General features: G+C 41.1%; 1 protein-coding gene and 5 long non-coding RNA genes across 9 annotated transcripts; 2 read left to right on the top strand and 4 right to left on the bottom strand.

The window, feature by feature from the left end:
- The first annotated feature begins 7280 nt into the window (after positions 1-7280).
- IRS1 (insulin receptor substrate 1) lies at positions 7281-59653 on the top strand. 2 transcript variants are annotated; one of them, XR_010833502.1, is made up of 2 exons: positions 7281-11870; positions 58582-59653. XR_010833502.1 is itself a non-coding variant. In XM_048063009.2 (2 exons), the coding sequence occupies exon 1, from the start codon at positions 8317-8319 to the stop codon at positions 11794-11796; it is 3480 nt and encodes a 1159-aa protein (XP_047918966.1). In that variant the 5' UTR covers positions 7281-8316; the 3' UTR covers positions 11797-11819; positions 58582-59653. The 2 variants fall into 2 exon arrangements, 1 of the variants encoding a protein (XP_047918966.1); XM_048063009.2 differs by having other exon boundaries at positions 7281-11819.
- Positions 59654-64332: 4679 nt separating this feature from the next.
- On the bottom strand, positions 64333-65330 carry LOC106036269 (uncharacterized). Its single transcript, XR_001207212.3, has 3 exons — positions 65234-65330; positions 64549-64623; positions 64333-64465 (listed from the first exon to the last, which is right to left on the bottom strand). It is a non-coding gene; the product is annotated as an uncharacterized lncRNA (long non-coding RNA).
- An 8452-nt stretch (positions 65331-73782) lies between these two features.
- LOC106036254 (uncharacterized) lies at positions 73783-346653 on the top strand. The gene is made up of 16 exons (XR_010833503.1): positions 73783-83971; positions 84085-84157; positions 103001-103179; positions 106474-106569; positions 115033-115133; positions 142819-142913; positions 151598-151689; positions 185543-185672; positions 185985-186223; positions 202284-202441; positions 297614-297675; positions 306081-306372; positions 336451-336659; positions 337544-337811; positions 342547-342638; positions 345934-346653. It is a non-coding gene; the product is annotated as an uncharacterized lncRNA (long non-coding RNA).
- LOC106036257 (uncharacterized) lies at positions 306897-331614 on the bottom strand. The gene is made up of 7 exons (XR_010833504.1): positions 331457-331614; positions 321815-321882; positions 313643-313740; positions 311943-312096; positions 309060-309126; positions 307781-307853; positions 306897-307137 (listed from the first exon to the last, which is right to left on the bottom strand). It is a non-coding gene; the product is annotated as an uncharacterized lncRNA (long non-coding RNA).
- Positions 335058-345938, bottom strand: LOC106036255 (uncharacterized). 2 transcript variants are annotated; one of them, XR_001207200.3, is made up of 4 exons: positions 345130-345938; positions 344786-344893; positions 343837-343935; positions 335058-335944 (listed from the first exon to the last, which is right to left on the bottom strand). It is a non-coding gene; the product is annotated as an uncharacterized lncRNA (long non-coding RNA). The 2 variants fall into 2 exon arrangements; XR_010833505.1 differs by having other exon boundaries at positions 343837-344893.
- A 60151-nt stretch (positions 346654-406804) lies between the features above and the next one.
- Positions 406805-428153, bottom strand: LOC106036253 (uncharacterized). Of its 2 annotated transcripts, XR_001207198.3 has the most exons (5): positions 427529-428153; positions 419810-419890; positions 411034-411120; positions 409833-409921; positions 406805-409301 (listed from the first exon to the last, which is right to left on the bottom strand). It is a non-coding gene; the product is annotated as an uncharacterized lncRNA (long non-coding RNA). The 2 variants fall into 2 exon arrangements; XR_007163031.2 differs by lacking the exons at positions 419810-419890; positions 427529-428153 and adding an exon at positions 411612-412261.
- Between the last annotated feature and the right edge of the window lie 10711 nt (positions 428154-438864).

Raw genomic sequence — 438864 nt, forward strand, 5'->3', positions numbered from 1 at the left:
CCCGAGTGAGCCGTGCCATTCCAGGCACTCAGCATATCCCAGGTCTCTCCCAGGACTGGCAGATGTGGGCCGAGGTCCACGCAGGACCTCAGCCCTTCCAGAGGAGAATCTGCAGTGGTTCTTCTCTGTGCCTTCAGCTGAGTCTGAAATATTTGCAGGAACCAGGATTAGCAGGTGTTTTTGAGAATACCCTTGCTTCAGACCTGTTAATTACATTTGACCTTATTGAAGCAATGATGGTAACGATGTCCGAGTAGCAGCTACTCAACTTCCATTAGTCTGAAATCAGTTTTTTCAGAGATGTCCCCCAAAATGACTGTTCTAATTTGGCATGTATTGTTTAAGTAGCAATTACTGAGGTAGCATTTTAAAGGCATTTAGTGCCTTTCATTCTATACAGCAAACCTGTGCCTGGAAGTAGGAGCTGAGAGAATCTAATGGATTTTGACTAGACTGTTCAGAACAGGCTAAAAGGAAACATTTGAATAGTGGTAATAAAGAACAAATGCAGTTTGGGTTTCTTCATGCAGGCAGAAGTCAAAACTATTGATTGGATTTTATCTAAGAGATTTTTGTCTGAGATCAGTCAAAATCTTGAGTTCTGAAAGCATGTGAAAATGGAATGAAGTTCTTCCAATGCCATCCTTTGCGTAATAAAATGTATGAACTTGCAGGTATACTTGCTTGTCATGGGGCACATATGAAAATATTTTTCAGTGCTTGATACACCCCCATTCACCCTGCAAATTCCACCAAATGCGAATAAAAGCTTTTGGAAACCAGGTCAGAGTAATACGTAAAGCATATTAATTAACATGCTTAAGTGTGGTTAAACTGTAGTTTTATGCTTAAAGCTTAAAAAGAGATCTTTGAAAAACTGCAACGAATGCACTTGAATCAGCTGTAGGCGCATATTTGCACCTCTGGGTGATAACTTCTGCCTGAGCATTTTCCCATACAACTTTTGCTCACTGATGTAATGCTGTGGTGGGAATGGTTAGGAATGTTTAGCAGAAGTCAGCAAGTGGGAAGAGGTAATAGATGATGACCGATAACTACATCCAGCTGAGGTGATTCCATGCTGAGTTCAGTTCAGGTCTGCCTAGAAAGGCCATTTGATATGGAAGGCAGCATGGTTACAGTGTCTGGGGTATTATTCACAAGCACAAAGTCTTTTTGCATGACAGGTGTAACAAAAAAGCGTATAAATAGCAAAATTAGTATATTACTGTTGCTTGCATCATACACAAGCACGTGGATATTTTCTGGGTTTCATCCCAGAAACTGCTCAGATAGTATGGTTTAGGAGAGGTATGGGATTCTCAGCAACTCATTTAATTTCTACTTTGAATCATTCTCTGTCCAATACATCTTTTAAAAAGCCATTGGATTCCCCACTGCAGTAACTTAAAAGAATATTTGGCAGTTTCATAAATGTTCCTGTTTAAATAATGTAGAATTAATACCACTGTTTACAAATGTATGTTTCCTGAAATGTAGAGAACTTTATTTTACAAATAGGCGTACGAATTTCTCTAGAAGTGGGAAACTTTTTGCCTTTGTACTTTGTTACATTAAGAGCAATGTGCAGTAACTGTTGAAAGATGGAAGGGGATACCTACATCTGCACTGCTTCATCATTTGTTGCACTCTCACTCAAGAGGCTACTCAAGTGGCTAGCCTTGACGCTACCCCTCCTATGCTGTGCCATACTGTGTCTGGAGGGTTGTTGAAATGCATCCTGCTAAGCTTGTGCTTAGTAATCTAAACTTTCCTTTAGTTTGACAAAACGTTCTCAAAGTTGGGCTCCACTGACCATCTTTCATAATTGAAAATAAATAAAAAAATAATAAGTAATATATACAAGACAAATGATGCTTTGTCCAATGAAAGGTGCTATATCACCAGTGTGATCTTGAAAGACAGTACATGCAGTCTAATACTGTAATTTCTAAATCACACTTGTGGATGGGATGGACTTATTTTTGCCTTCACTGTCTAGAAAGTGAAGGTTAGATTGTGCTTCCTGATCAGAAAGATCTAAAGCATTGGAATAATAATTTTAAAATTGCAACACACTTAGATTATTAATCCCCACTCTGTGGGTCATGCATATGAATTTTCATTAAATTATCTATTTGAATCTAAGGCCTGGTTCTGTGTCCCCCTCAACTAAGGGTGTAATTTTTAGATGCAAATTGAGAGAAACAATGGCTCACAAATAATGGACTAGTTCTTACAGTATTTTGTCATACAATAGCCTATGCTATAGACTCAAACATGGAAAATGTGAACAGTTTTAACTCTGTATAGGATCAACAGAACAACTGTGAAGTGCATCTTAAAAGCGTAAGCATGTCTGCTGAGTAATACCAAGGCTCATCTAGGCTGATATTTGACAGTAACCAACAGAGGATATGTAGAGGCATGTGCAAGTGGCACCCATAAATGGTGATGCTTATCCAAAGCATTTATCTGCCGATTTTTCAAGTCACAGCATCTTTTGGCAATGATTTCACAGGTTCACTGATGTTGTCTGAAGAAGTGGCTTCATACTCGTTTTGAACCTTCTGCGTCCTTTATCTTTTGCACTGGAACAATCACTCCTCTTTCACTTTCTCCATGCCGGTAATGATATTTGCGGATGTCACATCCCATCTCAGGCACTCTTTTTCCAGCCTGAAAAATCCTAGTCTGTTAGCTCAGTTTGGGCTATCTTTGATCACACATCCTTATCTTTTCCAATTCCTTAATAGTGTTTTCAAGACCAGAAGGATTTTCCCACAGTAGGCCAAGGCAAAGTGCACCATAGATTTATAAATTTACAAAATTGTTTTCTATTTTGTTTTCTATCCTTTACATGATAATTCCTAATCTTTTTTTTTGATTTTACAAGAGCACCTTTTTTTTTGATTTTTACAAGAGCAGTGAACTGATATTTTCATAGTGCTACCTCTTACAGTTCCCAGAGCTTGTTCACATGTATCTGTAATTAGCTGTCTCTCACTGAATATGAGAAGTCAGTTGCTTTTTCCTGTGTGTATTTACATGTATCAAAAAGCCAGCATACCATAGTGTCATGAGATTTTTTTTCAGCAGCTCTTTGAACCTGTAGTAATTCTTTGAAAGACCAGAAACTAAGAAAGCATGTTCCATTTATGATCAGCATGCCACAATTAAGTTTGATCCTATCGCACAAGTGAAAGCTCAAGGAAGCCAGAATCAGAGCTGGAGTCTGTGAAATAAGTCCATACCTTCCTAGATCAATAAAAATCAATAAACTTTGTCAAGTATCACTGGACATAAGCTGGGTCTTTAGATAAGCTCTATTGCTAAACTCTTTGAAGAACACAGTAGTGCTCCTTTTTCTCTAGAAACCATTCCTGGTTAATATAACTGAGAAATCAGTAATGATCAAAGACCAGCAGCACTTCCTGCTAGGAAGTAATTGGCACCGAGACTAGACTGCAGTGCAAGGACTAGCAGAAAGACAATTGGTCACAGGCAGCTTCTTTATGGCCAAAAAGAGGTCTCCAACTTCACGCTGACATGTTTTCCATGCACCTGCTGACACAGTGGACCCCGAAGTATAGTTAGGCCACCTCTATTTGCTCCTTTCCCGCAGAGCAAGCAGGCAGACAGCTTATTCTCTTATCTCACCCATGGGATCCTGTAGGGATCGACATTTCCTCCTTTTCTTCTGTGTTTGCTAGAAAAAACACTGCTGGCAGCAAGAGGCACATTACCTTCTGCTTTATCTATGATTCATGGTTAAGCAGTGTGATAACTAAAAGATGAAATAAAGCTGACTGAGCAAGACCAAGATGCTGCTATTGTCAAGCAACCGTGGGCAAAACTTTGTATTTGGCTTTCATTTTCATACCTCTGTGGACTTTGCTACAGGGGTTAAAAAAAAAAAGGCAGACTTATGCAACTCCCTTCCTCAGTCAAAAGTTGCTTGAGACCATTGCTTTAAGACATGCACAGACAAAAATTATTATAAATTGGATAAAAGATCCTGTAACTTCACTTTTGAAATTCATGCTCCAGGCAATTTTGTCTGTGGAGAAGGAAACAGAATTGAAGCAAAGAAAAAAGCCTGTGAAGCACTGACACCTTTTCTGAACATATTACAAGATGGAAATCTAAAGATAATAGATGCAGAGCTGAAGGTTGATCAATGTAGTCTGGGAATTATCCAAAAGTATTGCTTAGTTTCCTGTTAGTTTAGTGATAGTTCAGTGGGATAGCCACTTACACTTCAATGGAAAGTATAGGAATGATATTTTAGCTTTCCTTGCTTCTTTAAACAGAGACATACAAAGTTACTTAAATCTATATGAATTATTTTTTTTAAAGATAAGACCTGGTTAATCAATGCATAAAATGTAATTTAAATATTTGATGTAATTAGTGTATGTACTCTGTCTATATGTTGGTATCAGTAAAACTGTTTTACATGTGTACTGGCCGATCCACTGAGAATACACTGTAGAAACAATCCTAATAAGTGACAGATGGAAAAGATGACTTAGACATTTTTAGTTCTCATTACCGTGATACGCTTAAGTACAACTGCTATCAGATAAGCTTACTGTTTGTAATGTAATACATTTGAAGATTGTCGTTAGCCATTCCATTAGCGCGCTTGATTTGCCTCAAAGAGATGACAGTAGAAGCTGGGGATGTAAGATCTGTTTCCACTGTAGTCATGGTATTACTACCATTCCTTTAACAGAAATTAAACAGCTTGTTTACTTAAGTAATGATTTAACTAGCTTACAGTCAACTATGCTATTTTTGAAGGAGTTATGCAAGTTTCATCCTTACTGTTGAATGCAGAGAAAAGTAAATAATACAAATGTGCTTAAACAAATAAAATATGCAATCAAGTCAACCTTGGAACAAGGGCCAGAACATAACCATGTCAATGTGTAAAAACGCCTGGTGGGAGGAACACAGAGCCAGACTCCTCTCAGTGATGCCCAGTGGCAGGACAAAAGGCAACAGGCACAGGCTGAAATACAGGGAATTCTGTTCAAATGTAAGCCTTTCTTACAGTGAGGGTGGTCAAACACTGGAGCAGGTCGCCAGAGAGGCTCTGAGATCTCCATCCTTGGAGATATTCAAAACCCAGCTGGACAAAGACCTGAGTAACTTGCTGTGTTTTATCCTGTATTGGTTTACTGCTGGGATATTCTAGAATGTGAGAGCCTTTGCAATTAATTATGAAGCCTGAATTCTCAATGGTCCCTTGTCAAAGCAGGGGGAATATTTAATAGAAAAAGCCAGGGCATGTTCTTCTCTTTGGTCTGCTGCTGTGTGTGCTTATGTACCTTACAGAAAAGTGTTGTGTTTCAGAACTTTGGAACACAAGGAGAGAAAAAACAAAACCAGAAAAAACAATTCCAAGATGTCCTGTGGTATGATGTAAGATATCTTCGAAAAATAGGCTTGAAAATATGCTAGAAGTATTAGTTATTGCCTGTTAGTTCTGCTGGACAAAGGACATGAATCTTCATGAAGTTTGAAAACACTTCTGGGACACTCAGTGAATCCCACTGAAAACCAGATAACAACCAAAAGTCATTGCATCTGTCAAATCAGTTTTGTTATTAAAGGGAATGTTTCCATGATAAATGGAACAATTTAAATATACTGTCTACCCACATATTGTGGACAGGACCATCTCTTGCTTTTTACCCTCAGATCTATGTTCCCTTGTGCAACACAGTGCACATCAGGTGGTTTTTGTCCTCCATCAGGAGCTCATTCCTCTTGCATGCTGTATCACTTGCCAAGGACATCAGGATCCTTTGGAAGGGAAAGAACAGGGCAGAGTAAATGCAAGCTATTACTTAATATTAATGACCTTACCTACTATGTGTAAAATATTTGATTAAAGAATAGTCTATATTCTGTGCACAAACATGCATTCCCACATCTGTGGAGGGACAGGGAGAGGAAGCTCAGGAGCTATTCTCTTGCCACAGGAACCACTGCCTTTTTAGTGTGTGCAGCTCAACGCGTGTATGGTGGTGGTGCCCTCTGCCAACAAAACATACCTGGTGTTAGTGACAGCCGCGATAGCTGATCGCAATTCTGTCCCACAGCTCCATGACATGGGCTGGGGAAGCAATTTGCTGACATCCTATTTCAAGATGTAGCAAGCTTCATCTCAAGGTACATACAATGGATTTATTTTCAATACAAACATACGCTTCTGTCATGGCGAACTGCAGCATGAAGGGGAGGAAAGAACGAGATGATAGTACAGGTTGTTATGGTATAGGCTATTCTCTGCTCAGTCCTTATGTCTTACCAAGTAGATTCTGCTCTTACATTGCAAGTTGTTACCGTGTGTTCGGTAAATGCCGTTAAACAGAGCTATGGTTTGTGTTATCTGTAAGAGATCAAGAGACAGGGGTCCGCAGTGCTGCCTGTTGTCCTCTCTGAGTTTTCCACGTGTCTGCAAATATTTCAGGGGAATTTTTCCCATTTTGAGCAGCAAAGCTGTGGCCTCAAATAGTTGCAAAGCCACAATCTCCAGACAACAGTTTGTAATGCACTGGAAAAGCCTTTAGCTTATTCGTTCCGTGTTTGGGCCTACGTGACTCCCCAGAAGGGGAAGGTTTCAACCTGACGGGCGGGCACGAGCCTTGTTGGGGCGCTGAGGAGCAGCAGGGCCCGGGCGCGCGGGGAAATGGCGGCGGGGCACGGGAACCGGGCTGGGCGCAGGGCCCCTGCCTCTCTCCAGGGACGGAGCTGAGCCAGGAGCGCCCCGAGCCGCCCTGGAGATGGCAGCATTGAGCAATTTATTTTCCGGAGTAGGCTTGCAGCACTTGTTTCCTCCTCGGAGGTGGAAGTTGTGCATGCAGCACGTTTCGGCCCTGCTAACTGCAGAGCGCGTTGAATATTCAGTTTAACTCAGCCCACAACGATGCGGGAAAACACACTCGGCTACTTGACGCTACGCAGAGTCAAATAATTTTATTCGGGGAACCTTCCCCCGGCATTTCTGCCGAGCGGGACTCGCTTGGCGGGCGGGGGCACACTTCACCGGGGGGCTCGGGGGCTGCCCCGCCAGCGGCTTCCACAACCACCACGCCGCCAAATGGCGTCACCGCCTCCTCCTCGCTCCCCGCCTCGCCTCAGCGCGGCCCGGGCGCCGCCTCCCTGACTGACGGGCGGCGGCACCAATGCGGGCCGCGGCCCCCGGCGGGCGGAGCTGGGGCTGGAGCCGGGGCCGGGCCCGGCGGTGGCGGCGGCGGCGGCCCCCGCGGCCGCGCTGAATGAGGGCAGGGAGGGAGGGAGCGGAGGGCTGGCCGGGAGCCTGGCGGCGGCAGCGGCGGCGGCTCCGGGGATGGTCCACGCAGCGGCGCCGTCCCGCGTCGTTCTCCTCGGAGCGAGCCTGAGCTGCGGCGGCGGGCGGAGGGGGTCCCCGCCACCGGTCTGGGTGCGGGGCGCCGGGAAAGTCCGCGGAGAAGCCGGCCCGCAGGGAGCCGCCGCCGGCCTGGGGCGCGGGAGGGGGCTGCGCCGCCGGGCGCCGAGGCGCTGCCGCCTGGAATGAGGAGGAGGAGGAAGAGGGGATGTGCCTGCCTGCCTGCCTGCCTACCGCCGCCGCGCCTGGAGATGGCACTTTGTGCGCCTAACGAGATGGGACTGAATGGGGTCGCCAGCCTCCTCCGCACGGCCGAGCGGGAGAAGCAGCAGCAGCAGCAACCTCAGCGCTGATACTTGGAGGGCGGCTGCCTTGTGGTTGTTTGTTATTTTTGTTTTTTTTTTTTTATTTTTTGGGGGGACGAAGAGTGCTTTTTTTTTTTTTTTTTCGGGTGCAAAGCCCGGACTTTGCAAAACAATCTCCGCCCCCAAGAGGATATTTAATCTGCAGCAGAAATCGCTACTCGCGGAGGCAAACTTGCGAAGGGAAGCGGGGTGCTGGGCCAGGCGGGCACCCCAGGCCCGCAGGATGCGTGTCCCCACCCCGGCCGCTGCTCCTGGGACGAGGCTTTCGGCTGCACCGAGCGGGACTGGACTTTTTATGGACACGCTCACCCATCTGAGGGCGATTCGGGCATAAACAGCGACACAAACTCTGATTTGGTGCTGGAAGCTGCCTCTGCCGCTGAACAGCTGCTCGCCCCCTGCTTCTGCCCTGTTTTCAAAAGGGGATCCTGAGCTCTTTTGCCTTTTTTTTATTATTATTAATTGTTGTTGCATGAATTTTGTTTTAGGTGGTTGTCTTTTCCGGCTGGCTTGGCTGTTTTGGGGTCTTGTGTACTACTGACTGCTGTAACAGCACCGCCACCTCTCGCCATGGCCAGCCCCACAGATAATAACGAGGGCTTCTTCTCAGATGTCAGAAAGGTGGGTTACTTGCGCAAACCCAAGAGCATGCATAAACGCTTTTTCGTGCTGAGGGCAGCCAGCGAGTCTGGACCCGCCCGGCTGGAGTATTACGAGAATGAGAAGAAATGGAGACACAAGTCAGGGGCCCCCAAGCGCTCCATCCCACTGGAAAGCTGCTTCAACATCAACAAACGGGCTGACTCCAAGAACAAGCACCTGGTGGCCCTCTACACCAAGGACGAGCACTTTGCCATTGCAGCTGACAGCGAGCCTGAGCAGGAGAGCTGGTACCAAGCGCTGCTGCAGTTGCACAACCGGGCCAAGGGCCACCACCACCTCCACCACCATCACCACCACCACCACAGCGATGTCACCTTTGGAGGCAGCAGCGTGGGGCTGGGGGAAGCGGGAGAGGACAGCTACGGCGAGGTAGCCCCTGGCCCGGCTTTTAAGGAGGTTTGGCAAGTAATCCTGAAGCCTAAGGGGCTAGGCCAGACAAAGAACCTGATTGGCATCTACCGCCTGTGCCTGACTAACAAGACCATCAGCTTTGTGAAGCTGAACTCTGATGCGGCTGCTGTGGTGCTGCAGCTGCTCAATATCCGCCGCTGTGGTCACTCCGAGAATTTCTTCTTCATTGAGGTGGGGCGCTCGGCTGTGACCGGGCCCGGTGAGTTCTGGATGCAAGTGGATGACTCGGTGGTGGCACAGAACATGCACGAAACCATCCTGGAGGCCATGCGAGCCATGAGTGAGGAATTCCGGCCCCGCAGCAAGAGCCAGTCCTCCTCCAACTGTTCCAACCCCATTTCAGTGCCCCTCCGTAGTAGGCACCACATCAACAACCCTCCGCCCAGCCAGGTGGGGCTCAGTCGCCGCTCCAGGACTGAGAGTGTCACAGCCACCTCTCCTGCCGGCGGAGGGGGTGGAGGCACAGGTGGCAAACCCAGCTCTTTCCGGGTTCGCGCATCAAGCGATGGGGAAGGCACGATGTCAAGGCCTGCCTCAGTGGATGGTAGCCCAGTTAGTCCCAGCGCCAACCGGACACACTCACATAGACATCGTGGTAACTCCAGGCTCCATCCTCCGCTCAACCACAGCCGTTCTATCCCGATGCCTTCCTCACGCTGCTCTCCTTCAGCCACCAGCCCAGTCAGCCTGTCATCCAGTAGCACCAGTGGCCATGGCTCCACGTCGGACTGCCTGTTTCCACGAAGGTCTAGTGCTTCTGTTTCTGGCTCCCCTAGCGATGGCGGATTTATTTCTTCTGATGAGTATGGTTCTAGCCCGTGTGACTTTCGCAGCTCTTTTCGCAGTGTCACCCCAGATTCGTTGGGGCACACCCCGCCAGCTAGGGGCGATGAAGAGCTCAACTACATCTGCATGGGGGGGAAGGCCACCTCATCCTGCTGCAGCCTGGCAGCTCCCAATGGCCACTTCATCCCACGCACCTGCCACCCGCAGCAGCAGCCCCGCTACCCTAGTACGCCGTGCTGTCCCCGAGGTGGCAGCGAGGATGTTGCCGACTTGGAGAAGGCCTTCAGAAAGCGGACTCACTCTGCAGGTACTTCACCCACCATCTCCCACCAGAAGACCCCCTCACAGTCTTCAGTGGCCTCCATTGAGGAGTACACAGAGATGTTGCCTTCTTACCCCTGTGGCGGTGGCCGGCTGCCCTCCTACCGGCACTCTGCCTTTGTGCCCACTCACTCCTACCCAGAGGAGTGTCTGGAGATGCACCACCTGGATGGCGGCCACCATCGGACCAACTCTGCCCCTCACACTGATGATGGCTACATGCCAATGTCACCTGGCGTGGCCCCTGTCCCCAGCGGCGGGGCGCCCCCCAAGGGCGGTGACTACATGCCCATGAGTCCTAAGAGTGTGTCGGCCCCACAGCAGATCATCAACCCTGGCAGGGGGGGCCGCCACCCTCCAGCCACGGTGGACTCCAACGGCTACATGATGATGTCCCCTAGCGGCAGCTACTCCCCGGACAGTGGCTCCGCAGGCTACGGCAAGATCTGGACAAATGGTGCTGGCCACCACCCGAAGCTCTCGGTGGAGAGCAATGAGGGGAAGCTCCCTTGTGGCGGCAGCGACTACATCAACATGTCCCCGGCCAGTGGCTCCACCACCAGCACACCACCCGACTGCTACTTTGGGGGCGCGGGGCAGCCGGCCGTCGAGGAGGCTGCTGCGGCGGCCCACCACAAGCCCATCTACTCCTACTTCTCGCTGCCACGCTCCTTCAAGCACGTGCACCGGCGCGGTGGTGGGACGGCGGGTGAGGAGGGCAGCCCCCAGCCACGCGTTGCCCTTGGTTCCAACCGCCTCCTCTATGCTGCCGAGGACTCGTCCTCCTCTACCAGCAGCGACAGCCTGGGTGGCGGTGGTGGTGGCCCCGACGGTGTCCCCCCGTCCCACCTGCAGCCGCCACGCAAGGTGGACACGGCCGTGCAGACCAAGGGCCGCCTGGCGCGACCCACACGCCTGTCGCTCGGCGGCCCCAAGGCCAGCACGCTGCCGCGGGCCCGGGAGCAGCCCCCGCTGCTGCTGCCCCCGGAGCCCAAGAGCCCGGGCGAGTACGTCAACATCGAGTTCATCGCCGGCGACAAGCCACCCTTCCCTGCGGCTGCCCTGGGCCTGCCACGGCTGCCAGGGAGCGAGGCTGCTGAGGAGTACATGAACATGGAGCTGGGCCCGCGGGCGGCCCCTGCGGCTCCCTCCGGCCGGGACTACGTGACCATGCGGCTGGGGGGCTCCTGCTCCGACAGCCCCTCGCCCTCCTCGCCAGCCCTCCTGCTGGGTTACGCCGATAAACCCCCGGCGGTGGCTTCCCCGGAGTTGGCGGCGGCGGCGCCTCCGCGCTCCTCGTCCTCCTCCCTGCTTGGGGGGCCTGGTGCGGGCAGCGCCTTCACCCGCGTCAGCCTCAGCCCCGGCCGCACGCCCAGCGCCAAAGTGATCCGTGCCGACCCGCAGGGCGGCCGCCGGCGGCACAGCTCGGAGACCTTCTCGTCCACGCCAACTGCTGCCCGTGGAGCGCCAGGGGGCTGCCCTGGGGCACCGTTCCCCAGTGGGGGTGCAGGGGGAGCCGAGGAGGTGAAGCGCCACAGCTCGGCCTCCTTTGACAACGTGTGGCTGCGGCCCGCCGCCGGGGAGGTGGCTGGAGCTGCCGCTGCCCGCAGGGAGCCCGGGGCTGCCCCTGCATTGGAGAACGGGCTCAATTATATTGACCTGGACCTGGTGAAGGATTTTGGGCACCGTCGCCATCACCACCACCATCATCACATGCACCCTGCAGCCGAGGGCCCCTCCCTGTCAGGGGGGAAGCCCCCGCCACCGCCGCAGCCCAAGTCCCCGAGCCAGCCTCGTGGGAGCGGCCACCCCAGCGATGACTCGAGCGCGTACGCCAGCATCAGCTTCCAGAAGCGGGAGGAGATGTAGGAGCCAGGCGCCAGCCAGGGAAGGTGAGCCCCGCCGCCGGCACCGGGCTCCACGGGGGTGCCGGGACCCTCATGGTGGGCATCAGGGAAGTGTGGGTGGCTCTGAGTCCCTTTGGGGTGGCTCTGAGTCCCTTGGGGTGGCTCTGCCGCTCGTCTGCACCCGGGTACCTGCTGCCTGGCCTTGTTGCAGGCTGCCCGAGGGTGCAGCACCCTGGAGGTGGGGGCCAGGGTCCCCTCTGGTGAGGGTGCTTCCAGAACAGGCTGGGGTGCTCCTGCTGAGACGGAGATGGGACTTGGTTGTGGCACTGCCTCATCTCCTCAGCATTTAGGATTGGGTGTATTTCAGAAGTGGGTGTAGGAAATGAACAAGTGAAGTAGCTGAGGGTGTAGGGCTGGAAATGGGAAGCTACCACTTTAATCCCTGTTTGGTCAGTAATCGCTCTTGTGGTCGGGGTAAGGCAGCGACCCACACCAACTCTTGTTATCCCACACATGAAGCACGGCTAATGGCACCTACCTCATAGGGCTGTGATGAGTGTTAATTCAGCTTTGCTTGGAAAGGACTGTGAATTTGAGAAAGATTTGAAAGTCTTCAAAGCCCTGTATCCATCCCTCGTGCTTCAGCTGATAGGAAGCGTGGCTGTCAGGGGCTTGCAGCAGTATTACAGACTGCATGAGAAACGGGCCCTGAAAACTGTGCCTTTGCCATTGGCTGCATTGGTGTGCTTTATTTTCCCTTACAACTTTCCTCTTTTAATTTGGGAAAATCTTCTGCCAGGCTGTCACATCTTGATTACAGGCGTAAGGTGAGCGGGGCATCATCGCAAGCATTGTGATGTTCCTGCATCATAGCAACGTAACGCAGCACGGAGCAAATGCGTCCCGCTGGGAGCCCGGGAAGCGCGTTACCGTGCGTGTGGATGGGTCCTGGTGAAAGGTGAGCAGCAGTGCTGCGGGCGAGCACTGGCAGCTAGCTGCCTGGTTTGTTGTGCTGTGACGCTTGCCGTTAGTGGTTTTCTGTGTATTGGAGCAGCAGCGATCCCAGCAGTGTGACCAGATATTACTATGAACGTATACAAGGAGATACGAGGGGCTGGATCTCATACCGCTGTTTATTATTTTATTGGAAGCATAATAATGTTTGTATTGTGTGTTCACTCGGTGTGAAGGAATGCTGGGAGCTGGTGTTGGAAAGGTGTCTGGGATCATCGCTTCCATGTTACTCTGGGACACGTTTATATACCTGAACAAAGGCGAAATAAGCTCTCCGTATTTGCCGCTTAGCACTTCCACTGTTGCCTGTTAGAGCAATGCGGTGCTAAGTACTGGTCTTAGGTGACCTACGAACGGCAGATTCATTGCAGTGTTCGAGGTGAGGTTTCACATGAGCACAGGTACTGCAGGTCTGCTTCGAATGGTGCCTGTAGGAAACAATCGTTTCCGTGGCTGTGTGACAGGAGCGTGCTGGCTGTCACAATACTTGGTGAGCAGCAGTACCCGCCACACCTTGCTTCTGGAAACGCTTTCAGGCGGCTGTCTGGGCTGGCTGTGTCGTGCCGCCCTGACCTGTGAGTCCCCGGCTGCCTAGGGCAGCGCTGAGCTCCTGGCGCGGGGATGTTTGCCGGGGCGTGCAGCGTGTTGTGCTCACGTCGGTGGGTGTATTGCTATTTTTTCCTGTTCTGTGCTAAGATTGGGGGAGCAAGCGTGAGAGAAAATCCACTGCTGAGATATGGATGAATGATAAATGTGTGAGAGGAAGAGAGTGCAGGTCTGAGGAGGAGCAGTGCCGCAGCTGTTTACTTGCACAGATTTTTGCACCTGTGCTGCTTACATTGCTGCAGACACCTTGCCTTAATTGATCTGGTGTGTCACAGCTAATGTAAAAGCTGCAGCAGATTTTCCATCCTGGAGGTAGTGAGATCCCCGCTGTGCTTGCGCTGTGCAGCGGGATCAGGACAGGAGAGACCCGGCACCAGGAGATGCTGGAAAGCATCACGCAGCTGTTCGCAGAGAAGCGTGGTGAAAGGTAGTGTCTAGTGGAGTAATTGCTATTTGAAGTTGGTTCTTATTTCCCCGAATTAGGATTGGACTAAGCGAGTACGGCTTCTGGGAGGCCGGGAAGAGTCGGTTTGTAATTATGCGGGGAGTCAGCAGCCGTGCCTGTTCCGTGCCCTCCCCTTTATCCAGCTCGGTTGCTTGCAGCTTGCTCAGATGTTAACTCGTTGGACTCCTGTTTCCCACGCTGCATTCCTGACCATCAGCTGCAACTTTCCTCAGAATTCAGCCCGACTAGCTCATCTTCTTGAGTGTGTCAAGGAAAAAAATTGTGTTACACCACGTTGACATCTGTTTTTAGACCAGTCCTCAGACCTTTTCTGCTTTGCAGGTAGAACTGGGGTTAGGCAGGGGAATTGGCCCATGTAGGGCACACCTTATGCCATCCTTAAGAAAATCTGCCCGGAGGTGAGTGATTTATAGGCCTGCAAACAGTCTGCTTGCACATGCCTGCAGAAGCTGTTGAGCACCTTAAGCTAAACCGTTCTCCTGTGAGCGGGGAGCGCTCCAGGTCCCGGAGCTCTGCGTGCCCTCCCCAAGGAGCCGCTGAGCATCGCACCGCGCTGCTCCTGCAGGCACGGCTGGTGGGGCACTGGCTGCGAGAGCAGGGGGGCTGCTCCTGCTGCTTCTCCTGCTGCTGCTTCACGTCATGCTGCCTGAGCAGCGTGGAGTAGCAAGGGGAAGCCACTTGGGCCGTTTGCAGGTACAGCAGAGAAGGGAGAACCATCAGGACCTGGGGAGGGAGAGGCAAAGCTGCAGGTGTTGGAATAAGGGATGGGAAAGGCTGCTTTAAGTGCCCTTGCTTTGCTCTCTATGTCTTTTGTAGCTGTGGGTTGTTACTTAATGCTTTTAATCTCAGAAGTGGCAGAAGGACTGCACGTGCTATTTCTTTACTTTCTTTTTTCTCCCTTTCCATAAAGCAGTCTTCCTTCCCTCCTCTCCAGCAAAGGCCAAAACTATCTGGACAACTCTTGTTTTACCCATTCTGGAATTTTCTGTTGTTCCAGACTACAAGGCAAGGACCTCACATGTTTGCATTCAGCTCCCAGTGGGTAAAATTATTGCTGTTGCTTTGCTGCAAGCCAGCTTGCTCCTCTTTTCCTTGCTGCCCTGTCCTTTCCCCCATCCCTGCCACCTCCAGGTTGCTGAGGCATTACATTCTGCAGGGGTTTTATCCTCATTCAAGTGGTACTTATTTCTCCTAACATTAAAGATAGCAGGTGAAATAATCATTGATTTGCAAATTTTTAAAAAAAATATAAAAATCTCTCCCATCCATAGCGTTTCTCTGCACTCCCCCTCAAATCCCATTGCTTTCCCTGTCATATGTTCCTGGCTGCGTTGTAACGCGTGGCCCTGCCCTAGCCTTTCTTCTCTCATCCTTTTAAAAGTTCAGTGGTTTACAAGCTGCCCTGCAAGCTCCTCTGCCCACACATTTCCCTCTCCTTGTGAGAAGTGGATATTGCTGCGTGTGCCTAGCTCAGCCGGTGGCTCCTTGGTGCTTGGATCCCATGACAGGTGGACTTTCATGCATTAGTGGCTAAATCCTGCTGGAAAACACCGGCCTGTGACACGAGGAAGCTGAGGCTGTAGCCGGGGAGTGGGGGGAGCAGTGTTGCTGTAAGGCGTTTTCCTCCTGCTCAGGATTTTGCATGCACAGATGAGCAGATATCGCGGATGTGCTTCTTACCTGCTTTTGGAGTTGCTGTGAGAAGAGAAACCTCCTAGAATTAGCAGGGGTATGAAGATGAGCAGCTGATAGCTTGTGTTCAGAGAATACAGTCAAAAAATATTCCAAAAAGGAAACCATTAGCCGTTGGCTCTTGAGAAACAGGAAAGGCTGAAGCAGGATGGCAGAATGAATCCAGGTACGTGGCTTTGATCTCCAGAGCTTCAAAGCAAAGACATTATTCCCCCGCCTCATTTCCATTTCGTTGATGAGTCTGAGAACTTGTGAAAGTGAGCACTAATAACACTGAGTGGAATATGTGCAGCCTGAGCAAGTGGTAACTTGGCTCCCTCGCAGCTTTAATGATGCCTCTCTGCCCGGCGCGTGGTGGGCGTTTGGGTGCTGGAGGAAACCAGCACGCAGGGCAAGGACGTCTGTAAGGTGCCCCTGCCTCGTGTCCGTGTCCAGTTAAAGCAAAGCACTACTGAGGCGAAAAGCTCGAATGTATATTTTGCTTCTGAAAATACACATAATGGTAAACAGAAAATAACTCGGGTGATTCGTGTCTGAGATATCTGGAATGGTTTGTTGGCACGTTGCTTGTTTTTTTTTACTTTATTTATTTTTTAATAGTTTTCAATAGTTAGTTTTGCTTCCTCGAGTTAGAAGCTTAAGGTGGAACAACTTAAACACAGCAATTGCCAAAACAAGACGTGTACCGTTAAATTAAGTTTTGGGGGGAGGTTGTTTCCAGAACTGAAAGAACAGAAGTTTCCCTCGTTTTGGGTCAGCACCAACACAAATACCAGTACATTATGAAAGTTTTCCATGCTCTATGGGTATTCTGTAGACAAAACAGTCGATTTCTTACTGTATGCACACACCAGTTTTCCCCATACCTAATTATTTGCCAAAATTGAGCCTCTGTCTCCGCATACTTGCATATTTGCAGTTCTCCTGCTTAACAAGACCACAAGCTTATTATTAATGTGTTTCCTTTTTTTTTTCTTTTCGTTCTTTCATAATTGAGACGGTAGATCAGTTCCTTTAATATAGCTACGTTGCATTTTCGTATTGATTTATTCCCTCCCTCCCTTGATTTTAATGACAGGCTTCTTAAGAGTTTTCTTTTTTGTTTTCCTGGCTTAAAAATTGCAGCTGTATGATTTATAAACCAACGCAGTAGATAATGAAGTACTATCTGGACTTCTCTAGCCCATAGGTTTCATATTTAGTCAATGTTTTCAAATTTAAACCACATTCAGAAACCAGTTCAAACGAAACAGGACGTTGCAGGGCCAGGAGGATGCTCGTTTTTAACTAGCAGCTGTGGCGAGTCATGTGTTTCCTTAGATAACACTCATAAATGGGGAATTACAACCCCTAAACAAAGCGCAGCAAGCAGCTCTGGAGGAGGAATGCCGACTGACTGACACCCCTGGTATGTTGCGTTGTTTCAGGGATGCTTTGTGTTAGCTGGAATTTTGCTATTCGTTAGGACTGTACAGTTCTTCATGACTCTTTATAGATACATACCTGCAAGTACCTTAACTAAAGGGTGCTTGAATATTCTTTTGGACAAGTTGCAGTAAGTTTACAATAGCTTGTTTGTGAAGAATTTTTTTTTTTGTTTACATACAAAAATCACTTGTACAATAATCAGAACAGAACATGTCCACTTTCAGAGATTCAGTAAAGTCACTAGTGAAAGTAAACTTAAAAAAACATGGTTTAGTGTCCAGTGATATGGGAGAAACACAGATAGACTTTTCCAAAACTAATTAGACACTGGATTTAATCTCTGTTCCAAGTAGCACTGGAAACTAGTTACTGCATTTGATTGACAGTTTTGAAATATATTAGGTAAAAGGTAGGAGGGAAAATGGGGGAGATGCTGTTGCTGGGCCCCCTACTTTGGCTGGGAGAGAAATTATGGGATGCTGACATGAGATAATGGGAACTGGGGGCACTGACCGGGGACCAGTTGTCGGAACTGGTAGGGTAGGGAGCTGGGAGTGGGACATAGAAAGGATTTGGGGGACACAGAGAAGCTGTGGCATGATGATGTGGGTGGAGAGAGCTACAGGGTGCTCGTGGTCTGATGGGAATTGGGGTGGAGGTGTGTGAAAGTTTGGGGAACAGTAGAGAGAAAGGCGGAAAGCCTGTATATATACAAAGAGGTTATTCCCGAGGTGCTCATTTAGCATGGTGCTGCAGTTTCTTGAAGGTGTTTTTACTTCTATATTTTTCTTTTCACCTTTATAACTGGTAGACGTTATTTAGAAAGCAAATGTACCCCTTACTTGTGATGAGATTTTATTTTTATATATTATTTAGTCAGTTTGCTGGCCTTAACAGGATGATGTGCATTGGTAAGGTAAGCCGAATTTGCCTCAGGCTCTTCTTTCCTGAGTTCTTTGTCTTCTAGCATCCCTGTCACAACCACAACAGTAAACCACAGCTAGGGATACGAGTTAAGTACAAAGCAAGTAAGAACGAGTGACTTTTAACATGTGAAAGAATCTTGTTATTATAAAACGTGTAGTGAAAGGAGAACTATATTCACACAGACTTTCTTTCACGGCAGTGTTTTCTTCTTTACACTGTACTGCTTGGACAGTTATGATAAATTGATTTAAAATGAGGTTCACTAGTGTTTTGTGATTTGTCTTCCAGATTAGTAAGTATAGATTCCCTTAAAACTCTTCAGTGTAAAGAATATCTTGTAAAAGAAGATTTAAAATGGCAAAAATATTATGGCTTGTTACAGCAGATCTTGAGGTTTTCATTTTGTGGTGAAAACAGCAATGCAAATATATTAATATTAACAAATGTATCTAAATTCCCAATTTGTCAGAATGCTAAGAGCTGGCTTTTGGCCTTCCATATGTAATAAGACATATTAGAGTACCTATGCATAGAAGCGAGTAGCGGCATTCTGTTTTTACATCATTCTGTGTTTTAGATAAATGGGGATCATGATGGTTGTTATTCTGACTTCATGAGATAAAGGTAATGAAGGAGAGATGTCAGTAACTTAAAAAAGATTCTGAAGCTTAACAGCTTTATTCTCCACTTACAGAAATATTGAGAAATATAACAAAGCCAAGGTGTGAACAGATAAAGGAGATTTAAATAAGTCTGGCGCTCTTAACTAACTAAAAGATGTCTTGATATATATCTCTCTGATCATGTTTGACACATCTAGGTCATGTTCTCTGAAGACTATTATTAGAGATTTAACCTTGGGTAATTGCAAACTGTATTTTCTTCAGAGGAGTTTTTGATCAGGTAGGTGGGACAGTGAAAGTTTGTTTGTGTTCAACTGTTTGTAATAATTCGGGAGCCTAGTTAAAAGACCTGCTGTCAGCCGCCTGAACCGTGTGATGAGGTGCACCATTCCTGTGCTGTAGCACGGAAGATTTGCCTGTGTATGTTTTGACAACTGTTGTAAAATTCCATTTATTTGGGAGCTGTGCAAAAAATAGCCTATTAAATTTTCAAGTAAGATGCACTTCTGGGGGAAAGGAATTAGGTTGTAAGAGTGTTTCACTCGTTACGGCTAGTAGAACTATTGAAGTGTGTTTGTGCATTTGAACTGTCTGATGATACATGTTGTAAATGCAGGAAGGCAGTAGGGTGGGAGCATCTACAGCTTCCTTTTAATTTACTGTGTATTTTTTGTTTGTTTGTTTTCCAGTCTGTGTAGGCTGGATATTTGTAAGTTGCTAGGGCATCTAAGCATTGGACAAGTTTTCTTTGAAATAAGGAATCTGAAGAAAAATGTGAAATATCCATCAGCCTTGATTCTTGTCACCTTTCAGTGATCTGGCTTTTGGTGTGGTGCACGGTGTTTGCTAAAACATACCTATGGGGCAGCGACTCCTTAAACTGGCTTTGCCACTCAGTAAACTGCATAACTAGGCTCTGCAGGGGGGCTGCCCTTCAGCGGAGCAGTTCCCTGAAGAGGGGGAAAAAAAAAAGCTGGAGTGAAGGAGATTAAGGCAAACCAAAAAAATCTTCAACAAACAACAACCAAACCAACCCCAAGCCCCCTTCATCCTCCTCACGAGCTAATGGACACGCAGTAACATCACAGTCGAGCAGTGTCTAGACACTTGTCTTTGTCAAGAGAATGAAAGAACCTCCTGGAGCGTAGATTGAGGTAGAAGATTGGCTGAGTTCGTTGCTGCTCTTGCAGCATATCTTGGTTTGACTCCCGCTGCTTATCAGTTTGTAAGTGACTGCAGAGGAGTGGGGCGGGGAGCTGGAGCTGTGACTTCCTTGCTTCAGTTCGGACCCCAGCTTCCCGTTCCCTGCGCTGCATGTGAGATGCAGAAAGACGTCCTGGTGACAGCAGATTGTGTCAGTGAGGATATCTAGATTAAAGCACTGGATGGTAATTCATCTTCAGCATAGCTGGCCTGCTTTTGAAGAACAGGTTACATGTTAGAAAAGGTATTTTTTACCCCTAGAGAATAGGAACAAGCAACCTTCTACTTTGGATTATATCCTTGAGGATATTTCCTTCCATAGTATTGTTGCATTTCATGGAGGAGACCAGTGCAGGTAGCACAGCTGCATGGTTGTAGAAAGAGGTGGGGTCTCTGCTCTCTGGGGACAGGGACAGGACCCGAGGGAACGGCATGGCGCTGGGACAGGGGAGGGTCAGGCTGGGTGTTAGGGAAAGGTTCTGCACCCAGAGGTGGTCGGGCACTGAACAGGCTCCTCAGTGGTCACAGCACTGAGCTGCTGGAGCTCAAGGAGCGTTTGGGCAGCGCTCTCAGACACATGGCCTGGTTTTGGGGTGGTCCTGTGTGGAGTCAGGGGTTGGACTCGATGGTCCTTGTGGGTCCCTTCCAACTCAGGACATTCTGTGATTCTGTGGCACCTAGGCTTGCTCGGAGGGTTCAGAATGACTCAGATGTCCGCAGGGTGATGTATTGCTCCTTGTGGTGGGGATGAAGATCTCTGCAATGGCTACGTGAAGAGTGAGCAATGCTCATCTTCCTGCAGTGACAGTCAATTCAAGCTACGCAATTTTCATCTGCTGAAAATGAGTGACAATTGAAATCCTTAGGATCGTCACAATATGGTTTGGGCAGGTATGAACTGCTTTGGTAAAGGTGAAAAAAATGCCTCCCTTAACCTGCTACACTTAATCTACTTCACTTTTTTGACTTCTCTGCTTGCAAAGCACAGGCACAGTGCACCAGCCTTTCTTGCTTTGCTGTGTTATGGTGTTTGTAGCACTTTGTCCATTTTTGATTTTCTGAATTGCAGAACAAAGCTGAGTATTTATTTCGTTAAGTAACGGCAACAAAACTTCAGAATAATGAATATTTATTGTCCTTAAAAGCAATGGAAAGTGCACGAGTGCTAGATAGCTGATGGCTTGATCACATACGTAAAATGAACCAGAGGTAAGGAAACCCTAGCATTTTACAGCTTAGGTGTGCCGAAACACCCAGAACCAGAGGAAACTCTCCCTCTGCCTTGGTTGAGGAATCTCAACAAGCAGGCTGGCTGCTGCAGCTTGGGTGTGGGCCTGCAAGATGTTGGGGCAGATTTAAGCAGCATGCTGTGCTGAGAAGGGTGGGCTCACCTTGCCCTTTGCTCCTGCTGCTCCTTTTGTTCTGCCTTCGGGGGAGGCAGGCGGCGTGCAGGGATGCCCGTGTCGTTCTGCCTTATTTTTCAGCTGGCCTGGGGAGCAGAGCGAGCCTGTGACAGGTCAGGGAGCTGCACCAGCCATGCAGATGTGGCCAGGACCAGGGACATCTGCAGCAGTTGTGCCTTGACTCATTCTATACAAGTAACAGTGACTGTAGTTAGGTCGGCTTATTATTTAGTGACTTGTTTATATTTTCCCGTTTTGCACATAACAGCATGCAGTTTTCTGAGAAACGGCAAAATAAAAAGTATAAAGAGGAATTCAGTTTGTTTAGGAAGCTGTAGGTTGAAAGCTGTAAATATTTTTCTTATTGAAAGTTAATATTTGTCCTAGCATCAGTATTTTGGAAATAATCTTGTATTTTGTTGACGTTATATATAATCATCTGGTGAACATGAGCTGAGTGTGCTGGAAGTCCTTGGACATCCTGATCGGGGTGTGTAGCCCTGTGACATTTCCATCTATCTTAGTTTGAGGTGCCAGAGGCAGACGATGCTGAGTGGGAAGGAGCGGTGGTAGAAGCGGGACGGGGCCCGGTCAGCTCCCTTCCCCTCCCAGCGCTGCGCTCGGAGCAGGCACAGGGAACCGCTGTAGGTCGAGCATGTAAATGGTGAAACTTCATTCTTAAATGGGCCAACGTAGCTGAGGAACCTGTACGCAGCTCAGCCTCGAATGCTTTAAACAATGTTAGGGAGCAAAACTTTCATATGTGTTTCATTCTTCTTGGTGTGAAACTTCTTTTCCTTGCAAGCTGTGGTGCAAGGGAAAAGCCCTTCTGGAGGTGTGCAGGCATGTAGCTAGGGCATGTTTTTTCAGGCCTTTGAACTAGGTTAGGAATGTGTCTCAAGATGGAAGAATGAATAGTTATTTGGTGCTTTTAGCCTCCGGGCTCAAAGCCAGCGAGAGGAATGTTATTGTGTCTTCAGAGCCTGGTGCACGCCAGCCCGTGTTGAGCAGGGGCTGGCACGGCTCGGTGTCACCCGCGCCCGGCCACCCGGGGGTGTTTCTTCAGGTGGGAGGCTCTGGAAAATGGGGTGCATCTTTTCAGTTAGGGACTACCCCTTAGAGCAGAGGGATTGCCTGCACGGAAAGGTACCGGCTTAGCAAAGCTCTCGGGTTACCCCGATGCGATTCCCTGGGCGCGCATCCCCTTTTTTCCCTCCGCTCCGTGGAGTGCTTTTCCGGGAAGAGAATAAATATTTACATTTCTCTCAGATTCTGTTTTGACCCTGAGGTGGTGGTAGCACGTCCCTGGAGAGAAAGGCAAGCTGAGGCTGAGAAAGTAGGGAGGTTCGGGTTGGAATAACTTTTGGAATGTTTTCTGAAAAATAAACCTGGGTTTGGAACTAAATGTGCTTTAATATACTAATGTTAGCTAGACTAAGACGGACCTGTTCCGTCAGTGTAACTATCGAATATTTAGGGAAACCAAAGCTATTGCTGTAGCGAGCATGATTGAAGAAGTATCCAGAATCGGGGTTTCAAATGCTAAAAACTCATTTTTGAGAACAGCAGCTGCTACGGTAGATACTCAGAGAACTTTGTTTTCATTTTAATATACAGCTAGTGTGATTAAATGAGTAGTTTATTCAGAGATGAGTGAGATCAGCTGAAATTGAAAAGATGGGAAAAAAGATTTCCTTTCTGCAGTTGTTTAGTTTAAAACAACCAAAAAAAACATTTACTAAATTTGAAATTTGGGAGTCCATAGTAACCTAGCCCATTCAGTTTCATCTACTAAATTTGGAAGAGGCTTTAAAAACATAAATTGTAATTAAATACAAAGTTTATTTTGTTAAGCAACTTCTTTATGTATTCAGGATGTTTTGTTAGTTTTTACTTGACTGATAACTAAGTACAGAACATGCTATTAACGTGTCATCCCCATTTTCATTCAAATACAGCTTGACGAGTCATAAATACGAAATTTAGGCAACTAGCAAATGGTGACTTGCATTGGCCGTTAATTTTTATTGATCAAGAATCTGCATAAATATACACTAATGGTATTGTCTAACTAGAGACTACACCAAATGCTAAATTAAAAGGTTGTATTGCAAATCAGCATGATTTACTGGTTATCGCTCTTTGAGAATGACCATTAAGAACATAAAAAAGATAAGTTTCCTCATTTGCTAATCTAAATTTGATTATTTTAATCACTTTAATTTGAATTAATCCACCGTGAAGTCAAGTGTCAGTACATACATGATAATTAAATATATTTGAACTGATATGATCAAGCAGAAATAGAGCGTAGCCACAGAAGAGACCTGGTTACAGGACCTTGTGTGATCTGGAGGAGGAGAGCAGACAACACATGGCATGGTAAGAGGTTGTGACGGTGCGAGGAGAGGACAAACCACAAGGACAGAGAAATGGAGCTTCAGTGTGATGAAGGATAAGAGTGTAGAGGCATTTCATGAAGTTATAGAAGGCAAAGTTGTGTAGGCAGGGGTACAGGGAAAGAGTGAGCAGAAGCAGAAATTGGAATAGGGCTGGGAGCTCACATTTCAGTCAGTGTAATTGGGCTTTAATGGCTTGGATGAATCATAATCTCTTAGCTTGATAGGCTGTTATAAAATTTTAAACATAGGTCTGAATGAAGTTACTTACACTGATTTCATTGTGTGCTTGCAGTAGTAGGAAGCGTTGACGTGCCAAGGATTGTTAGAGGGAAAAAAATGGTGTAAGATATTGGTAACATTTGTGTAAACATATTTTGGAGGAATGTTTGCATGATGATCCTTTTGCATGAGTGCTATGAAATATTTCTCATCTTGGTGGGAAAGGGGAGGAATCTGCAGCTGATGTAAATTGCTGTAGCCTGCTTGAAGCTGAGGGGGCTGAGGCATCATATACCTCCTTTTAGGATGTGTCCCTTTAAACTTTTTTTCTTCTGTAAGCTGTTACTACACTGTTCTTGTTTGAATTTATAGCAAGTCTCCATTAATTTTAATTAGCTCTACTAATGAGTTAGTTCTAAAGTGCTACAAAATGATCTGTAATTCACTGTCTAATTTATCTCCTACCTTGGGTATTTCATCTTTTCCAAAAATTCTTCTGCAGATTGGTGAAGACATTTGATCTGTCTCGATTCAAGCTTGTTTACTTCTATGTTTGTTAGAGTAGCTCATCAGTTTTTATTCCTTTAGCAAATGTCTCTTGTGATGTCTTGTGCCGCATGGATCTGGGCCACATTTTAGTATTTGCATGTAGGCTGAGGAAACAGGTAAAGGCGAAAGACTTGTACAAAATACAGGAGTGCTGTATGGTGAGTGTTCAGAATAAACGAGACTGCAGAACACTTAATTGTAGCCTTTGATTTACAGGACTTGAACGTGGTATATCTGTATTTATGCTATGGAGAAAACCCTTTTCCATTACGGCCTGTTTTGGTCCAGGTAAAAAGATAGTAAGCTGTATATAAGAAAAGGCATCTTTCACCAGCAGAACTGCTGCTTTTAGCATCCATACTGGTAGAGCTGTCTGTGCTTGTCATCAGTTCAAACAAACCTTTCCTCCAAAACCAAAAGCCTCGCTGACAAATCAGGTTTTCTAGTTTAGATAAGGCCATGTGTACATGGAAATCATTTTCAGGTGAAAGTGCTAAGTACGTGTAATGGCTTTAGGCAGCAGTCGTTCAGACCTGCTGGGTTACTCCAGATGACGCATGAGAAACAGGCAGGGACCCTCTTCTGCCCCCAGACCCCAGTTCATTGTAGGAGGTTTGGTAAGTCACTGACAGACACGAGGAAGCGTCAGTCTCCCTGAAACATTCCCTGCTGATCTAGTGGCAGCTCAGATGAGCCTGGGGAAGAAAATTGTTGTTCATTCATTAAAAGTCTTTTGCGTGTTGTCCCCTGTGGTGTGATATAAAAGCTGAATGCATGTTGTCCAGCAGATATATGATTGCAAGAACAAAACTGGCTTTTAACTATGTGATGAGCTTCCAGCGCTACGATCCGTGTTAGGAAGTAAGCTCTGAAAGATAGCTCTGCCTTCCTGCCGCTCCACGGAGCGGTTCCAGATGTAGTTTGAGTACAGCTGGAGGATTAACATGCTTCAAGAACTACCAGAATCGTCTCTAGCGTGACTTTTTTTTTTCATTCACCTCCGTTCTATGTAGCTTTCTGTTTTAAGCCTTATTTATTAAGAAGTGTTATTGCATTCTGTTTGTTTTTTCAAACTACTGTGTCATTTATTTGGCAGGAGAGGGGGAAGGTTAAAGTTCCTCCTTACCTCCTCCCCCCCTCTCCAGTGAAATTTTTGATTGTTCTCTTTAATGAGTCATTTTCTCTACAGCTGAAGTTAATTTAGTGGCTTATCCAAACAATGAATGTTTTCTGAGCAAGGAAGTGAGGGAACTTTAGTTCTTTCCCCTTTTCTTTATATAAAGGTGTGTCTTGGGTGTTTCCAAAACACACGCAAAGGCACACAGGCACAGGTTTCCTACAACTTTGCAAATAGAAATTCTAATTTTGCTTTCATGATCTTGCCTAATTGTGTTTAAGTTATGTTCCTCCTCTTCACAGCCTCACAGAAATCCAGCAGTCCAGATAGATGAGTAGTTTTCCTCCACCTTAAGAGGCTCTGGCAGTGCAAGTATTTTGGCACCTCCTAGGCGATGTGCTTGCCTGTCAGTGACAGGATTCCCCCAAGTTCATTCTGCTTCAGCAACTGAAGGTCACACAGCACACTCTTTTCATTTGCCATCTGGCAGCTCATTATTAGCAATGGTATGGAAACCAGAAATAAGAAAAGCTGAACCAAAATGCTGAGCGTATTGTTTCAGAGATGCAGTGCAAGCTGGGTTCGCGTGTGCTGTGCAGTGGCATCTCCCTTCAGAGGGGCATCCCGCCCCGCTGGCTGGAGGGGAGGCACTTTGCTCTCTGCTGGAGAGGCTGATCTCCATGGGGCTTCTTCCTCACCTCCACAGCTGCCTTCTGGATCCTTTTGCTGTTGGAATTGCACTGCCTTAGAAAAATAGGGCTCGTTTTGGTTTCTCTGTACCACTAGCATGTTTTAATGTCAGGTTGTGCTTTGTACCGTTACACCGAGGGTTGCAGGAGGAGATGGCTTTGCTCATGTGTGTGCACACTATGAAGGAATTTTGTCCTTCAAGGGTTTGGGAGCAAAACTTCCATCTACTTCAGTGGAGTGGCACGTCCTCACTACTACAGGGAGAACAGATAGGGCTTGCTATGCCGCAGTGCTGCTGCATGTCCACAAATGTTCTTTTCCATGGATTCCTTATCAGCGTTTAAAAGTTGATAGCGGATGTTATTGAACTCTTAATTTTCTCTGGTTCTTACTTCCCTACTGACGTGTATGTGCGCGTTAGAGTGAGGGTTGTATGCTCAGTGCTGCTTAAGCCAATCTGCTCAAGAGCATTGTTTTCTGGAGAAAAAAGGGTCACCAAAGATTGGAAATGAAAATCACTTGTGAAATATTTCTGACATGTATGTCATGGATTTGTAAAATCTGTTTCATACGTCTGTTTGTTGAACATGGGGTGTTCTGATTTGGCTGAATAGTACCAAGTTATTGTGTGTCAGTGTCCTCACACAAGGCTTTGATTAAGCAAGAAGAAATGCTGTGATTTGAAAGGCTGGCCTATGTACATGCTTGCACAGAGAAACAAGAAGTGTGAACTAGAAGAAGTTAACGTTTTTATGTAAGTATTTCAATACCATGCATAATAGTGGCTGGTCTGGACAAAAAGAAAGCCGTAGAATAAAGCAAAATATTCATTTTGACCTTTGGGGAAGACACAAAGACATTCCATAGCAGATGGGATTTTTTTTTTTTTTTTTTACAGCAGGGTATAATTTTAACCAGGGTAGGTTCAGTGACTTTGTTTACTTATGTGGGCTGCAGGTATGAGCAGCTATTCAAGGTTCAGTCATCAGCTCAAGTTCCATGTGGCTAAACCAGACACCCCCAGCCCCCCATAAGTCCTTTGTGTTTTTGATCAGAGCATATGACATTATATTCCTGTGTTGAATCAGGCCGCTGATGTGAACATGCTGTCTTTGATTTGGACCTCCTTCTCCAGCTGTGTATCTAAATTCTGCGGACTGTAAAATTTTAGAGCTGGCTTTTTCTTGCTAGTTTCCCAGTTCAGCTTTTGTCCAGAGTTCTATCACTGGAAGTCAGTACTTTCTGCTTTCCTTTCTCAGCTCTGGCTTGTTTAGTTTTTCCCTATCTAATCCACACATCTACTGTGTGTGGCTGGAAATATAATTTTCCTAGGCTGTTAGGTCAACTATATTTGTTCTCCTTTTACAACCTTATGATAGCTTTTGCTTTCTCCACTCTGCCAAAAATAAATGCCTTGTATGCTCATGGAGCCTTGATAAAACCCCTCCTTTGTCCAGATGGCAGACAAGAGGTCACATTCCCTACTCTGTTCCAAACTTGATTGTTTTCCACTTAATTTCTACCTTTTTCCCCCAGTGCTTCTGATCTCCATTGTTTGGAGGAGCCGCCTCCTCTTGAGTGCTGCTTCCTTTTTGATTTTTTTTTTTTTTTTTTGTTAGATACCATGTCAGGAGGAAGAAGGGGTTATTGGAGCTTCAGCACAGGCTTCAAGTGGGGATGAAACCATGACCGTCATCTCCTTGCAACCATCATCTACTTGCAACATTTTCATTTGGTTTTCAGAGTGCTTATTTCATCTGGGCAGGATGATAGCAGGGTCCTGAGGCGTTATACTGGTGGTGTGAAGCAGAAGGGATGAGGTCTCCTACTGCTTTAGGGTGAGGGAAACTTTTGCAGTCTAATATGTGGAAGTGAGCCTTATGCACAAAGTTGATGGGGTTTTGTTGTTTTTTGTTTTCTTTTTCTGGTTTTCGTAGTGTATTTTTTTTCCTGTTGATTTGTTTTGTTTTGCTTTGTTTTGTTTTCTCTTGAGTTAGCTATCCTGAAAGGCTCTCTCTCTCTTTTCTCTGGGCTTGTGGGAAGTGTACAATCTCTTGCTGCTTGGGAAATGTGTCGCACAAAACTTTCTCTAACACTTAGCTAGTAGAAAGATACAATGAGGTTTGTTCTATAAACATGTCATTATCAACAACATGCGAGCTGGTTGTTTATGTTGCCCAATGCATGACTTTGACATACAGAGAAGGGATGAGTAATTCACTTTGCCATGAAGCCCTAAAAGGTGACTCTTCTTTATGCCACGAGGCATATTCTAGATTTTGTTTCTAAGATCTACATGCAAATATTTTAGTTTAGGCTTTTTACCATTTTATCACTTGTTTGAAAGTTAAGAACATGTGTGTGTTTCCTTGTTTTTGTAACATGGATGAAATACTAATAAGGCATTCTTTCAAATGGGGGAATAAAGATTTTTCCTCATGTTTGAGGCCTAGGAAGCTAGACAGAGGAGGGGAGAAAAATAATGAACTTCAAAGGAAAACCTTAGGGATCTTTTCAGGAAATGCCAAGTAAGGAGTAAGTCCCTAAGACCAAAAGTGAGTTAATGAAATTTTTACTTCAAAAGAAGAAGCCTTGAGATTTGTGGGTGGCATAACTGATGGGTGGTACGGTGACCTCTGCAGCAGGCCGCGTTTGGAAGCAGTAACCACATCATCCAAGGCCTCTGGCCATGAAGGAGTTAATGGAGGCTCTGCCTTTGTAACCCATCGCTTATCTTTTGACCATCCAAATGTTACCTGGTGTTTGGTAATAGTGAAGAGGTGTTTCTAAAGCTTTACTCTGTGCAGGACGATAGTCACCTGAGGCAGGAGAATGAAAATGCCCAAGCCCAGCCCCCGGCGCTCAGCCTTTTGGAGTGGTGTGTGCTGTGCTAGTGTGCTAAGCACAGTTAAAGATAAGAGTCCTCACCGTTTGGATGGAAGTCCTCTGATGTGGACACAGGCAGGAGGTTGGGTGGTTGCACCGCTGCAGGTGTACGTTCATTAATAGATGAGAAATAGCCCAGCTGCGTCCCTTGGCAAGTTGCACATGCAGCTCGCGACACGTTGACAAATATTACGCTGTTATTTCCCAGTGCTCCGATGTATCTGCTTGTCTGTTTTCTCTCTCCCTATAGGTCTGCTGAGGCAGGGCCTGTCATTTTATTCTGTTTGCTCAGCAGCCAGCAAAGCGAGGCCTTCACCTGCGGCTGAGGCTGCCGCGCGCTCTTGCAGTGCAAGCAATACAAATAGCCGCTATCACGGGTTATTGCACCCGTTCCGGTGCCATGCTGGGCCTGGTCCAAACCCACAACTTGCTGCCGAGATTCAAAGTCTTCATAAGGCTTAGATCAGTGAGCCTCACCGTGCTTATAAACCTCGAGTGAAGCCGTCAGGTCTTCTCCCTCTCCTCCATCCCAGTAGCTGTTTCTGCCGAAACATGCCCAGAAGTGCTGGCTGTAAGATTTTTTCAAGCCTGCATCATAAAGGTTATAACCAGGAATACGGTGTATGTACCAGCTTCCTTTCCTCTGTGTTTAACTTTGAATCACACGTGTAATTTCTATCATTACCTTGTAATCTGTCTTGCTGTCTCTACTTGCTGATTGGAATTTAAGAAAAACAGAGAGCTTTTTAAGAAGCCCATCTTTCATTATTCTGTAAGAACTGGATCTTTTTTAACATCAAGTGATACTTGCTTAAAAAGCAAATGACAGATGATGCCTTTTTTTTTTTTTCTTTTTTATCCTCTCTGCAATGGTTGCAGGGGTGTGCAACATGCTTTGTGTGCCGTGTGAGCTGCGAACCTGGCTTCTCGGTGCAGTGGAGCAGACAGACGCGGTCACTGCCCTGAAAACTGCCTGAAACTTCAGCATTTTGAAGAGGGAGGAAGAGCTCCCAACTCTTTCTGACCCGGGTCATTTAACTTTGAATCCTCAGTGATTTCAGCAATGATGAAACTGGATAGTCTGGGAGGTTCTTTTTGAGGGCACCTGAGAGAACACCAGGCCAGGCAACTGACGCAGACAAGCAAAAGGTATCAAAATGCACAGCATGATCACTTGAGCAGTGCAAGAGGGAGAGCTGAATTTAACAAATAGACCTGCTAATAACAGGACTTCAAAGAGAGCACGCCCTTCCCTTCCACAGCTGTGCTTTGCCACGGAGAAGAGGCAGGGAGTTTTCCAGTGGAAGTTTGCTTCGTATCTTTGCCTTGGGGAAGAAGTTCAGAAAGCTCTGAAGTTAACTTAGAATTTTAGAGAGGTGAAAGGAAGGGAGAAGATAATTATGAATTTTGATGCCAAACCCATCATTCTGTAACAAGTTTTTTTTTTTTTTTTATTTCATCTTGCACTTCAGGGGATAAAAAGGTGTGGGTTCCTCTCTCCCCTTCCTCCCCCCCATGTTTTCCTTTACTTTATTCTTTCTCAGTGTGAGTTTGTACTTGCTTTTTTACCTGCTGCCATCTAAAGATCTCCCCCTGTGTTTATTGCTGGAAGCTGTTTGCTTAGCTTTATCAAAGCACAGATAGACGGTTGGGATATCTTTTTGGACGAAACATTCACAGTCCTTCCATAACTGAAGCCCTTTCCATAACGTAGGGTATAGCATTTGATTCTGTTTATTTTTGAGTTTTTTTCCACTCACATATGAAGCTGTAAACTGTAAAGGGAACTTGATATACTTGTACTGTATTTGCAATTTAGATTGCAGAGTGTTTTGGAGTGCACATGTTTGGCTGCCAGTGAAACCACTGGCTGTGAGTCAGAAGGCATCGAACGCTGTTTTCTAAAGTGTCCTTAAGGGTGAGGTCACGTAAAGGATGGAAAAATGTTTCAGAGTGTTCTGGGAAGCAGGAGAAGGGTATTTTGGATCTTGTGAGCAGGTGACCTGGGGGGGCTGCAGGGCTAAAAAGCCATTTCAGGTGAACTAACAGGGAACCTGCATGGGGGGGGGGGGGCGACAATTTGAGGGTGGGAATTAGCAGAGACTTAGCAAGGCATAAATGGAACTGCAGCTGAAGTGAAAGAAAAAGGAAAGCTGCACAGAAACTAAGTTTTGGAAAAACAGAATAACCTTTCAACTTCTTTTGTGATTTAGAAATAGTCAGATATTTACTTCGGGATGTGTGGATTTTTCTGTAGTGGCTTTAGACGCGGTGTCCAGCGCCCCAAGTCACGAAGTGCAGTGTCACAGGCGCCGCGGGGCGCAGGGGAGCTGCTGATGGCGCGGGTTGTTCGCAGCTCGGCCTCCCTTTCCGTTCCCAGCTCTGCTGGTGGCAGGCTGAGGTAGCTTGGTCGAGGGGCAGGACACAAACCCTCTCTTCGGAAGGTGCTGCTACCTACTCAGCTGCTTCGGGTCCGGAGCTGGCAGCGTGTTGCTGACAAACCTGAAGAAAACAGCCCTGCCGACTGCGAGCGCTGGGGCTGCTGCTCGCAGGCAGGAGCTGCAGGACGGGAATTCGGGAAATGGGGCAAAGTTCAGCTCTCGCCTCCAGCTCGCGGGTGCGCGCTCGGCCACGCCAGCTGCCGGCCAGCTGCTCGCTCGCCGCTTCCCAGAGCCGCATCACCATTTTTCCTCTTCAGCTTCTCTTATTAAAGTGCGTGCTGCTAACATGTTAAGTTGTTATTATTTTTAAAACATCAGGGCATGCTAAACCTGGCAGCCAGGACAACTTCTCTTCTGCCGGAGAGGTCAGAGAGAGTTTCAAGCAAGCAGGAGGGATCGGCAGCGCAAGGAAAACCTGTTCTATGGACACGCAGGGGATTGCACGCCCTAGAGTCAGCACAGACAGGAGCGAGCATGGTGCTTGCAAGCACTGAATTAACTTTTCTTCTTGGAAAAGTGCATGTGCAATATTTTCTTTAATTATCACTGGCAATATGCATACTGTTTCTTTTGCAATTTGACATTGTGTTTTGTACTTTAATTGTGTGTTCATCAGGCCTTTTAATTAGTGCTGAAATTCTTATCCCTTGCTACAAAATGCCACTTCCTTAGACCATCAAACCTGTATTAGTTTTGTGTGAATCATTCAGATTATTTCAGTAGAGCAAGTGACAGGGTTATCTGTAGTAGGAACCTATAGTGCTCCACCTCTGTGAGCATAATTCATGACAGGATCGCTGCCACTCTCATGTGCAGGCCAAGTTATACGTGACTGACAGAATGCTATAATTTGATCTTGCTGAAAAAATCTTGGATTAAATTGTTTTTAAGTTTACTCTTCTTTACTGTGTCCATTATCGTTGTGATCAAGCATGACCAATTCATAAAAGACATAGGATAATAGATAATCATCTTAGATTCACTAACCTGTCATCATCATGTGCCTCATCTCCCTTAATAACTTAATGCCTTAACAGATGAAAGTCCTAGTAGAGGGAACCTCAAATTAATAATTCATTCAAATGGAACAAGACAGATATAAATGAACACAGGTAAACAGTGCTAGTCAACTGAGGGTGGCTGCGTCTTCCCTTCGGTGCTTCAGTCTGGGATGTGAGACGAGGCTGAGCACTAAGAAGTGACCCCAGAAGACACAGACAGTGTTCAGCTCAGACATTCCCGGGGCAGTCCTTCAGCACCTTGGAAATGAAGGTGAATGTTTCTTCACTGCTGTGGATAGACATATAAAAAGACAAATATCAATGTTGTAAGTGCATCTTTCAGGCGTTATCTTCATTTCATGTGTCAGCTCTTCCGTTTCCTTTTAGAAAGTACCACGTGTTTTACAGGGAGCCTTTTTAAATCTAATGTGTTTTTAAATGGCAAATGCATATTAAAGAAACCAGAAGATTTGATCTAGGACATAGAGCAGAGAAGTTGGAAGAGGAGAGGGATGAGCTACAGTGTTTGAGACATGGTCATTGCCTGTCCTAAGGAGATTATAAATGATGTTATTTATTGCCTCTGACTTATGTGGGACCAAGTGCTTTTTTGTGAAGGATTGAGTATATGTGCCAAGGTAAATGTGATAGTAGTAGTCCTTTTCTGTTTCACTAAGTTAAACAAACTTGGAATGCCCGAGTAAGGTACTTACAACTCAAAACCTGATTTAGCACATGCTAATATCTCAAGTGTGTGTATTCTGGCAGCTTACTTGCTAACAACTTGTTGCACACGCAGGTTTCAAAATGTTTTGAAAACAGATTCTGTGTACAAAGGTTGTAAGGAAAGTAAAACGAAGATAGAGGCTATGGTACGGTTTCAAAGCAGCAGACTTGTTACTTAGGACACTGTTCACAAGGAAAAGAGAGCAGATGTAATGTTGAGTGGAAAGTCGTCTTCAGTTTATGAAATTGTATCTAAGGCTTTCTGATGTCTTGTGGGATCGAAATAGGCAGGACATCTGGAGCTGGCCAAGGAAGGAAATAATTTTTAGGATGAAAGGAAGAACATTTGAGAATGGCTTCATTTTAATGAACTATTTGCATCTTTTTTTAAAAGTAAACAGACTGTCCTGAGTGAAAAAAAAAAAATTAAATCATAAGGAAAGGGGAAGATAAAAATCTATATAAGTAAGAAAGGTGTTTTCTTTTTTTCCTTCAAGAGAAATTTATCCTTTTAATAATGTGAAAATCTGTTTTTACTTGAATGTTGAGGCAAACACCATTCCCTGTGTAGAATCAGAAAGTCAGAGCACGTTACGTGAGGGAATGGTGATGCATGATAATTAGGAGCCAAATTGCTCTTTCCTGATAGTCCCCAGAGGAATTTGGAGCTGCTGGTTGTGTGGTCAAGACTGAGAGGCCGCAACACGTAGCACCATGCAGCTTAATGCTTCCAGCTATTTTCCCTTCAGTAGGCACTGCAACAACATTAATGTCTACTTTGTAAAATTTCTTACTACACAAATCCTTCCTTTTATTTATTTATTTTTTCTTTCCTGAATTTCTTGATGCTTCCCACGTTTGCTAGCGTTTAATTTGCTGTCTGGTCTGAAATCTCTTGCTCCTTCCATGGGCTGGTTTGCCATTTTCACCTGCTCGGGAGCCTGGGGGCCAGCTCCTGCTCCTTCAGAGAAACCCTCTGGCAGAGGAGGAGATGAAACGTACCTCCTGCTTCAGCTTCCAGCAGGGTAGCACTGCAAAGAGATCTCTTTCTTGTTCGGAGGCAGTAGGTTACTAATAGCAAAGTCACTTGATTTTCTTTCCATTTAGGAATGGAAGTGCTTTTTGTTTTGTTTTTAGCATCCAGATATTCGGAGACAGATGTGTGGAGGGGATGCCAGTGGTTTGTCCAGCAGAGCAGCAGGTGCCTGGCTGAGAAAAGCAGGGAAGGAAGAGCGACCTCCACCTCTCCATGCCCAGCCTCGGGGTGCCCACAGCCCCACGTTCTGCCCTGGGGGCTAGGAGAGGGCGTGCTGTCTGTCCTGTTTGCTGATAGGGTTCAAAAAGTTCTCTGCGTTTAGCATGGCTTTGCCACTATGATACCATAGCACAGCGTACTTCTGACTGGCTGGCTTGTAGGGAAACAGAAAGAAGCGAAAAAAAAAAGACTTCTATTTAAGAGACAGCACGCAGAATCGTGAAGTTAGTGGAGTTCTTGGGGGGGGACGGGACACCGTTTTCCATTAAATAGGATAGATCCTAGTTGTTACGTGCAATGGATACACTTTTAAGATGAAAAACACAAAAAGAATGCGTTACTTATATTTGGTTGGAAGCAGACACCCAGCAAGTTACTGCTTCTTTGCTCGCATTGAGAGTGCACGCTTAGCTGCCAGGTTACCTAAATCTACTACTAGCTATGGCTAAGAACAGTAGCTTTCTCTTGTAAAGGCTGATCAACAGAGCCTGATGAAACTCTCAGTTTCAAAATTAGTGTTTTTTTTTTTCTGTCTTAATTTTATTTATCTTATTTTTTTTTAATTTCCAGTGTTGTACTTATGCGACGTGATGTTTGTGTGCTGTCTTTTAGGGGACGGCTCCTGGCAGTGCTGCGCATGATAGATGACAATTCCTATGGTGGTACAACAGCTAGTGCTCAGGAGGCAGCCAAGCCAAAATACTTGTTTTCTTAAGGTCTTGCATTAATCACAGATGTTCTTACGGCTTTTGTTTACCATTGTTGGTCAATTATTTTCGTGTGATAAGCTGTCGCAACCCTCTAATTTGAGTAAGTTTTTGGTTCATTTCTGTCAGTATTGTGGTGATTCGGCTTTGTTCTAATACAGAATTCTTTAGCAGAAAAATCCTGCTTCAAGCTTCACTATGATAGTAAATTTTTTTTTCCTCTAATGTTATTTGGATTTTTCTTCAAATTTTAAAAGGTAGTTTTGAAGACTGTCTTCACAGTCACTTTTCATTGCAAAGTAGAAGTGAGGACTGATGGTTGATGGATCTGAAAGTGCCTTAGGGACCTTGCTTTCTGGTCATTGTGCCAGACTGTTACCGGAGTTAGTGTTGCAGGAGATCTGATTTCCTCCATAGTAATGATCAAGTACCTGCCTCCATGAACTGTCTGAAATGCTATGAACAATCCATCACAGTCTGGTATGTTATTTATATGTAAATGCAGGGAATTGTCTGTTGGTGTTATGGATACATGTAACAGCTAAACTTCAAAAAGATAAGAAGTGAATTGGACTTGAAAAGTCAAATCCAGGAGAAAAGTTAAGTAGGAAATAAAAGACAAAAAAGATAGATTAACCCCTCTCCACTGAGTTACAAGTACTGACGTTCCAATTAATTTATTCAATAAATTTAAAAATATTTGGTGCACTTTGTTCCAAATACTGCTGCCTCACATAATGCAGTAAGACCCGAAGTGTGTCATGTCCAAAGACAGTGCCACCTGTTGAGTGATCAGCAGTGCCTCCTGGCACATCCCAGTCCACGCAAGGCATGCTGATCTCCTGGGGATTGCTCAGTCTGTTTTCCATGCTCGGTTGAAAGTATTGGAATTGGGCAAGTTGTTTGTGAAACTCGGGCAGAATCAGTCCTCTGATTTTGAGGACTGTGGGTGAATGTTTGCCTGTTAAGGAAGAAATGAATGGAAGTGCACTGAAAAACATGTTACCCCATACTTCTATTTTTTTCTTCAAGCACCACCACTTTCATAGGTGGGAGAGCTAGCTGTGGACTAAACAAGGGCTGGTATTAATGCCAATAAACAGAGCTGCAGAGAATGTCCAAAAAATCCCTTTAAGATCAAAATTCAGGTCTTTAATTAATCTCAAAAGCCCTTTGGGTACTCTTCCCAAATCTGATCATGTGATAGGAAAAAAGACTGTTTGCTATCCTCATCCATCAGTCATGGAGGTGTGGTTATTCTTTTTTATTTTCTTTATTTTTAGAACATTCTAAAATTTTGCCTATGATTTCTGCCCTGCTTAATAACTCTTCTGTCTTTAGTAATCTTCCCACAATGATAGAAGTAGCTGTAGTGGTCTTGATTGATCTCAGTTGCCTTCCCTCTGGCTTCCAGACATTACTCAACTCAGCAGCCCGATTTGTTAACTTGCAACAGCCTCAAAATAATTCCAGTTCTGATGAAAACCAACATTACCGTTCCTGATGGGTAGTCAGATGCTTCGTCAGTGCTGAGGAATTCCAGAAGACCATCGTTGTAACTGAGTGGGCAGGAACGTGGTACAGGAACATCAGCATAGGTAAACATAAGTCTTCAAGCAGAAGTCTTTTTCCAGTAAGCAAAAAATGTGTCTAAACCATGCCTGTGTGATGCTGACCTCGGACCTGAGGGTCGTAACTTGTAAGAGGCCTTGTCGTTGTCACTCACAGCTCCCCTCTATCCTTGTTGCGAACGTGGAGCAGCAGCAGCCAGAAAACCACAGGCAGTGCTTTTTGGCATCATAAGAGAAAGGTACTGAGAATCAGAAAAAGGCGTCATTTTGCCAACGTTTAAAACATCGGTGTGCCCGCATGCTGAGCACTGGGCGCAGTTTTGGTGTCTGCAACTTAAGAAAGATGTAGTTCAGGGAAGGTAGAGAGAAAGGCAACTCAAGGTCAAAGGGATGGTATCGCTGCCCTGCGTGGAGCAGCAGTTTTTGTCATTTACAAGGCTCCAGTTAGGAGAGGAGAAGCTGACAGGGGCAAGGTGATAAAGATTTACAAAATCCTGAAGGTGGTGGGTAAGGTGAATGCAGAACTTGACAGAAATCCTGCAGTACCAGAATTACAGGACACTTGATGAAACTGGTTGAGAATCAGTTTAAAACAGATTAAAGAAAGTATTTGTTTACACAGCAGCTAGTGAATTTATGCAACTTGCAGCCAGAGGATGTTTTGAAAACAGGCAGTCAGAGCAGGTTCAAGACAGGGTCAGGAGAAGTCCTGGTCAGCAGGTAGTGGTTGCACAGACCATGGTTTATAGGTTCTCTCGAAACAGCACCTTCTGCTGCCCTGCTGGGGATGCCTTCTGGGCAAGGGGAGCTGTGGGCCTGACCCAGCTGGGCACTTCTTACGCTGAGCTCTGCAGCTCTGTGGTATCTTTCTGTCATTCGCTCAAAATTATGTTCTCATTTGTAGCAGGGTTAGGTGGAGGCATGAAGGCTCCTCTCTTCTTTTTTTTCGTGTTCAGTGAGCTGTACCTCCCAGGGAGACTTTTGATCTACTTATTTAAATTTATCAGTATTGCAAGCTGACATGATTATTGCTTCATAGGAAACTGGAAAAAATTTCCTTCTCTCTAGCCAGGAAAAAAAGACTGGGAAGTCCATCTGGGAATGTGATTCATCTGGGTCACACTCATCATTTTCCTTTCGGATTGCAACGAGAGGTTCAGGACAGTGCCCAGCTAGAAGTGATAAGATTTTATTTAGATTTAGCTTCCTTTAGTGTTTGTGGTGGGGAGCAGGTACGCTGTTGTTTATGCAACAAGACTCCAAACACCTTTTATCACTTGATCAGCACGACATGCTCCGCGGTGTTTGGTTATGTCCTGCTGCACTTTGAGAAATGTGAGTTCTTCAGCCTCTGCCTAAGTTGCCAGTGCTGCGTATTGATGCAAGTAGTTGGGTGGACCTTGCTCCTGAGGGGGAGTAAAACCTCAGTTAAAAGACATTGAATCTTAATCTGAAGAATGTGAGTAGCTCTTTTGTTAGAGTCTAAGAGAGTGTATTACACCATTTTCAAGTAAATGTGGTTTTGTAAAAATCTCTTAAAGTTAACTTCAGTGTGGCAGTGGCTTGTAGGGTGGGAACCACTAGTAACTGGAAGACAGTATGCCTAGTGCTGTTAGTGGTTTTCTTTGCTATATTTTTAGCATGAATCTGGGTGGAAATCTTCTAAAAGTCATATTAATGAGGAGAACTTGGAGTCTATGCATAATTTTAAGACTGGAGAGGTTGCAAGGCTAAAAACATCCAATTTGAACAAATGCTTATAGTGGCATAATAGGAAAAAGAGAAAAAATGGTGAGGACGTTCCTTTCAAAGATATTTGTTTTAAACTTGACCTATTTTTAATCTGTTGTTCTGCAATGTATTTATTCTGCAGGAAAACTTTCTTAATAAAAGAGCTAGGTTATGTCCAAATCTGAACATAGTCGGGCTTCACCTTAGTCTAGTGTCAAACTGCTCTAGCATTTGTCACTAAGAAGGCCGTGCTAGCAATAGTTGGTTATTCACGTGGATATATCCATCTGAATTTTTCTTGCTGGGGCATAGTTGTCTTGGAAGAACGCCGAGCATGAGCCCTGTGAGAGATTCTCTCGCTCTCTTCCTGCCCTCCCTGTCCCTTCTTCCTCTTTACACAACTCAGAAGTAAAATTTGATAGCTCAGAATGTAAATTAATCCTAAGTTATATGAAAGTCTTTCCTTGAAAGAGACCATAAATCTCATCTGTAGACGTTGACTTCTTAGAATACAGAAAAAGAGCCTCTGATTTATTTATTTATTTTTAATGCTGAGTGCAAGTGTGGAAAGTAAAGCCTGCTCAGTAACTTCAGAACTGAAGAACACCAAAAAAGGCTGCTTCTTCAGACCAGAGAATAATTTCTTAAATTATGAAATATGTATATGCAAATGTCGATATTTACTGCTCTGTGAACTGTTTTTAATATTTGCTGTTTGAAGCTGCTCTGTACCTTTTTTGGTTTGGTTTGGAGTATCTACTGTTTCCATCCAGTCCAATGAAAATGCTGTTAAATGTCGATGCTGTATTCACTGATGAAAATAGTGTTTTAATTTGCATTAAATGAGTATGATGAGCCTATCTAAAAGCCACTCTTGGTGGGTGGGGAGGAAGGCACTAAAAGAGTACGGCCAGAGTGGTTGGTAACATGATGAGCACTGACATTGGAGACATGACCTTAGGAGGCTTAGGATTTCAGTTGGTTTGGTGCCAGCCATGGCATGCAACAGTGAAAAACAAGTGGATGGAGAAAGCCTCCTCTGCTTTTTGTCACCTTCTAGGATGCGCCTGCCTGAAAAACTCAGGAGAAATTCACTGTCCTGCTGCCTTACAGCGTTACTGCTCTGGTGGCTGGGGAGAATGGCAGTGAGGTAGATGGCTTTGTGCCTTCTTCCTGCTTCCTAGAAATAACCAGCTGTAAGGATGAAGGAAGTGTGGGGGGAAATTAAGTCCTTCTCAAACCTGGCCTTTTAAGGAAGGCCAAAGTATAACATAAAACACTGCTGGGATGCTTTTCTCATCCATTGGCAGCCCTACCACTCCTCCAAACGGTACACGGCTCCAGTTGGACCTAGGCGGGGACAGGGCCCACGTGAGCGCTGAGCACTGGCCCGACTCTGCTAGGTTTGGGGGCGACGTGGAGCCCCCCTTGCAGCACGGAGGTGTGCAGAGGGCCATCAGACCCTGTGTGTTGCATACCAGTGCTCAGGGATGAGTTTCAACACCTTTTCATCCAGGGGAGGAATAAAAAAAATGGCAGCTGAAAGCACATGTCTGAGTGCGCTTTTGAGGGAGAGAGGGTTTGACAAACGCAGCACAAAGAGAAGTGTAAGATGCTGAGATTCTCTCTGTGGCTAAGTAAAGCTGTAAACTGCATACCGAGAGTGATGAATTCAGAGCACTCGATATCCATTCAAGTGGCCTTGCTACTTAAAGCGTGGGCATTATTCTTCTGCAGATGGATGCTTACAGATAACGTTACAGCCTGCTCGCTGCTGAAGGGAGAGAGCTCTCAGCCTGTACAACTGGAGCAATTCTGTTTCTCTGTTTCTATGGAAGCTGTTTGTTGTGGTCTTCGTGGTGTGTTTTTTTTTTTTTTTCAACTATATTTGTAGAGCAGAAACTGAAATCCAATCCAACTTCCTAATATATGTGTATTCCTATTGGCAGTTGGATTTGAAGCTTTGCTTGGTTATTTAGCTGTGAGAGGTTGGCAGAAGCAGTCCAAAATACTCTTCTCTAATAATGAAGTAATTGACCATAACATAGCATGTCAGGGAGGGCTTCTTGGGCAGCTGCATCCTCCCAGCAGCTCGAGGCATAGGAGAGGCGGTGGAAGACATGCAGCTCCAAGCCGGCTGGGAAGTGGGGACAATCAGAGCTACTGTCCCCAGCTGCTGCTGCAGGCTGCAGGACATTACCACAGATAGAAAAGATGCAGCTTGGCTGGATCAAATACAAAAGGAGCTTGTTAGAAAGAGGAAAAAACATCTGATAAGTTGTCGAATAAGCTGTATCCAGAGTTCTGTTTGTACCTCTGGCTAGCGTGGGACTGGCAGCCTGTCTGTCACATTTGCCATTAGAATGGAAGAATTATTTTAACAAGAAGATTAAATACTGAAGGCTGCAAACCTCTGCCTGGACTCCTGTCCTCTCCCTGTCTCAGGTTCCTGGTGCTGCAGAACATCAGACCTTGCAGGATTCGATTCCCATGGCAGCCCTGTGAATCCCGCTGCCCCAGGCAGGAGTGACCCAGCCTGGCCGCAGGCAGAGGTGGCCGAAGCTATGAGCTGAGTGAGGTTTTGCCTTTGGTGTTTTGTACCCTTGAGTTTCTTGTGGAGCAGTACATAAAGTATCCATATAATCTCTTCAGCCTTTCTGCTCCCACAAATCACAGAGCGCTGCATGGTTGCCCTTTCCTGGCTGTTCTAAAACAACCTATTTATTATGAGAAGGGTGAAGTCGTGTTGTATGGTTTGAAAGGTAATTTCAGCACCTCCGTGGAGGTTATCTCAATATGTGAGATTTGTGACTTTTTATATTTAGCCCAAACTGTCTGCTGTAAATGGCATTTAGACTGGTTATAAAAAGGTAGCTAGCTCACCATGACGTGCACTTGTATTTCATCGTACTTAAAAATACACATCTTTTTGTCCTCTCAAAATCTCTGCTCAGGGTAACATTTGTTGGCAGAACACGAATTTACTTCCTTCAGTTCCTTACTTGAGTAAGGATGAGATCAGGCTCCCTGTGCATCAGCTTTCTTGGCTGCACACTTGTCTTGATTCCCCTGATGGTGCTCAGCTTGCCTTCTAACTTTAGTTTCACATAAACAGCCAGAAGTGAAACCCAGAGGTATTGGTTTTCATTGAAGCAGATAGGAAAGCTCCAGCAAATGTTGAAGCTCTTGAGACGCACACAACTGTGCTGCAGAGCACGCTGTTATGCTGGGCTGTGGCAGTGCGGTGACTTGGTGTAATCTTTTCCCCAGCTTATCTTATCGTCTAATTGTAGAAGAAAGCAGTGCAGTTACATAGTTGCTTGATTTTGGCTTTTTAGGAATAACGATGTATGACCATGATGTTCCGTATTGATAGTTGTTCTCGATGCCTTCTTGCACCCTTGGGGTGATACTGCAAGAGAAATTAAGTTGATGAATTCCTTCAAAACATTTGGTGAACGGTGTGAAAACAAAATACAGGGGAGGTCTGACATTTCAATGCTGTTGTTTTTTTTATCTGCAATAAATATTTGTCATTGACTTACAGCTCAGTTGCACTATCTAAAGGTTGGTTGTACTCCGTTTTGTAGCTGTGGAAAGACTGCCCCTAGAGCGGTGGTTCCCAGCCGATGTGCAGGGGCATGCAGGAGAGCTAGCAGGCTGTTAGATGCGCTTTGAAATGTGAGGCAATCATAACTGCCTCTCCGAACTGTTGTGTTTGGTTTATCAGCATGTTGATGGGCAGGGTATCGGCAGGCAGGTGGAGGTGTGTGGTGCAGCAGGGAAGGAGCAGGCGATGGGTGGGTGGAGCGGAGCGCCGGGAACCTGGGGGAGGGTTTGGCTGCGGGGGAGTCGGGACACATCGAGTACGAACCTAATGTTAGAGGAGTGTTTCTGTGAGCTCACCTTGTTTCTTCTTTGTGTACACGCTGGAGCTCTCACCTGCTGCCCGCAGATGTTCCTGCGTTTGTGGTAACTAGCAAGATTGCGACCTCAGGGTTGTGTTAGTGACACCTCCGACACTCTTGCTTGTTTTGTTTGTTCTGTGTGGTTACTATAAACATCTTGCTACACGTGAAACAGAGCTAACCCCGTCTTTTCACTTGTTCAAAAAAATTTCCCTCACTTGGTGACCATTCAGTGATCAGAAAAACTGGTGCAGCAAGGACTTTGATTTGCTGCAGCTGCCGTGCAGAGGTTGGTATCCAGGGATGCTCAGCGGCTGCTGCGGCGTGCGCAGGCCTGGGGCTCGGTGCTTGCCCTGCGACTCGAACCAGTCAGGCACTTCTTCCAAAAAGAGGTAGGAATGGGATGACGGAAGAAAAACATAAAGCAGACCACTTGTTTTGCACTGTGTTTAGTTAATGGTCTTTCAAATTTGTAAACAGCATTTCTCGCAAACGATAATGTAACCAGCGATTTAGTAATCAGGCTGGGTGTTTGTGACTTCCCACCGCCCAGCCGATCGGTCTACAAGTGAAGTCAGCTGCAGGAGGAGCTGCGGGGTTTGGGGCAGGAGCACGGGCAGCTTCCGCGGCTGGAAAGGGGCCAGATGCAGCAACGTGCGGAGGGGCGGCTGGGCCCCGCTGAAACTCAATCCAGGGACAGATAAATTCTTCTCAAAGTCAAAGCAAGCAGTGCCTTCCTGCAGGTCTCCTGTCTTCTTCACAGCCCACGAGGTGGAAGGGTGAGCTGGTCTGTGTGTCAGCACATACTGCTGCTACCACAATATTTGGCCTTCACCGAAACAATGGCCACCAATGCAGAAAATATTTTATAGCTGTAGGAAGGCTGGGTGTTGTTTGGGAACCCAGCTTGGGTCATTTTGGTATTGTAGGTACCAGGGGCTCTTAAAAGCTTTTTTTTTTTCCCTTTTTTTTTTTTTTTTCTGATAAGGGTTAAAATGACAGAAAGTGAACATCAGGTTATTTTCTCACACGAGCCTCTCTAGAAGCTTTTTGTTGAGCTAAAATAAAAGCAATACTGACTAATTAAAATCAGCAAAACCACTAAAAACTTTGTTTGCAAGGGAGTTGCCAGCTGAACTGGTTACTGACAGTGCCTCATTTGTGACATGGTAGCCAAGCTATCGCTTGGCATCTGCTGCAGGTCTTTTGGGGATGCGCAGGAAAGGAGATGGTCATCTTGTGATCACTTCAGGTAGCTCTGTAAACAGCAAACTGATGTTCCTTGTGAAGTGGCTGAAAACTGGGTTGCGAGTTCTGTGCAGATGTGCGTGTAAGACTCTGCAGATACCTGCAGGTTTGCAACCATCTCTTATTCCCAAAAGCCTGAACCGGCTTCTTTTGGGTACTGCTGTAGTGCAGGTAACAGGGTTCTATTTGAATGCTGCTTCGCTGGAAATGAAGGCAAAAGGTAAGGTAGCCTGACGTTCATCACACATTTTGAAGCAATGTTGATGATCACACAATGTGCCACAGCTGCTAAGTTTAAAAGTGATTTCAGTGTTTCTGTTTTCTCCCTCAGTTAGCCTGTAAGCCGCTTCAAACATGCGTCACAAGAGCTTTGAAAGCTTCTGGATCGTTTGTTTTGGGTTGGTTATTTTCTAGTGATGGATAAATCCGTGCACGTGGTTTTTACCTATAGCTAATACCAATGGCAAACATGGCACATACTGTAGACATTTGAAGGAAATCGTAAGAAAAATCTTCCTTTCTGCTAACCCATATCAGCAAAGTATGAGTGTCTGTATATTTTCAGTTACATATATCAATATATATTGATATATATATTCTATGTAATCAATCTCTCTGTACAGATGTATGTTGAGAGAGACATAATAGCACAGTTTTGTGGCAAAGGAAGGCAAAGAGTAGGCACCCTCACATAAAAACACATGTGTGTACCTAACAGCGGTCTCAGGGTTGCTGGGGAGGTGCTGAGGGTGACCTGTGCAGCAGAGCCAGGCGTGCCTTTTGTCCCTCCCCACCTCTCTGGCTGCTTCCCCCTTTGAAGCAGGCGAGCTCTCAGGCTGCAGCCTGGAGTTGGATTTGCGTAATATTGCAGGAAGTGCAGTGTTTTAAAACTACTGTTGTTGTTGTTTTGTCCTTCGTTTAGGCACAGCATGTTTTGATTTGCATAGACAATATTTTAAAGAGCGGATGCTTTAGAAATATAAACAATCAGGAAGGAGAAGGCAGCTGTTTTCTGTTACTATTTAATATTATGGACATCTATGGCCTCTAAGTAATGGGTACTTGTTTACATATTACAGAATATGGATTATAATGTTATAAACATATTGTTCATGGTTGCATGTTGGTTTCCTAAGTCAGAAGAAAGAAAAGCGACGCTGGCTTTCCCAAATCCTCGTGATGAGGCAGTGAGTGCGGACGGAGGCAGCAGCTGGGCTGTTTGGGGCCGTCGCTCCGTGGCGCAGGTACCGGCCCCGCTGCATTGAAATCTGCTCATTGCTAGTAAGGAATTTGGTTTTCTTAGGGGTTGTTATAAATGAAGATTGTAGCACAGTTTTTTTTTGTAACCAGATCTGATTTGTAAACCGTTAAGTGAAGGGGAAGGTCGTCTTCAAATCTTCTAAAGTAAAATGTCAGCAGACATCTGTGTTCTTATCTGGCTTAATCATTTTTTTCAATGGGAACTGTGGGGTGTTTCCAAAATCCTGTTCTCTTTTCTTGCATTTCCATTAATTTTGTGATCTGACTTTCAATGAAGCATAACTCTGCTTAGTGAAGTAATATTTTATATGTTTGAAGTGGCCAGTTCAACAGTGGAAATATACAGCTTTGAAATCCTGCACGTGTCTGAATACGTTACTATTTTTTGCTGTCCTAAGATTGCTCTGACTGAAAGAACAGCGCAAAAAAAGAAGTGTTGTTTACTTCATTCTTGAAAACTTAAGATGAGAAATAATGTAGCAGCAAGTAATTGTCTGCACATGGAAAAGGACTTAAGAGGATGGAAGCATGTGTGGGCATACTCTTAAGCACACCTGGAAGATAGATGCCAAATAAAAACAGTAGCAAAGGAGTATTTATTTAATAAAAAGTTACATTTACAGTTATGCAAAGACTGTGCTAGCAATAATCTTGATTGTGTAAATTATCATAGAATCACAGAAAGGGTTGGGTTGGAAGGGACCCTAAAGCCCACCCAGGGCCAGCCCCCTGCCCTGGGCAGGCACACCACCTGTCATGAGCTGTGAACATCTAATTTGCTAATATTTTTGACAACTTTCAGAGTTTAAGGATGAATTTTACCATGCTTTGTACCAGTGTCCCTCAGTCTAAATTTATTGGAAAGCTTTGTCTGGTCATCCTCAGGAGCATGGTTGGTGAGAACATTGTACCTTCTAGCCCTTCCAGCAGTACTCTGAGCAGCTCTGATGTATTGCTGATGTCGAACAGTGACCTTGAAGTTTGGAAGGAAGTCCTCTCTAAACTTCAGGTGCTGTATTTGTTTGAAAGCCATGCTTTGTTATGTCAATACTCAAATAACTGAGAATTGCGGAGTTGTATTTACAGTAGAACTTGTTACACCTTTCAGTTATTATTTCTGAAAGCTGTGGCTCCCACTATGCTGCACGTGCCAGCCTTCATGCTCCGCAGACCTTGATGCATCTTCTCCTACCAGCTGTGACTTGTAGCTAGAAGAGAATCACAGACAAAAAGAAAAGTTGGAAAGCTTGTTTCACCTTGCTGAAACACCAGGACACTGACCTATGGAAAGGAAAGTTTCCCGTGTTTGTATTTCATCTTGGTGTCTTTGTAGAACAAGATGTCTACAGATGCTGTAGGAGCTCTGACTTCTAATTGTCGTCGTTCTTAGTTGAAATTAAACATTTCATTAAGCATCCTACCTCGTTGGTAACTAGAAATGAAGCACGTTTGAGAAGTTGAAAGGAATGTTTTTAAGCAGATGATGATGCAGTTATTGGGATGGTGGATAAAATGTAATAGAAAGCTATCATTACCCATACAGGAAGTAGTTATCTGTAGAAAATAACTGTTCCTTGCTTTTCCTCCTCCTCCTTCCAAGAGAGTTCTTGTTTCTGAGAGCACTCGGAATTTGTGTTAGGCATCATAAATTGTGTCTAACAATAAAGAAGTTTGTGGGTTTTGTTTTTCAGCTGAGACAGGGAGCTGACCTGGTTTTGAGGTTTTTTGTTTTTCCAGAAATGAACCAAACTAATTTTTTTCATGCAATTATAGCCTACTTTAGCTCATCTTTGTATATATGTATACTTGTAGGCAAGGGTCATTATACCCCTTTAATTTGTATGATGCACGTGATAAGTAGCAATTCATGTTGCAGAAAAGTGTGATGCACAGTGTATACTGATGAAATTCTGAACTGCATGGTATATGTATTTTATATATGACATAGTTGCAAGGGTGTTTTCTTTGGTTTCCTATGTGATTTAAAAAGATGAAATGTCCTCTCAAAAAACCTTGCCAATAATATGAAAAATTGACTGTTACTGGAAAACAGATGGAAAAATAACATAGACTGGCATCTCTTCTGTTGTTGTGCTGGGCATGTGTTGTATGTTTTCTTCCCCCAAAGTCCATGAAAATCAAAGATAAAACTAGCATTTTTATTATAAAACTTAATTAAAGCTTTCATTTAAGAGAAATGGACCTAAAATTAGACTTAAATGATTTTTGATGCAGGCATGAATAGGCAGCTAGCAAGTAGAAGTCTAGATACTTTCTGCCATTCTTCATCTGTTCTCCTGGCTGTAGCAAGGACATCTGCAGTCCCTACCACTAGGTGTGCAGAGAGTTTCCAAGCATATGAAGATCTTAAAAAAAATGAATGCAGTAGTTTGTTGGGTAAGGAAAGGGATGCAGGGAGAATTTTAAAAAGATATATTCTGAAAGTGGAAAAGGTTTTGGAAGAGACAAGGAGAGAAACTCAGCTCAATGAGCTGGATAGTTCACTTAGAAAACCATTTCTTCAACTTGTTACATTCAAGCTTATTTATCAATCATATTATTTTTTTGCTTTTTTCTCTCAAGGTTGGAAGTATTTCAAATATGGTTATGTTGCCTGTATTAACAAAAATATTTTTATTTTCATTTTCCCTTGGATAATCAAAGAATTATTCCAGGGAATTTAATAGCTTTTTGGTGAGAATTTTTTATCTACCACTTCTCCATTGTCCCTGGCAGCACACTACCTTCATTTTTTGATACTAGTTGCATAAAGGATGTCTCATGAGCAACTTCGGGGGTATTCTAGTACCTATCTTTTAGAAAGTTTTCTTAGAACATGCTTATTTGTTTTACTATCTCCTACTATTCCCTCAGGTATATGGATTTTCAGGATAGACACAGGTAGACAGGATCTTTGGAAGTGACTTCCCATGAGATACACTGAATGACATAGCTGCTTGGCTGTGGTCTTACTGTGGTTTGGGTTACCTTTACAACTAAGATCCAAGCTGCAAGAGTTTTTCTAAAATCTGCACTGTTGCTTGTTACAACCACTGATATTTTTGCTCTGCATATCAGGGTGCCTCCATCTCAGGCATTCGTTGGGACTGCACTTGCTCCTTGAAGTATATTGCAGGCTTCTGGTTTTTAAAAGATATGATGAGGCTGAGCAGAACGTTACTTGCCTCGTTTGACCTCCCACATATGATACACAAGCCGTGAAATCTCATGTAATATTTAAGAATTTAATACACTCTTTGTATAGCATAACAGTGACGGTAGTGACAAAACACTGCTCTGAGCAAAACTGCTTATACCAGCAGATGATCTGTGAGCAGTGGGACTAATGAGGCCCTACTTCCTATAGATTTCTCTTCCATTTATTATATGATGGGTCCTTTCCTGCCCCCAGCACACCTCTGCCCTCTTCTGCCAGACATGGTGCCGGGGTGGGTGCCGATCCCCTTGGTCTCCGCTGCCTATTGAGCCACGCTGGCTGGAGCTGTGCCTCAGAAAAGGAGTCCTTTACTCAGCCGGAGATTTTTACAAAACATCAGGCAACTTGGTATATCTGAAATCTCATGTCCTTGCCAAAATTAAGTTGAATTTTATGTCCGGTTTAGGTGGTCAGCTCTCTGTTCTATCAGTTGCATGAGCTCCATTTATTCAGGAAGCCAAACCAAAGAAACCAATGCAAGCTGAGGTTCCTTGAGTATGGCTGGACATACTTTCTTCTTTTGGCAACCAGCCACGCTGCTCATGCTGTCTCTATTTTTGTGCTAACTGCCTGTATTTCTGCTTCTCTCCAGGTGAATGTCTTTGCCCCTTAACTGGCTTGTTTAGCTGCCATTTGGGCAATCTGCTGAGCAATTGCCCTGAAGGAAAAGAAAAAGTTTGTGTGCCTAGAAATGCTCTTTTCAGGCTATTTTAATCAATGGATTTTTTGAGGTATGGCTGAACGTTAACAAAGATTTCAGTAGTGGGATACACAGTTGTTACGACACCTGATGGCAAAAGGAAGCATAGGGTAATGTCAAACTCTGGAATTTGTCTTGAGGACTTTTACTTTTATATGGCAAAGTTTATCCTTATTCCTAACCTTCCTTGCCTCTTTTAGCACATTTCAATATTTGACTTACTAAGGGATAAAAGTAGGACTAGTTCTGGACATCAAGGAACCTGTGCTGCTTCATCAGCTCCGATTTGAACGAATAAGACTCGTAGTTTCAGTCAGCACTTGTCAGATAGTATTTCATGAAACCCTTCCTGAAACTGTTATTGATGCTCGACCAGTATAACATTAAATTTCTTAGTGTTTCAGGAGAAGTTTTCTTCTATATAAAATGTGTTTTGAGTAACATTTTGTATTAAGTGAATACAAAAGAGTGATTAATGTAGTTTATTTTTTGTGGGGGTTTAGCTGTAGCATCGAGTGTACCTGTAGCCACTGAGACTGTCAGCAGCCCAAGATAGTTAAAAGCTCCTCTCTTGGTTAAAAAGACTGGGTGGTAGATGGTGTAAGTTCATGTCCTAGGTTGTAAGAACATGGAGAACTTTCTATTTTATGAGCTTGTATAGTGTAGTCATACTATGTCATAAAGCTGATTTTATATATATATTGTCAAGGTTAATGTTTAGTGGATGTTTTTAATCATTGATTAACCAAGACGTCTTAATGATGTTTTAATAAGATGTAATATCATGTACAGATCCTTTTGTGTGTATGCTAAGCCTTTAATCCGTATTACTATATGCTTTTAATTTTCTGTTGACTTACTGTAATAGCTTCTACAGGGTTATCCGTAATACTGGATGTGACAACTGATGGAAGATTTATGTGTCACAATAACACGGTACCTATCATCTGGCAAGATGCTTGCTCGTACTGTTGTGAACAACTTCCATTATGTGGGGAAATTTTCTCCTTGGCATGCTTTGAAAAAGTTAAAGAATTACTGAATTAAAATGCCTGGCTGCAAGTTCTGCGATGAGAACAACTTTTACCTACTTTGACTTTTGCTTGTGAAACCATACAGTCTAATAACACTAGATTGGTGTTGAAATGAGGTTATTAATGTGAGCGTTGATCGGTTTCCCTTTTGAAATCATAGCAACTGAGCAAGTGAAGACTGGTCTGTTTAAGCCGTTCATATCTTTAAAATACAATATTGGCAGGCGTTCAGGCTTTTAGGATTTCACAGAGTGGAGCTCTAAAGAAACAGCAGTAAAGGACTTACTTGATTTCTCTGATCGGTGTTTGTCCTTTGGATTTAACTTACAGCTGTATCCAAATAGGTGCCTGGAGAGCCTGCCAGGTGCTGCTTCCTCTGCCCATGGACTTCCAGCTTGAGGTAGCCCCTTATTTGGAATCCATTACGTTGCCTTTGTGCCCTATCATCACCCTCTGTTTACTCCTTTCTTGTTACCATGGTTTCTGAAAATAAGCTGGATGACAACTGTTTTGAAAACCTCATCTATATACAAACAACCATTTCAGTGTTCAAATGGTACAGAGGGTAGCTGAGCCACGAGCTACCTCAGACCTCACTGAAGTGCTCAGCATTATTTTTAAGGTTAATCCCGTCGCAGCCCAGAATATGTTCATCACAAAATCAGTGCGAGTAGAAGGGTGGAACTCATGTTCTATGAATAAAAAAAAAAAAAACATTCTTATGTTGGAATTTTGTTTCCTTTTCCAATTAAATTTTTTATTTTATTTTTATTATTTTTTATTTTTATTTGCATGTAAAGTTTTCTTAATTTTACAAATCTGATCTAATGTAGAATAATGCTTGGCAATATATAGTCAGGAAAATCTCAAATGCTATGTCATTTTTTAAGCACTGATAACTTTGTCCCAGCCCTGTGCATATGCGTTCTTGTTGTTGAAGACCATGTAGTATGAATAGGGTAGAATTGGCAGGTGCCTTGGATTTCAGTTGTCAGCTTAAGTGCCAAAGGATTCTGAACACCAGGTTTGAAGTTCTGAGAAGGGGAAAATACTGCATGGATGCACCATTACAGCCGTGTGTGGCAGTGAGAGAGGAGGTAGGTCTCTGGCGACTCTAGCCTGATCTAACCAGAAGGCTGCCCTCGTGCTGTCCTGAAGCTCAGGTTTGTTGTATATGTGCCGTTCACCTGGCAAGATGAAGCCATCAAGTCCACAGATGGCAGCTATTTGTGATCCAGTTGTCACCAGCACTGCTGGAAACATCTTAGGGCTGGAAACAGGGGTGGTGAGCAGCTGATGGAGGGGGAGCAGGGGTCCCACAGCCTCCCGAGCACGGCTGCGCCCGCTCACGAGGCACTGGGGAGGTCAGCTCAGATGAGTACAGATTACTATGGTTAAATCATCTTCTAGTGCAGCTTCAAGTTATAACAAACTTGACTGGGGCTTTTTGTCACTTACGGAAGGCCTTCTCCTTGTCTTTTAACAAAGCACTACCTCTATTTGTTTTTAACTGCTATTTGTTACAGCTTTTATATTAAGTCACGGCAAATGGTGTCAAAATAACGTGTGCTTTGCATCTACTTTAGCTTTCTGAACTTCTTGTTACATTTTTTCTACTTCATCACATTTCATTTCTGCAAATCCCCTCCTGTGCTCTCTTGGCTTGTTTTTGAGAATGTGTTTTCCAGCACCTCCTTATTATCATTATTATCCTTTTTGATATTTAATGTGCTGTTGTTGGGAATTGAGGAAGTGTTTCATCCAAAATCACTGCTGAACTTCCTTCCCACACTGCTGCCAGAACTGCTGCAGACTAGCTACTTAATTTGCACTGGCAAAATTTCAAAGGGAAGGTCAGCTGGCCAGGTTATCCCCCACGGGGCTTCTGTATGTCTTCCTTTTAAATGCCATTTTTCTTCCATCTTGTTCCCCTTACTGTCCATTGGGAGGAAATGGCTCTGGCTAAGCCGAATGGTGCAAAACCTTGCTTTAAGGTGGAACTCTTCCAATTTAGTGTGTGTCACAAAAAAGATTTCAAGGTAGATGGGACTAATTATGCAAGGTCTTGTTGTTACTTTATTTTTTTAATAAGATAGGGTGAGAAAAGCAGGAAGGAGAAGTGGCAATGCTGGCTGCAGGAATGGGGAAATAGACCACAGCGCAGAAAGGCAAGTGAAATACAAGTTCACAGGAAGATAACGAACAGGATTCTGTGGCTGAGTTGTATTCTAATGCTCTGGAAGCTACATGGGGTGTTAGGAGTTGCTCAGCTCTACTGCTGATGTAATTTCTTTGATACAGTATGAGCACAGTTTCCATGCACTCAAGTTGGTCAAATTTAATTGTGTGTATTTAAATTGGTAGCAAGTTGAGGGTGTGTGAGTGCATCTAAAAGTGCATTGATCATCTGCTTCCCCATAGGGATGGAGCAGTTGTAATGGTTCCCAGGGTTGCTGAGTTTTACTGAATTCCAAATTACCATAAAAGTAATAGTAAAATAAAAAATCTCCACTAACAAAGCTCCTTTGAGAAACAAAGTGCAGAATGAAGATGTGTTTTTGAATGCTACTTGTTAACGTGGTTGATATATAGTTATATTTTTTAATAAAGATAAACACTGAGCAGTGGTTTTCTCTTTCAAGGATACAGCCATAAACACTGCACTAGTAACATTATTATTTTCAGTCCTGAAACAGAAGGAATTTCTCTGTGTAAGCTGGGCTCAGGCTTGAGGTGATTACTCAGCCTGGACTATTAGCAAAGGAAGGGGAAAGATCCAGACCTTCTGTCCTTAGAAAATTGGAAGAAAAAACATGATAATCCCACTTACAATGTAGCACTTTTTCATGAGAGATACTTATTTCATGTTTTCCATTTAATCATAAAGAAGAAAAAAAAACCAACCTGAATCTAGGGCTGCATCTGTTTGGTTTGTAACTTGTAACTGCTGGGCGGTCCTCTTGTTTTAATGCTCAGCTGCATCACAGCAAGGAAAGTTGCAGCATTTATTTATTGAAAAGAGTCTATTGATAGAATTAAAGGTCTTTCTTTTTAAACCCAGTCGTATCTTGTTTCTTTTAAGAAAAACAAAAACTCAATACATTTTTTCCCCATAATTGAAAAGATATTTAATCAGAAATTCAATTAAATCAGTTTTGTTCAACCTTGTAACTGCTGCTGATTTGGCATAATAGAGCAGGGGATGCATTAAACAGTTTTTCTGTGGTGAATTACTATTTCCAGTATCTACATACCAGGGCAGACAGCTGGCTTGTTTCCTGCTCCTTACAGGTGGAAAAGGACAAATCTGACCTCTAATGATGTCACTCTCTCCTGTGCTAGATGTTCGCTGGCAGTCGGTCCTTGGTTTCCTGCTTGTGGCAGCAGCCTTTCTTGCTGTCTTCACTGAAGACTTTAGTTTTGTCTTGAGTGAGTGTAAGTCAGGTTGACGTGCTGTGAAGTTGAAATTAGATGTACAAGCTCTTTGCTGGGCAGAAGCTCGCCCAAAGAACGTCCGTGGCTTAGTTGGTGTTTTCCCATTACACTCACAACACAGGAAACAGGAGTATGAGCTTCAGAAGTGTGAGAATGTCGTTCTGTTCTTCATCTTATTTTAAAAGTCATTTAGTTTTGTTTATTCCTGCCATCTCTTTCTGGGTTACAGAGAAGACACTTCCCTTGTGGGGAAGATGGCTTTTTCCTCATGTTATACGTGATAGGTGTAAATTTTGTCTGAGTTCATAGCAGAAAGACTGTACAACCTATTGTCTTGAGGTGCCTCCATCAGTAAATGATCACCTATATGAAGAAGAAAAAGAGGATGAAAACACCAAATCCAATTACTCAGTCTGGTAGGAAAGGACTTGGTGAAACCAAATCATCAGTAATTCCCTATTTATGATGTTCACAAGAAAGCTGAGGCATTTTGGGGTACAATGAAGAAAAGCTTGTCTAGGCTTATTAAATGTAGATTATAGCCTGTCAAGTTAAATAGCAATGTTGTAATTACCTTGTTTAGTTCTATTTTGAATTCCTTTTGTTAGTACTCAGACTGCAATTAACATACTAGAGCAACCATTGTTTCTTCTTGCATTCCTTTACTCTTTCAAGGTCTGTGTGAGATTGGGAAAATTGTACCGTATGTATGCATCTCTTTGAAAAGAAGTTATTTGAGCTAGTTTAAGTTTTGGTTGATGTTTTTAATTTATCCGAATGGGATACTTCCCATATCTGTGTGCACGTTAGTAATGCCAAGAAAAACGTAAACAGACACGACTTATGATCATGAGTGTGGCGAACACAAAGACATGGACAAATTCAGCTTTTAAGTAGACCTGTGCCAATTCATTATAATTAGATGATGGCTCATGCAAAAGTCACCGAGAGCTGTAACCGAATTTTTCAACACTATTTAACACGTTTACCTTGTGTCAGGCTTCTAAAGACACTTCGTTACCTGGGCAGATCACAGGTGCCCAGGTCAGGTGCTGACTGGGGCTTGTGAAGTTCTGCACAAGTCTTCTGGTGTATTTTCATGATGGCTATCTATTTAATTTCGACCTTTTGTTCACGACCTTTTTATTTTTGTATTAGGTAGATGGGTTCATTATGTACTAAAGCCCTCTTTAACCTATACAGAATAAGATGCATTGTACAATCCCAAAGTAAACAACAAATGCATTTGTTCCTTGCTCGTTGTTTCAAATAAGATGCTGGTGGGACAGCAACAGTTTTGGAGAATATGTTTGGTTTAGCAAGGCTGATAGCAGGATTGGGACATGATCTTCCTGCAGCAGATGTAGAAAAATCTACTGTTTCTTCAGACAGGGGTGATCTTTTAATTCCCCTGGCTCTGTTGCCTTTAGGGATACCTTCAGAGCTGTTTCCTGTTGCTGTCAGCATTTTGTCCCACGGATGTCCAGCTGTCACAGGGTACTGAGCAGCTCGGGTGTTTGGGAGCTGTGCTTTGCCCCAGTATGTTCATCCCTGATGAAGTAGTTGCATTTATTTGCCACGTTGATCACAGAACTTCTACAGCTACTGCACATTATCTTCTTTTGCAATGGAATGACCCCGTGGAAGGACATTTCTATCGGTGTTTTTGGGGTAGGACACACTGTTGGCCCTTAGTAATACACAGAAGCTTTAACTGAAGTCTTTTACTTGAGGATCACTTGAGTTTTTGCATTTGTTGAAACGTTTGGTCTTTGGGTACCTTTTAACAAGGGTGGATTGTAAGGAGGGAGTAAGGAGTGCACTGTGAGTATATTTTAACAGTGCACCTACTTTATGTATGAAAATTCAGTTAACTTCAGGAAAGATATATTGGTAAATTGTCTAGACACTCTGCTCTTTGAGAATTTGAACTTTAGGTATGCCTCGCCAGCTCCCCCATAATGGAAATAAAATGCGGTATCGACTTATTTTTAGTTACTGGATTTAAGAATGGGCCTTGTGCTGTAATAGGAACTCCAGTTGGTTGTGTTGTATCCTGCCTGGACTAATAGATTGGAGCTGAAATTGCTGCCAGCTGGAACGTGCGTTAGTGTTATCTGCGTGTGTGTTGTAACAGATGTTGAGCAGAGACTACTTGTCAGAGGTACCTTATAGTAACTTTTAAAGATGCTTGTTTGTTTCAGTACATTTTTCTTGCATCACTAATCTTTTCCATAAAGTCAACCACAAAGTGCATTATTGGGGACTCCAGCTAAAGCTTGTGGTGAATAGGAAATAGATTAAACACAGGTTTTCCCTTCTCTGTGCTTGCCAATGGTGATGTCAGTGGTTTTAATGATCCTTACCTCAGCTCACTGTAGTCGTTGTGCTCTCTATTAAAACACTTGTCTTCCGCACTGTTTTCATATGTTGTTAAGGAAATGCTGATGGCTGTTGATAAGAAACAATGGGGTATCCAGCTGATGACTTCAGCGCCGTAGAAGGTGCTTTCTCCTCGAAACATACTGTAATCGTTCACTGAGGAGAGATTATGCCAAAAAATTAAGCACTATTCCTTTGAGTCTAACAAAGAGCATTTGTACTCTAAAAGTGAGGACGGGGCTTTTTGCTAGAAGTTGTGCACAAGTGAGAATTCCCTGGATCAAAGCCCTACGGGTTGGCAGTTTCCAGTGACCCATCACTCTCAGAAGGGCTGCTTTCTGGGCGTTTGGGGCATTTAGACAAATCGTGGTAGTAGCAGGCGTTGTTGTTCTCGGGGGCACAGTTCGTGTTTTGGGAAAGAGATTCATAAAAGGAATTGGGGAGTTGAAAGCAAATCATTGCAATCAGTAGTCTCAGAGGGTCCATAACATAGTGTCTCATTTTTTCCCCTCACAAAATCAGAAGAAAATTTCTCCTTCTCCAGCATAACTTGTTTTTCTGAAATCGTAGAAAATGTGTAGCAGGTTTTAAACACGTGCATTACCACCCCAAGAACTGGAATAGCTTTGGATAGTTTTTTTTTGTTTGTTTAATTAAAGTTCTAAAGGTGGTGGGGGTTCTGGTTAGGCCAAAACAATGAGTAGTTTTTAAATGGACTTCTAGACCTTGGAAAGCAATGGGAATTCTTTAAAACAACTTCTAAAGAGTACTCCTTAATGATGCTAGTTCTTCTTACAAGATCACTGACACTTGTGGACTGGAATATCATTACTGACTAAAACAACTGATGGAGACTGAGTTTTGATCTGGTAATACTTTCCAGTTAACTTGCAATAGTTTCTTTTTCCTGCTTGATACTTCACCAACAACAACCAACATATTTTGTTGAGGGGGTGACAAGTAGGTTTCCATGTTGTACTGAAGATACCAGATGGAGGTGCAATAACGAGCTTGAAGACAGGGTCTGTGCCCTTGTCACACCTGCAGCTGAAGTTTGGATGAAACACAGCGCATTCCTGTTCACACCCTGCGTGACTGTTTCGTCATCCCAAGTCTCAAACTCCCAGATATTTCAGCCTGCTGGGTTTTGTTTTGTTTTGTTTTTTTTCTATTCCTTTGACATGTGCTCAGGACTTCAATATGCCAGTGTCTGGGTTGCTGTAACTGTGATTATCCTCAGTACTATTTTGTTAGTGAATTCCTCTAGGAAGTGTTTTCTTTTTCGGATAGACTTGTTATTCTTTCTTCCTTTGCTTTTCTGACTTCTCAATCCACCAATGCTACTCACTTGCCTGTGAGTAGCACTTAGACTACATTGACTGAAAGGGTGAGGAATTGAATTGGATAAACCATTTTGTTTTCTAGATTATATATTTCAGTTGAGATTACCTGAATGCTAGTTAAGAGATGCGATAGTTAATCGTGACACTGCAAATTATTGCTTATATATTTAAAATTCCTTTAATACAATAAGCTCCAATGAGGTGAGCACCTGTCTCCTTTGTTTTGCCCTGTCCATGCAGGATCAGGCTGGGGCCCTGCTGGTGGTCACTAAACTCTTCCTGCAGCCCTGCTGGGCCCCAGCTGGGTGTGAAACGCACACTTCCATGCACACATCACTCCTCAATTTAATTTAAATCATTTCTTCTTTGTCGTTAGTCTTTATTAATGCAGTATGGCATTACTGGCTAATTTTAGGTGCAGCATAGCTGAAAGCTGCAAGGCTCTGCGAAGCTGTATATAGATATCCTGGTAGGAACATTCCAGTAGATCGCAACATGAGTGCAGAAGAAAGTTGAAAGTAAATAAGAGATCTGTGAGATAATTCTTTGGGGAGTTTTCACAGCATACCACACATCACTTGCAAGGATAGGCTTTCCTTTCACTTGAAGGACCACACAAAGTAAATTCTGTTTCTCGGGCAATTAAAGAATATAGGACAGGAGGTCTTTTCAGTTTTATACTTCAGCGTGTCTATGGGAAGCCTTTATTTGTACTGAGGAAAATACGCTATTTACATATCTTTTCAGGAGCATAGTTAATATTAAATATAGAAATAGACACACGTTTATGTAAAATCTGAGTCTTGCTTCATCAGTTTCTATGTGAAACTCCCCAAATGTAAATGGCGGCAGTCCTCTAACCCCAGCTCAAACAAAAATAGTATTCATTTCATGGGGGTGTTACTCAGGCCCCAGTGGGTACGGCTCCGTATGGCTGCAGGCGAGGAGGGACGGTCTGGGCTTGTGCACGCTGCGGTCTGAGGGCTGGGAGGGGGCTGGCTGCTGATGGGGGCTGTGGGGTGCCCCCCGTGCGACTCCAGCCCTGGTTCCTCCAGCAGGGGAACCGCGTCCTGCCAGGGGCTGAAGGGTCTGCCCTGGGGTTCCCAGCGGGATGCGAGACGGAAGGGCACAGAGAGCCCCGCTCCATCGTGTGGATGCAAAACGTGGCATTTGTGGGTGGCCAGGAAGCCCTACAAGGAGGCCCAGATCTTGTAGTGGGTAAAAATGCCAGCAGCAGGCTAAAGGTTTGAGGTTTTCTTTTTTTTTTTTTTTTTTATCACAGAAGTTTGTCAGGGTTAATCATTATAGACACTTAAATTGTTTCTGCTTAGGTGAATCTCTTGCAAATTCTATGTGTATGTCTGACTGCTTGGAATTTTATCGCCAACATCTGTTTGAAATGCTTTTGGGGATTCAGATGCTCCAGTACAGTTCAAATGTGAATGCCATCATTTATCAAGGTGCTAACGTTTTCAGTTGGGATGATAATGCTTTAAACAAAACAGACAAAAAAACAAAACAAAACAAAAACACAACAATGGAGAATGGCACTGGTAGTGTGGTGATTGCAGCAACATTTTTTAAGTGCCCATGATGCTAATTTTCTTTCTCTTTCCATTTCAGATTGATGACCTATACAACCTCAGCAAATCCTTCTTTTAACTCATGGGTATCAAGACTCTAAATGTTTCATGTTATCACAACTAGGACCTCACCTCCTCCTCCTCCTCTTCCTCTGTAAATGGGTACGATGCATCCAGTTCAGTTTGTTTACTTTACACAAACCTCAGGAGTTAGTTGACTGAGCTGCACATCCTGTGTTGTGCCAAGCAGAAGCACTGTGACACCTGGACAATGAGTCTCTCTTACTTCATCCTCTACCATAAGGACTTAGCTGGCCACAATGAACTGATGTGCCCACCACTATGTCATGGTGAGAATGGGTATTTTACTAGCACATTTACACAACTTCATTTGCTGCTGAAAACCTGTATGACAAATCATCATTGTAAATTATTACATACAAAACTTAATGTTGGTTGAAGAGTATTAAATATTTAACATAGGTTTTGATTTATACATGTACTTTTTTAATTAAAATGTAACTTTTCCTACAGCACATCTTTTTTGATGTGGAACTGAGGTATACTATATTCTGTTGTAAACAGAGTGGGAAACCTGCTTAAAACAAGGCTTCTAAGAATAGAGTTAGGGTACTATTCTTGTTTTAAGATTGTAATTCAGAAAATAATATAATACGAGTCATTGGTCCCTGGGCCTTGATTGTACAGTCATATTTACTGATACTATCAGTTGTAAGATAACCCTGATGTTGAGTTGAGTTCTTTCCAAAAGAAAAGTAATTTTGTACTCCTTGTAAAATAATAGTCTGTATTAACTACAATGAAGACAAAATTTACTGTACATGGTATTTACAAGTGTCAACTTGAATTCATCAATTGCACAGGAACTGACAAAAAAATCAGAAAAAAAAAGAAATCAAAGTCTTCCATTGTATATATTGTAAAGGAAAGAAAAAAAAAACAACCAACAGAAAACCACAAAACAAAATGAACACAAAAAAAGGGTGAACTTTTCAAATTAACTCTTTCCCTGGAATGAAAATGTGGGTGTTTGTAAATTCTGGAAATCTCTTTCTATATGTAATAAACTAGATACTGTTTTATCTGCTGTAGTTTGTTTGTTTGTTTGTTTTTCTTGGTGAGCTGTCTCACATGTTTCGGATTGTCCCACCAGCCTTCTTTGATGTTGCCACTGTGTTTTTAAGAACAGCTGTGGATCACCACAGTTTAAGAATAAAAAAAAGTATATTGTAATTAGGTGTAGCAGGGAGTATGCTTCCTTGAATATTTCACTAAAATTCTTATTTCAGTTTTCTGGGGAATCTTCAGGATACAGTCCTCCTTCCACTTAAGTCGGTAGGAGAATTCGCAGCAAGTGAAACCACTGGAAGCCACAGCAAGACTTCAGCATGAGATTTTTGCAGAACAGCCCAGATGATTGTCTGGAATTCGGTGCAAGAGGAAGAATGAGGAAAAATTCTTCTGCGACTTCTCCTGTGCTTTACTCTGGGTCTATGCATATGAAATTCTTTTGTGTGTAGCATTTGCAGAGCCGTAATTCTTCTGGGGACTGGAGAAATGTTGAGATCCTGGATCTCAAAGCAAAATGTTGTTGAAGTGATAACTGAACATGAAGCCATGTCAGGTCCCTGTTGGTCGTCCCTCTTGCTTCTGCAAAGCAACCCTACAGACCAGGGCACGTTCAACAGGATTTTTATTACCACAAAAAGTCAGGCACTCAATGCACCAGCCCTCTCTGCACGATGGCTGTCAAATCCTCAAAAAAAGGATTTCTTTCCCCTGAGGTGTTTATGATGTCTGGGGTTAGGCTGAGGTTAATGCAGTGTCCTCTTCTGACCGCAGTATAGATGAAGGGGACATTGCACAGCTGTTTTTCACCTCGCCTTTTGCTTGGAGGCTGATCGTTCCCTTAGATCTGCTCGTATCATTGCACATATATAACCCCTTTTTGACCTTGCCAAGTCAAAATATTCAGTTAAGAAGGATCCTACAGCTTAAAAATATTTAAAATATTTGAATCATTCCCGATCACTAGCAAAAACTGCATGAATAGTGATTCTGGCAGACCTGAGGGTGTTGTTGAATGGTTGTGGCTGCAGCCTGAGATGGACCTGTGGCTACCAAGGGTGCTGCCTTTGGAAATCTTGGCCTTTGCTGACAGGACAGTCTCCACCAAAAGAGGCTGATACTGATTGGAAAAATGTGAGGCATTGCTCCTTGTTTACGTAGGAAGGGGCAAGTTGATCCACAGAAGCTTATCCCTTGCTCATGAAGAGCATTAATATGTGTTTTTCTAAAGAACCATGAATATGTAAGAGTATAGCATTTGCTTCATAAAGAAAGCCACATGCCTCAGACGAGTGCTCAAAATTTGAAGTTACTCATTTTCATTTTATCTTATAATCCTTTTTAATGGGGTTTAGTTGCAATGTTAATCTGCATATGTTCAGAAGTAAAGTAAATAAATAATCACTCCTGTCAAACACTTTCCCCACAGCCTTCTCCATCCTAACATAAATTCTCAGTGTTTGATTTGGTTGCTAAATATTAGCATGTGTTGATGTTGAAGTGCCTTGGATAAAACAGTATTTTCTGGCCATTGTTCTTTGCATTGTTTCAGATAACTTGCATGCTCCAGCAATAACTAAAACAGATTTGTTGGTACTGGAAGCTACCGTTAAATGTTAAGAGGCGTTAGTGAGCACATTTAATTGAGGCGGAACTATTTTGCAATGATAGATCTATGAACACATTTTATTTATGAAGTATATATATTTTTTAAATGTAGAAATTGGCAATGGTGATTATATTGGTTGGAGAAGTGGGTGGAGGATAGTGCTGCTGTGATGGGCTGATCTGTCCATTCATGTCATTAGTACATACAGCCACAAAAAAGTGCTTATTAATGATGTTAACATGCATGTTAACATTTTGGTTTCGTGATTGTTTTTTCCTTCAGTAAAATTATACCTGCCTGTTTAGCAAATATGTTTTGATAATATTTTTAAACAAAAATAATCTGTAACCAAATGATCGTCTTGATGTTTTTTCATAATTATTCTTACAAATTCCAGACTTTAATAAATATGATGTTATAAAACAAACCCTTTTAAATTAAAGTACAAATTTGTCAACAACATGGTACTATCCTATCTTATCCCTTTATGTATTCTGTTGTTTTGTCTGACACAGAAGAGATCATTTCTTTAAGTTGGAAAATGAAAAAATGGGATCTGTCCTGCATCAGCTTGTCAAACTCAGATGCTCAGGAGTTGGTTGGTTTTTTGGTTTCAACTGGAAGTTGCTGGTTATTATTTGTTTCTTTCTGCTTCCTTTACTGGGGCAACTTCAATCCACCCCCACGCCCAAAAAAAATCTATGCCGAATGCATTTATTAGTGCTATAGGTTGAAAATGAATGGGGTTGGAAAAATGGTTTGAAGCAGTCTGCAGGAGTACTAGCAATGCTGATAGATGTTTTTTGTTTGTTTTGGAAGGATTGCCGTGTTAAAGCTAAATTTGTTGCTGAGTTGGCACATATGTTGTCAAGCTCCAGATAAATTTTCATTCTTCTAGCCTTTTATATTAACCTATTTAATTAGCATTTAAAATGTCAAGTCTTTTTTTTTTTTTTTTTTTCTCCTAGCAGAAGTACAAGTTCAGAAAGGAAAAAGGAAACTCAGGCCACGTTTGTAGGTATATTACAGTGCTGTCGCCTTACTTTATGCATATTTAAGAACTAAGCATCCGTGTCCATCTTGCTACCAGCTGACTTTTAGCTGATGCTTTTATTCATGCCCTCTATAACACTCAAGGGCTGTGTAATGAGTAGTATGTGTTTAAATGGGTTCTATCAACTCAATATGCGTTGTACTTTAGTTACGTAAGTCTACTGTGCAATAACCAAGATTAATGCGCAATATGAACAGCTTTCACGTTTGCTTTTGAAATGATTAGCCAAAGCTAGTACTTGGTAGGAGCTTAAGTACAGCACATCAACTGTTAATTGAATCAGTCTGGATAGATGTATAAAATGCTTTGTTCTGCGACTTAATTCACCTAAGCTAGTTTACCTTGAAGAAGTGATACTGAAAATAACTAATAACCTATCCTCTTAAAGTGAGAGTGAATCTTTGCCCATCTCTTGTGTGACCTCCCACCCATCTTTGGGTGAAGCCTATGTTTTTGGCCTGCAAGCCTTGAGGCTAGTTTACTGGTGTAAAGTTACAGTATTCACACTTGTCCAGTTCACCTTGTATTTATCTACTTATTAATAATTTCATTTTGCTATGACTTTGAAGATAGCATAAATAAGCTGTTTGTGAACGTACCGGATGCCCATATAAAATTATCCAGTCTGTAGGATGGTGAATGGAAAAAGAGTGGAAATTGGAAAAAAAAAATAAGGACTTTGAGTTTGTAGAAAAGGTCTTTTTTTTTTTTTTTTTTTTTTTTTTCTTCCTTTTGGGGGCCTCTAATATGACACTATTCTCATAAAGGATGAAATGAGAAATCTAGCTGAGATGGGGGGGACCATGATCTGCCCCACACACTTCTTTCCAAATACATGTTCTGAAAAAACATGTGAAACTTCTATGAGAAGATAAGGTGGAGACTAATAAAAAAGCAGACATTATTAGAACTTCTTCATTTAAATACATTCACGTTCTACATTTGGGATAACAGTAACGGGATAATCAAATGTTTGTCTATGCTTGCAATGGATGGGCCTCTGGGAGGGAGGGGGAGCTTGGACACCTTGTGCCTCATAAATTGTACCAAGAGTAAGTTTTCTGTAAGAAGCTCTGTGCTGTTCTGATCTACTGATCTGAATTGGTAGATGGTTTGAAAATCGGTGCTTTGCATTACCAAAATGCATGGAAGAAAAAACAAACAAACAAACAAAAAAAACATGCAAAAGTAACTGCTGGGAAATACCCCCAACATTGCACAACCTATGAAAAGGTTCTGTTTGGTAGGTACCTCTCTGGCTGCTGGGACCCCCAGCCTCCTATTTCTGCTGTATTAGGATACTTGACAGTTATATTTGCAGATTGGCAGCAAACAAATGAAATAAAACTTATGTACACTCTGTAGATTAAACAAATAGAATTCATCTTTTCGGAGAAATCAAGTTAATCTGTAGGCAGCTAAATGATATTGAATCACAATGAGATAATGTGTTGTGACTGGAAAAAATATATATATATTTATGCTTTTTCAGCTGCTCTCAGGCCCTGCTTGTATTTATGGAAAATGGAGCACAGAGTATTTGGAGGAATGAGACCTGACTGGAGAACTTGCCTCCTGTGTTTGTGGAGGATAGAATGTCACAGGGAAAAATTATTACAACAGCAGTGATGCCACAGAATTGATAAAAATACAGGATAACGTCTGTGACAATTTGCCAGTAACTTTTGAAAAGTTCCTCCTTACAGTTCTGTTCCTGTTTGAGAAGTCAAAGGTTTGTGGCATTTTAAGTATACTGTATGTGGTAGTCACAAAATCAGTCTTTCTTGCATACTTTTATTTTTTAATTTTAATTTAACGTCATGAAGCAACGTTCCTGGTGCGGAAGAAGGCCTGGAAATCCCGGCCTGCTGCTTAAAGCTGGCCTGTACAGGGACAGCAGTGGGAGCAGGCCTCAGGGCCCACCACCCTGTTTAACTAGGAAATGATAGCTCCTATCTCTCATTTTCTTGTTGTTTGCTTGTTTGTTTATTTTTTAAATAACCACTTATCAATTAGACTGTGTAAAATGTCAGTTATTCTGTGAATCTTTTATTGTCAACAAAATGTTGAAATGTCAGGGTGTTCTCAGTTTTTTCCTCAACAGTGAGATACTGCCCCTTCAGGTTTATTCAGCGTAGCATAGTGCTGGTTTTCCACTTCTTTGAACGTTAACTGAAAAAGAAAGGATTCAGTTCTTTCTAGACTGTTTGGAAATTTGAGGAATGCAAGAGTTTGAGGACAACAAAATTTCTCACAGCCTGATTCTTTCTGCAGTCAGCTCAGGTGAGTGCAAGGCAAACTCATCTCTTTCTGTCCTCTGGCCATATTTTCTGAAATCAACAATGAGATGGTGGTTTTTCTTTTAAAAAGTTTACAGAAATGAGGTGACCATGGTCACAGTCTCGATCCCAAACACTACAGCCCATGGAAGGCCAAAAAGTGGTGGTTATTTGTCTTTTAAATATGATATGACTGACCTGAGAGGAAAAGGGTGTCTTCCAGCAACCTTTATGTACTCCCAAGTTTTCAGTAACTTCCAGCAACCTTTATACACTCCCAAGTTTTCAGTAACTAGAATTTGATTATATTTTCTTCAGTGCAGTCTGAAGACCCTGTGCACTGAATCTGAATGCTTTCACCTCCTCAGAGGAGGAAGTCATCGATGTCCTGCCTAGCCTGCCGTTTTACCTCATCATCTGGCTTTCCTCAGCTACATGGCAGAGTAATCTCATTCATACTGTCAGTGTGCCTTTATCAGCAGCATGCTTTGCATTAATTTTAGCTGCTTCTCAGTGGGCCTGTGATGGCCATAATGCTGCCTGTTGCTGGAGCTTGCTGGCTTCCCTCAGTAACATGGCCCTCCTCCCATCCCAGCCCTCAGTGCCACCTAAGGGGCACCCCCTAGGAAAAGGTAAGATGAAACTCTGCTCTTTCCCAAACCTGCCAGAAAAGAGTTTGCCTGGGCTGATTCTTTTTCAGGCTTTCCCTGTGTGAAGTGGTGTGGTAATCTATTGGCTCATCACCAGTCTCTCAGTCATGTGGCTAATCCAGAGGGTTGTCATCTGAGGTGAGAGATGAGGGGAAGGATCTGAACATGACGCATGTATGTGAAAGATCAAGACACTTCTGTCTGCTGTGTTATTTTTAAAATTAGAGCTAACAATGAGACGCGAGCAAGCTGTTTGTTCTTACCTCCTCCAAAGCGCTGTGTGAGTGTGGATAAACCAGTTAATATTGTTGTCTTAGTTTTTCATATGCAAAATGAAGATGATTGTTACCTTCTTCACAGAGCTGCTAGGAGGATTAAATATAGAATAAGAACTACTCAACTCCTGCAGTGTTGAGTAACACAGAATTACTTGTAAAGAGAATACGTGAGCTTCATTGTTGCAGAACAGTAGTACTATCCAGCCCTTCTTCTCTCTCCAGATTTCCGCTTTAATGCTTCCTCTGTTCTTTTTAGTGTTATCTTGTTCAGTCAGATCACTTGGTTGCTGGAAGGTCTCATTCTCTATCCCAGCAGTCCCCTTCGATCTTGTGTTTCTTTTTAGCTGTTGCACAGTCAAAGTGTTCCCACCAGAATGTAAGTGTTTTGAGCCAGGTCTGCAGTTCTTCTCAAAAACCTTCTTTGTAATCTATTAATGGAAGTCACACTTGTCCCCGATTGAGGAGAACATACCAGCAAAGCTTTCTGGAGACATACTGTGAGTAATATCACTGAATTGACTTGGACTTACATGACCCAAGAATTAGGAAAAGTGCGAAACTCTTAACTTGAAATTGGCCTGGTGCCACTGGGTCATGCAACTACAGTCTCTGCGATTTTTATGAGGAGCAGATGAGCTTGTAGCATTAATTTTTTGGGGAAACAAGACTGTTTCTCCACAGTCTAGAATTAGTTTGGTTTAAAAAGGCTCTGTCCTCTCTGTTATCTTTGGTTGAAAATGATGGCTGGACGGAATACCAGGTGTTTTTGTCTGGCTGGGTAATTTTGTTCCCGACTAGCTAGATGCCATGATTTCATTGGAAATAAGACCTCTGAAATAAAAAGTGAGCTAACATATTTCTTCTTTTCCTCTCTTTTTCCTTTCTAAACATTATTTCATGAGTACAATTTCAAGTACTGTCACAGGTCACAATACTACTCAAAAGTTGTCAACTTCCAGTGTGGATCATAGCAACCTATTAAGCTTATTCTGGTTCTAGAAGAGAAGTAGCAAGAAACTAGAAGACTAATGGCTAAGTGAGTTTGCTGCTTTCTTTTGATGAGATCCAGAATGAGCTTCGTGTTAGGAGCAGAGTCTCTTCCACCCAATGTGTTTGTTAACACCTTGCTGGCTGGCAGTGCAGTGAAATTGTTTCCTAATGAAACTTCCAGCACTGTAAAATCATCACATATCCTTGATAAGCAAATAACACAGTGATAACAGTAATGTGGGTGTGTTCATCCATTTTCGTAGCAGTGTTGTTATTTAAGCAAAATGGTTGTCAGGTATAACAGCAATATAAACTGATGCCAAATAGGTTAGCTCTTTCAAGCAGAGCTCTGATGAACATCACAGCTTTAAGAATTTACTGTTTTGTTTGGTTGTTGTTTGCTTAGTATATTTTTGCTACTTAGTACCTTTGTGTGTGTGTGTGCAGGGTTGAAAGCACTTTCAGAAGCTTGTCAGTGAAGAATCTATGATTGATCACATCACAGTAGACATTCAGATAGGTTCTCTCTAATAAATTCATACTTGATCTTTATGTAGACACTTATTGTGTCACTTTGCAGAAATCAGCAGCTCTTCTAGCTCCAGGGATGGCCAGAAGTTATTTTGGGAAATTACTGGAAGTGCACTCTCAGTCTGAAAATAGTTCAAGCCAATTCTCAAAAAGAAGAGTTGAGGCATGAATGACATACAATTCACATAGGTAACTGTCATTAGATATAATACTTCCCTAAAAAAAATACTTCAATAGCTATAATGAGAAGGAAACCAGAAACAAAACTCAATAAAGGAAATAAATTACAGGTCCAATGTACTCACATTCCTCCTGTGTCATCTTTGCCTATTTTGTTGCTTTCAGTATTTCTGCATTTTTATTTATTTATTTTTATTTTTTTAAGGAAAATTTACCCAGCAAACAAGTCAGGTTTCTTATGTTTATCATTTACATTCTTGGTTTGTAATATTGACAAACCGAATTTAGATTTACGACTATCTTTGATTTAACAGCCTTAGTGTTCTTCTGTAGTTCCATCTTTAATATACCTATTTGGTGCTACTGCTGTACTACAATACTCTTAGTTAAATTGTTACCTCTCTTAACTAAATTCTCTCTCCAAGTGTAGGACTGTGCACATTTTCATTGATCATGTAGGGTTCATGATCAAAATATTCAAAAAAACCCCTCCCGATACAGGTTTTACCTCCTGTGCTTCTGCAGAGGAGAAAGGTCACGAGGGTTAAAATGTCAATGCTGATTTTGCTGCAGTAAATACAATGCTTCCATATGATCACAACTTTAAATTCCTTCTACAACTTTGTCACTGCCAAAATTAATCAGGGTAATGTATGGCAGAGTGAACTGAAATATGTGAACATGATAAGGTATCCTGACGTCCTCAAGTAGGAAAAAAGCATTCATTTTTCAGAGTAAACTGAGTTAAAAGAAGATAATTCTCTAGACCAGCAGCTTATTTTGAAAATAATTATATGATATAAAGTAATCTAAGACATTGGTGTTTGTATGTTGTTTAAATAGTGTAGCTTGCAGTGAGGCTGCTTAAACAAAGGAGGGAGTTTGGTGTTGTGAGGATTCTTTGTTTGGGGGCGAAGGGAAAGGAGTGGTTCCCTGCCAGTGTTTTAGGTAACGGGAACTGCACGTGGGCTTGTGTGGGAGAACATCATGCACAGCTCCCATAAACCAGTGCCATGAGGCACAAAGCAAATAGGGACTTGTATTATTATCGGTCACTCAATCCCCTGGTTTAGAGCCAGTTTAGGGGGTGGAGAATAGAGGTAACAGTTCCTCAAATCAGCAAAATTCGGCTGAGCTGAAATTTAGGCAGTAGTCTCAAGCTTGGACGTGTTTACACAGGGAAGCAACAGGTTAAAAAACGTAGCCAGCAAAGACTGGAAAAAGCTTAGCACAATCCACAGCTGTGATCTTTGCCCACGGACACTGCATGACCAGCGTGAAGCTTGGCTGCTGACCTGAAGCCGGTTGGCACCAGAGCGTCGATCCTCTCCGCGCCGGCCTTGCCTGACCCCGCGCAGCACTCGAGGCCTGCGGGGCAAGGTGCACCTCACTGTCAGAGGGCTCAGCCCGCGGTCACCAGTGTCCGCGGCCCTTCCTGTGGAGCATCTCCAGTGCTGTGAGGTCTCTGCCACCAGGTCCCAGCCCAGCAGCAGCTGCACCCAGTCCATCTCCAGCAGTGGGAAGCCACGCATGTGCAATCAACCACTCATCCCCAATGGGGGAAGTTATGGGGCCATTGTTCAGGTGTACAGTGGCAACATACCTGAGTAAAAAAAATGAGCGTGGTCCTCTTTTGGTTTTATAATTTATGAATATGTCACTGGAAATAAACACAGGGCTTGTGTGCTCCAGGCAGTGTTTAAGGCTGTATATTGCTCTTGTTTCACTGCATAACAAAATCCCCACCGCAGATGGCAGCAAGGCCAGAGACAAAGCTTATAATGAATTGGTGTTAATATTTTTTTTCCCCACATACAGTTAGAATTTTGTAAACATTTTTGTGTTCGTATCTTCTCGTCTATACAGAATCCCTGCGTCCTCTGCACCTGTGTGGAAAATCTACAGCTGCTCTTCGAGTGACGTGACCTAGATTTTAAAACAAAAACTGCCCAGGAGGCTTTCAGCTGTAGCCTTACATTTTAGCTGGAACTGAACTTTCCAAAAGTACGTTGGCCTTGATAAAGTTCTGGAACGGGTGAGCTGAGGAGGGAATTCTTGCAATTCAACCCTGGCTTTCAAATCCAGCTAGTGTAATTACAGTTTTGCTACTGGCCAGTAGCGCTGCTCTGGATAGCATCAAAGCATTCTTGTAAAACATTTTGAACTACTCCCAGTGACCACTTCTGTGGTCAGTATATAGTAACTTCTCAGCACATATTAAACTGTGCCTTGTCCAAAGAGTTGTGCAGTTTCTATATGCAGCCACCAGCACAGATCTGTGTGAATTAGCCACGTACCAAAACAACCAGGTAATTGTGAAGAACAAATAATTTGAGTAGCTGGGCATCGAGGCGTTCATTGCATAACTGCACTTCAAACACTGTCTGGAGTCAGTGGCAGCTTCCCTGGCAGGATCTATCATATCGGCTCCTGCATCTGGAATGGGCTGTATCAAAAGCTTTAGCAAATCTATGCCTACAGAAATGCAATTTGACTTTAATCAATTTTATTGTTAAAGAGGAAAACGTAGATAAAAGCTTTAAGACTGCAGAAAGGAAAAGCTTAATTTATAGGAAGCTAATTAATTTGTTTTTAAAATGTTTTTTTTTTTTTTCAGTCTCTTGGCAGAGGGCAGCTTGTTTAGAGAACCTGACTGGACGGTAGCAGAAGACAGCATCCATAGCGGTGGTGTTTCTCTGTGCGAAGGTTAGTGAAAATTACTTGTATTTGTTTTCTTCTTTCTCAAAGGAAATGCACTATGGCCATCCAAAGGAAAATAAAAAGAAGGAAAAAATGAATTAGATAGTAGTGTAGTAGATAAGGAAGGACATACTGGGAGAAGAATCAGAAAGTGACTATCAAAGTGTGTGTGTATCAATCTGTGTGTAAAAACAACAAATGTACAAACAGCACCTATTGCAAACTAACCAACAGTCACAAATCATCCTTGAAAACTCTATTTTTGTCCCACAACAGCCTTAACATCTGTATTAAGTAGGCATTTATTCATAATTGGATTACATAGTGAATTACAAGTGATGTTTTTTGTTTGGATTCAAATTATGGCTTGCTTTATATTGCAGTTGTGATGCACATGTTGTAGCGGATGTTTTTAAAGAGGAGTATCTTTTAGAGGAAACGTTCAATTATTTGTGTTTTAAATGTGTAAAATATTCACTCAGGACTCAATTTCATTAACAGACACATTTCTGTGAGATTGGGGTACGGTTCAGCAGTTTCTGTTGAAGCAAGGGAAGTTTGGAATTATTTTCCTGAAGGTGATAGTCATCCTGGATCTCTGTCAGTGTAAATGCAGTCAGTATGTGATCCTTGCTTCTGAGCACGCTACTTAGTAAATTAGACAATCCTTTTGTATTGCTGGTAGGTTTGAGGGCTCTCTCTTCTGGAAAAAGACAAATACACAGATAAATCTACCTACCTATTTAGATGATACCTGAAGAATTTCTCTGAAATGCTTGTGCAGTATTTTGGGTATATATGCAATACAAAAGACTGGCTTAGAGAAGGAAATACATTGAGGCCAAATGTTTACGTTACCTGCTGTCATTGCATATTAATTCCGGTTCATATTTATAATACTGTATGTAATGAAAGAAATGAAATAATGAAATTTCCCATAAAGTATGTAAGGTTATCATAGTCGTCAGTCAGCCTATTCTGATAACGCTGTGGAGCTAAGCATCAATTTTCAAATGCTCTCCTCTTCCTACTTTTCCTATCAGCTTGCTGCTGCTATTCTTAACTCCTAAGCAGACAGCATTTGTGTTGGAGGAAGATGAAAAGGAGGTATTTCATGTCTGTGTTTCTCACTGAGAACAGTTTAGAAGCTGGAGAGATACATCTGAACGTTTGTGCGAAAAACAGTGCAAATAATACAAACCTATGAGTTTTCCAATGCAGTATTGTTTTTAAAACAGGTGAATTTTTTACAAGGTCATTAGCAATTACTTCAATGTGACAGACATAGAAAGTGTCCTTATTATTTGTTTCCAGGTGTTAGAATAGGCCCGATTTCCCTAAGTGTGAGGCAATGACAGATACTGTCTTCTCCATTGGGATCGGAGGTTATGCAGCATTTCTGAGAACCAAGCCACTTGCTGCTACTTCTGCACTCCTGAAATTAACTTCTTAAGGCATTCAGAACTATAAAAAGTGATTTATATAATTCTCTGATATTGTGAATTATTTGCAAAACCCTTGTATTTTCGGGAAAAATAGAGCCATTCTTATGACATCCTTAAAGAGCAACAGACCTAAAACTAAACAAAACAAAAAAAATCACATTTGGGTAAGCTATGCATCATTTTGGGGTTTAAATCTTTCTTCTTTGCATTTTATTAGGATTTGCAGTGCTTTTTCGGTTCTTTTCTGTTTAAAGGAGATAGTGCTGATAAAGAAATAGCTCTTTTCCTGCTTGGTATGAACTCTTGCCTTTAAGTTAATAAACCACATAACATACATGCGCATGCATGCACATAAATAACAATTTTTAGAAAGAGAGAGAGGTGAATGCTGTGAGAACCACCTCAATAACTTTATGAACTTAAGTGCTGACTGCTCTGAAGAGTTATGATCCTTCTGTTTAATGGTGAGCATTGCTGTAGGGTCATATTACTATTCTTTCTGCTGTATATATTTGCTTTCCTTCTTGCAATAAAAAGAACCCTTGCTTTTATTGCAGGCATTTCCAATTTGCAACAGATCAGCAACCTACTGTTGTTTCTTTGTCAAGGCAAGGCCCTCAGTACCTGTCCTTTATGGGGTTTTCCAGGTGATTTACTAGCTATGACTTTCCCTTCGTACAACATCTGAAATTTCATCAAAATAATTTGGAACATACTGGAATCAAATAAACAGCATAGCTTGAAATATTTATTTTCCAAGATAACCACACTAAAACTTGCCAAACCAAACATTATCATTAAAAATGTGGCTCAACAATAATGCCTACATCTGAACTGGATTGGAAGGGGTTTCATGGGAAAAAGTTCTCTCAACAATATACTCTCTACTTGGAGTAGAGGAAGCATACCTAATTTAAATAAGTTTAAACTGAAGCCGGTACTCTGGCTTATCTTTATTACCTGCTATCTTTTCAGAGTCTGTTTCTTTATTTTTAAAGTGCTAGCTCAAGAAAGTTCCCCCCTCACTTTTTTTATTTTTGTTTTGTTTTGTTTTGTTTTTGAGGAGTCATTAGGGAAAGTAAACTATATTTCCATCAAAGTCTCTTCTTCTGCTTTGCCTTTGAATTTTGTGACTTTGGGACCCCTAACAGAACACTGAGCTAATTATTGGCTATACAGTGCTTGGGGAGTTCAGCTTGAAGTATAATTTGTAGCATTTGAAACTAGGAAAAAATAAAGGTTACATGATGAGATTATTGGAAAGGAAGTGGGAAGAGAGAAACTGGATGTTGGGCTTATCAGCTTTGCATTCAGTACTGGAGACAGATTCCCAAATTTAGTAGTGTCATCTAAGAACAGCTCATGCCTTTTAAGTGGCTTAAAGGCTGAGGCTCTGAGAGGCAGTTTCCACACTTTTCATAATCTACCTGAAGTTTGTTAATAGAGTTATGTCTGTCACAGATGGGAATGACAGAGCAGGGCATATTCTTCAACATTGTCACCTCGTCCAGCTCCACAGGTGAAGACCAGCGTGAGTTGATAAAGCCAGCTGCTAATTTAGTTGAAATGTCTTTTCCCGTCATTTTTTTGTGAATGAAACAGGTGAGATAAGTGCTCTGAGGAGGATGGTGGCAGAGGGTGAGCCACGTGAACAGTTTGTCTCCCAGGGACTGGATAGCAGTAGTACAGATGCAAAGCACCAGATCAAGAGGATAAGGGGATTAAGTAGTCAGGGTAAATTCCTCTTCCTGATAAACTCAGTGGAAACTTTGCTATTGTCTCTGATTCTTTAGCAACGAGAGCTATGATTAATCAGCAGTGTGGAGTTTGTCTTCTTTTTTGTGTGCAGTTTGTTCCACGAGGTTCCTAGGAGGAGGGAGAGGGGATGGTGAAGCATTAGACTGCCGTGCTTTCAGCTGGCCTTTCCTGTCCTTTTCACATAAACTTTTCTATCAAGTATCATACAAGTACATGCCATCCTGCCTCCTGAATGAATCTAGTGTTTCATTTTGTCCTTGCTTAGAATTCTCAAGTTGTTTCTTTTTCCTAGACATCAGCACAGCTAACGTTTTTTCCTTCCTATAGCTCCCATTGCACTTTGATAAATTTTGACTATCCTTTCACCAGCTTTATTGTCACTGATCGGTGTATTACTGTTTCCTAGCTTGTCATTTAATAACTGAAATACTAGGACATATAAGAACATGGGAAATGACACGTGTCACCCAGTTGTCATGTTTGGAATTGTAGCAGCTCTGTTACACATGATACAGTTGTAAATCAAAAGTTTCCATTGACCTGGAGCTTAGAAGGGTACTCTCAGTACAGTATTTGCTTAGTCAGTTTCACTGCTCTTGATATAAATATCTGTTGTTTTTTTTTTTAAAAATTATTATTATTATTCCTATTTCTTATTTCAATTTGCTATTCCTAGTAAACATACATTTCTTTAGCCTGCCCTTGTCTTTATGGGAAAAGACATTTGCAACCATTCTTGAGATTGGGTGGAAGGTTTTGATTGTAGATTGATTGGTAAAGAGTGTATAAAATCTTGCATGTTTTCTGTAGGCAAGAAGTTATGAAAGTGTAGAGAATTCCTGCAGTATCAAATGAGAAAATGATGTTTGTTTAAAAAATGGCTATTGGCTATCTGAAATAATTCAGGATAGGAAGGTTTTATGAAGCATTATAAATTCAGGGCTGAATGTATTTGTCTCTAAAATTTATCTAAAGTCAAGAGAAAAATTAAAGATGATTTAGTTCTGATAGTGTAAAACTGAGCCACATTCAGTAACTAAAAAAACTTGTCAAAAACACCTGCTTTCCACCAGGACTAGCACATGAAAGCAAATTTAGGATTCTGAATTCACCCTGCTTTTGAGATGCAGCCTGCCAAGATCACATAATCTCTCTAAAAACTTTGAGATCTCAAACACTGATTTGCTTCAGTATTTTCAGGTAATTTTTGCCTTGCCCTAATGTCTTGCTTGTGAATTTCAGACATGGTGGTGTTATTTTACTGAAGTTGAGACTGCATGTGTCAAAATCAGCTTTCGAACGGAAGGATTGTTTCAGCCTTAGCTACGAAGAGGCCATTGTCTCTCCAGAATAAAGTAGTAGATATTTCAGAAGTGCTTTGAAGTTGTTCCAGCCTCTTCACAGAGCTGTGAAATCTGATAGCTCAGCTTTTAAGCTGTTTGTGAAAGCACAAACTGTAGTACTTGTGGAATTCATTCAGTGACTTCCAAACTGGAGCCTGGCCTGGGAGTGGGAAGAAAGAGTTTAAGAAAAAGGGAGGAAAAAAAAGGCTTCAGTAGTATGTGGCAGTTAACTGTCAACTTTGGCATCTTTTCAGATTTGCGGCTTCATGCTTTCTAGAGATAAACTGTGACTTTTCCCCAAGGACTGGAGGATTTTATTTTCTTTTCCACTGAAACTCGTAGAGCTGTATGACTGCAGGAGCTAAACGAAGCGCAGAACTACCAGCATCATGCCTGCTGTGCTCTTAGATGGTAAATTTATGGGTGCAGGACATTTCTGGGAGCTTGTTCCCATTTGCATTAGTTTCTCAATGTTTTCCATTTGTAGAACAGATAAATAGGACCCCCATCTATCCTATTTATCTACAGTACATGCTGTGTAGTGTTTCATCTGGGTTTGCTGGAAACCTTTTTTTCCATTAGCAGGTGTATTGAGGATGTTCTGTGGGCTCAGAGCATTCCTGTGCACCCTCTGGGACAGGCGAGCTGGTGTGAAAGCAGAGAAGGAGCAACCCTGGGAGTAACCGCATCCTGAAAACATCAAACTTTCTTATCCTTTTCATTGTCACTAGAGCTGAAATACGAGTGGGCAGCGAGGCCTCTGTTCCTGCTGTGTAGCCTGTTGCTTTTGTTTTATTTCAATAGAGATGAAGAAATGTATTCACTTAATGTCTCTTCCTAGTGTTCTCTGGACTTGCCTTGACTATGCAGTACGCTGGAGTCAGGACTTCAGTTTTGTCCCAGCTCAAGTCTTGTCCAAATGCAGAAATTTTGAGATGAGGATGGTGGTAGTTTTGCTTGAGCTGCCTGGCTTGTCTGGTCAAATAGGCTACAGCTCGAGTTAACACAGTTTGACAGCTGCTAACACAGTTATTCTGTGCAGTAATCCAATCCCTCTGTGCAATGCAAGTGTTATTTTGCAGCGCAGCCGCTCTCAGCTAATGATCCCAAAGAGTGAGAGATGAGCATTCAGCTAACAATCCCCAAAAGTGAGAGATGAGCATGACTTACAACACTGGAGGGGGGAGAATGTGCATTTCTACTTGCCAAGGACTGATAGGACAGATTCGTGGATGTGTAGGTAAAAGTCAGAAAGCTCAGGCTAAAACAAAATTGCAGCTACTAAGGCAGGAAGGATAGCAAGGACATACCTGAGTAATCAAGTAGAGGAAAGTAGGTGTTTATTACTTAATGAGGAAATGAGCGAATAATAGGTGACCTAGGCAAAGGTATTCGATGTCTTTCTCCCTTCAGCCACCAAAGAAAAGATGAATTGTGACCAGATGCTTAATGCAGTTAATTTTAACAAAAAACAGACAGAAATAAAAAGGAACAGGTCAGGTGTACTTGACAGATAAGACAGATTATGCAAGTCAGCAGGACTTGATACTATATCCTAGAATATGAAAAAATTGCAAATGCTAAGCTATCTGCCATTATCTTTAAGAAAATTGGAAGATGAGTAACTCTCCTGATGATGTCAAGAAGCCAAATGTATTATCTGTGCTTGAAAATGCAGGGGAATCTGAGAGGAAGGATATCATGGAGAATTTACAGAAAGCTAATGCTTATTCACTATCAAAAATGGGTAACGGTCTAAATTATTAGCTGATACTTTAAAATCTGTATTGTCCTCACGAATATGATAGATAACTACCATGGTGCCACTGTGTGTGACTGGTCTAGTAGATTTGGTGGAACCTTTTTTTCAAAGACAGCTAGGATACAGTCCTACATGATGTTCTCATGCACAAATTATGTTTTTATCATGAAAACATGGTATGGTGAGCACACAACCGACCGAAACATCCCTGGGATGAAACAGCAAATGGGGATTTAAAACTTCTAATCTAAAGACTGCCAAGGGAGGTCATGAAGACTTTGTTGCTGGAGTCTTTTAAAAGCAGTGTAGATATATGGCACTTGATTGCACCTCAGAGGTGGGGTTTGGACGAGATGATTTCCTGAGATTCCTTCCACTTCTCTGTTCTTGTGACTGTGACGTGAGGGTGACTGGGGAGATATTAACTCAAGCACAAATAACTCAAGTTAACTGTGCACTGAAGACGCAACCCTCCGCTTAATAGAGGTCGTTTTAAAACCTGAATGGGAAAACATGGCTTCATACGTGGTAATAATGTCCCAGGAGGACATCCCAAGATGAATGGTAGCTTTGAGAGTGATGTGGATTGATTGGAGAGGCTCCAAAGAGTAAATGATCAAACAACTAGAAAACAAGCCTAGAATGGGGACTGAAACTACCTGGCTTGTTTAAAGAATAAAAGACCAGAGGAGACATTGCAAGACTCTTCAAATACAGAAAAGGCTGCTCTAAGGAAGAGCTGTGTGTTGTTTGCAGAGAGTAAAAGCTCTGTGGTAGATGGAACAAGAAATATTAGAACTAAATTGCAGCAGAAGAGATTCAAAGAAGACAGGGAAAAAAAAAAAGAAAAGTAGAAGAAGATGAGGGGAAAAAAAGCCTGTCCAAAAGCAGGGGCAGCAATGCACTGGAAAGGAGAACTAGGGGTGATTATGAAATCCCTGATAGTCAATCAAGAACAGGTTAGAGAAATATCTCTCAAGAATGACGTGGAGAAACTTGTTCCTACTTCGGGACCTGGGATGGACTAGATGTCCTTTCAGTGTCCCTATCTGATTTCTTTTTCGAAGATCTTTTTTCTCCTGAGTAGGAATGTTTTGCCTTAATAGTTGAGGTATGTGGGGATTAAATTTATTCATTTACTTTTCAAAATAGAGTTGTTACTCTCTGTTCCTAACAATCCTCTTGGCCTGGCAAGCAGGGAAAGCAACCAAGGCTGCATCTAAGATTTTCACATTTCCATTCCTTGCTTGTCTGTGTCAAGGAATATCTGGAGGATAACCTGTCCCCTACCCCACTGCAGCCAGCATTGCAGCTTGTGTATGGGAGGTAAGAGATGCTATTTCTTTGCATGGAAGACTGCAAGCTGTGAACAGCTAGGCCATATTTAATATCCAGACATTGCAAATGAAGCTGTTTTATGCAGTTGCTGTGTATGTGGATTCCTAATTAGCATTTGCAACAGTTCTTCAAATAACACCTCGGCTTTGGCTAATTGCATATATTCAGATTCTTTTGCAAGTAAAATCCTCCCCAGCTAGAGCTTATGTTTAAATTTTCATTGTCTTTTTGGTGCTATGCTGTTTGGTGCTGTGATGTAAATTAAAGAATAAAATAAAACTGGATGCAGAATGCAGTTCAAATTTAGGCAATGTCAGATAAGATTTCTGAGTCTAGATCTGTAAAAAACTACAGAATGATCTGTCATTTCTGTTTAAGAGTTCAGAAGGAAGCAGACAGTTTGGATCAGGCAACAGTCTGCAGTGATGTGTCCAAAACAAGAGCTTTTGTTCCACACTGGGCTGATGCATGCCATCAAATATGCGAAGAATGCAGGGCCGTTTGTGGTGCTACTACAGATACCATCACAGGGAAGCTAAGCACCCAAATTCCTGTTGAAATAACATCAGTTAAGATGAAGGCAGTCAAAATAAGGCAAATTCAAAGCAGGAGGATGCCATAGCCTGCAAGCGTGCTAGTGTTTGATATAAAATGATCTCTGTTTTTCTTTGAAACCCATCATTTGAAGACCTTTCCCTCAAGCAAGTGCCTGGCTCAGGCAATTACTCGTGAAACCTTTCAGGGTTGAAGGGTCAAGGTTAGTTACAAGAAGGGGTTTACGAATTTTGGATCAGCTAGTGTGATTTCAGTGAAAATCTATGAAGACAACATCCCTTACATCAGGAAATGATGTATTTCCAATTGACTTCATTTCCAAAATCAAACATATTCCTATATTTGAAAGCTCTGTGTGTAAATATGTATGGATTGGAGAAGTTGCACTGGTTTGTGAAAAGGTTTTGTCAATCGCTCTGAGCGATTTTCTTACCCATTTCAGTGGTGTTTGTTTGTTTGTTTTAACAGCACCACAATTAATAGTTAAGATTGCATTCATACTTTAAAGTGAAGTGGGATTTATTATTGTTTTTGTGCATGAAAACAGTGGTTGAACGTAACCAAAAATAACTGTTTTTCAGGGAAAAAAATATCTTTCCAGAGAATTGTATTTAAATGTATTTGTTTGCTTGGGAATTCAAGCAAATTAAGAGTAACTCTCTTCAAATTTTACATCTGTAATGCTCAAACTGTCAAGGATGTTTTAGAGCTTGAAATTCTAGGCAGGCATAGACAGAAATCCACTCCAATAGGTTGACTACCTTGATAATAATTGAAGTGAGCAAAATTTCTAACATACTACATCATTAGTAGTAGATGAAGAATTAAAAAACAAAACCAAACACAGCAAGCACCAAATTTGTCAAATGGCACATCTGAACTCTGACACTTGCCATTTTTGGAATTAGCTCCTTTGGACAGCTGGTAGGGTTCATCTTCAGTAAAGCAAATATTGTACAGAAGTGAGTTTATCTTTTACTCCAGAATTTGAGGCAAAATAAGGAGCTACATTTCTCAGGACCATGGCTCAAGAGGTTGCTCTGTGTCAGGACCACCATCTGCTGATGCTTGTCAGTGTGCTGCAGTGGGAGGCATTTTTCATCAGCCCTAGGGTAGAGCTAAAGTAAATCTCTTCTGCTTGCCGCGTGCAACTTTAAGACATCATAAGCACAAGTAAGCGCATCTGGAGAATAGGAGTTCATAGCTATTAAACACCATAGTCTCAGCTGGTTACAAGATCTCCTGTTGGAGGGAGACTAAGGGGACCCTTGGACTGACCCAAGCTGGCTCTTGTGATGCTGAAAATCAGAGTGCTAGAAGTCAGGGTGCCTGGAGGTTACCTGTACGGTGTCACAGAAAAAACAGCCTGCAAAATACTGATTAATATGGAAAAGCAGGCAGGTGGATTGCAGCAGCAGGGGCTGGACCAGCAGTGAAATGGGAAACCAAGCAGATTAAACTCCTTCTGGAAAGCTCGGTTGGTAGAAGCAATGGTTTGGATGCCAAGCCCCTGTTAACCCATCTCATCTGGAGGAGTCACTGCAGAGAATCCCCCCAGCCTCTGTGTCAAAAAAGTAATTGAGTGATATGACACCACAAATTCAACACAACTGGTATTTTACTATTTTTAATTCAACCTCATTTTAAATTATGCTTCTTTTTCTTAAGCACTTAATTCATATATCAGATTAACAGATTTTCCTGCCTTTTTAAATGGAAACTGTGTGCTAACCCAAAAATTAGGGGAAAGGGGAAATTTATTTCCAGTGTCCGTATCTTCCATCAATGAAAAGATGGACAGGAATCTTTGCAGAACTGAGTTTGAGTTCTAATGGACAGGTCTAGTCAGAGCTAAAAGGAAATTTCACAATATATTTTTTGTAGAGAAGGCTCCCAGTGCTAATGAGCAGCTGAATCTGTCTCAGGGAAACAGTATGTTACTAAAAATAGATTGCAGCCTAACTGTAACTAAAATCAGATTGCAGAAACCAAGCTATTTGGAGTCCTGATTTCTGCTGCAGGAGATGAATCTATTACAACCAGCTCTGATTATTATGTATTTTAAAATGTGCCGGCTGAGCCCTGTTCTGAAATTAATGCACTTGTGAGCTTCTATCAAATACGGTTGTAGCATTCTCTGCAGATTTTCTTCAGACTCCCCAAAGCCAGTGAAGATCCAGTTTGTGGTTATGAGGCCAAAAGGAAAAGCACTGCATGCAATCTATTTATAGAAGATGAAGCAAAACAGTGTGATAAAGGGCAAATGAGAGCCTACAACGAGAGGCATCTCTCCGTTCCCAGTCACATGCTCTTTACATGCAATTTATTTTTTACTATACAGTGTTCCGGGGAAATGAAATCACTTGACGACAGCCTTAATTTTGAGTAGAAAAGAGCCATTCAGGGTTTCTTTACTGTTTATAATACACTCACTTGTGGGTGTTGCTGTCTGAGAGGTTCTGTTTGCAGGAGTTTCTGCAGGGGCCAGGACTTCTCCTGCAGGTGTTTGCAGAGATGTGACCAGAGGCTGCCCCAGGGACATTCAGGACGCAGCATTCAAAGCCAGCCTCAGAGACAAACACACAGCTCTCACTCATGAGCCTCAGACGTTTGGTACGACACGATAAGCAGCCACCTGCTCTGACACATCGACATTTAAAGGCAGTAGGATAAGCACAGAAAGTGGAAGCCACCTCTTCCGAGTTTCTGTGTGCCAATACCCACTGAACGCATAGGTTCCTGTTCCCTGTTCCTGTCCTTTTGTTCTCAACGCACAGGGCAAAGGACTTCTCTGTCCCAGGAGAGTGTCTACATTCACTTTAATTCAATACTTTATTTCTTAGGTGTGATATCTCCAGGAAGGGGAATGGTGCTGAAGAAAAACTGGGTGAATTATATTCTTGAGGTCCAGGCAGATGAAAATAAACGGCTTCTCAGGTAGCTTGCTTTCTTGTTCTCTTTCCCTTTCCTTTGTGTTTGTGATAAAGTTTGAAGGAGGCTGAAGAAACTGAAGTTTATCTTCCAAATATAGAGAATGTTACTGTCATTTCAGAGTATTTTCCTAGACAAGGTGATTTATGGCAGCAGGCTTTTTCCCTGGACGTTAACAACACGTTTGCAGGTTTGCAGTGCGTGCGCTTCCTGAGCTCCTCACCAACATCGGTGGGTCAGCCATCACCCAGGCGGTCGTGTCTCACCTTTGCCAAATTACTTTTCCCTCCAGTGAGCTCACAAGTTTGTTTAAAAATATTAAGACTAATTCTGCATTGTGACAAGTGTAAGAATGGATAAAATATCAAGGCTTTAATGCTTAGTGATGCTGCATGAGAGCTAAGCGCCACAGCTAGGAAGCTGGGTAGCAAGGATCAACGAATGTGATGCATCTGTCTGTATTCCCATATGTCAGTCTCTCAGACAATTTCACAGATTTGCTAATGGGGAAAAAGGCTTTTCAGTAAAGCTTCTTCAGGGCCCTTACAGAGATGTGAATGTACTCCAGAACCTTGATGAGTGATAAGAGGAAACACTGAAAGACAAATTTCCACTGCTGTTTCTTAGACACATGACCTCCTTCATAAGTCAGGAGTCACTCGGAGTTTAAAGAAATCAATGCTGGCTTCCTCCCAGGATGCGAACTCTCGAGAGCTCTGTTTTATGTGCGTGTGCGTGTATGAATGTATACACACACATATAATGCTATTTCCAAGTACTCAGTGGGAAATGAATGGAGCTGCAGGAGCAGCAGAATGGAGGACTAATTCTGTATCCAGTGCATAACCCAAACACTGCGGCTGAGTTGATGCCAGGGAGGAAGGCAGAGCAGGAAAGCCAACCCTGAAATGAGGTTGGGGGATGCCCTACAGAGCTTAGTCCAGTGTAATGGCTAGAAAAATCCCCACCTGCTCTGATCCTGGGGCGTTCTTGCTGAATGCTAGAACTGACATAGACAAAGAAAAAAGGGAAGAAAAAATAAATTCTGAAGTGCGGAAGAGAGGAAGAGTTATTTTTCAGCAATGCATGCTGTGGAAGACTTACTGGGTAAAAGAGAAAATGGTGATTTTGAAATGCCCTGATGGTTCATAGTGGTGGTTGTGCAGATACATCGTGCTATGCTTTCCCTCCACACCCTGGACATCCCAGTCAGACCAAGCCTGTCTCATGTGGAACACTGCCCTTACAACCAGCAGATGGGCAGACGGAGCAGAGGAACAGATGGGGGTTGTCAGTACCCTGCTGCCTTGGCGAGGAGGGACCTGCGAGAGCGGCGGGACGGGTGCCCCGGCCACCCAAGGTGGTGCTGGTGGGTGGAGCGCGGGTGGTTGGAGCTGCCCAGGCTTGGCTTTGCCTCCCCCCTGTAGGTGTTTCTGAGCACGCTGTGAAGTCTCAGCTCATCTGTTCCTGTCTGTTGTGGCATCTCTGGTATGTTTTCACTTGTAGTCATTTGTGCCTGCAGCCGGTACGGCTCTCCCTCGAAGTTCGGATACAAGCAGAGCTTGTCAGTGCGTTATGGATGGAGGAACAAAACAAATCCTCAAATGCTGGTTCCCTTAGCAACAACCTGGAGCGAGGGTGAGTCCAAGAGAAGGGCTTTAAAGCTGCAGTGCTGGAGCCCAAATGGACACAAATCTGCCTCAGCGCCCTGCCTGTCTCAGCCTGAGCCTCGCCTCTTGCTAACACGGAACAGGCTGATCCCATTCATTACTGTCACCTTCAAATATAAACCTGCTGGAACAGATAGCTCTTCACAAAGCCATTCTGTACTCCCACTAAGTGCTGACAAACAAGACTGTGCTTGTAAGAGCACTATAAAGTGGCAGTGTGTTCTTTCTTTTTTTTTTTTTATTTTTATTTTTTTTAAGAAGATCAAGAGGGACCAGAGACACAGGACACCGGCTAAGGGATGTTCAGATTACCAGACTTTGTGATGAAGAGAATGTGCAGCTGACTGCATATGCTATTCCAGAAAAATAAACACCCCTCTTAAATATCTAGCCCTCTTTCCATCTCTGAAGGATTTCTGCCGGGTGATGTAAGCATCTGAGGGGAGAGCTTGGAGCCTGTGGGGCTGCCACCCTGGTGCTTTGGCGGGGTGGAACAGCACAGCCTGCAAACTCCAGGGCATCTACATGCTCTTGTGTGCTCTCGGCTGTCTATAACTGGCTTTTGTCCTGAGGCTCCAGCTGTGGGGTAGTCCTTCGGCACAGAAGTGCCTCCCCTGGCATAGCAGGGGGCTGAGTGCCTGGCAGAGCAGGGGCTGGCTGCGAGGGCACCCACTGCCTGGGTTTTAGCTGAGCTTTCACTTCGAGCAGCTTTTTGGACTCACTGTAAAGTAAAGCAGCCTTTACTCAGAGAGACTTCTCTGGCACAGAGGAAGCGCTTGGACTGGGAGACTGCCAGATCTGCAAGTCTTGCTGTTAATAGACATGTTTTGAAGCAAGCATTGATTTGTAAAGTATTATGTAAAGTGATAGGTCTCTTTCCTGAAGAGTGGCTGAAACTTCAGAACAAAGCACTAAGCCTTTTATGTATTTCTTTTTCCTTTGCTGTTACTGTGTTAAAGTCTCCCGCATGAATACCTTTGACTATGTTGTGAGAATTCATCTATGTCTGCTCCTTGTTTCTCCTCTGAAGGCAGTGATATGAAAGTTCAGGTAGTTATCTAGGTGTGCTTACCCAACTTCAGGTTTAAGAATTTCCAAAATATACCCGGATTGCTGGCTTTGGACTCCAGCCCATAGACACACGCAATTGTGATGCAACATGTCTGATTCCCTGCATTGTTACCTCCCTTTTCAGTGCTTTGCTTATACTGCAGTAAGATCTAAATGGGCTTCACTGTATCACGAGTCATACGCGAGCACACATGCAGGTCTGTATGTATATAGAAACAGGGAGATAGGAAATACACCGTGATACTTTGAGTGCTTAATGTGTATGTGTTTGCATAACAAAATCCAGCCTATTCTGTTTCCATTTTTACAGGGACTTGTCTGATTACTTAATCCAGACCTCATCCTACGCTCGCTTACTGCCAAAGCTAACAGGCAGGCAGGAGGTGAGCCGAGTGGTGTGTGGTTAGTCCCCATACACGTTCTCTCTTCCTTCTCTTCCCTTGCTCTGCATTTTGCTTTCTTTCTCTCTTTCGCTCTTTCCCTCTTTCTCCTTTTCTTTCTTTCTCTCCTGTGTTTTGTTGTCATTTTAGATTATGCGTTGCTTAGGTCAGGAGGCTCTTCACCTACGTGTTTACATTACGCCTAGTAGTACTGGGCTCTGATCCCAAATTTGGATCTGTGTGCTAGTGCAATATAAATAATAATAAGTGTAGCTGCTTTGGCATGCAGTCAGGTTGGAATTGCTGCAGCTCTGCTGTGCTTGTGGGCACTACCCGTTGCAAGACCGTTTTCTTATTTTTTTGCCTGAAAGTTACGCTGTGTACAGTACAAATAAACCCCCAGCACAATAAAATAATAAACAGCAACAGCATGGCAAAAACTTTAAGCTGTGCCAATGGTGAATGTATTTTCTTGCAAGACTGCAAATGTGCTGTGAGCATTTCTTGGTTTGTTAGCCATCTTGGGATGTGTAAATATAACTAACCCAATCTAGGCTTTCATAGTGGAGTTTGTTGGTGAGTCTGAGGTCAGAAACCCCCTGAGGCTCAAAGGATAAGAGAAACAGGTGCTTTCCTGGAGCCTTAGATGTTATGCTACTATTAGTTTCTTCCTTTCCTTTGGGCTTAATAATGTGCTCAAGTTGGTACATTATAACTATGGTAACATTTATAATAAGAAATTATGCAAATACAGCAACAACGTAATTTTTCCAGGCTGCTTAGCAAGTAAATGGTTGTGTACAGAATGGCCTTCAATGCTAGGAATATCTTCCTGTCAGAGACAGCTCCTGTTATTTACGATGGCAATAAAACTACTGATTATTATTGGACGAATTTCTCAAACAGAAAAATATCAGATGTTTTACTTTCAAATCCTTCAGTATGGAACAAAAGGTATGGGTTTTCAGAAGTTTAGTCCCTGAGGATAAACAAATAAAGTTGTACAGAGCACACCTTGCTAATATGATTGCTCCTTATTAGCATAATAGTTTTCAAATAAACAACCTGCTAATGTCTCTAATAAGCAATTACTCTGTGATGAAAACTGCAAATGGAGCCCACTGGTGGATAACAGATAACAGTAAAATCTGTCAATAAAACAAATACTGTTCTGCCTGAGCAGCTCTCTTCTTTGCTCCAAGAGAGCAGAGCTGCCTAGGTATTTTTATAGGCTGAGATTTGACAGCCAGGCATGTTACAGCACTGCTCTTCTGATATGCTGCTATGACATTATGTGGAGTCTTTACACTTTATAATGTGAGTGTTATAACTTAGTTGGAAGCGACCTACTTGGGGTACTCAGGCCAAAGAAAACCACAGTAGGATGAGTGTTTGCCCCAGAACAGTGATTTGCCAGATTATTGTTTTTTTTTTTTTTTTTTTGCTTTCATAAAGCGAAGTTCATAATTAAAAATTCAGAGTCCATCCTATCTCTGAAACATGCAAATGAATGGAACTTGTCTCAGCATTCTTTCTTCTTGCTATTCTAAAACATAAAAAATCATTCACAATAGCAAAAAAGTGTTAAATGTATGCAACAGTCTCACTTTTCCAAACATTCGGAAGTGTGAAAGATTTTCATAATTTTTCAAGCATAGTTGACAAACTATTTTCAAAACATTTGCAGATGTAATTTACATATTTGCCTAGTTGCTTTACCATTGATTAGAAAGCCATGCTGTGCTTGCTGTGCTCTCTGTATTCCTACAATCATTTTTCCAAAATCATTTTGCATATGTTCTCTTAGTTTTCAGGAAATAAGGATACGGAATATGAGAGGACCGTAAATCCCCAGGCCTGGCCCCCCCCCCGAATTCCATGGTGGATATTAGGTTTTTATTTTATATATAGCTTTGAAGAAAAGGGATCATTTGAAGGAAAATCATGAGCCATTCTTATCTTTGTTCCAACTCTGGACTGACATCATGGTATGAAAATGCAAGGAATGTACAGTAAAGCCTGGTGTGGGAAGAAGATCTTGGCAGAGGGATGATTAATAGTGTCTAAAAGAGGGAAAACAGTTATGTAATAAATACAGCCCATGAGATTTGAATTGAAGAAAGCATCACAGGTGCAGATTGTAAACAGGCCCCGGAGGAAAAACTATCGGTCTTTTAAAGGTGGACTCTGTAAACAAACAGATGAGGCATAGGAAATATCCTTTCATATAAATTTATATGGTACAGATCAGAACATGGAGAATATAAGCACCATAAGTGTTTATAAACTCAAAGAACATCCATACTGCAGTAAAGCAGCACAAATTGTGCCACGGTGTAAATTTATATAGAGTGGGGAAGATGTGTGGTCTGATGGCTCAGTTTGTTTTTCTGACTTTTGCAAATGACATGATTTCTGCCTCTCTGGTTTTGTTTTGTTCCATTTAGCTGCTCTCAGCTACATAATTGTTCTTTTAGCTTGTAAATATTATGGTCAACCTCCAGCAAAGTTTAGATGAGGCCAATCCAACGTAAACAAGTGTGCCTATGCCAATGATGTGAGTAAGCAAAGCCATCCCTTGTGATATTTACTCCCCCTTTTCCTAACTCCCCTAGGACTGTGAGAACTTAGCCTAGCCAGTAGTGGTAGCACACAGCCTAGAGTTCAGTTTAACTGCCTGTCTGGGAGTTTTAGTCTATTTTATTTTATTTTTTCCATGTAGATGGAATGTAGATGATGTAGAAATTATCCAGTGAAATGAGAACAATAGAGCAGAGGAACTTCTAGGGAGCGTCCTCACATCTTTCCACACTCGCGTGCCTGGCCCCGCTGCCTGCGAACGCGGCACAATGGCAGTACAGGTGGAGAGGGCAGAGCTGAGAGGCCCCAGAGGGCTGAGGATTAATGGCACGAGTTACCAAGACTCCGGATAAGCTGTGGTTTTACATGAGGCTGCACTGCTGTGGCATGACACGGCGGTGTTGCAGCGATGCTGTGTGACTGTCTTAGATCCTCTGCTTGACCGTGCTGGGACTGCAGTTTTCTGGCAGGGCTCAGGCTCACCTGTGCAGCAGCTGGAAGGCAAGCGCTGTGGCTCTGCTGCACCCCTGGAGCTGCTACGGCGTGGGACTTGCAGGCGTCCTTATGCTGGAGTCACTGAACCTGCTGCTTGCAAGCCTTGACTTAAAATGGTAGGACATGCCATAACTTTGAATGTTATCTCTGAGGTTCAGCACCATACACTGCTCCTCTGTACAGCCCCCAACCTTTAGGATGTGCTCTCAGTGTAGGAGATGAATCCTACAGGCTTGTTGCTGTGTAAATGCAAACACAAGCGTGCAGGTAGGTTTTCCCAGCATGCCATCCCCTCCCAGTCCCTTTGGAGCCCCTTGCTGCTGTGCACTGGACACAGGTACTACCCGCTTCCCTGCACCCAGCCGTTCCCCGTCGCCCAGCCTGGCCTTCCCATCTCAGCTTTGTCTCTTCCAAGTGTCCAAAGCCTGCTGCTTTCTGCAGCCGTAGCAGTTCAACACGAGTGGCACCCTGCTGTCCCATGCCTCATCCTCCCATAAGCAGGGAGCTGGATTTGGTGGCTGTTGGGTCACAATTTGCAATTAGAAGTGAGCTAACCTTTAAGGAAAAACAACACAAATCAAAACAAAATAATCATTGCAACACTATTGATCTCCTGGGACAGGAGGGTGGGAGGTGCCTGACATTTTGCATTATCTATGGGAGAGGAAGGAGCTGGGCTGTTTTTTCCCACAAGAAATATATCTATTTTTGAATGCAAAGTGCTTTCTTTGCCATGGGACCCAAACCAGTTTTCATTCACTGACTCATGGTCTCTGGAGACTTTTTCCCTGAATTTAGGAGGCAAATGCTTTAGTGATTTGCAGCTGGAAAAGTGGCAGCCCAATTAGCTAAAAGTGTTAATTTAAAGGTAAAGTTGTTACCTGCTTATAGTTATTTTGGCTTTGAAGAACCAAACAGTTTCCAGCAGCCCCGTTCCTTGTTGTTTACATATGGAGTTGCTATAGATTTGATCATAACAGCTATTGGGTGAGAATCTTAAAGCGATGTATCAACAGCATATGATTTATTCTGTAGTTCTTGTGCAAGAAGCCAAAACATGATTTCATGCTTTCCTCCTGCTTCTCTTTAGGGTTTTCTTTCTTTCTTTCTTTCTTTCTTTCTTTCTTTCTTTCTTTCTTTCTGTCTGTCTTTCTGTCTTTCTGTCTTTCTGTCTTTCTGTCTTTCTGTCTTTCTGTCTTTCTGTCTTTCTGTCTGTCTTTCTCTCTCTTTCCTTCTCTCTCTCTCTTTCTCTCTTCTTTCTCTCTTTCTCTCTCTCTTTCTTTCTCTTTCTCTCTCTCTTTCTCTCTCTCTTTCTCTCTCTCTTTTTCTTTCTTTCTCTCTTTCTCTTTTCTCTCTCTCTTTCTCTCTCTCTCTTTCTCTCTTTCTCTCTTTCCTCCCTTCCTTCCTTCCTCCCTTCCTTCCCTTCCTTCCCTTCTTTCCTCCCTTATCTTTTTATAATATAAATATCATTCATTAGTTATTTGCTATTTTATTATATTTGTTCAATAGCAAATGCACTTAATCATGGATGAATGCATACTGATTACTGCTGATTAATCTTTCCTTCCTAAGAGACAGTCTTGCCAAGGCCCAGTCAAGAAATGTATTTGGACAGCGTTCAAGTAGCCTCTCTTATGGCGTATGGCAGAACCAGTGTGGGTCAGTTTGGCAGCTCATGGCCTCCGTTTCATTCACAGGATGCCTCTGTATGCTTGGAGTGCTTGTTTTCAGAAAGATAAGGACTGTCTGTAAGCAGCGATCACGGTTCAACAACTGAAAACTGCTTTCTGTGTCTGTGGAGGGCCTGGTGGTTGGATCTGTCTGTTTTGCCCACATGGAAGGAAAGGATTTGGTGGCAAATGTGCTTTGGGAGCTGTCAGTGTTTGTGCAGCCTGGGAGGAGTGGCAGGTGTGGGCCCTGATATCTAAGCAGGTTTTTCTGTTTCATTCATAGATTACATGGGGACTGTTTAACCTTCAGGCAAAGCCTTTCCAAATAAAATAATAATAATAATAATAAAGAAAAAAAACCACCAAGGAATAGGATATAACAATATTTATAATTCCTCCACATTGCAAAATCTGTGCAATAAACTTTGTTTGAGGCATCACTAAATGTGCACAGTAACACTTCTTTGTACTTGGAGTTGTTCTTGTATCTATACACAATCAGCTCTTTAAACTACACTCCAGGCATAATGAAGTGGAAACAAATATTAAAAAAATGCAAAGATCAAGTCTTTTGGTATCTTTGGTGAATGCACTGCCTTTGCTTTTGTGTGGTTTTATCAGTTTGAATTCTCTGTCTTAATGCATCTTATAGACAATATAGTTATAGACGGTAAAGGAGATCCCAACATAGCACGTTACCATGAAATATTTTTACTGTTAATGCATGTTACCATGAAATATTTTTCCTGTTAATAGGTAACAAAGAGGTAAACCTCTTTACTTCAAAAATCAAAATGCAACTGCAGATTTCCTATTTAGGAGAAGGCATCTTAGTTGAGCTCCACCTGGGAGATGACTGGGCAAAGTTCACGTGATGTTTTTGCATGAGGTGTGGCTGACAGCTAGGTGCAGTTGGTTGTTTTGACAAACATAGTAAAGAATTTCAGTGCAGTGAAACCATTCTTGCTGCTTGCCCAAAGTCCAGGTTTTCTGTTGGCTTTCTAGAGCTTAGCTTGACTGAGCCTTTGGGAGACACCGGATGGGAGAGGGTCTGTGTGATGAGGCACCTCTAGGTACGTGGGCAAGCAGATCTCCAGGAGAGCGTGCTGGAGTGGGATCCCAGCTGTGTGCTGCAGTGTATTTTATCAAACACCTGAGAGCTCCTTGCATGACTCCTTTTAGAGCGGGTGGCAGGCTATGGGCACACAGTGCTCTGAAGTGCTGCGTGTGGACAGGACCAGCAAGTCGGTACCTTGTGTCTTTGGTGGAGGAGCATCTTTGATCCGAGTCGGTTTCTGAAGTAACAACTCTTGTATGCAAAGACCTAAAGTGGCTGATGCTACACAAGGATTTTACCTCCTCTACTTTTGAACTGGCCTGATGGGCAGGATCTTTGCTCAGAGTACTTCCTACTTTCTGCTTTCCATTATTTGCCAATTACTAAAAAGAGGTCTTATAACCACTACAGCATTAAGAGTAGATCTTAGCTCAAGCAGTAGTTTGAGCAACTCTTTCTACTTCCCCTGCTTTTGTGGCATGTTATAAAAGTGTCAATCTTTCTCTACTATCTAACAAACAAACTTCTGCCCTAGATCCATTTCCTCTTGGGCAGTTTGCCAGGAATAACAAATTTAACTTCAGCTCTCAGCTTAAGAAGTTTCACTTCACTGAGTAGAGTTCAAGTACAGTCTATTACTCCTCTATCTAAGTGATAGAGGAGTCCTTTGATGTTTGCTTCTTGAGTGGCTTACACAAGCCAGGGCTTCCTGTAGGAAAAAGAACTGCAGCTGAAGGAAATACTTGATTGATCGGTAACCTTTTCCTCTCACTCTTATTTGAGAGCGCCTGAGTGTCCAGTGACAGGGTTATGCAGAGATATAAAGAGAGAGGCTGGATCCTGACCTGTTGTTTATGGGAATTTTCACCACCAACTTCCACAGAAGGGCCTGGGAAACATACACAAACTGACTCCACCACTGGTTTCCCAACGTAACCACCATTTCAGGATATAAAATCCATGGAGTGTTTGTGTCCTTCCTGTGGTTGGTGGGAGCAGAGAGGCGTATCCAGGGTACAGCCGTTTCCTACAGCTTCTTGTAGGAATTCCTTCAGCCAGAGCCTCTGCCTCCTGCTGCCCTGAGTCCTCCCCTGGGCACCAGTGGGTAGCCATGGCTGAGCTTGCCCACATTTACTGACATTTAGGATATACACTTCTGTCTATGGTAATTTTCAATAAGCACTACAATTGGCATCTAATCACTCGCTTGTGAGTGGGAAGAGGTTAGGTGACTATTAATTACTTTATTTAATGAATGGGTTTGTGCCCACTGCTGTATTATCAAGAGAGTTTTTCACACAATATTCTTTTTGGAACTACATTTATGTCCTCTGAAGTTAACAGCCAAACCACCATCTGATGATGATGGCAGTAGATAATAGAGGCCATGCAACACAGAAACTCCAGAGTTAACAGATCATATATATGTCTACAGCTTGATTCCAACAGCTTTTGCCTTTGCTTCATAAGAAGCCAGCAAAAACAAGTACCTGTAGGAGGTAGGTAGGTACCTGTCTAGGTAAGCCCATGTGAAGAGTCACTTGTGAGACAGCAGCTCACAATGAGCCCCCTCGCTCCCAGTCCCTTCTGCCTTCTAGCTCTAGCTTTGTGGAAGCAGATTTATGAAGGGGATGGGGTTGCCAAGAGCTCATGGCACTGAAATAAAAGGCTGTTCCACTCTGAGGGTGAGAAATGCACTGCCTTATCTTTTTCCTACTTTTGCCTCCTCAGAACTGCATTGTCCCCAAATTCCTGGGAGCTATCGCAGTGTTAGCACACCATGGGGGACGAGTGTGACTTCTGTGTGACAGGGACAGTGCCAGGGCTGGAGAGGTAATGCACCTGGACTGAGTGCCGAGGAGAGCCAAGGAGACAGCAGACTGCGTGCAGCACTTGGCAGGTTTCTTGTAGGCAGGAGTAAATGTCACAGTGTACGCCACAGTCTCTGGCTGGTGTATGCCATCTTCCACTCAGCTTTTGCATGTCGTCGCCTCTCCCTCTCTACCTGCCACCCCCTGGGGTTATCCTGGTGTGATGAGGCCTGTGCACAGGGGAGAGGCTGGGGAGAGACTCACTTGGTGTCTGTGGTATCTAGAACCTAATATGGCTGTGGGCTGCAAACAGCAGGACTTGTCCTTCTTCCTGATCAGCCCTGTTGCCTTGTGTTTTTTTTTTTTGTTTTTTGTTTTTTTTTTTTTTTGTTTTTTGTTTTTTGTTTTTTTCAGATGGTGCGTATATCACGTGTGGCCTATATTAATCGCAATATGTTTTTCCTTGGATGTGGGAAACTGCCTCCTTCCTCCAAAGCAAATTTGCTTGTAGAGAGGTGCTTAGATGATTCTCCTAGAGGCGATCAAGAGATGTAATTCGTACAAATAATTCCAGGCTATTTGACGTTGAAGGCTCTGAGCAAGTGCACTCATTTGGTGTCACAGCAGGCAGTAAGATACAAACACCTAGGCTGATCTGAGATCTGGGATGGTTTTGTTTGTTGTTGCTCAAGTAGGAGTTGAGGAACATGGGATTGAGAGTTCTGCTGCCTCAGATGCCCAGCTCAGCTTTGCCTTTGGTCCATGCTTGTCAGCCAAAGCTAATGTATCCCCAATATGTTTGCCACTGCTCGGTGCTGGGGTGGTTGCTTTTTGCCCCTGGTCTTAGGATGCCACTTTGAGGGGCAGGGTTGCAAATTCTGTAGCTTCAGGGTTGCAAAAAATAAGAGCAGTATTAGGAGAGCTTTAAGTACGATGAATAAGAAATGGTCCCTGTTTGTCACAGAGGCTTAGAGGAGCAACTAGCACTCTCCTATTATGGTGCTCTGTCACACTGACATAACAAAACACTTTTTTCATTTATTTCCAAAACTGCAATCAAGCTTATAGACACTTAAAACCCAGAGCTGTTACTTCTGCCTATGTGAATTTTAAATCTACTGCGTGTATTAACCACTCATTAATAAGCTGGCACTGTCAGAACAGGTCACCCCGCGAGGTCAATGTAAACACCAGTGCTGTGTGAACAGTCCAGTCCCTGAAATATTGTTAGTGCTATTCGAAGCCAGGTTTCTCACTGTCTATTAGCTATTGTGTGTTTGCTGCAGTCTTCCTCCATTCAGAGTGTCCTTTCTGTGCAGTACTGCTGCCTCCACCCTCCTGCTGCCTCCATCCTTCTCCCACGTGTGAAGCCTTGGTGGTGAGGGGTGCTCCCAGCACTTCAGTGGAAGCATCGCTGGGGCTGAGCCCCCTTGACTCGCTGCTCCATCAGCAGAAGTCATGTAAGGTTTGAAGATGTTGCTCAGTTTATCAAGTGAGAGGGAGCAGTCCTGCTCCTTCCATCTTCCTGTCACCCACTGTGTTCTCCCGCTGCTTTCCCTACACCAGCTCTGGCATACCGCCACTGCTTGCTCAACCTGCTTAGTTTGTAAGACTGAGGAACTGAAGCTAAATTGTCTGCCGTGACAATGAGCCAACCTGGATAATCAGCAGGGCCCCTGCCGCAGGAGGGGCTGGGCTGCACAGATAGCACCCAGAGACACAGGGGGAAGGAGAATAACAGCATGAGGGAACAGGAGCCCTCCGTCTGTGACTGCATGGACAGGTAGCTGAGCCATGGCCTCAGGGGGTCCTCCAGAGCCCTTCAACTTTCAGCTGGGTCTCACTGAACTCTGCTGGAAGGCGCTGTTTTTCTCTGATGACCATCTGGGTAGTTCAGCTCACCTTTTTACCTGAACTGTTTCTGTACCATATTTTGTCTGTCTGTAACAGCCAGTGTTACTCCATTTACAGTGATCCTGACATGGAAAGTGGAGGAAGAGGTAGAAGTTGGCTACGGTATGTAGAGGAAAAATTGGGAGTGCGCATGGAAAAGGAGAGCAGGGCATAAGGACCACATAGGAACATGGGAATAGGTACCAGGTATTTGTACTAAGTTATTTCAAGATACGCACTGTTCTTCGGTCAGTAGTCATGAACGGCTGTGCTTCTTCTCTGAACTGGTGTGTAAAAAAGCTCCTTCTGTTAGTTTGTCACTCACAGACAATTGCATTTTCCAGACCAATATATAACAATCACAGAATCATCTAGGTTGGAAGAGACTTCCAAGATCACCTAGTCCAATATATGTTCATTAAACTTTGCATCTCCCTGGTCTTTGTAACTGTGGCCACAGTGCCAGTGGTGGGAGTGCAGCACAGCTTTCCTGTCGGTGCTGTAGCTTCTGGGCACAGTACTGACATGCAGAACTCTCTCCTGTAACCCAGGGGACAACTGAGCAGTTTGCAAGTAATGCTGCAGTCTCAGAAGTTGCTCTGTTAATAGCCCAATATTACCGACAGGAGAAGTCTTACTCCCCTTCTTAGCCCCTGGCCTTGCAATTCTGCCATTTCCCTCGAGTTGGATGTGCTGAGCGACTGTCAGACATTTATTGAGCTGATACAACTCACTAACCAAAAAGAAAACTAGCCCTGTGTAACACTGTCACTGTTGGCTGAAAGGAGGGCATGAGGAGGTTTGGAGGAAAACAGTCTTGGTTTTGCAATTAGATGTTGCAATACCTGTGGATATTGCATGTTCCAGTGTTGCAAGACAGTCCCTTGAGCAGACCTCATTGAATTTGGTTTGTAAAAGTTTCTCCTAAGTATGGGCATTGAAAGTTGTGAAATTACCCATTATTCAGTACATGCAAAATAACAAGATATTTCCTAAACCTCTTTTTTTTTTTTTTTTTCCTTCTTTTTTTTTTGATTGTGTAGAAGCAGCTTTTCCTTCAGCCACTTCCATGCCCAAGTTCTGGAACAATTTTGGTCCTGAACACTCCACTCTGGCTCTCCTGAGTACCTCAAATCTGAAATGCAATGTTGAACACCTTAATGAGGTCTAACTGCCTGTACAAACGCATGTGTCGGAGACCTCTGTGTTTTCTCCCTTCACAGCTCTGACATAGCAGGCAGTTTCAGGGCACCCTCAGGATGCCTGAATAAACCTGGGAATTGTCTGTTCTCCCAAGTTAGCTGATGTTGCTATCCTGCTTTCAAGGTCTAGACCCTTCCGAAGCTTTTTTCAGATAGCCCCAAGTGTGTGACCTGCATAGTGGACACTGATATTTTCCGATCAGCAGCGTTATTTTTAATCTCTGCTGTGTCATCAGGTAGTCTGTATCTTATTGCTTCACAGCCCCTGCTGCCTACTTGCGCCTGCAGACAAAGCTGCCACAGGCTGCAGGCTTACATCTGGGGCAAGTAAGGGTAATTTCTCCTTTTCTGCTTGCTCCTTCCCTTCTCACATCCCACAGATCTATTTCTAGCTGGGAATGGGAGCTGGTTTCAAGAGGGCGAGCAAGATACAGTGACTACATATGGCAGTGCCTTCCTGAATCCAGACAACTCTGCTGCCTGGCTTCTGTGTATCGCCCCTGTAACCCATGGTACTCCTTCTTTCCTTAATGGCACTTGCAGCCCTAAGAATGTTGTCATTTTCTTGGGAATTATTTCAAACGGAATGGTGATTTTCCTGTTGTACACCTAAGATGTACTTCTCTGAAAACCCCAAGCATTACACCTGGTGCGGGCTGCAGAGGTCATTTTTTGCACTGTGGTACTTTTCCTGCCTTCTCATAGAAACGCTGCCCATCAGCTAGTTTAACATTTGTGCATTCCTTTTCTAATCCTAGAGCTCAACACTACTCATTTCCCAGACTGAGAATGGATAAAGTGATGGTCCCGCACTAAATGGAAACATGTTTTTCCCCTCAAGAGATTTGCTTTTATCCAACTTGTTTCTTGAAGAAAGACAAAAATGCCAGAAACAGAGATGAGAGCTGAAGCAATTTGTTTGTCTGGCTGCAGACTCACCCTTCCTTCAAAGTACAGTATGGTTGTGTAGTCAGATTGTCAGGTGTGTGTCCCAAGTGTGAGGAAATGAAGTCTGAATGATTGCAAATGGATAAACTTCTAAAAAAGTCGAATTGGCTAAGTATCAATCACGTTTCCTTAGGTTCTACTCATTAAAAAACAAGTTCTTACTTTCTCATGAACTCTCTTCTGGATGAAACATTAGAATGAATTCCATTATGCTCATCTTGTGCAGGTAATAAATATTACAGGACTCCTCTGGAAAATTTAAGTGATAAAATTCTGCTGTCGTTGCCAAGATTCTCATTTTTGCATTCAATGAAATATATTCCAGAGTGGTGGAAAACAGAGTTTCTGGTTTGTAGCAAATTTTATTGTTGGTGTTTTTTAATTGGATTTTGGACTTCAATTTTTAGGATCACCAGCCTTTGGAGCAGGAATCCAGGCTTGGTCCTGACTCCACTGGTTTCTGACCTGGGGAAAGTTTGGAACAAGACATTTTAAATGAGCAGCATTTTCCTTGGAAAAACCCTGACAATTTTAAGTGTCTGTTACTTCATACTCCTGATCAATTGGCTTTGTTATGCAAAAGAACCAGACTCTGACCCAGCTGCCAAAACCTTACATTTTCCCTGGCTATGCTCAGGGAGGCAGGCGTGCAGGTACCCCAGCTTTCCCTCTACCAAGTCACCTCTGCCCAGTCGTGTGATGTCTCCCCTCACAATTGCAAGGCTGAAAATGTAGCTGTTGTGTCCAAGTGCCACTCTGATGGTAAACATGAAATATTCTGACTATTTACACTAAGAAACAGAGCAGCCCTTCAGCAAAAGGTCTCCTAACTGCCAGCATTTCTTAACTGCCATTTTACTTCCAGAGTAACTGGGATAAGGCCTTAGGAGAAAAAAATGTGTCAAGGAACAGCACAAAATATGAAGTCCCTTTTCTTTAGCAGCAGCTGCTCTTCCTGAACTTGGCAATGAGTGAACAGACATGAAGAGAGCCTGCAACATCTTTGTGCCCAAAGTGGAGCTTGTTGATTGATTTCCTCCAAGAGCAGTGGGAATGTCAGAAATTCCTGCCCCAGCAGGTTGTTCCTGTCCAGAAGTTTTTAGCTTGCATCGTGTCACAGAACCGGTATGCACACTGCCCCGGGGTACCCCGTAAGTATCCCGGTGTCCCTGGCACAGCGAGCTGTGGCGTTGCGGCTGCCAGCACTGTAACCACGAGGGAAAATGGATGCTCACAGCACACCCTGGGCAGCCAGTGTAGCCCGAGGGCGCGTAGCCTTCCCATCTGTTGGCTAAGTAACACAGCACATCCCGTGTTGTTCTTGTTCACGGCTGTCACAGGTAATCTCGGTGTGCTGAAGAGTTGCCCATTTTTCTTTAACAAAAGAGGAAAGAAGAATGTGGTAAAATCACTCGTTTAAAAAAGCTGCATATGCAAGGAAAGGTGGAGGGAGGGACCTCTCCACCAGGAATGAAAGAGGAAAAGGATAGGTTCTTTTTAGGAAGGCTGCTTTTTAGGAAAGCTTGGCTGCTTTCTTATCAGTCACTCCCAGACAGCTGGAGGGCCTCCTGCTGTGCTTTGCCCAGCACAGGAGGAAACCTAAGCCTCTACCACAGAAAGTGTAGGCCTCACCAGCCAAACATCCTCTGAAATCAGCTTTGGGAACTCCACAGGCTCCATGTGCATCCCTCTGCGTGTGCCACTGCTGGTGAAGGCATTGCTTGCAAACTAGTTTTGAGACCTTCTGGCTTTTTGATTCTCATTTTTGTGGAAAAGCACCCTTTCTAAAACTTTGGAGAAAGGATGAGAAAAAGGGAAAACCAAATGCAACAGACATTATTACATCATTATGGAACTGTTCAGATTCGAGTAAGAATCCTGAAAGTTCTCTGATGACTGGAAAGATTTTAATATATTTGGAAAGCTCCTTGCAGAAGTGGAATTCTGGATTTTGGCTGGCATTCCCCAGGAGCTGTTGCCAGCTTTCTTACAGGTCTGGTAGAAAGCACATGGGCTCTGGTGCGCTGCAGGACTGTGCGTTCCTTGGCTTGTTTTGCCTCTGTGACAGTCCCCAGTCTTCATTTCAAGTTTAAAAATTCTGCAAAAAGGTGAAGGCTCGGACATTATCTTGTGCAAGTGCAAATGGAAACCACCTTTGTTTGATCCCTCTAATGCCCATAGTCTTTGCTAATAGAGATTCTCTGTGTAACTCCCCATTAAAAGCGGCAGTTGGAGGTCAGGAAGAATATCAGTTATCCAATGTTCGAAACATCTGTTTAGCTGCTGGGAGCCACCATTTGATCTTGAGCAGGATGCTGAGATGAGTTTTTTTAAGTGTCAGGTAGTCTGACGACTTCACTCAACATTTGCATTTTATGGGTGTAAATGCAACCTGAAGAATAAAAAGAAATCTCGCTGTTTCCTGTAAACATTTTTATATAAAAGCATCACATGAAAGGCTGTTAGATGAAAAAAATACTCTATTATTGAGTGCCTGGAAAAAATCACTTAGGCTTTATTTTAGTCCTTGGCAGTAGCTATTCCAATGTATACTGTTTGTTTAAGAAATCTAGAACACCGTTTCTATAATGGCTTTCTTAGGACTGTCTGTACAGAGGCAAATACAAGGAATCTGTTATGGATTAGCAGACAGAGACTCCTCTTTGGGTGGGTAAGACCGTGTAAAGGTGCAGAAGAACTCTGACCATTTTACCTGGGATTTAATCCAGACAATATTGGGATAGCAGTGGCATGACCCTGTAACCAAGTAAGCCTAAAGGTTGGCAGCCATTAGGGGATTTTTCCTTGTACTGCAACCAATATGCATTGACGGAGAATCCTCTCTCCTCACTTTCTCAAGTTCTTTAGACTGGTGGAAAGGTGTTGAACATATTACTTTTCCAGGTCTTTCATCTTTATGGGGACAGTGTTACGGCGCTCTCCTTGTGTACTTATGGTTGTGTCTGCAAAAAATAGAAAATATGAGCAGCAGAAGAAAGAAGAACCTAGGAAAGTCTGAAGACACTCAAATGAGACAAGCAAAAATACATCTGGGGAGGAAGAGGTGTAAATCAAAGATCTCATAATGGAAGAACTCAACAGCAATTTTTGTCTTTTCTGGTGACAAAATTATTTTGGTCATTACTTTTTTGTGTTTAATCTTGTATTCTATCACAGAAATGAAAGATGAAAGTGAGATCTCTGGCCTGACAACAGAAACAGATTGAGAATTCTGAGCCTTGGTGTGTCCCTAGCAGAAAATAAGTGCCAGTAGGAAACAAAAAGATCCCTTAAATAGGGAAATTGGTGGCACAGGTCATCATCTATTTTGACAAGTCTTTTTCTCTTGTGTCATTTGTTGTTTTTGCTGTTATCTCTGGGAATGATCAAGGAGGCTGATATGTCACTGGAGAGCAGGAGAGAGGTCGCACATGAAGCATGTTTTCTGTGCTGCCTTTAATTGAACCTTCCCTGCTGCTCTGCCAGGCTGGTGGCTTTTCTGCACAGAACTAGCTGCAGGCAGCGCCTTCAGAGAAGTCAGGTCAGTGTGACAGCTTGGCTAGAGCACGGCAGAAGTCTTGAGATATGGCAGGAGAACTGAAAAAATTGATAGGGGAAAGAATTTTTGAGAAGAGGAGATAGAAGACAGATAAATCTAGAGAGAGGAAGACAGCCATAAAAGGTCAGTAAAATGCATAATGGAGGAAGACAGGACACAGTCTTTCAATGTTTAAAGAACCTTCTTTATACATGTGACATTTATGGCTACGTGAGCTGGTCTTATGCAGCTAGATATTCTTCCCAGGAAACCTTTAAACTATTTAAATGTCCTATTTTTATTTTTGTGGTGCTTTTCAGAGCTGCTTATTTGAAGATCTCAGGCAGTCTGTGAGTGATAGTACTAAGGAAATTGGAAGGGGCTAACAAAATGGCCAGAGAGAATGCCCTCACTGTGTTTAGTGAGGCATACCTGTCTCAGTTTACTTGTAATTCACGAATATTTAGTTGCCACTCACTATGGTGAAGACATGCAGGTCCGAAGAGGAATCAGCATCTTTCCTACCTCCTGATGCCATTTTCCCTTAGGGGAGGAGGGAGAGAAAACAGAGCCTCTTATTTCAAATATCCCTCTCTTGGGGCATCCTCCAAGAATTTTAAAGTCATTTAATCTATCTCTATAGCCCTGGTTTCACCTTTTCCTTGAATTCTCATTTAATAAGGCCATCCTTATTAAATTTACCATTTATTATTTACCTTTTCTATGTTGTAGCTCTTAAAGTGCTTCACAGTGAAAGTCAGGATGGGTCTTATTTTACAATAGAGGAGGTGAGGTTGAAAGAGGCAAGACAGCGTTGCCCCTGTGATCCTGCTGTACCTGACTGGAGGTTTCCACTAGGAAGTCTCCAGAGGCTGTTTGCCCACTGTAGCAGAGGAGTGAGTGTGGAGAACAGCTCCCTCACCCCTTGCCCCTGCTCATCAGAAGCGGCCAGCTGACATGTGGCAAATCTTGGCCTCGTGGAAGGCTGGTCAAGTTACATGTTGTCCTCATAAAATCTTCAGGTAAAAGAGATTCTGAAAAAGGTAAACGTGTTCAAGAGGGGAATTGGCTCCCTGGGGATACGTTCTCTGCTGTACTTTTCTTTAATGCTATTACAGTGAAATACCATGGGATACTGGATGCTCTTTCTTTGTATAAGAGAAGCTATGTGACTTGAAGTTGTATGATATTGAATTGTCTGGGCTAAATAACATCCAGCGACGTAAACCCGTCTCTTTGGTCCCTGCCTACTTGCAGCATTCAAAGTTTCTATCTGGCTTGCTTGCTTGCCTGCTTGCCTGGTGTGTTGCTGAACCCTCAAGAGGGTTAAGAAGCAGTGCCATCTTCAGACCTGGGCTGATAGCCAGAAGCAAACCAGCAATGGTGTTAACTGTCCAATGCAGAATCAATCCTGTGTTTGAGATATCTTTCTCTATAACCTGGACAAGAAAGAGCGGTTAAAAGCTAAGTAAATGATAAATATCGAAGGTGCATTAAATTATCAGTGAGGTACTGAACTCGGGTATACAGCTTGGCTTGTCAGAAGCTTGAGATGCTGTTGTGTGTTCTTACAGTGGGCAAATCACTTAATGGAAGCTTGATCTGAGCCCTGTCCTGCCCCCGTGCTTTTTGCAGTGACTATATCTAAATTGCTGTTTTCTGTCATAATCGCAGAACTGCCCTCTCCAGGCTTCCTTCCTGACACAGGAGCATCATGTCCTACTGGCTGTGCCCACCACACTCAGCACCTCTGTGCATTAAATTTAGCACTTGGCAAAGGTGAGGCCACGATATGCTCACGTACTTCTTCCTGAGTACTCCTCTCCCTGGGAAAAGCCGTGGAGATTTCAGGCCAGTTTTTTATTCTCCTGGTGCATTTTACACTGTAGCATTCAGGACAGAGCCAAGTTCTCACAGGCAGGAGGGTGAAAGCATTTCTAAGCTTCTCCCTGACACATCAACTTGTCAGGGAACCACTAATAGCTATTTTCATTCTCACATCAGTTGAGTCAAATCCATTCCATTCAAAATTACTGCCCTGACGTTTGAACCTTTCAGGCAGACTGCCAGTGGCAGCACCTTATTTTTCTGTTGGAAAAAGAGAAAAAAGGATCCTTGACATGTAATTAACAGAGCCAGATTGATTTCGAAATCTGAATGACACCCATTATTGAATAATGAGCTTCAGATCTTTTGTTACAAATCTCTTAACACAGCAATGGTATGGGAAGATTCAGAGAGGATAGCAACTTGGTTTGCCTGAGCGCTGATCTTGTAGGTTGACAAATGCTCATGCATGTTGTTTCATTAAAGGCAGACCTCTATAGGGCACTCAAAGCAGTGGACCAAAATGGCAAAACAATGTGGGTAAGAGGGAACCTATGCAGCAATAAGACACCAAATGCATCATGTAAAATCAGAGCGAACACTTAAAAGACCCACATTTCTGCTTGAAGGCACTGCGCCGAGCCCTATGCAGATGCTGCCTGCGTGACTGTCCCGGCACAAGAAATCTCGTGCAGTCTGCTGGGCAGACTGCGTGCGTGAACGTGAGTGTGGAGCATGAGCTGTGGTCCTGCGAGTGTTGCTCTTATGCCGGCCTTAGGGCTGTCAGATGTCCGTGGGCTATGTGGGGTCTGTGACCACGGTGCTGCACCTAATTACACTAATGGAGGGAGGGGGGGAAGGAGATTAAAATCTTACTTTGCCTTCTTCTCCTCATTGAATTCCTACTGGATCTCTGTGTATAAATTTTTATAGAATCAGGAGTGTGGATTTCTAGAAAGGTGAACTATGTCTTGAGTCTGCTTTTAGGAAGTAGTCATCAACAAATGTTTTTCTGTCTGTATAACTTGTCTCGGAATACAAAATTTTGTAACCAAATGCATGGCTTATAATTGAATTCTGAGCTATAATTAATTGTTCTTTTCAATTTAGAGGGAGTTTTGATGCCCTAAGATTTCAGAATACTAAAAGTTATTAGTTGCAGATTAAATGAGAAGCCAAATAAGGTTTAATAAACCAAAATTCAGATTTGATAAAATGGTTTAATGCTGTAAGGTTAAATGGGGCAAAAGGTTATAACTGTTTGAATTTTCTTTTTATCAGTCCCCCAAAATTAAGTTTCTGTATTACTTGCAACACAGGTAAGTTTGGGAGGCAGTTTATATAGTATTATGGGGTTCAGAGATAGGTCGGGGGTATCAGACTGATACTGGTTAGAAACAAATGTAGGTTAGCTGAAATTCTAGGGCAGCTCAGGGATGTTTTAAGGAAGTGTGATTCTAGTATGTTTTTAAGAAGATGAGAGAGGAAAAACAAACAGATATTTGCCTGTTTCAATAAGACAGTCTGCAAAGATTTTGACATCAGTTTTTAGTGGTAACTGAAAGCTTAAGGGCTTTGGGAAAACGCTGTTACAGAGCTGTCTCTGTGGGCAGTCAGAGGAATGTTCTTTAGTGCCACATCCTAGGATCTGAGCTGACAAAGCTGGTTTCTATGCAAAGAGCGTAAGACACGATCTTTTTCATGCCTTTTGTGAAAATGCTGGACCTCTGGTAAAATTGTTGCAATGCTCCAAGTTCAAAGCTTTGCTCTGTTTAGACCCCCCTGCGATTCAGAAAACTATCAAAATTTTTCTTTCTTATCTCAGGACAAATTCCCTAGCCTAAGTGCAAGCTGGCCCTGTGCTTTCTTGCTTTGACTCACTCCTGATCTGAATCAGCTCCCACTCGAGCTCCTGCACTGCCTGAAGAATATTTGTCTGTCTGGCCTGACAGGCCGCTGCCACGTATCGAGCATGCTCCAGGGACTTTTCTCAGCATTAGAAAGGTACAAAATCTATTCAGTTCCTCTGTCTGTGGGAAAGCCTGTCAGCAAGCAAGATTTGGAGATAACCCAGCAGAGCATTTATTGAGTCTGCAGAGATACAGCTGTGTTTCACAGATTATCAGCAAAGGAATCCCCCTGACATCTTTTGGAACAGAAAGGGCTGGTTAGGTCCCTAGGTGGATTTCTCTCTGGAAGATGTGTTTTGGTTTATACTGGTGAGAAAAAAGAAGTTCCCAGGTAGTTTTATAAGTGTACTCATAATTCTACGATGTGTCAGCCCTGTTGTAATCTAGCTACTCTCCTTCTTGGATCTTATTTTTGCAGGAACATTGGAGGCCAAGAAACTAGAGCCCAACTCAACAGACTAGGGCATAGCATGATGCAGTGAGATAGCGTTTCAGAATATTTGAGTATCCCACACATCCTAGGGACTGGTCAGCAAAAGCTGTATGGAGAAGTCTATATGCCTCAACAGTTGGAGCTTGTGTCAACTCATGCAAGAGGCAGAGGAAAGCAGCTAAAATGTAGAAGAATTAATTTACTTGTAGGAACAGTCAAGTAGTAAGAACTTTTACTACAGTCATGCTTTAATATCTAACAAGTTAAAAATGCACCCCATTTTACACATTTTTTACACATGTAGCTTCTAATTGAAATGATTTTATATTTGATGCAACCTCTTAAGAAGTTTTCTCCCAGAAAGACTGCAGGGTAAAAATGTCTAAAATAGTTTCTTTCTTGGTTCTTCATCACTTGAAACAGTGATTCAATAACTCTGTATGCTTCCTGCAATTGCATATGATGTACACATGCTAAATACTGCAAATGGCTTGAGTAGTATAGAAATACTACTTGTCTTGAAGAAGTGTGTTGCCAATGAAATGGACATTAGACAGCTGTATTGTGTTCTGACATTAAGCCATTTCAGTTTATTTTATTTATTTATTTATTTTTAATCTGGTTAGTTGTGATAGTTCTGAAGGGACTGGAGAAGATAAGGTTACAGGAAGAGGCTGATATGAGAAAACCCTATGTGCTACATTAGATTGAGTGGGTCAAATGCATGGCATTGTACAAAGATAAAGAAGTCAATTCTTGTTTGTTAGCAGTTACTTTTATTATGGAGCAGAGGAAAAGATCGAGCTTCTTCATCCCTGTTACAATCCAGTAGAAGTCCATTCCTCATCTAAGCTTTAGTGATTGTTTATTCAATCTGACATGATGTCTTGGGGAAGAATGACATAAAAGAAATGTCTGGAGAGGAAAATCCACTTGACCTCACAGGCTTGTCCCCCCTTAAGTTTATCTTAACCCCCAGTTTTCTGTTTTGTCACTATATCCTTTAATCCCTTCTCTCTCCATAAAAGTGCCAAGATGTCTCCAAGCCACTTAGGCTGCAGTGCTTGTTTCCATGTTCTTACTTGGCAACTAATTCCATGAGTTCATTATTCTGACCCTGAGTGAAATAGTTTGAATTTCCGGTATACACAATTATTTTGGGTTATGACTTCTGACTTTTGAACCCCTCACCAGAATGCACCATTTAAATCTCTTCATCAACTCTGAGTGCTGTTTGCGGGTCAACTCAGTGTCAATATTCCTCTAACAACATTATGCTGATCAGAATTTCTTCTTCTTACGTCTTCTCTTGGAATGACTGCAGCAAAAACTGGGATCTTCTGTTCAGAGGGCATGATCCTTCCACTATTATGCATGTTCTCCAGAAGCCATGGGATTGTTTACAGCCTATGAGACACTTAGGTGCTTTAAGAAAAGTAGAACTAAACTTAGTAATTAATAGTCTTTGTCATGTATTTTGTGCTCTCCACGAGTGTGCTGTCCAGTGTGCATTCTGATTTCATTTGCAACAATAAAAACAGTAAGCAGCACGAGTAATTTTAGTACGCGATCTGAGTGCAAGAAGAGTGTATAACATGAGAATGCATTCAGCACTCCGGTACTCCTGATGTACAGTCATTTCCTTTGTGTAGTAAAAATATTCTATATGCATTTAGTTTTCAGAGTTTAAAACATTGATGACAAAAACAAAACAAAAAAGAAAAAAGTAGCATATGTTAAGTATCCAGCCACTGCATATAGAAACAGAACACCTGATTTACTTTATTCTTTCTTTCACACATCGTGTTCTGTAGCTGCAGGAAGTAATATGATATTAAAGAGTGATTTTCCTTCCTGTTGCTTCATCCATTTATTGTATTGATATCATCAAGTACTCCTGTAAAATAAACTGGCAGCTCAGACCCACTTAGTTCAGCCAAACATTAAGTCTACCAGTACATATCTTTAGGAAAGACCGATTTGGTGGAAGGGAATTTAACTGAGGGCACAAAATGGAAATACAGATGGACCCCCAGCTGGAACTGTTTTGAAGTTTGTGTAAAAGTCAATAATAATCTCCTAAAATGTACTCTCAGCCAAAAAAGAGCAGAAAAGGGCTTACACCACTGAAGTGGTATTTACTATTTTTTATTTCCTTCCTTAGCTTACTATCAGGCATGGGAATTTACAAGCTTTCCGACGAGGATGAAGAAATCCAGGAAACCACAATGACAGATCCACTTGAACAGACCATTTCATGAGAGTGATTTGAGAAAATAAAAAATATTATCAGTGGCTGAAGATGTGTATTAGAAACATTACTAATAATACAAAGTTTAGTGTAATAAAAGGAGTGTTTCTAATGCACAACTGGTAGACATTTGTTTGCATCATTACTTTTTTTTTTTTCCCCCATGAAAGCCACTATAAGCAACCCAGTTCTCAGAAATGAATGTAAGATTACAAATTTGGGGCACATTCTTTATATAAGCAATTTGTTATTCTCTTTAATATTAATTTATAAACAAGAAATATGCTAAGAAAAATTTCTTTTACCTTTTATTTTGACAATGCAAATATCAACAAACATTGTGTAAAATCTTGATTTCAGGAACAACATGAAGTGTTGATCAGTATGAGAAAAAACTCTTGTTCGGAATTTGTTGGGCTTGAAAATTCTTGCTGGTATTTTGGCCAAAAATAAGAGGTAGGATGAGGAAGGAAGCCTGTCTAAAAGTGTGTTAGTAGCTGTCAGCCAGAAACAGAAAGTGCAGAGGCACAGAAAAATGAACAGGGGAAAAAAAAAAAAAGGTAAGAAATTCCTTGCAGACCTCAAAGAAACAAGTACAAAAGAAAATAAAAATCTTTGGCTTGAGGTTAGGATAAGGATTTGGTGCTATTACTCTTTATTGTTCCAATTTTTGAGTAAGATTTGTGTCCCCAATTCTTCTCTAGGACAAATTCAGAGAGCAGCCTGAAAGAACTACTCAGACAGCTTTGAGGGAACGTCTGGCTGATATGTTCATAGGGAGCAGAAGAGTTGGTCCCACAGTAAGTAGAGTTACCTCCACAGTACCTTGTATTTAAAATTCATGGCTACCCAGAGCAATCACTGTTAGAAAGCTTGTGCTGTGCCCATCTGTGTGTGTGGTATTTGCACACCTCCCACCAGCTGGAAGGAATTTTCAGTATTGGATGAGCTTGCGCTTCTCTGAGAAGTGATGCCCGTTATCAAGTATATCTCATCTTTTTATTGTAAACCTGCTGATTTTCATGACTATGGCATTTCAACTACTTATTAGTTCTACATTAACTGTTCAAAGCCCGGCTCTGGGGAAGAATGTGGTATTCAGTGCTGTTTTGTGCAGCTTCTACAGAAGTCCATGCAAATTCTCATTCAGTTACACAAGTGTTGGCCTGAGATTGCTTGGGTGTTCCTGGCAGCATAGCATACAGGTGTTGAGGCACTCAACTGCCACGTTTCTGACAGGATGCTGAGAAGAAAGAGTCAGATGTGGTATGTGAAGGGGCTTCACAGTGATATGTGAAAGGACTCGGCAGGACAGACTTGTGCTTATGCGCCCACTCCCATACCATTACAAGTTGGAATTGCCTCAGCAGAAACTACCCATGTTGACCTTCAAATTTTTCTGCTCCACAGGCCTCCCTAGCCCTCTCCCACTCACCTTCCAACTGTACCTGAGACTTGAAGCTCTTTCCTGCCCCTTTCCCACTGTTCCTCTTCCCCCAAGCCTTCTCATCCTGGTGGACCAGAAAGGGAGTTGAGTACACTCTATTACTCCTTTGCCTTGGGCTCAGAGCCAGTTCAGAATAACAACTTGTGCACGTATTGAGACTGGGCAGTAGAGGAGTTCTGGGCAAGGAAAATCATCTCCTTTCCATTTCGAGACAAAATTCTGGGGCAGGAAACCTGGCAGTATGGTAGTCCAGTGCAGAGATGTAATCAATGTCTTTATTTGTCCCACAAACTATTATTATGGGTTGAGATGGAGAATGAAAGTTGCCAGAGTGGTTCTAAGATCCCAAGCTGAGCTTCCAAAGCAAACAAAATAAAATAAAATGAGTACAATTTATGTGGAAATCAGTAAGATACAGAGTGGAACCTCAAGTGCAATACTAGTAAGAATAGCCAAACTATTGTAGCTAGTGAGGTACTGATGGTGTATCTGAGCATGTGAATTTTAAATGGCTTCTGAAATTGCCCTTTATCAGCTGTGCTGTCCTCCTTATTTTTCATGCTTTGCTGAGTCCTCAGATTAGTCTACTTTATTCTCATGAACAGAACAGTTTCCTTGATTGCTGCTTGCAGGTGATAACAGTGTCACAAGAAAAGAACATATGGGCAGTGATGCCCATCCCAAACTATGTTGTTTTGGAGTAGAGCTTCATTTAAGACAAGGTTTTGGCCCAGACTAAGCCATTTGGGCCCATGCGCTCCAAACTATGAGCTGTCTTTTTCCATTTTTTTTCTTTTTCTTTCTTTCTTTTTTCTTTTCTTTTCTTTTCTTTTCTTTTCTTTTCTTTTCTTTTCTTTTCTTTTCTTTTCTTTTCTTTTCTTTTCTTTTCTTTTCTTTTCTTTTCTTTTCTTTTCTTTTCTTTTCTTTTCTTTTCTTTTCTTTTCTTTTCTTTTCTTTTCTTTTCTTTTCTTTTCTTTTCTTTTCTTTTCTTTTCTTTTCTTTTCTTTTTTTTTCTTTTCTTTTTTCTTTTCTTTTCTTGATTCTACAGTGTGGTTTCTAGTATATTCAACACCAAGACCTATTAATTTAATGGGATTGAGACTGTTTCCCATAACACAGTGCTCCACTGCTTCCTTGTAAAAAAATAATCATGTGGGTTTTTTTTGTAGGTTACATGCAGTCCTCAGGATTTTGCAATTTAATTGGAAGATGCCTACAATTATCAACTATCTTCAGGCTTAATTAGCCTATTAGCTTGTCCTGTAACTCTGCATGCCCTTTAAAGTTTCAGCTTTTTTCCAAATGTTGCCCAGAGTGTCATTTTGTACTTAATTCATTTTGTGGATGCTTGGTGATGAATTCTTCTTAGTTTTGAATCCAGTTTAAATAACTCTTTTTCTGCAGAACCTAGTTTTCTGTGCATAAAATATTATGCTGGCACCAAAGTAAACAGAGCTGAAATGGCTAGCAGGCCACAGTAAAACAAATCAGAATGATTAGTCATCCTCCTGGGACACAGATGAGTCACCTAAGGTCAAGACACTTCTGGGAAAACTAGATAGCTGGTAAATGTATTACCAACTGACTATCAAAGTCCTTGTGCCATACCAGCAAATATCCCTGACTTGGGCAATTCTTCTCTTCCTGCAATGACAAAAGCAAACCAACTGCTTAACAAGTCATTCCCCTTTCTTCAGTCCCTTACTACCAGTTCTGACAAGCCAAACAAATTGCTTCTCCATGACATTCTGTGTATTTGTGGGCTAGCAAAAAAGCTTTTTGTCAGATGAAATACTGTCTGCAATGTAACATGCAGCCTTTTTTGTTTCTAGTAGGCAAGAGGCAGGGTTACCTCATCATCTTTTAAAATTAAAAAAAATTAATCATGTTTTACTCTTATTGATCTTATCTAGACTGTAGTTTCAGAAAAAAATCAGTGCTTTTTTTTTTTTTTTTACTGCACCACATTCTACCATGATGTGTAGAATTAAAGCCTATGCTCTCACCTGACTAAAGATTGCATAGTTTGCTCCATTTTTGGGATGTGCAACCAGAAAACCATTTGTTTTCATCAATGTCTTCTCCTTGTAAAACTGGTAGTTAAGGGGAGTTGTGAAGTGCCTTGTTGACTTGGGGATGAGCACAGATGCTTTACCCCAGCTCAACGTAAAGATTTTTCTTAATCTCGGTTGGAAGAATCCACAGCTCCTTTTTATTTTGATAGGCAGAGCTGCTCAACACATCCAAAAGGCCCTTTGCCTGTTTGTTTATTTATAAATAACTACTCCCCAAATAAATCATAAACTCCTTCTATATTAGCCTTTTTCACATCCTCTTATTATAGGTGTCTCTAGATATGCCACAAACAGGGATAGCCTCAGTGATTTGTTCATGACTTCACCACAGACGAATTTACTAGGGAGTCTGCTAGTTCCCTCTTCTCCCTCCCTTCCATCTGCCTCTGCCTATTAGCATTTCCCAGCACAACGTGTCAGCCAGGACCTGTTGAACATCACAGCTGAATTCAGGTCTGATCTAATCATTTGTCTCCGTCATTCATGCTGCCGAAGCTTTGGGCTGTAATTTCATTCCAACGTGCTTTCTATCTTGTGTGTACCTGTGTGTCAGAGATGTAGTACCATCCAGAGATCTGGGATGAGCAAAGTAGATGGGAGTGGAGTTGTCTGGAAATGTTCCAGCGACGCCAAGTTCTACAAACACAGGTCTGTTGAGGCTGAAATGTTTGGAATTGCATGCATTTTTGCTGAATTGCTGCAGCTTTGCTAAAGAATATAATCTTGCATCTGGCATATGGCTATCTTGGAAATGTGATCTCAATGCCCCTTGGAGCCTCAGATCTAAGGCTGACCAATAGTGGCCTGTCCTGCACCTGGAGACTTTGGGCACTCAGCATGGGGGCAGCTCATCGAGGGCATGTGCTCTGGAAGGTGGGTTCCTTGTTTTTGGTGCCGTGCCCAGCTTTGGAAATGTAGATCTCAGCAGTTCCACATACTTGACCATATTCTTTGGTAAAGCTCTCTACAGTACCAAATCAGTGAACTGAACACATTTCTATTCCTGCAGTGTGTGACCATCTTTGTATTTGCTTCTTTCAAATTCCACCAGGACAGAGTGATATAAAGAGTGATTGTGACTCAGAATGTTGCCAGTGAATACACTTTTTGAAATTAGTGTTCTGTGAGCCATATCAGTCTCAAGTCTGCTTTTGAATGACAGGCTTTTTTACCTTACCAGCACAATGTGAATGATATACCCATCCTCTCTTACAACGAGGGATGTGAAGCTGAAGACATGTATATGACATTCATTTTGACTTTTTGCTGTTTGGGATGTAGTCCTGTACGGTCTTCCATAATATATTTGATAATTTTGCAATGAGTAGATAACCTGCAAACTGAGAAAAAAAAATAGTCAAACGATTTAGTTAGATCCAGTCTGTACATGCCGGTATTTTCCGGTAATAAGTAACTTAATGCAAACAGATAAAATGGTCTACAATGCAATATATTTGTATACACAGCTCCTCATTGCTCTTTTGGTCACTTATGTACCTTGGCCAAAACTGCAGTTTCTAAACCTATGAAAAACTTGATATAGTTTCACAACAGAAAAAAAGGTTTTGTCACAAAAGAGTTTGATTATTTCAGTCTAATAGAGATCCAGGAGGATTTGATACTGCTGGGTTAGATAAATGTGATTCTTAGTTTTTTTTCTGAGTGATCTTTTGAAGCTCAATATTTGAGAGCTTGGTGACAGGAACTTTACAAACCTTAAAATAAGATATATGTCGTATGGCCTCTCCAAAGCTCTGTTTCACAGGCTGGATGGGATTCCAAGCTTTCAGACAGATAAATCATGTGTATGGCTCCTGGGAGATTCAGATGTTAAACTGATCCTATCCTGATGATAAAGCTCTGTTAAGTATCCCTTAAAGATTTTAAAATGTAGGCCTCAGTCCTACGGTATAAGGCACATTGATTCACTGTCTTCAGCTAAGGGTTGACTTGAAAACAGGTGGCCTCTAGCACATAACACATTGCAAGATTGAACAAGTTCTCCCTTATTGTGTTTTCTGTGAAACTTCTACCTGAGAGTAGGGAAAAATGGTGTTACAGCCATATGGATACTGTTCTCAATGGCATAAAAATCCTAGCAGTCCATGGAAATTGAATCTGACTGGTACTTTTTTTTCTGACTGAACAGATCTAGTTATCATGTACCATTATTATTTATTTCTGCTGCAGTTGTGAGTGGGACTTTGGAAACATAAGCAATAATGTCAAAGCCACAGAGTATGTCTGAAATTGGAATGCTATTTTGGTCCTGTGGCTTTTAGTTTGTAACACAGATCTTCACTCTATAAAAAATCCAGGTAGAGTACGCTTCTGGCTTCACACATCTCTTTTGGACTCATTCCTTGCAAGCTGAACTGCACTAATAGAAGCCCCTTCCACTGAAATCTCTTTGTAGGATTAGGACTGTAAGCAAGCTGTGACAGAAATGCCAGCTGTGACATAGGATTGCATGTCAGCACTGTGGGAAGATGGCGAATGATCCTAGATCCTGTGCGGCACTTCTCACTGATAGACTTTGAGGACTTGAGTGTCATTTTACGTGGAGAGGCAGTGATACCCCGAGGTTACCCAGCAGATAAGCGACACAGCTGGGAATGAAGTCCAGGTGTCCTGAGCCCCAGTCCACTGCTCCATCCATCCTGCCTCCAAAGCAGCAATGTTTGCAAAAGAGCTGTAGGAAATGCCTGGTTTGCCTGTGTTTCACCCCAGGAATGGAATGCTGGGTCAGCAGTATTTATTTTCTTATCTTGATCCCCCTAATTTTTACTTTTTAAAGAGCTCTCTCTCTGCCCGGGCCTCTTGCAAACTCAAAACATGTTGCTAGTAGAGCCTGGAAAATTACTTGGAAGTTATTAACACTTGTAAAATGGTGATTCTCAAATTTGCCTGGGGAGCTTGGAAGATGATGGTGGGAGGAACTGACCTCCTGGCACCATGTCAGCTGTGGTCCTTTGTGCCACTCCAGTCCCACCGCTGGCTGGTTTGGAGAGTAAAGCATGGCTGGTCCTGCCTCAGCCCTGTGCCAGGTTTCACCCTGGTGCCCTTGCTCTGAAGTTAATGGGTTTAGTGATACGGACTTGCTGCATGTTTTTTGCTCTACAGCTACACAGATTGCTGCACATAAAAGCCCCACCACCCATTGCTACAAATCTATTAAACATCTCCAGTTAAGCATACAGCCTCCTGCTACATTCAGCAGCTGAGCATGTAAATTCCTGTGACCAAATAGCTGTACAGTTAACTGCTTTCACATGTGCTCCCACCATGGCCATCTTGAAAGGCAAAATCTCGGTCCAGCTTTGCCCTACGGGCAGCCAGCCAGTGACCGGGGCACGACTGTGCTGCGGGCCAGAAGGAGCACCCTGGGTCTTGCTCTTCACAGGGCAGGTCCCCGGGAGCTGGGCTGAGGGCAGTGCAGGCGATGGTGTGACTTCTGGCTCGCCCTCGCCCTCCTCTCCCCCTGGCACTAGGAGCCTGTGGGTGCTGTGGGGGGCCAGGCTGGCTGCCAGGCTTTGCTTTGACCTGACCCTCCCTGTTAAGGGGTTCATGGTGGCTCCCTAGGCCTTGGCCTGGACACAGCTCAATGTGCCTGGGTGTGCTCCCTCCTGCCCCACTCTCAGCCCCACTGCACTTTGTGGAAGGGGAAACCACTTTCATTTTTCTGCCTCCCAGGCTGCGGAGAGGCTTTTGCTCCGAATGAACCAATACACATCCCAGCACAAAGCACTGCCGCAGCTCTGAGGGCCTCAGGGCTTTCCTGGCTGCCCCTGCCCTGGCTGGTTACCACAGCCCTGCTGCCACAGGGCTCACTGCGTGGGGCTGGACCCCGCGTGCCCACTGCCACAGCCCTCGCTGCTGGGCCCCGCAATGTGGAGGAGCAGTAGGGCCCAGCGGTGGGGTGGTGGGTGCCCGGGCAGCCCAGGAGCACCGGTAGCAGTGCTGGAGGTAGCCAGCCACGTTAGAAACAAAAGGGCTGTGTCCCCCTAGTCTGGAAGCAGGGGCCAGAGAGCCCTCTGAAAGGCAGCGGTTAATTTGAAACACAGGCGAAAATAGCGGCAGCGCTGGGAGTGTGTTTGCCTTGGCTGCTCCGAGCCCCGCGCCGTGGCACTGAGCAGGCCCCTGGCTGCCGGCCAGGCTGTAATATTTCCTTTTGCTGTTGTTCATAAAGGCATTCAGGAAAACAATTAAATGCAACGAGGGCTTCCCGTTCCGGCGGCGTGCGAGCCTCCAGCGAGTGCACACCCAGGCTGTGGAGAGCCTGCCTGGCCCAGGTGGCCGTGGGGCCCGGGGCCACGCTTGGCCCCATGGCGGGCTGGCTGCCCCTGGGGGAGCTGCCTTTTGAAAGTTGTTTCTCCCACCCCTCAAGGCACAACGGGATTTCTCCCGGCAAACAAAAGGAAATGTCACAGCCATATTTTGGTCAGGGGGTTATGGGTATGCAATTTAAGAGGATTTATTGCTGCTTGAGCTGTGGCTTTTTAAAGGCCCCGATAGCCTGGGCCTCGGCTGCAGCACTGTGAAGATGACAGGAGGAATACATTGTACCACTACAGGGCGCCTTCATAGCTGGCTTTATCTGAGAGGCAGAGCTGAGTGGGTTGGTTTAAAATAAAAAAGACGCTCACCTCACACTATTAGTTATATGGCTATAAAGTCTGCAAAAAGCAGATCTTGGGCTACCCAAGATGTCAGCTATGCAAAGGAAATCACATGGAACATAAATAAGGACAGAAATGTTCAAATTACATTACCTGGGGCACGGCAGCAATAAATGTGCATGCAAGGGAAGTTTGGCAAGCCTCTCCTTCTTTGTACATGTGCAACTGCACCAATTTTAACAGAGCCAGCCAGGTGTTGGGAATGCCCCTTCATAGCTATGGGAAACTCTGAGGCTGCCTGAGACCTTGTAGAATCCTGGCTCCTAGTATTCAGCATTTTTGAAGTGCTAAAACACCACTACTTAAGGACAGCAGCTTGATGTCCTTACATGAATTGGGACAACTCTATGAAGGCCATGTTTATGCTCATTAATAGCCCTGATTCACTGCTGGAGGGTAGTCCTTGTTGTAGCTGTGACAGGACAAATCTCAGTGTACAGAAAGCACCTGGCTGGCCTTGTGCTGACTGAGTTAATGGAAAGTGAGGTCAGCAAATCCTGGACTGATGACAGGATCTAAGAGTCTGATGTTTCACATCTGGGATGGCCAACTGGTGGTCCAGGAATTGAACCAGGCCGCAGGGTGTTTTTGTTTCTGTCTTTTGGGAACACTGGCCAGTTCACATGAATGCTTCTGGGGGTACAGGAGGGAATGTGTCATTTTCTATCTCTTCTTAAAGACGGGCAGGCTGGGAGCATTGTATTTTTCATCCAGTGCAGTGTAGCCCAAATGTGTCCTCTGGTGTTCCTGCCTATGGACTCTCCAGCTGGACAAGGGAGTGCTTCTCTGTGCACAAGTCAGCCATCCATGTTTTAGATGACACAAGAGGAAGATTGTCTGCAACCATAACAGCCCTGGCTCTGTCAGCTAAGGCACTGGCCACTGAAGCTGTAGCTAATTAAGCTAAGGCAGAAGGAGATAATCAGTGGTAGGAGGGAGAGGATTAGAGGTCTTTGTGATCACTTGTGTGAAATTTGTTCAACCAGCAGCTAAACTTTTTGGTGTCACTACTCTACAGAGCATTTTTTTATTACAGTGACCTTACATTTATGTCTTTTCCAGGTCATTTAGGCCTTGTGTAGACCTGTGCCTTTAAAACAAACAAACTTCAAAAGGAAAATCAATACCTGAGGTGGAAGAGTTCATGCATTTCAGAGCCTCAGGTGAGCAAGATGATTTGTATTTTAACACATGTGAGTTTGTTGAGGAGAATGCAGCTACGGACCAGGACAGGCTCCAGAGGGGTTTGACACCCCTGCTGATGTTGAAGGGAGAGGTGCCCTCATCAGCTCAGTGCAGCCCAGAGAATCTGGGAGAGAAGCAGCTGCCTGGGCTGGTATACAGTAGTAAAAATGGAGATGGAAACCTTGGTTGCAGTGCGTTTTAGTTCCCTTCAGCATAGCTAGTGCCTGCTATCTTGCTTTGGGGAAGTAACTGCCAGCTGGGTGAAGCCTTGCATGTGCTGACGTGGCACATTCACTGTTGTTGCAGCTCAAATTCTTCAGTTTAGGGATCAAATTTAAAGGTGTTTCCTTGTTCGGGAGGCAGAAATGCTAAAAATATAACTTTGAATAGTTAAGTGATGCCTCATCAGAATCCTGTTAGGATTGGGTTGTGCATGAATAACCATTGTGAATAGAATAATCTTTTTCTTTTGAGTTAATGCTCACCTGACATCTCGCTACAGGAATTTCTATTGGTACTGGGAGGAACATACTCTTAAGGGCAGGTGCAATGGTTATACAGTGTCCATGTTTCCGGAGTAGGTGATAATGCCTTTGGCGTATTGCAGCTGGAAGATGTATTGAGTATGCATTCAGGTGAGCAAGTGGACTTCCACTTGGAGTGATAACCATGGGGCTTGCTGGTGTAAGTATCTCTTGTTAGAAAAGCTATACAAGCAATTTGAGGGTCCAAGGCAAAAACCTGCCTGCAGCCTACTCTTTGTCATAGCCAAGCAGTGGTAGAGATCCCATGATGACTCCAAGGATAACCAAAGTGGGTTAACTTCTATTCTACAGATTCAGAACCTTGCAATAAAATAAAATAAAATAAAATAAAAATACAACGTGCCAGTGATCATTAAAGTAAAAAACAAGTTAATGAATTTTTATTTTAATTTTTATTGACATTTGAAAAGCACATGAATGTTTTTAAACTTTTTTTTTTCCCTCCTAAATGTAGATTTTCTAGGATTTCTTTCTTCATGAATCTTATCTGGTCAATCCAAAAATATAATATTTGCCCTTCCTTTTCTTTGTTGTTTTTTTTGCTGAGAAGTTCAGCATAGCTATTCTAGAGGAAAATGTTTTGTGTTTTGTAGTTTTTCAGACCTGGCAAAACACAGATAAATTTGCTATCTTTGAGTATCATGCTACCAGGACAAAACTAGGCTGAGGTTTTTGAGACAGATGAGAGGTTTTTTGGTTTTTTTATTTTATTTTAACATGTACCCCAAATTCAGCTGATCCCTTCAGTGTGAATAGTTGTGCAAGTCCTTTAGACTTTTTCCAGTGTCTGCAAAAATGAGTATTGGTTACTTTTCTTTTTTAATGCCAGCAATTGATTTATACCATTTTGTGTTTCAACACTATTCTGGCAGGGCAGGGACTTGAAACTTTACCTAGGAAAGAAGTCAACAAATAGTCCCAAGAGCACAAGCTGCAATTTTCAGGTGCATTTTTCCTCTTCCACATCAGAGGCGAGTGGCAGGTATACGCTACCTCTGGCAAAAACACTTCATTGCTCTTGTTGCTGTTCAGAGTGGAGGGGAATGCACTGGATGTTTCTTATTTGGGTAGAATAGTTGTATCTCACATCTAGCAATACCAAAGGGGAGTTTTAAAACACAGTTCCCCTGAGTATCATGCCTTACCATATTTGAAGAAACACTAGCAACTGTACTTCAGTTGCAGTGAGTTTGTAATGTTCCTTTAACTCTGTGAAGTTTTCCTAGAAGTTGTGGCAGTCCATGAAATGGGCTTGTTTTTGGAGCTATAAACTCTGAATTCAAATTTTATCACTTCTTGGAGCTTAACAGAGCACTAGGTTTGCGATTTTATTCACAAAGCTATGGATCATTGCAAATTGCTTCCTACTATTTGACAGCTTCCTTTTTAGAAATTTCAACACTCCAGCTATCTGCCCGCAGCAGTGTATGATTCTAATCACCGCTATGATTTCATAATCCCCCTTTAATTCAGCAAACATTCCAGATTATCGACATATGTGATTTGTAGTTTGGGAGAGCACACTGCAGCAAATTTTTCCTGTTGTCAGGCTTTTAGGTCTTGTAGCTGAAAGAAGCATAGTGTTAACCAGGGGTAACTTCTTAGATATAGGTTATAAATATATGCAACTATTTTGGGTTGCAGAGATGACATTCCCCTCAATGAATGTAAGAAGGAAAGCTGCAGAGTTTAAAGCCAAATTCAGCAGGAAGAAAGAAAATTACTTCCATATTATCTTCTGTATGTCATTAAATGGAAAATGAGATAATTCTTCCGTACATCTGAAAACTAAATAAAGAGGTCTATTCTCCTCCAGTTTCTGTGGGTAACTTCAGCTAATTTTTGTGGCAGTTATGCACGTTGATGGGAGAAAAGATGCCTCAAGTAGGATGATACGGTATACATATATTACTAAATAAAATGCTCATTTTACTTAGGATAATCTGTCTTTGTTCCAGATATATGTATGCATTCCTCTTACAGCAAGTATTTCAGTTGTCAGGATGACTTGATACATTTGTTCTTTGATGTCAAATCGAATTGCATCACTGTGGAATGGTTGCTACAGAAACCCCAGCCCATTTTTTATATGTATTGAGTTCAATCCTTTTTACTTAGAGAAGCTGGATTTGATTTTTCCCCTAAAGAAGTTCATAGTAAAATGGGTGAAACCTCTAATAAACCACAGCAATAAGCGTGGCAAAAATACCCAGATAGTGAGATCAGAGACAATAAGGAAAAAAGCAATTTAAAGTCCAACAAACAAAGTCTATCTCTTGATAAAATGCTCCCTGTTGTAATTGAAACCAGAGCTAAATTAGATCAATACCAAAATATTAAAGTGTGCCAAACCTGTTTTCTGTAGGCTTTGCTATAATTGGATTCTGATGCGAGAGATAGCTTAAGTAGGCAAAGTCTGTTGACTCAAGACCATGATTATTCATAGAAAAAGAGCTCCCTGCTAAGGTATACAGTACTTTTATCTGGTGTTTCTTGAAGAATTAATACATTTCTATCCTTCCCCTCCATGCTGATGCATTTGAAGTCCATATCTTGCCTACAGTAAATCTCTGTCTTGCTTAACAAGAAACTATTTCACTGTATAAGCAAGGCATATTGACAACAGATTTAACCCAGACATCTCAGCTTTATTCAATCAGAAGAATGCTGGCCTGGTTTCAGGTTTCTGGGATACAGGCACAAATGGACATGCCCCAAGTAGAATCCATTTGTTTTCCTGTGAATGCACCTAGTAGGAGGTCAAATAAAAATAAATATTTTGGCTGTTCAGAACAAGATAGATTACTGGAGTATTTGTGATTCAGACTGGAAATGCGGTTACAACAAACAGAGGTAACATCAGAAGAATGTCCTGTTAAGAGTAAAAATGTTTTTTTCTTTTTTTTTTTTTTTTCTTCTCTCTTTTAAACTGGGGTTATTCCTTGTCATCACTAATCAGATTTATGAGAATAACTACATATACCTTAATACCCCTCGCCTCTTTGTAGAAGTCATTCTGTTCAGCAGTTAAGGAAAAATAGCCATTTGGTAGCCTGCTAGGATATTTTTAATGTAGATCTAACTTATACAAAAGAGTAGTTTATGGACTTCCCCTGTGATAGTAAGAATAAATCAATTTAGATCCAGTATACCAGGGGCCCCAGATTCTCTGTGGAGTTCCACCAAACAATAGAATAAATTGTGCTAGGGCAATTTGTCCCTAATGTTTTTGGCTATTTGATTTTGTTGAGGTTTTGCTGGTGTTATTTAGATATTCACTGTAATTTATACTGCAGTGTAAAAAAAACACCAACAACAACAAAAAAAACAACAACAAAAGAAACCCCTGAATATTTGCCTGCAGGGGAGTGAGTGCTCACTGCAAAAATCCTTTGAACATAATAAAAATGAAATCCCCAGGTAATAAAAAAAATAATAAAATAATTCCTGGCTTTTATGAATAATGCATTGGTGGAGCAGGGGGGAGGAAGTACTTTTAAGATTTATTCTTCTTCCCCCCACTCTCCCCTCCCAACCTGTTGGCAGAAATAAAGGCTAGGTTGGGAATGTTTTCCTACATGGTGAATGTGTTCTCAGGCTTTTTTGCAGGGTCTGGCCTAAATGCTGAAACACAACCAGACGCTAAATAGTGGGAATTCTGATTTATGTCTTTGTTTGTTTGTTTGTTTGTTTTTAAAGTCTGTGGGTGTCTTTCCCTGTGTGTTGACCATCTGGTTGTGGGTTTGACTGTTTGGGATGTGCCTGGCGTGCTGAAAAACAACACAAAATTGCAAAGCGGTTGGCAGCCCATCGAGGGGGGGTGTTGGGGGTCCTAGGTGGGCTTTGACAGAGAGCAGGTGTTGTGATGGGAAATTCGGGACAGCGCGGAGGATTTCTCTCTCTTCAGTTGGTAAATATATGGGAAATGCTAGAGAAACACTGCAAAAATAAATGGTACTTTTTCAGGTGATATTGAAATGGAAACACTTCTGTGTCACAATCTCAATGGAAAAGCTCTTTGAGGATTTATAACGGGTTTTGCCCCATAGCAGTGGTTCATGTTTGGTGTTGGAGGACCCAGACTCAGAGCTGAATTAGGACTGTTGAAGAGCCTAAGCGAGTCTTAAAAATGGAGTTTCAGTGCAGTTCCCATGACCAAGTGTCCCAGTCGTGAAAACTGCCACAATACCCATCACTGTGCCGCTGTTTTCTGGCGGTGTGAAGCCTGTGCTCCCCAGCCGTTGCGGAAATCCCATACTTTCTCCGTCATTTCATTGACTTAGAAAGGCTATAGGTTTCCAGTTCTCTGTCACTGAAATAATTGCTTTGTAGGATGGGAGAAAAGAAGAAAAGCTGTCAGTTTCCAAATCGAGGGTAGGGGAGGAAATTTCCGTAACGTGTGTGCGGGCTATACATCAGGCAGCAGAGAACCAGTTCTCCCAGGGTTCAATTTCGGAGAGTCGTAGCGGATGTGGCGCTATTACAGCCAGTTAAACTTTGAATAATCCTTTCAGGAATAAAATATATTTTCTGTGACTATGACGGTGCCAAATCATTTTAAGTTGCCAAAAAGCTGCTTTGGAAGGACTTGAGGAAACCACAGCTGGGAATTGTGTCACAGATATAAAATGAGATTTATTTACTCTTCTACATCCAACACTGAAATAATAAGGAAGACAGGAACAGATGAAAGAAGCATTTTTTTCCTCCCTTTTTACAGATTTTCTTTCTTTTAAATATAATTTACTTTTTATAGAGTTTTCTGTAGAAAATGCACATTTTCAACAGTGACTTAAAGCTCTTCTCAATGAGGTCATTGGCCAAATGAGTACTAGGAATTAATCTCATGGTGTATTTTGTGCATGGGGGTAGGGAGGAGAGTGCATGTGCTTGGCGACTCAGCAGCCTTCTGGGGATTTTGAAGAGCCACGTTTGGTTTGCGAGCCTGCTTCCAGGCCCATGCTCACTGGTGCTCTTTTCTGCATGCTTGCTCTGCATGTGGGCCCTACTAATTTTGTTGCCCAGTATCAGAATTCAAGTGGTGCCTGGGGACTGACCTCCACAGATAACAAATTTATCACTAGGACTTTTAAATGATAGGAAATATTTAATTTTTCTGTGGGTTGACTGCATCCTTCCTTGTGCTGTGAGTATTTGTAGACTGCCTGCATTTCAGCCTTCTTTCCTGGACAGTGCTTTGGAACTGGAGCCACACGAAACCTGTGGGTTTTGCTTGGATATATATACCTAATATAGACCCACTCCTGCAGTTCTATATACGTGGAGCCTGTTTTTATTTTATTTTATTTTATTTTATTTTATTTTATTTTATTTTATTTTATTTTATTTTATTTTATTTTATTTTATTTTATTTTATTTTATTTTATTTTATTTTTTTTTTTCCCAAGAGTAAATTAAAAAGAATCAGAACTGCAGCTGATAATTTTTTAAATGTCTTTACTTTTTGGTGTTGCTTGTATTTGCATAACAAACCAAATTGCAGAGTTAGGAGGATATAGTGTGTTCTCTTCTGCTTTTCCTTACTGAGAGAGATGTTAGCAAGAAATCTCTTTTCTATCCTGGTGTAGACAGAAGTGTTCATAGATCAGAGATGATAAGGAATATTGCACTAATGGGAATCTGAAAATACAATACAGCTGAATACATGTGTGTATGCATACATCCCATCTCATTGTATTCGTGTTTCTAAAAGTATTAGTCCAATAAATTTTGTGTTCTGTTAATATGAATTATTTATTAAAATACCCTTGCTTTGTGCACTAAATGAAACATATTAAAATACAATGTTTTTTTTTTCCCCTCAAATGAATGCCCATTAAAAAATAGCAGTTAAATAAATTTATTTTTGAGTAACTGATTTGAGCATTTGACAGGTATCTACTTTATGAACAGCAACTGCCAGGGGAGAAAAAAACGAGGCAGAGCAGAGACAAGTAGGAACTGCTAATTGTTAGAGGTTCCACACCACTGGAAAGGAAATACAGAGAGCACTTTTCTACTGAAAGGGAGAGGCAGCAGTAGCATGGTAAAGAAACTGGAATAGGAGGAAAGGTCTTTAAACAGTGAAGACATTTTTAAGGACTCCCTAAGAAGCAATAGAATGCTTGAAGGGTAAAGCACAGAGCCCTTTGTAGGATCACAAAATTAGGATTCTATAGTTTCAAGAATTGAAACTGGGATTTGAAGCACACACTTCTTATCAAAAGGCTTGCTTATATTTTACAGTTATTAGAAAATACCCAAATTTGGCAAATTTGAGAGAAATGAGCCAAAATTAGGCAGGAGAATATTGATATGTTTGAAATGAAATAATGTATTTTGTCTGGTTTCTTTACAACTGATAGAGATGTTTCTGTTAGGATTTGTGTGAGCAAATCCATAATTGCTGAAGCGTCGGTTCTGTAACCACCGTGTAAGATGCACTTGCCACCGTTTCAGTGACGTTCCCTCTGCTTCTGCGGGACATGATGTCCTGGTTTATGGACAGCTAGTCCAAAGGTTCTGAATTAGGGACTTATTAGGGATGTAGGTGAGGACCTTGACACCTGTGTTGAAAACTTTAAAAAAAATATATTTCACTGACAGGGGAGCAATGTCTCCATATTACCATGCTGCAGACAGACACATGCTAAAGGCATGTGTCCATCTTCCTGGAATGAATGCATGTTTAGTACAGTTCACCTGATCCACTCATGTAGCAAAGGTGTGTATGTGGCCTCAATATTAAAAAAGGAAATTGATCTGTGGTTTTACCTCATATGCATTTGCAGCATCTTTAGGCACTGCAGGCCTTGGCATTCTCACTGAGTGTTTCCACTGGATGTAGTTGGTTTAGCTTTTTCTCTGGTTTTGCACAACTGCAGATGTGCCTCAATATTACTGTGAGGTGGATTAAGCACTTTCTATAAAAGTTATTTTTTCAACTGAATATTGGGTCTTAGAATATTTACTGTTTTAAAGCACCCACCCCTTATGGGGAGTTCTGGGCTTCTTGTTTTAGTTTTGAAGAACAGAGAAAATGTTGCTTGACTAAACTATTATAATGATTGTTGGCCATGTTTTCCCACTGTCCTTCCCTGGTCTTCTTTAAGCTGTATTTTCAGAATTCACTGTTTGAGTGGGAAACCTAAGATGCAGAATAAAACAAAATTTTATGGGAGTTGTTTGAATAAAACATCCTGGGTGATAAAGCTCAACCAAGGGGAGTAACCCATGGGGTAGGATGAGAACAGAAAGATTTGCTCATCTTTATCTCCAGGCACTAGAGCAGTGCACAAACAAAAGTGCTCAGTTTTCAGTTTTTCATTCACAGTAGACATTTTCTCTGAGTAGAGAAAATGTTGCCTCCAAAGACCAGTTTTTGTTGCTGGTTGCAATCCCTGCATTGAACGCCCTGTGAATATTGGAAGGTCCCTCATGTTCTCTTTGAGAGAGATGAGGATTAAAGAAGACTTGAGCAATTATATTGCTACTTTGGCAATATCAGTAGACCCAGTTTGATACCTTGCTATTTATCACGTGCTTACAGCAGAGGTGTTCAGCTCTTTTTCAAATCACATAATGGATTTTTTTGTTGTGATTTTGTAAATTGATTTTTCAGTAAAGCTCTGAACATTATTGTATTCATGACTTTACTAGATGCCAAAGATAGCAATCCTTCAAACTGAGGATTTGGATGTAAAATATTAACAAATTCCTTGCTGGACCTAATACATCTCCTGACAGAGTGCTCCATGTTCCTATTCCTTATGGTGCTGAGTTGAAAGATCTTAGACAAATATATTGCCTGCAGTTCTCGCATTTTAAATTAACTCCTTGTTAGTATAATCATCATCAGCTCTTCCTGTAGTTTTGGAGCCTTTTCTTGCTATCACATATCATTGGCTTCTGTACACGTAAAACCCTCCTGGAAAATGCTTGTTTCTATGTTGCTGTTTTCTTTCCTGTAGCTGAACAGATTGGTGAATATTACAATGAATACTCTGTGTTATAATTGGCCTTTTTCTTGGGTCGGTGATAGGAATCAGTTGCCTTCGCTTGCTTCTCACTTTTTTATTATTTGGTGCCTTCAGAGTTAGTGCAGTTACAGCATGTTTAATCTTCTATAATTGATCATCTTCTGAGAAGTAATAGCATTCTAGTTCTGTTGTACTGACCGTTGGCGTCCTAGGACATGTTGGAAGAGCAACTCAGATTTGGAAACTAACGTAGATTTCCTACTAGGTTTGTACAAGCTCTGTGAGCACAATTCTGAGGAAAATTATGTATATATATAGAGAGATTTGTACAGTGCTATTGATAGTTGTGGAACAGATATTAATTATGTTTTGAAATATTATGTAGCAGATCTCTTTCATACATGTAGAAAGTGTGAATAATGAAAACCGTAGCCCACTGTACCCAGGACGAAATGCTTGAGATTTTTTAGTTTTCAGAATAAAACAAATTTCATTATGATGGAAGCATGCCAAAAAGACTTTGAAATGACTAGCTTCCACTTTTTGTTTGATGTGTCTCTATTATAAATGAGAGTGTTATTTGACTATTTTTAGAAGGAGACATTTGCATCTACACTGGCAATTTTTTATGATGCTTCAGCTTAGTATGCCTTAAATGGTAAACTAATAAAGTGGTTTTAAAAGAAAATTGAAGTGATATCTTTAAAGAAAATTACAGTGATTATCTCTAATACTTTGTTAAGTTAAATAAATATTTGCTTAGGGAAATATGTACAGGATGGAAGAATTTTCTAAACAGTTTCGGTACTACCTGTCTGCCATGCAGCACGTTTGTGGGCTTGGATTGTTTCTTACAGCACAGAAGATTCAGCCTTGCCCAGAGGACCAAAATGGGTCAGTGACCCAAAAGCTAACATTGCCCAGGAATGAATAGCAGATCAAAAAGAGCCTCTCTTGGATAGTGAAAAAACAGAGGCAAAAGAATAGTCCTTTCTAAGCACTGGAAGGTTGCCTATTCTAGAGTTACTTGCAAAGGAAATTCTGTCATTTAGAAACACAGAAGTCCCAATGGAGCTTCATTTGACATTTTGTAATACAACTGTTCAACTGTATTTATGAAAACACAGAAACCGTGCAATGCTCTGATGTTCTATTATTTCATAAGGGTAAGAGATCACGGTTAGCAGTTTGTAGGGGTTTCCTCTATAGCTGTAGAGGCTGGTTGCTCGAAGGGTAGGGAAGCATGCAGAAGACCGCAAGTCTCTTAAAAAAAAACACACACTGTAATCAAACGTAGTGTTTGTTAATTATAAAAAGCAGAAACTGCAAACTGCTCTTCCTCTAGCCTTTCTTCCTTCCTAGCTCTGGAGGTGCTATGTGCAGTTTGCAGTAGCAGCTTTCATCAGGGTCTGTCTTCGTGTGCAGTCTGCGAGGCACAGCAGGTCTCAGTGGTCAGAGGGTGCCTTCAACCCCACGTGCTGCCGTGGAGCTGGTATGGCACTGAAATGAGGTAGTCGGCAAAATGGGGAAGGATCAGGAAAGGGGGGATGTGTCAGTTCTGGAACTGCAGTTTGCAGCACATCTTAATGCCAGTGAAGCTGCCAGAGGTGCAGAGGCCTTTGCCCTTGGGTTGGGGGATGCTGTTCCCCACCCCTGTTCTGCTGAGAAGGAGCTTTCCTCACTGCTCTCATGCTGCTGTGATATTGTGCCATTTCCCTGGAAGCTGTGCTGGTGCACCAGTGGTATTTTGGCTTTCTTTGCAAAACTTAGGTGACTTGTGTGATTTTGACTGAAGTCCTGGTTATGAGCGGGCAGTGTGGTCACTGTGGCCTGAGGAGACCTCGTGACTGAGAGCGCCACCAGGGCAGAACGGTGACCAGCAGTCAGCTGCCCTCAGGTGAGCTGAAACTCTGCTGATCTGCCTGTCAGACTTTTCTGGAAAGTGAGTATGAAAACTTGTCTGGGATACAGCAGCCCAACTGAGAGGTTAGCCAATGTCCAAAGTGAAGAAAGGTCTGTCTATATTAACGCAGGATTGTTTTAGATAGAAAAGTTATGGATGGAGAAACCTTTTATTTCGTATGGTAGCAAAAGTCAAAAGGTACATAATCTCAAAGATGCATTTCTTTGCCTGATATTGTTAGTAGGATAGGGAACCCCGGAGCTTTGATGCTCTGTGCTACAAAAGGAGCAGTGCTATGTCCCAGGGTTGGGAGTGCCTTCTGGATGGAGGAGGAGGGAAAAATAGAAACAGAGGGATGGTAAATGGAAGTGCAGATTGGAAGAAAGGGATTTTGAAAGTATCCAGACAGTGTGGGAGGGCTCAGGAGAAGCTTACAAATGAAGGGGAAGAAAATATAATATAATGAGAAGGAGGTGCATGCACAACAGTTAGTATCAGTTACAACTTCAGCACATACTTTTGATCACTCGGCTTTGTTTCTTTGAATTGAAAATTTCTGTGGCCTGACCTCTGGCCTCTTCTGTCACTTCTTCTTACAAGTGATGGAGAAAGTACAGGCATGCTATAGAAGTATTTGAGCTTTCTGAGTACCAGGTAACTCAAATACTGGAAACAATCTTTCCACAAGAATTTGGAGATTAACCCAGTGAAATTTGGCCTTGGCAGGCAGGTTGGAGATGTTTTGCAGCCTTTGTAGGGTTCCATGCTGTTGTGATCAGCCTACTAAGCTAGGTAGCTCAAACTTACCTGTGTCAGGGCCTTTACAGACACCTTGAATGGACTTTCTTGTCTGGAGCCAACTTCTACATGAGGATCTACTACGTGAGTTTGAAGAAGTCAAGGAGCAGAGGAGTCAGACTTCCAAAAGTACCTCTGAGGTTGAATGGATTTCAAGGAATCTTCTTAGTTGGCATTGACATATCAGGGTGACTCTGAGCCTAACGCAGGGATGTTCTCGTTCTCTGTTTTGGTAGTGTCTAGCACCAAGAGCTTTATATTTGGTTGAGCCTTAAGCATCAGCTTAAGAAACATAATGCTGATTTGTAGTGTTATGTTCAGTCCCGTCTGTTCAGGGCTACCAGCTGGCATTGCTGTACTCACTGTGGTGGATCTGTTGGTCGATACGTGCCCTGTTTGGGCAGCAGGATGAGAAGACGGAACACTCCCTTCTCCAGTGTTCCTTCTTCCTTATGGACACGGGTGTAGAGCTCGGTCGGTCTTACGCCTGCAGAGATTCATATGCAAGGGGTAAGATCAGCTGATCACAGCTGCAAACACATGGAATTTATAACGGATAATGAGCCTATTTAAGCAAGCAGAAAACAATGGTCTGATAAGAGAGTGCACTGCACGCTGATTATATGAGAGCTGGAAAATCCTGGTTGTGGAAAACCTGTAGAGTTTCAAATAAATATGGAGACCGGCGAAGTTCTGTACTCTTTCAGAACGTGGATGCTAAAGGAAATTTGGAGCTGATGTTTTGCCACTGACTTCTGCATCTAATTGACCTATCTGATCTTGCTTACTGTCCACCCATTGTGCAGCTGCTAGTGTGGCTCCCAGCTCCCAGAAGAGTGCACAAAGGGCACTTCTTTTTTGTACACTCAGCTTTCCAGACACATGCAGGAACACCTGTGTGCATCTGAGTGCTGCCTTCCCTCCCCTGCAAGCACAGATGTCACACTCAGAAAGTGCACTTACAGGGGTTGTGACGCAGAACAACATGGAACCAAATGAAGGCAGCTTTTGCAAAGCTTGATGCAAGAATATATCCATGGACACGGATCTCGTTCTTACCTCCACCCCTTTGGTCGCCTGTAACTGAGGGGAGGCACCCAAGGCCCCCTGTGCAATGTAATGCGAGAGCCTTTTGCAGCTACTGTGTTTGCCAGTATTTTTATATTCACCACCTATCAGAACCCAGCAAAACAAAGAGCAGCCACTAGAAAGCTGCTTCTAAACTTTCAGAACAAGTCTTTTTCATGCTGGGGATGCAAGGAAAGGCCTCGGTCTGAAACGGTCACTTATCTGCCTGTTAGAAACAGGAGGCATCTATTTCTTGAACCTCTGCCTTTCTGGAAAAGTTGGTTGAAATTGGCCAATGGCTTCAGAAGTTACTGGAGGAGAGGGAATTTATAATCAGACACAGACAAGCTGGCTTTATGTGACTACATGAGCCTTATTTCTTTAGGAAACCATGGTAAAATATGTGGATAAAGTTGCAGTAATATTAAGGTTAGAGTTCATGCTGGCCTGTATTTCTCTCCTGATTTTTCTGGCATGATGGTGTTAGTCAGCCTGGAGCTTTTTGAAACTTTTTATGGCACATGGAGAAATTTTCAAACCCAGCTTCTCTATCTCCTCTGATTTTTCCTTGATGAACTTAGTCATTAGGTGGGAAAAGCAAACACTTTAAAAATAGAGGAGCCTGTGTGGAAATGTTGCTGGCTGGAGTTTTTTGTTTATTTGTTTGTAAAAAGCTTAATATTGGCAGAACTTTCTGATTCATTATGGTCCTAAAACAGCATTAAAGCATTCTGGCTAGTTAGATTCCTTCATGGCTTGCCAGGAGTCCCAATGCCATAATGATGTTACTCGAGAAAGGAAACATGCCCTACATCTGAGAGCAGGGCTGGGTACTGCATCCTGCATGGTCAGGGAGTGCCAACTGTGTTCTCCCCACTGCATTTTTTTTCTTTCAGCCTGGTCTATTGGACTATAAGGTGCCTCTAAGGACTATTAAGTCTACAGCAATGTGGACAGACCCAGAAGGGAGAGAGCTGGCAAGTATTTCAAGGGGGAGAAAAAAGCACTGCCTGACATCTGTGGACTTTGCTTCCAGTGTTTGAAGTAGGTACAACTGCCCACATAGGAATCGATTTCCAGCTGCTTGCTTGCCACAGCATATCAAATAGGTCTTGGTGGCTTGAATGGAGAGCTACCTGGCTGGTACCTGACTGGTTTCCTCACCAGGTTCAGTGTGTATGGGGAAGGGCACGCCTTTTCTGGGAAGTATAACCTATTGCAGGCTTCGGCCCTGTGTATTGAATAAAGGGATGATACCAGCTGTGGCAGGAGACACACATGGCTTATTTGCTCCTACAAACGAAACAGCTCTAACAGGAAAAAAAAAAAAAAGTCTTAACAGAATTAGCTAAAAAAAATGTGTCAGACAAAATTGTGCTTTGAATGCATTATAAGAGCTTACTGTTTTGCAGTGAGAAAAGACAGTCAGGTGTTGATAGCATGTAGGAGGCAAGAGCTGTTATTAGTGAGTGGGAAGAAACACATCGAGTGTGGTGTGGGAGTAGGGCAGATGGGAATGAATCTAGAGGCTTTTTTGGAATTACTCATATTCTGAATCATCTTCCTACAAACTTACTCTCAAAGCCTCTAGTGCAGCACACCATCACCCTCCAAGGTCCCAAAATATTGCCGTGCTGAGCATGGCATGAGAGGGATGTTGAGTCAGCTCCGTGTGCCGTAGTAATGTGAGGTGTTCAGTGAGGATTTAAGTAACTATTTCAGCCAAGTAGGCTGTGACACACAGACACAGGTGGGATGCATAGTCATTAATTCAAACCCTCTGTGAGATGACAAAAAGGTAGTATGTTGTTTTTACAGTAGTTCAAAGCGTCTGTGCAGATCCATTAATGGAATAATTTCCACACTCACCCACTTGTGAATGCAAGGGCTTGGTTGCCTGGAGTCTAGCAGCATATAAGCCTTGGTTGGAGCCATGGAAGTGTGTACAAGTGGCCTAAGATAGCCCAGAATGTCTACTGAGAAAGCTGTTCCTTGGACTCTACATACATACTGCATGCTCTGACTGGAGACGGATGGTGATGGTGTTGTAAGTCTGGCCTGGCCCTGCAGCACGTGGTTTTGCCTACACCCTCTTTTGAGCACCACTGTTGCTGTCCAGGCTCCAAGAGTTGCAACATGCAACGACAGGTGGACTCAGGGCCACAAGTTTGGTGCTGCAGGTGTCGGTGTACCCAGACATTGACAAACGTGAGCATGCCGCAGGCTGGGAGTAGGAGCTGCATGGAGGGCAGCCAGGCTGCTAGAGAAGGACCTCGTGCCTCCCACCAGCTCGGTGACAACGTGGCAACTCAGCAGCATGCAAAAACCAGCAGCAGTGAGGTTTCCCCAGGACTTCCTGACCTCAGGGGCTGTACTGGGTGTTTGTATGCTGAAGGCTTGTGATGGTTGATCACTGAGGCACAAGGTCCTGCCTTGTGGTGAGGAGCTCCGGAGCAGTATTTTTTATCGCTTGCTGCATCAACCTGCTGCCATGATGGGAAAGTTGCAGAAATAAACTTGTTTAGGAGCAGGTCCATACAATAAGCTTATGACTCTCACCGAGCGTATGGTGTTACGCTTTTTATGCACAGCTATGTCCTAAAAAGTGCTTGGCAATTTGAAGAAAATGGTAGAAGCTGTGAGTCTGTTCTGTTATCTTATCCTGGCCTTTTCAGAAAGAGCTTTCGTAGTCCCTTGGCTAATGCCTGACTTCTGCAACTGCTTTAGGGCTGATGTGGGCCACCTTCAGTGTCTCTCTTTAAATATTAAAGCTAGGCACATTCTCATTAATGGAAAATACCAACAGAAGCAGGTTGATAAAGCTTAACACAATGAAGCCTGTTTTCTGGGCTTCTCATAAATCCATTAACTTCTTCATTAATGGATCCTAATTCTGAACTTTTTGGATCATATTCTAAAAGACAAGAGTACATAATTTTAGCAGACTTGCTTGCGACTGTACACCTTCCTGTTTGTTGCTTTTATTTGTTGCTAAATGTGCTTGTAGCTATATTTTTACTTCTGCTGCTTTTGCCTACTAATCTATTTTACCCCCAAAGGCCTGAGGAAGATTTATATTACAAATTTACACTTCAACTTCCTAGCACAAAATGGTGGTTTTGCTCTCAGGTTTCAGGACTGGTGATGAAAGGTATTTCCCACAACACTTGTGAAATTTACATGAATATGCACCTCTGTGTGAAATTTTGATTGCACTTCATATGTAATATTACATTTATTGAATATTCTTTTTGAGGCTTATTATGGAGGGATTGTGTGATGCTTCATGACCTTTGAAATTGATTTTGCACACAGTTACATTATGTCTATCTATCTATATAGATGGGTAGCTAGCTAGATATTAATGTATTTATAGGTTATTTCTGGGAAACTGTTATCCTTTCTGCATAGTATTTGGAAAAGAAGAGGAAAGAAGTTGGCAGGAAAACATATTTTCATGTCCAAACTCTCAGGTGGCTGAAAAGTGGGGAGAAGAGAGAGGAGGCAGAAAGGAAGGAAGAAAAGAATCAGCAAACAGTCATAACAGAGAGGCAAAAGCACACATCCGAAAAAAATAGAAGCTGTAGATTCCTTCTGTGTTTTTCTGAAACCCTGAAACGACATAAAATATGAAAAACTCAGGCTAATTGAAAGCATTATATTGATTGGCCCCAATTTTCTTTCTTTCTTTGTTTTCAATCCAGCCTCTCTCATTATAACCTCTTAAAATAAATAAATAAAAACTCTCACTCTATAAATATCTGAAAGAGTCAGTCTTATATAATAGCCCTTTTCTTGCAGAAAAATTTATCATTATAACAATACTGTAGTAGTTTTGCTGGCAGAATCACAGCCAATCAAAGCTATTACAATAATGGAACATTGCATGGTTTTGGAAATTAAATGAGTAACCATGGCACTGAAATGTCTCTTAAATCATATTTGGTGATGTATTTTTCACCAAATGATTTGCACATTATCTCATTCCATCTGAATTCTATTTTCATTATAATTACACCATTGATTTTTTCCCCTTTTTTTGTTTCTGCAGCAATTTTGCAATAGAACTTCCCATCTGCTTTCACTTTTTGTGAGTTTGATCGTATTTGTTCAAGAAGCAGATCTGAACCTTATTTTATCACGAGGCATAATTTAACAGCTGACTAATGGTCAGACTGTAAATTTTGCTGTAAATAGTTAGCATGCTAAGTCGCAGCAGTGAGTAATACTGTTATTAAAATCAGTAGCTGAGCTATTTTCACTCCGTAAGAAAGTGGCTGATGCAGTCAGTGTTCCAAGACCTAGAACCAGCTCGGGGTCTGGGACTCCTCAGGAGCTTCACCTGTTGAAGAACCACGAGAGCCAGGCATTTCTCTGTAAGAAAGGATAGAAATCTGTAGGTGTGTCTTCTCTGCACACATCCTGAGTCTTTCCTGGGGTGTTTGCATGCACCTTGGACCATTTCTGGTAATGAGCTAATGTGCTTGCTTGCCTTTGATGTGAACCATGTCTCCTGTTTAGGGCAGACTGTTTAGTAGTAGAGCTCTCTGAACAATTGGCAGGGAAGATGAAATAGAAACTGGAAAACAGAAAATAAAAAATATGCGGAGAAGATAAAAATATATCCGTTGTATGAAAGGCTTGATTTTAACTTGTAGAGTGGAGATGGGACTTATTTCCTTGGGGAAATGGAGTATTAGTAAAATCAGAGTTCATGAGGTGTTTGCGTGAATGTTCAGCTTTGAACAAAATGTTAGGTGAGGAAATGTATTAAAATCTCTTCTTGGTTTTCTTGTTTCGGTTATGAGAAAATGTTTTTTTTTCAACTTTTAAACTTTTGTTTATATGAATTTTTATAAATTTTATGTATATAAGATACTAGAGTGCACGAATATAGTTTGCATCTTAGTAACGTCCTCAAAATAAAGTGACAGAATTGAAGCAAAACAACTATTGATACCCAGAGAGTGAGTATGGATTTGCCCAGAGGTATGTCCAGCCCTTGAGAAAGCCAGTGGTGTGGTTGCACGTTGGGGTCCAGTGGTGCTTGAGGTAGTTCCAGCAGCGAGGGAGGTGCAGAGACAACGGGGGGGGGGGGGGGGGCGGTGGGATTTGTTTTGTGAGAATGACCCCGGTGCATCAGAAGGGCTGATTAGCCTGGGCACAGGTTCACCCGAATACAGCTCTGCTGGGCTGGGATGTCTGCAGGATGCTTTGTGAAATCAGGTGGGCTCACCACCAAGGAACACCATTAGGTTGGGTATTTCCTCACCTCTGGTGTGGGGATTTGAATGCTATTTCAGGGCACTGGCCTAGTGATGGGGTTGTTGGCTGCTCTTGGGGAATGATTTCTCTGCTCAGAAATTCCATCTTGTACCCAAGAAAATGTTCCAGAGAAAGTCAGTGTGTGTTTCCCTGCCAAAAGCTTTGGTTTCAACTAATTGGCATTTTCTTTTGAAAAACAACTTTGTCAGAAAATGACCAAGCAGCTCTGGTTTCACACCCTCTGATCTGCCATCTTTAATCTGCTTAATGCAATCAGGGTTCCAGTAGTACTTGTTGCTGGGCTTTTAAACATCTCTTAAGCTCCTTCTGCTTTCGTCTAGATTTCTCTCTTACTCGACTCATCTGCAGCTATTTTCTTCTCCTTAGGGAGAGTCCTAATCCTGTTTCAGTCTCTTTTACAAAGGCTGCCTGCTGCTTTCCTGGCTTTTCTTACTGCTCTTTTTCACCAGAAGCACCCATAATGAATAAGTAATGGGAAAAAATCGGGCAAACCTATTTTCAAACTCAAATCAAGATTACACTGGAATTCAGGAAAGGTTCACATCATGATTTCTTATGAGAACTGGATCTGATTCCTGATTCCTCTGTCTGGTTTGTATTTGCTGTACTGTCTGCAAACCAGTATTTGCAGGTAATTTCAGCAACCAAACCACTCATGTTATTCTGACTCATCCCAAGCTAGATTTTGCTCTTTATCATTCCTACCTTTTTTTTTTTTCCCCAATCTTCTGTTTTTAAAATTAATAAAAATTTGTATCTTTTACTCTGCTTGTCACAGCATCCTGTTCCCTGAAATAACCAGATTTTTTGTATTCTAGACTTTGACTGGTGTTTGGAAAACTGTCAAAGATAACCGCTTTGTGTGGTATTTCGTGTTGAAAAGGGAAAACAACACATTATGGGTGAGGGAACTATAGGCAGAGTTCTGAATGTGGTGTGCTTCAGTGAACAAATGCATTTACAAATCTACTTGCTTTGATATAGTAGATTGCAAGAACACTTTACACATCTTTTTCAATGTGCCCATAAGTTACACAGGGAAAAAAAAAAACCAACAACCTCTAACTAAAACTGGCAAGTGTTCAGAAACCACAACTATTCAGTGTATTGCCTGACCATTTTAAAAATGTATTTTGCACTTTTGGTAGATGTTGTAATGCATTCAGCACAGTGTGAAGTCTTGGCATAGATGCTGGGTTCTAAAATAAGATGAGCTCTGCCTTTCAAAAAAGAAATGTTTGCCTGTGAAATACCTTTGCTATTAAGGGTCTTTGGGAAGAGGGGCAGGAAATAGGGGTGATGATGCTGCCGGCAGCAAGAACACAGATTTATTTTGAATTCTAACAGTCACAGCAAAGGATAAAACCCTTCTTAGTGAATGCTGAGTGGGCAGAATTTTATCCTCTTTGTATACTGTTGTCCTTTCCTACATGCTTCTTAACAGTCAAATCTGCTCTCAGTTTGTGTGCATGAAGGTGGCTTGTGATTTGGTAAGGTGGGCAGGGGTCTGTCCCACAACAAGCTGTGTTTCCGAGACCGGTTTCTCCTCTGCCGAACGCACATCAGCAGCTCCTTGCCAATGGCCAGGGGAAGCCTTCACAAGTGCTCGTGGGCAGGCTGGCTGTTAGCCCCCTCTCTGTGTGCACGGCGCCAGATAGAGGTGCAGAGCACCAGGGGCTCTGGCAGGTGTCACGGGGATTTGCTCCCCTTCAGCAGGCCTGAAGCCTTGCTTTGGAGCGAGGTGTGCCGGTGTAACCAGCGAGCTTGTCACTGTGTCAGTAATGCACCTGAGAGATGCCATGCCACGTATTTGGCTCCCGTCCTTAATGTCTGCTGCAGAATATTCAGACTGCACAGATGCTAAATTTTTGGTAAAGGTGAGTAGGTGTTAGGAGAGAGAAAGGAAAAGGGGGGTTAAGTAGGCCCATGTGAAACCTGTAATGAGCTCCAAATATGTGAAATTCGTACTGTGGCAGTGTGAAGAAAACCTTTGAGCACAAATGAAGCCCACCGAGCAATTTGCCATCCATTCTTGGTAATTCTTGCCAGCTTGTGTCAAGCTGAAGATTTATGGCTCCTTCCCAGGTTCTCCTGTGATGTGTTTTGTCCATTTGGTTTAACCGTCCTTGAAAGAGCCTGTGGAGCCTCCTCGTCATCTCTAGAGAAGCAAGAAGTCAGACAAAGCAGAGCAGGATCCTTATCCAAGCCCTGAGGTGGCTGCCCTCCAGGCTCCACCAGTGCTGCAGCTCAGGAGGAGCCACTGGGAACTTTACAAATGTGACTTGAGGCACTGGTGCTTGCTGGTGGAAGCTGCAGTGGCTGTTACAGCATTGCTTCACACAGGGAAAGGTAACTGTTAACGCTGCTCTATTTTAGTTGGAAAGTACACTTCTCTGCTCCTGGAGTACTCCCCTGAGAAAGAAAGAAAGAACCTGGAGAGTGGCTTTAACCTCCTCAGCAACAGGCGAGATGAACCAAGTCACTTGGCCTCAGGACTTCACTGAGGACACAGGGAGGACAGAGTGACAGGGCGTCTTCACTCTCTTATGGCCAGCACTGGCTTTGAGGTTCTCCTTTTGGCTCCGAACACTCCCCATTATGTGCCATGAAAATCAAACAAAGTGAGGAAGTAGAACCAGCGATATGAAATGTCCTTTCTAGGTTGCACTTTGTTTTTCTCCATATTTTCATTTCTTCTTACTGCACAGTCAGGTTGCAGCTGCTTGGTGCAAGAAACCTTTCTCACGCTGAGTGCCGACCACATTTGTGTGTACCCCACGCTGCTCCTGGCCATCCAGAAGCATCTCGTGCGTTCCCAGAGCTCTGCAGCTCACCGTGGGGCTGGCTGGCTGTGTGTGGGCAGCACATGCACCTCCTGGCGCTGGCGTGGGATGTGGCTGTAACGGCTGCTCCAGCACCCGCCGGGCAGCATGGTGTTTTGGGCACTCCTGCCAAAGGCCTTGTTGCTGTGCTTCAGGGTGGTCTCCTCGCTAGGACGACCTGGTCCCATTACCTGGGTTGTCGCCTTGCCTTCCTCTGCTGCTCGTGTGCGTGTCCCACTGCCATGTGCCACCCCTGCGTGGCCTGTCTGGAGGCTGCCGTCTGGATCTCTTCACGTGCGTGATTTTTGTTTCAGGACTGAGTACAGCCTCATCACAGAGACACTGCTAAGGAAAACCTGCTACACCGGTGGGACAGATAAGGCACCATTTTCTGTTTTGCTGCATGGAAGCTGGCCACGTGTGTTCTTTCCTCTCAAAACAGAACAAATTCTGCCTCAGATACTCCTGCCTCAAATCCCGTAGTGTTTCCCTCCCTTGAACACGTCCCCCCCCTTGTGCCCCGTGCCGATGACGAGAGCAGCGTTACGGCTCGCCCTCAGCAGTGCGGTGGGGTGTTGCACCGCCAGCACTCTGCTTCAAGTCCTCGTTTCTCTGTCAGCCCTGCAGTGTGCAGCTGCTTGTGCAACTGTGTCGTGGACTAGAATAAAGCCCTCTTGGCTTAAGTTACCTTGTTTATTAGGGCTCCAGGGAGATGTTTTGTGGCTCTGGAAGCTTGTCTCATGTGCTTCCCTGACAAGTGCTGTCCCTCACTCACAGGGCATTGCCTCTGAAGTCCTTCCAGCTACTGGCTGCACCTTCTGAAGTATCCTGCTGGGAACCTGCAGCTCCTTCCCCGGGCAGCATGAAGGCAGCAGCCGTTGCTACTTTGGGAGTGTGGGCACAGCGTCCTCCCTTGGCAGGCTCCCTGGGGCCCTGCTATGGCAGAGTGCGTGCTTGGAGGCAGGCCTGGCTGCGGCGACCTAGCCCGGCAGTGGCTGCCTGCAGAAAGGAAAGGCATCGGTGCTTCAAAGGGGATGAATTGCGTCTCTGGAATACATTAGGTGTTGCAGTGAGCGTAAAGATGCCCTGCCGCCTGGCCGCACGATAGAGGGACCATTTGCTCCTGCTGCTGCCTGCGGGTTGGTGAGAGCCTGGCGGGGAGCGCTCACAGGGCTGCCGCCAGGCTGCCAGCATCCCCTGGGCACCGTGCTGAGGCTGGCCCCTGCCCAGGTGTGGCAGGGAGGGGAGGAGGGCTCCATCTGGCCTCTTCTTTGTCTTGTGCACCCCTGGGAAAGGCAAGCGTGATTTAGCTCCAAAGCATTAAACAAAAAACCCTGAAACACTATCCCTCAAGAACCGTCTAACCCTTTATGGCTTAATCTAAGCATGCCTGAGGATTGATGAGGAAAGGATGTTGCTCCTGTTGGTAATTACAAGTTTGCTCCATTCAGTGTTTTCTATTCTGGTTGCTCCATTTCAGCATTTAAACTTTGTCTTGCGTGTGTGCAAATGCTTTCTGCTGTGTCAGGAGCTTTGCTTAGCTATTCATGTGCTCAGACCCTAGGTAGGATATTTATCCTTTCAGGCAGATCAAAGAATTATGTTTGGTCGCTTGGAATAGTTAAGCAGGAAGAAAGAAATCTCTTAACAGTGATGACACAGTAGAACTGCTAAGTAACAAATACAGTTATGTTCATATGCGTGCATGTCCCGCTAATAATCACTGTTGCCAATGACACAAAAATGCATAACAATTGAAATCTTCCTGTTAATTGCAATGGCTGTCAGTCAGCCTGTCTTGCCAATGAAATTTTTCTATTTCAGTGATTAACTCCCTGCTATTCAAGAGTGACAGAGATTCTGTCAGCAGAAGGAGAATACATAAGTGTTGCTTTAAGAAAACGAGTTTTGGCCTGGGTGATAGGACTAAAATGAAGAATTCTTCCCTCCCCACAAGACTAAGGACACACGAGCTAACTGGTAATTACTGGGATTCATTCAAAACTCTATTTCACACGCAATATAAGCATGTGAAATACTGAAGACAGAATAGGAAATGTTCTGAAATGCAGGTGCTCTGTTTGTAGATTGAGATGTGTGGACAGATAAATAAGGTTCAGTTTAGGAACAGACATTATTGCATATTGAAGTGTTTAGAATTCAGACAAAGAAACGTCATTCCAGCAGCACTGGGTCCACAGGAGCAGGGTTGTGATACATGGAACAGATAAGGCTCAGCGGTGCAGAGACAAGTTTACTCTTTGCAGTGTGGGGCTATAGAGAAATGCAAAGGAGCTAGCTCTGGATGAAGGCAGTATAAAGCAGAGCTAGCCTGAGCTCATTAGCTTGGGCATAATGCCATGCTAATATATCTGTACTATTCCCTGGACCCGAGCTAATGGCTCAGCATGGTGCTGTGCTGGGTACTCACACCAGCTGGTGCAGGGATTTCTGCATTGTGTAGTGTGGATGTGCCATAAGGTTTTCACACCAGCTCTGTAAGCAAAGCAAAATGACTTAAGGGCAAGATATAGTCCAAGATTTTGAAAAGCAGGGATGTTTAAACCTGAGTTCCTAAATCCTTGTTTGTACTCATCAGGAGGAGTCCAATGTAAAGGTCATAGCAGTCAAGGAGAGCCTTTACAATGCCTGCCACAGGCTTTGGATCAAACTCAAGTACTCAACAGTCTGGAACACCTTGTAATTCGTACAGATATAATTTTTCAACACCATTTAATTTTATCTCTGGAAAACACGCTTGTTGAGCTAGTCAGTCAGCTGCTGTACTTCCTTGTGAATTTATCAGGAGTGAAAAGGGACTCCCAAGCTTCTACCTCTGTTCAGTTAGCAAAGAATATCTATGGGCAAAGTAAAAGTGATGCCCCTTTCTCTGTCTCTCAAACCCGAGGAACAAATGGTAGATGGACAAGAGACAGAGGGTTTAGTTAACATTATTTAATAATGACCTATCTGACCACCTCTGCCTGAAGCTCTGATTTTTCTATAAAAAAAAAAAACAACACACAAAACAACCACCACCACCACCAAAACAAAACAAAACAAAACACAACACAACACAACAACTGGGGGCTAGTGTTTGAGTCATAATTTTATTCTTTTCACTGGCTTGATTGTTCCTACCAACTCACTCCTATTAAGGTTGTAACTGTAGATGCCAAAAAACAGAAAAGAGACGGTTCAAAATATAATTGTGGCTAAGATGAATTTGGGAAGTGCTGAAATTGAAGAGCTCAACTGTCTGTGATAGCCAGATTAGATCAGATTGCTCAGTACGCAAGAGTGGGGAATTTGAGTTAGGTTTTAGGTCACCAGAGTCACTGCACTGTTAACTCCCAGCACAGGAGTCAATATGAACCAACTGATATACATAGGAAATGCAATATATTCCAGTGGGAGTTTTGCCCAAGAACTACAAGTTTGGCCTAGGAAGAGCAGGAGATAGGCAATTTACATCTGAAAAAGTTATATATGATTTCAGAAAATACCATACAAACAGTAAGACTCCAGAAAAAGAAATCATTTTCACTGGGCAATCAATGCCCACTGCAAGTAACTGTCCCAGTCCAAAGCAGGACTTGTACCATCTCTGCAACAGACAGGCTGAATGATTTTTTGATACACAGAAGCCTGCAGCACTCTTGTAAAAATGGGTTCTTATTTACTGATTGTTCCATGGCAGAGACCGGTATAACTCCAGGGAAGTACATAATAAAATGTTTATAATGTCCACTCGGGAATATAAATTTTTCCAAAATGTTATCTGGAAGGATTGAAAGAATGAGAGTAGGGTCAGAAGTGTGAGAGTAGGCATTAGACACTTTTTCATTGCTAAGACTCCTGGCATGTAAATTATATATATATTATATATATTTTATATATATATATATTTAACATTTTTAACATTAACATATTACCACTGAAAACACCCAGGAGGTAATTAAAAAAATCAGGTATTTATTATGCCCCTTTTATAGCTGAGGAAACTGAGGAAGAGAGATTAAATGTCAAATTCTTTTAAGCAACTTGTGTCTCACAGTAGGTCTAACCTGAGATTGTTGTGCATGTGGTAATTCTTACCTCAGTACTGCTCTTCCCTGTAGTCAAGGTCATTGATACTGCAGTGAAAACAAACAAACAAACAAAAAAAACCCCCACAAACAAACAAAAAAACAACGAAGCCAACACTAGAAATCAAGACTGGTATATTGGTGTATTCTGATTCCCACTTCTCTCACTCCAACAGTACTATATTTGACTTTAATAGCTGTTTTTTTGCCTCTGGAAATTCTCATATTTATAAGTGATAAACAAATCATGTTTAAAATTAAATTATGTTTATGATTACATAAACAAATGTATTTTCTGACACATTTCTATGATTTTGGAAACATGGAATATAAATTTCCCCTAGAAAAGTCACTTCTATAACACTGCTCACAGCTGAAGCAGGCTGTGTGGAAACATTACCTGCAAGAAAACTTGACGAGGCCCTAAGGTTAAATCCCTCTTTGCAAGTGGTAATAAACGGTAGCTCAGCTGCTATGTTCTAAAAATATTTGTCGGGTAAAACTGTTACCTTCCCAACAAAGAGAGAGTCTTCTGTGGTGCAGATGGGAGCACACAACTGTCTGACTTAACATGTGAGTAAGTGCCAGTGCCCTGAAAGCTGTAGTTTTAAAATTCAGATCATGTAGCATCAACAAAATTGTATTTGCAGTCTAAATAGAGAGCTGTGAGCTGCCATTGTAATCGTGGCAAATGCTAGTGCTCTAATATGCCCCAAGGACTGCTAGGACGTGTGCTATGGGACTGTAAAAAGAACTGGAGAATATGGGACGATGTTTTCATCAAAATAGGATTCACCATAAATATCAATCTTCCATGTGATCCTAAACGACTTCTCTGATGTAACCTTGATGATGACTCTCGAGTGCTTTGGAGCTCACAGGGAAGTCTTATTGAACTTAACAATTTTTAAAGTGCCTCTGTTAATTCAGAGTATAAACTGGCTGGACTGCTTTTCATCATCCCCCTCTTTCCCAGGTAGCTCTTTGGCAATATGTTTTTGGAGGATTTTGAAAAAAATCTGTGGCCTATTGCACTTTCTGACTGTAACAGTTTGTTTTCAATTTTTCACTTCAACTTGAACATTTTATTTATAACTTTTCCAATTCATTATTTCATTTCATTTCCATAATGCTTTATTTAGTTTCTCACTTGCAGGAACTTGTGGTAGGAGTGGGGAAAAAGGTCACTCCTAACCCAATTTTCTTTTGTTGGTTTGGAAACCACTTGTTGTTTCTCATGGGACAGCAAAGCTCTGGAGTTGTATGATTAAAAGCAGCCTCTCGTTGCAACTCAGTTTGCCTGTCAGAAGGTGTGTAGAGGGCAGAGCAAAGCTGTTGGCTTCTTTGGAAAATAAATTTAAGGAGTGGGTTTATAGCTTTTCCCATTTCTGCGGACAGTCATGTGGCATCCTTTTTCTCAGATGTCCCTTACTTTTTTGAGTGCTGAAATGGCTCTGCTCTTTCCGAAGGCAAAAATGGGTTGCAGACTTCACCATGTGCCCAGGCCATCTACCATCCCTGAAGTCATTTTGCAATATGAAATGATGTCCTGTAAAGCTACAGTTATCTCAGCAAAGAAGATCAGATGTTTCTGCTGGTGATGACTCTCCAAGGAGCAGCATTGCCTCCTTGCCCCCAGAGTCTGAATCAGAAGAATTTTGACCATGTGGCTGCAGTGGGTGTGCTGTGCCAAGGCTGGAACGAGTAGTTGTGTTGGTCAAAGACATTAGGCAACGCTAAGACCTGTTTGTCAGTCCTGGCTGGTACTGTGGACAGACTCTTTAGGGACAGTCCTTCAGTGTCCTGTAGGTGCATACGACTTTTGTCAAGAACACGCAGACGCAGTGATCTTCCTTCATCTGAAAGGACCGGCTGCACCACGACCTTCCTCTGGGTGATGAGACCCAGCAGCTGCGTTTGCACGGGCTTGGCTAGCGAAGGGCAGAAAGAGGAGTGTCTGTTGTTGGGAAAGGAGAGCTGCATATCATTGCCTCATGCCTCTGCCTCATAGCTTGCCCAAGTATTGTGAAAACAGTGCTTCTTTTTTGCACGTCGATAGCTTTGTTTAATACCGAGTGTTGTTTGTTTACTGCTAACAGTTCTGTTGCTGGTATGATGTGGGACAAGCAAGCACCTTTGGAAAGGACACGTCTTCTTCCCTTTTGTTTGAGTCTAAACAAATGGAGAAGAAAGAGGTTTTGCACTACATTTTGCTGACTCAGTGTCTTCATGTTCACACAATGAATGCTGCTGCTTTTCTGCTAGCGACAAATATGCTGAGATCTGGCAGAAGGTAACTGGGGGAATGGTGAGGAGATGCAAATGTTTTTCCTCCTTTAATTGTGCCTTTTTTTTTTTTTTCTCATTTACAAAGTATTAAGCAGCAACTGGTTTGGCGTTTCCTTTATTTTGATTATTGGTATGTGAGTCTCAGGAGATGCAAAACAACCCTATGAGGAGATTTCCTCATTTGTTTTGGCTCTGCTTCTAGTGAGGAAGCCAGTATGGGTGAGAGAAATAAATGGTGACTTCTAATGGGTAATACTGGGGAAATCTGAGATGAGCTGTACTGTATGGCATACTCCATGGAGCAATAAAGTTACTAGAGGTAATGATTTTCATTAGTTGCACAGGTAATCAATTTAGAAGTACAAAAAATAACTGTATATGAATCATGATGACTGCAGAATGGCTGATTTCAGAAAGACTTTAGAAGCATTACAAGAGTGGTAAATAAGGGATCCCCTAGATGACCGACCCAAAAAGCAGCAGTAAAAAAAGGAGATATAAAATGAAAAAAGAAAGCTGTTCATGTTGTGAAGGGTGCCAGCAAAGTAAGCCTGTGCCAGATGTGTGTCGGATTTACACAGAGGAGTGAGAGTAGTGGTGTATCCCACTAAGTACCCAAGAAATTTATGAACCGTATGTTTCCTATGCTATCAGACATAATTTAAACCATGATCAAACCTTTATGATTCCTGTTGTGTCTCTTAGCTGAAGCAGTCTTTTGTCCCTCTAACTATGGGGAAGTTACCAAAAGAATGAACATATTGAGAGACTTGGTAAAGAAAAAACAAAACATTTAAAAAAATCTTTATTTTTTTTGCAAAAGAAAATAATTCCCTAAATAACATAAAATCCCAAATAAATTTATGTATTCTTCTTTGTCTGTAGAAGAGTAGAGGACGTTGATAGAAGAAAACATGTTTCGAAGCTGGTCAGCAGCCTCTGTGCAACCACCTTGGGACTGGCTCTGCTGGGCTGTGAAGGTAAGTAGGGCCAGCAGCACCCCAGGGCTGCTACCTCCTTTCCCTGGGCTCGGCACACCACGACTGCTCTCCCTCTCTTCAGCAATGAGCTCTGTGAGATAAGGTGAGATGGGTCAGAAAAGTGAGGCATTAAGAAGCCAGCTTGATATTGATACCGGTGCAGTGGGTGTCCTGGCACTGAAAAAGCAAGACAGTTTTCAGGGTCATATAACCAGAAATGATGCCCACAGTTTGGAGAAGATGGCACTGGTTCATCTGTTTTTCCTGTGCCATTGGGAACTATTATTGACAGCTCTGTTTTTTTTTTCCTATCCATTCTGCTGGATCACTTCTAGACAACCTCAGCTGTATTTGTGTAAATATGCACATATATATTTGCATGCATTTGAATCTGTTTATCCCGTGTGTTATTCTTAGATATCTGAGTAAATGAAAGAAAAATAATTAATGCAGAGTTAACAAGGAGTTTTAAGATTTATTTGTATATTTTTAAACTATGAAGAAATAATTGCTTACTAAAAAGTATCTAATACTAAGGTGTTCAGAGAATATTGTAACCTACAGATGTGTGTCTGCTGATATAATATAGATGAGGTAAGGCGTGAGGAGGAGTGGTAAAAGAGATTATAGTGCAAATAGCACTATAAAATATTCTTTAGAGATTTTAACTGAGGAAAAATGGAAAAGAGTCAGGATTTCATACTCTAAACTTTTTAACTGATTTTTTTGCATGTCTGGTCTGCTCTTTCTTTGGACAATTTGATATATTTGGGAGTTTTATGAGGGTGATCCCTCTTCCTCCTTACTGTTGTTGTATGTTCAAAGTGAAATTTTTGTGTGCTCATAACTCAGTAACAGAAGCTGGAAACAGTCCTCTGCCTCACAGCCCTCAGTGAGAAAGAGGAGGCAGTGGCTATTTGAAAAAAAACAAGTCAAGTATTTTTAGTTTGGATGCTTGGAATATCATTAGCATTGTGGTAGTACTGAAGGACTTTATACTGGCTGAGCTCACATTGAAATTTCCTGTATATAGCCAACATACTGCAAAAGGATGTCAGTGCATATAAAAATCAACCTCAGAAAGCTTCTAATTTGGCGTTTTTGCATACAGAGTTTGGAAATTTCAACCCCTTCCTCCCACCCTGCCCCAACTTAATTTAAAAGCATTTCAGCTATAGTCTCTTGGTCTGTTGGACCAAAAATGCTTCATTTTATGCACCTTATTTAAAAGGTGTTCTTTACCTTAATAGCTTTCTTCTCATTTCCTTAAAGACAATTATGATAATTCTTTATCTCTACCTACAGACATGCAAAGTCACTGTATGAGTATGAGAAATTATATGCTGACAGGCAGAGACTTACCCCAATCCTGGAACCTCACTCGCCTCTCAGGAGGGCCCTGCTGCTACAGCAGGATCTGCTGTCAGTAAAAGGAAAGGGACAATTGGATCTGGCTTGGGCTCAACTCACTAAAGAAAGGAGCTCTGGGTATAAAATTTTGATTTTTATTCTTTTTCTGAGTTCAAAGTTTAGGACCATTTGGATTCAAAGGGTTTGGTTTGGCTGCTCCCAGGCTTTATAAACAATCTTACCATCTCTGTTTGGTTGCTTCCCAAGAGGCCACTGATACCCGTAAAAGGAGTACTAGCAGATGCAGCAGTTGTTATTTTGGCAGTAGTTAAAGGTCAGTAGGCAAGGTTTACCTGTGCTTAAAACATGAAGTTAAGGCTAGGGATTTTGGAAGGGTCTAAAAGAATTAGCCAATATATTAAATTTGATGAGGGTGTCATGCCAGTGCTCCTTATGCTTCCTTGAAAGTCCCAGTTTAGCTTACATCATTCTGGTCTCCTGGGCCAGCACGATGATGAATCACTGTAAGAAACCAGACAGGGCTGCTGATAGTACTTCCACAGAAACCCACGTTGAAGAAATATGTGGAATCAATACATTTCATAGTTTCCTCCGTCGGCTCCCTCTGGGCTGTGTTGCCCACTTTTCAGGAAGCAAAAAAATCTGGGGCACGTTTCTACTCAATACTGAGCATATGCTGGTATGGTTGGAAATGTTTTTCTATCGATGTTGTTGAATAAAGATGCTCAGTTGAGCATTTTGTTTTGGCTGAGTCTGCCCTTTCAGGATGCATGTGTAACCTCTTTGTGAATTACTGAAATAAAGGAATTGCCTAATGCGAAAGAGAAATTCCACAAATATGAAACCCTTGGAATGTTTTTTACATCAACCATTTCCTTTTTCGCTTGTGCAATGTGTATGGATTGTCAGCATGATGTGGTATGTGGTAACCAATGCATGCAGGAGGCTATTAATCTTCTTGTTACAGTACTGTGTTAATGGAAGATTTAGGAGAGCAGTGGAATTCTGTTCAAACACTCTCAGCTTGTAGTACTTATCTGCCTGTATGGATCTCTTCTAAGCACCCACAAGCCAGAATCTACTAACCTCTGTGTGTCAGCATACTCACTGCTTATACTCCTTGGGCAAATGGTCAGCTCATGGATCATGACAGCCTTTATTGGTACGTTCCCATTATTGGGAAGGGGGTTCATATCATCCTGGGTGTGCTCACAGTAAAGAGAACGATGGAAACAATTAGATCCGACCTACCAGCCTTGGGATTTAAATGCCTGAGGGTATGCGTTGTGCTTTTAGATAAGTAGGTTTTCAGTTTGCTAATTTATAGATCAAGATTTTATTCTCCAACAACTTGCCAGACATTGAGGCCTGCAGAATGAAGATTTGTTATACTGCAATTTTACTACAAGCACTTAGCCAAAAAAGGAGAGAATTCTGAAAGGCAAAAAATATTGGAAGAAAAGTGATTTATTAAACTTTTTATTTCCACCGTCTTTGCAATTATAAGCTATCACATTGTATGCAGTTTTTCTTTACAATGCTAATACTCCCTCTGGTATATGTAGGTATGTTTTTTTCTGCAGTGTTTAAAGACTGAGGCTTTTAGCAGTTTAATCCAAACCAAAGCATCCTTATCATGGGACTTGCCTTTAATTCACTCTTAGATGCTTTTTTCCCTGTATGCCAAATTAGATACCATTCTGAAGGCATGCATTCTTAATTAACATTTTTTTAATCAATGACTGGATTCTCAGGAGGATTTTTTTTCTATGCATCATTATTTTTCTCTTTCCACAGCAACTTCACAACCAGATTAAATAAACAGAAAGAAACACTTTGTGGATATTTCTTATGACAGCCTGCAAACCTGTGAACTTTTTTTATTTATTTTTAACTTGAAGCTGCTAATTGTAGAACTGTATAATTAATGCATTATCCACGACAACAAGGTTACATGGTTTGTGTTTAGCAAACATGCTTTTTCTGGAGGGTGGAAAAATACATAGTGAAAACACTAAGCTGTTTTTCACCACTCTGCATGACAGCTAGTCTCTCTGCCATCATTAGAGCTGTGTGCCTAATCTGACTCTGAAAAGGTACCCTGAAAATTGGCTGGAGCCCTACTATCATCGTCTGAGTCCACAGCTTGAACCTTGTGATTTAGCCCTCCAAGACGCACTGTTACAGCCAGATATTCTCAGAATTGGAATGTTTGCACTGCTAATTGGCACATTCCTACTCAGATTTGGTAGGACATGCTTATTTGTAACACGTCTTGAGAATTTACTTAATGGGTAATTGCTTCAACTTTCCTAAATTTTTCTGCTCACCAGCCTCTTTCTTTATTGTGCCTGTCCACTGCCCTTTCAGCATTTGTAATCTTTATTCTTCTTTTTTTTTTCTTTAATCTAGACTTCCTTCTGATTATTTCACGTTTTTCACTGGTTTGAGAATTTTTTTGCTCCCTGACCTTTTCATAAATCAAGTATGTGTTGGCATGTGTTGGAAATGATGGAGTGATTTCCTTATAGCTTGCAGCAAATTGATGTTGTATCGATGCTGACTTTGTTATTGCAGTCATAGAAACATTTAAAACAAAGTGGTTGATGCTTTCTGTATTCAGAAATCAAATGCAGTATGTCTAGGGATTGCTCTGGGAACTGGATGCTTGATGGTCCTGGAAATAGAGAGACCTCTTCTATTATGAAAACTAGAAGCTGCTTTACGACTTAGGCGGGTTTTAATGCATCTCTCAGTTCAAAGGGATGCTTGTAAATACCATAGATTTGGGTCTGAACTGGTCTTTTTGGCAAGTTTTGTTCATGTCAATTTTCCCCTCTCACTCTGATCATTTCATTCTCATGATGTGAAGACCTTAGTGATAGGAAAAATGTACTTCAGTCTTGGATGAGTTTTGCAGTTATTGAAATTATCATTATAAAGTTCTTGACCTCGGAGAGTTTCTTGGTGAAACTGTTACATCACCGTTCTGCAATGAGATCTCCGCAGAAAAACACGTCTGCTTTCAGGCAAAGTTTTTACTGGGTTTGCACTTTCCATGCTTCTGTGAAAATGCTGGAAGCTGTACAGGTGGCTTTGAGCGCAGTGTTTTTTTCTCTTGTCCTAACAATTTTGTAACACTAAATTTGATCAGCTTTTACCTGAATGACTTACCTGTTGGGTCAAGCAGCAGGCCTGCACTTACCAGCAGTTGGAGTGTGTGCAGGGAGCACTGTGGGAGAAGGGAAACCTTGTGCTACTCCCTTCCTATTATTCTGTGTCTATAATACATTGCCTTTCAGAACTGTCTTATCACAGCATCGACTCATTAGTGGTTTAATACAGGATAAGCTTCTTAGAGATAATCTGTTTACTGAATGTCCTTACCACTGTGCAATCTAGTTAATAGTATCTTTTGAATCTTTGTCTCCTGGATATATCTTTTAAACTGATCCCTGATTATTTATCTATATCTACATCTTTTGATGCTTTTCTTTAGACTTGTAGCTGCTTTGACATAAAATTACAGTGTCTGCTGAATACACTAGTAAATTAAATACTCCTGTGGGGAAACAAGGCAAAGCAACACTACTTTATAATGAGCTAGTGAGGGCAAATAATTCAGTCTGTTTGTAGTTGTTTAGACTTAAAAATAATTTTGAGCGGTATTAGGGTAGGACTTTTCTAAAGAGCTACTCTTCCACCAAATGTTGCCACATTCTCAGCAGTGCTTATCAGACAGCAGTTTGGATATCCAGATGTTTCCCATCCAGCATACTGACCTCCCTGAAATCTGGCCCACTGCTTGAGATGAACAGAAGAGGAAATGGATCCTGGTGATTCATCCTCAGATGGCTAGATATGAGTGGAAAAAAACCTTACATTTAATCAGAAAAAAAAAAAAAGTGGGGGGGGGGGAGATGAGGAAAGAGCATTACAAAAGAAAAGCTGAAGAACAGAAGGTGGAAGCTGTGAGAAATGTAAAGTAGTTAGCCGGTTCTATCTTCAGAAACAGCTCGATGTAATTCTGCATTGATGGTTCAAAATACTCTACATGTCTATCCTGACACAATAGCAGCTCCATCAGTTACTGAAGAAGACAATGCTAATTTGAGTAGCACGTGGAACCTTTGTGTTTCCTCTTTTCTCCTGGTAGTTTACATGCATTTAAAACAGAACCACAAATTGTCAAACAGACTTTTCCTTTTAAAGGAAAGAGTCTCAGGCTTCCCAATACCATCAGTGTTTGAGTGTCTTAAAAGAGATTCTGTTTTCTACAAAAAGAACCAAGTTTGAGTCATATAGATAACCGATGACATTTTTTCTCTGATAAAGGTTCAAAGTGAATCTGACTCACTGATTAAAAAACTATATTGTACTCTCTGTACTTCCTGCTTAAATGATCCTTCCTCTATTGATGAAGCCTGGATGCCAAGGCTTTAACCACCCTGTCTGAAACCTCATGGGGCAAAAACAGATTTATATGCTACACTTAGACTAATTTTGTTACAGTGGTTATTGTATCTGGTTAGGTCTTACAGAGTGATAAGCAACAAAACCACTGTACTTGGCGGGTATTGCATCGTAGTGTAAGGCATACGAGATACTACAAACATGAATAAAGTCTTGTAGGAAAATCTAGCACCTTGCCAGAATTTTTATTTTGGGTCTTCTCTTATCTCCTTTTCTTTTCTTTAGTTCCTTAGCTGCATTCACAAAAGCAGATTAAAAAAAAAGGCTGGGGTCGATACACATGTATCAAGGTGGTATTCATTCAGATATTGTTCAAAAAATGAACAGTCAGATCTTTGAATAGGAGCAAGTGATTCTGTAATATTGTAGGCAAATTACGCAAAGTTCATTCTTTGCAATGATAAATAATATACTTATTCCATGGGGTGCTGAAACTATTGTGTACATCAGGAGGAAAAAAAAAAAAAAAAGATGAAAATAAACACTTCCCTGGCAGTGTTTTTAGAAATGCAGTACCTATTCTCGCTTGTGTGGACTGAATATTGCTATCCCAGTTAGAATGCAGTTGCTACATGCTGCGGGAAAAGGGAGAAGCGGTTCTTTGCAAGCACTTTAAAGCTACTATTGAGTTTCTGTAAGCCCAGAGAAGTCTAGTACCTCCAGCCTGTAAAACAAGCTTCGCTATTTGGCCTCATTCATGTTTAGTCTGTTTCTTCTTGGCAAAAGCACTTCAGTGACGGTCTCCACCAGATTGACTCTAAAGTGTTTTCTTTACTTGCCATCTGTCTGGACTGATTGGAAAAAGTAAAGTGGGGCTTGTTTAGAAAAATATATAAGCAGTTCATTTGGCACAAAGTTTGTTATAGATGTATGAAAAGCAGCTGGGTCCAGCTCAGGAGGTTAAAAAAAAAGTTTTATTACAGAGAGATGACTTTTCATGTACAAGTTCATGCACTAAATGTGTTCTTTCATATCACTTACAAGAAGTGACTAAATAAATTAGCTATGGCATTTAATTAGTTTTATTTGTGTTTTCCCAGGCCACTTATAATATTACAGGTGTGAATAGTGATCTGATTTTCAAATGTTGCCAGTTATAAGCATAACTTTTAAGAGTAACAGAATAGGGTTCAAAGCTTAAAATGCTTTCTTTCACCTTAATTCAGCAAAGCACTTAAACACATTAAAGTTCGGTGTTTTTCTAGATTGCTTCTGTTTTTTACACGTTTGTTTGCTGAGAGGCCTGCAGTTTTGTGATTGTTTGTTGGTTTGGTTGGGTTTTTGAACGTTGTGGAAGTTTTGCTAAAGACAGCTTAGAATAGCAATGAAATCGTTTTCACACTAATGCTTTCTCCAAATACGTGTGTGTTTGTGTGTGTGTCTATGTGTATACAGAGAGAGCATAAGCATGCTCCCGTGATGCTTTTTTCTCCAGCTCTGTGAATTGCTCAGCTTCATCCTTATTAGCATTCAAAATCCGTTAAGTTTAGGAGGTCAGAGTCAGGCTTTAAACCAGCTATGTTTGGCCCAGTCTTTTTTCTCCAAATGCTTTGTTGTAGTAGAGTTGTCTTTTGCTGTATTTTTACCAGGAGTCTTACTTTCTGCCTTTATTGGCTGAACCTCTGCCACGGTGAGTGTGAAGCTGAGCAAGAGACATTTTTCTGTGGTTTCTGAAAAAAGAGGGAGGCTGAATTCCAATAGCAGAAAAACAAGGAAAACAACAACAACAACAACAACAACAACAAAAACACACCAGCTTTCTACCTTCTGAGGAACATTAATTCTTGGTGGGAATTCTCTACTGTATTCATTGTAACGCTCCCACTTGATCACAGCTATCTTATAATTATTTCTTGGAAAACTAAAGCAGTTTTAGGAAGGAAATTTTATTTTCAGGATCTCAGGTAGAAAGGTGTCAGACCTCAGTCTTCTGTATTTCCAGTTATGGGGTCTGTGACTTTGTTATGTATATTTGAGTATACATAATAATTGCAGAAGCATTAACAAAAGATTTTTTCCCCCTCACGTTAAAACTCTGTTGTTTCATCAGAGCTAGAGGCTAGTTCAGATTCTGGATCCAGAAGCTGAAGAAACAGGGCTATATCATAATTTTACTTTGTTCATGTTTCATAATCATGGAAGACACAAAACTGTAACCATCTGAATGTGTTTTTAAATTTCAGAGCCTCTGAAATTTTGTGTTTACAGATACACTTGTTAATGTCTTTAACTTAATTAGTAAGATTTTGCAGTGTTCTAATGTTTTTGTCTTTCGAGATTCCACTTTTGGAAGCATTACTCACAATAAGTGCTAATTCCTGACTTAAATATGTGTTTTTCAGGCCTCATGGATTAGGTCTCATCTACTACTAGATGAGAATTGTCCTTGGATATGCACGTTTAACATCGCTTCTGTAACCTTTTCTGAAACCTTAAGATTGAATACTGAACATGGGCTAAGGGAGCTAACTTTGGTCTTCTGAATTGAAAGTTTAGAATGGTAAGGTGAAGTTCAGCAGTTCCCTTCTGATAAGCACAGCCTGTGGCAGCAAATGAATCATCTGGAAATTATTTAGGAATAGGTGAATGTGAGTATTCAGGTACTCAGCTGTGTTACTCTATCAGCCAGCTAGCTAGAAACATCCATATATCAGTTACTGGAATGGATTGTACCTGCATCTCCTCCATGGCTGGATTTGCAGATGGGATTTTTGCAAGTGCAAATTCTGTTGTCCAAAACTAGATGCAGCTGTTTTGAAACTTGCTAATACGTTGATTTTTTTTTCTCTTGAGACTTTGATTAAAATATAATAATTTTCGCCATTGTGTTTGTTTTGCAGCATCTGTTCTACATGACATATTTACTTCGTCTCATCTTGTCTCTGTGGCATGTTCCCATTCAGTATTTTTCACATATTGTCTGCTAGGCTGGGTGAGTCATGTTTTTTTCTGGACCTTATAAGTTCAATTTACTGCTTTCACTACTGTTTGCTCTTAGCTCTGATGTTGAGGTTTATTCCTCCCTCCTTCGTTAAAATTATTATTTTTGGTGCATAATGTTTTTACAAATACATTGGTTAACTTTAGTAGATGGAGAAGCTAATTTTCTTAGAAATTTTGTGTGTCCATATGAAGCTTGGTTTGTTGTTAAACTTGTTTGCTGCTGTTGTGGTTGTACCAACATCAGTAGAAATATATCAGTGAAAAATTTATTTAACCAAGTCCCTTGTTTTTGATAATACATATTAAGATAATACAGCATCTTTTTTAAATATAGTAGGACATGAAGGTGTATTTAGAACACTTATGTCTCATTCTGTGGTCCAAGACCCACATGATACAAACTGATGTATGTCCAGCAAAGTTATTGATTTAACAAATCAAAAGGTCTTGCCACTGTACATTTGAATTTGTAAATCTAATTGCTTTCATAGAAGAATTTGGAGAAACATGCATTTCATTCACATAACATTACTGGTCACTGAACAGTAATAACATTGTTACTTTAGACAAACTGTTGATTCATACCAGTATTTTTTGTGGAGTGACAAACTAGATTTGACCACACACAGGAGACTGGATTCTTTACAATGAAGAGAATACCATGAAGAAACAAATCATACCAAACTAGATAAATACAAAGGATATGTTTAGGAGGGGTAATCATGTGTGCTTTCATTTTGAGCAGAGACAGATGAGTTTCTTCCTACGTATTTCTCTGAAGAAAGAACTTGGTCTCTTATTAAAAATCTACCAAAACAAGTGGTGTATTCTTCTTCTTTTTTTTTTTTTTCTTCTTCCCCTTTGTATAAATAATTGGATATGAACATAGGAAATTTGTGGGATAACAGTATTCGTGATAGACGCAGTGTGGGCATAGGGCAGTGTTCATTATAATGTATTACCATTGGATGTCAGCAACAACGTTGAATTAATCAAAGAAGTCCTTTTGGTAGAGATGCAATTTTTGCTAAGTTTATGGAATGAACAGAGAAAGATTAGTATGAGAGAAAAAAATGTTGTCTACTTTATGCTTATTATTGTGTACTTCTTCAAAGTTAAACCTAGTCTTCCAGGATGCAGTAAAAAGATGAAAAGATAGGAAAATAATACAGAAGAAGTTGTTGTGTGGTTAAGGAGACTATATTCAGTACCTGACTCTGTCTTAGCTCATTCATCTGGCATTAGATGATTTACTTTCACTAGTGATAGGAAATAGCCTGTACCTGTATTCAGATTACGTGTATTCTGTTTTAACACATAAGGCATGAAGTGTGTCAGTGAAGAGATGAGGTATGACTTTGTCAGTGTTTCCTTATACTGCTCTAATCAAATGATCATGGGCTTAGAAGAAATCAGCTGAGGCTGAACCAAAACAATTTGGGAGGCTGATGCAGGGGAGGAAGTGTTTTTTTTTTTTTTTTAATTATTATTATTTTATATATGTATATATATATATTTTTTTTCCTAAAATACTTTCTCAAGTACAGAGCCATCTCCTTTGACTGGTAAACCTATTCATAATTAGTCAGTTCTGGCATAGAGTACTCAGTTCCTCAAAAACTTATGTTCGTCTGTGAATGGCCAGGAGCAGAAATCCAAGAAAAGACTGGATGTAGCGGATGGTGCATCCCTATACTTCATAACGTTCATCTGTATAAAAACTAGTTCCTATTCTAGTTTTTTAGCCCTGGAAATGAGAGTCAAGAAATCTCCCTTTGGCTTGTAGAATAGTTGTTCTGCTTTTCTTCCCATGCAGGTTTGAAAATCCAGCTGCAATTTGTTGCAATTCATCCAAATCCCACTGTGGAATTTGGGTCATGACAAGAAAATGCAGCTGGTTTGGGTACTGATGCTGAGGCCGTTAGCAGACTTACTATCTGTAGGATGTGATGAGTGAGCAGGGATGGGTGCTGTGAACCCAGCACAAAATTTGGCTTGGGGTTTAGGTGCTGGTGAGTGATGTGGTTGCTGGAGTGGTTACTGACTATGGAAACTAAATGGTGTTTCTCATCCTCTCCATCTAGTCTGTCCATATCATATCAACATAGCACAGTGTTGCTGAGATTTGTCTCAAGATTGCTTCCACACAAAGTATTCTAGTCACACCTCAGCTACCACCTACATGAGTACTTACATGCTGAATGAAGATCAAGGAAGCAGTCCGTCATATCATTTTACAGATTTCCATTTGCACATTCACTTCCCAGTCAAACCTGGAATGTCAGCAGCACCCTACAGACCTTTGACAGACTTTGTCAGAAATCCGTCTTTGAGTTAGGGAAGTGCTTTACTTCCTCATCAACTAGTAAACAGGAAGAAATTTTTAATTTCTTCAGTATTTGAAACATATATGTTGTATATCCTAATGCTTTTAGCATTCAAAGTACTTTGCAGGGAATATTTTTCAGAGGTACTCTTCTCCCCCTCAATTTTTTGCTTGAAAACTCAGGCTCAAATGAAAGACTAAATGGAAAAAAAATAAAAAAGAAAAAAAGAAAAAAAGAAAAGCCACATTCCCATAAAACCATTTGATAGATAGGGAAACAAAGGCACAGGAGACCGACCACACAGTAGTTTGATGGCAGAGCCAGGAGTAGCTTCAGATAATCCAATACATGTGCTTTAGTGATGAGAACACAACATCATCCTTCTCGATTCCTAAGTTGGTTCAAGCTCCTTCTCCATTCCAGAGTGAGATTTCCACGTAAAGAGCTTCTGAGAATCACTACTCTGGGGATCGCTGTCAACTCCAAAGTGTGTTATTTGCACATTGAAGTACTTAACTGAGGACCTTTTCTTTTTCCAGTTGCATTCACAGGAGGTTTGATGGTAATAGAGCTGTCTTCTGGTCTCTGCCAAGTTTATTTTCCAAAAGAAATATCTGAATGAGGAAACAATGACTAAAGAGGATATGTGAACTGTCTAGCATACTGCAAGGGTCCAAACATTCAGAAGAGAGAGGATTTTTAGGATGGCTGAAGGGTGTATTATTAGGAATAAAAGCATGAAATTGAGCGAAAGAAAATTTAGGCCGACTATTAGGAAACGTTTCCTCATACAGTGTAGAGTTACCTCCCAGGAGAAATAGTGAAAGCCTCATGGTTTGAATGCTTTCAAAGAGCAGAAAAGTTTTGGGAATGACTTTCCATTAGTATGTGACACACTGTATAATCAAAGAGGTATTTTCCGGCTCCCCACTTCTCGTAACTGACTCCATGTTCAATGTCAAATTCATGAGTTAGTTATCAGGCTTAAACAACGCCTATAAAATTGGGCTTAACTGCAAGGTTATTTGGAGGAAAAAAAAAAAAAAGGAAAAAGGCTCTAAAAGTGGGAGTTATTAGAAACTCTGAGGAGATGGTAGCTAGGTTTGGAAGCTGAAGGTGAGACTCTGCCCAGGCCTACACACCAGCTTCTTGGGAGGTCCTGTAACAGACCACTAATGGCAGGGCCTTAACTGTCCTGAGTGGCCTCACCTGAGGCCTCTCAAACACCTGCCATGGTCCCGGAAGCCCTATTTAAACCAACACTAGGGGCATTTGCTCTTTTCTTGAGTGGTGGTGCAATGGGGCTGTTTTCTAGCTCAACTATAGTCGCTTCCCAGCCTTGGGTCCATGGGCAGGCATCCTGGCCTGGCCCATCCTGTCCCCACAGAGGCACTGGGTGCTGCAGCTGCACAGGCCTGGCCCTGGAGAGCCCCTGCTGCTGCTTGCGTGCAGGTGAGTTCAAGGCTCCAATTGCTGTTTGTGGGGAGAATGTTAATGATGATTCAGCTTCAGCACTGACTTTATAGCCTACTTTAAGTTTAGAAGTTTTTGGGGGATTATTTTCTTGTAATTTGTCTTGTGAAATCAATTTATGTCTATACAAAAAGTGATCTTAGTCGCAGTTGTTTGAACGCTCAGAACTGGATCCCTCGCTAAGGAGAAAAGGAAAGCTATGTTGTCTGCCAGGTTTCAGGCTTGGATGGAGATGTGCTGAAGTTAAAATGTCAGCCAAGTGGGCCAAATCACAACCTGTGATAAACCCTGTGCTTTTGAAGTGCATTAAAAATTGCTGGGCTTTTTCTGACTTCGGTATGAAATCAACTTGTAGCAGTTAGAGCCACGCTCTCTCATTGCTTCCTATTTTTCTTACATTTATTGTACACTGAGACTTTAAAGTTGTTGTTTTAGTTGAGCAATGTACAGAAGTGAAAAATAGAAGTGTAAAAAGAAGACATAAATTTGCTTTTGCATTTCTTAAAGAGCCTTAACCAGCCATGAGTACTTTAAACAATCCTCTCTAGGACCAGGGATGGTGTTTTGTATCCACACAGGTTGTAATGTTTAAACTCATCACGTTGTAGTGCACTGAGGTCCACCTGTGCTTTTAATCAGGAGTTTGGAAGCACCTGTGAGGGATGGGTGGGTGTGCTGCAGCCTGAGGAGGTGGAAGGAGGGTGTTTGTGGTCCTATGAAAGTTGCTGTGGAAGAGAGGTGGTAAAAACTGTGCAGGAATTTTACTATGCTGTAATAAGATGGTAGTATTTCCATTGTCTCATTACAGTAAACATGAGATAAATCTTTGCACTGAAGGACTTATGTTTCCTTATTTCCTCCTTTGTAGGGGTCTAGGGAATAAGTGCAATGTGGCTCCAGGAGGGGTGCTGCCCCTTGGCCTGGGCAGCTCAGAGTTCTTAGCGATTGCACTGGCCTCCATCTTCCCTGCTGTTTTTCTGGTGATTGTTAAAGATATTTTCAAATATTGCTTGTGAGAAAGGATCTCCCAATCTTAAAAATTCTTACTATTAAAAATAAAGAAAAAACACCATCAAAAGGAAAAAAAAAAAGATAAATGTCGCTATCCTGGCCTTGTCCAAAGCCCATAGTCTGCATCAAACATATAATGCAAAACCCCTTTCCAGTTGCTACAAGTTGGCTGTGTGTGTGTGTGCTAATACTGAAAAGTTTCCTAAAGCCTTTCAGTGGTTTATTTAGAGTTGGAAAGAGCCAGTGTACTTCAGAAATAGATGTAATATTCTAAACTTAGCTAAGCATAATAGCCATTGACTGCATTGCTACAGCAATCCATGAAAAAGGCAAAATGAATACAAAATCCTTGTTAAGTTTCAGTGAATCTATCTTTGGATACATTATATAAAATCAGGGTCAAATATTGAGAGTTGGCTGCTCTTTTCTGTTTATATAGCTCTATGTTAAGCCACATATCAACTATATGCTCCTATGCAAAAGAGGTGTAATAGTTTCTGTTCAGTCCCCAGTGGACATGACCTCATTTAACAAAACTGTAAGTGCAGCATGTTTTGGCTGTTTCTGCATGAGACAGGTGGAGGGAGTGAGCTTCATACTACAGCTTTTACTGTAAAGCAGACTGAATTCTTACCACAGATGGGAAGAACTGTCAGCTCCATTTAAAGGTGATGTTATTGGCTTAGTGGGACAATTATGCTGTAAATGCCCATATCCTGGATAATATCTGGGTCTGTAGAAACATGCTATATAGCATTTCTTGATTGATTGGAGACGATTTTTCATTATTATTGTTAGAATAGTCTATAAATCTATTTAACTGTCTAAGCTTAATAAGTAAATACATACATTCCCCAACAGCAGTGGGAAAGGTGTCAAACCATATGTTGGGGTTTCTGTTTAGGAGCCATAGATGGGACTTGGTTAATTTAATAGTCTTACTCTGCAAGTTGTCAAAGTCAATTGGATGACTCTCAGATTTCATTGCTATTTTCTGTCAGTAAAGGTACTAGAGCCTGTTCCTTGGCTATTGTTTTACAAGGTTTATAACAGTAAAAGTGAAAATAATCCTGTTATTCTATAGAAGTAGTTACTGCAAGTTTTCAAGTCATGGGGAGTCAAGGTGGCTTTGTTACTTGGTTTTGAGAGAGAAATACTTGAGGAAAGGCACCTTTGCATTCCATGCAACTTATTGCAAATCTTGATTATATAATAACTGAGTACACCAATAACAATGCGGACAGAATTTACTGGTAATGCGTGGTGGAAAAATACAATGGCCACAGGGAGATAGGAATGACTACTATTTTAAGATGCAAACATCCTGAGACATAGAGTAAGTCAAGAAAAATGTGGCCTGATTAGTTTTTTTTTTTGGAAGGGCAATAGGCTAAATGCATCATGCAAATGGACCACATGCACCCGTAAGTTGCAGGAAATAAATCAGTAAATATCAGGAAATCAGTCTCATCAGTAGAAGACCCACTCAATCAAATGCATTTGAAGTCTTTGAAAACCCATAAGGTTTTCTCTGCCATCTTAAATATTTCTTCCATTATTATGAGGAATTCCAGATATGCTGATACTATTTGCTTAATGCTTGCTTCATCCTTTTATTAAAACGTCTGTCTTTCCAAAGATAAGCCTATTTTTTTCCTCCTTTCTAAAAAGAAAAGCAAGAATGCTTGATAGCTCCTTTCTTTCTCTTTCCTCTGCTCACTATGCAGCAAAAAATCAATCCTGGTTGAATGACGTTTTAGAGAAATTGCAGTTATAAATGTGTCAGTACTTAAAAGTGTAAAATGCCTCTTATATTTGCATAGTTGAGAAATCAGAATTTACCTAAACATACATGTGGTTGATGAAAGCATAAAAATAGAACTGATTTTGCAACAAGAAAATTACAATGTAGCTTTTTGAAGGAATTGGGTGATTTACCTGAAGAAAATTTCATGAATGGTTGCCATTGTGAAGACTTAAATGCGCAGGACCCAACTAAGCCCTTCAAGAGTGAGGGTGCCTAATTCTGGGTAGTGCTTACTGCCCTGGGCCTCAGACCCCTTCTTACAAAAGGGTCTCATTCTGCTTCCTGTAACTTTACTGCTACAGGATCAGGTATACTGTACTGCATATATTTCACCTTATGCAGAATGATCTGCAACTATTTTTCTATTTCTTTTTTCTTCATTTTTTTGGGTACAATATATTTACCATTATTTCAGCAATATATTGACCATTATTTCAGTAATAATCTAATAATATACATTGATTCTTTAAACACATACAGTTTAATTCTTTTCCCAGTGGCATCTCAGCAGGCTTTGCAAGCAGCAATCAATCAATAACCTTCACAAGGCCCCTTCAATCACTTTTTTTAGCTACACAGTTTGGGAACTGAAGGATAAGGGTGTTGAAAGACTTGCCCAAGGTCACACAAGGAGTTGGTAGCTGATTTTTTTTTTTTAATCCTAGACTCCTATTTCAAACTTCAGAACACACTGCCTCCACATAAGCGTGTTTTATGTGTTTATGTTTTGGGCAGGGTATAGGAACAGTCTTGCCACAGTGACTTTCTGGGTCAGTGACTATTCCTTTATAAATTTTAAGCCTTCCAAAGCTGAACATCTGAAAAGTAGAAACACGAGGGATACTTCAGGAGTGCGAAAGCTGATGTAGTGAGGATGTAGATTTCTCACTAGGGGAAACCACTGATGTGTTCCAACATCGTTTGGTTTGCCACCAACCAACAAGCTAGTGATGGTGGCACTGACTCGGAGTCAGTCTGTGCGAGGTATTTGTTAATGTTGCTACAACAGATATTCATTATAAACTACAGTTACCCACAGTTTACTCTGTTTATACAACCATTTAGTGGTTATTTATTAAAAATAAAATTTATGTATGGTTATTGGAAGTATATTTTGGCAGGGAAGTGACCCTAGCAGAAATATGTCTGAATCAACACTCAGCTAGCAGTCACTCTTTATGCTGTCATATAAAACCTTGTTAAATAATATTTTGTTTCTATCTTCAATTGCTGTTATATAAGGCCAGTAATGAAAATCTCCCAAAGGATTGGTAAATGGAGTGAGTTTTTCTGTACATTTTCTCCATTAACAAAAACTAAGCCAATGAGTGTCAACGTTATTACCTACCTGAAGTGCTTGCAATAAACTTTGATAGGAAATTGTTTACGTTCAGATTTTTGCAGGTAGAAAGGTCCTCTACATTTAAATACAATTTGAATGGCTTTTTGAGAACTACGGATAATTTGCATTCAGAAAGAAATTAGCTTGCATTTCAGTGGGACTACTCACATACTTAAGTGGCTGACTGAATTGTTTAATGCTCAGAGAAGATACTAAAAATAGTATCTGAAGACGCTTATAATGTAAGAGAAACCTTAGATTTAGACAAGGAAGCAGTGCCAAACATGATTGTACTTGTGATATTCTAGAGACATTTTTACCTTTTAGTAACTTGCATTTGCTTGATGGCATTTTAATATAACGGAAATTTCACCATTCTTCCTCAGTTTTTGTAATTTTTTTTGGGATGGGGGAGCCTTTAAAGTAACTTCAGATGAAAGCCATTGGCTGGAAGCTGCTATCTAAAACTAATAGGTTCCTGCATGATAGAAGATATTTAAATATACTGATATAGTTCAGTGTGAGGACAAAGTGGTTTCCATTTTGGCAATAGAACAGGCAAAGTTAGTGGAAACCACCCTGCTTCTCCTGAGTGAGAATAAAGGATATGTCGGCTTGAAGGACAGAGCTTTTGGGAGTAAGAAACAATGCCCCTGGATTAGCAGCAAGCAGGTTGTTGTTTATCACGTTTGGAGGAGGAAGAGAGGTGTTCTGATATGAGGTGACTGTGGTATGCATATAAAAGAGGCTGATTATTGTGAAGTCAGTCCATCTCTGTAGAGTTCACTCCTGTTAGTGATCAGAGGGGTGCATTTTGTGCTTCTTGAGGCAAGGGCATGTGTTTATGTTGAGAGAGAGATGTGGCTCCTCAGCCTGTGGAGTGCCAGAAGTAGGAGTGGTGGAGAGGTTTGGCTGTTCTTTGTGGGTGCAGATCCTGCTCACAGGAGAGGGACAGCAGAGGTGCAGCCCTGCAGCTCGTCTTCCTGCTGCACTAGCTGCCTGCAAGGACTTGCAGGGAAGCATCTGGGGAGGCTGCTTGTAGGCCTAAGTGGATAATTCATAAAGCGAAGAAGAGTCAATAAAGGTCTCTACTGCTTCTAGGTCCTCCAACAAAGATAAACAAGGACAAATACTGTCCCTGTCTTCAAGCCTTGTCCGAAATTGGTGGGAGTCTCGCTCAGACCTGCCTGAAGCCAACTCTTCATTGATCTGCTCCTTGAGTAAGGAGAACCTGCTCTAGAGCCTTGACTGTCAGGGGAATGTAAAACATACTAGCCTTGGCTTCCTGAACAGAAAGGAGGGCAGTCCCTAGCTGTCAGGGGAAAAAAAGTCAGGCCCTTGTTTTGGGGTAAAAACAAAGGAGCTCCCTTTGCTCTGGCCTGGCTGCACTAGTCACTGTTGGAAGAAGTTAGGCTTCACCCACAGTTACTACGTGGTAATAGCTGATTGCCTAGTATTTTGGGGGATACCCTCTTTGTGACTGCAGAACTATGGTTGTATGGCCAAGGGATCAGCTTGTGTGGCCCTAACAGTGAGGGGTCCCAGTAATGAGCTGTGCCTTGTAGCTCCTGGCCCATCAGTGTTTCCGTGGGCATTCAGCCTTTGCAGCTGCTTGCTCAGGGACTCTCCCATGGGACAGGAGATGTGGGAAGTTTTTGAGGGTCTCACTTCCTAGTCTCCAAAAGCTGTAGCACCTGGTCGTGTGTTTGTTCTGAAAGCCAGTGCTGGTATCGAACCCTCCCACAGCAGCAGCAAGTCTGTTCCTACCCCCCTCTTTTCTCTTTGTGACAGAGAAGTGTCTTTGTCCCTGAGAGCTGCTGTGTTGGATGTCTTGTTGAGAGGTTCAGCTTGTATGTGAGGACTCCAGATCGCTTCTGTTGTTCTGCCTTTCACTGCATTTTCCCTAGAATACATAGCCCTTGCAGTCCCTAGTGCTCTGTAAGAAGCTCTTAGGAAAACCTAGAGGCATTGTGATACAAAGGAATAATCAATACCGGTAAAGGATATAACCCAGTGAGGAGAGAGTTTATTTTTGAGAGCTGGGACTTTTGAAACCTTTCAAAAAGCTCTTACAAAATTGCTTGCTTGTGTTTGTAGCTGTTTTTCTAGTGTTTTTCACTCTGTACAGTCATAATGTTGCACTGTATTTCTTAGATTTAGGGAGAGAGCTACATGCCGTGCTGTGAATAGAGTAGTGAAGGGGCCTTTATCCGCTGGCCATTGGGAGCCATGAAGTAAGCATTGCTCTTCATAGCAAAACAAAGCATGTGGTTAGGAGTTTGAATCCATAGCAAAGCTTGTCATTTGACCTGGATTAAGAGCTAATAAGGGAGAAGAACATATTAAGTGATACAACAGGAAAAAAGAGGGCCATTTTGTATAGCCATAGACATCGATTCCACTACATAAGCATGGCTTTTCTGTGTGTGTGTCGGGTTTTATTTACCAGACCCTAAACATATGCTACTCCCTCCTTTCATAGTTTTTCCTCCTCTACTGTAAAGCTACTCAGGAGCTGAGTAAGCTGTACTCTGGAAAAACACATTGCAGGAAATGGTATTTACCCTTTGATCTTTAGATCCTTCTTCTGCTGTGATATACAGTAACTGGTTTTGTCTTTGCTCAGTGAACAGGCTTTCTTCATTTAGATTTATGGCAATTCCTCATTGCTAGTAGAAAAAGCTTTAGTGTCTTTTATAAAATAAGTGGAAAACATGGTCTTTTTCCTTTATCTTATGACTTTTCATGCTGTCTGGAGATTAAGGGTTTTTTTTTGATTTGGATTGCAAAGTATTAATTGTATTGGCTTGGCTGTAACCATCTTGACTTTGAAGTGTCATTCTTCAGTGTGCAGCCCTAATGAACTCAAAAGAAGCCTTTGTAGAGTTATCTGGCTAAATCAGAGTGGAAGTTTGCAGTGCTTGTCCTAGAACAGAGCACTTGTGGGCAGACACTTTGGTGTGTAGTAGCCAGTGGAGCTGTGTGTTTGCCTTGGGGTCCATCCTATCATGAATTGTTTGTGCTGGCATGTGCTGGGGTGCTATTCAATATGAGCAAGGAGGTCAGAAGCTGGGCTACATACATTACATGATGATAAAGGGGAAAAACTGAAGCAGGTGGAGAAGCTGATGGCCTCTAGCACAGGCCTGAAGTCTTTCTATTTAAATATGAGAAAGAGGAGACTGCTTGACTTCTCATTAAATCCTGAGGTGATGGCAGAAAAGGATTTGCTGTCTTTGCCTTTTCTGTTTCTTTATCTGCCTTTTTATGTTGGAGGCACCCTGTGATTGAGTGATAACCAGACTGTCTCCACCTGGGAAGAGCCAAATTTTATCCCTAACTGTCTCCATTTCCCTTGAAAATGCCAGACCAATAAGTTGAGGCTCTTTATTATTGTCAGGAGGCATTCTGGACATTACAGACATCCAGTATCATATAGGTTAGTGTTTGGAGTGTGTGTGCGCCTCCCAGGCACTCAGTGAAGCAGGAAACTTCAGCAATAAAGTGGCAATTGATGGCAGAACCATGCTTTCATTTTTTTCACCTCTTAACCACATCCCCTTCAAAAGTTCCCTGAAAGAATAACTTCCAGTGTATAAAAATGTTGTGTGAGAAATCTAAATGTTTTAGAGTAAAGTTTGTGGTAAAGTTCTGTCACTTGCACCTGTGTCCAGTTATAAGGCTTTGTATTAATTACTTTTAAAGATTGTTGTACACTTTTAGAGTGGTACTCTTTTTTAGGATATAGAGGATGTAATGAAGGGAAGACCGAAGAAGAAACGTAGAGGTAATTTTTTCTACCCAGTCTGATTCAGTTATAGAAGCTGTAGATGAGCATATTTTTATAATGCCACTGCAAGTCTTTTATGAAATTAGCCAAATTAGGGAAAAAACAACTTTCTGTTGTATTATTTATGATCTGGAATTTTATCTGTATGTAAATACACCTCACAATAAGGAACAAGTAACAAATCAGTGAAAAACTCTCCATAAATTTTCTGCATTTTGATTGCTTTATTTGCTAGCCCTGATGATCTTTAATTTCCAAGATCTACAATCATGCAGCTATGTGTTTTTTAATAACACACTTGAATTTTTCGAAGCATAAAAGAAGCCTTTTTATACAGCTGTATGCTTTCATGAAGAATTAATGACTTGATAAACATTAGACTGATATTGTTTATGCAAATGCAGTCAGCTCCCTGAAAAGAAGGCCAGGTTGCATAGTGCGTGCATGATTTACTGTAAGAAAACAAAAACATTTCTTTTTTGTAGGAAAACAAAGAGTTGGTTCCATGGCATAAACACAATAATTTAATACATAGAAAATTTTCCTGTTAAAGAGAGCTTCCCACTACTCTTTTCTTCTTGCTAAGAATTGATAAGAGGCAAGTCCAAGCAGCTTTCTTTAGCTGTTCATGGGTCTCTTAATAGACACAGCTTGTTAATTGATTTTAGATACTGAAATACCAGTGATGCCTAAAAGAAAGGGTAATCCTTTTGGCTGCTGCCTTCCTAAAGTGGGCCTGTTAATCAGCACTTTATGTGGAAAGCTGGAGAAAGCAAGGAGGAAGAGGTTTTAGATTTGAGGTTGTAAAGCACTTGTGTGTTGTGCTTCTGTTGGTTGCCTGTAGAAGAGCAGCTAATGGATGCCTTTTGCTTCTTAGAGTTCAGGAGAAGACTCTGAAATACACATTTTTAGAAACATCTGTTAGAGGTGTCATACCAGAACAAGGTGTAATGATGACAGCAAGGGATTGCAAATGTGTTTTCAACCTTAAGGCTATGTTTGTGAAGGTCTTTACTAGTACCCTAATTTTTGATCCAAATTTTGTTTGGGGGCTGTTAATTGTAGGCATGGCTTGCAATGTTCTTTGCCCCATGGATTGCTACCTGTCATCAAGGTCCAAGTGTTGCCCTTTAGCTTTAAATGCTTGGAGGCTTCTATGTGTGCTATATTGAATTACCTGTAGTGTTTTGTAGTGTGGGCCCTGTTCAGGTCTCCTCACCTGAACACTCTTTTACTGAAATTAAATATTCTGTAGTAGTTGTATGTTTTACAGTAAATAATCACCAACAGCCTGAAGTATTTGCTCAGGTATAGCTGTGAAATGTCAACAAGATGTTGAACGCGTACTTTCCAGAAACTATGCATGGGGAATGTCTTAAATCCCTACTTTAAATCTCAAAAAATAAACTCTGCCTGCGTTCTTAGTTTCTTTTACCAGTCCTTAACTACTATACTATGTGAGCCTTTCCCACTGCTATTGTACCCTTTTTGAGAGTGTGTGCGCGCATGTGTAAAACCCTACATTGTATGTAAGATGTGGCTGCATCAAGTTACACTGCGGTGGATTGGCATTCTTTTTACCATATTCTGTTCCTGTCTCACAATGCCTCTGTTCCAGCTTGCTGCAGTTTGCTGGGGAGTCAGATCAAAGGATGCGCTCAGGATGCTTCCATTGCGGAGTGCAGCGTTTGGGGAGCAGTAGTACCCTGGTTTGTGAGAACTTGCTGAAGTACTGGCAGCAGTCAGGCCGCCCTGGCAGTGTAGCTGTGAAAGCTAACTGTGGAGTTGCTTCAGCTAGAGGCTTTCTGGTACTCTGCTGTTTTATTTACCACTAACTCTGGCATCCTTTTACCAGTGTGCAGTCCACAGTATAGACATACACAAATCATATGCTGGTCATGGTACTAAGCAAAAACTAAATAGGAATTCTTGCTTTTGTCATTGGCAGGAGAATTCATTCCTGATTTGACACAGAACTCTCAACAACTTCTAATAAAGCTACTGTGGTAAAATAAGTCCCACCTGCACGTGCTACTTGTGAAAGCCATTGCACTCCGGACTGTCAGGGACATTCTGGGCCCTCACGAGTCTACCACATGACTAACATTTCTTTAAATGGAACAAATGTCTCTGGGTATGAAGTCAATTCATGTCTAGTATTACTTCATACATTTTTGGGATGCTCACACTTGATTTATTTGCATATTAATTATAGTTCTCATCAATTAATTATGTTCATATGCATTCTATACATTCAGGAACGTGTGCTGGGTTTTGTCTTCCTGTTCAAGTACATCCTATTGGCAAACGGCAGCATTTGGAAGCAATAAAATTAAATGGAACACAAACACAACTTAATTTTCCCGGGTATGGTTTAGTTTCTTGACAGACAGGGCCAAAGTCTTTTATCTTTGCTGTTTAATAGGGAAATGATTAATATTTTAAATGATAGTAGAAAAAATGAAAGGCTTATAGTTGCTGTGTGAAAGCAGCTGAAGTTCTGCCTGGTAGTAGCTGGAATGATGTAATGAGAAAGGACAGCTTGTGGCTAAGCACAGTTCAAATAAGCTTGAGCAAATTGATTCTTTTTTTTCCATGTCTGAATGTGAGAGAGACTTTTTTTCTGGTTATAAATCATGGAAGAAATCCAGGAAACCTATTGCTGGTGTCAAAAGTAATTGTGTGTTACTGGGGCCATTCTATTGGTGCTCTGTCTATATGTATAGTATGTAATATATAGTATACAATATGATTGTTAGTCTCTGCATGAGGACAGCTATGTCAAGAACTCCTCAGCAAGATTTTGCTTTGTTCAGTGCTCTTCTATTGGTGTGTTTGAGACCATTTCCAACTGACTTGTCTCCATTTTTATTTTTGACAATACCTACCATTCTGAATGTAGATGTAATTAATATGAAAAAAAACACTAATCAATAGCCAGGTAGCAGTTCTGTGCTTCTGATGAAAGTTAGCGTGAGCAAAATTTCTTCTGTTTTGAGTTTATGGGACTTAATTCTGATCAACCACCTTGTAGCTGCTGAGGTCTGTGTGTGGAATTTGACTCTCATATGTAATTGTTGATGACTTGTTCTCTAACAATTGCTGATTTGAATGACAATGGTGATACGCTCAGCAGGGCAGATCCTCGTGCACACATAAAGCTGTGCTGCTGTGCTTCAGAATCCTCTTGTAACTTAGCAAATCTGATAAGGGAAGGTTTGAGTCCCATATTTATCTCATTTTTTCATTTTTAATTCCAGAATGAGTATGTAAAAGCAGAATTAAGAACAGAAGAAGAAGAATAGTCTGTGTTGTATGCTGCAGTTACTAGTTCATACAAGTCTAAGCAGTGGATGTATAAATAACCAGGTAGTATCCAAGGCTTTCTGAAAACTATTTCAGTTTCTCACTCCAGAAATATTTCCTATGAGCAATTCAGCTTGGGAAATTCTGGATTTGTTGAGAATCTCCAAGTTCCCCAGGAGTATTTCTATATGCTGATTAGTTCCAAAACTGCTGATTTGATGAGATGATCTGGATTATTTTTCTGCTGCTGGATGCCATTTGTTTGTATAATATCCCCTGATGAGTTTCTGCATGTTGTACTGGAGAGAAGGGTTACAGCAAATACTGGGATACAAAATCTGGTGAAATGGAATATATTTTTGCAATGTCTACGTTGTGCATATTTGACTATTCGCCCTTCCTGAAGCTCATCTGGCTGTGTGGGCTTAACCTGGGAAGTCCATGAGATGAAGGCTATTGGAGTGTGGGGCAGGGTGGAGGGAAATGAGTAGTATTTGGGTGAAGGACGGTGAGTGACTGACCTGTACGGCACACCACAACACTGAGTATTTTGAATATCATCAGAATTAGTCTTCCTGTCTTAAGCATTATGAAATCTGAAGGTGTTTGTTTCCATATCACAAGCATAAAGTTCAGGATGAGTACATGTGAACTCAAACCTGCCATTCATAATGTGAACTAAACACTTTAAATACAAATTTCTAACAATGAGCTTGGGCTGTTTTCCAGGTGCAATTCAGGTTGGCAGGTTGTCTCCTTAGGTGGCTATGAGATTGGTTGAGACTTGTCTTCATTTAATTTCCTTTAGGCTTGGGAAAAGGCATGGGACAGCAATAAAGGGCTCACAGATACCTTATACTGGTAAGGGAAGGATTTTTTTTGTAGTGCTAGCAGTGTGAAATGAATACTTAAACACTTGTCTCTGTATCCTCTGAAGCTGTACTACATTTCAGTACTCACCTGAAAGATGTAGATTCAAATCTAGTCAGGCAGTAGAGGTGGCTCCACAGGTGGGTTTAGGGTTCTGACTAATGTTGCAACCCAATGAAGAAGAGAGGAGACTAACAGCATCACTAGCAATATGGCCAGATTTTTCCGAAAAATTGCTGAGGAAATCTTCAAAACCTGTCCCAAATATGTGTCTGCTGTCACCTTGAGATTAGATAATTTTTTGAATTGATTGTTTGGGGCTAAACTAGCAGTAAATATGCTCTTGAGTAAAAGTATAAAAACTAAAAAATCTTCAGTCAGATTCTCACCTGTCCTCTTCCCTTCCTTTCCTGTGTGTTCTGGATGATCAAAGGGAGGGTGTCTCTGAAAGATGTGTGTCTGTAAGGGAACAAAATAAATATTAGCGTTCCTTTCTACTTTGTTGCTTTTATGAGCTGGAAGGAATTGCATTCCAAACAGCAGGAGATAAACATGGCTGAGCTCGCTTTTGCCCAGGAATTCAATGTATCGCAGAATATATGCAAAAAAATATTGCATAAAACTGTTGTGGATGGGCTGGCTATGCAGTTGGAGATATTATGCATTGTTAAATGTTGGAAGATGCCAACAGTGCTCAGACTGCTGCAGTATTCATACAAGGTGCTTTTCCAAATTGGCTGCTTCACTAGACTGGCAGACACAAGACTAACAAAGATTTTAAATCTATAGAGAGAGCTTCTATAACTGAAACTTTTCCCCAGTCCACATTAAGCCACTATAGCATAGTAGCATCTATGTAGGTCATTAAAAAAAGTTATATATACAAATGATGTTAAATAAAAACTTTGTTGGCTCAACTACATGGTGCCAAAACAGTTGCTGCAGATGTATTAGGTGACTGAGGCTGTAGCTCATTTACAGTATTAAGTCCCTCTATTTCCCTGTGTGGCCTTGGAAACAAGCCCACTACATTTAAAGGGGAGCCCGTATTTACTTCTGTGCTTATTCTGTTTCCAGATATTCTCTCAGATCTCTTGTGAGAGGGAAGGACTGAAAGTAACACAGACACTTAACAGGATGAAATATAACATGGACTTTTCTGATTCAGCCTCTGGAATTACAGTGTATGCAGGAAGAAGCACTCCCAGGAGATTCCTGCAGATAAGCAACAGGAATGATGGTGCCCCTCTATTGCTGTGTTGGGAATGTGGTGTTTTCCATGTGCTTCAAGGTTTCAGATAATGAATCTGGAGGCTGCTTGTGCTGCCTGCACTGCCTGATGTGGGACACCTCCAAGGGGCACCCCTTAGAAGGTATTTTCATTACCCTGGTTCCTATAGCTCTCACTTAGGTGGGGGCCGTGTTCTTGCACTGGGTAACAGGAATCAACTTCCGATTGACCAAAGCAATATTTGGTGTCATAACTTTGTGGAGTTGGTCTTTGTGGTGCTTTAACAGAAGAATGACCAACGCCGATTTAAAACAAGTAGGTGAATTGACACACATGCACAGACCTGTTAAATTACTACTTTCATAGAAAAGGACTGCACTTGAATTGCCAGTTTCTCTGTAAATATTCATGACTGGTGATATATATAATTTTTAAAATAGAGTTTGGACTCCACTACAGCATTCTGTGTTGCCCAGCAGTGTAAGTAAACTGTTTTAAACTGTATTTAAAATCATATGACTTACAAAAAAAAAAAGAAGTTCTTGATGGGTTTTCTGTTCTTTGAGACTTTATGGTATACTGGAGGCTGGAGACTGCTAATTCTCTGGCCGTGAGAGTTAGACTTTCTTTAAAAACAAACAAAAAATCTGTTTTGATTCGCATGCAGTCCAACTGCTGGAAAAGCTCAGGCAATTGCAATTAAAAAAAATAGAAATTAAAGAATCACAAAACATGCACTCAGACTTGGAGATAGAATAGGGAAGATTGTACCAAATATTCATTTGAGTATGAAAAGACCACGCCTACCACGCCTACCGTATGTATAATTACACAGACATAGGTACACTTAAAAGGAAACTAAGTATATTATCTTGTAGTTTGTTCCTTCACAAGCATATGTCTGTGAGCATGAGCGGCACTTGCTCTGTGCAGACCCATAGAATATCCTGAGTTGGAAGGGACCCACAAGGATCATCAAGTCCAGCTCCTGGCTTGCTTGACACAGGACCACCCAAAAATCAGACCATATGTCTGAGAGCATTGTCCAAATGCTTCTTAACTCTGGCAGGTTTGGTGCTGTGGCCACTTATCTGGGGAGCCTGTTCCAGTGCAGACACCATATGCACTGCATGCAGCTCTTTTGATGTTTCAGAGCTGGGCGTCAGTGGAATTTTCAAGGTGCCTCACTCCCAGGATGTCCTTCGCACAAGTCTGTGTCACTTGTGTCCTCATAGGTAGCCTGATGTGTCTATGGGGAAATGGTAGAGTTTGTTGATCGAGGTACTAGCACTTAAATATGACCCATAATTTAAACAAAATAAAAATGGGAAAAAAAAAAACACACACAAAAAACAACTTGAAATAAAACATCTTACAAACTGATTATGGAGGAGGGTAATTGCATTCAGAGGTAGGCTGCTCTCTGGGAAAAGTTCCAAATGTGGCCCTCTCTAGCCACTCATCCTTTGTCCTCTGTTAATTAAGGTGAGGCTGGGAAAAGACACACAGGCTGGTATTACTCACGCATTGTGGTGTATTGATCTCATGTGCTGAAGAGTCTGTAGTAACTTTTTTCCCCTGTCTTTAATACTAGCAATGTTATTGGTTTGTGTGAAATTGGAGGTTGGAATGAAATCTGAGGTGAGATCCTACTTTTGTTTGCATTAATTTTCCGCTGGCGCATCTGCTGTGAAGTCACCAGGGATTTACACTGTAATGGAGACCTGCCTGTCAGTGGAGCAGGGGCTTTCCTGGGTAACCCTTCTCACAGGAAGGGATAGAGGAGGGAAATGGGCATTGCAGACACATTTTAGCTTCACATTAGGATTTAGAAAATGAGGCAGGGGGGAGGGCTATCTTTTGATTTTTATTCAGAATTTTTTTTACCTAAGTTACTGTGGGGCAATTTTTTGTTATTGTGATGAATCTTATTTTGCCTACCTTAGTGTGCTAAGGATACAAAAGTGGGAAAGGTAAGAGTATGTTGGAATTTTTCTTGTGCTTATTGGCTAACTTCCATTTTTTTCTGACCAAGTTGTGACATTTGGAACATAAGTCTTTTAATTTGACAGAGACAGGCAACTGTAACACATCGGCCATTTTGTGGCTGGCTGCTAAATCTTATTAATTCTTCTATGTCCATCACAGAAGTGGTTACACTTCTTTTGCTATGGGTCTGCAGGGAAAGATTAGATTTGTGAACCTACCTTCCTGCAAACTGATGGAAAGACAGCTGTGCTTATTTCATTTTGAATGACCTAGCATACTGGAGGCAGTGGGCTTCAGCTTTTCACCTGGAAGTGCTGATGGTTTCACAGTAGCATGTGAGAGCTGGAAGCCTTGTCTGAAATGAGTGCTTATGCAGCTGTAATTAGGCCATCCAGCTGTCTTGTAGCTGAGATGTCTTTTTTTTTCTCCAGGAAATCGAGAATTCACCTTTGCAATGGCTTGAACTCTCAAGCTTGTGTGTTTTCACTTAAGTGGTTCACAGTGTATTTAGTTATTTGTAAGATCAATGCAGTGCTTTGTTCAAGTTTCTGGGCTATTAAAGACAGTTGGTTCACTTAGCCATATGCTTATGCTAAGCCTTGAAGTTGGAGTAGGAGCATGTAACTTGGAGTCTTCGCTCTTCCTGATGCTCTCAGAAGCTTTTCTAAAGAGGAAGGGAAATACTGGCATACAGATTTTTGATGGTGTTGCTGCTAATGCTTGTCTCTGCCCAGGTGTTATATGTGCAATGAATCAAAAATCATGCTCATCAGTCCAGGGTGTGACTAGCATGTTCAACTACTTCTGTTAAGAATGACTTTTCAGTTGCATGAAAGGAGGAATCTAAAAGAGGCTTTAAAAGGACTTTCCGGTTATGTAGGAAATATTAATACAATCTGTCCGTCTTTGTAACATCTTTATAAGTCCACTTTAAGCTGGATCCATTCCTTTGAATAAAGACATTGCACTGATCTTGGTAGAGATGGGTGTGAGAAGTGTGGAAAAGGAAGGAAAGCTACTGTGACAGGAGCCTGAGGTGCAACGTGTGAGGAAGCATGTGGCTCTTCTGACACTGGTCTGTTCTCACCTGGTTTGATTCCCTACATGCACTAATGTGTGGGATCAATAAGTTACGTTGATTTGTGCCTTAGTCCAAAAAAAGTAGACTTTTGTGCCCGCTATTTCTGGGGGAACCCTGCTTGTAACTGCTATGTCATATTGGAAACGAAGGTTTTTCTGTCTTTGCTGTTCCAGAAACAGACAGTGGAATGGGAAATCTCTGTGGCTGAGAGGAAATCAGCACTGCTGCTCACTGCTTATTTTAATCAGTTTGCTGCATACCCACCCTGTGAACTAAAACAGAAGTCTTGGACTCATGGCACTTGCACAAAATTTTTCCTGAGGAATGTAGACACAGTTACATGATTCAGTGCATAGGTGCCTGGCATCTCAGCTGCAGTGCAGCCCTCTCTATATGTAAGTTGCTGCTTTCTGTTTGGGAAACCCTGCCTCTTGTTTAGGTTTTGTGCAGTTCTGTGTACGAATTCTCTTCTGATATTTTTTGGCAATGTCAGGCTGGCACAGCAGTGCCCTGATTCTATTCAGTGTTTTTAAGCACAATAATTTGTCATAAATGTAATTCTTAAACATCGTTTTAATGTTTCAGATGGCTTTGTTTAACACTATTGCCAACATGTCATCAGTCCACAACATTGCATTTTGTGACATGCTTAGAGCAGAACAGAAATCTGTTTGCTTTTGTAATGGTTTCTGCACCTCTACTTTCTTGCCAGTAATAAAGCAACAGTCTGCCTTGGTCCATCTGATGCTTTCTGTATGCCAGAGGCATGTATCTGATGGACTTCCCTTAAACTATCAGGCCAAAATATTTGTTGTTCAGAGCTAATCGCATATTTGTCATGGTTTGTTCTTGGATTTTGATTAAACCACTGTAGCGAATTCTGCTGTGGTGGAGACTCTCACCTGCTGCTCAGTTCAGTGGGACTCAGGGGAGTTAAGGTGGCTCACAGTGTAGTGAAATGATAGGAGTAGGGGCAGTACTGCAAACTTTTTAAAGCATTCCTACAGTGATTTACAATCAAAACCTAATGCCCCTCTTTCTTTTTGGTTGCTCACAGAAATTCAGTTAGAACTTCTGTTCTAAATTAACCAGTTTATAATCTCATTTGCCAATTAGTATTAAATTTTGGCAAACATGTAAGTGGCTTTGAGAGAATTAAAAACATGAACAAGGAACTATAAGAGGAAAAGTTTGTTGAAGTTGCATTTATAAATAAAGTATAAGGTAAAGAATATGCTATGAAAATTCAATTAAAAATTAACTAGAGGAATCCTTCAAAAATATAATGAAAATTTCAAGTGCACTGAAACAATTTTATGGAAGAAGCTGAAAAAGTATTTTGCATTTCAAAAGCAAATGAGATCAAAATTCTTTTTATAACAGCCACAAGAGCTATAAGGTAGAACTTAAGATACTGTGCATATCATGCTATTAACATTAAAACCTTATGGAACATGCATTGATCAAACATTAATACACCTGCAATAAATGAGTCTGAATATTACCAGATGATGAGTGGAGAGACTGTGAAGTGAACTTCGAAAGGTAAGAAAAGGAATAATGTTTAGGTTTATTCTGATTTTTCAAAAAGCAGGTTTGGTGAACTGTGTCTGCCAGTGACCCGTTGTTCAGGGACTGAAATCTGGCTGCACTGCTCCCCCTCTGTGTCTGATGTGGTGGCTGTGGAAGGGAGATATTTAATTATACATGGCATGTTTAAAAATCTGGCAGTGAATGGATTTGAAATGTTGCCAATGATAAAACTCCAAAATAATATTCTTCCTGCTTCAGAGAGAATGAGTACCAGAGTGCCAGCAGATGCCTTCCTTTTAATTCCTCCATGACTGGCAGAAGCTGTTTTAAATAAGTAGAATATAGTCAGACATTTGAAGTCTGCTGCATGTAAAATGCTTTTTGACCTGAGTAAGGTTGTGTTTACAATCAACAAAACATCATTTTGTATTTGGATTTACCTGTGGCATTTCAGGTAGCCATTATCTTGCTTCTGCTGGCACCCGTTGCGCATCACCCAGCTCCTGGTGCTTCTGCTCAGGAGCGGGGTGGTGGTATGGAGGTAGCGCTGCCCTGGTCCTTTCGTCTGTTCACTGAATAGCTCATCAGGCATGGATGAGCAGGGGCAAGCTTTGTACCTCATACAGGGGGGATGGTCTGTGTGAGGAGCTTTCTAGTATGCTCTCTTGCTCAGTCCCAACATCACAGTTGGTATGGCCTGTTCTGGTCTAGAAGCTCTAAACCATGGAAAATTGTTTCTATGTTACTCCCCTAATGGGTTTCCAGAGCTGCGCTTATCAGGTTTATAGAATTACAGCTCTAGTTTCATGCTGGGGTGAATTTTTTTTCTGATGAATACTTCATTAAGCAAAAAATCCAGCATTGGTTCACCTGAAGTTATCCTTAGGTTATTTCATCCCAGGAAGTGGTTTCAGTTGAAGAAAAGCATGTTGTCACAGAGCTAGGGTGAGGTGTGCAGGTGCCTCCATCCCATTCTTAAAGTTTGTAGGCTCCTGGATGTTATATGGGGTGTGATATAGGAGACCCTGGCTCAGATTCCTTCTGTCTGGCTGAGCGTGGGAACATGAACTTGAATTTTGTCACCCCTGTGGTCATTCCAACCACTGACCAAATGCTCTTTGGTGAAGTTAGTTCTTCATCTTGCATTAAACATAAAATCCTCTGTGTCCCTGAACCCCCTGTTCACCTTCCCCACAAAAACCAATGAAAAAATGCAAACAAAACTCAGCAAACAAAAGAAAATGTTGCTGTAGAGAAAGGGTTTTCTTGACTTGAAACAAATGTTTTCACCTTATGTAAAACTTAGGGTAAGTTCGCTTTTGAGACTGATGTGAAATACTTCTGGCTCTTCATCTGCTGAGCTGTGACATTGATTATTCACACACATTTTTATTGTGGGCTGTGTTAGAGAGGTAGGCATTTTATGGGAGGTTTTATGTTTGGCCTCTAAGAACTTTTGGCCTCTAAGAACTGTGGACAAGAAGGGGGGGAGTCTACCTGATCTCTGTCCCTGGCAGATGCTATGAATAAGTTATTTACAGCAAGTGATTCACAGTCAGAAGACAGAAGAGATAAGCAGCTCTTTTTCATGGCCTGTATCTGCTGTGCCTGCCTGTCAAGAGATGCCTGTACAGGTTGGTTGAGGTTGGGATGGGGGAGAGGCTGCTTTTTTCTTTTATGTTAATGCACAGGAGAGGAGAGAACAGCCCTGTATGGAGCTGGCAGATCGGAAGATGGGAATGGCCCCTAGGAATGGTAGCAGTGCATCTATCAAGTTCCCTGGGTGAAAGTAGGAGGAAACACTTGAAAAACTTGGCAGTCGCGGAGGTCAGAGGGGAGCTGAGCTTTCTTCTTTGAGTGTTTATATTGTTGCCAGAACTCTCTCTGTGCCCCCCGATAGCTTTATATACCCGGAGAAAAAGTTGGTAATTGTTTAATGTGATTTCAGAGCCTTTTCTATCTTTGGAAAGATGATGTACTGTCTCAAAGCTACAAAACCAAAAAACAATGAAAATATGTATTTTAAAGTGTGTGTTGGATTAAATCACTATTTCAGGTTCTTCTTGGGATCTGAATGTAAGAGCTTTCCAGAACTAAGTTTGGTCAGCTGCTAAGTCCTGTTGAGCATGCAGTTTTTCTTGCTAAATCCCATTATGTGACCTATGTCCTCTTATAGGCACAGAGCAGGCAGGACCTCTGCCTTGTTTTTATAAATCTTTCTTGTTCGGCTCCTAAGGCTAACCAGAAAAGTGCCTGTTAATACTGATTCCCATGCCTCCTTACCTCAATCCGCTCCCAGCAACTCTGCAGCAAGCAGGAAACTTCAGCTGCATATAGCCTTCCTGTCAAGGGGCCTCTGCAGGGGGATGCCAAAGACGTTTCTCTGCTTTCCATGTGAACGCGGGGTCTCTTGCTGAATTTCACAGCAGTCTCCTCTCTTACTCTCCATGAAATCGCTGAATTGTGGGTCTGACAGACTAACTTCTGTGACTCTGAGAAGCTGGATCATGTACTGGGTACTATAACGGAAAAACACTCTCAAAAACAGGCTTACTGGTATTTGAGAAAATACCAAAGGCTGCCTTTGTGAGGTTTGATGCTTAATTTTGCTTTTTCTAGATGCAGCTTTTATCTGACCCACAGAGGTTTTCTGGAACACATTAAGTTGAATGTTCATCATAGTTTTCTCAGTGATAAGTCTTGTTGCATTTTCCATGACACGTACTTTGTATGCAATTCCCATTAATAGTTGTCCAGTTATAATTTTTTTGTTGTTTATCTGCACATATTTGGAAACAGATGTGTAATTTAAAATTGTAATAGTGAAATGAGATGAAAATTTAAAAAGGGTTAAAAATGAATGTAGTAAGATAATCTAGAGTTATGTTAGAAAGGATTAAAAGCATAAGATATATAAATCCCTGTGCCTCAGGGGGATAATTGATGGAGTTTAAAAAGGAATTTCCCTGATGGGTAAATTAGTCTATAATTGCCCCCATAGGGATTGTCTCCTTAAATGTCTGATACTGGTGTCTGCTGATACTGTGCTTGATGGACCTTCAAAGTAATTCAGGATGGCAATTCACATATCGTAGTTACTAATATAGTATTGTGCTTTTAACTTAGATCTAATTTTTTAAGGGGTGGAGCTAACTTCCATGTAAGTGATCAGCATATATTTGGCAGTCAGCTAGAACTGTGAACTGCTACCTTTAATTACAGGCTAGATGTTATTTTGGGCAGATAGGCAGAACGCTTTCTTGCCCAAATTCAGCAATGATGTAAAATTGTCGGTAAGAGACTCAACCTAGTAAAAGTCTGAGTTGCAACAAGTGAGTTACAAATGCTGCTGCTAGGAAAGTTCTGATCTCTCAGTGGATGGTTCACTTCTTTGCACCGAGTAGTTCAAAGAAGTTATTAATTTATGCTTCAAAATAGATTTATCAAAAGATAGTTTTTAAAAAATGTGCTTACAGATCAGCCATAGCCTAGCCATTTGTTGAACCGTGGCGGTAAGTGGTGCAAGGCACCCACTCCTGTTGCTATACTGAGTGAGTACCAAATGAGGCAAATGATGCTCTTGGTGCCTCGGAAGATGGAGCCAGAGCCAGGTGGTGTAAAAAGCTTGAAGCTAAAAGGAATCAAAAGAGATGAGGAGAAGACATCTGGGAAGGGGTGAGACGTTTAGCTGAAGTGTTGAGGAGGTGTAGAGGCATGGCTATTGCAGAACAAGTCATCTTGGGCTTTTTACTATGACACCACTTGTGGAAAAAAATGTGTGCCTGTAAAAGCAGTTGTTTTTGTGTCATCTTTTAAGTATTTGTAGCTTGTTTCAATGCAGTCACTTAGTAAAAGGCTCTTACAGGAATTTTCTAGATGAACGTTAGGTAATAATACTTTTGTTTGAAAACCTGATACTCAAATCTGTTGTGCAGTTAATTGGGAAACAAACTCAGTCTGTGCTAGTTCTTGTAGGTACAAGGAAATGCAGAATTTGCATGTCTGATTTTGCTACAGACATGAGATATAAAAGCCAGGTTTGAAAGATTCGCAGGAGTTCATGAACTTTTTGTACTGTGAGTCAGCTTGGTCAGCCAACTGTCTGCACAGGCACAATCAATGAGTCAGGTATTACTGACTGCCCGTTGTATCTGTCTCAGTGCATGAGGCATATGGAGTGCCACGGGAAAACACAGTGGTGTCAGTTGAGTCTTGTCTCTGGACTTGCATTCTCCTGAAAACAGAATTATGAGCAGAGGAAAATGAAATCTTGGTTTTGCTCAGAATTGTGGGGCCACATGGAGTCAGCTGAAATAATGAGGATGGGCATATCTATGGCTGGTGTGGAACTTGTACATTTGCTGTTTCCTCTGTTATTTCACTGTTTTCATCAGTCCCATCAAAGCTTTTATCCTAAATAGGAAGTTCTTGAAGGTAGGTAGTCTAGGTGCATTAATGCTCATGAGCATTCTGTGTTAGATTCAGGAGGAATGTGAGGCTGCACAGCAAACTGGACTGCTAAAATGTTGCTATACAGCTAGTCATCCAGTAGCACTGCTTGAGTTACCACAGAGCACATCCAGTTCTTACCTCCGCTTTCTATCTCACGTAGAATTGACATTGTCTTAGTAACCCTGTAAAAACAATGTAACATCAGAAATTTGGCTGGGGTGGTAAGAGATGAATATATTGCTAACTCGAGAGTGTCTTTAAACTGTAAGATTGATAATGTGAAGAAAGAATGGAAGTTTTTCCCCTCTCTGCCCCTCAAACATAAGGATGACTCAACCATAGAGCCTGCAGGTCTAGTAAATGAGAACGGGTCTTTTTACATAGCTCATCTTGCCACAGTAAATAATGTGATGTGTTAGAATGTGAAAAGGAAATAAACATCTGCTGACAGATGAAAGGAAAGTCACTTTTTTCCTGCAGGGAAAGCAAAGAAACTTTGAGCAACTATCTTTAGGCAAGTTTTCTTGCAAACAAGTGTGTATGCATTTACACACAAATTTAAAAAGAAAAAAATAATGAAAGGAGTTAAGGGTTATTGAGTACTGTGAGTTTTAGCCATTTGTCACAGGTGTTTCTGTAATTGTGATTCATGGGGAGCAGTCTGACTGTTCAATGGCCATCAGGTTCTGGCTTTGTGGAATGAGGGTCTTGTGCTAGTGCTCTGGGCTGCAACATAAATCATCTTGGCTGACTTATACAGGAGCACTCTCATATGTGCTCTGTGCTCACATTTCTTTTTGCCTGTAGTTGAATCTTCCCTGTTTCTTTGCTTTATCAGAACTTGCATTTCCTGCCGGGCAGTTACTACACAACTGCACTTCAGAAGCCCTGGGGAACTTTGCAGGTGTGGTGTCCCTGCCCGTGAGGAGTCTGGCTCCTGCAGGAGCTGTGTGGCTTGGGAGAGGGGATGGTGCAGGAAAGGACGGGTGGACTTGTGCACTCTTCTTTGTATGGGATGCATGGATGGCTCTGATGAAGACTTAACTGGAAGAACTGACCCCCGTTATGTCTGAATCTGGTTTCTCAAGCTGTATTGCTCGCTTCCTTCCTTGTCAGCCTGATTGACCATTTCATCTGCAAGTTCTACATTAATTTTTCTTGGCTTTAGTGTTCTCTTCAAAGCTGTTACTGTGGAAGAGCACTGGGAGTAGTCTGGTTGTCTTGAAGTGAAAGCAAAGTGTTGCACTGATACCACTGGTAAAACAGGACCAAGCTTTAGTAATCCAACTTTTAACTAGGATTTTTAATGTCTTTAATACAGAAATAAATTTAGGTAGCTACAACAGTGTTTGTGGCAAAAGAAAACTGAAAATAGGCTTGATTATTTAGTGTATCTGTTGGCTTACACAACTTGCACTTAGCAACATGATAAAAGCAAGCAACATGGTAGGGCAACAAACATGGTGAAGGGTCTGGAAGGCAACATGTACGAGGAGCTGCTGAGGTCCCTTGGTTTGTTCAGCCCAGAGCAGAGCAGGCCGAGGGGAGGCCTCCTGGCGGCCTGCAGCTCCCTCACGAGGGGAGCGAGGGGCAGGCGCTGAGCTCTGCTCTCTGGGGACAGCGACAGGACCCGAGGGGACGGCGTGGAGCTGGGACAGGGGAGGGTCAGGCTGGGTGTTAGGGAAAGGTTCTGCACCCAGAGGGTGGCTGGGCACTGGGACAGGGTCCCCAGGGCAGTGGTCACAGCACCCAGCTTGCTGGAGTTTTGGGTGCTCCTGTGTGGAGCTGAGAATTTGACTTGGTGATCAACCTTGTGGGTCCCTTCCAACATGGGGTATGCTATGACAAAAGCATGGAATTACCAATGTGTCATAGTTAATGACATCAGGTATATTTCCTTAGGCTACAGTCATATTTTAATAAATATTAAAAAGTGTATTGACTCATTCAGTGGCTCTAAGCAGATTGTTTTGGGCTTAATGTGGTATCAGCGATGTCAGGCAGAGTTTTTTCTCACATGAAAATAACCCAAGGGCCTCTGCAGTGCATCAATACACAGCATTTTTTTTTCATGCTTCATTGTTGTCTTAAATACTCTTTTTTCACAATGATCATTTGATGACCTTGACAAGTGTTTGGGGAGAATTCCTGCTTATAATGCATGCTTGGGGGGACCAGAGGGACAAAAAAAAAAAATAAACTTGTTAGTTTTATGCTTTAATGTATGTAGTTCCTCAAAACATTGTGGCCCTCCATGTAGCTTGTGGGATGTGGATTGCTTTCTGTATTCTGTGGGCAGAATTTCAATTTTTAGAGAGATCTCTTTACTTCCAAGAACCTGTTTAACTTTGCTACTAAGGTGGTTTTAAATCATTTTTTTTAAATCATTGTAGTGTGATATTTATTCTGAATTCTGTGCTGTGTAATGAAGTTACCAGGAGATTGAGTCTTCATTATTGGTGTGAGAACACCTGTATGTTTCTCTGTAGGAACACAATGTTTGTATGTTGTGTTAGAAACCAAGAATAAGTTAATAATCTATGCCACCTGTAGCTTCTGGGGTTATGGCAGCCATTTACAAATTCACATTTTCCTTCTAATTTCCATATAACAAGCTTCCTCATTTTTTTAGATAATTTTCTGAGTTGATCAGTGTTCTTACAGAATTAACATCTTTGATATTACAAAGATATGTTGAAAGTGTAGGACTGTATTGTAACTCTTCAGCAGTTCATATCTTGAACCAAATTTTGTGCTTATAGTATTGCTTGTTGAGTACATCCCATTTCTTTTCCTCTGTGCCCTGGCACACTCACAACTCCCCGCATGCTGGGATGCCCCTTTTCCCTCATGAAATCCTGTTAATGACTTGATGACTTTCTGAAATAATGACCAGCTACTGCTCTAATTAACTTTTTCCAAGTTCACCTTCTAACTTCCATTATTTACTACCTCATTGGAGTATTTTGTGTGTATTCATGAGCACACTTTTTTGAGTAAGAAATATTTTGTTCTGTTTTGTACTTTAATGCACAAATTCAGTGGTAGTTTTTAAACTTGTTGCTTGTTTTTTGTTTGGTATTCTTTATTTGCGTAGCCACTCTAATAGTTTGAAGATTTTCTGTACCTACAGAAAACTGCCCTAGTCGTGCTTGTACAGTTCCCTTCGCTGTAGCATTACACAAGCATAAATGAAGAGTGAATATGGCACCTGAGGTGAATGAGTTGCACTTGAGCTCACTTTAAGTGTCTAGGTGGGGATTTATGCAACATCAAACAAGCTGCACTTCAGATTTAGTAAATCAAAGAGTTTTCCGGTTAGGACAGCCTATGAAGAACAGTTCTATGAAGAACATTGTGAGAAGGCTCATGTTTGCTTTAACAGGGTAACTTTGTATTTTCACAAGTGGGATACTTTACCAATATAATAAAGGAAACTCAAACAGAAGCTGCTAGATCTTGATGAGAATGTAAATCGACTTGTTCTGCATGGTAGGAAAACCTCCTGACCCAGAGCATGTCATTCCATCTGTCAGCATATAGGCACTGGAGGAGAAGAAAAATGAATGCTGTGGCTTTAGAGGAGCTGCTTTTGGAAACATTTACGCAGAACCTAGTCTGTACCCTGGGTTAAAAGATAAACCGTTTTCTACCTTACATTAAAGGTAAATAATTCCTTAAGTAAAAAGTTGGCTTTAAAAAAAAATTTGTTACATAAAACTTTACATTGATTCTATTTCTACTCCTACTCTGTTTAATCATCACAGACAGAATGACAAAGGTATTAAGCTTAGATCCATCATATGAGACATGTTATTCCACCTTGCTTGTAGACAACTTTTGGGCTAGTGTTGGAGTAGCTTTAGGTTGGTCTTGCAAACTTCTTGCTGACAGCGTTAGCTTTGATTGTTTATTTGATGTATGCTATTTGTTCAAGTTTTTTTTCTTTTAGCTAAAGGCTTGGAGTAAATCAGAAAAAAAAAAAAAAATGTTGTTTAAGAGATGTCTCAAGTATATTCTATTGTACTTAGAAAAACTTCAAACATCTGGGGGAAACATCCCCTCTTTAGTTCCGCATGAAGCATTTCTTTTTTACAGATGTGAGATGCTTTTCATTTGTTTCTTCTGAAATTTATGAATATATTCTGTTTGTGACAAGCTTCCAGGAAAGGACAAGGTATGCATTCAGTTTTGATGCAATTTCTCAGAACAGTTGAATCTTCATGTGCGTGATTTCCTTTACTAATTACTATTACTAGGTGAAAAATGTAGTCATCCAAAATGGTTTTACTTCACTGCTTTGTGCAAACATTTGGCTTCATGAGGTTCTTTTCCCCCACAGATTATGTAGTGTCATAGGTATTTGTGTCAGTTTACAGAACAAATATGATATGATTCCACACTTGGAGGCTAACATCTAACATTTGTGTTCCACAGTGGAGGAACAATCATGGGTGTAACTGGTTTTTGAGTATAGTAGACCACTGGCCATAGTGGTGATGTTGACTTTCAGGTACTAGGGAAGAACCTCAGCTGCTATAAATCAGCATAGTTCCTTTGGTCTTGGTTATGTCAGATTGATTTTTTGCATAAGAAATTCTATGCACTTGCTGCTGCTGCTTTTTAATTTGCTTGTATGAGAGCTTTCAAAATAATTTGTAACTGTAGGAATACTTTCCTACGATACAGTATCACAGAAGTGACCGAGCACTTTACAGCTGCAAATCCTTTTTTCTTTCCAACAGGTAAATGGAAATCTTATTTTGATTTTTTTTCTGTGGAATCATTTTCCATGGAAAGCTAACTTGCCATTGAAGTTAAGCATGCAGTTAAGTGCTTTGCTGAAGACAGGGACATACTGCATTAGAGCATTACAGTAGCTATGGCTTCTGATGGAGTTGTGCCCTAGCAAGGAGAGGGGGAAAAATACCAATTTCCTCTGGGACTGTACAGTTATATTTGTTAAACAGATATATATCATTTGATACTAGTGGATCATACAAACATAAATGCTGAGCACTGAAGAAACAGCTATACTTTTCAAGGTGGACCATTAATGAAACATATGCAGATGTCGTTATTTATGGTGAATTAATTTTGAAGACACATTACAAAAAACTTGAAGTGCATTAAACATTTCTTGCAAAGCCCAAATACAGTCCACAGGGAATAATGTAACAAATTAGTCAATATTGCCTTGTGCTGAAAATATTAGTTCTGGACAAAGTGGAGCTGACCAGCCTTCTATTTCTTCTGTATCAATCGGAGGTATTCTTAGACTTGAAAAAGTTACCTATATGTTACATATCAAAAAGATTCCTCTCTGGACTGAGCAAGTGATAGTTGATGTTTTATGTATGTCACTGCACTACTTAAAGTAAGCAAAGCACAGTTTTTTTATCTTTTTTGTACTTGCATAGGATTTAAAAATATACACAGGCTTGTTTTTAGTAGTGTTGGACAGAGTATAGTGTTACATTTCATTGTTTTAGGAACTCAGATATCTATACTACTATAGAAAATTTGGCATTAAAAATTATTCTTTCTCAGTCCTGTCTCTGACAGAAAATGATAACTTTTACAAATGTGAAACTTTGTAAACTTATCTTGGCCTTCTCTGTTTTAAATAAAAAAAAAAAGGCATGGCATTTCTCGCATTTTTAGCATATAAAGGGTTGTTTCATGCAGAGCAAACTTTTGCAACTCAAATACATGTAATAAAATGGCAGTTTGCTGTGAATGCATAAATCTTAAGATTATTCTTGAATCAGTAGCTGATTTTTGTTTTATTGCTGGCTATCCAACAGTCTACAGCTATAACAGTAGTGATGCAGAAGAAATCATCTCATCCACAAAATAAACATCCACATCAGTGTAGCTGACAAACTATCTGGGCTGTTCAGGTGTGAACTAGAGGTAATTTAGGTGCACAATGACAAAAATGTCACTCAAGGAGCATCTTCATTAATATGAAAAGTGTTCTTAAAAGGAATTCATGTAGTACAGGTGGAGATGAAAGTCATGTACTAGATAGGAAGCTGTATGTGGGAATGGGGTGAATTCCGCTAGCTTTTTCTCTGGCTTTTGCATCTGAGACATGCTTTACCTATTTAAAGATGATGAATATTGTAGCAACTATGAAGTAGTCCTGCAATTAAGTCAAGGCTAAGCTTGCACTGAAGTTTTTCTTCAATCTTGAAATCTTTACTTTTGCGACACAGTACTTCAGTCTCAATAGAAATGTCCTTTGTTTAATTTCTGGGTGCTTTAGGGAATGGACATCAGAGATGGTAATGGAAATTGGCAGGTATGGAAAACCTTCTCTGAGGCACTAGTTACTGTACAGCTGTGTTATAGACTTCTCTAAATGCATCCAAGTGTACAGACTCTTCAGGAATCTGCAGGAAAAAGTGGGCACTCCTGATCTATAGGAGATCACCATGGAGGTTAAGAGCACTAGTAGAATACCAGCTTGTGGGCAGTAATTCCCTCTGGTAGGGACAACTGATAAACAGGTAGAAGAGGCAACCCAGATAAACCCTGAAGTATCACAACGGTTTTTATGGATTAGTAGGAGGTATCTGAGTTTTAGCTCCTTGTTCAACTTCCATCTGGAGTAGGTGCTATATTTCATGACAGAACAGTGATTTAAACAACCTGATGCAGGTGGGGAGTCCTTTTGCTTTAAAAAGGGCGTTCAATTAGTGGCTTACTGAGCACTGTTTGTTTCTTAGTGGAGAAATTAATGGATTATAATAGCAAGTCTTGTTGTTAGAAGTCATCTGCTTAACATGTGAAGCATATTTTGGTCTATATTCACTTGGAATTAAAGCCTGAGTTACTTAAGTTCAGTTTCTATACCTGAGATTGAGTGAGCTGTGGAAATGTCAGGTGTGCCCTAGATCTACTCCTGCACATGAGAAAGCACTAGTATCACATTCTGCATCCTAACAAAGAATGTAGGAATCAAAAATAGGTTTTATCTAAACATGGGAATGCCTCATTTTTTTAGGGCATCCTCATCAGTTTTTAAAGGGGGGGAAAAATGTTCTTTGCGCTGACAAACCTATAAGTTAGTGATTGTCAAGTGCCTGCAAGCTATAAAATTTGATGTTCAAATTTCAGCATCAGATGTATTGTTTGGTTGCAAGTGAGACTTCAGTTTTGGAAATAACACCTTTTAAAGACTACTACTCAGCTAAAGGGACAAAAGCAATCTAACATCAACCCATTTGAAAAAAACCAACAAACATACATACAACAAACATACATTCAACAGTCACTACAAAGGATGATTTCTAGAGTTTCTGCTGGCATATTTGAAAGGTTTATAATCATGTTTTACTTGATGGAAAATACTGGATCATATATCATATATTATTAATGCAGTTAAAGGGAGGTAGTGTAACTACTGGTCTAATAGGTTGTTCTAAGTGGGGAAAAACTTGTAGTACTGTAATTTCAGTGTTTATATCCTATGAGCTAAGGAAAAAGGAGATGCTGTTGCATATATTTTACTGTACACAATAAATGGTTTTAAGCAATATTTTGTTTCAGGATTCTTGAAACAGTGTCTATTACCTCCTATACTTCTTTCATAGCCTTAATGTCTGGCATTTTATTCCACTAGAAAATATACCTATTTATCAACGTTACAGAAGAAGCAGAAAGCTTACCAGATGTCTGTGAAAAAATCTTACAGTGAAGAGGACCGAGATGGTCAGCTCTAATATTTCTGTAGTGCTGCTCTGATACACCAGGTTTGTTGAATTTCTCTGAAATACAACTGCTCGCTTTCATGAAGAATTTTCTCATTTTTCTAATGCCTGACTGCATTTAAGCATGTATAAGTGAATGAGTGTACACACATGGGGAATCCTATGCCCATGTATCATTGGGACCTTTTCTCCAATGAACTAACTTCAGAATTTGCCTGGATAGCTTTAGAAATGTTATCAAGAGAAATTTCTGATTTTAAATGTTAGACTAAGCTAGGAGTTCAAAAATAATCTGTGTAGTAGCAATGCTGCTTTTGTTTCATGCTTGCTTTTATTTTTCTGTCACTTTTGCAGGAGCTCTGCTGTATTCAGTGAAGCATGTTGAGCGTGCTGAAAGTTGACCTTAGGAATAAATGTTTTGCTGAGTAAGGGAGATGCTCTGAACTGCAGCCAGAATTTTATATTCTGCAAATCTATGCTCTACCCATGGTGCTGGTTTTCCTAATACAGAGTTAAAAATCTCGCATCTCTGAAGGGAATATCCAGTCTTTCATCAGTTATAATGCAACTACTTCCTGCAAGTTGACTCTCTGGTAGGTAATGTGAACTGGTAGAGTAACTTCTGTCCCTGTTGGGAACATCTTAGACACCAGTACCACAGTAATTGTTCAGTGGGCACCCAGAGGACACCATTACCTAGGCACTAGAAAGACCCTTTGAAATGCTATGGTCCTTTTTCTCTTTTTAGGCACCTTGTGATGACTGTGCTCATTCAGTGGACAAATAGCAATTCCTTTCATAGGAGTTTAAAGTCTAATCTTATTAAAAGGGCAGCAAAAAAAAGCATGACTTTCATATAAAGCCATAGTCATTCACTGCATATCAAAACAGACTTAGCACATTTCTATCTGCTTTGCAGTGTACTGCTAAGGTGACTTTTACCTTATGAAGTAAATACTTTCAGGAATATGTAAGGTTTGGTATGCAGCTCCTGAGGCCCTATTACAAAGTTTATGTACTATTTCAGTCACCAACATCTTGTATGACATTTATCTCATTATTCACCAATATGTTATTAGCTTAAAAACAAAACAATAAAACCCTAGTCAACTAGGGTTCTTCCAAGAATATTAAAATACTTCTGGCATGTGCTGGGAATTATTCTTCTGAAAGAAGAAGCCAAGAGGTCTCTGGACCTGGTGGTCTGGCAACCTTTTAAGCAAGACAATGGGAGGAGCCTATGTTCTCTAAAGGCAGCAGTCTCAGCTTTTTTTTAAAAAAAGCTTTATTCAGTGAGTAGTGAGACTGTATTTATGGTAGGTCATTAATCTTCTTCAAAGTAGTCTGTGGTTGACAATATTCAAGTTAGATTGGAACTGAAGTTTTGGAGGTGAGATTAAAACTGTATTCACAATGTTTTCTTATGTAGGTAGAATAAGGAAGAAACTGAAAACTTTTTCCATTGTTGCCTGTGTAGGAAAGCAATATTTCTTGGTGTACATGCTCAGTAAAGAAGCTACCTATTCCTTTGTCACAGATGGAAGAAAGGGCAGAAGATCTTTTAACCCCCTTCATTGTTGATCTCTTTTTCAGATGAAAGATTTAGTTCGACTGGAGAACAGTTGAAATAGTTCACCATGAATCTCCATGACACATCTTTCTAGATATCTAGAGCTGTTTTAGCAATATTAGGTCTTGTTGGGTCTAGAATCCTTGTTAACAAAGGATGAACGTAACATATTTGGATTTTTTTGTCTCTACTGTTTACTAGATTCATTTTTCTGTTGTGTCCCCAGACATCTGTGCCTGGCTCTGTTAAAATGAAGTGTTTATAATATAACTGCATTTGATTCATCTGCAATTCTCATATTTTTGTGGCTTCTGTTTCACAAATAAGGTGACGTTGGTAGATCATATGCTGTTTTCAAGTAATTTGTTACTCTCTGTTCCAGCAAGTCTGGCCAAGTGAATTTCCTTTGTGAGATCGCTTTCTATTTCATGTGCAGCCTTTGTTTCCTCAGTCATATTGCATATTCCCTTCTTTCTCTCTCCTGTTCTTTTAAACTACATTGTGAACTGTATCAATTATTAATTTTTGATGATCACCACTATTTTATATGTAATATTCCTGTTTTCTAGTGTGGACAATACTAAATCTCAACTGCTTGAAGTGTTGCTACCTTTCGTAATGACTCCAAATGGAAGTCATATCTTTACTGCCCTGGATGCATGAGTTAAAAGCTGCCAGTTACTAAGGCAGACACAAGTATTCTGTTGGTATAATATTGAGAAGCAAAAATGTTCTATCAAGATCATTTTGATCAACAAAATTTTCATAATGTTTTTGTTCTCATGGTGGCTTCTGACAACCATTTGACTTGTGTTTTTTCATAATCATGTAACTTTGCTCTTGTTTATTTCACTTAGGTGTTGTGTTTTAGGAGATGAGCGATGCAATATTTGTATTGTTGGGGAGAATTCCCAATCTGTCATTTTGAGAAAAATGATTTACTTTGCACATCTGCCCTAGAAATCTATTACTCTATATACAAAAGGGTTGTAATATATTCTTGATGTCTATGAAGTTAACAGTGAAATTTAAAAGACATTGAAAAATGTGAATCAAATCTCTCAGTTCATGTAAGAGCTCAGGAGGTGCAGAATCCAATGTTTAGGAACAACCTGAAGATTTAGGGTACCCTGTATCAGTGTGCTACTCCTGTGTGTATTTCCTGTTTGAGGGCTTTCTGTGCTTTATTTCCTTAATTGTAATGTACTTACAGCTGCACAAAGGTGCTGTAATCGATATTTACCAGGTGCTATAATACTGCTGCGATGGGAGCCATCTCAATACTAGCAAAACCCAAAACAGCAGCTATGTATTTCTCAGTGTTGAGACTGATTTTTAGAAGCATCCATTGAATCTCACAGAATGAATACAGAATAATGTGCCTGCAGATAAAGCATCTTCACCCCCTCCTAAAATTGTGCCCTTGAAAAATATCTTATTTGAAGTGATAGTGACTACTATGTTCCTTTATTCAATAGCTGGTTTTCATAACTCCTGAAAGTCTCCTGGCCTGAGAGTTCTGCAGGCCGATCTGTATACGGCATAACGTGTCCACCTACATAGACACCGAGAGTTGGGCAAATGAAACCTTTATCATTCATATTTGTGCACCTCTCATGTCTGTTTGTGTAGTCCTATATTAGATCAAGTCTCCAATCACATGAAGGGGCTGTTGGTCTTTGCCCCTTATGATAACTGGTGAAAGTCATGGTCATTCATCTGTGCAGTGCTCAGAAAATCTACAAATCCCAGTAGGTGAGTCTGTTAGAGGTTTCAACCTAGAACATTTCGCTAGAAGACTTCTTAAACCTTGTTCACTTTTTTTATAGAAATGGTGAGAGTCGATGTCTTAGATGAATGCAGTCTTTGTTGTATAGAAAGATCCCATTCCTTTTGGACCTGAAAATTGTGAAAACTATTGGCATCTGTTTAAGGAGGAAAAAATGGGTTCCTAATGTAAAAGCTGATAGCTTTGACAATAGCTGGACCTCAACTAGCACAGAAAATAACCATAGGAATATTAGCTGCACCCCAGATACTTGCTAGCTTAAGCTAGAATTCTTAAAGTGTTCTTGGAAATCAAGGGGGAAAAAATCTGTCATCTTAATGCACCCTTGGATATACTTAACGGATTTTACTGTTGTGAGTTACTTCTAAAAGGCCAAATGACATGCCCAGGTATTTCCTTAACAACTTTTTCAGTTTCCTGTCCTGAGTCTGGCATTTCACAGTAGCATTACTACAAGCATTTAATTGGTCTCTCTTGCATATCTGGCAGCTTTCCCCATCAGCTCAAACTTCCTGTTTGTGTTACCTCCCACTCTCAGTAACAGATGTATAACTGCACATACGTGGTCTTTTCATTCTTTTTTAACAGTCTTGCATGTTAAACTTCTGAAACTATGGAGGCACTCAGGCCCTTTTTACTTCTTGGTATTGGCTAATCTTGTGCTCTTTGGCTGTGAAAACTTCATTTTCAGAAAAATAATTTGGTAGAACTGTCAAGAATTTTGGCAGTATTTATATTCAACTGTGGAAGTAATCTCATGTTGGGAACATCACTCAGGTTTGCACAGGGACCTGGATCCATCATCACCTGTGTATACCTATGAGAAAGATTGTTGATGTCAGCATCATTCTTCATGGGCTCAGGGTAAAATCCTGCAGGAACAATGCCCTGTGCTGCAACTTTGAACATGACCTTCCCTGAAAATGTTTTTCAGAATTGTTCTTAACAGATCTTCCAAGTTTGAGTTTGTCACTTTCTCAGTAAGCTCGTTTTGCTTATGAATCTGCCACTTAGCTGAGTAACATTAAATGCCTCTGTCAAAACCTGATTGTTTGCAGCTTTTCATGAACTTGGATGTAGGCCAACCAGTAGGTAATAGAGTTTTCCATGCTGCTCTATTTCTGGCTCCTTGATGGTCATTTCTTGCTTTCTCTTCTACTTCTCTTGTTCTGTACAGAGCTACTGCAGCTACACAGGTTAAATCATTAACCTCTCCTCCCCTCTCTTTCTCACCTCTGGGATCCATCAAAGCTATTCCTTTGTACTCTGCATCCCTAGAGGGTTAATCTTATCACTTGAGCAACAGTATTTTGCAAAATTATACAACAGAAAACAACTGTGCTGCCAAGTGAAATGCAGTTGGCTCCACGGGTGGCCCAGAGAACATGGGGAGTGGGCTCTTCAGTATCTCCCTTCCTGCAAAAATGACAGCAACATCAGCAGTCATCAGGGATCCCGCAGATTCAGGCTTCTCTAGGGATGGCCTATAAATTTTGTCTCTCAAAGGCTTTTTGAAGCTTCTAACTTTTTGTTACAGCTTTCTCTTAACCAGTAAGTGCCTGTATGGTAAAAGGGAAGATGAGTGCCATTTACATCTTATGGAGCTGTTTGTAGAGGAGCAACTTTCACTCCTTTGGAATGGTGGGAGCACTTAGAGCTTGCTCTTTCTCATGCTAGAAATCTGTTTCACTGACTAGATTATTTTCTAGCTCTGTACTCTAGAAGAGTAGGAGGCTTCCAAAGGCCCTGTCTCACTGAGCGTATGAACAAGCTGGATACCATGTGGGTGTTACTTTAAAAATCTTCTGCAAATACTTCAGATGGAAACAGGTTCTCCACCCTGGTTTCCAAAGGCCACTTCCTTTATTAGAAGGGCCAGAGGAGGCTCCCTCTACCAGAGTGTGAATTTACCAATTTTATTTGGAATCCACAGGAACAAAAAAAGCTCCTTGGCTTGGCTGTACATCACTTTCTTACTACTTTGTGCGGTAGCTTGTCTTGGATTTTGTGTTCTAGAAACTGCTGTTTTAACTGTAAGTCTTATATTGAAGTCTGTTTTTATACTGTGTTTTTGTACCACTTTTTCAGAGTTATTGGTAAAGAGTTTGCTTTTTTATATATATGTATGTGTGCATACGTATATAAATAATATACATAAAACTTTATAGTTATCTAAGCCAGAGAGTTCTAAATCTATGAATTTGAAGATTTGCTCTAGTGAGGGTGGAAGTGATCACTGGCAAAGTGCATCTGAATGGAGTATTCTGTTTCTACTCCTTTAACTTGGCAGAGATATGTGATATCACTATTAGGGTAAAATTATGTGAAGCAGCTGCACTGACAGATAAGATTAATTATCCTTTACATTGCTGACATTAACCCTACTTGAAATCAGGGCTGTGGGAAGTGCTGCCCCCTCATCAGGTCGCTCTGTGAACATGCTATCAATATGCTATTTTAAGTGATCAGAATCTAATGAGAAAAAATGGAGACTGTCACCTGCAGTTTTCTATCAACACTTAAGGATTATCACATCTCTCATTTAAAAATGAAGAGGGAAAATACTAGCAGCTTTCATTTAGGCTTTGGAGTTTCTGCAGGGCATATATGCCTTAGATACCCTTATAAGCAACTTACAGTGAACTTGAGATAGTGTCCTTAAAAAGATCCCTGAGTCTAGAAAGTTAGCATTGGGTGTAAGCACCAGTTCTGCTTTCTATAGAGATGTTGCTCAAATATGGACAGAAAGAAATATTGGTGTACCATAGGGAGGCCATCTTTGTAAGATGTCTGGCTAGCGAGTTTTAGTAGGCAAAGGCTATTCTAGCTTCATTTTTGTCTGCATTTATCTGTACCAATAATTAAAGCAATCAGGTAAATATTTACCTCTAATGTTGGACTGCGCTACCAGGAGCCAAGACCTGGACTAAGCTGACACACTCAAGTGAGATGAGCATGTCTGTCACCTCTCTGTTGTGCTGTCTGACTCCAGACCTCTTAGAAAAATGTGTGGGTCTGGGGAGCTCTGCTAGTGAAAGGTGTCTTGGTGGCAGCCCAGGGGTGTGAAGGTCCTTGGTGTCTGCCAGACTGGTGGCCTGACGGTTGCTGAGGAATGCTGGTGTAATTCTTTGTGTGCTGTGGGGATGATCCCCAGGGCACATCTACAGACAGAAAGAGCTGGAAGCCTGGGGATGGTTCCCTAGCTTTGGCAAGATCTCTGATGGGAGGATATGGTGTCCATAAACTTGTAGGGACTGAAATTGAATAATGATGTTGATAGCGAATTCCTTTTTGGATTCCTGGTAGAAAGTGGGAAAATGCCAGTGTTCAGTCTGGGGACACAACTCTGCATATGAAAATAATGTTAATCTCTTGTCTCTACTGTTGTACTAAGGTCTATTTTAACATGAGTTTGGAGAATTCTTCGCTGATAAACATCCATGTTGGGAGTAAGAAAAATCATGTGTATTTGAAATTGCACATGAAAAAAAAAACTTCCTGGAAAGAAGAAAATTCAGTTGTTTGTAGAGAAATGATCTATGTAACTTAACAGGCTGCAGTAGCCCATCCCTTAGTTTGCAACACTAAGCTAATCAAAATTATGAAAGCCATGAAGAAGTATAAAGTGTTAACTTGATTAAATTTCGAATGGGGCTGCCCACCTGTTCTTCTAAATATAAATGACTCTGCAACATGACCCGTTCAGTCGTCAGAAGGGGGTAAGCCTGTGAAAGCTTGCACTGAGCCCTGGCTCTGCCTGGGCTCCCCCTCCGTGAATGAGGGCAAGCCAAGGAAGGGAGAAGCCTGCAAGAATGTTTTGGCACTACTTCCTGGCTCCCACAGTGACCTTAGATACATATCACTTTATGTAATTTTTTTTGAATGTGTATAGTCAGCTCTAATGGCTCGTTGATCCCAACTAAGCTCCTTAGCTTGGCTCTCCTGTCAAGTTGTTTGACCAGGTCTAGCATGTTATATGCCTTGAAGCTACGGGCGCTTCCTTACTATATGGAAATAAATTCAAAAGCTCTGTTGTGATCACTTGTTGAAACAGCTCTGACTTATTGCACTAAGGTTCCCTGATGCTGACAAGCTAAACAACTTTCACTTGGTGCAAAACTGCCAAGCAAACCTGCTTTCAGATCTTATCTGCAGTGTGAAGGAGGTGTCTCACAGGAGCTCATTTAAACAAATTCACACCATCCTTCTGAATAGAATTGAGTCTGCAGAATCCACATGAAGCTCTTGACATAAACATTGAATCTCAATGCATCACTGCTTAGTGGGTGACAGTCACCATTCAAGTACTACTAATTACTTTCTTATTTAAATGAGTTCAGAACTAAACTTTTGAGAGCTTGGTATGCTTGCCAGTTGCAACTTGGAGCAAAGCTCTGAAGTACTGTTAATTCCATGTGTTCCTCTTAGGCATGTTTTCTATCTTGTCCTACAGTCATCTTCCTCTGCTCTGCTGCTGGTATCCTAGAATGTAGACTTATGAAAATGGATATGTTAAGTAGAAGTAGAATAAATAATAAGGGGCCCTGGCTATCGAGTATTAAATATCTGTTTTGATGAAGTAATGCTATGTTTCTGGTAGTGCTGTAACTCTGCCTCTCTGCGGTGTCCCTACATTGGTTGCACTGGTTGATCTTAAACCCTTTAGGATGAACTGGTTAGCAGCTTCCTTCTAGAATATGCATTTTTTTCCCCATTGGCACAGATTTGGAGAAACAGCCCACCTACTGATGATAATATAGAGCTGGAATGTTTCTTGCAATTTAATGGCGTGTTGGCATTGAAATTGTCTTCACTCCAATCTTATATGTTTTATTTTGTGTTATATATGGCATTTGTTATGAGATTAAAAATTGTATTTCTAATGACTTCCATGGTAATTTTGAAATAGCTGTATATATTGCATAAATAACAAACCTTTCAGCTGAGAAGTGATTTACATCTTCCCAAGTTGCATGATTTCTTTGTAAGGCTTATTAAAAACTCTCAAAGGGCACTTTATTTTTACCTCCCTTTCCTTTCCTTGCCGTTGCATCTGCGCTGTAATTCAGCGCTCTGAGAAGCCACTGGGGAATGGCAACCCTCTGCAAGCAGGCAGGCTGACAACAAGTAGCGCTGGCTCCAGGTCCTACCCCCGTGCCTTTGCTACGATTACACCTTACCTCTGTGCTGCAATATCCTGCCTGTTTTTTCCTGGACCTCTTCTAAGCAAGGATTAAGGGCATAAAAATGAATTGTGCAAGACTCTTCTTTATGGTGATTTTATGCTGTGAGGAATTCCATTTGAGATTAGCTTTTTGGACCATAAAACTTCTTTCAAATCTCTTCTAAGCTGGATGTGAATTCTAGTTTCCTGAGGTAAATAAATACAATTTTCAAATCCTGTTCCATCCACCTGCCAAAATCACGTCCATAAGGGCAGCCAGAATCTATTATTGGTTTACACTGGTGCAAGTCTGACGTTAAAGGTTGAAACTGTGTAACTGAGAGTGGAATTTGGCTTGTGTCCTTTATATTTTATATGGCATGGCTGAAAGCCTACAGTTCAAACAAAACTCTTGTGACTAGATATAAAGAGGACACTGGGGTGGGACTGATGAAGAGTGAAAGATACTTTTCTTCACAAAAGTCATCTGTATAAATGCATTTTGGTCTATGAGCATGTAATTGCTCTAATTGCTTATTTCTCCTTTGTATATCAATAAACCTATATAGTAAAGCCTGCAAATAGAAACTTATTTCCTTCCTAAAAAACATTATTTTTGGAAATGTTTAATACATGTGCATGAAATGCCAGTCCATTAATGTTTTCCTCTTACATGGAGAATGTTTGTATGTCAACTTTGCCAGTTTGTGCAGCGCATAATGCCCAGCTGGTAGTGGTTAGAAAGGAGATGCCATTACAACAGTGCATTATGAGAAGTAGCTGTTGTCTGTTTTTTCCTTGATGGTTTTTATTCTTATATCCTCCCCCCTTGTTTTTCCCCTATCTTTTTTTGCTATGATGTGGTTAGATGGTCATTATATTTTCAGTCGAATGCTTCAGTGTTCCACCAAGACAATTCAGTGACTCTTGTATGCTGAGCAATTTTAGGTAAAGTTAGAAGCCATGAATTTGAAAATCAGTTAAACCACTATTATGATTTTTCTTCTTTTTTAAAGAAAAAAATGCTATGTAAAGAACACTTTCTGTGCATAAAAAGCTTCTGACATACAAGTACTGAGTCATTCCAAATATATAGAATAACGGAATTGGGCCACTTCTGGTTAACCAAGAATTCCAGAAGAAAAAATTACTTTCACTTGCACTGTTGTAGTGCAGCCTCATAGAATCAAAAGGAATTACTCAAGATTCAGATGCTGGCAATCTATTCACTGTTGTATGTCTTTACACTAATTTGTTGGTGATGTCTTTGTCTTTGGAGAAGTGAAAAGAAGGCAGCTAAAGCCAGACTGATTTTCTGTGTTTTTAAGCATTGCTTATCAGAGCACTGAAGTATTATTATAGAGGAGGGAGTGTTGCATAATATGATACCAGCTGGAGTAGGCTTTTGGCCCACTGTGGAGTAAGTGCTGCGCTGTGCATGTGTAAGCTACTTGAAGTCTATGGAGTCTTCCATGAGTGCAGCTGGAAAGAATTTCTCTCAGCTTCTCTGTCCAGTATGAAAGGTTAGCCTGTCTCCAGTAATTAAGAATATGCATTGTGATTCCACATAACATTTTGTTCACTAATTGCAATGGATCAGCTTATCAACACTTCTGGTTTTGCCTTGAATTTTGGCTGTCTGATATTTGCAAACAATAATTGCTTTAGTGAAGGTTTTTGCTTTTCTAAAGTTCTTTTTGTTGTTTGTTTTACCTTTTCTAAAGTTATTGAGTCAAATTGTTTTTCTCACAGAAGTTATTAGTGTTTTTGGATTCACTGGTTCTTAACTTGGATTCTTAACAAATTTGCTTCAGAGGTTCGTTTACCTTCCTGTGGGAACTGAGAATTTGAGATGATTATTGGATCTTTCCTTTCAGACTCTGAAAGATGGAAGGAAACCTAAAACAGAAGGGTACTTCTTCAGGGAACAGCTGTACTGGTAGTCCCTTGGGGTTTCCTCTGAAAACATGGCTTCCCAGACTCAGAGATGGATATGAACACTTTGTCATCTGAGCCTGCCTAGCAAATGCGCTGAATTATACTGGGAGAGGATGAAAAGCTGGATAGTTCTGGCAGAAATGAGGAAAAAAGTCCAGGTCAATGCTCCTGGCTTCAGCTCTACTTTCTGATGGCTACAGTAAGACTTTAAAGAACAAAAAATAAACAAATTGCCTCCTGTCCTGATGTGTTATGGGAGATGTGCAAGAACGTTTTTTTTCTGGGGTTTTATGTGTATTTTATATAACATTATCATTTTCTACTTTGAGTAGAAAATTAATGTGTCAATGACTGAAGACGGAGGGACTGACTGCACTAGAAATGAAACTGCTATGCACTTTATTTATCTTGATAGACATATTAAGAAGAAATGTACCAATAGTGTCTTCTCTATGTATTATTCCCCTCCTTGTCCATGAAGGAAACTAATAACACTTAAGCAGTCTGTAACATTACATAGCATACTCAGACATTTTTTTTCCTCCTGCTTTTCATCAACATTAGCTTCACCTAATGATTAGTGAAACTAAAATAAATGAGGAGTTACAAGGATATGAGGGATGAAATACTTTTGAACAGTATGTGGCAAGTAACATGATTCTGGCTGATGCTGTGGAGCAGGGTGACAAAAGGGCCCTAAGTGGTGTCAGAAATCCTATCCTGGAGAAAGCAGATCCTGCTGCTGCTCCCAGCTCCAGCTTGGGGAAGGTGAGGGGCGATGACCATCAGGGGAGGAAGGGTGCAGGCAGGTGTTGGTCCCAAGCTCTCCTGGGGCTGGTGACACCCACTGGCAACATGCACCCCTGGGGAGGGCTGCTGCTTGTTTGAGAGAGAGCACTATCAAGAGAGCTGCTTACGCTTACAGCAAGGTTTAGTAGGAAAGCTTAAACATTTTAATAAAATTAGATAGATAGAAAGCTTTGCTTTCTGGCAAAGAAAATTGGTGACCAGTATGTAGATTTAGAAGTCAACAGTGGAAAGATGGGAGGTTAGTGTTTCCAAGTCTGCTGCTTAATGACCATAGCCCAATTTGTTGTGGGAGTTTTCCTATGGTTTGCATGGAGGAGGTGAAAAACAGCAGAGATAGTATGAAGTGTTGTGATCGTTTGAATTTAAGTGGTGATTTCTTGTATATCAAGAGTCAATTTAAATATGGTTTGCTGCCTACTAACTCTGTAGAAAGCCAGGCAACGCATGTAATCTGGCTTACATAAGAATGCAGAGGAATGCCGCACAACTGTGATACGAAGACCCTGGTACATATTAAATGATATGTAGGACAATGTGGTAATCACGAGAATGAGCTCCAAGTAGTCTGTGATTTTAATGGAAAACTTGTGAGGTATGTACAGCAGTGCCCTTACTGGTTTCCTTTGTTACAGTTTATATTGTAACAGATAACTGGTGACCAAGGAAACTTTATTTTGCTGAGTGCAATGGGTCAGTTACTAGCAAATAAATGTTCCCCTTAATTTTGCTTTTCTATTCTTTTGTTTGTTTTTTTCTCTTTACAGCAAAGATGGCTTTTCTCTCCTGTTTCTCTTTCTCTCCCCTCAACCATTCAGAAAATAAAAGCATGAAGTATGCAAACACATTGCCCTGGAGTAGGTGTTGGGAACTGGTCAAGCTTTTTGATTTCATGTATAGGTGTAAGCTATGTACAGGTATGAAATGCTAAATTACTTTGAAGAATGTTACTAAAACTAGGGGAAGATGTACACTCTTTTAATTGATCATAAAATTGTCTCATCTTTCTCAAGCCTCTTTGTTGTCAACATTCTAGTAAGAAGCACAGTAAAGCATTTACCAGAGGCTTCAGCTGCAGAAACCCACTCTGAAGTCTGTGAACTCATCCTTTGCCTTTCAGGAAGGCATTGACAAATGATAAGTCGAACTCCATGCCACTGCTTGCAAATTTTGAATTGCTGTAAGCAAAGCAACCTGCAGAGCTGCTGAATGCTATAATGTAAGACTTGGCACTATGAGTTCTTACAGGTTTTGCCAGGAACTTTGGTGTTTTTTTCATATCACATGAACTTAGTCTTCTACACTGTTAGAAACAAATCGAAAAATGAAAAGGTAATAAGCGAAGTTGTTTTAGCTGCTTTTGGGTTACTGAACATCTAAACAAAAGACCTGCTGTAACTTCTTTTTCAAAGTAATGAAAATGAAAAGCAAGGTTTTGTCTTAATTATAGATTCAGGTCTGGAGGGAGAGAGGGACAACAGGCAGGCATCTAAGCACATCCTGATGATCATTTACACAGCATTTACCCATTCATGAGGCAGTAGCGCTGTTTTGTGTGAAGGAAAGTACACAGTTGTAGGGTAATTTCACTTTGGTTGGGGGGTGGAGTGCTTTAGCAATTGAGTAGAACAGGGATTCTTGCCTCTGGAAGTAGCAGATTATTGCCTGATCAGGAAAATGATGATGGAGGAGGAAAAAATACTCAATACAGCAGGCTGGCTTTTGTAGACTTTCCATACTGGAACATCAGTCTGGTGAGGGATGCAGAATGTCTTATGGAGGCTCAGAGCAAATTACATCAGTCCGTTACTAGTTTACCTAGGTTTGCTTTAACAGTTTGATTTTTGTATGTGCCTTTACTCTTCAGAGCTGTTTTTACTGAACTGGTGGTGTTTCAAATGTTCTCAATAGTTCAGATGTTCACACTTTTCTCTTGTGCCAAAATAGTGCTCTTTAGAAAAGGTATTTCTCTGTATGTTGGCATGACTCAATGAGCAACAAATCAATTTGCTAAACAATTTTCCTGTTGAAAGCATGTATGACAAGAAATTTAAGTGGAAAAAGTTTAGATGCTTTTTGCAGCTCTAATTGAGATTAAAAACTTCGTAGTATTGAATTGGTATTTAAACACTCCATTTAAAAGCTAGAAATGGTTCAGTATTAAACAGATGCAGTTCAATTTTTCAAACATTTCAATGTGATTAATTATGAAAGGATGAATGTGAACATGCCCTTTGGTATCAAAGGTCATGCTACTGGAAATGTAACTTTTCCCTGCAGTTTCAATGAAATTGCAGATTCAATTTATTTTTTGTCGCAAGAATTTTGACTGGTTTCAGGGACCCAGTTTGGTGACTCAAATCTGAACCTCTTTTTATTGTAAAGAGTTTAGAGTCTGTATCAACACCTATAAAGCAAAACCAAAGTTAATGACAGGAAACTTTTCAACTATCTGCTCTGAACATAAAAGGTGTCTTCTACTTTAGGTCAATGTTCTAGATGTCCGGTTGCTCCATCTGTATGTGACCAGTGTGAACATGGATGAACTTGACTGCATTTAAAAATTATGTGGTGGCATATGTAGAATAAGTCTGCAAGTCCCAGCTTTAAGTGGAGGGAGACCTGTGGCACAGGAGCTGTATCCACAACTGACATATCAGCTGGGGCTTTTGATGCAGGCACAGGGTGAATGAAAATCATCCTGCTGACCTCTCGATGTAATTCTTTGAGTCCGGTCTTAGATACTTCAATGTGGGAATAGTGTTGGCTGCCCCTATTTTGTATCCGTTTGGGGATTTCCATGTCTAAGACCCCCCTGCTGAGCATGTATCACATGATACTTAGCTAAGATAGGGATTCCCTTTCCCTCCTGGAATATTCAAGTGAGGGAGATTTGGAAGGATGAATATGTGGATTTAGAAGGTTGAATACTTAAATGCCAGAACCTTGGGCAGTCTCCCACCCCAGGGCAGCTGATCTTGTTTCCTTCCTGGTAGATTAGGGTTGGCTGGCTCTCCCTTTCTCTGGGAATAATAGTATCATGAAGTAGGCGTTCTGTGTAGTTAGATCCAGTGCCCTTCTGTAACAGAAAAGCAAAGACAGTAGCACCAGCAATTAAAGCACTTTCTGTTTATCACTCTGCTAGTATTTTTAGGAAGCTGATGGAATTTGGCTTGTCATCTAACACGTTGATCTTAAGCCAAATGTCAGGTCCCCTGACCAGCCGCCCAAGTCACTCTGGCAACTGTCATCCTCCCTTGCAGAAAGAGGAATGCACTGGAGTTGGCAACTTGATGAAGAATTAACAGCCTCTGCCAGCATGCTTTAATTAAACAGCTATATAGACAACAGCTGTGAAAAATTCATCAATCACAGAATGTTTATTATTGGAATTAAAACACCTCATGACTAATGCATAGATTTGCATTGATTACCATCTCCTAGAAAGAACGATCTGTGCCAGCTTACTGTGGGCATTTTGAATATCTCTGTCACTTGTATGGTCACCCATCTGCCTCTGGTTTAACTATAGTTAAAAGGTTGATTAGCTTCCTTGCAGCAAAGTCAGGATCTACAGCTGTAGAACTGCAACCCTGACCTGACTGGTACAAGCAATTCTATCTTCATGTTAGCATGTGGGCCATAGGGTGTTCCAGTATACCAGCGTTCTAGGCACATGGACATGAATAGGCTAGAAAAGAAAGAATAATGATGATAGTAATAATAATAATGCATATGAAACAAGTGATGTACAATGCAGTTGCTCACCACCCACTGACTGATGCCCATTCCATCCCCAAGCAGTGATCCCACCCACCCCAGCCAGCCACCCCATATTAATTGTTCAACATATTGCCATATGGTATGGAATATCCCTTTGGCCAGTTTGGGTCAGCTGTCCTAGTTCTGTTCCCTTCTCAGCTCCCTGTGCACCCCCAGCCTCCTCACTGGTGGGGCAGTGTGAGAAGCTGAAAAGTCCTCGGCTTAGTGTAAGCACTGTTCTGCAACTATTAAAACCTCAGCATGTTATCAATATTATAACCATCCTAAATCTAAAGCACAGCACCATACCAGCTTCTAGGAGGAAAATTAACTCTATCCTAGCCAAAACCAAGACATGCAGCACATGCTGATTTAGTTGCATTGACTTAAAACCATGCTGAGCTCAGAAATAAGATCATAGTAACATACCCTGTTTCATTTTCTCCTAGTATTCCACTGTACAATCTAACAGTGTCAGTTGTGTCCCTCCTTTAATCGGAGGTGTCCTCTTCAGGCAGTGTATGTTGCAGTCAAATGACTAAAACGCTCAATATATATAATTTGGAGATGGTCCTATACAAATATGCTCCCATGGGCTCACATTTGTATGTATTTAATGCAATGTATTTGTGTTGGTGATAGCAACATATCTGGTTAGAAGCACGCTTCTCCTCTGTTAACGTTTGCAAGGATAGATACAATATGAGTATAGCTGCAGTTCTGAAGCCCTTCATCCATGTGTTTAAGGCTGGTACAAGGCCTGAAGCCCCACTTAAGCTCTCAAAACTTGTGGTTTTCTGCCTGGAAACATCATATTGGATCTAAAGGGAACAGACTTTAATATTGGAGCTTAATACAACATCTTTTGCTCTGAAGCGCGAAAGAAACTGAGCAGAAAAGAGGCAAGCAAGAGGTTGACTCCAAAGTTCTGAAGCTGTGATGAGGTCTCTTGCTGTCTTCAGTACTCATGAAATGGTACTTCCAGAATTATCCACTCAGAAAAATGTTTTTCTTCATTTAGAGAAAAAAAAAATTAAAATATTTTGTGGCACTCATTTTGGAAAAAATGTATTTGAAAAAATAAATTAGAGAACTTTTAAAGGAGAGGAACTGTTGTATTAATTTTTTTGTAAAGAAAATGCACGGAGTTCTGTCCTGGAATGCTTTTATGGTATGGCATTTAGCAGTGCTGTTTGTTCGTCTGCATTAGCATCTAATTCTGACTTGTAGCACAACAAAAATACGGAGGTGTGAGAGGACATTGACTGGATGTCTTTAAAACAAAAAAATAAAAACGAATATATAAAAACCAAATATAAAATAGGGTGAAGAGATTTTGGTGTTGGATTCCTGCCAGATAAAGTTACCAGTCATGGCTATATTGTAAACTGTTTTCTTTCGTATTTTAAATTAACTCTTTGGCCGGACTTATGTCTACATAGTGGGAAAGAGTCATTTGATGAGGCATTTAATAACATTTTCGATTATATGATAGAGTTAAGAGGTAACTAAGAATTTTTTAAATGAACTGGGACCTCTGTCAAGAGGTAGAGACTACAATCTAGAAAATATTACTAGACTGTAAATTCAGTAAACAATATGTTTTTCTCTTCCTTTTGACAGGTACTCTTTCTATATGCTGAGCACAGTCCAGACCTTGTTAAATTCTTCTAGCAAGATGAGGGAAAGGATCTTTCCGATGGTTCTTAAAGATTTTGCTGTCACATGCTTTTCAGCTTTCACACAGGCTCGATCCTAAAGTACCATTGACTTCAGTAAAGGTAGGACCAAAACATTTGTTATAGCTTTTTTTCCATGAAAACTAATTGGATATGTTTTGTACTCTAACACTTGCCATGGAGCGCTACAGCAGCAAGACAAGGTGTTTAAAAAAAAAACCACAATATAAAACAAATAAAACCACTAGTGAGGTGTTTATTCGTAACAGCATGTAAGTACTTCATGAGTTTTGTGACAATTCATGAAGACTGTAGTCCTGTCCAAGCTGAGTTTCCATTTTCATGGAGAAATGAGCTGTCAGAACATGCCCTGTATTTAGCTACATTCACTTAGCCTTGCACCAGGAGAAAACTTGCTAAATCTGGAGAACGAATGCTGTACGTTGGTGAGGCAGGGCTACTAAGCTGCTGTGGTCACTTTTTTTCCTGATATAAGTGTCCTTCTTATAAACTTCTGTCACACGTTCATATGTTGTGGAGGATTTTGATGCTGAGCACAGATATGCAGGTCTTAAGAAGTCTTCCAGGGGATACAGAGCTTTTGGACAAGAGGGGTTTTAAAAGGTATTGACATTTTCTGCACTGCAGTGTTTGACTTTACTGCCATCCTTGCAATATTTCTTCTATTTAAGAACAGTCAGAAATACTACTAATTCAGCAGTAAAGTTAATTAGCATAGACTGTAAATGTTTATTTGTTTTTTTAATAGCAGAAAATGCATTATAAATGACTCCCATGTTCATCTGTTGTAAAACCCTGCTGTTAGAGTAATTTGTAACCTAGCTTTTTCTTATGCTAACTCTTGGCATTGCAAAAGCAAAATATGGATTTGGTGTTAACTGTAGAATAACCAGCCACAAAAAGTATAATCTTGCTACATTTTCTAAATTGGACTTCTAATGTGAAAAAGATTAGAAGTATTACGTTCATGCTGATGGTTTTGAATTAACGTATGTTCATTATTTTCAGAAACCTGCTTCTGTACGCTCCTATTACTGAATTAGTATGTTTTTCTTAAATATAGTTACTGCACCTAAGCTCTAAGTACATTATGATAATTGGTTAAAATTCTTAGCTTCTGAAATAAATGTAAAAAATAGCATACTTTGCTTTATCTCTTACTGAATGCAACTTTGCAGATACTTATGAAATCTGATAGCAAAATTAATTAAATTTTGAGAAAGTTACAGGCTTTTTATAATGTTTTTGGTGGCAAGGACTGTGTTTATAACATTGTAAATGTACGCAGTATTGTTCTAAAGTGAGCATTTGTTAATATTTTAGTGAACTAAAGTAATGAAATGGGTTTTAATTCATCCCTTCACTTCATGCAGTTCTGTGTGTGGGCATTCTCACTTCAGATTAAATGTATTCTAATGAGCAAGATTTCTTTTTAGTTAAAATTATATTTTATTGGTCACTCCTACCTAGAAATGAAATGCAAGCTTGTACTGAAATACCACCATCTCTGAATGAAGAGCTGTTCCCATAGTCCCGCTTCATGCAGGACATGCGTCCTGTACTGTAATGAGTCCCATCTACCTAAATGAGGAAAGCTAAACGAATTCAGGATTGGGACAGAGATGTAATAAAGATGGGAATTATCGAAGTGCAATTTCTGCTGACACTGAGGTGATGTGCTTGGAGATGTACATTTTAGAGAGATTGAGAGGATGAGAAACAGCAAGATTGGCTTACTGGAGAGGGAATCTCCATTAGGTGTGGAGAACAAAGTATTGTAGAAATCACAGAAATAAAAACAATACACAGAGTGCTAGGTTGGGGGAATGATGAGTGTTATGAGCAGAACTAAAAGTTACGCATACCTAATTAAGTTTACTCTAGAGAACTGAGAAATTGCTATCACATAGTGTCATTTTGCCTTTAGTTTTAAATGTGTTTTGCTCTTGGGTATTGAGGAAAAAAGAAACTTCTACTTTTAATACCTTAATCAGTGCAGTTTGTTTTCTGCAACTACAGTCTTCTCATAGTTATTTTAGTCTTCGTTGCTGGTCAAACTTTATTGAGCTGCTTAAATTGATTGTCTTTCCATTTTTGCAACATCTCTAAAGTAATGAATCTAATGACCTAACCATCTTTTTGGTGTCATTTCTGTCTCCTAAGAGAAGTTTGGAAGGTTATCCAGCTGTTAATAGGCTGGATTCTGTGTCTTCAATATCTTCATGAAAAGCAAATATGAAGGGCATTGAAGTCTTTTTAACAGTTATGTGTTCCTCTTATGTTCAGATATACTGTTGGAGACACTGAGATGTCACCATAAAGACTGAATACTACTTGCTTTTACAGCAAGAGCTCAACTTGTGGAAAGATCTGGCATTGGAATGAAAACCAGAGTATCTGCCACACAGTTTTCAAGATCTTTTCCACATTAAGCATATGTTTTCAGAGGATTTCCAAGTAAATATGTTAATTTTTTAATGTGTGTTCCTATGTACATGTGATTATTTTTGGACTTTAAATCATGTAATCGTGACTTCTATATGCAGTACCTATAACTTTGGCTTCTGAAAAAGTTCCCATTCCAGAAGGCAATTCCTTGTTTTTTGAAATAAGTCTGATAGATTTATTTATTTAAACTATCCATTGCCTACTTTATGCTTTTCGCAAAGATATTTTAGTTGATCTAAAACTGTGGAATAGCATCATCTGATGTGACACTCTGTGAAGCCATCTGGATTCTTTTCACTGACCCATTAGGAGTACCACTTTTAGTAAAATAACACACAAAGTCATGGGTTATATTTCCGAGACTTAGAAGTCTAGGCTCAAATCTGACAAAGGCAAGCTCACTTTTGTTTCGCATCCACACAGATAAAAAGAAAACAACAGAAGTCCCCTGGCTTTGATGTGCATTCAATTTTGGTATTGCTATTAGACTGGTGCTGGATTAGGGGAACAGGAAAGGAGCAGAACATTGATTTATGATTTTATCCTTGATTTTAGATTCCTGCTGAAGGCTTCATCTCCTTTGCTCTAGCATTAAGTGAATATCTGAGCCTTTGGGAAAAGGGTTAATTTCATGAAGCAATCCACTTATTTTTGGAAGTGGTTTTAAAAATTGTCATGTATTTTTTTTTAAACTGACAAAAGGTTGATAGAGCATTTAGGCATGATATGGACTTGTAATCAATGTGTCAAGCTGGCAGGGGGAGATAGTGTCTACAGACATCACGTGGTGTCAGTTGTTCACTGTTTTAGTATGTAAGACTGATATTTCTCATGTTATGCGGTATCTTTCCACTAGCTCCATGTGGGTGTCTTTTGTCCCTCCACATTTCTTTTCTGTGTAACAAAACAGAACTTTCTGGGCACTCATCTAGCCTAACAGAAGCTCAGCTAGCTTTAAATGGTATATATGACTTTCCTTTACATACAGGGTACAGTCTTTACTAACATCCTCTTATTTGCTATGTTGAGGTAAACTCACATCAGACAATTTATACTTTTATTATAGGACTTGTACTGCAGATAACTTGATAAAGAAAAGTAAAATGTATGTGGATCTCACATCCTGTCACATAGTGTTTGAAGGGCTTCCGAGAAAATAGTTAAAGGGCTGGGTAATCTTCAAGAAGTAAAAAATACATGTAAGAATGGTGAAGGAAAATGCCTTTATATTATTTGCAATCTGACCTTCTGCTTTATAGTTGTGACCAGATGATTCTGAAAGCATTATATCTTCTAGTAATGTGCTTTGAGAAATAATTACACTTGTTCAGCTGGTATTTTGTCATTACTCTTTTTGATCTGTAGTGCTGGGATAGTAGTGGATTAATGCTAGAATAATGTGTTTAATGACTTTCTGGGTGTGATTACAATAACTTGACTTGCTGCCCTCCCAAACAAGATTTTATAGCATGTGCAGGTGGCGTAGAACCCTCTTGTCAGGAGGCTGTTGCTCACATTACCTCTGCATTTGGGTCCTCTTTGTCATTGCTTAGGAACTTCTTACTAAGCAATGTATTGATGATAAATTTGCTCTTATTTCAGTGTCCCTGACTGTTTATTTTTCTATCTGGTGAAGGCAGTTGCTTTCTCTGGTCTCTAAAAGTATTCTAAAACTTCAACTACCCTAAAATGACTCTTACACAACATTGATACTCTTTTTCTTGCCTTCTCTGGAGAATACACCTCTGCTCAGGGTGCCTTGGAATTAGTGGTGGATAAAAATCGACGTATGATACTTCATACATAAAATGTTTGTATCCAGATTATTTTGTCTCTCTGTCAGATTCTGTTACTCAAGAGGAATGCTGCTGAAGGCATCATTGATAAATTCATCATCAAAATTTACTTGATCTATCGAATTTTCAGAAGTTCAATTCTAAAATTTGTTTTATAACTCTAAAAGGTTGATTTATGATGCAAATTGGAAATGCTCAGTTTTAAATAATAGCACAATGTCATTTCACAGTATGTTGTTACTTGCATCTAACCTTATGAAAACACAGATATTGACACAGATGGAAAAATAATCATAACCCTATTGTTATCAAAATGCCTTAATATATTTTCAGAGGGGATTTCCCATTTGGCTATAGGTGTGGTTGCACTTTTCCAAGTTTAATAATGACAGCAATGAGAGCCAAAGTATTTATAGCACCCTTACATAGGGGTGTATATTTGGAACACTTGGAGTGTATGTGTGCCTTTTCAGGGAATCTTCTAGAACAAGTACTCATTAATCCATGAGATTTGGCTCACAGGTTTACTGTTTACTTCCTTTGAAAGAAGATGGTGCTATTTCTGCTCTCCCTGAGGGTTATATTGACTTCTGCAGGGTTTCTGGTTTGCTTGTGGCTGAGGGCCATGAAGTTCTCCCTCCCCTGTGCAAGTGGCACGTGTCAATTCCCCAGCGCCTCTTGGCTCATGTCGCATGCAGAGACATCGTGCAGCCTGGCTAAATACTAGCTCTTTGGCTAGTGTTCGGGTCAGTATTACTGGGAGTTAAAATGAAGGGATAAAATACTGAACAGTACAGGCTGCAATTTCCAGAGTGCCTGTGCTTGTGAATCAGAACCTCACCTATGCAAGGTTTTTGTTTGTTTTATTTCTCTATTTTCATTTAAAATGAATAAAACTTAGACACATGGCTCAAGAAATAGAGAACTGAATTAGTGAAGTCCTGCTGAGTAGGTGATGTCTGAACCCCTGGATAGCAAATGAAATGAAAACTACTTTCTGCTTTAAGTAGTAAAGAATTTTATCTCCCTTTTAAAAACTCTATAGACACATCCATCAGGCAGTCTGACAGAGAAATTAAATTGGGTTACAGCACTGCAAGAAGTCCAGATTAGGTTCCTGCTGAGCAGTAACAAATTGTGGTGAACTTTATAAAAAGCTTCTTTCTGTTTTTCACAAGGTAATGCGGTCTAGAGCTAGTCAGTGATTGCAAGAGCAACTGGGGAGACTTCTGGAAAAGCTTGGTGTTCCTCAATAAGGAAATTAATTTAAATAGATATGAGTTTTCTTTCCTTTCTTGAGTTTGTACACAAGAAGCGTTTGTGTTCTGCACACTTTTTTAATAACACCAGATTTGCACGAGCACCAACTTGCTTTATTCATGGCAAAATGGAAAAAGTATTGTTTTCCTGATCATGGGATAGTAAACTTTCTCACCTGTTTGCAGTGGTCACTATTAACTTCCAATAAACATGATAAGAGATGTGGCTATTCTGCTGGAGGTCACAATGGGACTTTAATTTTTCCCCAGTGAATTTTACCTGAATAGTCAAAGAATGCATTAATCCAAATCACCTGATGTGTGCTTTTCAAATAGACCTGTGTTTCAGTAATCTGTTCTAATCTTCCATTTATTTAGAGAGGAGCTATTACATGCAACCAGGATCCAGGTGCTTTTCAACTTAGTAATGCTCATTTCTAGAACTGTAGCCTATCTTTGCCTCTCTTATCTCTCCATCCTGGCTCTGAATACCCTCCAACTTCAGGCAACTTCAGATCCATTCTCTAATGGCAATGAAAAGCTATGAATTCTTGAAAACAGGTCCAGAGCTGTTTTCAAGCTTTGTGAACTTCAGCCAGCCATTCCATTAATGTGTTATTTTTTTAACCAAATCTGAAACAGGGAAAGGTTTCTGGTGTTAGGTTGCTTTGCATCCTCCTGAAAGGCTGTGTATTCATATGAAAAATTAATATCAATTATTTATATATATGCATGTATCTAGGTATGAATGATCAAGTAAAACTTCTAGTATGTGTGACTGTACATGTTTCCAACAAAAATTAATTCACTCTGTTCATCTTTTTCTCTCCCAGGTCAGTTGCATTTAGCTATACTGCTTAGGCTATTTTTGAGCAACACCTGTGCATTCTTAAATGAAAAAAAAAAAGGGGGGGGGTGGTGTAAAAATTCCCTTTCATTTGGATGTTCCTGTTAGTGTGAGCCTTGAAAGCCATTGCTCTCCAAATATCTTGTTTATATGGAAGTTAAGCTACCTTTTAAAAATAGATACAAATGAATGCAACTAAAGTTAAATAAAGAAGAAGGTTTAAACAACATTAGACTTCCTTGTCTAATAATGAATGTGGCATTTTGATCTGTTTCAAAAGCCTTGTTCTTTCTCAGTAAGCAATAGGAGTAAAATATTTCTCTTACTGGCTTCTGCTTTACATGTTTTACGCTAGCCTTAAGGGATTCAAAACCTAAATAAACCTTAACTCGCAAAAGATATATGTATGAGAAATCTCTCCTTTTTCTGGAATGCCTTGGGGGTTGATAGTTTATTTAACAAGCTGGTGCCCTGATTTTGCCACTGACACACTTTGACAAAAATCCCTCACTGGCTTTTAAAGATGCAAAAGGAAGAAAATTGGAAAGAAAGATGCGTGCCAGTGCTCAAAGCCCCAAAGGTATGCTGACCGAGGTGTTTTCAGTATTTTGTTACCATATTTAACAGTTGCACAGCTGGAGTGACTGTAGAGTGGTCAGTAATGTTCTGATGAATGTTCAAATGAAATCTTCCTATTAGTTTGTACAGCTACTTGGTACAGGGGTACAGGAACTCTGGGGAAGAGAAATTGCATCTAAGGAAAGGTCCAGAAGACTACTTTAAAAAATCCTAACAGACTGAAGTGAGATTTTAATAGTGCACAGGCTTTGTGCCAGCTCATAAAAGGTGAATGCATTTTATCCTTGAATGTCAAGAAACAGGGTCATTGAGTGGCTGAATTTGGGAATTCTCTTGTTCTGTTCACTGCAGCAGCTGGGAATTGTGGTGGGAAGCAGGTGCAGGGACTGACTGACTGCGCATATGACTAGCACTTCCCAGGGACAGCAAAATGCCAAAACCAAACAACTTTTGCAGCCAGTGTAAAAGCTGATGTTTTGTTTATGGAATATTTTTGAAGAAAGTATACCATTTTGAAACACCAATCCGAAATGCTTTTGATTGTTGCAAGATTCCCTTCCTACTAAATAGTATCTTGTGAAATAATTTTTCCTTCTATTTATGCAGTCTTTTAAACTGAAAGCCATCAGCTATCCATCAAGGAAGAAAGTCTTTCCTATGTCCAGTCACTTTTCCTTTTCTCACTTTCAATCCTTTTTCATACCAGGAAGCAAGAAGGGTGTATGGAGCAAACTAAGGAGTAGGAAACAGTTGGGAAAAATGCTTTTCATATTTTTTGGAACAAAATAGGAAAGAGTGAAAATAATTTTCCTATTAAATTACTTCTTATTTGTACAGTTGGGAGGACAGAGCAAAAAGGAAGGTGAAGAAATTTTCTTTCATGTCATGCACGTTCTCACCTTTGTCATATGGGTTTCTCCAATTGGTTTTTACAAGACCAAACTATCATATTTCCCCAGATGAGATTTCCTATGCTAGTCTCATTCCAAGTCACAGCAGGCTCTTCAATGATTGCTTTGATTTCTTGTTTCTGACAGTGTGAAACTTGGATTCTACTACCAATGTTATATTAAGATTCAAAACAAAATATTAAAGTAAGGAAAATTTTGTCTTTTCACTTACCTGGACTGTTTATGCTCTTTTTCTGAGACAATATTTCAATATGATTTCACCTTGCACATGATTCTGAAATGTGCAAATAGATAAATGTGTATATCATTGGTAAATGATATGCCTTTAAGAGGATGGACATTGTAATTACATTCTACCTCATAGCATCCTGTTTTTTTTTATTATTATTATTATTTATTTTTATTTCAGTTCAAGTAATGGTTTGAAATTGACCTGAACTTTCCAGAAACTTTCTTGATCACAGGAAGGAAGTTTGGAAGGAGTAGGCATATATGGTTGCTTGTATTATCTAGAGTTGGGTGAGTTCAAACCCACTTAAGATTTTATTTCTTGTTGTTTTAGTTCGAGCCCTTTGAAAACCTGGAAGTAAGAAGTGGAAAAGAAAAAAACAAAAAAAAATAAACCAAAGTTTGATTTGGCTTTGGTCTGAGTTTAATCTGAATTAATTTACCCAACACTTTAAAGATGTCTTAACTTATTCACTGGAAATACAATTTAAAAAAAATATATAATTTAAAGGATAAGATAGCTTTAAAATGGCATATTTTTTTACTAAAATGGAGTAAAACCCAGTATCTTAAGCTGTCTTGAACTAAAGATCTTACTCCTCCTTTCTTACTCACCCTAAAGAAATGGACTTCAAGTAGTTCAAGAAACTTGGTGAAAACATTTCATTTTTACTTTAATCTATTAGAACAAATAATAGTACCTACTATTTGCCTTTAAGTATATTCAGTGGGAAAAGGTTATCACAGTATCACAGATTTCTAGGTTGGAAGAGACCTCAAGATCGAGTCCAACCTCCGACCTAACACTAAGCACTCCACTAAACCATATCGCTAAGCTCTACATCTAAACGTCTTTTAAAGACCTCCAGGGATGGTGACTCCACCACCTCCCTGGGCAGCCCGTTCCAATGCTTAATAACCCTTTCAGTAAAGAAGTACTTCCTAACATCCAACCTAAAACTCCCCTGTTGCAACTTTCGCCCATTCCCCCTCGTCCTGTCACCAGGCACGTGGGAGAACAGACCAACCCCCACCTCTCTACAGCCTCCTTTAAGGTAACTGTAGAGAGCGAAAAGGTCGCCCCTGAGCCTCCTCTTCTCCAGGCTGAACAAGCCCAGCTCCCTCAGCTGCCCCTCGTAAGACTTGTTCTCCAGACCCCTCACCAGCTTCGTTGCCCTTCTCTGGACTCGCTCGAGCAAGTCCATGTCCTTCCTGTAGCGAGGGGCCCAAAACTGAACACAGTACTCGAGGTGCGGCCTCACCAGAGCCGAGTACAGGGGCACAATCACTTCCCTAGCCCTGCTGGCCACGCTGCTTCTTATACAGGCCAGGATGCTGTTGGCCTTCTTGGCCACCTGGGCACACTGCTGGCTCATATTCAGCCGACTATCAACCAATACTCCCAGGTCCTTCTCGGCCAGGCAGCTTTCCAGCCACTCATCTGCCAGCCTGTAGCTCTGCTTGGGGTTGTTGCGCCCCAGGTGCAGGACCCGGCACTTGGCCTTGTTGAACTTCATACAGTTGGCCTCAGCCCATCGCTCCAGCCTATCCAGATCCTCCTGCAGAGCCTTCCTGCCCTCGAGCAGATCGACACACGCACTTAGCTTGGTGTCATCTGCAAACTTACTGAGGGTGCACTCGACCCCTCATCCAGGTCATCGATAAAGATATTAAAGAGGACCGGCCCCAGTACCGAGCCCTGGGGGACTCCACTAGTGACCGGCCTCCAACCAGATTTGACTCCATTCACCACAACTCTCTGGGCCCGGCTATCCAGCCAGTTTCTAACCCAACAAAGCGTACGCCAGTCCAAGCCACGAGCAGCCAGTTTCTTGAGGAGAATGTTGTGGGAAACGGTGTCAAAAGCCTTACTGAGGTCAAGGTAAACCACATCCACAGTTATTATTTGTTTCATTTCAAATGGAATGATTTTTTCCCAAGTAATCTTTTCCTCTGAAAAGTTTTGCCTCCAGTGTTCTAATTTGTTGAGGGGGAGGCAGGAGAATAGGGCAGAGAAGTCCCTATTTTGTTGAAAGCTTTCCAGCCAGTTCCATTCCATAGTTTTTTATTCTAAGCTTGATTTTTTCATTGAGTAGGGGATTCTCCCTTGTATCTATATTTGTAATTTCATTGTGTGACCTATTAAGTAATGTATGCAGCAAATCTCTTATTTTCAATACTTGGTGGCTAAAGATGAAAATGTCTGAGTAACTGCAAAATGAGCTTTAAATTCTAATTAAAACACCTTATCAACACTACATTTCACTTTGTATAGTTATGGGTTTGGTATTTTCTGAATTTGTTACGCTAGATTACTTTATAATACTTAGTGATTGAGAAAGAGCATGAGTTTTTTGAACAATTTCTTTTGCACAGCAGTGTGACTTAAATTAGTGTGACTGACATCCTCCTAATATGCTTAAAAAAATCTTTGGAACAATTGATCTGAAACTTGAGCATTTTCATTCTGATTGGATCAGAGCCCAGGGTGTCTGGATACACAAGGATATTCATATAGACTGTTCTTCTGAAACCTGATCCAAGGTATATTTGAACATATTGAGTAAATTTCATACATGAACATCACTGAATCAAATAGAGAAATTACGGTCCAACACAAACTGTCATATCTCATGGACAAAAATGAGTCCAGGACTTCACCCAACGAGTAAAGTAACAAAATACATGTGCTTAAATGTTTGATAGAAATGTGTGCTAGAGACATGGAGAAAATGTTGCTATGGTTGATGCTTTCCCAGAAGAGGGATCTTCACATATATAAAAACACAATATCAGATATTCTTTTCCTGGTCTAAAATTTTTTTTTTCTCTGGGCTAAACTTTAAAAAAGAATTTTACTTGGCAATATTGCTAGCAACACACAGCATGTAATATGTTTACATGAGCTGGGAGTCTCTTGTATGGAATATTATTCTATTCCCTAATCTCAGTTACTAATTTGACTCCCTTAATAAAATGTTGAATAAATTTAGTGCCTATAGATATCTAAGCACCTGTCTGTTGTATCTGGTCAGTAGAGAAGTGTGAGCATTGTAAAAGACAAATTGGAAAACAGTAGCTAGGGATCAAATCATCAATCCAACAAATGAGACGATCTGAATAGTCATGTCCCTTCTGCTGGTGTGTGTACCTGTGCTAAGACTCGGTGCATCCTTCAGGGTGGCAAGTGATGTACATGTGATTAAGAGCTGCAGAATTGCCCAGAAAAATTAAGAGCTGCTGTATATGAAGGCTTCCTGAACTATGAAAATCTGAATTATCCTCTAGCTGTAGAGCAGTATTTACAGCACATTAATTTTTTAAAGATATTATCCCAAAGTAATGGAAACAAATTTTGAGTAAAAATGCATATGCATATCCTATTAAATAGCTATGTGAATGCTGATACGGCTAGACTTCAGTGATGTTACTGGACTTAGTATTTATCTAGTCAAGAAGTGGAAGGATCAGTCTTCTGGATTAACTCTCTCTCCATACTGTAAAATTTATTTTAGACAATTATTAGACCTGTTCAACAGCATTCTTTTAAGAGCTTCCATCCTGATGTTTCAAGATGCAGAACTTCAGAACTCGATGAAAACATGCGTGAACGTGTTACTCTTTGGGTATATTTGTTTTGCCTTAGAGAGGTCTTTAGAGCTTTCTCACTTAGGAAGGGATTATAACTATGAAGAAACAATCTATTTCTTAGACAATTATAAAATATAATCAAGTGGAATGCTTAATGCAAGATATACCATTACAGCTGAAACACTTTCTAGTGACAATGCGCATTCTTTTGCAGAAGTAATACTACCGTTGCGCACCTGACTTTTTCAGGTTAAAAATTCTTCTGCATTTGCTGTTGTGATATCAATGTGGCAGCACGAAAAAAATGTACAGTCTTTTCCTCTTAGTTGCCTCGCCTTGTCCATTTCTCTCATGAGACTTGTCCATTTCTCTCATGAGACAAATGTTATCTATCTGGAGCTAATATGTATTGAAGGGGAAATCATGTTAGTAAAGGTTTGTGGGTTGACTGAGCATGCCCTTTGGTACCTGTATAGTGTGTCATGGGGTTGTTCAGTCATCTGAACAGAGGTTTGGAGTTCAGTTGGTATTTAGCACACATGATGTCATCAGACCTACAGGGTGCACTTAGATGGCACGGCTCAAGAGCTGATGCTAACCAAGTATTGATGTGTAGTTTGTTATGCCACGCATTAAGGTTATATGATGTTACTGGTAGTATCACTAATAATGTATTTTGTATCACTAAATATACTGCTTTAGAAAAAAGGTGTTAAATACATAAGGCAGAAGATCCAGAGAGATTATCTGAATACAGCTTTTGTGATGGTCTCTTCCGAGATTCTTACGTGGTAGTTGTCTGCTCAATAAACTATAGGATAACTACTCTTCATACCTAGGTTGGGTTTTAGGGAGAAAATGGCATGAGAGAAAATGGAGGAAAAAGACTAAAAGTGATGAGAAGCAGAGAAATGTGTGAATGCCAAAAGATTGTGGTGAAGCATTATTACTATTCTGAATGTTTGCTTAAACTTTAAAATAAAATTGAATTAAACCTAAGGTGGAAGACCTTGCCTGAAGGAAGGTGCTGTCTGTATGCAGCTTTAAGTGCTGACAAGTTAGGCAGGAGTGTGTGGTTGCTTTTCTATAAATAACAAGCAGTAGTAATAGCAACCTCACCATCACGTAGCACCCACACACACAGAGCCGTTAAACCAGAACATCCAAAGACCATCTCACAACAAACACCTTCATAATATCCCCCCAAGGCACTAACCCAGCCCTCTCTGCTTTCCTTCAGTTGCTATCCTTATGGCTTCCTTCATTTTTCATATGCTCACAATACAACAATAACCAGAGGGTAAGGTAGAGCTGCCAAAACCTGGTTGCTAGAAAGGATGGCATGCAGGGGTCTGATCTGGGCCTGGAAAGCAAGGAGTGGAAAACTTCCAGCGTATGGCTTTGTACTCGAATTAGCTTAGTTTAAAAGAGCAGGCAAGTGATAGCTTGAAGCCAAATGCTGCCTCAAAGGCCACAAATAGGCCATCTTAAAGCTGGATCCCAGCACCAGCTACACACCTATTTCCCACAAACTTGAGCTTGTGGGACCATAGCAAGTTTGGAGTATCGGGGTATCATTGGTGATGGCTAGAGAGCATGTGTGCACCTGATTTCTATGTGTTGGGTGTCTGTTTCTCTTCCTCTGCATATGAGTGATGGTTGTGTCTTTTCCCCTACTACTTCTAAGGGAAAAAGAACATAGCCTGTTGGGAATAATTTTCTTTCTTTTGAGCTTGTAAGTGGTCACAAAATTCCTGTTCTTACATTTATGATTTCTGCAGAGTGTGGTCTTTTGGGCTAGTTCCAATAAAGAACTTAGATGCTGCCCTGTTAGCTTAGGTGTGTAAATCCACCATACTGACCCTTGAAGTCCTGCTCAGTTTTCACCTAGTTGTGGAAGTATTGTTTCTTACCACGTGCCTTCTCACAAATGAAGTCTGCTATATATGTTTGAATGATCTGGGGTTTGAGTGTTTGTTTTTTTCTTCCCTCTTTCAATGCCAGAGCCTGAGTTGGTAGGTACGTTTGTAGCATACTTTGTGAATACCACATAGCCTCATGGTCACCTCTTTCTGTCAGACTGACTGGAGTTTTAGCACACTTTCATGCTATGTGTATAAAAAGCAAAAGCAGCCTAGCTGTCCAATGAAGAAAAACTATTTTGACCTTTCCACAGTTTTAAAAAACAGAACAAACAAACAAAAAAAAAACCCACAACGAAACCCAAACTCTTGATGTGTATGATATTAAACATCTCACGAAGCAATGCTGAATCATGTGAACATGTCGCAGTCTGTGATGGATCAGAACTGGAATGCTGACAAATCTGAAGTGTTTTTTGAAAATTGGTAACCGTTCAAATCTTATCAGCTTCTGCAATTTCATCTGTTTCTTTGGGAGGGTGGGATAAATGTCTCTGGACACAATGCCAAGCCTGAATCTTTGAGAAGGCTTGGATGAAAATCCCTTCATTCTTCTGACCCGATCTCTTCTCACCCATTGTGGTACTATACAAATTGAATTTCAGGGCTCATGAGGTAAGGCTTCTGCTATGGTCAACAGAAGTATCTTTCCATCTGATTATCCCTGAGGTCAGAAGCACGTAATACATTGAGGGGTGTGTCAAATCGAATGAAGCTCGGAATATGTGAGGGTTGTAGACAGCAGCTGGCCCTAGCAGAGACTAACAGATTTGCTGAGAACCTGCAAAGATCTTGGCAGGTTGTCAACAAAGATACTGCTGGGTTGCTAGATGCCAGGAAAATGAGATCTTTAGTTTGCAGTGAGGAAGTTGTAATTTATTATATCCCATCCTCCCTAAATACCAATATAAGTACTGTGAACAAATTGCATCCCAAAGCACTGGAGACTGTGACTGGTGGGCAAGTCATGTACTTTGTTTCATGGATGAGTAGGCTGAAGTCGAAGCAGGTGATAGAGAAATGTTCTTTCTTACAGCAGCTTAGTACTACCAGAGCCAGGAAAAGTCACTTGGTCCTAAGTAAGAATTGGTTTGAAAAGAAGTGGAGGATGAAGGGAACAAAGGCAATGATGGAGAAAGTTTAGCTGACTTAGAAGACTAGGAAAGAGAAAAATGGAGGCTCTGTGGATAAGATAGAGATGTTTGTAGAGAAAAGATCACAGAAGGTTTTGGAGGGACTTTACTGTCTTTCTGGAAGAGCAAGAAATTGTGTCTACAGCATCCGGCATCCAGAAGCTTCCAGCATGCAGTATCCAACTATACATTTAGGCTTACTCTGATGTATTTCCTAGAGACTTGTACCTGCAAAATATGTAGGTATTCCTTTGAAAGCTTCAGGTGCTGGAAATTTTAGCTGTCTGTTTCTCTGATAAAGTGTAATGATGTATGCCTCACCATGCTGGACTTTTAGATGTATTGAGAAGATTAAGTCAATCTGCAAGCAATTGCTTGATGTGTTTTGTTGATGCGTCCTCTTTGTCTCTCACCAGAGTTTTACTGAAAAGGTGCTTTCCGAAGAAGTTAGCCAGAATTAGTATGTTACTGAGGCAAAAATGTGGCATTTAAAGAGCTAGAGAAAGAGAATATTCTCATCTAATCTGCACATTGACCATGACAGAGATTAGCAACCCCAATGGAGAATGCCTGCATGGAAAATTTCTGCTCCACATGGTGCAGGTTTGAGTCTTTAAGGCTGATAGAATTTGATGTTGGAGGCCTCAGTCGACGTTCACAGTTCTGCAAATTTGACATAAATTATTTCAGAGATTTCCTTTTCATTTACCTGGTAGAGCAATCACAATTATTTATCACTATTCTTAGGACCCAATTCAATAATAGCCTCCCTGATGACTTTATCAGGTTGAAGCCTATGGATTATTGACAGTTCTGTTAACTAGGCATCTTTGTTCTTCTGGCAGGATGCCAGCAGAGGGGGGAAAAGCAGCTGTTTCTTGGGAGGGGAATAATGAAAAATGCCAGCTGATAAAATCTTTCTGACTTTTGCAGAACTGAAAGAGGCCGTCAGAACTTCTTGAAATTCCTCTTTTTTGTATCCTTGTGTTCCAAAAGAAATAACGTGGTAGGCAGGATACCATTGAAAATGTAATGCAATGGGTACTGGTGGAAATGCCACACAGGAGGAAAAAAAAAAACAAATTGAAAACAGCAGTAAAATATATGGATGGGAAGCAGTCTCTTACTGATATATGGGTCTATTTCAAAGTAGGAGACAACATGGGCTAGTTTTAGAACTATTGAATGGGCCAAATCCCAACTTCCTTTCATGCTAACTATCAGCCTGCTCCGAAAATAATGGCTTTAAGCAGCAGTTCAAACCTTTCTGGTTTTGTGACAGTTATAAAAGCCTATATAGAAATTTCCCACTATTTGCTTTCTACATTCCTCCCTCAGTTCCACTGCCCCAAGTAACATTTAGCTGTGAAGCATTGCCTTTAGCACAACTATTAAACTTCTGTAACAGAGCACAGAGCTTGGATGTAGGCGCCAATTGGGAGCGGTACAATGTGCAAGAACCAAACAAATGCACTGAGGTGTTTGTCTGCTTGTAGACTGTCACCGGAATCTGATGTAGAAAAGAGAAAGCCCTGAAAGTCTCTGAACCCTTGGGCATAAATTTCTGTTTTTCAAGATGCTGTTAAAATAGGGAGCCAGTGGAAGCAGGCTGGTCAATGTGGCTTCAAAAGCTGTGGGGAGCTTTCAACAGCAGCTGCTGTGTGTCAGAAGTCTATAAATTGACTTCCTGCCATGGGAGGCCTCCAGCTGGCTCAGCTGGAGAGTTACTGGGGGGAAATCCTCATCCTGTCTTACCAGCAGAACAAATGTACCTAGGGCTGTGCCCAGGGCTGGGGAGGGGGGTCAAGCTGGTAGATTCCTCTTGTCAGCCAACAAGATCTCGATTAATAAAACTGGTGTGAGTGGAGACCTCAGTTTTGTTGAGGGTGAGGGAGGAAAGGTGTTCTTCTGAATAATGTATACACGTGTCCTTCAAGTTCTTCGTTGATGAAAGCACGCTTATTTCATTGTGTCTCAGCTAACGTCAAACAAAATGCTTTTTTTCCTTTCTTTATCTTTCAGGCAGCAATGTGCTATCCCTTCTGTTCAGGGTGGATACATGCTCTTTTTCTAGTGTTCAATTCCCCCTCACAATCTTCATCTACCAGTTTTGGAACTGTCCTTCTCCAGGAGGATTTAATTTCCTTTAAAAATTGCACTCTCACTGAATCAATAACCTAGCTGGAATTTTTGGCAAAGGACTGAGTTTTGGTGCAGTAGGTGTCTCTAGATTTAGTGGCCTTTATCATCATCTCTGTTGGAACTCATTATTCAGTTAAAGCTTAACTCTGCTGCTGAATCCGAGACTTGAGTTTACTTTCTGTACCCAGTGAAACACTCTGTCCTCTGCTAAGAGGTTTTTAATGATCTCAGGGAATATGTGAGCTTCTTCTCTACCTGTCTCCTCTCTTACTGAAATTCTTTGCTACTTCAGTATATTACGTATCACATCCCTTTGTGCCAAATCTCAGCACCAGGTTTGAACTCCTTTAGGTTAAAAATGAACCTGAATATGCTGTTTCATACCAAGAATCATCATTTTTTTTGCATATCTGTGGTTTTCAAATGTAGTCATGAATCTTGAAATGAGGAGGAAAAAACCCACAATAAGATATTTTGAGAGTTTAGCCTGGCATATGTCCATCCTTGATTCCTTTTCTGTGCAGGATAGGGTATGCTTGTAGGGAAATGGGAAATCCAAAAGAAAACTGAATACTCAAAATTCTGGAGATGTTTTGAGCCTTGTGAAAGTTGGTAAAGTGGAGGAAATAGTTAACTTGATTTATAAAAAAAAAAAAAAAAAAACAAAATGTAATTCCTCACTCCTCAGAAGTGTTTTATGTCTAGATTTTTTAAGCATCAGAGATTTTGGAAACTTTGTTTAGGTGAAATGTATATACCTATTCAATAAAACTTTCTGATCTTGGTGACTTTTGGTCTGGGAGAATGAGGTGTGAATAATGGTGGGCAAAAAAAGTAACTGAGTTGTAGCAATTCTTAAACCACACTTATTAGAGTTGGGGTCAGATTTGAGCACCCTGAGCTTTAGCTGCTTATTGGAAACTTCTCTAGATTTAAACCTTGACAACTGCTTTCTCACTGCTTGAGCTCACGTCCCAGCTTCATATGCCCACAGTCATAGACCCTAGATATGAATCTTATGGCTTTTTGCCATACTTCTTGCAATGTTATACCATGTGTGGCTGCGTGGGTAACGAGTGCTATGCAAAGATATCAGGTTCCACCCTGCAAAGGCAATTTATGTACTTAAACATGGGGTTTGTTGTTCTGCCTTTTTCTGCTTAAGGCAGTGGGTTCAAACACAGTCTGTACCACTTGTCAGCACATCAGCTTGGTCAGTGTTGTTAAATAATGCTGTTAATTCTTTCCAATTCTTTACATATCAGGGAAGGGTAGAAGATGGGGAGAGCTTAATTTTAAAGCTCCTGTGACATGCTGTTGCAATTTCATCTGAGGAGACTACCTGTTTTGGAGGTACAATATCAGGGAAGTGCTCTGAACCCCATCAGGCACACAGACTAAGGTTCATAGACGAGCTCTCTTAGGAGTCCCCTGTGCCCTTCTGCACAATTACCTGATACGTGTGTTGGAATGGCTCATGCATATGTAAATACAGAGTGCACTCATACAAAGTGTATGGATATAATTTAGAAAGCACTGTTGAATTTTTGGCTTATATATGCACATTCTGTGGCCTGACAGGATTACTCCCGTTGGAGTAATAACTAAGAGTTTTGCTTACTTAGGGCCTGTTCCTACTCCCTTTGAAGCCAATGGCTTAATTCCCAGTAATGTTTAGTGGTGCAGGGTCAAGTCTTTAAGGATGATAGAATTTGATGTTGGAGGCCTCAGTCAGTGCTCACTGAAGTACACAGGGGTTTCCCCAGTTATTTCAGTGAGCTTTGGTTAAGACTGTAAATTCCCATTGTTTTTCAAAATAATTACTTTACCATCTCTATAGAAGTTGTTGTTATTATTAGTGTTGCACTCTAAAAAGAAGAAAGTCAAGAGAATTTCTTTAAACTGGCTGATGCCATGCACTTTTTATAGCACTAAAACATTTACTTCAGAGAAGTTCCCAGAAGTTTGGAACAGCTACATCCAAAAGCAACGGACTTGTTAAATTGAAAAGGACATCTTGTGTTGCCGTCACATCTCTTGTGACTTCTGAATACATTTAGTTTCTACTGTTGCGGGCACAGCGGTTCTCATGGTATCTTAGCCTTCAGACTCCTGGTCCCAGCTGGTGTGACCCCACAGCATCTGTGGGGAAATGGAGATGATGAAGAGAGATGTTGCAGCTGCTTGAGGGGGAAAAAAGCTGGCTCTTGCTCATCTTGAAGGCCAGTACCACTTGGAACCCTTGTGAGTATGAAAAATATCCCATCCTCTTTCAATATGCTCCCTGCTATGTAAGGACTTCCCTTTAGTTCTGTAATTGCTTTCACCTCCATTTCTCATGTGCTACCAGGAGTTTGCCAAAGCTCAGTTATTTTTATACTTAGATTTTGGTACTTCAGGCTTGCTAAATGGCATCTTTAAAGGGAGAAAGTAAAAATACAGCAGACTGGGGAGAAGCATAGAAAGCTCCTAGAGAATGTTTGTTGGCATTTGCTTATTGTTTGGTTCAACAAATTTATTGACCTAAAGGGCATACAGGACAGCCCATCTGTTTTCCCATGGCTTTAAAAGGAAAAAGGAGAAGGACACTAAATCTGTGTGTATTAATATTTCATTTGGATACTGCTGACCTACTGAGTTGCTTTAAACAATGGACAAACCAATTTTCCAATCTTGTTTTCTTCTGTTTGGATCTGCTTACATTCAGTTACAATATAGATAAGTGTATATATAAGAGCAATCTAAATAATGTTACTGGTTAGTTTGCCACAGTACTTGGCTGGATGCGGCTTGGGCTTAACATATGAATCATTCCATCAGTGAGACTTAAACTTCTTTGGGCCTGTATGTCTACGACACTTCTTTACACGGGCTTATCTGCAAGTCCTTCCACTGGAGTGGGGCCCAATAATCCAGATGCCCTTTCTCTTTTAGAGGCAGTGTTAATGCTTCAAGCCTTCCCATACCTTAAATACTTGTCTTAGAGTCCCAGCTTTGGGTATATGGCCCCTTTGCGTAGGGTGGCATTAGATTTCACTGTAGATGTTATGAATAATACTGAGCTGTGTAAGCTAATAAACAAAAGAAAAGCTTTTCCTGCCTGTTTCATTACTGTTTTGAAGAGTAGTGGAACTATAGCCTTCTAGGTATCTAGCATGTGACAAAGTACAGCAATGTACAAACTCTTGTTTTTTAGTGTTCTCATTGGAAGTGGAGATTCCTTCTCATTGCATTATACTATGGACATGCCTTTATGGTTTATGTTATTTCCTGGTCTAATCCATGTCTGCTCTCTCATGGAATGGTAGATTTTACAGCCACTTGTATGAGCAACAGAGAACATGGCTATAAGCTTCAATTAACCCTGCACCAATTCTTCTACACTCAATTGAACTAGAATATCTTTTACATGAAGCTTGTTGTATTCCAGCTGAATATCCCATTGGTCTTGGTGGACCACTTGGTGTTCATGGAGACACTCGTGGATTGCTAGACAATCTGCTGGAAGATATGAAGCGGTCAGGACTGTTGAGATCAATGTTGCTGTGTTCTGGGACTGAACTGCATGCCCAACCCACCTTTGTCCTCTAGTGAAACTATGGATCCTTCAGGAAATCTTCAGACTACTTACGGAACTTCTCTTATCCTTTTATCTCTGATGTGGTGCTATCTGTGTAACTTTCAGCCACGGGGGTCGCAGAGTCAGGAAGCTTGTCTGATTCTGGGCTCTGCCAAGAAAAAGAATAATTTCATTTTCATGCATGTCTGTGGTCATATATACGAAAGTGTGCTAATAGTATAAGTACGTATAGCCGTAATGTGCGTTAACATTCAAGTTCATAGCAGAATCCCAAATGGGGACTTGAATTTATATGTTCAGAGCAAACTGCATGTACAGATTACTGTAAGAGTGACTACAAAATGATGCAGGATGTATATTTATAAAAGGAAGTTCTTTGTCCAGATGTCCCCCTGTACTCCTTCGGGAGTGTTTGTGATTGCTCTCTGAAATGTATATCATTTCAGATGAAATATATGATTCAAAGCCCCCCAGGGCCAGGAAAATTAGTAAAGGCACTTAAACTGTACAACAGTATCACTTAACTACTCTAGTTGAGTTATATTATGAATGAGCTATCACAGAAGCCTCTGGGGAGCTTCTGGTTGAACATTAGAATGTGAGAGAAAGCTGCTTTTCTTGTTTTTGTTTTTAAAATGATTTTCCCATTTGCACCAAAGGAGAGAGGAAGCAGGACACTCAGGCCACAAAATAAGTCAAGGAATCTGCCCTATTAACACAGTGATATCTTTTATCTACATGAGTGATGAATGTTGGATTGTGGAATAATACAGAGAGGTTCTTAGTGCTCATCAAAACTGATGGGGCTGTTTTTTTTTTTTCCTGCCTCCTTAGGCTGAAAAATGTGCCTGAGAAATGTAAGATTTGATTTAGTAAAGCTTTATGCTATCACTTTTTGTAGCGATGAATAGCTGTAAAGGGAAAGAAACGGCAAATCAAGCCTAACAGGAGATGTAAGGTGTCCCTCATTTTTAAGATAAGGCCAGCATAACACAATCAGATCCTAAGATATTTTAAATGAAGCTTTTAGCTTAGGATTTTGACACTGAGACTCTGACACTTGTCAGAAGTATGGGCAGGAACTAACCAGAAGAACACTTTACCTAGCTTCTACAGGCTTCTAGGGCTTGCTAAAGATTTTGTGTGCAGAAGGTGACCTTGAGCTTTTAGCTCAGGGTTGCTTGAAGAAAACAATTTCTTGATCTCAAATGAAGTACTGGATCTTTTGTAACGTTGTGAAATTTTCAGGTTGGCCTTTTTTTAACCGTTTAGAGATACTGTGCTGGTCATACAGCAAAAAACAAGTATCTGTAATCGTTAAAAGCTTTTGAAATAGTTTCTAATAGAATGTCGTAAGATCATCTCATATACAGATCTACTCTATACAATCACAAAAGGTGAAAAGAGTTATCGAGGCATATAGAGCACAGATCTATAAGTCCTGGGAAGAGAAAAAGGTTTTGTTTTTTACTCTAACTTAATCTTTTATTTATTATCTGTGTGCCAGTATTCAATTTGCAGTTTGTTGGCATTGAGATCAAGTTTTAGGAGAGACCAGGACTGTGATTTGAAAAGCAAGAATTTTTCTGGGTGCCAATTTCTTATTATGACAGGAGTGAAAAAGGAAGGATGGAAGACTGGAATACTTATTCCATGACAGGTATGAGTTATTTTGCACAAATTTTTCAGTGGGCTACAATGCATGAGAGAGCCTTCAAGGAGTAAGTGAAATACAGATGAACTCTTTTTTTTGTACATTGCTCTCTTGTTCACACTACTGACATTTTTCTTTAGGCCAATAAATACTGACTCTTATTGCAATATGGCATGGTTTCAACAGCTCTTACAAACACGAGGACAGCGTGCATCTGTAGATAAGTGGTAGAAGGCATTCTTGTGGGATGTGATAGATCGGGATCTGACCCTCCATTTTTCTCTTCCAACTGAGCTGTGTACTGAACCATGTCTTGCATGACGACTGTAACAGCTTGTGTACAATTGTTACCTTTTCTCATTGTGTGTTTGAAATAGACTAGCAGTCTCCATGTTTTCAAACCAGTTTTCCTAGGTGTGTCTTTAGTCAGCATGACAAACTTGCCTATTGTATCCTGTTCCCCTGGAACTAGGTGAAGAACTCTTACAGGAACATGAGTAGGCCTAACTGAGAGCCACGCACCAAGCAGAGCAGTACTGGTAGCATCTGTTCTGAGCATGCAAAAAAGTGGAACTTCATGCATCCAAAGACTTTTAGTGACAAAATGATTGAATTTCTCGAGGGAAGGTTGGATCCTGCAGTTGGGAACTCAAAATGCCACTTAAGTCTGAATAACTGGTCCCTTCATCTTTTGAATTGCAATAAAATAATAATCACCTTGTAGGCCTTGCCTTGACAGAGTAGAAGGGGTGCAGGAGATGGCATTGAGAACTAGCAAGTTATCTGGATTACACCAGCCAGTTGCTGCAACTACCAGAGGAGTTTTAGGAGACAAAAACTTCCAGCTTTGCCAGGTGGAAAGGAGTTAGATACGGGTTAAATGAGGCATGCATGTAATCTAAGGACTGCCTTAAGTCCTGCTTTTTTTATATTATTTTCTGCAAATGCTTCCTAAATAACAAAAGGCAATAAAGTGCTAAACAAATAATGTTTTATTTCAGGAGTTGCTTGTTATGGTACCCCCATGGTAGCTGTCAAACGCAACAGATCTCCAAAGGCTGATAGTAGATATCGGATTGCTTTAGTATAAAGAATGATGGAAAAGGCCGCTTACTTCTGGGACTAATGTGAGAATGTGAAAATTCTCTAAGCACTTACTAGAAGGTGTTGGTTAGAGACATAGATGAGCATAAGTATGCTTGAAAAGACAAGGTGGTGTTAGAAGGACCTTTAGCTTGGTAGCTCTAACACTTTGGACTTTTCAAGCAAACAGAGACCAGAGTTCAAGTAAACTAAGAATTAGTGTGGAAACTGGGAAAATGCTGATTTCTCAGATGCCGAAGAAAGGGGACAATGAGGAGAGCTCATGTAGGAATATAATTCTTTAGAAATAAACAGTGAAGGAAAGAACCACTTTAGAAAAGACATATGCAGACTCTTTGAACTATGCAGTAGTTAAAAATCCATATAGTTAATTTTTGTATCTTTACTTTCTGTAAGCAAAGCGGAGTTTTTTCTATAAATTACAGTGATGAGCTTGGCTTCTCAGATGCAATCTACTGATCTGGTCAGAACGGTCACTGGGTTGTCTTGAGAAATGAGTAGGATGATCACTCTAAAGCGCAGAGGTTACAATTTTCTGCTCAAACTAACCTGCTGACTAAACTGATTCTTTGTCTGTTTATGGGGATTTTATTTTACTCAGTTAACCCAGAGATTGAACTTCATATCAAATTGCTTTAAAAAGGTATTAAATCTCACTTTTTAAAATCTATAATTCTCTATAGCTATTAGACATATTTTATTGGATATGCAAGTAATACTTCTGTTATGACCTATTGTCATTCTGCAGCTAAAAAACTTTTAGGGGGGAAAAAAGTTCTTTTATTTGGTCAGACACTAAATTTGTCTGGCCTTAGCCTTCCTCAAGAAGCAGCATCTCCTTTTTATGGAAGGATGACTTTCTCTTGAAGAAATTTATTAGAAAGGGCAATTGCAGCAGTTAGAGAAGATTTCTTAAGTCTTCCTGATGCTTTGTGATTTTGGCAGATATTTAACACGATTTCTAAAACATAATAATGTAATTTTGATTAAGCTCTTCTGGCTGATTCTGTCAAGCTTATATGATGCAGCAGTTCTCAGAAGTGGCCCCTCTTAATTCACTGCACTCCCTCATGCTGTGTCACTATTAATATAAGCAGTACAGCAAATAATTCAAAGCTGTTTATTATGGAAGGGAGGGAGAAGAGAGATTTTTGTTCTAGCGATGCTGAAGTTTTGTTGAAAGATGTTTACTATTAGTGAAAAAGGGGATATTCCATGAAACAAACAAACAAAAATCCTTCCCAGCTGCTCTTTTTATTTATTTTGATGGGGGGAGGAACCCCTTCACTCCCCCCCAGGTTGTTTTATTTGATGTTTGGCAATATTAAGGATTTAGTTTTTCATTTTCAGTTGGGGAACAATATGATTCCCACTTCTCTCCCATATTTTCATTAATCTCTCTCCCTCTACTGCATCCATGTTCCCAAAGAGAAAGGAGAGGACAGAAGTTAAATAAAAGAACAACCTCAAAATTCTTATCACATAAATGTAACAGTAAGCATGCTTCAATCTTTGAGATTGGCTTAGGCGTGTGAGCATTTCTAAAGCTTTTCATAATGTTGCATTACAGAGACTACAGTTTTTCTTTGTCTGAAAATAAAAGCTGATGTTACTGTCTTGAACATAGTGTTGCACCAATTAGGGATGAAAATTAGCTTGTTAATGTAGTCTACTGTAAAATTTTCAAGACCAAAAACTATTCTGCACCACAAAACAAATGAAAATCTAAGCAAAGTTTGAAAAATCAACTTCAGACAAACACCATATTTTCAGTGGATTAATGTATTGCATAGCCTTTGAAAGTTACCCAGGAAAAGCTGCTGTAACTTACATTGGGCAAATGCTAAATTAAAGGGGAAAGATCACAAATTTCTGGTTGGCATGGACAGAGAAATCTCCACTGAGTTTTTCTATATTACTGCTACTACCTGGGAATCCAAGATTAAGAAAGAAGGGACTGAAGCTTTTTGTGATTTGTATATACTTTCTAGAAGACAAATGTACTAGTCTTCTCTGTGTATGTATATATGGTTGTACATGTGTATATATATATATTCTAAGTTTCATCTTAATGTTTCTCATCAAACTTTAACTGAAGAAGTAGTGGAAAAATATAGATGTAGGCTATTGTTGTATTTGTTATAATTCAGGCAATGTCTTAGTTTTTCCACAATGTTTATCAACAAATATATGGCAGAAAAACAGAGAACATTGTTATTCAAGAAAGAAAATTGTCCCATGTATGAAAACAGCCTGCTACAGTAGTTTTCCAGATGTCTAGACACTGTATAAGTCAACGATGTCAAAGGAATAGCCAACAAGGCGCTTACTCACTTCTCATTTGGATACAATTTAAATTCATAAACAATAACTGGATTATGAAAGTCTACTGGAAAAAGTAGCTTACTCTGCTTTCTGATTTCTGTGTCTAAGGCTGAAGAACACCCCATGCAGAATATAAATTCAGTCATCTAAGAGTGGAATTTTTGCTAAGCAGACTTTCCTCAACACCATCAGTTTTAATAAGTGCAGGAGTTTGTGGGACCGAGGTAGTACATTCTACTTGCTGCTGGAGAAAGTGGTAGAAACAGGCAGACCTCAGGCTTTGGCTCCCTTTCACACATCACTGCTGCAAATCAATTGCAGACAGGATTGAGAAACCTCTATGGTGACTCTGTTTCAGAGCTGCTTCTGTGAGCAGAATCCAGAAATTTAATTGGTTATGCAACCTATTACCACAGCTCTTCAGATTGAGTGGCACTAAGTAATTACACTGTAACTGCTGCACAACTGTTGTAATTTTTCATGCAGCTATGTTACATGATAACATGATAGTGCTGATGCTAATACTAATGTTGGGTTAGGCAGCTAAAGAGGGGATTACAATAGAGAAGTGCTAATAGTATGTTGTTAGGAAACAGGATGCCAAGAAGCCATTAGAAGTGGGAGTACGAATAAAATGAATAAAATGAAAACTACAGTGGGAAATTAGAAAAGGTTTAAGGCAAGCTGCAGGCAGAAGCTATTGTGCTGTTAGTGTCTTTAAATCCTTGTTAAAACACATAGACTGAGAGGTCAAAAAATCATGATGATGTGAGAAGTGGGAAGTGATGGGCTTGAGAGCAGTCACCTCAGTTAATGACTGCAAGATGTCTTCGCATAATGTATCCACCAGATTTGTAGAGTATTTCTCTGGCAAACATGGATGTTTTTCTGAGAAGTACAAATTAGTATTCCTAAAAATACCAAGGGATCTCCTGAGTAAAAGGAAAGGAAGGAAGTATAGGGCTCCAGATGGCAGTGGCAGTGATGAGATAGCAGCCTCTATTGCATTTCTGTAGCAGCCAAAGCGAAGAAGGTCAAAAAGGTGTTGTAGTCCTGTGTGGATGAGAAGCCTCCATACCTAGAATGCTGTGACCTCTCCTTTGTAATCAAACCAGCTTCCTTAAAAATGTTATACATCTAAATGCCAGTACCTTGAGATTGGGATTTTCACAAGTACATTCAGAATGTGATAAGTTTCCTGCCACACTATCATCACAGTGACATACACACAAGTGTTAGCAATGCTTGTTTTATTCTGCATCCATATGTGGCAATGGGAGCAGTACAGGGATCTGAAGCGGAAGGGGCCAGACAGCGCACTGAGCCCTGCGCAGGCTGCAGGGGATGCTCCCCCCAGAACCCCCAGTCTAGGTGAGAAGGACCCAGGGCAGACAAGGGCATGCAGGGGTTGAGGGCCCACCTGAGTAATCTGCAGAACAGGAGTTCCTTGGAGACCAGTGCTTGGACACAGGTGGTTTTGGCCAGAGTGGTCACAGGAAAGGCTTAGTAGATGAAGTCTGTGTCAGTGGTCTGGCTGGTCTCTTGTTCGCTGCTGCCTGAACTGCTGCTACTTTCACGTCTCTTCCCTCTTGTCAGAATACAGTATATTTCCATATGGAAGATGTAGTCCTTTATGGTACTCTGGTACTCGGATAGTGTTTGCTGGCAACTTGGTTATACCTGCTACTTGACCATATTTGAGAAATGAAAATGAGGATTTTAACTTTAGACACACGTGCACACGTAAAGGATTTCTATGCACAGCAGTATATGGACAATATACTGCCCAATACTTACTGCAAGACATGTAATTGTAGATTACTATCTTCTCTGTCCAAATGGTCTACACCAGCATAAGTAGGCTTCTGTTTCACTAATGAGAGGTAAGCCTAAAGGGAACAAGGCATTTTAAAAATCAAGCTGACCATTTCAGAAGCTTCCCCCACAAATTATGATATGGAGGTGGAAGGCAGTGAGTTTAAGTAGATGTCGAACAAACCATCGCTCTCTAGATACTAGGAGTTTCAAATCCAGAGGCATGAATAGCTTTATTAACAGAGGCATGAATAGCTTTATTAAGAACAAGCAAAACAAACTCTAAATAGAAAATAATTTTTCAAACACAACAGTCTACTTGCATTTATTTTCCCTGCTGCAGATGGGAAAATGACATCTGGTCCCCACATGTTTTGTCTGAGAAACATCAGGATTATTAAACCTGTTCTTTGCTAGTGAGGGGTTAGGTCTCATAACAAGTCTGTTGTGATTTCTTATGTCTCAGCTACGTTTGTGAGAGTGCTTTGTATCTGAAATTAATTAATCATTTCAAATCAGTCTTACGTTAATGTAAGCATATCTGATTTCTTCTCAATTTTTGTGGTCATGCAACAGGGTTTTCTCCATTCCACTACTTATTGCAAGGTACCCCAGATTTTACAACACGTGGTCCTCAAGCACAACATCCGCATCTTAAGGAAATGCTCAGGACTTTGGCAAACAAAGGCGGCAATGAACAAACCTACTGGTTTTCTTTTGAACCTGACCATTTCTAGTCAGCGAGCTGGCATGACCCACTGCTTAACACTGGGTTTCTCAATAAAGTATTACTGAACCTGAGGCCCTGCAGAGCTGTGTTTTCTTTTTGGTTTGCATGTCTACACCTTTATGTATTGGGCATCCAGGATTCACTTGAACTGTAGCACAGCATCATCGCGTCCCTGGCAGTACTGGGTTTCATCAGAGGCTGGTAATGACAGTTAGGGACCTTGTCAAAAAACATTTGTGATTTCATGCTACGCTTCTCCTCTTTCTTGCATGTCTTTCTCTTCCTCACATTCTTGGCAGACCTGATGGCGTCAGTGATAGTTATAGTTTAACATTCTTCATCACAATGCTTCCTTACAAGTTGCTTTTTACATTATCTGTTAAGGGTAAACATTTTCATGCTGGGTGTTTGCAACAGGTGGAATTTCTTGAGACATTGAGTCTCATTTTCTGCCAAGTCGTTCAGGTAAGTGCATCTTATAAGTTTTGCTCTCAGGATCTGGGGAGTTTATGTGGTGGTTGTGGGGGGAACCTGCTGCGAAAGGGGTTCTTAACCCCCTGATTCTTACATGGTTAGAAACTTGCTTATTTCCATTCTAAATGTGTTCTTGGGTGTTTTTTTGTTGTTGTTGTTACCTTTTTCCCCTCTTGTGTCCATGCTGTATTTCAGTCGAAATCCCTTTCCTGAAGTTCATCCACTCAGGTGAAAAAAGAACTTGTGCGTTTTCTCTTCTTTGTTTCTTCCAATTGGCTGCTGTGTTGCTAGAGCTTCAGACCTGTTAGAGGAGTGGCTGCAGGTTCAGGGATAGCTTTTGGTGTTCCTTAAAGGACAGCAACCTAGTATGAATTTGACCAAGTTTAAAAATAATATAAGTCAAAACCTTTTAGTGCTGCATTGCTCAGTAGAAGCAGATGACTTCTCCAAAGGTTGAGGATTGCCCTGAGCATCTCTGCCCCAGGACAGCCAGGTGCTGTGCTCGCTGTCCTTGTGGTCACCTCTCCTCGATGTGCTGGGCTGTTGTGGAAACAAAATGGAAGTAAACTCTTCTGTGCTGTCAGTACCAGTTTAAGATGTGGGACAGTGCTTATCAGATAAAAGTTTGATTCTGGCATAGAGAAAATAAATGAGTACAAGCTGCGTGATTAGGGTGAGGAGACCAGAGTTGGTGGCTGCAAGGTAGGAGGAAGCTGAGATTGGATCAAGAGGCAAGCTCACCTCTGAGGTGAGGTTGAGACTGCAGGTGGGAAGCAATGTAAGGGGGTTAACTTCATGAAAGGATGTGGCAAGGAATGCTGCAAAATGAGGGATAACTGTGGCCAGCTAAGGAGTTGAGTGACCTGGGGAGGATGCTGGTTAACTAAAGACAGCAGAGGGAAGGAACTGTTACAAGATATTAGGGGTAGTCACAGGAAAGTAATGTTTTACAAAGGTGATAACTGATGTTTCTGAAATTTTTTTTTTATTTTGAGATCCATTGTCAAAGCACTTGTGTGGTATCTTCCCTTCAGGGGCTGTCTAATAAAGAAGACGGCAACCTCCCACTGCTACAGTTTGTGCTTTCTCTGTCCTGAGCCAAGTACTCATGTGATTCACTCATTGTACGTTTGGAACTGCATTATAGTGTTTCCATTTTTTTTTATAAACTTGCTTCCTGGACAACCTTATTTAAAATGTTTTCTACATTTTGATAGCTTGATTTTGCAAATGTAAAACTTCTAACATCTGTAGTGAATCAGATTTGTCCATTCTTCTGTAGCAACCAGTGATTAAGTGAGTTTAGTACTAGGCTGCACTTCTTCTGAAGTGGTATTATGAACTGCCACTATTTGCTAGGACTACTGTCTGCTTTACAGTTGCACAACATAAAAGCAACTTGTGCCTTTGAGAGTTCAGGACAAGTCTACGTTAAATGTTGGAAATGGGCCTGAGCTGACTCCATCTGCATGAACCTGGAAGTGGAGGGGAGGGCAGTGCTAGTGGAGTGGTTCCTGCTACAGCTGGGGCGTGCTGCGTTCCAGCAACAAAGTGCTTTTAGCTATAGACTTTGCAGAGACTCCTGTGTTAGGTTAATTCCTACCAGACTGGATTGGACCTGTGCTGCTAAGTCATCATGACATGATAGGTGGTATTATCTCATGTGGGGTCATTGGTGGGAATCTATATAATACTCAACAACTTGGTACTATGTTCTGTTTCACTTTATCAGCATACGGTTAAAATTTAGGTATGCAGCCTGAATTCTGCTTTTAATTAAAATTAACTTTGAAGGAAATTAACTAGGTAAATAAAGGGTAGCATTTGTTGTAACTGCCTTAGCAATATGAGGCCAAATTCTAACTCTGTTTTTCGCCAATGTATTTATTATTTTAGAAAACACTTCAAGTATGTCAGCTAGCCCAAAAGTTACAGCTGTAGTCTGACCATAAATAAAAGCTAATGAAAAGAATTTCACTATCTGTAGTGCATTTCTTTATTCTGATAGAACATAAACATATATAAATAAGCCATAGGGTTTAATTTTCTACAGTAAGTGCTCCAGTTCAGTGGCTTCCTGAGGAATTAACAAAAATGCTCCAAGTGGGAACTTCTTTGCTCTTAGAAACACCTTAGAAAACACTTAAATAACATGGTAGAATACCACAGAATTGATAGCATTGCTGTATAAGTGAACAAGTAGTAGCATAAGATTCTTTAGGAAAAACAGTTTGGGTATTCCATCCACAGATGTTCTTTGGGAAGCTGCCCCTAACAGCACTAGAGCATGAGCATGCAATGGGTCTCGTAACAGGACACTTCTGAAAATGAAAGCTCCTCTAATGCATTTGTGAAAATCACTTGTTGGAAAGCAGGAGGTGAATACGTATAGTTGCCAACAGCTGGGCTTAGTGACCGGTGGTGTTCCAGTTCTTAGAATAATTAGGGTTTATAATGATTGTTTTGATCTAGGCTATATTATTATGATAATCCAGAAATATTTGTATAATGCTTCAACAGGTGGTATTTTCGGCAATAAAATAATAATTACAGTGAAATTATTGGATCTGTCAAACCTGCCAAATAATATATTTAACAATTAGATTTTCTGATATTCCACTAGGCCTAATTACCACCTGAATTTTGAGTTTACAGTTTCACATTGTTTGGGTTGTTTTTGTTGCTGCAAATATGTCTGGCTTGATAACATTGACAATCCGAAGTGTAAAGTGTAAATTCTCAAGGGACTAGAACCACTGTTTTAAGTGCGTAAAATACCAAGCAGCAAAAATGTTTCCTACAACCTATTTCTGTATTTCCTGTGGGGTTGCCATAAGCACAGCAGTTTAAGAGCTAATATTGACAAAACTAGGGAACTGATAACTCTCAGGAAAGCCTGTATGAAAGTTTTGCTATGCACCCTCAACAAAAACCCTCTCTGATGTGATGCTGACACAATTTGAAGGTGTTTGAGCTCATCTGTTGCCAAAAATGGCCCCAGGAGAGCTGGGATTGAACCCAAGGTTGTTCTGACTGTGGCTCTGGGACAGGCTTGTTGGTTTGTGATAAGTAATCCTCTGTGGCTTTTCTGGTGCGGATGGCTATGCGTATTTCTCAGAACAGTAGAAAAAAAACAGTAGAAATCTTACTTGTTTCCTATGAGAAATGTAAGATTCAGCTGCAGCCTTACTTCTGCTGTGTGGACCTCAGCTTCACTGGTTGTGCCGATATGTAGGGGGAACGTCACCAGATCACCTGGGGAGCTTCTGCTGAGAGGCAGTACGCAGTAGCTGAACTTTTGACTTCACATCCACATGGCATTACAAGCAGACTTCATTGCAGCTCCCCTCATGGTTTGACAGGCACTCCTCTACAGCCTCAAGCAGTTTATTTTTTGGGTCAAAGCATCTTTGGCTGCCAATATGAGCTAAAGGCCATACTAAACTCTGTTGCACAACATGTACTGGGGCCAGGTTTTGAAACTTCAGAGCTGTGGAAGTACTTCAGGTAGCTAAATGAAAGAACAGGTACTTTGGAATTGATACACCATTTCCAGCATTCATATGGGATCCTTGAATCTGAGACATGAACTTTATCTTAGCACAAAAGAAAATGATGCTAACGAGAGGCAAATGTACTGAAAGAAACACTAGTTCTGCTTCTTCTTCCTCCCAGAGACTTTTCAGGCATTATTTGAGGCAGAAAAGCTAGTGAGCTCACTCTCTCATTGCCTTCTTTTTGCCTCCTGCTGACTGCATCTCTTTTACACCTTCCCATCACAAGATGATTCTTCTGGTTTCCCCCTCCTGAATATGAGTTAAAATACATATTTTTAAGGGACTTGGATAGCAAACAGAAATGCTAGCTAATTGTTCATCAGTTCTTGTACATGTAGGGCATAATCCTGGGAACTGCTGAGCACTGTTGATCTGTTGATAAAGCCAGCAAGTTCTCCAGGTTGTTAATCGGTGTTGAAAGAGGAGATCAAGAATGTGAAACTGACCTGGGAAAGGATGTCATCACGAAGGGGAGCAGAGTGCAAAGAGATGTCACTGTCACATCACCTGCAGTATGCTCTTGGATGATGCTCAGAGAGAGAATACAGCCCCCTACTTGGCCTATATCTCCATCTTTTTGAAAGCCTACGCAAAACAACTGCATAGAATACACAGCAGATCTGCATTCATTGCTGAAGAAATACTAGGAGAACCAGTTGAAACAGCTTGGAGGGGAAGAGGCTGCAAGCATGGCCACTGCATTCCTTATAGATGTCTCTGGTCTTAAAATCCAGGCTGGTGGTGCATACCAAAAAGAATTTGAGTCTCATTCATCACTTCCTATTTGTCTTAAAATGAATGATTGTAGATGGGATCCGATTACCACCGCACAAAAACCTTTTGTTTTGTTTTGTGGTGACACGATTTTGCACCGAGATTGTATGGATCCTGTTTTCCCAAGAACTGCCTGTGGCAGCTGGGATTTCAAAAGCGTTAGGATGCTTTCCAGCACAAATGGTGTGTTCCTCAGCAGCTCTGCAGCTCCCACGATCCGGGGAGCAGTGGGAGACCAGAGGCAGCTGTGGAAAAGCCTCTCGTCAGCCGAGGTGGTGGGGCATGCCCTGGTGGCAGGGAGTGGTGGCAGAGCTAATTCCTTACTGCTGCATGCTCTGTCTACTAATGTGGGTTAAAGAACTGGTAGCAGCATGTTTAGCAGCTAGTTTTTGCTATTTTTCTATCCATTCAACTTTTTGTGAGTAATGTTTGTAAGTCTTTGCAGATCAATTTGGGGCAATATGTCTTCAACTTGTTACTTACATTGGCTGCAAGCTTCAGTCACTGTTCGGTGTGTGTAGTGTGTGGCTGGGCACAGAAATCCTGGGCTGTTATTTGTTTGATAAACAAAATTGTTTTCCAATAAGAATAGTGAACGGCAAGTAGCAAACAATGAATAACCATAAAGAATGCTCTTATTTATGCGTGAATGATCTTTCTAGCATTTTAATATTGGCATTTGTATGAAGAGTCATTCCTATAATATTGTAAACCAAAACTTTCTGATAGATATTTGTGTGTTGAATACGATTAGAATATTTATACTCAAACATCTGGGATTTGACTGAATAGTTGCACACACTTGCTTTTACTGTTTCATCAGAGAGAGCTCAGAGGGAGATTTCAAAGGCATGAGGGCATTGAAAACAGAAGAACCAGCTGAGACTCAGTTTTATGATTGGGAGAGGCGCTGGAGGAGAGATGAATTCCAATATGTTTTTGTTCTGAATTGGAACAAAAAGTGACATTTCAAAAATTTCCACTCAAAGGAAAACAGGAAAATTTTCAGTTCAGGAAAATCAAGAAATGTGTTTTGAGTTTCCCTAAATGAAACAATCAACAGCTGTCATAACTTCTGACTCCTGGCTCTGCCATGGCTCCCTGGGGTGCCCTGGGATGCTCCCGACTTGTTGGAAACTGCTTGGGAAGCTCCCTGAAGTTAGAAGGGTTGCTCAGGTTGAAGCTGCGATGGCTGTCAGGCTTCAAACTGTGGAAGAAAATCTGGAAGCCCTGGATGTGTCGGCTGTGACTTTGAGGGCTTCCAAGCTTTCCTCTGCTGGCTTGGGAACTTGCAAGTTCCTGATGCTCTGGTAGCCAGTGTGTCAAGGTCAGTGTTCAATGTCAAATCTGGGAATGTGGGTTTGCAGCAGTGCATCAAGTGAGCTGGAAGGAAATGAGAAATGTTTCCATCAGGAATCTATCTGTCTGGGAAGAAGTCAAATCATTTTGGTGAGATATTTATCAATATTCCTCAGGACAAAGCTATATAGACAACTGTTGGAAAGGCAGTGAGATTTTGGATACCAAATTGTTATGATCTTTTAGAAGATTTTCCTTTAAGATGTTAATGAATGCATTAATAATTACTATATGTATTTCAGTCCTTCACACGCTGCCCCATCACTTGACTGGGAAGTGCAGCACTTGGGCTTGATTCAGTTTGCATTTTTGCTTTGCAGCTTATCTGCCTCCTGAAGCCTGGGATTCATTCTCACTCCCATCCCTTAAATACCCATAAATTGCAGGTCTTTATAGCTTCTGTGTGTGAAAACATACAGATTATTTTTGAAAAGCTTGCACCCATTGGGTATCTGCTCACTCATTCATTAAGGGATAATTACAACCTTGTGAAGTGTTAGTAATATTAAGGGGCAGTTAAAAGATATCTCATAGATAAGAATTCAGACTGTCATCTCGTTTTTTTAAATGCATAGGTAAACTTGTTTTATGCCATTATGAGTCACAGGGAAGGGACCTGTCCATGGGTCAATGGTATAAAAAGTAGGAAACTAGGATCTTGTACTTAAAAACAAAAACGTATCCAGTACAGAAAAATGGAGGGGGGTGTGGGAATGGAGCAGCAAGGGAGGTTAAGCTGAAGAATGTACCAGCACAGTGTAGCTGAAAATGAAATCCTGGAAGATGAAATAAATAAAAAAGTATACACGTAGGCAAAGCAACTATTGATGTTTGATTGTTTCTTTCAAGCATTTTACCTTGAAAATCGGAGCTATTTTTCATCTTTATTTTCTCATAAAAATAAGCCAAACATTAAGAAAGAAGGGAGCGTTGGTGGATGTGTTGCTATAATAATGAACATATGCCTGCATGTGTGCGATTTCTTTTTTTATGGTTTATAATTGGCATAAACTCCTCATGTGACAAGTCTTCAACTTTAACTACTGAACTTGTGCCAACATCAAAAGTCATTGTGGAATTTCAGACCTTTGATGTCTGGTTTAAGAGAAGAGCTGATGGCTGCTAAAGAGAAGCTACCAGGAACAAACGGATTTTCTAGGTCTCATCACACAACTTATTTTGTGTTGATTTCTGACATTTTTCAAAGTTGCACAAATATTCTTCATGATGCCTAGTTGCATGTACTTTTGCTGGTTTTGATGTTCACAATGACAATTTGGCCTAGAAAATATATTTGTAGAGGTAGAAAAACTAAATTAGGATATTAAAACCAGCTGGAAAAGTTAAAAACAAGATTTTACAGTATTTTTAGTGACTCTATAAGCATTTTTAGTTTGTCTTGCATACCCTATTTTCCCAAAATTACATCTTTCTGACCCTGTAAGTGCTCACAGATATGTATTCAGTTCCTTTTCCTAATATAACTTATTATAATTGCAAAAGCCAGTAAACAATATACAACAAATCATATTTACTCTTTGAAGTGCTGCACCTTGATTTGTTCTCACCTTTCCCTCCAGTAATATGTAGATCTCAGTAATACGGACTGCTATTTTGGTGCAAGTGTAAGCAGAATCCAACACCTAGAAGAGGAGTAGTGGGAACAGAAAATTTGGGTCTCCAATATACAGGGCACTAGCATTGCTCTGTAGCATGCATAATCGGTTCCTGAAGTAGAGCACAGGTAGGGAAGAAGAGCTAGAGATGGCAGTGAAGGTGAAATTGCAAAAAGGAAGAAAAAGTAATACAATAGGTAAAGAACAAAGGCGAAATCTAGAAGGAGAATCAAAGTGGAGGGAAAAAAAAAAAGAATGGGAGAGAAGATGAGGGAACAGATTTACAGAGCTGTGCTTTTATCCTCGCTTGTGCTGCTGTTAACATTGCTCTGGAAAACAGTGATATATTGGGTGGATCTAGCTGTTTTTGTGTAGCGGAGTTAGCAAGCAGAAATTCTGCAGGATTCAGACAACCTTTTTCAGAAATAAAAAGCTATACAAAAGAAATAAGAATTTGCTGTTAGTCTAGAATCTGCTTCATAGGAAGATGTCCCTCCACGCTGTGGATGTTGAGTAGATCTGCCAGGAAAGGCTGTTTTAGTATTGCACTTGAGGCTCCTGTGCCTCATGAGATCTGAAATCCAGACTGCGTGAGCCTCCTGAGACATCTCCACACACTGCCGGAAAGCCGGCAGGATGCCCGTTACCGTGGGTGCTGACCTGCCCTCTCTGTACTGTCTGCTGACCCAGTCCATGAACTTTCTCTGCTCACAAATACAGACATGTCTGCTCAGTTCCTTCTCCCTTAACTTTGTACAGCTATGGATTGTTTCTGTCAAATGCAATGCTAAGCACCTTAGGAGATTTCTGTGCTTGTGCGTATTTGAGTAAGAGGATTAAAAACAATAGCTCTGTGTCTGGGACACTCCCTGAACAGTGTCCTTATTTAGCTTCTTGCTGAGGTGTGAATACTTTTTGGATGATGGAAAGTCATTTTCATCAGTGTTTCTAAGAGGTTTTCACGCTGAGACATGATTTTCTGGACTTCTCTGACTGAAGAATATGAGGGCATGTTTCTGCAGCTTAATATGAGCAATACTGCATGCATTTGTTTATTTTGTAAGCAAGTAGCCATCACGGCATAGCATCTCGAAGCATCTCGATTCTCCAAGGAGAATCTGAAATCTGCTTGATGCTCTTGAGTACTATTTGCGTTTGGCTTTAACAGATTTATAAGTTCGTGAGCTGTCCTGTGACTCTGGCAACAACTGCTGATTATCATCCCATCTGCAGAGACTACTGAACAGCAGTTAATTGAGCTGATGGAATTTTTCTGCTAGATAGAGCCCTGACTTTCACAGCCTTTATGGTAACAGTATCTGCATCAGCTGTGTGATGGTACGAAGATACTCCGTGCTCCCAGTGCCCCCCAGCCTTTGTTTCATGAAGAATTTAAGAATACAGTTATGTTGCCATTCTTGGGAGACACAGAAATATGTGAACTTCATCAACTTCAGATAAAACGTTTTATTCTTTGCTTATCTCAGCTCATCCCCCTGAGTATCGTAGACCATGAAGTCTGAATCCAAGTTACTCACTGGAACAACAGGCAGTATTTTCAATTGACTGTGCAATAGTCTCTGTAGTACAGATGTTTCAGGCAGAATGTAACTCCCTAAGGACAAATGTCCACAAGAGGATTAAAAAATGTCTGTAACCACCTGTGTGGGGTTTAGGAGCAGAAGGCAGTAGAATTTTCCATAGTTTAAAGACCTACCTAGAAATAAGGGGCCCAGGAGGGCTAACAATATCCAAAGGAGTGATGTGTGGCCATCTGGAAGAGCCAGGTATTCATTAACAGCTGAAGCAACTGGAATTGGCCTTTCAGGTGAGCAAACCTTGAGCAAAGCTTTGGACAAAGCCTTTGGGTCCATAGTAAGGCATTCTGCCTGTCACAAAGCATGGTGTTTCTAATTTGGTCTGCTGAGGGGTAGGTGGAAGTGCCTGCTTGACAGCTTCAAAAAGAGAGGGCTGAAGAGATACAACCTACAGAGTTACAGCCCAGTAGGGTAAAATGCTTTATGGACAAGAGCAATAGATGAGCTTGAATTTTTTTGGAATAAACAAGGTAAATCAGCTCAGGTGGAACAGCATAGTGAAAAGGTGAGGTTGATTCTGATTTGTTTTGGACTACTTTACAAAGCTTAAGCTTCCACTGATAGTGGCTTGAAGGGTATGCATCCCTTTGAACACAAACTTAGGTTCCTAAACCACAAACTTCAATTTTCAAAACCTTGCTCTACTTCCAGCACATCATAGAGGTGTCTAATTGAGTTTTCTGATAGACATTTGAAATCTCCCCTGACGTTTACTTTTCTGCTACCACGTCATGTTGAGCTCTGCTGCTGCCAGGTAGCCAGAGATTTGTCTGGTTCCTGTGCCTTGACAGACAGAACTGAAATGCCTGGTGACCTGTTAGAGCCCAGCTCACCTGCCTGCTGGAAGCTCAGCACTCTGAAGGCTCTGCACAAACCACAGCAATATGCAAATCCTGTCCTGCAATCAGTTCTCTCTGTAATTGTAGTGGGACAGGTGCATGCAGCCTTAGTGGCACGTTTGGGTGCAAAGGAGCTGTGCAGCCATTGCAAGCTTGATAGGGAAGCGGGGAAAGGGAGCAGAGTGTAGTGTAGAAAGGAGCTACCACCTGTATAGTTTTCTTTGTAAATCGGTGTACTGTGTTCAGCTTTGGGCCACTCAGTATGTTACAAGGACATCAAGGCCCTGGAATGTGACAAGTGAAGAGCTACGAAGCTGGTGAAGGGCCTGGAACACAAGTCCTATGAGGAACAGCTGAAGGAACTGGGTTTTTTTTAGTCTGGAGAAGAGGAGGCTCAGGGCAGACCTTATTGTTCTCTACGACTACCTGAAAGGAAGGTGTGGGGAGCTGGGGGTCAGCCTCTTCTCACAGGTACATAGTGATAGAACTAGAGGGAATGGCCTCAAGTCGTGCCAGGGGAGGTTCGGGTTGGAAATTAGGAGACGCTTCTTCTTATAAAGAGCAATCAGGCTTTGAAATGGGTTGCCCACGGAGGTGGTGGAGTCACTGTCCCTGGGGGTGTTCAAGGAAAGATTGGATGTAGTGCTTAGGGACATGGTTTGGTGGGTGACGTTGGTAGTAGGGTGATGGTTGGGCCAGATGACCTTGGAAGTCTTTTCCAACCTTAATGATTCTATGATTCTATGTTCTGGATGGAGCTCTTGCCCTGCATTGCAATCTGTGAAATCAGAGCTTATGTTCAAAGTGTGTTCTCTCATCTACCCTGTACACCAGCCTCTAAGCTATTTTGTTAAAGGGAGGCAAGGATAAGCAGTCTCTCTCCTCCTCTCTTTCCAGAACTGTTCGGCTTCATATTTCCGTAAGTCAGAGAGAAATAGTGACTCTTATTCTTCACAAGATATCCTGTGTATTCATGCAGGAGGAGGGAGATCTGACTTCGACCCCTTGCTCCAGAAACAGTTTGTGCATCTTTATTGCTGGGTAGTGCAGAATACAAAAATAGCCTTTAAACCATGGACTGAAATCCAGGGATTCCTCCTCTGCCAAGCCAGACACTGCTTCCTCTAGTGTTCTCCTTTCCCCTCCAGAGCCTGTACCGTGCAGAGAGTATGGTCTGTTGATTTATTTTTCTAGGGATAATATGCTTTGGTGATCATCCACAATAGTGTAAGTACTACCCTAGTCTGCTAAGCCGTTATTCATCAAATGTATCTAAAGCAGGCTCCCATTTTTATTGGTTTTAAAGGGAAGGATTTGAGCTGTTGTATTTCATTTTAATTTTTCACAATGAGTAATTAATACTGCTACCTGCTGTTAAAGATCTTTTGTGAACTAAACCAGCGGCTGGTTTAAATCATCACCATTCTGTTGAAGCCTGGCAGAATGATGCCAGTGTAAACCGTTGAACAACTTGGCCCCATTTAACTTGTTCAAGTGCTCAAAAAAAATGTATTACTCTTATTAAAAAATAGTAAGAGCCACAGAGCATATCCTTGAGAAGTCCACCCATAATAAATCAGGCTTATAAACAAATGAGATGGGAAGCAGGACTGAAAAGTTGGCAGGAATCAGATTTTACTCCAAGTTACAACTGGTCATAAGGTAAACAATTGTGAGAAAATACCATTCAAAATAGCAATGAAATATGTCTGGTGTGGGTATCTATTAATGCAGAGACAGTGTTAATGGAATCATCTGAATATGCTCAGCATACAGCACCAGAAAATTAATAATTTGCTAGGACCCTTTTTGAAGGTAAAACCCACCGAAGGGAATAAATATATACGTACAGAATATTACCATGTCAAGAATAAGTGCTAGAGCATTTCAGTTGCTAAAGACATTATAACTTTGCTTATGGCAAAGCATTCCTTTGCAGCCAGCCAAAGACTGTTGCTATAATCATGGCAAGATTAAAGTTTGTGCTGTGGGGCATGATCCAGTTAGTACATGGGCTGTGAATATGCAATGTCCTACTCACTCTACTGCCAGACCCCTTGTACCATTGCATGGCTATTGTAACTGGCTTATTTATTAAACAGTAGCTCTAAGTAAAATCCAAGACCTTGCTAGAACAATGACTGCATGCTTTCTTATTTCCTGATCATTAATATTTCATTTATTCTGACTCTCAAAAAAGCCTGGACTTTCCTTTGTAGAAAGCACTTACATACTTTTATCTAAGCACAACGTGCAATGAAGCCTGTGTATTTGTGTCTGTGTCTGTATTTGCTGCTGCATTTTTGGGGGTCATGATGTGGTAGAGCTTTCAGGCAGCGTGGTTCAGTTCATGATACCATGATCCTTTTCCTCATAAACCCTCAGCAGTTTGGTTCCTGAAGCTCTGAGTGTAAACAAGCAAATCACGAACAAGGAGATAATTTGCACATCACTAATTTTCACCTTTGTGGTCACAGAATAGATGGGAGTTGCATATGAGAGAGTGTGTAGCTGTACTTACAGTAGCTAGAAACCAATTTATACTGCTAAAAAATGTATATATCAAGTATGACAGCTTCTCATATTTGTCATTCTCTCTCCAGCCCTCTTTCTCCCTATAAGCAAGTAAAGAAAGCTGATCTGCCATTGATATCCCTGATGATGCTTTTCTTTGCTAGACAAACAAAGACTTAAAGTTGCCATGGAAATATCCAAATCTCTCACTTCGTGCATTCATCAAAAAAGGATCATCATTATGAGATAATATTGATAAAGTGCACACTGTCTTTCTCTAGATGTTTCTCACAAGACTCTTAATGTCAAAATAAAGAAAAGGAGAAATGAGGTACGCTGTTTTATTAGTGTCATACCCATTGATCAGTGTCTAAATGACCCATTTCTCATTTTAATGGTGGTTGAAGTGAAAATTACACTTGCAGAAAACAAATGCACAGGTATTATGCCAGTGTGCTTTCATTCAAGAAGTGTGACAATTTCGAAGATCTTAGCTTTCCAGAAAGCCAGCTCGTGACAGGTTTCTGTCTCCGAGTGTTTCACATTTTTGCATGTTTTCTCTTCTTAATAGACATTTCTTTGATTTATTTTTTTTCTCATTCTTCTTCCTCCATGAGCACAGAAAAGGGGGCTAAGTGTTTGTTTTCTATGTCCGTTTGATATGCAGTAGCTATTTGCACCAAATATTCTAGTACTGCTGTAGAACCTCCTAAGGTCTTTAGCCTTCCTAACTTTTCTAGGTTTGGGTTCTCTTTGATCTATAGAGGCTGCTGGAGCAAATGGGTAAGATTTAACTATAAATTATCCCCTACACTTTATACGTGTGAGTGCTGATGAACTAGTAAAGGCTACTAACATTTTCTGTTTCTGTGAAACAGGTATAGACGTGTCATCCTCTCTTGCCTTGGTTACAGTTCTCAGATTTATTTCTGAATTGCTTTTGCATGAGCTTTTTATTGCATATTTCAGTTTCACAGATTACCAGCACCATCAGAGCAAATCATCTGAGCACTAGATGTGTAAGCAAAACTGAGATATCCAACATTTGTATAAAGGCAGATATATTTAAGAAAAAAACAGCATCAAAATGAGCAAGTCCCCAAGAGAAACTATTGAGTTGATAGCCTTGAAGAAAAACAAATGCAAAAAACTAGATAGTTGTGACTTTGCAGCACAGGAATGGCACCAATCCAAAACTATATTGGAATATTTTGGTAGTGGAGTTTTTAGTGCTATCATTTAAAATGTTTGCTTTGCTTCACAGTGCTGTATTTTCACTGGCGTTTGATGAATCTCTGAAGCTTCTGAGTTTCTAATGTGATCAGACCCCTCAAACCTCTCATTTTTAGGTGAATATTAAAGCCTCCTAGGTTTGCAGGTATGAACAGAAAAGCTTCAAACATGGATGGAGTGAATTTCAAAAGCAGGTAAATCTGAATGCTGCTTTGTAGTCTGGTTTCCTTAGGAGCTAAGCTTTGCACAATTGTACTTTATGTTTAATTTCAGTGTCACAGGGATGAGAACCCATGAAAAAAAATTTAGTTTCCCAAAAATTTGAGGAGTAGATGAGAGCAGTGCATATAAAGGAGGTCCTGTAATTATGTCCTGTAAGTTTTTTGAGAAATGGAAAGGGCTACAGCTGAGTTCATGCTAAGTGGCATTAGTGTCCATAGGGAAGAAACATTTTTGAAGAGTCCCAAACACTGAAAAATATTCTGTCAGAGTTTGCAGAAATAAATTGCAAACAAAATTTTACAAATTCAGTTGTTGTGACATTTCTTGCTTGTTCTCATTTGTCTTTTTTCATCATCAGTGGAGACAGATTTCATTGAGTGGATGCTCAGCCTTAAAGAAAAGCCGTGACAGTTTCCAGCATCTCATATAGAAGTAATGTAGTTGACTGATTTAATTCTGGTAAGAGTAAGTCATCATGGTAACTTGCATCATGTTATTCAGTTAAATAGGATTGAAGTATATTATACTGTATATTAGCTAATAACAGCAGGTTTAATTTATGACAAATACCTTTCTCATCGTTACCATGCTTCCTTGCAGCTCTGCTCTGGGGATAGCAGGTAGAAATATAATCGCTAGCCTCAGGTATAGCATTTTTTTCTTATTATTCAAATATTGTTATCCATCCATAATAGCTGTATTTAACAGTCTCCAAGACCAGTAAAGAAGAGTTACATAATTTATTGTAGATTCAGTGTGTATTCCTTGGCAAAGAATCTATTTTCTGTACCCTTTTTAGCCCAAGTGTGTTGTCTCTGCTTCATTTGCAGTGTAGTGGTTGGCCTGGATAGTGGTTGGACAGACTGTTGAGGATGCAATTTCTTATAATTAAAAGACAAGATCTAATTTCATTGTACAAATCAGCTACTTGTTATCACAATTGCTTTCCTTAATTAATTGTATTTCAGGGTAGGCACATTCTAAACTAATCAGTCTATTGTCACATGCCTGTTAATTTTGTAATTAATGATCATGGCTAAAGCTGAGTGAATAATTTTTTTTTTAAAAAAAAAGAAACAACAACACACCTTATTCTGTGACTCTTTGACTCTTGCCTCTTTTCAGTTCATTAATGGTGTGCAAACATCATGGTTTTCTGTAATTGGCATGTTATTTCACTGTTATTCATTGAGTTATTCTTGGTCAGTAAATACCCAACACGCAGTTTGCTACAACCCTTTACAGCCTGAAATAGGATGCATTTTGACCAGATGCAAATGGTCGCATTATTTATCAACTCTCTTTTGTAACACTAATTTCTTGGAGTGGTTATTTTTTTCCCCAAAAATGCTTATAATCACCAGTCTGACATTTATTTTGGATCTACATTCTTACAGTGTTTAATTATTATTCTTTTTTAATTGGAAATGTTTTTGCCTGCTAACTTGTTTGGTAGAACATCAAAATGCAGCAGGAGTCTGAAGAGGTTTCTTTTGAAAAGCTGTGAGGAGTGCAGTTGTGCTGCTGGGCACCATACCCAATTAAATAGTTCATGGACACGGTCCATGCTAATTCAGCTGTGCTATATCCTGATATGAATTAAATATCTGTGACCAGCTAGCATCCTGACGATTAGAGGCATATTTATAGGTTTGCTTAGTATTACCTCTGTTGTGGCAGTACTGGTGGGTTGCAGACATGTCCTTTTGTTTGGCTGTGCTTTTCCACTGTCAGTTCATCCCTCTTCAATTGCTCTTCTGCTTTCTTGGCAGAACAAAATTACTGGAAAACTGGGCCCTACTTGGGCCAAGTTTGCATTCTGTGTTTGGCTTGGGCCTGAATCAATGTTTATGTCGCCATTTACCAACCATCCACGCTGTTGAGTAAATAGTGTCATTGCCCTGAGCCTAGTCAGTGACACTGAGGTTTCTCTTCTGAGAAGCAAAGACCCAGCCTTCCTGGAGGTGCTTGCAGATGCTTCAATGTCTTGTCAACATAGAAATTTACATTAAGAGCAGCAAGCAGTAGCTGAGAGACAGTACAAACCAGCTCCTCACTACCTTTCAGCTGTACCTGATTGGAGGGGAAAGCACTTTTCTCTGCCTCGACCACAGGTGCAGTGGTTCAGGCTAACCCGTGATGACTCTGCATTGAAGCTGATGAAGAGCACTCCTATACTTGCACTCCAAAACCAGCTGAAAAGAGGGGTTAAGAAATTGTTCCTTACCACCTCTCGGCTCTCAGTTGCCTCCCCTCAGCAGGGAGCGTGCCGGTTGTGTGCTAATTTGGATGCTAGCAGCAATCAGTCAAGAGATTTGCCAGGCCAAAGCCCCTGAGTCTAGGCTGCAGGCCAAATATGCAATGTAGACATGCCTTAAGAGATGGGAGTGAAACTGTAAGCCTGAACCTCACTGGCAGAATCTACAGAGTGACTCTAGCCCTCTGTTAGCAATAATTCATTTTGGACAAAGCCGTTTCCCAGTTGGCCTGTGTGAGTCCTTACAGTGTGACATTCCTGGTGAGCCCCCAGCTCACACCCTGGGGCTCTGTTGCCATAGCTCTGTTTTGCTGCTGTTTGCCATTCCTAGCTAGATAACCTTCTGAGGTTCCCATTACTTCACGCACTCCATGGGTGCTCAGAATTCAGTGCAATTGTTTCCCAACTTTTTTGGTACGTGTTTACAGCCCCTGAGCTCTCCCGCTGCCCTGTCAGATGACACTCCACCTCAGCGGCTCTCCAGTTTCCAGGCTACCTATGGTATTTGTTTTGCTTGGTCTCTTTGCTCCCAGGCAGACAGCACTTTTATGGAATTAACTTCTCTCAGAGCAAGACCAAACCCATTTGAATTTTGCTTTTATCTTTAATGAACTGTTGTTCCCTGGTGAAATAATAAGATTAGTATATTAGGGCACTGTTTCTTATCCAAGTCCTACCAAAGCAACCACCCCATGGCACCTGAGGTGGTGGTGTGCATTACGATGTTTTACAGGACAGTGTTAGCGTTTAGAATGATGTTTGCTTTCAGTTGCAATGGCTGTGGTTTCTAGCAAGGTGGAACCAGTACAACTGCTTTGGATATGGCTAGGGAAGACGTGAAATGGAGACCCTCTACCTCCTGAAGCCCTTGGCAAAACCAAGTATCAGAGCAGTTCATTCTGAGAATGTTGGGGTAGGTTTGGTTAGTAGGATGTGGATTTGAAAGTATTCTGGATAGAAAGACTGCAGATGTGGAAGTCCTCCTTGTTTTATTCCAGGGACAAAGTGGAGATACAGAAATCCTACAGCCTAGTCAGAGGAAAGGATTCAGTTTCTCCACTTGGCAAGTGGGTGGAGGGTGTGGGAACACACAGGCAGGATTGCACCTTCACCAAGTGATTTTCTAGTAGTGCTGAGTGAAATTTTATTCACACTTCTGTCTTTCAAATCTGCGTTTTGTCCTGTAATGTATGATACCCTTGAAACATACCTACGAGTATTTCTTTATAGATTTTATATTTAGAAGAGTTTCATTTTCTTTTTTTTTTTTTTTTTTAATTAATAGTGGTGCGTGGGTCTGGACTTCTCTGATGAACTTCACACTGGTGTATCACGACATGTTATAACAGAGTTCAGACTGCTGTTCCCTAGACAATCCATTTGTTTCCTAACAGCATTTTCTTTTAAACTCCTCCTTTTTACCATATGCCATCTTTATAGTAACTTCTATTTTGCCACTGATACTTTCATTTTATGGGAATGGAGGCTGGCTTTTCTAGAACCACTTGTTTAAATGCAAGCTGTAGTTTATCTAGGTATTCCTGAAATATGAGCAATCTATGTTTTGTTCGTACTTTGTATTGGCAGGAACTTGCTTTTAGAATGCCGTGAAATAAAATGTCCATTTTCAGAGGCACACAGAGATGCATCTCCTTCTATACTTACACCCCACAGTTGTCTGCGCTCTACCCTGTGCCTCCGGTTAATCCCTGTCTTGTTCCATGGTCTTCCAACCAGTCCTGACACCTTATTGCTTTCCATCTAGGACTCGTAGTATTTTTCACTTCCTTGTATTGGACGGCAGCAGTGGCAGTAGGCTTTTGGTGGATTGATGCTGTTCCATACCCTTACATGGTTACAGCTTTTGTGGGTGCAGTGAGAGCTTCTGAGGCTAAATATTAGGTGTGCTCAGTTTCATGAGTAGCTGTTAAGAGTAATGTTTCTCACTAGCAGTCCAGAGTAAAGCCCTAACAGGCAGTCAGAGAGTGAGGCAGGACTGACTTTTAGGCCCTCGTAAAACATTAGTCTTATTTTGCGTTAAAAATATCTTTCTGAAGCTCACTCAGGCTTGTTTTTTTCCATTTTGTGTTATGTTATAATAAGGTCTTCAAGTTCTTCCAGTGAAAGTTGCATTGAAACTGAATGCAAATACAGTTCTAGATAAAACACCAGTGCAATTTTACAATTTGTAAATCAAGGTGATGGATTCAGAATAGTGAGGTGTCACATTTTCGCAAATTTATTTCTGTTTATAAACCACACACATTTCAGTGTTATTCATGGGTGTTATGGGAATGCTGGATAGTTTTGTTTTGGCCTTGGAAGTGCTTTGAGTTGACTTGAAACACTTTATTTGTCCCAAAACTATGTATTTCATTCCATCTTCATATTGCTTTACCCTTTTAAAACTTTTTTAAGAAAGATTATTTGAAACTTTTTATAGTTTAAAAATTTACTAAATTCATCTTGTATTTAAAAACTATTCTTCGGTTGTATACTATTTGCCAAAATAATCACACTAGTTCCTCTGGATTAATCCTTTACTTACTTTGGTATCTATGAAAATTGCATTTGTACATGGCAGATTTGCTGTATACCCTTTAAAAAAATAACCAAACAAAAACTCAAAAAGAATGACTTTAACATGGTATTTAACATTAAATATATTCAGGGACTGTTACTGAGCAGGTTAGCTCCCAGACTAGAGGAGTATCTGGACATCTCAGATTCTGCACAGCTGAGAGTGCTTACAGTTCCTCCCGGAAGCACCTTGGGCTGAGCAGGAGAAATAATATCTGCCTCTAGGCTGCTTGGCCTGGCTTTTGTCACATGAATCCTAGTACTTAGCTTCATGCTAATATAGATTTAGGTATCTAATTTTCTTTTTCTAGGATTTCATCTGTATCTGGTAAGCCTTGCCAAAGTGATCATATGCATATTTTCACATTCATGACACATGACATGCATACACATAGCTCATAGTAAACAGAAAATGCTGGAGGACTGCATTAAGAAGTCTTTTAAATTAAAAAAAAAAAAAAAAAGGGTTGAATTTGAATTACCAGCAATATCAAAAGCAGGTGTTGATGTCTGGTGAGAAACTCACCATCTGATGGTGGCTGCACAGATTCTTCCTTGAAGATGGAGGGTTAGATACAGCTTCAGTTTAGCTGATGGGAGCTTTTCAGTTGCCACCAGTTAGGATACTATGCCCTATAGCTGGCTATGTGGATGTGGCAAGGTGCATCCAACAGCTTGCAACGTTGCTGGCCTAAGCAATATGAATACCACTGCCCAAGTCAAAGAAACAAGGATGTGGAGAAGAGAACAAGTGGGTGAATCAACAGACACCAGGAACTTCACTGAGGCTTACACGTTAGCGTCAGGTCAGTGTTGGTTGCACCTGGCTGATGTGTGTACCTAAACCAGGTTGTAGTATTCAGCTTGCACTGCCTCATTACTTGAGCCAGGAAGTCTGACTGAGCTTTCGCCCCATGTCTGTCATCTTGTACCTGCCACCACTAGGAATGTGCAGAATGAAACTGAGTTGTTTTGGGTTTTTTTTGGAAGTGTATGAAAAATCATCGTTTAGATGAGGTCAGGTTCTTCTGTTTAACTTACCATAGATCCAGTCATATGCAAACATAGAGGCATACACTTGCACACACATCTGTTTACATAATATAGCCTGAAGAAAATGTTTTTCCATCCTGAAAGTGTTTACTCGCTACCTCTTCACAGCTGGGCGGTTTAAAAAGGAATATAAAGAGTCTTAAAAACAAAAACTAGTATTAGAACTTTGTGTGTAGTTTTAACTGAAGGTGAAAATACTTCTGTGCTAGTGGTAAGATGTTGCCTTCTATACAAGGTTATAAAATGAGCCTGTGTTCAATGTGCTGATCAATGACTGACTAAAAACAAAAGCTTCAAAATTATTTAAACTTTTTTTTGCCATGGTCTAAAAGTGAACATTTGTTTCACAACGAGAATTAGGTCCTCTCATGCCATTTATTGGACTTGTATGTCATAATTACATTTTGATTTTTCAGGGCAGGAATTTCACGTTCATGGCTAAAGCTGTGAACCCCTTGGCGCGCGTGGTGGCTGTACAGTGCCTAGCAGGCTCCCACCATGGAGGGGAGTTGCTGAGTGCTGGCACATTGTTGGTGGTGTGGTGTCTCTGTCAGAACTGTACACCCAGCTCCATTGATGAAGTGGCTCAGCCTGAGCAGAAACACAAGGAGAGCTACTGTCTCTACAGACATCTCCTAACTTGTATTAATATTTTAGCAATAGCAGATGTTTAAAAGTTGCAACCGCTTTCCACTGGTGATTTTTTCAATGAGGTTGGGTATTTCCTCATAAAGGTGAAACTTAATCATTGATAATTTAAAATGGGAATCCCATGATAAAATTTAGTAGTTCCTTCTGTGGTGAACTTCCTCACAGGCAGGGAATATTCAGTCCTATTTCCTTCCAAGGGGTGAAAGAATCATATGCTAGAGATTCTGGGGTCTCCTCCATCATAACCTTAAATAAAATCGGGAAGATTCAAGGCCCCCTTGGCCACATGCTAATGGACAGGACGCCCAGGCTACCAGCCACAGGACATGGGAGCAGTTTCTTTTCCCCTCCCTGTGCCAGGAATGGGGCTGTCTCGAGCTCTGAGCCAGCTACAAAAGCTCCAGAGCAGAGCACAGACCACTAAGGGCAGAGCAGTAAAGACACACTACTTCTGGTCTAAATGAGCTTTTTTTTTTTTTTTTTTTTAATGAAAAGACCTTTTATAGCACATATTTTTATGTGACTCTTTTCTTCAAGGTAGCTTTTTTTAGCTTGAGTTATGCTTGTTTTTCATGACTTCTAAAATAGCTCTAATTTCTTTGGATCTGACTGCTATGTAATTAAGTTACCACGGGTACAGCATCACTTTGGTTTTGGAAAGATGTTGCATGTAAATACGTTGTACTATGGCCACTACCAGAAGGGCTTCCCTGCATCCTTACAGGCGTAATGGGTAGTCAGAATTATGCTCGTTCTAGTGGTATTATCTGATGGTTCGTATGTGTTCATGGTCATATATGTGTATATATTTGTATACATGTTTATATTCAGAAATAGATACAAACATGCATGCTGATGAACACAAATTTTTGAATGTCATTCTTGGGATTGTGGAGAAGTGGATCTAGAAAAGAAATAAGGAAATTTCACTTTCAGGTGTCGAGGGGAAAATCTTATAAATTCTAAACCAGGAACTGTATAAAGATACAGATTTCTCATACAGACTGGAAGACGCTGGGATCAAGATATTCGATTTTCAATGGCTTCCTCATTTTGTCAAACTGTACAATTATTTTGCATTGAATGCAGAATGAGGCATAAAAGTGATAGCTTTTTGAGAAACAGTTCCAACGTAAGACAATTTTGCACTTACATATTCCTGTGTGAATGCATGATTGGTTTGCATGTGTTTCTGAAGCGGATTCAAGGCCTTTGAGGTTTAAGAAGCTCAATATCAAGGCGCAACTGAGGTATATAGCCACATTCTGTAATATGTGGTAGTGTTCCTTGTTTTTGTAAGGGTATTCTGTATCAAATAGCAGGATTAGAAAGATTTTAAGTATCATCAGTTGTTTGGGATCACAGAGGTAATTGATTCTGAGCCGTTTATCATGGAACTCAGTGGGAATAAGACTGAACCTGATGAACTGCATTTTAAAATTTGTACAGCTAACTCAAAAGGTACAAGTCTGACCAAGTAATCTGGTTTTCAGAGGTAAGCAGCAGCATCAGTTCACAGTGGATGTAATGGGAATGGCAGATTAATTATACTTTGCAGATCTTTTACTATGGTGCCTAAACATAGATGCAGGTCCTTAACAACAATATTAACGTTTGTAAATGATAACGTGTAGAGGATATCTTTGGAATTTGCATGTTTGGTTTTTCTGTCTAATGGCATTGATGGGATTATGAGGAATATGCGTTCAGTAATCCTGGAGTCATCAAAATCTCTTAGAAATAGAGAAAATCATTCCTTCAGATATTCTTCAGATACTTTCCATTTGGCTTGCTTAGAAGTGCTTCAGTCCAGCTCAGGGATCTTGAATTTCCTTTGTCTACTGTGATCCATTTTCAGTGCATGGGCTCAGTGCACGTGCCTCTGTCCATCCTCAGCTGCTGGCCTGGGCACTCTGCTGTGAGGCAGTAAATGTGGATTTCTCATTCCGAATAAAAGAGGCATGGCTTCTTCCAGTGGCAGAAGACTGCTTAAATAAGGCTGTTGTTTCCTTCCAAGTTCTCTGAAACAACTGATGTTGGCACCCAGGGGCAAGGCTTCAATTTGTGGATCATGATAGAAGTGAAATGCTTTCTTATAGTTGAGTCATGTGCATCAGACCTTGCAAGGAGCAGTTATGTCCTCCTAGTTGGTGCATGAGATTTTTTGTCACCTTACATTGTGGCAATTCAATTCTTGCAGTTTAGAGATTGTAGGTGCCTTATTCTGAAGACTGAAATAATGTAACTAATGCAATTCCAAACACTTTATGGAGTCAGAAGTATTTTTAAAAGTACTAGTTTTCATTTGTTCTGAGCTCACCTGTTCCGTAAACTCTCTTCATGGAGCTTCATCCATGTATAGAAAGTCTTGCAAATGAGGCAAGCAGAAGCAAAATGTTTCAGTGAGACATAACTAATTTAAAACTGTTTATGGTGTATAAACTCTTCCTTAGCCAGATTTTTTGTTTTCAGAACTTTCTCAAGTTTGTATTCATAGAAATAATCTGTAGCCTTGTTGACACAACTACCAGAAAATGCCCTTACAGTGCTGATGGAAGGTGAAGAATACTTAACAGAAGATTCAGCCTGGAAAGATGTGTTTTCTTTAAGTCGGGCTGTTATTACAGAAGCCCTCACTTTACACTTCAGTATTTTTATCAGATTGGGATTGCAGTCAGTGCACATCATTGCAAGCTGAAGTGACAGACTGGAAAGCAACATTAACATGACTCAGAGGAAATTAATGAACATTAGTCAGCACTTGTCTCTCATATACTTGGGGTCATGGCCTGTTCTAAACCTACTTATTTTCTTCCTATTCAGTGATGCAGGAAGGAAGATTTAAAAGGAGCAGTAGGGTAGTAATAGTGTAACTGTCAGATAAAGGTCAACAGGAACAATATGAAAGCTGATTAATAGGATCACCCTCACAGGTGAATTAGAATTCTGCAAATGACTTCTATTTCTCATTATTTCCCCTTTTTTCAAAGTAGTTTTATTCTCGAACAATGCATCTGAATAGATGTACCTGAAAAATAAGTCTCAAAAGCTTTTTTTTTTTTCCATTGAATTTCCTCTGTATTCTTTTTTGAGCATTAGCGTGTACTAAGCCAAAGAGTTCCAAGCTGAGTATGGACTTTGAAGAAAAAATGAGCAACAAAACCCCACATTTACGTCTATCAAGGTTTGGGTATCCAATACAATAAAAACTATTCTTGCTGTTCACAGACAGTGAAAAATGAGTCTCAGTATTATGCAATAGCATTTCCTAAATCAAGCTGCTCATGATATACTTGATCTCAAATAAGGTTAAGGAGTCTAAAGTTTTATCCTAGTCAGCATGGACGGCAGTGTGATGCTAAGAAGTAAATAGATACGAGCCATGAACCTGTGATGCGCAATGCTGCTGCAAATAAGGTCTTCGGAAGGTTATCAAAGTGGAGTTTCTCTCAGCTACCTTTAAAGACCTGAAAGCTGATGGTCTGGGCTCCTTCTACAGAAAGTGGAAACAGAAGAGTGCATGTAAGGAGATGTTTTGACTATAAAGTTGTCTTCTTGAGGTGTAAGTCTGCTAGCTTCAGAGGTAAAAAAGCTCAGATGTAAACTTGACTCCGCAGGGCTAGGCAATAGGAAAGTGCTCGGCTTCCTGCTGTGGTACCCCGTCTTCTGTCAGTGCAGAGACACAGGTGCTTTCTAGGGAACCTGCAGCACTGCCAGCACTTCCCATCACAATGACGCATAGTCTTCAGCTCTGAATTATGATCTTAAGTCCTTCTCTTGGGAGAATGCATCATGTGCATGATTTAACCCATAACTAGAAGATTAAGAATATAGAGCACCCCTTTGCTTATTTAGTACTCTACTGGTAGTTTCTCTGGGGTAAAATGGAGTATACATCAGTGAGCAATACCATGGATTTGGGTCTGTTTCTCTGTTTGTAACTCATCTGTAAGCAGGCTTAGTTTGTTCTTTATTCAACAAACGTGTTCTGTGGGCATATTGCAGTGTATCAGTTGCTTATGAGCAATGTTCTTGCACCGTTGATTTGAATATTGTTGGTAGATCTCTTTTCATGCCATGTTTAATTAGCCTTCTTTGTGTTCTTTTTACTTTTTTTTTTCCTCTGCTTCTTAACTGCTACAACCCAGACATGGTGAGGAATTGCAAGATTCCTGTAGGTATATACATGCATTCTGTGGAAGATATATAGCTACATGTGAGCACAGATTCATATGCTCAAATGGGATTTTCATATCTTCTGTTTAATTTTTAGTGGGCAAGTTTTATTTTTAAATGAAAAGTGAATATAAGGGCCAATGCTGCTTAGGCTACATTATTATTCTGTCCCAATATTATTCAGCAATTACTAGATTACTAGGATATAAATCAAGTTTGTATATCCTATAGTGTTTTTTTTTTTTTTCAGTAATACTCTCCAAGGAAGTGAAAAAACAAAGCTGTATTAAAATACTAAGTTTGAGTAAAGATGAATTATATTTAGGTAATGTTGAAATGACAATAACCAGGCCCGTGGGGAAAATGCAAGAGAACAAAAGATGGGAGGGAACAAATTTAGATCCTCCAGGCTCTAAGTCCATATCCTGACTTGCATGAGCTGAGGTTTCATTCTGATACATCTTCTAATTATTTTACCCATTCACTTGCTCATACTATTGAAGTATATTAGGCCTAGCAATTAGTAAGAGATCTTGAGGTTCCTGTCATGTGAAAGTCCTCTCCTACAGTATAAATGTATAAATATTTACAGTATATGTAACATTTACAGTATATGGCAAATACGTTCTGCCAATATGAAGAGCTAAAGTGCCTTTGGGCTGAGGTTTCAATGCAACAAACATTCTACTCATTGGCATTAAATTAATTAACCTTAGAAGAACAAATCAACTGATTGGATGTGTTCAGGTAATTTTTAATTATTTAAACAAGAAACAGTCAAACCAAGCACGCGTAAAGGGTAAATTATCTCAATGTGTAGGGAAGTCTATATTCATAAAGAAGTGGCACTTGTACCATCAAAACAGTGAAGATGTTTCTATGCAATTAAACCAGGACAATATTAATGGTAGGAAGAAAAGAATACAATGAGACAGTGCTCCTCTTTAAATGGTGTAAAGAAGAGGATGAGGAAATTAAATCCATGTGCCATGAAATGAGCTTAGGGCAGGTTTGCTGCCCTTTGCCTGTTTACTGAAGCCAGAAATCAATGTAAAAGCTGGAACCAGCATCAGAACATCAGTGCCACTTGTCCAGAGCCAGTCTGCATCTTGTTCATATCTTGCAAGCTGACCAAACAAGCAATGTACAGAGAGCTTGGCTGTGACGATAAGGTTGGTGCCTCAAGTAGCTTTTCTGCACAGGGTCTCTGAGTGCTCTTGGAGTAAATCTCACCCCAAATTAATTAGTTCTGAATTTAAACAGAAAAATGGGAATCCTAATCAATACTGACACACAGACCACAGTACCAGAGAACAGACAGCACAAAGACACTTAATGAAATATTTTGTGGAAAGATACTGTTCTTACTCTCTTTTCTAAACTTCAATTTCCTCTCAGTTTCTTTTGTAACTTTTAATAATTTAATTTTACTTTTGAGTTTTGCATCATATGAATTACAGAAGTCCCAAGTCAAAAGTGATTTGTTTCCTATTGTGTTAGAATGACTAACACAAATTGATGACAGATATATCAGAAGTTTTCAAAGCATACTGAATTTATTACCCTGGGCATTTCCTAGCAAGGGTCAACTTCCAAACTGTGCAAAATGTCTGGTTTCTGCTTTACTCAGTTACATGGAAGATGTTTATTTGAAGATGAATGTGGGAGTTCTTGTGGCAAATACCTGTCATCTGAGTTACATTGTGCTTCTGTCCTGACAGGGACAAACTTCATGAGGACTTTTTTTTTTTTTTCCTGTTTGCAACTGATAAGGAAACACACTATACGTAACACTTTCACCTCCTTAGCTTGTACTGCAATTTTTAATTATGACCCCCTTGCTTGCTCCATGTACACATAATACAACACAGGCTTTGTTTGGGCACCCATACCAATAAGAATTTTTGATGCTGTTCAAGCTGTTGCATGGAGTTTATTTTCTGATTTTTCTGCACTGAGAATCATGAGAGCTCTTACAGATTTGCTTGTGTTTGCAATTTTGTGTTGAAAAAATGTGCCAATCTTATATGGCATGTGAGGACACAGCACTGTTATAATGATGAGCTTGCTTGACTGTCTCTGTCTGTCACAACTTCTATTACTGAGCTTTTAATCATTTAACAAATTTTAGCAGCTTCTGGTTACAGTATGGCTTTTCTCTGAGGTAATGACATGAGAAAGTATCTTTAGCTAATAACTACATTGTGGTGAGTGATAGAGGTAGACCTTTGCAGGTACAGACGTCACTACCTTTACCGAATCTATTAATGTGCACTTAGATTTTTGTAACCAGCTACCTCTGTTAACTTAGATTAGAGGGAAATTAGGTATTTGTGTAATGAGAAAAACTTACAGAAATTGAATCTCACTGGAAACCTGTTTAAGCCCATAGTTTGCTTTCTCTGTGTGCCAATCCTGTAATAAGGAGCAAGTCAAGGCCGTGACTTTGTACCTGCTGTAAATTTGGAGTCTTCAAAATCTAGTTTCATTCTAAATGAGTAAAAAAAAACACAAAACAAAACAAAAAAAAACCTTCTTAATATTCCAGTTAGATTCAATCAGTTTTGTTTGTAGCAAAAATGCAGGAGTTTACAACTGAAATGAAATGTTACCAGTTTATAGTGATAATGTCTTTGAATTCTTCCTTCCTGAAGTTTTGACAAAATTATACTTTCTCTCCAGAAATTGTCATTTTATTGAAGTATGACTTGCTGTTGGAAGGCTATTATCTATTTTTTCCCTGGAGTATCATCTGCATACTGCTGAAATCAAGTTGAGTTCTCTGTGATTGCAGTGCTTCGCTTATACTGAGTGGGCTGCAGCTAAAATGCTTTAGAGCAAGCTTTATTTTCTAATTAACAACTCATGCAGGGTAGATTGAACATTGAAAGAAACCTAGGTTTAGTAGGATGGCCTGAGAGGACCCTACCCTGGGATATCTGAGGGTCCTGTGAGTAGAGACTTCCCTTGATGTGTCTGTAGGAAGGGGGAAGATGAGCATTTCAGTTAGCTTGCAGAACTGTTTTCTCTATGAGTCACATTAGGTAAACTCCTAGGTGGAAGGTAGTGATAGACTGGAAAAGGCAAGATTTCTGCTGATATGTCTAGTAAGTAGGAAAAGAGCATAGCTATAGCCATGTCAAAACTTGCATAGCTTGGATCATGGATCAAAGCAATTAGTAGTAAAAAATAGCATTTGCAGGAAAGTTAGGTGCTTTCAGGATGAGGTAATAGATGAGTAGAAGATATTAGGTTCTGAAATTTGAGCTGAGTTTTTAGACTTGCTACAAGGTGTAGGTAACTACCTAGTACTTGAGAGGCCTAAGTTTGGCTCATTGTTAAATTTTTAGTCCTAAAGGTCACTGTCTCCAGGTAAAGATTAAGGTGCAATGTGTGCATAGGCCTCTTGCAAAAACTTTGTCTTAGAATAGTGTTAGTCTTGTGTACAGCTTGTGATTGTGAAAATGTAATTTGTAGCCCTAAATAGTGTTTTGAACCACTGCTTCCTTTCAAATATTTCTGTTTATGCAGGGAATGGAAGAAGGGCAAAGATATTTCAGTTAAATTTTGATGTTGTAACTCTTTGGCATGGTTTACTTAGGGAAATCTTTGTGGAAAAAAAATCTTGGCTTGTGTGAACTTTGTTTCTCATTCCTATTCTTTATCTTTATGAAAATATAATCAGAGGAAGCACTTTATTCAATCAAAAGTAGTATGAAACTGTAAATGCTTCTAGAACTCTCCACGTTAGATGTATCAATATCTTTCATTCAACTCTACAGCCTTTTTCTGTGGTTAATGTCTCAAAGCATCCTGACAGTTAATATTCAGAAACAGATTTTTTGACGGTGTCTTTATGTATTAGAAATGTTAAAGGTTCTGCTGTGATCTGAGGTAAAGTTCTTAGCTTACCTAAAAGAATTGAAAGCGATTAGTTCAACTCTACGCTCTGTTTTGTTAGTGTTTGTTGCTTCTGAAACGTGTTCAGGGAATTAGTTAAAAATGGCTAAAAAATCAAGTAAGCCTGGACTTCTAAAGAAAGGCTCTGTGATAACCTCTTCAAAATCTGAAGAACAGATCCTCAGTTAGTTTAACTTGCTGTAACTCCATGGAGGCTGATGGCCTCATAAGCAAATGAGATGCTTACTTTTCATGTATCGGTGAGATGCTTTAGATGTGCTATAGGGATATGCTATGCATCTGGTTAATTGTAGTCTCCTGCTCATCAACAGCTGTATTCTATTCATTTTTCCATGGACTTGAATATATTTTGGAAATGTTAATGTACGTTGATAATGTGAGAAAATTTCTTCTATAACACAGAAGACAAAATTAAGAAACAAAGAATGTAAAACTTCAAACAAACTTTGAAAAGACTATGCAGGACATGAGTTGGAATTCTGGCTAGTTCTGCATGAAAATTGCAACATCTTAATTCCCCACCATCTTTCATAAGAAGACTAAGTTATCCTGTAAATATCCGAAAGCTCTCTGGGCTACTTTTAGCTGCTTGCCTTTTAATGCAATAGCTTAATATTATATGCAGTTTTACTATTTGCACCTTGTGAAGATTTTCTAGTCCTCTTTTGTTCACTGGTATAATTTATTTAGGCCTCCTATTGCTGAAAAGAAATATTTTCAGGTATGCTATTCTTTTTTTTTTATTATCCTTTATAAACTTTTATGGGGCTTAGAGAAGCCTTTCCAAGTTTTTTTCAGTTAAATCTGTTGTCGGGTTCTTGAGAATTGACAACGTGAAGTGTATTCTTCTTTTGACGTAAGCACATATACATAATGATGCTAATAGAAATTGGGTGTAAGCTGAGGCTAGAACAGACCAGATAGGGACTATTATGAAGTACTAGAGAAAAATAAAACAAAAATGAAAAACACTTTTATTTTGACTGGTAACAGGTAAAGATGTGTATAATCTTCCCTTTCGTTGTTATTTCTTATCCTTCCTTTCCTGTTTCTCTTTCCTCTATAAAGTAACCTTTCCTTCTTTTTGTTGAAAACAAGAAATCCTGGAAAGAGTGACAGTAAGAGGGGAAAAAAGAGAAAAGGATAAACAGAAGCTGAATTGTGTTTTTCTTCTTATTATAATAATTTTATCTGTATTATTCCAGTAGCAAAGTAAAAAAAGCTAATCTTTTCAATTTTTGTTAGTTTATATTTTTTTTCCTTGTAGAATAACAAATGGGGATAGCAGCAGACACCAGGATTTCTCAGGTTGTTTTCAATTTTTGTGTGCAATGATTTCTGGAGTAAATAGCAATAGATTATTTAATAAATATGGAAATTATTAGGTTTTTACTGTTCACCAGTGACCACTTTGGCTCCAAAGATTGCATGTCTCATAACAAATTCTTGATTTGCTCTCAAATATCTGATAATGTGTGTAAGTAGGTCAAATGTGTAGAGTTTTTTTTTCTCTTGCACAGGAATGATTACACTCAGATTTATTGGTAAATTTGCTTAATCCTCTGTTATATTCTACATTTGGAAACATGGAGTTTTTGTAATAAGGAGTTTTTTAAGATCTATATGTGTGGGCACCTTTTTTTGTGGTTTAAATTTCCAGGTTAGTAGCTAGGGATATGTTCATGTGTTTTATGTCTAAATACAGTTCCCCCCAGTGAGGTCCTGTGAAGTGCGGAGCATGCCTCCTTCAAAACTCAGACCTGTATCTTGAAGTGGGTGCTCAAAGGAAGACACCTTTGAATATTATGAGTAACAACAGAGTAAAATATACAGTAAAGTACTTTGAGAATTAGTCTGGAAACAGAAAACTGAGGAAATTGGGAACTTTCATGTTTTTATGATTTACAGTAGGGGACCTCTCTCTGAGGCAGGGTTTTTCCTATCTAGTGTCAAGGTGGTCTTGTTCTTCTTACCGCAGATTCAGATGCCTGTATGAGTGCTGGCGACACTCTTAAGGTCAATGAAAGCCAAGGATCCTGGTCTTGGACACATGATAGCAGAGCATTGCTGATGGACCCGCACGAGCATTACTGTTTTCATTTGCAGAAAGCATTCCCATGCAGAACTGTTCTGGGTGGAGTGCAAGTCTCTGCACGAGGTTTCAGCACTGAGCAGGGAGTGTCAGAGCTTCAGTGCCATTAGCGAAATCACGCAGATGTGGCTGTGGATCACATTTGATTTTGGTGCCAAATGCATGGCAGAAGACTTCGAAATGCTGACCTTTATAAATGGCCCAAGAAATTTCATCCTGTGGTTTGCACTGTTGAATCCTAGGCTTACTCTAGTATCCCATGATACTCTACGTTACAGGGCTTTTTGCTGTTTTCCCTCCACTAGAGGAAAAAAAAAATATTTTCCATATCTGAGGAGCTCTGACATTATTACAGCTGTTATAGAGAAGAAAAAGGACTTTTATCATGGTCTGGGATGTGTGTTTTACAGTTGAAGCTCCATCTGACTGTAGAGAGGCTGGTATCACACCTTCAGCTTCTACTTCAATGGAGCTGTAGTAGTGTGGGAAAATGCTACTGATTTTCCCATCTGCAGTGGACTTCTTGTGAGCTGAAGACAGTGATTGTTTGGAAGACTTGCTGGATAGTGGATCCTTCATGGTAGTGAGGCAAGAAAATCGTATTAGAGGAGCAGTGGTTACCAGTGTTGTAATCAGAGTTCATTTAAAAATAATACATACACTTTTTACAGTAGCATAATTTTTAATAAATGCTTATTAAAAGGAGGGGAACAGGAAGAGATGCAGTAAAATGAAATCTAAATATTGCATTTAGATAAATAGGTATCATATTTTGGACCAGATATTGACCATATTCGTTATGGTTCACTGATCTTCTTCCTTGATCACATAAACTGTGCTAATTCATGCAAATATGTTTCCTGTAAGTTAACTTAGAAACCATTTGGCATATCTAAGTTGGTGGTAACACACAACAGTCAGTAGGAATGGCAGTTTAATGACTTCCACTTTGATAACCTTATTATTTTGCAGATACTTAATAATAGCGCTTTAGTTTCTATCAAAAACAATTTAGCAAATTTATTAGTTTGAGGAAGGATGCTAATTATGTAAAATTGTTCAGTACAACTTGGAGGCTATGCAGGATTCTCTCATAGCACTGATAGCAACATGAAGAATCATATGTTGGTTTGTATAAGTGTTAAAATTCCCAGAAAATTCTGTGAATCTTTGGGTGAAGCAGTAAAAATATCTCGTATCTGTTAATCTTGTTCCCTCACTTAGCCTGCTGCAGCAGTGTCGAAGGTTATGTAAGAACAGGGAAACGTTCCTTAAAAAAAAGGAAAAAAAAATGGAGGATTTTCAGTGAACATGGAGATCAGAGCTTAACTACTGAATCGTCTCTTCCATTCAGGTTTGACAGTCTGTTCTTTTTCTTCTTGTTGTTTATTGACTCGGGGAGAGGAGGGGGGTGAAGAAGAGAAGGCAGCACCACATCCCCTTGCTGTTGTGTTGCTTCACAGGTTGTAAGATTCTGCCTGTTTCTGGGCAGTTTGGCTTATTTTCTGGCCGGTCCTGTGCCAGCTTTGGAAATGAAAGGCTTGTGATAACCACTGGTATAAGCCTCTAGGGCAAACAGCCAAGGTGCAGACATGTTGCTCCATGTTGACATACAGAAAATTTCTAATCACAACTACTCTAATCACAGAACTATTTTTGTTGTTTTTTTTTGTTTGTTTTTTTCCCGTTTATTAGCACAGATCTACACAGCCCACTGGTGGGTGAATCGGGGAAAAAAATGGCTCTTACAAGTGCAAGAACAGAAATAAAGGTCTAGTAGACCAGATACCATCCCTGTGTTTCTACTTTTGCCTGAGCTACATGATTCCAGAAAGGAACAAAAGACAAGGGTGCCTATTGTGTGCATGAGATGTACAGGTTGCAGTCACATTTTCCTTGTGGGCATTTGGAGCTAAGATGAGCTGAGATTATCCACAAATCTCATTTTCCCTTGTCACAGATGATATCAAGAGCCTTCTAGAAGGATTACAAGGACTTTGGTCTGTCTTCTGTGTTGAGTCCTGATCACGTGGCATTGCCACACAGCAAGAGGGGTAAAGGATGCTGCTGTGCCTGGCACAGCACATTCTGCTCTGCCTGTCTAGTAGTGTTGTTTTTGTGTATCTTTGATAACACTCCACTGGCAGAAAATTTTTCTCAGCTGGTTTTTGTATTAGCAGAACTCTTTCTTTTGCTATAAAAAGCAATTTCAATAATTTATCCAAGATGAAACTAAAGTTGTATTCCAGAGGAAACCCTACAGTCTTAAGTACCAGTTAAGCAATCCAGTTCAAGTACGTAGTAAAATCTTCATCAAGAAAAGGCTATTATAAATGCTACAAACATTCCCTAGAACATCATAAATCCTTTTCTCCCCAGTAGATTTTAACTTGCCCCATGGAAAAATCAGACCACCTTCTGTCCATAATATGTTTAACATGCATTAGTTAGTATCTGGTAGTGAAAGCATACTTTGACTGTAACTGCTTGCCCTAATGAAGACCAGAACCTGCTCAGTTCTTGTCAGGTGGGAATGATAAAAAGAGGCAGTCCTGGAGATCTAACAGAGCTTATGAAAGATAACTGAGCATCTGCGCAGAACATAAACACAATGTATCTAGGAAATTACCAAACTTAAACTACATTAATAAAGAGAATTTCAAATGAGAAAATGATTAACAAATACTAAATGTATGAGAAATGAAAGGAGGTTTAAGGGAAAATTCCCTGATGGTCAGCAGTATCTAAAAACTTAGCTGTGGAGTGAAATGATTTAAAGACATGCTCTGGAGAGGAAATCCATGCAGTGCAGCAAGATACCTACCTGTAGCTGAAGCAGACCCTGATGCTGCAGCAGTATCACATACATGGGACCTTGTGGTAAGATTCAGGCCTGTAGTTGACCAGAAGCATTGCTCAAGGTTGGCATGCCATTATGAGACGTAGAGAGAGGACTAGGTGCTTCCAAGCCGTGTTTGTGCATGCACGCTCTAACCCTGCCCTCTGTGTGTACGGGGGTTACTCGTGTCGTCACAGGGACGGGCTGTATAGTACAGCAGCCTGCTGCGTCTGTCCTATGGGTACAACACTATACCCATACCATGGTGATACAGTGTGATGGCCCATCAGCCCCCAGCATGCCATGCTTCTCCCATCCATGGCTTCCATGATGTGTGCCCTTCTGGGGAATAGGGATAAAAAAAGAACCAAAGACCGGTATTATTAGGGTTTTCTTTCATCAAAGATAGTGTTTCTTGTTTATTAAGTACCAGTGGCTTTATTTAGTTCATATTGTTTAATCATTCCTTTGATTATCCTTTACATCATTTTTAACTTTTTGTTGTTTGTTTTTTCTTCATCTGGCTTTTAGCCAGGGACATCAAGAAGTCTCAGGATGCTGACCCTCTGAGTATTTCTCTAAATTTGTGTGGATGATTTCCAAAACTGATGTGAGATTGGTCCTATAGAAATCTTGGAAGTCTTTTACTCTTTTCAAGGAGTGGGGAATGAAATGAGAATTTAATGTTTATATTGACATAATTTTTCTGGATTTAATTTTTTGTTGATGTAAATTAGGTATTTCTGCTACATTGAAACTTCATCACAGATGGGGATCTGGATTTAAATCCTTAAAATATCCCACTGTAAAACTTTATTCCTTAGTTACTAGTTTCAGGACTCTTTGGAGAGTTTGACATTTTCATATTTTATCTGGTGTGTACTAGAGAAAATATTATTCACATCCAAATAGGTTAAAGGATAGTAGTCCTTTAATGCATACTGTTTTCAGCCCAATGTATCTGAAATACTAGAGCTGAGGAACGAACGGATGAGCTCAGAGGACTGAGTTGCTGTGTTTTCATGTACTAACCACAACTTTAAACTTTTAGCATCTTAAAGATTTCTAGCTATTATCTAGATAATAGTTCTAGATTTATCACAGGGAAAATCTGCTAGATTTTACATAGGCTGGGCTGGCACATGAACTGGGAATACATTGAAGTCCGATGCATTTTAAAAGTTCCAAATATTACATTCCTGTGCTTCTACCTCACTGCATTTCCTGAGAGGTTCAGTGTGAACACTAGCTGTAAAGAATATGAAAAGTTAGTATTTCTGCTAAAGGGATATTTTATTAGGCTTTGCTGTTTTGCTTGCCGTGCCATTAGCATATTAATAACCACGTATTTTAAGAACAGTAAAATACACGTCTCTGTACTATACAAGATAATGTGAGAAAATAAGAACAGTGGATTCTCTGTCTCCCAAGATCTAGGTAGCTGTAGCATGTGACCTCATTTTTGGTCCACAGCTATAAAAATACCCCATCCTTTAAACATAGAGGTTACCTTAAATAACCCATCCCTACACAGAGTTATATTGCTAGCTTTCCAAATCATACAAATTACTCTGAAGTGAAAACCACAATGGAAACAGTCCAAAATCACATTCTTGGCTCAGCTCATCATACCCATAGTTATTTGCCAGTTCCCTTTTCCTTGAGTTTTCAGGGTAGTTTATACAAATGTTTATATGTGCCACACTGAACACTGGAACCAATGTTATTTTCTTCACGTTCACTGCTTGCTGCTACCGAGATAGTGTCAAGAATGAACAAATTAATGTAATTTCAGAAACATGTCTATAGATCAAGTTTATTGTGTTAAAAATGACTGGTTTTATTCTGTTTGTATGCTCTTTGTAGTGAAGGTTATAATTCTATACTTGGAAAACAAACATAGGAATCAAGAGATGGAAAACATATCTTTAATGTGCCACAAGGTGTCTTGTGGTTATTCAGAGCCTCAACCAATCACTCAGCAATTTCTGGGCCATTAAAGTACTTTGTAGGGGGATGTTTCTTGAAAAGGGATTTTGATGCAAGATGGCATATAAATAATCTGAATACCTGGTAGATATATTTCAGGAGAGAGAATTTCAAGGAAAAAGAAAAGTACTCCAAAATATCTACGTACATGATGTAGCTTTGGTAGGTGGTAATTCTGCAGTATGCATAATGTTGTTTATATTGCTCTGTACAGTGCCCCACTTTTGGTAGACAAAAGCAAAGATGGAGGAAAAAATATTCTATAAATAGGAAAGATGGATAATATCTTAAAAAATGCTCAAATATCAAGGGGAAACTTTCTGGTATGTTCATATGAAAGAGGCAAGCAGCACCCATGCTGCTTAAGACATTTAGAAGCAGCTAAGGATCAGATTATCATTCTGTATCTGGCATGTCCCATGAGTCCTCAAACAAATCTATTAGAAGGCAGTTGGATTAGGAAAAGGCGATGTTATTCTGCAGAGGTAAGTGTATCATAATTTCACTATTAAATGGTAAATCCTCTGAAGGATTTTTCATACAGGACTTTGGAAAAGATATGTTATTGCTATTGTTAACCATAACAGACTATAGTAGGGTTGAATTATAAAGACTACTTTCCCCTGTAAAGGCAGATAATACAATTCCAGATACTGAAAAATGAAGCACTCGTGTTTATTTGCAGCGTTTGATTTCCTCTCTGTTCATGGGAAGGACAGATGCACTGGCGATTTCAGCAGTGCATCAGCTTACACTGTAGTCTGTTCTGGGACTTTTTCTGCATCAGACTAATGACCTATACAGTGACTTCTTGAGTGGTCTGAAGCTGCACTTGCAAACACTGTCTTGAATTCTGAATGTCGCAAAACTAATACAGTCTTTTAGTATCAACCATTCATCGATATTTGTGCTTCCATAAACTTTTGGATAATGGCTGTCCTTTACATTGTTTTATTCCCCTGGGAGTATGACTATTCATTCATGTGTAAAAAATATTTGCTGATAAATTATTAATATGCAATAGGTCAGTTGGAAGGGACCTACAAAGATCATCAAAGCCAACTGCCTGACCACTTCAGGGCTGACCAAAAGTTTAAGCATGTTATTGAGAGCATTATCCAAATGCTTCTTGAGCACTGACAGGTATGGGGCATCAACCACCTTGTTAGGAAGCCCGTTCCGGTGTTTGACCACCCTCATGGTAAACAAATTTTCCTAATGTCCAGCCTGAACCTTCCCTCACATCCTATTATTGGTTACCAGAGAGATGAGACCGGCACCTCCCTCTCCATTTCCCCTGCTCAAGAAGTTGTAGAGTTAATACCATGATTAAAAAATTTCATATATTTAGGCTGGAAACAACAACACAATGTGTATTGCTTGAATGACCAGTAACACAGCATAAATAACAGGGGTGAAACAGTCCAAGTAAATATTTCACAAATTCTTCAAATAGTTTGTTCGTCTACAGCCCTTTCCCATAGCCTAGTGAAGCTGATGAGAATCTGGGGCTTTGGCTCAGGCACTTCAATTGTCTGTTCCACAATTACAATAAAAAAACACAACAGTAGTCTGTTTGGAAAGAGCTGGTAATTGGAAAAAGGGCTGAGTTTGTCAGCAAATGTATTTGTCAGCACTGATTTGACCAGTTGTACGTTACATATTGTACATGTTGTAAACGACATTTCTTCCCTTCCATTAGAGATTACAGTGTCTATGTCCAACTACTTTCTTCATTGGATCTCTTACTGTGGGCAGAGCATTCTGTGGTGCATATCAATTGCATGTTAAATGCACTACAGCACTTGTAATTTATTATTCCAGACAAACAGATTGTTTTCCAATTGCTTTATCAAAACACAGTTCTCGTGTCACAGTAGACATGTATTTGCGACAAGTGGAGTTAGGCTCCTCTAAGTAACTTAAGGCTGATCACAGGAGATGCTAAGTATTCTGTCATCAGGAGAATGCTAACACTTTTTCAAACAAAAAATATCTTAATTCAAGCTATAGTTACTCATATTTAGCTTAAGAAGTGTTTCCTATGAAGCACATTTTATAAATGGGTAATTGTGAACTCAGCTGTCCCAGTGCATAGTTCCCCTATGACAGACCAAACTTGTGTAGTAGTTGCTGAAACTCATACAGGAGATGATTGATTTTCCATGTTTTTTATATCCTGTTTACAGGTTTAAATATCTCCTCTGAATTTATATGCATTTCCAAAAACCTGTCTGAGAATTGTGCTGAATCCTTGGCTACAGCAAGTGCACTCCAGTGCGATAGCACAGACAGCTCCTTTGCCTGTGCGATCTAAGTGCTGCCGTTCTTGCCCTTTCTCAGCTTTCCCTTTTACAGTAGCAAGAGCCAGGAGCTTGTGGCCATTCCCCGTTTCTCTCACCCTGTGTGTGTATACACACACATAAACACACACCCCTGGAGAAAATGGTTGGAAAACACAAACTGTAGTCATCAGTCCTGTTTGTAAGCTGAGCTGTGACACTGTCAAGATACAGTTCTTTTTCTAGTCTGAGGCTTATGTCCTTCCTTCTTTACCTTTTGTGGTTCACAGGCTCTGATATAAATGTTCATGAATGACCTGTTAGTCACCTCTTTTTTTTTTTTTTTTCCCATTGTTGTTTTTCACCATCTTGTTTTCTGTTCTTTTTCTTCCCACTTGCTTGCATTCAGCCCTGAGCAGGTATCTCTGGAGCTTAGTTAACCATCCTGTAGTAAAAATATATGATCACCTTCTGTTCCTTCTAAAATTGCCTTTCTGTACAGTGGTTTTTGGATAGAAGTGAAAGGAATTACTGTTTGGTATGTCTTAGCCCTGGCCAGTCTATCTCAGTGCTTCTGTTACTTAGGCAGTTATAAAACAAACAAACAAAAAACTATTGTCATTGATATGAGGGTAAATAAAATAAAATAAAAAAAAGCAAAAAGGTTTAATAAAGTCTATGGTGAAACACAACAAAAAGTTGGAATGCTACAAAACCAGTTCTGTTGCAAATGATTTTTGTTCCCCTTAGCCGTGGTATCTGTAGTTTCCTGCCATGAGATGCAGAATGCTCTTATTTCTTGTAGTCTCATAATACAAATTGATTCAAATCCAGATTTGGGTTGCTGTGGTCAGATGGATAGAAAACGAGACAAAGGGAAGCTGTGAATCTTGCTACTATCCCCTGCACTGCTAGGGTGAAAAGATGCATGACAGGCTTCATGTGAGTGAAATCCCCTCCTGTATTTGTACTCATGCTATTGTCACTTCTGTGATTTATTGCACATCCTGTGTTCTATAGTTATTTTCCATGATTTTTTTCAGGTTATGGCTTCTCCCATACAGATTGGCACAGGAGTCTTCCTATACCATACACCTATAACAGTCTGTATTCCACTGAATAGTCTGGAAGCACTTAAGTTTGCAAGTGAATGTCCAATGTAGCTTGTGGACTAGTAGTCTTTGACATGACTGTTTTTGGAAGAATCAATTTTGCAATCCTTAGGTAAAGCAGCATTTGGTAGAACTAAATACTGAAGTGTTAGAATATCAGTTCCTCATTATGATGCTTAACAATTAGGAAAAAAAGCCAGAGTGCATATTTGATTAATTGTGAAATCAGAATTGATGATGGCATTGTTAATGATAAATAAGCTCTCTGCTGGAAGTGAATGTACATTATCTGTTATGTATCTTTTTCTTTAACACTGTATGTTTATTTTCTTTCATTCTCTTTCTCTTGTTGTTTATTAAGCTTCCCTTTGTGCTATTGAGGACAATGTTTTACGTTAGCAGATTTTTCAGTATTAATGCAATGCTTCAGTCAACAACCTGTGATCTAATGGATGGGCAGTGCACAGCCTGGCTCATTACGAAGAAGCACCCTTACTGGGATACTTAAAACATAAAACTCAAAGCGAGTAATGGAAAACCTGGAGTCAAAATGATCTCATCTGTATGTGCCCCATTATCAGAAGTGGAAGCTAGTTGAATATTTGCCTGTCACAATTTTTCTACTGGTAATTATCATGTCAAGACTGAAGATATTCTATCCACAGGGAGTTAGTGGATACTATGCATTTTTAAATATTCTGTATGCATTTAAGACTTCCTTCTCTGTTAGCTTGCTTATCATTTTGACTATTTCTTTTGAAGTAAGAAACAGATGGCAGCATTCACTGTAATAAGTGCAGAAAAACATGCCAGCCAATTAGGGAGGCTTCAACTGACTGAAAACCTGGAACCTTTTCCAATATTTTGGTGATGTTTTTCCCCCTGCGTGTCTAGAGGAAATTTTTTATTTATCATTTGTTTAATAGAATCATAAAAATAGAGATTAAAGGAATATTAGGTCATTAAATCTCTAGTAATGAACCTAAAAAAAAAAAAAAAGCTGGAATACAGTTTATAGACTTTTTTCTCCAAAAGATCATTATTGTCTCTCTCTCTCAAAAAACAACAACAACAAAAAAAAACCACCCCAAAGTAAACAGCCTTGTTAATGTGAACCCTGTCCCTCGCCTGAATGGCCCAGTATTAACTGTTTATATATTGTCTCTGAATATCCACTAATACTTCAGACTCTAGCACATCAAACTACATCTTCCAATACGTTGCCTTGCAAATATCACAGGTCTTTAAAGAACTCTTTCTTAAATCCTTTATAAGATGTCCTGTTCCAGACACTATGAAGTTACCACTCCCCGAGTTCGCTTCTCAACCAAATTTTGAGAGTGCCATGTCCCCCACTCAGCTTTGAGAAGACTTCCTCATCAGGGAGGATTGCTTTGGTCTGAATTCCTACAAAAATCAAGGAGAGTTTAGGATGATTAAGTTCTCAAAATAAGCGTTTTTGTTGTTGTTTGTTTGTTTTTGTTGTGAACATTAAGGCTCACTTCTGAAAATGCAGGTTATTACCTGTATGCTCCTTATGGAGAATCATAAACCTCTACATCCCTTGACTTCTTTTAGCAATCAGTATTACTGAGACTATGACCCCCCCCCCCAAAAAAAAAAAAAAAAAAAGAAAGGGCATTTTGTTTTCTAATATGTGATTCTATTCCCTGGTAATGTAGTGCTTTGATCATTTTTCTGAGAGATTCTACAGACATGTCCTTGCTGTTCTACTGTGTCGTTTCAGAGGCAGAGCTAGGCAGGTTTCACTGTTTCAGGATTTTCAGCTCAACTTTTATTTTTCTTTATTTTATTTTATTGCTTTCTGTGGCAACCTTTCTTTGCTATTCTTAACGTTACACTCTCTAAATGCCTACTGTAATACCATTACATATATTTCTCTGCTAACCTTTTGGTATTACCGTTTTGCAATGACTTTTCAATTGTAGTCAATGAGCTTCTAAGGATGTAACTTAAAGCAGAATGGGTCCCGCTTACTAGGGTGGATTTAGTCTATGAAAGATGAAATTCTGCTTCAGGCACTAAAGCAATTTTCAGAGCAGCATATCAGCTTTTATCAGACTTGGTCTGTTATTCCTAAATGAAGATATTTTATGTGTTTATGGGTGACTACGGTCACCCTGGGAAGCATTTGGTGGTAGTTAAGTGTAAAATAGTGATTGTTCTTCAAAATTAGAAACAACTGGTAGCTCTGCAATGATGATTTAAAATTCTTTTTAAATTCTTTCAAACCACAAAGCTGTGTGTTGTTCAGTGATTGAATGCATTTGAACTTATGGAACTTTTCATTTAATGCTGGTCTCTATTGTTTTTGGCTGAAGCCCAAGCCTCACATCTAGTTGCAGGATTCCGTTCTGCAAACTCCCTCTGTTGCTGAAGGCCCAGTGTAATGTGAGACTATCCCTGTTTCCCAGCAGGCGACACATTAGAGATCTGCATGTTGACCAGCTGCAAAGACAGGTGTTATTCTCCTTTCCTTTATTCTTCCCCCTTTACTTCATCTTTTAAGTTCCCTAAAATACTGTCAAGTCCTGAACACAGTAAATGAGTAAACTTTAAAAGCTTGGAAAAAGGCTCTGAGTCTGATGGTGTGGAGCTGGGGATTTTGGTCTGAAGTTGAATGCTCTTGACTTTGTTTGCCACATTTTCATTGGGCCTCCAAGACACTGAGCCAAACTGGAAATCCTGCTCATAAGAATATGTGCAGTGATCACAGGCAGTATTTGCCTTTCCAGGCCATTTAGCACCAACAGTACCATACTGTAGATGCTGCAGAATCCTCGAGGTTTGGCTACAACACACTAGTACTCTGCTTTCCTGCCATAAGAGAACCACCCATAAATGCCTGCATATAAAAGTGTGAGTTATCAGTGCATCTCTCATCCATGTCTATTCCACGTGCATGTTGCCTTTGTGTTGGGTCAAACCACTGCAGTCATGGAGCTATGGGAATCAGAGCCTATTTCCGTTGCGTTCAGCTATCTGTGAGAAGAATAAAAAAGTAAGGCCTGAGAGGAAAACGCAGTCAGAGCCAGTCCTAAACTCAGACTAGTTTCTTGATGCTTTATTGACAAAATGCATCTCTTCCTGCTTCCATCAAAATCACATGCTTTCAGTACTCTGTTTAATGACTAAATTAAACCACAACCTTCTCTGCCATGACCGTTTTCTCATACTTGCCTGTACAGTGTCATATGCCTGTGGTGTTTTACAGGTACCATGGTGTGATACATCTTAGGAACACAATATTTCTTGGAGGAAGACTTTTTTTTTTTTAAACAACAACAAAAAAGGATACTGGAACCTAAAACAATCCAGAAATTTACTTTACTTGCTACCCAGTCGTAATGACTCAATCTAATAATGGTCTATCAATCAGTTAACATATTTTTGAGGAAGATTTACCAGTCTACATCAGCTTTATTGGCCTGTCTAATCCATTCAATCCATATCTGGTATAACAGCCTGCATGTCTCACTATCACCTTGAAATGATTGTGGGGAAAACTAATTTTTATGACCCTGGGAAAATATTCTTGATTTTTTGTAATGGTTTTGACAGTGCAGACTGGCCTTATTATGTGTAATGGTGGCTTACATCATCTAGTAGTAGTTAATAATGATAGTCAGAACAGGATGGAAGAGCTCTGAAGACATTTTCAAAACCTTTCTGACTCACGCATTTTTCATGAACTAAGAAATGAGAGAACTGATAATCCATAGTTTCACTTAAATTGCAGTTTAGTGATCAAATTAATCTTTCTGTGATTGATATGGTTATAGAATCATAGAATATCCTGAGTTGGAAGGGACCCTTACGGATCATCAAGTCCAACTCTTGATACCGCACAGGTCTACCCAAAAGTTCAGACCATGTGGCTAAGTGCACAGTCCAATCTCTTCTTAAATTCAGACAGGCTCGGTGCAGTGACCACTTCCCTGGGGAGCCTGTTCCAGTGATCATGTGATCATTAATAATGATAATGATCAATGTGATCATTATCATAATAAACACTTTCTACTGGGTATTTGGATATTTTTATGTAAGAATTCTGAGTTAAAAAAAAGGCAAATCTTCAAAAGGATTTATTGCAAAGAAGAAATTGTTATTCAAAAAGTATGAGATGTCAGTAACCTCACCCACTAAAATAATTTAAAGTACTCAAGACACAAACACTAGCCACCCATAAAACTTTACCACATCCACTTTTCTGCTTTTCATGCCATAGTCAAAAAGCATTAACTGAGCTATAAAATATGTGAAAAATGAAGTTGGCTGATAGGGCAATAATTTCATCCATCAACCATTTTAACTGTTCAATTGATACTAGACTTACTCTGTTCTAACAGAGTTTAGGTAACCTTCTGAATGTTTATTAACTGTTTTTATGATGTTTTAAAACTGAAAGTGAATTAAGATGTAGAAATGCTGACAGTGAGCTCAATATTATTCCTTTTTCTTCTCTCTTAGGTATAAACCCCAGTGATACTGGGATTTTCCTTAAAGACCTAGTAGATTTCAGTGAAATCTGATTCAAGCTGTTTAAAGCAAGTGTCCATGCTCAGAAAAGTATACCAGGATCTCATTTGCTGGAGATGAAGTCAGGCCTTGCTGTGATATTTCTGCTCCCCCTGACCAAAGCCTTGCCCTTGACTTAGAAAAATACTACGCGTTATTCACTGCCTAAAATTGAACAGAACCGTAGATTTTAATCAATGGCAGAATTCATACTAGTGTCAATGGAAGGAAGTGTGACAGCTATTGTTGATTAGTTGCTTTAGGTGCTTCATATTTGCTTTTAGAACAGGATGACATCTGGAGCCTGTGCTGCTTACTCAAAATACGTTACTTGTAGATTACTCTTATTGAGGTCAGCAACTGAAACTTGCATTTTTGAGTATGTTGGGCAACATTGCTGGTCTGAACGGTTCCTTTAAACCTTTCAAAATTATTTCCCTTTGGTAATGTGTAAAATAGTACAGCCTGATGGAAGAACACTGGGATGTGTGGTGTCAACATGTTTCCTGGAAGTGGACTTTGTAGGAAAGTAGTGATCTTCTGACCAAGCCTATTTGTGCTTCCTCCATCTTCTCTGCTCTCTTCAACGTGGTACAGCTCAACTTCCCATAGACAGCACGAATCAAACTGCAATGAGGTATGCCAGTAGAATTGTAGTACTCCTTGCTTTAAATGTAGAACATTGAGTAGATTAGCAGAGCTGAGTCACCACTGCTCTTACATTTTCATAGCCATCCCTGCTTTGGGAAAGGAGATTAGAAATCTTCTAAATGGAAAAGTTTTGCATCCACATTGCCCACATTAAAATGGCAGTGTGATGTCTAAGTCAGGCAAGAGTTAGATCCTAAATTTCAGTTGTGGAAATATGGGTATTTGATTTTGCTTGGGTTGTTGTGAAGTAAGTATTATTAAAAGAAATATGTTTGCTCATATTTCTGAGAATGTTACAGGGTATTATAGAGAGTTATATTTAGCTTGCATCACAACTAATAAGCTCTTGCATGCTGACAGGGAAAAACCATACTGACATTTACTGTTGGATTATGATCCTTCATTCAAAAGTCTTGCACCTTTACCATGGCTTCTTTCAACAGCGCAGACCATTCTCATCACTTGTTCCCATGGTAATTTACTTATATGTTCTATATATATATATAAAATATAATACATAATATAAGTAATTAATATAGTGTATGTTATGTGTTGTGTACATAATATACATGTGTGTATATATATAGTAAGCTTTAGTTTGACTGTGTTAATGTGCTTCAGCAGGAGGGTTAAGTGAAATAATAGGTTACACGCAAGTCATGCCTCTATATAAAAAGCTATTTCACTTGATCTAGAGACATAAATATCCAGAGGGGGCGATGCATGATAGCTAACAGTTGGCTCAAATCACTAGTTTGATTCTAAAGTCAGTTTCCAAGAATTTAATTGGTATTGTTGTTTGGATAGTTTGTTTCCACACTTTGTAGAGGCTTTACGAAGTTTGAATGTGGATTCATCTTATTTCCAGGTCTGGAGATGTGTGATTATATCTGATAAACTGCAGTTGCCTCATTAAGAAAAATACAATGCACGATTGGTCAGAAAACTTTTCAGTCACAGTGTTTGCTGAGCCTGCAAAACTGAACCGTCACAAATATAGTCCATTTTTATCTAAACGGACAAAAGGCGGAGGGTTTCTGGAACCCCATCTACTTTCTGCCTGCTCACGTGCTGGGCTTATGGCTGCAGGGGAGCCCCAGCCCTGGCTCGGTGGTCCCAAGTTCTGCCATGGCCATTGCACTGCCTGAGGGCAGGAGGAGTCCAGAGCTTCAGGACTCTGGTTTTACGTCAGCCAGCCAGCGACTTAGTTTTCACTACTGAAGAAATGCTTTGCTTTGGGGGGTGATTGAAATAATATTTGCAAATACTACTGCTAATGTAGTTTTCCAAAATACATTTTGCAACAAGGATTTTTTTAGAATTAGTATTTAACTACTTTAACTGGCAACTGCTGAGGCTAAGTAACACAAAGGTCTGAACTGTGGTATTCCTATCACATGAATATTTCTCTTTGAGATGCAGTAACCTATTCAGAATTCCTACTTGTCCATATTTTCCAAGTCATTTCACAAAGCCCTTTGGAAGATAGAGATGGATGTGCTGACAGCTTAAGAGTTGATTCTTTGCAGCCACTAATTTTAGCACAGTTGAGCTCTACAATAGTACATCCCATAAAATATTTGCCTTATCAGGACAAGCTTGATATACAAAGAATAATAATCATTTTGTTCCCTCCTTATAATGGTCTCCAGATACATGAGAAAAAACAAACCTAGTGAAGTGACATCATCTAGCCTTTTTGAACATCTATCCTGAAGACACAGATCCTGCCTCAGAGGTTCTGTTGCCATTTTCTTATGGCTGTCTTCTGTTCTGAGGAAACCTTGCCCTTTTTGTCCTCAAACACCAGGGCTGAGTAACTGAGTATTAAACAACAACAAATCAGTGACAGAACTCAGCTGGTATCAGAAGAGATTTCATGAACTGAAGGACTGCAGAGTTTGGCTGAGCATTGGGAAGATCACTACAGAGGGTTAAGTTAGCTGCATACAAAAAATACGTGAACATACAGTGTTTTGCTTTATGTTCTGTTCACACCAAAGGTTGATTTCTGTGGTTTTGGCCACAGATTGTGCTTGAGGCTTTTCCACCTCAGCTCTTAGGAATTAATATTTTGATTCAGGGGCGAGAAGTTTCTTGGCGTTGTTGATTCTGACATTGGGGTCAGGATTTACCTTGTCCTCTGGCAATTGTTACTAGCAAGAAGTAAGAAGGCACACCTCCTCTCTCCGACCACGCGTGGAAGCTGGACCACAGTAGGGTTGTAGTGTCTCCACACCCAAACAGCTGTTCATCTTATGCTTAATATGCAGGAATGTATTCTTGTACAGCAAGATTTAGTTTTGATTCTCATTTATCTGGCTATGTTATTGATTTCTGTGATGTTTCCCCTAATATCACCTGCATGTTGCAAGGAGAATCAGGCTCTGATATACGTGAAAAAAGTCCTAACAAGTAGGGTTTCATGTACTTAAGAACAGACAGCACAAGCAAGACTTCTGAACAATGTATTCTGAAAATGACTTCACCCTTCTTGCACCTCAGTGGGAGGTCCTTCAAGAGTGCGCTCAGCTGTCGAATAAGCCAATGCAGGCTTGAGAGGGTTGGCAGAGATCTGTGTAAACAGATTTGCCAGAAAGGAAGAAAGTTGTTCCATGGCTTCTGACTTATGGAAGATACAGAAAATACTATAAAAAGTTCAAGTGTGTATGCCCATGGTCTCTATTAATACAACAAACCCTATGAACCTCCTACCCTGCTGTGTTGAGAATTGCTAGCAGCTAAGGCTCAGTTTTCATCTGCTGATTTCTTCTGGGCCTCTGATAGCATAACGCGTGCTAGACACACTGAGGCTGGTAAATTCCTACATCCCCTGTAGGTGTATCCCATAGTGGGTGTACTGCGATTTGAGTTCTGCCCTAAATGGACCCTTTTTTGATATGGATGCAAAGGTATTTATAGGTAAATGAAAACAGTCTCATCTGAAAACAGGATTGTTCCTTGTGAGTGAAACCCATAAAACAGGAGTAAAATAAGTCGTTTCCAAAGAACCATCACAGAATGCATTAGCCAGCAAAGGGAGCACTGTCAGAAATAGTGACAGAAAATAAATAGCTTATGAGAAAGGGAGGTGTTTTTTCCCTCAAGTGATAAAGGATGTGTTTTCAGCTCTGTGGGAAATATAAGATTCATTAAACATCAGACATGAGCTGAAGCTATAATAGAATCTGTATTTGTTTCTGGATTTGGATTTCAAACAAAATTCCAAAGAATTTTTGTCTACAGGTTTCCATCATCTTGTTGTCAACATGACACCTAAATAAAGAGACAAATGCATTTAAGTAATGCAACTGCACAAGATAATATGCATCATCCAAGTTGTGATATTTATTTCTATATGCTTTTGAGTCACAGCAAATGCAATGCAGTGCATTTTGGATAACTCTCTTTAATAGTAGGCTAGTTAAATTGAATTAAACTTGCAGTGGGCCTGTGAATTCATCCAGACAGTTACCATGGCTCAGCTAATTTGCACTAACTTGAATTCCTTGCATCATCTGAGCATGCTTAAGCTTTTGTTTTGGGTGGGAGGGAACTGCTTGCTGCACAAATCTCAGATGTCTGAAGTTTCACAGACTGCCTAATTGTATTTCTGGGCCCCTCTCTGCAAAAGGTAGGATGCAATATTGTTTTATGGATGTTTTTGTTGATAAATATATAGCTGTAGAAATAATGCTAGCCTTCTGGTTAAAAGGGCCTCATTCTGCAAATCATTCTCTGTTAAGGCTTTTTCCAGATAGCTCACTGATGTTGCTTGCAGGCTGTATTGTACACACACAACTAATTTTACTCCAAATCAACCTTCTACTGAATAGAAGCTGTGCTTGAGCTGGCACCTACTTCTCTCAAAAGCATTCATAATTTCATTTTTTTTGTCTGTAAAAGAACCCTGTTGGTTGATCCAAAAAATACCTGCTTGTCCAAAATCCAGTTCTTTCCACAGTACAATGGATGTAATCTCAGCTTTGTCATATTTTTCTTTGACCAGACATTTCATTAGTTTAGAGGGTTTTGCGCTAATAAGTTGCTTCAGGTTAATGTGAGGTACCTTCAAATCACTGGAGATTTCATTCTGGAAAATACTTTGCAAAGCTGCGTATCCTAAATGGCTGCCCTCCAAAGTCTGGAATTCAAATCTCATTTACCGTAAATGACTGGCAACCGGAGGATGTAGAAGGTTTTTTGTTTTGGTTTGGTGTTTTTTTTTCAAACACTTTTTAGTGAGAATATAGGGGAAAGAGGGTTCATTTTTCAATTCCCATATAATGCACATGGGCTTATTCAAGAAATTAAAGGAAATAGTTTTCAGATAGTAATTAGCATAATACGTTATACTTGGAAATAATACTGTGATATGTGGTATGTCCTTAAGTAGTGTGTATAGAGATTTTTCTTCTTACTGCTTCTGTGTCAGTTGACGTTCTCAGTTCAGGTGGCTGGGCTGAAGGGCCCAGTTCTGGTCTCGTCCTACCTCAAAGTTACAGACAGCTAATGGCAAGAGAGGTTGAGTTGGATGGACGGTGATTGCTTTTTAAAATCTCACGTACATAACCTTAATGCAAGTAGTATGGATGTGAGGGGTCTCAAAACTAGGAGCCTAAAGTCAAGCTGATAAATCTATGCTCGTTATCAGTGGTCCTCACCACTCCATGCTGCCACCTGGGAATCAGGTAAGTGCCTAAAAACAAATTTGGCCCTAAGTCTGGTCTCCTATATTTTAAACCATATATTGACTTACATAAAACCTTGTGTTTGTGGACTACTGCTCTTCATATTGCTGTAAGTAATCAGATTCATTTATCTCTAAGTGCTTTAAGTACACAATTAAAATATATGATAGCTTCCATCCTGATTTTGACAACTGACAGTTACGCTTATGAACACTGGAGAGGAGAATATTTTGCATGTACTTGAGTTATTCTTTATTTATCTGGGGGAGTTACTTATTCATTTGTTTATTCCTGTACCAGTCATCATCTCCCCATTCATGTGAATGGGAGAATGTAGCCAGCCCCTTTACAGAAGAAACTCCCTCCAGTTTCCTCTACAGGAAAAAAAAAAATAATAAAAACATTTTGAGGTGAAAGAAGACAAACAAAATACAGTGAAGTATAAATAATGTCCATAAATATTAATGAAGGACTTAAAGTAGGTCTTGCCAGAGACTGTGGACTAATCAGGATCTTGATGGGCCTCATAGCCTACTAGATGTGGCAAAGAGAATTAAGAAACTTGAATCCTATGCTTGGATTTGCCACTGACTGGCTGGTGTGACCCTGGGCCAGACATTTAATTCCTTTGTGTTTTTGTTTTCCTCTTACACATAGCCTGTCTTGTCTGTTTAGTTTGTAAGCATGCCTAGACAAGGATTGTCCCATGTGGTGTTCATATAATGCCAAGCTAGCAGGGTTCCAGTCTTGGATGGAACTTTGAGGTGCTACCTGAGTATAAAATGATTATTATGTTAGTAGAGTTATTCCAGTTTACGATGCACTGTTTGCTTTGTTGGCTCTAAGCAGTTCAGATGAAATCAGAGTGGGTCCCCATGTATTCCTGCAGTGGATATTGAGCTATAGAAATAAAAATAGTCATAACAAAGGATGCGCTGGAGCCTTCTGTGCAATGCTGGCACCATTTGGGTTGTTGTAACAACTCTTTCTTTCATTGGGCTGAATCGGTTTGGGGATGGAGATTGTAATGCTTTGAATTGAAGCCACAGTCTCTGCAAGACACCGAGTGAACTGTAGCAGGTTACATCACTTGGGTTAAACACCTCTTTTCACAACCACTATGCTTGTTGGCATGCTCAGCAGAGATGTCACAGGCTGTATGTGCTTGGAGAGTGAATTACCCAGTCTGTTATGCGAGCTCCCCTCTGAGCTGGAGAGAAGTCCTACTCCCTTTAGATGAGAATGCAATGGAGGGAATTAGGTAGCTGATTGAGCAGCCTGATGAGATTTTTTGAGATCAAAAATGCTTCAGAGAATTTTCTGAATACAAATAATGTCAGGGGAATATTCCTAAAAAAGACTATATTTAGAGTGCCATTAAGCACATCAGAATTAACTTTTTCAGTATGCCTCTGATCTTGTCAAACATTGCCATGTGGATGATTGCTTTCAGAGGCTGAAATCAGCCCCACTGGGAGTCATTTGTGCATGGCTCCCTGCTGTTATCCAGGGTGATAAGAGAGCATGAGCTGATCTTTTGGGCAGTGCTAAGCAGGCATTGCTCTGTGTCCTGAGTGGTGGACAGGCAGATATATTCACCCACGCTATATTATAATGCACATCTTTGAGGGATTTCAGAAAGGGGATGGGAATAAACCTCAACAAATACAAGGAAAAAACACCACCTAACCTGAAGTCAGGAAAAACTAGCACTACTCAGTAACAAAAGATTGTAGGGAGTAACTTTAAAGATTGAAACATGCTTTTCAGCAAAGGTGAGTGGTAAGCTATGCTGGCTGTAAAAGAAGAAATTTCACAATACTCCTGCAATAGGAAAAGAACTGGAGGGAACAGTTTAGCAGGTAAGAAAAATCACCTGCGTGAACGTGTAGTGTTATTTCACCCATGCTGGAGAACATGCAGGCCTGCTAGGCAGGGGAGTTCGGTGTTGGTGTTTTTTTCCTGGTTACTGGCACAGCTGGGACTTGACCTCTTGTTTCTTACATCCAAGCTTAGTGCACAAGTCGCAGCACTGCTATGGAGTCCATCACAGATGTCTGCTTGCAGAGAAGAGTGGTCTTTGGGATTTTCAGAACTGGCTTTTTGCAATAGTAAGAACCTTGGTAAAGTGTCAGAAGTACAGTATTCTATATGCACAATATGCATATGGAGTTGAGCAAAATCTGCTTTGTATGGCCTGTTCTGTGATTATGCCCTTTGCATGCAATAGCTCCACTTTTCCCACTGATGCAAAAATCCTGATTGTTCATAGTGCAGTTTTGGTGATTTAAATGGGCCACTTCTATGAAAAGTCTAGGGAAGTAGCACGTACCACACTCGTGTTGGTAGCAAATGCCTCTGAAAGATGCAATGGTAGGAAATCATCTTTATGTCTCCCACTTAGGGAGAAAGTCCTGAAAGACACAAAGGAACACATAAGCCCCACTTGTCTCGTGGTATTCAGAAAAAAAAAAAAAAAGGTTAAAAAAAAAATATCACAGTATCACAGATTTCTAGGTTGGAAGAGACCTCAAGATCATCGAGTCCAACCTCCGACCTAACACTAAGTACTCCACTAAACCATATCACTAAAGGGCTACATCTAAACGTCTTTTAAAGACCTCCAGGGATGGTGACTCCACCACCTCCCTGGGCAGCCCGTTCCACTGCTTAATAACCCTTTCGGTAAAGAAGTACTTCCTAACATCCAACCTAAAACTTCCCTGTCGCAACTTTCGCCCATTCCCCCTCGTCCTGTCACCAGGCACGTGGGAGAACAGACCAACCCCCACCTCTCTACAGCCTCCTTTAAGGTACCTGTAGAGAGCGAAAAGGTCGCCCCTGAGCCTCCTCTTCTCCAGGCTGAACAAGCCCAGCTCCCTCAGCCGCTCCTCGTAAGACTTGTTCTCCAGACCCCTCACCAGCCTCGTCACCCTTCTCTGGACTCTCTCGAGCACCTCCATGTCCTTCTTGTAGCGAGGGGCCCAAAACTGAACACAGTACTCGAGGTGCGGCCTCACCAGAGCCGAGTACAGGGGCACAATCACCTCCCTAGACCTGCTGGCCACACTGCTTCTTATACAGGCCAGGATGCTGTTGGCCTTCTTGGCCACCTGAGCACACTGCTGGCTCATATTCAGCCGACTATCAACCAATACTCCCAGGTCCCTCTCGGCCAGGCAGCTTTCTAGCCACTCATCTGCCAGCCTGTAGCTCTGCTTGGGGTTGTTGCGCCCCAGGTGCAGGACCCGGCACTTGGCCTTGTTGAACTTCATACAGTTGACCTCAGCCCATCGGTCCAGCCTATCCAGATCCTCCTGCAGAGCCTTCCTGCCCTCGAGCAGATCGACACACGCACTTAGCTTGGTGTCATCTGCAAACTTACTGAGGGTGCACTGGACGCCCTCATCCAGATCATCGATAAAGATATTAAAGAGGACCGGCCCCAGCACTGAGCCCTGGGGGACTCCACTAGTGACCGGCCTCCAACCAGATTTGACTCCATTCACCACAACTCTCTGGGCCCGGCCATCCAGCCAGTTTTTAACCCAACAAAGCGTACGCCGGTCCAAGCCACGAGCAGCCAGTTTCTTGAGGAGAATGTTGTGGGAAACGGTGTCAAAAGCCTTACTGAGATCAAGGTAAACCACATCCACAGCCTTTCCCTCATCCACCAAGCGTGTCACTTTGTCATAGAAGGAGATCAGGTTCGTCAAGCAGGACCTACCTTTCATAAACCCATGCTGACTGGGCCTGATCGCCTGCTTGCCCTGCAAGTACCGCGTGATGACCCTCAAGATAATCTGCTCCATGAGCTTCCCTGGCACTGAGGTCAAACTGACAGGCCTATAGTTCCCCGGGTCTGCCCTCCGGCCCTTCATATAGATGGGCGTCACATTGGCTATCCGCCAGTCAACTGGGACCTCCCCCGATAGCCAGGACTGCTGATAAATGATGGAAAGCGGCTCGGCCAGCTCCTCCGCCAGTTCTTTCAGTACCCTCGGGTGCATCCCATCCGGCCCCATCGACTTGCGCACATCCAAGCTCCGTAGCAGGTCGCCAACCATTTCCTCATGGATAGCGAAGGCTGCATCCTGCTCCCCATCCCCTTCCACCAGCTCAAGGCACTGGGTATCCAGAGAACAACCGGTATTGCCGCTAAAGACTGAGGCAAAGGCGGCATTAAGCACCTCAGCCTTTTCCTCATCCTTAGTAACTAGGTTTCCCCTCGCATCCAGTAAAGGATGGAGATTCTCCTTAGTCCTCCGTTTCGCGTTGATATATTTGTAAAAGGTTTTTTTGTTGTCTTTAACGGCGGTAGCCAGGTTGAGCTCCAGATGAGCTTTGGCCTTTCTAATTTTGTCCCTGCACAGCCTCGCTACATCCTTGTAGTCCTCCTCAGTGGCCCGCCCTTTTTTCCAAAGATTATAAACCCTCTTTTTTCTGCTAAGCACAAGCCACAACTCTCTGTTGAGCCAGGCCGGTCTTCTTCCACGCCGGCTCGTCTTTGGGCACGTGGGGACGGACCGCTCCTGTGCCATCACGATTTCCTTCTTGAGGAGCGCCCAGCCTTCCTGGACTCCTCTGCCCTTCAGAACCGCCTCCCAAGGGACTTGGCCAACCAGCGTCCTGAGCAGCTCAAAGTCAGCCCTCCGGAAGTCCAATACAGCAGTTTTACTGGTCCCCTTCCTGGCCTCGCCAAGAATAGAGAACTCTACCATTTCGTGGTCACTCTGCCCAAGACAGTTTCCGACCACCACATCTCCCACCAGTCCTTCTCTGTTTGTGAAGAGAAGGTCTAGCGGGGCACCACCCCTGGTAGGTTCACTGACCAGCTGCGTCAGGAAGCTATCTCCCACGCTCTCCAGAAACCTCCTAGACTGCTTTCTCTGTGCCATGTTGTGTTTCCAGGATATGTCCGGGAAGTTGAAGTCCCCCACGAGGACAAGCGCCGATGATTTTGCAACTTCTGTCAGTTGCCTATAAAACTCCTCATCCGTCTCCTCATCCTGGTTCGGCGGTCTATAACAGACCCCGACCAGGATGCTAGCCTTGCCGGCCTTCCCGCGGATCCTAACCCACAGGGATTCAACCTTATCATTCCCAGCCTGGAGTTCCACAACATCGAAAGATTCTCTAATGTAGAGAGCCACGCCACCACCCCCTCTGTGCTGCCTGTCCCTCCTGAAGAGCCGATAGCCAGGCATTGCAGCACTCCAGTCGTGGGACCGGTCCCACCACGTCTCTGTGATGGCAACCAAGTCGTAGCCTGAAAATAATTAAATAATAATAAAAGCTGAAAGCTGTCTCCCTCATCTTAGTGCACTGAGTTTAAACGTATGGTTGATAAGACAGCAAAATATCATCCTTGTCTTTCTCACTTGAGCCCTGGGAAGGCCTTGATGATGGCAAACACTTAGGCAGGTCCTGGGTATGGGGAGAGGTTGAGGACAGGAACGTGCTGCAAATTAATGGTGATGTAGCGAGAGCTGACTTCCCAGTGCATGTTCCTGCCAGCTGCAAGTAACGCTGTGGCCCCTTAATGATTATCCATGAGCTCAAAAAAGTGTACTATCCTGTCTGCTAGGAACACATTCACACTTTATTGAATAATTTAGCTTTAATTACTCTTTTCCATATTGTCATAATTTTATTTTTGTCTCATTTTTCTCTGTTTTACCATCAAAGATTTCACCTTGAGTCTTAATTCTCATTCTAGATGTAGATATGTCATTCTACAAAATTAATTGAGGATCTATGGTTGTTGTATCTCCTTGATCAGCTCAGATCCTACATATTAAATGAAATACCGTGATCAGTGTGGCATGTTTCAGAAAACAGATACCATGTGCTCTTGATAAGAACAATTGTTATCTGTGGAGTCATGGATTTTGTGTGAGTAACAGATCCTTCTGGGCACCTCTTGGGAATACGTAAAATCTGGAAGTCTTAAAAAATGCTAATTCTCCCATACTGTTACAAATGGCAGCTTTTGCTAAGTTGGAGATGATTTCTGTCACTGAAACATGTATTTGTACTTGAAGGTTTTCCACAATGATATAGAGAATTAAAGCTCTGTTGGATTGTGTTGATGTAGATGGAATGGATTTAAGTAAAGACTTTGCCTTTTTTCCAAAAAGGTTTGAAATACCTTGAAGCACTCCATGAAATCCACTATCTAGTCACAAGACTTTCCCATTAAATCGCTAGAATGAGGAACTGAGAAACAGAGTCTGTGATTATCTGTTTGCTTATAGCATTCTTTGTTTTGACTCCTCTTGGAGATGTGTACAAAATAGCTCTTTGGGATGGGATCATCTCTGTGTTCTGTGTTTGCATAGCACCTAAATTAATTGTTTCATGAGTGGGCTTCTGAGGAGCTCCTACCACACAAATAAAGGAGGGCAGGAAAGAAAAGGGTTGCTGTGATGGATTTAGAGTGTGCTTAAATGCAAACATACACTAAGCGAATCTTGGACACAAGTTTGGTTCTTTGGTCTTGCTGTTCATTTCCAAATGTAGCAGGGCAAACTGCCTAGGGCTCGACCCTGCTAGGTGATGAGCATATTTAGGACCTGCAGGCGTTGCTCAATACTGAACACAGTTTTTTGTTCTCGTAATAAAACTGTTGTGCTTTAGACATTGGCAGCTTGGAGTTCTCTGAAATGGCAAACATTTTGGAAGAGACATTGCTGTCGGCTTTCGCAACAGTCGGCTCTTTGGAAACATTCCCCTTGAATAATGTTAAAAGCAATTCCAGTTTCTGTAATTTAACTCATCCATATCATCAGCACCAATAAACGAAACCTCTACAGATTCCAAGCTCACCAAGACCTTGCCAAGAGCTGGCATTATACTCTGAGCCAAGTAACTTACTATAAACAATGAGTATGGAGCTCAACAAGTGTGTACGTTCTTGCAGTGTATGTGCCTGGCTGGCACCAGAGGTGAGGAGCTTTAAATCCTGCCGTTAACCTCAGTTATATTGATCGTAGTAGCTACCAAAATTGCACTGCCAGATAGAACCATACAGCTCCTAAGAGGTTACATAGGTGTGTGATCTATTTAAAAAAAAAAAAAAAAAAAAAAAGAGTACAGGAATTCCATATTTTAGTTTAAGGGGTGTGGAAGCATTAGGAAGCTAATGATTATTGTACTGGGACATCTCTGGGCTTACCATGCTTTGCAGTACTACTGTGTACCCTTAGAAGAATCACATTCCTTTTAGTTGCATATCAGAAAATGTGAATGAAGAGAACTATGATTTTCTAAGAGCCTCAGGCTTTGCTGCACCTTCACAGGAGTCATTTGTGTACTGAATGGTGGTGGGAGTAAAAGGCCATTATATGATACTCAGTATAACTGAGTATAACCCAAATGACTTCAGCAGCATCATGCATTGCCTGTCTCCAACAGTCAAGGGCACAATCATAAGAAGAGCTGTGCTTCATTGCAGAAACAGATATTAGAGCAGGCACAATATCCAGCTCTGATTTCTTCCTCTTCCAGTGTCTCTCAGGTTTACTTCCACTGCATTTGTGCTAGAAGAGACTGTTGCAAGGTGTGACACAAACCAAACTGCTACTGTCCCTTTAGTCTCACATGCAAATTGTACAGTTTAATAGATAAGTAGCTTTGATATAGCTTGTTAATAGTGCTGTTTGTGGGTAATAGCTCTCATTAGCATTTTCACTTTCAAACAAAACTTTAAGACACAGATTTTTAGAAACCTTTTGCATCTTCCTTTTTTTTTTTTTTTTAATGAAACTTGGTTTCTTTGCTCCTAGTTTTAATACATCTTTCAGCAGAGAGTGATGAAATTCTCAGTCCTGCGTGAGACCTTGTCTTTGCAGTTTTCCAAGGGTCAGAAGCCTGCTGACACGGAGCATGACAAATGTATGGAAATACACAGTATCTCTGATCTGTTTGCTTTGGATAGTGGAAGGTGATCTTCTATTACCTATTTATTTAACCCCCTCGTCCTTCCTTTTTGGAGACACAAAGTATTTTCTGTCTTTTCCCTACCATGATGCTTTCAGGACATCTATTTCTTTGGATCCTTTCTCCCTCTAATTTCCAGAGCAATAAGCTAGCACAGTTCCTGTCTTGGCTTGGGCTTTTTTAACTCTATCTTGCACTTTCACAAAAATTCTGTGTTCCTATGGCAGGCTTCCTCTGCCTTTTTTCAATTCCCTTGCTTTTCCAAACTGTGTATCGCCTTCATCACAAAAGTGATATGAGGTGCCTTTAGCTTCCCTTTTCTTGATGGGGGATGAACCTGAACCACTGTATATCTTACTCATTTACTCCCAATGCTTTTTCATTCTCCCAATTGAAACCTGTTGGCTTTTGCACCAGTGTCTAATTTAAAAGTAATAAATGTGCCACTTGCTTGCAGGCTGGTAGCACATCTGCACATTCTGTAGCAGAGTTGTGGCCTTGTGAGGGATTTATCTGTGCCCACTCCACAGGCATGTGCAAACTCTTCTCAAGTGACAGCGTTCCCCATCTGGCCTTGTCCTGGCTTGTGTTTGTGCTTGCTGTCCTGGCGTGAGCTCGCAGGGCTGTCCTCCCTGCCCTCTGCCCTCCAACGTGCTAAGGGACTCTCACACATCTGCAGTGGCACAGCACTGGCCACTCTTCACATCCATGGTCCCAGCTGGAGGACTAACATTTGTCAAATTGTGGTAGTGTATCAAGAGTTAATTTGGAGTCCTTTATTTCTGTTTGAGTGTGTGTCTTTCCCAAGATCTCTATCACCAGCTGATCTCTTACCAGGTGCTGAAGCTCACTCTTCGGCTTTAGCTGAACATGTCTCATCTGCTTCCTTGTTCTTTTCATTTAAAAGCAGAGCTCTTTGATGTTTTATTTTTGTGCAGCATGCAATACTAGGGTGTCTGTAATCCCACTGCCTAATTAACAGCAAATTATGGAGAACATTGCAGTACTTTCTAAATCAACTATTTCCCTGTACAGATCTGTCATCTGACTGGTTTCTGTTTGCTGACACCCACCGCTTGCAGGTAGAAGGTGAACATCCAGGGTGAGAAGCTCACGCAGACTTGTCTGAATTAAGGGCTTAAAGTGCCTGGGGGTAGTGGGAGCCATTACAGAGGTATGTGAATACCCTCAAGGTGAAAATTCATAATCATTTTCTCAGTCAACTTCTGAAAGCTGTAGCTATTACGAAGCTTCAGAAGCTCTGTTCTCCCAGTCAGAAGACAGAGGTAGTTTTCACTCTCTGTACTGTGTGCTGTGCTTGGTAATAGTGCATGGTGTTTTAAACACCTTGCTTTCTTATTCTGTGTCCAGTCCCACTTGGCTGTGTGTAACAAAAGCTTCCCTGCATCCTACCTAGACGTCTGCAGGCTGAGAAGCCTGTTCCTTACAGGCAGAGCCCTCTGTATTCCGCAGCCATGGGGACTGGAAAAGAAGGGCATCACAGCCAGTGTAGTGCCCATGTTACCTGAATCCTTTCTGCCCTAGAGAGGAGTAAAACTACTCCAGTGAGAAGCAGAGCAGAGTTGCTTGTTCAGGGCTTTTAAGTTGATGTTTGCCCTTTCTGCATGCTCGCAGGATTACTATCTGCGTAACTTACTGGACAAATGTAAAAAGCTGCAGTTGAAGTCTTTGTTTTATATTACACAATGATACTGTATTCAATTTCTCCCGTAAGATGCTTTATATCTTTCCAAAGTGTCTTAGCCAGCTTTTGGCTCTGAGCAATTGCTTTTTATAACTGAGACTGACCAAAAGGACGTTGTCTTCTTCAGTAGCTTAGCCGTGAGGTATGATAGATCAATTTATTATTGTCAAAGGATGGCTTTCTTTCACTCCATTGGCAGCATGTTTGATCCTGGATCTTGTTACTCTGCTCTGCTGCTGCTCACTGGGACAGAAAGAGGGAAGGGAAGAGGAATTCTGCCTTTTAATGGTGGAATCACTTAGTTCTATTGAGAAGCAAACAAACGTTTGGTCCCATTTGGAAATTAACTCTATGACTTGACTGACACATTGCTGGAAGAATGAGAAAGTAAAACACATCGTTGCTTGTCTATTTCTGACAATGTAGATTTCTTGTGAAAAATTGCTTGAAGTACTGGATAGCACCCAAATGTGAAATCTTGTGCTGGCCTAAAACTGAAGTGTTCTTAAAATTGGCTTCCTCTGATGTGTTACAAGTAGAATGTTCAGCTGTAGGCTGAAAAAGCTAAAAATTCAGCACCATTCAGATAATTTGGTGAGAGTGCAACACCTCACCTTTATACTGAATTCATCCTCTTTGATTAGGGCTTAATTATCATTTGAAATCAGTTTTACGTGAGGGTAATACTGTCAATTTTATCCAGTGATTTGCACTGGGGCAACGTCTCAGTTTTCCTCCCTTCCCTGCTCCTGCAGGCAGGTTTTATCCGAGAAGCTTTTAGAGGGGCCCATGCTGAGAGTACCTGCAGTGTGTAATTCACAGGGCTGGAGGGGTTTTCTGACGAGGTCCAGCTTTCCCTAAATACCTGTCACACGTGGGCATTTTGGTACTGGGAGCAAAATGTTGACCAAGTGATTCCTTGGCTTGTCCCTTCACACAACCTCACCTTGGTGGGACCAGTGGCTGTGTCGGGCAGTGCCTTGCTCCAGACCACTTGCTGTGGGTGCTGCCTTCCCCACACAGCGTTTTGCTTGCTTTTACTCTGGCTGAACTACAGAACGATGCCTGGGGGAACGTGGGGCTTGGGATGGTCACAAGTTTTCACTTGAATGCAAGAGGCAAGTTTATTTTTCAGGGTGTGTCTCTGCTGCCAACGATGTGATGGCTGCTGCGGGGACTGAACAGAGCCGCATCAGGCTGCCAGGCGTGGGCGACGACAGGGCCGTGCTCAAGGCCACACAGGGCCCACTAGGATTCTGCAGCCTTAGGACACTAAGTTAGACCTTCAGTCCTTTTTTTTTTTTTCCTGCACGTCGTGGACTTTTGTGTTTTTACAGCTACAATGTGACCTGTGCCTAGATTCGTTGAGGTATATTGGGGTGTGCTCCTGCCCCTGGGAGACCTGCAGCACCCCCGGCCATCAGAGCTCCCACCTGGAGCTGGGGGCTCTGAGGCCAGCGAGGTGGGTGCTTCCACGAGCAGGGCAGCACCACATAGCTTCGGTCTGGATGCTGATTACTACAACTTCCAGCGTCAAGGAGGCTGAATAAGAATTTTATGACTGGTTAGATCCAATCCAATTTATTCTGGAGTAATGAAGTGCTGCATTTTGATAACAGCAGCCTATTTCATGTTACCGTTTTGGGAGGATGGGCTTGTCCCGATGGCAGATGCCACTGGTTCCAAGAGCACCTGGACTCCAAAGCTAGGCTTGGTCTGCATCTCAAGCTGTTAAAAAATAAATAAATTAAAAAAAAATCTTGGATCTAAATATATCCTGCAAAGACTTGAAGACTAGGATGTGAATTTTTTAGTTCCAGTTTATTGGTATCAAATTTTATTAAAAAATAAATCCTGAGCAGAAGCTGCTATATATATATATATACATATTTCAGATTCTTTTCAGGCTGTGTGCTTAGACTGTAGAGTGTGTCACTTTTGTAAATGGTAAGTCTACAATCCTGTAATTTTTGGCTAAGCTACCTTCTGCTCTGTGCAACAGGATGGTGGGCTCTTTTTGGTGTGTTGATGTGCGCATATGGTGCATAGACAGTTGGTGAATTCAAAAGGAATGACCTTCAGGACTGACATTCTTCTATATTTTCATGTTTTTGTCATGCTGTGGTGGGTTTGTTCATTCCTCTTTCATCTCCTCTGAGTAAAAAACTCTGCAGTCTTCCAGACAGCGTCTCTCTCTCTCAGACCATCTGTTCTCAGATTGCAGATTTCTCTGCATGAGTACCAGGTAACAGACGTGACTTTGCCCAGTAACTACAGCAAAAAAGACTTTCACACACTCTCTGCAATCTGTGAACATATGATCAGTCTAGGATAACATGTAGTGCCAAACACACACCAGAGAAATTTATATGAGGTATCAGAAAGAACCCTGAAATCAGGTACTTGGCAAACCCAAACCTGGCATTTCCTCTGCACGTTTCAAAAAGGGGCTTCGGTGCCTGAAAGGAAGTCTGTATTCCTGCCCTGGTGCCTTTTTCCCAGGGGAGAGGGGCATAACATGCATCTCTGGGGTTTTACTTGAAGGGAAGCTGGCAGCATCGCTGCCCCATGTCAGCCTCTGAGGTCAGTGTGGGGACAGTGTCTCAGTAATGAGTGTTCGCCAAGTGATGGGAATCACCAGGAAGGGTATTTTTTTTCTTCTTTTAGCATCTTTACTGGATTCTGTCCATTCTGTGAGTAGGATATACAGACAGAGATCATACAAATGTCTGAATATAAATTTATCCATAAATAGATAATATAGATATATTTAAGTACTTTTATCACCTTTCCTGTTGTCACCTGAGCCCTTAAAGGACAATAATTAGACTGAATATTAAAGGTGTTTTTGACTGGAGAGAGCTGTCATTCACTCAAATGATCGTTGAGTACTTGCCTCAGGTCTGTACTGCTCTTTTTTCATTAATGGTTGAAAAGCTTGGAAGCTGGCTTAAAGCTGAGGGACCATGTGTGGGTACCAAGGATAGATAAGGTGCAAAGCACCAGTCTGTTGAGCTGTCCTGTAGTCTGTTAGTCTTTATCTCTGCTGCATGGTATGTAGTGCAATGTATTCCAACAAATGGATAGTGTGTTTATTTTTTGTTAAGAGGCTTCACGTGTTAAATATCTCCTGTCATGTGTCATCCAGTTATTTCAATGAAAATCAGAAGAAAAAAGTCTTACACAAATTAATACCCAAGAGAAAGTATTACAGCAGTATTAAAGGAATTTACTATGAACCTTTTACTTTTTAGATGTCTTTTACAATATTATTTACTACTAGTTGGAGTTCTGATGAGAAAAGGAGTTGGTCACCTGCTCTGGAGGACTACAAGAAAAATAATTGAGCAACTCAAAACTTGAGCGTAAAGATTTTTCACAAAGGTGGGAGAACCTCAGTACATTGTGTTTGTGCATGCACTGGTTTCTATGGATAGAATAAAAGGAAGTAATGTTCAGGGAGTCAGGATGTATTTATGTCTTCATTTATTATTAACGTGCCTCATGTGGCCTTGCCTGGTTCTTGGGAACCAAGAGCCATCCTACTTTATCATGGTTAAAATGTGATAAACAATGGTAGAACAGTATTTTGAGAAGTCTCGGTCTTGGAAACAGGCTGCTTCCTCATAACCACAGTGCAAACTGAGGACAAGAAGTTTCTCTGTGTATGCTTGGCAGGATCAAAGACAAAAAGCCAGCAGGTGTGTGCAAGTGGTAAGCTGTAGGTGTGTATTGCTGTGTGCAGAACTGCTTTTCTGGGAATCTGTACCCACGGCTGTGTGCTTGAATTGGGGGGCGTGCTGGTTTGGGGATGAGCATGCATGTCTTCTGAATGTTTTCAAATGAACATACTCATTTAATAGGCATGGTCATTTACTGTGCTCTTTTTGTCTCAAAATGCAGATATTATAAGGCGCTGCTTGTGTAAAGGCTTTATTTTGTATTTCATGGTGCAGACAACTTACCATACCATGCATACGTAAGTTAACAGCAAACTCACAGCTCAAATCTGGCCCTGGTCTGATATTTATTTGAGAGACATTCACCGCTGAAACAGTTCCGTTTGTGATTTTATCCTGTTGAAGGAGCAGTCATTTTCCATAACATCCAGCAGCTCCTCCTGGAACCTGAAGAGGATTACACCTGCAGGACAGTGTTAGGAGACGTAGTGCGGTAAATTAAATGGTAGGTCGACCTCACATCTCCTCATGAAGCTGTTACATTTCAGATGGTTGGTGCTGCCCAGGCTTCACTGAGGAGGTGGGGAAGGGATTTCTGAGAGCCCCCTGTGTCTGCAGGGTTGCGTACCCAGGGTGTGTACATGCGTGTGGTGGGTGACATCATGGACTGAGCTTGGGGCATGGGACAGTTCTCGCTCTTGTTGGGGAATGTCAAGGAACTGCTTCCTCCAACCCCCCTCTCCAAACCGGGGATCATTTTCGCAGGGAGTTTGGCATTATTTTTTCTTGAGCTAGGGGAAAAAATGCAAGTTATGGTACATTTCTGGTGCTCAGAACAGGAAAATTTGTCTTTTCTGGATGCCAGTGGAGGTAATTCACTTGTGCAGTCACAGCAGCAGACACCTCTCCTTTGCTTTTGGAGAAAACAGGAAAAAAAAAAAACACACACACAAAAAAACAGCCATTTAAGGTCTGGAGTGGTAATATCTTTGTCAGAAAAATTGCTTTGTTCTGAAAATTGGGATGATCTAGGTGTTATTACTTCTGTGTGTGGCGATTTATGCCTTCAGCATTAGGCAGAAGGTGTTCAAATAAATGTTGACTCAGGCTTCTGCATTTTCTCTCAAATTCCCCATGTCTTAATTCTTTGTGCAAATGCTTCTGCAACTTGAAACTAAACCTTCATTTTAATGCTCTTTTTGTGTCTTTCACTGCTTCACCCACATCTTTCAGCTTTAATGTTACAATAGTATGTGGGAGGATTAGTTACACTGATTAAAAAAAAGAGAGAATGAATTAATCTAAAAGCCAGACACCTTCATTAAGCAAAGTAGGGAGAATAATATATATAATTAGCGAGAGTTCTGCTTACCGTATGCTCTAATGTAATATATTAGCCAACTAATTATTTTAAAATCTTATTAATTGCCTTGAAATTGTTAGCTACTCCTGCTAATAGCCAATTAGGGCTACTCTTACAAGGGAGTTATTTGCTGATAATAATCAAATTTTAGTCAATCAGGGTACTTAGCTGCATTCGCTTTCATACTTTTTGTTTGTTCCTTTTCATAATCTGCAATTCATCCCCCCCCCCTAAAACAGAAAGACAGAGATAAATACCTTTTATAAAATGTGGGTTTACGTTGGAGGAAAAAAAAAATAGAGCAAAAGATCTTTCTCCTTTCTGATACTATGAGTGTACAAATACTCTCAGTAAACTTTGCAATAGCGTGCCTCTGTTTACTGCTCTGAGCCTGTACCTGTATTCCACAACCAGGGAGCATGATGGATACCTGTACAACCTCTGACTTTTTTAGTTTAATATATATATATATATATGTAATATATATATAATATATATATATATTTTTTCCATTTAATGTTCATGTTCTCAGAATAGTTCATTACCCATACCACATTCCTGTTCACTAAGCTCCTGTTCTGCAAGCTCTGTTCTCCTGTTTTTACTTTTATTCCTTTTACTTAAACCTTTGCATCCATTTTCTTCCGTGTTATTACAAGTTAACACACAGATCATTGCATGGCTGGAGTGAGATGGGGGCTGGAAAATCTATCTTTTCTCTTTGGCATTTACTTCACAGTAGGGAAGGAGATGTATAGGAATTTCCAATTGTGATCAGCTCTTTTAGCTATGTTGCCTGTAGATTACTGTTTCTTCCCTGTCATGGCTGCATGTTTACTGAACATACAGAGAGGACTGTGACAAATGTTCTAGAATAACACAGTTTGTTCAGTAATTTTTGCCCTTGCTGCTGTGTTTGTTGTGAGCAGCAGGATATGACCTCTGACAGAAACAGGGATGCGATGGATGTAGGAAATCCAGCATTTTCCCAACCCTGCACATCGCAGGGTGTGATCCCATCTTAGCATTTCCTATCTGTAACTAATCTGGTTGAGATGCCCAGGGAACCTAAGTGTCTTAGGGCTTACTGATGAGCTTCTAACCCTCTTTAGGCCTTTTTGAGCACTCTAGCTTTCATTTTCAATGGTAGCTACTCTCCCATAGCAAGCTCTAGCTCTCAGGGTTCCTATAGACATACCTGCAGATTCCTAGGGAGCAAATCAGATTCATCAGAAACCCATAAGCAGCTGGCACATCAATGGCCCAGTCTTGTCCTGAGAGAAATGGGTACAATCCATTAAATAAGCAGAGATATTTCCACTTACAGTTAGGCTGGTTGTGATTCATTAACAGTTGTCTCATTATGTTGACTAAAATTAAAAGGAAATTTTGAATGAAAACTCTTTATACTATTACTGAGTGATGAATTATAAACCACGCCTTACAAACGTATTGGAGTTCTTTGAAGAGGTCGCTGATGAAGTGAGGGAGGGTGAGCTAGTTGCTATACTTGTATTTCTAAAAGGCTTTTGATGAAGTCCTGTGCTAAAGACTTTTCTTTCTTTCCCGCTCTTGGATGTTATGAGACACATCTGTTGACCAGCCAACAGATGGTCATCTGGTCCAACTGACTGAGCCCACCATGCTAAATAAAGCACAGTTTTAAAGTATGCTCTAAGAATGAGAACTCTGCAGCGCGTTGGGGAAACCTGCAGCAAGAAACTGTAACAGCTAACAGACCTGTGAGACCCAGCGTCTCTCTTACGTATCTCAGAACAAATTAAGAAATATTCTGTATTGTCCAGGAAGAAAAGCTATCAGAAATTGTGAAAGTATTTTCTTCATTGTGAATTTATTTCTAGTAGCTTCTACATAGAAGAGTAGAAATCTGGCTTCTGCATAAATGATGTTACAAAAGGCTGTTAAAAGATCGGCTCTGATTGCTCACTGGTGGCCTCCTAATTTACAGCAATATGCTGCTGTAGCAGAATGAAATTTCACTTTACAAAGCTTATATGTTAAGGCACAATGCTACAGGAGTGACAGCATGTAAACTACACTACTAGTCCAGGAAATGTGCTATTGTGGCTCAGAGAAAGCAGTCCAGACGTGACTTCTCTGCTTCTCCCATTGCAGCTGTACGTTAGTAGCAAATTAAAACTCATTATCACTAGCTCAGTTGCTTGGAGTTCCCTTGCTCTAGCGAGTGGCTGATGGGTGTTTTATGATTAGGGTCTGTCTCTTCTCCACCTCTTTTGAATCCTTCCCAGTTACTCCAGAGAGAAAATACAAGAAGAGACCTCCATTTGCTCCAAAGTCCCTAAACCAAAGGTCTGGATGGTGGAGGGTGTGCTTATACTGCCAAAGCCTGGATCCCTAGGTCCTTGGGTTCTTCTACATTCGTGCAGTATTTAGAACTATAGTTTTAGTTGTGCCATTGCCTCAGTAAAAGATTATTCTTTTATGAGATCTGATGCGTGATCTGTAAACATTACCTTTCAAGTAAATCCATTAAAAATTTTCCTAGCTTTCAATTACATGTGCAAATATATGGCTAAATCTATATGTATTAAATAATTATATATCAACCTAGCAAGATTTCACTGTAGTGTACTGATTTTGGCAAATTCAAGAAGTGATCCAGATTTTTGACATCAGTAGACTCAAAATGCTCATGTTCCACTTTCTTTTACATTAATTATACTGTTTTAATTTCAAAATGTGTATTGTTGCTGCCTAGCATAGATTTTTTAGTTTCTGTACTGAGTACATTGTGAAATTTGTGGTCCAGTTCTGGTTTAGAATAAAAGACAATTTCAAGATGTTGCAATTTTCCCTAGAAAAGGAATACAGGAATTTAATCAGCTGTATTTGAGCCATTATCAAGCAGATTGATTTGTACTTGTTTTTGGTTTCTCTGTACAATCCCAACTCTTCTTGCATGCAATGTTTATATATATATATATGTGTGTGTGTGTGTACATGTCCATTTTTTTGGTGAAAGCAGGCTTCTTTATATTTATAAGGTTTTTTAGTTCCACCAATATTGTAGCCAATGAAAATTACCTCATTTCACCTGAAGAAAGGGGAAATGTATTTTGAATGTGTGTCATGGAGGAATTGCTTTTTAATTAAACCCTTAGCTGCAAAAATTATTCAAAGAATGAGGATTTAGATTACACAAACCTTTTTCTATTTTATTTTACTGCATATACATGTTGTTTTTTCCCTCCCCCCCTTCATGGTATGTTTTAAAGAGAAGAAAAGTAAAAATACATTTCGTAATTGGTATTTTAGAATCCAGAATGTTAATTCTCCAGTATGAAATAACATGAAAAATATATCTCGTTATATGTGACGTTCTATTACAACATTTCATCACTCCAGAAGGTTTGGTTTTGACCAGTTAATATACAATTCCTGTTTGTTATATTCTGCATGGTTTAAAATATCAACTCCAGAAATATTGGTTTTGTTTTAGATGTAAAGATCTATGGATAGGAAACAAGGAGAAGTTTACGCAAAAAGGTGCTGTTTTACATGGTAAGTTGAAAAATGGCTAATAAAGAACATTCAATCATAAAAATCACAATCAATGGATAGAATGAATTGATTTGAATTTTTGAGTGAGATTGCTTACATCTTGAAGACGGAAATGAAAATGACAAAAATTCATACAGTTAAATAAAAAGAAAAAAATCCCCTAAAATAATTAATTTATACAAAAGAAAGAAAATCTATATGACTCATGGCACTCCAATGAGAAACTCTCCATCCTGAGGGAAAACACGTCTGCCTTGATACAAGATACGTTATTAGAGGGAGTGTTCTTTAAGAAGAGACAGAGGGAACTTCCATTAGGTTTTAAATGTCATTGACATATTAAGAAAATTACAGACTACTGAGAAGTTTTATTAAAAAAATATTCTACCACTTGAAACATTATGATTTCTTGGCTAGCATAGGGTTGTTTAGCTTTTAAGACCAGAAGAGATGACTATAATCATCTGCTCTGACCCTAGGAATAAAATGGGCCTTAGCAATTCACAAAATTATTCAAGGCAAAAGCTGGAGTGTAGCTTTTGGAAAAGTGCCCAGTCTTGAAAAGTTGAGTGTCTCAAAACACCAACAAAATAAAATATCTCGACATTTATATTTGAAGTGTCAAGGAAAGGCTAGAACCTAATGAATTGTTGTGTTTTTTTGTTCTGTTTGTTTGTTTTGTTGTTTTAAAACAGTGACTTCAGTTGGCTGTAACTGATGCCAGTAAAGTGTTACCGTAAAGGAAAAGTGCAGGGAATATGCTAACTACCTTCCAGAGGATTTTTTTTTTTTTCCCCCCCCTGTATAATGTTACCTGAAGTAGTTGCCTTGGCCCTGAGTTTTACCCCTTCTCTGAGATGTGCTCATTTCCTTTTCTTAAGTCCCAGGGCCCACTGGAGAATTAACCTCAGGCACTGAATCACAAGCTTGAAATAAGTTGTAGTGAAAGTTGAGACTCCTGCGCACTTCACTGTTTTGTTTAATTCAGAAGAATGGATTTATCTAACTTAATAAACATGTTAAGGAAACCTAAATAGCACAGAGCTCTTATGAAAATCTTTAACAAAGGTTTAAAAATTTTCTCTGTGGAGATATAATTGAGGCTGCTACTGTAATCTTAGGGGAGTTTCTGAAATGGGTAGAGGGGTAAAGCTGTAAAAGCAAATAGCAAGCAACACCTTCCACCCGTGCCCAAATTCCCGTGTGAATAGAAACACCACTAACTACATCTTTCTTCTGATGGTATTTATCCTGTCTGTTTTGTTATTTCTTACCCTATAAAGTTTAATTTGGATATTAGTCTGCTTTACGAGAGTAAGTTGAGCCTGTAGCTGTTATGCTAATTCACAGAACAAATGACCATGTAAAGAGTAACCATGTTAAATTTATTTTCTGTATACTTTCAAGTAACAGGTAAGGATTTTTCTACAGTTTGATCCTTTAATGGTCTGTCTCCTGCCTTCCAAGCTTCTAAACTTCAATATGACATTGAGCGTTGTTTCTTTCCCTTCTCTAATCCCACTCTACCAGCTCAGTCTTCAACATGTACTAGGAAAGAGGGGCATTCAGTATGCTAACAAAATACTTTCAGAAAGACACATTTCAAAGAAAATTCCCTATTCCACAAACTACCTGCCTTCAATGAAACCAGTGGTGTACTATAGATTTTGGACCGTGGAAACCAGAAAATGCTTTTGTTCAGTCCTCATTCAGCTCCTCTTCACAAATATGCAGATTAATGCAAGTTCTCAAGTGAACATGGCTTATTTTCTTTGCCTTTTGCACACAGGAGAACCTAGTCAGCATTGTATCTGTTCTTAAATACCTAAATGAATAGCATTTCTGACCATTTTACCTTCACCATTTTCTCTGGTAAGAAGCACTGATTCAATGTGTATGCCCTCACAACACCTAGCGATACCTTTTCAGTATTGAACCTGCCTGTAGTTCAAAAAGATTGTTGGTGTCCAGCTGCAGGTGACGGGTATAATGATAACACGTTGTTACTCTGTGCTGAACTGAACATGTGATGTTGTCGTGGGCACACAAAATTAAAACATGATGAAGTCAAATAGCTTCCTTCTATTACCTCTTCATGCTAGCTGTTAATCAGTACAACTGGGCTGTCCTGAGATGACTTAGTCTTGATTTGCGTTAAAGTGAGCGTTATTTTATGTTATGTTATTTTATGGAATCCAGTTACTTCTAGAAAATATAATTAATGTGCTCAACATTTCCAGTTTATGAAATCCAGATTTTCATATGGTGCCTGCAGCTGCTCCTACTCTTTGAGTTGTAAAGAGCAATTTGGTCCAAAGTGAGAGTAAACACTATCTTAAAAGCAGCCAGCATCACTTTGCATGCCTGAAAAGTACGTAAAGCAAAGCTCAGTAAATGGAGAAAGACCAGTGTTTGGTCAGTTTTCCACAGATCACATCTACCTTAAAGTGTTTCCAGTGCTTGCCATTTCCTTGATGGACATGACTGATGAGTATGTTTGTATGGTTTGCAAAGCATAGGTGGTATCTTTATAGGTGTAATTGCTTTGTTTTCCATGTGTGACAGATGTGGTATGGGTAGCTAGGCTGTGACTCTCACCAACAAAAAACACTGCCAAAAAAGAGATGTCCTTTCTTCACTTACTTGTGATATACAAAGGTGAAGAGTGCAGTGGTGGAAGATGATTACATGGCTCCTTCAGTTTTAACTTGATATTTCAAGTTATTTGAAGGGCTGTGTAGCTTAGAGGAGAACCGATCTTTTTAGGGTATTACAGATATTAGGCAAGTTAATCCTGATAAAAACAGAAAGAAGTGATTTCTAGGCGTCAGTGTGCTGAGTTTGATCTTCATTTGCACTGAGGTAAGAGTCCCTACAGTAAGTCAATCTTGCCTCGATGAGAAGGCATGTCTTTGCTTTTGAGCTGTTGTCACATAACTCATTTTGCTGAACAATTAGAAGAAAAATATTTTTTGGTAAGAATTTAGCATTTGCTATTCTTTAGGAACTGTCAGATCTCTCACCTACATTTTTCTTAGTCACTCTAAAAGTCTTGTTTTGCCTTAAATTTCAAGGAAAGTAACAACAGGGAAATTAAAACAAAAATTGTACATGTTATACATCTATAGACATCCCCATACAAACGTAAGTCCTTCAGCCCACCCAAAAGCAAGGAGAACATATCTCAGGAAGTGAAGTGGTGGTGTTTGCTGTCTGGTATGGCCAGCTGTGGGGATGTCCTGGGCATGACCCTGTTATGCTAACTGCTCTCATTCTCATGAATAATTACAGTCAAGTCAGTGGAGAGCTTATGCGTAGGAGCAGTCATTTTCATGAGTCAGGCTTGAGGAAATAAGGGCTGCATTTTTGCAGCGGGCTTCTAGACTTGGTTTATAAGAGATGTTACTTGCTGCATACATTATCCATTCAAAAGTCACTGTCTAGCTGAAGCTGAATATTTAAGTTGGTTATATGTGTTGTCACTTCTCACTTCTGCAACAGGAGAGGCTGAAAGGCCTGTCATGGGAGTGAGAGAAAAATTTCTGCTCAGGCTACACCTGAACAGAGGACGCCCTACCTCATTCCGAAGGTTTGCCCTCTTCTGTGACACTTAAGATTGCCTAAGTCTATGCCCAACGTGTGCTGTTTGTTACCTAAAATGATATTCTACAAGGATTTCAATCCTGTTACTGGCACGTGACAGATGATCTCCTTGGCCTCTAGTGCGTTATTATGAATCTGGTTACAATCTGGCTACTGCCGTTAAAGATAACAAAAAACGTTTTTACAAATACATCAACACAAAAAGGAGGACTAAGGAGAATCTCCATCCTTTACTGGATGCGGGGGGAAACTTCATTACAAAAGATGAGGAAAAGGCTGAGGTGCTCAATGCCTTCTTTGCCTCAGTCTTTAGCGGCAAGACCAGTTGTTCTCTGGACACCCGGTACCCTGAGCTGGTGGAAGGGGATGGGGAACAGGATGTGGCCCTCACTATCCACGAAGAAATGGTTGGCGACCTGCTACAGCACTTGGATGTACGCAAGTCGATGGGGCCGGATGGGATCCACCCGAGGGTACTGAGCGAACTGGCGGAGGAGCTGGCCAAGCCACTTTCCATCGTTTATGGGCAGTCCTGGCTATCAGGAGAGGTCCCAGTTGACTGGCGGATAGCAAATGTGACACCCATCTACAAGAAGGGCCGGAGGGTAGACCCGGGGAACTATAGGCCTGTCAGTTTGACCTCAGTGCCAGGGAAGCTCATGGAGCAGATTATCTTGAATGTCATCACACGGCACTTGCAGGGCAACCAGGCGATCAGGCCCAGTCAGCATGGGTTTATGAAAGGTAGGTCCTGCTTGACAAACCTGATCTCCTTCTATGACCAAGTGACGCGCTTGGTGGATGAGGGAAAGGCTGTGGATGTGATCTACCTTGACTTCAGTAAGGCTTTTGACACCGTTTCCCACAACATTCTCCTCAAGAAACTGGCTGCTCGTGGCTTGGACTGGAGTACGCTTTGTTGGGTTAAAAACTGACTGGATGGCCAGGCCCAAAGAGTTGTGGTGAATGGAGCCAAATCCAGTTGGAGGCCGGTCACTAGTGGTGTCCCCCAGGGCTCAGTGCTGGGGCCGGTCCTCTTTAATATCTTTATCGATGACCTGGATGAGGGGATCGAGTGCACCCTCAGTAAGTTTGCAGATGACACCAAGCTAAGTGCGTGTGTCGATCTGCTCGAGGGCAGGAAGGCTCTGCTGGAGGATCTGGATAGGCTGGACCGATGGGCTGAGGTCAACTGCATGAAGTTCAACAAGGCCAAGTGCCGGGTCCTGCACCTGGGGCGCAACAACCCCAAGCAGCGCTACAGGCTGGGAGATGAGTGGCTGGAAAGCTGCCTGGCGGAGAAGGACCTGGGAGTACTGGTTGATAGGCAGCTGAATATGAGCCAGCAGTGTGCTCAGGTTGCCAAGAAAGCCAACAGCTTCCTGGCTTGCATAAGAAGCAGTGTGGCCAGAAGGTCTAGGGAGGTGATTGTCCCCCTGTACTCGGCTCTGGTGAGGCCGCACCTTGAGTACTGTGTTCAGTTTTGGGCCCCTCGCTACAAGAAGGACATGGAGGTGCTCGAGAGAGTCCAGAGAAGGGCGACCAAGCTGGTGAGGGGTCTGGAGAACAAGTCTTATGAGGAATGGCTGAGGGAGCTGGGGTTGTTTAGCCTGGAGAAGAGGAGGCTCAGGGGAGACCTCATCGCTCTCTATAGGTACCTTAAAGGAGACTGTAGAGAGGTGGGGGTTGGTCTGTTCTCCTACGTGCCTGGTGACAGGACGAGGGGGAATGGGCTAAAGTTGCGCCAGGGGAGGTTTAGGTTGGATGTTAGGAAGAACTTCTTTACTGAAAGGGTTGTTAGGCATTGGAATGGGCTGCCCAGGGAAGTGGTTGAGTCGTCATCCCTGGAGGTCTTTAAAAGACGTTTAGATGTAGCCCTTAGTGATATGGTTTAGTGGAGGTCTTGTTAGTGTTAGGACAGAGGTTGGACTAGATGATCTTGGAGGTCTCTTCCAACCTAGACGATTCTGTGATTCTGTGAATGTTTTTATTGGTGAACAAAGTGAATAGGTTTCAAGTTAGGATCAAAGACTCATGATTTTGAGATACCAGTTTTCTTGTGGTCCTGCTGATTCGATGTATCACACTTAACCCGTGGAAAGATTAATACAGGTGTGATGTGACATCTTCTCTCTGAGTCTTTGACCACTACCAAAGCACAGTACTTTGTAGTGTTATCCTGCACCCATTTGTCAACCGTACCTAATTGATTAAGCTACTGTAACATTTTTATTCTCCCCATGAAGTTCCTTCCTCAGCAATCTCTCCATCCCAAAATGTAAATTCATCATTAATCACAAAATCAATAGGAGGGATGGTCTGGACATATACAATTGATAGCTTCCCTCTTCAGATTAGCATAACCTACCCATTCATTATGTGGAGTGAATAATACAATTGCTGCCACTGTGAAAAGGGGCAGGTCACTTGCTGTAAATTCCTTAACAAAGTGTGGTGTCATGTGCCTTTTTATTCGTCCAGTGTTTACTGTGTGTTTGGAGAGACCCATCTTCCTTTCTGATTTATCTCCTACCTTATGACAATGATCGTGAAGTTAGACAACTTAATGCTTAAACACTGAAAGACTGAGAGGTTTCTCCTGAAAGCTGCAGTGATTAAATTATGAGCTGCCCAGTGCTGAGACTGTGACTATGAGTAAGATATAAGAGGATCAAAAATGTTGGTCCCTTTTAAACCAATGTTGTTTCTTGCATGAGAACAGTGATTGGAATTTAGGCCACAGTGTGCATACTTTTCTGTGTTTTAACATATTAAAACAGTGAAATCTTCCAGATATTTATTTCTTTCTATACTACATCAGAATTAGTGTCTTCCATTTCTTTCTTCTAAGAGAAACAAGCTTTCAATCACATTTTCCAAAGTAGTTTCTGTGGTCTTTCACTAGCTACCCACTTAAGACTTAATAAGCCAGATCAATTATGCAAGAGAGAGAACACTTCCTGTAAGGGTCAGGAATGCAGCTGACATTAAATAAGTATTCCTTTCATAGATGGATGGAAGAATAATCCCCACTTTTTTTTTTTTGAATGGCAGTCAAGAATCAGATTCTGATATTGTTGTCTACCTAGTACCTTATTCCAACTCTGTTTAGAGTCTCACTCTAAACAATTCTTCCAATTTTATAGTGTGCTCTTCAAATCTTAGTAGCCATTTATCATATCTTTCCTGTCTTAGCCAAATTATGTATACAACACTTTCATTACCATGACACGTGGAAAGAGGAAAGACAGATGAACAAAATCTGATTATTTCTGCATGAGTAAGGTTTTCTTAGCTAAACAGGGAGCCTTTTCATGTGAAAGAAAAACTTGCCGATTATTGGCCTATGTAACTCCATTTATGAAGTTTCCTAAAAGCTCATTATTGACTTATTTTTCTGTTATACAGCGTTGTTACTTATTATCATGTAAATATGTACTTGGGAGCCTTTATAAAATACAGGTTACAGACCCAGTCCTATAAATATTTACAAACAGTTTTAAAACTCAAATCATTTGAACTGGTTGTATAACTATTCATTCTTTTTATTAAAAAAAAAAAAAAAAAAGAGAGAGAGAGAGAAAATGCCCCTGTAGTAGTATATCTGTATTTGAAAGTAGAAAACAATCAATTGAACAAAGAACAACAACAAAAAAAAAAAAACGCACCTTATAATCATTCCAATAAGCCGTTAACAGTACTTTTGGAATTGCTTCTAATGCTGTGCATTGTGTGTTTCTATGATAGCTTAATGGCTTGCAAATTTTTGTTGTTAAAATTCCACTTTTTTTTTTTTAATTATAAGAGGAAAAAAAATATATTTCAGTCCTTTAACTTGTTTGCCAAGTTTCAGCCCAGAGAAAAATTCTTATGGTTGAGTTACAAACCTCTGAAAATAGGGGGTTTATAATGGAAACACTGACACCACCTTAACTTTAGTGGCACTAGCAGTGCTGTATAATATACACTAGAAATAGCAAACAAGATTAGAGATGACATTTAGGACATGGGTCTTCAGGCTGTGGGAAAAATAACTGTGCTCTATTTTTTTCTACAGCCTGGAAAAGGCGTCTAGAGCTAAGTGTCATCTCTAATCCTATTTCTCATTCCTACCACAGATTCAATTAACCTGTTTTTTAATTATTATTGGCAGACTTTTTTTGCAGTTTTAAGTACCCATAGGTTCCTTAGCTACTATATGTCAAGGTGGAGGGAAAGGGCCAAGGAGACCCAGCACTTTGTAATATTTCTGTATAGAAGACTCAGTCCTGTAGCTGGCTGGACCCTGTCCCTACTACCTGAGTTAGCTGATAAATCAGGTAGAGTTGGGTCCCTCGCCTGTGCAACAAGGAGATGTAGGACCATGCATGTATGCAAGCTACTTTTCCTAAAGGTAAAATCAAGGTTGGCAATTAAATACATGTAGCTTGGAACATCCGGAAGCTGTAACTGGGATAGTCAGTTACTCAAGTGCCGTGATTTCCACCATCACTTCTGGAGTGGGTCACATCTTTCCTCGTAATTTAGCCTTGATCCAGGGAGTTATAAGTGAGTCCTGAATACTATAAGGTAAGAATGTCTTTGAACACTAAGAAATCATTTAGTCATAAGTGTCTCTGGGCTGGGTTGCTTTCACCACAATGCCCTACTCTTAACATTGTCATTGTACCACTGTCTTTGTATGGGTATGCTCTACTTGGTTTACTGCTGTTCTGAAGAAAAACTGATGCCTAAATTGAGATTAGTGTGTCTAGATATGCACTTACTGTACTTCTCCATTAGCTAAGAATTTCTCCTTCCAGACTTCATGATACAGCTCTAGCAGAGCCAGCTGCCTTCTGCTGGGAAGCAGGTGATGTACATCATGCTTAACACCATTGCTTTGGAGAAACACAGTGATCCTTGGTGCCCACAACATAACTGTTAGGCCACAGAAGATAGATCTGATGTACATCTTGTGGTGACAAGAGACACAAGAAGAATTGATGTAGAGCACGCAGCTTTGCCAAGACAGAGAAAACTGGTGGAAAGCAGCTATTTCACATACAAAGGAGGGACTCAGTATTTTCTCAGAAAGGTAACTTAGCTCTCGAGGTAAGTTTTCATTTTCTCAGTGTTGAATTCTACTTTCTTCCTCAGTCATCTTCCAACTCATAACTACTTCACTTTCCTATTCGTTGCTCTGAATGATGTGGACATTTAATACCTACTGTGGTGCTACAGCACTGCTTTGTTGTGATGTTGAAAGCTCCATTCTTTCAGTGTGGGATTAAAAGGGCCAATAAGCAAAGAAGATACCATTGCAGTATAAGTGCAACTGTAATTACTATTTTCACCCACCAGGATAATATCAGTAGGAAATTAACATCCTTAGGAAGATCAGACACAGAATATATCTATCTTGTCTATATTACTAGAGTGGACAAGGAAGAAAGTTGTACTGTGTTTGAACTACGTTTTCAGTACTCATTAATTCTTCTCATTAGTGCATCAATGGTAGACAAAGCTACTGGAAGCTACCACCCATTCTCCAAGAAATGTATCCTGCAAAGCTAGCAAATGGGGGCAAATTATTTGCTGAAGCAACTGCCTGTTGAAGATGGTTTGTTCCAGCACTGTGAAAGTTGATATAAATGTATGGATAAAAGTAAACTAGACTGTTCCATAGATGTAAATAGGTGTATAATAACGTGTATATGGTTTGTTTGCAGTGTCTTCTTGGCAGGTAATCTGCAGCTAGCAGATTTAGTCAGCTGCTAAATGTTCATGGAAATATGATTTGAATTGCTCTCCACACTGCTGGTGAGTGGCCAGGAAAGGAAAACAATTCACATCTAATATAATCAATGGATTCAGCTCCTGTAAAAAAGATACAGAAAAACTTGTTGATCTATATACATTTTTTTGATTTTAATTTTCAGAAAAAGAGGTGAATAATAATTATTCTCTTACACAAATCATACATCTTAAAGAATAGGATGGGTTCTACAGAAAATCTGAAATATGAATGATTTGATAAGGCTTTATGATAATTTTTCAACAAGATTTTGACTTCATTAATGGTACAACACTTTATTCAACCTTGTGTTCTTTATAGACAAAGGAAAATGTCATATACCTTAATTTTTAAGAAATGTAAACATTCTTTTTAAAAAATTTCTTTCTAGTGGCTACATCTCTCACTGAACAGTACTTTTTGTACAAGCCAAATGCATGATATAGTCATCTGAAAAAAGTAGCATGATGTTCTGGAATGGCATTAGTTACTGACGCTGCTGCAGTGGGCTGGTAACCACAGTACTTGTTCATAGGCAACAACTGGGAGACAGAATGTTCTTCCAAAAACATGTTCTTGGTCATACGGGGTTGTGAACGTGGGACATGAAGAAAGGTTGGAACAAAACTCTATGTTGGGAAGGCAAAACCTTCCTCTTCAGGATTTAATTGTGTTAATGGCTGCACACAGAGTGCTAAATTATTCCAAGAGACATGCTGAACCTACCTGACACTTCAGAACACTGTGTTACGCCAACCACTATGTTTCACTCATGACAGTCTCCAGTCACTTTCCTGACCTGCAGGAGTGAAATGGGAATTCTTGAGAAAAGGTTCTCTAGGCACAGAAACTGCAGGAAGCTCTGTTAAAATGGTGCAAGGGGATAAGAGAGCAATGCATGGTAATTTCACCTGATCCAGCCACAATATGATCCAGCATAACTCTGGTTTAAATGATTACATGAGTTTCTACACCAAAAAGCAATTTATCTAAAACACACAGCATTGTAACTTCTGTTATCTTGGCACAGCACGGTGTACAGGTAGTTCTCTCACACCTAACCTGAGATGATTGCTTTGCCATGCTGTTGCATGGATGGGAGGAGTGTATTTACAAAGCAAAGATCACAGCTGGTGGGCATGTGTCTGCAGCTTTCAAGATCCCACCAATCATTCAAGTCCTTCATTCTTCCAAGTCTTTCCTTTAGGGCCAGAAAACCTTGTATAATCTCTTTAGCGCACGTAAATGACCTCAGAAATACTCGGGTAGTAGGGAATATTAAGTCAGTTCTAGGTCTTTTTTCTTGTTTGCTCTTGAAATCTTTTGTGTGATGATTCTGAGTATATATGGTATTACTGGTCCTCTACGCTGTCAGAGTCAGCAGGAAGTTAACTGTGGGCTGATAATGAGCAAGGGAAAAGACATGGCAAAGTTTGAATAATCTGATTTTCCAGCAAACTTAAATCTGAAATTTGTTGGTGGCAAATCAAGCGAAGCAAACCTGCCTTCTGGCAATTTTTCCTGAAGGGTAGGTAAGCCAAAGCTGTGAGCTTCATACAGCTCTAGGTCCAGCTTAGCCAGTTCTAGCAAAATTTTATCTTTTCATGCTGCCCTTTTTGCTCTGAAAGTCAATGTTACTATCTCCTGGTGTTTTATTTCCTTCTTGAGTATTACAGGGACATGACAGTAAGAGCTCAGTCTCAGTGTGCATGCACAGGTTTTGAGTTATCTCGTTTCGACAACATGTCCTGTGCTGCATCATCATTCATAGGAGGCAATGGGAGGAATGTTACAGTGCTGAATTTACAGAAACAGCTGTGATAACTTTATGCTGATCAGAAGTTACTTGAAACCCCTGAAATGTCATGCTGATGTTATAGTAGTACTAAACTGGATCCAGAAATTATTCACCATATTTCTCCCCAAGACTTGGTAGGCATGTTGGCTGGAGTTGCTGACTGTACAGATTTCTCTGGCTGATAGAGTGTTTTCAGTTTAGACTCACCTTGGCCAGTTCCCCTCCTTGGTGAACCTTTCCCTTACAGTCAGCTTGGGAAGCAGCAGAAATCCTTCTGGAAGAGATGAGGGTTTGTGTCAGCGTGAGGATACGCAGTACACCTGCACAGATAACTGTCCTGTTGTTCTCTTGTGGTGCTTTTGGATCAGTCTTTAAAGCTGACCATCAGCTAACAAATTTATAGGCACCCTGTCTCAAGCTGAAGCTCCTGATGGGGTGGAGTCTGCTCCTTGGTACTCTGTGTCTCTCTTTCTTTCTGTGCCCTAGACATTCCTCACCTCACTCTGGAGTAGATATTTGAATCACAGTTTCAGAGATGACAGGGAGCGCCCTAGCCATCACAGTCAGTTTGGCAGTGCTTCTTTATCTGGGTCAGTGACTCTTTAGCAATTCAGATTGGGTTAAAATGCCCTAACAGGAAAAGAGCCTGTCTGTCAGTTCAGGACAGCCTGTGACCAAGTGCTTAGGGCACCCAGCTGATAAGGAAGCTCTTGCTCTGACTGAGAAGAATCTGCTGATTATACTAAAATCCTCTCCCACCATATCAGACATGAGACTCCATGAGAAAGTTTGTATCTAGGAAGGCCCTGGGGAAACAAATACAGAGGTGAGTTTGTATCTGAGAAGGCCATAGGGAAACAAATACAGAGGTGCCTAAGTCTCACTCCATTCATTGGCATCTCATTTCTTAGCTATTTCCTCTGATACTCTTTTTTAGAAATCTAATTCACTGCACAAGTTCTTGAGCAAGCCTGTCTTTAATAAGGATGCGCTACAAGCCAAGCACTGTGATGCTAACCTTAAATATGTTTTGGCAGAAGTTGCTGATAGGCTTTCTTATCTTACCTCTGTGCCGCTCAATGCAAAAGGAGTTTTCTCTTTGGTTTTAGGAAAAGGTCTCTCTGACTTGCAAGTTAAACAATTAAAAAATAAAATGAAAACAAAGTTTGACATGTTGTGCCAGACAGAAATACTAAACTGCATCATGATTTTGCAGCACTTTGATCAAAAAACGGTTACAGCATTGCACCATGAATTCTTTGAGTGAAACTGATTTGCTGCTATTGTGTGGGCAGAATGCTGCCTAAAAAAGACACCGTGTCTCTTGTGACTACTGGGCCATGCCAGACCCTACAGATTGGCCCAAGCCTCCCTTTAATCATCTGTAAGGGAAAATCAGTAAATTTGATTAACTTATTAAGTGTAAAAATAACAGTAATAATATACCGTAGTGAAGGTTACTTTACAAAACTTAAATATTTGAAGAAGACTCAACACTTCGTGTCTTAATAAAGATATATTTTTACAGTAAGAGCAGGTTTTTGGTGTGTGCTGTAGTAGCTGCTGCAGAGGTAAGGGTCATCTTGCCATGTATTTAATGCAGAAGGTAGAGTGTAGAGCTGCCACTTTGGCTGGGGTCAATCTCAGGGTGTTGGCTGAATAGCTGAGAGCTCAGCTGTGACAAGCGGACAAGCAATGTGACAGCCTCCATGCTAATGTGTCTGCAGGAATTTGCACAGTGGAAACAGGGCACTGACGAGAGCAGCAGAATAAATCAAAGTGTGAAAGCAACTGCAGTCAAATGTCACACCCAAGTAGTTAGTGACTTGGCATGCTGTTTGGAAATAGGTTGGGTTACCTGTCAGTGTGGCATTTTCTTTCTGTTGCTAGAGCATAATGTTATCTAAGGATAAAACCTAAGGAGCACAGATGGTTGTTACACAGGCCTAATTCTCTAAACCCTTATCACAGCAAAATTATTCCATTGACATAAATGGGACCACTCCTATGGTTAAGATCTCAGTTATATTCTCTAATTCTTTTACTACTGAAGTTTAATTTTGTTGTTTTATGCATGTAAATATCTATGCACCTTAAAAATATAACATTATCTGGGGGACAAACCCTGTTACATTCCTGACAATCACTGGGATCAAAGTCATTGTTTAGGACTGCAGGATACAAATCTTGCTTGGAAACATTACCCCTGCACTTTCTAGACAAAGAGATACAGGTTCTGATTTGACTTTACTTTCTCTGCTTGGGAGCCACCAGCCCCAGAGTCCTCTGCCTGACCAACACTTAATGCTTCCCCTTGGTTTGCGCACAGGTGTTGAAGGGCATTGAAGATTTGTGGAGCAAGAATTTAAATTGTAAACCAAAGTAATGGAAAGAAAACAGATCAAAATTTAGAATCGAGCATTATTTCTTCTTACCTATTCCAAATTCTAGTCTATGAATTATGGTGAAAATCTCTTATCCTTTCCTGAACTATTGACCATTTGAATATAAATCATTTTTGTGGGTGCTATTTCTGTTGGCAGGCAAGCCTCTATGCTCTGTGAAACCTTCATACACAGAGGAACACACAGTTAGAGCTGTTTCCCTTACCCCATGCACTAAGGAAACAGTCCGGCTGGCTTCAGGATTATTGCAATCAAGAGGAAGTTGCCTTCGGATGGAAATCTTGCAGCCAAGAACCTGACTCAGTTGCATAACTTTATGTCAGTGCCTTGCTACAACACTAGGTAATTTTGGCAAGGCAGCTTTATGCAACTTAGTTAGAAAACACCTCCCTTCTTACTTCTTTTTGTTTGTTTCACTGCTAGTTTAGGATTGAAGTCAAACTCTCAGATGTGCGTTTTATCTAAGCAAGGTAAAATATTGAATCCCTGCTTCTCTTCAGTTTTGAGAAAAAATCACATTTCTTAGAAATCTTTGCATATAAGCTGTGCAATTCAGCTCTGAGCCTAAATTTTCCTCACCTCTCAGTTGTTTGTAGGATTTTTGACCATTATTTAGACTTTCTTATTGACAGTATACTATTTTTTATTATTATTTTGAAAATACCTTTCCTCCAGGAAAACCTACAGTGTTGGAGTTGCAGCTTTGTCATGCTTGGGGGTTTGAGATCTTCAAGGATTAACTCATACTGGTACCAGGCAGCAGCAGACTGGTTACACAGAAATGTCCCTTAGTGTTTGAATGCTGGGTTGCCTCTAATTGAAAACACATTATGAAGTCTCTGAAAGGATAAAAAAAAAAAAAAAATTGCAGCATCACTGATTTTCATTATAGCTGTCACTGTCACACCATGGATTCAGCTAGTTGAACCATTTGTTATGAATAACATTTAGTTTGAATTGGTATTTGAATTGGTATTTTTAATTGAGTAACTATGAGTATTTTGTCATTATTTTACCAGAGATGGATTGCAATGATTCTGTCTGCAATGTTTCTGGCCCATACTTTATTCAAAAACAACATAACCACCTGCAAATATTTTTGCATTCTTTGGTGCTGTTTACTCCAGCATTCTCCACTAGTAGGAGCATATTTCATCATGAAATACAGAAAATAATATTGATATTAGTCCTAGGTTCTCAAATAGAAAAGCCATGAAGAAAAAGAATGAACCATTTTCACAAATAACGGACCAGCCCAGAGCTCCTCTCAGCAAACAATGTAAAGAGACTTTGTGTCTGTCTATGAAGAAAAGAGGCTATCCACTTGGTGGTGGTGTTTTTTTTTTTCCCCCCACAAAAACATTTTTGCCTCTAGCATAACGGAGCATTCATCACTGCCCTTTATCTAAAGAAGCCAATCCATAGAAATTGTTTTGAGTCAATTTTCTGGAGTTCCATCTGAAGCTCAGTCCATGTCTGTGTAACTCAGTAACTCATCTGCTGATGGAGAGGCACATATGCCTATTGTTTAAGGTTAACCAATGGCTAGGCCTATCACCCCAATTAATACAAATTGCTACTAATTAAATGAATAATTTTAAAAGATTATTTCGATTAACAAAAATTGCTACAAATAAGCAAACTTTAATTCTGACTGCAAAGAAAACTACAGTATAAACAGAGTCAGGGAATAATTTTTGACATGTAGACTTAAAAGGCAAGTTATTTACTTCCTTTCTTTTCCCTTACTGTGCCTCACATAGTGACACAGCATTAGGAGCAGCACGGGGGACACATTCTAGTTCTGGTCCTCTAAGAGTGAGCAGTAACTTCTCTGATACTCCTGCTTGCCTGATTCTTCTCTCACACCAGACCTCCTGCCTGTGGTGGTGACGCCATTCATTACTGTGTATCTCTAGATGTAGAAATAATTCATCTTACCCATCCTCTTTACCACATCTCCAGAAGAACCATTCCCCTTTCTGACTTACTGCCATCGCTTTTGAACACCATCATATCCTCAACATCACTGGACAATCCCCCTTGTCTATTTATTCTACCAAAAAAATTACCTGTTCTTCAGTTCCCATAACTTCTCTGTAACTTTCTTCCTGACTTTCTTTCTCTCTTCCTCCCTGTGGTTCTGCTCGCTCTGTGCTTCCACCTGTCCCTGTGTTTTTTCCTCCTCTTTCATTATTCTGCCCATACCATCAACCCGTAACCTGGGGATACTGGAAATGCTGGGAAAACAATACTATGGAATGAACTCTCAGTATTACATTGGTTTCCAACTCATTCTACTAACAGGCATGTGGTGTTAATCTAAACTGTCCAACACATTAGTGGGAGATAAATTGCACCCAGAGAAATATTACAACACTTTACCTGGTAGATGCCAACATATTTATTGATATGGAATTTCTTTTCCTCCATATAACCGCTGAAACCTCTCTCTGTGGCGTTCTCTTGAAAAAGGCATAACTCTATTAAAATATTTAATTAAACTTCAGTAAGTTTTGCTGTGGCTACAGTTTGCATTCTTTATTCAGGAAAAGTTATCACTAAGGTCATTAGAACTTTAAAGTAATGAATGACTTGTTTATTGTATTTGGCTAGTTGAACACACATTACAACTTAATGAATAATTTCTGAGGGCTATGCATATGTGTATACACACGTATATATGTGCGTATATTTGATTTTGATCTCTAAAACCTCTATTTTATTTCAAATATTCCTAAAGAGAATACTTAAATACAATTAATACTGACACATGAAAATAATAGAAAGCAGGGCCAAAGTAAAGTTGATTTACTTGATCTACTTGAATCTACTTGAATTAGCTTTCAGATAATCCTGAAGTGTGTTACAATGTCAAGCCAAAGCTGGAAAGAATTTGTAAAAAATGATAGGAGATATTTGAAGAAAAATCATCAAAGTTTCCTTATTTGTCTTTTGAAAATAATCTTTTGATTCGGATGTCCTGCAGTTTTAATCAAATGCCAATATAAACACAAAGAAAAAGGGTTAAAGACAATTAAAAAAAAAAATCTCTTGAAAGGGTAGAAGTTTTCTGTTTGGTTTTACTCTCTCAGAGAAAACTGCATTCAATTCAGTCAAACACTGCGTTTTCAAAAATGTTGTGGTTCTGGCTTGATTCCACAAAAGAGAAAAACTTCAAAGTTAAGGATCAAGCCTGCAATATTTGGTCACAATATGACACAGTCGGGTAAAATTAAGGATGGTAACCTGTTGTGATAGATAGTGGGGAGGGGGCGATCTCCAACCCTGGCTTTTCTTTCTTTCGCTGATTGAATCATAACAAATTCAGGACATAGATGATTTTTTTTTCCTTTTGGAAGCGAGTAAGTAAAAGCCTTCTAGAAATTCTGCACACATGTATTGGTAATTAAACATTTGCTGATCATTCTGTACCTCTAAGATAGGTACCAGACCTGACTGCTCTACCGTGGTGACCCGTTCTGTGTTCTTTGTGTCTGCAGGTCTTTATGAGCAACCTTCTTTTTCAGCTGGCTGGCATGGGGCCACAATCACCATATCCAGTAAGATGCAATACAGTGGTATGTTGGCCTTCCTCTAATAGGCTCAGAATATGAGAAAAAGCAAGGTTCACACAGGGAAACATCTTAAATAAATCTGTTGTTAGAGCTTGAAAAAGCAGGCAATGTTTTCGGCTCAGAGTCAGTGACATTTAGTGCAATTTTCTGTAGCAATTCAATGCAGAATGCAGAAAAGATTGTTTTGGGGAAGAAAAATCATGCGTGTTGTTACATCTTATAGGTTAAAAATTTTCTATCGCCATCTGTTCTTTAAAGGGAAAATTGAATTTTTTGAGAGTGTTTTCTTCAGAAAAAAAAAAGAGTATCTGCTTTCTGTAGAAAATTAGGGCTATTCATCAGAAAGCCAAACACCTGCAAGCCAAATATTTCTGGTTGAAAGTATTGATTGGAGAGCTGCTGCTGCACCTCTCAGGAGGATGGCAGTTTGGTGCTTTGTTTTCATGCTCTCTGTGACGGGGCTCAGAAGCGCCACATCTTTACTCCCTTACACGGCTGTACTCAGGTAGGGACGGGAGCCTCTGCGGCCAAATGGCTGCAGCACGTGGCAGCAATGCTGTGTGAAGCAGAATCTGGATGCGAGCTGCTTTCTCTCTCCTCGTGCAAGGCTACAGCCCAAGTGCAAGCAAGCCAGGGCAGTGTGGATGCTCAGGCAGTTTGGGTTCCAGGATCAGGCTCAGTAGGGCGCTCATTCCGATGCAGCACCACAGCGATGTCCCTAATCACCTAAGTCTCCATTTACATGGCTAGAGGAGTATTTCTGACTAGGAGTTTTCAGATGAAACCTCTGTTATTTCACCATTATAAAAAGAAATCCCTTCAGCTTTTCCAATTAAAAATAAATCAATATGCTCTAATAGCTTTTTGGAAGTAATGGGCCTGACTGCTCCATTAAACTCCAAGAAGCATACTTAAGAGCTAGGTTACCTAAAGCTGGAGCTTTGCGATATATGAAATTTTGGTCAATGTTCTAACTATTTTTTTTTCAGAATTTTATTTTGGTTTTGTTCAAATCCAGATTTAAAAATAATTGTTGGCAAAACAAAAAATAATCAGGAAAAGTATCTTTTTTTGTTCAACCCAAAATATTTAGTTCAGCTTCAAAGGAGTGGCTTCATTTTTGGTCTTGGGCTGTTTCACATATTTCAAAGCTTTTTTCTTTTTTAAATTTAGGCCAATTTAAAAATGACACTCGAAAGTCTTTGTTTTGAAATGGAAGTGTTTTGGCAGTTCTAGAATGAAACGCTCCATTTTGAAAATACTAAAATGAAGTGTTTTGACTTTTTTTTTCTCTGCATTGTTTCATCTAGTCTATTTGCTAAATTCCATTCAAATTCAGGAAGTGTACCGCTCCCTCCGAAATTCATTTGTGTGGTATATTTATTATTTGTCAGAAAGCATGAGTCATTAAGCTCTGCATCAGTTCAACTTTAAATAACAGGAGAGAATGCTTAATAGGGAATTGATCGTATGCAGCTATGTTTCTCACTCACCTTATAATTACTACTGTAACGGAGAGCACCCAGCTCTGCAGAGCTGCTTCACCCACGTGGAAGAAGAGGTGGCAGACAGTCCCCAGATCCTTCAGCTGATGCGGCTTCCTCCTCTCCATCAAGTAGGCTAGTCTTCTTCTTCCATGAGTGTCAATTTAAATTGTATGCCTTTCTCCAATGTTTCTGTAGCTGTTTGCTAGGCTTCCTCCTTCTGTTCCTGCCTAAATCACTGCTCGTGCCATTGGTATTTCCTAAAACCTCTGTGAGGAGAAAGCTTCAGACAGACCTTTCACTCCAGCTGGTGTGAAAAATCCTCCCTGCTCTGTTGTGATCCTTCTTCCCCTTCACCAGCTCTGCAGAGGCCTTGCTGAAGGACTTAACTCCCATTTACAAGAAGCATCTCTAGAAAAATGTTTATCACAGTGTGTAATCTTGGAATGCAGCTGAAAGATGCAAAGTGAGGCCAAGTCCAAATCCTCCAGAAGGACTGCATGTTGAGAGGACAGGTACAAAATGCTTCAGGAGGTATGAGACGTTCCCATACCCATGCATAAAATTGCTTTTTCCAGCTTTAATCATTAAGCTGAGACAATAGAGTCTTCATACTCCCCAATTACACATTTGAACTAAAAAAAAAAAAAAAAAAGCCTAAAACCTTTTTTTTCCTCATTTCAAGGCTGCTATTTATGAACATTTAAAGAGTCTAGGTGGCCTTACAAGAACAGCTGTAAATTATGAAGTTGTAGCCTGAGAAGTGTAGTTTGATAAAAGTTGTTCTGAGGAACAGTCCTGTGAATTTCCTGAGTGTTGCTTATATTGACTGACCAGGAAAAGACCATTGGGGAGGGCAAAAATGTGCAAGGTAATGCTAGTGACATCCAGACAGTACTGAAGTTCCCTAGACAAAGTAAGGTCCCCACGTACCACCTCCTCATCTCTGGAAAGACATGGTCTTCCTTTAGGAGGTGTACAATGCAAAATTCATGTGTAACCAGGCAGGAAGGAAACTTGAGGAGTACTAAGTCTAGAGAGAGAGCAGAGAAACTTGAAGGAAGAATCTTTGCTGTTAAATGTTAGTATATGTGGTTGTTGCACTTCTTATGATTTATTACTTTTCTACTTTATTTTTCCCATTAATGAAGATTGGAGTTGAGTGCACTCCAACTGGTTTAAATATTTCTAAAGCTATTCACCTGCATTAGAAGCAAACAGCTGGCATACCAACATTTATCTCTTTTCAGGCTGCTCACTTCACAAGGGCTATTCACAGCTTGCACTTTACTAAGGTCGTTGGTATCGCTGTTACACTTTTCCTGTATTACATGAGGATCAAATTCCAGTAGTTAACAAGTCAAAAAAATATTCTTGGGGGTGAGAGAGGAACTAGGTAGATGAGTGTGTTCCACACGTCTGCTTTATTTTTGGAATTACCGCCTTCATCCACGTGAGAAATAATTGTGATCAAAAATAGGTCTGACCTGCAGTACCACAGATGACAAAGAAATGCTTTTGCAGGGTGTGCTCTGAGTGTTCTGGTCCACCTGGGCCAAAGCACGAAGGGACCTCAACTGCTGGCTACAGCCCAGTGGACATTGAGTAGTCTCTGGGCCAGAAGTCTCAGTACTGTAATTGGGAATAGTTCCAATAAAATCAGTTTCTCAATATCTATTCTTTTGAAATTCAAAAGCAGATTTGGCCCACTGCATGGACTGAATCCAGCTGAAAGCCAGGGACCAGATTCTGATTTGTGCTAAAGTAGATGAGAATTAACTCTATTGCAGTTAATTGGTCTCGATCCTCATGTGTCTCACGCTGGCATAACTGTTCTGACCTCAGTGGAATTGATCCTAATTTATGCCACTGTAACTGAGATTGCAGCATGCATTGTTTAAATTCTGTTGGGTGCGTCTTCTTCCAGGATGGAAACTATTTGCAGACTATAACAGCCTCTTTCCTAAAATTGAGGCTTGTCATATCTGAAATTTTTGGTGGGGCAAGGGTGTGGGGCAAAGGATATAAAGCCAACTTTGTGCTTAGTGCTACCTTGTATACTTTGAATCCTGCAGTCTCCTGCTAAATTATCAGTGCCTAATTAGGAGACTAGAAGACTCCTGTACTCTTGCTGTAATACAAAGAATTACCTAGCTCTGTGATCACCCTAAAGGAGGCTGGGACAGCTTTAGGAACTTGAAATGATAACATGGTGATTTTGCTCAAGCTTTTTTTTTTTTTCTTTTCTAAGCTTTTCTGCTAATTGATTTTTTTCTTGTCTCTGCAGCTTCTGTTTTTCCCACCTTAACATATTACATTTTTGAATCATTTGATGAATGGGATGTTGTGCAGCTGAAAGATCATGTATATGATAGCTCACTCGGTGTGCTCACACTGAACTGACTGCCTGAGTTGCAGCTGGTTGCTTTTCTCTCAGGACACTATAAGTCTTACATGCCACATAAAGAAGCCTTCATCCCGCAAGATATATACATATATATGAGAGTGTATATATATTTTTTATATATATATATATACAAACATATGTGTGTGTACATACACACAAAAAATATATTTTTGGAGTAAAAGGCAAATCTGTCTTCCTTTGCTTGCACTGGAAATACACAGTTTGTCAGGCTGACTTTTTCCCCCCGTTAGCAATGAAATTTGGCCAGGAGTCCTAGCACGCCATTAGAAATCAAGCCGTGACCACATCAAGTGTGAATGGCAGGGCAAGGTTATAGCATGTAACACTATGCTGTGGTGACCTGTTGCAGAGTTAGAGGCTGGGAGGTGTGAGGCTGGGTCAGATAACTTTATTGCAAGTGAAGCACAAAGTGAAGCTCAAAGCTGTGCTGGCTGTTTACTCTTTCAAGAGGCATTTAGTGAGGACTTTTTATTTTGAGAGCATATTTTGAAAACTTCAGCTGCAGTGCTTGTAGCTTAAATTTCATAATTGAACTGGAATATTTCTTAGTTTTAATTACAAGTGTACCCATGGCATACTCCTACTTATTCTACAGTGATTTGAAAAGCTTTTCTAAAACCTCCTGCACAAAGTGACTGCTGAAAACAGGCCATCAAAGGCAGAGATATTCAGCTGCTGTGAAATAAAGCAATGAATCACCTAGCCAGTACCAGCAGTAGGCTGGTGGGTCTTTCTTGTGATCCACTCTAGAGGTGTTCTTCTCAGCAGGAAGTGAGGCACTCTCTTACGAGATAAAGAAAGATGTAGGTGAATTCTTTACACCACTTATGAACTTTCTTCTGCAAATTTGTACTTTGTCTCTTGAAATACTGATTTTTAAAATATTTTTAGGCTTTCTTATTAATTTGACTTTCCTTTTATTTCTGCCATTTTTAATTTCACTTACTCCTTAGACCTAGTAGCCCAAAAGGTAGTCTGTTTAATGCACCTCTGAAGGGAATTTGGCAGAGTGTTGTAAGGTAGAGTAAGGAAGATCCTGGTCTTAAAATAGACACAAGACATAAATCAGCTTCCAGGGTCACACTGAAGCCCTGTGTGAACTTTGCTTTGTGGGATGGCATATCTGAAGGGCATGCTGCCCCTTTTCCCAATGTAAACTGGAAAGAAAAGGACATTTTCAAGACAATCAGAATCAAGGCTGCAAAAGATCTTAGTGTCCCACCCTCTTACAGTGACAAATATGTTCTAATGAAGCTCATTCATCTACTCTGTTTTTGTCATGGTCTCAGACCATACATCTTTGTGTGGCATCACTTGTGATTTATCTCACTGTGAGGAGAGGGCAACCCAACTTTCTCACACGACACTCAGTTGGGAAATATTTCAAATTTAGTTGAAGACATCACTGAAGCCCACAGAAAGATGGCCTTTTGATATTTTGGCCCACACACGATGGATAAGGTCTAAGTACAATTAGGATTTAGGTGTTTAAAAGGTCCCTACCACGGCTGTGCTTCAATAATATAATCCAGAGCTGTACACTGGCCGTATGTACCAGATCAGTGCCAGCAGCGCCCTGAGCAGGGAAGTGCCTCATCTCCGCTTACTCATTTGGAAGCAGTGTATGGTCCCAACAAAACACAGACAGCAGAAATACCACCTCTACCTAGGGTGCAGAGCTGCAGGGAATTACTGAATGCCAGTCCTTGCAAGCACGTGTAGATTAGCAGGAGTGTGGAGCACTTTCTGCATTCTACAAAGCTTAAGATGCTGCAGGCACGAGAGGTCACGTAGGACTGCCCCAGCACAGGCCCTGGCACATCTACTTCATTTCTGATTGATGTTAGGCTAGCCTGTTCTTAAAACCTTCACAACGCAGTACCTCTGTAGCTTTCCAGAAAGCAAGCTATGTCTGTGCTCGTTCTTATCATTAGAAAGCTTTTCCTAACTTCCAGCGTGAGTCTTTCTTGTTGTCAGTTATGTTGCTATTACTTGTCTCGTTATCTGCTGAGCACATGGAGATGGAATTAATTTGTTTTTATACCAGCCTTTTCTGTGCACAGACTGTTATCCCAGTCATCTCTTCTCCACTTTAATTATCTCCAGTTTTTCAATCTTATGTTTTCAGTTTTATTTTCTGTATGTTTGGTTCTTCTCAGAGCTCTTTCCCAGTAGCACTCTCACCTTTCACTTCCCTCTTTGTGGAAGACATGTTCAACACTGGACCTGATAGTTAAGCTAAAGCCTTACCACTGCCCAGTACCCTCTCCTAAGGCTGAATTACAGTTCTTTCAGTCTCTGGTAGGACCATTTTCACCAGGGGTGCCAATGTCTATTTTCACCATTTAATTAAAAGCAAAAGCAGATGAACTGATGCTAAGAGAAGCCAGACGTTTAGCTGTCATATTTTGGTGTCTATAAACAACACTGACTTACAATATCTGAGCACAGTGAGCTTACCAGGTTTACAAATGCCCTGGCATTAAAACATCGAAGCCTCCCAATCTGTTTGACTGCAAATGCTGCTTTTGCCAACTGCAGGTTGAAACTATACCATCTACCTTGGATCTGTGTCTTTAAGTCTAAACCTGCTTTGATGTCGTGATGGATATAAAACCCTGGTTTATGAATGATTCGTGCATGCATAATTAATACCAATTGTTTAAACAGAAGCAATTGTTGCATGAAGTATTAAAATCATATGAAATCAAATACTGCGATATTTTGGTTTGTGGATACTACTATTTAAAACTCAGTAAATAAAATATTGTAATTATTTCAGTTATATTCAAATGCACCAATAGTACATTACATTCGGTGTTGTCAGCTCTGACTTTAAAATAGAAAAACATGTTTCATTGATTTGAGACATTGCAAAATGTTCATGAAGGTATCCCAAGTAACAACGTAATTCAGGTTTATAGGCAGCACAATTGATTTTATAGGTATAACAGTTGAAATTTAACTAATAAAACCTGAGCAAATAATGCTAATTAGCAGTATTTTGAGAAGCAAAAGATTTCCTTGCAATCAAATTTGGATAGCATCTTATCTTTTCTATTCTTACCATTCTCTGCCGGTTTGTTACTCTGCTCCCACACTTTCAGATTTGCTGATCTCTTTGGTTAGACTTGACTGTTGGAGGAAGAGGATGAACATATTTTACAGAAGAAAATCTTTAGCTGATAAATCATACTATTCCATTTAAATTGTTCATATTTTATTCAGCCTGGCCTTCAGACTTGTTGCTGCATGTTTCCATCTACACCTTGGTCATATGTTTATTTCATTCATCGTACAGCAGAAATAACGTATTGCATTCTTGGAATTGAGAGATTCTAAAAGTTTTTGACACTGATTACTACGGTGGCATTTATGGCAATGTACTTTTGTTGCTGTGCAGTGGAAGTCTTTCAGAGTAGAATGGATCAGAATAATTATTTTTCTTACAGTTGGTTTACTAAAATCAGCCAACCCTCATTTCTGTTACCATTATTTGATGTTTACTTTGCAGTAACATCAAGAAGTAGAGCTCCACTGTTTTAGTGATCCTTCTGTTTTGTTTAGGTGTGTTAGTAAATCCCCTACCTCAGTAAGCTGATGAGAAAAGACAACTGAGATGGATGGTTATTCACAATGAAGGTTAAAGGCCTTAAAATTTGGTCCCTGTCTGAAAGCTGACAGGGCAGATCATTTAATGTCATTAAAACAAAGTGATATAAAATTGCATTGATTACTATAGGTACCACATAGTCTCTCCTACTGCTATAACCAAAGCCTTTCCATAGAATCACTCTTCTGAATACTGTCACTATACTTGCTATTTGCATTGGCTTTGTTAAAGATATATAATGCAAGAATAAAAATACTGCAGCTGTCTTTCAGTGTTGGCATTTCCTGGTCTTGGTGTAGCTTCTGAAGCTCACGCCTCACTGTGGCGAGTACTCTGAGGTTGGTTTCTTTGGTTGGTTGTTTTGGTTGGTTTTTGTAAAAAGCACCTTTGTGATTTGAATGGAGGCAGCTTACAGAATTGGGTTATCAGAGCAGGAGCTCATGACTTGCATCATGCTATATTGACAATGTCTTGGCAAATGAGAGACTGAGAAATTGTTTTGTAATGAAAGCGTAAACTATATGGAATATTGTGTCCCTCTGGTCTCCAAGAAATTGCATTTTGTTATTGCCTACAATATTTTTTCTAATTTCAGTACTGAAGCAGTTTCACTTGGGGAAGTGCTTGTTTCCTTCTGCCTCAGCAGAAGGACGCAGCAATACCCTGAGACCAGCACTTGTGCTTGTCAGATTAAATACAGAAAACGTAGGCTGCTGTGTTACAGAGGCTAGTAGCTCCGTTAGGGGCTAAGCACAAAAACTGAAAAATTCGTCCTCTCAAAAGAACTTCAGGGTAGGTATTCAAAGAGTTAATGTCAATGAAGATTCAAATTAGACATCAGGTAAAGGTCTCTGGAAGTGTAGATGGATACAACTTCTTAGGGAAGCTGTGGAATGCCTATTACTGTCTTAATTAAAATAAAATCTCCCACAAAACACAGTCATCATTAAAGCTAAAAGCAAAGACCATGGAGATTTGACTTGTTGCTGAGGATGCACCAGAGGACTTCTCACAGCTTCCGTTTCTGCTTTCTGGGTGAAATCTGGAACTGGTGCTGCGCTCCTCTCAGTTGGATAGAGCGTACAGATCTGTGTGTTGGTACTGATTTGTCTTACTACCTAAACTATGTTCTATAAAATTATATTTCTGTGGCCTGCTCTTTCACGGGTGTATTTCTTGACTATTCCCTGATGTAATAAGCAGTCATTCAAAATACCAGTGGGACTGGCCTCTCCCAAGACACCCACTACAGATTGTTCCCTAACTACTGATTTATACTATTTTAATGTCACAAAGACTCCTGTGTTTTGACGTGGAAATTTTTATCACTCTAAAAATGAATTACAGTATTCCTCCAATCATAAAATGACATTATGAAAGCAGCTCTTTTGCTGATGTGGTGACTATAGAGTTGCTTGACATTATTCTGGTAACGCAATTTGACTAGATATATTTTTTGGCATCTAGGAAACAACGACAGTGATAGAAACTGATGGACCCAGTGTCAGAAAAACAAAAAGCCAAAACCCACACAAACTGACTGCAGGAGGACACCCAGCACATTAATAGGTGGATTGTGAAAAATCCCATTTCCAAAGGGCAAAGTCAATAAAGAGAGGAAGAAAAGAGAGAAGAAAAAAAAAAAAACCAGTAAAGACAAACCAAGACTTATATTTCTTTCTTATAAAACTAACAAAGAGATAGTGAGGGGAATTTTAAAATTGCGTAGATGTGGACTGAGGAAGGAAGAGGGAGTTTTAACCAGAATAGTTGACATTCGATATTCATGTTTGTATGTCTGCCTTAGCCTTCCAATATAATTGTATTCATAATGTGGAGTGCCTCATTATTAAGCATCCTTTATCTTGTTCATACTTTTAGTCTTTTTCTTAACTTCCAACATAAACATGTTCCAGAACACTGTGAACAAAATGCCATCCTCAGGAGGACTAGTATTTGTAGACATATTTTGTTGTGGACGTTTCTTTGCAGAAGACAGGGCCTTTTCTTACTTTCCTCAAGGGCCTTTGTAAATATTTCTGTTTTCATGTTTATAAAGTGCATGTATATATAATCTCCCAGATCTCTGAGATTTAAAATTAAAAAAAAAATATTTTGGGAATCAGCTATACGCAAAAACTTCCATATATTTTGTCCACTCTGAAGTGAGCATTTGTACATATCAAAGATTGGTTGCTTTTCCCTGTCATTGAGTGATAATATGTCATAGGTAAGAGATTTGTGACAGTGCTTAAGGCAGAACTGTGATAAGTAACGCAGTGCCAAGACTTCAGTATTAGCACAGTCAACAAACTCCTCCAAGTAAATGATAACATTTACATATTTTGCCACCTGCTGACATCATGTTTCCATTCGTACTGACTCCAGAATCAGACTATATCTAAACCGAGTCAGAAAGACTTAATTATTCTGATGGTTTTGAGCAGTCTGGGAAGTCCCTGAGCAGCAGATTTTGGAAGCTGGGAGATTGGTGTGGCTAATATGTTCTTATTGTTCTGTTATAGCCTTCTGTAGTCATCTAACTGTGGACCACTATTGTATGTAGAATACATATTGGAAAGATGGACCTTTGGCCTTCTCCAGAATAGCCATTCCTATTGTTCTATGAAAAAACCACCTACAAACAAAACCCAATCAGTCATCCAAAGTCATCAATAACACGAAGCAATCTTGTTAGCAAAATGATCTTGAAAGAAAACAAACATGCAATAATAATAATAATAAAAAAAACTGAAAATCAAGCAAAAGGAAAAAAGTTTCTGTCAAAGTGACTTGGCTCAATTTTCCTTAGTTCTTGGCTAGAACATTTCCATTGATAGAGTTGCTAAGTGCATTCTATTTACAAATATAAACACTTGATTTTGATCAGCAAAAATGCATCAGCACACTTGAACAGTGTCAATGATGACATAATTACACTCACAATTTCCTCTCTGTAATGATTTTTAAATGTCAGCAGTCATTTTTTGTCTAATTGTAGCCTGCATGTCAGCACTTCCTCTTAAAACAGCATGTTTCTCTCTGCTGGAATTTCACACCTCTCCACTCACTCACTCGCTTCACCAGTGAAGATAATGAAGATGATATAGAGCTGCAGGATATTTTCACTCCTGTGCTGCTTTACCATTTAACATCAAGGAGGCAGAATAAAGTTTCTTTTGTTGTAGTGTGTGTGTGTGTGTTTTTTTTTTGTTTTGTTTTGTTTTTTAAAGTGCAGAGTTTGATCATTTAGGCTGTAAATAATTATTTGATTTGAATGAACAAATCAAGTCTTCATTTCTCTGGCCCCCTGCTGGTGCTGTGCTAATAACCTGTTTAAAAGCATGGGCTTGTGATAAAAATATTCTCATGCATCTATGTTGTAACCTTATTCACTGGAGGAGAAGGCTTATCCTGTAACGCCAAACAGTTTCTTGATCAGTTCAGTGTTTGACGTGGTGGGAAGCCAGATGACGCTTTCTCTGCAAAGGCAGCATGTTTAGTGATGTTATTGCTAATATCTCGTGCAATGGCCTAGAAAGTGACTTATGAAATGCTATTTTGCATGGTGCCAGGCCTCCGGAGCCCACAGCATAACAAATAGGTGCATCTGGAATTCATTTCAGTGCCCTCTTCCTCTTTCCATAGATCACAGACTGCATCATCAGGTTTATGGAAGTGTATCACTTGTGCAATGAACTGGAAGACCTGCACTGAGGTTAGCAGCACACATTTTCCACTCATCTGAACATAAACTGAAGTTGGAAATGGGGGCCAAAGAGGCCTCCCTCAATCCAATTTGCTTGCGACTCCATGTCTCTGATGATGCTTAACTCTAGGGCTGATTTATTATCAAAATAAATGAAGAGCCACAAAGAATGTATACAGTGAGATCAAATTAAGAAATAATGTTGAGATGTCTGATAAAAAAGAATACTATCGAATACTTCTAATTAAACACGCTGGCAACCCTGTTTGTCTGTCTCAATGGGTCCCAAAAGATGAATAAATAAATAACGTGGTGTTGGGGGTGAGGCAGTCTGAAGGCCATGATAACTCATATATTATGTGTCCTCTGTGACATTAGCACCACAGATGTGATGCATATATGTACTCATAACTGTGTATGTGCCCATAGGTACATGGGAGATTGTGTGTATATTCATACGAACAAATGCTAAAATAGTTCTCTAATTTTTTGTTAATTATGCTGCAATTTGTATCGTACACTTTAGTTTTTCCTTTTTGATTAAAATGGCTCCTCAGAAATTTCCTGTTGGACAGGAAAAGGGTTTTTTAACAATCAAGCCCTACCTGCTTCTGTGAAGTATATGTGAGTAGAATCTGAAAGCAGGTGCTTTTGGGTCACCCCACTGCAGACGGATGTCCTCAAGGACAATTTCATTAAGGAGCAAAGCAAACCAAAGATGCTAACAACCCAGCAATCAAGAGGAAAATAAACCTAATTCTTTGAGCACTTCCAGGAGAATATGGGTACTGAAGCCAGAGGAAGACCTGCTATGGGGAACACAATGGGTGACACTAGCTTGCTTATGTCTATCTTTGAGAGAAAAGGAGCGAGTCAAGAACTGGTAAGACTGAAAGCAAAAAGATTATGTGAGAGATGGACCTAGAAAGCAGGGACAGTGATCTTGAACTTTCCCCTTAGCCTTTCCCTTCCCATTTTATTCTGGAGAGAAAAGGAGGAGATAAGATTAACTTAAATTGTGCATAATACACTCATAGGGATGTTGGCTATACCAAACCTTTACCACTAAGTTTACTTTTCCTATGAGCAGACTGCATTTCTATGCACTGCACTATAAAAAAGAGCAACGTGTCTTTTCCCAATTGCTCAGCAAAAGCTAAATTGAGAAAAGGAAGGAAAGAGCCTTTCAGGAGTCTTTGGCAGTTCCTGGTGGTTTGTTGGAAGCAGTGAAAAGGATTTTCTTTAGGTAAAGAGGCTACTTTGAAGAGCAAGGACATCCGTTTCTATAGAACTGCAAAAAGTAGTTATACACATCCTTCTGATTCTTTAGGCACTTGTGCAGAAGACAATGCAAACACTACACAGAGTTACCAGAGCTAATTCTTGATTACCTTTGTTAGGTGTTTTGGACTTTATTGCTGAGGTTCAGTGTTTTTGGTTTGAACCTCAGGCTTTTTAATGACTTATAAAACCATAGAATCATAGAACAGCTTGGGTTAGAAGGGACCCTCAACATTTAAAAGGAAATTTGGAAAAGGAAAGGGGAAATGGAGTTTTCCATTTCAATGGATCAAAACTATTTGGTTATTTCATGGTACACATAGGAATCAAGTTTATATTTTACATTACAGACTTAAGCATTCTTATATTTTCAAACAAATAAGTAATGATGCTGAGAGTCTATCATATTGTTCATTTAGTGGCTAATGGTGGTAAGGTCAGCCTGCAGGAGTACAGAAACAGTTCCCATACCAACTGAAATAGGTTTATGGCTTTTCAAAATAAGACTGTTACAGCCTGTGCTGTTTGGCAGATTATGCATGATTCAGTCACTGCATACAGGGCATTGGCTTCTTGCTGCATCTGAAGGTGCTTGACATCTCATAAATTCATGCCAAAAGTATTTCAAGTTGGCCTCTCAGAAAATGATGCACATTACATTAGCGCCCACATCTGAAAACTTCAGTTGATATGCTTCATATGAACTTGAATTGAACCTCAACCTTAGAAAACAGGGCATGCTAAAGCATAAAGACAGCTGAATGGTAACCATGACAACAGGCCATCCAAAAACCATATGTGTAGCCAACATTTATATATACCAGGCGGGATAACACATTATTTTGTGCACTTATTAATATCAGTTCATGCTGTTTGCATTATTTTTCACCAGCAAAACCATAAGTTATGCAGGTGTTTTCAGCTAACCTATTAATTTACCTTTGCTGCTTTTTGCCAATCTGACAAGGTGTATATAAAATGCATTCGTCCAAAACGTTCTAAGTTTTAGAATTGGATATCATATGGTCTCAAAAACATTAAGTGGCACTTTAAAATTTCTTTCTTTTGGTAACCTTGGTGTTATGCTTATAGGTTGTGTTTCACTGACCCATGACAATGGCTATGCTGTTTTTACATTTTTTAATTGGGCCAAAAAAAGTGTGGTGTTTTTTTTTTTTCATACCTTTGCTTTATGAAGAGGGCTACCAAGATTTCAAGTAGCTCACCATATTAAATGAGACTTTAGACTAGCTAAATGTCTATTGTTTTTCCTTAACCTGACATAGTCTTTAGTATGGACCCTTGTAGGCACTGATATAAAATGCTTTGTATCTCATTTTTAATAAGCCATTTCACCTCAACCAGGGTACCTTTTTAATCCACTTTTCTCTAACTAACTTGAGAAATACAGCTCTTTCCATCAGTTTGAATAGAAAAGATGTTTAGTTTACTTTGAAATACCCCACCAAGGGGCATTTTGTAAATGAGGATTTTCTAATCTTTAATTGGCATCAAAAATACTTTTGCTGCATGCACATTGCTCCAGTGAGTTTGTATAGAGTAAGTGACTGAACCACCCCCCCCCCCCCCCCCCCCCCCCCCCCCCCCCCCGATCTGAAATGCTAAAGCTACAGGTGCAATGCCAAGGGCTGAATATTGATGACCTGGCCATCTTGGGTTGTATCAGGGTAAGGCTTGTGGTAGCTCTACAATTCATCTGTCATTTTTTCTTTTGACATCACATTGCTTTTCTACTTCTTATGTATTTACTTTACAGTATAGACACAGTATTATTTATTTGGAGACCTAATGAAATGCAATTACAATGTTCTTCTTTCCCCTCACAGAACTAGGTTGTGTATAGTTCAGGTACTATTGGCATCACTATGGCGAGAGGGAGCGAGAGAGAGAGAGAGAGTTTTTGTTTGTTTTTTAATATATATAAAAATGCAGTACAGGAAAGACATCTTAATCCTTTAACTACCTGACATATATCTTTGGGATCAGCCACTTCTGTTATATATCACATATGCGAGAGAGATACTTAAGTCAGCTGCAACAGTGCAAAATCTCTGCTTTTGTGCATATCATTCTTAGCTCACCTGGTACACTGCCTAGTTGCACACTCTATTAAAAGCTTCCCTCACTGGATCTGTGGTCATAGCATTTAATCCACTCTTTGTTTTGTGACCTAGACCCACCTTGCATCTGTCCTGACCTTGGTAGCAGTGCTTGCAGTCTCAGAATAGTGATTTTAAGTGAGACTTACCCATCCTGCAGGGAGAAACCTTAAATGTTATCTGGTCTTTAATTTGATTTGACTTCCCCTGTCTAGAGGACGTGGTTGGCTTTTCCCAGACTACAACCTGCGTGTAAGGTAACATCTAAGCAGTAGGGATAAAAAAGAGTGCCAATATCTGACTATACATTGCTGCTTGATTTAGCAGCTTGTTGTATAGATGCCATTATAACAAATTGCATAATATTTTAAAGAGACCTGCAAAACTTGAGCTGGTGCAGCTCTCCTGTTTTTAAACACACGCTTCTATTTCTTGTCTTCTCAAAATAATGAGAGACAAAAAGGAAACTTTCGTTGTTTATTCCCGTTGCTTATTCCAGGTTATGTACAGGTTAAGTTGGATTACTTCTCAGATGATGGACTGACAAATAGATGAGAGTTGTTGGGTGTATCAGTGACAGCTGAAACGATAGTGGCACCTGCCTTTTATTGATTTTTTTCCTATCTAAATTATCTCTTCCTTAGTGTTTGAAACCCTTTCCTACCAGGGGGAAAGCAGGAATAGAAAACCCTGTAAATTTTATCATCTTCATTTAGATGTACATCCCCCGCTCCTTTCTTCATCTTGTACTTATTGCATGAATGGTACTATAAAGTTACCATAAGCGAGAGCTAAGGACACAACTACACATCGTTAATTGTCCTAGTACTGAGACATTCAAGAGCCAGTGACACCCTGCAGGCTTTCATAGACAGAAGACTCATGGCGCGAGCAATAATGACCTGTCAAGCTGTCCTCTTGCTGTGACCCTTCCTCTGTCTGTTCAGTCCATGCACTGGCCTTGAGCTCTCTCAGGACACATGCTATTGCAATGGCAACAGTTTGCAGCTGCTGCTGGCACCAGTGATCCTGCCATCAGCTTCTGTAACTGAAGGCTATTCAAGCCACTGAGCAGAATTTTAGCCTGGAATTGGTCCTGGCATAATAACTGTTTGGACGTCACCACCACATTGAAATTGCATGAGACTTGTTTGTTTGTTTGTTTGTTTTAATCTATCTAATGCCATCATGCTCCTTCCATCTTACATGCAGTTGGCCTAAGAAAACTTGATATTAAATGCAGTGTTAGCTGGAATTTGTGTTGCAGTAATGCTGTAAAATCTTGAGAGGAACAGGGTATTTATAAACAGCAGAACACGCTAAGACACCCTGTCTCCTCCCAACCAAGACAATGCCTCCACACCACACAGAACAAAGCTAAACAGTTCCCAGCTCCACTGTGAAGGTATCACCATGTCAGTGTGGCGCTGTGCCTGTGCTGGCCTTGGCATGGTGCCACACTGATATGATATGAGCCACACTGGCTGGTTTAGTGCAAAACCCAAGCTACCTGTAGCAAGATTTAAATTCTTATTTGTAGAGAAAAGGGAGAAGACAGGTTCCCTGTCTTACAGTCTTTTGTGAAAAGTTTCTGCTTGCCCAAATACTTAGGGTCTTTAGGAGAAAAGAAACAAACTGACTGATTTCTCCTGTAAATTGGGAAAACACACCCTTTACTGCTGCAGAGGTTCCCAAATGAAGCACAGCTGGATGGCTTCCAGTTAAGCCTTAGTACAGTAGTTGGCTAGGGAACAAGGATGCCCTGGCAACCACGCATTACCAAGGATGCTGCATAATCTTTAGCAAACTGTTGTGTGCTAAGCCTGAGGGTGGAGGAGGGGGTTGTATCTGCTTCCCAGTGATTTACGTAGAAGCTGCTGCAGAGGAGCAGGTGAGCACTCTCCATGGATGGAGAGAATGGTGTAGTGATGGAGCTTTAGATGTTTAAGGCTAAAGGGCTTTGAAAAAAATGGCAGGTGTACTTACTCTTTCTTGTATCTGCTTGAAGCTACAAAACACAGCAATGGTCTTCACCGTCATGGGATGGAAGATCTAAGGGAAGGTCACAGGCTCCTTTTGAGAAAAACAAAATTAAAGTTTATGAAGGGAAAGGGAGAAAATGTAAGTTATGAAAGGTAACTGCTTTAGACTGCACTAACATCTGTTTGAGCTATGATTTAGTTTCGCAACCTTCAACTCTTCCTTTGTGCAAGTGTGCATCAGTGCACTGGTAGTAAAGCACTAGTCGTATGTTTAACATGGGTGCTGGTGGTTTCTGTTGCTCTCCTATGAGCCATATCAGGTGACTTCTTATATCCTGCGGAAGCAAGGTAGGCTCTCTTCATACAACTGCTAAACCGCTTTTGATGACAGCCCCCCCCCCCCCCCCCCCCCCCCCCCCCCCGAGGCTAAAGCTCTCCAGGAGATGTCACTCTTTAATTCTTTCATACACATAAACTACTGATGGAAGGCAATAGGGGTCAGACCATTGTCTTAAATAAACTGCGGCATACCAGTGGTGCCTGCAACCGTAAGAGCTGAGGCCTTGTAAGTGTGTTTGTTAATTTTGCCTGCTAATGACAACCCAAAAACTACAGCAGCCCTTTGTGAGGTTCACACGAGGTCTGTTGGCTTCCAACACCCTACATATGCATTTAGCTGGAGGTTCCTCTTCCAAACCTTTGTGTGATAGGAACAGTGCCTGCTAAGGGGCGATGTGATACCATCACAAGAGACTCTAGTTCACTGGGCAGTAGAATAAACTCTGGGGCAGATCTCATATATTTCACAAAGATGGTGTAAATATTATTTCATCACATTAGTTAATATTTATGGAATATTTTAAATTCTCAGAGGAATCATTATAAAGTTGCTACGGACATTGTGATTGCTATAATGACTGACAGGAAAAAGATAGTATTCTATTCTCTACATAAAAGCTAATACTGTTTTGTTTCTTCTCTTAAGAGTACTTATGTGCTTTATAAAATTCATTTTGTATTTTTCCTTGTGTGCTCTGATCTCTAGAAACTTTATAATGGTCTTAAACATTGATGTTTGGAGGTTTTTTTTTTACAGTCTTCTTTTCACAGAGACTTCTATGGAGGGTTTGCTAATGGTATGCACATTTGTTTGAATTAAACCCTTTAATGCTAGGGGAGGAGATCAGTTTGACATGGAATTCAACTGCTGTTGTTTTTTTAAGGAGAAAAGAACTGGTGGATTTAAGAGTGTTTAAGTATATCTGGTTGACTGAACTGTTTCCTCAAGGAAGTATTCATTCAGTCAATGTTCTCAAGGGTTAAGAAAACAGAAACCCATAGTTTTAGTGAGTTGTTGTTATGTACGTTGCCAAGGGAACTGTAGCTGGAATGTTTAAATGTGTTGTTCCTCCCTAAACCCACAGGAGTGGAGTTTGAGTGTCTTGGTGTGCTCTAATCCTTGCAATTAGCTTCTATGTGGCGGGGGGCTCACGTGGCTGAATCAGACCAAATACTTGTTAGTTAGTGGCACTAGGTAACATTCCCACCATTCTGGATGGATCATACTCATTAGCTATGTGAATCACAATCTAAAGCAGAAAATGAAGAATATTAAAAGCCTCTCTTAATGCCTCTCCCTGGACACCATAGACTTCTTTTAGTAATGCACATTATAGAAATTAATGATCTCCAAGGAACACTCCTTAAGACTTAGGTAAGAGAAATCATGAGGTTAATCAATTGATCTTGACACAGGTCTTTAGTATTTATATTGTCTTACCTCAAATGCAACTTTACTTAGGTTCACTGGTATATATTTGGAGGAAGTTCTGTCAAAAATGATTTTTAACAGAGGAAGCAAATTTTAGCCTTGTTTCCATTTTAATGGTTAGTCTCATGTACTGCCAACAGCACTGTCTGCAAACAATCTAATCAAACTCCCCTCATTGCCAAATCAATAACTGTAAGAAAAATCTATATCTGAATCTATCTGTAGAGTTCTACTGTGGCTTGGGTCCGTCAGGAAAGTGGGAAAAATCACAAGGTCCAAACACTTTTCCAAAACCTTCCAGTGTATCATCACTCTCAAATATTGCTCCTCAACTGCCACCATGCTTTTTCATGAGAGGCCAGCAGCATCTAGCTGAGCCAAACCTAGCTGAGTGGCACTAAACCCCTGGTTGAGTCAGACCTTTTTCAAAGCAGAAACTGATCCACACTTTGGTTTATGTATTTCTTCTGGTATGCAGTAGGATCTGCATTCAGGGAAATGCTTTTAGTTCTCTATTTGGACTTCCCTGTGTGACTCAACATACGATTTTTCATACTGTCCTAGATAAATCTTAACATAATTTGAGCCATTTCTCATTCCAATGGACATGGAAAACAAAGACTATTTCCTCCTTTGCAGCTGCCATTTAAAAGCCCTGTCTTTTTCCTTCCATAGGCTGAGCAATGCTTTTCCAAATCATGTTTTTTAAACAGCTGATCATAGAACAGAATCATAGAATCATTAAGATTGGAAAAGACCTCCAAGATAATCTGATCCAACCATCCCTCTACCACCACTATCACCCACTAAACCATGTCCCTAAGTACCATGTCCAACCATTCCTTAAATACTCCTGGTGACTCTTATTGCCTTCTATGGCTCCTAAGCAGGATCTGCATCTTGAGCTGTGGCTCCTGAGACAGAATTAAAGTCTCTGTCTTGTCAGTGCTGAGGCAGATTACAAATGGAATAGAAGTTCTGTGTATACATCCTACTATGACACTATTTATTTTTTTTTTTTTATTCCTGCCTCAGTACGAAACCGTTGACCAACAGGCTTTCTTTCTGCATCCAGATAAAACCAGTATCTTTCAGTATGTCCTGGGGTCCCTTCACCCCCCAGTTGTCTAAGCTGGGTGTCATCTGAACTGCAGAACAAGGAGAAAGACCGATTCACACTTGTATCTTTCACAGATCCATGTTCTCAAAACATCCTTCAAGTTCTAACATTCATAAAAAGCAGAAAAACAGACCCATATGATCAGTGATAGTAAAATCCAGGGGAGAGAATTCAGGGCTTTTGTCAACGGTCGGAGGCCAAGGGCCCTATGTCTGCTCTGGTCAGAACAAGTTGGCAGTGCTGCAGCTAACTTGGGCATTCTGACAGCTCACGTTTCCCAGCCTCAGTGCTGGCATCATATGCGTGAGACTTCCTGATGAGCATGATGGTTTGAAATAGAACAAAGAAATAAAGGCCAGATCCTGATCCATTTCTGTGGCTCTTTTACTCCATGTCTTTTGATACTGTGAGGCAAAAAAGGGGATCTCAATAAACATTTTTTTTTTTTGGTTTATTCTCTTACCTACATTCGTGCTTCACGAAGCCTCCACGCAGTTTATTTTGACCAGGCGTTTCTGCACACTTCTGAAAGCACAACTTAGGGCTGGACTGAGGTGCATTGGCAAGAGCCAAACATGGCTTGCCTGCACTCTGCTTGGCTCAGGTTTGTACTTCATCGCTCAGATTTATCTGCGTTTTTGTATAAAATAGTCCCTTAGCAGTTTCCTTAGATAGCTAAAGTCTTCTAAACTGAACTCACACCAAAATCTCTGATATGAGCTCAGTCTCCTTTGTAAAAGGCAACCTCTAAAATGTGGAGGGAAATTGTAACCAAAGCTCTGCACTCAGAAGAGTTAATCCTGCAATGGGTGCTAAACTCCAGAGCCCTAATGATGCATGGGGCGCTCCTTATGTTTTTTTGTTTATTACCATTAGCAGCCACAAGGTATTGGATAAGCAAAAATCTGCCTTTTTCCTTTTATTAGATGCAGGAAACTCTTTTGTTTTGGCAGTGCTTCTATTTGTCATTCACAAAGTTTGTTTTTCTCTTGAGTTTTTTGGGAGCTTTTTATTTCCTGTCAGAGTGTGGAGGAGAAAGCTGTTCTCGTCTGTAAGTTATGCGCCCCTTACAGTGCCCCTTAGTTACACAGCACAAGGAAAAGAGAAACAGAATCCATGGCATCGTGCAGAAATGCTGCACTATATTGTTTGCCCTGGTTAAACATTCCCAGAAAGGGAATAATACAACACTGTGGAGCTCTTGAATGTCTTTTGACCATTGTGCTGCAGAGGATGCAGGCGTTCAGGGTTAAACTGAAAGAGGGTTGGATTCTGGGCAAATTTGATTTCAGATCTGAGCACCACAGATTAGATTTATTTCCCATTTGTAACAGTACAACAGTGTCTTCTCCATACCTGAAAAAGGTGTCATCTGTAGCCTAGAAAAGCGATACTCAGCTGCCACGAGAGAGCTTCAGTTTGGTTTAGCTGTGTGCCCCAAACTTCCCCCACTTTTCTTAATCTTTGTCAAAACAACCTGATGTATGCCTGCAAAATAATGCTGAAAGTTTTGCATGTACAGTTTTGTTTTGATTTTCTTTTTGTAGTATGCAATTCTGTCATGTTCCCTTTGTGCTCCAGATACTCAGTGAGATGTCAAACTGGAAAAAAAAAAAAAAAAATCAATAATTTAGTCACATTTTGCAGAACCTCTAAGAGGAAAGGTTTGCATTTTTGGCTCAAGTTTGGGATGGCCTCATTTTGTTCTCAGCACCCATCTTTGATTCACTTTATCTTGCTCTAAAATGTGTTGGTGAGGGAAGCTGAGCCTTGAATCTAGTGAGCTCCTTACAGCTGCAGGGGTTTTCTGAATTATATCTCAGTGCATTCAGAGCCAGTGGTCCCTAATCTAACAACAGAATGGATCAAACCACTGGATCAAAATAGCAGCGTACATGAAATTTGAAAGTGCATCTGCATTTTATGACTTGTGTCAGCTGCTTTTTCTTTGCTGGCAGTATTTGAGTCTTCCTTGTTCCTATGCATATGCTTTAACGCCTCACCTTCAAGATCAAACACTTTATCTGCTTATATTTATGCTTCTCTGTAAAGTATCATGCAGTATTTAAAGTTGCAAGGACCTTTCAAACTAACATGTTTATCACAGGCAAAGTCCACACAAAATGCTGGATGGCAGATCGCATTTTGGCTGTGCATTAAATCATCTGCAACTGGGAGACAACAGGATTTTAACAGCGTAAACAAGAAAAAAAAAAAAACAACACTGAGAGCACACGTTGCTGTTAACACGGTAGCAGAGAATATGTTTCTACAGGAAAGTGAGCATCGGTTAAGCGAAAAGCCCTTTTCTGATTAGTAAGTAATCTTACTGTAAACTAAGAATTATGGTTTATCTGCTGTTCTGCCAATTAATAACTTACTTGCTGTTATGTTCTATTAATTAGTTATCAGAAATACAATGAATCAAACCTTTCAGCACACTCAGCTGTTGGGGATGGAGGTATACATCCTCCTTTTCTGCAGCTATGTAGAGCAACAACAACAACCGAGCCCATGGCCTTTGGTTAGCCTCTGCATTTTTACACTAGGATTTGTTCGGTTGACATAAAATGGTAGCTCAGGCATTCCGAGCCATCACTACAGGGGGCCTCTGCAGGGGAAAACACAGCCCCTAAACACGCTCCACAGAGCCCCCCTAACCAGGTTCAAAGAATGCAGCTCTAAGCACCGCTCAGAAGAAATCCCCACCAACTTTTACAGAGGCCACCCTCTGCTCACAAAACCTAGTCCCTTCCCTGCAGGCATTCGGGATCCTTTGAAATGGAAAATTTATGCTGTACTGAAATAATTCATACTATAATAAACAACCAGTGCCATCACTCTGCTGGTATTCGGAGTGCAATTAAACCTGAACCTCATGTGAGTACAGCATTTGGGGCGGGGAGGTGGCGGGGAGGGGGGTATGGGCAGCTCACCCCCAAGCATTTTTTCCTATGGGAGCAGGTTTACTGCTTTCCTTCCCCTCCCTCTCCTTTCAATGAGATCCCTTTCCCCCTCCCCACATTTACACAGGGCACAGGGGCTTGTGGGTGATTATATAACTTATAGGTCAATTTGTTGTTTGGGCAGAAGTGCCGCAAGAATGTGGTATGTTGGCCGAAGCTGTTTGTTTGCTTAAGTTCTCAGAGTTCAATGAGGTCATTTTCTCATCTTCCCTGTGTTCTCTGTATTTTCCACAGACCTGCCAGCCTCAAACAACACCCTCTTTCTTCGCATTAGAAATGGAAACACGTCCTCTGCAGGAATTTTCCACTTAATAGCTCCTGCTTTCCTACCGGGGGCCTCAGTGCACCACCACTGCAATGCTGTATTTCTTTCCACTGCAGTTTGACATTTTGCAGCCAGAACAACGAGCGGCATTCACTCCATCCTGATTTTTGAAAAACGTATCTCTATAGGCACACAGAGAGCACCCAGTGCAGTAATCACCGGGGGAAAATGGCAAAGGTATTTAAACATCATTACAGGTCACCAAGGATGTGACATTGTCTCAGAATACTGATCTGTTACACAGACTCTTTTGCTTAACCCCCATTCCTCCCCCCTTCAACCCTTTCACATACACACACAGACACCAAAGCCTCTGCCCTGCTCTCCCATTGCGAGCCAGGCTCACGTTCTACGCTTGACTGTAATTGTTTTCCTTTGTGAATTATTTCCTTTGCATAATATTTGCAAACTGTATACTAGGTCCTGATATCGTGATGAGCAGAAATGCAGATTGCAGCTAATCTCAGCAGTAAACAAGGAGGCTGCTTTAAAATGCGCCGAGTGACCTGTCAGAAGGCAGAAGCATTTGCAAACTGTTTACTGCTGAGATGCAATGATGTGGTCTGAAATGCAGCAGCCTAAAGATTGGAGCAAAATGGGATCTCAGAGGCTCGGTCAAGCACAACCTGTAATGTTTTCTTTTTACCATTATTATTATTTTCAAGCTAGAGCTTTATTATAAATTATTAAGAGCTAATTTCCAAAAATCCCTTTGCTGTGTCTGGGAACTATTTTTATGTTCCTTTACAGGAAGAGAAATGCATGAGGGTAAACATTGTTTATTGGTAGAGAGAAGGTTTCCCCTGTCTGCACAGTGGTAGAGTCTCAGACAGCAAGGTCCCAGTAGGTCAGACTGGCACACTGAATTGCGTATCAAATGAAAGTGGTATTCAGGAGAAAGGGTGGAAAGAGGAAGAGGGGTGTTAGTAAGGAGGTTGTTCAAGCCAGGAGGGTGGGCCACAGAAAAACAACAAGGAAAAAAATGGGATTGATGATTTGCGGGACACCTAGGGTATTTCTTTCAGGGGGTATTACTTCCACTTTTAACCAGGAACAAGAGCTGGTAGAAAAAAAAGCGGCAGGAGCTGACAGCTTTGTACTGATCAAAGGGACATAGCATTGAATGCCTGCCTTTGCTAGCTATTTATTAGAAAGAGAGAGGGCTCCTTTGCCATTCTACTTGGGAGAGAAGGGATTAAAGATCAAAAAAAGAAAGGAACTGGCCTGACTTCTTTGTTCAGAAAATATTTCTCTCTTTTTTTCCTTTGTGTGCGTGTGTGTGTGTGTGTGTGTGCGTGCATGTGTGCGCTATGCTGTCCAGTATAAGAGAAAAACACCCTTTCTTTTCATGGTGTTGCTGCCTTTATTTTCTCAACGAGCAAAATTTCTGGTGATGAATATTTCCAGCAGCATCTTTTTCTTTCTTTCTTTTTTTTTTTTAATGTAAAGAAGGCCCCTTTTGGGAAACTTAGTTAACTGTCTTTTAGCCTGATTAACCTAGGAAATAAAGTTTAAATGCACTGCTGGGATTCTATTAGGAGCCTCACTTCACACAGATAACAGCAAAAGGTGTTAAAATGCACTTCACTGGTGCAAGTGATCTCATGTTGTAAAAATGATTATCCCCGGCAGAACAGGGAAGGATTAAGGGGCCATGTCTACATCTGGGAAACTCTGTAAGTGTTTTATTAGCATTAATACATGTATTGATCACACACACACACGTGCACACACACACACACACACAAACAAAAAGCCTGTCGGGATGATGGCAAATGGCATAGTGCATTAAACCTATTTGTAAGTCAGTGAAATGTGATCATCTTTATTCCTAGAATTGCAATAAAGCTGTTAAGCAGTTTCAATGAAATTGGGAAACGCCTGCTTTTATGATTGTGGATCATCGTGGATTACCTGTCATGTACAAAGAAAGAGTGTTACCTAAATAAGACTCTCTCATTCCAGAGCCTTTGAAGAAGTGTGGGGTAAATTTGGTGTTCTAGCTCTAAATCAATTGAACTACACTTCACGTGAGTCTGATCAGAGAGACCCAACTGCTCTTTTATATCCTCCAAACATTTCTGTTACATAGACCAGGAATAGTTGCTGCTTCCTAGTGCAAGCACAAGTGAGACTAGACAACTGTGCAAGCATGGTTGAGGTAGACACTGACAAAAATAAATGCTGTTGACCAGACAAGTGAATAACTCAGCAGTTGAACAGAACAGAACAGACAGAGTAGTTGGAAGGGACCTACAAAGATCACCTAGTCCAACTGCCTCACCACTGCAGGGCTGACCAGAAGTTAACGCATGTTATTGAGGGCATTATCCAAATGCTTCTTGCACATGACAGGCATGGGCTATCAACTGCCTTTCTAGGAAGCCTGCTGTGGTGTTTGACCACCCTCAGGGTAAAGAAATTTTCCTGATGTCTAGGCTGAACCTCCCCGGCACAGCTTTGTGCAGTTCCGTTGCATCCTGTTGAACTTAGTTGAATACTAAATTCTGTTTCAGCTTCAGAGCAACCACAAGTATCAAAATGAAACATAGCTAAATATGCATGATTTTAATGCAAGGCTTTTTATACTCTCTACTACCAAAGTTAGGCTAGCAAATCAAATACAAAGTGAAAATCATCGGTGTCCTTTTTGATCTACAGCCTTCAGCACTACCCAAACAAATCAAAGTCCTTCAGTGGAAATTAGGAATGCAAATCTTGAAAAAAAAGTGTTCTCATATCTGTGCTGTACTCTTCTTTCAACTAGGCTATGTTCATTGACAATCGCCATACTAGCATAGCATATAAGACAGTCTAGGTAAAAACTACTTTAGCATCATGATAGATGTTATAGTGAGACAAATTATTGACTTTATTGCTAAAAATATTGTAGTTACACATGTTCAAATCTTGTCAAGCAGTTGCCTCTTTCATTCCTGTATTAAAGATTTCTTTCAGTGGATATTTGGAATATTGTATATGTCTATCACCACAGCAGTGACTTTTGTTATTTTGCTCATCAAAATGTCACCTGTCTATCAAGAAATCTAGGATAAGTAGGAGTGGGAAACTTCGTTGAGTCATGCACAGGATCTTTTTCTGCCAACAGATGTATTACAAGAGGCACTTACATTGATGTGGAATAGCAACAGAAGTCATCTTTCCTGCAAAATTAAAGGAATTAACAGTTGCCTCAAAAGGACATTTTAGAAATTGCTCCAGAACATTAAGGGAGGGCTGGGAGGACTATTAAACCAGTCCTCCCTGACAATACAGGATTGTTCCTATTGTAACTAGTATTTGCAAAGGACTTTGAAGATGAAGAGGACTCTGAAAGTGTTCAGCATTTTAAGTCCTACAGCATTTTGAGCCTGCTTAGCACTTGGTAGCCCTAAAAGCCTGAAGAAAAACTTAGCTGAGGGCTTAATAAGTAGCCAGGTGACAAAAGAGACAGGAAATAGGGATGCTAGATAAGTGGAAAGCAAATTCTAAACAGGGAGGCAAAGATGTAATCGAAAAGCCAAGCCTACAAAAATATGGTGAGGTTTTCAGAAATTACACCATTATGACAAATGATCAACACTGTTTCAAATATACTGTATTTCTCCACCCATCCCTGAGTAGATCTTAAGTACCCTTCACCGCCTTGGAGTCCGATTTCATGCCAAAATGTCTGTGTTACTAGTTTTGCAAGTGCTACCACTAATTGAAACCACATAATGTTACAGTTCTGAAATAAGGCAGGCAGGGCATCCCTGCTGAAAAGCTACCCAGCAGGACAAACCCTTTGTTCTCTTTTAAAATGAACTAATTCAAGGGAAATGTTGTCTAAATCATTATAACTAAACGTATGCAGAATTTACTCCATACCATCCCCCCACCTATAATTTTCCTTGTTAGCTATCAAAGGACTGCACTTCTCTTGTAAACTGCAAAAATGGTTTTAATATGCACACTTGTCATTTCTAGGTGTATAAATTTTGCTTTTGCAGGGATCTTACATGGCACATATTGTGATCACCTGTGGGTAAAGTGGTTAATTAGAAGAGTCCAAGTCCCGTTTCATTTCATTTATACCAGAGTAATTTAAACTAGGAAAATGATCACAGCCACACTCAGTAATTTAACTCCCTCCTTTCAAGGCTGTTTTAGTAACTATATTTTCACTGAATGTGTTCAGGAAGCTTTTACACTGCTTGTTTTCCTCACTCAAGTAGGCTTGCTCCCTTCCCAGCTCCCTTCCACCCTGGCTGTCTGTCGTTCTGAGTAGTGTTAGCTTCATGCCTTTGAGAAACAGAAAGATGCAGCTGTCATTATCTTGTTGATTATAAAATCTACAACAGGCAGAAAGAGTTAGGAAGGTAGGGGGGGGTTGTATGATTTCTATTAAGAAAAGAGGCTGTACCCTCATCCTTCCAGCAGTACTTCCATTTGACCTGAAAGGAAAGGGTAACAGACAGACATCTATTATCAGGGCTTGGATGTCCAAGTGGATCAGAGCAATGTGTATGCATAAACATCACTTGACACCTGGTTTGGAAACCTCAAAAACCATCCTCAGCTCATTATGGGGAATAACACATCATATAATTTCATTCTAAGCCTCCTCATGGTTAATAGCAATCATTTAGCTACATACATGAACACTAGTGGAATGGGTAATATGGCTATGGCCCAGACCTGAAGTGTCCCAGTCAAAGTATGTTCCTGGTCACAGTGGATGGAAAAATTGATGATAGCATGTATCTGGTAACTTGCAAATAACCTGCTCATTTGTAGCTTCGTAGTGAAGGCCTTGCCCACTGTGTGCCCTTTTAAAATCTGTCCTTTTGGACCCTGACTTCAAGATTTAGGAGGACTTTCTGGGATGGAACTACTTACAGAACCATATTTTTGTTTTCTCTCTAAACAGACACTAGGAAAAACATGTTTGTGGTAATATTAAGATTCCCGGAATAGATTGTACAGTTTTTCAGTTGAAATTGCAACGTATTAGACAAATAGGTAAGCACTTCCTTTTCAGTACTCTAAAATGTCTGGCCTTTACTGATGCTATTAATATTTCCAGTTAACCATGTTCTCATCACACATGCATTACTTAAAAATCAAATAATCTCATAAATTTCTGCATATTTCTGTATGTCTCCTACAGATTATACACCCAAAAATCAAACTTGTAACATTTATTCATGTTGGAAAATATTTTTGTATGTGTGTTTTCTTGACTAAAAATTCTTATTTAATGTGCCAAATAATTTGGTACTTATGAAAAATTCTTTCCTGAACATTGGTTATCTCCTTCGTGGGGAAACACAAATCTCAACAGTGACATCACTTGTAATTTAGACAGCTGGTGGCGATCTAATTATTTATTTTCTGAGCCCATGGCCTTTGGAGACACAGATTTCCAGTCACTGATTAGTCTCCAAGTAGTGGGAAACCTTTGTGAAATATGGGACTTTGGAGGAGGCGGGAGGGATTTTCTTTAAAACAAGAAAAATGTCTGTGGATTTTGTTTGAAGCTACAATGTGTGTTTAATGATTCTCTATTCATTGGAAAATTGTAAATCTCATTAAGTTAAATGAAAGTACACCAGTGTAAAATGCAGCCTAACTGAAAAAAAGAATTAGGCTTAGGAAATCCAAGAATCAACCTTTTTTTCTGAGCAGTGAAAACCAAACTGTACTGTAGAGGTATTAATCTCAAATTTCAAGGAAGAAGCCAGATATTTTGTTACTTTCTCTCTGCTATACAAAAGACAGGTCCTGAGCTTTTCCAAGGGTTGCACATTGCTTGTCTGGTCTAATGGGTGAGTTATCAAAATGCAAGATTTATGACAGCTGTCAAGGAATTAATGAACAGAATTATGAAGGCTGAGGAAGTCTTTGCAAATCCCCCAAATAGAAAGAAATCTCTGCTTGAATCATCTTTGTAGTGAATTGGTATGGCATCTGCTGCTATGAGTCTAAAAGCAGAATGAATAGACAAAGAGGTTCAGATGCACAAGCTATGCTTAATCACCAGATAGTAACAAATAGGAACTCCTCAACAACCCTCTGTGAAATCAGGCTCAAATTAGCTACACATTCAAGTTTTAGAGCAACAATTTCCTCACTTCTATTTATGGGAAAACTGTAGTATTTATACCAGCCACAGAACTTCCTGCATCACATGACATGGATGATTTTCTAATTGACTCACCCTCTATATTGCTTCATGCATGGTCCCTTCGGAGCTTTTCTCACTGTCGAACTCAATGAAGACAATGTAAAGCACTTCTCAAGGGCACGTCCTGGCTAACTTTTGGGAGTGAAGAACAGAAAAATTAGCAGAACATTTCCTGATGCCCAAAATAAGTGTTTTCACTTTGAGACTTCATGTATTAACCTGAGATATATCTAACTGCTTACTGTGTTTTCACTGTGAACAGTGACAGAAGGGCTGCACAAAAGTTTGATTTTTACATAGTATTTTTCATACTGAAGTTATCCCAGTAGACATAGGCAAGTAATGTGTGTTGACAGAAGCTGTTAAGTGTGCTTACTGGATAAGCAGAATAGAGCAGTCATGTTGTGGTTAATAGTAATTTACATAAAGCTCCACACAATGAGAACTTGTTTGAATGGGAGAGTAGTTAAAACTTGGCCAGGGACTCAAAGGGTATCAGTATGTCCATCATTTTTTTCTCTTCCTTTCTTTCCTCCCTCACCAAAAATCTTTAGATCTTAAACTGAGTGAGTAGCAACCTGAATTTTGCTTTTCATCTCCTCCTTAACTTGCCTTTTTCTCATTCAACCAGGCATAAAATAGTGCACTTTGCTGCATAAAGGGTGAAATGTTGCAGGAGTGGATTTCAAAGGCATTAGATGCCTAAACATGTAGTTAGGAGTGCAGCAGGAATTATCAAAGGTGAAGGCAGAAGGTAGTCAATGGGAATTAGGAGCCCTCCTGCTTTTTTAGCTGCCCACGTGACTTCAAAGAAATACAACCCAAAACATCCTCTTGAGGATCACTGGCCCAACAGCCAGTTCTACAGGAGCTGGGCTGAATCGTTTCAGTTAAATTAAGAGGAAACTAGAATAGTAGTTGGAAGCAGTAGATCTTCTATTTCAGAAGAGGTATTGGGCCCATTGGAGTTTACATTGCTTACTGCAGAACAAGATGGATCTCTGGCACTCGTGGTAGAAGCCCTCAAGCACATCTCAGCAAGGTTGCCAATGAGGTCCCCAGTTAATGTGATAGTGATGCATATTTAAATCTAGGTATTAATAAAAATGAAGTTAGGTTCAAAACAAAACAAAACAAAACCAAACCTCAGACCAGCAACAATTAGTCTATTAACAAATAATGCTCTGTGAGTTGCTGTCTGAACTATCTCTGCCAAATAGTTTGAGGTTAATTAACGCTATGATATGGGTCTCTTCTGATAAAGCTATTCAATTTTGGATGGAGCTCTACAGTAGCCATTGAGAAAAAAAGCATTTGGACACTTACCCAGGGTGTGGAGCAGCTAAGTGCCTGTCTCCTTATCAGCATAAACACCAACAGTCGGTCACTTGACAGAGTCCTGACCATAGGGCCTGCAGCTCAGAATCACACATAGGCTCAGAGTTAAAAGTTTCTCTGAAGGGAAAAGGCTCAAACGAAGTTCTCTTACAGCGTGGGTGAGTGATCTGGACATTTCTGTTTTTTTCACTGCTGGGAAAGAAGGGAACTTTTCCCAATTTCTTGCATGTATAAATCATGCCTGCTCTCATTTCCAGTATTTGTATGTAAACAAACACAAACATAATACAAATTGATGCCTGGAAGGGAAAGAATATGTTTTTTAGATGACTGAGTGAAAGCAAATGTCAATTTGGGGTCAACTGAAACATTTAATTCCACCCCAAATCAATTGTTCACACAAGTCTAAACACAAGGTGCTAGAACCACACTGTAAAAGCTATTCCCAGGAGCAGAGCTGTTTCTGAGTTACTGTCTGTGCTCTGAGGCTGCCTGGCAAGCTGGTGTTCAGTCACTAGAGGAGAAATAGGCATATGTTCAATTGACAAATATGAAAAATGTAGTATCTTTTTGCCCTTTCTCTTCCTCTCCCACATCTGCTGCAGGTGGCTTCTCCATCATGTGCAGTCCCACCCTCCATCTCTGCTTTGAGCTACAATTAGTACATATTTTCATAATAAAAATAAGCCTCTCCCTCTGTCCTCCCAGCTGTGCTTCCCACCCAAATTCCCAATATGAATCAAGAAAAGTAGATACGTTTAAAATAAAAAATTGTCTTTGTTCCCCCTGCAGCCCTGTCTTTTCCTTCCACCCATCACCTCGGCTTCACTGAAATATTTCCTGGAGGGCTCCAGAGTTTCTGCTGAGCTGAAGGCGCCTCATCCATCCCACTTCTGCTTCAGTGTTTTGAGAGCAACACATCACCAGGGCACCAAGCAGAGATGTCAGGAGTCTCTGTCACACTTGTTTAAGACAGTCAGAAGAAACAGGCATAAAAGGACCAGGCAAGCTGGACGGAGACCTAATGGGAAAACAGAAGGGTGAAGGTCATATTTATCTTTGTGAATCTACAGGGGTTTACACCACGGAGCTCAGCTTGCTGACAAGCAGGCCATTGCAGGAGCACTCCGGCTGTGAACACGGAGAGGAAGAACATGCCAGCTGAGCAGATTTGCATATATGGTTCTAGAAGGATTGAAAAATACATGCCAAGGAGAGTACCCACAGAGAAGACCCTCCACTATTCCAACAGAAGATTACAGACTTTCAATAGGTTAACATGGCATGCCCAGCAGCCCTTCCCTGCTATGGAAGTATGTAGTCTGGCTGGAAATATCACACCACTTTTTCCATGATGCAAATGATAGTTGCACTCAACATCTCTCTCTGTGCCTCAGAAAAGTTCCTCTGGAACACAATTGAGTCAACTCCTACTTAACACCTTAACACACTCCAGAATGAGCTTATTTGTATTTACAGGTTATCAAAATAAATGCCAGAAACATCAAATAATGTATGCTTTCCAAGGGAGGTTTCTGTTCGGTTTCTTTTCAACATTGCCTGCTTTCCAAATCTAACACTACGGTATCACCACTTGAAGTCTGACCGAGGCTTTTACAAACCAAAGCCTGCTTCCTACTTCTCTGCTTTCAGCCTCTGAGCTATTAATCAGCCTTCATCTCACTGCCTTGCTTCCCTTGGCCTTTAATGGTAACTGGGGTGGCTAACCCAAAGACAAATGGTGTTCTGGCTGTGTTAGTTATGAGGTCCAAAACTGGACTCACCCGGCCACTTCTCTACAAAACTTTACCCACAATGAAAAACACTGAGGATGTTCTCATTTCAAGTGACTGTCAACCAGCAACAACCACGACCTGCAAAAAGTTGTAGGGGTACCCGTTGCTTTAAACAAGCTTGGCAGACTGATGCAGAAAAAACATTATTTTGAGCTCGCCTAACCAAGGGGATTGCATCAATAAGCACCAGGGCATGGACATTGGCTCACTTTGCTGCTGGCTGAAAGGGTAGATTATGAACAAAATTGTTTCATAAGGGGCTCCCTTTTCCCGGTGTCTTACCTCAGCACACAGAGTTTCAGGGCAGGCTGATAAACCTTCCCATAGGCAAAGTGTGAGCCCAGCTAGCAGAGCAGCGCCTGCCCTGACCTCTGCCAAGCGCTCTGAGGCCTCAGGGTGAGCAGCCAATGCACAGGGCAAGCTCACAGCCATGGGCCACATGCCGAAAGTGGTCCCAGAGCCCTTGGGATGGGCGCCTGCCTGCCTTGCTCTACCTACTACATGTGCCTGAGTTGAGCATATGGGCAGGCAGGTGCATCAGCATTTCCTTTATTAAAAATCAGGACCTAGGTCAAAATGCTATTTTGTCAATAGGAAGTATTCGGTTCTGTTCGTACCATTAATTACTGATATTCCTAAGGGCGTTATCCAGTGGGCCAGAGGGGACTCATAAAGAACACATGGCTATCCAAGTACATCTGTCATTATTGCATTACCTGTTTTCATTGCTTTGTGGGTACTGTGTATAATTTACATTTATTTGTTAAGGCTTGTGCTGCCTGTAGAGATGAGGGTAGGTAAGTTTGCCATAGGAAGGATCCACCTCTGTATGGTGAACAATTCCTCATCCGTCTCCCGGTTTTCCATTGCTTGATCTCACAACCTGTCCAACATCTTAGATGCCTTGACATCTACCAAAGAGTTCATTAGAACAAAAACAGTTTGATCTTTGAAAAAAAAGAGTAGCAGATGGCAGCTTTGCTAGGGATGAGTGTTTCTTGAGTACTCCTGGGTACTCCAGGAGGGCAAGTCTTGGAATACACTTCTTCCCTTGAGAGCTCAGCCTCCTTCTCCAGCAGCCATTGGTGGTGGTGGTCTTGCAGCTAATGATGGAGAACAACATGGAGGCATCTTCCCTGGTAGAGCTCTCCCTGGATCAGATCACATCTGGTGTCAGAGCCAACCACCATGGACTTAGGTTTCCGTCTAAAAACTCTACATTTTATCTGCTTATTAATAGACAACAAAACCTTAACCCTCAGCATGTTTGTTGTTTTTTTTTTCCCTTCATTCCCAGTACAGATTAAAACAGGCTTTTAATGTTCCTAAAATGCAGGCTGTCTCACCAGGCCCTCCATCCCTGGAGGATGAGCTGTCTTTGGGAGATCACCTGCCTTTCAGCTTGAGTTAGTCCCTGCCCTGGCTGTGCAGGGCAGGCAGCTTGGAGGCAGCGCTAATCAGCCAAACAGCAGCTGAGAGCAGGGGGCAGCTTGGCAAGCGGTGTGTGGCCAACAAGACGGGATTGAAGGGAGAGGAGGAAGGGCCTGTGGCTCTGTGTAGCAGTGCAGATAACATATGCACAGAGCCAGCCCTGGATGGCACAAAAGGTCTGGAGTAAGACAGTTTTTAGATCTTTTATTGCAGCCAATATTCTGTAATATTTCCACACCAGACAAATCTTGTTTTCCAACAGCTCTTTTCGAAAGAAACCCTATCCTGATCATCCTATATCAGGCACAAGATGATGGCAAGATGATGGCCTCAAAGCAGGATGAGCATCAACACAAACTATCTTCACCCTAACCTTGACACTGTGAAAAACCATTAGTGTTGGGAGTGACACAGCAAAGGACATGAGAAATCCTAAGGTTCAACGTACTTGGTTAGCATCTCTTGGGAGTGAGGATCTACAAGTACTACTGCCTTTCCATCTGCCTTCAGGCACATAAGAGTGCAAAGACTTAAGTAAAATTTTTGGTATTCTTGTAGACATGAGAAGAGAGCTGTACACTCAAATCATCATGAAGAAATTCACACTTGCTTATGCCATACTTGTAGTTGATAAGACTGCTCAGAGATGATACCTTTTCTTTCTTAAGAGTTTGCTTGCATAAAACTAATTCTAAGTTCAGATTGTACCTTGGGAAGGTGGTGCAAAGTAGCAGATTTTTTCTATTTCGTTGATATTTCTTTTATTTGGACAATGCTGAAAACATGCTAGATGTTAGTTGTACACGCATGCCCAGGTTAAAAACAACATCAACAACACTAAACAACTTTAAAAAAAAAGGAAGTATATTGAATCATTTACAGAGAACAGGTTGGTGCAGACTTTCTGATGGGGTAATCACATGGGGAGAAAGGATTAATATCTCTGCATTATTAAGCTTTGGTGTGCTTGTCATAACCTTCTACCAGCTTTTGCATTTGCTGACTAAAACCTGGCTACCAGATGGCATTATTTGGCTTTGCCTATGCTTCTGAGACACCCTAGCATCATCCTGTATTGTATCCAGAACCCCTTGGTGTGTTGTTATACAGTAAGAAGAGCAAGTCTGGCACCTTTCATTAGCAAACCATGCAATAAATAGCACGAGATCCACAGGAACAAGCTGATGCTGGTTAGATGCTCATTTAAGTCTAGCATTTTTCTGACCAATCTTCTCTGGATTTTTATTTATACAATAATTTCATATGTCTATTTTAGTTTCTGATTATTTTTTTCTTTTTACCTTCCTGCACCAGGAAAAGCAGGCATAAAAGCTTCAATCATCTAATTTCTCTCCCATTAGTTTTCTGTTTTTGTAATTCTAATGCCAGTATTGATTGAAGTTAACCCCTAAATTTGCTGGTATAAATTGAAAGTAAATTGGCCCTGATATTTTTCCCATCGTCTTCCAGGTATTTATTTCCTGCAATGTTTTTTGGTCCTCTGCCTCGCCCCAGTGATACCTGTCAATATTTTTTGGCTTTTTCCACACATTATACAAAACCATTCAGCAAAACTCATTTTTGAAAACAGAATTTTCCTCTTATTAAGACTTTGTGGAGCAAATCATGAGGTTGAGAAGTCGTGGTATTTCATAATCAGTTAAGCAATCATCCTCGCATACTACTGATAGCTACATTTTGGTTCTATTTATATTCTTCCTATATTCTCTATTCTGCTAAGTCTGAGGCAACCCTTTATAGCACTGACTGCTGTGGTGAGCTCTGCCTTCCATCTCCCAGCTAGCCAAAGTACCCATGGCAGTCTACACAGTTGTTTTTAGCAGTTCTGGGCAACGATCACATCTATGAAAAGTTCAAGAATATCTTTTAAAACTGGAGGCTAGCAAGCCCTTAGCCATGAGGTTTCATTAGTGAAGACTGGAATAAAAATCTGTAGGCACAAAAAGTTTAGCCCTTCAGCCTCAATTCTGTTGAGGAAACCACTACAGGGCCTGCAAGGTGTCTGACTCAGTGCAAAAGTGCCTGAAGGACACCTTTGGACCTGGTGTTCTCCACGGGCTCAGACCAGGCAATGAACCCTGAGCTGCTCCTGGCTGCGGCCCTGCTGCCGGGCCCTGGGCTGCTGCCTCTCCAGCTCTTCTCACAGAGCTCACTCCTTTGGAGCCAGACCAGGACTTCTGCAAATATTGGCTGTGCTGACAAAGTGTGTGCATGGGGCACGGGCTCTGCATTAGGAAAATCCCTCAGCAGGATCTGTTTAAGTTTATTTCATGACTGCTTGTTATTACCTAATATTAAAGGTGTAAAAAGAAAATGAACGGTCGTTTGCCTGTGTATGTGAGGGAAAACCTTGACATCTTGCTGCCATGGGTTGTGTTGCCTCTTGCAGTAAACCTCTTCAGACAGGGTTTGGTGCAAACTACAGAGCCTGTGCACTTCCACACACATTTGCCTCCAAGCTCAATTCTGCTTTCTGTAGCTAAAGCTCAAGGTCCTGGTTACAAAATTTTGAGGCTCCACAGTTGGCAGTTCCAGGGAACTGCCATTTGGCAGCTCCTCCCAGTAATGTCTTTTGCTCTGTCAGGCTTGCAAGGTCCTACAGTTAAAATGCACACAGCCATCCGAAGATGAGGCAGGGAACACAGTGAGTATCTATTCAGGCACTGTATTTTCATAAAGCAATTTTTTGCTTGTTTAGGTAAATAATGTATCTAAGCAGAATAAATCTGCAGTTCTACATATGAAGCCATATTTGTCACCTACTTTTGAATTCTTCTAGTGATATTAGAGAAATCCAGCCACATGAAGAGTAGGAATAAACTTCATCGACTGGGTCACATGTTCTCAGTATCTCTGTAGGACTGGGTCCTGCTACAAAGACATAGTCTGTGCCTGAACGTTTGCCTTTTTTCTGTCTTTATAGACCAAGGTGGAGCACAGGACAAAGGTAAATACAATCCTGAAATATACCACAGGACGGAGCCATTTCTTGTGAGGAGGAGACACAGATGTTGCCTTCTTTCTCTGTCAACAGCTAATTCAGTGCTGCCTTCTTTCTTTCTTCCCAGTGAATGTATAATAAATTATCCATCTGTTGCACTTCCTAGGTAATTTAGATCAACTTCATACTGACATAATGTAGGAATAGCCCAATGATAAATAAGAAAAATCTCAGATATGTGTTGATGCATGAGAGGCTTCCTGCAGCTTTCATTTGTTATTTTCTTTGCAAGTCTGCAGTTACAGCATCAACAGCTGCAGGTAGATTTGCTTCATCTCTTGTCCTGCTTGCAGGGCAGTGTTTTAGGCAGCAACAGAGCCTGGTGGGAAGCTGAAAACCCTAGCTGAAACCAACAGACACATTTGCTGCTGCTGAAGAACCTGTGCTAGAGAAATGGCTCCTTGGTTGCATTATTCTCTGTGTAGCAGGGGACAGGTTTGCATTTGTTTACAGAACTTGTACGTTTGCACAGCTAGCATCAATAAATAAATCTGCCGTGTAGGATCTTTCAGGAAACCATCAAAGAGTAGCCTTAGCTGTATTCTCTGAAATCAAGGAGCTTAGCAACGACCTGACCAGACACTGTTGCCACTGGGGAACATCATTCACACAAGCAGGGAGAAATCTGTGTGGTCAGGCCCTCGGCTGAACCCATATGTGCTACAGACGTGGGTGCAGCAGCCCTCACTCTTTGCCCGTCTTTAGAACCCTCTGCGGGGCCTTTGAGTCCTGTTACATAATTTACAGTGGTAGCGTCTCATGGTGCTGTCTTTGCAACACAGCTCTCTTTAGCAATGCAAAAGCCTGCTTTGCTGAAAACACACACACAAACCCCTCATTTGGAGCTGCATAGAAGGGCTGAGAAAATCTTCTCTTGGTGAACATTGAGGGGGGTTACCATTGACATTAGCGAGGCCACCTTCCCACCCCTTGTTCAAGCGAGACTGAAAACACTGTAGTCGGTTGACTGGAGGAAATTGTGCAAGAATTACAACCACCAGGACAGAAACACAGTAGGCTGTGATGTAAATCTTTGGTGTAACAGGGGATCAATGAGTGTCAATGCAGTTTTATGAGCATACATTTATTTATTGATGCCATCACTTCGAGGCAGAGCTTACACGTCCTAGGGAAGTGCTGCAAAGCTCCCACACCTCATTATATAGATGCATGTAAATCTGCCATGTGTCGTAAATGAACTCAGAAAGATTTATTTTGGATGTTGCCTTTCTAAGCTCTTCTAATGTTAGCTCTAAGCAAACATGCAAACAAAGCCTCGCAACCACACGTGGAGAAACAAGTTGTTAGTAGCATTTCAACCACCTGTCCGAGGGAGCTACTTTGGGCTGCGAGATGTGCCAGCAATGGAAAGGTCGGAATGAAGATGCTGGCAAATGGAAAGGCAGGGTCATGTCTTAGCATGGAGTACAGCTGTGCTGCTGTGTCGCCCCTTTGGCTCCCCTGTCTGTCTGAGTCCTGGGACTGCTGCTTGGCCGGGGAGTGGTGGACAGCAGCAGTGCAGCCCCCCCCGCAAGCTGACTTGTGTACGAGGGCTTGATCAGGCATTTGTGCTGCTGCTGAAAAGGAACGAGCAAGGTGTGCTCAGCTCCTAGAGCAGAAAACATGGGGACAGAGACAGCCGGAGCAGGCCACCTGCTCCAACAACTCTGGTGACATCCCAAGGCCAGCAGCACTCGGATCCCACACTGCTGCCAGGGAGCACACAAGACCCTGTGCAGAGCCGGGAGTGTGCACAAGCAAAACAACTGGGCACATGGCCTGGAGAGCTCACCCTCAGGCAGCAAATAGGAGAGAAATCCCAGAATTTTCCAAATTCTGAAATGGTTCTATTCCTGTTTCTAATCTGGAGAGGAGTTATGCTTTCTAGCATAGGCCAGGGTGAGTGAACAGGCTAACACTTTCCTAATTAGCATCTAGGGGAAGGCTCTTCTTGGAGACTCCTGGACTGCCGTAAGTGGCAGGATGATAAAATCATCCATGGCACAGTGACTTCGTAGCAAACTTAATTAATAAATCAGAGAGAGAGATCACACTTGTCAGATGCATCAGCAGATATCAAAGTCCTTCCCCATAACCAGACCTGCCCTAGTGTTGAAACGAGAAACGGGCAGAAATTTCTAAGTGTATTTCCATGGATTAGTCTGCATTGCCAAAGCATAACAACTTCTGAAAAAGTACAGAATCAACAACTTTTAAATGTGAATATTCCTGTGGTGCAGATCACTTACAATCAGAGAAAGAAAAGCGAAAAACAGTGAATCAAAAAATGTATTTTTTTCCAATTTAAAATAGACCAATGTAACAGTTCTCTTTTGTGATACTTTCCAAAGACCATGTTTTGTGTTCCAGGCTGGAATAGACAGAATCTGAGATCTTTAAAGTTATCACAGAATAGACCTGTTTTCCTCTGGTTGACTGTATTAAGTAGGCTTGAAGTTATAAGAACTACCCTCAGAAATGAGAGATGTAAAGAAAAAAATGAGGCATAGGCAGCTGAGAAACTTTACTGTATGCTTAATTCAGGACAACAATAGTCTGTTGTCATCTCTCTGATTCCAAGGACAGTAATATCTTAAGGACCACACATAAGATCTTTGGAATGAAATAACCTTAGACAAGTGAGAACCCACCCACAGAGCATCTAATAATATCATAGCAAAGAGAAAGGGCTTTTTTTTTTTAAAGTTGCCTTTATCTCTCTCCAAATAGCTGTGCAGATGCGTAGCCCAACCTAGCAACTTTGCAAACATTAACACTTGGGAATAGTTGATAAATTCTGCAAAAGCCAATGTCTACTAGCTCTGCAATAAATAGAGACTGGAATTTATCAGATTAATAGTTGGAGTGTGGCAGTCTAATACCAAAAGCAATTTTTTAATGGCAAAAATCGAAAGCACTTTTAAATGTTTTCATATTTCTGAAGAGAACTTTCAGGCTGTTTCTGCAGCTCGTGAAATCACTGTTCCTGGAGGGGTTATCATCACCTAGCTTACCAGCTGGCTGGTGGGCCTGCCCTTCACTACTGGCTTGGCTTTAAAAGATGGCATCAAAATCAATGAACAAAGTGGCAGTGACTGCTAGTAGAATTTCTTGATTTAAATGCAATGAATGAATCAGAATACAGAGTTAAATAAAACAGAGTGGTAACCAGGATAGATGGCGAACTTGCTGCCTGTCTGTCCATGCCTATCCCAAGCTGCTACATTGACCAGTGAGGCTGAAAGCCCTTTGGGACCCAGGATGCATCTTGTTAATATCTGTAAAGTCCTTGTCACATTTGCAGCTCTGCATTACTATTAAAGCCAAGCTGAAGATTCCAGTGCTGTACAGAAAATTAAATGCTTATTAAAATTAACAAGACTGTGGAGCTCAAACACAGTGCCCCTCTGCTTCGTTCCATGTAGAGAGCGTCCTTGTCCCTTGTTTGTACAGCACAGATCCCTGATCTTTGCAATTGCCCACACTGCAAATTAAAGCATTTTACTGCATATTCTTTGAAGGAGACAAGCATGGAGGCCCTAATAAATGTGCTATATTGTACCGAGATAGACAAAAATATGTGGTATGAATTTATTTTTGTTAACAGTCAGAGAAATAATGCTAGTTATTTTAACTTGCCCTTGGAGTTACTGCTCTGAAGGAATGTGCTAAATGCTATGCATTTCTCATGTGTCTATTTGAATACGAAGATTCAACAGCATGAGGCTACATCTGTTCTAAAAAAAGTCAGTGCTTGGCATCTTGGTGTGCACTGTGCTACGATTCGTCAGATTCCTTGCAATGTAGCTAAGATCTACATTTTTAATATTGGCTAGCAATCCCTCCATTTCTGGCTTGTTAGCCTAAGTTGCCTTACAGATGTTGGGTGTTCTGAGAGCATCACTCTGTGCTGCTTTGAAAAGTCTTAGGTGAGAAATCCAGTAATATTTTGGGAGGCAATCCAGAATTATCAATTGCCTAAATACATTAATATTTCAAGTGCTCCTGAAGATAATAGTGCTCGAAAACCTCATGCAATAATATTCTGAGATGCAGAGCTTACTTCCCATTATATCTCTTCCAGCATTGATCAAATATTGTCTGCTACTTCTTCCAGAATTCATGAGTGGCTCTGTGAGACTTTAAAATATCCTTAAAATTTGGAGTTGCTTAGCTGAGTCAGAAGCCCTGTTGCTCTGTTGAGAAGTTTCAATATATAGCAAGTTCAGATTTTTTTCAAAGGCAATAAAACAGCACTCTATTTTTTCCATGGGGTGTGAATTTTGCAAGTCATTCCAATACTGTTGGATAATGCTACATGATTTGAACAAAAACCGAGCCTGCAATTATCTGAACAAGTGCAATAAGCAGCATTTACTGCCAAACAGAATGAAATTAATGATTCATAGAAATGGCTTCATTTGAACTTGAAAATCTTAGTTAATAAATACATAAATAAATCAGCTCCCGAAGACCTCCAATTTACCACAAAAGCAGAGAAGCAGGTGCTGATAATTACTGTCAAGTAGTACTTTTTGTCCCCGGCTTCAGTTTCAGATCACAATGGATGCAACATCCAACCTGTGCAACACCTGTCACTTGCACTGTTCAGCCACTTTCATTTCACCCACTGGTAGCCATCTGAAAACAGCGTGTCTGAGCTGGCTGTCTATGGTGCCTCGCTACTCGCTCCAAAGAGATGGATATGGCCAGAGGGGGTGCAATGAATAGACCTTTTGCAGGTACTAAAGTTATTTGATGTAAAACTCTCTCTAGTTTTGCTAAAAAGCAGAGTATAATTCAACTTTAAACACAAGCAAGCACTTTGAAAGATGTGCATTTCTATTCCTGCCTTCTGTTTTATTAGGTCAGTCCTGAGCACGGATGTTTTCATCTGCTAGAATCGGTATTGTTGAAAGCAGGGACCAAGAATTCCTCCCCAAACACACAAATTCCATTGTTTAAAATTCACTTGTGAACAACTGTTCAAAATTATTTAAAAAAAAAAAAGGTTTCAAAGATGCATCATAGAAAATTTGTAGAAACTGGCACAAGTGAGGACCTGCTTCATAAATGCCTGAATATGTAAAAAGTACTGTGTGACTTCTCTGATGAATAACAACTGAGCAGCACAGCTTGACTTTCAAATATTCATAATCAATTCATTAAATAAGGAATGAATGGGAGAAAATTATGATCACAGATATTCCACAAACAGAAGGGAAAGCTAAATGACAATTCTGATGTGTCCTCTGAATATTTTCATGAGAAAACTATATTAATATTTAATGCATGTATTACCTTTTTCAGTCTGCTCTAATTTAAGTGAATTTCATTCCCTGTGAAATGTCTGCTAATAGAATACTAATGCTACTGATCGTTGCTTGCCATACAATACTAATGTTACTAATAGTGGCTTGCCATACTTGGGAAGGCAGAAGTTAATAGTACTAACGTCTGTGTCTGAAGATGTTATTCTTAACACTGAATTAGAGAATGTTGTAACCATGCAAATTTATACACCAGCACAATAGAAATGGAAGCAGTGTGTCAGAGTGAGCTATTTAATCTATCTACATAAATACTTAATCTCACAGATGGCAAACAACCCCAGATTTGAGAAACAGACTGTGAGCAATACTGGTACTAGAGAAAAACATGTCCCTAAAATGGCAAAAGCTGAGGTGTCTACCAGCAGAGTCAACACACCAAGCTTCTATTTAGCCTGAGTTGCCAGATGCCTGCCCTCAGCTGCTAGCTGGTTTTCCCAGGTCTGCAGCCCACTCTGAGGCTGACGGTGCTGTTTTCTCCCTTTGAGCCCCCCAGTGACTGCTTATTTATGGGTTTCTGAGCAGTCCCTGCCAAGCACCTCCAGGGCGGTTAGCCGGAGAACCTTGCCTCCCGTGGGAAGTTCCTGAAGAAACCCAGCCCTCCTCCTCCCAGGGCTGGCTCTCCAGAGTCCTACTGCCTCCTGCTCTTCAGGACTGGCAGATGGACTGGCCCTCCAGAGCTTCATTGCCTTCAGCCATACATTTCAAGAGAAGAAACGTGCCACCTTGGATTGTTTTAGCTCAATCCAGCTCCGTGCTACCAAGTTCTAAGGGATCACCCAGTAGCTACACCTTAGGAAAAGCAAAAGCAAACTGCATGCAGGACTTGATGCGCTCACTTGATGTGAGGAGGCATTTCATTCTGCTTCATGCCACCTCTTTGTAATTCGTTATTTTCTTTCCAAGAGGTCCAAGGAAATAAAAAACTTTTAGAGTTACCAAGAAGTTCATGAAGAAATGAAGGGCACAGCCACACATTCACATGCAAATATAATATATACAATTAAAGGAACTGAGGGCTTAATGAATGCACTAAAGAAAGGTTATTTTAAGTGCCTGATGCTAATGATTTCTCAGTCAGCTTTCTGATATCTGTGGAAATGATTGACTTTAAAAACAGTGCTTCTATACAAGTTTGTTCAAAGATGTTTAAAAACAAACTTCTGTACAATGCTAGGAGGGATGGACCTATGTCAGTACGTCTGTGACGAGACATATAACTGCAGGAAGAAATGCCAGCCAAAGGGGAAAAAGAAAAATCCTGAAAAAGCTTGAGCATAAGGAAAAGTACAACGGCTTGTTGTGGCAGCATGCTCAGGACTTCCTTGAACTAAAAGTGTCACCTTTTAGCCAAGTTCTTGCTAAATTTCTTTGCTAAGTCCAGTTTACCAAACAGAATAAGCTGAACAAATTTCATGTAGATTATAAAATATTGAATGTGATCTCCTTTCTACTGGGGTTGAGATGAACCACCTCAGCTAATTCCTTACCCATGGCGCCTCTGTCTGATGGCAGCCAAGCCTTACAGGGAGACAGGCCAACGCTTCGGCAGACAACAAAACCTCTTTTCTTAAGACGTTTCTTCTCACACTAGAAAAAACGCGGCTAGCTTTTCTTTCATCGTATATTTAAAATAAACTTTTTGTGCTTCCCGGGGCAGCTCCCGCTTCCCAAGTCATCTCCTGGCAGGGAGATAGGTGTCACTGCTGAGGGAGGGTGAGGGGGAAGGCAGGTGGTCCTGCAGCCTGGCAAGGCTCTGGGGCAGGATCAGCAGTGCCTGGCACATGTGGCATGGGGCAGTGCGGGATCCCCAGCCCGGCGCCCCATGGGGACACCATCCCATGGTAGGGAGTCACCTCTTTGTGCAGCACCGTGTGCCCTCAGACCCACTGACCAGCATCTCCTGGCTTCCACTGCCTTTCTGCTGGTAGGCTCAGCCCCTGAACCAGGAAGAAAAATTACAGCCTGACTGACCAGCACCGAAAAGTTGCCAGAACCATCTCTGAAGCACAGAAAGGGGGGCTACATTTTATGTCATCTACCATTCCCCTGTTCATGTGCATTTGATGCCAGGTGATGGTAAACCAAGGCTCCTTCCTAAGGGAGGAGGTGCTGGGAGAGCAATAACCCACCTCAGAAGCAGGCAGAAGTGTTGCCAACAGCCTGAAAAATGGAGGATTGGGGCATTTTCTCACTTTTTACCTCACTCTAATGCTATTCAAGAACAGGAGTGTAATAAGTCAGTGCAGCGAGAGGTGGGAAGGCTTGCTGGGTTAATCCTGATGTCTACTCTGACGGGCTGACAGGGCTAAGTCTTCTTTTTAGCTGCTGTGTGCAAGTGATTCTTAAATCTGAAGATGCACCAAATTACAGACTGAGCCACCTTCGTTCACCTCAGGCATCAGATTTACCAGGGGCACAAGTACAAACTCTAGAGAGATCCTAGAGGTGTTTCCTCTCTTCCTCTGACCAAACACAAGCAAATTCCTCTAGAATTGAGAGATGTTTTCACTGCGTTGCCCTGCCTAAGCGTTCCCTTTCACACAGATCAGGTCACGTCCAGATATGAACAATACACTGAGAAAGTAAGTTGTTGAACAGGCATTTTGCAGTGCCCAACCTCCTTACAGAACCACAGTCTTTGTGTGCATCCTATTGCTTCTGAGGGATCAATGGTAGTGGCTGCAGTGAGGTTGAGGGCTCATCACATTCATAGCTGTAGAAAAGGAGGGGCTTTCTGTACAAGGGTTTGGAGGATGACACTGAGGGCTTTATTCAGAGTGCCACCACGCTGCCCCAGAGTTGTGCCTTTTTCTCCCCTCTTCCTGGAGCATATGAAGCGCTCTGAGAGCAGAAAAAAATATTGGGTCATTGACCTTTCCCATGACCTTGACACAAATTCCAGCTTGCATTGACCAGCACAGTGCCTACTTGAATGAGACCTGTCCTGTCTTTCTCACCATGCCTCACCCATTTCAAAGTGGCAGAAACAGAATAGAAATCAAAGTTCAGATCGAAAGGAGGATTTTTTTATTTTTTAATAACAAAACCCTGGAGGCCTTCCTGCCGTCATGATTTAAGGAAACTAAGTTATTTCATTATAATTCTGATATTTAGTAATGTTGACAGCTTTAATGCATTATAGATCCTTCAGATCATACTGTTAGACCAACTCTTTTTTACAAATTAAGCTGAAAAAAGACCAATGCCATAACTCGTGAGGCTGATAGGTAATGACAACTGTGCTTGCACTTAAACACAGTACATTTAATTTCCTCTTGTTCAGCATCCTCTTGTCAGAGAGCACCTTAACATTTTCACAGCAAGAATAGTATCTTAAGTTTGTGTTATGGGCTACTTCTGTCATGGGGGAGTAACACAGATCACTTCTCCCTCTTGGCTAACTAACAGTAGTACAGCAAATACAGTTGTTTATATCAAGTTCCTTACAATCAAAAAAGTATTTAGGTGCAGTATTCTCAAGGACTTATGGTTAATTCACAGCTCCCATGGTTAACTGTCACAAAAAGCCATAGAAATTTAGATGTATAACTTCTTCGAATGCAATGCTGCTAAATATCTAATGCTGCTAAACTCTATGGCTGTGTGTGTAAGCAAGTGTTCAGTTTTGGCCAGAACTATGTAACTGTTTATAGTGGGGCCAGCAAGATTCAGGGCACAGGCAGCAGAAGGATTTGCTTTCTGCAGCTTTTTAAAAACTGTGCACAAGAGCCCTGCAACTGGGAAATCCCTACACGCCTCCTGACCAGCTCCAGTTCTAGGCTGAGAGAAATGAGTGTGCAGAGGGATTTTCGCAGAAGTATTATTGCACTGGTGCTAATGAGGGGCTAAAACCCCTTTACCTCCACTCTTTCCCTAATGAATCCATATTTTTATGGGTTTGCCCAGACTTCATGCCAGTGATTTCTCCTCCACCAGGAAGGAGACTTGAAAAGAACTGGGAGTGTGGTGTGAGGTCGTTAAGTGATGAGAAGAAAAATTTTGTAGCAAACCATAATGCAATTGGCAGAAGTGAAGAGAAGGATCAAGACCCAAGTATATAGCCACGTCTTTCCACACACTTTAGGCTACTAGTCAGTTTTGGACCACAGTCTGAATGTGTGTGATGACGGAGAAAGTGTTTTCCAGAGTATTCATCACAGGCCTAATTTGATCTCCTGTAAGTCGATAATGAATTCTTGGATTTCTGTCAACTGAAGCAGAGTTAAGCTAATGCTAAACAGTTTTGAAAAACTCACCCAAAAACCTCATGCAGCCATTCAATTCCCATTAAGGATTCGCCTGTATAAATTCACAAGCAATGCAGATGCACAGTCCCAACGAGCAGTTGCTCACACTGCACGATCAGGGCAGAGTGGTTTATATGTAGTTACCAAAATGGATGCATCCCTTGCTCTTTTAGAAGTAGGCATTTGATTTCTTTGCATGAGGAATTCAATTGTGTGCTCAGCACATGTATACGCCATTGCCCACATATTTTTGCAGAGAGGCAGAGGACCGGAATAAAACATTTTTTGTTGTTAGGTGACTTTCTGTTTACGAAGACATCTTTCTTCCTCAGCTATGCAGCCTTAAAGAATAAAGAAGGCTTTAGTTCAAAGAAAAGCTTTCAGCCTTGTTTAAGATTATCTTGAAACTTACTCAGTGTTTTGTTGCTCTAAATAATTATGCCAGCTGCAAACCATAAAGATTAAATATACGATCCTAGCCTGAGCAGAAGGCTAATCTCCCACAAAGGGAGATGAGCCAAAGACTACATCAACTCAAGTAGGGATTTCAGCATTGCTCCTGCGTTTTATAAGGAAGGTGTCCATCTACAATCCTGGCAGAAAGACAAACAGATGAGGAAGGAGAAAACTTGTAAGCTCTGTCATGGGAATTCTGGATGAACTGCATGATTTATCTCATTTTTTTTAAGTAACAGGAAAGGAAAACATGATTAGGAGGATGTTGGAAATCAGACAAGCAACTTTTTACAGGAGGGATGATGACTTTTCCAAATTATTTCAATAGAAATCATCACAGCTATTAATATTCAATAGCTAAGTAAGAGCTCTTTAGAAACAGAGAAAACAGAAGGAAGCAATTGCATATTTAAAGTAGAAATCACTTATCTGTCTGAAAGGTGTCCCTGGGGACCTGTGAACTTCTCCTTGGTGACCAACCCTACAGTCTAAAAATCGGGGTTGTCTGGCCTTGGTGGTCAGCTGTCATCAGGGGCTTAGAGAGGGCCTTGATTTCATTTCCCATCTGAGAGTTTACCCTCACGTTTTCACACCAGAGAGGAGCTGCGTTTCTCACTCAGAGGCTGAGTGACTGCTCCCTCCTCAGCCCTGCACCGGGGCTGTTTGTCAGGAGAGCTCCATGAGCCGCCTGGGTCTCGGTGGCTCTCCGGACACCGCAGGAGGAGCCCCATCCCTCAGCTCCCAGCCTGTTTCCCCACGTACAGCAGAAGTTCGCTGCCAACCAGTTACAACACCTTCTGCAGCCTTCTTCCTCTACTACCACCATACCATGCATGCTTTGTAAACATTTTCAATCATCACAGCTATAAAAAAAGTGAAGCTTTATAGAAACAAAATACTTATTTGTCTCCTTAAGTGCTTGTCTGTAATTCAGTTTAATGATGCTGCACTTTCTTGTGGTGTCTCATTGCCTAGAGGGTAGTTTGTATTGATTTAGTCATTGTGTTGGTCTCAGTAACAAACAACCACATTAAACGCAGACTGGAAGAGGAAAAACCTTCCTCAGGTGGAAAAACACATTTATCAGAGTAATGAAACTTTTGATTTGGAGAATCATTTAGAAGAAATACAAAAAGAAAGAAATTTATTGCTTAAATAGAAACCTTTGTAGAGAGGATAGGGAAATACCCACTCAGTTTGTTGTACCCTGTCCTTTCCTAAACAAACTGACCAGGCTGAAATTCCCAACTCAGAATGGGAAACATTGCTCTGTATGCACTGTATCAAGTCCCAGTAAATATGTGTAACGTGTACAACACTTATCTGAATTCCAAAATAATGTTTTTGTCACGGTTTTAGTTATTACAAATACTAACTCAATTCAATTTATTTATGTGATAAATGATCAAACTATTATGTTTACATATTTAATCAATTATCTGAAAATCAGGACCCATCATCTGTATGGCTGTCACTGAAAGAAAGCAGTTCTGTGGCTGGGAAAACCACATAGTCTGTTCATCCCCATTTACCTGTGGCAGAACGATGCCATAATCTTAATGCAAGTAGCTCACTATCCAAAGTGACTTTTGAACACTTGAAATGGGTAAGAGCACAGAAATCTCTTCCCTTCTGGCTCCAGTATAAAGACAATTCTTTCAGTCCTGTAGAATTTTTTCCCAGAGAACAAATTTGCTGATGTGCTCAGAGCAGTCACGTAAGAAAAAGGTAATTAAAAAAATGTGAGGATTTCCAGCAAAATATGTGGGCTCTATCACCGAGGAGCCCTTCAGGTTCCTCCTCCCCACAGGGACCAGAGCTGTGCCTGACCACCGGGCTCCCCACCGTGAGCGTGGGCACCGCAGGCGCCTCCGCCAGGACACAGGATGGCAGGCAGCGAGCCGTCTCGCACAGCCAGAAGGAAGCAATAGAGACAAAAAGCCTAGGGAAAAGTCTTGTGTTACTGCCTTTCATGTCCAAGTTTACAGGCCGGTGCTCTCCACTAAAAAGCAGTGGCAGTTTCAGCTTCCCATCCTTTGATGGTGATTTCTTGAAGCAAGCTGTTGCTGACAAATGAAGCCGTTCCTTAGCTCACATGGCTGTCCCCTTCCAGGGCTGTCCCCCTGAACCTTCCCAGCTTCTGCAACTTAGTGTAAAATGTAAGCCAACAGGCAATATCCTGAGACACTCTCACTCACGAGGGATTATGGCTGCCATTTATTTGACAGCACTGGGTTCTAGGTATCATTATTTTTTGCCCTTCAGACGCAGAAATGATGCAGAGAGGCTGTACACCCTATGCAGAGATTCGGGAACTGTAGAAGTGCTTTGCTAAGAATGTCACCTTGCATGACAGCACCATGCAGGAGATAAGGAACCCAAGCCTTGGGGGCCACTTGGTCTGAACCCCAACCCCGAGAGCTCCCAGAGTGAGGGCTGGCTCTCAGCCCAGAGGGAAAACCTTCCCTTTAACTCAGCCCCTTTTTGATTCGCCACTCTTCGCACTCACTGGTGAGTCGCCTCAAACACCCATAACCAAGTGACTCTGTAAGTCCTGGAAACAGCATTTAGTGCTGATTTACAGCTCTCACACTATTAACCACCCGACTGGCACAAACTGAAAAATGGTATTTAAAAAGGCTTTTAGACAATGTCTGTGTTACCGATTTCCTCCGCAGTAATGAGACGGATGTGCTTTTTGTGCAGCACACAGCTACAGACAAGCAAAGATAATTTTTGAGGCCACGCCATTTTCTTACTGGCATTCATTTGCAATGCTCTTATCATGTGGTAATAGTCATGAAGGACCACAAAACAAGCAAAATAAGACTTACAGTTTGAATGATGTTGGAAATAACTGTATAGACAGTTCCTCCAGAAGAGCAATCTAGCGCTAATTGCCTCAGCCGTACGAGAGGAAGCAGAGTCTTGGTTGAAGGCCTGGAATTCTTTTTTTCAGAAGATGCATGGGCCTGGAAACATATTTGTGTTCCTAACTGTAAGCATGTGAATAATCCCATTAGAGAGATTTTGTGACTGGTTTTGTGCTTGAAGTTAAAATCACAGTAAGTGTTTAGAGGATCTGTGCCTAAGGCAGGCGTCAATATTGAAAGAGAAAAGCTTGTTAATACACAACAGCTCCTTCTGCCCTTTTTAAAAAATAATATCATTTTCTGTCATGTCTTTTTTCTGGAAATTGCAAGAACTGAAAAATCAATTTTGTTTTTAATAAATAATTCATTGCACTTCTGATGTTTTATATTTTTTTTTCAGTGAAATCACTAGAACTGGGAATTTCTCCCTATGCATTTTTTGTCTTTTTGCACAGAGCCCTGATGAGGAATAAATGCTGTAAACAAAAAATTGTTACTGGCCACTGCATTTAAAAATTCAGTTTTGGTAGCCGACTTTGCCTCTTTGTTATCCATTCACAGACTTCTAAGTCATATTTAAATATGCCTGTAGTAGACACTTTAAACGAATCAATAGATTCCTAAAATAAAAGCTACCTTTGTAAGACTTCCAGAATTTTTGAATGCATTGCTTCTATTCAAGCTACTAGCAATAAATACAATATTTATATAAAAATATTGCATGGAACATTAATACTACACCACTAGTAAAAGTGCTTGAAATAATTTATGGCAGATAAACAGCACTTCAGGCATTTTCTTTGGCAGTCTTTAATAAACCATGAACTCTAGGATTTCTGCAAGTCCTCGTAGCTCATGTACAATGCTACATAGTGCTGTAGATCATCCACAATAGGCCAGGAAGGTTTCCCCATTCCATGTCTCTTGGGCTGGACGTTTTACCACAGATGAGAGAGGAATAGTTTAAGTAAACAAATTCCAACTGATTACTCTTCAGCAGTGTAATCAAGGGTTTGTGGGCACAAATCATTGATCCTGACCCACAGGAGTGCTATCTCGTGTAGGGTTAGCACAGAATCAACAGCCAGCCACTCGCCTGTCAATGTCTTTTCCAGATTTTAAGAATATAAGTGCTATAATTTCAGGCTAAGGGTCATAACCAACAATAATACTTAAAATGTGAATAATGCACAGTGCAAGAAATGCCAATACCCTCACAGTGTCCACCCCCTATCCTGCACAGTATTTGCAGGGAATTACATTTCGCTAGGTGCACAGTGTGGTGGAGGTGGCTGTTGAAAACAGCAAGTGATGCTAATCTGTCTCAGAGAGGAGCTACAGGATGTTTCCTAAAGCTCTGAGCAAAAAGTATATACATTTAATCTAGTTTGCAAGATTTTCTTCATTCAGATCTTTCAAAATAGATAGCAAAGGTGTGACAGGTGTAAAGGGAGGGTAATAACTTCGGTAATTTCTTAGAATTTCTTGAAGCAACAATTCTACTGTAAACAAATTTCAAGAGAAGCTGCAAACACATCTTTACCATGCAAATCCATGACTTTCCTGGGTTCTCGTCAGAAGCAATCAAGATTTCATTACCAACAACCATTCCCCTCAGCTCCACATAAAATAAATCCAGCCTCTAGGACAAAATGAGAAAGGAACACTGAGAATAATATGATCAAATGTCCCAGAGTGACTACGTTAGAAGGAATGAACTGTCCACATTACAAACCCTTACTTTCAGTCACGAATAAAATGCCACCAGGATCTGCCAAATACACAGACTCCTCCCCCTTATGTTCACAGACAGTGATGAAAACTGGAAGCCAAGAAACTCACAGAAATTAGTCTCTTTAGCCTTTTCAAAAGGAGTTTTTCTGACAGCTGACAGCATTGCTGTATTGCCGTCTGGGCACAATACAGCCCTGGCTCCTCAGCCTCTGTCCTACAGACCGTCCGTGTTTTTAGAGCAAGCTCTCCTGAACTGGCTGTAACTTGTGCGGTTGTGGGGTTGTAGCAGGCTACAGTAGCACCATGCTCACACCTGATTAATGCTATTCCCACTAGGAGACGGCTTGTCACTTCTTTATCAATAGGATTAGATGTGCTCTTTCTCTGCCATGGGGTCTCTGGCACAGAGAAGCATGGCTACTGGGGATGGTATCCACAACCTCAGGTTCCTGCTCTGATGCATCCTTTGGAGCCTCCTTTTCTCTGCTGGGTGCATAAGAGGACCTCCACGGATGAGCAGTGCTTCCTGCGAGGTGTCACACATCTCCCACACAGTCTCGTCAGTGACAGTTAGGCTGGCAAACAATATTCAAATATCTCCACGGAGAGGTAGCTACTGATTATCTCCAATGTCTTTGAGTTTTTCTAATTTGCGAAGCAGGTGACAGCGCCAACAACTTACTCTTTTATAAGTCAGAAGTGCCCTAATTTTACTTTAAGGCATCTGTCTCCAGAATTTCTGGAGCGGAGAAGTCCAAGAAAGAATTACATTTGTTTCTTTCTTATAGAATTTGCTGGGTAATTCTTTTCTTTCTCAGTACATACTGTGCTTGCATCTGGTAAGCATTTCTAGATGCCAGTATAACAGAGAGCAGGCATGTGGGAAGGAAGCCGAGTGTGGCTGCTGAAGATACAGATGTGATTTTAAAAACCATGAGGAAGATGTCACAACTCTAACCATCCTCTGGTCCAAAGGGAATCCAAAACATACACGAGAATTAGTATCTGCTGAAATGATCTTTAACGCACAGCTCTAGGGCAGTTAGTAGAGGAACCTGTGAACCTTGACATGGCTTTTGTGATAGAGGCAGGTCATCCTTTTGTGTACTTAAACCACAAAAGTGGGTGTGCAATATGAGATACTTAAAGTTTATGAGGATTATGGTTTAAGAAGAATCCATCTGAGCTGTAAAATGCCATGATGATGCTTGTGGATCAGAAAGTTCCCGACCTGCTCATTCCTGGAGGCTGGAGGAGTGCCCCACTGAAGTGCACTTGCCCTGCTCTCTACTCCCAGTGAGGTTTTTGACCACTGTCAGAAACAGGAAATGAGCTAGAGAGACTTTTGCTGGTTCAGTACAGAACAATAATTCTGATGTTATTAAAAAAAGTTGGTGTGAGTGTGACTTTTAGAGATGCTAACAATCAAAACCTGCCTGAAGTCTATGGCAATTGTGGGTGTTCATATCTTCCAAAAAATCAAACTTTAAGTTTTGTATTTATTGAGACTAACAACCAATTTTGAAATTAACAACCAGTCTGAATATTACCATTGTAAATGGCACGGCATTCTCCTGGCACAGCTCTCCTTTCCACGAAAACCTTAGGAACATCTTGTAATTTGTGTTCATAAGAAACTCAGGCTTAAGCAGCACTGCCAGCTCTTGTGATTTTATCAGAAAACTGATGATATTTCATGTTTTCTTTAAGACCTAAAATCTTGAATTGATGATGGAAATCTCAGTTTACACATTTGAAAAGGCAATCTGGTTATCACGGCTGTGGAGAAAGCTTGAAAATCTGAATTTTAGGCTCTGTAATCAGAAGACAACACCACCTCTAATCATTAGGTAAAGAAAAAAAATGAAAAAAGAAAAAAGACTGTAAGCCAATTTCTTACTTTTTGGGAACCTGACTCACAGAATATGAATGCTTTGATTTGGCATTAATGTTTAACTTCAGCTTTGCAAGGCAGTCTTCATGTTAATGTCTAAGTCTTCATATTTTCCATATGAAATTGGCAGGCTTACACATTTTTTATTGGCTATAGTTTTATGACAATACTTGTTTGTGAAGACCATAAACACAAGTCCTTTCTAGCCATCTTGAACAATTCTTTTTTTCTTTTTTTTTTTTTTTTTGCATTATTTTTGGATTGTGACCCACTTGGATTTCCATGCAGAAGTTGATGGGGCTTTATCAGCACTGCTGATAAAGGTATCTGCACTCCGTTGAGTGCTCTCACATTGGATTCAGAGCAACATGCATCTTCAGCTCTTCTGACTCTCACCCAAGAGCAAACAGTTTCTTGCAGGTTTAAACAAACTGTGGTTGATTCTTGCTGCTGGCAGGATTGAGAAAAACACATTTAGAAAGAAGAGTACAGAGATTTAAACCTTGCTGAGAAATGGCCATCTCAGGTCTCATTGCAGCTGCCCTGGCTTTTGCCTTCAGCTCTCCCCATGTGGCTGCCTTCCCAGCTGCCTGGTGACGTCCTTGCGGTGCACCCACCCTCCTGATGGGACAGGGCATTGAACACATCATGAGCCCCTCTCTCAAACCAGGCTTTCCTGATCCTGTGTTGGATTCACTCTTTGCTCTGCCTTGCTTAGCTGGATTGGTAGGCATTGAAAGACAACAGGTACTTCAGCATCTATCAAGTACCCACAACATAGTCCAGAGCAAAATTTTTAGGGATGCAATCAATAGGTAGTTTGTTGGATTCTCTTGTGACGCTGTGCCAGGGGTTTCTCCTGCATCCTAATCTGCAAAGCTTCTGCAGAAGGCTGCTTTCCCTGGAGCTCCCTAGATATGCCCAGCTTTCCAGAAGGTTTCTATGTTTGATATTCATTTTGCTGGGAGAGGAAGAGGGAAAGCTTAGGCATTAGTCCCTACTGTCTTGATATAGGAAATAAGCTAGTATTTTTTCTCTGACATTTGCTTAAGGCTGCAGAAGAAATTACATGAACAGAGTCCTCTGAGGACTGGAGTGGAGAGCTGAGCCTAGTGAGCTTCAGGTCTCTCATCTACGAGAAGAACTGTCTCTAGCAAAGACTCTGCCTGTCACTACCCCTGTGTGCTGAAAGCAGGTGACTTGGCAGGGGTGTGTCGCATGGTGAGTTGGTCATCGAGAGGATGTGACTAGCTACATTCACAACTTTGCAGGTGACAGAAAGACAGCCTCCTAAGGACGATGAAGGTGAAGGCCGAGGACTAGAAGTAAGCCTGATGGTTGCCTTGTGTTTCATAGCTTCCAGAAATTACCCACGTTGGGTGCTTCTCTTGGAAGCTCAGTAACCAGAGGCAGACCCTGCCCATCGAAAGCTGCCGGCCCCCCAGGCTGTGAGCCCAGGTGAGGCGGCCCGGCAGAGCTGGGACCGTGCTGTCCTTCCCTGTGTGTCCGTGGGAGCACCACCAGGGCCACTGCTCCACAGCCTGGGTATTCCTCATCCCAAAGGCAGGCATTAAATAAACACCTTGCAAAAACACTCTCTCACCAACATGCAATTCTCTTCTCCTGCTCTCCACCTCTGTACACACAGATTTCAATAGATACCAATGACATTTTATGTCAGATTAAAAGACGGGAAAAAATGACAGTGAGAATAATATTGAAACTCATCTACAGCATGTCTGCGTTACAGAATATTTATCTTTTGGTAACTGCTTATTGGTGCACGAAGAGAGGCTTTCATCTAAAATATAGCTCTGTTCTATCCCCAGCAGAAAATGAATATCTCGTTTAATATCTTCCTTTTTTTTCTCCCCCCTAGAGCAAATGAACGGCCTGTATTAAACTGTCCTGTTTTACAGAGTACAGTCCACACAAATAGTTTTGGTGTTTGGTCACAAAAATATTGAGGGGGTGGGAGAGAAGAAGAAGGGTGGAGAGAGATCTGCTCCCCAAGCACTCCTGGATATCAGTCGTTCAAGAAGGCCTAAATGGAGCTCGGTAAGGAAGAACACAAGCCTCAAAAATGTATAATTTTAAATGTAATTAATACCTTTAAAAAATCTAGTAACCTCAGTGTCAAGCTTTCTGAGGTAAGAAATACATAATAATTGTATCTTGAGTTGCACCCTAAGTAGCTAGAACTGAAATAAAGTAGGTCTGAAAGGAAAGGTTATGTAATAACATAATTGAGAAACACCACTACAATTGCTATTAATAACAGAACAATTGAGAAACACTGTGTGGCATTTGTGTGCATTCAAGAACCTTTGATTCACCAGTCCCAGCTGTTTATGGTGAAGTAGGAATTTACTCAATCTCAAGTTATCGGGACCCCATCACTTCATGTCTTCCCATTCCCAGATCTACATGGGGTTCACTCATCTTTGGGGCAAGGGGAGAACTTGCATATCCTAACCCATAATTCTGCCAAAATCCTGCGATGAGCCCATTGCTGTGAACCAGTAAATAAGGTAATTCTAGAAGCCCAAGTTTGTTTCCGTAGCTACATAACATTACACAAACATTTTGGTTGCAATTTTGTGGCAATGGTTTCACAGTTACTTGATTAAAATACAGTGCCGTGCTGCTTGGAGCCTGGGACTGTCTGATATTGGTGAAAGCTCTTTAGAAGTGCTACAATTTGAAATTACAGCTTACCCTGTTTGAAGGGATATTTTTAGTCTATTTATTCAGAGTATAAATATAGTTCTATACATCACTGGTTTAATGTCCCTCTCTGGAACTGGTCAAAAAGACATTGTACCTGGCACCAAGCAAAGGTCAACAAATGGGTATCTTTTTTTTTCCCTCTCTCTCTCTCTTTTTTTTTTTTTTCTAAAGCAGAATTAAGTGCTTTAGAAAACAAAATATCTTGTCAGCAAAGGCTGCACGTCTAACCCCTTTACTGCAGTGACCTACTTATAGGAAATACTCCTATTGAAAAAGGCTTTTCCAAGACGTAGCATTTCAAGCAAAAATATATCTAAAATTAGGTGGAAAGTGTTTAAGGGATCCCTGAGCAAAGATAATCGAAAGAATAAAAGGCGAGAGCAGGGAAATGGTGATGAATCACCGTGTAGTCAGGAGGAGTGATGTAGTGCATATTTCTATGAATGGCCATTCTCTGGCTTTATTATCAACAGCTTCATGAGTTATTTATTTCTGGTTATTTGTTTGGGTGTCAGGGGGATGTTTGTGTCTGCAAATCCCTAGAAACCAAATTTTTATGTGCATACAAAAGGCACAGCAGTGACAGCGCAGGCAACCATGTCCCTGCTCAGCTGTTGCCCTTGCCCTTGACCTAAAGGGAACCTCCCTTCCACACAATAACCCCACAGCATATATTTGGTTTCTGCATTAATATAGCTCTGGGCTTTTCTCGAGCTGGGTTTGCTAGTTGTACTGAACTGTGAAAAATTCTTTGAAGAGCAGTAGGGTTGGGCTGACTTCAGGTTTGATTTGTGCTGGGGGAATGCAGAAAAAGGTTGAATTTCTTCTGATAAGTGGCCTCTCCTCAACATGTCGCTCTTCCAGTTGGGGCCTACCTGAGTCCTGCCACAACTTGCACACCTGAGCAGGTAGGAAAGTCCACAAGGATTAAGTGGGCTCTGCAGTTCTCTTCTCAGTGGAGTTCCCACCAGAAAAAAAAAAAAAAAAAAAAAAAAAAAACACACCATCAGATCCACTTCTGGGTGGTGTTTCTCATCATCTCACATTTAGGAGGCATAAAAGTCTAGCATCCTTCATATTATGGACTGTGCACTGAAATGTGCATGGGGTGGGATGTTTTTTATGCCCCTTTGTTGAGGTGAGGTGACAGTTAATTTCTGGAGGTGAGTGACACTGGGTAGAGGAGGTTGGGGGTCCAGAAGCTGAGCAAAGATGAGATTTCTGCATATGCAGAAGACGACTTGGGACCAGGAACTACAACACAGGCAGACAGGTGTACATCATGGGACCACCCTGAGAAATTCATGTTACTTCTAGGGACACACATCTATCAACGTCCATAACAGCTATTTATGCTCAACCTCTTTATAATATATTTTTAATACTTGATTTTGGGGGTGATCTTTTTACTGGTAGCATACAACAAATAAATACTTTAGGTGAGATGGGGCCGGGTTTCAGTGAGGAATATTACATATGTGTGTGTGTGTTTTTCTTTATTTTTCAGTTTTGACTATATATTTGCAAAATTCTCCCCAAAAATCATTCACCAGAGAGTCAGGAGGGACTTTGCAAGACATCTGAGTCCTGTTTCCAGTTTGCTATAAGGTCCTGCAAGCCTGGGCATGTACCGTGATCTTTGTATGTCCCACTTCTTCATTTCGAGAGTCTGGTGAGTCTCCCTGTCTCATATTTGCAATCTGGGGCTACATTCTTGACATTTTACATATCACTCAGATGCTGGTGAGACTGAGCAGTAGAATTATAAAAATAATACACATATTACAAAAGGATCAGATGAGTTAAATTCTTACTTCATTACCTGACCTTCCTTTTATTCCGTTATTTGTTCTCTCCATTTCAAAAAATGGAGATTTCCACTTCCCCTCTGATATTAAAATGCAAGGGGCGACCAGGAGAGCTGTTCTGCTCCCCAGGCTGCGGCACAGAGGGCTGGATCGCCCGCTCCGCACTCGCCTGGTGTGTGGAATACATATCCACATCCACGTCAAAGGGAGTTCCTCCCGCAGAACAAAGGTGGAATGCGCAAGCGGGAACGCGTGGGGCGCCGCCGAAAAAAGGGGGCTGCTCCCATTGGGCAGATGAAGAGAAAATACTGTCTCCACTGCAGGCAGGAGAATGGTGCGAGGCATACGGCTTTCCTGGTACTTTTTATCTCATCGTAAAGGAAGCAGTGAAAAACCCCAAACAATCCCATAGCGTAACAAATAAAAATATCGGGGAAGTCATTTCCCACTCCTGCGAGGCACACAGGAGCCCCAAGAGCAGGACATTCATTTCTGTGCTGCTTGTTCAGTTTTGCATCCCCTGAGCACTCTGAATCAAATTTCCAGTATCTGCACACTGTAACGGGGCTCCCCCACACCCTGCAGTTCTCCCAGCACAAACCTCTGAGTTTCCGAGTGCAGACAGCCCTTTCTGAACTCTGGGTGGATTTTATTGTGTTCTCAGCCACCAGCTTCCAGCTGTCCTTTTTCATTCCTTTATGAATGGCTATGGACATACTGAGAAGTATATACCTTAACATAGACATTCACAAAGCCACACGAACCATATTGCTTAGTAAGAGAAGTAAAACTTGTTCACTCTTTCCCTCAGTGCTTTTGTGTTTTTAATTGCTACTAGGTTAAAAGCAGATTTTCATGATTATTTTTATATATTTTGAAGTCTTCGGACTACATATAGTAGTCTGCATCCTAGTCCGCTGAGAAAAATCCCATTGCTTATTTAAAGGGCAGAAACAAAACAGACAGATGACAAGATGATCACTGTCTAACATATCACCTACCCCACAACAAGGATTGCACCTGGAAAGTGTTTATTACAGCCAGAAAGACAGCCCTCCCTTAGATATTTTAGGATGTGACTCATGATAATGACTAATAGAAAGTTACTTTACTCATAAATCTGCTCTGTCCTGTATCCATCTGTTATTCTTGTTCTTACAAAAGGCAAAACAATTTGGCAGAATGTTTTTACACAGATATAATACATTTACATGATTGACTCTCCATTGCTGCTGGAAAAGCAAGCCATTGTGGCATAAGAATACGCTGCAGGAATTCCTTTATGGATAACGTTTTTGCACTGGCAGTTCCAGGTGAGCCATCTAGAGGCAAAAGCAAGATTGTCTTAAGAATACTCTACACTAGTAGTGTAATGAATTCCTCTCAAATAAATATCCTAAAAAAACTCATAGCATCATATGCACCAAGAGCTGAGAGATTGCCATCTGTTAAATTCATAAACCTCTTAAATGCTTTAATTTCCTGTATGCTCACACTATGAGTTTAACAGTTTCCTCTGCTTTTAAAAATGATTTCTGAGAGCAGTTTGGATTGCTTTATGCTAATGTAGTATCAAGAAAAGCCTATATTAATTAAAATAAATAATATACTAATTAAAGGAGAGAGTGTAGAGTTAAAGAAAAACTTGGAATCTCTTCCTGCTCTTGACTCACTGTGTGACGCTGGGCTATTCTCTTAATTGGAGTCAGTTTTACCACCCATAAAGTAGGACTCATGATTTTATTATCTTTGTAAAGCACTTTATGGTCTTGGAAGAGACACCAAAACACTACAATAAAGATACACACAGAGTAAATACACGGGTTGGCCACGTTTTGCCTTTGCTTCCCTCTTGCTTGGTCTTATTAAAATCCGAACTACGCGGTGCATAAAGCAGAGCGCAGCCAACAGCCGCCTTTGCACTTCGCAGCAGCACAACACAGCTAAAGGAGGATGAAACTCACCAACCTAAAACACACCTGGGGTGGTCTGGGAGCAGGGGTACCCCTGGTGCACCCTGTGGGAGAGTTAGAGTGGGTAGCCATCAAAGGCTTATTTACCATTAGAACTGGTAAATTCCTTTGAAAATGTTTCTATTCGCACAAGACTTCCCCGTGCCATCTAACTGAAACCACTGAAATACAAGACTTTCTTCTCAACATGCTGGCTAAAGCAATGCAGTTGGCAGCCTGACCTCTGCTGCAGCGCTCGCAGCTGATTACACGGAGCGACGTCGGCGGGGCTCCTGGGCTGTGAAGCGGGAGGTACAGCAACAACCCTGGGGGCGCCAAGTCCCAAACCCAGCTCAGACTGCCCCAGTTTAGCAATTGCTGGTGTCCAGTGCAGCCACAGCTACACCAACTGCTAAAAGTAGACGCGGATGCTGTGCCTTCATACCAATTACAATTGCAATGGGAAACAGAAGTGAAAAACCTCACTTAGGGGCACTGTTCCAAGCCCACACATGGGTGTCTCTGCTGCACACATGCGATCACCCTCTGGAGCTGGCAGGGCTGTTCCCGGACTATCAACAGGCCTGAATGACTATTTAAAAAACACTGTGTGAAGCCTGGGCTGTAATCTGTCTGCCATTTAACCTTTCCCTGTAGCATAAAACGTGAAAACTGCATCAGCATATGTCAGGCAGATCACACACTGCGTGTGAGCACTGGCGTGTGATGTTGGACCACCAAAGGCCGAGGTTGTCCACATGGTGGGTAGGAGTCATTGGTGGGTAGGAGCCATTGGTGGGTAGGCCGTTGTGGGTAGGAGCCTTGGGAAAGCAAGGAAGGACGGGGAGAAGGAACAGGCTGGTGATCTCTCCCTTCCCCAGATTCACAGGGCATGTTGGGATAGTCACTCTGGGAAAACACTGTGTTCTTGTCAAAAAAAATGAAATGGGTAAGGGCAAGGAGCCAACGGAGCGATGGTTCCCAGTGGGAGCCAGAATGAAACAGAAAATGGCTTCTGGCCTGGAAATGTAGGCTTCTCACATGGCGTGACCCTGTGCGTGGAAGGGGTGGGTGGGATGCACAGACAAGGGTGAAAAATGTGCTTCAGCCTGTGAGCGGGTCACCGCTTTGTGCCGTACAGAGTCAGGATACAAGGGCACCTAGATTTCTGACTGACTTCCTTCACGAGAGCTGGTGTTTTACTGGGGCTCCTAGGGACAGGGCTGCCTGACTTTGGAGACTCACTCTCTTAGCTCCTAGGAGCGTGCTTGGGGTGAGCTATTCTGCCCCCACGTCTGTTCCTCTCTGCACCGCCAGCTTTGGAGAGCTGTGGGCAGCCCCTGGAGCTCGTGGCATCCTCCAGGTGCACACTGCTATCTCCTGTGGAAGCGGCCAGCTGGGCCGCCGGCCCCACTCCGTTCAGACAGCTGTGGTCTCCTGTGGTTTCTGTCTCTGACCCAACATCTTCTGTGCTCGATGATACATTTGAACAGTTCCTCCTTCACCCTTTTCTTTGGGGAATTACAGAGGATTTTTGTTAACTGTTTAAACAGTGCCAATAATTGTCCTCATGTAGTTGGAGATACCTGGTGTCTGCCTAATAGCACATAAAAACATTCACCAACTTCCCACAGACACCAGCAGGGTAAGCCTCGTGTATATATCACAGACACTTATTCAGACAGAATAAATAAATTCCATCCTACAGCTGTTTCCTAGGTAACTGAACCAGGACCACAGCAACAGACTGTGCACAGCGTAAAGAGGCTGAACAACAAACTGCAGCATTTCTTCCTGGCTCCAAACTTTTGATTATGTGGGGCTACAAATATGATAGAAATAAAAATGTTTCAAGAATGAAATATGCAAGCAGAAATTCTGTACCCGTTCTCACATAGCCAAAACATGTGATATCGAGCGTCATGTGAGATATCGCTTCTATAATCCACTTGGAGCTACCTTGCCTGTGCTCGGATGTCAGCCAGTGCCTGATCCTCTGGAAAGCCTCAGAGAGCAGTCACCAAAATCCCAGCTGTGAAATCTAACCACCCCAGACAAATAGGCTTAACGTGTGTGCTCAGCAGAAGTCAATGCTGTACAAGGGACTGGTGAAAGTTGTGGTCTTCTCATCAAGGGTCCCCTGCCATCAACAAGCCGGAAGGTTCCAGCAGATGGTGCCACCTTGCATCAGCAAGGTGCAAACAAAACTTTTCCTTAGAGGAAATGTCTGCACCCGCAATGCAGACATGCTGCAGGAATATACAATGAGATCCTTTGAAATCCTGCTCTGCCTTATTTTGTCCACGACACTGACTGCCATCGTGGCTTGTTTATTTTTTCTAATCACATACTTCTTACCACTGTGACTATCTGTGCTTTCAGTAAACTTCAGAGTCTGTTTCTGTGGGACATAACCCCTTTTTTAAGCACTTGCAACTCCACTGAATTAACTACACTCGGTAATGGCTGATTTTCTTGTGCCTTGCTTCTTTTTGCTGCCCAGAGCAGCCTGGACATGTTAGCACACTGGGCTCATTCCCGAGTCCATGTGCTGGCTGCCTCCCCAGGGGCAGAGGCAGAGCCTTGGGCTGAGCACTCCTCTCCTGGGCCCACCAGGAAGGGGCAGCAGCTTGTGCAAAGGGCTCTGCTGCCACACTGGGGAGTTAGGGAAGAAAAATAAATCCCCATGATCCTTGGCAGGGAAATAGGCAGGTGCAACTTTGCATTTGCAACGCAAACAAAGGGAGAGCAGTTGTGAAAAATCTATGTAGACAGACTATCTATGTAGACAAAATCTACGTAGACAGACAAAGGTAAAATTATTTGGCTTCCCACTGCAAAAACCTGAAATATTTTCTGTTAGGATCTTGCATTCAGCTAGGAAAATTAGAGAAAATAGATGACACTGGATATACCCTCATTTAATCTGTGGAAAGTAATATGCGAGTCATCAGCTGGGAAGTGATGCTTGTTTGTGACACTCTAGTAATTCTCTCAAATGCATATTGCTCTAGTTGAAATAAATGTGTTTGTTTGTTGGGCACAGCTACGGAACACCGTCTCTGCCTTGTGAAGTAGCACCTTTCTGTGGATTAGAATCACTATAAATGTGCTTCTCTAATGAAAGATAGCCTGATGAACAAATATTTAAGCAAACTGTTTTCTGTTAACTATAGGGCCATGGAAAGGCAAATATAGTCTCTCACCATGAGAACTGAGCTGGTCTAGTTTTCAGCTCCTAAGTGAATGTCAATCAAACACTGAAGAATCAATAAACATAGTAATTTTGGTTAAAAATAAAAAACTGCCTTCTTCAGTTGTACTAATATATCTAGCTACTTTTTAAAAGACACAAAATGTGTATGCCAACGTGGGGAAGGAAAGTTTTTAAGTAGTAACACCAAGGCAAACTCATATTCCTGTGTAAAAGGGTCAGAGGATCATAAATACCATTGGGGAAAGAGAGGCCTTCTGTTTTCATGATGAATTACATGCAATTTTTAGAAGAGGAATTAGAATATGTGCTTATCCACCCAGAAACTGGAGTTCACAGACTGGATTTCAGGAAATGTGGTGCCAGCTTTTCCCTGAGCTACATTTGTGTGGTCCCACTGAATATAATGGGGTTATATGAGGTGAAAGTCTATGCAAAAATGGGATCAGCCAGACTCTCCAGAGGTATGCAGAAACTGTAGGGCCTGAATCTGATCTATTTGGCAGTGATTTGAATTTCATTTATAGTAAAGTCTATTGATTTCAGTGGATGAACCGTGCATGTATACCTATGTAAATGTAGCCAGAGTCAGATCACCCACAGCTATATCCAGCCCTGCACATATGAAACAGAGTCAGCTTCTGATAATATGGGTTCAATGCTTCTGGTCTGTTTGACTTCTATATGCAAATTCTCAGTCTGCAGGGAAGCAAACTCCCATGTCATCTGCTACCTGTTTCAACTCAGCAACTCTTTGAAAATTGCTTATTCTGCCACCTTGCATTTTACCAGTAAACGGGGCACGCAATAGTTACTCTCAATGTACAGATCCAAATATATCAAGGACAATTAAGTCTTCACCTGAACTTCAACTAGGAGATCCTTAGATGACAGGAAAAAAAGCTTAGTTCTCCCATTAGATGGCTGGTCAGAAGCAAAAATTTAAACAACACCAAACAGCAAACACCCTTTGTCACCAAAAATCAGAGATCTCATTTTGAATCCACACACATTTTTCAAGCAGTAAATCATGTAGTTGCTGTAGTCACTTGCCTGAATGTACTTATTTTAAAATCACTGACATAAAACTACGACTAGGACCATCACCACTGGCTGCAAGGCATAGCCTTTCTTTAAAGCTGTGCACTACCTTATGGCCCTGTGAATACAGCAGGCACTAAAATCCTGATACTATTCATATTTCATCCCGCTAGGAAAAGCAGACATTCTCCTGGGGTGAAGCTCTTTAATAAGCATGGTAACTTGGGGATTTTGCCACCCAGACAACTTTCCCCTGGGTAACGGGGAAGCACCTGAGGGCCAGGCTGGACCCCCAGCTCACAGAAACACTCGACTTTCGACTGCAGCATAGCTGGCAGGCACCAGGACACGGCTGGCTGGCACCTGTGGCACTGGCCTTTCAGATGCAAGGGTGCCTACTTCGCTCTGACATTAAAAAGCTAGGAATGTGTCTCTTCTGAAGACATTATCCATTATCAGTGCCCGCTACCCTCTAATGTGAACAGAAAGCTGCAGCCTGCCAGGGGAGAGCAGCTGATCTGCAGGCTGGCTGTCTCACATGGAAAGCTGCCTCCAAATGTATTTTGCTCTCTTCTTGCTGGGTAGTCTTATTCCTTCCCAAACGTGTTTCAAAAGCAGCCTGCAGAATTGCTAAACCAATAAATCACAGAACTGGATGGCCTGAATGTGAAAATATGGAAGTGAATTTAAAAACAGACAAGAGAACCCTAAGGGTCAGGCTCGTTGCCATCCTCTTGATGGACTCCAGGAGAAGCATCTGTTCACGCCGCCTGATGACCTGGCTCATCCAATTTGTTGTAAAGTGCAAATAAAGGTACAAGAAAACGGTACTACAGCTAAGCTTTAGACCAGAGATAAGACCACAGTCATGAGTAAACCTACACACACACCTCTAATTCTGTGATACAAGCTGCATATATCCTAGAGGGTATAAGATGACATATATCCATGACTTGGCTTACATTTTCTATTCAACCTTCTTTCTCCCACACCTGTAATTAATGCTAAACTGAAGAAAGCTTTGTCTCTGCCTCCTACATCTACCAGGCTGCTCCTATCTCAGGATTTATACTGGCAGCTCTCCTTCTTTGGTTCTGGACTTTATTTCAAATGAGTTCACTACTGTCCCAAAGGGCTTGTGGAAAGACCATAGGTTGGTTTGAACCACCTATCCCTTTTAACTAATGCAGACCGCTGTGAAAAGTTCATCTTTCCCATATATCTGTGGGATATGATACGTCCCACAGGTAGTTCTGTGTTTAGTACATCAGGATGTGTTTAATACATCAGGCTCAGTGCAGAGTCTACAGGACATCACGTAAGGTACCCAGGCTCATCCTTTCTTCCCATTAGCTCTTGGAACCTGGCAGATTTTTTGTTCTTTCGCTTTTAGTTGCCTGTTGATTTGTTTCAGTCATTCTGTTGTAGTTCCCTCCTAGCCTAGCAGACTTTTTAAATATAAGAGTGAACTGAAAATATAAATCAGAAGAAAGGCATTCAGCTTTAAGTTCACAAGCTGCACCATTTATGCACATACTTAGGAAGTACAGAATGGATACCAACTGAAAGGAAGCAAGCTCCAAGTAATTAACCTCAAATACTGTAATTATCAGTTTTTTTTTTTTTTTTTCCAGACTCTTAAGAAATCACTTCAATGACTGTTTTGTTATTACGGAAACCACTTAATACAAAACACCTCACGTTAGAAATGTTAATAGCAGAAGAGCTTATGTAATCACAGGTCTCCTAGTGATGGGTCAATAAAAGTGGTGTAACTGGCAGGCAGCCAGCAGCTTGTTTTTTTTTTTTTTTTTGGTGTTTGGTTGTTTGTTGTTGTTTTGTTGCTTGGTTTTTAGAGCTATTTCTGGCAGAATCTGGTATAGTTATAAATTTCATTTTAATACAGAATTCAATGGAAAAACAACGGTGTGTTTTCCTTAGGTTTACACTGTGCAGTATTTTCTGACTGAAGGAACCGTTGGGTTTGGTTGCAAATACAACAAGGCTCATAATGTGCCAGCTGCACAGACAAGACAAAATTGCCCTCAATTCTCACTCCAGCATACACTTTAACTTTGTAGGAATGCCTGGCAGTTCATACCCAACACTTAGTTTATGTCTCCTTCTTCTCTGTTCCTTTTGTTCTTTTCCTTGATCCACCTCAAAAAACACTTTCAATGAAACTAAGTTAAGGCAAAATTTAGTTTAAATGACTAATGCTATTACCCAAATTGCCATTACATTGTTGGAAGGTCAGTGAACCATTCTGCTGGACTGGGCTTTCAAGTCTTTAAAGACAACTAGTGAGATTTAGATGCTGTGAGCCCAATGCTGACATTTTACTTGTCTCCAGCTATAAGAGACTGTTCTCTGGCTAGGGATAATCCATTTCCACAGAGGGGGCATTAGACATCAAGCCTTTTTGGCGTGGATAGACCAATGCAGTGAGCTGGATCAATGCTTCAGGGACCACTTCATAGCAGGTACTCTGTTTGCCTCACTGGTGTGTAGGCTTTCAAAGATAATGAATGAGATGAAATTAAAAAATATAAATAAGCATTGGAGTCTGTTAGAAATATACTTAGCAGATGACATGAAAGATTATACAGGCAGGACGTGTCTGTTATGCTTGTTTGATGGTACGAACAGTGGTATCTTCATTTTGACATTCAAGGGTGAAAATAAAAGGCAAAGAACACTCAGTGTTTGCCTTACAGTGGTAAATCACGTTTGTAGGACATGGATTATATTTCCTAGGTTAAGTTCTTTATTCTTTATGGTTATTCACAAGTATCTGAAGGTTCTCAGTGAGGAAAGTAAATGTCCTGTACACCCCTCAAGGTTACCAAAACCTAAAGATCCTCCTTACTTTTTGAAGAAGTAGAAGAGGATGTGTTGGTTCCACCTTGGTGTACTGGGAGTCTTCAGCTACCACTCCAGAAACATCTGTGTTCTTAATTCTCTGTGCCCCGGGCTGAGAAATGCCTTTTTCTCTTGCATTATATAATCATTAATAGCAATCATTTAATTAATTTATTGTAATGACAAGCAACCCTGACATTGAACCCACCAGGGAACTGTACAAGCAATTAAAAATACAATCCTGCAGAAGGCATCACAAAACTGATAACATAAAATGAAATAAGTTATTAAAGTGCCACTTAGAAGTCTTATGAACCTATAAATATAAAGTGCTGAAATATATGAAGTTATTTCTCCCAAATGTAAACAGTTAGTGCTGAGATATGCCAAAAAAGAAAGGGTATATAGCAGGAAGCAGGGGACATTGTTTTCACTCTATAGGTCTGTTTGCAAAATAGATTATGCAGAAAAGTTTCACATGCAAATAACAAGAAATTCTTTGCCCTCATGGGCTGTATATTCCTGGGATTGAGGTCATGTGTCCCTATTTTGATTTTTCTGGACCCAGAGTATTGTACTGTAATTGCTGATTCTGCAATGAAAACGCTAACAATATTGTTAACTGATTTCCCATCCCAATTTCTGTTGGTAATACAGTAATTTTTCCACCTCCAGGATTACATTACCTACCAACACAACCACAAATGGCCTAGAAAAGAAGGGAATGTTATTGCATTGCTTTAGGCCATGTCTACATTGGGTTGTTGAACCACTTTAACTGTGGTTAGCTTGCATTAAAGTAGCTGGTGCATACATCAGACTGGTTTTCAAAGTGATTTAATACCTTAGGTTGCACTAAGCATCTCTCCTTGGAGCAGCCACTAATCCATTCTGCAGGGAGCCTGTTCCCTGCAGAGTTCCTGTGACCCTAGCTGTCCTGCTGCCAGAAGCCCTTCACTTAGTAACTTCTCCTCTCCTAAGCTGCCTTGATATTTCAGTGTCTCCAGTGTGTTGAGGTTGCCTTGGACAGATGCACTTTTTCTGGTTAAGTACCAGCAGCCCGGCAGACATTAACATATCTAGCTTATGCATCAGCTCTAAGACACATGTATCTCTCCAGGTTTCTTCATGGATCCATGCATAATTCTCAGGCCTGACTGCTCTTGCCAAACACACAATTCAGCCTCACCACAGTAAGATATCCCACAATTTAGATACTTTCACAGAATTGCTAGATCAGAAAGGCAAAAGGATGAACAAACCTTGACTCAAGACTGAGTAAAAGCAAAGGACTCTGATGAAACTGCCTTAGTAGAAAAGGCTATGATGGAAACAGAAGCAAAGCTCCTGGACACATGATGACAACTGTATTTTCATACTCAGGACAAAGACGAAGCCAAAACTAACATAGTGCATATTTTATGCAGCAGCATTGTGATAAGTACCCATGATTGAACTCTGTGAAACCACCAAGAGCACCCAGCACCCCATGTATACATGAGGTCTGACCCGGAGGAGAATTACAGGGTGGCTGAGACTTGGCATATGCGGTGGAGACACAGAGAGCCCCAGAAGGACAGCTTCACTGACTCATAAACTCAATGGACAGTTAAAAAACACTGCTGGGACTCACCAAAAAGTGTGATGTTACGTTATTAAATAAGTACTTACACTGATTTCAATGTGTATTGTGTTTATTTTTCACAGTTTTCTTCACCGTCTCTCCTCTGCCCCAAGGACTGGGTCCTTCCTCCTCACAAATCCTATGACTGCATTAAATACACCGATACTTTAAATTTCCGGTTTAGGAGCATATTTTTATATTTGTATTTAGGGCTTCATCCTCCTCCTGCAACACATTACGATGTCTCTGAGAGGGGTAAGGCTGCACAGAAGCAAGAGTTCTGGGCAGGACGTGGCCCACCGCACCACCCTTGGTCCAGCTGATGACAAAGCCCATACCCTGTACAGCAGCTGGGGCTGAATTGCCACCCCAGCAGAGGAGATGATGCTGGCTTAGGAGAAACCATGGAGGCCGTGGGTTTGTGACAGGAGAGGAGAAGAAAGGAGAACAAAGCCAGAATCCTCTCTGCCTCTCTCAAAGCAGGAGGGTGAGGGCACAGAGGGGATACACACCACACCACATCCCTTTCTGAGCCCAGCCATGTCATTATGGCCCATGGCCTCTAGATGAGGAACACAGCCCTGAAAAGATGCTGTCTTCACTACAGTCGAGCTCTTCAAGAACTGGAAGACCTATGCAAGCTCTGAGGTTTTAATTCCTCGTCGTCAGTGTGCGTGATCATTGTATCTTAATGCTTCAGCTATTTGTCATTCAAGTCCTTTTGGGATAGGCAGACCAAGTATAACAAGGCAGTTTTTGCACTCATAACTGGGGTAAAGCACTGCCAAAGCTTCTACTGACACGAAGTCTACTGACAGTCAACAGTTACACCCAAGAGGGGCTGGTTCTAGTCTCATTAAAAATATCAACTGTAGGATTACTTCTGCAAGTCCCTATGTAAAGACAGAGGTGCAAAGGGTGTTCATCACCCCACTCGGTGACTGTGAGCTTGCCACACTGAAGTCTTTGGGGATGACACTCTTACTAGAGTAAACGCAGAACCAGGACAGAATCACAGAATCACAGAATCGTCTAGGTTGGAAGAAACCTCCAAGATCATTTAGTCCAACCTCTGCCCTAACACTAACAAGACCTCCACTAAACCATATCACTAAGGGCTACATCTAAACGTCTTTTAAAGACCTCTAGGGATGGCGACTCAACCACCTCCCTGGGCAGCCCATTCCAATGCCTAACAACCCTTTCAGTAAAGAAGTTCTTCCTAACATCCAGCCTAAACCTCCCCAGCGCAACTTTAGCCCATTCCCCCGCGTCCTGTCACCAGGCACGTGGGAGAACAGACCAACCCCCACCTCTCTACAGCCTCCTTTAAGGTACCTATAGAGAGCGATGAGGTCTCCCCTGAGCCTCCTCTTCTCCAGGCTGAACAAGCCCAGCTCCCTCAGCCGCTCCTCGTAAGACTTGTTCTCCAGACCCCTCACCAGCTTGGTCGCCCTTCTCTGGACTCGCTCGAGCACCTCCATGTCCTTCTTGTAGCGAGGGGCCCAAAACTGAACACAGTACTCAAGGTGCGGCCTCACCAGAGCCGAGTACAGGGGCACAATCACCTCCTTAGACCTGCTGGCCACACTGCTTCTTATGCAAGCCAGGATGCTGTTGGCCTCCTTGGCCACCTGAGCACACTGCTGGCTCATACTCAGCTGCCTATCAACCAGTACTCCCAGGTCCTTCTCCGCCAGGCAGCTTTCCAGCCACTCATCTCCCAGCCTGTAGCTCTGCTTGGGGTTGTTGCGCCCCAGGTGCAGGACCCGGCACTTGGCCTTGTTGAACTTCATGCAGTTGACCTCAGCCCATCGGTCCAGCCTATCCAGATCCTCCTGCAGAGCCTTCCTTCCCTCGAGCAGATCGACACACGCACCTAACTTGGTGTCATCTGCAAACTTACTGAGGGTGCACTCGATCCCCTCATCCAGGTCATCGATAAAGATATCAAAGAGGACCGGCCCCAGCACTGCGCCCTGGGGGACTCCACTAGTAACCAGCCTCCAACTGGATTTGGCTCCATTCACCACAACTCTTTGGGCCCGGCCATCCAGTCAGTTTTTAACCCAACAAAGCATACTCCAGTCCAAGCCACGAGCAGCCAGTTTCTCGAGGAGAATGTTGTGGGAAACGGTGTCAAAAGCCTTACTGAAGTCAAGGTAGACCACATCCACAACCTTCCCCTCATCCACCAAGCGCGTCACTTGGTCATAGGAGATCAGGTTCGTCAAGCAGGACCTACCTTTCATAAACCCATGCTGACTGGGCCTGATCGCCTGGTTGCCCTGCAAGTGCCGTGTGATGACATTCAAGATAATCCGCTCCATGAGCTTCCCTGGCACTGAGGTCAAACTAACAGGCCTATAGTTCCCCGGGTCTACCCTCCGGCCCTTCTTGTAGATGGGCGTCACGTTTGCTAGCCGCCAGTCGACTGGAACCTCCCCTGATAGCCAGGACTGCCGATAAATAATGGAAAGCGGCTTGGCCAGCTCCTCCGCCAGTTCTTTCAGTACCCTCGGGTGGATCCCATCTGGCCCCATCGACTTGCGTACATCCAAGTGTCGTAGCAGGTCGCCAACCATTTCCTCATGGATAGTGAGGGCCACATCCTGCTCCCCATCCCCTTCCACCAGCTCAGGGTACCAGGTATCCAGAGAACAACTGGTCTTGCCACTAAAGACTGAGGCAAAGAAAGCATTGAGCACCTCAGCCTTTTCCTCATCTTTTGTAACTAAGTTTCCCCCCGCATCCAGTAAAGGATGGAGATTCTCCTTAGTCCTCCTTTTTGTGTTGATGTATTTGTAAAAACGTTTTTTGTTATCTTTAACGGCAGTAGCCAGATTGAGCTCCAGATGAGCTTTGGCCTTTCTAATTTTGTCCCTGCACAGCCTCGCAACATCCTTATAGTCCTCCTGAGTAGCCCGCCCTCTTTTCCAAAGATTATAAACCCTCCTTTTTCTCCTAAGCTCGAGCCACAACTCTCTGCTCAGCCAGGCCGGTCTAGTTCCGCGTCGGCTCGTCTTTGGGCACGTGGGGACAGACCGCTCCTGAGCCATTAAGATTTCCTTCTTGAGGAGTGCTCAGCCTTCCTGGACTCCTTTGCCCTTCAGAACCTCCTCCCAAGGGACTCTGCCAACCAGTGTCCTGAACAGCTCAAAGTCAGCCCTCCGGAAGTCCAAGACAGCAGTTTTACTGGTCCCCTTCCTGACTTCCTGACTTCAGAATAGAGAACTGAACCATTTCGTGGTCACTCTGCCCGAGACAGCTCTCGACCACCACATCTCCCACCAGTCCGTCACTGTTCGTGAACAGAAGGTCTAGCGGGGCACCTCCCCTGGTAGGCTCTCTAACCAGCTGCATCAGGAAGCTATCTTCCACGCTCTCCAGAAACCTCCTAGACTGCTTTCTCTGGGCTGTGTTGTGCTTCCAGGATATGTCTGGGAAGTTGAAGTCCCCCACGAGAACAAGCGCTGATGATTTCGCGGCTTCTGCCAGCTGCCTGTAGAACTCCTCATCCGTCTCCTCATCCTGGTTCGGTGGTCTATAACAGACCCCCACCAGGATGCTTGCCTTGTTGGCCTTCCCTCTGATCCTAACCCATAGGGACTCAACCTTATCATTCCCAGCCTCAAGTTCCTCAACATCTAAACACTCTCTAATATAGAGAGCCACACCACCACCCCTTCTGTGCTGCCTGTCCCTTCTGAAGAGCCTATAGCCAGACATTGCAGCACTCCAGTCATGAGAGTGGTCCCACCACGTTTCCGTGATGGCAACCAAGTCATAGCCTTCCCGCTGCACGATGGCTTCCAGCTCGTCCTGTTTGTTGCCCATGCTGCGTGCATTAGTGTAGATGCACTTCAGCTGGGCCATTGCCATCTTCCCCAGCTCTGCCATTGTTCCCCCCGGTACAGCTCCAACAGGCCTTCTTTCAGCCCCATCCCCCTTCTTTCCTAGTTTAAAGCCCTCTCAACGAGCCCTGCTAGCTCCTGGGCTAGGATCCGTTTTCCCCTTAGAGATAGGGACCCGTCTGCGGCCATCAGGCCGGGTGCCGAGTAAAGCGCCCCACGGTCAAAAAACCCAAAATGTCTGTGTTGGCACCAGCCTCTGAGCCACGTGTTAATCAGGTGGGCTTTCCGTGTCCTCTCGGTACCCCTCCCTGCTACTGCAGGGATAGATGAAAACACCACCTGTACTCCCGCTCCAGCCACTAACCATCCCAGTCCCCTAAAGTCCCGTTTGATAGCCTTCAGGCTTCTCTCATCAATATCATCACTGCCAGCCTGGACTATCAAAAGAGTTGGGAAGCTTCCTGGCAACATCCCTGACCCTGGCCCCAGGGAGGCAGCAGACTTCCCTACGGGTAGGGTCAGGTCGACAAATAGGGCCCTCCGTTCCCCTGAGAAGGGAGTCGCCTACTACGATCACCCTTCTGTCTTTCTTGGTGGAGGCGGTCTTGAGGCGTGGGGTCGGCTTCCTCGCCCTAGGCATCCTCCTGGGTAGACTTTCTACCTCGTCCTCACCCACCGGTCTCTCAAGCTCCAGGGCCTCAAATCTGTTGCGTAAGGGCACCTGGGAAGGTGGGGCCGGTAGGGGGGGGGGCGTTGCCTGAAAGGTCGAGCAGGGACCTGTCTCCATCCCTCCTCAACTTCTAGGTCACCTCCCTCTGCCTGACAGCGACAGGGCAGGGGGTCCATCCCCATTTGGGGTGTCTCACGCCGGTACCTCTCCTTCAGGCCCTGCAGGGAGTCACTCCACCAGTCTATCTCCCGCTCACACTCCCTAATAGCCCTCTGTTTGGACCCCCTGTTTGGTCTTCTCTGGCAGAGAAAGAGATTGAAGTTAGAGTTTCAGACAGGGAAATGGCCAGCAAATCCTAGTAAGCCCTTGATTAAAACTTGAATTAAAACTTTCTCAACATCCATATTTCAGATAGACAGAAGAGCTCTTGATTTTCACTTCAATAGTTTCAAGCCAGAAAACTCTCTTCCTTTCTAGATACAATAGAAGGTAGTAAATTTCATTTGTTCCAACCTCTTGTACAAATAAAGAAAGGCTATAACTCCTGAGCAAATGAATAGAATCTATCACAGTGTTGCCCTTCTATTTCTCTTTTATGCTGCAAGTTCTTTCCTTTAGTCTTGAATTAGCTGTGAGCAAAGGGGTAGAAGAGATATATAATCTTCAGACCTCTGTATACGAAGGTATGAATATGTCCTGGTTCCAGTTAGGACAGAGTTAATTTTCCTCATAGTAGCTGGTAGGGTGCTATGTTTTGGATTAGGATGAGAAGAGCGCTGATAACATGCTGATGTTTTAATTGTTGCAGAGCAGTGCTTACACCAAGCCAAGGACTTTTCGGCTTCTCGCTCTGTCCTGCCAGCGAGCAGGCTGGGGGTGCAGCAGGAGCTGGGAGGGGACAGACCCAGGACAGCTGACCCAAACTGGCCAAAGGGGTATTCCATACCATCTGGCGTCATGCTAAACAATATATAGGGGTGGCTGGCTGGGGTGGGGGGCCGGCTGCTCGGGGATAGGCTGGGCATCGGTCAGCGGGTGGTGAGCAATTGCATTGTGCATCACTTGTTTCTTACACATTATTATTAATACTATTACCATTATCACTATTATTATTATTGTTATTATTATATTCCTGTCTTAATAAACTGTCTTTATCTCAACTCACAGGCTTCACTTTCCCGTTTCTCTCCCCCATCCCAGAGAGGGAGGGGGGAGGGTGAGCGAACGGCTGTGTGGTGTTTAGCTGCCAGCCGGGTTAAACCACAACAGAATATTAGTGGTTACTGGCTTATTTGCCCGATGGCAAACATCTAGTGCCAGCTGGGTACCCAGAGCAGCCTGCCTGGCCTCCACAGTGCTACTCCAGAAAGCTGCAGGTCGGCCTGAGATCTTCCAGTGCATCTCCTCTCCATTCTTAACAAGCAAACATCTCAAACAGCCCTGGGTGCTTTCATTTGTTCAAGGTACCTAAATCAACCTTGCTGCTGCTTCCATAATTCTTAATTTCTAAGACAAGCTATTCATCAGTACACAGGAGCACAGCCTCATGTTTTGCATTGCACAAGTGAAAAACGTCCTGAATAGAACCACCAGTTATGTGTAAATACGGGTCCCTCTTGCACCCCGACGCTCCAGCTTCTGCTGTACGTTTTGATCTTTGCTGTGAGACAGCACTGAACGATTCAGGTTCTTACTGGCCACCTCTAACACTGCCTTTGTGTTAGAAAAGGCCAAGTGCTGATTTCACATAAGAAATTAATTAAGCTTTGAACAAGCTAGTGTCATGGTATTTGATATCTTACACACGTCAATACCAAAATTCAGAACCACTTCAACTTAGCATAAAATTCTGCAACCAGATCTGGATCCCACTGAACCAAATGGCAAGACTCCCGCCAGGTTTCACTGATCCCAGGTCTTGCCCTATACTGATTGTCAAGATTGCAGGTTTCTTCAGATTTTTTTTAGTCTGGTTTCCTAAGGGAATGAAATTTATGCAATCATGCTGTGTGTATAAGCATGTCAGTCTACCCCAGTAACATTTGTACCCACTGGATCATTTCAAAAGAGAGCCCAAAGATATTGAGTTTCCACCAATTTAGTAAAAATAAGCACATGGGTGGAGGAGAAAGACCCTATCAGTGCCCAGCGAAGGCTATGTGGCAAACAGCTCACTCCTTGTTACACATCAGAGAATCCACGCAAGAGACAGCCGTAGGACACCAGATGACTGTAGTCCTGCAACTCCTGGGACAGCTCAGTGTTGTTACTTTTTGTCACTCTATTCTTAAGATTCAAGATTATTATTTATGTATATATATGACATAGAATACACCTACGGCTGCACAAGGGAGTAGAGGAAATGCGTTAACAAATCCAGAATCATGGGATGCTTTGGGTTCAAAGGGACCCCTAAAGATCATCTATCCCAACTCCCTGCCACATGCAGGGACTTCTCTCACTAGAGCAGGTTGCTCAAAGCCCTGTCCAATGCTACTTTGAACATTTCCAGTGACAGTACACTCCCAACTACTCTGTACAACCCATCCCAGTGGCACAGCACCACCATAGTGAAAAACTTCCTCCTTATATCCAACCCAAATCTCCTCTTTTCCAGTTTAAAATCAAGCTCTGGTCTAGCAGCGTTCAAGCACCAGTCCTCCTGTGACAATATCAAGCTCTCAAATATCCTATCTGTAGGATAGCTGGGAAGTGATTTGGAAGAACACCCTGACCATGAAGGTTTTGCAAAAGCCAAGTTATCCTCCCATTTTCCTGTTCCTGATTCTTGAGCAGTCACTGGCGCTGCATTAAGTTATTCTCCAGTTGGCATCTCAGTGATTTTCCTTGGTAAATCAAGAAGAATTGGGTTCCTAAATATTAGTTTTGGGTGGTCTTGTAAAAAAAAAAAAAAAGTAGCCAGTTTGAGCTATGATCCAGTGACAGGGACAGATGTGCAATTTATAACCGTGATTGTACATTTTGGTAGGTTTTGTATTAGGCAAACACTGAGCTAAGCATAGGGCTTGTCTTGATCTCCTTGGGCCAAATGCTCTGTGGCTAGAAATCCTACCTAATTTGTGAATTCAGTGCCCAGGAAAACTTCACTGCTAGTTTTTTGATAGGGGTGAAATCTTTAATATCCACATGAATTATTAATACAGCAGAACAGACTCTCAATTTTATTTTACTTTGTGCTATGCATCCCTCACACTTGAAGAGCCAATAACATGTGTTCAGGCAAATGGCCTTTTTCTGGCTATATTTATAATTTTATTAGAAGAGAACAATGACAAGTTTGTCTATTTAAATTCATAGATGCTAACAAGTCACTAAGAAGCATATTTTACCCTAGAAAACTACACTAAACACATTTTTCATTTTTTCCTGAATAAAAGAGATATTACATAGAAAAATGAGTCACTTATCCTGAAGCGTAGCCCTAATAGCATTGCTTTAGCATTCATTTCTTTCTGTGCCAAAATGATTGCCTTTTTTTTTTTTAGAAAATACTATTAAAAATACTATTGTTGTAGGACATTTACATTCTTAGAACCTTAGAACCTTCCGTTTTTGCTGCACATATTCCAATAAATGAGAAATATTCCTGAACAAGAGAAAGCTTAGTGACAAATGAGGATGGAAAATCTTCAGTAATATATATTTTTTTATATATTTTATATAAAATATTTTTATATTTTTTTTATTTGCTGAGACGATTTATTGTGGACACTATCTAGTTTTGACAGCTTCCACTGACTTCTTATGAATTCATGCATACATGAACACGCATGCCCACACATGCTTTCATGTTCATGTGCACACAGCCTTGAAGGCTGTACTGCATTGTGGTGTGCAGATATTTTTGCATTATCTCCTGTTGCACCATGATGTTCTCCAGTTGCACCATGATGTTGCATCTCTTATTTAATGATTTTATTTTAAACTAAAAGGTGCTTTCTCCATATTTATTTCTTCTAGAATCCAATGTTCTACTTCTGACAAATGGAAAGAAATTGCCAGTCTCAACAAGAGTTATATCCCTAATAGCTAAAAAGATGTCTTCCTTATGTAATAAAAGGATGGCTGTTATTGTAAAACAATTAGTTTTCTTTGCAGATTATGTAAAGTAATCTGCTACTTTGAAGTAGTGTTGCTTTATAAAGCAGAACAGCTATTTCTTGGCATACACCAGGAAAAGCAAGAGAAAAAGTATCCAAAGAAGATTTATAAACAGTTCATCATAAAAGGATTTAAGATTAGTTTATCCTAATTCTTAATAATGTTATTGCTTGCCTTCAAGTGAGACGGTGCTGATACTGTGAAAAGATCAACCAAGATTGTTAGGGAAAACTCTGTATGGCAAGTTGGAATTTAACCATCACCATTGTCTTCCAGAGACTGTTTATACCAGTTGCAACTAATAGTCCTTAAAGGCCTTCCATACTGACTGTAAGGAATGGTAACCTTGAAAAAGAAAAGATCTGGGTGATTTGACAGCCATAGCAAGACACAATGTGATAAAGATTCCCCAACAGCAAAATTCAAACATTTTAATAGAAGTGCAACAGTTGATCAGAGAGATGTGCAGTACTCACAGGTAAGAGAAAGGATACTCAGGGTCCTTATATCAGTCATAAAACACTAATAGGGACCCATGAGTACACTACAGCCAACTTACTTAAACTAAAGTGAATTCTGGAACCTAAATTATTAAACAACAAGATTTCTTGCATCACAATTTCACTTTTGCCTTACACCCTGATGGCTGAAACTCAGAGCCTTCATTCCCACTTGTTTCATAAACTGTGCAGTTAATAACTGCTGACTTTGGGTTGGGTTGTGCCATATCCAGAGCTTTGTGTCACACGGAGATAGAGATCACAGATTTTCTTAAGAAAGCATAAGAAAAGTTGCATCTTTCCTGTATGATGCCTCAGCACTGGGATTTCTGAGAGTATGACCCTCGCATAGGAGGGCGCCTTGGTGAGTACTTCCAAGTCCTTACACTCAGTGACAGCATCGGACAGCTGAGGGTTCCAACACAGGCTTATAAACATACAAAAGTATGATATTTTTTTTCCAGTTGGAAAATAATGTAAACTTTCTACAGGAAAACTATTACAGGAATAATTACATAAGTTAGTCACGTGCATCCCATGTGTGAGACTAAAATTTCAAGAGCCAGGAGCCTTTAACACCCAGCTTTCGCTGAGTTTCCTAAGCCTCTCTGAAAGAGCTCTGCCTTTCTGAAGGCCAGGGCTGTAACGTTATTTCTAAAGACTTCAGTGGGGTCAGGGTTGCACACTGGCTATTACCATAAAACAAACAGGCAGCTTCAACCCCGGGCCCGAGGAGCCACAGCAATGTGCCGCACGTTATCTAAAAGGCTGGCCTAGATAACCAGAGTGGGCCTTTGTGGCCTTATGAAACAATCAGGCTTCACATGCCAACAATATTATCATTTGAAGAAAACAAAACTTTTGCAAAATCAGATCTTTTGGATTTATGCGCATACCTAAACGCTCTGCCAAATCCAGTTTTTTTGCATTATTATTTTAAAATCAGATTTTTATTGGCTGAAGCGCTTAGTAATTGTGGTTGTTTGTTTTACTGCAGAAGTATGTGACAGCTAGTGATTGGGAATGTGACTTGAAGAGTTCACAGGGCAATCAGAAGTATCCAAGCGTTTCTGAACTCTTTGCACAAGGGTATGGTGAGATAGCCCAGGGCTGCAGACAGAGATTGTCTGTCCCACCACTAGCTCTCCCTTGGTTTTCATTCCTTTGCCCCCCTGGATCTCACCACACAGCAGGCCCTGTTCCCAGGGAGCATGACAGGCCAAGAAGGGCTGTGGAACAAAGCAGAGCTGGGCTCCAATCCCTCACTGAAGGCAAAGGGCTCCTGTTGGCAGCACAGCCCTGGGCTGACTCTGCAGAACTGTGATGCTGGAGATGCTCATGTGGAAAAAAAGTGTATTAGGAATTGACCCAAGATGAGCTTTTAACTGTTGATGCTCACTGTCCAAAAACAATCTCCCCACCCCTTTGGAGGAAGGAGCTGACAGTGGATTTCTGAAATCATACCAGCTGCCTCCCCATTTCCCACCCTCACTCTCCAGACTCTTGGTACCTAATGGGACTCCAGCTCTGCCCAGTTCTTGCATTAGCCGAGGGCTTGGGCTACTGTAAACCCAGCTCCTTGCTGACAGCAACTGGAGCTTTCCGTCCTCCACTGCCTTGTTTTTGGTCACTGCTTTTTTTTTTTTTTTTTAAATACTTGGTAGGATCAAGAGCAATGGTCTCACACAAATGCTATGATGAACACACGTTATAAATTCAAAGGTAAAGTTTGCCACAGAACCATATCACATACAGTTAAAGTGCTTACAAATGCACAAGTCTCTAAGCTCCCCTCAATATATCCACGTATTCTAAAATCATGTGCCCAGGGACAATTTGGCAATGTACAAATCATGGTTGTGAGGTGCCTCTTAAAAAGTTTTATTCTCTTAAGTGAGGTTTTGATTAGTTTTCAGACCTTTGCCATTATTGCACAGTGAAAGCATTTTACAGAGAAACACATGGCCATACTTTAGGGGGTTTGAATTTGCATTACTCAGATTTAGAAAAAAAGCTCTTGCTTTGGGCTTCCCTGTCAGTAAGTTTGGACTCTATCTCTGCTGAAGAACACAAAACCAAGTTCTGCTTTCTCTGTTAAAACGCATGGGATTTTTACTTGCACATCTGAAACACTGTTAAAGTGGGGGCCTGCTGATTGAATTGTGCAGGTAGGGACAAGACCTTTTGCATCACTCCAGATTATGTTTTGTTTGAATTCAAAGTTTTCTTGGCACATAGTGCTGTAGGTAACATGAATCTGAATTCTAGAGAGAGTATCAGTTATCTTATGAAATATTTCTAGCCATAATGTTGAGGGGAGTGAGGGAGACAGAGAAGGTGGAATTGAGTATAAAACTGGCCTTCAGTCATGTAAATACTTATAAGTGAAAAAGACCTAAATATCATCCATGTAGCATGTAGTGTAGTTGGTCCAGACCCTCTAGGATAGCCTGCCCACTCTCAGCCTCATTTCCTGTGAGTGCTGCCCTGAGAGCTTGCAACATCCATAAGCAGCCCTAGCACAGCTTTCATACACTAAGTGCTGTTCCAAAGCAATAGGACTTGCTGCTTTGAACTTGAAGTCTACAATGATCTGGGTTCAGAAGAGCAGGGGGATAACTATAAATATGAACAGTACGCAAGTATCCTACATGTGTATACACAAGAAATTTCCATTTCCATTGCACATCTTCAACATGGCCATTTATCAATTAATTCTCTGATTAGTTCTATCATATATTAGATCTTTAACTTAAGCAGAATAAAACAGGTCATGTAAATCTGTTTGTAGGTAAAAAAATCTGTTGTAGGTAAAGCATGTACGTCCTGAAGATTTAGTTCAAAACTTGAAAGTTAAAATAATCAGAGCACACAAAGCCCCAGCAAAAACCCCACTGGATCAAGTTGTACCTTCAGCTGCACCCAATTAATTCAAATGTGCTTGTAGATTCTAGGTGGTCCAAGTGGCAACTTATGTTTACAGCAATAAGACAAACAGCTTTTAGACCAACTAATTATTAAAGTATATATTAAACACTACAAGTAACCACTGATTTGTAAGACCATGCTTGAAAAGTGTTAGTTTTTTGTTTTTAAATAAAACATTCAAAAAATGACCTAGATGACAGAGGTTAATTCTTCTATTTACTGGCAGTGTTTCCATCTAAGCATTAACACTCACTTTGGACTTGCTAAGTTACTATTGGGTGCTGACAATTGTACATACGTAAACATGGGCTGAACTGGAACAAACTTTTTAAACAGATTGTTTGATAGCCAAATTGCAGTAATACAGCCAAAAGAAAAATAAATCTGTGCAATAGGGCAGCGAGCATTGCTGGTTAGCTATAGTTCACTTTGTTCTGAAATAGCATTCAACAGTTCTGCATAACATACCTGATAAAAGAAAAAAAGGTAATTTGTTTATAATGCAGTTATTCAACAATGCACATAAAGAGCACTTGGGTTTTCCCGGCATGCCAAGCAGACATTTTTACTTAAACAGTAAAAGTTTAAGCACATGTTATGAAAATTAAATAAATTGCAATTTTCTCAAACACAGAAGCATAAAGCAAGTGTAAGGATGCTGGCTACACTGCAGGAAGGTAAGTGTTTCTGAGTACATTAAAGGAAGCATTATGACTGATAAGCTTTGATTTTACCTTTGAATTCATTATGGGACCAAGTATGGCTCATAGCAGCTTAAGTGTTCAGGAGAGAGGCAAGAAGGGAACTGCCAGAACTGAAGTGACTTATTTCTGTAAAGAGCATGCCTTCCCCTGGGACCTTGAGAAGAAGGAATAAGAAAAATACCAATGGCTTCATGTTCTCTACATTTATTACCGTAGGATAGATTATTTTCATCTTTTAGGGCTTGAGAAAAGAATGCTCTCCACATTCTCTACAGTTGAATGCTCAGATGTAGACCTCAACCGTAGGAAAGCTGGATCTGAAACTTTCTTACTGAAAATAATTTAGTTCCCTGGTATCAACATAACCTTATAAGGTAGGTTTCAGCTGATATTGGGGCAATCACACTACTGTTTATTATTAAATACCAAAGCTGATCACATTGTTGCTTGGATTCATTCCGATGGCCAAATTCAAGTAAATCAACTTCCTCCTTTAAAGTAACACGCATGAAGTATTTGCAATCAAACCACAAATGATACTGGCTATTTGCTTACACTCTTTACTCATGAGGTCAAGGTGAGCCCTAGGTATAACAATATGCTTGTTTTCAAGGCAGCTTCATAACTAAATTCTTAGATGCTTAACTGCTTTAGCTATTGATAACAATATTTAAGAATAATTATGACAAGTAATTATATGTGCCACCAATGTACAACCTCGGGCTGAGTGTTAGCAGCCAAGAAGACAGCAGCAGAGAAGGGAGGGTGGCTTTGCACCATGCACATCAGAAGGTGGTCTGTAACCTGCCCTGTCACTGCAGCGGTCCCATGCCACCTGACAGCACGGGGCCATCACAATCTCAAACTGCAAATTCAGCTCATTTCTTCCTGAGTTTACATGGGATTGAATTACATCTGCATTAGGAAGGCATCCTCCTTTACCAAAAGCCATAGCTAGGAACAAATTTTTCCCCACTACGAAGTCTAGGATTAAAACCAGGTGCTGCTGCTAAGTTTCCACCTTCACAAGTCATGTTAAGATTAGTCACTAACTCACTATTTTTTGTGCTACCAAATGAGGTAAGAGTTACAAGAAAACACTAACACTTATTACTTGCCAATTAGTTTAACTGGTTAAGCTGTGCCTAGAAAGCATGGAAAATTGACATTAGTTAATACAACGCAGGTACACGTGATGACAGACAAGTTAAAGAAATTATACCTTTATAAAATGCGTTGACTTCAATTTCAGTTTTCATGGAGGTGACAAAAACAAGGAGCTCCATCTGTTAAAAATTCACTTACTCTCTGCAAGCAGCATCTCAAATTCCAGGAACTTGCAGAGGAAGTATTATTCTGCCACTGGATACTTAACAGAGTGATAAAATGCAGTGATTATTCTTTGTACAGTTCTTTGAAGTTGCATCTGAGTTTGAAAGACTTCAATGTTTGAAAACTAGCATCAAGAAAGCACACAGATTTTTCCTTAAAACAAAAAATCAAAGGAAGGGTTACTAACAGGGTGAGCATGAGCAACTGTGAATGTGAAAATGCTAAAAAAATCCAAGGCCAACATAATTCATGTTCCTAAGGCATACAAAAATACATGTGATCAATGTTTTAAGTTCTGTAAACGAGAAGTTAAAATGTATACTGTCTGAAAGTATGAAAATTCACATTCAGGTGACTTATAGAAAGTACCAAATAAAGTACCAGTCCTACACAAATAAATTCATTACTGGACTCCACATCTCCATCCTTCCAGTTCATCCCTGCTCTGAACTTCAAGACCTGCTGACAGTGCTTGCCTCTCCACGCTCTGCTCAGTACCCTGGTTCAGACAGCCAACACCCTTCCATAGAGCCTTGGGGTCTTTAAGTGCTGCACTTCAGCTGAAGCAAATGCTAGCACGCAGAGATCATAGCAAAGCCCACTAGCGAATGTAAGGTAAGAAAGTAAGGTAAAGAGCATTAGAAGGGCTCTAAAGGAAACTGAACTGCAGGGAAATCTGCACAATAAACGCTCAGCAGAAAAAACATTCAAGAGCGAGAAAAGTTACTCTATGAAGCAACTGAGCAGGTATCAAAATAAGTGAAAAATTGCAGAAGGATCTTGAGATACCAAGCCATCAATAAAATGGCAAGTGAAACTGCATATGAAAGGAAAATAACTAAAATGCACTAGAATTCATCACTGCCTAATTACATGAAAACGACACTAGATTTTACGTAGATAGTTGTGTGGAATATGCAGCTTCATGCCCAGCAGCACTCAGGAATGCAAGTGGAAGTGAAAGAAGAGTAATGAACAGAAAAACAGCATTGCATTGCTTTGTTAATCTGCAGTGCAGCCACTCCCTGGTACTTTGCATAGTTATGATCACCTTGTCTAAGAAGACCACAGACTGCCAAAAAACTATTTGTCTACAGCAAGGACTATTATTTGTTTGCCCTATTCTTATACCCCTTGTTTCATCATCTGCTGCTGGCTGCTGTCAAAGGCAAGCCATTAGTACAGAGGGACAACAAGCCTAAACCAGTAGAGCTGATCTGGATTCAGCCAGGTCTAAAGGATATGTCATAAGTTTTGACTATCCACACCACTTAAAATTATTTAAATGTCAAAAAAAGAGCAAGGGAATATATCTATTGTTTTTAATCTTTAGTAATTTGAATTTTACTACTTATTCAGGCCAACTTCCCTTAACTTCAAATATATCCTCACATTATAGAATATTTAAAGAGTCTGTGCCTTATTAAAAAGATTACCATACAGTATTTAAAAACACAAACATCCTTAGTGCATATGAATTCCTTCCTTTTTCTTTGATCCAGCCATTAATGGTTATATACTTTCTCTATAAAGTTGTCCAACTGCTGCATTTTAAAAATAAAAACTAGAACCATCTCTCACCTTCAAATAATAGTACAGAAAATACATAACTTAATGGCTTTGAAAAGATTGTAAGAAAAAAATGCAAAGGAGAGGCTTTGCAAATGCTATTGAGTTGATCTAAAGAGTCTACAGAAGTCAGGTTTGGTGGAGTTGTCGGGGGGAACTATCAAAACTCAAGTTTTGTTTTGTGCCTTTGCTCAGCAAGAGGAGCCCAAGTTCAGGCCTTTGACTGAGAGTTCCTAAGCATGAGCATTTCTTTTTTTTCCCCCCCCCCCCCCCCCCCCCCATACAACAGGAAGATGCTTAAAACATCCATTCCCTTTGCTTACCAACAGCATGAAACTGAATAAATGTTTTACACGTTCTCCACGATGCACAAACCACCTCCTGGTTAAGAAACAGTACTGGAATGCCTCAAATACTAGTACTCCACTCACTAGTATTCCATTTTCAAGATGGAATTGACTTCAAGGACAGTGGGTGGCTAAACCCCTATAGGAAGAGGAATGGCTTTAACAAATATCAGGCACTACTGACCTTATCAACAGATAACTTACAAATACAGGACTTGTTCTATATACAAGCAAGAGCATGTTTTATTCCTCTATAACCACTGACAGCAGAATTATGTAGCCTCTTTGGCTGGCAAAAGTAGGGTATCTCCACATTCATCCTTTTTCACTCCTGGGCTCTTCTGTTTTAGTTATTGTCAGAATAATTGGCCTCTCCCAACATCGTCCAAACCATTTCATAAACAACTGCTAGCCAACTGACCTTTTTCATCCTGTCCTCAAGATCTATAAAAATGTGTAGTGCTACTGTACCTTATTGTTCTTAAAACAATAAATGTGTGTCACTATAACAAGTAACCTGGACAACACATTTGCCTTTCAGACTTCTGTTTTCCACTTCCAATTTCTACGGACTTCCTCTTCTATAGGCCTATTCTTGCAGTGCACTTCACATCCTTGAAGCTTTGTATTTGAATCAACTGTACTGATACAGCTGAATTGCAGTGACATCACACTCCTGAAAGTGTTTAAGGGTAGATTTTTTTCTCCTGTGCTGAAATTTGCTTTAAAAAACAGGCTCAAGAAATGAATGCAAGAATTCATGGTTTTGTTCACATGTTGTCTTCAACTTCATTCTCTATTTATTTCTTACAGAATGTGTTTGCCAGCTGTTCTTTTGTTATTTTCATACCTCTCTATATCCAATTTTCTAGTTAAAAAATACTTACTATTTGGCCCAAATTCTGCTTCCTAATGTGCATGATCAGAAGTCATAAGCATATCCAAGAACTGGAATTGGCTCTAGCTATTCACCCACAGCTTGTCATATCCTTGTTTTTTTTGGACTACATCAGTTTCATTTTTCTTAAATGATCTGAGCCATTTTACCGAGGCAGCTTTTAACAGACATGTTTACAGCTAGCAACAACTTTCCTGAATTTAACATTACCCAGATTTGATGTTTTTAAATTTAGTGTGAAGCAGTCTTTTTGATAAAATATTTTTGGTAGCTGAACAGAATCCAGTTCTTCTCATGTATCGGTGCAATTTTTAAAATCACTTCAATTACGGAAGCCAAATTACATGAGTTATATGAGTTATATGTGTTATATGAGTTATATGATTTCTTGCAAATTTAATCTACAATAAAATACCTGTTTGCCAAGTGTAGGAGCATTTAGATAGTGTTGTTACATTCCCCTCCTTTTATAGTTCTGTAATATATTTCCAGGCACCTCTATCACCTCACTCTATGTAAACACATGGAAATCTTTTCGACAAGCATACCACAGTCAGACTGTCTGTATACAATATAAGCTTCAGCTGTTAATTTGGCATCTATATTTTGAACCTAATAAAGAAGTATTTTTAAATTTAACATGGAAGACCATATTTAAGATCTGCCTCCACTATTACTTTGTCCTTCATTTCAAACTGACAGCTATTCATTAGGAAAATGGATTGTCTGTTAATTTGTGTCTTACCATACTAGACTATTTTTACTAAACTAAGAGTTAGAGGGGAAGAAAGCCCTAAACAGTCTTGGATCAGATGATTTATTTGCGTAAGTAAAAATTTGGAGTAAGCATTGGCAAAACTTACCAGGTTGTAAAATGGCTCCTACTACTGACTCACATTTAACTATTGTGTAGACTGCGCTTCACTGGGCCAAGTTGTAGCTAGTTGCTGCTTCAGAGGAAAGTTGAACTCTCCTCTTAGCATCAGTGAGCTCAGGCCCTCGCATAAAATTGTACATAGGAGGCAGCTGTAAAGACTGCTTGCTTGCCACAAACATCTATCATTGTCTGAAGATTCAGATAATCACCCGTCACATTTCTAGATACTTTCTAACATGAAACGCATGCTATTGCGACTGTAGTGTTATATCAACAGATGCTTTAATAGACAGGACACAATATATACCACCCTGCCTAACTTCAATACCTGGCAACATACTTTGAGCCATTAGAAATACCTAGAAGAAACCTGGCAATTGACACATACATATTAGACATTATCTTGGAACAGAAAGGAACTAGAGAACTAGATGGATTTGACAAGATTTGCTTTAGATTGTATGGGCAGTGGGTAGAGGAGAAGCAGTAGATACCATACCCTGATTTTAGTAAGGATTTTGAAAATGGTTGGAAAGCCATATCCAGAGAGTAGCTGTCACTCACTGTCAGGCACAAGGGTACAGCAAAGGAGAGTTCTGCAAGGGGCTACACTGGCTCTGGTACTGCTTGCTATTTTGGAAATTGGGACGGTCAAAGTTAATTTGAACTCTAAACAAACAAAAGCAAGCACACAGATATAAGTCAGTAGGTGAAGAGACTGGGTTTTCTTGGACAAGAGGAATGAACTGCACCAAACAGGACTGTACAAGTAGCGATCTACAGAAAAGAACCAGGGAGCTCCAGAAGCTTGCAATCATGAGTTACACAAGACAGTCCCTTTGTGCTATTGATCACAATGGTGCCACAGGGGAAGGACTATTTGTGGATACCGGACTATAACAATTTAGGTCAATTAGAAAGATCAGGGGAAAGCGCAAAAATAGTCAAGGCCTGGAAAGAACAATATATGAGGAAAGAATGAGTGAACTAGGGTTGTTTAATCTTAAAGAAGCTGAAGCTGACAATGAACAGCGATGAGAGAAAGGAATTCATTCTATCCCCACACCACATAGGGTTAGGGGCTAGCAGGCTCCAGCTGATGGAAATGACACCAAAGGACACACGGAAAAGACATCCAAAGGTAGAGTTCAGAAGGGCAGGAGTGAACAGCAAGGACTGAAGTGGCCTTCACTATAAGGCTTTGCAGCAAAGAAACAGGTGGAAAAGAGTGTAGGCACAGCTGAGCCCACCTTGGAAAAAATGGGTGTACCTTTCAGATCAAACACACACCCCATAGAGCAGGTTGGTTTTTTTAGTAATCCTCTTGTGTTTCTGCCACTGTTCTGAAAGTTATACCTAGCATAGATTAGCAACATTAATTTATATTCAGTGATATTCAAATCTTTCAAAGACTTTCATTACACTTTCATTTTGAAGACTTTCTTTACTGGTTGAACCCCACTTCCTCATATTTTGTACTTCACCTTACAGAGAACACTGTGCGACTGCTTGTTACTGGCCAGGAGACAGCAGCATGTTCAGTTATGGAGTACTGATATGCAGGATTACAAACAGGGGCAAGCCACAAGAGATCCCCCTGCCTATTTGCGCTTACTTCTGTTTGGTCAAAGCATACAGAGCATTTCAGCTATTGCCTTGTGAGCTTCTTCAGAAGGAAAAGAACACGATCTCTGCATTTCAGGCTAAGGAAGTGGTTAGGAAATGATGAGAAACTACATGGCATGCATTATTTTAATGGTTCCCCCAGAAGAGTTAATTTCTTAGCAGAAGTTACCAAATTAGGCCATCAGTGAATTAAACAAAAGCTTAAGTTTAATGTACAATAAATAAGCATGCAATGAAAGATAAATGCTGCTACTTAAACATGATAAAGAATGTAGAATTTTTATAGTGATTTGTAAAAGGCTTAGCATTTGCAATAAGCAAGATAAATTTTGGAAAAAAAGATTTTTGATGAAAAATAGGCTTTGCTTGCATTATTTTTTGAAACGAACTTGCACTCCAAAGTATTTTAATATATTGACAGCATCCAGACTTCAGCCAAACTTTTAAAAGTTATTTTATAATGCCACAGCATCATCTGTTTTATGGCATGGGTGTCACTTGCATCCATTTTGCAGGGAAATTGCATCCCACATCACAGTAGGTCCAGAAACAGGACTCAAGAAGCTCATGACACCTCCCAAATTATTAATTTCTGGATTTCAGACAAGTTTTACACCACCATCACCACTCCTATAGTCAAAATGTTTCTTTGGAAGCTACCTTTCTTACCCCCTTTGTATTTTTTCCTCAATTTTCCAGAGCAATTTTTCCCTATTTGTAATACATTCATGCAAACCTCAAATTCCTCTACAGATGAATTTGACTAAGACTGCCAGATTTTCTGTTACAAACTGTAACAAAAGCAAAACCTGTTAAGTAGAAGAATATCAGAGCTGGAAGGCATGACCTCTGGGACATACACCCACACTTGCACACACAAGGTCCCATCAGGACAAAAAGAAATTCACCAGCTGTTACAAAACTTGGATTTGAATACAACAAGCATACAAAGAACGATAAAAACGAAGCAGAAAACATTATCTCATAGGCATCACAACTTGAATTTATAGATATTGCCACATCATACCTGCATCCCATTTTCAAACAGGATGCTAGCATTTGGGAGACAAAAATAAGGAACCCAAGTTTTCCAAGGAAGGCTTAAGGGACATTTTGAAGTATAAAAATGCATGTGCCTGGATGAAGCAGTTTTCAGAAGTGCCTAATAAAATTACTTAGGTAATTGATTTTAGAAAAGAAACTTCTCACCTGTGTTGTTTTTTTTTTTTTTAAATGGATGTGATTCATTTATATATATTTATATTCAAGGAAAACGCCATATTCCTTGCTCTTGCTATCCCATTCTGAACATGGTAACACAGGGACTGGTGAAGTCTTTAAAAGACTTCCTTTTCCCTACCACCTCTCTAGAAGCTGCGTAAGCAATTACCTTCTGCCCCAGTTACAGCCATACAGCCTTACGATTGCACAATGCAGCCCAGTTACTCAGGCTTTACATCAACGCCTCAAGACTCACTGTTGAGAAAAGAGTTTGAGATGAAATAAAAGAAGAAACGGGTAATAATTTTTCCCCCCTCATGTCTAGTTATGCAACATTGACTCAGAATCAAAACATTTGCTAAATAGGAAGCTTTTTGAATCATGACTTTTAGCTTAATTTACACTGAAGGTTTCAAATGAGATTTATTCCTCCAAGCATTAATCCAGAGATAAATTGTACACATGGGCATGGATGTTAAGTGGGAACATTCCTTCTCAGTCATCAAGCAAACAGCGTTGAGCTATTTTAAAAAAGTAGTAAATAACTTAGAGTAAGAATGACATCTTTTGGATTTTTGCTGTGTTTAAATTGGCAGCTTAAACCTTTATCTTATTCTCACTGAATTTCTACATAGCCACAGTTATGCAAAATTAACCTTCTAAATCTGAAGACTAGGTGCCTGATCTTCCTTCTGCAGAGATTAAACCAATATGCTCCCCTTGGCTTCAGAGATGACAATTCTGCATTTCTAAAGATTGTTTCTTTAACTAAATTGCATTACATTTCATTTCAGACCTTAGCTTGTTAGGGACTTTGTTTTTCAGTATGCAAAACTAACACGCATTTGGTTTGTTTCTAGAAAGTGGGCACAGAGACCCATTAGTGCACAAGTTTAACAGAGATTAGATGCAACACGATCACCTGCTCAACAACCATTTTCAAAGAGAAAATGGTTTGCCCCCATTTGTCCACAAAACAGGTAAGGACGCAATCATGAACGTGATTAAGTGTGGTACCAAGCGTGGATCATATGCTCAATATCAAGTAATTCTTTCTTTAATCAATTCTCTCACCTTCATTCACTTTAACACTGCAAGCCTGTCCTGTCTTGCTGCACTAAATGTTGTGAAAACTCATTACAAAGGACTATTTGTCCTCCAAATTCATAATACAACAGTAAGTATTAAATACACTTGTGATACCATCTCTAAGTTATTATATACCACGAAGTTTTTTCTTTATCTATGAGTTTAATAGAAGTTATTAAAAAAGGCTGAAAATTGCTTTTTCCTGAAATAGCTTGTTTATGCCAAATGTCATTCTATTTAGCTCAGACTCCACGAGGACACTTTGCCTCATTCTCCTTTGCATTTCTGAACACTTGTCCATATCTGCAGGTAAATATTTCAGTTACACAAAAAGATAGCAAAACCACGTTAAATTTCTACATTTCTTGTAGTGTTTGACCAGAATTTTAAAAGAATTAAGAGACTGTGCATTAAGAAAGTTTTCACTGAAAAAAGTACTTTAAGAAGTCGTTGGCTGCAATTCTTAGTGTCTTGAGACTTACTGATCATTTCCTTCCTACAGCAAAAGGGCTCTCAAAAAGAGTAGTTTTATTGTGGAACTATTTGCGTATACAACTACCGCATGCCAAAACTATGCGTTTGAGCACTGCCACAAGCCTTGATCAGGTTCTCACTGTATGGTTCAGAGATGAGAGTTAATCAGGAAACTTCTCCTTCTGCAGCAGTGTCTCCATTCTAAAATGCCACATTTCATCACGAAATAGAAGAGCACGCCACAGTCCTGTCCAAGAATACACTGTGCCAATGTTCTAACATTGCTGCAGGAATTGGTTGCTCTTCCTAAGCTTTTCAAGAAGGTTTGAACACCATCTAGCAATGGAGTTATGGCTTTCCAATTACACAAAATTTCACAACTGCTCTTGAAGTTCAAGCATGCTAGAAATACTTAGAATTGGCCCTACACTGATATAAATTGGTCTCAGCTTTGAGATGGGCTCCACATTACAGATCAGCCTGCAGAACCAGGATTTACTTAGTACTAAAAAAAAGTGTTCCCTTGCTTTCAAGGCCTCAACAGGTAACAGACATTGGGAACCATGTCAGAGGCTACCCACACCTGCAGCACTCAAGGCAAGAACATCTCAGACACCCTGAGCACCCAACAAAACACTGCTAGGGCACCCCATCCCACCTGCGGTGTTATTGCTGGCCATCCAGGTTTCTCCCTACTTCTCTCCCTTGCCCAGAAATGCCACCTGAACACAATGCAAGCATTGGCAGGGACTCCCCCAGGCTGTGCAGATGCCCAGCAGCCAAGGCAGTCCTTGAGCCATAAAGCAGGCTCTGCCCACCTCTAACTACGTTTCCCTCAGCCATGCCCTGAAAACTGTCCCTGCTTTATGTATGATGCAGTGGAAGAGCTCACAGCACCCCCAGGAAGAGTGACTGGTGATCCCATTCTGACCCCCCCCCCCCCCCCCCCCAAGATCCCATCTCAAAGGTATTACAAGAGAAAAACTTGATCTCACTGGGGCCCACAGCACTCATTAATGCTACCCTGAGGAGGGACAGCTGGGGCCACAGCAGTTTTTGTGTGAAGTTGAAGTGCACCCCTATAGGAAAAAACAAGACTGCTCTGTAGTCTGCATGGCCATGCTACATTAAGCTACCAAATGGAGAATTAAGCTCTTCACAAATTAGAATTACTCCTACAATAATTTCAGAGAAATAAATACCTATTTTAAGGGGAATTTGACAATTAAGATGTGTTGGGTTAATGGGATTTAACAGGTTTTTCAGTGTGATCTAATGAATTTTGAAATACAGTCTCAGGATTTGCTGTAGAGATGGCTCAACCTCAGCAGATCCCAAGATAAAAATCTTTTAGGGGCATTATGTACTTAGCTGACACAAATAACATTTTAATTACAGTTAATAAGAGTCAGATTTTGCTTTGAATTCCATGATGTCAAACCTGGCATGCTCCTTTAAGGAGTCTGTACAGAGAGCACAATAGATTTTTCTGTAACTCATCTAGATTTTTTTTTGCTCATGTCAGTTTGACCTTGAAGAGAACACGATGTCCTTCGAGATTCTTATTTTAAAGAAAGTCACACTCAAGGCCAACAACTCTTTCACTACAGAGACCTCTATCTTTAGCTGGTGAAATCTGTTGCTTTAACATGGATTAAAGACAGCATTCCTTGTACTCCCATTTTGCAATATAACACAAATACAACTGAGCTCTGACTTCAGAAGCATCACCACCACTAAGCCCCATGCTAGAATTTCTTGTATGAGTGCTGGGAATCTGTTAAGATAGGCTGTTAAACACAGCAAGGGGATGCAAATCTGAACAAGCTGATTTAAGGCCTGGTCTTTTAATTAGAAAGAAACAAGTCTCAAGTTACTACAGTTTGAATAGTCCAATTGATTTCAGTAAGCATTTTTATGCATTATCCATTATTAAACTATCTGCAAATTGGGGCCATTACACTAACAATCAATTGTAGCTGCTGTCAGTTAATTCATTACATTTGCCCACATGTAACATCTGTTGTTTTTATTGATATCATAAGCTGTCCTTCAGATTTCATTATCCTATAGCAGTTTAGCAGATAGCCATGAATACTGCCGTAACCTGACTAGGATTTCACCAAATACTTCAGTGGAATTAGGGAAGTGAGCTGATAATAACATTTTCCTACCATTACTGTTCCATGGAACTGTGAGCAATGTAAAAGAGGAGCTCAGAAAATCCACAGGTCCAAGTTTCTCTATGTGCTATGTTATTCAAATGCACATAGGTGCTTTTGTTTACCTGATCCAGAAAGCAAATACATAAAACTCAAGCTCAGTAGGGATATTTATCTAAGATAAATAGCTGATAATTTGTGTTTGAGTTATAGCATCTTTTAGAGCGATATTCAGTCATAGCTTGAATACTCTACATGTTGAAGAAACTACCACGTGTCTAGGGAAGTTGCTCCAGTCATAACTATTCTTGCTAACAAGAGACTCCCTTGTTTCTAGTCCGAATTAACACAGCTTCACTTTTTGTCATTGGATTTGTGTCTTTTCCTGCTGAATGTAAGAGCTATTTTTCCCCTACAACACTTGTTGACTATTGTCATCTCTTAACCTTCACCCGGAGAAATTAATAGACCAAGTGGAAATTTGTCAAGGCACTGCATTGCCATGTACTCTAAAATTGTGGGTTTCTGCCATTTTTTGTATTTTGATGTATGCTTTGTGAAATCTCACACCAAAAGGGACAATGTCAATTCTACGCATTCAAGAACATTTCCTGACCTATCGATGTTCATGCTCAGTGAACAAATCCCCATAAACTTGTCCTCGCACATTAGAACTAATTACTTAAATATAGTAGCTTTATAACAATGAAGTAATTAGAAAACTTAAAAACAATTTAAGCACATAGACATCTTGGTATGTAATTCCCACTGACAGGATGAAAAATAACATCATAGATTTAAAAGCATGCAGCTTTAATATCTATGGCTTTACTACAGCCTTCATCTACTGTGAAGCTTGATTTTTCCCCCCCTGGGATCGATATAATTCATAGATTCTTTCACAAGCCCATACAGAAAAGTTTGTATTTTTTCTTCATTGGGATTCAATGATGCTTCCACCACTGTAATGTTGGACATGACTAAAGTCAGGATTCAGTTTTATCAAACAAGAATTTCTTATAACTACCCTTTACTTAAAAGAAGCTAGACCAAGTTCAAGTATTTTTAGAATGCCTGATTTTATCTAAACTTCATATTTGGGCGTGTCATTTTTAGCTTTAGGCTGCATTTCAGTTCCCAGAACCCTAAAAAAAAAATCTCCCTAACAACAAAACCACAAACTTTTGACATTTTTCACCCATACTTAAAAAGTCAGTTTGACAGGAAAGATGTTTTCCAGTAAGGTCTGTATTGTTGGAAAATAAATGCAAACAAGTATTTAGTTCTACTTGGTGCTCTTTAGAAATGGCAGTATAATCCCCTAAACTTCTGAAAACTTATACATGGGAAGCAATCACTCCAAACAGCACCTATTAACCCACTCCTTAGCTTGAGCAAGTTTCTGTGTCAAGATGTCTCCCAAGAAACTGCAAAAAGCAATCACTTTTCAGCTCCCCACACGTGTACCCTGCTTTTTTATTTCTTCTGATTCTCTGGGGATCTCACTGATTTCTCCTGAGCTGTGTACATACACACACGTGTACTCATACATATGCATCTATTCTGGCTGACTGCCTTTTTCTTTTAAAAAAAAAGTTTCTTTGACCAGTGCACACGTTCTCTTCCTAGGCCAAATCAATTACCATACTGGGCTACAGCATGTTGGGCTCAGTGGCTTCTCCCGAAGTTAGTTGCGTATGGATATCACTGCACCTCACGGACACAGGTGATGCCAGTTTCACACAAGTAGAGAGCAATTCAACCCAAGATCTATAAAATAATCATGAAAACATTTGGGCATGTTATTGCCTACTTTACAGCCTTAACATAAAAACATTCAAAAATTATGGCCACTTAAGTTGGTTGCTTTACTGATAAGGAAAATACTAGAGAAAATGAGGGTAGGGGGTTTCTGTTCCTTTATGACAGAAACAATACAAGATCAAGATCCAGGGCAGCTAAGTTCAAGACTCTCATTAAAAATCTGGGTGACTTAATTACCAGTATTAACAATTAGAAGCCAGGCACACTGTGAAGATATATTTAACGAAACCCATGCCTCAGGCACGAGAGATGACAAGGCATTTCTTCATGTTTAATGCATTGCACAATTACTGCAGAAGATTTTGGCCTTCTGCTAAGGAGTGTCTGTGTACAGGGGACTGGGAAACACATGGGGAAAAAGGCCTGCTCTAGCTGCTGTAGCAGGTGCCTCTACCTCTCTGAAACAGTTTCAGCAGTGACATCTAGGTGAAAGAATACAGGATCAGTACAAAGGAAATTAAACCCAGTCTCCCTCACCTGTCACAGCTTTCTCCACTCCAGGAGAACAGACAATCAGAGTTACTGTGGAGGTCAGCATAGAAATACCTGTGCTTAATTAATTCAACCTAAAGTTTAAAACCAGATTCAAAAATTACATGAAGCAGTGATATTGAAGAAAATTTGTTACTTATAATTCAAAAGACTTGTAGGGAAATCATAAGAATCTGTATAAGCTTGAAACATTAAGTTTTTGTATAAAGCAAGAACCAGAAACAAAAATAATTTTGACATAAGAAAACATTTCAAGTTTCTGTAAAATTTCTTTTGAACAAGAAAGTTTGCCTCATTAACATGTACTGTGAGAAGCTACATGGAAGCAGCTAGGTGTGTCCAGTCATACACTAACCCGGATAAAACGATCAAGCCACTTTTAGGATTTATTCACAGGGTAAATAACTATGGCTTTAGCTCACAAAGTAACAGTTCCTCCAGATGCAACATGGAAACCACCAAAAGTCTGACTCATTACTACAAGTTATAAATCACAGATTAAGTCTTGATGAAAGTAGCCATGGAAGAGCCCACAGTTTTGAGATCACTGGTGTGGTATAAACAGCTCTAGCATTAGCAATTATATTTGATGTAGTTAAAGTGAATTACAACTTTTCTGAATTACCGTGTTAGACTCACAGGGTTAAATAATGAAGGTTCAGAGACCTTACTTTTCAGAGCTTATTCCTGTTAACAGTACAAGCTTAAAATTTTAAAGCTGCTCTTATTTTTGAAGGACTATCAGAATACTTCACAGAACAAGTGTTTTTCCCCCACTGTTTTTTTATTACATTCAAGCACATGAATTTCATGAATTTTCTATCCATGATAGATATTGTTAAATGGACACACCGTAACTAAAAACATTGTTTCAAAGTCCTTTGCATTTTGAATCAATTATGGAAGAGTCTAAGCCAACGTAAGATAGAGGTACAATTTGTCTCAAAGCTGCAAGAAAAATTAAAAATAGTGTCACTCTAAGAAGTTCAGGCAATAGTGATGAAATTGTTTTCCTTTTAGAGTTCATATACCACTGATATTCTGAGAAAAAAAAAAAGACATCTAAAGGATGATCACATATTGCTCCCAATGAACGTTAAATACAAGCACATTTATATATAATATTGGCTTTTTAGATAGCAATCTTAAGTGTCTGAAGTGAGCCACATAAAAGAACCTGAGTTACCTTCACCTAGTTTCCAGGTACTTCATTGCAAGTCTCCCTTGCTCTAGAAAAAACAACTTGCTTCTCAGTCCACATCCACTGCCTTCCCTAAAGGGGAAAGGAGAGCTGTGTTAGCAACATAGCCCCAGCCTCCAGAGCCTGCAAGTGGGCCGCTGAGCCTGTTCCGGAGCTAGCCCACCTTTGTTCCACACCATCCTGCCTCCCATCAGGGGGTCTGTCTACGGGAGCAAGGACCCCACGTTTTCCATCCAAACCCCAGCTCCTTGGGAACAACCGATAAAACAGCCACACACACAAACACGCCCTTTCAGACTTCTCTCACTTGTTCAGTGCCATAGGTGGGTCATCTGAAAGCTTAGATTTTTATCCTGATTCTTTAGTATTAGTGCTAACCCTGAATAGTTTTCTCACTTGGTCCCTAGTCTTTTTTCAAGCCATGACAGGACATCCTTGGAAGACCCCAGCATTTAGCAAGCGCTTAGCTCAGCTCCCAGGGGATTTTTAACTTACCACACTGAAGAGAAACATCTCGGTAGCACTACTAAGTAACACTGCACCCCTTCCCCAGGCCCCCTCACCTCCAAGGCACCCAGAGGCTGCACATCACAGAGCCAAACCCAGCTTCACACTGCCCACAGCTTTCCTGCCCCGCACATGGCAGCAGGAAGGCGAAGCTCCCAGGACAACTAAGCCTCGTGGCCCGAAACGTTAGCAGCTCCAAGAAAGGCCCAGGTGCTCAGGCTGGCACATTTATCACACCTGGGGGTGGTTAATCTGGCAATTGTGGGTGCACTTGGATATTGCACATGAAGTAAAACTTTTCACCCCATCCCAAACAAAGCTGTCTTTGACATCGATACATCCAGATATACCTGAGAAAAGCTGTTTTATCTGGCAGAGCATTTTACAGGTGCGTATACTGTAATTCAATAGGATTGCATGACTCACTCAGTAATTAGCGAGAAGCCTTTTAACAGGCACAAACAAGATCCCAGGAAACTAATACCTTCCAGGAAACATCTTTCTCACCTTCTAAGAGTCATATACCAGGGTGAGGAGCAGCTGGCCAGGCTGCCCATGAGCAGAGACACCTGGCAGGTGCCACTACAAGGTTTCTGCAGAGCCGAATTCAAGACATTAGCAATAAAAATGAATTTCATTGTATTCAGCTGCTCAGAAACAAACATATGGGAAAAACAGAACAGGCAACAGCAATGGATCTACACTTGTTAAGTGTATTTTGGTTTTGATATTCATGTATTCCTATGCAGAAGTTAAAAAGTCATGGCAATACGTATACTGTTGTTTCTAGGAGGTGTTGTTTGAACTATACAGACCTTTAAGAGGAAGATGTTGGAGTCATCACACCTGTAACAACTTTATCATTCAGCTACAGTATAATTGGGCAAGGAATCTACTAAGGGACCTGCTGTGAAACAGTGCCTAATTTCAAGAGGAAGAAAATATGTGTATAAAAAGTGCACCAGCAGCTAAGGAATATGTTGTGTTAGCAAACGACTTGGTATTGCCTTTGTTATTTGAATTTCAATTTTTGTCTCCCTACAGGGTCATTGCTATAGGCAATACAAAGGGAGAAATAAGCCCTGGACTTGTTCAGGTGAACAGAAACTCACACCCATTCGAGTCACCCTTGACTTGTTCCACCTCAGGTTTGTGCTGAAGTAATGCAGACTAGTTTAGCTTCTGCCACCCACTGAAGTCTCAATACTATCTGATAGTCAAGTCAGCATTTGTAGGGAGAGGTACCAGCCTTCATTACCACTGGAAAATAAATAAAAAAAGCTGAGCAGTTTGCAGGCACTCAGCCTCTCTGCCCAGGGCATGCTATGCAGAAAAGAAGCCAATTTCAGACCTGAAGACAGGCTGAGTGCCTGAAAGCCTGTCTTTTTCCACAAATATCAATCTAATAAAAACTATTACTTCTTCCCACAGATCCTGCCGCCCTCTTAGACTATCATGGTTTCAGAAGTGATCTTACAAGCATCTGGGAGCCACTGCTGGCAGGGGCAGCTGAGTTCCAGCAGTGTTGCCTGTGCCAGGCTATCCCTCTCATTTGCCAGCCAGAAATAAAAAGATGTGCTCCCTGTAAGAGGACTTTGAAGGGAGGGTGGCCATCATGTTCACCACAATTAGAGAGAAGACTTGTAAAAAGTATGGTATGGGATTATAAAAGAACAACCTTGCTACTTTTTATGTCTCTAGTTCAAAGCTGCCAAGCCTCTCTTTCTCTGCTGGAGTAAGGCTGATTTAGACCACAAGATACAGATTGTTACAGATAAATTGCCAACTTCAGGCTAAAGTAGGAACAAAATACAGTTTTTAAAGAGGCAGGTAGAGCTCACAGAGAAATGCATCAACCCTTCCCATTCATCTCTGACCTTTTACAGAACATGAAAACTCAGTCAATTAAAGAAAACCAAAACTAAAAAGCCAAACCAAAAACCCCAAACCAACTCCAAACTTTTTTTTTTTTTTTTAACTAAACACTACAGCTGGATTTACTAAAATTATAGTCAAGACCACTGGAAAATTGCTAGGGTGATAAAACAGCTTGTATCATAACCACCACTTTCATTCTGCTGTGTGGTTTGAGAACTCATCTGGTTTACTCTTGGCATTTTTCTTGTCTGAAAATATGTTGCTACATGATCCTTAGTGGTTAAAACTATGGCTGAGTCATTCTAGTCTGCCACAGTCAACTTATCCTTCAGAAAGCCTGCTCCCACCACAGTGTTTGGAGAGCGATTGGACATGCTTTAGCTCCTGCAGAGCCTCCCACAGAAGGAGACTGTATATCCACAGCTTGCAACCATACAGGAAGTTTTTTGGAAGGCACTAGCCAAGAAAATGAAAGAAAAGCGTCTAAACAAAGTAAGAGCAAATGCAAAGCTTATTTCTGTAGTTGTTAGCCTCTATGAAATCTTGGCCAGAGAGTATTCTAGAAAACAGACTGCTTCCTGCACATCTTGTCTTCCACTTGTAGGCTCTCACTGAGAGATGAGGATCTCTCTGCAGCAGATCATCCATTTGACTGATTAGTCAGATGGGAAGAAAAAAGGGATGCAAGAAAACCAGGACTGGGAGAAATAAGAGATTGAGACAAGGTCGACTGAGAGCGTTAAGTGGGATGGAGGGGAGTGAGCCTGCCAAATAAGCTCACTAAAACACGATCACTTTCCATTGTCCTCCACTTCTGCTTGCCAATACTGCATGGGTATCCCATGCTGGTCTGCAAACCCAGCAGACCATTATTCCCCTGGCTTCTGTCATCGCATGCTATAAATATACATGCTTTGAACACTAAAGATGTGGCAAGTATCCCCCTGGAGACTTGCTGGGTTTCCATTGCATGTGCCACCCATGAATTAAGACCCCAATTCTTTCTCATGAATAGCAATTTCTCCCTCCACGGCAATTAAAACTTTAGAAGTCCCTGAATGTGTTGAACTGTCATGTTTTATCCCAAAACTCAGCATCCATCTCATTTACTATTTGGCACTAGTTGGTTTATCATGGGAAAAGATACCAAATTGTTGGTGAGATTAGTCAGGCAAAAGGAAAGAGCCACATCAAAAACCAAATATTTAAAGCAATCCTATGAAAAACTGTTCTTGGGCTTTCGTTCCTTGAGTAATAACAGATCTTACTGGAAGTATAAATTCAGATATATAATCTTAAATGATCAGAGAAGTAATTCAACAGACTGTGCTTTCAGACAGCTCAAAGACACCATAATAAACATATTTACTGCAGCCCCCAAAGATTGCACAGCAGAAAGGTTTATTCTGTACTGTGCAAGGCCTACCCTAAGTCTATTTCATTCCACTTGGGCATCTTGTTTCATCTTGTTTTCACTGGTTTTAAGTGACTTCTTACCTGTCTTTGGGCAGTGAAAGACAGCTAGGTACAGCCTGTGTAAAAGAACTAGCCAGCTTTCTTTAATTGTTCTCCCTGCATAGCTAGATCTCAAAGTAAGTACAGGTATACGTTTCATGGTTGAGTAAAGTTGTTGGAAGCTGGTGGAAGTAGGCTCTCTCCAGGAGACTCCTGGCAGTTCGCACACATAACAGCTGCAGTGAAGGAAAGAATCCCATGACCCTGTGCTGGAGAAGCACGGAAGCAACATAATGGCCAGGGTTTTAAACACAATTTAAACAGCAGCTTTCTCTGGACTAAAACAGCACAGTAGCAACATAAAGCTTTTTTTTTTTTTTTTTTTTTTTTTTACCCCATGACAGCACAGTAGCAACATAAAGCTTTTTTTTTTTTTTTACCCCATGACTTTTGCTTGAGCTATACAAGACAAAATATAACCATGAAGACCTGGCCCAGAATACTGGCAATACCTTAAACATCTCTGAACAAAGCCCAAGCTTTATCAACATAAGCCCATGTATCCTTTGACAGAATAAAAAGTGAAAGAAAGCAAAAACTATCATATGTAAACTGTTACCAAAAATTAACCACAAGTATCTTCTTTTCCAATTGCAGGCAGAAATTGTGGCTATGTTGGACATTCTGTGGCAAACTTCAGCAAATGCTGCAGTTATAGTGGCAGATACCATATGCAATACTGCCAGTTCTGAAAGATGGTTCCTAAATATATGTTTTAATACCACCTTCTTGAAATGCACAGGTGATTGCAACAATGTTGTCTGAAATTTCTCAGGTCCATGATGCAAGGGTAGACCAATAACAGAGTTAGGGAGTGTGAGGTGTGAGGGGATGTCTTCACTGCCAGACAACTGAGCTTGCCTCTGTCACCCTCAGGCTTTTCACAAAATTTTGAAAAGTTTCAGACTATTCAATATGAAATAAGAAAAAGCCAGATTTTAAAAAAATAAAATAGAAGCGTTTTCTAGATAGAAGTTTATGTTGTCAGAGTTGAGCCCATAATGTGATTGCAATACTAAATATAATCTTTAGATTGTAACACTATATGATCATGACAATAATCAGCACATGTGAAGTTAAACAAAACCCTATTTTTCCCTAATTTGAGTGCACAATGCAGCTGTGAAATTCCTGTAATGCCGCATTTTTAGTTAGCATCTTTTTAAATTTGAGTAGTTTTAATCATTTTACATTCACAGAATACTTAAGTTGCCAGTATCTTACATGTTACATGTTTATAAATGTTTAGACTCATTGAGCTTAATGCTAGGTCCCCAACTTTCCTTCCCCTCCAGTAACTCTCAAAACTCTTATTTATTATTAACAGCACAAACAAGAATAGAAAAAAGGAATCTTAATAGAAGATAAGGGTAGCAAAAGAAGAAATATTCACTTAGTCCCTAAGGAACTGAATAGTTATCTATAAAGTAGATTTGTCAGGGAAAAACCTATTGACTTTGTTGTTCACATTGAGCTTCAGATGGTAAATAAACATGCGAAAACCAGATTTGTAGGTAAGCAACAAAAAAATCCACCTGCCATAGCCTTAGTTTCTATCTCAAACCAAGGAAAAAGTCTACTAAAAAGATATAAGAACTAAGGTGTTGATTTTTTTTCCTGATATGATGCCAGAATAATATTGGTATGTAACTAACCTCTAGAGCTCAGAAATTAATTTGCACTCTGGGATCAATCAGTACTAATACAATGGAAAGCAAACTGTGGAAGGCATCCAAGGCAGAGCTCAGTTGCTTTAGTTTGCTTTGGCTATACTCATAGTTTATCCATTGTCTATACTCAGCTTCTATCAAATTTAACTGCAATCAAATCTATCCTGAAATTTAATTTACAGGAAAATGAATAATCCAGAAGCTGAAGCCAACAGGTATGATGATACCGTTTCCCAGAAAGAGACTGGTTTTGTAGTTCCACTATTGTAGAACACACATAGCAAAACTGCAGAAAGAAGGGTAAATGAAGGCATTTATTCACCACCTTTACATGAACATGTATCACAATCATATATATATATACACCAAATTGGATCAGCTAAGAACTCTTTAGCCTTTGAATAAAGTTGTTCTGCTGCTGATGGATGGTTGCACTCCAGCCATCCGTAAGCTGAAAAGCAAAGTGCAGCATAGAAGTGATACAGGTGTTTGCCTGCCTGGAGACATTTCCAGGTCAGGGAATCTTTCCCTGCCCTACTAAAGGCAATTTTTTGACCATTTTTGGATGGCTGGGGTCAAAGTATTGCTGCTGTTTCAACAACTAAGTAAAATTCTGTTTGTCAGGCCACCTATTGCTAAAGATCATGAAATTAAAACTAGAAAGTGTTCCCTATTTTCCATTAACCACAACAAAACTTAAGTTTTTTTTAAAAAAAAGGAAATTAACTTGCACATCTCATTTTCACTACTCTCATTTGATTCAGCTCAGCTGGTATTTTTTTATTATTATTATTCCTGGTTATATCCCAATTTAATGGGCTTTAGACTTACAGTGGTCCAGAAGAAACACACTGAGGAAGCAAACTCTCCTGTGACCCATCAAGTATCTTGCATGATCATGCTTGAACAAAACCAAAACAATTTAAAATTAAGTTTTACACTATAAACATACAAACAGTCCCAATGACAGCACGACTTGCATTTTCCTTTGTTGGTCAGAAGTGAACTTCAGTAGTAAACAGTGGAGTGCTAAATTTCCATGTCTGAACACTGAAGACTTAGCCTTGTTACTACTATGGGATAGAGAAAGGTAGACCTAAGGCAAATTAAGCTAAGCCTTTTTCACTTAGGCCAAGATCCAGAACTCTCTATCAGCACTTAACTCACATTTGTTTCAATCTCCCTCAGAGAATTAGGCAACTAGATATGAGGTCTGCTTTTAAATAACCTTGTGAACCTGGGACTTAATTTACAAAGTGCTTAATGGAGGTTAAGGGTAATTTATGTATGAATATTCTCCTGTGCTTCCATTCCAGAAACTGAGGCTGGCATTAAGTTAACTACTGGAAATTGCTTTGACAAAATATGGACTCATGATCTAGCGCTGAACTAGCAACAGTCAGTGCTTTCAAGAAGAGGTTTTGAGCACATTTGGACTAGCAAAAAAACTTTATACTTAGCAGAAGTTTGATTTTTATATTGAAACCTCTGGAAATGACTTAGAATGTATTTCTTTTTTTTTTTTATATCAAGAAAATATGCTCCAAGGTTGACTGATTATACGCTCAAACTACACAAGACTGAAATAAGTGACAATTGGACATAAAAAAAATCCAATCAATTCCTAATAACTCCTTTATTCTAACTTACCCAAATTCACGGTTGCTTCTGACAAATTTGTTGGAAGAGCCAAAATCTCCTAGAATATGCATGATTAAATCTTGGAGTGAGGTTTGTTCCCTCAGCCATTCCTTTCTTAGAGCTTCTGCTCCCTAAGATGAGTTAGGTCTGACTAAGGAGCCTCTCAAGTTTTTCAATACTCAACCTAACACTGGAAATTCTGCTTGTTACTCCCAAAGGCAGGAAGGGATTTCCACATGCCAGCTGATCCCACACACGCCTTTGGCACATAGCAGGTGTGCACACAGCCAGCTTGCCTCCTACCTCCTCATTGCTTAAAAAAAAAATCAAAGCAGCAATTGCCAAAACAAAGTATGTGCAACAGTGACAGCAAAACCACCAAAACTTGTTGTAATCCATGCTTATTTACAAATGGTCTTTCAACAGATAACAGCTTTCACTCGTGAAACCTGGGATGATCTGGAGTGACAGAACCAGAAACACAAGCAAAGCTCACGCTCTAGTTAACTTTTCCAGTAAGCCCGGAGTCACACTGCAGCACATCAGAGCAGTTCAGATTCACACTTTTGTTTTCATCAAAGTAGTTTTACCATGCCCACATTCACTGTGTATTTAATTCATTTTAAAGCACTATATTACTCTTTAAGAACAAAACTCAAGAAAGACCTATCCATTTTAAGACATACAAAATTGATTACTAGTTTAAAAATCATTACATGGTTACACATTTTTCTTAAAGTGCTTCTTCACTGAGCAATATTTATCATGTAACTGCAAGTGGTTTTTGTTGTTGATATATAACAATTGGCATGAAAACACTGTTCTAATGAATGATCCTCATGGTTTCTGTAAAACTCAATGACCCTAAGGAAAGGGAATAATAGATTATTTTTGTATTGACTTTTTTTGAAGCTGTTAAACTTTTGTCTTTTTTCTTAGTGTACACACTTCAGCTGACGCAGCTTGCCTCAGTTTATGTCCATACATGTTCTGGCATTTGCTGTTGCATAAAAACAGAAGATATATTTGTATTGATTAAATTCCACAGTGGTAATACATTTATTTTGACTGATTCTTGAATTAGGTCAGAGTAATGTAATACTGTATTGCTAGTTTCTATATTAGATGCTAAAAATCCATTATAAGATACTGAAAGTTATTATGCAATCGTGAATGAAGGTTCTTCATCTTTTTCTCAACTAATCAGCCTTGAAAAAGCAGAAATTTTGCATTGAAAATACACAAACTAAGACATGGCTTTTTTTCTTCGGTGAAATTTAGCATCTAAAGATTCAGCTCATCGTCACACAGAGGATAAATGAAAGGAAAGGGTAAAATGAAAATATGGCATGGTTCTCAAGGGTTTGGACTTGAGCTTTTCCAATGAAGTGCAGCTTTTGCAACCAGAAATTTAGTTGGCTCCTACTTGTAATTAGAGGCAAAGTCCTGGAACTAACTAGTTTCATATAAAAACTTTCAAAAGGTTAAATGTGAAGAGGTATAGAAAGCCAGTGACACAACAATTTGGGGGTACTGGTTTTGGAATTTACCTTATATTTAACGATGAGGGCTGCTATGGCTTTACAGCTCAGGATGACTCTCAAGGAAGTGACATCACCTCTGGTGCTTCCCTTTAATGAGAAGAGTTGCAAGTTATTTGTAGTTCCAGCAAAAGAAGCAATTCAAGCCTTATTCTTCCATATTCTTCTGTATCTTTGAAACAGAATGGAGCTCCAAATAGTTCACCTGCCTATTTGCAGTAGTATCTACCTAGGGAGGTCAGGGCAAGATTAGCATCTCATCAGTACTGCTTGCTGACCCAAGATATTCAATTAACTTCCCAACATGCTGGTTAATTCAATGAACAATAGGACAGTAAATTAGAAGGATAACATGAAAAATGAATTGCTTTGCTGACTATAAAACTGGAGATATTGTACTACCTATTTTCTCCTTCCTGAAATAGTCTTCAATGGAAGTTTTCACAAGAGACATTGATTGCTCAGACTTAATTCAAGGTGAAGTTTTCCAATTTTTACAAGAATACTTGGAAAACTTTCCCAATAAATATATAAGCATGATTTACAGAAATTTGCTTCATGCAAATTTGATGGTTAAGAGAAAATGGATACAAAATACACTAATATAACCGCTAGGCGGTAGCCCCTAGCCTAACTACCACTCAACAAAAAAAAAAATCAAAACAAACCCAAGAATGTCATTTGGTCATAAGACCCTGCAAAGTACACAAGCATGAGCTAACTTCTGAAATCATTAATCATGACAGCTAATTGTTGCCTCTACACAGAGGCTCACCAGCTTCAGCATGGTTTCTTATGTGCATGCAGTGCTCTCCAGAGTGAACATTTTAGCAGTTTTGTCCACAATCTAGAAATAAAAGATATAAATGAGCACAATACCCAGTCTTCATGAAATTAGAGAGATCTGTGGTCCTAGTGTAATCTCTTTTGAGGCATCAGGGCAAGTGTTGCTGATGAGAGACTGAGAGGAGTTACCAGTACATACTTCCCTTTACTCAAACACAGCCTGTCCAGTAACCAGGCATGGACAAAGTGATAACCAACAAGACAGAAGAACTGTCGTTGTTGCATATTTGCTGTAAAATATCTCAGAAAGAATGACAAATTATATATTTTGGCAGATTTAAATAAAAGCTTTCCAGGTGCTGAAAGAAGTAGAATGTCATCTGGTTGTATCTTTGTGACTAATGGAATTGAACAAAGTGTTCTTGTAAATATCGTATTGTGATTTGACAGCAAGTATAGAGGAAGCAGAAGAGTTCTGATTTCAAGCAACAGAGAATTCAAGAAAGCCCAAGCTTAAATGTCTTGCTGGTAATACTTGAAATTACTCAACCTAAAGTAATTTTAAATTTAGCAGATGGAACTCTCTAATGACAAAACTCAACATGATTAATCTTTGATTTAAATACTATTTTACTCCAATGTGTTCAAAAAAGCTGAAGCCAAATATTGTAACCATAGCTAATTTCAAAACAAATGAGAACATTGCAACATAGGATTTAAACCAAAACATGGAAGCTGAATGTTAAACAAGGTCTAGGAGAAAAAACAGTCATATAATTTAAAGTGTCATTCTAAAAAAAAATAATGGACATGAAAAGCAATTTTAAGTAGTCTAGTTAGAAAAGGTAAACGAACAGGTTCTCATGTAATCAAATCCACTGAGTTCTACCTGAAGTGTCAAATTGTGTAACTGTAGAGGTAAGACAAAAGCTCGTTCAGAACCACGACCTAGACTCACCTCAAAGAAGAGGTGAAAGAATTAATATTTCTTTGAAACCCTCAGTTACTTTAGCGCATCATAAGCATCAGATTATTATAAATCTCTCACTAGAAGTATCTACAAACAAAAAGATTGCCAACATCACTACATCTTTTTTTTTCCTTAATCAGCCCAGTCAGAAGTGAATGTGGTTACTTTTTTCTGATGGAAAATTTTACTATTTTAGGAAATTCTGCTAAAAAAGTACTGCTCAGGAAATTGACAGGCAATCACCAAAAAATATCATTTAAAATCGAGGAGGCTTGCAGGCTTAAATAAATATGTACCTGCCAAGCAGGAGCGCGGGCAAATACATATATGACTATTTCTGAATTTATCAACCGAAGGCTGATCTACTCCCACTTGTGGCCCAATAACTAGTTTGTCAATAGGAAAGTACTGTGTAAATATCAGTTCAAGGGAATCGTCAATGTAATTAATTCCAGAATAGGGAACAAGTCAACAAGAGCAAAAAGCACCAAGGCCCTTATACCACAATAGTTTGCGAAGAGAACAAATACATACATCACGGAATTGTACTGATATTATTGCCTTGTCATCCACAGAGAGACTTTTAGTATTAAGACAGTGCATGCTTGTTTTAATCATCCATGGCATAAGCATTCAGGCTATGCCATTTCATTTTTTACTTTGCCAGAAGGAATACTGGTGTCACTGTCTAGTGCTTCTCTTCTGACATATCTTGGAAGGCATCTTTCAGTATGATGTAAAATAGATTAAAATGCTGTTATCAGTAGGAAATGGGATTGAATCCAACAGATTCATGTCATGCCCCTTCCCTGCCCCCCAAGAAGGAAGTTTGTATAGGAAAAAAGTAGGTGCTACATAAAGAGAAACATGATAGAAAAAAAGGGAAGATAATCCAGAAAAAGAGATAAACAGTGAAAAAAAATCTGAACTGGCTGACAAAAGGAATCTCAGACAGCTCTCAGAATTTAACACAGTACTATTTGTGAAGCTCAGCTGGAGATTCCAGGACGAAGGAGGCTGCCTACGAGGCCTGTAATATCTTTGATCCTGGGGCAGGCCCACTGAGATGGCAGCATTCACCCCCACCGGGCACAACGCTCCTTCTCACAGCATGGCACTCCTTACATAATAGCTATGTTGGACAAATATCCAGCAAACGTCTCAGAATTGTCTGGAAGGTGTCATCCACTCCTGCAGAAAGCGATAAAGTTTTGAATGTTTTCCCCCTTGCTCTGGAGGGAGGTAAAAACTCAGAATTGGGGGGTTGCTCTGAAGAAAGGGGATTCTAAAAAGCATTATTTTGGGAGAATCACATGAAATTTTCTCTTCATGATGTCTACTGAAAAAAATCCTGGCACTTTCACAGGAACAGTCTAGACTGATAGAGAAGCAGAGCACCCAGGTATATTTTTCCCTCCCTTGACTGGCTGCTGAAGGGGCAGGGAGGCTGCAGGGTACTCAGCATCTTCCTCTCACAGAAAGATATTCAGAGGCAAAGAACTCAATTTCATTTTCTTCAGACAGAGTTTTCCTGAGGGGAAAATACTTTCTTTCCCATAGAAAATATTTGATTTCACCAAAAAGGGCATTTTATTTAAGAGACCCAGGGGATTTTATCATCCAATAATACCAATTTCACTAATTTTTTTTTATGTTGAAAGGAACAGGTTATTAGCTCTTGAGAAATCATTACATTGCCTTTCTATTTAGATCCTTTTTTTTTTTTTTTTATAAAAACCGTTTCCAAAGGAATAACTTAAAAATAAGCTTCCTTTCCGACTCGGAGTTACTGCTCTTTCCCATCTCTGCTGCTCCTCCCAATACCCCAGTATTTCACGTGCCTGTCTGGAGCCATTGGGGTCTTTGAGAAGTCCTCAGCCTCATAAGGTGAAATGCTGTCTGTCTTAACATACGAATATGCCTAGACCACCCGTTGTGTTTCCTGGAAGAGGTTCAAGTCATCAGCTGGGAGATTCGGTTACCAAGTATAAACGGTCAGTAAAATTTCCAGCCTCAGACATGACACAAGAACTGGGAAGGTTGAAGTAACTAAAGATTAAATGGAACCTCCACTCTTTAGAGGTTTACATGGAACAATAAGCAGTGTAACCACAGAACCCTCTTGTGCCCCCTCAGCATCATGCAGTGAATCAAGCTCAAGGCCCTTTTAACTTTAGTAGCTGTATTCTTGCTCCATGTTACTAAATTGATCCCTTAATCTCCATGTGCCAAGTGAACTCTTTGTTCTCACGCAGCACACCTCCTCCCAAAGCCCTGCTGGAACCTCAGGGGCTGCCTGTGCTCTCTTGAGGCTCCCAGGTACTTACTGCAGTGATTCATTCAGGAACTTTAAGTTCGTAACCATTAATGCCTAAAACAAACTTTGTATTGGTTTCAGGTTGGGACATTACTTCTTCTTTCTTTCTTAAGTCTAATATCAGTGGTTCTTAACAATTATTGAAAGTATTCCTTAGAAAATCCATGACACAAACAGATCAATGTCACTTCTCTAGATAAATGTGCTCAAAGAATGAGTCAAAAATATTCATTAATTGCAAATAATGAATTATGAATCTCTGAGCGAGGAACATCAAATGCAAAATATCTTAAATGATACAGTTAAATACAGCTCTATTTCCCTTATTCTGCAATGTAGCCAGTACTATATAACAGCACTTTACACTTTGCATCATTTGAAAATTCACCTGTCCTGGCTTTACCAAAAAGTCAAAGTAGAATAAATACCAGCAATTTTATGTGAATTAAATTTGGCTGAATAACAAAAAAAAAAAAAAAAAAAAAAAAACACAACCATATCAAATGCTGTAACAACTCCACCTAGTTTACTGTATGTTTTACTAGGAAACTATGGTTTTCCTGTGCCAAACACCTCTGGAAAGACTACTCTAAAAGAGGAAGCCTTGCAAAAATGCAAGTAAGTTCATGTATTTCTTCCTACTCTCCATGTAGCCACAAAATCTTCATTCAAATCCTCCCATTTTCAGCTGAACTTGCAGCCTCTTGAAGAATCAGAATAAATTCTTGCCATAGTTAGCTCACTCTGACCTTAGGGAAGTATTGCTCTAGAAAATCAGAAAGCAGCGTGCCCGCTGGCCTTGGTGATATAATCAGATAGATCCGATTCCATCTCATTCTTAGGTCAGGAGCATCTAAGAACGGACACCTAAATTCTTCGGCATAAGCTTTCAGGGACAAAGCTACTTCAATTGAAAGCTTCTTTACTGTTCACTCACATGCCTCAAAAGGCTGGGAGCCTGGGTTCCTCCTGCAGGTGATACCTCACTCTAAGCTGTTTACACCTTTGGCATGTCCTGAACCTGGGTGCAGCCTGCTACAAGCTCCCTTCGTTATGGCAGTTCTCACCACTGGGCAATCAGGAATACAGGATGCTGGGCCTTGCCTCAGCAGCACCAAGCATTTGGAGTGACGCCATGGACCAAGGCTTCTGTGAACACCAGCTGTTATCCCACCCAGCAAGGGGATGGGGGAGTAGCAAGTGGAGTTGAGTACATCTTTCCTGGGAGGCAATGGGAGCAGAAAAGCACTAATGAAAATCAAGACTCAAAGGAAAAAAAGTAAAAGCTATGAACAGATGGGAGGGTTTCCTCCCCTGGTGGTATCAATTCTTATTTTAAGAACAGTCTTCACATCTCTCATCCCTTACAGGACAGGTGCAGTGGGAACATCCTCTGCTGCAGCAGAAATAGTTTGCTTGGAAATCACTTCTGGATGTCTGGAGCTAAGACATGGTATCACCTGGTTAATAAGCTACTTCATGGATTTGTGATCCTTTGTCAGCCTTGTACACAACCCCTTGCACATTTCTTTTTACCATTCCTGTAGCAATCGAGCAGAAGCACTGAAATCTTTGTGGTTTTCTGTTCTTGGAAAGGAAGATGAACAAAGCAAGTGCAATCCTGCCTTGTAAGTATTCCAGCAGAGACACCTGATGAGTGAAAGTTCTGATGAGGTACTGACAGCTAGAAACTCAGACCTATAATCATCCTTGGGGTACTTAATAGGCTTAACTAATAATGCCTTTAAATATCAGCTTCATACAAGCCATTAGTTGAGTCATAGATCTCTGTATAAATGAGTACCTGGGAAATCTGAACAACTCTTGCATGACATTTTCGAAAGCTGAAACGTGCCTTACGGAGGAGGTTTCATTCCCTGGTGTAAGAGTCATTGCAGACCTGTATCAGGTACTGCAGACAGTACCAACCCAGCCTCCTGAAGTTAAACACAAGGGCTCATACATAGGGTCAGGAAGGATCCAAAATAGTCACACAATAAGCAGGGGGTGACCGTAAGTGTAGATAATTGAAATGTGATGCCAGGTGGCTGTTGCTGGCTCTGGGACAATTTCCGACCTACTCAACCTGCCTGAGAACAAGAGGCCCGCAGACACCGCTCTGGAGCAGGTTTCTGCACAGCTCAGCGCTGCACCTCTCTGTAACACCATAGTAACACCATGCCATGCATTTGTTAACACTTACGGACAGAGATGCACCTCTATTCTTGCTCAAAGAGCACTTGGGGTAAATATACAGTGTTCAAATACAGGGTTTTCCAGTCTTAAGAACTAACTGAAAATGAGTAGAACACAAGAAAGCAGGCAAGTGTATTTTCTTTCATTTTAGACTTAACCTTCCTTCAAACATCAATTGTACCTCTGGTATTTCAATATTTGTCTTGTCCTGAAGTTTCTTTATGGTATTCATTTCTGGAGATGTGTATATACATCTTCCATTTTAATTATAGTTTCAAGGTACTTGTTAACTTATGATTAGCACAGTGTGAAGCTGAAGGGGAGCAGCCATTGGGCCCAGAATAACCTTGTAATTTTCTCCCTGTTCTCAGCTTTCTAAGCTCTGAGGCTCCAGATTGTTTGATTCCTGTTTGGATTTTTAGCCCATCATGAACGTGACACAGTTGCTAAGATACATATCAGTCTGCACCATGTTGATACAATATTATTTAAACACTTTAAAGGGCAGCCTAACAGTTCTCTATAAACACACATCTCCGCTGTAAACTGTTCTCAGCAGAAACAAGCAGCCTGACACCAAAATTAAATCCAGGGTATTTCAAAGATTACTGTGCAAGGCTTCACGAGCATCCTCCCACGACCACCACAGCACCTCACAGACAACACGGGTGTGTTGCCACCCCTGCTCTAGATTCAGTGCGCACACGTCCCCTGGCACAATGCCCACAGCTCCGTATCGAGTGAGATTCCTCTCCTGCTACCGCTGTCACAAATAGCAGGGAATTTGATTTGATGTTAGCAGCCCAGGGACACGAGTTGCTTCAGTAACCTGCCCAAAGTCAGCCCAAGCAGAGCAGCTGGGGCTGAGCTAGGGTTCCTGCCCACTGCCCTCACGTGCTGCCTTGCTGCACACCACCACACCACTTCTTGTGCAGCAGCCAGGGGCCCTGCTCAAGGCCAAAGACCTTGCTGCACCATGTGCTGGTGGAATTTAAATTAGAAGCTTATAAAGCAAGGCAAGAGATTCACATGGTCAGGAGGAAAATACTAGGAAATATTACAGGCCAGGACTGGTGTGCCTTCCTATGTGACCACCCGGTTTCCCTCCGCATCTGACAGCGCCCTGCAAACAACCAATAAACCCCAGCAGCTAGCTCGCCATGGGACAGCCCTGCAACAACACTGATTTTAGTAGCTGTTACAAAAAACAGCAACTCCCATGACCATTTCCAAATTTCTGAAGCTAGTGAGGAACATTTTAACGGCAAAACATCCAGACTTCAGAAGTACATAGTTGGGGCCCAAGCTCCAAGGACGAGAATGTCTCACGGTGGCTGCCAACAGTCATCCCCTGCGCCAAACTGAAGTCACAGCAACAGAACACGTTTTCAAACCAAAAAGTTATCCCAAAACAGTACACTGTTTTCAGTGTGGAAAAAAATATCTATTTACAGCATACCTTGGTGAGTCCAGCATACCATAAGCCTCAGAGCTGTTTCACAAGTGTCAGGCATCTATGTAGGCAACGCAGGTGCTCTGAGTACCTGGAATTACTCTCCCACTTCCTCAATAAATGGTTGCTTTTTTTTAATACATCAAGTGTACCAAGTTTCTTTGCATTGGCTTTAAATTATAACAGTATCTTCGGCTGTTTTCCCAGTGTTATTTAACTGTATTATTTAAGATACTGGTAAATATTTATTGCCTCCCTGTAATTCTTACTTCCTCTACTAGAGCACATCCAGTCTATTCATAAATATTTCCTATTTTTTTGGATTAAACTGCAATTTTTTCAGTGCTTTATTTTCTCTCTCCTGAACACATAGAAAATGCTGCTTTAACTCTGCTTCTTCCTGGTTTCACCTCTGCTTAGATGTTTCTGTTCAGCCCGTGAAGCAGTAAGCTGAAGATGCTGAGACAGCAGCAGCCAGGAGCCCAGCTCACCAGCCAAGCCCACAGCCACCAGGCAGGACAGGGCTGCAGTAGAACTGGAGACCAGACCTACTTCCAAGCTGCTTAAGGAGGGAACAAGCCCCCTGGGCTGAGTTTAAATGCAGCTCCTGGGCCCACGGCAGGTGAGGTGGGTGCTGGAGGCTCCAGGTGTTGCTGGTCAGGACCGATAAGGAAAGTGAGTGTCTATACTGGCCTGACACCACACACACACGACCAGGGGTGTTGCAGTAGGACAGGAATGACAGCAAAGTGTTGCTGCCAGGTGAGATGCAAGGTCAGTTATTCAGGAGAGGGCAGAAGGGTGGCCTACAGGTGTATGGCTTTTAAGTTAATACACTCACTTGCCTGATTAGTTAGGCACAAGTTAGGCACTTGTGAGAATCCTCTCCAGAATGAAAACAACAAAATACTCAATATCTATAACATATAAGGAAATACTTTTTTTTTCTTTAATATTTTTCCTGAAAATATTTTCAACCTTCCTAACCCAGGGAAATTATAATGTATTGATTTCTTTTGGGTGCACTATCTCATCTGCCCAAAAGTTCTCAGTTACCATTTGGGCAAAGACCCTGACCAAACTCTTCTCATAAGCATCACAAGCATGATGTCTGGATCAGTCACGTCTACATTAGTCATCTGCCTTCAGAGACCATCAGGCCAGACTCAGGAAAACATTGTGAGTCGAACGATGGAAATAATACGGTGAAAGCAGCAAATTGAATCAACTCTGACAAAGATGACCTGTCCCTCTGTTGTGTAGAAAGACAGAATAGGCCATGACACTTACTGTTTGTTTCCACGTGGGTTTTTAGGCTCTCGTCATTTTGTGTGCTTGCTCTTTACAGAACAACTGCTCTTCATAAGTCTCAGGGCTTGTTTCAGGGGCATTTTCTTAATACTCATGATCTCCACTGACAGTATGCCCATAGATAGTTCTGAAAGGCCACACCATGGCCACTGACCTAGTGTTAACGTGTCACAAGGTCCACTCCAACTTTTTATTTTTTCTTTGCAGATCATACAATTATTTTAAAACTTGTTTTTAAAACATGTTGCCAAAAGGAACAAGGTTTTTACTCTTTCCTACTCCCAGGTCCTAAACTTCATGAACAGCACCAAAAAGTTGGTTTTGACTTGTTCAAATTTTTATATTAATGTAGAACAGTTACTTAATGTTAAAAATGTATTTCAAAATGTAAAAACATCCTGCTTTGGAAATAAAATCATAGGACACCCCAACATCCAAAAATTGATCCATATTTTTTAATCAAAAACAGAATTTTCTTATGTTTTGGTATCAATACAAAAGGATAACTAGACAATTTTTTTGGCAAGCATTTCCTAGTCAACTGTACTTCCTGTTCTATGCACTTATCCTCCTGGTATGTCCTAACATTTATAATATCTACACAAGTTTTTCTTGGCCACATGGTATTTCATTCCATTGTTAACATTGTCCCCCCTCCCCAGTGAAAATGGAAAGCAATCCAACTAATATCTTCCTTAAAGCCAAGGCTGAGTGATACAGTAATATCAGACCACTAATGGCACGAATTACCCCACCTGGCAATCCTTCATTCTTCTGCTCATCCTGCCAGCCTGGAGCAGTTGCTCGCCTCCTTTCTGCACAGCCACCAGCACTCTGCAAGCCCGGCAGCGCCTCCGAGCATATGGCGAGTGCTCTGGGCTTTCAGCAGTGCGAGATGGCATCAGTGGCCAAACTATTGTACACACGTAGCCGCCTGCTGTAAGCACCTCTCTGCTTGTAAACTGACTGTAGTTTCAAAAAAGTCACTTGCTTCAGGAAGTATGGCAGGAAAACTCTTCTGCCGCCACTTAGCTATGCAGGCATTCTCTGTTTTCTTTTCCCTAAAGATGTCTCTTTGATTTGAAAATCACTATGTAATCTAGGAGGTAGGATGACATGGAATACTTTATTTTTTATGAAGTGCTAAATGACAGAAAACATTACCACTTGTTGATGCTCACAAAACATTTTTTTGTCACAGTAGAGTGTGGCAATTGCCAGGCCTCTTGTGTCGGAGACAGATGATCATGGAAAAGCCATTGGAGATGAAGGAGAGCACAGAGGAAGCACCTGGTCACAACAGAGATGACGCTTGCTAGTACGAGGGCCTTGCTGCACAGGGAGGGAGAACAGGAACTATTCTCTAGTCCTGCTCTGATCTCATGAAACAAAACATGGAAATTCAGTAAATAAGAACCTTATGGAGACTCATGATGTTCCAATCAACACATTCTAGGATCCATGTCACACTACTACATATTTGTGGGTAAATATTTCCACTATTTTTTAAAGAAAATAAACCAAAGTACTGGTTTAAGATCCTGGTGCTTGGATGAATATTGAACTCAGCATACATTCTTCATCCTGAACTTATCATTAGTAAGTGTCCCCACGTGTTCTTAGGCCACAATGACACTCTCTAGTTAGGAGTTATGAGGAGGGCGATAATGTGAGAAAAATCAATAGTGTTATTTTAAAATGTTCAGCCATGAAAGAACAATCAACGCTTGAAAAGACCAGAAACAATCAATTTCAATGAGCAGTTAATATTAGGTAACAAGGCAGCAAAGTGATAGATAAAGATTAAACTGATGGGAAAGAATATTTAAAGCATTAATTAGATACACTAGAGCTTAATGCCCCCCAGAAGAGTTTTTAAAATAAGGCTCTATCTTAAAGTTTCACAATCCTTTGCAGAACTGCATCAATCAAATAGCACATGACAAATGTGACACTGAAAACTATTTTTTAAAACAATTATAATTTGTTAAACTAAAGTACGTACTGATGGCTGGATTCTGCAAGAGTAGGTGATGACTGATAATCCTTTCCCCCTATGAAGGCAATGTTGTACTCCCCAGAATAAAGTTACTCACACGCCTAAGTGCCTAAATCTATGGTAATGTAAATTACATTCTTAGGATTTCGAGCTGGAGCTGTCCTAACATAAACAGTATGACACCTTCTTAATGTGAAAGACATGAATGCCAAAAAAGCAGATGACCCTACTTTCATATTCTTATTCAGAGGCACTTGGAATCTGGTAATCATTTTCTTGCACTGTATGCATACAAGTGGTACATCCCCTCTTTGTCATGGCAAACCAATGTATTCTTTATTTCAGAGGTTTACAGGAGAGTTTCAAGAGAAGAGAAGCATATCACAAGACATTAAAATAAAATTTAAAAAAAAAAAAAAAGGAGAAAAAGAAAAAGAAACCAGCTAATAGCAGGAATCTGTAAACCATCTATAAGGTGCAGATAATAGAAAATGGGACTGTATTTAGAAATGGGGGGAAGGAGGCAAGGGCATACTCAGGGCTGAGATCTCCAAAGTTTAAAATGTTCTCTGAAATACAGTGAGACAGGTTGACACTGGACTCACATTAAGGCTTTGATTTACCCTTGACAGTATCAGACAGCCAATAACAGTCTACCCAAAGATAAATCAAACTGGTATAAAATAATCTCTGTCTAGAATAAATCTAAGAGTGCATTCCTCTTAGCTAGCACAGCAGTAAATGTAGCATTAATTATTCTTCTCTGTTGTATTATCAAGTGCTCTTCAGTAGAGATACAATTTGAAGGACAGAGGACTCTGTCATAAGCAAAAATCCCAGGTCAGCATTTTGCCTGATTTCCTATTAGTTTGTCATGGAAACAGTATAAAAATTTTCTAGGACACGCCTTGAACTAGCAGAACATGTAACAGCTATATTTCACCATACCAAGACACTAAACAACCCTTCCCTCCCCCCGACTCACAAATGTCACTTCACAGAGCATTCATTTATCTTGTGGACATATAGAGAAAGGAACACGTGAGCAAAAAGCACTACATATTATTTTTTTCAGAGAGAGGGGAGAAAGGTGATTTACATGTGGTAGAAGTCTGTTACCAAAAGCAGTTGTGTCCCTGTGGAAATGAAATAGGCAGTAAGAAAACTTTCTTACAGAAGTACAGAAAGCCTGAGCTCAAATTTGCTTTCCTATGTTCCTGAAGGTGAGATTATGCTTAGATTATGCTAATTTGGATTAAAACTTGTCAAAATGTGAAATTTCTTTTTGGTAGCAAGTCTCAAAATATCACGTGTATTTGAATGCCCAAACCAGATGGAAAGTAGAGGAATCTGAATTTTTTTGGAAAAAAAAATTACATGAAGTGTTACTTAGTTCATTTCAAAAAATGTTATTATGAAGGGTTCTCAGCATTTCTCAGACAGACGTTCAGAGTATTAATTCAGACAGCATACTAGAGATTTGTACATCTCTCTGTATCTACAAAAATAGCCACAAGTGATAAAACAGAGGAGAGCTTCCGAGTAGAAATGAAATGCCAGCAAGAGTACAAGGCAGAACACGTGGTAACTGGTCAAATTCCCAGTACCTTTCAGTCCATAGCACTAAATCCCTGACACATGTTGGTAAAACCATTCTAGAATCATCTGTGGTAACTACGTGCAGTACCTGTTTCTGAAGTGCTTACAGCGATACCCTGGTCACACACAAAGGCACACACAGGAATGCGTACAGTGCCAGAGCAGCCCCTGCTCTGGTGTTCCTTTGAGATGTCTGGGTGGGCTTTCCCTCAAAGATACACCAGCTTTCAGCTTTCCATTCCTCAAAGTGATTCTGCAAACCCAAAAGAGTGCTGCAAGATGCTCTAAACAGGATATTCAGGGTCTAGGAGATGCCTAATTAGAATCATAGAATATCCCGAGTTGGAAGGGACCCATAAGGATCATCAAGTTCAACTCCTGGCACCGCACAGGTCTGCCCAAAAGTTTAGACCATGTGGCTAAGTGCACAGTCCAATCTCGTAAATTCAGACAGGCTCGGTGCAGTGACTACTTCACTGGGGAGCCTGTTCCAGTGTGCAACCACCCTTTCGGTGAAGAACCTCTTCCTGATGTCTAGCTTAAACTTCCCCCGCCTCAGCTTAACACTGTTCCCGCGGGTCCTATCACTGGTGTTACGGAGATTAGGTCACCTGCCTCTCCACTTCCCCTTGTGAGGAAGCTGCAGGCCGCGATGAGGTCCCCCCTCAGCCTCCACTTCTCCAGGCTGAACAGGCCCAGTGACCTCAGCCGCTCCTCATATGTCTTCCCCTCTAGGCCCTTCACCATCTTTGTCACCCTCCTCTGGACACTCTCCAACAGTTTCACATCCTTTTTGTACTGTGGTGCCCAGAACTGCACACAGTACTCGAGGTGAGGCCGCACCAGTGCAGAGTAGAGCGGGACAATCACTTCCCTCGACCGACTAGCAATGCCGTGCTTGATGCACCCCAGGATACGGTTGGCCCTCCTGGCTGCCAGGGCACACTGCTGGCTCATATTCAACTTGCTGTCAACCACAACCCCCAGATCCCTCTCTGCGGGGCTGCTCTCCAGCGTTTCGTCACCCAGTCTGTACGTATAGCCAGGGTTGCCCCGTCCCAGGTGCAGGACCCGGCACTTGCTTTTGTTAAACTTCATGTGGTTGGTGATCGCCCAGCTCTCCAATCTGTCCAGATCTCTCTGCAAGGCCTTTTCACCCTCATCCAAGTTCACAACTCCTCCAAGTTTGGTGTTGTCAGCAAATTTGCTCAAAACACCTTCTAGTGCTACATCCAAATCATTTATAAAAACATTGAAGAGGACTGGCCCTAAAATGGAGTCTTGAGGGACTCCACTAGTGACCATCCGCCAGCCAGATGTGGCCCCGTTTACCACAACCCTTTGAGCCCTGCCCGTCAGCCAATTGCTCACCCATCGCATGATGTTTTTATTTAGCTGTATGCTGGACTTTTTGTCCAGTAGGATCCTACGGGAAACCATGTCAAAAGCTTTGCTGAAGTCCAAAAAGATCACATCAGCTGGTTTCCCTTGATCGACTAGATGGGTGATCTTATCATAAAAAGAAATCAAATTTGTTAGGCAGGACCTACCCCTCATGAACCCATGTTGGCTGGGACAAATGACTGCATTGTCCCCCAGGTGCGCTTCAATAACTTCAAGGATCATCCTCTCCATAATTTTACCAGGCACTGATGTGAGACTGACAGGCCTGTAATTGCTAGGGTCTTCTTTCTTACCCTTCTTGAAAATTGGCACATTTGCCAGCTTCCAGTCCAATGGGACCTCTCCAGATTCCCAAGATCGTTGAAAAATAATTGAGAGAGGTCCTGCGATGATGTCAGCCAGCTCTTTAAGCACCCTGGGATGAATTCCATCCGGACCCATGGACTTGTATGGATCCAGGTGGAGGAGCAAATCCCACACACGTTCAGGGTCGGATTACCCTTATAGATGTTCATTTTCAAACATTTAACTCAGTGTACAGTACCACAGGTTTTCCCCTGCTGACCACACTCTCCTTGTCTTGCATTGGCAGGTCCTGATTGAGGCATTGCTTGCAGCCTTGAATAGCCTGAACACATAGGATTTCAGTTATTTTGGATATTCCATCTCTTCTTCTGTGGTACCACTAGATTATGTGCCTTTTAAGAAGTTAGGCCAGACGTACTGTCACAATGTTCAAGGGGAAAAATGGCCCCAGAACATAGCAGGAAGGTTTACAGATGGTGTGTGCAGAAATTTCAGTTGGAACAATTCAGAGGGTGAAGCAACATCCCCACAGTTCATATGGTTATAACAGCACAGCAGAAATGTATGCCAGGAGGACACAATGTTTTCCCCTGGTGCATTCATTCTTTTGAATCAGTCTTTATTTTTTATTCCTGCTTGACTTTCTTCCACTGCTTGAAAATACACAAAAGAGGCCTCATATCTGTATTGTTCAGAAATCTCTCGATCTTCATGTCAGTCTAGAACAGCATCTGCTGCTGCCTAGCCCAGAAACCAGCATCCAGGGGGTGATGGCACAGACTGGGGCAACCTTACAGCCTGCTGCAAATCAGTCAGACAAAATTTTGCATGGAGACCTCATCACGGCTCCGCTTCCCAAACCCATTGCTTCCAATGCCACAGTGTGTCCCAGCACAACCCAGTTCACCACAGCCACCTGTAGGGAAGTGCCACCAGCCCTGCTGGAGCTCGCTGCCTTACTACCTGACAAGCCAGGCACTGTCAGGCCAGGCAAAAACTTGCCATAGAGAATTTATCCTGTCAGGTTATTGCATATGTAGTTTCTGTCACTATATCACGACCTTTCTCACACACAGGATAAGAGCCAGGGGAAAGAAAGTGTTGGGTTCAGACTTCTTGGACGGACCACACAGCAGAAACACAGGTGAGACTAAAAGCCAGGCAGAAAGTGAATGCCTCTACACTAGAGATTCAGTTGTTGTGTTTACAAGAACAGCTAACAGAAACCTGAAGAATTTAGGAAGGAAAAGAGCTCTTTGATGGGAGCCGAATTCCACAGGAGTTACTTTGAATTACACCAGCCAGCTGGAGACCCAGGGAAGGCTGATTTTCCATTGCCTGGCACCTTGTAGAATCATTTACACTCTTCAAGCGAACATAAAAAAGTTACCAACCATAACAGCACCATTTAACACCCACTTTGTAGAGGTGCTAATGTCTAAACAAAGTATAAGGTCATAGAGCACACGGCCCAGAGAAATTCAATTAGGAGTGGTGGCTGAGGAAGTGCAGGCTCCCCTCCTGCACTGACAGCCAGGGCGCGCCTCCCCCACCTCCCCAGACGGTGCACCGCCTTTCTGTGGGAACACAGCACAGCGGTCAAATAATTTTTCAGAGTTTACCTTTTGGTGGGTGTCACACATGCTGGAGAACTGCACCCCTGTGATCTCCTGTCATCTGGGGTGATGTTTCTGAGACGGCCACAGTGCTCTGCCTGTTTTCACCTCAGCCAGCACAGGGCCTGTCCCCACAGGAAACATGCAGAACGCCGCCATTATCTGAAATGAGAGCACAGGAGGGAGGTTGGGATGCTTCCTCAAGATGGCGGGCATGACCCACAGGAATCTTGTCAGCCCAAAGCCCACTTGGCAGACCTGAGCATGGGGTAGCTGTGCCCCTGCTTGTCTCACAGGCTGAAGACCAGAGCTCTGACTGCCGGCTCACCTCAGTGGCTTTCTTGCACTGGAGCCTGACGTTTAGCATTTGCCGCCATTTTCCCAGCCATTTCTCACTCCCTAACTCCAACCGCCACACTCCCTCAACCTGGGTTGTGAGACCCAGCCTTTGTCAAGGCATGAGAGCCTGTCCCTCACGGTGGGGCTGTCAGCCAGGGAGCCCGAGCTGCTTCCCCCTGTCCTCCTCAGGATGGGGCCCTTCTGTGGTGGCCACCTCACGCCTTTTCATCTTCCTGGAATGCCTGGATTTTTATTTTTTTTTATTTTTTTAATGTAACCTTGAGGCAGCAGTTTTATTTTTATTTTGGTTACATCTGTAAAGATGTACATCTATAAATGTGAAGTGGTTTAATCCAATGCATTTCACGTTTCTCTCAAGGATTTAGAAAACATTTCTACTAAATTCAAATTGCATCTCAGAGTAAATCATGTATTCTGGTAAAATGATTCAGTCACATATTATGGCTGGATTTGGATCAAGTGAAGCCTCTGAGCACAAGGCCCAGTTGTGCCAGAAGCACATGTACCATCACTGGCCCGCCGAAGGAAAAGCAACCCAGCTCCCTGAGAAGCCCAGCCCCAGAAGCCCATCCTCTCCCAAATCCCATCATCTCCTGTCATCCCAGCTGATGTGCCCTACACTACCTCCTACAATGCCCCTGCTCCTCAGAGGCTGCAGTGAGTTCCCAGCAGGTTTGTCACCCATTTTGCTGCCTCCAACCCCAGGGCCAGGCACAGTGCGGGAAGGTGCCAGGTCCACACCCGTACCTTGCTTGAAGGTGAAGCTCTTGGACTCCTCTGCCAGCTTCCTCAGGGCTAGGAGAGGTAGGCAGAGCTCCTGAGCCACCGCTGCGGGCTGCTCATGGCGCAAGAGATGTGCACGAGAGAGGTGAGAGCTGGGGGAGAAGGTGTATGGGAAAAGTTGTCCTTAGTTTTAATATACTTCATTTTACTTCCTCCTGGCCTGCGTTGATGTCCTGCCAGCTGCAGTCAGAGAACCTCTCCCCTAATGCCTACTCTTTCTATTCCTCCACCCAAAGTTGCTTTTGGGGTGAGGATGTTAAAGCCCAGGAGAAATGTGACCACCAGCCTAGCCATTAGCTTCGCTGCTGACTGGCTAGTATGCCAGTAGCCGTGGCCCAGTATGTAGCTTCTCAGTACCTCCAAGTTTTATCCACTCTTTTTAGGCACGTCTGAATCCCTTCATAAAGCTTGCTGTATATACACTCAGACCAGCAGCGATAAATGTTATTATTTAAAATGAAATTGATGATGCTTCCTGCTCCTGCTTTCTTTGTACATTTTCATGAAGGGTTAGCGAGCATGGAGCCAGCTGAGAACAGAGTACAACACTAAAAGGAACAAAAGAGGAGAGGGGAACTCTCACTGGTACCTACAAATATATTTCCCAAAGCACACCATGAAAGAAATGATTGAGACAGAAAGAGAGAAGAGGACAAAGAAAGATGATGCCACAGGTGGGGAGAGCACTAAAACAATCACCCATCATTGTGCCAAAAATCTCAATTAATAGGTGACAGGTATGTAATTTTGTTTTAAAGGCAAAACTGTACCATAAAAGAGATGTTGGCAGGTTTAGAAAATAAATGCCAAATGTGTTCAGTCTTGCCTTTGAGCAGTGTTTCTTTTCAGTTGTCTTTAGTTTTTGTAAATTTTATTTAGTTTCCTGCAGTTCCCTTGCCAGCTCTGTCAGCTCTGGCCATAGATCAGAGGGATGTTGGCCCATCACTCCTCTAACGGCTGCTCGACTTCTCCGCTTTGCTCAGGGCAGGTTACTTGTTCCCCAGCAAGACAGGCCCCTGCCTGCTTTAATTGCTTCGCAGCCACTCTGGCACCAGCTAAGGTCACTCTGAATGACTGCAGTGAAGAAACAGCAGTAACTCCAGCCAGTGTTATTGTGACAGCTTTTAAAATGCAAAGGGAGCAGAGACCCAAGATATAGCACTGCAGACACCTTTCGACTTTCAAATAAACTTAGAGAAAATGCAAGTGTAAAACTCAACCATTGCTTTTTATGGTCTTGTCTCCTTTTAATTTAAACCTCTTCTGTTTAAGAAACAATGGCACATAGAAAGTGTTTCTGCAGTGGCAAAGCAAGCCAATGCACATATTCTAAATAGGAAAAAAAATCTGATTTTGCCCCAGATTTATGCTCCTTGCTGCATTTGGCAATCCTCCCCTTTCATTCCTTCTCTGGTTCAGTTGCCACTGCCTCCAGCAGTAGTCAGGCATAGCATGGGGAGGGCACGGATGTTGGGGGGCATGCTAGAAGGTCTTTGGAAAGGAGCTAGGAGGCTGGACTTTGTGAACTGTCCTGCTGAAAAGAATAGACACAACCTGACTCTTAAACTGACAGAAAAATACCTTGTTCTCTTTTAGGTCTGGAGATCTTTGGAGAAATCCTTGCAAAACCTTGTTCTGTTCATTTCTAGTCATCCCTATAAGATTTCCCTGTAAAATACCAAGCCTAGGACAAAAGGCCACAGTTTGCTTTGGAGGGTGAGTCACTCTGAACATCCATGGCAGTGGCTGCAGAGAGGAAGAGGAGCAGAAGGAGGTAGCGAAGCTCTTCAGCTGTTTCACAGGCATTAGCAGTGGGGTTGCTGCTGAAGAGAGAGGGGCTGTGCCTCAGGGAAAGCATGTGGGTCCAGGAGCAGGAAAGCTCTTGGAAAGCACTTTTTGGATATCTGCAACCTGATTCAGAATCAGCTCCTGCAGAAGACAACCAAAAGAGTCCCGCTAGATCC

Source organism: Anser cygnoides, chromosome 9 (assembly GCF_040182565.1).
Source record: "Anser cygnoides isolate HZ-2024a breed goose chromosome 9, Taihu_goose_T2T_genome, whole genome shotgun sequence".
Lineage (NCBI taxonomy): Eukaryota > Metazoa > Chordata > Aves > Anseriformes > Anatidae > Anser > Anser cygnoides.

What these genes read in the sequence shown, in the direction of transcription:
- IRS1 (XM_048063009.2), top strand. Translation starts at nt 8,317, where the DNA reads ATGGCCAGCCCCACAGATAATAACGAGGGCTTCTTCTCAGATGTCAGA.